General features: G+C 46.7%; 5 protein-coding genes, 2 long non-coding RNA genes and 1 other non-coding gene across 10 annotated transcripts; 4 read left to right on the top strand and 4 right to left on the bottom strand.

Moving 5' to 3' along the window:
• Positions 1-44,790: 44,790 nt before the first annotated feature.
• Positions 44,791-49,579, bottom strand: LOC119947794. The gene is made up of 3 exons (XR_005456585.1): positions 49,442-49,579; positions 48,872-48,943; positions 44,791-44,934 (listed from the first exon to the last, which is right to left on the bottom strand). It is a non-coding gene; the product is annotated as an uncharacterized LOC119947794 (long non-coding RNA).
• Positions 49,580-79,012: 29,433 nt separating this feature from the next.
• LOC119947805 lies at positions 79,013-83,737 on the top strand. The gene is made up of 3 exons (XR_005456589.1): positions 79,013-79,111; positions 79,611-79,682; positions 83,630-83,737. It is a non-coding gene; the product is annotated as an uncharacterized LOC119947805 (long non-coding RNA).
• Positions 83,738-158,495: 74,758 nt separating this feature from the next.
• On the top strand, positions 158,496-165,020 carry LOC119947882 (protein PELPK1-like). The gene is made up of 4 exons (XM_038769534.1): positions 158,496-158,608; positions 163,470-163,759; positions 164,458-164,546; positions 164,634-165,020. The coding sequence occupies exons 1-4, from the start codon at positions 158,496-158,498 to the stop codon at positions 165,018-165,020; spliced, it is 879 nt and encodes a 292-aa protein (XP_038625462.1).
• A 95,592-nt stretch (positions 165,021-260,612) lies between these two features.
• Positions 260,613-366,487, top strand: TMOD1 (tropomodulin 1). 2 transcript variants are annotated; one of them, XM_038769624.1, is made up of 10 exons: positions 260,613-260,762; positions 294,272-294,441; positions 314,019-314,175; positions 324,143-324,262; positions 339,060-339,149; positions 341,985-342,115; positions 343,994-344,101; positions 345,249-345,392; positions 348,390-348,534; positions 364,629-366,487. In XM_038769624.1, the coding sequence occupies exons 2-10, from the start codon at positions 294,322-294,324 to the stop codon at positions 364,691-364,693; spliced, it is 1,080 nt and encodes a 359-aa protein (XP_038625552.1). In that variant the 5' UTR covers positions 260,613-260,762; positions 294,272-294,321; the 3' UTR covers positions 364,694-366,487. The 2 variants fall into 2 exon arrangements, with proteins under 2 accessions (XP_038625552.1, XP_038625551.1); XM_038769623.1 differs by having other exon boundaries at positions 260,613-260,755; positions 364,629-364,715.
• Positions 283,567-283,704, bottom strand: LOC119948503. The gene has a single exon (XR_005456894.1). It is a non-coding gene; the product is annotated as a small nucleolar RNA SNORA7 (small nucleolar RNA).
• A 1,886-nt stretch (positions 366,488-368,373) lies between the features above and the next one.
• Positions 368,374-446,944, bottom strand: TSTD2 (thiosulfate sulfurtransferase like domain containing 2). 2 transcript variants are annotated; one of them, XM_038769782.1, is made up of 11 exons: positions 446,902-446,934; positions 445,110-445,223; positions 402,422-402,623; positions 388,484-388,812; positions 380,221-380,341; positions 377,742-377,867; positions 376,526-376,631; positions 374,763-374,881; positions 373,938-374,096; positions 372,821-372,959; positions 368,374-368,806 (listed from the first exon to the last, which is right to left on the bottom strand). In XM_038769782.1, exons 3-11 carry the CDS (start codon positions 402,587-402,589, stop codon positions 368,574-368,576), a joined length of 1,500 nt encoding a protein of 499 aa, XP_038625710.1. In that variant the 5' UTR covers positions 402,590-402,623; positions 445,110-445,223; positions 446,902-446,934; the 3' UTR covers positions 368,374-368,573. The 2 variants fall into 2 exon arrangements, with proteins under 2 accessions (XP_038625710.1, XP_038625711.1); XM_038769783.1 differs by lacking the exon at positions 445,110-445,223 and having other exon boundaries at positions 446,902-446,944.
• Positions 446,945-447,126: 182 nt separating this feature from the next.
• NCBP1 (nuclear cap binding protein subunit 1) lies at positions 447,127-506,798 on the top strand. Its single transcript, XM_038769498.1, has 23 exons — positions 447,127-447,321; positions 467,766-467,854; positions 469,128-469,228; positions 470,341-470,497; positions 472,972-473,079; positions 473,724-473,845; positions 474,339-474,408; positions 475,389-475,604; positions 477,641-477,738; positions 478,499-478,562; positions 482,365-482,475; positions 486,492-486,556; positions 488,484-488,546; positions 488,770-488,844; positions 494,911-495,014; positions 496,434-496,556; positions 497,257-497,359; positions 500,339-500,432; positions 503,805-503,908; positions 505,407-505,521; positions 505,600-505,743; positions 506,034-506,147; positions 506,253-506,798. Exons 1-23 carry the CDS (start codon positions 447,288-447,290, stop codon positions 506,364-506,366), a joined length of 2,388 nt encoding a protein of 795 aa, XP_038625426.1. The 5' UTR covers positions 447,127-447,287; the 3' UTR covers positions 506,367-506,798.
• Positions 506,799-511,708: 4,910 nt separating this feature from the next.
• On the bottom strand, positions 511,709-530,659 carry XPA (XPA, DNA damage recognition and repair factor). Its single transcript, XM_038769779.1, has 6 exons — positions 530,497-530,659; positions 525,777-525,884; positions 517,300-517,405; positions 513,549-513,714; positions 512,385-512,502; positions 511,709-512,055 (listed from the first exon to the last, which is right to left on the bottom strand). The coding sequence occupies exons 1-6, from the start codon at positions 530,639-530,641 to the stop codon at positions 511,907-511,909; spliced, it is 792 nt and encodes a 263-aa protein (XP_038625707.1). The 5' UTR covers positions 530,642-530,659; the 3' UTR covers positions 511,709-511,906.
• Between the last annotated feature and the right edge of the window lie 27,020 nt (positions 530,660-557,679).

Below are 557,679 nucleotides of genomic sequence, written 5' to 3'. Positions count from 1 at the left end.
TGGGGCTCCTGGGCTTTGGGGGCTCCTGGGACATTGGGGCGTCTGCGGCTTTGGGACTCCAGAAGCTTTGCGGATCTTGGACCTTAGGGATCCTGGAACTCTGGGGCTCTGGACTATGGGGCTCCGGTTTTCTGAAGCTCTGGGGATCCTGGGCCTCTGGGGCTTCGGGGCCCTGGAGCTATTGGGATTTGGCGATCTGGGGCTCTGGAGCTCTGGGCTCTGGGGATCCTGGGGATCTTTCATTCATTCATTCAATCATATTTATTGAGCTCTTCCTGTGTGCAGAGCGCTTGGAAAGTACACTTCAGCACTAAAGAGAGAAAATCCCTGCCCACACCGGGATTACAGTCTAGAAGGGGAGAGACAGACATCAAAACAAGTAAACAGACATCAATATGAATAGATAGCCTTATAGATATATACATATCAAAACTAGTACACAGATATCAATGTAAATAAATGGATATATAGATAAGTATGTATATACACAAGTGCTGTGGGGCGGGGAGAGGGGTGAAGAATAAAGGGAGCAAACCGGGGGGTTTTAGGGTCTGGGGCCTTGGGGATAAAGGGGCTATGGTACTCCTGGGGCTCCGAAGATTTGGGGCCCTGTATCTCCGGTGGCTCAGCGATTCTGGGACCCCTGGGTTTCTTCCGATTCCCGGGATCCCAGAGTTATGGGGATCTGCGGTTCCTGGGACACAAGGGGCTCTGGGGCTTTGGGTTCTTGGGGCTCTGGGGCTCTGGGGTTCAAGGGCTTTTGGGCTACTGGGGTTCCTGGGAGTCCAGGATTCCCGGTGCTATGGGGCTGGGGTCTCTGAGGTCTAGGGCTTTGTGCCTCCTGGGGCTCAAGTGTTCTGGGGCTCGGGGGTTTGGGGACTCTTGGGACTATGGGGATCTAGGCTCTGTGGTTTCTGGGGCACAGGGGCTCCTGGTGCTACCGGGGCTTTGGGCCCTTGGGGCCTCTGGGCCTCCAGAGCTCCACTGTCCCTGATTATCTTTGGCCTTGGGTCTTCTGGGTCTCTGGGACACCTGGTGTTGTATGGCTCTGGGCCTCTGGGGTTCTGGGGCTCTGGGGTCTGGGGCACTGGGGCTGCTGGAGTTCAGGGGCGCTGGGCCTTGTGTCCTCTGGTCTCTGGGGCTCTGGGGACCATGGGCCAGAGAGCGGAAGGCGAGGGCAGCAGTTGTGTAGAATGTTTTCCGATTGAAATTGATAGTAATTATGGCATTTTTCAAGTACTTGCTACCACTCCCTGTGAGGTGTAACAGAGAGAACACAGAGAATCCAAACTCGGTCCAAATCTGGCTCATTTCATTCTATTCACTCTCGGTAGAGTTTCCCACACAACTATCCGTCTAGGCACTGAGCTGCCCAAGTCCGGAAGGCCGACCCCTTAAATCGGGAGGGCTTTTTACACATCCTTTCATTGGCATAAGCCTGCTGCCCGCTGGTCCAGGCAGCTGCCCTGGGCCCTCTCCAAAATGCTCCCACGGGCGCGGGCGTTCATTTGTACCCCGCGGTCTCCGTCGGATCCCCATGGAGCCCAGCCCAGGCCCTGGCCCAAGTAACTGGATAATGTGGACGGGAGGAGGGACAAAAATATATTTTCCCAGTAGGAGGACGTTATAAAGAACTGAAGCTTCGGTTGAGCGCCGATGTACTACTCCAGAGTTGCCACAAGAGGGCTGTTGCCCGGATTCATCTGGCCCCGGCCGGCTCCTCTGGAGTCCCAGAGCCCAGCCGCCATCGAAATAACCTCGCCCCACACTCGAAAAGGTAGGACGCGCGTTGGGATGCGGTAGACCTGGGACTAAGTCCCCACACATTTGTTCTGTGTGATCTAGGCCAAAACACTTTTGCATCTTTGTGCCTCAGCTGCCACACCTGTATACGTGAGGATGAACTATGTGTAAACGTTCTTCCACGGGCTGTGATCCCCCAATGTGGGTCGCGCGTTGGGAAGTGGAAGACCTGGGACTAAGTCCCCACACCTTTGTTCTGTGTGATTTAGGCCAAAACACTTTTGCATCTTTGTGCCTCAGCTGCCACACCTGTATACGTGAGGATGAACTATGTGTAAACGTTCTTCCACGGGCTGTGATCCCCCAATGTGGGTCGCAGGCTGCATCTGCTCTGGACATACAGTCCCCAAACCCGCGATTGCCCAAGAGCAATCCCTGAACCAAACAGCACCGCGGGGAATCGAATGAGAAAGAGATCCGAGACAGAGACATTGGCGCTCAACCGATGCTTTAGTCCTTTAGTACTTCATCATTCTCTTTGCCAGGCCGAATACTCATTCATTCAATCGCATTTATTGATCACTTACTCTGTGCAGAGTACTGTATTAAGCGCTTCAGGGCATGATTGGAGTTGTAGTTTGGCAGGCGGATGTGACCGCTGTCTAGAACGAGCATCACACTACAACTCCCAGAAATCTTTGTGCCCCGAGCCACCAGGCCACTCTCCCACACCTCGCTACAGGGCCTAAAATGGCCTTGGCTCCCCCGAGGGCGGACGGGAGTGGAAGTTCACTAGATGGAGTTGAAAGCTGTTTCGCACGAGCATCACACTAGAACTCTCAGACACCTCTGTGCCCCGAGCCGCCATGCCACTGTCCCTCTTCTCCCGACAGAATCAGACCCGGGGTCGGGCCCCGTTGCGAGGCATGATGGGTGTGGTACTTCGATAGGCGGAGATCAAGGCTGTCTAGAACGAGAATCATACTACAACTCCTAGAAGTCTTTGTTCCCCGAGATGCCATGCCACCCTCCCATTCCTCACGACAGGTAGGCGGAGGTGAATATTGTCTAGAACGAGCATCACACTAAAGCTCCCAGAAGACTTCCTGCCCTGCTCTGCTACGCCGCTCTCTTTCTCCTCGAGAAAGGGCCTGGCATTCCTGAGGCTCCGCCACGGGGAATAACGGGAGTGGTAGTTCAATGGACAGAGATGAAGGCTGTGGAGAACGAGCATCGTACTACACTTCCGAGAGGTCTTTGTGCCCTGGGCATTCATGCCTCTCCCCCGTTCCTCCCTGACAGGGCCAGATATGTCCGCGGGCCAATCCGCGGGGCATGACTAGAGTGGTACTTCGTTGGGCAGAGGTAAACGCCGTCCAGATCGAAAGTCAGACTATAACTCTTAGAACTCTTTGTCTCACGAGCCGCCAAGCCACTCTCCCTCACCTCACGACAGGGCCTGGATGTCGGTGTCAGTGACCGGGCTCGAATACATAGGAATTCTTTGGATAAGGTGGGGACTAATGAGGGTTCGCTCTCGTGGGAGGATCTTTGGGACAGACAAGGACATCTGCATTTGACAGCGCGGAGAGGTCTTATTCAAATACAAGGATGTGTTATAACCCAGCCCGGGTAAGATGCCCCAATACAGTTTGTGGAGCCAATCAGGCCCTTGACACTTAGTTGTGTGATAAAATCATTCAGGAGGGAATAGGATTAAAGGAGCCTGATTTGGAGAGTAGTTGGGGTTTCCATAGTCTCTATGCGACTCCTCAAGTGATGCGGTAACAGGTACTGAAAAAATAACATGATTTCTATCATGTTGAATGGGAAAACGCCCTGCAGTGCCTTCAACGCTCCGGAGTGGTAATTCTGTGGGCAGAGGTGAACGCTGTCTAGAACGAGGATCACACTCCTATTCCTAAAAGTCTTTGTGCTCCGAGCCGCCATGCCACTCTCACTCTTCTTGCGACAGGGCCGGACATGGCCGCAGGCCCTGCCTCGGGATATTACAGGAGTGGTAGTTCTTTAGGCGATGGTGAACGTTGTCTAGAGCTAGCATCACACTAATACTTCCAGAAACCTTTTGTGCTCCGAGCCTCCACACCATTCTCCCTCCCCTCCCGACAGTGACAACATGGCCGCGTCCCCTGCCGCGGAGCATGACAGGCATGGTAGTTCGGTAGGCGGAGGTGAACGCTGTCTAGAATGAGCATCAGACTACAACTCACAGAAGACTTTGTGCCCCGCGCCGCCACTCCAGCCTCCTTCTCCTCGGGAAGTAATGAGGGTTTTCTCCTGTGGGAGCATTTTAGGGAGGGCTAAGGGCAGCTGCCTGGACCAGGTGGGAGCCAGCTCATGCCAATGAAAGGATGTATAAAAACCCGTCGAGATTTAAGGGGCCGGCCTACAGTAATAATGGCAATAATAATATCATTGATTAAGCGCTTGCTGTGTGCAAAGCACTGTTCTAAGCGCTGGGGACGTTACAAGGTGATCGAGTTGTCCCACAGGGGGCTCACAGTCTTAATCCCCATTTTATAGATGAGGTAACTGAGGCACAGAGAAGTCAAGTGACTTGCATAAAGTCACACAGCTGGCAATTGGCAGAGCCGGAATTTGAACCCATGAACTCTGACTCCATAACCCGTGCTCTTTCCACTGAGCCACGCTGCTTCTCTACACGCGCTACAGTACAAGGGGCCGCTCAGTTCCTTGGCGATTCGTTGTCTGATTTGGACCGGGTTTGGGGTCTCTGTGTTCTCTGCACTACACCTCACAGAGATTGGTAGCAGGTACTTAAAATATCATAATTACTATCAATTTCAATTGGAAAACGTAATAACCAGCCGCCGCCCGCGCCTTACGCTCTCGGGACTCGATGGGAGTTGTAGTTAGGGAGGCGGGGGTAAACGCCAGTAAAGAGTGAGCGTTAAACTACGACTCCCAGAGGTCTTTGTGCCCCGATCCTCCACGCCACGCTCCCTCACACCGCGACACGGCCGGATTGACTGGGTGGGTGCCTGGGCTGGTCCTCTCGCCTCTGCTTTCTCGCAGTGCTGTTGGTTCAGCGATTACTCTCTGCCAATCGCAGGTGTGGGGACCATACGACAAGAGCAGATGCAGCCTGCGTCCCACAATGGAGGTTCACAGCTTGTGTGAGAGGGTTGACACATAGTTCATCCTCAGGTTTACAGATGTGGGAGCTGATGCACTCAGATTCCAAAGTGCCTTGGCTAAGGTCACACAGCACATCAGCGTCAAAACCGGGACTTGGTTCCAGGTCTGCCACAACCCCACTCGCGTTTCCGCTTCTCGAGGATGGTGCAATGTTGTTTCGATGGCGGCGGGGCTCTGGGAATCCAGAGGAGGAGGCCGGGAGCAGAGAAATCCGGGCAGCTGACCTCTTTTGGCAACTCCAGAGTATTACATCGGCGCTCAACCAATGCTGCAGTCCTTTTGTAGTTCGTCATCCTCTAGGACGTCTACCTACTGGGAAAATACATTTTTGGCCCTCCTTCCTTCTACATTGTCCAGTTCCTTGGACCAGGGACCATGTGTACTAATGCCTTCCGACACCGCCAACTACGCATGTCTAAAACCGTCCTCCTTCTCTTCCAATTAGAACCTTGTCCTGGCATCTGCTTTTTGATTGGCCTCCTTACTTATTCTTCTACTGGTATTCCTCCATAACCGCTTACTATGTGCCAGGTATCATCCTAAGCTCTGGCATAGATTCACGTTAATCTGATTGGATACACTCCTGTGTCACACGGGACTCACAGTCTTCACCTTCCCTTTTACAGATGAGGTAACTGAGGCCCTGATAATTCATTCACTTATTTCTTCATTCATTCATTCAATCGCATTCTTTGAGCGCTTACTGTATGAAAAGCACTGTGCTCAGAGCTTGGGAGAGTGCACTATGACAATAAGCAGATACAATCCCTGCCGACAGTAAGCTCACAGTCTAGATGGGGAGACAGATGTTAATATACACAAATAGATAAAGAAGCATCACTATAAATAACTACAATTATAGGTATATGGACATTATTAATAAAATCAATGGAATAATTAATATGTACATATATACACATGTGCAGTGGGGGAGGAAGTGGGTAGAGTAGTGGGTGGGTGAGGGGAGGAGGAGCAGAGGAAAAGGGGGTCTCCGTCTGGGAAGGGCGCGTGGCGGAGATGAGCTTTTGGTAGCCCTCCCTCACCCTCTGCACTCTCGACAACGTCCACGAACCAGGCCGCGGAGCACGATGGGGATGGAAGCGAACGCTGTCCACTGCGAGCGTCCGACTACAACCCCCGGAAGTATTTGGGCTTCGAGCCTCCACAGAACCCTCCCGACAGGGACTGTTTGGCTACGTCAGGGACTGGACAGGGCTACATGTCCTGTCCATGGAACCGATGGACAGCGCGGGGGCTAATAAGGGTTCGCTCTGGTGGGAGCATTTTGGGGAGGGCCAAGGGCAGCGGCCTGGACTTCAGCAGTTTGAGTTCATCCCAATGGAAGTATGTCTAAGAATCTTTCCCTGTTAAAAGGCCCATTCTCAGTACGTCGGGCCTCTCAGTGCCTTGACTGTTGGTTGTGTTCTAAACTCTCCCGGGAGGGTAATGGGATGAAAGGTGCCTGATTTGGACCGGGTTTGAGGTCTCTGTGTTCTCTACGCTACACCTCACAGGGAGCGATAGAAAGTACTTAATAAAAAAACGTAATTACTATCAATCCCAATCGGAAAACGGCCTGAACAACCGCCGCCCGCGACTTCCGCGTTCTGCCCAATGGCCGCGCACCGCCCTGCGGGGCATGACGGGAGCGGTAGTTCAGGAAGCGGAGGTGGGCACGATCAAGAGTGAGAGTCAGACTACGACTCCCAGAGGGTTTTGTGCCCCTCGCCCCCTCGCCCCCTCGCCACCCTCCTTCTCACCGCGTCACGGCCTGATTGGCTGTGTGGGTTGCCTGGGCTGGATTCCATCGTACCCGCATTATCGCGGTGGTTCCACGATTTCTCTTGGCCGATCGTGGGTGTTGTTTGGAATTTCTTGCCGTAAGACCTCGTACTCTGGTTGGCAGTTCTGTGATCGGCAGGTTCTTTTGTATTGTCAGGATGGTTTCTCTCCCTAGGCATTGTTGATTTTAGGTGCTTTTCAGCAACAGCTTTAAGCTACTCAGAACCTGTGAGGAGAGACCTGGAACACAAGTCAGCACATTGATTCCTGCGGAAAGGGTTCCTTGGCACCTAGCACTTGTTGGAAAGGCCCAGGGACTTGGCTCAGCACCCCATCACCTATAGGGAGGATCATGGACATGATTCAGCATCCTGGAACCTAGCAGCAGAGCCACGTCACTTGAAACAACACCCCAGTGTCTATGGACCGAGGTCCCAGGACCTTATTCACCAACCCAGCATTTGTAGCGAGAGGCCTGCAACCTACCTCTATGGTGAGGGCCTTAGGACCTGGGCTAGCGCCAAAGCACCTGTGGGGATGATGCCAGACCATGAATTGGCATCTGAGCACTAGAAAGGGAGATATTGTGTCTCACGTAACTTCCCTGGCACACGTCGGCAGAATCTCGAGATTAACACACGAGAAGTGTAGGTACTGAGGGCGTTAGCATGTGTGCCAGCATAATCTATGTGGTGCAGTCTCAGACCTGAGTCGGCACCCTGGACAACCCCAGGATTTAGAGCCACAACCCAACATCAGTGGTGTGGCTGGTATGTTACCCTTGCCCACTGGAGCAAAGCCCTGGGACGTGGGTCAGCACATAGGCACAAGTGGGTAAGGGTCTATGAACTCTGTCAGCCTCCAGAGGAATGTGGCAAGAGCCAACGGAACTGGTTTTCTCTCCCTGGTACCTCTGGGAAGAGCTCTAGACCCTCGGGCAACACTCCATAATTTGTAGAGAGGGTGCATGGACCCAGGTCAGTACCCTAGCCTCAAGGTGGAGTTTCCAGGGACCCACTCCAGTACAATGACTCCTGTGAGTTGAGCCCTGGAACTTGGTTTGGCAGCTTGGCGTATCTGGGGAAGCCATGGCCTGTTTTAAATGCCAGAACCTATGGTCAGATCTTTGGCACTTATGAGTTATAGTTCAACCCCGTGGTCCCTTGGAGGAGAGCTCTAGGAACTGGGTAAGAGCCTCAATGTCACCTTTGAATCAATGGGGGAGGAGCCGGGGAACTGGGCTAGTTGCTCTGGACCTGTACCGAAGGCCCTGGGACTTGGGTCAGCATCCCAGGAACCTTAGCGATGGTTCCGGGTTTACATTGCACTGCAATTCCATAAGGGGAGAAAGTTGGAACCTGGGTCTACCCATCTATGTGTTGACCCCTGAGATCTTGTGAGCACTCCGAGACTATGGGTAGGGTTCTGGGCTTGAATCAGCATCCCGGAACCTATGGGGAAGATTCTGGACCTTGGGTCAGCAAGCCAGAAGTGGTAGGGAGGGCCCAAAGACCTGGTTTAGCACCACAGCTATAAGAGGGAGGGACATGAAACAACATGACCTAGTAGATAGAGCATGGGTCTGGAAGTCAGAAGGTCATGGGTTCGAATCCCAGCACCGCCACTTGTCAGCTGTTGACCTTGGGCAAGCCATGTAATTTCTCTGGGCCTCAGTTCCCTCACCTGTAAAATGGGGATTAACACGGTGAGTCCTACGTGGGACGACCTGATTATTTTGTATCCCCCAAGCGCTTAGAACAGCTTTGTACATAGTAAACGCTCAACAATTACCATCATTATCATTATTATTAAGAGTGGCTGACACATAGCAAGTGCTTAACAAATAACATAATTATTATGATTATTACGAGGCCTTGTTCAGAACTTTGACGTGTAAGTGTTGAGCTCTCGGACTAAGACCAACGCCCCAGCGCCTGTGGGGAAGGCCCGGGCCACGTATCTTGGGTCCTGGTTCTGCATCCAAGCACCTCAGGGGAGGGAGGGTCTTAGGTTCTGGGAAAGTATATCAACGACAACTGTAGTGAGGGTCCTCTGGCTCCTGAGAGGAAAGCACTGGTGTAAGACAATGCCGGTTCCCCATGACCCTATCAGTCAGTCAATCATATTTATTGAGAGTAAGTGCTTAGTAACTGCTTGGGAGAATGCCCACACTGAACGTACAGTCTAGAGGAGAAGACAGTCATTAATAGAAAAATAATAAATTAATAAGAGGTATGTACACAGGTGCTGTGGGATTGAGGTGTGGGGTAAGTAAAAGGAGTAAATCCTTTGTGGCGTCAAGCACTCTACTAAGCACTCTACAAGATACAAGATAATCAGGTCCCACATGAGGCTCACAGTCTAAATTGGAGGAAGAACAGGTATTGAATCCCCACTTTGAAGATGAGGGAACTTAGGCACTTTCAATCAATCAATCAATCAATCAATCAATCAAATTGCATTTATTGAGCGCTTACTGTGTGCAGAGCACTGTACTAAGCGCTTGGGAAGTCCAAGTTGGCAACATATAGAGACAGTCCCTACCCAACAGTGGGCTCACAGTCTAAAAGGGGGATACAGAACAAAATCAAACATACTAACAAAATAAAATAAATAGAATAGATATATACAAGTAAAATAAATAAAGAGAGTAATAAATATGTACAAACATATATACATAAATACAGGTGCTGTGGGGAAGGGAAGGAGCTAAGATGGGGAGGATGGAGAAGGGGACGAGGGGGAGAGGAAGGAAGGGACTCAGTCTGCGAATCAATCAATCAATCAATCAATTGTATTTATTGAGCTCTTACTGTGCGCAGAGCACTGTACTAAGCGCTTGGGAAGTACAAGCTGGCAACATATAGAGACAGTCCCTACCCTTCAGTGGGCTCACAGTCTAGAAGGGGGAGACAGAGAACAATACCAAACATACTAACAAAATAAAATAAATAGAATAGATAGGTACAAGTAAAATAAATAAATAGAGTAATAAATATGTACAAACATATATACATATATACAGGTGCTGTGGGGAAGGGAAGGAGGTAAGATGCAGGGGATGGAGAGGGGGACGAGGGGGAGAGGAAGGAAGGGGCTCAGTCTGGGAAGGCCTCCTGGAGGAGATGAGCTCTCAGTAGGGCCTTGAAGGGAGGAAGAGAGCAAGCTTGGCGGATGGGCAAAGGGAGGGCATTCCAGGCCCGGGGGAGGACGTGGGCCGGAAGTAGATGGCGGGACAGGAAGGCTGAGTAGGTGCGAATGAAGTTGTAGTTAATTCAACTTGGTGATAACAAGGGCCTTTTCCCGGGGGGCGGGGGAGAGACAGTCAGGACCGTACCGGGAAGGGGGGTTGTGGGGCACTATAAGGAAGGTCGCTTAAGCGGAGGGGATGGAAGCAGGGGGCGTCTATGGCGGCGCTCGGAGGAGAGGAGCCTTCCGGGAGCAGCGGGGGCCACGCGGTGTGATGGCGGGCGGGCCTCTCGGGAAGGGAGTCCAGGGCGTCTATGGGGGCGCTCTGAGGAGAGGATCATTCCTGGAGCAGCGGGGGCGACGCGGTGTGATGGCGGGAGGGCGGGCCCCTCAGGAACGGAGTTCCGGGCGTCTATGGCGGCGCGCTGTGAGGAGAGGATCATTCCTTTAGCAGCGGGGGCGACGCGGTTTGATGGCGGGAGGGCGGGCCCCTCAGGAACGGAGTTCCGGGCGTCTATGGCGGCGCGCTCTGAGAAGAGGATCCTTCCAGGAGCAGCAAGGCCACGCGGTGTGAAGGCGGGCGGGCCTCTCGGGAACGGGGTCCCGGGCGTCTGTGGCGGCGCTCTGAGGAGAGGATCCTTCCGGGAGCAGCGGGGGCCACGCGGTGTGATGGCGGGCGGGCCAGGAAGGCCTCCTGAAGGAGGTGAGCTCTTAGTAAGGCCTTGAAGGGAGGAAGAGAGCTAGCTTGGTGGATGGGAAGAGGGAGGGCATTCCAGGCCCGGGGGATGACGTGGGCTGGGGGTCGATGGCAGGACAGGCGAGAACGAGGCACGGTGAGGAGATTAGCGGTAGAGGAGCGGAGGGTGCGAGGTGATGGAGAGCCTTGAAGCCGAGGGTGAGGAGTTTCTGCCTGATGCGCAGATTGATTGGTAGACACTGGAGATTTTTGAGGAGGGGAGTAACACGCTCAGAGCGTTTCTGGACAAAGACAATCCGGGCAGCAGCATGAAGTATGGATTGAAGTGGGGAGAGACATGAGGATGGGAGATCAGAGAGAAGGCTGATACAGCTGGTAGGATGAGAGCTTGAATGAGCAGGGTAGTGGTTTGGATGGAGAGGAAAGGGCGGATCTTGGCAATGTTGCGGAGTTGTGACCGGCAGGTTTTGGTGACGGCTTGGATGTGAGGGGTGAACGAGAGAGCGGAGTAGAGGATGACACCATGATTGCGGGCTTGTGAGACGAGAAGGGTGGTAGTGCCGTCAACAGAGATGGGAAAGTCAGGGAGAGGGCAGGGTTTGGGAGGGAAGACAAGGAGTTCAGTCTTGGGCTTGTTGAGTTTTAGGTGGCGGGTAGAAATCCAGATGGAGATGTCCTGAAGGCAGGAGGTGATGCGAGCCTGGAGAGAGGGGGAGAGAGCAGGGGCAGAGATGTAGATCTGGGTGTCATCAGCGTAGAGGTGATAGTTGAAGCCGTGGGAGCGAATGAGGTTACCAAGGGAGTGAGTGTAGATCGAGAACAGAAGGGGACCAAGTACTGAACCTTGGGGAACCCCCACAGTAAGGGGATGGGAGGGGGAGGAGGAGCCTGCAAAAGAGACTGAGAATGAACGACCGGAGAGATAAGAGGAGAACCAGGAGAGGACGGAGTCTGTGAAGCCAAGGTTGGATAGCGTGTTGAGGAGAAGGGAGTGGTCCACAGTGTCGAAGGCAGCTGAGACGTCGAGGAGGATTAGGATAGAGTATGAGCTGTTGGGTCTGGCAGGCAGGAGGTCATTGGTGACCTTTGAGAGGGCAGATTCCGTGGAATATAGGGGACGGAAGCCAGACTGGAGGGGGTCGAGGAGAGAGTTGGTGTTGAGGAATTCGAGGCAGCGCGTGTAGACAACTCGTTCAAGGAGTTTGGAAAGGAATGGTAGGAGGGATATGGGGCAATAACTACAAGCTGTGGTGGGGTCAAGAGAGGGGAATTTTAGGATGGGAGAGACATGGGCATGTTTGAAGGCAGAGGGGAAGGAACCAGTGGGGAGTGAGCGGTTGAAGATGGAAGTTAAGGAGGGGAGAAGGGATGGAGAGAGAGATTTCAAGAGATGAGAGGGAATGGGGTCAGAAGCACAGGTAGTCAGAGTAGCATTTGAGAGGAGGGAGGAGAGCTCCTCTGAGGATACTGCTGGGAAGGATGGGAGAGTAGCAGAGAGTGTTGAGAGCCATGGGGTTGGAGAAGGAGGGGAGTGACTTTGGGGAGGTCGGACCTGATGGATTTAATTTTGTTAATGAAGTAGGAGGCCAGATCGTTGGGGGTGAGGGAAGGAGGAGGGGGAGGAACCGGGGGCCTGAGAAGGGAGTTGAATGTCCAGAAGAGCTGGCGGGGATGATGGGCATGGGTGTCAATAAGGGAGGAGAAATAGTTTTGTCTGGCAAAGGAGAGGGCTGAGTTCAGGCAGGAGAGTATAAACTTGAAGTGAACGAGGTTGGCATGGTGTTTAGACATTCGTCTGCAGCGTTCGGCAGCTCGAGCATAACAGCGAAGGAGGCGGACAGTGGCAGTGATCCAGGGCTGTGGGTTAGTGGTACGAGAGCGGTGAAGGGAAAGGGGAGTCTAGCTGAGTAGAAAAGGTAGAGTTGAGAGCAGTAATCTGATCATCAAACCTGGGTAGAAAAGAGAGAGAGGCGAGGTGGGGTGTGAGGCTCTCAGAAAGATGGATGGGGTTAAGAGAGCGGAGATCTCTGTGAGGGAGTAATATGGATTTACAGGGGAAAGGAGTGTGAGTGAGGAAGCAGGTGAGAAGATTATGATCAGAGAGAGGGGTTTCAGAGTTGATAAGGGTGGACACAGTGCATAGATAGGAGATGATGATGTCGAGGGTATGACCAAGTTGATTAGTGGGTGAGGTGGGGTCGAGCAAGAGGTTGGCAGCGTCCAGGAGAGGTAGAAGGAGGGCGGCAGAGGAGTCATCAGGGATATCTACGTGGATGTTGAAGTCTCCGAGGATCAGAGTGGGCATGGAGAAGGAGAGAAGGAAGGTGTCAAAAACGTTAAAGAAGTTGGAGGTGGGGCCGTGGGGGGGGCGGTAGATGACGGCTACAAGAATCTGGAGGGGGTGGTAGAGGCGAATAATGTGGGCTTCAAAGGAAGGGAAAGAAAGGGAAGGGGGAGGAGGGATAGTGCGAAAGCGACATTGAGGGGCGGGAAGGAAACCGATACCTCCTCCTTTTCCGGTGAGGCTGGGGGAGTGGGAGAAGAAGAGGCCTCCACTGGAGAGAGCAGCAGAAGAGACCGTGTCGTCCGGAGACAACCATGTTTCAGTTAGGGCGAGGAGGAGTAGAGAGCTGTTAAGGAATAGGTCCAGGATGAAAGGGATCTTACTTAAAACGGAGCGGGGGTTCCAGAGGCCACACTTGGCAGCAGCTGTCGAGGGAGGGGAGCGAGGGGGAAGGGTGCGAAGGGTGGGGAGGGTTTGGATTGGGATGAGTTGGCGGGGGCCTATGCGGGGAGTGTGGGAAGAGGGGTGGAGATGGGAAAGGAGAACTAGGATGGGTTGGGGGCGGGGAGAAGGGGAGGGAGGGGGCTGGGAGGGAGGAGTGGCAGACTGGCGCTGGTACAGAGGGATCCTTGGTAGGGGGTGAGGGGGAGTGGTCTTGGTGGGGGAGACTGAGGGAAAAAGCAGGGTGGGAGAGGGGAAGGGGAAGGTGAGGAATGGGAATGGCAGTTGGGCGCAAGGGAATTGAAAGTTCATGGTGAGGTCAGCAGGGCGAGTGACAGTACAGCGGGAGGTTGACAGTTGAGATGCAGAAGCGATAAAACAGTAGCAATGATATAAGTAGGCGATGGCATCACAGGGAGTAGTTAAACAATTAACATGCTATGGCAATAATAAAATTGACAGATATTGATTTCACAAAGAGCAGATATAAACTATTATGTGCTGGAGTAGGGTGGACCTGTTAAGGGGGTCAGGGAGCAGAGATAGCTGGGGAGAGGGGTGAACAGCCAACTATTATGGGAGGGCTGAGTAGGTGCGAATGAGGTTGTCGTTAATGTAGCTTGGTGATAACAAGGGCCTTTTTCCCGTGGTGGTGGACGTCGGGGGGGGGGGAGATTCAGTCAGGACCGGACCGGGAAGGGGGGGGATGGAGGGCACTTTAAGGAAGGTCTCTTAAATGGGGGGGGGGGTGAAAGCAGGGGGCGTCTATAGGGGCGCTCTGAGGAGAGGATCCTTCCGGGAGCAGCGGGGGCCACGCGGTGTGATGGCGGGTGGGCCTCTCGCGAACGGAGTCTCGGGCGTCTATGGCGGCGCTCTGAGGAGAGGATCCTTCCGGGAGCAGCAAGGCCGCACGGTGTGATGGCGGCGGGCCTCTCGGGAACAGAGTCCCGGGCGTCTATGGCGGCGCTCTGAGGAGAGAATCCCTCCGGAAGCAGCGGGGGCCACGCGGTGTGATGGCGGGCGGGCGGGCGGGCCTCTTGCGAACGGAGTCCCGGGCGTCTATGGCGGCGCTCTGAGGAGAGGATCCTTCCGGGAGAAGTTTCCCTAGGTCACACAGTTTCCCTAGTTTCCCTAAGTCACACAGCAGCCAGGTGGTAGAGCCAGGATTAGAATTCAGCTCCTCTGATCCCCAGGCCTATGCATTTTCCACTAGGCAACACTGTTTCTCAAAATCCAACGCAAGAACCAGGTTCAAATTATTGTGAGTGCATATTCAGGTGATACAAGTCCACCTTCATTTGACAGCTCGGATCGGGCTCATTCAAATGCAAAGATACGTTATAACCCAGCCCGGGTAAGATGTGTGAATACAGTATGTGGAGCCTCTCAGTGCCTTGACACTTGGTTGAGTGGTAAACACTCTTCGGAGGGAATGGAATTAAAGGGGCCTGATTTGGAGGGAGGCTGGGGTCTCCGTGGTCTTTATGCGACACCTCTCGAAGAGTGGTTACAGGTACTTAACAAATAACATAAGGGGGGCTTAGTCTGGGAAGGCCTCTTGGAGGAAGTGACCCTTCAGTAGGGCTTTGAAGGGGCGAAGAGTGATCCTTTGGCGGATTTGAGGAGAGAGGCCATTTCGGGCCAGAGGTAGGATGTGGGCCAGGTGTCGACGGTGGGACAGGCGAGATCGAGGCATGGTGAGAAGGTTAGCGCCAGAAGAGCGGAGTGTGCGGCCTAGGATGTAGAAGGAGAGAAGGGCTTTCCGGAGAAGACCGGGATGCCAAACCGGGAGTGCTGGGCTTAGGCCTGATGCCACTTGTCCGGCCTCCGGCCCGCTAGGCGGTCCCTACGTGGGGGCGGGAGACCCCGGCCCGAGGAAGTTCCCGGATGTGCGGAGACCCTGAGAATGCAGCGGAAGCATCTCCGGGCTCTGGTTCGGAGGACGAGGCTGTACAGAGGCGATTCCGCTGGATTCTGTCTTGCCCCGTGGGTACGGAGTGGGGTTGGTGGCTCGGTCGCCTCGGTCAGCTTCCTCACCTTCTGCAGCACCTCTAAGGGCTTCCACCGCTTTTGAGGCTGGGTAGATCCATACTCTCCCACGGCTCTGGATTTTGGGACCTGCTGAGATTCTGCGGTTGTGCTTGAGGGTCACTGAGAGATGGACTGCTTCGGACCGCTGTCAAGCGTTGTCATCGGAGTCACGGCACCAAATTACAATCCGACTGGCTTCCCCAAGTTTCCTGAAGATAGTCCCACATCAGAGGAGTTTCAAGGAGTCTCCGAGACGGTAAGCCCCGTGTGAGCAGGGATTGTCTCTATTTCTGAATTGTACTTTCCAAGCGCTTAGTGCGGTGCTTTGCACACAGTAAGCGCTCAATACATACGCTTGAATGAAATAACATAACATAATGCCATTATGAATGAGAAACCGCTCTGAACATCCTCCTGCACTTTCCACTCTCCGCAAACTGGCCGCGACTCCCCCGCGGGGCATGCTGGGAGTGGTGGTTCGGTAGGCGGAGACGAACGTTGTATAGAGTGAGCTTCACACTACTACTCCCAGAATTCTTTGCGCCCCACGCCACCAAGCCACTCTCCCTCTAATCGCGACAGGGCCTGACATGGCGGTGGCTACGCTGTGCAGCTTGATGGGAGTAATAGATCATTAGACTTAGATGAACGCTGACTAGATCTAGCATCACAATACAACTCCCACAAGTCTTTGTGCCCGAGCCGCCATGCCACTATCCCTTTCCTTGCGACAGGCTCAGACATGGCCGCTGGCCCTGCCACGGGGCAAGACAGAAGTGGTAGTTCGGTAGGAGGAGGTAAACGCTGTCTAGAAAGAGCATCACACTAAAACTCCCAGACGTCTTTGTGTCCTGCGCTATCACACCACTCTTCCTCTAATCGCGACAGGGCCTGACATGGCTGTGGCTCCGCCGTGGGACATGACGGAGTGGTAGTTCGGTAGACAGAGAGGAATGCTGTCTAGAACGAACATCACAATACAACTCCCAGAATTTTTTGTGCCTTAATCTGCAAATCCACTCTCCTTCTCCTCCCGACAGGGCCTGGCTTGGCGCCGGGCCAAGCTGCGGGGCATGAAGGGAGTGGTAGTTCAGTAGAGGGAGATGACCGCTGTCTAGAACGGGAATCACACTACTACCCCCAGAGGTCTTTCTGCCCCGAGCCGCCAGGACACTCTCCCTCTCTTCGCGAATGGTCCAGACAAGGCCGCGAGGCATGAAGAGCGAGTTAGTTTGGCAGGTGGAGGTGAACGCTGTCTAGAAGGAGCATCACACTACAACCCCCAGAAATCTTTGTGCCCTGAGCCACCTTGGCACACTCTTTCTCCTCGCGACAGAGAAAGACATGGCCACGGGTCATTCATTCATTCATTCATTCAATCGTATTTATTGAGCGCTTACTGTGTGCAGAGCACTGTACTAAGCGCTTGGGAAGTACAAGTTGGCAACAAATAGAGACAGTCCCTACCCAACAACGGACTCACAGTCTAGAAGCGGGAGACAGACAACAAAACATCTGGAGACGTGTCAAGTCATCAGAATAAATAGAAGTAAAGCTAGATGCACATCATTAACAAAATAAATAGAATAGTAAATACGTACAAGTAAAATAAATAGAGGAATAAATCTGTACAAACATATATACAGGTGCTGTGGGGAGGGGAAGGAAGTAGGGCGGAGGGGTTGGGGAGGAGGAGAGGAAAAATGGGGCTCAGTATGGGGTGGGGGGGTCATGAAAGGAGTGGTACTTCGGTAGGTGGAGGTGAGAGCTGTCGAGAACGAGCATCACACTACAACTCCCAGAAGCCTTTGTGTCTCGCTCCACCATGTCACCCTCCCTCTAATTGAGAAAGGACCTGACATGGTGGAGTCTCGGCCATGGGGCATGACGGGAGTGGTAGATCATTAGACGGAGATGAACGCTCTCTAGATCGAGCATCACACTATAACAGCCAGATGTATTTGTGCCCCATACCACCACGACACTCTCCCTCTCCTCCCGACAGGGCCTGGCTTGGCGCCGGGCCCCGATGCGGGACGTGAAGGAAGGTGTAGTTTTGTAGGCAGACGTGAACGCTGTCGAGACCGAGCATCACACTAATACCCCCAGAAATCTTTGTGCCCCTAGCCGCCATGCCACGCTCTCTCTATCCACGAAAGGATATGACATGAGATTCTGAGCAGCATGATAGGAGTGGTACCTCGGTAGGTGAAGGTGAACGTTGTCTAGAAGGAGCATCACACTACAATTCCCAGGATTATTTGTGCCTCGTGCCACCTCGCCTCTCTCCGTCTAATAGCGACAGATCCTGACATGGCTAAGCCTCCGCTGTTGGGTATGATGGGAGTGAAAGTTCAGGAGACGGAGATGAACGCATGGGCATGAGGTCTTTGTGCCCCGAGCCGCCTCGCCACTGACCCTCTCCCCACGACAAGGACAGATATGGCCGTGGGGCATGACGGGAGTGGCAGGTGAGTAGGCGCAGATGAACACTGTCTAGAACGAGCATCGCACGCCAAATCCCAGAACTCCCTCTCTCGGTGCTAGGGCCACACATGTCCACGGACTCCGCCGCGGGGCATGACCGGAGTGGTAGTTCAGTAGACGGAGATGAACGTTGGCTAGAACGAGCATCACAGTACAACTTCAAGAATTATTTTTGCCCCGCGCCACCACCGCACTCTCCATCTACTCGCAATAGGGCGTTACATGGCTGAGGCTTCACCGCGCGGCACGAAGGAAGAGATAGTTCAGTAGACGGAGATGGATTCTGCCTAGAACGAATATCACTCTACAGAGTGAATCCCAGAAGTCTTGGTGTCCAGAGCGGCCGTGCCACTCTCCCTCTCCTCCCAACAATGCTGACTTGGCGCCGGGCCCCGCTGCGGAGCATGAGGGGAGTTGCAGTTTGGTAGGCAGAGGTGAATGCTGTCTAGAACGGGCATCACAGCGTGTGGGGAACAGCAGGGCCAAGTAAACAAGGAACCGAGAGGAGAGCTGTGGCCAAAAGGCTGGTCTCTGTTATCGCAGCCTTGTATAGGCAAGAGTCACTTGTTATCGGCCCTATGACCTTGCATAGACGGGTGTTACTCGTTACTGGTCCTGAAGATTACAGAATTGCTGTGTTAATTATAAACACAGGAACATGGAAAAATACAGAATGTGACTGAAAGATATAAACGTCTTGCTGCTCAACCCAATAAACGATTTCGTGCTTACCCTAGCCGAAGTCCGTGCCTTCATACACCACAAATGGCACCTGAATAGGGAATACAAATCTGAATTTATGATCCGGTGGTGTACCCGCGGCTGGACGGAGGATATGAATTCATAAAAGATTCGGCAGATTACCAGGACATCATCATCGGCAGGACGGACAGCAGAGCAGCCGCGGAAGAATTGACAGCACGGGGCAATCAGCCACGACAGAGCAGAAGTTGCAGCTTCAGATTTTGCAACGTATTTTAAAGGAGCAAGGGTTTAAGGTGCAACCCATACCACTGGTCCAGTTATTAGTATGGATTCGGGATCATTGTACATGGTTCCCTGAAGGTGGTTCTTATGATCTTACCTTATGGCAAAAGGTGGGCCAGGAGCTACAGACTCGTGAAAGCTTGTCCCAGCCCCTACCCAAAGGGGTACTGATTACAAGGAAAACTGTTTTTACGGTGCTGCCGGCGCTGCATCCCGCTGAACGGGCATTGCAGGAGGCGCCGGCGGCGCGCAGCTTGGGGGCAGGGAGTGATCAGGAGGACCCCCTGTCCTTTGAAGTTTTGCCTCCAACAGAAGAATTGGAGCCGATGTACGCTGCTGTTCCGGATCCCGAGGACCTGTATCGGGACCAGGATCATAGTGACTCTGGGACTGCAGACCCGAAGGAGGGATCTGATCTATAGCCGCCTTTGGCCCCTCTTACAACGACGGCTGCTGCCGCACCCACAGCAAAGGACCTTTTGCAGACCCAGCGCCTGCAGGCAGTATCCCGTTCGTCTATCGTTCACCCTCCCCGCCCTGCTCCCCCTTTGTCTGCTGCGCCGCCGTATGTATATGCTGTGCCTGCTACGGCACAGCCTGCCTATACCGGGGCCCTTTCGGGCTGCCGGCAGGAGGCATTGCGCCGAGGGGATGTACAGCTACTGCAAGCGATGCCGGTGATGTATTTTCCCGGGCGGCCGGCTCAGTATGTCTCTCTCCCTTATGAGTTGATTAAGGAGTTGCGGAAAAGTGTTCGCGATTATGGCTTACAGTCGTCCTATACAATGAATCTAATAGTGGCTGTCTGTGAAACGTATATTATGACACCCCATGACTGGCACACTTTGCGGCGTTTGTTACTTAGCCTGGCACAGTACTCTGTGTGGGACTCGGAGTATCGGGAAGCTGTTACCCTGCAAGTTATGGATAATCTTGCTAACAATATTAATCTTGGGGTGGATGAGTTAGTAGGGCAAGGGCAGTTTGCCACGCCCCAAGCACAGGTTCAATTAAACCGGGTGGCCTTTACGCAGGCTGCCTCCTTAACCATGAAAGGCGGTAGTCGTCTGGAAAGGTGCCTCGGACGCTTGGGAATCGGACGTTTTCCAAGTACAGGGATCAACCCAGATTGTGGAATTGGCCGCCGCTGTGCGCACCTTTGAATTATTGGCATCAGAAGCTCTGAATCTGATAGTAGACTCTGCGTACCTCTCGGGTATAGTCCAACGCCTGGAAGGGGCCTTTATTAAGGAAGTGGAGAATCGCCTCTTATTCCAATTGCTTCTGCGATTATCGCGCCTGTTAACACAAAGGTCTCACCCGTATTTTGTCGTCCATATCAGATCCCATACGGCACTGCCTGGCCCGCTGACCGAGGGCAATGCTGTAGCGGATGCTTTAACAATGCATGTAGTACGGCCAAATCTGTTGACTCTGGCGCGGCTTTCACACGAGTTCTTCCACCAGAATGTGCGGTCTCTGCGCAAACAATTTTCGCTGACTATTCAACAAGCGCGGGATATTGTTCGCGCTCGTCCTGATTGTCAGCAACTGTCCTCAGTACCTATTCCTGTGGGGGTAAATCCCCGCGGCCTTCGATCCAATGACATTTGGCAATCCGATGTCACTCATGTGGCCGAATTTGGTAGAATGCGTTATGTTCATGTTACTGTTGATTCCTTCTCGCATCTTGTTGTGGCCACCACCCATGCAGGTGAAAAGGCTCGTGATGTGGTTCTACATTGGTTGCACTCTTTCGCCGTCATGGGGGTCCCGGGTACTGTTAAAACTGATAATGGTCCCGCCTATGTCTCTCATAGGGTACAAATCTTTCTCCAAGATTAGGGGGTGCGCCATATCACTGGTATCCCTTATTCCCCTACCGGGCAAGCCACTGTGGAACGGATGCACCACACGCTTAAAGCTTTGTTGTTTAAACAAGAGAGGGGGAATCCCACGGGAATGACTCCCCAGGAACGGTTATACAAGGCTACATGCGTTTTAAATTTTTTAACCTTGTCTGACTTGTCCCTTACGCCAGCACAGCGCCACTTTGGATGAGACACTACGTGGCCCGAACGGCCCCGTGTGTACTATAGACCTCTTGGGTCGGAGCAGTGGCAAGTACCTGTACCTCTAATCACCTGGGGCCGTGGGTGTGCCTGTGTTTCTCTGCCCTCCGGCCCCTACTGGCTGCCGGCGCGTTGTGTTAAGCCCTTCAAGACAGAGAGACCACAATCTGCGGAGGACCACCAGGATGGCGAAGGCGCGGGCGACGCCCCATGATACGGAGCTCGATACGGTCAGAATGCTTATGATCTGGAGCCTACCTGCCTGTCACGGGGAATGGTCTTTACTGGGCACATATTCTTGATCCACCCGTCTTCAAACCTATAACCTGGTGGGATCCTACACCACCTATCTGGAATAATGACACTGAATAGATAGGTGGGGTATGGATGCCCCCGGCGATAGACGGGAGGGTCTAAGATTACTAGTTTTTTTGCTCTCAACAATACTGAGTTTGTAACTGACCTTCCACCCTTTTGTCTGACAACTAGTAATGACAGCCACATCGGCTGCATTTCGGTGTCACCTCAGCAACACCTGATAGTGAGGGACAAACGTGGAACAAAGAATTACACTTTAATAAGCATCCCGGGTGCGTCTGGAAACATCGTCTCTCCACAACCTGATGGAAGTGGGCATATATGCCACTGACTTGCCCCGTTGTACGGAGGACCCACTCACAAACAACACATGGATAAACTGGCAGCCATGTCGTGGGCTCGATCCTGATCCTGTTAGCGTCAACGGAACTACGGGAACTATTTTGGACTGGGGCCATCATGGGGTTCTGTGAGACCCGGCGAGCAACCACTCTGATGGGTTCGACATCCATAACCACAGTGCATCCTGGCATGGCGGTGGGTTGGCTGGGCCCTCTTTTACAGCTTTATATGCCCGCCAACAACACCGCCTCCCAATTGCATACGGGAATTTGGCGTTTAGGCTTCGCGTTAATTAATCGTACCTTATGGAATCTAACCTTGTCTAATCATACTGCTAACGCTACACAGTTATGATTTGCACTTCACATCCCTACGTCTTTGCGATGGCACAAGCGGCTACCATAAGACACTGCAACCACACTTACAGTATTAATCTGACCAATGTATGGTATGGGAATTGTTTCTCTTCTTTAGATGCACTACACAACAATCTTACCTTTATATGTCCCTTGCGTTGCTCATTAATGGTATAGTTATAAACAATGGAGGGGGAGATGTGGGGAACAGCAGGGCCAAGTAAACAAGGAACCGAGAGGAGAGCTGTGGCCAAAAGGCTGGTCTCTGTTATCACAGCCTTGTACAGGAAAGAGTTACTTGTTATCGGCCCTACGACCTTGCATAGACGGGTGTTACTTGTTGCTGGTCTTGAAGGTTACAGAATTGCTGTGTTAGTTATAAATACGGGAACATGGAAAAATGCAGAATGTGACTGAAAGATATAAACATCTTGCTCCTTAACCCAATAAACGATTTGGTACTTATCCTAGCCGGAGTCCGTGCCTTCATACACCACAACAACGTCCAGATATCTTTGTGCCCCAAGCCCCCATACTACTCTCCCTCTACACGCAAGAGGGCCTGAAATGGCCGAGAGTCCCCCGCGGGGCATGACGGGAGTGGTGGTTCTGTAGATGGAGGTGAACACTGATTATAACGAGCATCACATTACAACTCCCAGAGGTCTTTGTGCCCCGAGCCGCCATGTCACTTTACCTCTCCTCACGACAGGGCCAGATATGGGGTCAGGCACCACACTGGGCATGACAAAAGGGGTAGTTCGGTAGGCGGGGGTGAACTCTGTGTAGAACCAGGGTCACACTACAACTACCAGAAATCGTTGTGCCCCGAACCTCCAAACCAGGCTCCCACTCCTCACGACAGGGTCTAAAATGGCCATCGCTCTCCCTCGGGGAAGATGGGAATGGTAGTTCAGCAGATGGGGGTGAAAGCTGTCTAGAAGGAGCAGCACATTACAACTCCCAGAGGTTTTTGTTCCTCAAGCCACCACGCCACTCTGCCTCTCCTCCAGACAGGGCCAATGGCCCCGCCGCGGGGCATGAAGGGAGTGTTAGTTCGCGAGGTGGAGGTAAACGCTATCTTGAGGGAGGATCACAATACAACTCTCAGAATTCTCTGTACCCCCGAGCTGCCATGCCACTGTTCTTCTCCTCCGAAAGGCCCTGGCATGGTTGAGGCTCTGCAATTGGTCATGACGGGAGTGGTAGTTCAGTAGATGGAGATGAAGGGTGTCTAGAACGAGCATCACACTACAGATCCCTGATGTTTTGTGCCCCAAACCGACATGCCACTCTCCCGTTACTCACGAAAGGGCCAGACATGGCCACGGGTTCTGCCACGAGCATGACAGGAGTTCTATATAGTTCGGTAGCCGGAGGTGAACACTCTCTAGAACGAGCATCACACTAAAACTCCCAAAAGACTTTGTGTCCCGCGCCACTAATCAATCAATCAACTGTATTTATTGAGAGCTTACTGTGTGCAAAGCACTGTACTAAGCGCTTGGGAAGTACAAGTTGGCAACATATAGAGACGGTCCCTACCCAACAGTGGGCTCACAGTCTAGAAGGGGAAGACAGAGAACAAAACCAAACATGTTAACAAAATAAAATAAATAGAATAGATATGTACAAGTAAAATAAATAAATAAATAGAGCAATTAATATGTACAAACATATGTACATGTATACAGGTGCAGTGGGGAAGGGAAGGAGGTAAGACGGGGGGATGGAGAGGGGAACGAGAGGGAGAGAAAGGAGGGGGCTCAGTCTGGGAAGGCCTCCTGGAAGAGGTGAGCTCTCAATAGGGCCTTGAAGGGAGGAAGAGAGCTAGCTTGGCGGATGGGCAGAGGAAGGGCATTCCAGGCCCGGGGGATGACGTGGGCCGGGGGGTCGATGGCGGGACAGGCGAGAGCGAGGTACGGTGAGGAGATTAGCGGTGGAGGAGCGGAGGGTGAGGGCTGGGCTGTAGAAGGAGAGAAGGGAGGTGAGGTAGGAGGGGGCGAGGTGATGGAGAGCCTTGAAGCCGAGGGTGAGGAGTTTCTGCCTGATGCACAGATTCATTGGTAGCCACTGGAGATTTTTGAGGAGGGTAGTAACGTGCCCAGAGCGTTTCTGGACAAGGACAATCCGGGCAGCGGCGTGAAGTATGAATTGAAGTGGGGAGAGACGCGAGCATGGGAGATCGGAAAGGAAGCTGATACAGTAGTCCAGACGGGTTAGGATGAGCGCTTGAACAAGCAGGGTAGCGGTTTGGATGGAGAGGAAAGGGCGGATCTTGGCAATGTTGCGGAGATGAGACCGGCAGCTTTTGGTGACGGCTTGGATGTGAGGGGTGAACGAGAGAGCGAAGTCGAGGATGACACCAAGGTTGCGGGCCTGTGAGACGAGAAGGATGGTAGTGCCGTCAACAGAGATGGGAAAGTCAGGGAGAGGGCAGGGTTTGGGAGGGAAGACAAGGAGTTCAGTCTTGGACATGTTGAGTTTTAGGAGGCGGGCAGACATCCAGATGGAGATGTCCTGAAGGCAGGAGGTGATGCGAGCCTGGAGAGAGGGGGAGAGAGCAGGGGCAGAGATGTAGATTTGGGTGTCATCAGTGTAGAGATGATAGTTGAAGCCGTGGGAGCGAATGAGGTCACCAAGGGAGTGAGTGTAGATCGAGAACAGAAGGGGACCAAGAACTGAACCTTGAGGAACCCCCACAGTAAGGGGATGGGAGGGGGAGGAGGAGCCTGCAAAAGTGACTGAGAATGAACGACCGGAGAGATAAGAGGAGAACCAGGAGAGGACGGAGTCTGTGAAGCCAAGGTTGGATAGCGTGTTGAGGAGAATGGGGTGGTCCACAGTGTTGCAGGCAGGTGAGAGGTCGAGGAGGATTAGGGTAGACTATGTGCCGTTGGATTTGGCAAGCAGGATGTCATTGGAGACCTATGAGAGGGCGGTTTCCGTGTAATGTAGGGGACAGAAGCCAGATTGGAGGCCACTCTATCTCGCCTAGGGAAAGGCCATGCCAAGATTGACCCTCCGCCACGGGGAATGTGGGGCATGCTAGATTCAGTAGACGGAGATGAATGCTGTATAGACCTAGCATCATACTACAACTCCCAGAACCCTTTGTGCCCTGAGCCGCCGTGCCACTCTTCATCTCCTTCTAACATGGCCTGACATGGCAACGTGTCCCGCCGCCGGGTAATAATGGGAGTTGTAGTTCGGTAGGCGGAGATGAACGCTGTCTAATACCTGCATTGCACTACAACTCCCAGAGGTCTGTGTAGTCCGAGATGCTCTCATGCCACTTTCAGTCTCCTCGCGACAGGGCCAGGCATGTCCACGGGGCACGAAGGGAGTGGCAGTTCGGTAGGCGAGGGTGAACGCCCTCTAGAGCAAGCATCGCACTACAATTTCCAGAAGTCTTTGTGCCCCCAGCCACCATGCCACTCTCCCTCATCACCGGATGCTGTCTAGAACGAGGATTACATTACAACTCCCAGAAATCTTTGTGCCCCAAGCCGCCACGCCACTCTCCCACTCCTCGCGACAGGGCCAGACATGGCCACTGGCCCCTCCACTGGCCATGACGGCAGAGTATGTTCGCTAGGCGCAGGTGAACGCTGTCTAGAAGGAGAATCACACTGAACCTTCCAGAAGACCTTGTGCCCAGCGGCTACACGCCACTCCACTTTTACTCGGGAAAAAAATGAGGGTTCTCTCCTTTGAGAGAATTTTGGGGACTGCCAAAGACAGCTGCCTGGACCAGCTGGGAGCGGGCTAATGCCAATGAAAAGATTTGGAAAAACCCTTCCCGATACAAGGGGCCGGCCTTCAGTACATGGGCCGCTCAGTGTCTTGAAGGTTAGTTATAAGGCAAACTCTTCCGGGAGCGAGTGGGATGAAAGGAGCCCGATCCGATTTGGGCCGAGCGTTGGGTCTCTGTGTTATTTGCGCTACACCTCACAGGGAGTGGTAGCAACACATAAAAAGTACGGTAATTACTATCAATCTCAATTGGAAAAAGTTCTTACCAAGTGCCGCGCGCCTTTTGCTCTTGGGGCACAGTAGGCCTGGCAGTCGGGGAGGCGGAGGTGAAAGCCAGTCAGGAGCGAGCCTCAGACAACGACTTCCAGAATTCTTTGTGCCCCGATCCGCCATGCCACAATCCCTCCCACCGTGACACGGATAGATTGGCTGGGGTCGGGAGGCTGGCCTCTGTCGCCTCTGCTTTCTCGCAGGGCTTTTAGCTCAGCGATTACTCTTGGCCAATCGTGGGTGTGGAGACCGTACGAACAGTGTAGAGGCAGCCTGCGTCCCACATCGGGGCTCCTAGCCTGTGGAAGAGGGTTAACACGTACTTCATCCTCAGGGTTACAGGTGTGGCAGCTGAGACACACAGATTCCAAAGTTTCTTGGCCAAGGTCACACACCACAAAAGTGTCGCAACCGGGACTTGGACTCAGATCTGCAGCATCCCAGCCCTTTCCAACTCATTCATTCATTCATTCCTTCAATCGCATTTATTGAGCACTTACTGTGTGCTGAGCACTGTACTAAGTGCTTGGGAAGTACAAGTTGGCAACATACAGAGACGGTCCCTACCCAACTCGCAGTCTAGAAGGTGGAGACAGACAACAAAACAAAACAAGTGGACAGGTGTCAAGTCATCAGAATAAATAGAAGTAAAGCTAGATGCACATCATTAACAAAATAAATAGAATAGTAAACATGTACAAGTGAAATAAATGGAGTAATAAAGCTGTACAAACATATATACAGGTGCTGTGGGGAGGGGAAGGAGGTAGAGTGGGGGGTGGGGAGGGGGAGAGGAAGGAGGGGACCTCCCGGAAGAGTTGAGCTCTCAGAAGGGCTTTGAAGGGAGGAAGGGAGCTAGCTTGGCGGATGTGCGGAGGAAGGGCATTCCAGGCCAGGGGGAGGACATGGGCCGGGGTTCGACGGCGAGGCAGGCGAGAACGAGGCGCAGTGAGGAGTTTGGTGGCAAAGGAGTGGAGGGTGTGGCTGGGATGTAGAAGGAAAGAAGAGAAGTGAGGTAGAAAGGGGCGAGGTGATGGAGAGCCTAGAAGTTCAGAGTGAGGAGATTTTGCCTGATGCGTAGGTTGACTCGTAGCCACTGGAGATTTTTGAGGAGGTGAGTAACATGCCCAGAGCGTTTCTGCACAAAGATGATCCGGGCAGTAGCGTGAAGTATAGACTGAAGTGGGGAGAGACAGGTGGATGGGAGATCAGAGAGGAGGCTGATGCAGTAATCCAATCGGGATAAAATGAGAGATCGAACCAGCAGGGTAGCAGTTTGCATGGAGAGGAAAGGGAGGATCTTGGCGATGTTGCAGAGGCGAGACCGGCAGGTTTTGGTGACGGATTGGATGTGAGGGGTGAACGAGAGTGCATAGTCGAGGATGACATAAAGGTTGCGGGCTTGTAAGATGGAAAGGATGGTAATGCCGTTTACAGTGATGGGAAAGTCAGGAAGAGAGCGGGGTTTGGGAGGGAAGAAAAGGAGTTCAGTCTTGGCCATATTGAGTTTTAGATGGCGGGAAAATATCCTGGTGGAGATGTCCTGATGGCAGGAGGAAACCCGAGCCTGAAGGGAGGGAAAGAGTGTAGGGGCAGAGATGTAGATTTGGGTGTCATCAGCGTAGAGATGATAGTTGAAGCCATGGGAGTGAATGAGTTCACCAAGGGGGTGAGTGTAGATAGAGAACAGAAGGGGACCAAGAACTGACCCCTGAGGAACCCCTACAGTAAGGGGATGGGAGGGGGAGGAGGAGCCCGCAAAGGAGACTGAGAATGAACGGCCAGAGAAATAACAGGAGAACCAGGAGAGGACGGAGTCTGTGAAGCCAAGGTTGGATAGCGTGTTGAGGAGAAGGGGGTGTTCCACGGTGTGGAAGGCAGCTGAGAGGTCGAGGAGGATTAGGATAGAGTAGGATGTAGGCACGAAGGCTAATCCCGTTCCTCTGGTTATATGATCTGAATGGTGGGTACAGATTTGGATGGAAGGACTGCTCTTTTTCATACACTTCTGGCTCCCTCAGTAAGGTGGAGTTGGAAGCTTTCCTGACCTCTTCATTGACACTTTTCAATAAAGCAATAGTCATCCCCCAGTACCTCCCCCCCCGCCCCCCGCCCAGGAAATAACAGGCTGGGGTAATAAAACCGATGAGGCTAAAAAGTAATGATAACAATAAATTTTTATTAACAATACAATAATCATAAGTGATGATGATGGTGATGGAATTTTCGAATGGCCAAGCACGGCCCAATCCACTCGCACGTAGTCCTTAATCTGGAGGACTCATGTTCATATGGGGATCTTGAGGGGAAAAGATTTCTAAAACTCAGAGTTCTTCAGAGTGTGCAGGAGGATTAAAAGTAGCATCCTGAGTATTTGCAGTTTGTTATCAAGGTAGAGGATTGCACTGCTGACATGGGGCCCAAACAACAGTTAGGGGTTTGGGATGCTATCCCCTCTCTTGGGAGGATATTTTCTCTTGACTATTCCACTGTCGATTTTCCTAGCCGATGCAGAGAGCAGGTCATGCCAAAGATGCTAGCAGATCCAAAGCAGTGCAGAACACTGCGAACTCATAGCTTTCACCCGAATATTGACAGGAGTGTCATACCTCAAATGGACGTCGTCAATGCCCAGGCATTTGTACCCCCGCAGTATATTCATAAACTTCTCATTTGGTCCCCGCCCCCAGAGCATTTACGATATCTCTCTACTATTGTTTTGACTTCTAGTTGGAAGCCAGGCTGGCTCTTGTCAACCCTCGGCATTCTAGACTCCCACCTTTTAGTTCCATGCCCTGCGAACTGTCAACCACTCAAGGGCTACTGTTTTCTGATTGTTGGTGGCATAGCCACCGGATCCTTCCCAGAACTGGGCCCCCTACCCAGGACCGGATTGCAAAACGTCTTCTGGAGTCACGTAGGAGAAGGGAGATGAATGGGAGATGCATGACAGCCAGCAGAAGAGAAGGGGAAATGGATGGCAGGGCCCATGCTCCCTCTAGACCATGGTCCTGCTTAAGAGGGGTGAAAGGAAGAAAGGACTAGTCTCCTTTGTATTTTCAATTCTTCGTCGATTAACGCCCCTGAGAGAATCCAGGTGTTGACCTTATCTGCATTGTGTTAACTCTGGTGCTGCGTTATCTGGGGTTCGGGCCGAAGTGAGAAGGGGAGTTCCCGCTGGGTGGACAGAAGGAGCTAACAACGAAATGGGAGCCTCTGGCGCTGAGGCTTGACGTTACGGAGGCGATCCCCTCTCCAAGGGGCTAAGGATTGCTCGAGGCCATGGAGGGGGCGTGTGGGAATGGAATCATTAGCCTTTCCCAGGCAGGACAGCGAGTCAGGGCTACTCAAGCAGTGGCAAGTGTGGTGGGCGGAGGTCAATCTCAATCTCGGCTGAGGAGGTGGTGCTCTCACACCCGGCCGTTGGTCAGTGGCCCTGCGTTTTGTCCCCCATAGGTACGACAAGGGGAGAAGACGGATCCGAACAGACCGGCGAAGTGGACAGAAGGGAAGCTGTGGATGAGGTATTTCTCTCACAGGCTTTCTAAGGCGATGATTCTGGACTCATAATCGAGGAAAATCCCAGTCCGGTGGATAGGAAGGGCCTTAGTGAGCTAGCTGAATGAGAAGGCAATGCAGAATCACCCGCCCCCCCCCCACCCCCCCCACACACTTACAGACTGGAAGATCATCAGTGACAAGGTGTTCCCTGGTGCAACTGGCACGTTGTTCCTCCTGCACATCGACTCGTAACACACCACCACCTCCAACTCCGGCTTGTCTCCCACCTCCACCTCCCAGTGTTGCAGCCCTGAGGTGAACACCGGGGAACCCAGGACCCTGCCACATTTGTCGAATCAGTCCTCGTGGTCGGACATATCCTGCGGGGCCCGCACGAATGCCACACTTTTCTAATCCTATGACATGACGAGATGGGGACTGGCTGTGTCTTCAGTCCAAGGTCATGTCCACTTCGGAGAGAGAGAAGAGGTCACGGTTCATGACACCACATGCTATCCCTGTCGTCCACAGGTGTTTGGAGAGTTTGGCGGTAGAGAGGGGGACATTGCAATGCGGCACTCACAGTCAATGCTTGGAAAGCTGTAGTTTGGGCATTCGGCCATCTTTGTCTCCACTGCAGTGGTGAGAGCAGAGACGCAGGCTCCATCTAGATGGATTCCTAGCCTGCTGGAATCCAGAAGAGAAGACCTCTTCCCATAGTATCCTCTGCCAGGGCGGTTGGGAGAGGAAAAAGGACATATGGGAACCCAACCCAGATTGCCTTGGGATTTCACATCCTGAACCCTCCCAGAGTTGGATCACTTGTGGCCCTGAAATATCAGACCATCGGTATGGGGGTCCCACAAGCGAACACACGGTTGGCTCCCCACAGGGCGCTACTCTCCGTCTATCCTTTAGCATAATGGCAGCTGTGATAGACGACAACCTGAGAGTTCCATTCAGGAACTTTCGCCGTCGGGGAGACTGGAATCCGGGGTGGAATTTGACAGAGGACTGACTCAGGAAGAGCCCATCATGGGCCTCCACTCACCTGCATATCTGCCGAGCATTTCTCTTATCCCAGGGACCCAGTAAGCCGTCCGCTCCAAGTGCGTGGTGTTCTTTGACCACTGCTGCAATACCGACACACTTCTGGAGAGAGCAAAGAAAGCCGTTCATAAAGAATCTTCGTGCAGCTCAGGACCCAGAACGTCGCGTGGAACAATACTGATGTGTCCTTCCGAAAGAGTCCCGCGTACCCCATGTTGTACCTTGACTCTTCATTCGTCGGATCGCCCACAAGGAGCACAGAACATGTACGTACTTGAGCAATGTTCCTCAAGCGTCCTAAATAGAAAGGAGACACAGGATTACTATTTGACCTCACGATCTGTTTCCAGTCGGGCACCTTCCTGTAAAGTGGGTCTCCTTGGGGGTACTGCATCAATCTCCTCTGTACTGGCTTCGTTCCAACAGCTAAGTGCTGGGACCCTGAGATTATGTACATACATTCGCTTCGGGTAACTCAGTGTTGTTGGCCGCTGGGCAGTTGAAACCTTGCCCATAACCCTCGATGGAGGGATGCAACCGGGGTTCCACCATGCAGGACCTGATTCTCTAGAACCCTCCCGAGAAGGGATGTTGTGGGTCCGGGCACGGTTCTGCTGAAAACCCAGAAGAGTCTCTCTGGGCTCCATTACAATCTCGCCTTATGGCCTTCTCCTAGACTCTCACCTGCAGCAGCTCGATGCTCCCCCTATGACACTTCCCCTCCTGCTTTGTGATCAGTGCCCGAAGAGTGCGGCTCTGCTGGAAAAGATGCACTTTTCTCGGACTCAGTTTCTAAAGATTCTCGCTCTCGTCCTTCTCCATGCTCCGAAGCAGCAGTTCAAACTCCTCATCCAGGAATCGGTACATCTTCTCAAATTGGGACACGAGATTCCGCCTAAATTTCTGCACCTCCTCCTGGCTGGAAAGAGATAGCGGTGGAAAGGAGAGTCAGTAGGCAATTGCACACATTGAACCTCCCCAGCCCCGCTAATGGAAAAGAAGGGACCCCACCGGATGGGGCCAGAACCTCACCTATTCTTGTTCTCCGCAGTCTGCACCTCCTCAGTTACGGTCCACAGGGGATGAAGAAGCTCCTGGAATCTCTCCTGAAAGGCACAACGGCCGTCGAGGACCTTGAACTAGGTGTCCGGCATGCGTGGAATACGTATGTGCTGCCTTGGGCCTCTCTCACCTAATTCCCGGACCTCGGGAGTAGGCTAGGGAGATATTGGCGTTGCACCAGTCAAATAATTCCTAATTCGACGCTCAACACTTGCCTTGGGAAGGCCACGGAATGGACAATATTCCATGGAATCCTGCACAGCCTCTTCTACCAGACTCACGCTGTGTTCCCCGTGCTTCTTGGAACCGTAGCAGGACATACAGACTGCGGTGTCTTCCTCCCGACAGAACAGATTCGGAGCTTGCTGGTGTCTCTCACACAGCCCCTCCTCTTCAGAGGCGCTCCACAGTAGCTGAGGTCCGAGTTCCCTTCCGAGCACTGCCAGTCTCCCCAAACGTTTATTGATCTCCAGGCGCTTCAGTTGGCAGGAGCCATTGTACTGTGGGCAGGAGAAGGAAACCTGTACATCACCCGAGCAGCTGAGAAGACAGAGTCGTCAGGAGCTGTGTCCACAGCTAATGGTCACGGGGTTCAATGAAGTATTCCATGCAGACAGAGCCGGTCGACTCTTCATGGAGGCATTTGGGCAGATCCAAGACAGCCATGTTCCTCCGTAGAGGGGCCGAGGTTGAGTCACAGAAGACTCGCTGTCGATCACCTGTTGATCTGTCCCCTGTCGGAAGATGGCCAGACGGTTCTTTCTGTTGCAGATCTCAGGAACCATTCAGAGACGGTGGATCTCTACAAAGGGAAGTTAGCACCAATGATTTCTCTGGTGTCACACTTCTGCTGTGGGGCTTCAGCTCTGGGGGTGCACTGTCAGCAGCTGAAATACCAAAGGGCGAACTGAACTCCCGTGTTTTTTGGTGTCGGCATCCTGGGTCTACGCTTTCTTTCCCCTCCACCCCGTTTGCAGAAGGTATGAACTCTACCTTGGGTTGTGAGAAGAACTTTCCAGGTATTGGCCTTGATCTGAGTTTTGTGAAATCTGGTTCTCCATTGTCTGGGGTTCGGGCCGAGGGAACATGCATGTGTATATTGGGTCTACCCACGCAGGGTTACATCAATCCTCATCCAGCAGCAGCAGGCGGCATGGACACCCAGGTCAAAGTGGGGTCACAAAGCTGTTCCTCGGTGTCAGTTTGCATAGGGTATATCTGGCCAGACACAGTTAATTGCCATCTGGGGTAGTTGCTCGGCTCCGTCTTGTCCTCCTCTTTAGGGCACCGGTGACTACCACTTCCTTATCCCAACAGGGTCCGCAGCTGCAGTCAAGGTCGGCAACACATGTGATAAACAAGGGATAGTGTTGTATGTTCCATACTCTCTTCGAGCTAATGGCATCTTGGCCAAACAAACTGAAGTCCGGGCCTCGGTTCTGTCACTTTCTACTTCTCCATTTGTGGCCACCCCGTGGATCCCAGTCACCTGGGTTACTGTGACCAGTGGTCTGCCATGCTCAGCACATGATACCCTCTTGCCTGATCTAGATGAGACCTTGCACGGGAGATGGGTGATACCAGATTTATGCAAACATGCTGGGGAGTTGGTCACAATGCCACCTCACCTAAAACTGATTGACAAGGGGTTGTATTTGCAAAACAGGTACACCCATGCATTAGCATCCATACCTTGTGGTGTGTCCAACGAGCAACAAGGTAGAGTAAGACGGTCACCTGCAGCAGCAATAGGATGACAGTGGGATGCAGGGCTTCACTTTAATTTTCTCCTTTGCTACCAGTTGTCCTTGGCTCTCCTTTTTAGCTGAGAACCAACAGGAGGGCCAAGGAAAGAACGGTCGGGGAGATTACCGTGCTGCTGAGGAAAGCTTTGGGACCCTCACCAATAAGACAACAAGAGGGATTCTACCGGATCAACATATGGCTTCTATTATTCACTAGGTGTTCTGTTCTTCTCTGTTTACAATTATCCATTAAGATTATGCCAACAATGTTATAAACAAGCTGTCAAGCAAAGGCAAAATGTTCTTCTGGTCTTGGAGTTCCCATCTTCACCCAGATGATACTGGTGCCCACAATCTCTGGATCAGGTGGTCTGGTGGGACCATGTCCCTGTCCCTTTGATATCATGCCTCACACTGAAGACAGGCTCTCTAATAAGCTGTTGAGCAACGATCCCTTTGCTGGACCTTTGTGGCAACCAATGTGCCCTACGGGAGTAAAATCCCGGAAGATAGTATACTAACCATAGAATCGTTAGGCAGATAAGTAGCCACCACCATCATATAGTTAAATACAATTGATAAAGTTTGAAATAACAGTTCTTTCCCCATAGTACTTAAGATTCATCCTTAAAAGTGTTCAATGTTAACAATAATCTCCGATGACGTTGTCACTTTGTCACTTTCCAAGTCCTTGGGATGGAATGCCTGAATCATCCTAGTCCCTTAAAGGAAACACAGTTGTGAAGACAAAGATCAACACACATCCAAACCTTGTTCTTCCCATATGATCGTGTATCACACAGAGTGACAAACATTCATAATGATAATACTTATAATGATCACGATATTTGTTATGCACTTACTATGATCCAGGCACTGTTCTAACCGCGGGTATGGATACGGGCAAATCTGGTTGGACCCAGTCACCGTCCCAAACGGGGTTCACAGTCTCAATCTCCATCTTATCTATGAGGTAACTGAGACCCACGGAAGTGAAGTGACTTGCCCAGGGTCAAACAGCAGACAAGTGACCGAACCATTTGCCAGGTTATAGTAGAAACAGATTACAGAGCCTGTATTGCCTTAACCCTCAACATAATGGAAATTTGATATTAAACACTATTTGAGGCCAAAGAGCAATGCCACAAGCAAAGATGAACAAATAAATCCCATTTTCAATACACTGAATTGCTAACATTCAGTAATTAAATCCTTCCTTTGTGTGTCGCTGTCTCCTTATCAGAAGTCTTAAGATTCATGGCAGATAAAAAGTTTCTCCACTTAATTCTGCTTTAGTTCATCCTTAGGAGCCATTTGGAAAGCTGGTGCTTGAGGTGGATCTGAAGTCCCTTTGGTAAATAAGGAGGTGTCCCATGCTAGGTCCATTCCCCAAGGAATTTGTGCAACCCAGTAGGCCAACCATATCTTTAACAAATTCCTCAGGATTTCCTCTAGTTCCCATTCACCAAAAATCCAGATTTAATTTTTACAAATATTCCCCTTCAATCAGAATATTACCTTTTCTTTCAGAACGACATTTCTTGGCAGCACATTTTCATGCTCTCGTTCATCCAAAATTATGTAAGGAACATTACATATGTAGAACATATAAATGTATACATATATTGTATATTTTATATTATATTGTCTTTACATTCTCTCTTTTCCTCTTCACTATACATTGTTAATTCCATAGGGATGGCATCGCGGTAAAATGTTTTGCTCCAACTATCACGTTTCTACCAGCCGGATAGAAAGATGAAAGTTTATCTTCAACCTGCCTATACACCTCTTTACCAAATTAACAAGCACAGCAGGATGCCAGTGGAATCATAGTTACAGTAACCAAATCACCACTTCTACAGGCATCCCTGGCCTTGAAAGAGCAATGGAAAAATTCTCCTTTCCCCATTCCTCCTTTCATTTCACTAGTTGAGAACTAACTTTCCCAACCACGAGATCCCCACTTCACAACAAAGCCAGTCAATCAATTCGTTTGAGAGTTACCCATTGGGGTTGAGGGAGACGCCTTCCCTTCAATTTTCCCTTTGATCTTCTAAACCGATAGCTCCAGCCCCTTAGGGTTTCCTTATCTGCTGCCATGCCTCAATTGTGGATTCTCTGAAGTTAACTAAGAGAAGGGGAAAAGCTTAAAAAAGCTAAACAAGCAAGAAGACTCTCAACCTTTGGAGCTACCCAAATTCGGTCACAACACTGGCCGCTCCATTCAACAGAACTCATTTTACACATAATTTCACACAGACTAGCCAATGCAGCCAATCCCTCCTATCAGCTGAGCTGCTTATTTCCATTCCCCCAAAACAAGGTCTAAATCCTTATTTAACATTATCATTCCTTCCTGAGACATTCAGATTCCTGTTCCTCTATACTCACTCCCTCATTATCTCTTTAGAGACAAATCTTTGGGGCTTTTCTTCAAGCCTCTCACTCTCGTCCATATTTACAACCTTTCCTCATTCCGGCTCCACCCACATCTATATACATAATGTGTCTTTTGGCATCACCTCAAAGTCCAACACCGTGGCATTCCCAAAACGTCCTACATGACAATTCTGGCACCTAAACACGAGGGGGACCTTAGTCCCAACTTGTTCATGCAGTCTTTCCAGTACTTAGAACTGAGATGTTTTCAGGTGATCATCAGGGACTTCCCTTCTTCAGCAGAGACTAAGTGGTCCCTAATACTAAGTGGAGCCTAAGTGGCTCCTTGGAATCTTTATAATATTGGTCTTGTAGCTATCTGAGTTGTTGTCCGGTAAATCGAGCTATTGTTCTGCCCTGAACATTCTCTTGTCGCCTAGCCAGTGAGGAAACTCCTGCCTCGCCCTCAGATTCCTACTCCTTAATCACGCGGTAAAGTGAGGCCTTGGGAAGGGGACGCTCAATGGGGTTTCTCTGGCTAAGAAAGGGGAAGCCCCCCGGATGTTCAGGGACAGGGAGTCCTCTGAGGGGTCACAGGGTCCAGTGGCGAAATCTGGTCCAACTCCATACACTGCTCCAGCTACAGCCAGCGGGGCGGCCGGCTTCTGTCTGTTTTCTTCTAATTATTACTTCACTAAGGTCTCTAGAGTCTCTTGCAATTTGGTCATGCACCCCTGTAAAACCTGAGAGTTCGCTCGCTAGGCAGCTGCGTCTCGTTCAGCGGCTCCCATTCTTTCCTCTGCCCTGTCGAGGCTGGCTTTGCAAACTTTCAAATTTTCTCCTACCCATGGTTAAGGCTAACAAAAAGGAGGCTGATGGTGACCTCAGTTCCTTTCCAGGCTTAACCTTCAATCGTATTTATTGAGCGCATAATTAAGCGTCTGTCTAAGCCTTCTCTGTTTAGGGTTTCCTGGTTTCCCTAGGCTCCATTTAATCACTCACTGTCCCATCTTACAATGGTCCAACCATTCCCTTTCCTAAAAACCTTGCATGCCTAAGGGCGTCTATTTCTCCCCTTGTCCCTGGGGTCCGGCTCACAAGATCCTTGCATGTTTCACTCAGTGCTAATTTCTCTCCCCTTGTCCGGGAGGTCTATTCATTCATTCATTCACTCAATCATATTTATTGATAATAATAATAATAATAATAATAATAATAATAATAATAATAATAATGACAACAGTAATGGTATTTGTTAAGCGCTTACTATGTGCCAAGCACTGACCACGTAATGTACGCAGATCTCTGTACTAAGCAATTGGGAAAGTACAATACAGCAATAAATAGTGACAATCCCTGTCCAAAATGAGCTCAAATTCTGGGGCGTTGGGAGACAGAAATCATTCCAAATAAATAAAATTACAGTTATATACATAAGTACTTTAGGGATGGGCCGGGTGTAAGAGCAAAGGGAGAAAGTCAAGGCAAAGCAGAAGGGAGTGAGAAATGACGGAAAACGGGGCTTAGTCTGGGCTGGAATCCCGTGCCTTCAATAAGGCTTTGGAGTGGGTGAGAGTAATCGTCTGTCGGATTTGAAGGAGGAGGGCAGAAGCAGGAAGTGAGCCAGGTGTTGGCAGTGAGATAGGTGAGAACGAGGCAGTGTGAGAAGGTTAGCACCAGAGGAGCGAAATGTGTAGGCTGGGTTGTAGAAGGAGAGAAGTGAAGTGAGGTTGAAGGGGGCAAGTTGTTGGAATACTGTGAAATCTATGGTGAGGACGTTTTGTGGGATATGGAGGTGGATAGGTAACCACTGGAGATTTTTGAGGAAGGGGGATGACTTGTTCTGAACGTTTTTGTAGAAAAATGAGCAGGGCAGCGGCGTGAAATATGGACTGGAGTGGGGAGAGACAGGAGTTTGGGAGGTCAGCAAGGAGGCAGATGCAGTATTCTACGTAGGATAGGATGAATGATTGGGTTAACGTGGTGTCAGTTTGGATGGAGAGGAAAGGGCATATTTTATCAATGTTGTGAAGGTGGGACCGACAGGATTTGGTGACAGATTGATTGTGCGGCTTGAATGAGAGAGAGGAGTCAAGGATAACACCAAGATTACAACCTTGTCAGACAGGACGTACCGTGCATTCCAATCAGGGTGCCAAGACCCAAGACTTCTGACACCAAGGATGTCGAGTCCCGAATGGCCAACTGGTTCTCCGAGATTCTATTAGAGGGTTCTTTTCTTGGAGACGCCGAAGGAATGATCACCACAATGTAGAAACCAGATACAACAGTGAAAGATTCGGCTATAGCAAGAACACACCTATGCCCCACCAACCCAGGCATAGAATTTTCCTACCGTTCGATGATCAGACCCATCCGGAGGTCAGATCCTTAACAAGGCGGATTGGCACGGGTGTTTCTGGCCTAAGAGGTCCCTCTGGCCTGGGCAATCCCCGCCTTCTTTTTGGAAGACGGTGAGCAGCAACATGAGTGTAATTTCCCCCTCCTCTTACGCTATGCTTGTTGACCGTAACTTCGAGCTTCTTCCGGGTATGCCCAAATCTATCACTACCAGATGCTTTGTTCGGTTTCTGGCATTTGTGATGACAGTGCGGTTTTGTTTCTTCTTCGGTTTTCCTTCTTTTTTCTTGCTTCTGCAGAGCATTAAACTGGGGGCCTCTCCACAGGATGTGCCAAGCAGAGGGCTGAGGGTCATGTTTGTTAGGCAAGTTAGTTTAGGAAGCAGATTAGGGTTCGAGTCCATGTAAGAAAGAGTTAGTGGTCTTAAAAAAAAGAGGCCGAGTTAATGCCAGGGTCTTTAACTTAGCTTATTGTCCTTCAACACTAGACCTCGACCTCAGCAAGCGCGTGGCCCTGGCGCAAGTCCAGTGTCCGGACTATGTGCAGTCCCGTGGGGGCTACAAGCTTGACATTCCTTCTACAGAGGCAAGCAACAGAGTGTTGGGTGAATCAAGAGCCCTAAGAAATGCGAGGAAGAAAACAATATGTACTATCTTTTGGTCATTGCTTAGACCCTATCTGGCTGGCTGGCTGGCTGGCTGTGATTACAGGACGCAATATGCCAAAGGGCAGTAAGTTTAACACATTGTTTAGTCAAGGTGAAAACTGCACTATTCAGCCAGCAGGGAAAGTGGCGAGTCTGAGAGGAAAGAAAAGGCCCAAAGTGGGATTGTGCCCAAAGTGCCGATAGGGTATCTAACTCGGTGCTTGGTACAGCAGTTGGCATAGAGTAAGTTAAGGGAAGCGATGTGGCCTACCCGATATAGGGTAGGGTTGGGAGTCAGAAGAACCTGGTTTCTCAACCCGGCTCTGCCACTTGTCTGTTGGGTGACCTACGGCAGGTCACGTTGCGTTAGATGGGAGAGGAAGAGTGAGCCTGGCCCCCTCCCGATCCCCTCAATGTCTCCTGTAGCTGCCCCCTCTGTGCCCCGCCCATCTAGGCCCCAGTCCCTTAAGGTCTTATGCCCTGCCTTCTCTGTGCCCCGCCCCCATTGGCTTCGCCCTGCCCCTCTTGATGGACATCAGTCAGCAGGGCGGGGGACAGAGCCCTCAATTGGACATTTGAAGGTGGCACCAGTTAAAAGCGTGGCTGGTCTTAAAGAGGTTGTGGCCCTTTACCACGAAAAGACGTGCTGGTGAGCTCACCGCCTCGGCCTCAGTCAGCCCGCAGGAGGGTGCGGGGCCAGCTCACACAAACCCGCCAATCAGCGGGTGAGAGAGGAGCTGCCTGGCCCAGGCTGGAGGGGGCGGAGCGAGCTAACAAAGGGCAGGCAATCAGCGAGCGAGAGAGGTGCGTCCGGTCCCAAGGTGGGAGGGGACAGAGTGAGCTCCCTAAGAGCAGACAATCAGTGAGGGAGCGAGGAGCTACCCGGCCCATGGGGAAGGGTCAGCACGCGACGGACAACCGATCAGAGTGGCTCCCCGATGCACCTCCCGTCCCCGCCACCCCTGCCCAACCCCGAGAAGAAGGAATCGAGGCCAGGGCTCGAGGGAAGCAGCGCCATGTCTGAAGGCGCCGCCTGATAAACCTCCTTGCCATGGAGAGAGGACTGCTGCCTCACGGCGGAAACCTCTCTAACTGGGTGGGGGGGGGTGGGGATGGACGGCAGGGACTCCCAGCTCCTGACCCTTGCTTCCCCATTGACAGCCTGCCCAGCGTTTCCGCCCTCTCCCCAGTGAACTGCCGCCGGCCCCATTGTAACGTCAACGAGGGTCACGTGACGATCCATCCCGCCCCACCCCCCCATGCCCCACCCCTGAGCGCTCCGCCCAGGACCCCCGGGGGCTCCTCGGGCGCCTTGCCCTTTGGAAGGAGGCCGGGAACCCACGGGCAGCAGAGCTGGCAAACCCTTCCCCACGGGGCAACAGTGTCCCCTCCTCTCCTTCCCCACCGAGGGTGATCAAAATAATAATAATAACGATAATGATGGTATGTCCTATGCACTGAGTATGTGCAAGACATTGTACAAAGCCCTGGGGTAGGTGACGATGGGCTTGGTTAAGCATTTACTCTGTGTCAAGTACTGTTCTAAGCACTGGGATAGATACAAAGGAATTGGGTTGGGCACAATCTCTGTCCCAATGGGATTCACAGCCTTAATCCCAGCTTTACAGAATAGGTAATAGCAGAGGCACAGAAAAGGGCGGTGACTTGCCCAAGTTCACACAGTGCACAGAAGGGTGGAGCCAGGACCATAATCAAGGGCTTTTGGACTCCCTGGGCTGTGCTCTTTCCACTAGGGCATCCTGCATCCCCAGAGACAGGGATCCGGACCCCCGTGGGGGTGAATAGGGGTGTTGAGAGTGGGGTTGGAGGTTGGCAGCGGGAAAGAGGAAGGGCAGGATGAGGCGGCCTGCTTGGGGGCTGGGGGGAGGAGGGGGTGGGTCTGAGCGGTCTTTGGGTCGGCCAAGGGCAGGAGGTGAGAACAGAGACCCCGCCCGGATCAGGCCGGGAGAGAGTGGAGGCGCAGGAGTTCCCAGACCCCAGTGCTTTGTCCTTCCTTTCGCCACAACTTCGAACATCTGACCAACATCACCATACTCTGGGAACTCCAAATTATAGTCCGAATAGAGGAAAAGGAGGGGGAAGAACTCGAGGAGGAGGAGGACTATGGCCTCGAGGAGAAGGCGGAGGAGGAGGAGGAGAAACACGAGAGACCCAGCAGGTTCTGTCCCCAAAGCCCTCCGCAGGTAGTGAGATTCTGCGGGCTGGGTGCCCTGGTCCCAAGACTCAGAAAAGTTTGGCTTGAGGTGGAAGAAGATGGCAAAGAAAAGCAGAAGAGAAGGGTGCTGGGCTGGGTGGCCCGTGCCCAGAGGTGGGTGAAGAATGCCTTCCAGGAAAGACCCGGGTGCACCCCCAGGGCGGGGAGTGAACACGATGCCGGCCTCTCCCAATGGCCCGGTGATGACCAGCCGGACCTTCACGCCCCCGCCCTCCCCTACTCCCGACTGTCACAGGAAGGCTGGCCCTGCCCTCGCCCAGGGGATCTGGCCTCTCCTAGCCCTAGCTGGAACGCTCCCCACATGTCACGTCTGCCTTGCTGCTGTCCTTCAACATCAGGTGGCCACGTCTAGATAGATACACTCCTTTTATATCAGCTGGCCACATCCTGCTCTCTCTAGTTCTTTAATGACAGCTGGCCACGCCTGCATCCGCCCCCGTCCCTTAATGTCAGTGGGCCATGACCACATTACCCCTGTCCTCGAACATCCTCTGGCCACATCCACATAGTTCTCATCCTAAAACGCAAAGCCAGCAATGTCTGCAAGGCCCCCGGCCATTGACACCAGCTGGAAATGTCCGCATCACCCCCGGTTTTGAAAATCAGATCACCTTTAATGTCTGCCAGCCATGTCTACAGCGTGGCCATTCTAATATGGCCTACCAGCCACGCCCACATGGACCCTCCCTTTGATGTCTGTGGGCCATGACTGCAGCACCCCATTACTTTGATCGTCAACGAATGGACCGCTACGGTCCTGTAACGTCAGTTGGCCACGTCCAGGTTGCCACTGTCCATCAAGCTCTGCCGGCCACTTCCACATCGTTCCCGATATTTACCATCGGCATACTACGTCCCCATCGCCACCGTCCTACAACATCCACCAGCCACATCTGCATCGCCCCACTCCTTTAAAGTCTGATGGCCAAGTCTGCATCTTTCCAGTCCTTCAACATTTGCCAGTCACCTCTTCATCGCTCCTGTTCTCACTGATGTGAGTAACCCTGATGGCACACAAACAATGACTCCAGGATGACCCAACCCCGGGGTCATATTACCAGCCTCCCCGCCCCCACCCCAACCCTGAGACTGCTGTTCTCATAAACCTGGCTTCAATTGCACCCTGTTGGGTATCCCTCGTAAATCCCCCACCCCGTCCTCAGGGAGCCTGACCAGCTGCGTGTCTCACAACCCTGAACCTCTAAATGCTCTACAGCTGAGAACCATAAACGCTCCCTGCAGCCGTGAACCCTAAATGCTCCTGGAGTAAGGCCCTACTGAGAGCTCACCTCCTCCAGGAGGCCTTACCAGACCGAGCGCCCTCCTCCCTCTCCCCCTCCTCCCCCTCTCCATCCCCACTGCCTTACCTCCTTCCCCCCACAGCACCTGTATATATGTATATATGTTTGTACATATTTATGACTCTATTTATTTTATTTGTACATATTTATTCTATTTATTTTATTTTGTTAATATGTTTTGTTTTGTTCTCTGTCTCCCCCTTCTAAACTGTTAGCCCACTGTTGGGTAGGGACCGTCTCTATTTGTTGCTAACCTGTACTTCCCAAGCTCTTAGTACAGTGCTCTGCACACAGTAAGCGCTGAATAAATGCTATTGAATGAATGAATGAATGAGCCACGAACCCTAAATGCTCCCTACAGCCACGATCCCTGAATGTTCCCTGCAGCCATGAGGCCCTGTGCCCCCAAATGCTGCTGTGTGGGGCAGCGTGCTGCCCGCACACCCGACCTAGAGAGAATCGGTTCAAGTCCCGGGCTCCTGGCCAGCTCTCCAAACCCTGGACACCACCTCTCCTCACAGAACCCAGGCACTCCTAGCCCACTAGGCTGCCTTCCCCAGGGGAGCCTGGATCCACCAGCTACTGACTCCCAGGCCCAGGCTCTATTTCCACTAGGCCCTGCTCTAAACCTCTCATTGGTGAGAAAGATAAAAGCCCAGCTCTGGAAATGAAGAATTTCTTATAGAGCCCTGGTTCCCTGAAAACACCCATCAAGAGCGAACGAATGAGTCAAGGCTGTGAAAAAACAACCAACATTGTAACGTACACATTCTAAGAAGACAAAGGTTTTAAATTTCAGAAAAAAATAGTGCGAACGAAAATACCTTTCTATTCATAATAATGATGATGATTACTGTAGTAGTGGTCAGGCACATATTACATGCCCAGGGCCCACAAGAGACTCACATTCCAAGTAGGAGGGAGAACAGGGATTGAATCCCCGTTTTTCCGATGAGGGAACTGAGGCCCAGAGAAGTAAGGTTTCATGCCCAAGATGATACAGCAGAGAAGTGGCCGAGTCAGGATTAGAGGAGTCACAGTTCACCATGTTGACTCAGAAATACAGTAAAGTGGGCACTGTGGATGATTTCTTCTTGCCACTGATGATTCCCCTTTCGTCCCAGTAGGGACGAAGGTTCTCTCACTCTCAGAGGGATTTATGGACGAACCCAAGATCAAGTGGGATGTGTAGACCCTCAAACCAGTGGATGCCTTTCAGAAAGAAATATGAGTGAGACTCAACTCGATCAATCAATCAATACATCAGTCCTATTTATAAATAATAGTAATGATTATAGTGGTATTTGTTAAGCACTTACTGTGTGCCAGGCACTGGGCTGGAAATCAGCAAATCACGTTAGGCACAGGCCCTGTCCCACATGGGGCTCACAGTCTCAATCCTCTCAATCCCCATTTTATGGAGGAGATATCTGAGGCACAGAGAAGTGAAGTGACTTACCTAAGATCACACAGCAGACAAGTGGTGGAGCAGGGATTAGAACCCACAACCTTCTGACTCCCAGACCTGTGCTCTATCCACTGAACCATGCTTCTTCTCACTTACTGAGCTCTTTGAAGGATGGCAGGACATCCAAGGAGAGAAGTCTTGAAGACAGGAGGAAATTCGAGACTGCAGAGAGGGAAAGTGATCAGGGCTGGAAAGTGAGCTTTGGGAATCGTCCATAGAGAGCTGGGATTTGAACCCATAGGAGTAAATGAGTTCTCCAAGGGAGAGGGTATAGATGGGGAATGGAAGAGGATTCAGAACTGAGCCTCGAGAGACACCCACTGTTATGGGTAGGAGACAGAGGAGGAGCCTGAGAATGAGACTGAGAAAGGGGAGCCAGAGAAATAGGAGGAGAACCAGGAGATTCAGGGAAGTAAAGGTTGGAAAATGTTTCCAGGAGAAGAGAGCAGTCGACAGTGTCGACGACAGCTGACAGGTCAAGGAGGATTAGGTTGGGGTAGAGGTTGTTGGATGTGGTAAGAACGAAACGATTTGTGACCTTAGAGAGGATGGTGTCAGTAGAATGAATATGGCTGCAGCCAGATTGGAGGTGGTCAGCGAGAGAATTGGAGGGGACAAAGTGGAGACAGCGGGTGTAGCCAACTCGCTGAAGGAGTGTGGAGAGAACTGGTGGGAGTGAGATGGTGTGATTACTGGAGGGAGCCTTGGGGTCAAGGGAGAGTTTTTTTAGGATAAGGGACACATGTCTGGTGAGGAAGAACGAATCCGTCTTGTAACACAGAAGCCATTTCCTAAAACACTGTGGTTGTTTGGTTTATTTTACCCGATAAGCAATAATACCAAAGAAGGCATGAGAGAAGAAATTAATTTGTCTGAGAATTTTAATGAGGAAGAATTTGAGGAGAAACAGAATTGTTTTCCAAAGGAATCTGAGGAGGAGGTGAATTGCCCTGCTGTCAGGCGGTAGAAAGAATGCTAGATGAGCCCGCAGGGGAGGCGGGGCGGGACGGGTTAACGGCTTCCCCTGGTTTTACCCGGTAATAGGCTTAAGAACAGCAGGCAATCAGAGCAGCGAATCAGGACCCCCGACTGCAGCCCCCCCCACACCCTCCGCGCCAAACAACCAACAAAGTGGGAAAAGAACTGGTCCCTTAGGCCGCGGCTAAAGTGCCTAAGACTTGAGCCACGACGATGTGCTGCGGGCAGCCGGATTCCTCGAACTCCTACGTGGATCCATCTGCAGGAACCTGGGGAAAACAGTCAGATGGGTATCTACATTTGTCATAATTTGTGTATGTGAGTGTGTGTGTGTGTGTGTGTGTGTGTGTAGACTTTCACCCCTTTTTAATTTGACTAACAATGGAATAGCGCTGTGTACACCCTTTCACCCCTTCTTTTCAATTTGACTAACTATGGAATAGCGCTTTCCTCTGTATGCGTTGGTGGTTTGGTTTCACTTTGAACTTGTCAACGGGTGGCTGACACAGTAGAAGTTCCCGGTTAATGCGGGCTGCCCGGCAGGGGAGGCGAATCTAGGGATCTTGCCCCAGTGGATCAGAAATCTGGGTGAGTGGCATCCAAGGATCTCATCCAAGGGGAACAGGAATCAGGAGAGATAGATCTTTCGCAGCCTAGGGGAGGCCAGGGAGGACTAATATCTCAGTCAAGTCTCGTGACAATGACACGTGTCGTCCTCCAACAATAGACTCTACGATCCCTGAGGGCAGGATCTTATCTACTGCCTCTATTTTCCTCTCCCAAGTACTCAGTGCAGTGCTCTGCACGCAATAGACCATAACCTCCTTATGGCCATGGATCACATCTCCCAATTAATTCTGTTAAGCTGCACCTTCCCAAGCGCTTTACGGTTCTTGGCACACAGTAACATGTAATAAGTGGAAATGATTGATTGATTGGTTCGTAGTAGTAATAGGGTTGATGTTCTTCCGTAATTCTGAAAACTGACAGAGGTTTCTCTTTAGCGCAAACTGAGTAACATTAAATAATAATAATAATAATAATGATAACAATAGCAATAATAATAATGATAATGTTGGCATTTTTAAGCGCTTACTATGTGCCAAGCACTGTTCTAAGCGATGGGGGGATACAAGGTAATCAAGGTTGTCCCACGTGGTTCTCACCGTCTTAATCCCCATTTTACAGACGAGGGAACTGGGGCACAGAGAAGTTAAGTGACTTGCCCAAAGTCGTGCAGCTGACAAGTTGTGGAGCTTGGATTAGAACCCATGACCTCTGAGTCCCAAGCCCGTGCTCTTTCCACTGAGCCCGGAGGTGTACATATCTGTTCTGTGCCTTTCCAAAATGAAATGAAAAAGCAGCATAGGCTGGATAAACCACAAAACTGATACAATTAGAACAGGGCTTGGCGCATGGTAAGTGCTTAACAAACGCTTCTGGTTATAATTGTACATTATCATTGTACTTCCCAACCGCTTAGTACACTGCTCTGCACACAGTAAGCGCTCAATAAATACGATTGATTGATTGATTGATCATTATTATAAAAGTGTTTCTTCCAACCTATGCATGACACGTTTCTGTTTTCTTCTGGGTTGTCGTATGAGTTATTGCAAATACAAGCTTTGAAACCTTTCCGATCCCTCGGACATTACCTTTTGTTCTGAAAATAGGACCTAGGTAGACTTGGATTTGCTTGTTATTTGTTAACTTCTTCCTTTGAGCCAGGCATACGGATGGTTTTTTTCTAATATGTATATATCATAACAATAATTGTGGCATTTTCTAAGCATTTACAACGTGCCAAGCACTGTAGTAATCGCTGGGTAGGTACAAGCGAGTGAGGTTGGACACAGACCCTGTCGCAGATGGTGCTCACAGTCTTAATCCCCACTTTTACAGTTGAGGTAACTGAGGCACAGTGTTAAGTGTCTTCTTCTGAGGGCATAAGTCCCCTCGGGTAGCCACGTGGGACAGGGACTGTGTCCAGCCTGATTACCCTGTATCTACCCCAGCGCTTAGTAGAGGGTTGTCACATAATCAGTAAATTACAAATACCATTGTCATTATTATCATTATTATTAACATTATTACCATTACTATTATGAATATTATTAGTATTGTCAGGAACACCGACGGAGATGTTTGCCCTGCCTGTACTCCCCAGGCTACTAAAGAATTCACCTCACCCAAAAATTGCTGCTGCCCTTGGACGAGATCCGTGGATTCACGTCCCTCAGATTCCTGATCACCTGGGGTGAGATCTGTGGATTTACCTCCCCCACCCCGGGCAGTCCTTATTAACTGGGAGCACCCACTGCGTCGGTCACTCGCTGACAAGTTCAAAGTGAACTTGTAAACCAGCACTGTATACAGTGGAAAGGTTTTATTCCATGCTTAATCCATTCAAGAGGAGTAAATACATGCATATACCTTCACGTGTACAAACACAAACACACACATATGTGTGTATGTTCATATACATATACAGGTACCCATCTGACTGTTTCTACGTCACAAGATGGATTCACTCTTGCTCACCTTAATTATCACTATTATTACCGTCCTTCTTATTAGCACTATTATAATCATTACTATCATTATTATTATTATTATTGCGATTATCACCCTCTGCGGGGAACAGGAGGGAGAAAGCCTGTGGCCCCCAGGAGAACGGTCTTCCGCTCCTGATGCCCTCCAGGTCCCCGGCCCATGTCCGATGGGCAAGGCGCCCGAGAAGACACCGGGGGTCCTAAAAGGACTGCACCGTTGCGCGGGGGGCATGGGATTTGCCCCCGTCACGTGACCCTGGGTGACGTCCCCGACGGGACAGCGCTGGACAAGGAGGGGGAAGGGGAGGCTGGGCAGGCTGGCCGGGAAGAGTGGCAGTTGCATAGGGCCCCCGTCTTCCCTTCCCTCCCCAACCCAGTCAGAGAGACCCCCCACTGTGGGGCAGCCCCACGCCTTTCAACCCAGCCACCTCACCCAGGCAGGGAGGCCTATCAGGTGGCGCCCTCAAAGAGAAATGGCGTTGCTGCTCTCGGCCCCTCAGCCCCGGCCTGCCCCGCCCAAGACGAGCTCGACTGGTTCTGCTCCAGGGAGGGCGGGGCCGGGGGGACACGGGGGAGGGGCGTCGGGGAGCCACCACAATTGGCTGCTTTTCGCATCCCCCTTTCTCCTACCCCGCTCCCTCGCTGACTGGCTGCTCTTTGTGTGCTCACTCTGTCCCCGCCCACCTTGGGCCCGGCCGCTCCTCTCTCGCTCGCCGATGACCCGCCATTGCTAGCTCGCTCCGCCCCTTCCCGCCTGGGCCAGGCAGTTTCTCTCTCGCCCGCTGATTGACGGGTGTGTGTGAGCTGGCCCCGCCCCCTCCCGAGGACTGACGGTGGGGGAGGTGGCAGCCCACCCCCACATCCTGCCCTGGAAAGAACCGGCGGCCCCTTGAAGAAGCGGCGCAGCTGGGACTGACGCCATCTTCAACGGTCAAATAGAGGCCTCCTACCCGCTCAGCTCAGTGAATGCCGTTAGGAGGAGAGGGGGCTACCTGACCCTCTCCCATCCGACTCTCCCCAGTCGGAACCTCCCCCTTCTGATTCTCCCCTAGTCTGACTCTTCCCTGTCTGACTGTCCCCCTCTCACCGACCCGTATCTGGGCCTCCCCGACCTGACTCACCCCCTGTCTGCCTCTCCCCTCGTCATCCTCTCGTCTGGGCCTGACTCTCCCCTCAGGCTGACTTCCTCCAGTATCCTTGTCATATGAGTGTGCCGAAGGGGACGGAAAACTCTCGGTACAATCTTCTCTCAGTAAACACTCAAGAAAGAGCGGGCTGGATCGGTTAAAGGCCAGGATCGGCAAACCGGGCCGCCTCCCTCACGTGGATTCTCCCTTCCTTCCTCCTTTTTTTTTCATATGTTATTTATTAAGCTCTTACTTTATGCCCGCCCCGGTACTATGCCCTGGAGCAGATTCAAATCAATTAGGTTAGACACAGTCCATATCCCACACGGAGCTCAGAGAGTTGATCCCCATTTTACAGAAGAGGTAACGGAAGCCCTGAGAAGCAAAGTGACATGTACAAGGTCACTCAGCAGACAAGATGCCCAAGTGCCAACCACCGTACAGAGCACGGAGTTAGATCACTGTAAACACAAAGGACACAATCCCTGTCCAACCGGGAACATTTTCTTCCCCCTCCAATTCACCACCTTCTCAACCAGGTCGTGCAGAATCCCTTCTGCCTCCGGACTTGCCAGGCCCGCTACGCCATGGTGGCTCTGGAAAGAAAGAGACCGGTGGGAAAAGTTGCCGTCAGAAGGGACGGGCAGTAGCACCCCGCTCTCCGCCACTTTTCTCTCTCTCCATGAAGTATCGGTCCCCGCCGGGCCCGACACTGTGTCCTGCTTTATCGTTTCGTCGCTCGCGATGGGTCTGCCCCAGGCCCCGACCCCACCCCCCCGGTGACACTGTTAGATCAGAAGACCTAACCAAGGGGCGAGGACTGGGCCTGAATCCCAACGGGGAGTGCTCTGCCAGTGCTCAGTACAGCGCTATGCCCACAGGAAGCGCTCCATCGATACCCTCCCGCGCCCGGCCGCTCCTGCATAGGGAGCACTGGCCTTTGGGTAACGGGCCCCAGAAAGGCCTGGAGCGAGATCCTTCCCCAAACAGCCAGCCCCTGGATCCCGCCCTGGACTTGTGGTCCCCATTAAAAAGCTCCCCCCCCCCGCCGCCGAGGGGAACCCACTGGCCCCAAACTCATTGACTCTTCTCACCAGTGTCGGGTTAGATCACAGACTCTGTGCAAGATTCCGAGAAGTCAGTTCATGTAGGTTTCCCCGAATCAAATGGGTCCCGACTAGAGCCTAGTAGGCGCAAATCTTCCCTGTTCAGCTCTGTCAGTTAAGCAGGGCCCGGCAGTTGGCGGGGGAGGGGGGGCCGTCGCCATGGCCACCATTATTAAGGGAAGGTCTTGACGTGGAAGAGGTGGCGCGTGGAGGAGATATTCTGAAGGGGGCGGGGCTTGTTCCGAGTAGGCGGGGGATCACCTGACCTTAGGCTCAGACATGTGGCCAGAGTCAATTGGGCTCAGGGGCTACGAGCTAGTGTGTCCAGAGGCGGTGCGGCGAGCATCTCCTGCTCAGAGTCTTTGTGGAGATGATTAATTTCATGTTGTTTCCAAGAAAAGGGGGTTGTCCACTGTGTCGAAGTCGTCTGACTGTTGGCGCAGGATCAGGATCAGAAGCTATTGCATTTGGCAAGAAGGAGATCGTTGGTGACTTGGGAGGGGGCAGTTTCTGTGGAATGAAGAGGATGGAAGCCGGATTGGAGGGGGTCAAGGAGGGAATTGGAGGAGAGGAAGTGAAGACGGCGGGGGTGGCAGCTTCCATGAATGAATGGGAATAAGCTGCCGGAGAGATGAGAGGGGAATCAGGTAAAGACAGTTTCAGCTAAGTCGAGGTTGGGTAATGTTTCTAGGAGTAGGAGGTGGTCCACAGTGCTTAAGGCAGCTGAGAATCGAGGTGGATTAGGCGGGAGTAGAGGCTGCTGGATCTGGCAAGTCAGGGATCATTGGAGGCCTTTGAGAAGGTCGTTTCTGTGAAGGGGGAAGGAGCCAGATTAGATGGGGCCAAGGAAAGAATTGGTGGATAGGAATTTGAGAGAGTGGGTGTAGACAACTTGCTCAAGGAGGTTGGAAAGGAATGGTAGAATGGAGATGGGACGATAAGTGGAGGGAGCCCTGGAGTCAAGCGAGGGGTTTTTTTTAGGTTAGGGGAGACATCAGCATATTTGAAAGCAGTAGAGAAGAAGCCACTGGAAAGCATACAGCTGGAGATAGTGGTCAGGGAGGGAAGGAGGGAGGGGCAAGGGTTTCGACAAGCTTCTGAGGGATGGGATAAGTTGCAGGTGGAGGGGTTGGCTTTCGAGAGGAGAAGGGAGATAACTTTTTGAGATACCGCTGGGAAATATGGGAGAGTTGACGAAGGGGCAAGAGAAGCAAGGAACCAGGAAGGAGCAGGGCAGATTTTAGGGAGTTCACACCTGGTCACCAAGGAACTCCTTCTTGCCAATTCCGCAGGCCTCGACTCCATCCAAATCCTCCTCAACCACTCAGCTACGTTTCACACTGTGGACCACCTCCTTCCCCAGGAATCCTAATTCATCCTTGGTTTCATGGACGCTGTGCTCTCCTGGTACTTGGCACACGCTAGTCGATGGATCACTTCCTTTGTGGCAAGCCATGCTCAGGGATCATTTCAGAGTCCGATAGTGGTAGATGATAGGAACCCTGCACTAATGGCGCCCAGAGCCAACTGTGTGCTAAGCACGGGACCACGTGAATGGGAAAGTACAACAGGGTAAGTAGTAAGTGTTGAACATGTGTCACGAGTGTTGTTGGTGTGTACCTCCGGGATCTTTAAATACACTCGCTCCCCTGCTTTCTGGATATTTGTTTCTCTCGGGCTTAAAACACCTCCCGCATTGTGAGCCCTCTCCCTCTGCACTGAGCCAGCAGGATAAACCTGTTTGAGATCGGAAATGCCCAGGCTGATCTCCTCGTAATCCAGCACCACAGGGCTCTCTAAAAGGAGGGCGTTTTCCTGTACTTGGTCTCCAGGTGCCCCTGGAGTGAGTGTGGTCCTGGTTTTCGCTTTTCCTTTGCAGGCTGTTGAATCTGAGCTTGCAGAGTAGACCTTAAATTTGACTCCAGGAAATCGTCTTTCACTGTCCCTAGTAATGCAGCTATTACTACATCCATTCTATCTATGGGAAACAGCATGGTCTAGACGATAGAACAAGGACCTGGGAAGCAGAAGGTCATGTCTCTAATACTGGCTTTTTGGAAATCCAGGAATCGGGGTTGTTGCTTTTTGAAACTCTGGGAAACATGGAATTTGGAAATGAAACATCCTGGAAATTCTACATGCTCCATAAAGAAATGGCATTCTTTCTGGCACAGGGCTGCCCACACTGTAGGTGCACAGTAAGCGCTATTACTAAGCGCACATTTACTAAGCGCTTACTATGTGGCAAACTAGGTTCTAAGCGCTGCCATCGGTCAAACCTGATTAGGTCGGACACAGTCCCTGTCCTGCCTGCGGCTCACAGTCTGAGAAGAAGGGAGAACACCTATCCTCCTTTTACAATCTAGGAAACTGGGAAACAGAGGAAGAGAAGTGAGTTTTCCAAGGTCACAGAGCAGGGAACTGGCAGAGCCGAAATTAGAACCTGGATCCTCTGATTCCCAGGCCCAGGCTATCTCCATTCAGGAGTGGTGCTTCTCCATGGATTTGCCAACTTGTACTTCCCAAGCGCTTATACAGTGCTCTACACACAGTAAGCGCTCAATAAATAAGATTGATTGATTGATGGATGGATGGATTTCCTATCAAAGATAAGCAGAGGTGATAACTCTGAAGTGCTTTTGAGCATTCCTCTTTGGGGAGTTCTGTTGGCCGTTACTTCGTCAAGGGTTATCTTTACCCAGCACGTGAGCATTTCCTTCGCCCTCCCTCTGGGGTTTCGATCATATTGGTTCCCTAACAAGTGGAAACATAGAGACAATAACCATTAACAAATGCACCGCTTCATGCAGATATGGTGACTCAATTATTCTTGACTTCTATCTCTCCTGGTTTTGTGTTTTCTAATGAAAGATTTTAAGTTTCTGAGTATTTTCTTGGCCTGTGTGTCTATGTGGTTGTTAATCTCTTTATCGAAATGAAGGCTGGAATAGACAAATGAGTGCAATGGGAGCTTAATCTCGGTCCAGGTTCCAGGATTTGGAATGTGAAAGTGGGTAGCCATGTGTGCATACTGTAGCCATAGGCTCTGAGCCCGTTCTTGGGGAGGAAGCGTCTCTATTTGTTGCTGAATTATACTTTCTAAGCGCTAAATCCAGGGCTCTGAACACAGTAAGCACTCAATAAATATGATTGAACGAATGAATGAATCACCAAGGACTGCCACCAGTCCTTATGACCTTAAGCAAATCACCTAACTTCTCGATGCCTCTGATACCTCATCTGTCAAAGGCGGATTAAATCCTACTCCTTCCTTATTGACACCTTTCTAAGCACTGGGCTAGATCCAAGCTAATCAGGTAGGACAGAGTCCCTGCCCACAGGTAGGACAGAGTCCCTGTCCCACTTAAGTCTGAGGACCTAGAAAGCACTTACTAAATGTTATTATCTTTATTTTAGAATCACTATCATTATATTTTTATCCTACCAAACCAACTAGGGATGATGGACTTGGGTCTGAGAACCGCGGGTACAAATGCAGGGAGGCTTCTTGTCCTAGAGCAAAAACACCGTGGTAGTGGCCAAGGAGTAAAGGAGCGCTGAACATTCACTGATGGAGGGAGCTCACACCTCTCATATGTGAGACACAGGTCATCCTTCGGGCCAGGGGTCACAGTGGCACCTGAATCCTACAGGGCTGAGCAGAGATTTTCTGCCCTTTCATTCATTCAATCGTATTTATTGAGCGCTTACTGTGTGCAGAGCACTGTACTAAGCTCTTGGAAAGTACAAGTTGGAAACATATAGAGACGGTGCCTACCCAACAACGGGCTCACAGTCTAGAAGGGGGAGACAGACAACAAAAGAAAACATATTAACAAAATAAAATAAATAGAATAGTAAATATGTACAAGTAAAATAGAGTAATAAATATGTAAAAACATATATACGTATATACAGGTGCTGTGGGGAGGGGAAGGAGGGGAGAGGAAGGAGGGAGCTCAGTCTGGGAAGGCCTTCTTGAGGAGGTGAGCTCTCAGTAGGGCTTTGAAGGGAGGAAAAGAGGGATGCCCAAGACATGGCCGGGGGCAGGGGCATCTCCCTGTGACTCGGGAGGCTCTGCCCGGAGGAAGAAGAGGATGCCCGCCCCGGCCTCTGGGACTCCGGCCTCTCTCCTCCTGGCCAGACTAGCAGGCCACCCCCGCTCTGGGCCCTCTACCCAGCCCAGAGGTAGACACGTGTCACGAGTGTTAGTGTGTGCCTCCATTCATTCATTCATTCACTCAATTGTGTTTATTGAGCGCTCACAGTGTGCAGAGCCTCCGGGATCTTTAAATCTGCACGCTCCCCTGCTTTCCGGATATTTGCTTCTCTCCAGCATAAAACTCCTCCCGGGGTGTGAGCCCTCTCCCTCTGCAGTGAGCCAGCAGGATAAACCTGTTTGGGATGGGAAATGCCCAGGCTGATCTCCTTGTAATCTGGCACCACAAGCCTCTCTGAAAGGAGAGCGTTTTCCTGTATTTGGTCTCCAGGTGGCCCTGGAGTCAGTGTGGTCCTGGTTGTCGCTTCTCCTTTGCAGGCTATTGAATCTCAGCTTGCATATTAGACCTTAAATTTGACTCCAAGAAATCGTCTTTCACTCTCCCTAGTAATGCAGCTATTACTACATCCATTCTATCTATGGGAAACAGCTTGGTCTAGTAGATAGAACGAAGACCTGGGAGGCAGAAGGTCATGTGTTCTTTCCACTGAGACTACCATGTCTGAAGTCTCATTCCGGTTTTTTTAAATGTTTTTTAATGTTTTTTAATCAAATCTATTTTTGATTAGGCATGGAATAAAATACGTCATCACCTTTTAAATGCACGGGGATGAGGAGGGGATTTACATCTACATATACTTACATAATTGTCTCAAATTGATATGCCTCTGTTTCTTTAGCTGTAATGTGGGGATCGAATATTTGTTCTCCCTCAGAATGTAAGTCCCATGTCTGACAGGAATTTGTGCCTGACCTGAGTTTCTGTTATCTACCCCAGTGCTTAGTATAGTACTTGGAACTTAACAAATAACACTATTACGATCATTATTAGTATTATGTGACATATCCAATTACTAATGGCTATTCATGTTGATTTCTGTCTCCCTTTCTGTACTGTAACGTCATTATAAGAAGGGAACGAGTCCCCTATTTCTATTGTATTCTACTCTTCCAAGTGCCTAGTACAGTGCTCTACAAATATTAAGTGCTCAACCTAACGGAATGTGTCATGTTTTGGGTAGAGTTAGTTGTACTAACGAGCACCAGTTGATGTGATACATTTACACATACACAACTAGCTAGGAAAAAGATTATGAAAAAAAGATCTCGTGAGGAGGCAGAAAAAGAAACAGGTAAATTAAACTCCACTAAATGTTCTCAGGTATAGGCCCCTAGAAAAGGCCATGTTGGCAGTCTATTGCTTTGAACAACTTCAATCTGATATACAGCCCCAGAACCTTCAACACTCATATCCCCATGTTAGTTGTCTTCAGACATTAGGATTGCATTAAATGCCATTTTCAAGAGTTATCGATAAGGTCATAATGATGTTTATTACGTGCCTACTAAGTGCCAAACTCTAGGGAAGATTTAGGATGATTAAAAAGCCACAGTCCCTGTCCAACATGAGGATAATAATAATAATAATAATAATAATAATAATAATAATAATAATGGCATTTATTAAGCGCTTACTATGTGCAAAGCACTGTTCTAAGCGCTGGGGAGGCTACAAGATTATCAGGTTGTCCCTCACGGGGCTCACAGTCTCAGTCCCCATTTTACAGATGAGGTAACTGAGGCACAGAGGAGTGAAGTGACTTGCCCGAAGTCACACAGCTCACAATTGGCTGAGCCGGGATTTGAACCAATGACCTCTGACTCCAAAGCCCGGGCTCAACTGAGAAGGATCCCAACTGAGAAGCAGTCTTGCCTAGTGGAAAGATCAAAGGCCTGGGAGTCATAGGACCTGGGTTGTAATCCATGCTCTGCCTCTTGCCGGCTACGTGATCTTAGGCAAGTTGCATAATTTATGTGCACCTCAGATGCCTCATCTGTAAAATCGGGATTATGACTGTGAGCCCCATGCTGGACATGGACTGTGGCCAAACTGATAAACTTGTACTCTGCCCCAGTACTTACCTACGGTGTCTGACACATAGTAAATAGAAAACAAATACCATAAAACAGGCAAGGAGAACAATAACAATTATTCATTCACTCATTCATTTACTCAATCGCATTTATTGAGCGCTTACAGTGTGCGGAGCACTGTACTACGTGCTCGGGAAGTACAAGCTGGCAGCATATAGAGACTGTCCCTACCCATCAACGGGCTCACAGTCTAGAAGGGGGAGAGAGACAACAAAACACAACATGTGGACAGGTGTCAAGTCACCAGAAGAAATAGAAATAAAGCCAGATGCACATCATTAACAAAATAAATAGGGTAGTAAATATGTACTAGTAAAATACATTGAGTAATAACATATGCACAGGTGCAGTGGTGGGGGGAGGAGGTAGGGCGGGGGAATGGGGTGGAGGAGAGGAAAAAGGGGGCTCAGTCTGGGAAGGCCTCCTGGAGGAGGTGAGCTCTCAGTAGGGCTTTGAAGGGAGCAACAGAGCTAGCTTTGGTAGATTTGGGGAGGGAGGGCATTCCAAGCCAGGGGGAGGACGTGGGCCGGAGGTCGACGTCGGGACAGGCGAGAACGAGGTACAGTGAGGAGGTTAGCGGCAGAGGAGCGGAGGGTGCGGGCTGCGCTGTAGAAGGAGAGAAGGGAGGTGAGGTAGGAGGGGGCGAGGTGATGGAAAGCCTTGAAGCTGAGAGTGAGGAGTTTTTGCTTGATGCGTAGATTGACTGGTAGCCACTGGAGATTTTTGAGGAGGGGAGTAACATGCCCAGAGCGTTGCTGCACAAAGATGATCCGAGCAGCAACGTGAAGTATAGACTGAAGTTGGGAGAGACAGGAGAATGGGAGATCAGAGAGGAGGCTGATGCAGTAATCCAGTCGGGATAGGATGAGAGATGGAACCAGCAAGGTAGCAGTTTGGATGGAGAGGCAAGGGTGGATCTTGGCGATGTTGCAGAGGTGAGACCGGCAGGTTTTGGTGACGGACTGGATGTGCGGGGTGAACGCGAGAGCGGAGTCGAGAATGACACCGCGGTTGCGGGCTTGTGAGACGGGAAGGATAGTAGTGCCGTCTACAGTGACAGGAAAGTCAGGGAGAGGGCAGGGTTTTGGAGGGTTTCTTATTTATATGGTATTTGTTAAGTGCTTACTATGTGCCAGGCATTGTACTAAGTGCTGGGTTAGATACAAGCCAATCAGGTTGGACACAGCCCATGGCCCCTATGAGGCTCACAGTTGTAATACCCATTTTACAGATGAGATAACTGGGGCACTGAGGCCCAGTGTCACACAGCAAACAAGTGGCACAGCTGGGATTAGAACCCAGGTCCTTCTGATTCCCAGGCCCATGCTCTATCCAGTAGGCCATGCTGCTTCTCTAGTAAATGTAAGTTTCATAAAATAAAATTGGGGGGGAATTAGTACAGTCTTCTCCAACATTGGTCTGTCTGTATAGATTATGAAGTTGGGAGAAATGGTTCTGTATTTTCATACGTTATTGGTCAAAGTATGCATGCTATAGCTCGAGTGCTCAGTCTTACATTTGTGAAGAATGTAAGCCCCTCCGACATTCTATTAGAGCTGAGTGTATATTCAAATCTTCAAATTGAGTTATTTTCTCATGTACACTGGAGGAGACAATATTTTGTGAATGCAGCCAGGTCATATCATATCAGGCAGAAACTCCTCACCCTGGGCTTCAAGACTGTCCATCACCTCTCCCCCTCCTACCTCACCTCCCTTCTCTCCTTCTACAGCCCAGCCCACACCCTCCGCTCCTCCACTGCTAATCTCCTCACCGCACCTCGTTCTCGCCTGTCCCGCCATCGACCCCCGGCCCACGTCATCCCCCGGGCCTGGAATGCCCGCCCTCTGCCCATCCGCCAAGCTAGCTCTCTTCCTCCCTTCAAGGCCCTGCTGAGAGCTCACCTCCTCCAGGAGGCCTTCCCAGACTGAGTCCCTTCCTTCCTCTCCCCCTCGTCCCCCTCTTCATCCCCCATCTTACCTCCTTCCCTTCCCCACAGCACCTGTATATATGTATATATGTTTGTACATATTTATTACTCTATTTATTTATTCATTTATTTATTTTACTTGTACATATCTATTCTATTTATTTTATTTTGTTAGTATGTTTGGTTTTGTTCTCTATCTCCCCCTTTTAGACTGTGAGCTCACTGTTGGGTAGGGACTGTCTCTATATGTTGCCAATGTGTACTTCCCAAGCGCTTAGTACAGTGCTCTGCACATAGTAAGCGCTTAATAAATACGATTGATGATGATGATGAGGGACGATAAGGAGTTGAGTCTTGGACATATTGAGCTCTAGATGGCGGGCAGACATCCAGCTGGAGATGTCTTGAAGGCAGGAGGAGACCAGAGCCTGAAAGGAGCGAGAGAGAGCAGGCGTAGAGATGTAGATTTCGGTGTCATCAGCGTAGAGATGATAGTTGAAGACGTGGGAGAGAATGAGTTCACCAAGGGAGTGATTGTAGATAGAGAAGAGACGGGAACCAAGATCTGACCCTTGAGGAACTCCTATAGTAAGGGGATGGGAGGGGGAGGAGGAGCCCTCAAAGGAGACTGAGAATGAATGGCCGGAGAGATAAGTGGAGAACCAGGAGAGGACGGAGTCTGTGAAGCCAAGGTTGGATAGCGTGTTGAGGAGAAGGGGGTGGTCAACAGTGTCAAAGGCAGCTGGAGATCGAGGAGGATTACGATAGAGTAAGAGAGTTATTATTAATAACTGATCATTATTATTATCAGTCTATACTTCACTGCACTGCCCGAATTATTTTTCTACAGAAAAGCTTTGGGCATATTACCCCCCCCCTCTCAAAAATCTCCAGTGGTTGCCTATCAGCCTTCTCATGAAGCAGAAACTCCTCACTTTTGGCATCAAAGGTCTCCCTCCTACCTCACCTCCCTTCTCTCTTTCAACAACCCAGCACGGAAACTCTGCTCCTCTGCTGCTAACCTCCTCACTGGGCCTCGTTCTCACCTGTCCTGCCGTCGACTAATGGCCCACATCCTACCTCTGTCCTGGAATGGCCTCCCTCCCCACATCCGCGAAACCAGCTCTCTTCACCTGTTTCAAAGCCCAACTGACAGCGTACCTCCAGGAGGCATTCCCAGAATGAGCCCCCTTTTCTTCTGCTCCTACCCCCTTCCCCATCGCCCCTCCTCCCTCCGTCTGCTCTACCCTCTTACGCACCCCACAGCACCTGTGCCTATTTGTACATATTTATTTTTTTCATGATGTGTACATAACTATAATCTCTAGTTATCCATTTTGATGCTCTTGATGCCTGTCTACTTGTTTCTTTCTGTTGTCTGTCTCTCCCTTCTAGAATGTGAGCCCGTTGTTGGGTAGGGATTGTCTCTATCTGTGGCCGAATTTTACTTTCCAAGTGCTTCTTACAGTGCTCTGCACACAGTAAGCGCTCATTAAATACGACTGAGTGAATACGTGAGGAGATTGAGGCTGCGAGGCAAAGTGCTTTACCAATGATGACCGCCAGAGGGCAACACGTGGCCACGCAGAAACACTTAACTATACCCAAAGTGGTCAAGGCCATGGCTGCATGGCTGCTTCAAATCTGTCTCCCCAACACGATCTCTGCCCTTCAAATTTCACTGTCGAAAGGGGAGGGTGTTTTCTGCATAGGGTCAGGGGGAGAATTCTAAATCCAGATGGGAATTCACTGTATGAATTCATTGTAAAATGAGTAGGTTTTTTGGAAAATTATCTGAGATGCGAGAGAAAGTTTGAAACATTTTTCTTACCTGCGGGACTCTTGCCTTAATGCAGCAGACAAGTGGCAGAGCTGGGATTAGAACCCAGGTCATCTGTCTCCCAGGCCTGTGCCCTTTCCATTGGGCCATGCTGCTCCCCCAGCGGGTGTACTTATGTGTGTTCGTGCGTTTGTGTGCATGCAAATATATCTATACACATACACACATTTAAACTCTGTTGCTTCTCCCAACCTGCTCATTATACTAGTGTCTGTCACTCCCAATACATTCTATGACAGGGCTCGTGTCTTTTAACTGTACTAACTCTAAGATACTCTACCAAGAGATCAGTAAGTGCTCTGCACAAAGTGTTCAAAACATACTGTTGATTGATTGACTGATTGATTGAGTTAGTGAGTGACTAAGGGAGAGGCTTCCCTAGAGGATTCGGGGGAGGCAGGTTTTAGAGTTCCCTTGCTCTAATGCATGTATCCAGTCACCCCCCTGCAGGGCAAGGTTGCATGGAAACGAGCAATGTGCACTCCCAGAGGATTTCCCCTTCTGAGAGACCAGCATGGTTGACGGGGGTAGTCAAGGCCGGAGCTGTTCCTGGGCACTAGCACTCCATGCTAGGTCCAGCAGGAAGGTGGGGAAAGCTGTCACAAAAGTGACTTGCCCATGGTCACACAGCACGTAAAAGGCAGAGCTGGGATTAGATCCCAGGTCCTCTGACTGCCAGCCCACGCTGGCAGTCTATTGTCCTCTCCCAAGCACTCAGTGCAATGCTCTGGAAACAGTAGATGGCACAGCAAACTTTGGATCCTTTGAGACTCCTGGGTCTTTATCTTGAGGGTCCCCAAAATGGGATTCAGTTAAGTCTTGGATTATTTGAAATGGGATAAGATGATCTTCCTTTGAAAAAAAATAAAACCTTTAATTATGTGTATGGTATTTTGGAAGCACTTACTGTCTGCCGGGCACATGTATTCCTTAATATTTAGTTCATCGATTGGCGCTGCAGGGAACTGAGCAGTGAGCTGGAAACCTGTGTGCTATCTTCAATTGTTTCATATCGTGCATACATTTTAAAAGTTTTTAAGATGAAAAGAGAAATGATAATAATATGATGATATGATGATAATAATGGTGCTTGTTAAGCGTTTACTTTGTGCCAGGCAGTGTACTAAGTGCTGGGGTAGCTACAGAATGATCAGTGTGGAAGCAGTCCCTGTCTCACAGTTTTAATCCACATTTGACAGAAAAGGTAACGGAGACACAGAGAAGTGAAGTGACTTGCCCATGGTCAATGCCCAGGACAATGCATCTGCCTCTAGCCATCTCACAAGAATACTTAGGTTGGGTGTGATGCTACTGACCACATTTTTCAGAGGAAGGGAGTCCAAAAGTCTGATCGTTTGATATACAAGCCAGATTTTCTACATTAGAAATCCGGAATATTATAGGAATTTTTTAGATAGAGCCCACCTGTCTTTGCTCTTTTCGCCTCCTTATTGTGCTTCTGTGTCTCTCCAGAATACCATTCACTTTCAAAGCCTTACTGAGGTCACATCTTCTCCACGAGGCCTTCTCCGATTAAACCCTCCTTTCTCCTACTCCCTCTCCCTTCTATGTCACCTAAATACTCAAAGCTGGACCCTTTAAACGGTTGATATTCACCCCACCCTCTGCTGCACAATAAATGTACCAAATGTCATAAATTATTTCTTTAAAAGAATGTCTCTCCCCCCTATAGATGGTAAGCTTATTCATTCATTCATTCATTCATTCATTCGTATTTATTGAGCGCTTACTGTGTGCAGAGCACTGTACTAAGTGCTTGGGAAGTACAATTTAGCAACATATTAAGGGAAGGCAACACGTCTACCAGTGCTGGTGTATTAGAGTCCCCCATGTGCTCAGTACACTGCTCTGCACCCAAGAGGTACTCAATAAATACCATTGATTGATTGATTGATGAATTGATTGCTACTGGTAGTAGTAGTAGAGGAGAAGAAGCATGACTTAGTAGACATTGCACACGATTGGAAGTCCAGAGACCAGGATTCAAATATCCACTATGACCCTGGCCTGCTGTGTAATCTCTGAAACAGGTCTTAATCAGTCAGTCAGTCAGTCAGTTGTATTTACTGAATGCTGACTGTGTGCTGAGTACCATTCTTAGAGCTTCAGAGCACACAATAGAACAATATTGATTGATTAATGGTATTTATTGAGTGCTTAATATGTAAAGTGCACTGTATTAAGCTCTGGGGAGAGTACAATACAACAGAATTAGCAGACATGTCCCTTGCCCATAACGGGCTTCCATTCTCGAGAGGGAGACAAGACGTTAATATGAATGTCATTTATAATATATAATTGAAAGATATGGACATAGTGCTGTGGGGTTGGGGATGGGGCAAATATCAGTTTTGCAGAGTTCCCAGATCCAGGTGCATAGACAATGCAGAAGGGAGAGCCAGCTGCGGTCAAAGAGGGCTTAATGAGTGAAGAGAAGAAGCCAGGGCGGGGTGGGTAGGGCCTGTGGAAGCTTCTTGTAACCTCAGCTTCTTCAACTTAAAGTGGGAATTCAATAGCTGATCTCTCCGCTGCATGGCCAGTGGGTGAGTAGGTGAGCCTGGGTACCAGAGAGGTGCTTGTATAAGACGTGTTTGTTTGGTTAGAGGAAGCGGCTGTGCCGCCCTGTTTCATCTGCCTTCACCTACTGAGACGTTGGTTGATCATCCACTAGTGAGCTGCATCCTCAGATTGGCACCTGCCTGTCAGAAGAGGTTATTCATTCATTCATTCAATCGTATTTACTGTGTGCTTACTGTGCGCAGAGCACTATACTAAGCACTTGGGAAGTACAATTTGGCAACATAATCTGACGCAGAGAGAGGGAGGTCATATCTGGTGGCTAGGAAGTGCCCGAGACACATAACTTTGCATTCTAGGTCCTCAGGGGTGAGTGTGCCCACCCCTCCAGAAGACAGAGAGGAAAGGCGGGGGAATCATGCGAGAGGGGGAACACAGTGCCACTGACGGTGGGGCAGGAGCCGTGTCAATGAATAATCCACCCTCTCTCTTCCCTGCCCCCACCCCCTTTCTCTAGGCCCATAATTTAACCACTGAGACGATGGATAGGCATCTAGATAGAATGGTGGCTTATTGGGTCATCTCGAAGACTTTGCCTGATGAAGTCGTCTTAGCTCTAAATGCACAAATAGATTGTGGAATTGTGAGCCCCACTGTACCTACCTCAGGGCTCAGCACAGTGCTTGGCACAGTCTAAGCACTTAGATCTCACAGATATTATCTTCATTATTAAGACAACGATGGCTCAGTGGTTCAATCTGTTTTCTAATCAATCAATCAATCAATCAATCACGTTTACTGAATGCTTATTGTACTAGAGACTTGAGAGAGTCCAGTAAAACAAGGTTGGTGGACATATTCCCTGCCCACAACGAGCTTTCAGTCTAAAGGAGAATACAGACATTAATATTAATAAATAAATAAATGATGGCTATAGGCATAAATGCTGTGGGGCTGAGGAAGGGGAGAATAAAGGATGCAAAGGTGACAGAGAAGGGAGTAGGAGAAGAGGAAATGAGGGCTTCGTCCGGGAAGGCTTCTTAGAGAAGGTGTCCATTGATGAGGTTTTGCACGTAGGGAGTCTAAGTGTCTGTCCGATGAAAAGAGGAAGGGCGTTTCAGGCCAGAGGTAGGATGTGAGCAAGTGTTCAGTGGCAAAACAAATGAGATCAAGGTTCCGTGGGCAAATTGGCATTAGAGAAGTGAAGTTTTGCTGGGTGGGTTGGAGTCAGAATGTACCACTTGGGGCTGGGGGGATGGACTGAACCAAGAGGGTTGAGTTGGATGGGGGAATGGGGTGGGAGTTCGAGGTAGAATGTACCACTGAGGGCAGGGATTGAGGTCCAGGTAGAAGGTACTAGTAGGGGGAGGGATGGACGTTTCAGGGAGAGTGAACCACAATGGCAGGGTGTAGCTAGAGTGGAGTGAACCACTGGTGGTGGTGGTGTGGGATAGAGGTCCAGCCAGAGTGAACCCCTTAGGGGCCGGGGGAGACGGATTTCCAGGGACACAAACCATTGGAGTGGGAAGTGGGCGGGGTAGGAGAGGGAGAGATGGGTTTCCACGGGGCGTGAATCGCTATTGGAGAATGGGATGGATTTGGAGGGGGAAGGAAAACCTCTAGGGGATGTATAGAGTGAATCTCCAAAAGGAGTGAACTACATGTAGGGGTGAGGAAATGATGTACATGGGCAGTGAACCCTAGGGGGAGGGGAAAGAGGTTCTAGGTGGAGGATGCAACTAGGGGAGGGGGCTGGAGTTCTAGAAGGAATGAAACACTTGGTGTGGGGGGGTAGGGAATTTCTGGGAGGGTAAACAACCTACAGGTGAGGGTGAATGGAGTCTCACGGGGAGTGGAACTTCTCCCTCACTGCCCGGCCTCCTTGCTTTCCCCACTCCAGCTCAGACTTCACTCTCCTGCCCTTATCAGTTTTTCTAAAAGAACAAAAGTTCAATCCACGTTTTCCCAGTCCTCAGGACCCTTCAGTGTTTGCATGTCCCCCTCTGCAATGGACAGAAACCTGTCATCATCCGTTTTAAAGCCATCTGTGAACTCGTCGCCTCCTAACTCAGTTCACTGTTCTCCTACTACTGCCCAGCCCGCACCCTTCCAAAGCGAAAACCCGGAATCGCCGGAGACAAACGGTTCTTCCCATCGACTCCGGGGATTCAGGGGGAGCAGGGCGGGGCCGGGCAGTTTGTGAACGGGAGAAGCCCCGCCCCTCCCGATCTCCCCTCCCCCCGCCCACTCCCCGGGCACCCGAACTCAATCATTCCCGACCCCATCCCCCATCTCTATCAGTCAATCAAACTATCGTATTGATTGAGCGTTCCCTATATGCAGAGCACTGTACTAAGCAATTTGGGAAAGTACCGTACAGCACAATTAGCAGACATGTTGCTTTCCCCTAATGAGCTTACAGGCCTTCCCCTTTCGCATTACCCTGTCCTCCACTCTGCCCCCTCTCTCCCTCCCCTTTGAAGCCCTCCGCCCATTCTACTACACTCAGTGGTTAAATGTTTCAAATAAATGTGAGTTAGTGGACTGGGATGACACCACTGTTGCTATCGAGACTCACCCTGACTACGTCACAACTAACAGCTTGGAAGAGCCACACGGTATCGATCTTTCCCTGTCAATCTGAGACAACAAAGCACTAGCCCGCCTGTAATGCAATCAGTAGTTTTATTGAACCCTGCTTCCTTCACCTTTTTTCAGTAATTAAATGACAGACGAGCGGGGGAATATCTGTTTGGTGTCACGACAGCTTTCCTTACCAGCTCAAATAAGTGCTCTTAAAGTATGTGCCTGCCATTTTGGGTGGAGCGAAATCAAGAAATCATGTGCTGAATTCTCTTTAGACTACTAAAAGAGATGGAAAGAACTATTCAGTTAAGACGTCATCCTTTCTTTCCTGGATAGTCAAAAAAGGGAAGCAGTGTTGCCTACTAGAAATATCAGAAGACTAGGAGTAAGAAGACTTGGGCAGCAACGCACATAGTAAGTACTTAATGAGTACTATTATAATTACTGTTATTAATAATAATAATACTCCCCATTTAACAGTTAAGGAAACTGAGGCACAAAGAAAGTAAGTGACTTGTCCGAGGTCTTACAGCAATCAATCGATAGGCCTAGGGTTGGAACACCGATCCTCTGATTTCCATGCCCATGATCTTTTTACTTGGCCATGCTGCTTCTCACATGCATGTGAATATAGCTCTCCTTCGTTTTTGAAGATAATGTCATTGAGGGTGAAATTCCATCTGCAAGAGAAGACTATCATAGTATACTATGGAAGGAATAATTTCAACAAACTTGTTCTTGACTAAGCAGTGAAAGTTAGGACCCAGGTAGACGTTTGTCATATGCCTCTGTATTAATAGCAACATTCCAGGAATAAATTGAGGCCATTCAGAGCTATGAAACAAGCATTTAGATGACAGAGAATGAATTTATCAAATTTGGGGCTTTTGTAATAAAGTAAAATTCACAGTGAACAATTTACAAATGAAATACATGAAATTGAATGTCCTTAGATCATGTATTGGGAAGGTGTGTGGCTTAGTGGAAAGAGCACGGGCTTGGGAGCCAGAAGACATGGGTTCTAATCCCTGCGTCACCACATGCCTGCTGTGTGATCTTGGGCAAGCCCCTTAACTTCTCTGGTCCTCAGTTACTTACGTCATCTGTAAAATGGGCCATAAGACTGTGAGCCCCCAGGTGAGACAATTTGATTACCTTGTATCTATCCTAATGTTTAAAACTGTACTTGGCACATAGTAAGCGCTAAACATATACCATTATTTCTGTCTTTCTGATTAGATGTTTATAAACCCATTTGCTTGTCAGTATATTAAGTGAACGTTTTTCAATCGTTATGAAACTCCGGAAGGCTATAAACTCCAAGTTAAACTTAAACGCAAGGCAATTAAGGTTAGATTAGCATTCTGAGACGTACTCTCTGAACCCAAACTGCATAGCCCTACTTTCTAAAAGGGTGGTTGCTATGCTAAGTGGTCTCATCAAATTGAAAGCTTTATTCGTGAAGCTTATCAACAATGTTAGGTAAACCATATCCATTCAATGTAACATTAATTACTGATGGTATCTAATCAATTCCAGTGGGAAAGGGTCACTAAAGCAGAACAGAAAGAATTTTTTCTTTTCCCAATACATTACTTTGTGATATTCTGACTCTTTCTAGTAGCTCTTCGTGACCTTGAAGATGATTTGATATATATCCCAATGACACTGTTGAAGGAAAAAGAAGATTTGGATGAATTCTTACCCTAGGACTCCATTGTCCTGGAAGGTTTAGTATTTCTTAAGTAGAAAATATTTTACTTAATATAGTAATAATAATAATGACGATGATGGTGTTTGTTAAGCGCCTATTACGTGTCTAGCACTGTTCTAAGCCCAGGGGTAGATCCAAGTGAAGTGAAGGGCTCACAGTCTTAATCTTCATTTTACAGATGAAGTGCCTGAGGCCCAGAGAAATGAAATGACTTGCCCAGGTTCACACAGCAAACAAGTGGAGGAACCAGGGTTAGAACCCAGGTGATTCTGACTCCCAGGTCCGGGCTCAAACTGCCATGCCACGCTACTCTCAATCCACTAAACCACGCTACTTCTCAGTATGTGAACTTATTCACTCATTCATTCAATCGTATTTATTGAGCGCCTACTGTGTGCAGAGCATTGTACTAAGTGCTTGGGAAGCACAATTTGGCAACAGATAGAGAAAGTCCCTACCCGCTAACGGGCTCACAGAATAGGAGGAGGAGACAGGCAACAAAACAAAAGAAGTAGACAGGTGTCAATACAATCAAAGTAGATACATAGAATTATAGCTCTATACTATCATTACTAAAATAGAGTACTAAATACGTACAATTATACCCAAGTGCTGTGGGGAGGGAAGGGGAAAGGGCCGAGGGAGGGAGTGGGGGAGGTGGGGAGAAGAGGAGGAGCAGAGGAAAAAGGGGGGCTCAGTCTGGTAAGGCCTCCTGGGGAAGATGAGCTCTCAGTAGGGCTTTGAACGGAGGAAGAGAACTAGTTTGGCAGATGTGTGGAGGGAGGGAGGGCCTTCGAGGCCAGGGGTAGGTGTGGGCAAAGCACTTGGGAGAATTCAATGCAGCAGAGTGGGTAGGCACACCCCCTACCCACAAGGACCTTACAGTCTGGAGGGGGAGACAGACATTAAAAAAATTACGGATAGGTACCTACGTCCTGGTACATGCTTATGCACATCTACACAATTATGTTTAGAATATTTGTAGGTGCATAAGTCTTTTGGTGGCTAAAAATAGCCAAGTGTTTTAGAATTGTTTGTGACTACCTCTTCCAGGAAATTTCTCAGTTGAGGAAAACACAAAAACAAAGGCAGGATTATTTTATCTAGGCAGAATGGGATGAACAGAGAAGCCACAGTGTTTAGAAGGCACATCTTGTCAAATTTAAACAATTAGTGATATTTATTGAGCACATAGTGAAAGCAGAGTACTCTACGAGGTGCAGGAGAGAATATAATGCAGTAGAGTTGGTAGACACGATCCCTGCCTTCACAGAGCTTGCAGTCAAGCATGCACATAGGTAAATGCTTAACAAATAATTTAATTCTTGAGGGCACTGGACTTTCTCTCTGGGGTGCATTGCTGCTTTCTGGCTGCTCTGTGTGATAGCCTCAGATAAAATGTTATTATTAATTCTATTCATAATAATAACAACAGCAATAACAATGCCATTTATGTACCAAGCCCAGTGCTATGCCAAGATAGATTAAAGATATTTAATACAGCCTTTCACCACAACGGCTTTCCTGAATAATTTCTAATCTCCCTACCTAACATCCCTCGGAAAGCCACTTCAGCTCTTGTTTGCCACCTAAGCCCTCGGGTCCTCACAATGAAGAGGGTCTTTTTCATAGTAATTGTTAAGTACTTTCTATGTGCCAAGCACTGTTTAGAGCACTGGGGTGGATACAAATTAATCAGGCCAGATGCTATCCTGGTCTCACATCTCTAATTAGAAAGGAGAACAGATACTGAATCCCAGTTTTGCATTTGAGGTACCTGAGGCATGGATAAATTAGGTGACTGGCCCAAGGTCACAAAGCAGGGATTGGTGGGGCAAGGATTAGAATCCAGGTTCTGTGACTCTCAGGTTCTCTTTCCACTAGGCACCACTGACTCTTGATCTTCCTGTTACTGAGCTCCATCTTCCACCCAGCCTCCAGGAATTGTGGGGGTCCCCAAACACCCCACACCTGGGCCTTCACCCTTCTGCCCCTTGGGCCAAATGTGAAGTTGGCTTTGGAATTCAAGAAGTGCCGAGACCAGGCTGGTTACGTAAGTGGGAGAGATGGGGGCTTCAGTGCAGCTGCATTTTTTGAGCACTGTCTTGTGTGCACAGTCCTCTATTATGTGCTTGGGAGAGTACAATACAACAAGAAACGTCATTATGGGCAGGAAATATGCTTACTAACTCTTTTGTATTCTACTCTCCCAAGCATTTACTGCAGTGTTGTGCACAAAGTAAGTGCTCCATAAATACCATTGATGATGATTTCCTCTTTTTGAATAACCAATTACTGACTACCAAAACCGTCTTTTCTAAATTTTGCAATTTCCAGGTTCACATAAGGTCAGTTTCCAGAAACGTTCCCTGAACGAGGTAAAAACGCAGCCCAATTTACAAGGCTTGTCTCAGGCTTTTTTTTTACAAATTCGTGACCTATTTCATGAAGTAATGGGAAAAATCTAATTTTGTTTGCAGTTTTCCCCATCCCTTTGAAAGCCTAACATATAGCTTCATCAATTTACTGACTGCTTTCTCTCTCTCTCTCTCTCTCTCTCTCTCTCTCTCTCTCTCTCTCTCTCTGTGTGTGTGTGTGTGTGTGTGTGTGTAGCACTGTGCTAGTCACTTGGGAAAGTGCAATACAGCCAAGTAGGTGGACGCAATCCCTGCCCACAGGGAGCTTACTGTCTATAGGGGAAGGCAGACATCAAAATAGATTTCCCCATCGGGGAAATAGTAGAGTATAAGCATATTTACCTAAGGGCTGTGGACCAGAGTGAGTATCAAAGAGCTTAAGGACTACACAGACAAGTATGAAATTGATGCAGAGGGAGTGACAGAGAGGGGCTTAGGATACAAACGTAGATTTGGTAATCAACTGTGTGAGATGGTAGTTGAAGGAGTGGGAGTGAATGTCCTTAAGGCGCTTGCTCTGTTGCAGGAGGACTGCACTTTGGAGAAGGATCTAATTGAAATTGGAAACCAGATTGTAAGCTCTTTGAGGGCAAGAATCACATCTATTAACTCTATTGTACTTTCTCTAGGGCTTAGTTCAGGGCCCTGAATTACTGAATGGTTGGAAAAGCAGTCTTCCCATCCAAATATTTCCTCTAATGAATTGTGGTGTAGAAGGGAGAGACCGTTGTCCATCCATCAACAAGATTGATTGAACTATAGGCAGAGCCAGGTCTAGTCTGCCGAGAGACACGAAGAAAAGAATGCCACAATCCCGGCCCTCCTCCACTTCTAAGCTGTCTTTATTCATATTACTGTATTAACATAATATAATTGTATTAATTTATTAGAAAAGTGCTCTGCACATAGTAAGAGCTTCATTAATACCATTGACTTATTGATTGATTGATTGGCCCCTGCCCTTACAATCTAGTTAGGTTGCCGCCTTTCTTCCAAATCCTCTCCTCTGTCTACCTTTTCTGTCACAGAGAAGCAGCATGGATTAGTGGAAAGAGCGTGGGCTGGCAGTCAGAGGACCTGGGATCTAATCCCAGCTCTGCCTTTTACGTGCTGTGTGACCATGGGCAAGTCACTTTTGTGACAGCTTTCCCCACCTTCCTGCTGGACCTAGCATGGAGTGCTAGTGCCCAGGAACAGCTCCGGCCTTGACTACCCCCGTCAACCATGCTGGTCTCTCAGAAGGGGAAATCCTCAGGGAGTGCACATTGCTCGTTTCCATGCAACCTTGCCCTGCAGGGGGGTGACTGGATACATGCATTAGAGCAAGGGAACTCTAAAACCTGCCTCCCCCGAATCCTCTAGGGAAGCCTCTCCCTTAGTCACTCACTAACTCAATCAATCAGTCAATCAATCAACAGTATGTTTTGAACACTTTGTGCAGAGCACTTACTGATCTCTTGGTAGAGTATCTTAGAGTTAGTACAGTTAAAAGACACAAGCCCTGTCATACAATGTATTGGGAGTGACAGACACTAGTATAATGAGCAGGTTGGGAGAAGCAACAGAGTTTAAATGTGTGTATGTGTATAGATATATTTGCATGCACACAAACGCACGAACACACATAAGTACACCCGCTGGAGGAGCAGCATGGCCCAATGGAAAGGGCACAGGCCTGGGAGACAGATGACCTGGGTTCTAATCCCAGCTCTGCCACTTGTCTGCTGCATTAAGGCAAGAGTCCCGCAGGTAAGAAAAATGTTTCAAACTTTCTCTCGCATCTCAGATAATTTTCCAAAAAAACTACTCATTTTACAATGAATTCATACAGTGAATTCCCATCTGGATTTAGAATTCTCCCCCTGACCCTATGCAGAAAACACCCTCCCCTTTCGACAGTGAAATTTGAAGGGCAGAGATCGTGTTGGGGAGACAGATTTGAAGCAGCCATGCAGCCATGGCCTTGACCGCTTTGGGTATAGTTAAGTGTTTCTGCGTGGCAACGTGTTGCCCTCTGGCGGTCATCATTGGTAAAGCACTTTGCCTCGCAGCCTCAATCTCCTCACGTATTCACTCAGTCGCATTTAATGAGCGCTTACTGTGTGCAGAGCACTGTAATAAGCACTTGGATAGTAAAATTCGGCCACAGATAGAGACAATCCCTACCCAACAACGGGCTCACATTCTAGAAGGGAGAGACAGACAACAGAAAGGAACAAGTAGACAGGCATCAAGAGCATCAAAATGGATAACTAGAGATTATAGTTATGCACACATCATGAAAAAAATAAATATGTACAAATATGCACAGGTGCTGTGGGGTGCGTAAGAGGGTACAGCAGACGAAGGGCGGAGGGGCGATGGGGAAGGGGGGAGGAGCAGAAGAAAAGGGGGCTCATTCTGGGAATGCCTCCTGGAGGTACGCTGTCAGTTGGGCTTTGAAACAGGTGAAGAGAGCTGGTTTCGCGGATGTGGGGAGGGAGGCCATTCCAGGACAGAGGTAGGATGTGGGCCATTGGTCGACGGCAGGACAGGTGAGAACGAGGCCCAGTGAGGAGGTTAGCAGCAGAGGAGCAGAGTTTCCGTGCTGGGTTGTTGAAAGAGAGAAGGGAGGTGAGGTAGGAGGGAGACCTTTGATGCCAAAAGTGAGGAGTTTCTGCTTCATGAGAAGGCTGATAGGCAACCACTGGAGATTTTTGAGGGGGGGGTTAATATGCCCAAAGCTTTTCTGTAGAAAAATAATCCGGTCAGTGCAGTGAAGTATAGACTGATAATAATAATGATCAGTTATTAATAATAACTCTCTTACTCTATCGTAATCCTCCTCGATCTCCAGCTGCCTTTGACACTGTTGACCACCCCCTTCTCCTCAACACGCTATCCAACCTTGGCTTCACAGACTCCGTCCTCTCCTGGTTCTCCACTTATCTCTCCGGCCATTTATTCTCAGTCTCCTTTGCGGGCTCCTCCTCCCCCTCCCATCCCCTTACTATAGGGGTTCCTCAAGGGTCAGATCTTGGTTCCCGTCTCTTCTCTATCTACAATCACTCCCTTGGTGAACTCATTCGCTCCCACGTCTTCAACTATCATCTCTACGCTGATGACACCGAAATCTACATCTCTACGCCTGCTCTCTCTCCCTCCTTTCAGGCTCTGGTCTCCTCCTGCCTTCAAGACATCTCCAGCTGGATGTCTGCCCGCCATCTAGAGCTCAATAGGTCCAAGACTCAACTCCTTATCTTCCCTCCAAAACCCTGCCCTCTCCCTGACTTTCCTGTCACTGTAGACGGCACTACTATCCTTCCCGTCTCACAAGCCCGCAACCGCGGTGTCATTCTCGACTCCGCTCTCGCGTTCACCCCGCACATCCAGTCCGTCACCAAAACCTGCCGGTCTCACCTCTGCAACATCGCCAAGATCCACCCTTGCCTCTCCATCCAAACTGCTACCTTGCTGGTTCCATCTCTCATCCTATCCCGACTGGATTACTGCATCAGCCTCCTCTCTGATCTCCCATTCTCCTGTCTCTCCCAACTTCAGTCTATACTTCACGTTGCTGCTCGGATCATCTTTGTGCAGCAACGCTCTGGGCATGTTACTCCCCTCCTCAAAAATCTCCAGTGGCTACCAGTCAATCTACGCATCAAGCAAAAACTCCTCACTCTCAGCTTCAAGGCTTTCCATCACCTCGACCCCTCCTACCTCACCTCCCTTCTCTCCTTCTACAGCCCAGCCCGCACCCTCCGCTCCTCTGCCGCTAACCTCCTCACTGTACCTCGTTCTCGCCTGTCCCGCCGTCGACCTCCGGCCCACGTCCTCCCCCTGGCTTGGAATGTCCTCCCTCCTCAAATCAGCCAAGCTAGCTCTGTTTTTCCCTTCAAAGCCCTACTGAGAGCTCACCTCCTCCAGGAGACCTTCCCAGACTGAGCCCCCTTTTTCCTCTCCTCCACCCCATTCCCCCGCCCTACCTCCTCCCCCCCCACTGCACCTGTGCATATGTTATTACTCAATGTATTTTACTAGTACATATTTACTATTCTATTTATTTTGTTAATGATGTGCATCTGGCTTTATTTCTATTTCTTCTGGTGACTTGACACCTGTCCACGTGTTGTGTTTTGTTGTCTCTCTCCCCCTTCTAGACTGTGAGCCCGTTGATGGGTAGGGACAGTCTCTATATGCTGCCAGCTTGTACTTCCCGAGCACGTAGTACAGTGCTCCGCACACTGTAAGCGCTCAATAAATGCGATTGAGTAAATGAATTAATGAATAAATGTTATTGTTCTCCTTGCCTGTTTTATGGTATTTGTTTTGTATTTGCTATGTGTCAGACACCGTAGATAAGTACTGGGGCAGAGTACAAGTTTATCAGTTTGGCAACAGTCCATGTCCAGCATGGGGCTCACAGTCATAATCCCGATTTTACAGATGAGGCATCTGAGGTGCACATAAATTATGCAACTTGCCTAAGATCATGCAGCCGGCAAGAGGCAGAACATGGATTACAACCCAGGTCCTATGACTCCCAGGCCTTTGATCTTTCCACTAGGCAAGACTGCTTCTCAGTTGGGATCCTTCTCAGTTGAGCCCGGGCTTAGGAGTCAGAGGTCATGGGTTCAAATCCCGGCTCCGCCAATTGTCAGCTGTGTGACTTTGGGCAAGTCACTTCACTTCTCTGTGCCTCAGTTACCTCATCTGTAAAATGGGGACTGAGACTGTGAGCCCCGTGAGGGACAACCTGAAAATCTTGTAGCCTCCCCAGCGCTTAGAACAATGCTTTGCACATAGTAAGCGCTTAATAAATGCCATTATTATTATTATTATTATTATTATTATTATTATTATCCTCATGTTGGACAGGGACTGTGGCTTTTTAATCATCCTAAATCTTCCCTAGAGTTTGGCACTTAGTAGGCACGTAATAAACATCATTATGACCTTATCGATAACTCTTGAAAATGGCATTTAATGCAATCCTATTGTCTGAAGACAACTAACATGGGGATATGAGTGTTGAAGGTTCTGGGGCTGTATATCAGATTGAAGTTGTTCAAAGCAATAGACTGCCAACATGGCCTTATTTAAGGGCTGAGAACATTTAGTGGAGTTTAATTTACCTGTTTCTTTTTCTGCCTCCTCACGAGATCTTTTTTCATAATCTTTTTCCTAGCTAGTTGTGTATGTGTAAATGTATCACATCAACTGGTGCTCGTTAGTACAACTAACTCTACCCAAAACATGACACATTCCGTTAGGTTGAGCACTTAATATTTGTAGAGCACTGTACTAGGCACTTGGAAGAGTAGAATACAATAGAAATAGGGGACTCGTTCCCTTCTTATAATGACGTTACAGTACAGAAAGGGAGACAGAAATCAACATGAATAGCCATTAGTAATTGGATATGTCACATAATAGTAATAATGATCGTAATAGTGTTATTTGTTAAGTTCCAAGTGCTATACTAAGCACTGGGGTAGATAACAGAAACTCAGGTCTGGCTCAAGTTCCTGTCCGACATGGGACTTACATTCTGAGGGAGAACAGATATTTGATCCCCATATTACAGCTGAAGAAACAGAGGCATATCAATTTGAGACAATTATGTAAGTATATGTAGATGTAAATCCCCTCCTCAAACCTGTGCATTTAAAAGATGATGACGTATTTTATTCCATGCCTAATCAAAAATAGATTTGATTAAAAACATTAAAAAACATTTTAAAAAACCCAGAATGAGAAATCAGACATGGTAGTCTCAGTGGAAAGAACACATGACCTTCTGCCTCCCAGGTCTTCGTTCTATCTACTAGACCAAGCTGTTTCCCATAGATAGAATGGATGTAGTAATAGCTGCATTACTAGGGAGAGTGAAAGACGATTTCTTGGAGTCAAATTTAAGGTCTAATATGCAAGCTGAGATTCAATAGCCTGCAAAGGAGAAGCGACAACCAGGACCACACTGACTCCAGGGCCACCTGGAGACCAAATACAGGAAAACGCTCTCCTTTCAGAGAGGCTTGTGGTGCCGGATTACAAGGAGATCAGCCTGGGCATTTCCCATCCCAAACAGGTTTATCCTGCTGGCTCACTGCAGAGGGAGAGGGCTCACACCCCGGGAGGAGTTTTATGCTGGAGAGAAGCAAATATCCGGAAAGCAGGGGAGCGTGCAGATTTAAAGTTCCCGGAGGCTCTGCACAATGTGAGCGCTCAATAAACACAATTGAGTGAATGAATGAATGAATGGAGGCACACACTAACACTCGTGACACGTGTCTACCTCTGGGCTGGGTAGAGGGCCCAGAGCGGGGGTAGCCTGCTGGCCTGGCCAGGAGGAGAGAGGCCGGAGTCCCAGAGGCCGGGGCGGGCATCCTCTTCTTCCTCCGGGCAGAGCCTCCCGAGTCACAGGGAGATGCCCCTGCCCCCGGCCATGTCTTGGGCATCCCTCTGTTCCTCCCTTCAAAGCCCTACTGAGAGCTCACCTCCTCAAGGAGGCCTTCCCAGACTGAGCCCCCTCCTTCCTCTCCCCTCCTTCCCCTCCCCACAGCACCTGTATATGCGTATATATGTTAGTACATATTTATTACTCTATTTTACTTGTACATATTTACTATTCTATTTATTTTATTTTGTTAATATGTTTTCTTTTGTTGTCTGTCTCCCCCTTCAAGACTGTGAACCCGCTGTTGGGTAGGCACCGTCTCTATACGTTTCCAATTTGTACTTCCCAAGAGCTTAGTACAGTGCTCTGCACACAGTAAGCGCTCAATAAATACGATTGAATGAATGAAAGGGCAGAAAATCTCTGCTCAGCCCTGTAGGATTCAGGTGCCACTGTGACCCCTGGCCCGAAGGATGACCTGTGTCTCACATATGAGAGGTGTGAGCTCCCTCCATCAGTGAATGTTCAGCGCTCCTTTACTCCTTGGCCACTACCACGGTGTTTTTGCTCTAGGACAAGAAGCCTCCCTGCATTTGCACCCGCGGTTCTCAGACCCAAGTCCATCATCCCTAGTTGGTTTGGCAGGATAAAAATATAATGATAGTGATTCTAAAATAAAGATGATAACATTTAGTAAGTGCTTTCTAGGTCCTCAGACTTAAGTGGGACAGGGAGTCTGTCCTACCTGTGGGCAGGGACTCTGTCCTACCTGATTAGCTTGGAACTAGCCCAGTGCTTAGAAAGGTGTCAATAAGGAAGGAGTGGGTTTTAATCCACCTTTGACAGATGAGGTATCAGAGGCGTCGAGAAGTTAGGTGATTTGCTGAAGGTCATAAGGACTGGTGGCAGTCCTTGGTGATTCATTCATTCGTTCAATCATATTTATTGAGTGCTTACTGTGTTCAGAGCCCTGGATTTAGCGCTTAGAAAGTATAATTCAGCAACAAATAGAGACGCTTCCTCCCCAAGAACGGGCTCAGAGCCTATGGCTACAGTATGCACACATGGCTACCCACTTTCACATTCCAAATCCTGGAACCTGGACCGAGATTAAGCTCCCATTGCACTCATTTGTCTATTCCAGCCTTTATTTCGATAAAGAGATTAACAGCCACATAGACACACAGGCCAAGAAAATACTCAGAAACTTGAAATCTTTCATTAGAAAACACAAAACCAGGAGAGATAGAAGTCAAGAATAATTGAGTCACCATATCTGCATGAAGCGGTGCATTTGTTAATGGTTATTGTCTCTATGTTTCCACTTGTTAGGGAACCAATATGATCGAAACCCCAGAGGGAGGGCGAAGGAAATGCTCACGTGCTGGGTAAAGATAACCCTTGACGAAGTAACGGCCAACAGAACTCCCCAAAGAGGCATGCTCAAAATCACTTCAGAGTTATCATCTCTGCTTATCTTTGATAGGAAATCCATCCATCCATCAATCAATCAATCTTATTTATTGAGCGCTTACTGTGTGCAGAGCACTGTATAAGCGCTTGGGAAGTACAAGTTGGCAAATCCATGGAGAAGCACCACTCCTGAATGGAGATAGCCTGGGCCTGGGAATCAGAGGATCCAGGTTCTAATTTCGGCTCTGCCAGTTCCCTGCTCTGTGACCTTGGAAAACTCACTTCTCTTCCTCTGTTTCCCAGTTTCCTAGATTGTAAAAGGAGGATAGGTGTTCTCCCTTCTTCTCAGACTGTGAGCCGCAGGCAAGACAGGGACTGTGTCCGACCTAATCAGGTTTGACCGATGGCAGCGCTTAGAACCTAGTTTGCCACATAGTAAGCGCTTAGTAAATGTGCGCTTAGTAATAGCGCTTACTGTGCACCTACAGTGTGGGCAGCCCTGTGCCAGAACGAATGCCATTTCCTTATGGAGCATGTAGAATTTCCAGGATGTTTCATTTCCAAATTCCATGTTTCCCAGAGTTTCAAAAAACAACAACCCCGATTCCTGGATCTCCATAAAGCCAGGATTAGAGACATGACCTTCTGCCTCCCAGGTCCTTGTTCTATCGTCTAGACCATGCTGTTTCCCATAGATAGAATGGATGTAGTAATAGCTGCATTTCTAGGGACAGTGAAAGACGATTTCCTGGAGTCAAATTTAAGGTCTACTCTGCAAGCTCAGATTCAACAGCCTGCAAAGGAAAAGCGAAAACCAGGACCACACTCACTCCAGGGGCACCTGGAGACCAAGTACAGGAAAACGCCCTCCTTTTAGAGAGCCCTGTGGTGCTGGATTACAAGGAGATCAGCCTGGGCATTTCCGATCTCAAACAGGTTTATCCTGCTGGCTCAGTGCAGAGGGAGAGGGCTCACAATGCGGGAGGTGTTTTAGGCCCGAGAGAAACAAATATCCGGAAAGCAGGGGAGCGAGTGTATTTAAAGATCCCGGAGGTACACACCAACAACACTCGTGACACATGTTCAACACTTACTACTTACCCTGTTGTACTTTCCCATTCACGTGGTCCCGTGCTTAGCACACAGTTGGCTCTGGGCGCCATTAGTGCAGGGTTCCTATCATCTACCACTATCGGACTCTGAAATGATCCCTGAACATGGCTTGCCACAAAGGAAGTGATCCATCGACTAGCGTGTGCCAAGTACCAGGAGAGCACAGCGTCCATGAAACCAAGGATGAATTAGGATTCCTGGGGAAGGAGGTGGTCCACAGTGTGAAACGTAGCTGAGTGGTTGAGGAGGATTTGGATGGAGTCGAGGCCTGCGGAATTGGCAAGAAGGAGTTCCTTGGTGACCAGGTGTGAACTCCCTAAAATCTGCCCTGCTCCTTCCTGGTTCCTTGCTTCTCTTGCCCCTTCGTCAACTCTCCCATATTTCCCAGCGGTATCTCAAAAAGTTATCTCCCTTCTCCTCTCGAAAGCCAACCCCTCCACCTGCAACTTATCCCATCCCTCAGAAGCTTGTCGAAACCCTTGCCCCTCCCTCCTTCCCTCCCTGACCACTATCTCCAGCTGTATGCTTTCCAGTGGCTTCTTCTCTACTGCTTTCAAATATGCTGATGTCTCCCCTAACCTAAAAAAACCCCTCGCTTGACTCCAGGGCTCCCTCCACTTATCGTCCCATCTCCATTCTACCATTCCTTTCCAACCTCCTTGAGCAAGTTGTCTACACCCACTCTCTCAAATTCCTATCCACCAATTCTTTCCTTGGCCCCATCTAATCTGGCTCCTTCCCCCTTCACAGAAACGACCTTCTCAAAGGCCTCCAATGATCCCTGACTTGCCAGATCCAGCAGCCTCTACTCCCGCCTAATCCACCTCGATTCTCAGCTGCCTTAAGCACTGTGGACCACCTCCTACTCCTAGAAACATTACCCAACCTCGACTTAGCTGAAATTGTCTTTACCTGATTCCCCTCTCATCTCTCCGGCAGCTTATTCCCATTCATTCATGGAAGCTGCCACCCCCGCCGCCTTCACTTCCTCTCCTCCAATTCCCTCCTTGACCCCCTCCAATCCGGCTTCCATCCTCTTCATTCCACAGAAACTGCCCCCTCCCAAGTCACCAACGATCTCCTTCTTGCCAAATGCAATAGCTTCTGATCCTGATCCTGCGCCAACAGTCAGACGACTTCGACACAGTGGACAACCCCCTTTTCTTGGAAACAACATGAAATTAATCATCTCCACAAAGACTCTGAGCAGGAGATGCTCGCCGCACCGCCTCTGGACACACTAGCTCGTAGCCCCTGAGCCCAATTGACTCTGGCCACATGTCTGAGCCTAAGGTCAGGTGATCCCCCGCCTACTCGGAACAAGCCCCGCCCCCTTCAGAATATCTCCTCCACGTGCCGCCTCTTCCACGTCAAGACCTTCCCTTAATAATGGTGGCCATGGCGACGGCCCCCCCTCCCCCGCCAACTGCCGGGCCCTGCTTAACTGACAGAGCTGAACAGGGAAGATTTGCACCTACTAGGCTCTAGTCGGGACCCATTTGATTCGGGGAAACCTACATGAACTGACTTCTCGGAATCTTGCACAGAGTCTGTGATCTAACCCGACACTGGTGAGAAGAGTCAATGAGTTTGGGGCCGGTGGGTTCCCCTCGGCGGCGGGGGGGGGGGAGCTTTTTAATGGGGACCACAAGTCCAGGGCGGGATCCAGGGGCTGGCTGTTTGGGGAAGGATCTCGCTCCAGGCCTTTCTGGGGCCCGTTACCCAAAGGCCAGTGCTCCCTATGCAGGAGCGGCCGGGCGCGGGAGGGTATCGATGGAGCGCTTCCTGTGGGCATAGCGCTGTACTGAGCACTGGCAGAGCACTCCCCGTTGGGATTCAGGCCCAGTCCTCGCCCCTTGGTTAGGTCTTCTGATCTAACAGTGTCACCGGGGGGGTGGGGTCGGGGCCTGGGGCAGACCCATCGCGAGCGACGAAACGATAAAGCAGGACACAGTGTCGGGCCCGGCGGGGACCGATACTTCATGGAGAGAGAGAAAAGTGGCGGAGAGCGGGGTGCTACTGCCCGTCCCTTCTGACGGCAACTTTTCCCACCGGTCTCTTTCTTTCCAGAGCCACCATGGCGTAGCGGGCCTGGCAAGTCCGGAGGCAGAAGGGATTCTGCACGACCTGGTTGAGAAGGTGGTGAGTTGGAGGGGGAAGAAAATGTTCCCGGTTGGACAGGGATTGTGTCCATTGTGTTTACAGTGATCTAACTCCGTGCTCTGTACGGTGGTTGGCACTTGGGCATCTTGTCTGCTGAGTGACCTTGTACATGTCACTTTGCTTCTCAGGGCTTCCGTTACCTCTTCTGTAAAATGGGGATCAACTCTCTGAGCTCCGTGTGGGATATGGACTGTGTCTAACCTAATTGATTTGAATCTGCTCCAGGGCATAGTACCGGGGCGGGCATAAAGTAAGAGCTTAATAAATAACATATGAAAAAAAAAGGAGGAAGGAAGGGAGAATCCACGTGAGGGAGGCGGCCCAGCTTGCCGATTCTGGCCTTTAACCGATCCAGCCCGCTCTTTCTTGAGTGTTTACTGAGAGAAGATTGTACCGAGAGTTTTCCGTCCCCTTCGGCACACTCATATGACAAGGATACTGGAGGAAGTCAGCCTGAGGGGAGAGTCAGGCCCAGACGAGAGGATGACGAGGGGAGAGGCAGACAGGGGGTGAGTCAGGTCGGGGAGGCCCAGATACGGGTCGGTGAGAGGGGGACAGACAGACAGGGAAGAGTCAGACTAGGGGAGAATCAGAAGGGGGAGGTTCCGACTGGGGAGAGTCGGATGGGAGAGGGTCAGGTAGCCCCCTCTCCTCCTAACGGCATTCACTGAGCAGAGCGGGTAGGAGGCCTCTATTTGACCGTTGAAGATGGCGTCAGTCCCAGCTGCGCCGCTTCTTCAAGGAGCCGCCGGTTCTTTCCAGGGCAGGATGTGGGGGTGGGCTGCCACCTCCCCCACCGTCAGTCCTCGGGAGGGGGCGGGGCCAGCTCACACACACCCGTCAATCAGCGGGCGAGAGAGAAACTGCCTGGCCCAGGCGGGAAGGGGCGGAGCGAGCTAGCAATGGCGGGCCATCAGCGAGCGAGAGAGGAGCGGCCGGGCCCAAGGTGGGCGGGGACAGAGTGAGCACACAAAGAGCAGCCAGTCAGCGAGGGAGCGGGGTAGGAGGAAGGGGGACGCGAAAAGCAGCCAATTGTGGTGGCTCCCCGACGCCCCTCCCCCGTGTCCCCCCGGCCCCGCCCTCCCTGGAGCAGAACTAATCGAGCTCGTCTTGGGCGGGGCAGGCCGGGGCTGAGGGGCCGAGAGCAGCAACGCCATTTCTCTTTGAGGGCGCCGCCTGATAGGCCTCCCTGCCTGGATGAGGTGGCTGGGTTGAAAGGCGTGGGGTTGCCCCACAGTGGGGAGTCTCTATGACTGGGTTGGGGAGGGAAGGGAAGACGGGGGCCGTATGCAACTGCCACTCTCTTCCTGGCCAGCCTGCCCAGCCTCCCCTTCCCCCTCTTTGTCTAGCGCTGTCTCGTCTGGGACGTCACCCAGGGTCACGTGACGGGGGCAAATCCCATGCCCCCCGCGGAACGGTACAGTTCGTTTAGGACCCACGATGTCTTCTCGGGCGCCTTGCCCATCGGACATGGGCCGGGGACCTGGAGGGCATCAGGGCCGGAAGACCGTTCTCCTGGGGGCCACAGGCTTTCTCCCTCCTGTTCCCCGCAGAGGGTGATAATCGCAATAATAATAAAATAATAATAATAATGATAGTAATGATTATAATAGTGCTAATAAGAAGGACGGTAATAATAGTGATAATTAAGGTGAGCAAGAGTGAATCCATCTTGTGACGTAGAAACAGTCAGATGGGTACCTGTATATGTATATGAACATACACACATATGTGTGTGTTTGTGTTTGTACACGTGAAGGTATATGCATGTATTTACTCCTCTTGAATGGATTAAGCATGGAATAAAACCTTTCCGCTGTATACAGTGCTGGTTTACAAGTTCACTTTGAACTTGTCAGCGAGTGACCGACGCAGTGGGTGCTCCCAGTTAATAAGGGCTGCCCGGGGTGGGGGAGGTGAATCCACAGATCTCGCCCCAGGTGATCAGGAATCTGAGGGACGTGAATCCACGGATCTCGTCCAAGGGCAGCAGCAATTTTTGGGTGAGGTGAATTCTTTAGTAGGCTGGGGAGTACAGGCAGGGCAAACATCTCCGTCGGTGTTCCTGACAATACTAATAATATTCATAATAGTAGTGGTAATAATATTAATAATAATGATAATAATGACAATGGTATTTGTAATTTACTGATTATGTGACAACCCTCTACTAAGCGCTGGGGTAGATACAGGGTAATCAGGCTGGACACAGTCCCTGTCCCACGTGGCTACCCGAGGGGACTTATGCCCTCAGAAGAAGACACTTAACACTGTGCCTCAGTTACCTCAACTGTAAAAGTGGGGATTAAGATTGTGAGCACCATCTGCGACAGGGTCTGTGTCCAACCTCACTCGCTTGTACCTACCCAGCGATTACTACAGTGCTTGGCACGTTGTAAATGCTTAGAAAATGCCACAATTATTGTTATGATATATACATATTAGAAAAAAAACCACCCGTATGCCTGGCTCAAAGGAAGAAGTTAACAAATAACAAGCAAATCCAAGTCTACCTAGGTCCTATTTTCAGAACAAAAGGTAATGTCCGAGGGATCGGAAAGGTTTCAAAGCTTGTATTTGCAATAACTCATACGACAACCCAGAAGAAAACAGAAACGTGTCATGCATAGGTTGGAAGAAACACTTTTATAATAATGATCAATCAATCAATCAATCGTATTTATGGAGCGCTTACTGTGTGCAGAGCAGTGTACTAAGCGGTTGGGAAGTACAATGATAATGTACAATGATAACCAGAAGCGTTTGTTAAGCGCTTACCATGCGCCAAGCCCTGTTCTAATTGTATCAGTTTTGTGGTTTATCCAGTCTATGCTGCTTTTTCATTTCATTTTGGAAAGGCACAGAACAGATATGTACACCTCCGGGCTCAGTGGAAAGAGCACGGGCTTGGGACTCAGAGGTCATGGGTTCTAATCCAAGCTCCACAACTTGTCAGCTGCACGACTTTGGGCAAGTCACTTAACTTCTCTGTGCCCCAGTTCCCTCGTCTGTAAAATGGGGATTAAGACGGTGAGAACCACGTGAGACAACCTTGATTACCTTGTATCCCCCCATCGCTTAGAACAGTGCTTGGCACGTAGTAAGCGCTTAAAAATGCCAACATTATTATTATTATTATTATTATTGCTATTGTTATCATTATTATTATTATTATTTAATGTTACTCAGTTTGCGCTAAAGAGAAACCTCTGTCAGTTTTCAGAAATACGGAAGAACATCAACCCTATTACTACTACGAACCAATCAATCAATCATTTCCACTTATTACATGTTATTGTGTTCCAGGAACTGTAAAGCGCTTGGGAAGGTGCAGCTTAACAGAATTAATTGGGAGATGTGATCCATGGCCATAAGGAGGTTATGGTCTACTGCGTGCAGAGCACTGCACTGAGTACTTGGGAGAGGAAAATAGAGGCAGTAGATAAGATCCTGCCCTCAGGGAGCGTAGAGTCTATTGTGTGAGGACGACACGTGTCATTGTCACGAGACTTGACTGAGATATTAGTCCTCCCTGGCCTCCCCTAGGCTGCGAAAGATCTATCTCTCCTGATTCCTGTTCCCCTTGGATGAGATCCTTGGATGCCATTCACCCAGATTTCTGATCCACTGGGGCAAGATCCCTAGATTCGCCTCCCCTGCTGGGCAGCCCGCATTAACCGGGAACTTCTACTGTGTCAGCCACCCGTTGACAAGTTCAAAGTGAAACCAAACCACCAACGTATACAGAGGAAAGCGCTATTCCATAGTTAGTCAAATTGAAAAGAAGGGGTGAAAGGGTATACACAGCGCTATTCCATTGTTAGTCAAATTAAAAAGGGGTGAAAGTCTACACACACACACACACACACACACTCACATACACAAATTATGACAAATGTAGATATCCATCTCATTGTTTTCCCCAGGTTCCTGCAGATGGATCCACGTAGGAGTTCGAGGAATCCGGCTGCCCGCAGCACATTGTCGTGGCTCAAGTCTTAGGCGCTTTAGCTGCGGCCTAAGGGACCAGTTCTTTTCCCACTTTGTTGGTTGTTTGGCGCGGAGGGTGTGGGGGGGGCTGCAGTCGGGGGTCCTGATTCGCTGCTCTGATTGCCTGCTGTTCTTAAACCCATTACCGGGTAAAACCAGGGGAAGCCGTTAACCCGCCCCGCCCCGCCTCCCCTGCGGGCTCATCTAGCATTCTTTCTACCGCCTGACAGCAGGGCAATTCACCACCTCCTCAGACTCCTTTGGAAAACAATTCTGTTTCTCCTCAAATTCTTCCTCATTAAAATTCTCAGACAAATTAATTTCTTCTCTAATGCCTTCTTTGGTATTATTGCTTATCGGGTAAAATAAACCCAACAACTACAGTGTTTTAGGAAATGGCTTCTGTGTTACAAGACGGATTCGTTCTTCCTCACCAGACATGTGTCCCTTATCCTAAAAAAACTCTCCCTTGACCCCAAGGCTCCCTCCAGTAATCACACCATCTCACTCCCACCAGTTCTCTCCACACTCCTTCAGCGAGTTGGCTACACCCGCTGTCTCCACTTTGTCCCCTCCAATTCTCTCGCTGACCACCTCCAATCTGGCTGCAGCCATATTCATTCTACTGACACCATCCTCTCTAAGGTCACAAATCGTTTCGTTCTTACCACATCCAACAACCTCTACCCCAACCTAATCCTCCTTGACCTGTCAGCTGTCGTCGACACTGTCGACTGCTCTCTTCTCCTGGAAACATTTTCCAACCTTTACTTCCCTGACTCTCCTGGTTCTCCTCCTATTTCTCTGGCTCCTCTTTCTCAGTCTCATTCTCAGGCTCCTCCTCTGTCTCCTACCCATAACAGTGGGTGTCTCTCGAGGCTCAGTTCTGAATCCTCTTCCATTCCCCATCTATACCCTCTCCCTTGGAGAACTCATTTACTCCTATGGGTTCAAATCCCAGCTCTCTATGGACGATTCCCAAAACTCTCTCTCCAGCCCTGATCACTTTCCCTCTCTGCAGTCTCGAATTTCCTCCTGTCTTCAAGGCTTCTCTCCTTGGATGTCCTGCCATCCTTCAAAGAGCTCAGTAAGTGAGAAGAAGCATGGTTCAGTGGATAGAGCACAGGTCTGGGAGTCAGAAGATTGTGGGTTCTAATCCCTGCTCCACCACTTGTCTGCTGTGTGATCTTAGGTAAGTCACTTCACTTCTCTGTGCCTCAGATCTCTCCTCCATAAAATGGGGATTGAGAGGATTGAGACTGTGAGCCCCATGTGGGACAGGGCCTGTGCCTAACGTGATATGCTGATTTCCAGCCCAGTGCCTGGCACACAGTAAGTGCTTAACAAATACCACTATAATCATTACTATTATTTATAAATAGGACTGATGTATTGATTGATTGATCGAGTTGAGTCTCACTCATATTTCTATCTGAAAGGCATCCACTGGTTTGAGGGTCTACACATCCCACTTGATCTTGGGTTCGCCCATAAATCCCTCTGAGAGTGAGAGAACCTTCGTCCCTACTGGGACGAAAGAGGAATCATCAATGGCAAGAAGAAATCATCCACAGTGCCCACCTGACTGTATTTCTGAGTCAACATGGTGAACTGTGACTCCTCTAGTCCTGACTCGGCCACTTCTCTGCTGTATCATCTTGGGCATGAAACCTTACTTCTCTGGGCCTCAGTTCCCTCATCGGAAAAACGGGGATTCAATCCCTGTTCTCCCTCCTACTTGGAATGTGAGTCTCTTGAGGGCCCTGGGCATGTAATATGTGCTTGACCACTACTACACTAATCATCATCCTTATTATGAATAGAAAGGTATTTTCGTTCGCACTATTTTTTTCTGAAATTTAGAATCTTTGTCTTCTTAGAATGTGTACGTTACAATGTTGGTTGTTTTTTCACAGCCTTGACTCATTCGTTCGCTCCTGATGGGTGTTTTCAGGGAACCAGGGCTCTATAAGAAATTCTTCATTTCCAGAGCTGGGCTTTTATCTTTCTCACCAATGAGAGGTTTAGAGCAGGGCCTAGTGGAAATAGAGCCTGGGCCTGGGAGTCAGTAGCTGGTGGATCCAGGCTCCCCTGGGGAAGGCAGCCTAGTGGGCTAGGAGTGCCTGGGTTCTGTGAGGGGAGGTGGTGTCCAGGGTCTGGAGAGCTGGCCAGAAGCCCGGGACTTGAACCGATTCTCTCTAAGTCGGGTGTGCGGGCAGCACGCTGCCCCACACAGCAGCATTTGGGGGCTCAGGGCCTCATGGCTGCAGGGAACATTCAGGGTTCGTGGCTGTAGGGAGCATTTAGGGTTCGTGGCTCATTCATTCATTCATTCATTCAATAGCATTTATTGAGCGCTTACTGTGTGCAGAGCACTGTACTAAGAGCTTGGGAAGTACAAGTTAGCAACAAATAGAGACGGTCCCTACCCAACAGTGGGCTAACAGTTTAGAACGGGGAGACAGAGAACAAAACAAAACATATTAACAAAATAAAATAAATAGAATAAACATGTACAAATAAAATAGAGTCATAAATATGTACAAACATATATACATATACACAGGTGCTGTAGGGGGGGAGGAGGTAAGGCAGTGGGGATGGAGAGGGGGAGGAGGGGGAGAGGGAGGGGGGCGCTTGGTCTGGGAAGGCCTCCTGGAGGAGGTGAGCTCTCAGTAGGGCCTTACTCCAGGAGCATTTAGGGTTCACGGCTGCAGGGAGCGTTTATGGTTCTCAGCTGTAGAGCATTTAGAGGTTCAGGGTTGTGAGACACGCAGCTGGTCAGGCTCCCTGAGGACGGGGTGGGGGATGTAGGAGGGGTACCCAACAGGGTGCAATTGAAGCCAGGTTTATGAGAACAGCAGTCTCAGGGTTGGGGTGGGGGCGGGGAGGCTGGTAATATGACCCCGGGGTTGGGTCATCCTGGAGCCATCGTTTGTGTACCATCAGGGTTACTCACATCAGTGAGAACAGGAGCGATGAAGAGGTGACTGGCAAATGTTGAAGGACTGAAAAGATGCAGACTTGGCCATCAGACTTTAAAGGAGTGGGGCGATGCAGATGTGGCTGGTGGATGTTGTAGGACGGTGGCGATGGGGACGTAGTATGCCGATGGTAAATATCGGGAACGATGTGGAAGTGGCCGGCAGAGCTGGATGGACAGTGGCAACCTGGACGTGGCCAACTGACGTTACAGGACCGTAGCGGTCCATTGGTTGACGATCAAAATAATGGGGTGCTGCAGTCATGGCCCACAGACATTAAAGGGAGGGTCCATGTGGGCGTGGCTGGTAGGCCATATTAGAATGGCCACGCTGTAGACATGGCTGGCAGACATTAAAGGTGATCTGATTTTCAAAACCGGGGGTGATGCGGACATTTCCAGCTGGTGTCAATGGCCGGGGGCCTTGCAGACATTGCTGGCTTTGCGTTTTAGGATGAGAACTATGTGGATGTGGCCAGAGGATGTTCGAGGACAGGGCTAATGTGGTCATGGCCCACTGACATTAAGGGACGGGGGCGGATGCAGGCGTGGCCAGCTGCCATTAAAGAACTAGAGAGAGCAGGATGTGGCCAGCTGATATAAAAGGAGTGTATCTATCTAGACGTGGCCACCTGATGTTGAAGGACTGCAGCAAGGCAGACGTGACATGTGGGAAGCGTTCCAGCTAGGGCTAGGAGAGGCCAGATCCCCTGGGCGAGGGCAGGGCCAGCCTTCCTGTGGCAGTCGGGAGTAGGGGAGGGCGGGGGCGTGAAGGTCCGGCTGGTCATCACCGGGCCATCGGGAGAGGCCGGCATCGTGTTCACTCCCCGCCCTGGGGGTGCACCCGGGTCTTTCCCGGAAGGCATTCTTCACCCACCTCTGGGCACGGGCCACCCAGCCCAGCACCCTTCTCTTCTGCTTTTCTTTGGCATCTTCTTCCACCTCAAGCCAAACTTTTCTGAGTCTTGGGAACAGGGCTCCCAGCCCGCAGAATCTCACTACCTGTGGAGGGCTTTGGGGACAGAACCTGCTGGGTCTCTCGTGTTTCTCCTCCTCCTCCTCCGCCTTCTCCTCGAGGCCATAGCCCTCCTCCTCGAGTTCCTCCCCCTCCTTTTCCTCTATTCGGATTATAATTTGGAGTTCCCAGAGTATGGTGATGTTGGTCAGATGTTCGAAGTTGTGGCGAAAGGAAGGACAAAGCACTGGGGTCTGGGAACTCCTGCGCCTCCACTCTCTCCCGGCCTGATCCGGGCGGGGTCTCTGTTCTCACCTCCTGCCCTTGGCCGACCCAAGGACCGCTCAGACCCACCCCCTCCTCCCCCCAGCCCCCAAGCAGGCCGCCTCATCCTGCCCTTCCTCTTTCCCGCTGCCAACCTCCAACCCCACTCTCAACACCCCTATTCACCCCCACGGGGGTCCGGATCCCTGTCTCTGGGGATGCAGGATGCCCTAGTGGAAAGAGCACAGCCCAGGGAGTCCAAAGGCCCTTGATTATGGTCCTGGCTCCACCCTTTTGTGCACTGTGTGAACTTGGGCAAGTCACCGCCCTTTCCTGTGTCTCTGCTATTACCTATTCTGTAAAACTGGGATTAAGGCTGTGAATCTCATTGGGACAGAGATTGTGCCCAACCCAATTCCTTTGTATCTATCCCAGTGCTTAGAACAGTACTTGACACAGAGTAAATGATTAACCAAGCCCATCGTCACCTACCCCAGGGCTTTGTACAATGTCTTGCATATACTCAGTGCATAGGACATACCATCATTATCGTTATTATTATTATTTTGATCACCCGCGGTGGGGAAGGAGAGGAGGGGACACTGTTGCCCCGTGGGGAAGGGTTTGCCAGCTCTGCTGCCCGTGGGTTCCCGGCCCCCTTCCAAAGGGCAAGGCGCCTGAGGAGCCCCCGGGGGTCCTGGGCGGAGCGCTCAGGGGTGGGGCATGGGGGGGTTGGGGCGGGATGGATCGTCACGTGACCCTCGTTGACGTTACCATGGGGCCGGCGGCCGTCCACTGGGGAGAGGGCGGAAACGCTGGGCAGGCTGTCAATGGGGAAGCAAGGGTCAGCAGCTGGGAGTCCCTGCCGTCCCTCCCTGCGCCCCACCCAGTCAGAGAGGTTTCCGCCGTGAGGCAGCAGTCCTCTCTCCATGGCAAGGAGGTTTATTAGGCGGCGCCTTCAGACATGGCGCTGCTTCCCTCGAGCCCTGGCCTCGATTCCTTCTTCTCGGGGTTGGGCAGCGGTGGCGGGGACAGGAGGGGCGTCGGGGAGCCACTATGATCGGTTGTCCGTCGCGTGCTGACCCTTCCCCATGGGCCGGGTAGCTCCTCGCTCCCTCACTGATTGTCTGCTCTTAGGGAGCTCGCTCTGTCCCCTCCCACCTTGGGACCGGACGCACCTCTCTCACTCGCTGATTGCCTGCCCTCTGTTAGCTCGCTCCGCCCCCTCCAGCCTGGGCCAGGCAGCTCCTCTCTCACCTGCTGATTGGCGGGTTTGTGTGAGCTGGCCCCGCACCCTCCTGCGGGCTGACTGAGGCCGAGGCGGTGAGCCGACCAGCACATCTTTTCGTGGTAATGGGCCACGGCCTCTTTAAGACCAGCCACGCTTTTAACTGGTGCCACCTTCAAATGTCCAATTGAGGGCTCTGTCCCCCGCCCTGCTGACTGATGTCCATCAAGAGGGGCAGGGCGAAGCCAATGGGGGCGGGGCACAGAGAAGTCAGGGCATAAGACCTTAAGGGAGCGGGGCCTAGATGGGCGGGGCACAGAGAGGGCAGCTACAGGAGACATTGAGGGGATCGGGAGGGGGCCAGGCTCACTCTTCCTCTCCCATCTAACGCAAAGTGACCTGCCGTAGGTCACCCAACAGACAAGTGGCAGAGCCGGGATGAGAAACCAGGTTCTTCTGACTCCCAACCCTACCCTCTATCGGGTAGGCCACATCGCTTCCCTTAACTTACTCTATGACAACTGCTGTACCAAGCACCGAGTTAGATACCCTATCGGCACTTTGGGCACAATCCCACTTTGGGCCTTTTCTTTCCTCTCAGACTCGCCACTTTCCCTGCTGGCTGAATACTGCAGTTTTCACCTTGACTAAACAATGTATTAAACTTACTGCCCTTTGGCATATTGCTTCCTGTAATCACAGCCAGCCAGCCAGCCAGATAGGCTCTAAGCAATGACCAAAAGATAGTACATATTGTTTTCTTCCTCACATTTCTTAGGGCTATTGATTCACCCAACACTCTGTTGTTTGCCTCTGTAGAAGGAATGTCAAGCTTGTAGCCCCCACGGGACTGCACACAGTCCGGACACTGGACTTGCGCCAGGGCTATGCGCTTGCTGAGGTCGAGGTCTAGTGTTGAAGGACAATAAGCTAAGTTAAAGACCCTGGCATTAACTCGGCCTCTTTTATTTTAAGACCACTAACTCTTTCTTACATGGACTCGAACCCGAATCTGCTTCCTAAACTAACTTGCTCAACAAACATGACCCTCAGCCCTCTGCTTGGCACATCCTGTGGAGAGGCCCCCAGTTTAATGCTCTGCAGAAGCAAGAAAAAAGAAGGAAAACCGAAGAAGAAACAAAACCGCACTGTCATCACAAATGCCAGAAACCGAACAAAGCATCTAGTAGTGATAGATTTGGGCATACCCGGAAGAAGCTCGAAGTTACGGTCAACAAGCATAGCGTAAGAGGAGGGGGAAATTACACTCATGTTGCTGCTCACTGTCTTCCTAAAAGAAGGCGGGGACTGCCCAGGCCAGAGGGACCTCTTAGGCCAGAAACAGCCGTGCCAATCCGCCTTGTTAAGGATCTGACCTCCGGATGGGTCTGATCATCGAACGGTAGGAAAATTCTATGCCTGGGTTAGTGGGGCATAGGTGTGTTCTTGCTATAGCTGAATCTTTCACTGTTGTATCTGGTTTCTACATTGTGGTGATCATTCCTTCGGCGTCTCCAAGAAAAGAACCCTCTAATAGAATCTCGGAGAACCAGTTGGCCATTCGGGACTCGACATCCTTGGTGTCAGAAGTCTTGGGTCTTGGCACCCTGATTGGAATGCACCGTACGTCCTGTCTGACAAGGTTGTAATCTTAGTGTTATCCTTGACTCCTCTCTCTCATTCAAGCCGCACAATCAATCTGTCACCAAATCCTGTCGGTCCCACCTTCACAACATTGCTAAAATATGCCCTTTCCTCTCCATCCAAACTGACACCACGTTAATCCAATCATTCATCCTATCCTACGTAGAATACTGCATCTGCCTCCTTGCTGACCTCCCAAACTCCTGTCTCTCCCCACTCCAGTCCATATTTCACGCCGCTGCCCTGCTCATTTTTCTACAAAAACGTTCAGAACAAGTCATCCCCCCCTCCTCAAAAATCTCCAGTGGTTACCTATCCACCTCCATATCCCACAAAACGTCCTCACCATAGATTTCACAGTAGTCCAACAACTTGCCCCCTTCAACCTCACTTCACTTCTCTCCTTCTACAACCCAGCCTACACATTTCGCTCCTCTGGTGCTAACCTTCTCACGCTGCCTCGTTCTCACCTATCTCACTGCCAACACCTGGCTCACTCCCTGCTTCTGCCCTCCTCCTTCAAATCCGACAGACGGTTACTCTCACCCACTCCAAAGCCTTATTGAAGGCACGGGATTCCAGCCCAGACTAAGCCCCGTTTTCCTTCATTTCTCACTCCCTTCTGCTTTGCCTTGACTTTCTCCCTTTGCTCTTACACCCGGCCCATCCCTAAAGTACTTATGTATATAACTGTAATTTTATTTATTTGGAATGATTTTTGTCTCCCAACGCCCCAGACTTTGAGCTCATTTTGGACAGGGATTGTCACTATTTATTGCTGTATTGTACTTTCCCAATTGCTTAGTACAGAGATCTGCGTACATTACGTGGTCAGTGCTTGGCACATAGTAAGCGCTTAACAAATACCATTACTGTTATTATTATTATTATTATTATTATCGATAAATATGATTGAGTGAATGAATTAATGAATGAATAGACCTCCCGGACGAGGGGAGAGAAGTTAGCACTGAGTGAAACATGCAAGGATCTTGTGAGCCGGACCCCAGGGACAAGGGGAGAAATAGACGCCCTTAGGCATGCAAGGTTTATAGGAAAGGGAATGGTTGGACCATTGTAAGATGGGACAGTGAGTGATTAAATGGAGCCTAGGGAAACCAGGAAACCCTAAACAGAGAAGGCTTAGACAGACGCTTAATTATGCGCTCAATAAATACGATTGAAGGTTAAGCCTGGAAAGGAACTGAGGTCACCATCAGCCTCCTTTTTGTTAGCCTTAACTATGGGTAGGAGAAAATTTGAAAGTTTGCAAAGCCAGCCTCGACAGGGCAGAGGAAAGAATGGGAGCCGCTGAACGAGACGCAGCTGCCTAGCGAGCGAACTCTCAGGTTTTACAGGGGTGCATGGCCAAATTGCAAGAGACTCTAGAGACCTCAGTGAAGTAATAATTAGAAGAAAACAGACAGAAGCCGACCGCCCCGGTGGCTGTAGCTGGAGCAGTGTGTGGAGTTGGACCAGATTTCGCCATTGGACCCTGTGACCCCTCGGAGGACTCCCTGTCCCTGAACATCCGGGGGGCTTCCCCTTCCTTAGTCAGAGAAACCCCATTGAGCGTCCCCTTCCCAAGGCCTCACTTTACCTCGTGATTAAGGAGTAGGAATCTGAGGGCGAGGCAGGAGTTTCCTCACTGGCTAGGCGACAAGAGAATGTTCAGGGCAGAACAATAGCTCGATTTACCGGACAACAACTCAGATAGCTACAAGACCAATATTATAAAGATTCCAAGGAGCCACTTAGGCTCCACTTAGTATTAGGGACCACTTAGTCTCTGCTGAAGAAGGGAAGTCCCTGATGATCACCTGAAAACATCTCAGTTCTAAGTACTGGAAAGACTGCATGAACAAGTTGAGACTAAGGTCCCCCTCGTGTTCAGGTGCCAGAATTGTCATGTAGGACGTTTTGGGAATGCCACGGTGTTGGAATTTGAGGTGATGCCAAAAGAGAGATTATGTATATAGATGTGGGTGGAGCCGGAATGAGGAAAGGTTGTAAATATGGACGAGAGTGAGAGGCTTGAAGAAAAGCCCCAAAGATTTGTCTCTAAAGAGATAATGAGGGAGTGAGTATAGAGGAACAGGAATCGGAATGTCTCAGGAAGGAATGATAATGTTAAATAAGGACTTAGACCTTGTTTTGGGGGAATGGAAATAAGCAGCTCATTTGATAGGAGGGATTGGCTGCATTGGCTAGTCTGTGTGAAATTATGTGTAAAATGAGTTCTGTTGAATGGAGCGGCCAGTGTTGTGACCGAATTTGGGTAGCTCCAAAGGTTGAGAGTCTTCTTGCTTGTTTAGCTTTTTTAAGCTTTTCCCCTTCTCTTAGTTAACTTCAGAGAATCCACAATTGAGGCATGGCAGCAGATAAGGAAACCCTAAGGGGCTGGAGCTATCGGTTTAGAAGATCAAAGGGAAAATTGAAGGGAAGGCGTCTCCCTCAACCCCAATGGGTAACTCTCAAACGAATTGATTGACTGGCTTTATTGTGAAGTGGGGATCTCGTGGTTGGGAAAGTTAGTTCTCAACTAGTGAAATGAAAGGAGGAATGGGGAAAGGAGAATTTTTCCATTGCTCTTTCAAGGCCAGGGATGCCTGTAGAAGTGGTGATTTGGTTACTGTAACTATGATTCCACTGGCATCCTGCTGTGCTTGTTAATTTGGTAAAGAGGTGTATAGGCAGGTTGAAGATAAACTTTCATCTTTCTATCCGGCTGGTAGAAACGTGATAGTTGGAGCAAAACATTTTACCGGGATGCCATCACTATGGAATTAACAATGTATAGTGAAGAGGAAAAGAGAGAATGTAAAGACAATATAATATAAAATATGCAATATATGTATACATTTATATGTTCTACATATGTAATGTTCCTTACATAATTTTGGATGAACGAGAGCATGAAAATGTGCTGCCAAGAAATGTCGTTCTGAAAGAAAAGGTAATATTCTGATCGAAAGGGAATATTTGTAAAAATTAGATCTGGATTTTTGGTGAATGGGAACTAGAGGAAATCCTGAGGAATTTGTTAAAGATATGGTTGGCCTACTGGGTTGCACAAATTCCTTGGGGAATGAACCTAGCATGGGACACCTCCTTATTTACCAAAGGGACTTTAGATCCACCTCAAGCACCAGCTTTCCAAATGGCTCCTAAGGATGAACTAAAGCAGAATTAAGTGGAGAAACTTTTTATCTGCCATGAATCTTAAGATGTCTGATAAGGAGACAGCGACACACAAAGGAAGGATTTAATTACTGAATGTTACCAATTCAGTGTATTGAAAATGGGATTTATTTGTTCATCTTTGCTTGTGGCATTGCTCTTTGGCCTCAAATAGTGTTTAATATCAAATTTCCATTATGTTGAGGGTTAAGGCAATACAGGCTCTGTAATCTGTTTCTACTATAACCTGGCAAATGGTTCGGTCACTTGTCTGCTGTTTGACCTTGGGCAAGTCACTTCACTTCCGTGGGTCTCAGTTACCTCATAGATAAGATGGAGATTGAGACTGTGAACCCCATTTGGGACAGTGACTGGGTCCATACCGTATCCATACCCGCGGTTAGAACAGTGCCTGGATCATAGTAAGCGCATAACAAATATCGTGATCATTATAAGTATTATCATTATGAATGTTCGTCACTCTGTGTGATACACGATCATATGGGAAGAACAAGGTTTGGATGTTTGTTGATCTTTGTCTTCACAACTGTGTTTCCTTTAAGGGACTAGGATGATTCAGGCATTCCATCCCAAGGACTTGGAAAGTGACAAAGTGACAACGTCATCGGAGATTATTGTTAACATTGAACACTTTTAAGGATGAATCTTAAGTACTATGGGGAAAGAACTGTTATTTCAAACTTTATCAATTGTATTTAACTATATGATGGTGGTGGCTACTTATCTGCCTAACGATTCTATGGTTAGTATACTATCTTCCAGGATTTTACTCCCGTAGGGCACATTGGTTGCCAGAAAGGTCCAGCAAAGGGATCGTTGCTCAACAGCTTATTAGAGAGCCTGTCTTCAGTGTGAGGCATGATATCAAAGGGACAGGGACATGGTCCCACCAGACCACCTGATCCAGAGATTGTGGGCACCAGTATTATCTGGGTGAAGATGGGAACTCCAAGACCAGAAGAACATTTTGCCTTTGCTTGACAGCTTGTTTATAACATTGTTGGCATAATCTTAATGGATAATTGTAAACAGAGAAGAACAGAACACCTAGTGAATAATAGAAGCCATATGTTGATCTGGTAGAATCCCTCTTGTTGTCTTATTGGTGAGGGTCCCAAAGCTTTCCTCAACAGCACGGTAATCTCCCCGACCGTTCTTTCCTTGGCCCTCCTGTTGGTTCTCAGCTAAAAAGGAGAGCCAAGGACAACTGGTAGCAAAGGAGAAAATTGAAGTGAAGCCCTGCATCCCACTGTCATCCTATTGCTGCTGCAGGTGACCGTCTTACTCTACCTTGTTGCTCGTTGGACACACCACAAGGTATGAATGCTAATGCATGGGTGTACCTGTTTTGCAAATACAACCACTTGTCAATCAGTTTTAGGTGAGGTGGCACTGTGACCAACTCCCCAGCATGTTTGCATAAATCTGGTATCACCCATCTCCCGTGCAAGGTCTCATCTAGATCAGGCAAGAGGTTACCATGTGCTGAGCATGGCAGACCACTGGTCACAGTAACCCAGGTGACTGGGATCCACGGGGTGGCCACAAATGGAGAAGTAGAAAGTGACAGAACAGAGGCCCGGACTTCAGTTTGTTTGGCCAAGATGCCATTAGCTAGAAGAGGGCATGGAACGTACAACACTATCCCTTGTTTATCACATGTGTTGCCGACCTTGACTGCAGCTGCGGACCCTGTTGGGATAAGGAAGTGGTAGTCACCGGTGCCCTAAAGAGGAGGACAAGACGGAGCCGAGCAACTACCCCAGATGGCAATTAACTGTGTCTGGCCAGATAAACCCTGTATAAACTGACACCGAGGAACAGCTTTGTGACCCCACTTTGACCTGGGTGTCCATGCCGCCTGCTGCTGCTGGATGAGGATTGATGTAACCCTGCGTGGGTAGACCCAATATACACATGCATGTTCCCTCGGCCCGAACCCCAGACAATGGAGAACAAGACTTCACAAAACTCAGATCAAGGCCAATACCTGGAAAGTTCTTCTCACAGCCCAAGGTAGAGTTCATACCTTCTGCAAACGGGGTAGAGGGGAAAGAAAGCGTAGACCCAGGATGCCGACACCAAAAAACACGGGAGTTCAGTTCGCCCTTTGGTATTTGAGCTGCTGACAGTGCACCCCCAGAGCTGAAGCCCCACAGCAGAAGTGTGACACCAGAGAAATCATTGGTGCTAACTTCCCTTTGTAGAGATCCACCGTCTCTGAATGGTTCCTGAGATCTGCAACAGAAAGAACCGTCTGGCCATCTTCCGACAGGGGACAGATCAACAGGTGATCGACAGCGAGTCTTCTGTGACTCAACCTCGGCCCCTCTACGGAGGAACATGGCTATCTTGGATCTGCCCAAATGCCTCCATGAAGAGTCGACCGGCTCTGTCTGCATGGAATACTTCATTGAACCCCGTGACCATTAGCTGTGGACACAGCTCCTGACGACTCTGTCTTCTCAGCTGCTCGGGTGATGTACAGGTTTCCTTCTCCTGCCCACAGTACAATGGCTCCTGCCAACTGAAACGCCTGGAGATCAATAAACGTCTGGGGAGACTGGCAGTGCTCGGAAGGGAACTCGGACCTCAGCTACTGTGGAGCGCCTCTGAAGAGGAGGGGCTGTGTGAGAGACACCAGCAAGCTCCGAATCTGTTCTGTCGGGAGGAGGACACCGCAGTCTGTATGTCCTGCTGCGGTTCCAAGAAGCACGGGGAACACAGCGTGAGTCTGGTAGAAGAGGCTGTGCAGGATTCCATGGAATATTGACCATTCCGTGGCCTTCCCAAGGCAAGTGTTGAGCGTCGAATTAGGAATTATTTGTCTGGTGCAACGCCAATATCTCCCTAGCCTACTCCCGAGTTCCGGGAACTAGGTGAGAGAGGCCCAAGGCAGCACATGCGCATTCCACGCATGCCGGACACCTAGTTCAAGGTCCTCGACGGCCGTTGTGCCTTTCAGGAGAGATTCCAGGAGCTTCTTCATCCTCTGTGGACCGTAACTGAGGAGGTGCAGACTGTGATAACTGCGGAGAAAAAGAATAGGTGAGGTTCTGGCTCCATCCGGTGGGGTCCCTTCTTTTCCATTAGCGGGGCTGGGGAGGTTCAATGTGTGCAATTGTCTACTGACTCTCCTTTCCACCGCTATCTCTTTCCAGCCAGGAGGAGGTGCAGAAATTTAGGCGGAATCTCGTGTCCCAATTTGAGAAGATGTACCGATTCCTGGATGAGGAGTTTGAACTGCTGCTTCGGAGCATGGAGAAGGACGAGAGCGAGAATCTTTAGAAACTGAGTCCGAGAAAAGTGCATCTTTTCCAGCAGAGCCGCACTCTTCGGGCTCTGATCACAAAGCAGGAGGGGAAGTGTCATAGGGGGAGCATCGAGCTGCTGCAGGTGAGAGTCTAGGAGAAGGCCATAAGGCGAGATTGTAATGGAGCCCAGAGAGACTCTTCTGAGTTTTCAGCAGAACCGTGCCCGGACCCACAACATCCCTTCTCGGGAGGGTTCTAGAGAACCAGGTCCTGCATGGTGGAACCCCGGTTGCATCCCTCCATCGAGGGTTATGGGCAAGGTTTCAACTGCCCAGCGGCCAACAACACTGAGTTACCCGAAGCGAATGTATGTACATAATCTCAGGGTCCCAGCACTTAGCTGTTGGAACGAAGCAAGTACAGAGGAGATTGATGCAGTACCCCCAAGGAGACCCACTTTACAGTAAGGTGCCCGACTGGAAACAGATCGTGAGGTCAAATAGTAATCCTGTGTCTCCTTTCTATTTAGGACGCTTGAGGAACATTGCTCAAGTATGTACATGTTCTGTGCTTCTTGTGGGCGATCCGACGAATGAAGAGTCAAGGTACAACATGGGGTACGCGGGACTCTTTCGGAAGGACACATCAGTATTGTTCCACTCGACGTTCTGGGTCCTGAGCTGCACGAAGATTCTTTATGAACGGCTTTCTTTGCTCTCTCCAGAAGTGTGTCGGTATTGCAGCAGTGGTCAAAGAACACCACGCACTTGGAGCGGACGGCTTACTGGGACCCTGGGATAAGAGAAATGCTCGGCAGATATGCAGGTGAGTGGAGGCCCATGATGGGCTCTTCCTGAGTCAGTCCTCTGTCAAATTCCACCCCGGATTCCAGTCTCCCCGACGGCGAAAGTTCCTGAATGGAACTGTCAGGTTGTCGTCTATCACAGCTGCCATTATGCTAAAGGATAGGCCGAGAGTAGCTCCCTTTGGGGAGCCAACCGTGTGTTCGCTTGTGAGACCCCCATACCGATGGTCTGATATTTCAGGTCCACAAGTGATCCAACTCTGGGAGGGTTCAGGATGTGAAATCCCAAGGCAATCTGGGTTGGGTTCCCATATGTCCTTTTTCCTCTCCCAACCGCCCTGGCAGAGGATACTATGGGAAGAGGTCTAGGAATCCATCTAGATGGAGCCTGCGTCTCTGCTCTCACCACTGCAGTGGAGACAAAGATGGACGAATGCCCAAACTACCGCTTTCCAAGCATTGACTGTGAGTGCCGCATTGCAATGTCCCCCTCTCTACCGCCAAACTCTCCAGACACCTGTGGACGACAGGGATAGCATGTGGTGTCATGAACCGTGACCTTTTCTCTCTCTCCGAAGTGGACATGACCCTAGACTGAAGACACAGCCAGTCCCTATCTCGTCATGTCATAGGATCAGAAAAGTGTGGCATTCGTGGGGGCCCCGCAGGATATGTCCGACCACGAGGACTGATTCGACAAATGTGGCAGGGTCCTGGGTTCCCCGGTGTTCACCTCAGGGCTGCAACACTGGGAGGTGGAGGTGGGAGACAAGCCGGAGTTGGAGGTGGTGGTGTGTTACGAGTCGATGAGCAGGAGGAACAACGTGCCAGTTGCACCAGGGAACACCTTGTCACTGATGACCTTCCAGTCTATAAGTGGGGGGGGGGGGTGATTCTGCATTGCCTTCTCATTCATCTAGCTCACTAAGGCCCTTCCTATCCACCGGACTGGGGTTTTCCTCGATTATGAGTCCAGAATCATGGCCCTAGAAAGCCTGTGAGAGAAATACCTCATCCACAGCTTCCCTTCTGTCCACTTCGCCGGTCTGTTCGGATCCGTCTTCTCCCCTAGTCGTACCTATGGGGGACAAAACGCAGGGCCACTGACCAACGGCCGGGTGTGAGAGCACCACCTCCTCATCCGAGATTGAGATTGACCTCCGCCCACCACACTTGCCACTGCTTGAGTAGCCCTGACTCGCTGTCCTGCCTGGGAAAGGCTAATACTTCCATTCCCACACGCCCCCTCCATGGCCTCGAGCAATCCTTACCCCTTGGAGAGGGGATCGCCTCCGTAGCGTCAAGCCTCAGCGCCAGAGGCTCCCATCTCGTTGTTAGCTCCTTCTGTCCGCCCAGCGGGAACTCCCCTTCTCACTTCGGCCCGAACCCCAGATAACGCAGCACCAGAGTTAACACAATGCAGATAAGGTCAACACCTGGATTCTCTCAGGGGCGTTAATCGACGAAGAATTGAAAATACAAAGGAGACTAGTCCTTTCTTCCTTTCACCCCTCTTAAGCAGGACCATGGTCTAGAGGGAGCATGGGCCCTGCCATCCATTTCCCCTTCTCCTCTGCTGGCTGTCATGCATCTCCCATTCATCTCCCTTCTCCTACGTGACTCCAGAAGACGTTTTGCAATCCGGTCCTGGGTAGGGGGCCCAGTTCTGGGAAGGTTCCGGTGGCTATGCCACCAACAATCAGAAAACAGTAGCCCTTGAGTGGTTGACAGTTCGCAGGGCATGGAACTAAAAGTTGGGAGTCTAGAATGCCGAGGGTTGACAAGAGCCAGCCTGGCTTCCAACTAGAAGTCAAAACAGTAGTAGAGAGATATCGTAAATGCTCTGGGGGCGGGGACCAAATGAGAAGTTTATGAATATACTGCGGGGGTACAAATGCCTGGGCATTGACGACGTCCATTTGAGGTATGACACTCCTGTCAATATTCGGGTGAAAGCTATGAGTTCGCAGTGTTCTGCACTGCTTTGGATCTGCTAGCATCTTTGGCATGACCTCCTCTCTGCATCGGCTAGGAAAATCGACAGTGGAATAGTCAAGAGAAAATATCCTCCCAAGTGAGGGGATAGCATCCCAAACCCCTAACTGTTGTTTGGGCCCCATGTCAGCAGTGCAATCCTCTACCTTGATAACAAACTGCAAATACTCAGGATGCTACTTTTAATCCTCCTGCACACTCTGAAGAACTCTGAGTTTTAGAAATCTTTTCCCCTCAAGATCCCCATATGAACATGAGTCCTCCAGATTAAGGACTACGTGCGAGTGGATTGGGCCGTGCTTGGCCATTCGAAAATTCCATCACCATCATCATCACTTATGATTATTGTATTGTTAATAAAAATTTATTCTTATCATTACTTTTTAGCCTCATCGGTTTTATTACCCCAGCCTGTTATTTCCTGGGCGGGGGGAGGGGGGTACTGGGGGATGACTATTGCTTTATTGAAAAGTGTCAATGAAGAGGTCAGGAAAGCTTCCAACTCCACCTTACTGAGGGAGCCAGAAGTGTATGAAAAAGAGCAGTCCTTCCATCCAAATCTGTACCCACCATTCAGATCATATAACCAGAGGAACGGGATTAGCCGTCGTGCCTACATCCTACTCTATCCTAATCCTCCTCGACCTCTCAGCTGCCTTCCACACTGTGGAACACCCCCTTCTCCTCAACACGCTATCCAACCTTGGCTTCACAGACTCCGTCCTCTCCTGGTTCTCCTGTTATTTCTCCGGCCGTTCATTCTCAGTCTTCTTTGCGGGCTCCTCCTCCCCCTCCCATCCCCTTACTGTAGGGGTTCCTCAAGGGTCAGTTCTTGGTCCCCTTCTGTTCTCTATCTACACTCACCCCCTTGGTGAACTCATTCACTCCCACGGCTTCAACTATCATCTCTACGCTGATGACACCCAAATCTACATCTCTGCCCCTACTCTCTTTCCCTCCCTTCAGGCTCGGGTTTCCTCCTGCCATCAGGACATCTCCACCAGGATATTTGCCCGCCATCTAAAACTCAATATGGCCAAGACTGAACTCCTTTTCTTCCCTCCCAAACCCTGCTCTCTTCCTGACTTTCCCATCACTGTAAACGGCATTACCATCCTTTCCATCTCACAAGCCCGCAACCTTTATGTCATCCTCGACTCCGCTCTCTCGTTCACCCCTCACATCCAATCCGTCACCAAAACCTGCCGGTCTCGCCTCTGCAACATCGCCAAGATCCTCCCTTTCCTCTCCATCCAAACTGCTACCCTGCTGGTTCGATCTCTCATTTTATCCCGATTGGATTACTGCATCAGCCTCCTCTCTGATCTCCCGTCCACCTGTCTGCCCCCACTTCAGTCTATACTTCACGCTGCTGCCCGGATCATCTTTGTGCAGAAACGCTCTGGGCATGTTACTCACCTCCTCAAAAATCTCCAGTGGCTACGAGTCAACCTACGCATCAGGCAAAATCTCCTCACTCTGAACTTCTAGGCTCTCCATCACCTCGCCCCCTCCTACCTCACTTCCCTTCTTTCCTTCTACATCCCAGCCACACCCTCCACTCCTTTGCCGCCAAACTCCTCACTGCGCCTCGTTCTCGCCTGCCTCGCCGTCGAACCCCGGCCCATGTCCTCCCCCTGGCCTGGAATTCCCTTCCTCCGCATATCCGCCAAGCTAGCTCCCTTCCTCCCTTCAAAGCCCTTCTGAGAGCTCGACTCTTCCGGGAGGCCCCCTCCTTCCTCTCCCCCTCCCCACCCCCCACTCTACCTCCTTCCCCTCCCCACAGCAACTGTATATATGTTTTTATAGATTAATTACTCCATTTATTTTACTTGTACATGTTTACTATTCTATTTATTTTGTTAATGATGTGCATCTAGCTTTACTTCTATTTATTCTGATGACTTGACACCTGTCCACTTGTTTTGTTTTGTTGTCTGTCTCCACCTTCTAGACTGTGAGTTGGGTAGGGACCGTCTCTGTATGTTGCCAACTTGTACTTCCCAAGCGCTTAGTACAGTGCTCTGCACACAGTAAGTGCTCAATAAAGGCGATTGAAGGAATGAATGAACGAATGAGTTGGAAAGGGCTGGGATGCTGCAGATCTGAGACCAAGTCCCGGTTGCGACACTTTTGTGGTGTGTGACCTTGGCCAAGAAACTTTGGAATCTGTGTGTCTCAGCTGCCACACCTGTAACCCTGAGGATGAAGTGCGTGTTAACCGTCTTCCACAGGCTAGGAGCCCCGATGTGGGACGCAGGCTGCCTCTACACTGTTCGTACGGTCTCCACACCCACGATTGACCAAAAGTAATCGCTGAGCTAAAAGCCCTGCGAGAAAGCAGAGGCGACAGAGGCCAGCCCCCCGACCCCAGCCAATCTATCCGTGTCACGGTGGGAGGGATCGTGGCATGGCGGATCGGGGCACAAAGAATTCTGGATGTCATTGTCTGAGGCTCGCTCCTGACTGGCTTTCACCTCCGCCTCCCCGACTGCCAGGCCTACTGTGCCCCAAGAGCAAAAGGCGCGTGGCACTTGGTAAGAACTTTTTCCGATTGAGATTGATAGTAATTACCGTACTTTTTATGTGTTGCTACCACTCCCTGTGAGGTGTAGCGCAAATAACACAGAGACCCAACGCTCGGCCCCAATCGGATCGGGCTCCTTTCATCCCACTCGCTCCCGGAAGAGTTTGCCATATAACTAACCTTCAAGACACTGAGCGGCCCATGTACTGAAGGCCGGCCCCTTGTATCGGGAAGGGTTTTTCCATATCTTTTCATTGGCATTAGCCCGCTCCCAGCTGGACCAGGCAGCTGTCTTTGGCAGTCCCCCAAATTCTCTCAAAGGAGAGAACCCTCATTTTTTTCCCGAGTAAAAGTAGAGTGGCGTGTAGGCGCTGGGCACAAGGTCTTCTGGAAGGTTCAGTGTGATTCTCCTTCTAGACAGCGCTCACCTGCGCCTAGCGAACATACTCTGTCGTCATGGCCAGTGGAGGGGCCAGTGGCCATGTCTGGCCCTGTCTCGAGGAGTGGGAGAGTGGCGTGGCGGCTTGGGGCACAAAGATTTCTGGGAGTTGTAATGTAATCCTCGTTCTAGACAGCATCCGGTGATGAGGGAGAGTGGCATGGTGGCTGGGGGCATAAAGACTTCTGGAAATTGTAGTGCGATGCTTGCTCTAGAGGGCGTTCACCCCCGCCTACCGAACTGCCACTCCCTTCGTGCCCCGTGGACATGCCTGGCCCTGTCGCGAGGAGACTGAAAGTGGCATGAGAGCATCTCGGACCACACAGACCTCTGGGAGTTGTAGTGCAATGCAGGCATAAGACAGCGTTCATCTCCGCCTACCGAACTACAACTCCCATTATTACCCGGCGGCGGGACACGTTGCCATGTCAGGCCATGTTAGAAGGAGATGAAGAGTGGCATGGCGGCTCAGGGCACAAAGGGTTCTGGGAGTTGTAGTATGATGCTAGGTCTATACAGCATTCATCTCCGTCTACTGAATCTAACATGCCCCACATTCCCCGTGGCGGAGGGTCAACCTTGGCATGGCCTTTCCCTAGGCGAGATAGAGTGGCCTCCAATCTGGCTTCTGTCCCCTACATTACACGGAAACCGCCCTCTCATAGGTCTCCAATGACATCCTGCTTGCCAAATCCAACGGCTCATAGTCTACCCTAATCCTCCTCGACCTCTCAGCTGCCTTCAACACTGTGGACCACCCCATTCTCCTCAACACGCTATCCAACCTTGGCTTCACAGACTCCGTCCTCTCCTGGTTCTCCTCTTATCTCTCCGGTCGTTCATTCTCAGTCTCTTTTGCAGGCTCCTCCTCCCCCTCCCATCCCCTTACTGTGGGGGTTCCTCAAGGTTCAGTTCTTGGTCCCCTTCTGTTCTCGATCTACACTCACTCCCTTGGTGACCTCATTCGCTCCCACGGCTTCAACTATCATCTCTACACTGATGACACCCAAATCTACATCTCTGCCCCTGCTCTCTCCCCCTCCCTCCAGGCTCGCATCACCTCCTGCCTTCAGGACATCTCCATCTGGATGTCTGCCCGCCTCCTAAAACTCAACATGTCCAAGACTGAACTCCTTGTCTTCCCTCCCAAACCCTGCCCTCTCCCTGACTTTCCAATCTCTGTTGACGGCACTACCATCCTTCTCGTCTCACAGGCCCGCAACCTTGGTGTCATCTTCGACTTCGCTCTCTCATTCACCCCTCACATCCAAGCCGTCACCAAAACCTGCCGGTCTCATCTCTGCAACCTTGCCAAGATCCGCCCTTTCCTCTCCATCCAAACCGCTACCCTGCTTGTTCAAGCGCTCATCCTAACCCGTCTGGACTACTGTATCAGCTTCCTTTCCGATCTCCCATGCTCGCGTCTCTCCCCACTTCAATTCATAATTCACGCCGCTGCCCGGATTGTCTTTGTCCAGAAACGCTCTGGGCACGTTACTACCCTCCTCAAAAATCTCCAGTAGCTACCAATGAATCTGCGCATCAGGCAGAAACTCCTCACCCTCGGCTTCAAGGCTCTCCATCACCTCGCCCCCTCCTACCTCACCTCCCTTCTCTCCTTCTACAGCCCAGCCCTCACCCTCCGCTCCTCCACCGCTAATCTCCTCACCGTACCTCGCTCTCGCCTGTCCCGCCATCGACCCCCGGCCCACGTCATCCCCCGGGCCTGGAATGCCCTTCCTCTGCCCATCCGCCAAGCTAGCTCTCTTCCTCCCTTCAAGGCCCTACTGAGAACTCACCTCCTCCAGGAGGCCTTCCCAGACTGAGCCCCCTCCTTTCTCTCCCTCTCGTTCCCCTCTCCATCCCCCCGTCTTACCTCCTTCCCTTCCCCACTGCACCTGTATACATGTACATATGTTTGTACATATTTATTGCTCTATTTATTTATTTATTTTACTTGTACATATCTATTCTATTTATTTCATTTTGTTAACATGTTTGGTTTTGTTCTCTGTCTCCCCCTTCTAGACTGTGAGCCCACTGTTGGGTAGGGACCGTCTCTATATGTTGCCAACTTGTACTTCCCAAGCGCTTAGTACAGTGATTTGCACACAGTAAGCTCTCAATAAATACGATTGATTGATTGATTAGTGGTGCGGGACACAAAGTCTTTTGGGAGTTTTAGTGTGATGCTCGTTCTAGAGAGTGTTCACCTCCGGCTACCGAACTATATATAACTCCTGTCATGCCCCGTGGCAGAACCCGTGTCCATGTCTGGCCCTTTCGTGAGTAACGGGAGAGTGGCATGTCGGCTTGGGGCACAAAACATCAGGGATCTGTAGTGTGATGCTCGTTCTAGACACCCTTCATCTCCATCTACTGAACTACCACTCCCGTCATGACCAATTGTATAGCCTCAGCCATGCCAGGGCCTTTCCGGAGGAGAAGAACAGTGGCATGGCAGCTCGGGGGTACAGAGAATTCTGAGAGTTGTATTGTGATCCTCCCTCAAGATAGCGTTTACCTCCACCTCGCGAACTAACACTCCCTTCATGCCCCGCGGCGGGGCCGTCTGCCCTGTCTGGAGGAGAGGCAGAGTGGCGTGGTGGCTTGAGGAACAAAAACCTCTGGGAGTTGTAGTGTGCTGCTCCTTCTAGACAGCTTTCACCCCCATCTGCTGAACTACCAGTCCCATCTTCCCCGAGGGAGAGCGATGGCCATTTTAGACCCTGTCGTGAGGAGTGGGAGCCTGGTGTGGAGGTTCGGGGCACAACGATTTCTGGTAGTTGTAGTGTGACCCTGGTTCTACACAGAGTTCACCCCCGCCTACCGAACTACCCCTTTTGTCATGCCCAGTGTGGTGCCTGTCCCCATGTCTGGCCCGGTCGCGAGGAGAGGTAAAGTGACATGGCGGCTCGGGGCACAAAGACCTCTGGGAGTTGTAAGGTGATGCTCGTTATAATCAGTGTTCACCTCCATCTACAGAACCACCACTCCCGTCATGCCCCGCGGGGGACTCTCGGCCATTTCAGGCCCTCTTGCGTGTAGAGGGAGAGTAGTATGAGGGCTTGGGGCACAAAGATATCTGGACGTTGTTGTGGTGTATGAAGGCACGGACTCCGGCTAGGATAAGTACGAAATCGTTTATTGGGTTAAGGAGCAAGACGTTTATATCTTTCAGTCACATTCTGCATTTTTCCATGTTCCTGTATTTATAACTAACACAGCAATTCTGTAACCTTCAAGACCAGTAACAAGTAACACCCGTCTATGCAAGGTCGTAGGGCCGATAACAAGTAACTCTTTCCTGTACAAGGCTGTGATAACAGAGACCAGCCTTTTGGCCACAGCTCTCCTCTCGGTTCCTTGTTTACTTGGTCCTGCTGTTCCCCACATCTCCCCCTCCTTTGTTTATAACTATACCATTAATGAGCAACGCAAGGGAAATATAAAGGTAAGATTGTTGCGTAGTGCATCTAAAGAAGAGAAACAATTCCCATACCATACATTGGTCAGGTTAATACAGTAAGTGTGGTTGCAGTGTCTTATGGTAGCCGCTTGTGCCATCGCAAAGACGTAGGGATGTGAAGTGCAAATCATAACTGTGTAGCGTTAGCAGTATGATTAGACAAGGTTAGATTCCATAAGGTACGATTAATAAACGCGAAGCCTAAACGCCAAATTCCCGTATGCAATGGGGAGGCGGTGTTGTTGGCGGGCATATAAAGCCGTAAAAGAGGGCCCAGACAACCCACCGCCATGCCAGGATGCACTGTGGTTATGGATGCCGAACCCATCAGAGTGGTTGCTCGCCGGGTCCCACAGAACCCCATGATGGCCCCAGTCCAAAATAGTTCCCGTAGTTCCGCTGACGCTAACAGGATCAGGATGGAGCCCGCGACATGGCTACCAGTTTATCCATGTGTTGTTCGTGAGTGGGTCCTCCGTACAACGGGGCAAGTCAGTGGCATATGTGCCCACTTCCATCAGGTTGTGGAGAGACGATGTTTCCAGACGCACCCGGGATGCTTATTAAAGTGTAATTCTTTGTTCCACGTTTGTCCCTCACTGTCAGGTGTTGCTGAGGTGACACCGCAATGCAGCCGATGTGGCTGTCATTACTAGTTGTCAGACAAAAAGGTGGAAGGTCAGTGACAAACTCAGTATTGTTGAGAGCAAAAAAACTAGTATTCTTAGGCCCTCCCGTCTATCGCCGGGGGCAACCATAGCCCACCTATCCATTCAGTGTCATTATTCCAGATAGGTGGTGTAGGATCCCACCAGGTTATAGGTTTGAAGACGGGTGGATCAAGAATATGTGCCCAGTAAAGACCATTCCCCGTGACAGGCAGGTAGGCTCCAGATCATAAACATTCTGACCGTATCGAGCCCCGTATCATGGGGCGTCGCCCGCGCCTTCGCCATCCTGGTGGTCCTCCGCAGATTGTGGTATCTCTGTCTTGAAGGGCTTAACACAACGCGCCGGCAGCCAGTAGGGGCCGGAGGGCAGAGAAACACAGGCACACCCACGGCCCCAGGTGATTAGAGGTGCAGGTACTTACCACTGCTCTGACCCAAGAGGTCTATAGTACACACGGGGCCGTTCGGGCCACGTAGTGTCTCGTCCAAAGTGGCGCTGTGCTGGCGTAAGGGACAAGTCAGACAAGGTTAAAAAATTTAAAACGCATGTAGCCTTGTATAACCGTTCCTGGGGAGTCATTCCCGTGGGATTCCCCCTCTTTTGTTTAAACAACAAAGCTTTAAGTGTGTGGTGCATCCGTTCCACAATGGCTTGCCCGGTAGGGGAATAAGGGATACCAGTGATATGGCGCACCCCCCAATCTTGGAGAAAGATTTGTACCCTATGAGAGACATAGGCGGGACCATTATCAGTTTTAACAGTACCCGGGACCCCCATGACGGCGAAAGAGTGCAACCAATGTAGAACCACATCACGAGCCTTTTCACCTGCATGGGCGGTGGCCACAACAAGATGCGAGAAGGAATCAGCAGTAACATGAACATAACGCATTCTACCAAATTCGGCCACATGAGTGACATCGGATTGCCAAATGTCATTGGATCGAAGGCCGCGGGGATTTACCCCCACAGGAATAGGTACTGAGGACAGTTGCTGACAATCAGGACGAGCGCGAACAATATCCCGCGCTTGTTGAATAGTCAGCGAAAATTGTTTGCGCAGAGACCGCGCATTCTGGTGGAACAACTCGTGTGAAAGCCGCGCCAGAGTCAACAGATTTGGCCCTACTACATGCATTGTTATAGCATCCGCTACAGCATTGCCCTCGGTCAGCGGGCCAGGCAGTGCCGTATGGGATCTGATATGGACGACAAAATACGGGTGAGACCTTTGTGTTAACAGGCGCGATAATCGCAGAAGCAATTGGAATAAGAGGCGATTCTCCACTTCCTTAATAAAGGCCCCTTCCAGGCGTTGGACTATACCCGAGAGGTACGCAGAGTCTACTATCAGATTCAGAGCTTCTGATGCCAATAATTCAAAGGTGCGCACAGCGGCGGCCAATTCCACAATCTGGGTTGATCCCTGTACTTGGAAAACGTCCGATTCCCAAGCGTCCGAGGAACCTTTCCAGACGACTACCGCCTTTCATGGTTAAGGAGGCAGCCTGCGTAAAGGCCACCCGGTTTAATTGAACCTATGCTTGGGGGGTGGCAAACTGCCCTTGCCCTACTAACTCATCCACCCCAAGATTAATATTGTTAGCAAGATTATCCATAACGTGCAGGGTAACAGCTTCCCGATACTTCGAGTCCCACACAGAGTACTGTGCCAGGCTAAGTAACAAACGCAGCAAAGTGTGCCAGTCATGGGGTGTCATAATATACGTTTCACAGACAGCCACTATTAGATTCATTGTATAGGACGACTGTAAGCCATAATCGCGAACACTTTTCCGCAACTCCTTATTCAACTCATAAGGGAGAGAGTCATACTGAGCCGGCCGCCGGGGAAAATACATCACCGGCATCGCTTGTAGTAGCTGTACATCCCCTCGGCGCAATGTCTCCTGCCGGCAGCCCGAAAGGGCCCCGGTATAGGCAGGCTGTGCCGTAGCAGGCACAGCATATACATATGGCGGCGCAGCAGACAAAGGGGGAGCGGGGGGGGGAGGGTGAACGATAGACGAACGGGATACTGCCTGCAGGCGCTGGGTCTGCAAAAGGTCCTTTGGTGTGGGTGCGGCAGCAGCCGTCGTTGTAAGAGGGGCCAAAGGCGGCTATAGATCAGATCCCTCCTTCGGGTCTGCAGTCCCAGAGTCATTATGATCCTGGTCCCGATACAGGTCCTCGGGATCCGGAACAGCAGCGTACATCGTCTCCAATTCTTCTGTTGGAGGCAAAACTTCAAAGGACAGGGGGTCCTCCTGATCACTCCTTGCTCCCAAGCCGCGCGCCGCCGGCGCCTCCTGCAACGCCCGTTCAGCGGGATGCAGCACCCGCAGCACCGTAAAAACAGTTTTCCTTGTAATCAGTACCCCTTTGGGTAGGGGCTGGGACAAGCTTTCACGAGTCTGTAGCTCCTGGCCCACCTTTTGCCATAAGGTAAGATCATAAGAACCACCTTCAGGGAACCATGTACAATGATCCCGAATCCATACTAATAACTGGACCAGTAGTATGGGTTGCACCTTAAACCCTTGCTCCTTTAAAATACGTTGCAAAATCTCAAGCTGCAACTTCTGCTCTCTCGTGGCTGATTGCCCCATGCTGTCAATTCTTCCGCGGCTGCTCTGCTGTCCGTCCTGCGGATGGTGATGTCCTGGTAATCTGCCGAATCTTTTATGAATTCATATCCTCCGTCCAGCCGCGGGTACACCACCGGATCATAAATTCAGATTTGTATTCCCTATTCAGGTGCCATTTGTGGTGTATGAAGTCACGGACTTCGGCTAGGGTAAGCACGAAATCGTTTATTGGGTTAAGCAGCTAGACGTTTATATCTTTCAGTCACATTCTGTATTTTTCCATGTTCCTGTGTTTATAACTAGCACAGCAATTCTGTAATCTTCAGGACCAGTAACGAGTAACACCCGTCTATGCAAGGTCATAGGGCCGATAACAAGTAACTCTTGCCTGTACAAGGCTATGATAACAGAGACCAGCCTTTTGGCCACAGCTCTCCTCTCGGTTCCTTATTTACTTGGCCCTGCTGTTCCCCACACGCTGTGATGCCCGTTCTAGACAGCATTCACCCCTGCCTACCAAACTACAACTCCCATCATGCTCCGCAGCGGGGCCCGGCGCCAAGTCAGCATTGTTGGGAGGAGAGGGAGAGTGGCATGGCCGCTCTGGACACCAAGACTTCTGGGATTCACTCTGTAGAGTGATATTCCTTCCAGGCAGAATCCATCTCCGTCTACTGAACTATCCTTTCCTTCGTGCCCCGCGGTGGAGCCTCAGCCATGTAACGCCCTATTGCGAGTAGATGGAGAGTGCGGTGGTGGTGCGGGGCAAAAATAATTCTTGAAGTTGTACTGTGATGCTCGTTCTAGCCAACGTTCATCTCCGTCTACTGAACTACCACTCCGGTCATGCCCCGCGGCAGAGTCCGTGGACATGTGTGGCCCTAGCACCGAGAGAGGGAGTTCTGGGAGTTGGCGTGCGATGCTCGTTCTAGACAGTGTTCACCTGCGCCTACTCACCTGCCACTCCTGTCATGCCCCACGGCCATGTCTGTCCTTGTCGTGGGGAGAGGGTCAGTGGCGAGGCGGCTCGGGGCACAAAGACCTCATGCCCATGCGTTCATCTCCGTCTCCTGAACTTTCACTCCCATCATGCCCCACAGCGGAGGCTTAGCCATGTCAGGATCTGTCGCTATTAGACGGAGAGAGGCGAGGTGGCACGAGGCACAAAGAATCCTGGGAATTGTAGTGTGATGCTCCTTCTAGACAACGTTCACCTTCACCTACCGAGGTACCACTCCTATCATGCTGCTCAGAGTCTCATGTCATGCCCTTTCGTGGATAGAGAGAGCGTGGCATGGCGGCTAGGGGCACAAAGATTTCTGGGGGTATTAGTGTGATGCTCGGTCTCAACAGCATTCACGTCTGCCTACAAAACTACACCTTCCTTCACGTCCCGCATCGGGGCCCGGAGCCAAGCCAGGCCCCGTCGGGAGGAGAGGGAGAGTGTCGTGGTGGTATGGGGCACAAATACATCTGGCTGTTATGCTGTGTGATGCTCGATCTAGAGAGCGTTCATCTCTGTCTAATGATCTACCACTCCCGTCATGCCCCATGGCCGAGACTCCACCATGTCAGGTCCTTTCTCAATTAGAGGGAGGGTGACATGGTGGAGCGAGACACAAAGGCTTCTGGGAGTTGTAGTGTGATGCTCGTTCTCGACAGCTCTCACCTCCACCTACCGAAGTACCACTCCTTTCATGACCCCCCACCCCATACTGAGCCCCATTTTTCCTCTCCTCCTCCCCAACCCCTCCGCCCTACTTCCTTCCCCTCCCCACAGCACCTGTATATATGTTTGTACAGATTTATTCCTCTATTTATTTTACTTGTACGTATTTACTATTCTATTTATTTTGTTAATGATGTGCATCTAGCTTTACTTCTATTTATTCTGATGACTTGAATGAAATGACTTGAATGACTTGAACGTCTCCAGATGTTTTGTTGTCTGTCTCCCACTTCTAGACTGTGAGTCCGTTGTTGGGTAGGGACTGTCTCTATTTGTTGCCAACTTGTACTTCCCAAGCGCTTAGTACAGTGCTCTGCACACAGTAAGCGCTCATGAAATACGATTGAATGAATGAATGAATGAATGAATGACCCGTGGACATGTCTTTCTCTGTCGCGAGGAGAAAGAGTGTGCCAAGGTGGCTCAGGGCACAAAGATTTCTGGGGGTTGTAGTGTGATGCTCCTTCTAGACAGCGTTCACCTCCGCCTACCAAACTAACTCGCTCTTCATGCCTCGCGGCCTTGTCTGGACCATTCGCGAAGAGAGGGAGAGTGTCTTGGCGGCTCGGGGCAGAAAGACCTCTGGGGGTAGTAGTGTGATTCCCGTTCTAGACAGCGTTCATCTCCCTCTACTGAGCTACCACTCCCTTCATGCCCCGCAGCTTGGCCCGGCGCCAAGCCAGGCCCTGTCGGGAGGAGAAGGAGAGTGGATTTGCAGATCAAGGCACAAAAAATTCTGGGAGTTGTATTGTGATGTTCGTTCTAGACAGCATTCCTCTCTGTCTACCGAACTACCACTCCGTCATGTCCCACGGTGCAGCCACAGCCATGTCAGGCCCTGTCGCGATTAGAGGAAGAGTGGTGTGATAGCGCGGAACACAAAGACGTCTGGGAGTTTTAGTGTGATGCTCTTTCTAGACAGCGTTTACCTCCGCCTACCGAACTACCACTTCTGTCTTGCCCCGTGGCAGGGCCAGCGGCCATGTCTGAGCCTGTCGCGAGGAGAGGGATAGTGGCATGGCGGCTCGGGAACAAAGACTTGTGGGAGTTGTATTGTGATGCTAGATCTAGTCAGCGTTCATCTAAGTCTAATGATCTATTACTCCCATCAAGCTGCACAGCGTAGCCACCGCCATGTCAGGCCCTGTCGCGATTAGAGGGAGAGTGGCTTGGTGGCGTGGGGCGCAAAGAATTCTGGGAGTAGTAGTGTGAAGCTCACTCTATACAACGTTCGTCTCCGCCTACCGAACCACCACTCCCAGCATGCCCCGCGGGGGAGTCGCGGCCAGTTTGCAGAGAGTGGAACGTGCAGGAGGATGTTCAGAGCGGTTTCTCATTCATAATGGCATTATGTTATGTTATTTCATTCAAGCGTATGTATTGAGCGCTTACTGTGTGCAAAGCACCGCACTAAGCGCTTGGAAAGTACAATTCAGAAATAGAGACAATCCCTGCTCACACAGGGCTTACCGTCTCGAAGACTCCTTGAAACTCCTCTGATGTGGGACTATCTTCAGGAAACTTGGGGAAGCCAGTCGGATTGTAATTTGGTGCCGTGACTCCGATGACAACGCTTGACAGCGGTCCGAAGCAGTCCATCTCTCAGTGACCCTCAAGCACAACCGCAGAATCTCAGCAGGTCCCAAAATCCAGAGCCGTGGGAGAGTATGGATCTACCCAGCCTCAAAAGCGGTGGAAGCCCTTAGAGGTGCTGCAGAAGGTGAGGAAGCTGACCGAGGCGACCGAGCCACCAACCCCACTCCGTACCCACGGGGCAAGACAGAATCCAGCGGAATCGCCTCTGTACAGCCTCGTCCTCCGAACCAGAGCCCAGAGATGCTTCCGCTGCATTCTCAGGGTCTCCGCACATCCGGGAACTTCCTCGGGCCGGGGTCTCCCGCCCCCACGTAGGGACCGCCTAGCGGGCCGGAGGCCGGACAAGTGGCATCCGGCCTAAGCCCAGCACTCCCGGTTTGGCATCCCGGTCTTCTCCGGAAAGCCCTTCTCTCCTTCTACATCCTAGGCCGCACACTCCGCTCTTCTGGCGCTAACCTTCTCACCATGCCTCGATCTCGCCTGTCCCACCGTCGACACCTGGCCCACATCCTACCTCTGGCCCGAAATGGCCTCTCTCCTCGAATCCGCCAAAGGATCACTCTTCGCCCCTTCAAAGCCCTACTGAAGGGTCACTTCCTCCAAGAGGCCTTCCCAGACTAAGCCCCCCTTATGTTATTTGTTAAGTACCTGTAACCACTCTTCGAGAGGTGTCGCATAAAGACCACGGAGACCCCAGCCTCCCTCCAAATCAGGCCCCTTTAATTCCATTCCCTCCGAAGAGTGTTTACCACTCAACCAAGTGTCAAGGCACTGAGAGGCTCCACATACTGTATTCAGACATCTTACCCGGGCTGGGTTATAACGTATCTTTGCATTTGAATGAGCCCGATCCGAGCTGTCAAATGAAGGTGGACTTGTATCACCTGAAGATGCACCCACAATAATTTGAACCTGGTTCTTGCGTTGGATTTTGAGAAACAGTGTTGCCTAGTGGAAAATGCATAGGCCTGGGGGTCAGAGGACCTGGATTCTAATCCTGGCTCTACCACCTGGCTGCTGTGTGACCTAGGGAAACTAGGGAAACTGTGTGACCTAGGGAAACTGCTCCCGGAAGGATCCTCTCCTCAGAGCGCCGCCATAGACGCCCGGGACTCCGTTCGCGAGAGGCCCGCCCGCCTGCCCGCCATCACACCGCGTGGCCCCCGCTGTTCCCGGAGGGATTCTCCCCTCAGAGCGCCGCCATAGACGCCCGGGACTCTGTTCCCGAGAGGCCCGCCGCCATCACACCGTGCGGCCTTGCTGCTCCCGGAAGGATCCTCTCCTCAGAGCGCCGCCATAGACGCCCGGGACTCCGTTCGCGAGAGGCCCGCCCGCCATCACACCGCGTGGCCCCCGCTGCTCCCGGAAGGATCCTCTCCTCAGAGAGCCCCTATAGACGCCCCCTGCTTCCACCCCCCCCCCCCCATTTAAGCGACCTTCCTTAAAGTGCCCTCCATCCCCCCCCTTCCCGGTCCGGTCCTGACTGAATCTCCCTCCCCCCGCCACCACCACGGGAAAAAGGCCCTTGTTATCACCAAGCTACATTAACGACAACCTCATTCGCACCTACTCAGCCCTCCCATGCTAGTTGGCTGTTCACTCCTCTCCCCAGGTATCTCTGCTCCCTGACCCCCTTAACAGGTCCACCCTACTCCAGCACATAATAGTTTATATCTGCTCTTTGTGAAATCATTATCTGCCAATTTTATTATTGCCATAGCATGTTAATTGTTTAACTACTCCCTGTGATGCCATCGCCTACTTATATCATTGCTACTGTTTTATCGCTTCTGCATCTCAACTGTTAACCTCCCGCTGTACTGTCACTCGCCCTGCTGACCTCACCATGAACTTTCAATTCCCTTGCGCCCAACTGCCATTCCCATTCCTCACCTTCCCCTTCCCCTCTCCCACCCTGCTTTTTCCCTCAGTCTCCCCCACCAAGACCACTCCCCCTCACCCCCTACCAAGGATCCCTCTGTACCAGCGCCAGTCCGCCACTCCTCCCTCCCAGTCCCCTCCCTCCCCTTCTCCCCGCCCCCAACCCATCCTAGTTCTCCTTTCCCATCCCCACCCCTCTTCCCACTCTCCCCGCATAGGCCCCGGCCAACACATCCCAATCCAAACCCTCCCCACCCCTCGCACCCTTCCCCCTCCCTCGACAGCTGCTGCCAAGTGTGGCCTCTGGAACCCCCGCTCCGTTTTAAGTAAGATCCCTTTCATCCTGGACCTATTCCTTTCCAGCTCTCTACTCCTCCTCGCCCTAACTGAAACATGGTTGTCTCCGGACGACACGGTCTCTTCTGCTGCTCTCTCCAGTGGAGGCCTCTTCTTCTCCCACTCCCCCAGACTCACCGGAAAAGGAGGAGGTATCGGTTTCCTTCTCGCCCCTCAATGTCGCTTTCGCACTATCCCTCCTCCCCCTTCCCTTTCTTTCCCTTCCTTTGAAGCCCACATTATTCGCCTCTACCACCCCCTCCAGATTCTTGTAGCCGTCATCTACCGCCCCCACCCGGCCCCACCTCCAACTTCTTTAACGTTTTTGACACCTTCCTTCTCTCCTTCTCCATGCCCACTCTGATCCTCGGAGACTTCAACATCCACGTAGATATCCCTGATGACTCCTCTGCCGCCCGCCTTCTACCTCTCCTCGACGCTGCCAACCTCTTGCTCCACCCCACCTCACCCACTAATCAACTTGGTCATACCCTCGACCTCATCATCTCCTATCTATGCACTGTGTCCACCCTCACCAACTCTGAAACCCCTCTCTCTGATCATAATCTTCTCACCTGCTTCCTCACTCACACTCCTTTCCCCTGTAAATCCATATTACTCCCTCACAGAGATCTCCGCTCTCTTAACCCCATCCATCTTTCTGAGCGCCTCACACCCCACCTCGCCTCCCTCTCTTCTGTACCCAGGTTTGATGATCAGACTACTGCTCTCAACTCTACCTTTTCTACTCAGCTAGACTCACTCGCTCCCCTTTCCCTTCGCCGCTCTCGTACCACTAACCCACAGCCCTGGATCACTGCCACTGTCCGCCTCCTTCGCTCTTATGCTCGAGCTGCCGAACGCTGCAGACGAATGTCTAAACACCATGCCAACCTCGTTCACTTCAAGTTTATACTTTCCTGCCTGAACTCAGCCCTCTCCTCTGCCAGACAAAACTATTTCTCCTCCCTTATTGACACCCATGCCCATTATCCCCGCCAGCTCTTCCGTACATTCAACTCCCTTCTCAGGCCCCCGGTTCCTGCCCCTCCTCCTTCCCTCACCCCCAACGATCTGGCCTCGTGCTTCATTAACAAAATTAAATCCATCAGGTCCGACCTCCCCAAAGTCACTCCCTTCCTTCTCCAACCCCCTGGCTCTCAACACTCTCTGCTACTCTCCCATCTTTCCCAGCAGTATCCTCAGAGGAGCTCTCCTGCCTGCTCTCAAATGCTACTCCGGCCACCTGTGTTTCTGACCCCATTCCCTCTCATCTCATGAAATCTCTCGCTCCGTCCCTTCTCCTCTCCTTAACTTCCATCTTCAACCGCTCACTCTCCACTGGTTCCTTCCCCTCTGCCTTCAAACATGCCCATGTCTTGCCCATCCTAAATACACCCTCTCTTGACCCCACCTCACCTTATAGTTATTGCCCTATATCCCTCCTACCATTCCTTTCCAAACTCCGTGAACGAGTTGTCTACACGCGCTGCCTCGAATTCCTCAACACCAACTCTCTCCTCGACCCCCTCCAGTCTGGCTTCCGTCCCCTACATTCCACGGAAACTGCTCTCTCAAAGGTCACCAATGACCTCCTGCTTGCCAAATCCAACGGCTCATACTCTACCCTAATCCTCCTCGACCTCTCAGCTGCCTTCGACACTGTGAACTCCCTTCTCACTCCCTTCTCCTCAACACGCTTTCCGACCTTGACTTCACAGACTCCGTCCTCTCCTGGTTCTCCTCTTATCTCTCCGGTCGTTCATTCTCAGTCTCTTTTGCAGGCTCCTCCTCCCCCTCCCATCCCCTTACTGTGGGGGTTCCCCAAGGTTCAGTGCTTGGTCCCCTTCTGTTCTCGATCTACTCTCACTTCCTTGGTGACTTCATTCGCTCCCACGGCTTCAACTATCATCTCTACGCTGATGACACCCAGATCTACATCTCTGTCCCTGCTCTCTCCCCCTCTTTCCAGGCTCGCATCTCCTCCTGCCTTCAGGACATCTCCATCTGGATTTCTATCCGCCACCTAAAACTCAACAAGTCCAAGACTGAACTCCTTGTCTGCCCTCCCAAACCCTGCCCTCTCCCTGACTTTCCCATCTGTGTTGACGGCACTACCACCCTTCCCGTCTCACAAGCCCGCAATCTTGGTGTCATCCTCGACTCCGCTCTCTCGTTCACCCCTCACATCCAAGCCGTCACCAAAACCTGCCGGTCACAGCCTGCAACATTGCCAAGATCCGCCCCCTCCTCTCCATCCAAACCACTACACTGCTCGTTCAAGCTCTCATCCTATCCCGTCTGGACTACTGTATCAGCCTTCTCTCTGATCTCCCATCCTCATGTCTCTCCCCACTTCAATCCATACTTCATGCTGCTGCCCGGATTGTCTTTGTCCAGAAAAGCTCTGGGCATGTTACTCCCCTCCTCAAAAATCTCCAGTGGCTACCAATCAATCTGCGCATCAGGCAGAAACTCCTCACCCTCGGCTTCAAGGCCCTTAATCACCTCGCCCCCTCCTACCTCACCTCCCTTCTCTCCTTCTACAACCCACCCCGCACCCTCCACTCCTCTGCCGCTAATCTCCTCACCGTGCCTCGTTCTCGCCTGTCCCGCCATCGACCCCCAGCCCACGTCATCCCCCGGGCCTAGAATGCCCTACCTCTGCCCATCCGCCAAGCTAGCTCTCTTCCTCCCTTCAAGGCCCTACTAAGAGCTCACCTCCTCCAGGAGGCCTTCCTGGCCCACCCGCCATCACACCGCGTGGCCCCCGCTGCTCCCGGAAGGATCCTCTCCTCAGAGCGCCGCCACAGACGCCCGGGACTCCGTTCCGGAGAGAACCGCCCGCCTTCACACCGCGCGGCCTTGTTGCTCCTGGAAGGATCCTCTCCTCAGAGCGCGCCGCCATAGACACCCGGGATTCCGTTCCTGAGGGGCCGCCTTCGCGCCATCACACCGCGTGGCAACCGCTGCTCCAGGAATGATTCTCTCCTCAGAGCGCCCCCAAAGACGCCCGGGACTCCGTTCCCGAGAGGCCCGCCCGCCATCACACCGCGTGGCCCCCGCTGCTCCCGGAAGGCTCCTCTCCTCCGAGCGCCGCCATAGACGTCCCCTGCTTCCATACCCCCCCACTTAAGCGACCTTCCTTATAGTGCCCCCCCACCCCCCCTTCCCGGTCCGGTCCTGACTGTCTCTCCCCCCGACCCCGGGGAAAAGGCCCTTGTTATCACCAAGTCGCATTAACGACAACCTCACTCGCACCTACTCAGCCTTCCTGTCCCGCCATCGACCCCCGGCCCACGTCCTCCCCCGGGCCTGGAATGCCCTCCCTTGCCCATCCGCCAAGCTTGCTCTCTTCCTCCCTTCAAGGCCCTACTGAGAGCTCATCTCCTCCAGGAGGCCTTCCCAGACTGAGCCCCTTCCTTCCTCTCCCCCTCGTCCCCCTCTCCATCCCCTGCATCTTACCTCCTTCCCTTCCCCACAACACCTGTATATATGTATATATGTTTGTACATATTTATTACTCTATTTATTTATTCATTTTATTTGTACCTATCTATTCTATTTATTTTATTTTGTTAGTATGCTTGGTTTTGTTCTCTGTCTCCCCCTTCTAGACTGTGAGCCCACTGTTTGGTAGGGACTGTCTCTATATGTTGCCAACTTGTACTTCCCAAGCGCTTAGTACAGTGCTCTGCACACAGTAAGCGCTCAATAAATACAACTGATTGATTGATTGATTGATTCCCAGACTGAGCCCCTTCCTTCCTCTCCCCCTCGTCCGCCTCTCCATCCTCCCCATCTTAGCTCCTTCCCTTCCCCACAGCACCTGTATTTATGTATATATGCTTGTACATATTCATTACTCTATTTATTTATTTTACTTGTACATATCTATTCTATTTATTTTATTTTGTTAGTATGGTTGGTTTTGTTCTGTCTCCCCCTTTTAGACTGTGAGCCCACTGTTGGGTAGAAACTGTCTCTATATGTTGCCAACTTGTACTTCCCAAGCGCTTAGTACAGTGCTCTGCACACAGTAAGCGCTCAATAAATTCAATTGATTGATTGATTGATTGATTGAAAGTGCCTAAGTTCCCTCATCTTCAAAGTGGGGATTCAATACCTGTTCTTCCTCCAATTTAGACTGTGAGCCTCATGTAGGACCTGATTATCTTGTATCTTGTAGAGTGCTTAGTAGAGTGCTTGATACCACAAAGGATTTACTCCTTTTATTTACCCCGCACCTCAATCCCACAGCACCTGTGTACATACCTCTTATTAATTTAATAATTTTCTATCAATGACTGTCTTCTCCTCTAGGCTGTAATTTCAGTGTGGGCATTCTCCCAAGCAGTTACTAAGCAGTTACTCTCAATAAATATGATTTATTGATTAATAGGGTCATGGGGAACCGGCGTTGTCTTACACCAAGGCTTTCCTCTCAGGAGCCAGAGGACCCTCACTACAGTTGTCGTTGATATACTGTCCCAGAACCTAAGACCCTCCCTCCCCTGAGGTGCTTGGATGCAGAACCAGGACCCAGGATACATGGCCCAGGCCTTCCCCACAGGCGCTGGGGCGTTGGTCTTAGTCCGAGAGCTCAACACTTACACGTCAAAGTTCTGAACAAGGCCTCGTAATAATCATAATAATTATGTTATTTGTTAAGCACTTACTATGTGTCAGCCACTCTTAATAATAATGATAATGATGGTAATTGTTGAGCGTTTACTATGTACAAAGCTGTTCTAAGCGCTTGGGGGATACAAAATAATCAGGTCGTCCCATGTAGGACTCACCGTGTTAATCCCCATTTTACAGGTGAGGGAACTGAGGCCCAGAGAAATTACATGGCTTGCCCAAGGTCAACAGCTGACAAGTGGCGGTGCCGGGATTTGAACACATGACCTTCTGACTCCCAGACCCATGCTCTATCTACTAGGTCATGCTGTTTCATGTCCCGCCCTCTTATAGCTGTGGTGCTAAACCAGGTCTTTGGGCCCTCCCTACCACTTCTGGCTTGCTGACCCAAGGTCCAGAATCTTCCCCATAGGTTCCGGGATGCTGTTTCAAGCCCAGGACCCTACCCATAGTCCCGGAGTGCTCACAAGATCTCAGGGGTCAACACATAGATGGGTAGACCTAGGTTCCAACTTTCTCCCCTTATGGAATTGCAGTGCAATGTAAACCCAGAACCATCGCTAAGGTTCCTGGGATGCTGACCCAAGTCCCAGGGCCTTCGGTACAGGTCCAGAACAACTAGCCCAGTTCCTCGGCTCCTCCCCCATTGATTCAAAGGTGACATTTAGTCTCTGACCCAGTTCCTAGGGCTCTCCTCCAAGGGACCACGGGGTTGAACCATAACTCATAAGTGCCAAAGATCTGACCATAGGTTCTGGAATTTAAAACAGGCCATGGCTTCCCCAGATACGCCAAGCTGCCAAACCAAGTTCCAGGGCTCAACTCACGGGAGTCATTGTACTGGAGTGGGTCCCAGGAAACTCCACCTTGAGGCTAGGGTGCTGACCTGGGTCAATGCACCTTCTCTACAAATTATGGAGTGTTGCCCGAGGGTCTAGAGCTCTTCCCAGAGGTACCAGGGAGAGATAACCAGTTCCGTTGGCTCTTGCCACATTCCTCTGGATGCTGACAGAGTTCATAGACCCTTACCCACTTGTGCCTATGTGCTGACCCAGGTCCCAGGGCTTTGCTCCAGTGGGCAAGGGTAACATACCAGCCACACCACTGATGTTGGGTTGTGGCTCTAAATCCTGGGGTTGTCCAGGGTGCCGACTCAGGTCTGAGACTGCACCACATAGATTATGCTGGCACACATGCTAACGCCCTCAGTACCTACACTTCTCATGTGTTAATCTCGAGATTCTGCCGACGTGTGCCAGGGAAGTTACCTGAGACACAATATCCCCCTTTCTAGTGCTCAGATGCCAATTCAGGGTCTGGCATCATCCCCACAGTTGCTTTGGTGCTAGCCCAGGTCCTAAGGCCCTCACCATAGAGGCAGGTTGCAGGCCTCTCGCTACAAATGCTGGGTTGGTGAATAAGGTCCTGGGACCTCGGTCCATAGACATTGGGGTGTTGTTTCAAGTGACGTGGTTCTCCTGCTAGGTTCCAGGATGCTGAATCATGTCCATGATCCTCCCTATAGGTGGTGGGGTGCTGAGCCAAGTCCCTGGGCCCTTCCAACAAGTGCTAGGTACCAAGGTACCCTTCCCGCAGGAATCAATGTGCTGACTTGTGTTCCAGGTCTCTCCTCACAGGTTCTGAGTAGACTAAAGCTGTTGCTGAAAAGCACCTAAAATCAACAATGCCCTGGGAGAGAAACCATCCTGACAATACAAAAGAACCTGCCGATCACCGAACTGCCAACCAGAGTACTAGGTCTTATGGCAAGAAATTCCAAACAACACCCACGATCGGCCAAGAGAAATCGTGGAACCACCGCGATAATGCGGGTACGATGGAATCCAGCCCAGGCAACCCACACAGCCAATCAGGCCGTGACGCGGTGAGAAGGAGGGTGGCGAGGGGGCGAGGGGCACAAAACCCTCTGGGAGTCGTAGTCTGACTCTCACTCTTGATCGTGCTCACCTCCGCCTCCTGAACTACCGCTCCCGTCATGCCCCGCAGGGCGGTGAGCGGCCATTGGGCAGAACGCGGAAGGCGCAGGTGGCGGTTGTTCAGGCCGTTTTCCGATTGGGATTGATAGTAATTACGTTTTTTTTATTAAGTACTTTCTACCGCTCCCTGTGAGGTGTAGCGTAGAGAACACAGAGACCTCAAACCCGGTCCAAATCAGGCACCTTTCATCCCATTACCCTCCCGGGAGAGTTTAGAACACAACCAACTGTCAAGGCACTGAGAGGCCCGACGTACTGAGAGTGGGCCTTTTAACAGGGAAAGATTCTTAGACATACTTCCATTGGGATGAACTCAAACTGCTGAAGTCCAGGCCGCTGCCCTTGGCCCTCCCCAAAATGCTCCCACCAGAGCGAACCCTTATTAGCCCCCGCGCTGTCCATCGGTTCCATGGACAGGACATGTAGCCCTGTCCAGTCCCTGACGTAGCCAAACAGTCCCTGTCGGGAGGGTTCTGTGGAGGCTCGAAGCCCAAATACTTCCGGGGGTTGTAGTCGGACGCTCGCACTGGACAGCGTTCGCTTCCATCCCCATCGTGCTCCGCGGCCTGGTTCGTGGACGTTGTCGAGCGTGCAGAGGGTGAGGGAGGGCTACCAAAAGCTCATCTCCGCCACGAGCCCTTCCCAGATGGAGACCCCCTTTTCCTCTGCTCTTCCTCCCCTCACCCACCCACTACTCTCCCCCCTTCCTCCCCCACTGCACATGTGCATATATGTACATATTAATTATTCCATTTATGTTATTAATAATGTCCATATACCTATAATTGTAGTTATTTATAGTGATGGTTCTTTATCTATTTGTGTATATTAACATCTGTCTCCCCATCTAGACTGTGAGCTCACTGTCAGCAGGGATTGTATCTGCTTATTGTCATAGTGCACTCTCCCAAGCTCTGAGCACAGTGCTTTTCATACAGTAAGCGCTCAAAGAATGCGATTGAATGAACGAATGAAGAAATAAGTGAATGAATTATCAGGGCCTCAGTTACCTCATCTGTAAAAGGGAAGGTGAAGACTGTGAGTCCCATGTGACACAGGAGTGTATCCAATCAGATTAACGTGAACCTATGCCAGCGCTTAGGATGATACCTGGCACATAGTAAGCGGTTATGGAGGAACACCAGTAGAAGAATAAGTAAGGAGACCAATCAAAAAGCAGATGCCAGGACAAGGTTCTAATTGGAAGAGAAGGAGGACGGTTTTAGACATGCGTAGTTGGCGGTGTCGGACGGCATTAGTACACATGGTCCCTGGTCCAAGGAACTGGACAATGTAGAAGGAAGGAGGGCCAAAAATGTATTTTCCCAGTAGGTAGACGTCCTAGAGGATGACGAAGTACAAAAGGACTGCAGCATTGGTTGAGCGCCGATGTAATACTCCGGAGTTGCCAAAAGAGGTCAGCTGCCCGGATTTCTCTGGTCCCGGCCTCCTCCTCTGGATTCCCAGAGCCCCGCCGCCATCGAAACAACATTGCCCCATCCTCGAGAAGCGGAAACGCGAGTGGGGTTGTGGCAGACCTGGGACCAAGTCCCGGCTTTGACGCTGATGTGCTGTGTGACCTTAGCCAAGGCACTTTGGAATCTGTGTGCATCAGCTGCCACATCTGTAAACCTGAGGATGAACTATGTGTCAACCCTCTCACACAAGCTGTGAACCTCCACTGTGGGACGCAGGCTGCATCTGCTCTTGTCGTATGGTCCCCACACCTGCGACTGGCAGAGAGTAATCGCTGAACCAACAGCACTGCGAGAAAGCAGAGGCGAGAGGACCAGCCCAGGCACCCACCCAGTCAATCCGGCCGTGTCGCGGTGTGAGGGAGCGTGGCGTGGCGGATCGGGGCACAAAGACCTCTGGGAGTCGTAGTTTGACGCTCACTCGTTACTGGCGTTTACCCCCGCCTCCCTGACTACAACTCCCATCGAGTCCCGAGAGCGTGAGGCGCGGGCAGCGGCTGGTTATTACGTTTTCCAATTGAAATTGATAGTAATTATGATATTTTTAAGTACTTGCTACCAATCTCTGTGAGGTGTAGCGCAGAGAACACAGAGACCCCTAACCCGGTCCAAATCAGACAACGAATCGCCAAGGAACTGAGCGGCCCCTTGTACTGTAGCAGCGTGTAGAGAAGCAGCGTGGCTCAGTGGAAAGAGCACGGACTTTGGAGTCAGAGTTCCTGGGTTCAAATTCCGGCTCTGCCAATTGCCAGCTGTGTGACTTTGTGCAAGTCACTTGACTACTCTGTGCCTCAGTTACCTCATCTACAAAATGGGGATTAAGACTGTGAGCCTCCTGTGGGACAACTCGATCACCTTGTAACCTCCCCAGCGCTTAGAACAGTGCTTTGCACACAGCAAGCGCTTAATAAATGATATTATTATTGCCATTATTACTGTAGGCCGGCCCCTTAAATCGCGACGGGTTTTTATACATCCTTTCATTGGCATGAGCTGGCTCCCACCTGGTCCAGGCAGCTGCCCTTAGCCCTCCCTAAAATGCTCCCACAGGAGAAAACCCTCATTGCTTCCCGAGGAGAAGGAGCCTGGCGTGGCGGCGCGGGGCACAAAGTCTTCTGTGAGTTGTAGTCTGATGCTCATTCTAGACAGCGTTCACCTCCGCCTACCGAACTACCACGCCTGTCATGCTCCGCGGCAGGGGCCGCGGCCATGTTGTCACTGTCGGGAGGAGAGGGAGAGTGGTATGGAGGCTCGTAGCACAAAGGTTTCTGGAAGTATTAGTGTGATGCTAGCTCTAGACAACGTTCACCGTCGCCTAAAGAACTACCACTCCTGTAATATCCGGAGGCAGGGCCTGCGGCCGTGTCCGGCCCTGTCGCAAGAAGAGTGAGAGTGGCATGGCGGCTCGGGGCACAAAGACTTCTAGGAGTAGGAGTGTGATCCTCGTTCTAGACAATGTTCACCTCTGCCCACAGAATTACCACTCCGGAGCGTTGAAGGCACTGGAGGGAGTTTTCCCATTCAACATGATAGAAATCATGTTATTTTTTCAGTACCTGTTACCACATCACTTGAGGAGTCGCATAGAGACTATGGAGACCCCAACTACTCTCCAAATTAGGCTTCTTTAATCCCATTCCCTCCTGAATGATTTTATCACACAACTAAGTGTCAAGGGTCTGAGTGGCTCCACAAACAGTATTGGGGCACCTTACCCGGGCTGGGTTATAACACATCCTTGCATTTGAATAAGACCTCTCCGCGCTGTCAAATGCAGATGTCCTTGTCTGTCCCAAAGATGCTCCCACAAGAGCGAACCCTCATTAGTCCCTACCCTATCCAAAGAATTCTTATGTATTCGAGCCCGGTCACCGACACCGACATCCAGGCCCTGTCGTGAGGTGAGGGAGAGTGGCTTGGCGGCTCGTGAGACAAAGAGTTCTAAGAGTTATAGTCTGACTTTCGATCTGGACTGCGTTTACCTCTGCCCAACGAAGTACCACTCTAGTTATGCCCCGCGGATTGGCCCGCGGACATATCTGGCCCGGTCAGGGAGGAACGGGAGAGAGGCATGAATGCCCGGGGCAAAAAGACCTCTCGGAAGTGTAGTACGATGCTCGTCCTCGACAGCCTTCATCTCTGTCCATTGAACTACCACTCCCGTTATTCCCCGTGGCGGAGCCTCAGGAATGCCAGGCCCTTTCTCGAGGAGAAAGAGAGCGGCGTAGCGGAGCAGGGCAGGAAGTCTTCTGGGAGCTTTAGTGTGATGCTCGTTCTAGACAACGTTCACCTCCGCCTACCTGTCGGGAGGAATGGGAGGGTGGCACGGCATCTCGGGGAACAAAGACTTCTGGGAGTTGTAGCATGATTCTCGTTCTAGACAGCCTTGATCTCTGCCTATCGAAGTACCACACCCATCATGGCTCGCAACGGGGCCCGACCCCGGGTCTGATCCTGTCGGGAGAAGAGGGACAGTGGCATGGCGGCTCGGGGCACAGAGGTGTCTGGGAGTTCTAGTGTGATGCTCGTTCGAAACAGCTTTCACCTCCATCTACTGAACTTCCACTCCCGTCTGCCCTCGGGGGAGCCAAGGCCATTTTAGGCCCTGTCTCGAGGTGTGGGAGAGTGGCCTGGTGGCTCGGGGCACAAAGATTTCTGGGAGTTGTAGTGTGATGCTCGTTCTAGACAGCGGTCACACCCGCCTACCAAACTACAACTCCAATCATGCCCTGAAGCGCTTAATACAGTACTCTGTACAGAGTAAGTGATCAATAAATACGATTGAATGAATGACTATTCAGCCTGGCAAAGAGAATGAGGAAGTACTAAAGGACTAATGCATCGGTTGAGCGCCAATGTCTCTGTCTCGGATCTCTTTCTCATTCGATTCCCCGCGGTGCTGTTTGGTTCAGCGATTGCTCTTGGACAATCGCGGGTTTGGGGACTGTATGCCCAGAGCAGATGCAGCCTGCGACCCACATTGGGGGATCACAGCCCGTGGAAGAACGTTTACACATAGTTCATCCTCACGTATACAGGTGTGGCAGCTGAGGCACAAAGATGCAAAAGTGTTTTGGCCTAGACCACACAGAACAAAGGTGTTAAAATGGGGACTTAGTCCTAGGTCTACCGCATCCCAACGAGCGTCCTACCTTCTCGAGTGTGGGGCGAGGTTATTTCGATGGCGGCTGGGCTCTGGGACTCCAGAGGAGCCGGCCGGGGCCAGATGAATCCAGGCAACAGCCCTCTTGTGGCAACTCTGGAGTAGTACATCGGCGCTCAACCGATGCTTCAGTTCTTTATAACGTCCTCCTACTGGGAAAATATATTTTTGTCCCTCCTCCCGTCCACATTATCCAGTTACTTGGGCCAGAGCCTGGGCTGGGCTTCATGGGGATCCGATGGAGAGACGCAGGGTACAAATGAACGCCCGCGCCCGTGGGAGCATTTTGGAGAGGGCCCAGGGCAGCTGCCTGGACCAGCGGAGAGCAGGCTTATGCCAATGAAAGGATGTGTAAAAAGCCCTCCCGATTTAAGGGGTCGGCCTTCCGGAATTGGGCAGCTCAGTGCCTGGACGGTTAGTTGTGTGGTAAACTCTACCGAGAGTGAATAGAATGAAATGAGCCAGATTTGGACCGAGTTTGGATTCTCTGTGTTCTCTGTGCTACACCTCACAGGGAGTGGTAGCAAGTACTTGAAAAATGCCATAATTACTGTCAATTTCAATCGGAGAACATTCTAAACAACTGCCGCCCGCGCCTTCCGCGCTCTGGCCCATGGTCTCCAGAGCCCCAGAGACCAGAGGACACAAGGCCCAGAGCCCCTGAACCCCAGCAGCCCCAGTGCCCCAGAATCCAGAGCCCCAGAACCCCAGAGGCCCAGAGCCATACAACACCAGGTGTCCCAGAGACCCAGAAGACCCAAGGCCAAAGGTAATCAGGGACAGTGGAGCTCTGGAGGCCCAGAGGCCCCAAGGGCCCAAAGCCCCGGTAGCACAAGGAGCCCCTGTGCCCCAGAAACCACAGACCCTAGATCCCCATAGTCCCAAGTGTCCCCAAACCCCTGAGCCCCAGAACACTTGAGCCCCAGGAGGCACAAAGCCTTAGACCTCAGAGACCCCAGCCCCATAGCACCGGGAGTCCTGGACTCCCAGAAACCCCAGTAGCCCAAAATCCCTTGAACCCCAGAGCCCCAGAGCCCCAATAACCCAAAACCCCAGAGCCCCTTGTGTCCCAGGAACCCCAGATCCCCATAACTCTGGGATCCCGGGAATCGGAAGAAACCCAGGGGTCCCAGAATCGCTGAGCCACCGGAGATACAGGGCCCCAAATCTTCGGAGCCTCAGGAGTCCCATAGCCCCATTATCCCCAAGGCCCCAGACCCTAAAGCCCCCGGTTTGCTCCTTTTATTCTTCACCCCTCTCCCCGCCCCACAGCACTTGTGTATATACATACTTATCTATATATCTATTTATTTACTTTGATATCTGTGTACTAGTTTTGATATGTACATATCTATAAGGCTTTCTATTCATATTGATGTCTGTTTACTTGTTTTGATGTCTGTCACTCCTCTTCTAGACTGTAATCCCGGTGTGGGCAGGGATTTTCTCTCTTTAGTGCTGAAGTGTACTTTCCAAGCGCTCTGCACACAGGAAGAGCTCAATAAATATGATTGAATGAATGAATGAAAGATCCCCAGGATCCCCAGGATCCCCAGAGCCCAGAGCTCCAGAACCCCAGATCGCCAAATCCCAATAGCTCCAGGGCCCCGAAGCCCCAGAGGCCCAGGATCCCCAGAGCTTCAGAAAACCGGAGCCCCATAGTCCAGAGCCCCAGAGTTCCAGGATCCCTAAGGTCCAAGATCCCCAAAGCTTCTGGAGTCCCAAAGACGCAGACGCCCCAGTGTCCCAGGAGCCCCCAAAGCCCAGGAGCCCCAGAGACTTAGGAGCACCAAAACATCCTGGCACCAGATCCCCAAAGCTGCAAGAGCACTCGAGTCCCAAGAAATCTAGGCGCCCAAGAGCCTTAGAGCCGCAGGCCCCGTAGAAGCACGAGAGTCCCAGCGTGTCAGGAGCCCCATGGTCCCCGAGCCCCAGAGTCACAGGAACCAAAGGGCCCCATAACCAAATGGCTCCAGGCCCCGAACCCCACTCGCCCAAGAATCCCAGAGCACCAGGTCCCTAAGAACCCCAAGACCCCAGAGCCCCAGGAGGCCCAGAGCCCCCTGCCCCAAGAGCCCTAGGGACCCACAGTCCAGAGCCCCAGAGCCCCAGGAGTCCCAAGGCTTCAGAGACCTCGACTTCCAGGAGCTTCAGAGTCCCAGGAGCCCCAGAGCCCCAGGTACCCCAAAGCCTCAGAGTCCCAGATTCCCAAAGGCCCAGGAGCCTCGGAGCACCTGAATGAACACCACCAGAGCCCCCAGAGCAGCAGGGGCCTGCCTCCAGGTCCTATTCATTCATTCATTCATTCATTCATTCATTCAATCGTATTTACTGAGGGCCTACCGTGTGCACAGCACTGTACTAAGCGCTTGGAAAGTACAATTCAGCAAAATAGAGAGACACACCCTGCCTCCACAACGGGCGAGGAGTGGGCAGGAGGGTTGAGAGGTGCAGGGAGGAAGGAAGAGGGTTGAGGGGTGCAGGGAGGACGGCGAGGAGCAGGGAGGAGGGGACCAGGGTTCAGGGAAGAGGAGGAGGGTGCAAAGCTACAGAGAGAGTGGCGAGAAGCAGGGAGGAGGAGTGCAGGAAGAAGGGTTGAGGGTGCACGGGAGAGGATTGTGAGGTTTAGGGAGGAGGGTTCAGGGGTTCAGGGAGGGTTGAGGGCTTCAGGGAGGAGGGTTGAGGGTGCAGGGAGGAGAGCTCCAGAGCCCCAGGAAACCCAGAGCCAAGGGTCCAGAGCCTAGAATCTCAGGAGCCCCAAAGCCACCAAGCCCCAGATCCTTAGATTGCGAGGAACCCTATAGTCCCAGGAGAACCTGTAGCCCCAGTGCCCGTGATCCCCAGGAGCCCCAAAGCCCCAGAGCTCCAGAGCTCCAGAGACCCAGGAACCCATAGTCCTAGAGTCCCAGAGACCCAGGAGATCCAGAGCAGTAGGAGCCCCAGAGCCCCTGAGTCCAGAGTACCCGAGATCCAGGAGCCCAAAACTTCTTTATCTCAAGATCGCAAAGAGCCCTAGAGAGCCAGGAACCCCCAAGGCCCAAATGTCGCAGAGCCCCGAAGCCCCAGAGTCTCAGGAGCCCCAAATCCCCAGAACCCCAGATCCCCAAAGCGCCAGGAGCACTAAAGCCCCAGAATCCAGAGCCCTAGGAGCCCCAAAATCTCAGCCGCCCCCAGAGCCTCAGGAACTCCAGTGCCGCAGGAGCCCCAGAAGCCCCAGAGCCACAGGGTCCCAGAAGACCCAAAGCACAAGAGCCCAGATCTCCATAGCCTCAGGAGCCCTGGAGTTCCAAGACCCGAAGAAGCTCCAGAGCCCCAGAACAACAGGCGCTCCAAATCTCCCGATCCTCAAATCCCTAGAGCGTCAGGAACCCTGGAGCCCCAGGAAATCGTGTATCCACAGATCTCCAGAGCCCCGGAGCCCCAGATCTCCAGGAGACCCAAAGCAGCAGGAGCCTCAGAGTCCCAGAGTCCAGCGTCTCCGAGATTCAGGACCCCAAATTCTCCATCTCCCCAGAGAACCAGGGGCCCAAGAGCGCCAGGAGCCCAAGAGCGCCAGGAGCCCCAAGGGCAAAGAGCCTCAGAACCCTGGAGCCCCAGAGCCCCAGTGTCAAGAGAACCAGGAGCCCCAAAGTCCTTGACACCAAGAGCCCCAGGAGCCCCAGAGTCCCAGCTCTACGGAGTCTTTGGAGGCCTTAAGCTGGTCTCTGCTCCCTGCTTCACAGAGCCCCAGGAACCCCAAAGTCCCCAAACCCCAGAGCCCTAGGAGCAGCAGTGACACAAGAGGCCCAAGGTCACAGACACCCAGAGCACCAGGAACCTTAGAGATTCAGGAGCCCTAAGAACCCCAGTAGCATCAGAGGCCCAGGAGCCACAAGGCCGATGAGTACCCTACAACCAAGAGCTCCAAATCACCAAATCCCCAGAGCCCCCAAACCCCAGAGCCCCTTAGACCCAGAAACCCCAAGGCCCCGAGGCCACAGAGCTCCAGGAGCCCCAGAGCCCCTGGAGCCCCGGAGCCCAGAGCCTCAAAGTCCCAGGAGCACCAAAGCCATAGAGCCCAGAGTCCCAGAGTCCCAGGAGCCCCAAGGGCTCAGACACCCAGGGATTCAGGCACCTGAGAGCCACAGTAGCCCCAAGAGCACCAGAGCCCAGGGTCTCAGAGTTTCAGGGGCCCCAAAGTCCCAGAGCCCAAGGAGCCCTGGAGTCCCAAATACCCTAGCACCAGCAGCATGACCTAGTGGCAAGAGCACGGTCTTGGGAGTCAGAGGACATGGTTTCTAATCCCGACTCCACCACATGTCCGGTGACCTTGGACAAGTCACTTCACTTCTCTGTGTCTCAGTTACCTTACCTGTAATATGAGGATTAAGACTGCGAGCCTCATGCGTGATAACCTGATTACCTTGAATCTACTCTAGTGTTAAGAACAGTGCTTAGCACATAGTAAACACTTAACAAATGCCTTAATTATTATTATTACCGCTGAATTATTACCCCAGACTGAGCCCCTTCCTTCCTCTCCCCCTCGTCCCCCTCTCCATCCCCCCATCTTACCTCCTTCCCTTCCCCACAGCACCTGTATATATGTATATAAGGTTGTCCATATTTATTACTCTATTTATTTTTTTATTTATTTATTTTACTTGTACATTTCTATCCTATTTATTTTATTTTGATGGTATGTTTGGTTCTGTTCTCTGTCTCCCCCTTTTAGACTGTGAGCCCACTGTTGGGTAGGGACTGTCTCTATGTGTTGCCAATTTGTATTCCCAAGCGCTTAGTACAGTGCTCTGCACATAGTAAGCGCTCAATAAATACGATTGATTGATTGATTGATTGAATTCCCATGGCTCCGGAATCCCAGAGCCCCAGGAGCCCTGAGGCTTCAGAGACCTCTTGGACCCAGTAGTCCCAGAGCCCAACGGTCCAGAGCCGCCCCAGAGGTCCAGGAGGACCATGACTCTAGAGCTGCAAAGCTCCAGTTTCCCGAGAGCCCCAGGAACCCCAAGGCCCAAGGGTCCCAGAGTCCCAGGAGACTCAGAGCCGCTGAACCCCAAAGCCTCAGGAGTCTCAGAGGCCTAGGAGCCCCATAGTCTAGAGACCCAGATTCCCAGGATCTCCAAAGTCTCGGAGACCCAGATCGACAGAGCTCCAGAAGGCCTGGAGTCCAAAGAACTCCAGAAGCCCCAGAGCCTCAGAGAAAATAGGGTCCCAGAGCCCCTGGATCCCCAAAGCCCCATCAGCCCCCAAAACCCAGGGAGGCCTAGAACAGTCGAAGCCTCAAGGCCCAAGAGCCACAGAGCTCCTGTAGCACCAAATCGCCAGACCCTCAGATCCCAAGATGCTCTCAGGGGAGCGAACCCTCATTCGTACCACGCGCTGTCCGTAAAGTACCCAGGGAGCCCAGGCCAGGTACCGACCCAGTCAATCAGACCCTGTCGAGAGGGTTCTGTGGAGACGTCAGGTCCAAGGTCTTGTGGGAGTCGTAGTCTGATGCTCTCTCTGGATAGCAATCGCCTCCGTCTACCGAACTACCATCCCCGTCGTGCTCCACAGCTTGTCTCGAGGCCATTGGGGGGCTCACAGCAGGTTCGGGTAGCCGTTATTCAGTCTGGTAAAGGGCAGCTTTGCGCAACGCTGCGGCGGCGCTGAGACTCTCCCCGTAACCCCCAGCCCCCCAACCCTTCCGTCTATAGCCGCAATGAATGGATTCCTATTGGTGTCTGTCTCGCCCTGGGCACGGAAAGCTCTTTGAGGCCAGGGAATGTGTCTCTTTTATTGCTGGGTTGTACTCCCGCAAAAACTGAGTACCGTGCTGTACACACAGAATGCACTCAATCAACATGATTGATCAATCAATCGATCGATTGATTGAGTTAAACACAGCACCAAAGAATCAGGCTTGTGATACAGGAAGAAAAGTCGTACAGCCTCTAGTGATGCGAAAGGAAAGCAGCTGGATCTGGTGAAGAGATCTCTAATTTTGGCTTTTGAGTAAGTCACCCTGTGGGAAAGTTCCTTCTTCGTAAATCACGGATTGATTCATGTTTTTCTTTCCTTCTTTTTCTATTTCTGTATATGAACATCTGTCTCTCCCTCTAGCCTGTGAGCTCACTTTGGGCAGGGAGTGTGTCTGTTCATTGTTTTTCGAGTACTCTCCCAAGCTCTGAGGACATTGCTTTGCATACAATAAGCGGTGAATGAATGAATGAAAGAGTAAATGAATGAATTCTCGGGGCCTCAGTTACCTCATCAATACAAGGGAAGGTGAAGACTGTGAGTCTCATGTGGGATGGGAGTGTGTCCAACCAGATATGCTTGAATCTACCCCAACGCCTAGGACAGTACCTGGCACAGAGTAAGCGTTTAGGAAGAAATACCAGCTGGAGAAAAAACACAGAGACAAATCAAAAGCAGCTGTCGGGTGAGGGTTTGAGTGGGAAGTGGAAGAGTTCTGTTTTGGACATATGTAGTTGGAAGGGTCAGAGAGCAGTGGTCCATATGGTCCCTGGCCTAAGGAAATGGGTGATGTAGATGGGAGGAGGGACAAAACATTTATTCTCCCAGTAGGAGAACATCATAGAGGACGGCGAAATACAACAGGACTGAATCTTCGGTTGAGTGCCGATGTAATACTTCCGAGTTGCCACAAGAGGGCAGCTGCCCAGATTCATCTGGCCCTGGCCGGCTCCTCTGGATTCCCAGAGCACCGCCGCCATCGAAACAATCTCGCACCATCCTGGAGAAGCAGCGAAGAGAGTTGGAAAGGGCAAGGGGGTGGGATAGGACAAACCTGGGATCAAGTCCCGTTTGCGACACTTTTGTGCTGTGTGACCTTGGCCAAGTAACTTTGGAGTCAGCTGCCACACCTGTAAAGCTAGCTCTCTTCCTCCCTTCAAGGCCCTACCGAGAGCTTACCTCCTCCAGGAGGCCTTCCCAGACTGAGCCCCTTCCTTCCTCTCCCCCTCGTCCCCCTCTCCATCCCCCCATCTTACCTCCTTCCCTTCCCCACAGCACCTGTATATATGTATATATGTTTGTACATAGTTATTACTCTATTTATTTATTTATTTTACTTGTACATATCTATTCTATTTATTTTATTTTGTTAGTATGTTTGGTTTTGTCTCTGTCTCCCCCTTCTAGACTGTGAGCCCACTGTTGGGTAGGGACTTTCTCTATATGTTGCCAACTTGTACTTCCCAAGCGCTTAGTACAGTGCTCTGCACACAGTAAGCGCTCAATAAATACGATTGATTGATTGATTGATTGATTGTAAACCTGAGGATGAAGTACGTGTTAACGCTCTCCCACAGGCTAGGAGCCCCGATGTGAGACGCATGCTGCCTCTGCTCTGGTCGTACGGTCCCCACACCCGCGATTGGCCAGGAATAATCGCTGAGCCAACAACACTGCGAGAAAGCAGAGGCGACAGAGGCACCCACCCAAACAATCCGACCGTGTGGCGGTGGGAGGGAGCGTGGCATGGCGGTGGCATGGCACAAAGACATCTGGGAGTCGTAGTCAGACGCTCGATCTTGATTAGCTTTCGCCTCCGCCTCCCGGACTACCAGGCCCATTGTGCCCCGAGAGTGGAAGGCGTGGCGGCAGTTAATTAGAACGTTTTCCGATTGAGATTGATGGTAATAATGATATTCTTTAAGTACTTGCTACCACTCCCTGTGAGGTTTAGCACAGAGAACACAGAGACCCCAAACCCGGCTCAAATTGGGTTTATTTCATCCCACTCGCTCTTGGGAGAGTTTACCATACAACTAATCCTCAAGGCACTGATTGGCCCATGTTCTAAATCGGGAGAGGTTTTTACATATCTTTTCATTGGCATTACCCCGTTCCCCGTGGGTCCAGGCAGCTGGCCTTGGCAGTCCCCAAAATGCTGCCACAAGAGCGAACCCTCATTAGTTCCCAAGGAACAGGAGAACAGCATGTCGGCGCGGGGCACAAAGTCTTCAGGGAAATTTTAGTGTGACGCTCGTTCTAGACAATTTTCACCTCCGCCTACCGAACTAGCAATCCTGCCATGCCTCGCGGCAGGGCCCGCGGCCATGCCTGTCCCTGTCAGGAGGAGAGGGAGAAGGGCATGGCAGCTAGGGGCACATAAATGTCTGGGAACTGTAGTGTGATGCTGGTTCTAGACAGATTTCGCCTCCATGTACTAAACTCCTGCTCCCATCCCTCCCAAGGTGGAGCCACGTCTATTTTAGGCCCTTTCGTGAAGAGTAGGAGAGTGGCGTGGCGGCTCGAGGCACGAAGATTTCTGGGAGTTGTGATTCTCTTTCTGGATAACATTCACCTGCACCTACCGAACTACAATCCCCATCATGCCCCGCAGCGGGACCTGCCACCAGGTCAGGCCTTTTCGGGAGGAGAGTGACATGGTGGCTCGGGACACAAAGACCTCTGGGAGGTCGTTTTAGACAGCGTTCACGGCCATCTAAACAACTACCTCTCCTGCAATTCCCCGCCGCCATGTCTGGCTCTTTTGGGAGGAGAGGGAGAGTGGAATGGCCTATTGGGTCACAAGGATTTCTGGGATTTTTAGTGGGATGCTCATTCTATCCAGCGTTCACCTCTGCCTAATAAACAACCACTCCACTAATGCCCCGTGGCCATGTCTGGACTTGTCGCGAGGTAACAGAGAGTGGCATGGCGGCTCGGTGCACAAAGACATCTGAGAGTTGTTGTGTGATGCTCGTTCTAGACAGCTTTCGCCTCTGCCTACCGAACTACCACTCCTGTCTTTCTCCACGGAAGTGCCCGCAGCTATCTCTGGCCCTGTCACAAGGAAAGGGAGAGTGGCATGGCAGCTCAGGGCACAGAGACTGTTGGGAGATAAAGTGTGATGCTCGTTTTAGACAGCATTCATCTCCGCCTACCGAACTACCACTCCTGTCACGCCCTGTGGGAGGGCCGTGGTCATGTCTGGCCCTGTCGGGAGGAGAGGGAGAGTGGCATGGCATTTCAGGACACAAAGGCCTCTGGGAATTGTAGTGTAAGGCTAGTTCAAGACATCCTTCATCTCAATCTACTGAACTCCCACTCATGTCATGCCCCGTGGGGGAGCCTCAGCCATGCCAGGCCCTTTACCGAGGAAAAAGAGAGTGGAGTAGAGGCGTGGGGCACAAAAACCTCTGGGAATTGTAGAGTGATGTTCGTTTCACCTCTATCTACTGAACTACCACCCCCGCCCGACACATCGGGAAACCATGGCCATTTTGGCTCTGTCGCGAGGAGTAGGAAAGTGGCGTGACTACGCAGGGCACCAATATTTATGGGAGTTGTGGTGTGATTCTCGTTGCACAGAGCGTTCTCTACCACTACCGTCATGCCACGCGGGGGACCATTGGCCATGTCAGGCCCTGTCGGAAGGAGGGTAGAGTAGCCTGGCGGCTCGGGGCACAAAGACTTCTGAGAGTTGTAGTGTGATACTCGTTCTCGACAGCGTTCACCTAGGCTTACTGAACTACGACATCCATCATGCCCCGCAGCGGGGCCCATGGCTGTGTCTGGTCTTATCGCAAGGAGAGTGAGAGTGGCATTCTGTCTCGGGCCGAAAGACGTCTGGGAAGTGTACTGAGATTCTCGCTCTAGACAAAATTTACCCCCGCATACTGAATTCCCTGTCCCGGCTTGCCCCGAGGAGGGACCCGACCCCATGTCTAGCCCTCTCACGAGGAGAGGGGGAGTGGCATGGTGGCTCGGGGCACAAAGAATTCTGGGAATTGTAGTGTGATGCTAGTTCTAGACAGTGTTCACCTATGCCTACCGATCTTCCACTCCCATCATGTCCCGCGGGGGAGCCCCGTCCAGTTTGTGGAACACGGAAAGCGCGGTAGGCAGATGTTCAGGGCGTTTTCTCATTCATAATGATATGAATTATGGTATTTGTTAAGTACCTGTAACCACTCCCCGTGAGGTGTCGCATGGAGAACAAGGAGACCCCAACCTTGCTCTAAATCAGGTTCCTTTAATGTCATTCTCTCCTGCAAGAGTTTACCAGGCAACTAAGTGTCAAGGCACTGAGCAGCTGCAAATACTGTGTTCGGGTATCTTACCCGGGCTGTATTACAATTTTTTCTTGCATTTGAATGAGCCCTCTCCGAGCTGTCAAATGCGGAAGGCCTTGTCTATCCTGAAGATGATCCGACAAGAGAGAAACCTCATTCTTCTCTGCCCTATCCATAGCGTTGCTATGTAGTCGAGTCCGGTCACCTACACAGACATTCAGACCCTGTCGCGAGGTGAGGGAGAGTGGCTTGGCGGCTGGTGAGACAAAGACTTCTGAGAGTTTAATTCTGACTTTCCTTCTGAAAAGCTTTTACATCTGCCCAACGAACTGCCACTCCCGTCATGCCCCATAGCTTGGCCCGTGGACATGTCCGGCCCTGTCACGAGGTGAGGGCGAGTGGCATGGCGGCTCGGGGCACAGAGTCATCTGGAAGGTGTAGTGTGATACTCGTTCTACACAGCCTTCATCTCCGTCTACTGAACTACCACTTCGATCATGCCCCATGGCAGAGCCTCAGCCATGCCAGGCTCTTTATCGAGGAGAAGGAGAGTACCATGGCGGTCCCGTGCACAAAGTCGTCTGGGAGGTTTAGTGTGGTGCTCCTTCTAGGCAACGTTTACCTGGGTCAACCACTCCTGTCAAGCCCCATGGCAAGGCCTGCGGCCCTGTCTGGCCCTGTCAGGAGACGAGGGAGAGTGGCATGTCGTCTCGGGGCACAAAGACTTCTGGGAGTTGTCGTGTGATCTTCCTTCTATACAACACTCACCACCGAATAGCGAACAAACACTCCCATCATGCCCCACGGCAGGACATCTGGCCACGTCTGGCCCTGTCTTGAGGATCGGGAGAGTGACATGGCGGCACGGGACACAAAACTTTCTTGGAGCTGCAGTGTGATGCTCGTTCTAGTCAGCTTTCACCTGCATCTACTGAACTAACACTCCTGTTCGTCTCGCGAGGCCCGCCGTCATTTTAGGCCCAGTCGCGAGGAGTGGGGGAGTGGCATGGGGGCTCGAGACACAAGTATTTCTGGGAGTTGTAAAGTGATGCTCTTTCTAGAAAGCGTTCACCTCCACCTACCGAAGTATCACTCCTGAAATGCACCGCGGATGGGTCCTCGGACATGTCTCACCCTGTCGCGTGGAGAGGGATAGTGCCAAGGTGGCTTGGGGCACAAAGACCTCTGGGGGTTATAGTGTGATTATCGTTTTAAACAGCGCTCAACTACATCATGAGATTCACAGTCTTCACCTTCCCTTTAACAGATGAGGTAACTGAAATCCCGAGAATTCATTCATTCATTTCTTCATTCATTCATTCAATCGCACTGATTGAGCGCTTACTGCATGCAAAACACTGTCCTCCGAGCTTGGGAGGGTGCACTATAACAATGTACAGACAAAATCCCTTACCACAGTGAACTCACAGTCTAGAGGGGCAAACAGACTGCATATTCAGAAATAGATAAAGAAGGAAAGAAAAAAAAACTTAATCAATCAGTGATTGACAGAGAGGGGACTTGTTCACAGGGTGACATAGCCAAGAGCCGGAATTAGAGTTCTCACCACTAGATCCAGCTGCTTTCCTTTCGCATCACTGTAAATTGTACAACTTTTCGTCCTGTCTCACAAGTCTGAATTTTGGTGTTGTGTTTGACTCAATCAATCGGTCGATCGATCGAGCAATCGTGCTGATCGAGTGCATTCTGTGAATCGAGCAGTGTACTCAGGTTTTGAGGGAGTACAACCCAACAATAAAAGAGATATATTCCCTGGCCACAACGAGCTTTCACTCTCCAAGCAAGGGGTGACACACACCAATAGGAATCAATTTATTGCGGTTAGAGATGGAAGGGCTGGGGATCTGGGGGTTGCGGGTACGGGCTCAGGAGCTCTGAAGCTCTGGGGTTCATGGGGTTCTTCGGCCTCCAGGTATCCGGGGCTCTGGGGAACTGGGACTCTGGGTCCCTCGGGCTCCGGGAGCTCTGGAACTCCATGGGCTCTGGGGCCCAGAGGCCTTGGGGATCTTAGTGGTCTGGGGACGTGGAGATCCTGTCGCTCTCGGGCGCCTGTGCCTCTGGGGCCTTGGGGATCCTGGGTCTCCGGGCCTCTGGCATTCTGGAGCTCCTGCGGTTCATGGGACTCCAGGGCTCCTGGATCGCTGAGGATTTGGGGTTCTGGAGATTTAGGTATCCAGGGGCACTGCGTCTCAGGGCTCTGGGGCTCCTGAGGCTCTGGGGATCGGGGAACGTGGGTACTGGGGCTCTGAAGGTCTAGGCGCTGGGGCTCCGGGACTGTGGGTCTCTGGAGCTCTGGGGCTTTGGGGTGTTGGGGTCTCTCGTTCTCTGGTCTCTGGGGCTGCTAGGGCTCTGGAACTTCTGGGGTTCTTGGGCTTTGTGCCTCTGTGGCCTAGGGGTTCCTAGGTCTCAGAGACTCCGGGGCAAAGAAGCTCATGGTGCTCTGGGGATCTGGAGCTTTGAGGCTACTGAGGTTCTTGGAACCCCAGGGCTCTTGAGGCTCTGAGGATGTGAGGCTTTGGGGATTTTGGTTTCTTGGGACTCTGAGTGACAGAACCCTCCCGACAGGGTCCGATTGATTGGGTCGGTGAATGGCCTGTTCTCCATGGGGATCTGACGGAGTTCACGAGGTACTGATGAGGGTTTGCTCCCATGGGAGCATGTTGGGGAGGGACAAGGGCAGCTGCCTGGGCCAGCCGAGAGCGGGCTAATGCCAATGAAAGAATGTGTAAAACCCCTCCCTATTTAAGGGGCCGGCCTTCAGAACATGGGACCTCTCAGTGCCTTGATGGTTGGTTGTGTGGTAAACTCTCTCGAGACCGAATGGGATGAAAGGAGCCGGATTCGGACCGAGTTTGAGTCTCAGTGTTCTCTGCGGTAAACCTCATAGCGAGTAGTAGCAAGCATTTCAAAAATACCGTAATTACTGTCAATCCCAATCAGAAAACGTTCTAAACAATCTCCGCCCACACCTTCCGGGCTCTGGCCCAAGGACTCGGGCCCCGCTGCTGGGCACGATGGAACTGGTAGTTAGGAAGGCGGAGGTGAACGCCAGTCAATAGCGAGCGTCAGACAACGACTCCTAGAAGTCTTTCTGCCCCGATCCGCCATGCCACTCTCCCTCTCCTCGCGACAGGGCCAGACATGGCTTTGGGGCATGACGGGGGTGGTAATTCTTTAGGGGGAGGTGAACGCTCTCTAGATCGAGTATCACAATGCAATTCCCAGAGGTCTACGTGTCCCGAGATGCCAAGCCACTCTCCCTCTCCTGGCGACAGGGCCTGATTGGCGGGGTTGGTGCTTAGGCTGGACTACGTCATACATGCATCATCGCGGTGATGTTGGTTCAGCAATTACTCTTAGCTAATCGCTGCTGTGAAGACTGTACGATCAAAGCAGAGGCAGCCTGCTTCCCACATCGGGGCTCGCAGACTTCGGATGAGGAAGAAGAGGTACTTCATCTCCACTTTTATAGGTGGGGCAGCTGAGGCACACAGGTGCCCAAGAGCCTTGCACAAGCTCAGACAGCACTGAGCTTGCTGAGGTCACTGAGGTCTCCCACCTCCTAGCCCTGAGCCCTTTCCACTCGCTTCACGGCTTCTCGAGGTGTTGTGTGGGTTCATTCAATCGTATTTATTGAGCGCTTACTGTGTGCAGAGCAGTGTACTAAGCGCTTGCGACGTACAAGTTGGCAATATATAGAGACGGTCCCTACCCAACAACAGGCTCACAGTCTCCCTGGGCGACAGGGTCTGTGTCCAAGTCCCACCTGTGTTCTCGTTCCTAAGGCTTAATACAGTGCTCTGCACACAGTAAGCACATAATAAATAATATTACTACTGGAGGCAAGTTAGGGAGATACAAATTGAGAGTTGATCTGTGAGATGGAAAAAGGCTGATGGAAAATCTTGAAGCCTCTTGAATGATAAGGAGCTTCTACTTAAAGCAGAGAGAGATTGGTAGTCACTGGATGTTTTTCAGTCAAACCCTCAATCATTTTGCTAAGGGAGTTTTTCGGAAGAGTCAGCAGGTTGCTTGGAGCACGGCCGTGCTGTGGTAAGTCAAATGACCTGACCGTGCCCAGTGTAATCAGAGAAGGTGCCCTCATGTGGCAGCTCTGGAGGATTACATCAGCGCTCAACCGAAACTTCAGTCCTTTTGTAATTCGTCATCCTCTATGACGTCCTCCTATTGGGAAAATATATTTTTTGTCCCTCCTCCCGCCTACATTTTCCACTTCCACAGGGACTATGTCCCACCTGATTTGTTTGTATCCATCCCAGCTTTTAGTACAGTGTCTGGCACATAGTAAGTGCTTAACAAATACTATTACAATTATTATTATTATCATTAATTTCACACCAATGATAAGAACAAGTCAACCTTCTTTCTAGAGGGTCAAAAAGTATTCTGATTGGCCTTGGACCGGAGGAAATAACTAGGGATGGAATGAAATTTATTGAACACAGATTGGATGCAATTGTGCCAGTGCCTTAATCAGTGTCCAAGCAGCTGCCTTGATCTTCGTCTGGGCTGTCTTCACAACTTCTTCAGAGAAGCAGCGTGGCTCAGTGGAAAGAGCCTGTGCTTTGGAGTCAGAGGTCATGGGTTCGAATCCCGGCTCTGTCAATTGTCAGCTGTGTGACTTTGGTCAAGTCAATTGATTTCTCTGTGCCTCAGTTATCTCATCTGTCAAATGGGGATTAAGGCTGTGAGTTCCACGTGGGACAACCTGATCACCTTGTAACCTCCCCAGCGCTTCCCACCAAAAGCCTACAAATAGACATGTCGATACCTACATTCATTCATTCATTCATTCAATCATATTTATTGAGCGCTTACTGTATATCTACCTCAGCACTTAGAAAAGGTTTTGACATATAGTAAGCGCTTAACAAATACCATAAAAAGTAAGTACATAATATATACTATTCATTGATTTATTAATTGGCTCCAGTTCAAGTTTGAGGATGGGAGCACTGGGTTTGAGGGACCGAAGAAGGCGTACTAGACTAGATTGGAGAGATCAGCTGGAGAAGTGGCCAAGATCTGCCCCGGCCTCTCCACCTAAACCGATACCTTGCTGGTTCAATCTCTCATTCTATTCCGACTGGATTACTGCATCAGCCTCCTCTCTGATCTCCCATTGTCCTGTCTCTCCCCACTTCAGTCTATACTTCACGCCGCTGCCCGGATCACCTTTGTGCAGAAACACTCTGGGCATGTTACTCCCCTCCTCAAAAATCTCCAGTGGCTACCAGTCAAACTATGCATCAGGCAAAAACTCCTCACTCGGCTTCAAGGCTCTCCATCACCTCGCTCCCTCCTACCTAACCTCCCTTCTGTCCTTCTACAGCCCAGTCCGTACCCTCCTCTCCTCTGCTGCTAACTTCCTCACTGTGCATCATTCTCGCCTCACCCGCCGTCGACCCCCGGCCCACGTCCTCCCCCTGGACTGGAATGCCCTCCCTCCGCACATCCGCCAAGCTAGCTCTCTTCCTCCTTTCAAAGCCCTACTGAGAGCTCACCTCCTCCAGGAGGCTTTCCCAGACTGAGCCCCCTCCTTCCTTTCCCCTGCCCCATCACCCCCGCCCTACCTCCTTCCCCTCCCCACAGCACCTGTATATATGTTTGTACAGATTTATTACTCTATTTTACTTGTACGTATTCATTATTCTATTTATTTTATTTTGTTAATATGTTTTGTTTTGTTCTCTGTCTCCCCCTTCTAGACTGTGAGCCTGTTGTTGGGTAGGGTCCGTCTCTATAGGTTGCCAACTTGTACTTCCCAAGCGCTTAGTACAGTGTTCTGCACACAGTAAGCGCTCAATAAATTCGATTGGATGAATGAATGAATGAATGAATGAATGAATGAAGTAGCAAGAGGTGAATGAATTTATGTCTGGGGTGGCCAGCATTGGAAGAGTTTAAAGCAAGTGGGAAGCAATGTTTATTTGACCTACAGGGTGATGGGAAATCTGGGCAAAATAGGAAGGAGTGATTGGGGTGGGGAGCAGGGAAGATGAGTGGCGAGCAGCAAAGCCTAATGAAAACAACTTAGACCGTGAGCTTCACAAGGACTGTGCAAAACCAGATTATCTTTTGTCTACCCCAGTTCTCAGAACAGTATCTGACGTAGCAAGTACTTAACATATAACATTAAAAAATGAAAAAAAAAGAACATGGACCTGGAAGTCAGCGGACCTGGTTTTTAATCCCAGCTCTGTTAGTTGCCTGGTGGATGACCTTGGGCAAGTCGCTTTATTTCTCTGTGCCTCAGTTTCTTCAACTGTAAAGTGGGGTTTTAATGCCTGTTCCCCTTTCTACTTAAGACTGTGAGCCACAGGTGGGCAGGGACTGTGCCTGATCTGATTACACTGAACCTACCCAGGCACTTAGAAGAGTAAGCATTCAGTAAACAGCATATTTCTTCATTTATATTTGCAGGCACAGAATACTTCTGATTGAAGAGATTCTGGTGAATGGGAGATCTACAGAAAATAATTAAACGGATCTCCAGGTAAAAGGTGATGATAATAATAATTGTGATATTTGTTACGTGCTTAGTATGTGCCAAGCACTTTTGTAAGTGCTGGGAAAGATACAAGATAATCAGGGCAGATACAGTCCTTGTTCCACACAGGTCTCACAGTCCAAGTAGGGGAGAGAACACCTTTTGAATCCCCATTTTAGGGCTGGGGTACCTGAGGGACAGAGAAGTTGTGACTTGCCCAAGGTCACACAGCAAGCACAAGGGCAGCCCAGACCAGGAATGTAATGATGAAAACACTGGAATGTCCCCTGCTTGTTGCCACTGTCAAACCCAATCAATCAGTGATTATTGAGTGCCTGCTGAATGTGAAATACAGTGTTAAATACCGTACCTAGTGGGGAGAACAGGGGCCTGGGAGTCAGAAGGACCTGGGTTCTAATCCTGGCTCCACCATTTGTCTGTTGTGTGACCTTGAGAAAGTAACTTAACCTTTCTGTGCCTCAGTTCCCTCATCTGTGAGACAGAGACTGTGTCCATCCTGATTAGCTGGTATCTTCCCCAGCACTTAGAACAGTGCTCGACACGTAGTAAACGCTTAACAAATACCATCATCATTATCATTAAATGCTTAGGAGAGTACAGCCGAAGCAAAACTCCTTTTCCCTACCCTCACGAAGCTTACAAACTAACTCATCTACTTCTTTCCAGGCTGTAGGGTCTATAGCTCAGGGGTGATCTCGCCTGTCTTGCCACCAACCCTGGTCTACGTCCTACCTTTGGCCTGGAATGCCCTTCCACCAATTACCCTTCACCACTTCAAAGCTTTACTGAAGGCACATCTCCTCCAAGAGGCCTTCCAAGACCAAGCCCCACTTTTCCTCATCTCCCACTCCCTTCTGTGTCTCCCTGACTTTCTTCCTTTGTTCTTCCCCCATCTTTCCACCCCACAGAACCTATGCATTTACCTGTAATTTTATTAAAGTATATTGACATATGTGTATTTGTACTGATGTCTGCCTCCCCCCCTTCTAGACTGTGAACTCATTGTGAGCAGGGATTGTCACTCTTCATTGATGCATTGTACTTTCCCAAGTGCTTAGTGTAGTGATCTGCACATAGTAAGCGCTCAGTAAATACAACTGAATGAATGAATGGTCTCATATATGAGAGGTCATGAGTTTGAATCTCATGAAGGTATAATTGATTATATTTTCACATCTGAAGGACTTGTTATTTACCCCATCTTCAGCCCCACAGCACTTAGGTGCATGTCCTGACACTCCCCATATCTCTTATCTGAAATTTATTTTAGTGTCTGTCTCCACATGTAGAATGTAGACTGTAAGCTCCTTGTGGGTAGGGATTATGTCTACCAACTCTATTACTTTGTACTTCCCCAAGTGCTTTGAAGCAGCATGACTTAGTGGAAAGGGCATGGGATTGGGAGTCAGAAGATGTGGATTCTAATCCTGGTTCCACCATTTGTCTGCTGTGTGCCCTTGGGCAAGCCACTTAACTTCTCTGTGCCTCAGTTACCTCATCTGTAAAATGGGGATTAAGACTGTGAGCCCCATGTAGGACCACCCGATTATCTTGTATCTACCCCCAGCGCTTAGAATAGGGCTTGGCCCATAGCCTTAACAAATACCTTATTTGTTACCAAACAAATGTCTTACCAAATACCATAATTGTTATTATTATTACTCAATGCATTAAGTACGCAATAAATAACTGATTGATTGCATTACTCAAGGGCGGTTGGGAGGGGAAGGAGGATTGCCTTCCCCTATCCTAGTCTCCAAATATAATGAGGATGATGATGATGACAATAATCATAATAATAATAATTGTTGTATTTGTTAAGCACTTACTATGTTGCAAGCGGTGTGCTAAGTGGTGGAGGATCTGATCTGATCAGATTAGTGGTTATGATGATGTTGATGATGATGGTGATGATGGTGATGGTGATGATGATGAATCACAGAAACTTTTTAAAAAGCCCAATGTAATTCAAAGGAGAGGCTGGGAATTTCTAGCTCGTATCTAACTAATTTTCAGTAAGCAGTTGCAGCAGACCTTCTGTTTTATTGAGAAAGTTATCTGTTTCCTTAAAGTCTCCACTGTTTTTTTTCCCACAGTTATAGCAGAACATCAAAGGGAAAGAAATGGCAAATGACACAGGTGCGAAGGATTCCTACTCTTGGGATTCTCCGACGTCCAGGAGCTGTAGCTAGTCCACACTGAGTTGTCCCTTCCAACCTACCTGGCAGCTCTGGCGGGGAATCTCCTCTTTGTTGCCATCACCACCCTCGACCAGCGTCTCCACATCCCCATGTACTTCTTCCACCTTACCATTTGATATTGAGAATGTCTCTCAGTTGAGCTTCTTTGGATATCTGAATGTACTTTGTATAAGATGGTGAAACCTGCACTGTTCACTGAAGACCTGGGCACAACTTCAGCTTTAACCCTGGCCTGACCACAGACCTTGGGAACCACCACAACTTTGTAGACTCTTGGTTTGGACTAAAATTTATATCTTGTTGCTGCCATTTTCTTTTATTGTTTCAAAGATTACACAAGTGTTCTTGACTTTGCTTATTTCTTCAAAGAATCAATCCATCAATGATATGTACTGAACATCTACTGAGTGTAGAACACTCTACTAAATGGATAAAATGTTCAGTGGTATTTATTGAACAATTACTGTGGGCAGACCACTATACTAAACACTTGGGAGTAGAGAAAAAGTATGGGCTGGTGTTAAGAGTACAGGCCTGGGGGTCACAGTCCCTGGATTCTAATCTTGGCTCTGCCATTTGCCTGTGACCATAGGCAAGTCTTTCAACTTCTCTTTGGATCAGTTTCACCATCTGTAAAATGGGAATTCAATGTCTGTTTTCCCTCCTACCTGGACTGTGAGCCCCATGTGGGACAAGGACTGCGACCTATATGATTATGTTTTACCTACCCCAGCCCTTAGTACAGTGCTTGGCACATAGTAAGCGCCTAAGAATATTATTAGTATCGTTAGTATTAGTAGTAGTAGTAGTATTACCATTATTACAATGCAAAAGAGTGGTTACACCCTTTCACTGTTCATAAGGAACTTGCAGCCTAGAGGAGGAGAAAGACATTAATATAAACAAATAAATAAATAAAGCATAGGGAATCAGTACTTGGGAGAGTACAACAGAAGCAAAGCAGGTGATCCCTGCTCTCAAGAAGCTTACAACTATGCTTACAAGAAACTTCTCAGGCTTCTAAGATCCTACTTTCAACAATCCTTCCCTGATTAACCACCAACATCTCATCTTATTTTATTATCATTATTACTATCATCATCAGCAGCAGCAGCAGCATCATATTTGTCACCTAAGAGTGGCTTGAAACAGTTACTCACTTATCTACATCTCTAGACTGTATGATCACAGTGAACAGGGAACGTGTCTATCGACTCCGTTTTATTGCACTCTCCCACGTGTTCAGTTCAGTTTTCTGCATGCAGTAAGCACTATGGAAATACCACTGATTAATTGTTTGATTCATCCTTAGTATATTCGTTTATAAATATAATTCATTGTGAATTCTCTCATTTATTTGGAGTAGCTTATTTTTAAATATGTTTATGTCTGCCTCCCCCAATAAATGGTAAACTCCTTTTGGGAAGGGATCATGTCTCACGTTTCTGTTGTACAGTCCCAAATACTTAGTAGAGTTATTTGCTTTAAGTAGGTGGTCGATTCCCAATCAGGATCACACCAGTCTCGACTACAGGAGGGCATACCATTCAATTCCTAGCTTGGACAATGACTAGTGAGTGGAAGGCAGTCAGCTACTACTGAAAACTCACCTGCAGCAGCATGGTAAAGAATCGAGGGCCGAGACTCAGGTTTACTGTGTGGAAGGAGGCAATGGTAAACCGCTTCCGTATTTTTACCAAGAAAACTCTATGGATACACTCCAGAACAATTACAGATGGATGTGGGGCGTTTTGAGAGAGATGTGTCCATTGTGACGCTATGGGTCAGAACAGCATAAGACAAGATGACAAGGTGCTCAACACATTCTGCTTATTGATTGATTTTTTAAGTGGTATTTGTTGAGTACTTAATATGTGCCAGGCACTGACGGATGGATTGATGTACCCAAGCTAGGGAAATGTAAGAGATGACACATGGGGCAGATCTTGTGCACAGGGCTGTTCTCAACACTGGGCAGTGGCTTTTCACTAGACAGGGATTTTGCTCAGACAAGGGACAACACAGGAGAGAAGCTAGGAGGAGAGGTAGCTGAGGAGGGTACCAAGATCTCCCCATTCCTCAGAGCGATGGATGACAATGGGATCTTTAGGTGTGCAGCGTTTGGAGGAAGTTGTAGGTGAGGAAGAGGGAGTAGGATTCGGAGGCCATGACCAGACGCAAGGGAAAGGATGACTCCAGGGTGCATTCTCGAGGTATTGGACGGCCATTTGCTTTTCAAATGAAATAACGTCTTTTTCATTGTATGTTACGTGGTCCAAAACCGAACAAGATTTCTAAGTACCTGAAATGTCTTTTCTGGAGTTTCCTTTTAGCATCAGGCCTCAATCAAGTCCCCAGTCTTCAGAAAGAACTAATAGGGGTTAGATGAGAGTAGATGAGGCTGATTTCTGGGTCCGGTTGGCAGACTCCAGGGGGCGAGAGCCCCTCAGGGCTGTGGAGGAATGGACTCAGGCCTCCAACAGAAGAGAAATCCAATTCCAAGGGGCCGTGGCTGCTGCACAATACAGTCGCTCCCTCTGCCTGCACAACGACTTTCCAACGTCTTTTGCTTCAACCGAACCCAATGTCATCATCATCATCATCAATCGTATTTATTGAGCGCTTACTATGTGCAGAGCACTGTACTAAGCGCTTGGGAAGTACAAATTGGCAACATATAGAGACAGTCCCTACCCAACAGTGGGCTCACAGTCTAAAAGGGGGAGACAGATAACAAAATCAAACATACTAACAAAATAAAATAAATAGAATAGATATGTACAAATAAATTAAATAAATAAATAGAGTAAAAAAATATGTACAAACATATATACATATATGCAGGTGCTGTGGGGAAGGGAGGGAGGTAAGATGGGGGGATGGAGAGGGGGACGAGGGGGAGAGGAAGGAAGGGGCTCAGTCTGGGAAGGCCTTCTGGAGGAGGTGAGCTCTCAGCAGGGCCTTGAAGGGAGGAAGAGAGCTAGCTTGGCTGATGGGCAGAGGGAGGGCATTTCAGGCAAGGGGTATGACGTGGGCCGGGGGTCGATGGCGGGACAGGCGAGAGCGAGGTACGGTGAGGAGATCAGTGGTGGAGGAGCGGAGGGTGCGGACTGGGCTGTAGAAGGAGAGAAGGGAGGTGAGGTAGGAGGGGGCTGTGATGGTGATGGAGAGCCCAGGGTGAGGAGTTTCTGCCTGATGCGCAGATTGATTGGTAGCCACTGGAGATTTTTGATGTCCAGCGCCCAAGGCCTTAGGCTAGTACTTGAGCTGGGCAGGGGATGTGGGCAGGAGTCGCAGGAGTCGCAGGAGTCGGTCGTCCCTGGGAGCAGGCTCCGCTTTCCAAGAGCCAGTGGGCTCCTAGGATGGTACCCAGATCTGCCTGATCCCCCCGGTGTGCAGCGCTCTCGTTTGGAGGCCGTAGAGTCTCCTGGCTCCATTGCTTCCAGCTTCAAGCAACCCCAGTCCTTGTAGGTCATCGTGGAGGAGGCTGGGGCCGAGGGAAGTCATGGTCCTGGCTAGTGACTGGTCTCCATTCGCAGATGTTCACAGTTGCTGCAACACTGCATGGCTTAGTGGATAGAGCACAGGCCTGGGAGCCAGAAGTACTTGGGTTCTAATCCTGGCTCCTCCACAAGTCTTCTGTGTGTCCATGGGCAAGTCACTTCACTTTTCTGTGCTTCAGTAACCTCATCTGTAAAATGGGGATTAACACTGTGAGCCCCATGTAGGACAGGGACAGTGTCCAACCTAATTTGCTTGTATCCATCCCAGAACGTAGAACAGTGCCTGGCAAATAGAAAGCCCTTAACAAATATCACAGTTATTATTATTATTATTATTATTATTATTATTATTATTATTGTTGTTATTATTATTAGTAGTAGTTAAAAGAAAGTTGTTTAAAATGATTTCGGATGTATGTTCAACATGAAAAAATGTATGTTGAATCCTCTAATATTTTAAAATAGTACTGTTTTGTTATTACAATATAATTCATTGTTATACAATATCATTATTATTCTGTTATTCCCCTTTGGCTTTTAATTTTAATCAGTATGGATGATAAACCACATCTCGAACCATCTTCAGAAACTTTAAGGGTATGAAAAGCATATATTTTTCTCAAGCACCAGATTAAATAATGACACAGGAACCTGGATTTTCACTTGAAATCATTTACCAGTTGAGCTTTTCTTAAAGAAAATATAAGAACTCTATTTCATTTTTCATACTATTTTATTATTCATTTCCCGCTCATTACAGGATTCATTTCCTTATTGCGATATTGGGAGTGCGGGGAGGGCTGTGCGGGGCGGTAATAACCGTCCTGGGGATTATTCAAGTTTTTAAGTGAATTGATGCGTAGGTATTTGACTTTATGTTTTATTTCTTCTTTCATAGTAGGGAAGCAGTGTGGCCTCGTGGAAAGAGAACCGTCCTGTGAGTCAGAGGACCTGTGTTCTATTCCCAGATCCACCATCTAGCTGCTGTGTGGCCTTGGGCAAGTCAGTTAATATCTCTGTGCCTCAGTTCCCTCCTCTGCAGAATGGCAACTCAGCAGCGGTTCTCCATCCAAGTTAGGCCGTGAGCCCCTTGAGCGCCCTAATGATCTTGTATCTAGCTCACCACAAAGGACAGTGCTGAGCCCATAGTCAGCACTTAACAAATAACACATATATTATTATTGCTGTTGTTATTCAATTCATCATTGATTAATTCATTCTCGTCTCATTACAGCCTGCATGAACTCGGCGAGCCTGAGGAACTCTCTGCCTGCTCCCAGCATGCTCTGCGCAGACTGGATTGGGTATCAAAGCCGCTGCTGTGCCTTCATGACCTCTATTCACCTCGGGAGCCAAACGAAACATCCGGCATTTACAGCCTCGTCTTGGGTTCTTGATCCCCGTCACTACGGCCGAGAAACTGTCTTTCCCCCTCATCACCACCAGCTTCCCTTCACATCATCGAGGAGACCCCATCCCGCCCTGCTTTCCACCACCTCAGCACGAATGAGAACAGCAGTGGCAGCCTGAGGCCTCAGATGACCTCAGGAAAGCTAGTGGCTGCGAAGCTGTTATGATGGACTCTGATTCACAAGGATAAATTGTTCTACTTTAGCCACAGTTCGCCTGCTGATTTCTTTGTTTTATGTACTGTATATACGGAGTTGTCCTTTATACTGTTTTAATATTTTTGCCTTTCACTACTCCTGATGTGTCTGTCTCCAGTCCCTTCCCTCCCCACAAATATTTATAGAATGTGAGCACCTTGAGAGATCAAACTTTTCCAGTGAAATTAAAACTAACTCCATCTACCCCAGATACAACTTACCCAGCTTTCTTAGTTTTTCTCAGCTAATGTCCTTTAGGAGAGTTGATTACATCATTCATTCATTCATTCAATCATATTTATTGAGCGCTTACTGTGTGCAGAGCACCGTACTAAGCGCTTGGGAAGTACAAGTTGGCAACATATACAGACGGTCCTCGCCAAACGACGAGCTCACAGTTTAGAAGGGGGAGACAAACAACAAAACAAAACATGTGGACAGGTGTCAAGTCATCAGAATAAATAGAAGTAAAGCTAGATGCACATCATTCACAAAATAAATAGAATAGTGAATATGTGCAAGTAAAATAGAGTAATAAATCTGTACAAACATATCTACAGGTGCTGCGGGGAGGAGAAGGAGGTAGGGCTGGGGGGGGATGGGGGAGGGGGACAATTATTTTGACAGTTGCTTGGCTAAAGCTACAGGCAGTGGGTTAGCACCTGCACTTGGATCTGCATTCTTTGGGCATTTGGTGCTCACCCCACCCGCATCTTCACAACACCTAAGCACATATCCACAGATTATTTAATTATATTGATCTCTGTCTCCCCCTCTAGACTGTAAGCTTGTTGAGGGCAAGAAAATTGTCTTCCAACTCTGTTGTATTATATTCTCGCAAGTACTTAGTACTGTGCTCTGCACACAGTGAATGCTCAGTAAAAACGTTTGATTGATTGACTAATTCCTCTAGACCGTAAGCTCCTCATGGGTAGGGAATCAATCAATCGTATTTATTGAGCGCTTACTGTGTGCAGAGCACTGTACTAAGCGCTTGGGAAGTACAAGTTGCCAACATATAGAGACAGTCCCTACCGAACAGTGGGCTCACAGTCCAAAAGTGATCAAGACCAAGAGCACCCCCAACACGGTCGGACTCCAGCGGGGGTAGGACCCACCCCAGAACAGCCCGTTCGCTCACCCACACACAAACCACTTGACGCGCCAGAGACTAAGTCCACAAAAAAGTGTGTCTTCCAACTCTGTTGTATTGTACTCTCCCACACGCTTAGTCCAGTGCCCTGCACACAGTAAACACTCAATGACTATGATTGATTTCATATACGGGGTGGGGAAGGGGGAAAGGGAAAGACTGCCATGGGAGGAGGCTTAACTGTCTCTATAGAAATGGAGCAGGAGGGAATGGTTTCACCTGCAGCATGAGAGACAGAAGGAAAATTTGACATTTCGACATTCTTAGTCATTATCATCATCATCAATCGCATTTATTGAGTGCTTAATGTGTGCAGAGCACTGTACTAAGCGCTTGGGAAGTACAACTTGGCAACATATAGAGACAGTCCCTACCCAACAGTGGGCTCATAGTCTAAAAGGGGGAGACAGAGAACAAAACCAAACATACTAACAAAATTAAATGAATAGAATAGATATGTACAAGTAAAATAAATAGATAAATTAATAGAGTAATAAATATGTACAAACATATATACATATATACACGTGCTGTGGGGAAGGGAAGGAGGTAGGACGGGGGGATGGAGAGGGGGACGAGGGGGAGAGGAAGGAAGGGGCTCAGTCTGGGAAGGCCTCCTGGGGAAGGTGAGCTCTCAGTAGGGCCTGTGAAGGGAAGAAGAGAGCTAGCTTGGGGGATGGGCAGAGGGAGGGCATTCCAGGCCCGGGGGATGACGTGGGCCGGGGGTCGATGGCGGGCCAGGCGAGAACGAGGCACTGTGAGGAGATTAGCGGCAGAGGAGCGGAGGGTGCGGGCTGGGCTGTAGAAGGAGAGAAGGGAGGTGAGGTAGGAGGGAGCCGTGATGGTGATGGAGAGCCTTGAGGCCCAGGGTGAGGAGTTTCTGCCTGGTGCGCAGATTGATTGGTAGCCACTGGAGATTTTTGAGGAGGGGAGTAATATGCCCAGAGCGTTTCTGGACAAAGATAATCCGGGCAGCAGCATCAAGTATGGATTGAAGTGGGGAGAGACACGAGGATGGGAGATCAGAGAGAAGGCTGATGCAGTAGTCCAGACGGGATAGGATGAGAGCTTGAATGAGCAGGGTAGCGGTATGGATGGAGAGGAAAGGGCGGATCTTGGCAATGATGCGGAGCTGAAACCGGCAGGTTTTGGTGACGGCTTGGATGTGAGGGGTGAATGAGAAAGTGGAGTCGAGGATGACACCATCTCTAGTTGATCTCAACAATACTCACAATGTCTCCACAGGGACTGGCTTTCTCCTCCTGGGGTTCTTGGATGACTGAGAGGTGCAGCTGGTCCACTTCGTGCTGTTATTCCAGGTGTATCTGACAGACCCGACAGGGAATCTCCTCATAATCACTGTTGCTACCTTTAATAGGCACCTTCACACCCGCATGTATGTCTTCCTCAGGAGCCTGTCCTTCAGAGATCTCTGCTTCATCTCTGACACCATCCCCAAGCCTTTCATGAATTCCCTGATTAATAACTACACCATCTCTTCCCTGGGTGTGCCTTCAAGACCATTTTTGTTCTCTGGTTTGCCAGCAAACGCATGCTTTGCTCATGGTTTGTTCTAGGTGATGTCCTATGACCACTATGTCACTAACTGCCATGCCCTGCTCTATGAGATGATCTTGAACAGAGGGGCCAATGTGTAGATGGTGGCTCAGTGAGGGGATTCTATGGGACCATGCGTACAGTCAGCACATTCACATTGCCCTTTTGCAGGTCTAGTGTCATTTCTTTGTTGGTCTATGATGTCCCCTCATTTCTAAAGCAATTGAGCTCTGATGCATATTCCAGCAAATTTGTAATTATAGGCTTAGGTACAATGTTCAGGCTTATTTTGTTTTGTCTTAATCATTGTTTCCTACAGGCATACAGCACCATTGTTTCCTACAGCACCATTCTGAAGATTACCACTGCAGAGGGTTGGTCCAAAGCCTTCTCCACCTGCCTGCCCCATCTTGCAGTGGTCACTGTATTCATCTTAAGTGCAGTGCTGACCTATTTAAATCCGACTTCAGATTCACCACCCACTGTGGACTTCATAGTGTCCAGTTTTTACACCGTGGTTCCCCCAACGCACAATCCTGTAGTATACTGTCTGATGAATGAGGATATAAAGGCCATCCTGGAATGATGTTAGAATGATGTTAGGGTGCCAATAGAACGCAGTAGGAGAAGAGCTTAGCCAGCCATCTACCTCCTTAATAGTTGAGAATTAATAATGATTGTGGCATTTGTTAAGGGCTTACTATGTACCAAGCACTGTGTTGGGAGTAGATACACAACACAATCAGATCAGACACAGTCCTTGTCCTGAATGGGGCTCACGGTCTAAGGCGCAGGGAGAGCAGGGTGGCTTAGTGGAAAGAGGACCCGGGTTCTGATCCTAGCTCCACCACCGCCAAATCAATTAACTTCTCTGTGCCTCAGTTATCTCAACTGTAAAATGGGGATTAAAATTGTGAGCTCCATATGGGAGATGGATTATGTCCCATCTGATTATCTTGTATCTACCCCAGTGCTAAGTACAGTGCTTACCACATAGTAAGCGCTTAACAAATCCAATTAAAAAACAAAGAAACATTATACAGATGAGGCACAGAAACGTTGTTACTTGCCCATGCCCACACAATGGGCAAGTGACAGAGCCAGGATTAGAACCTAGATCTCCTTACTCCCAGTCCTGTGCTCTTTCCACTAGGCAGCAGTACTGCCAATGCTTATGCCTGTACCTTGTATTAATCTGTAATTTTAGCCTTGGTGGAGATTAACAACTAAGGATGCACAACTCTCCTCTTGGAGCCATTCTGGGTCTTATTTATTTCTGGGTCTTTTTTTTCTGAGTTTCCTGCGACCTTACAGAATGAGACCCGACTACTAAGGGTGAGACTGTCATGGAATATCTCAAGCCATCAGACGGACTGTGATTTCCCCTGGTCCTTGGGGTAACCATAATCAGTAGTACATAGTACAGGCACTAGTTGTACTTTCTCTTCGATTCCCATGCACAATCACTCATCATCATCATCACCAATCGTATTTATTGAGCGCTTACTATGTGCAGAGCACTGTACTAAGCGCTTGGGAAGTATAAATTGGCAACATATAGAGACAGTCCCTACCCAACAGTGGGCTCACAGTCTAAAAGGGGGAGACAGAGAACAAAACCAAACATACTAACAAAATAAAATGAATAGAATAGATATGTACAAATAAAATAAATAAATAAATAAATAAATATAGTAATAAATATGTACAAACATATATACATATATACAGGTGCTGTGGGGAAGGGAAGGAGGTAAGATGGGGGGGATGGAGAGGCGGACGAGGGGGAGAGGAAGGAAGGGGCTCAGTCTGGGAAGGCCTCCTGGAGGAGGTGAGCTCTCAGCAGGGCCTTGAAGGGAGGAAGAGAGCTAGCTTGGCGGATGGGCAGAGGGAGGGCATTCCAGGCCCGGGGGATGACGTGGGCCGGGTGTCGATGGCGGGACAGGCGAGAGCGAGGTACGGTGAGGAAATTAGCGGTGGAGGAGTGGTGGGTGCGGGCTGGGCTGTAGAAGGAGAGAAGGGAGGTGAGGTAGGAGGGCACGAGGCGATGGAGAGCCTTGAAGCCCAGGGTGAGGAGTTTCTGCCTGAAGCGCAGATTGATTGGTAGCCACTGGAGATTTTTGAGTCAATCAATCAATCAATTGTATTCTTGAGCACTTAGTATGTACTGACCATTGTATTAAGCACTTGGGAGAGTACAATATAACAATATCAAAGAAGTGGAAGATATGTTCCATGCTGAAAACACATTTACAATCTAGAAGGTATCTATTGAGCACTTACTGGATGTGGAGCACTGTACTAAGTACAATAGGGGAGGAAATGTGCCATGAAATCGCTGAGCATGTATCTGCCTCTAAATTTCTCCAGGTGATGAAATGTTTCCAACAGCAGTAAATTCACATAAAGTAGACGAAGAAGACATACATATAGTGGATGGGTTTTTTCATTCATTCATTCAATCGTATTTATTGAGCGCTAACTGTGTGCAGAGCGCTATACTAAGCGCTTTGGACGTACAAGTTGGCAACATATAAAGACAAATCCCCTACCCAACAGCAGGCTCACAGTCTAGAAGGGGAAGACAGACAACACAACAAAACATGTAGAGGGGTGTCAAAATCGTCAGAACAAATAGAATTATAGCAATATGCACACCATTAACACAATAGATAGAATAGTACATATGTACAAGCAAAATCGAGTAATAAATCTGTACAAATATATACAAGTGCTGCGGGGAGGGGGGGAAGGAGGTAGGGAGGGGGAGTCGGAGAGAAAAGGGGGGCTCAGTCAGTGAAGGCCTCCTGGAGGAGGTGGGGCTTTGAAGGGAGGAAGAGAGCTAACATGGCGGATGTGTGGAGGGAGGGCATTCCAGGCCAGGTGAAGGACGTGGGCCACGGGTCGATGGCGGGACAGGCGAGAATGAGGCACAGTGAGTAGGCTGGAGGCAGAGGAGCGGAGGGTGTGGGCTGGGCTGTGGAAGGAGAGAAGGGAGGTGAGGTAGGAGAAGGCGAGGTGATGGAGAGCCTTGAAGCCGACAGTGAGGAGTTTTTGCCTGATGAGTGGGTTGACTGGTAGCCACTGGAGATTTTTGAGGAGGGGAGTAACATGCCCAGAGCGTTTCTGCACAAAGATGATCCGGGCAGCAGCGTGAAGTATAGACTGAAGTGGGGAGACACAGGAGGATGGGAGATCAGAGAGGAGGCTGATGCAGTAATCCAGTCGGGATAGGATGAGAGATTGAACCAGCAAGGAGGTGGTTTGGATGGAGAGGTAAGGACGGATCTCGGCGATGTTGTGGAGGTGAGACCGGCAGGTTTTGGTGACGGATTGGATGTGTGGGGTGAATGAGAGAAAGGAGTCAAGATGACACCAGGGTTGCGGGCTTGTTAGAAGGGAAGAATCGTAGTGCTGTCTACAGTGACGGGAAAGTCAGGGAGAGGACCGGGTTTGCTAGGGAAGATGAGGAGCTCAGTCTTAGACATCTTGAGTTTTAGATGGAGGGCAGACATCCAGATGGAGATGTCCTGAAGGCAGGAGGAAATATGAGCCAGGAGGGAGGGAGAGAGAGCAGGGGTAGACACGTAGATTTGGGTGTCATCATCGTAAAGATGATAGAAGAGAGCAGGGGTGGAGACGTAGATTTGGGTGTCATCAGACTGAGTGTCATGCCCAGACAAAGCCCCCTCCTTCCTCTACCCCTCCACCTCCTCCCCGCCTTACCTCCTTCCCCTCCTCACAGCACCTGTATGTATGCATATTGTTTGTACGTATTTATTACTCTATTTATTTTATTTGTACATATTTATTCTATTTATTTTATTTTGTTAATATGTTTGGTTTGGTTCTCTGCCTCCCCCTTCTAGACTGTGAGCCCACTGTTGGGTAGGGACCGTCTCTATATGTTGCCAACTTGTACATCCCAAGCGCTTAGTACAGTGCTCTGCACACAGTAAGCGCTCAAGAAATACGATTGAATGAATGAGTTGAAGTCTCCGAGGATCAGAGTGGGCATGGAAAAGTAGAGAAGGAAGGTGAGAAAGGGGTCACAATCGTTAAGGAAGTTGGAGGTGGGGCCGGGTGGGCGGTAGATGACGGCTACAAGAATCTGGAGAGGGTGGTAGAGGCGAATAATATGGGTTTAAAAGGAGGGGAAAGAAAGGGAAGGAGGAGGAGCGATAGTGCGAAGGCGACATTGTGGTGCTAGAAGGAAGCCGACACCTCCTCCTTTTCCGGTGAGTCTAGGGGAGTAGAAGAAGAATAGGCCTCCGCTGAAGAGAGCAGCAGAAGAGACCGTGTCATCCGGAGTGAGCCATGTTTCGGTAAGGACGACGAGGAGGAGAGAGCGAGAAAGGACCAGGTCAAGGATGAAAACGAGCTTACCTATAATGGAACGGGCGTTACCTAGGCCACACTTGGCAGCAACTGTGGAGGGAAGGGAGGGAGGGGATATGGTGCGAGAGGGGTGTGGAGGGTTTTGATGGGAATGAGTTGGCGAGGTACTGGGCGGGGAGAGCGGGAAGAGGGGTGGTGATATGAAAGGAGAACTGGAATGGGGCGGGGAGGGAGGAGGGGAGGGAGGAGGATTGAAGGGAGGGGTTGAGGGTTGGCGCTGGTACAGAGGGATTCTGGGGAGGGGGTGGGGAAGAGGGCTGGGGGTGGGGGAAAGAGAGGGAAAGAGCTGTGTGGGAGAGGGGAAGGGGAAGGCGAGGACTGGGAAGAGCAGATGGGAGCAGGGGAACTGATAGTTCATGGTGAGGTCAGCAAGGTAAATGACAGCACAGCAAGCAGTTAACAATTAACATACAACAGTAATAACAAAATCAGTAGATTTTGAGAGCACATCACAGATAGCAGTGAACAATTAACATGCCAAAACCACAATGAAATAGGCGGATGATGCCCGCGGCAGAAGGTTGAATTGTCCACGAGTCAGTCAAATCAAAAAGGCGAATGGCAATGAGAGTCCAGGAGCTCTTGGCAGAATTGTCTCCGAGGTGATGGAGGGTGGAGTCCTGTGGATGGCATTTCCGGAATAGGGAGGAAATCTCATGGTAGAGGAAACGCCTGGGAAGAGGGGTAAACAGCCAAATAGCATGGGTGGACTGTGTAGGTGCCAATGGGGCTGTCGCTCAAGTGATAAGGTGAAAACAAGGTCCTTTTTCCCCGGGGAGGGGTGCGTGGGGAATCAATCACCTCCGGCCCGGTCCTAACCCAGGGAAGGAGGGAGTGGGGGCTTCCCAACAATGTCGCTCATTCGGAGGGGGGGGGGGGAGCAAGGCGACCTAATGTCCCACGGCCACGGTTGGCTACCTGAACGGCCTAGAAATCGCTTCGAAGGATGAGACTAGTGATGACGGGGGTGTGGCGGCCCAGTACAGGAGCCTCGGTGTCCTCGGGCGGGGACTTAGATGACCGGGAGGGAGACGGCCATGAGCCCTGGCCGCAGGTCATGGGAGCTGCTCGGTAAGGAAAATCCCCAGCCCTCGCGACGGCAACCGGAGGGGAAAGAACCCACTGTGAACAGGGGGGCCCGCGGTCCGATGGCGGGAGGGCCACTCAGAGTCGGGGATCCTGGGCCCTTATGAAGGCGTCCGATGGAGAAAGTTAAGAAGATTTTAAGAGCTTTTTATGATGCATTAAGGAGTAAAGCAAAAAGATGGGCCTACATTTCAAAGTCAAGAAAACCAAGATCATGACAAATGGAAATTTTAGCACATTTATAGCTGATGGAGAGAAGATTGAAATAGTTGACCATTTTTCTCTCCTGGGATCAATTATCAATAATAAAGGAACTAGTGGTCAAGAAATAAACCGAAGGTTAAAGTTCGGAAGATCTGCTATGAAGAGCCTGGGGAAAAAATGATGAAATGTGCTGATGTAACACTTGCCACAACAATTCAAATTGTTAATTCTATGGTGTTTCTAGTGACAATGTATGGATTCCAAAGCTGCACAGTGAAAAAGACAGGATAGAAGAGCACCTATTTTTTTGAAATGTGGTGTTGTAGGAGGCTTTTGCTAATACCAAGGACGGCCCGAAAAACAAACACATGGATTTTAGAGCAAATTAAACCAAAGCATTAACCCTCCTGATGACGTGTCCTAAATATGCTAATCTAAGTCGAGTCATTTGGCCTTTCAAAGAGGACACTGGCTAGATTTGCTCCAAATTTAGCTTAACCAAACTTCATTCCTCTGCCCCGATCACCTTTCTTCAGAAACTTTCAGGACATGGCACCCCCCCTCCTCAAAAAATCTCTCTACGCTACACTTCAGAGATAGTGGTAACAAGTACTTAAGAAATACCATAATTCCTATAATTATTAATTGGAAAATGGCCTGAACAACTGCTTCCTGCACCTTCCGCGCTTTGGCCAGTGGTCACGTGCCCTGCTGCAGGGCACGATGGGAGTGTTAGTCCAATAAGCATAGGTAAACACAGTCAAGAGCTAGCATCAGACTACCACTGCCAGAAGTCTTTGTGCTACCAGCTGCAACGCCACCCTCCCTCCCCATGCGAGAGGGTCCGATTGGCTGGGTCGGTGCCTATGCTGGACTATGACGTACCACATTATTGCAGTGCTGTTTTTCAGCGATTATTCTTGGCCAATTGCTAGTGTGGAGACTGTGCGATCAGAGCAGCAGCAGCCACCATCTCAGATCGGGGCTCCCAGACAGTGGAAGAGGGAGAACAGGTAGTTCACCCAGTTTTATAGGTGTAGCAGCTGAGGCACAGAGATTCCAATTTGCCTTGCCCAAGGTCACACAGCCCAAAAGTGGCAGAGCCGAGACTAGGACCCAGATCTCCCAACTCCCAGCCCTGTGCACTTTTCATTCGCTTCGCCTCGCTGCTTCCTGAGGATTGTGCAGGTTTGTTTGGACGGTGGCGTGGCTCTGGGAATCCAGAGGAACCAGCCGTGTCCAGAGCAATCAGGGAAACTTCCCTCTTGTGGCAACTCTGAAATCTAACAGCGCTTAACCGATGCATCAGGACTCCAGTATTTCATTCATTCAATCGTATTTATTGAGCGTTTACTGTGTGCAGAGACGGTCCCTACCCAACAGCGGGCTCACAGTTTAGAAGGGGGAGATGGACAACAAAACAAAACATATTAACAAAATGAAATAAATATAATAAATATGTACAAGTAAAATAAATAGAGTAATAAATACGTACAAACATATATACATATATACAGATGCTGTGGGGAAGGGAAGGAGGTAAGGCAGGGGGGATGCGGAGGGGGAGGACGGGGAGAAGAAGGAGGGGGCTCAGTCTGGGAAGGCCTCCTGGAGGAGTTGAGCTCTCAGTAGGGCTTTGAAGTGAGGAAGAGAGCTAGCTTGGAGGATGTTGAAAGGGAGGGCATTCCAGGCCAGGGGGATGACGTGGGCCGGGGGTCGATGGTGGAAGAGGCGAGAACGAGGTACAGTGAGGAGATTAGCGACAGAGGAGTAGAGGGTGTGGGCTGGGCTGTAGAAGGAGAGAAGGGAGGTGAGGTAGGAGGGGGCGAGGTGATGGAGAGCCTTGAAGCCGAGGGTGAGGAGTTTTTGCCAAATGCATAAGCTGATTGGTAGCCACTGGAGATTTTTGAGAAGGGGAGTAACATGCCCAGAGCGTTTCTGCACAAAGACGATCCGGGCAGCGGCGTGAAGTATGGACTGAAGTGGGGAGAGACAGGAGGATGGGAGATCGGAGAGGAGGCTGATGCAGTAATCCAGTCGGGATAGGATGAGCGATTGAACGAGCAGGGTCGCAGTTTGGATGGAGAGGACAGGGCGGATCTTGTCGATGTTGCGGAGGTGAGACCGGCAGGTTTTGGTGACGAATTGGATGTGAGGGGTGAACGAGAGTGAGAGGAGTCGAGGACGACCCCAAGGTTGCGGGCTTGTGAGATGAGAAGGATGACAGTGCCGTCAACAGTGATGGGAATGCCAGGGAGAGGGCAGGGGTTGGGAGGAAAGATAAGGAGTTCTTCTATAGCTTGGCGGATGTGCGGAGGGAGGGCATTCCAGGCCAGGGGGATGACGTGGGCCCGGGGTCGACGGCGGGACAGGCGAGAACGAGGCACAGTGAGGGGATTAGCGGCAGAGGAGCGGAGAGTGCGGGCTGGGCTGTAGAAGGAGAGAAAGGAGGTGAGGTAGGAGGGGGCGAGGTGATGGGGAGCCTTGAAGCCGAGGGTGAGTTCGTCTTCTTCTATGACCTCTTCCTACCTAGAATATATTTTTAGTCCCTCCTCCCATCTACATTGTCAACTTCCTTGGTGCAGGGACCATGTGTACTACGTCCTACCGACAACTCCAATTGCACGTGTCAAAAACAAACCTTCTTCTCTTCCCATTCAAACCCTGCCCCTGCACCTGCTTTTTTACTCGTTTGTTTTTTTCTTCTACTGGTATTTCTTCATAAGCGCTTGCTATGTACCAGGCACTGTAATGAGCACTGGGGTAGATTCAAGCGAATCTGGTTGGACATATCCCTCTCCCGAATGGGACTCACAGTCTTAACCTTCCCTTTGACAGATGAGGTAACTGAGGCCCGGATAAATCATTAATTTACTCATTCATTCAATCATATTTATTGTATGCAAATCACTGTCCTCTGTGCTCGGGAGAGAACACTCTAACAATAAACAGACACATACCCTGCCCACAACGAGCTCACAGCGGGGCTTAGTGGAAAGAGCACGGGCTTGGGAGAGTCAGAGGTCGTGGTTTCTAATCCCAGCTCTGCCACCTGTCTACTGTGTGACTTTGGGCAAGTCGCTTCACTTCTCTGTGCCTCAGTTCCCTCATCTGTAAAATGGGCATTAAGACTGAGCTCCAACGTGGGAAAACCTGATTACCTTGTATCTACCCCAGCACGTAGAACAGTGGTTGGCACATAGTAAGCGCTTAACAAATACCATTACCATTATTATTATTATTATTATTATTATTATTATTATTATTATTGTTAGATGGGGAGGAAGACATTACTATACAGAAATAGATAAAGGAGGAAAGAAAATAATGAATAAATAAGTAAGCTACAGAGAGGTGACTTGCCCACAGGGTTCCATAGTCTAGAGCCAGTATTACAGCTCCATCCACGAGATGCTGCTGCTTTCCTTTCCCATCTCTACAGACCATACAACATTTCTTCCTGTATCACAATGAACGAATCTTTGTGTTATGTTTCATTCATCCAATCGATCGATCAATCAATCATGCTTATTGAGTACATTCTGTGTGTACAGTACTGTACTAAGCTCTTGGGGGAGTACAACACAACAATGTAACAGACACATTCCCTGACCACAACGAACTTTCAGTCTACAGGGGGAGACAAACACCAGCAGGAATAAATTAATTAAAGCTATAGATGGAAGTGTTGGGGGGCTGGGGTTTGGTGGAGGGGCTCAGCAAACCTCAGCACGACAACAACGCCGGATTTTGCCAGGCTGAATATCCTACTCACGTGCTTTCTGCGTGGCCCCTAGTGTTTGTAAGCCCCGCCGAGGGGTACAACGGGACTGTTAGTTCGGTAGGTGGAGGCAAACTCTGTCAAAGTGAGCATCAGACTACTACTCTCAGAAGTATTAGGGGCTTGAGCCTCCACTTAACTTCCCTATGCCTCAGTTACCTCTTCTGTAAAATGGGGATTAAGAACGTGAGCCCCACGTGGGACAATCTGATTACCTTGTATCTATCCCAGCGCTTAGTACAGGGCTTGACACATGGTAAGCATTTAACAAATGTCATTATTTTTATCATTATTATCCTCCATGAACCGCAAGAGGTTCGTAGCTTCAGAGCCCCAAAGCCCTAAAATCCCAGAACCCCAGAGGGCCAGGATCCCCAGAGCCCCAGGAGTCCTGCAACCTCAGGAACCATAGGACCTGAAGCGCTGCAGATCTCCAGAGCTCTACATACCCAGGAGCCCCAATTCCCCAAGGTCCCAGGCCCCAAGAGGCCCAAGAGCACCAGACCTTCAGGAGCCCTACAGTCCCAGGAACTCCAAGCCTCAAAGCGTGTCAGATTTCCAAAGCCGTAAACACCCAGGAGCTCCAAGGCCCCAGAGCCCCAGAGCCCATGGAGCCCCAGAACCCCAGAGCCCAGAATACAGCCTGGAACCCCAGAGTCTTAGGACGCCCAGAGCTCCAGATCCAGGATCCTCAGAGTCTCAAGAACCCAAAACCGCCAAAGGCTCAGATCCCCAGAGCCCCAGGAGCCCTGGATTCCCAAGAACTCCAGTAATCCTGGAGACCCAGAGACTCACAGCCCTATGAGCTCCGAGGCTCCAGAGCATCTGAGACCCAGGAGCTCCTAGGCCTCGGAGCCTCAGAACCCCAGAAGCCTCAGAGCCCCAGCAGCCTCAGAGCCCAGAGACCCAGAGACCCAGGGGCCCCAAAGCCCCAGAACTCCAGAGACACACAGTCCCGGAGACCCAGAATCCAGATCACCATAGCCCAACGAGCATCAAATATCCAGAGTCCAAGATCTCCAGAGTCCTGGGAGCCCTGGAGTCCCATGAACCACAGGAGTCCCAGAGCCCCAGGATTCCCAAAGCCCCAGAGGCACAGGAGCCCCAGAGCAACGGGAACCCCACAGCCGAAGACCACCAGGAGCTCCAAGGTCCCTAGGTCTCAGGTCCCTAGGTCCCTAGGTCCCAAGGACTCCCAGAGCTCCTTTAGCCCAAGGACCCCAGAATCCCAGATCCCCAGAACCCTGGGAAACTAGGAGGCTCAAGAACGCCAGGAGCCCCAGAGCTCCAGAGATCCATGTCCCCAGACCCTCAAGAGCCCTGAAGGTCCGAGAACCCTAGTGGCCCCGGATTCCCAGGAGGCTCAGAAGCGCAGGAATTGCAAGGCCCTTAAGCCCTAAAGCCCCAGGAGCCCCAAGGCCTCAGAGAACCAAACCGTCTCAGCCCAGGAGCCCTAGAGGCCCAGAGTAAAGAGCCCCAGAGCCCCCGGAACTACAGGACTCCAGAGGGTCAAAGCCCCAGGAGCCCCAGACCCCAAGGAACCACAGAAGCAAGGATCCCACAGTAGCATGACCCCCAAAGCCCCAGAGCCCTAGATTCCAGGATACCCAGTAGATCTGGGGTCCCACGAATAACAGGCACCTCAGAGCCCCAAATCCCCAGAGAACAAGAGCTCCAGGTGACCCACAGCAATACGTGACCCAAGGGCCGAGAAACACTGAGACCCAGGAGCGCCAAGGTCCACTTATCTCCAGTACCCCAAAGTGCCCCAAGGCCCCACAGACCCAGAGCTCCTGGAACCTTGCTGTCTCAAGACCTCCAGGACCCAAAGCACCCCATATCTCCATAGCCCTATACACTCAGGAGCCCCAAGGCCCCAGAGCTCCAGAAGGCCGCAGGAGCCACAAAGGCTGGAGCGCTGGAGTCTCAGGAATCACAGTAGGCCCAGAGCTTCTGAGATCCAGGAGACCCTAGGCCCCAGAACTACAGAAACCCAGAACCCTAGAAGCCCCAGATTCCTTGCAGCTTCAGAGCCTAGAGAACCAGAAGCGCAGGCGCCCCAAAGCACCAGAGAGCCAGAGATACACAGTCCTGGAGCCCCAGAGTCCAGATCCCCAAAGCCCCAGGATCCAGGGCCCCAGGAAGCTCGAAGGCCCTGAGCCCCAGATCCACAGTGACCCAAAAGCCCTCGACTCCCATGAACCCCATGAGCCACAGAGCAACAGGAATCCCACAGGCCCAGACAACCAGGAGCCCCCAGGTCCCTATGCTCCAGAGACCAAGGAGTCCCAGATCTCCAGGAACCCGAGGATCCCAGAGCCCCATACCCCCAGAGCTTCAGGAGCCCTGGATGTCCAAGAACCCCAGGAGACCCAGATTTCCAGGAGCCCCATAACCACAGCAATTAAATGACCCCTGAGCCCCAAAGCTCCAGGGGCTCCAGGCCCCAGAGAACCAAAGCCCCCCAGCCCCAGAAGCCCCGAACCCCAAGGAGTCCCTTAACCCAGCGCTCCACAGTAGCAGGAGATCCAAAGCCCCAGAGTCCCACTTTCCAGGTTAACTCAGGAGACCTGGAGTCTCATGGTCAACAGGAACCTCAGAACCTCCAGGAGACCCTGAGCCCCAGGAGCTCCAAGGTCCCCAAGGACCCGAGGCCCCAAGGCCCCAGAGACACCGAGCCCCAGGAGCCCCAAGATCCACGTGGCTTAGTGGAAAGAGCATGGGCTTAGGAGTCAGAGGTCGTAGGTTCTAATCCCGACTCCCCCACTTGTCAGCTGTGTGACTTTGGGCAGGTCACTTCCTTTCTCTGTGCCTCACTTACCTCATCTGTAAAATGGGGATCAAGACTGTGAGCCGCACGTGGGACAACCTGACAACCTTGTATCTAACCCAGCGCCCAGAACAGTGCTTGGCACATAGTAAGTGCTTAACAAATTACATCATCACCCCAGAGCCCCAGAAGCCCCAAGACCCCAGGCCCCCAGAGCCCCAGGGGTCCCAAAGCTCAAAGCCCTATATATATATATCCAAGAGCCTAGGACCCCTGAGCTTCAGACTCCCAGGAGCAACAAAACCCCAGATCTCCAGATCCACACACCTCCAGGAGTCCTGGTGTCCCAAAAACGCCCGGGTCCCCAGAGCAGCAGACCCCCAGGGCCCGCGGAGCTCCAAGCAAGCCTCTAGAGCCCCAGAGTAACAGAAGCCTCAAAGCTCAAGAGCCATGGATCCCCAGCGCCACAGGAGCCCAAGAGCCCCAGAGTCCAGAGTACCAGCGTCCATGATTCCCAAGGTCAAAGAGGACAACAGCCCAGATCCTCAGATTCCTAGGATCCCCAAAGCCAAAAAGTCCCAGAGATCCAGGAGCACCAAGGACTCAGAGCCCCAGAGCCCAAGGAGACCCAAAGACCCAGAGCCTTAGAGCTCCAGGACGCCAGAGCCCCAGAGCTGCAGGAGCCCTGGACTCACCAGAATCCCAGAGCTTCAGAGGGCAAGGAGCCCCAAGACCATAGGGTCCCAGAGACCTAGGAGCATGAAGGACCCGGTGGCCCCAGAGCTCCAGGAGCCCTAAGGCCACAGAATCCCAGAGCTCCAGGACTTCAAAGTCTCAAGAGCTCCGGAGCCCAGAGAGCCAGAGTCCCAGAGGCTCCAAAGCCCCAGAGCCCCAGGGGACCTGGAATCCTAAGAATCACAAGAGTGCCAGAGCCCCAGAGTCCAACAGCCTCAGGAACCAGGAGCCCCTGAGCCCCAGGAACCCTGGAATCCCAAGAACCCCAGGAAGCTCAGAGCTCCAGAACCTCAGGAGCCCCAAGGCCCCAGAGGCCAAGGAGCCCCAAGGACCCAGAGCCCTCGAGTTCCAGGAGTCCCAGAGCCTCAGAGCCCCTGAGCGCCTGGAGCCCCAAGGACCCAGAAACCCAGAGCAACAGGATCCCCAGTTCCAAAGCAACCCCAGAACCCAGGGCCCCAGAGTAGGAGGAGCCCGAAATGTCCATAACCCCAGTTTCCAGGAGACCCAGGAGCCCTAGATTCCCATGAACAACAGGGACTCAGAACCCTAAAGTCCCAGAGCACCAGTGCCTAAGGAGACCCAGAGCACCAAGTGACCACAGGCCCCAGAGGCCCCGAGGCCCAGGAGCCCCAGGGTCCAGATATCGCCAGCGTCCCAGGTGTCGCAAGGCCCCAGAGACTCAGGTGCCCCGAGGCTCCAGTTCTCCGCTTGAGATATCCCGATCCTCAGGAGCATGAGACCCTAGCATTCCCAGAGCCCCAGAACCCAAGAGCCTTGTAACCCCAGGAGCCCCAGATCCACAGAGGTGAGAGCCCCAGAGCAACAGAAGTCCAAAAGCCCAGAGCCCATTATTCTCAGCAGCCTCAAAGTCCCAGAGTCCCCAGATCACCAGAGCTCAGAAACCCTGGAGTCTGGCATGCTGCATCAAGAAAAGAATAGCTCTTTTCGAGGCAAAGATTCATAAGGATCTCATAATTTTATCCTTCTTAGAAGGGAAGTTGAATTCGCTGCACGAAATATATTTTGGATAAATTCAGCCTTTCTGACCCTGGTCTCTCACTCTGACCGCGCTGATCCCCGAACCCATCCCCAAGCGAAGGGTGACAGCAGGTTACCCAACACTGCTGTTTGGAGAGCTGACAATTGGGAAATCGAGAGCAGGGAGGGCAGAAGACGTGTTCTAAAGGCACAGTTCAAAACGGCCTCAATCAATGCTGCAACCAAGCTGAACACTCGGAGTCTGTTGCAAAGCTTAGACTTGCATGGTATGCTGCATCACGAAAGTAGTGGCTATCTTCAAGCCAAAATTCATAAGGAACTACAGAAAAGGAGCCAAAAGGGAAAACAGCACCAGATGCTGCACACCTTATCTGTGACACACAACAAGAGATGGCTTTTTCAGGATAGGGGATACATGAGTATGTTGGAAGGCAGTGAGGAAGATACCACTGGAGAGGATACAGTTGAACGTGGTGACCAGTGTGGGGGGCAAACGCTTTGCTAAATTCCGAAAGTATAGGGTTGGAGGCGCAGGTGGAGGGGACAGATTTTAAGAGGAAACAGGAGATCTCTGCTTGAGATATTGCTGGGTAAGATGGGAGAGTTGAAGAAGGGTCAGGAGGAGGGCAGGGCTGAAGAAGAGCAGTGGAGATTCCATGGAGGTCATGTCTGCTGGTTTCAATTTTCTTCAATAAAGAACTTGGTCAGGTTATTACGGGCAACAGATGGTAGTCCCGCCGTCGACCCCCGGCCCACGTCATCCCCCGGGCCTGGAATGCCCTCCCTCTGCCCATCTGCCAAGCTAGCTCTCTTCCTCCCTTCAAGGCCCTACTGAGAGCTCACCTCCTCCAGGAGGCCTTCCCAGACAGAGCCCCTTCCTTCCTCTCCCCCTTGTCCCCCTATCCATTCCCCTCATCTTACCTCCTTCCCTTCCCCGAGGCACCTGTGTGTATGTATATATGTTTGTACATATTTATTACTCTATTTATTTATTTATTTTACTTGTACATATCTATTCTATTTATTTTATTTTGTTAGTATGTTTGGTTTTGTTCTCTGTCTCCTCCTTTTAGACTGTGAGCCCACTGTTGGGTAGGGACTGTATCTATATGTTGCCAACTTGTACTTCCCAAGAGCTTAGTACAGTGCTCTGCACACAGTAAGCGCTCAATAAATACGATTGATTGATTGACTGATTGTAAAGGTGGGGAGCTGGGGGGAAGGAGGAAGGCAGACAGCTAGAGGAGGAACATAAGTGTTTGAAAGAACCAGCGAGGGCAATGGGCATGGGAGTCAATAAGAATGGAGAAAAAATGCTGTCAGGCAGAGGAATGGGAAGAGTTAAAGCTGGCGAGGATGACTCTGAGGAGGACATGGTCAGCCAGGTATCTGGATTTCTGCCAGCAGCATGCTGCAGCTTGTGTACAGGACAGAAGAAAGCAGATTGTGGAGGTGGGTTAGCGGGACGAGATTGGTGAAGGAATAGGAGAGTGAATGAGTTGAGTTTAGTAGAGAGGGTGGTGTTGAAGGTGTCAATTTGGTCATCAAGTGAAGGTAGTTTGTGTATAGAGACTAAATGGGGCAGGTGGACTTGGGAAAACTGGATGGGGCCAACGGACCAGAGGTCTCTGTGAGGAAACAGGGCAGATTTGTGGAGAGGGAGTGTGTGGAAGAGAAGATGGGTGATGAGTTTGTGGTGAGGGTGGAGATTGTAGAGATGATGAAATCGAGTGTGCGTCCAGGTTGGTGAGTCGGTGAGGTGGGGTGGAGCAGGAGGTCAGTGGAGTTGAGGAGTGATAGAAACTGGGCATTGGAAGGGTCATCAGGAACACGGAAATTGAAGTCCCAAAAGGTCAATGTAGGAATGGAGAAAGAAAGAAAGTATTTGAGAAAGGGATTATAGTGGTTCAGAAAGTTGGAAATGGGACCTGGTGGGTGGTAGATGACCATGACTAGTAACTGGAGTGGGTGGTTGAGGAGGATGATATGGGCTTCAGAGGACGAGGAAAAGAGGGAAGGGGGTGGTGGAGTTGTGCAAAGGTGGCATTGGGGAATGAGAAGGAAGCCCACTCCTCCTCCTGTCCCAGTCTTTGGTTGTGGGAGATGAGGGCCCCTCTAGAAAGAGCAGCAGAGCGACAGTGTCACCTGTGGTGAGCCGGGTTTCAGTGTGGACAAGAAGGAACAGTGACTGAGTCAGGATCTGGTCAAGGATGAGGGGAAGCTTTCCCATAAAGGAGCGGGGATTCCACTGGCTGCACCTGGCCAAGGTTGGCGGGGGGCAGGGGGTGTGCTCGGGGAGGGAACGGTGCAAGGGGTGTGGAGGGGCTGGATGGGAGTGAGCTGACGGGGGCCACCACTACTGCTGCTACCTCTACCACGAACATCGTTAAGTAGCGGAAGTTGCACCTGCCTTTTTTTTCTCTAGCTTCAGCCAGCCCTGAAATCCTGAACCCATTTTTAAAGGAGAGGGTCTTTAATCAGTCAATCAATCAATCTCATTAACTGAGCGCTTACTGTGTACAGAGCACTGTACTAAGCGCTTGGGAAGTACAAGTTGGCAACATATAGAGACAGTCCCTACCCAACAGTGGGCTCACAGTCTAAAAGACTTTAATCTGGCCTGGGCTGAGGTCAGAGGAAATAGGAGCTAATAAATCACTGGAAGAAGAGTACAAATAACTCTAGCCAAACTAAAAATAAAGCAATGAGTGGCTACTGCCTTTCCCACCAGCATCTGAGGCTACTGAGAAGGTAGGTGCAGGTGCTAGTCAGGGAGCCTAACAACTTTTTTTCCCCTAGCCATGTACACACGTTCAGAGCAGGTACCATTGTTAGTGAGAGGGTTTAGCCTCTCACTACGTTTTATTTTTTATAATTTACTTTAACCACAGTTCCTGACTCTGCCCTCTTGGCCAGTGAAGGGCAGGAGAGAAGGGTGCTACTGCACCACCCTTTTCCAAAGATGGTGTAAGCTCCTTCTGGGCAGGGATCATGTCTACTAACTCTGTTTTATTGTACTCTCACAAGTACTTGGTATAGTATATCATCTGCACCCGGCCTGCATTCAGTAAATGCCATCGATTGACTGACTGATAGAGGAAATGGCGTGCATGCACGCATGCCCCCCCCCCCACACACACACAGATGCAAAAGAGGAAGGCAGAAAAGACTGGAGAGCTAGAATGGGAGGAAATGAGCGAGGGGAGAAGAGGATCAGCGTGACAGTGACCAAGAGGGAGGAAGTGGGTAAAGGAAAAAGAACTGAAAGGCCAGGGAACAGATGAGAGGGGGATTAAGAGAAAAAATGGGTGTGGGAAATTCGGTAGAGAGGACCCAAGTGAGGGGACAGAGACTGATGGTAATGATGGGGAAAGTAATAGGGAGACAGGAAGAGACAATAAGAGTAAAGAAAACACTGTGGAAAAAGGCACACACATACACACACAGCAACATTTCACACACCTTCAGAATGAATTAGCAAACTCAACGGTTTCAATTATACTAAATGAAAGTATACTAGTTTAATGCTTTAATAAAAACACGTGGGCTAAATTTCCTTTAGGCCAAAACGTAAGCCTTATTCTTGCCCCAGTTCATAACGTGCTAGGCCTCCTTTAACCAGCTCACTATTAACACTGTTCATCATCAATCCAGTAACATGGGGTGAAAGAAAAAGTTCAACAGCACATTATCTTCCAAAATTCCTGCAAAAAACAGCACAATGGGTGTATGTTTGAAACTGGTAGTAAAATAGTCAGGGATCAAACACTCTCACAAAAAATTGTTGCATCTCTTTTCCTTTTATCTTGTGTATATAGAATGCACTCCATATACACACGGACGGAAAATGGGAAACAGTAAAATTTGAGACAAATTCTATGACCACCTTAGGAATAATTTGAAACTAGCCTTTAGTGATTCCATTTAACCTAATCCCTCTCATCATCCTCAAGTTGGGATATAATAGCTTTTTAAGAGGTAAGAAGACTTTGACTACAGAGAGTCCAGCAAAGTGTCAGAGTTGCACACCATTATTTATAAGGGTAGAAGAGAGATATTGTTCTGGAGGATCTAGAGAAGCTAGACAGGGTTCTCAATCTGCATGCCACTGGGATGGGTGTCTGACTAAGTGTGTGAGTTTCTAGAGGGAAGCTCTATGAGGAATTTGCCACTGTCGGGAAACCAGGAGCTTCTCAGCAGAAGAGAGGCCAGTTGTCCTTTGGCAGGATCTAGAGCATGAAATTTAGAGAATTTGGGGGACTCCATGTCTCCACTCAAGCCTTGAAGAAGATCTCAACTGACTGGTGTCATGACATCTAGAATGTAGACCCCTCCAGACTGTAAGCCCATTGTGGTCAGGGATTGTCTCTCTTTATTACTGCATTGTACTTTCCAAGTGCTTAGTACAGTGCTCTGCACACAGTAAGCACTCAATAAATCCGATTGAATGAATGAATGATAACCAGAAAGAAAGGAACTTGGGGGCAACAGGTTAGAAAAATGAAGGCTTCATGTACTCATTTTATGCGAGGGAGCTGGCGGGGGCGGGGGGGCGGGTAGAGGTGAAAGCAAAAGGTAATCCTGGTATTGAAACATGGGAAAGCAGACTAACTTGAGAAATCATTCTTGGTTTTGGGCAGCATCCGAATGGTGTTCGCTTTGCAAGACAGCCCTAAAAAATTAATGTAGAATACGAATGCCCTTTTTGGTACACGTGGGGTATGCTGGATGATGAGGAACACAATGGAGCCAGTAACTCAAAACTGACATCCAAACAGTAAGCATGCCCAGGAATTTTTCAGTTTACAGGCATGCAGATTAGTTTTGCAATGTACATGACCTCTGGTGTAACGTTTAAATCACTTTTTATCCCATATTCTAGGGTTCTACCAGGTGCCTCCGAGTTGCATCCCAATTTTCGATTCATGACACAGAGGAGTAATGCAAGAAAATGTATTACATCCATGCTTGTGAATATGCAAAGATTCCTGTGGCAGTCTGGACACAATAAACCACAGGAACACAAATCTGAAATATACCACTGATTTGCATCCCTTATAGAGCTGCAGAAGAATTCTAAAACCCCAACTACTGAAATGGGAAGAGAAAGGAAGTGTTTATGAAGACACCTGCATAGCTTCCTGATACAGGGTTTATGGAACTTGAACATTACAAAATCACATTCAACACTGAATCTTCTCTATAGGGAAAAAGCCAAGGGCCCAGGGAAAGCCATTTAGGTCACTTGCTTGCATAGTTCCCAAGTGGTGCTACAAGCCATGCATTAGCTAACCCAACGCCTTGGTCCCATCATAGCCGTTTTGCCTCCGGAATGAGACTGATGGGGGCCAAAAACCCACTTTCCCACTTCTTCTTATTGTCCAGGATCCCACTTCCCCTCCCCTGGATCCCAAAGGAATGGGACTGTGGGAACGAAGGACACAGAGACACAGAAACGCAGAGATTCAGCGAGAAAATGAACACAGAAAAAACTTACTGTTAACTGAACAATAAAAAATTGGCCGTAAATCATTTCCACGAATTTTTCTTTGGCTTCTACACTCCAATATCCTGTACCGGTAGAAGGTTCAATATTGGCCAGTTTGCATTGAATTGCCTGCATGTCGAAAGAAACTGATATTGTTATATCATAAAACCTTCAGAGGAGCCATTTCCTTTGAGATTATAATGAAACAGAAGTGAAATCTCAAAGAAACAAAACTCGTTCAAACCTTTACTCTTTAAAAGCTTTCCCAGTTTAGAGCACAGGGAACAAAATTGTGATCATTTTCATATTGCCGACTTGTACTTCCCAAGTGCTCAGTACAGTGCTCTGCACACAGTAAGTGCTCAATAAATGCGATTGAATGAATATTTAAGGACATGTAACAAGAATTTATTACAAGAGTGAATGATTAAATAGTCTAACTGGGTGTATGTTGTATGCACCATTGTCCTTTAAGACACACTGAGTCTTGAAATGAGACTGTGGAAGTAAAACAAATTTACTATTACTGCCTGAGGTAATCATTTCCCATTTAGGTCTTTTTCTTTAAGTTTTTTAATTTGAAAGTTTGGTCCACGAAGGCATGCTCTACACTTCAAAATAACCATTTTTATTCCTTGGGAGAGTATCTTTGTATGTTTTGGTGCAAAGGGGACTTGTGCCAACCACTTGGGATTGCTTATGTCGTACTTGTAACAACAGTATTTCTTAAGCATTTAGTGTGTGCAGACTATTGCACTGAGCCCTGGGAGAGAATACACAGGTGGGAATTAGATATGATCCCTTTCCCTTGTGGGAGCATAAGGGGAGGGAACTCACAAGCTAAGAGTATACAAGTGGGGAGAAAGGATTGGAGCCAGAAGCATCAAGTGAGCAAAGAGCTAAAGGATCTCCCCTCAGGTGACCCTACTCAGTCCGGGATTGAAGCTACAAAGGCACAAAGTGTTCTGCATCTGGAGTTTCCAACTCTACTGCACAGCAGGATCACTGGGGTAGCCCTCCTCAAATTTGTGTGGACAATAGAGAAGACCACACCATTTGGTATATACAGCCATTTAAATGAGAGGAGACATGGGTCACTCCTGCTCGTATGGCAGCCTAAGGAGCTTTAGCGGCCTTCTTTTGAGAGCATGGTCCTCTTAGTAAAATAAAGAGAAATCCTGGGCCTAAATACTCCTACCGGCCCTAGAGCTGATCTAACTTCATTAGTCAGTGAATCCTTGGTCAACTGAAATTATTGTAGGGGCAAATGGATGTTTGAAAACAATCTCCAACCAATGGTGTTTGTTTTAGCAAAAATACATTCAAAGTTAATACAAATTCACCTTTTTTGGGAAATTAAAAAACTCATCCTTTACTTGACCTATGTCTTTAACTGCCATCCTTGCAGTCTGGCCAACGTCAACATTCATAGCTTCCACTTCTTGATGTCCTGGCAAGCCTTCAGAAATCACAAACTGAAACTTAGAGCTTAGCATTTAGAGCCAAGGTTAAAGGGGAACAAATTCATTCATTCATTCATATAATTAAATTATATTGAGCACTTATTGCGTGCAAAGCACTGTACTAAGCACTTCTGAGAATATAATATAACAACAGACACAGTCCTGCCCACAATGACTTCACCGTCTAGACAGGGAGACATTAATATAAATGAATAAATAGATAGATAAGAAATAAATAAAAATATAAAAATAGATAAATACAAATACATAGAGACAAATATTGTAGAGTGGAAATCCTGTTGAAGCCAGCAAACCTAGAGTAAATTTATTATAAGACACCCGAAGCTGCTCAAAGGTCAGGTATAGATAAGCACTAGGAAGTCTCTGTAGCCCACAAAACATTTTTAGCAGCACTGCAGAGCAGCAGCAGCAGTAGTTAACAGTAATAGTAGTACTGATAGTAGTAATGGTAGTAATAATACTGGTGGTAGTAGTCGTGGCAGTAATATTAGTAGCAGCAGGATTTACTGAGCACCCATCTGGTGTACTCTACAATACTAGATGCTTGGAAAGTATAGAATAATTTAGTGATGTCTCCCCCAAGGATCTTACACTCTAATGAGGGAGACAAGCATAAAACTGTTTACAACTAGAACTGAAAGAGTTCAGTAAATTATGCTTCCTGGGCATAACACTACCCAAATTTATACTCAGAAGGAGAGAATGGAATTAAGAAAAATAATTATTTCAGGAGACTTGCAAATGGAGTGCAGTATCAAGCTCTAAATAAATCAAGCAACTGGCAGAAGTGGGGCAACCACAAGATAGTTTCATTGGCTCAGGAAAAATGAATTTAAAACTCCAAGTTTATCATACACGAAATAGAATTTGATATTTGATATGACCATTTAAAAATACGTGGCAAACGAAATTTGACGTAATCTACATGGTCACATAGACATAATATTTTAAATATTATTAAAAGAACTGACTTGTATAGGTCAGGATGCGTATGACCAAAATTCACCTGTAGCAACTGATATTTTGGAATAGCTTCAAATAACGTGTTTATTTACCAGTGATTTCTGCTTGGTACAAAATTCCATCTTCAAACTTAACTATGCAGGCTTGTCCTTGGACTGGGCAGCGGATTTCAAGATTTTCACCATCGCATTCATTTCTATATGCATCTTCAATTATCTTCAGGAAAAATAAAAAATCTAGATTTTCTACCTAAGTAATAAAAGAGAGAAAGCTTATCCTGGTTCGATATTAACCCTGTCGCCATCTACTTTCCCAAACAAAATTTAGGTTCACCCAAGCAACAGGGTGAAAACATGTAGCATTGGTCTTGTTATTGAAAATGAAATCAACCTAAGAGTACAAAAAGTATGATAGATGCATCATGGATCATCACTAGCTAGTAACTTTGCCCGGGCTTTGTTTTCACCATTTTCACTTTAAGGTAGGTACTTATGATCTTCTAGTAATTGGTTGGGAAGAGTAGGTAAAAAAATACGAAAAATACAAAAAATAGTGAAGTAGCTCCGTAGGCAGAATACACTTAATTATGATTAGAGAGATATTTATTGAAAAGCTCCAGAGTTAAGAATTGTCAAGGTATCTATCAGTGAGCAGATTGCAGACAGATAGTTTACTATCCTCTATCTTAGTACTCCATCCTCATCCTCCTCGACCTCTCAGCTGCCTTCGACACTGTGGACCACCCCCTTCTCCTCAACATGCTATCTAACCTTGGCTTCACAGACTCTGTCCTCTCCTGGTTCTCCTCTTATCTCTCCATTCATTCTCAGTCTCCTTCACGGGCTCCTCCTCCGCCTCCCATCCCCTTACTGTAGGGGCTCCTCAAGACTCAGTTCTTGGTCCCCTTCTGTTCTCTATCTATGCTCACTCCCTTGGGGAACTCATTCGATCCCACGGCTTCAACTATCATCTCTATGCTGATGACACCCAAGTCTACATCTCTGCCCCTGTTCTCTCTCCCTCCCTCCAGGCTCGTATCTCCTTCTGCCTTCAGGACATCTCCATTTGGATGTCTGCCTGTCATCTAAAACTCAACATGACCAAGACTGAGCTCCTCCTCTTCCCTCCCAAACTCTGTCCTCTCCCTGAATTTCCCATCACTGTAGACGGCTCTACCATCCTTCCCGTCTCACAATCCCGCAACATTGCTGTCTTCCTTGACTCTACTCCCTCATTCATCCCACACAACCAATCTGTCACCAAAACCTGCCGGTTTCAACTCCACAACATCACCAAGATCTGCCCTTTCTTCTCCATCCAAACCATACCTTGCTGGTTCAATCTCTAACCTTATCCCGACTGGATTACTGCGTCAGCCGCCTTTCTGATCTCCCATCTTCAAATATCTCCCCACTTCAGTTTTTACTTCACTCTGCTGCCCGGATTATCTTTCTACAGAAACGCTCTGGGCATGTCACTCCCCTCCTCAAAAATATCCGGTGGTTGCCTATCAACCTTCGAATCAAGCAAAAACTCCTTATTCTTGGCTTCAAAGCTCTCCTTCACCTCACCCCTCCTACCACGCCTCCCTTCTCTCCTTCTACAGCCCAGCCTGAGCCCTCCACTCCTCTGACGCTAACCTCCTCACTGTGACTCGTTCTCACCTGTTATTCAATCAATCATATTTATTGAGCGCTTACTGTGTGTGGAGCACTGTACTAAGAGCTTGGAAAGTACAAGTTGGCAACATATAGAGACAGTTCCTACCCAACAGTGGGCTCACAATCTAGAAGGGGGAGACAGAGAACAAAACCAAACATACTAACAAAATAACATAAATGGAATAGATATGTACAAGTAAAATAAATAAATAAATAAATAGAGTAATAATTATGTACAAACATATATGCATATATACAGGTGCTGTGGGGAAGGGAAGGAGGTAAGATGGGGTGATGGAGAGGGGGACGAGGGGGAGAGGAAGGAAGGGGCTCAGTCTGGGAAGGCCTCCTGGATTAGGTGAGCTCTCAGTAGGGACTTGAAGGGAGGAAGAGAGCTAGCTTGGCAGATGGGCAGAGGGAGAGCATTCCAGGCACGGGAGATGACGTGGGCCGGGGGCCGATGGTGGCACAGGCGAGAACGAGGCACGGTGAGGAGATTAGCGGCAGATGAGCAGAGGGTGCGGGCTGGGCAGTAGGAGAGAAGGGAGGTGAGGTAGGAGGGGGCGAGGTGATGGACAGCCTTGAAGCTGAGGGTGAGGAGTCTCTGCCTGATGCGCAGATTGATTGGAAGCCACTGGAGATTTTTGAGGAGGGGAGTAACATGCCCAGAGCGTTTCTGGACAAAGACAATCCGGGCAGCAGCATGAAGTATGGATTGAAGTGGGGAGAGACACGAGGATGGGAGATCAGAGAGGAGGCTGATGCAGTAGTCCAGACGGGATAGGATGAGAGCTTGAACGAGCAGGGTAGCGGTATGGATGGAGAGGAAAGGGCGGATCTTGGCAATGTTGCAGAGCTGAGACCGGCAGGTTTTGGTGACGGCTTGGATGTGAGGGGTGGATGAAAGAGCGGAGTCGAGGATGACACCAAGGTTGCGGGCTTGTGAGACGGGAAGGATGGTAGTGCCATCAACAGAGATGGGAAAGTCAGGGGGAGGGCAGGGTTTGGGAGGGAAGGCAAGGAGTTTAATCTTGGACATGTTGAGTTTTAGGTGGCGTGCAGACATCCAGATGGAGATGTCCTGAAGGCAGGAGGAGATGTGAACCTGGAGAGAGGGGGAGAGAGCAGGGGCAGAGGTGTAGATCTGGGTGTCATCAGCGTAGAGATGATAGTTGAAGCTGTGGGAGCGAATGAGTTCACCAAGGGAGTGAGTGTAGATCGAGAACAGAAGGGGACCAAGCACTGAACCTTGGGGAACCCCCACAGTAAGGGGATGGGAGGGGGAGGAGAAGCCTGCAAAAGAGACTGAGAATGAACAACCGGAGAGATAAGAGGAGAACCACGAGAGGATGGAGTCTGTGAAGCCAAGGTCGGATAGCGTGTTGAGGAAAGGGGGTGGTCCACAGTGTCAAAGGCAGCTGAGAGGTCGAGGAGGATTAGGATGGAGTATGAGCCGTTGGATTTGGGAAGCAGGAGGTCATTGGAGACCTTTGAGAGGGCAGTTTCCGTGGAATGTAGGGGACGGAAGCCAGACTGGAGGGGGTCGAGGAGAGAGTTGTTGTTGAGGAATTCCAGGCAGCGCGTGTAGACGACTCGTTCAAGGAGTTTGGAAAGGAATGGTTGGAGGGATATGGGGCGATAACTAGAAGGTGAGGTGGGGTCAAGAGAGGGTTTTCTAGGATGGTAGAGACATGGGCATGTTTGAAGGCAGAGGGGAAGGAACCAGTGGAGAGTGAGCGGTTGAGGATGGAAGTTAAGGAGGGGAGAAGGGGTGGAGCAAGAGATTTCATGAGATGAGAGGGAATGGGGCAGAAGCACAGGTGGCCGTAGTAGCACTTGAGAGGAGGGAGGAGAGCTCCTCTGAGGTTACTGCTGGGAAGGATGGGAGAGTAGCAAAGAGTGTTGAGAGCCGGGGGGCTGGAGAAGGGGGGGGTGACTTTGGGGAGGTCGGACCTGATGGATTTAATTTTGTTAATGAAGTAGGAGGCCTGATCCTTGGGGGTGAGGGAAGGAGGAGGGGGAGGAACCGGGGGCCTGAGAAGGGAGTTGAATGTACGGAAGAGCTGGCGGGGATGATGGGCATGGGTGTCAATAAGGGAGGAGAAATAGTTTTGTCTGGCAGAGGACAGGGCTGAGTTAAGACAGGAAAGGATAAACTTAAAGTGAACGAGGTTGGCATGGTGTTTAGACTTTCGCCAGCAGCGTTCGGCAGCTCGAGCATAAGAGCGAAGGAGGCGGACAGTGGCAGTGATCCAGGGCTGTGGGTTAGCGGTACGAGAGCAGCAAAGGGAAAAGGGAGCGAGTGAGTCTAGCTGAGTAGAAAGGGCAGAATTGAGAGCAGTAATCTGATCATCAAGACTGGGTAGAGAGGAGAGGGAGGCGAAGTGGGGTGTGAGGCGCTCAGAAAGATGGATGGGGTCAAGAGAGCGGAGATCTCTGTGATGGGGTAATATGGATTTACAGGGGAAAGGACTGTGAGTGAGGAGGCAGGTGAGAAGATTATGACCAGAGAGAGGGATTTCAGAGTTGGTGAGGGTGGACACAGTGCAGCGATAGGAGATGATGAGGTCGAGGGTATGACCAAGTGTCCCGCCATCGACCCGTGGCCCACGTCCATTCTCTGGCCTGGAATGTACTCCCTCCACACATCCACCAAAGTAGCTTTCTTCCTCCCTTCAAAGCCCTACTAAGAGCTCACCTCCTCCAGGAGGCCTTCCCAGACTGAGCCCCCGCTTTCTCTTCTCCTCCTCCTCCCTTCACCATTGCACCCCTCCCTCCCTCTGCCTTATCCCATTCCCCTACCCACGGCACTTGTACATATTTGTAGATATTTATTACTCTATTTTATTTGCACATAGTTACCATATTTATTTTATCAATGTTGTGTATATAGCTATAATTTTATTTATTCTGATGGTATTAACACCTGTCTACTTGCTTTGTTTTGTTGTCTGTCTCCCCCTTCTAGACTGTGGGCCCGTTGTTGGGCAGGGACTGTCTCTTTCTGTTGCTGACTTGTACATCCTAAGCGCTTAGTACAGTGCTCTGCACACAGTAAGTGTTCAATTAATACGATTGAATGAATAAACTAAAAACAGAAATTCTCACGTTCCCTCCCAAATCCATTCCTTCACCTAACTCTCAATCAATCAATAGTTTTCACTGAGTGCTCTCTTTATTCATTGCACTGTACTCATAGCATGTTCCCCTTCAAAGCCCTACTGAGAGCTAACCTCCTCCAGGAGGCCTTCCCAGACTGAGCCCCCTCCTTCCTTTCCCCCTCCTCCCCATCCCCATCCCCCCTCCTTACCTCCTTACCCTCCCCACAGCACCTGTATATATGTATATATGTTTGTACGTATTTATTACTCTATTTATTTTACTTGTACTTACCTATTGTATTTATTTTATTTTGTTAATATGTTTGGTTTTGTTCTCTGTCTCCCCCTTCTAGACTGTGAGCCCACTGTTGGGTAGGGACTGTCTCTATATGTTGCCAACTTGTACTTCCCAAGCTCTTATTACAGTGCTCTGCACACAGTAAGCTCTCAATAAATACGATTGAATGAATGAATGAATATGTTCTATGTGCTATGCATAGCACTTGAGAGAGTACGATGGAGTCCCTTCCTCAAGGATCTTACAATCAAGTGTGTCTTTGTGTGGGGACAGACATTAAAGTAAATTACAGGTAGGGGAAGCAAACAATATGTAAAAAAGGCTCTACATGACAGATGGGGGAATTTCAAATTGCTTAGGGGGTGCAGCCTTGGCACTATCTTTGAAGCAACATGGCCTAGTGGAAAGAGCATGGGCCTAGAAGTCACAGAACCTGGGTTCTAATTCTGGCTCTGCCAGGCAACTGCTGTGTGTGATTGGGCAAGTCATTTAACTTCTTTGTGCCTCAGTTTCCTCAACTGCAAAGTGGGAGCTCAATACCTGGTCTCCTTCCTACTTAAACTGTGATCCACATGTGGCACAGGAACTGAGTCCACCTGATCAGCTTTATCTGCCCCAGCACTTAGAACTGAGCCTAATACATATTGAGAGCTTAGTAAACACCATAATAAATTAGCAAAATACAGACTTTAGGAAATATGTGACACAGAATTAAAGGGGAATAGGGTGGGGGAGATGAGAGAGGTTAGTCTTAGCAGATGAGGAATGGAGGGAGGGTAGAGTGGGGAGAAGAGAGGTGGAGGGAGGGTAGAGTGGGGAGAAGAGAGGTTGTTTGGGAAAGTGTTTTTGGAAGACATCCTATCTCTGTCAACATCTCCACTAACCAACCTCCCTGACACAGAAGCCTGCAGCCTTGGCATGATTCTTGATTCTTTGCTCTTAATTCAGTCTGTGGCTAAAACCTAGTAGTTTTTCCTCCATGATGTTTGCCAGATACATCTCTTTTCTCTCCAACCAAACGGCCACCATCCTGTTCAAGGGGCTCATCATATCCTGACCAAACTACTGAATCAGCCTCCTCACTGACTGGTCTCAATCAAACATATTTATTGAGTGCTTACTTGTACTAAGCACTTGGGAGAATACAGTAAACAGAGTTAGTAGACACAATCCCTGCCCACAGTGAGCTCACAGTCTAGAAGGGGAGATAGACATTAATATCAGTAAATAAATTATGTATATGAACATGGGTGCTGTAGGGCTGAGGAAGGGGTGAACAAAGGGAGCAAATCAGGGCAACGCAGAAGGGAGTGGAAAAAGAGGAAATAAGGGTTTAGTCAGGGAAGCCCTCTTGGGGGGAGATGTGCCTTCAATAAGGCTTTGAAGCGAGGAAGAGTAATTGCCTGCCAGTTATGAAGAGGAAGGACATTCCAGGCCAGAGGCGGGACGTGGGCAAGAGGTTGGCAGTGAGATAGACGGGACTGAAGTACAGTGAGAGGTGGACATTAGAGAAGCCAAGTGTGTGATAATAACAATTATGGTACTTGTTAAGTGCTTACTATGTGCCAAGCGTTGTTTTAAGCTCAGGAGTATGGGCTGGGTTGTAGTAGGAAAGCAGTGGGTGAGGTAAGAGGGGGAAAGGTGATAAAGTGTTTTAAATAATAATAATAATAGTAGAAGCAGTAGTTATTGTATTTGTTAAGCGCTTACTGTATGCTGAGCACTGTTCTAAGCGCTGGGGTAGATACAAGGTAATCCGGTTGTCCCAAGGAAGGGGGGTGCTCATAGTTTTAATCCCCATTTTACATATGAGGCAAATGAGGCACAGAGAAGTTAAGTGGCTTTCCCAAGATCACACAGCAGACAAGTGGCAGAGCCAGGATTAGAGCTCATGTGCTCTGATTCCCAAACCCATGCTCTTTCCACTAAGCCACGCTGGTAAGGAGTTTCTGTTCTACATGGGAGTGGATGAGCAACCACTGGAGGTTCTTAAGGAGTGGGGGAACATGAACTGAACATTTTTTCCAGGCATCAGAATGAAGTATGGACTGGAGTGGGGGAAAGACAGGAGGCAGGGAAGCCAGCAAGGAGGCTGGTACAGTAATAAAGGTAGGATAGGATAAGTACTTGGATTAATTTGGTAGCAGTTTGAATGGAGAGGAAAGGGTGAGTTTAGCGATGTTGTGAAGATTGAGCCGACAGGATTTAATGATAGATTGAATATGTGGGTTGAATGAGAGAGGAATCAAGGATAACGCCAAGTACACGGGTTTGCAAGATAGGAAGGATGGTGGTGCTGTCTTCAGTGACGGGAAAATCAGGAGAAGGTCAAGATTTGTGTGGGAAGATAAGGAGACTCTCTCCTCCCCTCTCATGTCCATATTTCGCTCTTCTACCTGGATTAAAATAATAAGAAGAATAATGATGATGGCATTCGTTAAGCACTTACTATGTGCCAAACACTGTTTTAAGCAATGGGGTAGATACGAGATAATCACATTGTCCCACGTGGGGCTACAGTCTTAATCTCCATTTTACAGATGAGGTAACTGAGGCACAGAGAAGTTAAGTAGCTTGCACAGCAGACAAGTGTCAGAGCCGGAATTAAAACCCACGTCCTCTGATTCCCCAAGCCCAGGCTCTTTCCACTAAGACACGGTGCTTCTCTGGATAATTTTTTAAAAACGTTATTCTGCACCCGTCTCTCCACGCCTCATTTACCTGCGATGATGACTCATTCTTACTTTCATCTAATTAATTGGGGTATCTGTTAAGCGCTTACTACTAATAATAATAATGGCACTTATTAAGCACTTACTATGTGCAAAGCACTGTTTTAAGCGCTGAGCACTGTGCCAGGCACTGTCAAGCTATGGGACAGATATAAACAAATCAGGTTGGACACAGTCCCTGTCCCACATGTGGCTGACAGTCTTAATCCCCATTTTACAGATCATACAGAAGACAAGTGGCAGGGCCAGAATTAGAACCTAGGTCCTTCTGACTTCCAGACCTGTGATTTATCCACTAGGTCACGCTGTTTCTCACTGTGACACTCACCTCTGCTGAGTGGAAAAGGCATGGCACTGGGAGTCAGGAGACCAGCGTGTTATTTCCCACTCTGCCAATGACCTGCTGTTTAACTTGGGCAGGTCACTTAATCTTTCTATGACCCAGTTTCCTTAGCTCTCAAATAGGGATAAAATAATCCACTTTCCCTACCTATTACACTGTGAATGCCATATGGGACAGAGTTTGGAACAATACAACTATCTGGTACTTAGACCAGTGCTTAGCCCATTGTTCTGCTTCAATAACACCATAATTATTATTATAGAGTAGAAACTTCTGGACATTGGCTTTAATCATTCAATGGCATTTACTAAACATTTACTGAGTGCAGAGCACTGTACTAACCACTTGGAAGAGTACAATACAACAGAGCTGGTAGATGCATCTCCTGCTCACAGGGAGCTTACAGTCTTGTAAGGTCGTTTAAAGTCTTGTAAGCTTACAGTCTCCTAGGGCCTGCAGTGCCCAGTTCACGAACGGTGCATGAGCACGACTCTGCATGAGTTGTTTCTCTAATAGCTTACTAGGTAAGAGTGAATGTGTTTAAGTGAATGGGTATTTTTTCCATTCTGTAAAAGTCAGTTACGTTGAAATCCCTCGGGTACGAAATGATAAATGGTAGCTTCATGAAATTCAACTGCTCAAAATTGTAATACAGAATACAAAATAGTAATACTGCTGTAGTATCACAGAAACAGATGATGCCGGCAACAGTCCTTGTTGTCCAGGCAAGCTATTCAACTTCAAGATCATTAAATGCATGTTTCTGTCCATCTTACCCACTTCTGTAGAAAGCTGTACGATAAGCCTATATGAACTAGTCATGAAATTTCAAATGCTCAGTTCCATTTTCAATAGCAATAAGTGAACTGTGGTTAGCTGCAGTGTTCCTTGCCTTTTGGTTCTCAGCAGATCAGAAGTTCAGCCTTGTGCTTGAGTCAGTGTTTCTTCTAGCCTACCAAATAAGAAAGAATGTGTTAAATATATGTTTACTCCATTCTCCGAAATTCCCTTGCTTAAAACCTTCCCTGGTACGAAATGCTTAAGGAGAGCTTCATTAAATTTCAAATGTTGAGTATTGACAACTGTTGTTTCTATTCTGTTAAGTAGACAAGTTCACAACGATAGTTGTTTCTCAATCCTGTCAAAGCCTCTAGCGTTGAAACCTAATTTCAAGAAATGTCAAATGAGCTAGTCACAGAATTTCAAATGGTCTGTTCCATGGACAGCAAGAAAACTGAGTTAATCCTCACTGATCTTTGAGCTCATCTTCTCAGAACGTCAGGGGTCTAGCCTTCTGCCTGAGTCATTTCTCTTCTAGCTTTCTAAATGAGTGAATGTGTTGAGGGAATGTACGTTTTTTCTATTCTGTGGAAATGATTTCCATAAAAACTCTCTTGTTATGAAATACTAAAGGAGAGCTTCATGAAATTACAACGGTTGATCATGTTGTGAAATAGTAATACAGAAACAGAAGATGTCTACTTACATCTGAACACAGCAATATACAGTCCAGCTGCAGTCACGTTTTCTCGATATACCATTTTTCTTCTATCCTTCTAAGGAAACGATCTACAAAAGAAAGGTGATTGAATATGTTTCTCTCAATCCTACTTTGGCTAATTGCGTTGTAACCTGTTTGCCACAAAATACCAAATGAACTCAACTTGTAATTTCAAATGATCAGCATTGTAGAAATAGAAGTTAGTAACACAGATTCTTACCCTACAGTGTTCAGAACAGCAAACGTCTAGTGTTCTGTTTGAATTCTTTTACTTCTAGCCCATGAAGAAAGTAAGTCACTTACTTTGAAATCCTACTTAGCACTAACTGCTATGTGGAAGTTTAAGGGATCCGAGTTAATCTACAGTGCTCTTTGAACTGCATTTTTCAGAACATCAGTCGCCTTGTCATCATGAGTCATTTTTCTACTAGTCTTATTGAGCACTTTATGTATGCAGACCACTGTACTAAGCTCTTGAAAAGTACAAGTCGACCCAATCCCTCTGGGGTGAAATCTCATGTGGGAATAATAGGAAATGTCAACGCTTCAATTCCATGTCAAGTAACAAGGTAGAAACAGATGCTGTCCACACCAATCGTTAAACTGCAGTATACAGCCCATCAGGAGTCTAGTGTATCATCTTCTTTCTATCCTGTTAAGTAGGCAGGTTTAATAAGTTGAAGGAATGAGCGTTTCAGTTCTAACAATTCCACCCTGTTAATAATAATGACAGCATTTATTAAGCACTTACTATGTGCAAAGCACTGTTCTAAGCGCTGGGGGTTTACAGGGTGATCAGATTGTCCCACGGGGGGCTCACAGTTTTAATCTCCATTTTACAGATGAGGGAACTGAGGCACAGAGAAGTTAAGTGACTTGCCCAAAGTCACACAGCTGGCAATTGGCAGAGCCGGGATTTGAACCCATGACCTCTGACTCCAAGGCCCGGGCTCTTTCCACTGAGCCACGCTGCTTCTCTTAGCACGAAATAGCAATGAATCCCATTTTATTAACTGAACTGAGGGGTTTTCTTTGATCCAGCTAAGAAAGTTAATTGAATAGTGCTTCTCGCAATCTTTCAGAGCCACTAATGTTGAAACCCATTTGGCACGAAATGCCATATGAACTCTTCTTGTAATTTCAAATGACCAGTGTACTATATGACATTTGTACAGAAATAGAAGTTATTTAAAAAGATGCTTGCCTTACAGTGTACAGCACAGCAAGAATGTAGTGCTCTGCATGAGTCATTGTTTCTAGCCTGTGAAGTAAGTGTGAATGTGAGTGAATGTGCGTTTTCGCCATTTTAAAATAACACTTGCATTGAAACCCTTCTTCCATGGGGGAGAGTGAGGGAAACGAGTTATAATCTACAGTGTTCTTTGAACTGCAGTTTTCTGAACATCAAGAGTCTAGCCCTCTGCATAATTCATTTTTCTTCTAGCCTTTTAAATAAGAGTGAATGTGTGAGTAAATGAACATTTCTTTGCATTCGGTGGATGTGCTAAATACAAGAATACAAGGACTGTTGCTGGCATCGCCTGTTTCTGTGATATTACAGCAGTATTACTATTTTGTATTCTGTATTACAATTTTGAACAGTTGAATTTCATGAAGCTACCATTAATCATTTCGTGCCCGAGGGGTTTCAATATAACTGACTTTTACAGAATGGAGGAAATGCCCATCCACTTAAACACATTCACTGTTACCTAGCAAGCTATTAGAAAAACGACTTATTCAGAGTCGTGCTCATGCACCGTTCATGAGCTGGGCCCTGCAGGCCCTGGATCTGTGTTAAGATATTTTCTGTAACTGCATTGCAGGGTATGGTGGGGTATGGCTATGTACATAAAACTGAACATTTGACATTTCAAGTAAATTCATATGGCAAGAATACAAGAACAGAAGCTACCTATATTGATGCTTTCGTGAAAGTGTTCATTTCATCAGGAGTCCAGCACTCTGCATGAGTCCTTTTATTTCCAGCCGGCTAAGAAAGAGGAATATGTTGAATGACAGTGAATGATCTCCATCCTGTAAAAGTCCCTTGCGTTGAAACTGCTCGGGCTTGCAATACCATTTGAGAGGGAGCTTCAGGACATTTCAACTCCTCAAGTTCTACGAAAAATAACAAAAAAAGAAGGCCTTTATTTACACTGATCTTTTCACTGTAGTAGGCAAAACCCATTAGGAGTCTAGTGTTCTGAATTTAACATTTTTCTTCTATCTAGCTATATAGGCAAGTCAACTTTTCAAGCCGGTTGCATTGAAACTTGTTTTGAACGACATGCCATATGAACTAATCCTGAAATTTCAAATACTCTTTTTTAAAAATAGACTACCTGTAGATAGCTACATTGATACATGCATGGAAGTGTAGAGGTACTTTATACTGTGCACAGGAGTCTAGTCAACCATGTGAGACATTTTACTTCCAGCTTGTTAAGAAAGCAGAATATGTTGAATGACTGTGGGCTTTTTTCTGTAAAAGACATTTGTGTTGAAAGCATTGATAAATTTTAACTTTTAAGTTCCATGTAAATTAACAATAAAGATGCAGACTCTATCTACTCTGATCCTTACTGTGCAGTACACATCAAACCAGGCATCTCGTGTCCTGCATGTATCATTTTCTTTCCATCCTCATAAGTTTGCGTGTTAAATAAATATTTTGTCGAATGCGTGTTTCAAAGTTATTAAAATGATTTATGTTGAAACCCGTTTTACACGAAATCATGAATGCATTTAGTAATTTCAAAGCATCAATTTACTATATAACAGCAATACAGAAACAGAAGATACCTACACAGATTATTGCACTACATTGTTCAGCACAGGAAGAGTCTAGTGTTCTGCGTGTCATTTTTTCTAGCCTGCGAAGTGTGAATGTGTTTGAGTGAATGTGCATTTTCCACATTTTGTAAAAGACACCTGCATTGAAACCCTTCTTCCATGTGGGAGTATAAGGGAAACGAGTTATAATCTACTGTGTTCTTTGAACTGCAGTGTTCTGAACATCAGGGGTCTAGCCCACTGCATAAGCCATTTTTCTTCTAGCCTTTTAAATGAGTGAATGTGTGAGTGAATGAACGTTTCTTTCCATGCTGCAGACATCACTTGCATAAAAACTCCATTGGTATGAAATGCTAAAGAAGAGTATCATGGAACTGCAACCGTTGAGCATGTTTTAAAACAGTAATACAGAAACAGAAGATGTCTACTCACATTCATGCACTGCAGTATGCAACCTTGCAGAACTTTAGTGTTCCGCATATAATATTTTTTCCTTTCCTTTTAAGTAAGCAAGCTAAACAAGAAAAGTGATTGAATGTGTGTTTCTCTCAATCTTATGGCAGACGCTTGCATTTTAAACCGTTTGTCATAAACCTATCTTGAAATTTCAAATGTTCCATGTACGACAAAAATACAGCAATCAAAAAATACAGTGATATTATCTACAGAGTCTACACGCATCAAGATTCTATTCCTCTGGATTAGTCAATTTTCTTCTACCTTGCTAAGTAATTATGAATGTGTTAAATGAATTGTGCATTTTCTCCAATCTGTAAAAGTCACTTGCAGTAAATCCCCTCTGGCTCGAAATGCTATGCGTGAGCTTCAGGAAATTTCAAATGCTCAGTTCCATTAATTTAACAATACAGATACAGATGCTGTTACATCAATCCTTGCACAGCACTTTGCAGCCCATTAGGAGTTTAGTGTTCTGCGTAGGTCACTTTCTTTATATCCTGATAAGTTGGCAGTTAAATAAAAAATTGATTGAATGTGTGTTTTATTCCAATTAGAACCACATGCTTTAAACCCGTTTGTCGCAAAATATCAAGGAAAGGAAAGGAAAGGAAGACTTGTGCTGCACAGCTAGTGAGCTATCCTGGAAAGAACAAGATTCCCTTGAACTACCACATAGTTGAGGTATGCATTTTGTAAGCAGGTAATCTTGAGAAGATTTCCCTTACCAATCATTTACCGAGCGGAAACTGCTGGCCATCAGCTTTAGTCAGCTCTGTCCCCCCTAATTATCCTCGCTCCTCTCCCACTACAACCCAGCCCCTATGCTTCGCTCTTCTAATGCCACCCTACTTACTGTGCACCTCTCATTTCTCTTGCCTCCGACATTTTGCACCACCCCCCACCGCTCTGTAGCACTTACATACATAGTGCTAGCTCTTAGAACAGTGCTTTGCACATAGTAAGTGCTTAACAAATGCCATCATCATCATCATCATCAAATGAAGCTATCTTGTAATTTCAAATGAGCTGTTCAGCATAAAACAGCAGTACAGAAACAGAAGATATCTACACATGATTCTTGCCCTGCAGTGTACAGCTCATCAGGATTATTGTCTTCTGTATTAGTCCTTTATCGTCTAGCCTACTAAGTAGGTGTGTATGTATTAAGTGAGTTGTGCGAATTCTTCAATTTGTTAACGTTACTTGGTGTTTAATCCCCTCTGCCTCGAAAAGCTATGCGGGAGCTCAAGGACGTTTCAACCCTTCAATTCCATGTTAAGTAACAATACATACACAGATGCTGTCCACACTGATCCTTGCACTGCAGTATACAGCCTATCAAGTGCTTAAATGTTCTGCGTGTGTCATTTTCTTTCGATCCTGTTAAGTAGGCAAGTTAAATAACGAGTTGATTGAATGTTTCACTTCTATCAATGCCACTTGCGTTGAAACCCATTTAGCATGAAATACCAAATGAACTCTTCTTTTTATTTTTGTTCTATCAGGCAAAGTCGGAGAGTTAAATAAGAATATTAATTCAAGGTGTGTTCCTCTTAATCTTATCAAAGCCATGGAAACCCATTTGATACGAAATACCATATGAAGTCATTTTGAAATTTCAAATGTTCAGTCCCATGTGCAACCAGAATATACCACAACACCACAACAACTGAGGCAGAGCTAGAAGAAATAGATAGGTTTTATGATGAAATGCAGAGAGAGATTGAGAAAAGCTGCCAGCAAGATGTGTTGATTATCACTGGTTGATTATCACCAAAGCAAAAGTTGGTATTGGAATGAAAATGAAGGTTGTTGGAAAATGTGCTCTTGGGAATCAAAATCAAGATGGAGACTGACATTGATTTCTGTGAATTAAATGACTTTTTTAAATCGACAACACCTTCTTTATCCAACCTAAAGGACGACTGTACACATGGATTTCACCAGATGGACTATATCAAAATCGAGTAGACTATAGTTTCTATATAGCAAACCTTGCAAATCCCAGGCCCAAACCTAGACCAAACATTAACCCTCTCCCTAAATCTAGCCCTAGCCCAATTGCTAACCCTAACCCTAACCCAAACCCAAATCCTAACACTATCACTATTCCTAATCCTAAACCTAGCTCTAGATCTAGCCCTAACCCTAACCATAACTCTCACCCTAGGCCTAGCCTTAGGTCTCCAACTAACCATAACACTAACCCTACCTATAGCCCTAGTCCTTACCCAAAACGTAAGCCCAAAACTATACCCAATGTTCACCCTATCCCTAACCCAAGGCCTAACCCAAGATCTAGCCCTAGTGTTAACCTTAACCGTAATACTAAACATCACCTTAACCCAAACACCAATCCTTTCTTGAAGACTAGCCCTAGGCATAGCCTTAGGTCCACGACTAACCATAACACTCACTCTAACCCTAACCTTAGACTCTACCCTAAAAGTATATGCCCAAACCAACACCTGATGCTAACCCTATCCCTAACCCAAGAACTAACCTTAGTCCTAGCCCTAGTGCTAACCCTAACTTCACCTTTAACTTTAACACCAACCCTATGTTAAAGAATCTTCCTAGGCCTAGCCTACAACCTGCAACTAACCATGGCACTAACCCTAAGCCTAACCTTAACCCTAGCTTTAACCCTACCCCAAGTCCAGCCCTATCCCTAACAAAAATGCTAACTCTAACCCTAAATCTGGCCCTTAGCCCTCGAGCTAACTTTAAACCTAACCGTAACCCTTAACCTAACCCTAACGCTTGACCTAACCTTTTCCATAACCCTAACCCTAGGCCTAAACCTAACCCTAAACCTAGCCCTAACCCCAACCCTAACCCTCACCCTAACATAAATCCCATCTATAAACCTTACCCTAGCCTAGCCATAACCTTCCCTAATCCTAACCCCGTTCCCAGTCCTCTACCACACCACAAACCCTAAGTGTAACCCTAATCATACCCTAACCACAACCCTATCCTTAACCCATATAGGAGCCCTAGACTTACACTGAACCAAACCCTAACCCTTGCCCTAAGGCAAACCCTAAATGTAAACCCAAGAGTAGCCCTAATCTCAAACTTAACCCTAACTCTAACTCTAAACATAAGCAACCACAACCCTAAGGTAAACACAAACCCTCACCCTAACCATAACCTAACCATAACCCTAACCTTAACTTTAGCCATAGGCCTAACCCTACCCTTTACCCTTACCTAAACCTAACCAAACCGGAAATTAAACTACCATTATGGGGAAGCTTCCCTTCATACTTTACCTGTTCCTTTCTCAGTCACTACTCCTCCTCATGTCACTGAAACCTGGCTCTCTCCAGACGACCCAACCTCCCTTACTGCTCTCTCTAGAGGGAGTATCTTCTCCCTATTCCCCAGACCCACTGGGAAAGGAGGAGATGTCGGCTTCCTTCTCATGCCCCAGTGTCGCTTTCACTCCTGCCTCCCCTTTCCCTTTCTTTCCCCTCCTTTGAATCCCATATCACCTACCTCTACCACCCGCTCGAGATTCACGTAAACTGTCATCTACCCCCCCACTCCCCGTTCCCCCAGCTCCCATCCCCATCCTCTACAATCATCTTGATCCCTTTCTCACATTCCTTCTATCTTTCTCCAAGCCCACATTGATCCTTGGAGACTTCAGTATCCACGTAAATGTTTCTGATGACCCCTCTGCCTCTTATCACTATTCAACTCTGCCGAACTCCTTCTCCATCCCTCCTTCCCCACTCACCAACTTAGACACCTACTCGATCTCATCATCTCTAACCACTGCACAAGCTTTAACCTCGCCAACTCTGAAATCCCTCTCTCTGAACACAACCTTTTCACTTGCCTCCTCTACCACAGAGCTCCTCCCCGTAGATCTGGGCTATTCCCCTAACAGAGACTTCTGATCTCTCGACTCCATTCAACTCTCTCAACTTATCACACCCAATTTAGCCTCCATACCCAATCTACCCACTCTTGATGACCAAACAGACGTTCTCAACACCACCCTCTCTACTCAATTCAACCCACTTGATCCCCTATCCTGTTCTCTCACTTGTACCACTAACACACAGCCTTGGATCACCTGTACTGTGCCTCGATCTTGCCTTTTTCTCAGCCTGTCTCTTGCAGCCCATATCCCGCCTCTGACTTGCAATGCCCTCACTCTTCTAATCCAATGGACAACCGTTCTCTCCTGCCTGAAAGCCTTAATGAAAGAATGACTCCTCCAAGAGGACTTCTCGGACTAAGCTATACTTTTCCTCACCTCACACTGTCTTCTGCATCTCCCTAATTTGATCTTTTAGCTCATCCCACTTCCCAGCCCCAAAGCACTTATGTATATATCTGTAATTTTATTTATGTTCTTGGGTGTCTGTCTCTGCTACACTAGAAGGTAAGCTCATTTTGTGCAGGGAATGTCATCGTTTGTTGTTGCATTGTCTGTCCCAAGCGCTTAATGTAGTATTCTGTACATAGTAAATGCTCAGTGAATATGATTGAATGAATGACTATGCTTGCTTTCATGTGAGCGGCCATCTCATACATCGGTTCTGATCCACAAGGCCTTCCACTCCATCATACCCATTCTCTTAGTCGATCCAGTCCAACGGTTTTTGGTCTGGGGTCCGGACCACCGGAATTAGGGCCAGGCCCTCCACTTCCCTGTTGCTGTGAGATTCATATTTCCTGCCACTAGGGATTCAGGTGTCCAGCCTGTAACACAATTTCCAGCAACTATTGCTACAACTCCTTTCCCCACTCCTTCCTCCCTTGGGCTTTTCACTTGTGGGCCTCCGAGGCCCAGGCGTTTGCATCTTTTAAAAAAGGCCATGAGTCCGTGTAGTTAGCCTCTGCACCGGCTCTGGCCGGTAACAGGAGTGTCAATAGATCCACCATGTGGGCAGACCCTTCAACTTCCTTAGTGATCCCCTGTCCCATTGCAAGACACAGGGTTGCAGCTCAAGCCATCCACTGGCCTTTTCCCCTGTGAGCACTGTCATCAGTAAAGCAGGTTTTGTTCCACAGATGGGTATCTCAAAGTTGTGGTACAACACAGCCACCTCTGTGATGAATCCTGACAGTACTGGCCACCTCTCCGTCCAGTCTGTATGGGTCACATACATGAAAGACCTCGGGATGGTGGAGGTATTGAACACTCCTGGGGGCATGGTAGTGGCCTCCCAAAGCTCTTTCAGGGCAGGGCAAAACACAGCTCAATTTCCCATTCCCCTGTGATGTCTTCAGTAGCCCAAAGGGCCTCATACATGACAGTGATCATCTTCTCCCAAGGAGAATAGCAACTCTGCGCTCCCTTTCATTCCACCAATCAGAATATGATCAGGATTTTGATCTGCGGGAGCTTCCTTTGCCATGGGTCATACTGCCATTCAGCGGTTCAGATCCCGACATATAAGACAAGGGGTCTTTCCCGCTCATGGGCTCTGAGGGCTCAGTATTGCTCCATGGCTTGGATGATCTCTTACATCTCTGTCCCCTCCCACTGAGCACCTTTCTTGAGCAGGGATAATGAGGGTTGGGCCTAAATCACGAATCCCGGGTCATGGCACCTCCAAAATCTCAACATTTCCAGGACTAGTTAGATGTTAGAGTTAAGTCTGGGGCTCTGGTGAAGGTAAAGATCAGGGTTAAGGATAGAGGTGCCATTAGGGTTAGGGTTTGGTTTAGGTTTAAGACAAGGGCTAGAGGAATGGCTAGGGCTAGGGTTAGATTTAGAGTTTAGATTAAGATTAGGGTTTGGGGTAGTTGTAGTGTTAGGGCAAAGGGTTAAGGCTAGGATTCAGGTTATGGTTAGGGTCAGGTTTAGTGTTGGGGGAGAGGTAGTGTAGGGGTTAGGGCTCAGTCTAAAGTTAAAGTTAGGTTTAAATTTTGGCTACAGCAAGGGTTAGGGTTAGCGATTAGGATAAGGTTAGGGTTGAGGAAAGGACTAAGGTTAGGGTTTGGGCTACGGTCAGGTTTAGGATGGAGGTTGGGATTAGAGTTAAAGTTAGATTTAGAATAGGGGTTAGGGTTGAGAGGGATAGGGTTAGGGCTCTCGCTAGAACCAGGACTAGGCACAGTTTAGGGTGAAGATTAAGATTAGGTAGAGAAGCAGCGTGGATCAGTGGAAAGAGCACAGGCTTTGGAGTCAGAGCTCATGGGTTCAAATCATGACTCTGCCAATTGTCAGCTTTGTGACTTTGGGCAAGTCATTTAACTTCTCTGTGCCTGTTACCTCATCTGTAAAATGGGGATTAAGACTGTGAGCCCCCTCTGGGACAACTTGATCACCTTGTAATCTCCCCAGTGATTAGAACAGTGCTTTGCACATAGTAAGCGCTTAATAAATGCCATCATTATTCATTATTATTATTATTTAGGATTAGGGGTAGGCTAAAGGCTATACCTAGGGCAAAGGTTAGGGTTAGGACTATGGCTAGGGCAATCCTTAGGATTAGTTAAAGAGAAGGATAGGGTTAAATCTACTCCCAGGCTAGGGTTAGGGTAAGGGATAGGGTAAGGGTTGTCATGGTTAGGGTTAGTGGGTAAGGTTAGGGGTGGGTTTAGGGATACATCTCCAGATAGCGTTAGGTTTATGGTTGCAATTAGGGTTAGGGTTAGGGTACCAGGGGTACCATCAGTTTTACAGTTAAATTAGGTTCAGAGTTAGGGTTAAGGTTAGGATTCGCTTTAGGGTTAAGGCTTGGGGCTAGGTCTAGGTCTAGTGCTACAGTTGGGGTTATGGCTAGGTCCAGAGTTATGGTGAATGTTAGGCTTAGGTTTAGGGCTAGCGCTAGGGTTAGGTCTAGGGGTAAATTTACTTTTCGAGTTTAGGGTTAGGGTTATGCTTAGGTTTAGAGTTAGGGCTAGGGCTAGGCCTAGGACTTAGGATAGGACTAAGTATAGGGTTAGAATTAGAGTATCTATTAGACTTAAGTAAGGGGTAAACTTAAGGTTAGGGATGGGGTAGATTTAGGTATATGGTTAAAGTTTGGATTATCATCAGGGCTATGTGCAAGGTTAAGGTTAGTGCAGTGATTACTGTATCAGCCTTCCTTCTGATCTCCCATCCTCCTGTCTCTCCCTGCTTCACTCTATACTTCACTCTACTGCCCGGATTATCTTTGTAAAGAAAAACTCTGGGCATGTCACTCCCCTCCTCAAAAATCTCCAGTGGTTGCCTATCAATCTTCTAATGAAGCAAAAGCTCTTCACTCTCGCCTTCAAGAAGCATCGTGGCTCAGTGGAAAGAGCACGGCCTTTGGAGTTCATGGTCATGAGTTAAAATCTCAGCTCCACCAATTGTCAGCTGTGTGACATTGGGCAAGTCAAGTAACTTCTCTGTGCCTCAGTCATCTCATCTGTAAAATGAGGATTAAGACTGTGAGCCCCCCGTGGGACAACCTGATGAGCTTGTAACCTCCCCAGAGATTCAAACAGTGCTTTGCACATAGTAAGCGCTTAATAAATGAGATTATTATCATTATTATTATTATTATTATTCAAGGCTCTCCATCACCTCGCCCCCTCCTACCTCACATCCCTTCACTCCTTCTCCAACCCAGCCCACACATTCATCTCCTCTGCTGCTAACCTCCTCACTGTGCCTCGTTCTCACCTGTTCTGCTGTTGCCCCTGGCCCACGTCCACGTCCTACCTCTGGCTTGGAAAGCCCTCCCTCCACACATCTGCCAGGCTAGCTCTCTTCCTCCCTTCAAAACCCTGCTGAGAGCTCACCTCCTCCAGAAGTCCTTCCCAGACTGAGTCCCACCATTTTTCCTCTCCTCCTCTTCCTCCCCTCTGCATCGCCCCCCCCCCCATCTTTTTTATAATGGCATTTATTAAGCGCTTACTATGTGCAAAGCACTGTTCTAAGCGTTGGGGAGGTTACAAGGTGATCAGGTTGTCCCACGGTGGGGCTCACAGTTTTAATCCCCCTTTTACAGTTGAGGGAACTGAAGCCCAGAGAAGTGAAGTGACTTGCCCAAAGTCACACAGCTGTCAAGTGGCAGAGCCGGGATTTGAACCCATGAGCTCTGACTCCAAAGCCCGTGCTCTTTCCACTGACGGTTAAGGCTAGGGCTGGGTGTAGGGTTAGAGTTAGAGTTAGTTAGTGTTATGGATAGATTTAGATTTACAGTGCTCTGCACATAGTAAGCGCTCAATAAATACGATTGATTGATTTAGGGTTAATGATAGGGCTAGGGCTAGGCTTTGGGATAGGATAGGCCTGGGGTTATTGTTATAAATTGGTTTAGAGAAAGGGTTTGAGAAGGCTAGGGTCATGATGGGGTTTAGGCTTAGAGTTAGAGTTAGGGTTAGGATGAAGGATATAGATAGGTTTAGAGTTTGGAGTGGTGTGAGTGGTTAGGTTTAGGGTTAGGGTTTAGGGTGTGGTTAGGTTTAGGATTAGGTTTAGGGCTAGTTATGGGTTAGGGCTAAGGCTAGGGCTAGGGCTGGGGTTAACAGTAGCATTATGCCTAGTGTTAGGGTTAAAGTGAGATTAAGGGCTAAATCTAGAGTTAGGATTTTGGTTAGGGTTAGAGTAAAGTTTAGAGTTTTGTTAGGGTTGGGATTAAGTTTAGTGCTAGAGTTAGGGGTAGGTTTTGGGTTAGGGCTATGGATAGGGATAGGACATGGGTTAGGTTTTGGATTAGATTTATGGTTAGGTTTAGAGTTAGATTTAGAATTAGGATGATGGTTTGGATGGGGTTAGGTTTAAGTTTATTATTAGGTTTAGGTTTATGGGTAGTGCTAAGGTTAGGGCTAGGGCTCTGAAAGGGGTAAAGCATAGGGTTAGCATCTGGGTTAGTTTGAGGGCTAGCAGTAGGGTTGGTTTAGAGTTTGTTAATGCAAGGTAAGCATTATTAGGGTTAGGACTTGGTTTAGGTTTAGAGTTAGATTTAGGGTTGGAGTAAGTGTTAGGCTTAAAGTTAGGGCTAGGATAGGGATTAGGTTTGGTTTTGATGTTAGGATTGGGTTTAGGGTTAGTGTTTCAGTCAATTTAAGATAAGGGCTCCTCTACGGGTTAAGCATAGGCTTAGGAGTAGGTCTAGATATAGGGCTAGCATTAGAGTTACAGGTAGAGTTAGGGGAAGGGTTAGGACTTTGGATTTAGCGATGTAGTTAAATTTGGAGGTAGGGTTGGGGTCAGAATTACGGTTAGTGGTAAGAGTTAGGACTAGTTCTAGGGCTAGAGAAAATACATAGTTATTCAACCTTTTCTGCTTTTTTAGCAAGCTGGAAGTAAAATGACTCATACAGAGGACTAGAATTCTGATGAACTGAACATTTCCAAGCAAGGATCAACGTATATGTCTTCTGTTACTGTACTGTTGTTATACATGGAACTGAGCAATTGAAATTTCAAGATGAGTTCATTTGTGGCTAAGTTTGGGGTTAGGTTTGGAGTTAGAATTAGAGTGTATGGTAAATGTTAGAACTAGTTCTATGGTTAGAGTGAGGGTTAGAGTTGTGGCTAGGTTTGGGGTTATGTCTAGGATTTGGGTTAGGGTTAGGGTTAGGCCTAAGGGTTGGGTTAGGGTTAAGGTTAAGGTTAGGGTTAGGGTTAGCTGCTTTAGGGGTAGGGATAAGTTTAGGGGTAGGGATAGGGCTAATGTTGGAGTTAGGATTAGGATTAGGGTTACTGTTTGATTGACTGCTAGGCCTAGCACTAATATATTAGAATGTGGATGAGGGCTAGGACTAGGGATAGTATTAAGGGTAGTGGTAGATTTACGGGTAGGTTTAGAGTTCAGGTTTAATGTTTTTGGTTAGGAGTATGGTTATGGTTGGGATGGCAATTAGGGTTAAGGTTAGTGTTAGGGCTAGGGCCAGGGGTAAGATTAGTGTTAGTGCTAAGGCTTGGGTTAGGATTAAGGTTAAGGTTAGGGTCAGGGTTAGCCCTAGGGTTAAATTTAGGGTTAGGGATAGGGCTAAGGTTGGGGTTAGGGTTACTGTTAGGGTTACTGTTTGATTGACTGCTAGGCCTAGTGCTAATAGGATTGTGGATGAGCGCTAGGCCTATGGATATGATTAAGGCTTGTGATTAGGTTTATGAATGGGTTTAGGGGGTTCGGGTTTGGGTTTTGATTATGGGTAGGGTTAGGGTAAGGACGAGCTATTGGGTTGAGGTAACAGTTAGGGATAGGGCTAAGTTTCTAGGGTTAATGCTATGGTTAGGGCACGGGCTAGGCTTCCAGGTAGGGTTAGTGTCTAGGGTTAGGATTAGATTTAGGTTGAGGATTAAGGTTACTGTTAGGGTTTGGGTTAGAGTTAGTGTTCACTTTAGGGACAGAGCAAGTAGGGAGAGGGTTAGAGCTTGTCTAAGGTTAAGGGCTTGGGCTGGGGCTAGGGCTAGGGTTAGGCCCGAGGCTAGGTTCACAGTGAAGTTTATAGGGTTAGGCTTAGATTTAGGGTTAGGTTTAGGATTAGGTTTATACTTCAGGACTGTGAGCCCATCTTCTAGACTGTGAGCCTGTTGTTGGGTAGGGACTATCTCTATATGTTGCCAATTTGTATTCCCCAAGCGCTTAGTAGAGTGCTCGGCACACAGTAAGTGCTCAATAAATACGATTGAATGAATGAATGAATGAATTTAGGGCAATAATTAGGGTTAGTGATACGATTAGGCCTAGTCCTGGGGTTGTGGCTAAGGTTGTGCTTAGAGTGAGGTTTATGGTTAGGTTAGGGTTAGGGCTAGGGCTATAGTTAGGAGTAGGACTAGTGTTAAGGTTCAGGTTAGGATTATGGTTTGATTTAGTGTTCAGGTGAGGGTTTGGTTTAGAGTTAAGGGTAGGGGTAGAGTTAGGGGTAGAATCAGAGCAATTTCTCAAGTGCTTACTACGTTAAGCCACCAATATTCACCCCCAGACACACTTCCAGAATCCAGGGAGTATGGCTTAGGTTTAGGGCTATGATTGAGGTTAAGGCTAGGGATAAGAATAGGGTTGAGGTTAGGGTTAGGGTAAGCATTAGGGATAGGGTTGGTGTTTGGTCAGGCTTAAGTGTAGGGCGAGGGTTATAGCCAGGAATAGGATTTTGGTTAAGGTTTGGTTTATAACTAGGTTTAAGGCTAAATTTAGGATTATCAGTAGGGCTAGGGCTAGGCTTAGGGGAAGGGTTAAACTTTGGGTTAAAGGTTAAGGGTTAAGAGTTAAGGCTCAGTGTAGGGGTAGGATTAGTGGTAGAGATATCTCTTCCACATGGCTACTCTGTGACCTTGAGCAAGCCACTTAACTTCTCTCTGCCTCAGTGACCTCATTTGTAATATGGGGACCAAGACTGTGATTCCCCAAGTGAGACACTCATTTTCTGTGTCCAACCTGATGACCTGATGACCTTGAATCTGATCAGGATTTGGATCTGCAGGGGCTTCCCCTGCCATGGGTCATACTGCCACCCAGTAGTTCCGACCTCAACATAGGAGAGGAGTGGGCTCAGTATTGCTCCATGGCTTGGATGATCTCCCGCAGGGCCACCTCGTGCATCTCTGTCTCCTCCCACTGGGCCCCTTTCTAGAGCATGGGCCTAAATCACGAATCCGGGGTCATGGTACCTCCAAAATACCAACATTCCCAGGGCTGGTTAGAGGTTAAGGCTATGGCTAATGGCTCTGGTGAAGATAAAAATCAGTGTTAAGGCTAAGGTTAGGGTTAAGGATAGAGTTATCATTATGCTTAGGGTTTGGTTTAGGCTTAGGACTAGTGCTAGAGGAATGGGTAGGGTTAGGGTTATAGTTACAGTTTAGCTTAAAGTCAGGGTTTGGGGTAGCCTTCACATTAGGGCAAAGAGTGAGGGCTGAGGCTAGGGTTAAAGTTGGGTTTAAGTTTAGCATTTTGGCTAAAGCAAGGGTTAGGGTTAAGGATAAGGTCAGGGTTGGGGAAAGGACTAAGGTTAGGTTTTGGGCTATGGTCAGGTTTAGGATGAAGGTTGGGGTCAGAGTTTAACGTTAGATTTAGAGTAGGGGTTAGGGTTTGGGGAGGGATTGGGTTAGGGTTCAAGCTATAACCAGGGCTAGTCACGGTTTAGGATGAAGATTAGGATTAAGGTTAGGGTTTGTTTAGGGTTCCCGTAAGGGTGAGGGAAAAGGTAAAGGTTAGGATTAGTGGTAGGTTTAGGGCTCAGCCTGGGCCTATTGTCAGAGTTGAGGTTAAAATTAGTCTCAGAGTTATAGGGTTAGGGTTATTTTTACATTCAGGGTTTGGGTTAGATTTAGGGTTAGGGTTTGTGTTAGGGTTAAGCCATGGGTTAGGCTTAGGGCTAGGGTTAGGGCTCAGTAAGGGTTAGAGTTAGTTCAGGATTAGGGTTAGGGTTAGGGTTGGTGGTAGGCTTAAGGCTATACCTATGGCAAAGGTTAGGGTTAGGGCTATGGTTAGGACAATCTTTAGGATTAGTGTTAAAGATAGGGTTAAGTTTAAATCTAGTCCCAGGCTAGGATTAGGGATATGGTTGGGTTTAGGTTAAGGGATAGAGTAAGGGTTGTCATGGTTAGGGTTAGGGGGTAAGGTTAGGGTTGGGTTTAGGGATACAACTCTGGATAGAGTTAGGTTTATGGTTAGTATTAGGGTTCAGTTTAGGGTTAGTACCAGGGTTAGCTTTAGGATTTTCATTGCCTTTAGGGTTAGGTTTAGGGTTAGGGTTAAGGCTTGACTTACAGCAAATGTTAGGTTTGGTGTATGGTTAGGGTAAGTGCTAGGGTTAAGGCTAGGGTTATTGTTAGGGTTACTTTAGGCCAAGGGCTGGTGTCATGGTTTGGAGTAGGGCTGGGCTGAAGGGTAGGGATAGGAGTAGGTTTAGGGATAGCATTAGTTTTAGGTTTAGGGTTATGATGGGGTTTAGGATTAGATTTATGATGAGTTTTTAGGGCTAGGTTTATTCATTCATTCATTCAATCATATTTATTGAGCGCTTGCTGTGTGCAGAGCACTGTACTAAGCGCTTGGGACGCACAAGTCGGCAACATATAGAGATGGTCCCTACCCAACAACGGGCTCACAGTCTAGAAGGGGGAGATAGACAAAAAAACAAAACAAAATATGGAGGCAGGTGTCAAAACACTCAGAATAAATAGAATTACAGCTATATGCACACATCATTAATAAAATAAATGGAGTAGTAAATATGTACAAGTAAAATAAATAGAGTAATAAATATGTACAAATATATACAAGTGCTGTGGGGAGGGGAAGGAGGTAGGACAGAGGTGGGCGGTGATGGGGAGGAGGAGAGGAAAATAGGGCTCAGTCTGCGAAGGCCTCCTGGAGGAGGTGAGCTCTCAGTAGGGCTTTGAAGGGAGGAAGAGAGCTAGTTTGATAGATGTGCAGAGGGAGGGCATTCCAGGCCAGCAGAAGGATGTGGGCCAATGGTCGATGGCGGGACAGGTGAGAACAAGGCACAGTGAGGAGGTTAGGGGCAGAGGAGCAGAGGGTGTGGGCTGGGCTATAGAAAGAGAGAAGGGAGGTGAGGTAGGAGGGGGTGAGGTGATGGAGAGCCTTGAAGCCGAGAGTGAGGAGTTTTTGCTTGATTCGTAGGTTGACAGGCAACCACTGGAGATTTTTGAGGAGGAGAGTGACATTCCCAGAGCGTCGTTTCTGTACATAGATAATCCGGGTAGCAGAGTGAAGTATAGACTGAAGCGGGGAGAGACAAGAGGATGAGAGATCAGAGAAGAGACTGATGCAGTAATCCAGTCGCGATAGGATGGGCGATTGAACCAGCAAGGTAGCGGTTTGGATGGAGAGGAAAGGGTGTATCTTGCCGATGTTGTGGAGGTGAGACTGGCAGGTTTTTGTGACAGATTGGATGTGTGGGGTGAATGAGAGAGCGGAGTCAAGGATGACATCAAGGTTGCAGGCTTGTGAGAAGGGAAGGAGGGTAGTGCTGTCTACAGTGATGGGAAAGTCAGGGAGAGGACATGGCTTATTGTTATGGTTAGGGCTGTGTCAGGGCTATGTTTTGGGTTGTGGCTGGGGTGAGGACTAGGCCTAGAGTAGGGTGAAGGTTTGTATTAATAATAATAATAATGATGATAATAATAATGGTATTTGTTAAGCGCTTACTATGTGCAAAGCACTGTTCTAAGCGCTGGGGAGGTTACAAGATGATCGGTTTTTCCCATGTGGGGCTCACAGTCTTAATCCCCATTTTATAGATGAGGTAACTGAGGCCCAGAGAAGTTAAGTGACTTGCCCAAAGTCACACAGCTGACAGTTGGTGGTGTCGGAATTTGAACCCATGACCTCTGACTCCAAAGCCCAGGCTCTTTCCACTGAGCCATGCAGGGCAAGCGTTAGCATTGAAATTAGGGTTAGGGTTATGGTTACCACCAGGGGTACCATTAGTTTTATGGTTTTAAATTTGGGTCAAGGTTTAGGGTTGAGGTAAGGATTCGCCTTAGGGTCAGGCCTTGGGGCTAGGCCTAGGCCTAGTGTTACGGTTAGGGCTATGACTAGGCCCAGAACTAAGGTGAATGTTAAGATAGGCTAGGGCTAGGGCCTGGGGTAAGGTTAGCTTTAGAGTTTAGGGTTAGGGTTAGGAGTATGGTTAGGGTTAGAGTTAGGGCTAGGGCTAGGCCTAGGACTCGGGATAAGGTTAAGTATAGGGTTAGAATTAGAGTAACTATTAGAGTTATGGTTAGAGCAAGGGGTAGAGTTAAGGTTAGGGGTAAGTGTAGATTTAGGTATATGGTTAGGGTTTGGATTATCATCAGGGCTATGGGTAGGGTTAGGGTTAGTGGTAGACTCATGGCTAGGTTCAATTTAGAGATGCAGCATGCTGTAGTGGATAGAGCATGGTCCTGGGAGTCATGACCTTCTGGTCATGGGTTCTAATCCCTGTTCCCGCGCTTGACTGCTGTGTGACCTCGAGCAAGTCACATCACTTCTCTTGGCCTCAGTTCCCTCATGGGTAAAATGGGGATTTGAGACTGTGAGCCACAGTCCATAGGGACTGTTTCCAACACGATTTGCTTGCATTAATCCCAACTCTTAGTACAGTGCATCGCACATGGTAAGTGCTTAACCAATACCATAATTATGATAATTATTTAGGGTTATGGCTCGTGCTAGGACTAGGGGTAGAGATAGTATTAGGCTTAAAATTGGGCTTAAGGTTAGAGTTAGCACTAGGGGGTACCATTAGGTTTAGAGTCAGGGAGAGGCCTAGGGCTTTATATAGGGTTAAGGTTAAGGGGTAGAGATAGGGCAAAGGTTAGGGCCCAGGCTATGCCAAGGGCTTGTGTTAGGTTTAAGGGTCATGGCTAGGTCCATGATTATGCTGAATGTAAGGCTTAGGGTTAGGGCAAGGCCTAGGCTTTGGGGTAGGCTTAGTGTTACGGTTTAGGATTCAGGTTCTGTTTCTGGTTATAGTTATGGTTAGAACTAGGGATAGGGCTAGGGTGAGGGTTAAGGCTATGGCTAGGCGTAGGGTTAGAGTTAGGGTTAGTGTTATGGATGGATTTAGGGTTAGTGATAGGGCTAGGGCTAGGCTTAGGGATAGGATAGGCTCAGGGCTATTGTTAGGAATTGGTTTAGAGAAAGCATTTGAGAAGGCTAGGGTTATGATGGGGTTTAGGCTTAGAGTTAGAGTTAGGTTGAGGGATATAGCTAGGTTTGTAGTTTGGGGTGGTGTTAGTGGTTAGGCTTAGGGTTAAAGTTAGGGTTTAGGGTTAGGGCTAGGTTAGGATTGGGGTTAGGGTTAGATATGGGTTAAGGTTAAGGCTAGAGGTAGGGCTAGGGCTAGGGCTGGGGTTAGGGTTAGCATTAACATTATGTCTAGTGTTAGGGTTAAGGTGAGATTAAGGGCCAAATCTAGAGCTAGGGTTGTGGTAAAGGTTAGAGCAAAGTTTAGACTTTTGTTTGGGTTAGGATTAGGTTTTGCACTAAGGTGAGGGGTAGGTTTTGGGTTAGGGCTATGGTTAGGGATAAAGCATGGATTAGGTTTTGGATTAGATTTATGGCTAGGTTTAGAGTTAGATTTAGAATTAGGATGAGGTTTAGGATGGGGTTTAGGTTTAAGTTTAGGATTAGGTTTAGGGGTAGTGTTAAGGTTAGGGCTAGGGCTCTGGTAGGGGTAAAGCATAGGGTTAGTTTGAGGGCTAACATTAAGGTTGGGTTAGAGAATAGGGTTTGCATTAAGGTAAGCATTATTAGGGATAGGCCTTGATTTAGGTTTAGAGTTAGCATTAGGGTTAATAATAATAAAAGTGTTGGTATTTGTTAAGCTCTTACTATGTGCCAAGCACTGCTCTAAGCACTGGGGTAGATACAAGTTAATCAGGTTGTCCCACGTGGGGTCACAGTCTTTATCCCCATTTTACAGATGAGGTAACTGAGGCACAGAGAAGTTAAGTGACTTGCCCAAGGTCACACAGCTGACAAGCGGTGGAGCTGGAATTAGAACCCATGACCTCTGACTCCCAAGCCCATGTTCTCACCATTACAAGCCACACTGCTTCTCTAAAGTAAGGTAAGGTAGGATAAGGCAAGGTAAGGTTAAGGTAAGTGTTGGGTTTAATGTTAGCGTTAGATTAAGAGTTAAATTCGGTTTTGAGGTTAGGGTTGTGTTGAGGGTTAGCGTTTCAATCAATGTAAAATAAGAGCTCCTCTAAGGGTTAGGCATAGGGTTATGGGTAGGTGTAGGTCTAGGTATAGGGTTAGCGTTAAGGTTACAGGTAGGGTTAGGGGAAGGGTTAGGGTTTTGAATTTCAAGATGTGGTCAAGTTTGGAGTTAGGGTTGGGATTAGAATTAGGGTTTGTGGTAAATGCTAGGATTAGTTCTAGGGCTAGAGAAAACACACAGTCATTCAACCTATTTTGCTTTCTTAGTGTTGTTCACCCTAGCCGCATACTCCAGCAGAAGCGGCATTGACTGCATTTTCCCTAAAGGCTTAGCGTAACTGACTCCATTGTATGCAGGGTATGCGAGGAATAGGCGCCGACCTCGCAGAAGATCCTGTAATCAAGGAGGGCTGACACTGATCAAAGCGGCTATGCCCTGTCTGAGACGACCCCATCCTGTGTAGGCGATGTCTCCTGCTAACATCTCCTGACAACAGGGTGCCAAAGTTTCACGTGCTCAGGAGTCCTTTGTGTAGCTCGAATGGAGAACCAAATAAAAGGGAAGAAGTGGCTGGGATCAGGGCTGTTCGTCACTCGTACCTCTCACGAGGTGAATGGGCGAGAAGTCATCTTTCCTATCTCTACTGCTGTATCTAAACTCATGTCTCCGAGTCATTTTTCCTATCTGCATCACCACCTTGGGTTCTCGAACCCTGCAGCCGATTTACAATGGTTAATTTACTTTTCCCCCTACTTGTCGATAACACTTAGGAAGCTGGAAGTAAAATGATTCATACAGAGGACAAGACTCCTGATGAACTAAACATTGCCAAGCAAGGATCAAGGTACATATCATCTGTTACTGTATTCTTGTTGCACATGGAACTGAGCAATTGAAATTTCAAGGTGAGTTCATATGTAGTTAAATTTGGGGTTAGTGTTGGGATTAGAATTAGGGTTTAGTGGTAAGAGCTAGGAGTAGCTCTTGCCCTAGAGTGAGGGTTAGAGATATGGCTAGGTTTAGGGTTGTAGTTAGGATTGGGGTTAGGGTTAGGGCTAGGGCCAGGGCTAGGGCTAGTGTTAGGCCTAAGGGTTGGGTTACAGTTAAGGTTAAGGTTATCATTGGCCCTAGGGCTAAATTTAGAGTTAGGGATAGGGCTAAATTTGGGGTTAGGGCTGGGTTTGGGTTTGGGTTAGGGTTACTATTTGACTGCTAGTCCTAGTGCTAATATGTTATGTGTGGATGAGGGCTAGGCCTAGGGATAGTATTAGGGGTAGTGGTAAGCCTATGGTTTAGGCTTAGGGTTCAGGTTTGGGTTTTTGGTTAGGGGTAGGGTTAGGGTTAGGATGACGGTTAGGGTTAAAGTTAGTGTTAGGGCTAGGGCCAGGGGTAAGGCTAGTGTTAGGCCTAAGGTTAGGGTTAAGTTTAGGGTTAGCATTCGAGCTCAAATTAGGATTGGGTCAGGATTACTGTTATATTAGAAGCAGCATGGCTCAGTGTAAAGAGCACGGGCTTGGGAGTCAGAAGTCATAGGTTCTAATCCCAGCTTCTCCACTTGTCAGCTGTGTGACTTTGAGCAAGGTGCTTAATTTCTCTGTGCTTCAGTTTTTTCATCTTTAAAATTGGGATTAAGACTGTAAACTCCATATGGGACAACCTTATTTCCTTGTATCCCCCCGCCACCCCAGCACTTGGAACAGTGCTTGGCACATAGTAAGCACTTAACAAGTACCATCACCATCATTATTATTATTTACTGCTAGGCCTAGTGTTAATGTTTTAGATGCGAAGAGCGCTAGGCCTATGAATACGATTAGGGGTAGTGATAGGTTTATGGATAGGTTTAGGGGGTTCTGGTTTGGGTTTTGGTTAGGGGTAGGGTTAGGGTCAGGACGAGGGTTAGGGTTGAGGTAACTGTTAGGAATAGGGCTACGTTTCTAGGCTTAATGCTATTTTTTAGGGCTCGGCTAGGCTTCCTGATAGGGTTAGTGTTTAGTGTCAGGGTTAGGCTCAGGTTAAGGATTAAGGTTAGGGTTTGGGTTAGGGTTAGTATTCGTGTTAGGGACAAGGAAAGTAGGGAGGGGGTCAGAGTTTGTCTAGGGTTAAGGGCTTGGGCTAGGGCTAGGGCTAAGGTTAAGCCCAGGGCTAGGTTCAAACTGAAGTTTAGTTTTAGGGTTAGGTTTAGGTTTGGATTTAGGGCTAAATTTAGGATTAACGATAGGATTAGGCCTAGTGCTAGGATTGTGGCTAAGGTTGCTTTTAGAGATAGGTTTATGGGTAGGTTATGGTTAGGGCTAGGCCTATGGTTAGGGGTAGGACTAGTGTTAAGGTTCAGGTTAGGGTCATGGTTTGGTTTTTGGTTAGGGTGAGGGTTTGGTTTAGGGTTAAGGGTACGGGTAGTGGTAGGGGTAGAGTCGGTGATAGGGTTATGGTTAGCATCAGGGCAATTAGGTAAGTGGTTACTATGTTAAGCCACCCATATGCATCCCCAGACACACTTCTGGAACCCAGGGAGTTAAGGTTAAGTTTAGGACTAGGATTGAGGGTAAGGATTGAGCTCACTATTGCTGCATGGCTAGGATGATCTCCCGCAGGGTCACCTCGTGCACCTCTGCCCGCTCCTATTGGGCCCCTTTCTTGAGCAGCAAGAACAAGGGTTGGGCCTAAATCACGAATCCCGGGTCACGGCACCTCCAAAATCCCAACATTCCTAGGACTGGTTAGAGGTTAGGGCTAAGGCTAGGGCTCTGGCGAGGGTAAAGATCAGGGTTAAGGCTAAAGTTAGGGTTAAGAATAGAGTTATCATTAGGCTTAGGGCTTGGTTTAATTTTAGGATTAGGTCTAGATGAATGGCTAGGACTAGGGTTAAAGTTGGTGTTTAGATTAAGGTCAGGGTTTGTAGTAGTTTTTGCATTAGGGCAAAAGGTGAGGGCAAGGATTCAGGTTAGGTTTAGGGTCAGGATTCATGTTGGTGGAAGAGGTGTGTAAGGGTTAGCGCTGAGGCTAGGGTTAATGTTCGGTTTAAGTTTAGCATTTTGGCTATAGCAAAGGTTAGGATTAGTGTTAAGGCTAAAGTTAGGGTTGTGGGGAGGACTATGGTAGGGTTTGTGCTATGGCCAGGTTTAAGATTGAAGGTTGGGGTTACAGTTAATGTTAGATTTAGAGTAGAGGTCAGGGTTTGGGGAGGGATCAGGTTAGGGCTCTGGCTAGGACCAGGCTAGGCACTGTTTAGGGTGAAGATTAGGGTTAGGGTTAGGGTTCTGTTTAGAGCTCCCTCAAGGGTGAGGGAAAAGGTAAAGGTGAGGATTAGTGTTAGGTTTAAGGCTCAGCCTGAAACTGTGTTTAGGGTTAAGGTTAAAATTAGCCTCAGAGTTGCATTTTTCTCTCTCTATTTGCCCTGGCCCTAAACCTAACACTGACCCTAACCCAAACCCTCACAGTATCTGAGTCTAATCCTATCCCTAAAACTAACCCTACCTTTAAGCCTAGCCTGAGACCTAACCATAGCATTAACCCGAGAAATTTAGCCTTATCCCTGTTACCTAAACCCTAACCCTCTTCCTAATCCTAACACTACCCCTAATCAAATCCTAAACCCGAACACCTTAAACCTACGCATACAACTAACACTAGACCTAATCCTATCCATAGGCCCACTTCTCATCCTAACTTTAACATTTACACTAGGCCTATCAGAAAATCAAACAGTAACGCCTAACCCTAACCCCAACCTTAACCCTATTCCTAACCTTAAATTGAGCCCTAAGCTTAACCTTAACCCTAACCCTACCCTTAACACTAACACTAGCTCTTGCCCTGGCCCTAGCACTAACACTAAACTTAACTGTAACCCAAATCCTAACCATAACCTTAAATCTAGCCATAACTCTAACCCTAACTGCAATTCTAGCATTAGTCCTAGCTCTTACCACTAACCCTAATTCTAACCCCAACTCTACCCACAAACTTAACCACATAAGAACTCAGCTTGAAATTTCAATTGCTCAGTTCCATGTATAACAAGAATACAGTAACAGAAGATATCTACATTGATCCATGCTTGGAAATGTTCAGTTAATCAGGATTCTAGTCCTCTGTGTGAGTCATTTTACTTTCAGCTTACTAAGAAAGAATAGGTTGAATGACTGTGTGTTTTCTCTAATCTTAGAAGTAGTCCTAACTCTTAGTAACACTAACCCTAATTCTAACCTCAACACTAACAACAAATTTAACCACATCTCTAAATCCAAAACCCAAACCCCTCCCCTAACCCTAAACGCAATGCTAACACTAGCTCTATGCCTAGACCTACACCTAACCCTAACTCTTACAGGACCCCTTTTTTTACATTGACTGAAACACTAACCCTCAACCAAATCCTAACTTCAAAACCAAACCTAACTCTTTACCTAAACCTAACCTTAAACTCAATGCTTACCCTAAACCTAACTCGAAATCTAAACCTTAACAAAGACCTAACCCTAATAATGCTTACCTTAATGCTTACTTAACTGTAATAGTTACTCTATTTCTAACCCTATACTTAACCCTATCCCGAGTCCCAGGCTTAGCCCTAGCCCTAACTCTAACCCTAACCCTAAACTCTAAAACTAACCCTACCCCTAGCTCTAGCCCTAGCCTAAACCTAAGCCTAAACATTCACCATAGCTCTGAGCCTAGCCATAACCCAAACCATAATACCAGACATAGGCCTAGCCCCAAGCTCTAATCCTAAGGCGATTCCTAACCCTAACCCTAACACTTAAAACAAATTTAACCGTAAAACTAATGGTCCACTGGTGGTAACCCTAACCCTAACCCTAATTGCAACCTTAACCCCAACTCTAATGCAAACCTTCACCGTATCCTAGGCCTAGTCCTCACCCCAACCATACCGCAAAACTTAGCCTTGACACAGCCCTAACCATAAACCTAACCCTAGCCCTAATCCTAACACTCATCCTAACTCTAATCCTAAACCCCATAATAACCCCAAACCTAAAACTAATGCTATCCCCGAACTTAATCCTAACTCTACCCTTCAGCCTAGCCCTACCCCAAAACTAGCCCTACTCTAAGACACTAGCCCTGGGCCTAAAGTAACCCTAACAGTAACCCTAGCCTTGACCCTAACACTTACCCTAACCATCAACCCAGGCTGGACATTTGCTGTAAACCAGGCCTTAGAACTAGCCCTAAACCTAACCCTAAAGCCAATGCAAATCCTAGGGCTAATCCTGGCAATAACCCTAACCTGAGCCCTAACACTAAACATTGACCTAACCCTATCCAGAGACGTGTCTCTAAACCCAACCCTAACCATACCCCAACCCTAACTATGACAACCCTTACCCTAACCCTAACCCTAATCCTATCCATATCCCTAATCCTAGCCATATATCTAATCCTAGTTTGGGACTAGATTTAACCCTATTAATCTCTCTTTAACAGTAATCCTAAAGATTGCCCTAGCCATAACCCTAACCCTTGTCCTACGTATAGTCTTAATTTTACCACTAATCCTAACCCTAATCCTAACCCTAACCTAGCTCTAACCCTTATTGAACCCTAACCCAAAACCTGGAGCCTAGAGCCTTACCCTAACACCCACCCTAACCTTAAACCTAACCCAATCCCTGACCCTAAAAATAACCCTAATAACTCCGAGCCTAATTTTAACCTCAACCCTAACCATAGGCCCAGGCCTAGCCCTAAACCAACTACTAATCATAACCCTTACCTTTTCCCTCAGCCTTACGGGAGCCCTAAACAGAACCCTAACCCTAATCATAGCCTTCAACCTAAACCGTGTCTAGCCCTGGTCCTAGCCAGAGCCCTAACCCGATCCTTCCCCAAACCCTAAACCCTACTCTAAATCTAACGTTAACTCTAACCCCAACCTTCATCCTAAACCTGACCATAGCACAAACCCTAACAATAGTCCTTTCTCCAACCCTAACCTTAGCCTTAATGCTAACCCTAATCTTTGCAGTAGCCAAAATGCTAAACATAAACCCAACTTTAACCCTAGCCTCAGCACTAACCCCTACACTACCTCTCCTCCAAAACGAATCCTAACCCTAAACCTAACCTGAATCCTATCCCTAACCCTTTGCCCTAACGCGAAAACTACTCCAAGCCCTGACCTTAATCTAAACTCTAACTCTAACCCTAGTCCTAGCCATTCCGCTAGCCTTAGTTCTAAGCCAAAACCAAACCCTAACCCTAATGAAAACTCTATCCTTAACCCTAACCTTAGTCTTAACCCTGATCTTTACCTTCTCCAGAGCCCTAGCCTTAACCCTAACCTCTAACCAGTCCTGGGAATGTTGGGATTTTGGAGGTGCCATGACCAGGGATTCATGATTTAGGCACAACCCTCGTTCTCCCAGATCAAGAAAGAGGCCCAGTGGGAGGGGACAGGGATGCACGAGGTGGCCCTGCAGGAGATCATCCAAGCCGTGGAGCAATACTGAGCCCTCAGAGCCCACGATCGGGAAAGACCGCTCATTTAATATAATAATAATAATGATGATGGTATTAGTTAAGCGCTTACTATGTATCAAGCACTGTTCTAAGTGCTGGGATAGATAAAAGGAAACCAGGTTGCCCACATGGGGTTCACAGTCTTAATCCTCATTTTACAGATGAGGGAACTGAGGCACAGAGAAGTTATGCGACTTGCCTAAAGTCACACAGCAGGCAAGTGACAGAGCTGGGATTAGAACCGATGACATCTGACTCCCAAGCCCAGGCTCTTTCCACTAAGCCATACTACTTCTTAATATGTCGGGGTCAGAACCGCTGGGTGGCAGTATGACCCATGGCAGGGGAAGCCCCCACAGATCCAAATCCTGATCAGATTCAAGGTCATCCGGTTGGACACGATCAATGAATGCCTCTCATGGGGATCACAGTGTTGGTCCCCGTATTACAAATGAGGTCACTGAGGCACAGAGAAATGAAGTGGCTGGCTCAAGGTCACACAGTAGACACGTGGAAGAGACATCTCTAATACTAATCCTACCCCTACACTAAGCCTTAACCCTTCCCCTAAACCTAAACCTAGCCCTACTGATAATCCTAAATTTGATCTTAACCCTAGTCATAAACCAAAACTTAACCAAAATCCTAGCCCTGTCTATAACCCTTACCCTGACACTAACTCTAGCCATAAACCAAACCCTAACCCTATCCCCAATGCTTACAGTAACCTTAACCCCAACCCTATTCCTATCCCTAGCCTTAAGCTCAATCCTAGCCCTAAGCCTAACCCTAACTCCCCGGGTTCCGTAAGTGTGTCTGGGAATGCATATTGGTGGCTTAACATAGTAGGCATTTAAGAAATTGCCCTTATGCTAACACTGGCCCTAACCCTATCGCTGACTCTACCCCTACCCCTACTCCTACTCATAACCCTAAACCAAACCCTCACCCTAACCCTAAATCAAACCATAACCTTAACCTGAACCTTAACACTAGTCCTACCCCTAGCCATAGCCTTAGCTCTAACCCTAACCTAACCACAAACCTTACTCTAAACACAACCTTAGCCCTAACCCCAGCACTAGGCCTAATCGCATCATTAACCCTAAATTTAGCCCTAAATCTAAACCTAATCCTAAACCTAAGCCTAACCCTATACTCCACTGTGAACCTAGCCCTGGGACTAACCATAGTCCTAGCCCTAGCTCAAGCCCTTAACCCTAGACAAACTGTAACCCTCTCCCTACTTGCCCTGTCCCTAACATGAACACTAACCCTAACCCAAACACTAACAGTAACCTTAATCCTCAACTTGAATCTAAATCTAACCCTAAATATTAACCCTACCTGGAAGACTAGCCTGAGCCCTAAATACAGCATTAACCCTAGAAACCTAGCTCTATCCCAACCTTTACCTCAACACTAGCCCTAGCCCTAACCCTACCACTAACCCTAACCCAAATCCTAACCATAACCCTAACTCTAGCCGTAACTCTACTCCTAGAACTAGTCCTAGCTTTTACCACTAACCTTAATTCTAACCCCAACCCAAACCCCAAATTAAACCACGTTTGAACTCATCTTGAAATTTCAATTGCTCAATTCCATGTATAACAAGAATACAGTAAATGAGGATATCTACATTGATTCTTGCTTGGCAATGCTCAGGAGTCAGGAGTCTAGTTTTCTGTATGAGCCATTTTACTTCCAGCTTGCTAAGAAAGCAGAATAGGTTGAATGACTGTGTATTTTCTCTAGCCCTTGAACTAGTCTTAGCTCTTACTAGTCCTAGTCCTAGCACTAACCCTAATTCTAACCCCAACCCTAACTCCAAACATAACCACATCTCTAAATCTAAAACCCTAACCCTTCCCCAACCCTACTTCAACCCTAACACTAGCCCTATACCTAGACCTACACCGAACCCTAACCCTTTGCCTTACCATTAGAGGAGCCCTTATCTTACACTGACTACAAAACTAACCCTAAACCCAACCCTAATCTTAAAACCAAACCTAGCCCCTTACCTAACCCTAATCCTAAACCCAATGCTTACCCTAACCCTAAATCTAACTCTAAACCTAAACCAAGGCCTAATCCTAATAGGGTTACCTTAATGCAAACCCTATCCTTTAACCCAATCTTACTGCCAGCCCTCAAACTAACCCAAATGCTAACCCTATGCTTTACCCCTACCAGGGCCTTAGCCCTAACCTTGGCACTATCCCTAAACCTAATCAGAAACTTAAACCTAAGCACCATCCTAACCATTGTCCTCATTCTAAATCTAACTCTAAACCTAACCATAAATCTTATCCAAACCTAACCCATTCCTTATCCCTAACCTTAGCTCTAACCTGAAACCTACCCCTCACCCTAGCACTAAATTTAATCCCAACCCTAACCAAACTCTAAACTTTACTCTAACCCTAAACAAAACCAATTCTAGATTTAGCCCTTAATCTCACTTTAACCCTAATACTAGGCATAATTCTATCCCTAGCCCTAGTCTTAACCCTAACCCACAACTAACCATAAACCTAAACATAATCCTAACCCTAACCATAACCCTAAATCCTAAACTTAACCCAAACCCTAAAACTAACCACTAACACCATTCCAAACTCTAAACCTAGCTGTATCCTTCATCCTAACCCTAACTCTAAACTGAAACCCCATCATGACTCAAGCCTTCTCAAACACTTTCTCAAAAACCAATTCTTAACAATAACCCTAGGCCTATCCTAACCCTAAGCCTAGCCCTATCACTAACCCTAAATCTATTCATAACACTAACTCTTACTCTAACCCTACACCTAGCCCTAGCCTTAAACCTCACCCTAACTCTAACCATAACTATAACCAGAACTGGAACCCTTAACCCTAACACTAATCCTCCCACAAAGCCTAAGCCTTGCCCTGGCCCTAAGCCTCACATTTAGCATAACCGTGGGCCTAGCCATGACAGTTAACCCTAACACAAGCCCTGGGCATAGCCCGGGCCCTAACCTTACCCCTAACTCTACCCTTAACCCTAACTTTAGCCCTAGTCATCTCCCTAACTCTAAACCTAATGGTACTCCCTAGTGATAACCCTAACCTTAAATCCAATTTCAAGCCTAATACTATCTCTATCCCTTGTCCCATTACCCTAAATAATAATCATAATTATGGAATTATGGTATTGGTTAAGCACTTACTATGTGTAATGAAGTGTACTAAGTGCTGGGATTGATACAAGCAAATGGGGTCACACAGAGTCCCTGTCCCACGTGAGGCTTACCTTAATGCAAATCCCCATTTTACAGATGAGGAAACTGAGGCCAAGAGAAGTGAAGTGACTTGCCCGAGGTCATGTAACAGATAGGTGACCGAGCAAAGATTAGAACCCATGAGAAGCAGTGTGGCTTAGTGGAAAGAGCACAGGCTTGGGAGTCAGAGGTTATGGATTCTAATCCAGTCTCCACCACTTATCATCTGTGTGACTTTGGGCAAGTCGCTTAACTTCTCTGTGCCCTCAGGTACCTCATCTATAAAATGGGCATTAAGAATGTGAACCCCATGTGGGACAACCTGATAACCTTGTATCTTCCTCGGCACTTTGAACAGTGTTTGGCACATAGTAAGTGTTTAACAAACACCATAATTATTATTATTACTATTATGACCTTTGGACTTCCAGAACCATGCTCTATCCACTACACTGTTTCTCTAAATTGAACCTAATCCTGAGTCTACCATTCATTCATGCAATCGTATTTATTGAGTGCTTACTGTGTGCAGAGCATTGTACTAAGCAGTTGGGAAGTACAAATCAGCAATATGTAGAGACGGCCCCTGCCCAACAATGGGCTCACAGTCTAGAAGGGGGAGACAGACAACAAAACAAGTAGACAGGTGTCAATACAATCAGAATAAATAGAATTATAGATATATGCATATCATTAATAAAATAGAGTAATATATATGCATAAATATATACAAGTAGATGGGGAGGGGAAGGGAGTAAGGCAGAGGGAGGAGGAGGGGGCAATGAAGGGGGAGGAAGAGGAGGAGAGGAAAAAAGGGGTGCTCAGTCTGGGAAGGCCTTCTGGAGGAGGTGAGCTCCTAGTAGGGCTTTGAAGGGAGGAAGAGAGCTAGTTTGGCAGATGTGTGGAGGGAGAGCATTCCAGGACAGAGGTAGGACGTGGGCCAGGTTGGACAGTGGGACACTGAGAACGAGGCACAGTGAGGAGGTTAGCAGGAGAGGAGCAGAGTGTGTAGACTGGGCTGTAGAAGGAGATAAGGGAGGTGAGGTAGGAGGTGGCAAGGTGATGGAAAGACGTGAAGTCGAGAGTGAGGATCTTTTGCTTGATTCGAAGGTTGATAGGCAACCACTGGAGACTTTTGAGGAGGGGAGTGACATGCCCAGAGCATTTCTGTACAAACATAATCCGGGCAGCAGAGTGAAGTATAGACTGAAGCGGGGAGAGACAGGTGGATGGAAGATCAGAAAGGAGGCTGATGCAGCAATAACTCCACTACCCTTAACTTTCCACATAGCCCTGACAATAATCCAAACCCTAACCACGTACCTAAATCTACCCCATCCCTAACCTTAAGTCTACCCCTTACTTAACTCTAATAGTTATTCTAATTCTAACCCTATACTTAATTCTATCCTGAGTCCTAGGCCTAGCCCTAGCCCTAACTCTAAGCCTAAACCTAATCCTAACCCTAGCCTTAAACTCTAAAACTAACCTTACCTCTACCCCTAAACCTAAGCCTAACATTCACCATAGTTCTGAGCCTAGCCAGAACCTCAAACATAACACTAGCCCTAGGCCTAACCCTAAGCCCTAACCCTAAGGCGAATCCTAACCCTAACCCTTAACCCAACTTTAACTGCAAAACTAATGGTACCCCTGGTACCCTAACCTTAACCCTAATTGCAATCATAAACCTAACCCTATCTGGAGACATATCCCTAAACCCAACCCTAACTTTACCCTCTGATCCTCGGACACTTCAACATCCACATGGATGTCCCTGATGACTCCTCTGCCACCCGCCTTCTATCTCTCTTTGATGCTGTCAACCTCCTGCTCCACCCCACCTCGCCCACTCACCAACCTGGTCACACCCTCGACCTCATCATCTCCTACTGCTGCACTGTCTCCACCCTCACCACCTCTGAAATCCCTCTCTCTGATCATAACCTTCTCACCTGCCTCCTCACTCACACTCCTCTCCCCTGTAAATCTATATTACTACCTCACCGAGACCTCCGCTGTCTTGACCCCATCCATCTTTCTGAGTGCCTCACACCCCACCTCACCTCCCTTTCCTCTCTACCCAATCTTGATGACCAGATTACTGCTCTCAACTCTACCCTCTCTACTCAACTCAACTCGCTCACTCCCCTTACCCTTCACCGCTCTCGTATCACTAACCCACAGCCTTGGATCACTGCCACTGTCCGCCTCCTTTGCTCTTACGCTCAAGCTGCTGAACGCTGCTGGCGAAAGTCTAAACACCAAGCCAAACTTGTTCACTTCAAGTTTATCCTTTCCTGCCTTAACTCTGCCCTCTCCCTTATTGACACCCATGCCCACCATCCACATCAGCTCTTCTGTACATTTAACTCCCTTCTCAGGCCCCCTGTTCCTCCCCCTCCTCCATCCCTCACCCCCAACGATCTGGCCTCCTACTCCATTAGTAAAATTAACTCCATCAGGTCTGAGCTCCCTAAAGTCACTCCTCCCCCTTCGCCAACCCCCCTGCTCTCAACCCTCTCCACTACTCTCCCATCCTTCCCAACACTATCTTCAGATGAGATCTCCTTCTTCCTCTCAAGTGCTACTCCAACCACCTGTGCTTCTGACCCCATTCCCTCATCTCATGAAATCTCTCACCCCTTCCCTCTTCCCCTCCTTAACTTCCATTTTCAACCGCTCACTCTCCACTGGTTCCTTCCCCTCTGACTTCAAACATGCCCAAATCTCCCCCATCCTAAAAAACCCTCTCTTGACACCACCTCCCCTTCTAGTTATCGCCCTATCTCCCTCCTACCATTCCTTTCCAAACTCCTTGAACGAGTCATCTACGCCAGCTGCCTCGAATTCCTCAACACCAACTCTCTCCTTGACCCCCTCCAATCTGGCTTCCGTCCCCTACACTCCACCAAAACTGCCCTCTCAAAGGTCACCAGTGACCTCCTTCTTGCCAAATCCAACGGCTCCTACTCTATCCTAATCCTCCTTGACCTCTCAGCTCCCTTCGACACTGTGGACCACCCACTTCTCCTCAACATGCTATCCAACCTTGGCTTTACAGACTCCTCTTATCTCTCCGGCCGTTCATTCTCAGTCTCCTTTTTGGGCTCCTCCTCCCCCTCCCATCCCCTTACTGTAGGGGTTCCTCAAGGGTCAGTTCTTGGTCCCCTTCTGTTCTCTATCTACACTCACTCCCTTGGTGAACTCATTCGCCCCCACGGCTTCCACTACCATCTGTACACTGATAACACCCAAATCTACATCTCTGCCCCTGCTCTCTCTCCCTCCCTTCAGGCTCGGGGCTCCTCCTGTCTCCTGACATCTACATCTGGATGTCTGCCCGCCATCTAAAACTCAATATGTCCAAGACTGAACTCCTTATCTTCCCTCCCAAACCCTGCCCTCTACCTGACTTTCCCATCACTGTAGACAGCACTACCATCCTTCTCATCTCACAAGCTCACAACCTTGGTGTCATCCTCGACTTCGCTCTCTCTTTCACCCCTCACATCCAATCCGTCACCAAAATCTGCCAGTCTCACCTCTGCAACATTGCCAAGATCCGCCCTTTCCTCTCCATCCAAACCCCTACCTTGCTGGTTCAATCTCTCGTCCTATCCCGACTGGATTACTACATCAGCCTCCTCTCTGATCTCCCATCCTCCTGTCTCTCCCCACTTCAGTCTATACTTCGTGCTGCTGCCCGGATCATCTCCGTGCAGAAACGCTCTGGACATGTTACTCCCCTCCTCAAAAATCTCCAGTGTCTGCCAGTCAACCTATGCATCATGCAAAAACTCCTCACTCTCAGCTTCAAGGTTCTCCATCACCTCGCCCCCTCCTACCTCACCTCCCTTCTTTCCTTCTACAGCCCAGCCCGCATCTTCTGCTCCTCTGCTGCTAACCTCCTCACTGTACCTCATTCTCACCTGTCCCGCCATCGACCCCCGGCCCATGTCCTCCCCCTGGCCTGGAATGCCCTCCCTCCACACATCTGCCAAGCTAGCTCTCTTCCTCCCTTCAAAGCCCTACTGAGAGCTCACCTCCTCCATGAGGCCTTCCAAGACTGAGCCCCCTTTTTCCTCTCCTCCTCCCCATCTCCCCCACCCTACCTCCCTCCCCTCCACACAGCACCTGTATATATGTTTGTACAGATTTATTACTCTATTTATTTTACTTGTACATATTTACTATTCTATTTATTTTGTTAATGATATGCATTTAGCTTTAATTCTATTTGTTTTGACGACTTGACACCTGTCCACATGTTTTGTTTTATTGTCTGTCTCCCCCTTCTAGACTGTGAGCCCGTTGTAGGGTAGGGACCGTCTCTTTATGTTGCCACCTTGTACTTCCCAAGCGCTTAGTACAGTGCTCTGCACACAGTAAGTGCTCAATAAATATGATTGAATGAATGAGTGAATTGTAGCAGTGTCCAGAGGCTGGGTTTCTTTCAATGGTAAACCATCACTCTCCTCAAAGCCTTATTAAAAAGTCACATCTCCTCCAAGAAGCCTTCTCCCACTAAGCCTTCATGTCCCCTACTCCCTCTCCCTTATGTGTCACCCTTGCACTTGGAGATACACCCTTAATTACCCCATCCTCAGCCCACAGCACTAGTGTACATATCTGTAATGTATTTATTTATATTAATGTCTGTCTTCCCTTCTAGACTACAAGCTCCATGTGAGCAGGAATTGTGTCTACTAACTCTCCCAAGCCCTTAGTACAGTGTTCGGCACACAGTATGTTCTGAGTAAATACCATTGATTGATTGATTGTAAACAGAAGCATTTGGAGTTGGCCAGCCAAAGAGGAGACCAAAGACATGAGTGCCTTAAGTAGTAATGACATTTATTGAATGCCACTGGGTGCAATGCATTGTACTAAGTGCTTGGGAAATACAAAAGAAGCAAAAAACATTAACTTTGATAACTATGATATTTGTTGAACGCTTACTATATGCCAAGCACTATATTAAACACCGGGATAGATACAAGATTAATTAGGTTGGACACAGTACCTGTCCCACATGGGACTCACCATCTAAGGGGTACCAGGGAAGATAGATCGATCAGTCAATCAACCAGTGGTATTTATTGAGCACATACACTGTGCAGAGCACTGTACTAAGTGCTCAGAGATCCACTGAAGTGGTGGGAAGCCTCCTTCCCACATCGTCTCTGTGTCCCCTACGACCTCAGTTACAGGTGGGACTCCATCTCCTGATCCATAAGTTTTTCAAAGCACCTTACTTCCAACCTGATACGAATAACAGCACTGATGTTGTGTCATGACATAAGCATTTAAAGCATACCTCTTTCCATTTTGCATCCACCACTACTGAAAATAGTTTGCTAGATTGAAGTGCTTATGATGGTGCAACAAACCTAACAGTAAAAAAATAAAAACAGATGGCCCAAATCCATCTATTTTTCAGCAGTGATGACTCTGCCATAAATGACTTTCAAAAGTTCCATACTGATCCTATTAGAAATGCCTGCAGAACGTTTGACACTTACTTTCTCTTTTAGCAGGATGGTCTCTTCTGCTAGCTTTTCCTTCTTTTTTTTAGCAACCCTCTTTTTGTTTCCAACACTAAGTTCTTCTGGTCTTTCTGACAGTTCAATTCGGCCCAGAGATGTTCCATTTCTGAGTGAGCCTTTACATAATGAAAACATTTGAAGAATTCAGTTAACCACTTGCTTTGCATTTTAAAAATCTGATGTCACAAATCAATCATATTTATTGAGCACTTACTGAGCACTGTACTAAGCACTTGAAAGAGCAATACTAACAGAATTGGTAGACACATTCCCTGCCTACAAGGAGTCTAGACGGGGAGGCAGACATTAAAATAAATTAACAATATGTACATAAGTTCTGTGGGGCTGAGGTTGGGGGATGGTGTGAATGAAGGGTAGAAATCCAAGAGCAAGGGTGAGGCTGATGGGAGATGGAGTAGGGAAAAATAAGGGCTTAGCTGGGGAAAGCCTCTGGGAGGAGATGTGATTTTAATAAGGCTCTGAACGTGGGGAGAGTAGTGGTCTGTCACACATCAAGGAGGAGGGAATTCCAGGCTAGAGGTCGAACGTGGGTGAGGGGTCAGCAACAAGATGCAAGTACAGTGGCATTAGAGGATCCAGGTGTGCAGGCTGGGTTGTAGTACTAAATCATCATCAATCGTATTTATTGAGTGCTTACTATGTGCAGAGCACTGTACTAAGCGCTTGGGAAGTACAAATTGGCAACATATAGAGACAGTCCCTACCCAACAGTGGGCTTACAGTCTAAAAGAACTAAATCAGAGAGATAAGAAAGGAGGGACCCCACAAGGGGTTTGAGTGCTTTAAAACCGATGGTAAGGAGTTTCCATTTGATGTAGAGGTTGACCTTTTAAAATAGAAACTTTAAAAAAGTTGAGGTGGTAGTCTTTCCTTGAATATGAACTACTAATTTAAGAACAATACTCCATATTGGTTCAGATCAATGGCCCACAAGCCTATAGCACTCTATCTCTGAGAGGGGACCCTCTTGTGTGGATTGTCCTTGATACTCACTTTAACAGTGAGCAATCAGTCCTAATGGTCCCCCTTCCCAGATGACTGCAGTAAGCCATTCCTGCTCTGCAGCTTGATGCCTGCTATAAAATATTTTTAGAAGTTCAAAAGTTTCATTTTTCAGGTCAGCCACACAGGACAGCTCAGCCCATTTAGTCACCTTACCCACTATGTCCTCTGTTTCCTACTCAGCAAGAGCAGCCCTTCAGAGTAGGGTGAAATTGTCCATAATAAGCTGGATGGGTTGCCTAGGGCAACGATTTTCTCAATTTGAACGGCTAGCAGTCAAAAAGAAAAAAAGAGACTAGGAATGGAAAGACAACTTCAGGCCTCAAGATGCTACATGCAGAGTTGGCCTTAAGGAGGGGGAGTTACTGTGATCCTCCCCCAAGAACAAGAGCCATAATAATTGTGGTATTTATTATTATCAATAATAATAATAAGAATATTGGTTAAGCGCTTACTATGTGCCAAGCACTGTTATAAGCACTAGGGTAGATGCAAGGTAATCAAGTTGGACACAGTCCCTGCCCACATGGGGATCATAGTCTTAATCCCCATTTTACAGATGAGGTAACTGAGCCCCAGAGTAGTGAAGTGACTTGCCCAAGGTCACATAGCAGACAAGTGGGGGAGCAGGGATTAGAATCCATATCCTCTGACTCCCAGGGCCGTGCTTTTGCCACTAGGCCATGCTGCTTAAGCACTTTATTAAGTGCTGGAATAGATACAAATCATCAGGCCAGACCCAATCTCTGCTGCACTTGGATCTCACAGCCTATGGGTGAAGTATTTTTCCCCATTTTACACTTGAGGAAACTGAGACACAGAGAAATGGCTTGACGAGGATCACACAGCACACAGGTGGCAGAGCTGGGATTATAACCCAGGGTTTCTTTCTCCCAGGCCTGTGCTCTTTCCACGAGGCTATATTGCCTCCCTTGATCTATCTCCCTCTTTCCAGGCTCGTGTCTCCTCCTGCCTTCAAGACATCTCTACTTCAATGTCCTCCCATCACCTCAAACCTAACATGTCCAAAACAGAACCCCTTATCTTCCCATCACTGTAGATGGCACCACCATCCTTCCCATCTCACAAGCCCATAACCTTGGCATTATCCTTAACTCCTCTCTCTCACTCAACCCACATATTCAAACCATCACCAAATCCTGTCGGCCCCACATTCACAACATTGCTAAAATCTTCCCTTTCCTCTCCATCCAAACTGCTACCATATTAATACAATCACTCATCCTGCCCTGCCTAGATTACTGCATCAGCCTCCTTGCCGACCTCTCAACCTCCTGTCTCTCCTGATTCCAGTCCATCCTTCATGACACTGCCTGAATCATCTTTCTAAAAAAACGTTCAGGACATGTCACCCCTCTCCTCAAAAATCTCCAATGGTTGCCTATCCACCTCCTTATCAAACAAAAACTCCTCACCATTGGCTTTAAAGCACTCTGCCACTTTGCCGCCTCCTACGTCAGCTCACTTCTCTCCTACAACCCAACCTGCACATTTTGCTCCTCTAGTGCTAACCTTCTCGCTATGCCTCAATCTCACCTACCTTGCTGTTGACCCCTGGCCCACATCCTACCTCTGGTCTGGAACGCCCTCCCTCCTCAAATCTGACAGACAATTACTCTCTCCCCTTCAAAGACTCATTGAAGGAACATCTCCTCCAAGGGGCCTTACAAGACTAAGCCCCACTTTTCCTCATCTCCCACTCCCTTTCGCATTGCCCTGACTTGCTCCCTTTGTCACAGTACTTATGTATATATCTGTAATTTTATTTATTTGTATTGATGTCTGTCTCCCCCATTGTAAACTGTAAGCTCGTTGTGGGCAGGGACTGTGACTGTTATTTTTGTAGTGTACTCTCCCAAGTACTTAGTGTAGTGCTCCTTCACACAGTAAGTGTTCAATAAATATGATTGAATGAATGAATACTACACCTCAGCCCACACACTTCACTCCTCTAATGCCAACCTATTCACTGTACTTTGATTTCATCTATTTCATTACCAACCTCTTACCCATGTCTTCCCTCTGGCCTGAAATTCCCACCCTCTTAATACAATAGACCACCACTTACCCTACCTTCAAAACCCTCCCAAAAAATCACATCTCCTCCAAGAGGCTTTCCTTTCTTTCACTTCTTGTACTTGCTCTCCCTCTTGCATTGTCTACACACTTGGATCTGTACCCCATAAAACCTTGATATTCACCGGACAACACATATCCTTATACAGTATTTCCCCTATTTGAAATATATTTTAATGTCGGTCTCTCCCCTCTATACTGTAAGCTCCTTGTGGACAGGGAACGTGTCTGCTAATTCTGTTGTATTGTACTCTCCCAAGTGCTTGCTACAGTGCTCTGCACATAGTAAGTGCTAAATAAATGATTTATTGATGTATTGCATTCTCCCAAGTGTTTAGTACAGTGCTCTGCACACAGTAAGCACTAAAATACCATTGATTGACTGACTACTGAGAAGTTGAGATAGTCAACTCCTGGTTAATTATACAATAAAGTTCCAGATATGTATGAATAAGCTAAAGTCTAAATAAAACCATGGACTCAAGTCATAACATTTTAGGTTAAATTATTCATTATTGTTATTATTAGCAATACTACTACTAATAATAATAACAATAATGTTTTGTGGTATTTGTTAAGCACTTTAGGGCTTACTATGTGCCAAGCACTGTACTAAGTACTGGGATAGATAAAGATAGTCAGGTCCCATATGGGGCTCACCATCTATGTAGGAAGGAGAACAGGTACTAAATCCCCATTTTGGAGATGAGGAAACTGAGGCCCAGAAGTTAAATGACTTCCCCAAAGTCACACAGCAGGCAGGTGGCAGAGCTGATATTAAAATTCAGGAACTCTGACTCCCAGGCCTGTGTTCTTTCCACTAGGTCACGCTGCTTCTCAAAAATGAAGGGCTTCACATGGGTTTGAAAACAGCTTTCCAACTCTCTAAGTTTTGTATATTTATACTATACATATGGAATTCTGTCCCTGAGGACAAAAGGCTTCTAGTCCTATGGAGAACACATTCATCCTTAACAAAAAATGTTCCTTACTTTGGGCTGCAACTCATCAGTGGTTTTCTTTAACTTTTCTTGACTATCCAGAGTCTCAGATTCTCTTTCAGAAGTAGTCCTTTTCAGGTTGGTAATCACCTCCTGCCTCTCTCAGAGTTCACACCTGAAGCATTTCCAGTACTCTACCAGTCTCATCTGTGGGTGGGAGAGTCAAGCAGAGGAATACCCATTCCATTTCTAGTTTGGCCAGTGGCTAGCGAGTGGAAGGCAATCTGCTACAAGTCAAAACTCACCCATGCTGGGAAGTAGTGGCATGGGAGGGTGGAGACTCGAGTTTACTGTGCGGAAGGTGGTAATGGTAAACCACTTCCATATTCAAGGACTCCAACTCATTTAACTTTCCAAAAGTCACAGAGAGCTCTTCCTGCAGGCTGCCAAGTTGTTCTTGCTCAACTGTCTTTTGTTGAAGCCTCTGGATCCTGTAGGACAGCTTAAGGAAAAACAAATACAAATGAATGAAATGTGGGAATGAAAATATCATTTAATGTGTATCCAAAAAGACACAGTAGACCCTACATGGCCCTAGCTCTCAGTAGTTATTTTGTGGCCCTAAAAATTTGTGTTTTTGTGATAGCATGGTATTCTGCATTGCTAGTGACCCAAAGAGTATACTAGAAAGAAATGAAAGTGGTCATTTGTAACTGCATGTCATTTTATTGTTTCAAAATAGATGATATGACAAGAAAATATTAAGGCCTCTCCAGTCAGCTGCTCAAGGGAGTTTAGAGAAATCAAACGATTTGTACTGTACTTTCAAGGCAGAAGTCACTAACCTCTAGTTTCATATCATCCAAATCTGAGCCCAGTTGCTGTGCTTCCAAAGACAGACTTGCTATTTGATGTTTTGTTTGTTCATTCTCCTCAATTAGGGTCACATATTTCATTTCACACTCCCTAAAGTACTGTTTTTAAAATCTTGGTGCTCCTAACCAGTTCTCTGGTCTTCTGACCAGGAAACCGATAGCTCTTCTTTGGTCTTCTCAACTTCTAGAAGTTCTTGAAGTCGACTATCATTTTGAATGGCTTCGTTGAGGAATTTGTCTTTTGCAGAAGTAACCAAACACAGCTGCTCAGACTTCTCAAATACATTTAGAGTATTGGGAAATACTTGTTAAATCGTGTTACATTTGGGAAGCAATTTTGGAAGACTTAATTACACAGTAATTCAGCCTAGGTGGTAGATAAAAAAAATCCTTATATCTACAGAAATTTTCAGCAGAATTAGCTTCTCCTCATAATCCTGCATCACCTACCCCTGCTTCAGCCAAACCAATTTGCTCCAACGATTGTCATTAATAATAATAATAATAATAATAATAATAATGGTATTTGTTAAGCACTTACTATGTGCCAAGCACTGTTCTAAGCACTAGGGGAGATACAAGGTAATCAGGTTGTCCTACATGGGGCTCACAGTCTTAATCCCCATTTTACAGATGAGGTAACTGAGGCACAAAAAAGTGATGTGACTTGCCCGAGGTCACATGGCTGCCAAATGACAGAGCTGGGATTAGAACCCACAACCTCTAATTCACAAGTCCATGCTCTTTCCATTAAGCCACGCTACTTCTCTATTTCAAAGCTTTGTGTGGGGTGGTCTTCTGGGCACCCTGCAGAAACAGAAAATGAGCAAGAGAAATTTGGGGGATGCAACAGGTGGCAGCAGTCACAGCAGAAACAGATGGGAAGGGAGCTGGGCTTTGAGGCTCAGCAGACATGTGCTCTTCTCACCTTTCCAGGGCTGCTGCTGCTCTCCTACTCCAATAGAAGACCAGCTCAATGTGTGTGAGCACAAGCAGAAGTGATTTGGGGCCTGGATGTGAGATGTGCACATCAGGATGGAAGGGGTTGAGGAAGTTCTTTGGGGGAAATACTGAGACAAAGAGGTATTGTTTCATTTTCTAAGTTGAAGACTTCTATTTTAGGACATAGTTACCAATTAATTTGCCTGATTTAAGAAATGTCAGGAATTTAAAGAGACAATAGATAATGGAATAGTGCTATTAAAAGACCAGCATTTGCACTTTTTCACATATTAGCAATTTGCTCTAATCAGTAACATCAGATTGCACTGTGTTTAATTATATAATGAGATCAGCTGTACTTAAATATGAGCACCAGGAATCTGGTCCTTTATAAACCATATTGACTTGAAAAACAAAATTAGTGTTAATGTCTTACAACTGCTTTCTAGGTAAAGCATGCAACCCAATAAAAAAAAGCCATCCCTTCTTTTGAAATATTTACCTCCTTCCTCAGCAATTCTGCTTCATTAGATAAATATTTCAGCTCTGATAAGACATTAACTTCTTTTTGCCAAGCTGTATTTTCTTCAACTACTTTGTCCAGTTCACTTTTAAAACTAATTAGTTTTCTTTCCAATTCCACCGAAGACAGCAAATGTAAAGTTTGGGATGAATTCAATAATAAATCAAAGGAAGTAGCTTTTTTGTGTGCCGGACACAAGGTAAGCTCTTAAAGACTATTATTTTTATCACTTAAGTGGTTATTGACAATTTTCTAGAACACGTTATACATAGTGAATGGTTCCCCCTAGTGGTCCCATTTAAAAATATTTGACATTTGAAACTCAAGAACACACTAAGCCTAACTCAATATTAAATATACTTCATAAACTCGAAAGTTAACATTTGAAAGGCAGTTATTCAATACTCTGCAGTATTTCACAGAAAGAAGAGTTGATCAAAAGATGAATAAGATCAAAATAGATAGAAGCTTATTTATGGAAAGGACTTTTGGGAACTTGGCCATCTATGAGAGAAGTTAATTTAGTATTTTCAGTAAAAACATACTGTAGCTCAGCTTTCATTTCCTTGTAGCTGACTTTTCCTGCTGCCAACTGGCTTTGATATACCTGAAGATCCTTATCCATTTGTTCATATGTACTTGAGAGTTCTTTCTATAGGGACACTATTATGTAGAGAGGAGAAAATTATGTATGTTCATCTAACCTTGATATATTCCAAACAAAACATTTTAAAAGGACATTTCTTACCATTTTCTCTTTCAATTCGATTTTCACTTCTAAGGAAGGCTGATTCTTTTTTTGCACCAAGGGCTGTGATTTCAGTATCATAGAGAAACCACTTCATCTTCAAGATGTCTTCAGATACATTTTTCATTATTTTCCTGGGATAGCTCCAAGATTGAATATAATGGGATAATTAACATCCAAACCAATTTCTCCCTAGGGACATCTCTGTTCTGAATTACCAAATAGTTTTAGTGGCCCAAGAGGTCAAACAAACCACAACCAAGAAGGTTATTAAAATTGAATTATTCACAATCCTCTAAAGTAGCTGTGAATCAAAATCAGATGATTTGAGCACAATTCATGATTCTGGTTTTAAAAGATTGTTTCCAACTATCATTCAGATTTAGGAAGGATTTTCCCTCTTTGCTTCATCTCCATGGTTCTCTCACATAATATAACCATGGTCAAAGCATGACTGGCAAACAAATCCTCATCAGAATCAGTTCTCTTATATTAGTGGACCTAATTAAATACCAGGCAGATACTGGCTTAACTGTGCTTTCTAAAAGAAATCTGACTGCAAATCTATTGCTAGCTAAAGCAGCTTTCTTAGTTTCAGAGACGTCAAGTTCCAAACCAAATATCAAATATCATTCTCTTTAATGAAAGTTCAAAACACACAAAGTCACCACTAAAAGTAATTCTACTTTTTACAGCTGAAAAGGAGACACAACTTTTCCTGTTCTTTGCTTCTGTAACTCCTCTATGTGCCTTTGTAGTTCCTTTATCTGGCTTTCCTTTTCTTGAAGCAACTCTAATTTTGATTTATGTTCTATCTGAAGCAATCACAGTAAAATGAAGTAATTAGTAATTCAAGTAGAGCCTGATAAAGGACCTGGGTTCTAATCCTAGGTCTGCCACTTGTCCGCTGTGGGATCTTGGGTAAATCATTTAACTTCCCCACTGATATTCACATTTGAAATTCACCCCATCCTCAACCCCACAGCACTTATGTGCATATCTTTAAATTTGTTTGTTTGCTTCTTGGCATTCATTAAGCACTTATTATGTGTCAAACAATGCTTTAAGTGCTGGGGTAGGTACAATTATTCAATTATTTATTTATATTAATGTCTGCTTGCCCCTCTGGAATGTAGCTCATTGTGAACAGGGAAAGCATCTGCCATCCCCTCTGCCTTACCCATGCCCCCCACCTTACCCCATCCCCTCCGCCTTACTTCCCTTCCCCTCCCCACAGCACCTGTATATATGTATATATGTTTGTACGTATTTATTACTCTATTTTATTTGTACATATTTATTCTATGTATTTTATTTTGTTAATATGTTTTGTCTTGTTCTCTGTCTCCCCCTTCTAGACCATGAGCCCGTTGTTGGGTACGGACTGTCTCTATATGTTGCCAACTTGTACTTCCCAAGCGCTTAGTACAGTGTTCTGCACACAGTAAGCACTCAATAAATACAATTGAATGAATGAATGAATGAACTCTGTTGCATTGTACTGTCCCAAAAGCTTAGTACAGTGCTCTGCATGTAGTATGCAATTAATAAATAATATTGATTGATTGATTCTCTGTGCCTCAGCTTCCTCATCTGTAAAATGGGGATTCAATCCTATTCCCTTCTACTTAAATTGGGAGCCTCTTGTGGGACAGGCACTGTGTCCAACTTGTTTATCTTTTATCTACCTCAGCGCTTGGCACATAGTAAGTGCTTAATAAGTATCAAAGTAAATAATAAAATAAAGAGTTAGGATTTTAACACAACATTTTACTCAGAACTTTTACTTCTGGGACAACATTACACCCATTACTTCTGGAACAACACTCCTGCAAAACCGTATATTAAGGAAAATAGGGTAACACAGAAATAATGTCCATTTGAGATCCCATGAATCCTTGAGTTTAAGAAGGCTCGGGCAGAGGGGCAGGAGAGGTGGGGAAGAGGGAACAACATTCTAGAATACTTTTTCAGCATCTCTAACCTCCTCCTCTTCTTCAGTTTGCCTTTCCAGGGTTTCAAATTCATCTAAATCTCTTTCTTTTAGATTCATCTCTATTTCAGTGTTTTCTCATTTCAGCTGTTCAGTCTAATACCAAGTTGGCAAAGCTAGCCCACAGTGAATTCAACTCACTTCCAAAGTTTTCCTATGTAATAAAAGTAATAAAAACCAGTTAGATTTTTTTCCTTCCCTATCAAATTACAGCTACTTTTAGTGATTATCATTTCCTTTCTATTTTAACTGCTCTCTGGCTCAGTCAAACCTCTCTGCCATCTCTGGAGTTTTATTAACAAAAATAATAAGAATAATAATATTTATTACATGCTTTACTGTGTGCCAAGATATTACCAAGAAGTAGTATGCCAGGTAGAAAGAGTGTACGCCTGGGAGTTAGGGAACCTGGGTTCTAATCCCTGCTCTGCCACATGACTGCTGTGTGACCTCAGGCACGTTACTTCACTTCTCTGTCCCTCAGTTTCCTCATCTGTAAAACAGGGATTAAATACCCTCTCTCATCCCTTAGACTGTGTGTGGGGGTGCAGGTAAGGGTGTCCCATGAGTGAAAAGGGCAGTGTACCTTTTATCTTCCCCAGAGCTTGACACATGGTAAGCACTTGAATGCCATTACATTATAATAATCATATCCCAAAACAATTCCTTCCACGGAGAGGGCTCATAATCTGAGAGCATCTATTGTGGTGGAGAAGTTCCTGTCCACCAGTTTACGGATGATTGTCCAATTTCACTTGGCCACCCTCCTGCTCACATGTATTTACCCTTACCTAGCCTAGCTATTTTCCTAAACACCTCTTATGGATAGAGCACGGGTATGGTAGTCAGACATTCATGGGTTCTAATCCCAGCTTCACGATTTATCTGCTGTGTGGACTTGGGCAAATCACTTAACTTCTTTGTGCCTCAGTTACCTCATCTGTAAAATGGGGATTAAGACTGTGAGCCCCATGCAGAACAGGGATTGTGTCCAACTGATTTGCTTGTATTCACCCCAGTGCTTAGTACAGTGCCCGGCACATAGTAAGCAGTTAACAAATACCAATAATAATTCCTTTTCAGTTTCCAGAGGTAACAGTCCTTTGTAAGCATGGTTAGCCAGGAAAATGGGGAGGTCAAAGTTTCATTTTCAAATGTTTCTTATTAATGCTACTCCAAACTGATCTTTTATTCTCCATATCTACTTCCTCTCCTTTTATTGCAAACATAAATCTACCCTCTCACTCTTCATCATTTAGCTCTTAACTTCACCACCTATACCATCTTTTGTACTCCCAAACCTGCTGCTGCAATAGATTTTTCCTATTCCAGATATCAGGGGCAGCATGAAGAAATGCATGAGAATGAGATGAACACAATGTTAAATAATTTATTTCTTGCAATTATTCATGGCTTCTAACCCAATGTGCTTCTTGGTGCACATACTGGGTCACGAAGTGAAATATAAAATCCTTTCCTTGGAAATACCTGCTTGGTAAAAGCAAAACGTTGGTGGCATATCCTTTATATTTAACCTACCTTTTCTGATATTAGTATTTCACAAAGGTGCACTGAATCCAATAAACATGTTCCTGGGACTGGGAAAGCAAATATTTTACATAAATAATTTGAAAGTCTGAGTCATTGAAATGAATACTTAGGACATTTTTTTTCAGAACAAGAGTTTTGAAAAGTAAATCAACTAATTTGAAATGAAATTCCCTGTTACAACATGCTGAAAATACTTTGTATAGCCTGAAGGTCATGTGTCAATTCTCTCTCCATTCCCTAAAATATTGGTAACTCTCTCTCTCTCTCTCTCTCTCTCTCTCTCTCTCTCTCTCTCTCTCTCTCTCTCTCTCTCTCTCTCTCTCTCTTAAAGACAGATAACCATGCAGAACCCAGGAGTGGTCACTGTTATCATAAATCCAATTTGGAGAATCTCGTGTCCTGGATTACTTTGTGCAGAGTGCTGTATTAAGTGCTTGGGAGAGTACAATACCACAGAGTTAGTAGACACATTCTCTGCCCACAATGAGCTCACAGTCTAGGGAGGGATTCAGACATTAATATAAGTACATAACTGATCCATACATAAATGTTGTGGGGCTGAGGGAGGGGCGAATAAAGGGAGCAAATTAGGGCGATGCAGAAGGGAGTGGGAAAAAAGTAAATGAGGGCTTAGTCAGGGAAGGCCTCTAGGAAGAGATGTGCCTTCAATAAGACTTTGATTGTAGGTAGAGTCATTGCCTGTTGGATATGAGGCAGGAAGGCATTCCAGGCCGGAGGCAGGATGTGTGCAAGAGGTGAGAGAGATGAGATCAAGGTACAGTGACAAGGTTAGCATTAGAGGAATGAACTGTGTATTCTGGGTCGTAGTAGGCATGTAGCCAGGTGAGGTAGGAGAGGGCAAAGTGATTGAGTTTTCTAAAGCCAGTGGTGAGGCATTTCTGTTTTATGTACAGGTTGATGGGCAACCACTGAAGGTTCTTGAGGTGTGGGGAATGTGTTTGTAGAAAAATGATGTGGGCAGTAGAGTGAAGTATGGACTGGAGAGGGGAGAGATAGGAAGCAGGGAGGTCAGCAAGACGGGATAGTATAATTGCTTGGATTAACGTAGTAGCAGTTTGGATGGAGAGGAAAGGGTGGATTTTGGTGATGTTGTGAAGGTTGAACTAACAGGATTTAGTGATAGATTGAATATGTGGGTAGAATGAAATGGATGAGTCGAGGATATCACCAAGGTTATGGGCTTGCAAGACAGGAAGGATGGTGGTGTCATATATGCCAGACACCCACTCTTTCCACTTTTAAAGCTTTATCATGGTCACAGCTCCTTCAAGAGGCCTTCCCCCAAAAGCCCTCTTTTCCCTGTCTCCCTCTCTCTTCTGCTTTGCCTATGCACTTGGATCTATCCCCATTAAGTGCTTGATAGTCATTCCACCCTCAGCCTCCCTAGCACCTATGTACATTTTCCTAACTAATTCATATTAATGTCTGTCTCCTTCTCTAGACTGTAAGCCCTTTTTGGGCAGGGAATGGGTCTACCAACTCTTGTACTGTACTCTCCCAAGCACTTCAAAAAAGCCATGAGAAACAGTGTGGCCTAGAGGAAAGACCACAGGCCTGGGAGTCAGAGGACCTGGGTTCTAATTCCTACGAGCCACTTGTCAGCTATGTGACACTTAACTTCTCTGTGCCTAGGTTGCCTCATAAGAAATATAAGAAGGATTATGATATTTGTTGTGTTTGCTATGTGAAAGGCACTGTACTAAGAGTTGGGGTGTATCCAAGCAAATCGGGTTGAACACAGTCCCTGTTCCCTGTGGGGCTTACAGTTTCCATCCCCATTTTACAGATGAGGTACCTGAGGCACAGATAAGTGAAGCGACTTGCCCAAGGTCACCCAGTAGACAAGTGGTGGGGCCAGGATTAGAACCGACCCTCTGATTCCCAGACCTGTGCTCCATCCACTACGCCATGCTGCTTCCCTTAAAATTTGTAAAACTGGGATTAAGATTGTTAGCCCCATGCGACACATGGATTGTATTCCACCTAATTAACTTGAATCTACTCCAGCTCTTAGTATAGTGCCTGGTACATAGTTAGTGCTCTTAAATCCCATTTTTTAAAAAGCATTTAGTAAACAGTTCTGCACACAATAAACACTCAATAAATACCATTAATTGATTGATTCCTGGTGGAGATGTGATTTTAGTAAGCCTTTGAAGATGAGGAGAGTAGTAGCCTGTTGGCTATATAGAGGGAATGATTACAGGCAGATGGAAGGGTAAGAGCAAAGGGTTGAGGGTGGGGAGACGAGATCAAGGCACAGTGAGTAGGTTGCTGTTTGAGGAGCCAAGTGTGCTGGCTGGGTTGTGGTGAGAGAGCAACATGGCTAAATAAGAGGCAGCGAGTCAATTGAAGGTCATCAAGGTGATGGTGAGGAGTTTCTGCTTCATGCAGAGATGGATGGATAACTATTGAAGGTACTTGAGGAGCTCATGTAGAGTAGTAATCAAATCAATTGTATTTATTGGGTGCTTTCTGTGTGCAGAGCATGCAGTAATCAATCAGTCATATTTATTGAATGCTTACTGTGTTTTAGAACTGACTCTACAGAACTCAACTCACTCAATCAATCATATTTATTGAATGCTTACTGTGTTTTAAAACTGACTCTACAGAACTAAACTCACTCTCTCCCCTATTCCTTTGTCGATCTTGTATCACTAATCCATAGCCCTGGATCACTTGCACAGTCCATCTTCTTCACTCTTGCACTGGAGCCGCAGAGCGCTGCTGGCGGAAATCTATCAGGCCAACTTTGTCCACTTTAAGTTTATCCTTGAGTGCTTTATTCATTCAATCATATTTATTGAGCACTTACTGTGTGCAGAGCACTGTACTAAGCACTTGGGAAGTACAAGTTGGCAACATATAGAGACAGTCAATACCTAACAACGGGCTCACAGTCTAAAAGGGGGAGACAGACAACAAAACAGAACAAGTAGACAGGTGTCAAAATTGTCAGAACAATTAGATTTAAAGCTATATGCACATCGTTAACAAAAATAGTAAATAGGTACAAGTAAAACAGAGTAATAAATCTGTACAAATATATACAAGTATTGTGGGGAGGGGAAGGAGGTAGAGCAGGGGGGTGGGGAGCAGGAGAAGAAAAATGGGGCTCAATATGGGAAGGCCTCCTGGAGGAGGTGAGCTCTCAGTAGGCCTTTGAAGGGCTAGCTTGGTGGATGTGTGGAGGGAGGGCATTCCATGTTTCAAGGTATGTTTAAGTGAAGAACACCTTCAATACTTACTACTGCTTCCATATCTGAGGTGTCAGTCGGCGCAAACATTGATTGAACCATGAACTTGTGTTTACTCTTCTCATTAGAATCATAATCAAAAGGCTGTAACATCACAGATACATTGTTTGATTAACTCTGTTCTTGCCTCTTCCCAGAAAAAATATTTCTCTACCCTTATTGACATCCATGTCCACTGCCCTCACCAGTTGTTCCAGACATTTAACTCCCTCCTCAGGCATCCTGTCTCCCACCTCCACCCCACCCCCATCCTTTGCCCCCAATGACCTGGACACCTACTTAATTAAAAAAATTGACACCATCAGATGTGAGCTCCCTAAAATCGCCTCTGCCCCTCTTCAGTCCCTCCCCCTTTTCAACTCTTCCATCCTTTCCAGTAGTTTCCCCCTCCTTCCAACCCCACAGCACTTATGTACATATCTGTAATGTATTTATTTATATTAATGTCTCCCCACCTCTGAACTGTAAGCTTGTTGTGGGAAGGGAATGTGTCTGTTTATTGTTGTACTCTCCCAAGCACTTAATACAGTACTCTGCATACAGTAAGTGCTCTATAAATATGATTGAATGAATGAATGAACAATTTCTACCTATGTATTCTCTCCTAGTGCTTAGTACAGTACTCAGCACACAGCTACAGCTACTACCACCACTACTTACAGTATACATTGCTGAAGGGTGTGTCATGGATGAATTAAGGAATATTTTCCTTCACCCACTGGGCTGTTCTCCAGCTATCCCATCTCCAGCATCAGCTTCCTAATAAATCTTACTAAATGTCATTTTGTGGTAAGTTAACATTTTCAGGAAAACAACTGACACAGTGAGGAATGCCTATTTGCCAATCTGTTGATAGCAATTATTGAATGCTTACTTTGTATCAAGCACTATATAAAGTGCTTTGGAGAATACCCTGGTTAGTAGGTCTGATCCCTGACCTCTAGGTGCCTACAATCTACCAGGGGGAGACAGACATTAAAATATGTTTATGGAAAGGCTTGGTTCTGCTATAGCACAGTTTCACTATGCATATGCATTTTGGCTAGAATGTTAGGGAATTAGGGGACATTTGTCCAACAACATGAGACTGGATATGGTGCATTGTGCACTTGGACTTATTCTCTTTATTCACCCCACCCTCAGCCCCGTAGCACTTAAGTACATATCTGTAACGTGTTTATTTGTATTAATGTCTGTCCCCCCTCTAGACTGTAAGCTCATTGTGGGTATGAAACATGTCTGCCAACTCTGTACTCTCCCAAGCTCTTAGTACAGTGCTCTGCACACAATAAGCACTCAATAAATATGATTGATTGATTGATTAGAAGAAATTATTCATAAGCCTGCATTTGTGGGTGGTGTTTGTACAAGTACATGACAGCAAGAGTGCTTCTTAGTGCAGGGCTTTTTAGTCAATCAAGCAAGTAAGCAATGGTATTTATTGAGCACTTTCTATGTACAGAGCACTGTACTAAGTGCTTGGGAGAGTACAATATAACAGAATTAGTGGACACATTCCACATCCATAACGAGCTTACAGTTTAGAGGGGGAGACAGACATTAATGTGAATAAGTAATTTATACTATATAATTTAAAGATATGTACATAAGAGCTGTGGGGTTGGGGGTGGAATGAATATCAGATGTCCCAAGGTCACGGTTCTAAGTGCATAGATGATGAAATTGGTTTGAAATACTGTAACTCATGTGGTACAAAACTGGGTGTACCTCTTCCAGTTGCTTCTTCAGCTCCATTATTTCCTTTCAATATCTCTTCAAGAGGGCTTCATCATAATAATTATGGTATTTGTTAAGTGCTTACTATGTGCCAGGCACTGTACTAAGCGCTGGGGTGGGTACAAGCAAACTGGGTTGGACAAAGTCCCTATCCCAAATGGGCTCACAGTCTCAATCCCCATTTCACAGATGAGGTAACTGAGGCACAGAGAAGTTAAGTGACTTGCCCAAGGTCACACAGCAGAAAAGTGGAGGAGCCAGGATTAGGACCCTTGACCTTCTGACTCCCAGACCCATGTTCTAATACCTCACGGATGTGAGAGGCACTCTGCATGTATTTAGCAGTGCTGGCAAACTAGGGCAAGGAAAGGAACCATTATGTTTTGTCAGTGATAAATGATCATTTAGTTAATGAAAGTCAAGAAGTGATTTTAGAGATTTACTAGACTACTGTGAAGAACGTGATGCACTAGCTCTGTGTTCTATTTACTAGCTTAAAGAAAATGGTCACAAGGAAAACACTTAGAATTGCTACCTATCCTCCTTTTTATTTATTCTTCTAAATGTCAAAGTCAGTTATTCATCATTTTGATATTTTTATTTGGGTGACATTTCCTTGGCCCCACTCCCCCAAATAATTCATTAATAACTTAATTCCTAATTAATTAATAATTGCTCAATTAGTTAACATTTACTGAGCACTTAAAACAGAGCACTATACAAAACACTTGGGAGAAAAAAATATGATTAGTAGACACAATCTTGCCACTGACCCCTTGCTCATGTCCTCCCTCTCACCTGAAACTGCCTCCCCCTTAATAGCTGATAGACTGCCACCCTCCCTACCAAGTCCTACTAACAATTACATCTCCTCCAAGAGGTCTTCCCCGACTAAGCCCTCTTTTCCTCTATTCCTTCTCCCTTCTGCATCTCCTATGCACTTAGATCAGTACCCTTCAAGCACTTGATATTCACCCAAACTTCAACCCCGCAGTACTTAAGTTCATATTCATAATTTATTTTAATGTCTGCCTCCCAATCTAGACTGTAAGCTCCTTGTGGGCAGGGACTGTGTCTACCAACTTTACTCTCCCAAATGCTAAGGTACAGTGCTCTGCACACAGTAAGTGTTCAATAAGTACTATTGATTGATTGATTGAATCAACGAGTTTATAATGAACCAACCTGCCTGATCTGTGGCCCAGAGCTAAGTATTCATTCATTCAACCACATTTACTGAGTGATTATTGCTAACACTTGGGAGAATACAATAGACATATTCCCTGCCCACAGTGAGTTTACAGTCTAGAAGAGGGGACACAGACATTAATACAAATAAATAAATTGTAGCTATGTATCTAAGTGCTATGAGGCTGAGAAGGGGGAACGAACAAAGGGAGCAAGTTAGGGCAATGCAGAAGGGAGTGGGAGAAGAGGAAAGGGGGCTTAGTTAGGGAAGGTCTCTTGGAAGAGTAGACAAAGTCATGGGTGAAAAAGATAGATCTGTTGCCACTCATGAGGCTCATTTAAAACCCTACAAAGTATATTCCTGGATATTTCTAAAATGATCTTTGTCTCTGGTGTCCCCAACTGTCTAGATAGGTTGCAGCCTTTACTGTTTTCAGAATCTGCATCTTAGGAGTAGAGGAAGAGCCTTTTGTTATTGAGTTCTTTCTCAAGCTTCTGAAGGGTCAATGTAAAGTCAATCTCAGAGTAGTTTAGGGTTTACTGACATTTGGGGAGATAAGGACTGGTGCATGTGAGTGATACTCTCTTTTGAAGTGTTTTCAAGTATAGTTAGGTTAGCATTTTCATTTCCTAGAGGACCTGGCTGCTTTGAGATTTTACAGGTGAGGTGATTGAGGCACAGAGAAGGGAAGTGACGTGTCCATGGTCCACAGCAGACAAGTGGCAGAGCCTGGATTAGAACCCAGGTCCTTCTGACTCCCAGGCCCGGGCTCTATCCACTGGGCCATACTGCTTCCCAAGGTGAAACGTTGCTACTGCTCATGCTTTAGAAATTTCAATCACGTATAAGTCGTAAAAGTTGTGTATATGGATTAAGGCACACTTATTTGAAATTGTTCTTGATGTAGTAGAGTTCCCCTCTTATCCCTACTCCTCGCTTCCATAGAGCTGCATAGGTGAGCCCTCTTTTAACTTTTTTTAAATAGTATTTGTTAAGGACTTACTACATGTCAAGCACTGTTCTGAAGTGCTGAGGTAGATACCAGTTAATCAGGTTGCATATTATTTCTGTCCCATGGGGCAGGAATCGGAGGGAGAATGGGTATTTCATCCCTATTTTGCAGTCGAGGAAATTCAGAAAAGTTAAATGATTTACCCGAGGTCACACAGATGGGATTAGAACCCAGGCCTCTGCTCTCTCCGCCAGGTGACGAAGCTTCCTTTTTGGGGTAATTGTTAGCCTTTTATCATGAATAGATCGATGAAAATCTGCACGCTGCCTTAATGAAACCTGTCAGAAGTGGTAATCTGCACGATTCAGAAAAAGATACTGTTGAAGGGGGCAAGGAACTGAAAAAGGACAAAAGCTTCATTGACTACAGGATGATAGCCATTGGGGATGTGGAATAATCTCAGATGTGTTTCATTTTGTGCTTTGAAGGCTTCTCAAACAAGTCATAAACCAAACCTATTGCCTCATCATTTTTGATTAACTAAGAAGTGTTTAAAGATCCATGGACTCCCTTTCTCAAAGGAAAGGATAAGCAGGTGAAAGTTTGCCCCCCAAAAATGTAGAGGCATTGTGATGAGAACAAGAATGCTCTTTGAGTCTTCTGAATTGCAGTCAGCACTTAGAACAGTAATCTTCACATAGTAAGTGCTTAAAAAATACCATCATTAGTAGTGGTAGTAGTAGTAAAGCTGGGAGTCCCACTCTAGTCCAGAATTGGTTTTGCCTGCAGCCAAAAATATGGTGAATTGTATTCTGGACAAGAAAAAAAATGTAAGCTCATGGTGGGCAGGGAATTTATCTGCTGACTCTTGTATTGGACTCTCCCAAGCACTTAGTACAGTGTTCTGCACATAGTAAGCACTCAATAAATACCATTGATTGATTGATTGATTTGAGCTTGCTTCTGGGTATTCATAGCTTTGTGACCCTTTTGTCAAGGATTGCAGCCACCACTTTCTTGTTTGTTGCTTCCAGGCTGGTCTGTCTGCTGCAGTGGTGTCCCCCCAGGATTGTTGGAGATTGCTGCTTCACTTAGTCTTTAAATTCTGTGTTCTGCTCTCCTGGTTGGATACATGTGCCCCATTTCACTGAACGTGGATTTTCTTTGTTTGTTAAGAATTTATATTTCTGATGCTTTATTCAAGAGGCATTCTGGGAGGGAATATTTTTCTTAGTTGTAATAAAAAATGTAAAATTGATTCATATGAACAAATCAAGTACTACAAAGAGTAACAAGTCTGACTTTTGAAACAGAAAGTTTGTTATATGATACTGAATAAATGTTTATAAACTGTCTTCATCTAGCAACACACATAAAGCCCAAAAAACTAGTTTTTAAAAAAATCTGATACCTATAATTAGTTGGAAATTAAATTACTTCTTATCAAAAATATGTAGAAAGTATAACCATCCAACCCTCTGACAAATTTCTGCTTTCCAGTCTGCTTTACTTTTTAAAACTAGCCTACTTAAGGCTATCCTGGAGCATTTTTGCTTTTTCAAAGACAAAACCGTCTTACCTGGAGAGGACAAAGTGTTTCATCAAAAGACAATGGTGCAATAGTGCAGATTATCCCTGTTTTTGCACTTCCTCCAAGGGAATTCTGCAGAATCCATCACAGTAATTTGTGAAACCTCTAGTAGTCAGAAATAGAGTTTGGAAAAAGAAGTTTAGTATCTTTTGTATGTCAGATTAATGAATAAAATACGTTTTAACCAACAGGGATTATCCTGCATAAAGTAGTACTTTTGCAATACATTGCAAAGTTGCCCAGTTACAGGCTGTCCTTGGATTTATGACAACTGGTTCCTGAAAACTCTGTCTCAAGTTGAAATCCTTGAAGTCAGAGTCAAGTTTCTCATAGGAACAATGTTATAAATGGAGGACATTTCTGAAACAGTCAGTTACCCTGTTCTTATCGAAATCACCCAGAATTAAGTACTCAGTCAACGAGATATGTGATAACTACATTGAGGTATTTATATTGGCCTCAGAGAGGTTCCACTGTGGATATGTCAACCCTACCTGGCAAGCGGGTAACTCCCACTCCAAGCCATCAGGACTCCACAGTCCACTCCCTGCTGTCTTTAAACTTTCTTTTCCTTTCCCCTACCCATCATAGTTTTTAAAGTTGTTTTTTCATTTCCCACAGCTTCCATATGCCCTTACCCCCACAGCTAAGGCCCTAAAGGAGGCTAGGGTTGTAGTTGAAACCCATGTGTTGTAAAACTGAAATTCAGAAATATGTAGGTGCCTGTCTTAAGTTGAGGACAGACTGAATTATTGTAAATTATTCTCATCAGCCATATAAATTTGGAATGATAATAATAATAATAATAATAATAATAATAATAATTTGGAAGCCCAAATTATTCCCAAATCACTGGCTAATAAGTGAAAAGATCATAGCCTCATGAACACAAAGTCCATCCACGGTGGTCAATCTTCAGTCACTGGCTTAGCTTATTGAGCCATATCATCTCTACAACAGTGTTTCTCAACTGAGGCCAAGGACATGCTGAAATGTCCTTGAAATATTAACACTTTCTCACTATTTTTATGGTATTTGTTAAGTGTTTACTATGTGTCAAACACTGTTCCAAGAGCTGGGGGAGATACAAGTGAATTATGTTGGACACAGTCCCTGTCTTGCATGGGGCTCACATTCCAAGTAGAAGAAAGACTACTTGAGCATTTCAAATGCACTTACATAAATGGTAATTAGTTTATGCTTAACCCAGTTTGATATGTTTCTTGATCACTTGTCCCAAATTAAATGAACTTTGGTTTATATCGCATCCTTCATTTAGTCAAATACCTAAATATATTTGAATAAAAACACTTTTAATAAAAACCCGGGAAAACTAGAAAGTCTGAAAATTAGGACAGAAAGTTGACACCTTCCAAGTCCTTCTGAGGCATTTGAAGTTTAGAGGACGTCCCCTCTCTACTCCTTATTTACATTTCTGTTCCACCTCTGACCTAGCAAAGACATGGGGGAAGGAAAATAGAGAATATGAAAAAAGAAATTGGGGAGGATGAATGAGAAGAGGGTGAGTGAAGGGAGAAAACATCTCCCCCAAGAAGCAGCCCCTCTGGCCTTTCAATCCAAGTACTTGCCTCTTTTCTTCACAAAACCACCACCTAGTTGAACCAGCCCCTTCAAAACCAGCAGAAGCACCTACAGTTTCCTCAGCCTTTGGGAGTGTCCTGTTGGGCCCAGTGGGAACAAACCTGTCTCACTGAGCCCTAGGTGCTTCCCTTGCCATCCGGTGGTTTAAATTTTGACAATTCTGGTAGCCAACTATGGTGATAATTGCCAGGGTGCACTAGTGTGGGCCCCAAAGAATGTCCCTGCCTTAACAACTCCCCCCCCCCCAAAAAAAAACAGAGGGTTCTAGTTCCCTGGGGATACACCAGGGCTTCATATCCAATAAGTGGCTGAAATGGGTAGCCCTGGCCAGGAGTGTCCACAAGGCTGACTTTGCTCTGGGATGATTTACCTTTGGCTCCAGTTTGAATAGGTCATTTGCTGCCAGCAAATTCATTTAAGATTCATGAAACTACCCTTTTGGATAAAATACTTCTATTCAAAAATTACCAAAAGAAACCCATGCAAACCAAGCTCACCTCCTCCAGAAAGCCTTACCATCATCATCATCAATCGTATTTATTGAGCGCTTACTATGTGCAGAGCACTGTACTAAGCGCTTGGGAAGTACAAATTGGCAACATATAGAAACAGTCCCTACCCAACAGTGGGCTCACAGTCTAAAAGGGGGAGACAGAGAACAAAACCAAACATACTAACAAAATAAAATAAATAGAATAGATATGGACAAGTAAAATAAATAAATAAATAAATAAATAGAGTAATAAATATGTACAAACATATATACATATATACAGGTGCTGTGGGGAAGGGAAGGAGGTAAGATGTGGGGGATGAAGAGGGGGACAAGGGGGAGAGGAAGGAAGGGGCTCAGTCTGGGAAGGCCTCCTGGAGGAGGTGAGCTCTCAGTAGGGCCTTGAAGGGAGGAAGAGAGCCAGCTTGGCGGATGGGCAGAGGGAGGGCATTCCAGGCCAGGGGGATGACGTGGGCCGGGGGTCGATGGCGGGACAGACGAGAACAAGGTACAGTGAGGAGATTAGCAGGCACTGTACTAAGCACTGGGGAGGATACAAGCAAATCAAATTGGACACAGTCCCTGTCCCATGTGGGGCTCACAGTCTCAATCCCCATTTTACAGATGACGTAACTGAGGCACAGTGAAGTGATTTGACCTGGGTCACACAGCAGACAAGTAGCAGAGCCGGTACCTTCTAACTCCCAGGCCCATGCTCTATCAACTATACCAAGCTGCTTCTTCAGCAGTAATAATATAGATAGTAATAAAATAAAATAATTACAGATATGTACATAAGTGCTGTAAATGTACTTTGTAAGAAATATTTCACAGCAATGTAGTCAAGGTAAATCTTACTTTCTTCTTTTAGGATCCACCATAAAGTGGGTTCTGCAGTTACAACCAACTCTTCTGTCAGGTCAGCAATTTACGCTTTTCTCTGTAATAAGTGGGATTATAGGAAGTTTTCAATTTTCCTGAAACAAAACAAGCAGGAATCATAAAGTTTAAGTTTGGTCACTTTTCTAAAGTGAAAAATGAGACTGCTGTATATAAAAAAAAGAATGAAACACCAGAATAATGACTCAACTCTGCCAAAACTTAGTCTGTGTCCATACCAGAAGAGGCACCTTGTCTCTGTAAAGTCCCTATCACAATGCTAAAAGAGGCACCCAAACTCTAGCCTCAGTCCTTCTCTCAATGCTAAAAGAAGCACCCAGGCTCTGCCTACCCACCCTGTGTCAAAGGGAGAAGAAGGACTCAGGTTCTGCACACATTTCCTGTTTCAATGCCAGAAGAGGCATGCAGATTCTGCCAACAGCCCCTTCGTGAGTGCCAGAAAAGGAACCCAGGCTCTACCCACAGAGCTCATTTTCGAGGTGAAGACCTCAAGTTGATGAGCTGCTCGACAACAAATCCTTCTAAATCCACAGATCCCATCTATTAGTCTCTTAGATCCTTGACTGTGTCCACTTTGAAGGGAACAAATTTATTCCAAAGCAAGTGGCAATCCAGTAGTCTGCTGATGTTTTTTTTAAAGAGCAGAAATCATGTCAACTTGATCATATCCCCCTGTACTGTATAAATTTGCCCTTTTTTGCTGGTTTATTTGTTTTCTTAATGGCATTTGTTAAGCGGTTCCTATGTATCAGGTGCTGTACTAAGTGCTGGGATAGATACACAGTATTTACAAACACCTCACCATTGGCTTTAAAGCACTCCATCACCTTGCCCCCTCCTACCTCACCTTGCTTCTCCTTCTACAACTCAGCATGCATACCTTGCTCCTCTAGGGCTAACTTTCTCACTGTGCTTCGATCTCACCTGCCTCACTACCGAACCCTAGTCCATGTCCTGCCTCTGGCCAGGAACACCCTCCCTCCTCAAATCCTACAGACAGTTATTCTCCCAACCTTCAAAGCCTTACTGAAGGCAAATCTCCTCCAAAAGGCCTTCCCAGACTAAGCCCCACTTTTCCTTATCTCCCACTCCCTTCTGCATGGCCCTGACTTGCTCCCTTTGTTCTTCCCCCACCCACCTCCCAGCCCTACCGCACTTACGTTTATATCTGTAATTTTATTTATTTGATGTCCATCTCCCCGCCTCCAAACTGTGAGCTCATTGTGGGTACAGAATGTCACTGTTTATTGTTGTATTCTACTTTCCCAACCACTTAGTACAGTGCTCTGCACATGGTAAGTGCTTAATAAATACAAATGAATGACTGAATTGATTAATTAATTAATACCAGAAGAGGCACCCAGGCTCTGCCAACAGCTCCTTTGTCAATGACAGAAGAGGAACTCAGGCTCTGCCCACAGTTTCTGTGTCAGTGTCACAGAGGCTCCTGGGTTCTGCCCAAATAATCTGTCAGTGCCAGAGAGGTGTCTGAGATAATCCCACAATCCCTGCCTTCTCTACCACACACACCCTCACCACAAATCTTTGCTGTTCCCTGACAGAGACCTCTGATCTTTTGACCCTATCCAATTTTCTGGTCATCATTCCTCTTTAGCCTCCATAGCCAAACTACCTTCCCTTGATGACCAGAGTGGCACTCTCAACTCACTTGCCCCCCATCCCTTTGTCGATCTCACACCACAAACCACTGCCCTGGATCACTTCCACAGTCTGCCTGCTTCACTTCTGTGCACAAGCCACAGAGCACTGCTGGTGGAAATCTAGGTATCAGGCTGATTAAATCCACTTCAAGTTTATCCTTGCATGCTTAAACTCTCCCCTCTTCTCTGCTTGGCAAAATTATTTCTCCATCCTTATTGACACTCATGCCCATAGCCCTCACCAGTTGTTCCAAATGTTTAGCTCTCTACTCAAATCTCCTAACATTCTGCCTCCCTCATCCCTTGCCCCTAATGACCTGGCCACCTACTTTATTGAGAAAAGTGAAACTATCAGGCATGAATTCCCTAAAATTTCCCCTGCCCCTCCCCAGTCCCTCCAAACTCCTACCCCTTCTTCAACTCTCCCATCTTTCCCAGCAGGAACTCTAGCGGGGGTCTCCTGCTTTCTCTCAAAATCCACCCCCTCCACCTGCACATCCAACTCCATCTCTTTGCACCTTATCAAAACACTTGCTCCCCTCCCTTCTTCCCTCCCTAACTGGCATCTTCGACTGTTCACTCTCCCATGGCTTCTTTCCCACTGCTTTCAAACATACCCATGTCTCCTCTATCCTAAAAGAAACCCCTCTCTTTGACCTCACATCTCCCTCCAATTATTGCCCCTACTATTCCCCTAACTCCTTGAGTGAGTTACCTACAAACACTGTCTCAAGTTCCTCTCCTCCAATTCTCTCTTTGACCCCCTCCAATCTGGCTTCCGTCCCCTTCACTCCAAAGAAACTGACCTCTCAAAGGTCACCAATGATCTCTTCCTTGCCAAATCCAAAGACCTCTCCATCCTAATCCTCCTCAACTCTCAGATGCTTTCTGCACTGTCGATCACCTCCTTCTCCTGGAAACATTATCCAACCTTGACTTCACTGACACTGTTCTCTCCTGGTTCTCCTCCTATCCCTCTGGCTGCACATTCTCAGTCTCTTTTACAGGCTCTTCTGCTGCCTCCCACCCCCTAACTCTGGGTGTCCCTCAAGGTTCAGTTCTGGGTCCCCGTCTATTCTCCACCTAAACACACTCCCTTGGAGAACTCATTTGCTCCCATGGCTTCAACTACCACCTCTATGCTGATGATACCCAAACCTACATCTCCAGCCCTGATCTCTCTCTTCTGCAGTCTCACATTTTCTCCTTCCTTCAAGACATTTCTACTTGGATGCCCTCCCATCACCTCAAACTTAACATGTCTAAAACAGAACTTCTTATCTTCCCATACAAACCCTGTTCTCCCCCTGACTTTTCCATCACTGTAGATCCTATCTCACAGGCCCTTAACCTTGGCATTATCCTAGATTCCTCTCTCTCATCAAACCCACATATTCAATCCATCACTAAATCCTGTCAGTTTGACCTTCACAACATCGCTAAAATCCACCCTTCTCTCTCCATCCAAACTGCTACCACGGTAATCCAATCACTTAGCCTTTCCAGCCTTGATTCCAGTGTCAGCCTCCTTGCCGACCTCCCTGCTCTGGGGGCTGTTCTCTGACCAGTGATAGGAGATCTTAGGCCTTTGTTCTGACCAGTAATTGGAGCTCTGAGGTCTGAAGTTCTTACCATTGATTGACACTCTGTGATGTGAGCTCTGGGGTCTTAGCTGTGACCAGAGATGGAAACACTAGAGTCCCTTCTCCAACCAATAATTATCATCATCATCATCATCATCATCATCATCAATCGTATTTATTGAGCACTTACTGTGTGCAGAGCACTGTACTAAGTGCTTGGGAAGTACAAGTTGGCAACATACAGAGACAGTCCCTACCCAACAGTGGGCTCACAGTCTAAAAGGGGGAGACAGAGAACAAAACCAAACATACTAACAAAATAAAATAAATAGAATAGATATGTACAAGTAAAATAAATAAATAAATAGATAGATAGAGTAACAAATATGTACAAACATATATACATATATACAGGTGCTGTGGGAAAGGGAAGGAGGTAAGATGGGGGAGATGGAAAGGGGGATGAGGAGGAGAGGAAGGAAGGGGCTCAGTCTGGGAAGGGCTCCTGGAGGAGGTGAGCTCTCAGTAGGGCCTTGAAGGGAGGAAGAGAGCTAGCTTGGCGGATGGGAAGAGGGAGGGCATTCCAGGCCCGGGGGATGACATGGGCCGGGGGTCGATGGCGGGACAGGTGAGAACGAGGTACGGTGAGGAGATTAGCGGCAGAGGAGCGGAGGGTGCGGGGTGGGCTGTGGAAGGAGAGAAGGGAGGTGAGGTAGGAGGGGGCGAGGTGATGGAGAGCCTTGAAGCCGAGGGTGAGGAGTTTCTGCCTGATGCGCAGATTGATTGGTAGCCACTGGAGATTTTTGAGGAGGGGAGTAACATGCCCAGAGCGTTTCTGGACAAAGACAATCCGGGCAGCAGCATGAAGTATGGATTGAAGTGGGGAGAGACATGAGGATGGGAGATCAGAGAGAAGGCTGATGCAGTAGTCCAGACGGGATAGGATGAGAGCTTGAACAAGAAGGGTAGCGGTATGGATGGAGAGGAAAGGGCGGATCTTGGCAATGTTGCGGAGCTGAGACTGGCAGGTTTTGGTGATGGCTTGGATGTGAGGGGTGAACAAGAGAGCAGAGTCGAGGATGACACCAAGGTTGCGGGCTTGTGAGACGGGAAGGATGGTAGTGCCGTCAACAGAGATGGGAAAGTCAGGGAGAGGGCAGGGTTTGGGAGGGAAGACAAGGAGTTCAGTCTTGGACATGTTGAGTTTGAGGTGGCGGGCAGACATCCAGATGGAGATGTCCTGAAGGCAGGAGGAGATGTGAGCCTGGAGAGAGGGGGAGAGAGCAGGGGCAGAGATGTAGATCTGGGTGTCATCAGCGTAGAGATGATAGTTGAAGCCGTGGGAGCAAATGAGGTCACCAAGGGAGTGCATGTAGATGGGGAACAGAAGGGGACCAAAACTGAAACTTGGGGAACCCCCACAGTAAGGGGATGGGATGGGGAGGAGGAGCCTGCAAAAGAGACTGAGAATGAACGACCGGAGAATTAGAACACTGGGGCCTCTTCTCTGAGCAGTGATGGGAGCTCCTGTGTCTTTACTTTGACTAGTAATGGTAGCTCTGGGGCCTCTATCCTGATGAGTGATGGGAGCTCTGGAGACGCTGCCCTGACCAATGACGGGAGCTCTGGAACCTCTGTTCTGAATAGCAATGGGTACCCTGAGGCCACTGCTCTGACTAGTGATAAAACTCCGGGTCTTCTGCTCTGACCAGTGATGGCCACTCGAGCCCCTGCTCCTACCAGTGATGGATTCTCTGGGTTCTTTGATCTAGCTAGCAAGGGAAGCTCTGGGTGTTCTTCTCCAACCAGTGATGGGTGCTCTGGAGCTTCTGATCTGACCAGTGATGGGAACTCAGGGAGCTTCTGCTCTGACCAGTGAAGGGAGCTCTGACAAGTGATGGGTGCTCTGGGTCTTTTGATCTCACTAGCGCTTAGTACAGTGCTTGGAACATAGTAAGCACATATCAAATATCACAATTATTATTAGCTCTGTACCATCTGCTTTGACCAGTTATAGGAGTTCTGGACCTTCTGCTGTGACCAGCAATGGGAGCTCTGGAGCCTCTGCTCCAAGAGGTGTTAGGAGCCCTTGGGTCTTTGCTCTAACCAGTGATGTGCCCGCTCTGGGGCTTCTGTAGCCTCCTCTCTGATCAGTAATGGGAGCTCAGTGGGGGATTCTGCTCTGACCAGTGATGAGATCTTGGGAGTGTTTTGTTCTGACCAATGAAGGGAGCTCTGGTGCCTCTGCTCTGCCCAGTAATGGGTGCTCTGTGTCCTCTTGTCCGAGTGGCGATGGGAGCTCTGGGCCTTCCACTTCCACTCTGACCAGCGATGGGAGCTCTGTGTCATCTGCCCTGACCAATCATGGGAGCTCTGGGGCCTCTGATGTGACCAGTGATGAGATCTAGTGAGTCTCTGCTCTGACCAGTGCTCAAGTTTTGGGACTTCTTCCTTGACCACTAAAGGGAACTCTGAAGCCCCTGCTATGACCAGTGATTGATGCTCTAGGGTTTCTGCTCTGACAAGTAACAGGGGTCCTGGTCCTCTGCTCTGACCAGTGGTAGAGCACTGGGGCCTCTGTTCTGACCAATGATGGGACCTCTGGGGCTTCTTCTCTGACCAGTGATGGAAGACTGGGGCCTCTGCTCTGATTATCTTATGAAATCTCTTGCTCCGTCCCTTCTCCCCTCCTTAACTTCCATCTTCAATCACTCACTCTCCACAGGTTCCTTCCCCTCTGCCTTCAAACATGCCCACATCTCTCCCATCCTAAAAAAACCCTCTCTTGACCCCACCTCACCTTCTAGTTATCACCCTATCTCCCTCCTACCATTCCTTTCCAAACTCCTTGAACGAGTCATCTACACGCACTGCCTCGAATTCCTCAATGCCGACTCTCTCCTCGACTCCCTCCAATCTGGCTTCCATCCCCTGCATTCCACGGAAACTCCCCTCTCAAAGGTCACCAATGACCTCCTGCTTGCCAACTCCAACGGTTCATACTCTATCCTAATCCTCCTCGACCTCTCAGCTGCCTTCAACACTGTGGACCACCCTCTTCTCCTCAACACGCTATCCAACCTTGGCTTCACAGACTCCATCCTCTCCTGGTTCTCCTCTTATCTCTCTGGCCATTCATTCTCTGTCTCTTTTGTGGGCTCCTCCTCCCCTTCCCATCCCCTTACTGTAGGGGTTCCTCAAGGTTCAGTTCTTGGTCCTCTTCTGTTCTCGATCTACACTCACTCCCTTGCTGAACTCATTCGCTCCCACGGCTTCAACTATCATCCCTACGCTGAGGACACCCAAATCTACATCTCTGCCCCTGCTCTCTCTCCCTCCCTCCAGGCTCACATCTCCTCCTGCCTTCAGGACATCTCCATCTGGATGTCTGCCCACCACCTAAAACTCAACATGTCCAAGACTGAACTCCTTGTCTTCCCTCCCAAACCCTGCCCTCTCCCTGATTTTCCCATCACTCTTGACGGCACTACCATCCTTTCCGTCTCACAAGCCCGCAACCTTGGTGTCATCCTCGACTCTGCTCTCTCTTTCACCCCTCACATCCAAGCCATCACCAAATCCTGCCTGTCTCACCTCCACAACATTGCCAAGATCTGCCCTTTCCTCTCCATCCAAACCGCTACCCTCCCTGCTTGTTCAAGCTCTCATCCTATCCTGTCTGGATTACTGTATCAGCCTCCTCTCCAATCTCTCATCCTCCTGTCTCTCCCCACTTCAATCCATACTTCATGCCACTGCCTGGATTGTCTTTATCCAGAAACGCTCTGGGCATGTTACTCCCCTCCTCAAAAGTCTCCAGCTGCCTTCCTTTATGTCAACCCCACCTCTGGTTTACTCTTAAATATTCACCTCTTCACTCTCAGGGACCCAAAGACCGGGATAAAATTCAGCAATTTAATCACGGAACCACTGGATTAAGCGGTTACTGATGTTGATAACCTCACCTGAAATCCTTAAATTTATCTGACCTCACCACATCCCTGCAATCCCCTCCCTTCAATCAGCCCATCCCTGTACCCGCTTCCCAGCAGCCACTCCATCCAACTCCTCCCTGCCCCTTTTGCCGCCCCCAACCTCCTCCCCCCACCCCATTCTTGTTTTCTTATCCCAATGCCACCTCTCATCCCCCTCCCCCATGCCAGCCTCCATCATCTCACTCCCATCCAAGCCCTCCCTACCCATCACACCATCTCATCTCCCTACACTGCCCCCCATCACAGCCTGTGAGAAGTGTGGCCCGTGGAGCTCCCATGCAAGCATGGGAAAACTTCCCTTCATCCTTGACTTCTTCCTAAGCGAGTCACTGCTCCTCCTCACCATCACTGAAACCTGGCTCACCCCAGATGACACTATCTCCCTTGCTGCTCTCTCTAGAGGGGAACACTGCAAAAGGAGAGGAGTGGGCTTCCTTCTCGCTCTCCAATGCCTCTTTTGTCCTTTGAAGCCCATAATAACCACCTCTATCACTCACTCTAGATTCTAGTCACAGTCATCTTCCTCCCCACAGCTCTCACCTCCAACCATTTTGTTCCCTTTCTCACGTTCCTTCTCTCTGTCTCCATCCCTGCATTGATTGTTGGGGACTTCAGTATTAACATAGCTGTTCCTGATGACCATTCTGCTGCCCGTACTCTATCACTACTCAACTCCACTGACTTGCTTTACCCAATCTCACCCCCTCACCACCGTGGGCACATACTTAATCTCATTATCTCTAGTCATTGTCCAATCTCTACACTCACAAACTCTGAAATCCCTCTAGCCAACCTTCTCATCACTATTCTCTCCCATACACCCACTCCCCACGAATCTCTCCTGTTCCACCACAGAGACTTTGATCTTTTGAGTCTATCCAATTTTCTTAAGTCAACATGCTGCATTTAGTCTCCATGCCCAAGCTACCCTCTCTTGATGATCACATTGATGTCCTCAACACCAACCTCTCTACTGAATTCAACTCACTCACTCCCTTATCCTTTCATCAATCACATACCACTAACCCTCAGCCCTGGATCACCTCCACAGTCTACTTCCTTTCCTCCTGTGCATGAGCTGCAGAGAACTGCTGGTGGAAATCCAGATATCAGGATGACCTTGTCCACTTTAAATTCATCCTTACCTGCTTTAACTCTGCCCTCTCCTCTACCAGGCAACATAATTTCTCTATCCTTATTGACTCTCATGACATTGCCCTTGCCAGTTGTTTCAGACATTTGACTCCCTCCTCAAAACCCCGATCCCCCCATCTCCCCCATCTCTTGCCCCTAATAACCTGACCATGTACATTATTGAGAAAATTGAAAACATCAGGTGTGAACTCCCTAAAATATTTCCTGTTATTCTCAAGTACCTCCCTCCTTCTCCCCCTTCTTCAACTCTCCTATCTTTCCCAGCAGGATCTTTAGAGGGCATCTGCTTTCTATCAAAATCCACCCCCTCCACCTGCGCCTCTGACCCCATCCCATATCAAAGCATTTGCCCCCTCCCTTCTTTCATTCAATCATATTTATAGAGTGCCTGTTGTGTGCAGAACACTGTAATAAGCGCTTGGGAAGTACAAGTACAAGTCGGCAACAGGTCCCTCCCTGACCTCCAACTTCAACTATTTCTCTTCAATGGTTTTTCCCCCATTGCTTTCAAATATGCTCATGTCTTCCCCACTCCTTAAAGAACCCTCCTTTTACCCCAGGTCTCCCTCCAGTTATAGCCACATCTCCTGCCTACCATTCATCTCCAAACTCCTTAAGCTAATTGTCTACACCCTCTGTCTCCAGTTCCTCTCCAATTCTCTTCTTGACCTCCTCTAATCTGGATTCTGCCCCTTCACTACACAGAAACGTCCCTCTCAAAGTTCACAAATGATCTCCTTCTTGCCAAATCCAAAGGCCTCTACTCCATCCTAATCCTCCTCAACCTCTCTGCTGCTTTTGGCACTGTCGACCACCACCTTAATAATAATAATAATAATAATAATAATAATGGCATTTATTAAGTGCTTACTATGTGCAGAGCACTGTTCTAAGTGCTGGGGAATTTACAAGGTGATCAGGTTGTCCCATGTGGGGCTCACAGTCTTAATCCTCATTTTACAGATGAGGTAACTGAGGCCCAGAGAAGTGAAATGACTTGCCCAAAGTCACACAGCTGATGAGTGGTGGAGCTGGGATTTGAACCCATGACCTCTGACTCCAAAGCCCATGCTCTTTCCACTGAGCCACGCCTTCTTCTGGAAACATTATCCAAGCTTGGCTTCACTGACACTGTCTTCTCCTGGTTCTCCTATCTCTCTGGCTGCTCATCCTCAGTCTCTTTCACAGAGTCCTCTACTGCCTCCCAACCCCTAACTCTGGATGTCCCTCAGCATGCAGTTCTGGGTCCCCTTTTATTCTCCATCTACATGCATTCCCTTGGGGAACTCATTCATTCCCATGGCTTCAATTACAATCTTTATGTGCATGATTCCCAAATCCTGATCCTAGCCCTGATCTCTCTCTTCTGCAGTATCACATTTCCTCCTGCCTTCAGAACATCTCTACTTGGATAGCCAACCAACATCTCAAACATTACATGTCCAAATCAGAACTCCTTATATTCCCACCCAAACCCTGTCCTCCCCATGACTTTCCTGTGACTGTAGATAGCACCACATCCTCCCTGCCTCAAGACCTTCATTCATTCATTCAATCGTATTTATTGAGCACTTACTGTGTGCAGAGCACTGTACTAAGCGCTTGGAAAATACAATTTGGCAACAGAGACAATTCCTACCCAAAACTGGGCTCAATGTGGTACTGTCTAAACTGCCACTATGCTGACCCAAGGACTTATTCTATCCAAACTTGACTAGTGCATCAGCCTCCTCACTGACCTCCCTACCTCTTGTCTGTCCCCACTCCAGTCCATATTTCCCTTTGCTGCCTGGATCATTTTTCTAAAAAAGATCAATATGTCTCCCACTCCTTAAGAACCTCCAGTTGTTTTCATTTACCTCTGTATCAAGCAAATTATTTGACATCAGCTTTGAAATATTCAGTCAGCTCACACCTCTCTACTTTCCTCTTACTGCCCAGCCAACATGCTTTACTCCTTTAGTGCCAGCTTTTTCACCATGCCATAACCGTATCTATAATAATAATAATAATAATGATGATAATAATGGTATTTGTTAAGTGCTTACTATGTGCCAAGCTACTTTCCCTCATCCTCCCTATTCAAACTCCACTACTTTCAACACCAGCTCTAAGTACTGATTTACATTATTCCTCTCATCACTCATGTACATATATATATTTTCATTTATCAATATATTTACATGTTTACTTATTTGCTATTTCATCCAGAGTTGTACATCTTCCTGAAGTACCCCCCTTTTCCCCTTGCTTCCATTATTTCTTCTGCTTGTATTCCAGCACTTAGAACAGTGCTTTGCACATAGTAAGTGCTGAATAAATGCCATTATTATTATTATTATTACTATTTCCTCCATTAGAATGTAAGCACTTCGAGATCAGGAAAGTGCTTTGTGTTGTGTTTCTGTCCTATACTCTACCAAGTACTAACCACTCAGGTGCTCAATAAATACCAACAATTAATAGATTAGCCACCAAAAGTGAGCAAATACTTACCTCTATCATATAACCTACACAACTTCTGCCTTAAAGGAGTTTGCAATTTCTTGAATACTCAATCAATGAATCAATAGCACCCATTTAGTTCTTCCTGAAGAGCAGCAGACCTAGTGGAAAGATCACGGGCTTGAGAGTCAGAGGATCTGGGTTACAATCCTGGCTGTATCAGTTGCCTGCTCTGTGACCTTGGGCAACTCACTTAACTTATCTGTGCCTTGGTTTCCTCATCTGTAAAATGGGGATTCAATGTCCGAATTCCCTCCCACTTAGACTGTGAACCCCATGCGGGACAGGGACTGTTTCCAACTTGATTAATTTGTATCCATTGTTTAGAACTGTGCTTGACACATACTAAGCTCTTAATAGGATGATGATGATGATGATGACGATGATGATGATGATAACAATACTGTGTGCAGAATATCACTGCTGATTCATCCCAGTACCAGGAAGTCTTCAGTCATCAGACCTTTTCTGGTGCACTTTTCCTTAGCCAATTTTTTCTCCATCATCTATATGTGTTATTTACATCTTTAAATCTGCAACCTTGGATTTGCTCCTACTGAATCACCTATGTGAAAAACAAATAAACAAAAAAAACCTTTCCTTGGAGACCACTGCTACTTGCCTCTTTGGTCATTGATTTATTGAATAGAATCAGTAACCGCTGCTATTTCTGTGAAGAGCTACTTGAAACTTTCCACTCGAGCTGAGCCATTGATGATTCTCCACATATACTGTAAGCCTTGTGTGTGATAGGATCTGAATCCAGTTCCATCATCTTTTATCTACCCCAGAGCTCTGCACAGAATAAGTGCTTAATAAGTGTCCTCATTATTATTTGAGCCAGTAAAAGTTTGGTCATGGTCAGTCATTCATGACCAGTAAATGAGTATGTCGTATGGAATAGAATCAAAAGACTTCCAGAGTCTAAATAAATTATATCTATTGCTTCCGCCTGATTTTAGGAGAAAATCAAATTTATCTTGCACAATTGGTTCTTTCTAGAAACATTGTGATTGCCTCGGTCCCCTATGCTCTTCCCACATCATCTCTTCTAGGTGGCTGCAAACTGATATTTATTTGTATATTTACCAAAGCAAATACTTAAGCATTTAGTACAGTGCTCTGCAGATAGTAAGCATTCAAGAAATATGATTCAGCTATTTCATTCTGATATATTCATAGGCCCCTATTATAACCTTGTTTTTCCTCCTGCTTCCCATAAATGCAAATAATTGCCTGTTTCCCACAATCAATTACATTTTCTGATTGATTGAGTGCCTACTGAGGGCACAGCACTATATGACCTAGTGGATAGAGCACAGAACTGGAGGTCAGAAGGTCATAAGTTCTAAGCCCTGCTCTGCCACTTGTCTGCTGTGTGGCCCTTTATAAGTCATTTCACTTCCTCTGTGCTTCAGTTACCTCATCTGTAAAATGGGGATTAAGCTGACACATCTCTCTCATTCAACCCATATATTCAGTCTATCACCAAATCCTGTCAGTTCAATCTTCACAACAACCTTTGTTAAAATCTGTCCTTTCCTCTCCATCCTAACTCCTACCATGTTAATTCAAGTACTTAGCCTATCCCACCTTGATTACTGCATCAGACCCCTTACTGACTTCCCTGCCTCCTGTCTCTCTCACTCCAGTCCACATTTCACTGTGCTGCTCAGACCATTTTTCTACAAAAACGTTCAGTCCATGTTTTTCCACTCCTCAAGAACTTCCAGTGGTTGTCCATCCACTGCTACATCAAACTGAAAGTCCATAAAAGTGCTTTAAAGCACTCAATCACCTTGCCCCCTCCTACCTCACCTCACTGCTCTCCTATTACAACCCTGCCCATGTGCTTTGCTCCTCCAATGCCAACCTACTCACCGTACCTCAATCTTGTCTGTCGATGCCAAGCTGTAGCCCATATCCCACATATGACCTGCAATGCCCTTCCTCTTCATATCTGACAGACAATTACTCTCTCCACCTTCAAAGCCTTATTAAAGGCACATCTCCTCCAAGAAGCCATCCCTGAATAAGCCCTCATTTCCTTGTCTCCTATTTCCTTCTGCTTCACTCTGATTAGCTCCCTTTATTCACCCCCTCTCCATCAGCCCCATAATACTTACGTACATATCTGTAATTTATTTATTTTCATGCCTGTCTCCCCCTCCAGACTGCGAGCTCCTTGTGAGCAGGAAGCATGTCTACCAAATCTTTATTGTACCCTCCCAAGTGCTTAGTTCAGTGCTCTGCACACCGTAAGCATTCAATAAATATGAGTGATTGGTTGATTGATCCACTTCCATGGGTTCAGCTACCACTTCAGTCAATCAGTTAATGGTCTTTATTGAGGGCCTACTTTGCTCAGAGCATTATTTTATGCCAGAGTGCAACAGGATAAGCAAAAAAAATTGCTGCTCTCAAGGAGTTTACAATCTAATGGGGGAGACCTACATTAAAATAAGCTACAGGTTGGGAAAGCCACCAAGCGTAGAGTGTAAAGTGTGTACATTAGTACTGCTGGGGATGTGGAGGAGACAGAGATGAATATTTAAATGCTTAGGGGTCATGGATTCAAGTGCATATGTAATCAATCAATCAATAGTATTTATTGAGAGCTTACTGTGCAAACTCTTAGTACAGTGCACTACACACAGTAAACACTCAATAAATACAATTAAATGAATGAGTACAAAGCACTGTACTAGGTGCTTGGGAGAGTACAATATAATAATATAGCAGACACATTCCCTGCTCAAGCAAGCTTACAGTCTTGACAAAAGGGAGGGAAAATGGGATGGGGAGACAAGCAGTTTTTCAGGGAAGGATTCTCATAGGAAATATGATTTCAGTAGGGATTTGAAGATGGTGAGAGTAGTAGTCTGCTGGATATGAAGGAGGAGGGAGTTCTAGGTATGAGGGAGGTATGTGAGGAAGGGGTCAATGGTAAGGGGGGGGGCAAGAGAGGACCTCAGTGAGTAGGTTGGTGTTAGAGGAGTGAAATGTGAGGGCTAAGTTGTAGTGGAAGAAGAGCAAGGGTAAATAGTGGGGACAGAGGTGATTGGGTGCCTTAAAGCTAATGGTAAGGAATTTCTGCTTTATGTGGCAGTGGATGGGCAACCATTGGAGATTTTTAAGGAATGGGAAGATGTGGACTGAATGGTGTTTTAGAGAGGTGGTCTGGGCAGCATTGTCAAGTATGGACTGGAGTGGGAAGAGAGAGGAGGCAGAGAGGTCAATGAGAAGGCTGAAGCAGTAGTTAAAGTGTGATGTGACAAGAGCTAGAACAAGCTTGGGAGAAGTTTTCATCTACCCTAGCCCTTAGTAAAATGCTTCATTCTCTTCTCTTTTGCCTTGGCCTCTTGCTCATTCCCTCCTTCTTGCCTGGAACTACCTCCCCTTTCACTTCTGGAAGACCACTGCTCTCCCCATTTTCAAAGTCATTCTGAAATCATATCCAGTAGCCTTTCTTGATTAATTGTTCATCTCCACACTCTATCCTCCCCTCTATTGTCACTTCAACACTTCTGCATCAGTTAAGTGCATGGGCACTGCTGTGTCCCCCTCCATGAACCCACATTAGCCTTTGTGCACTTACCATTCCACTCTTATTGCTACTTCCTACCTGTAATTTATTTTGGTATCTGTTCTCCCAACATCCCTACCCACCCCCCCCACACTGTAAGTTCCTTTACAGTACGGGAATCATGCCACTTCAATGCCACAGCACTTATGAACATAACCTTAAATTGTTTTAATGTCTATATCTCTCTCTAGTCTGTAAAGTTCTTGTGGGCAGGGAACACATCTACCAATTCTGTTGTATTGTACTCTCCCAAATGCTTACTAACTCTGTGGAACTCACCAAAGTGCTTAGTGCAGTGCTCTTCACTGAGTAGCACTCAAGAAATGCTATTGTTTGATTGATTGAGTCCTAATGGAGCATGATAGACTGGGATAAGGAGAGGACAGGTTTTTCAGGGAGAGGAAAGAAGAAAGGTTAGGTGGTTGTGATTATAGGGTAATTGAGAGTTGGTGAGCCTAGAAATGGTAGAGTGACTAGTGATGATGAAATATAGCATATGCCCAAGTTGTTGAATTGGGGTGGAGCAGGAAGTCAGAGTGGTTGACAAGTGAGAGGAAGTGGTCACTTGAGAGGTCATCAGGAATGTCTCCATGGATATCGAAGTCCTCAAAAGATCATTGTAGGGAAGAAGAGAAAAGTAGAGCAGCAGCATGGCTCAGTGGAAAGAGCATGGGATTTGGAGTCAGGGGTCATGGGTTCAAATCCCGACTCCACCACTTGTCAGGTGTGTGACTTTGGGAAAGTCACTTAACTTCTCTGGGCCTCAGTTACCTCATCTGTAAAATGGGGATTAAGACTGTGAGCCTCACGTGGAACAACCTGATCACCTTGTATCCCCCCAGTGCTTAGAACAGTGCTTTGCACATGGTAAGCACTTAATAAATGCCATTATTATTATTATTATTATTATTATTATTATTATTATTACATAGGGTGTGAAAGACAAAAATTGCTGTGGATGAGGGAGAGGGCAATTGCTCAGATGATGGCAGGTAGTAATTGAGAGGGTGGTAGAGGCAGGTGACATGGGCTTCAAAGGGGAAGAAAGAGAGATGGAAGGGGTGGGATAGTGCAAAAGTGGTGTTGGAGGGCAAGGAGTAGGCTGACTCTTCTCCCTTTCCCGGTGAGCTTGGGGGATTGGGAGATGATGAGACTTTTGGGAGAGAGTGGTAGGGAAGACAGTGTCATCTGGAAACAGCCAGGGTTCGGTGATGGTGAAGAGCAGTGACTGGGTTGGAAAGAGTGTGAAAGGGAACCTTTAGCTAATGGAGTGGGAGTTCCACAGGCTGCATTTAGATGGGGTTGTCGGAATGGAGCTGAGAGTAGATGGTGTAAAGGGTGGGGATTATTTGGATGGGAGTGAGCTGAGGGGGTGTGATGTTGGGAATGGGGTTTTGAGACCATGGTGAGAGAAGAGAGCAGAGATGTGGTGATTGATAGATTGGTTGATTTTGAGCGGGGTGAAGGTGATGGTGGTGGTGATGGAAGACGTGGTTGAATCCAGGGTCCTCAAAGGACTGTAGTTTTCAGTACCCGGTCTTAAGTGACTTAAACTTTAGTGTAGGGGTAGATTATCCAACTTTAATATCATTGTTCCTCTGAAGAAGGTAGTTTCAATTTGCATTTTGACTTAAGACCCAGTCTCAAGAACCAATTGCCCCACAAGTCTGAAGACTTCCTGTATTTGTAGAGTGTGTGTGTGTGTGTGTGTGTGTGTGTGTGTGTGTGTGTGTGCATGCATGTATGTGTGCATGTGCAAATAAGTATGGAGGGAGGGTGTTGCCCAGAGAGTTTTTGCTGCCACACAGTGGTTGAACAAAGTCTGTCCAGTTGCTTGAGAAAGTTCCTGATTTGCACAGAACACCATCACTAAGGCTTCTGGGTAAGAAAGTCAGGGCCATTTGATTACACTCAGTACTTAGTACAGTAGAAAGCGCTCAATAAGTGCCATTGATTGATTGATAGCACGTGTTGGCTAAACCACTGAATTAGGAGCCATTTAACCAACAAGGTGAGCCTGTTTGGTTACTGTCTATCACCAATTCAGAAGAAACTGCTTCTGTGCATTTGCAAGGCACCAGAGCTGGTGAGCACTACAATGGGAGTATTGCTTAATATGGGGTTTTGCAAGAAGGCAACCCCAGTGTAAAAGAAGCAGGTGTACTTGGAGGTGGCTGAAATGATGTGAACTGATCCAGACTACTACCCCAGTAAAGTGAGATGTAAAGAAAGTTGATGGGGGAAAAAAGGTCTCCCTAAGTGAACTAGTGTAAGTTAGAAGTGTCCCACCAGAAAGACAGAAGCCTGAACAAAACTTGGAGAGGCCCCTGAAGAGGGTGACAGTACTTAGTTGAGCCAAATGCCCTATTGACCCTGAAGTCATTTAATAAACTCTTGCTATCTCATGCTGTCGAGGACTTGTCAGTTGAGAACTTCCAGTACCGATCAGAGTGTCAGGTTTCTGGATGGAGTTGGGGGTGCTCAAGGCATAGGTTGAAAGGAATCCCTAAAGAAGTGGAATGTAATCCACACACTCAGTGCTGTTTTTCATTTCCAAAAATCAATAATTATGAAATGATGAGCACTTCGTATTCTGTCCTCTTCCAAACTGAGAATGCCAGAAGTAGACTAATAGTTCTAAGTATTCTCCTTCATTATATTCCTTAAAGGTGAATGGGTAGCAGCTATTTGTCCTGCTCCACATAAAGAGTCACAGAGAGCCTAAGTAATTTACCTAAAAAAATGGTATCCAGTGGAACAAAGATTAGAATTTGGAGAACCTAACTTCTGAGCTTAGAGCTGTCTTGCTTCCTATAGACCTTCCCAGTCATTTAGGGTGAGGTGTGTAGGTGTGTGCATGTGTGTGTGTGTGTGTGTGTGTGTGTGTGTGTGTGTTGGGGAGGGGAGGGGAAGGGGGAGACTGGTCTGTGTAAAACATAGGGAGGGAAGATAGAGACCATAAACCACCTGTGGGTGAGGGAAAGGGCAACTGAAGGGCACATGACTTAGTTTTCCATGTTTCTCACCCTGGATCATATTCCTCCCAACTACCACAGCGTGGCAACCAGGCAGTGTGGCCTAGTAGAAAGAGCCCGGGCCTGGGAGTCAGAGGACATGGGTTCTAATCCCGGCTGTGCCACAAGTCTGTTGTGTGACTTTGGGAAAGTCACTTAACTTCTCTGTGCCTCAGTTACCTATCTGTAAAATGGGGGTCAAGACTGTGAACCCCATGTAGGACAGGGACTATGTCCAACTTGATTACCTTGTATCCACCCCAGGGCTTAACACAGTGCTTGGCGCATAGTAAGTGCTTTACAAATACCACAATTATTACTATTACCATCTCAGCACTTCTGTGCCCTCTTCACTCACCCACGACACTTCTGAACATATGGACATATTCTTTCTACTATATAAGCACTTCCTCATCTCCGTACCGATTTTGCCCAACTCTTCTTTCTCCTCTCTGAAAATTATTTCAGTGTCAATCTCACCCATTAGGGCGTAAATTCCTTGAGGGCAGGGATCAAGTCGCCAATTCTACCGCATGACACTCTCCCCCAGACGCTTAGGATAGTGCCCTGCACCCAGATTCAAAGCTATACGTCGTCCGAAGGGGCGTAGGTAGTTAGTTCAGCACCGCTATCTCCCTCACCCTTTCCCGGGAGTGGGGCACATGTCTACACACCCCTGCACCCTCTCGTTCTTCCTCCGCCTGGGAGCCCTCTGTGCAGTGTGGGAGGGGCATTAGGCTCCGCTTCGGCCGCAGAGCGGTGGCGCTGAGTGGCGGGCGCCGTGACCCGCTATCTTAAACCCGCCCCTCTCCACCGTCCGCTTTCTCACCCCGCCCCCGCTTCGTCTTTCGGAGCCGCACAGCGGGAGGCTCCCCACGCCAGCACAGGGGCTTTCGGGACGGGCCGGCACGGCACGGTAGGGCAGCTGTAGTAGCCGCTTCAGTAGCCGCCTCTTCTCCACCCTCCGGCCGCCGCCGCCCGGGAGAGCGCCACCCCGCGCAGCCACCCCGCCGCTCCGGGCTGATCCGGTAAGAGGTGCGTCCCTGAGCCCCCCGCCGCAACCTCCCTCAGCCTCGGGGTCCCCCCCTCGCGCTCCCCGGGACGTGCGGGCCCCTTGCTAGCTCGCAGAGCTCAAGCCATATCTGGTCAAAATATTCGGCTGTCACCAAGGGGGACTGGGAGCAGCTCCTCTCTATAAATAGCAGTCGCCGCCTGGGCTGAGCGCAGGGGGAGCAGGCGGAGGGGCCCAGGCAGCCCCCGTATAGCCCCCGCCCCCCTCACGGCTCAGTCTGCGCTCTCTGTCGCTCGCTCGCTCTCTCCTTCATCCCCCTGGCCCCCATCCTGCCCGGAGAGCTCAGGTGGCGCACTGCCGGGGCACAGGTGCCACCCCGCCGGGGAGGGCGGTGGCTGCAGGCGCAGCTTCAGAGCAGAGCCCTGGCCGGCTCCAAGGTGGCTCTGCTCCGGAGCCGGCGCCGTCTCGAACCAAACGGGTCCCCTCCTCGCCCGTGGGCGAGCCAATCCTGTTCAGTGCTTAGCCGGGCGCAGCTGCAGGGGCCGCTCTGGGGCTTCCGAATGTGGGAGAGGGAGTTGGGGATGGGATGGGGGGGGGGGGGCGCGGGGGGCGAGAGCCAGGACCCCGAAACACGGGGAGGGCCGAGGAGAAAAATTCTCATTGTAGGAAAGCCGGCGAGCGGCGGCAGCGAACCAACTCGGAGGTACTGCTGTCCGCTGGCTGCGGGGATGGAGGGAGGAAAACACGAGCACGTCAGTGAAGTCCTGTCGCCTTCCAGATGTGGTCCAGTTCACCCTGCCCTTCTAGTTGATTCATTCCCCATCAGAAACTTTGCTCTGGGCTTAATCCCTGTGCACCGGCGACCGTAGAAACTCCTCCTTGCCTTGCCAAAACCTGGATCGCTCCTACTTATTGGCTTGCAATATATGAACACTAAACTGCCTCTCCACTCTCTTAAGTCATATAGTGATCTGAATTTTGACAAGCCAAAGAGGATTTTTGCTTTTTGTTTATGGGAATAAAACTCTCCGGTACTTAGGGCAAGTGCAAAGTGCCATGTGGGAATTGACACCACTTGAAAACCTTCCTCCTATCTTCTATCTTTTATGTGAGACTTGAATTACGAATCATCATTATCCTAATTTGTATTTCCCCCATTTAATAAGGATGGAGTCTCCCGTCGAAGAGCTTCCGTCCTGAAGGAAAGGATGGGATCGAATGGAGGTTCTTGGGGGGCAAGGGAAACATTTGGACATAAATCAACAAATAGTAGTTAATGGTGAGCAATAGATTCAAACGTGGACAAATCAGTAATAAACAGATGGGTACTGTAAAGAGGTGTTGAGACGGTGTGACAAGGAAAGTGGATTAATCCATAAAAGACAGCCTATTATGACCTTTTTCCTTCTGCTGCCAGGAAATTCCTTCCTTTCTTCTAACCAGAATCCCTCAAGGCTCAATTTTAAGCCCCTTTCCCTCCTGCTCTGAGCATTGTTTCATTATGCATTTGAAGGGATTCCCTCCCAAAATAAACACAAAACAGGTAGTCTCTATCATTTGTATCAGTCATATTTATTGAGCTCTTACTGTGTGTAGAGTACTGCACTAGGCACTTGGAAAGTGCAATTCGCTACGATTTGCCCCCTAACCCATGAATTCCACTTATATCAAAGGTTACTATAACATTTCCCCCATGGTAAGTGATTCTTCAAGAACACCAACTACCAGTTTAAGTGACCGACCATCTGAATATATATATATATATATATATCATCAGAAATGAGTTCAATTCATGCAAGGACGAAGCAGGGCCAGTTTTCAAACACTGGACAAAAGTTCTCATATGATACTGCTCAGGGACACTAATCCTTTTGCTTCATCTGGTATTTTTCTGGATTACATTTAAGGGGTTAATTTGGGGGCCGTAGTCATTTGTGGTTAGGTGTCTAAATTAACCTAGTGGATTCATTTTGATGGTCACCTATTCATATACTAAAACCATTTTAAATCAATAACCAAGTATGCTGAAATCTAAATACCCAGAAGCTAGATCTTGGATTTTATATATATATATATATATATATATATATGTATTAGGAATCCAAGATGGGACCTCAAGATAAATGGACAAAAGTGCATCCTTAAATTCAAATGAAGGTGTTTCTTTCCCCTCATTCTGATGCTCCTTTTCCTTTTCTACTCTTACTGTCATTTTTAAAATAACAATAATAATAATAATGGCTTTTATTAAGCACTTACTATGTGCAAAGCACTGTTCTAAGCGCTGGGGCAGTTACAAGGTGATCAGGTTATCCCACAGGGGGCTCACAGTCTTAACCCCCACTTTACAGATGAGGTAACTGAGGCACAGAGAAGTTAAGTGACTTGCCCAAAGTCACACAGCTGGCAATTGGCAGAGCCGGGATTTGAACCCATGACCTCTGACTCCAAAGCCCGGGCTCTTTCCACTGAGCCACTCTGCTTCTCTAAGGAAAATGCTCTGGAAGGAAGGGCTTATTCCCTTCTTCCCCAATCCGACTGATGGCAATGCTCCCCGCATTTAGTGACCTACAATCCCACCTCCTCCAACAAGCATTCCCTGATTAGTTCCCAGCACCTCGAGTTGTTTCAACTGACCAGTTTTCTCCAGCACTTGTATATACAGAAGTGCTCAGGATGGATATATGTTTTCAGTTGGACATTCAATCAGAGAATTAGAGAAGCAGTGCGGCTCAGTGGAAAGATCACAGGCTTGGGAGTCAGAGGTCATGAGCTCTTATCCCTGCTCTGCCATTTGTCAGCTGTGTGACTTTGGGCAAGTCACATAACTTCTCTGTGCCTCAGTTCCCGCATCTGTAAAATGGGGATTAAGACTGTGAGCCGCACGTGGGACAACCTGATTACCTTGTATCTACCCCAGAGTTTAGAACAGTGGTTGGCATATAGTAAGCACTTAATAAATACCATCATTAATATTATTATTATTATTATAGCGCCTGAAATAATTTACCTTTTAACACCAACGTTTTAGGACTGCAAAGGAGGATTTGTATATGGTTGGTTTAGGGGGAAAAAAATCAAATGGCAAAACGTTGGCATTGTGGTCAAGTGCATCTTGTACTTCAGCTGCATTAGGATTGTCTGCCCAGGAATACTAATAACTGTGTTATTTAAGCATTTACTAGGTATCAAGCACTGGGGTAGATACAGCACATTTAGAATGCCAATGTGTCAGGGCAATGAGGAGTTACGTGAAGGGGATTGGGATATAGATCTGCTTTTGGGGTTTTTTTGTGGGGGCTAGTAACAAGCTCTCATGAATCTATTGATAGGCATTAAAGAGGAATTTCTGAACAGTTAATATCATTCTCATTCATTCAATTAATCATATTTGGGTGCTTACTGTGTCACCCACCTTTAATACTAGAACAGTAAGGGTGACTTCCATTTGAGGATTTGAAGGCTCTTGCAAGTTTTTGAAATGGATGTCAACAGAATGGCCTTGAGTAGGTAGGTTCTGCTCAATTCTCTGATTAGAACAGTTTATTCCCTGCCCACAAGGCACTTACAATCTAGAATCAGAGGAGGAGCCTGTGAAAAAGACTGAGAATGAATGGCCAGAGAGTTAGAACAAGGAGAGGACAGTATCAGTGAAACCAAAGTTAGATAATGTTGTTCTGCAAGCTTTAATTTGTTCTCACAAATTATTCTAGTGCTGTTTTCAACCAGATGGGATTTTCCTGTCATCATCATCTTCAAAATTATTTATTGAGGACCTACATTTTGCATAATTCTGTACCAGGATTTGGGGGGACTCAGAGAAAAAATGGACGTAGTTCCTATCCTCAAGAAATTCACAGTCTAGGGGGAAGAAGCAGAGAAGAAGCGTGGCTCAGTGGAAAGAGCACGGGCTTTGGAGTCAGAGGTCATGGATTCAAATCCCGGCTTTGCCACTTGTCGGCTGTGTGACTTTGGGCAAGTCACTTCACTTCTCTGGGCCTCAGTTACCTCATCTGTAAAATGGGGATTAAGACTGTGAGCCCCCTGTGGGACAACCTGATCACCTTGTAACCTCCCCAGCACTTAGAACAGTGCTTGGCACATAGTAAGTGCTTAATAAATACCAACATTATTATTATTATTAAGAAGACGAGATGGCAGTTCAGCAATTACACATATCAACCAAGTGCTGCCCAATGAGGTCCCTCAGAGAAGCCCCTCTGAATCCCTTCCACTGTGAGGATTCATTCTACATTAAAAAATTTGATATTACTGTCTTCCTTTGCCCTCCCACTAGTCAGAGCCACATCAGGAAAATGTGGGACCCAGAGCAGAGCAGTCTAGCGTGTGGATGATGATATTAAAGTGCCACCAGCCAGAATGGTGGCAGATGTAGAGTGGAGCCATGAGTGGCCTCTTCCAGTAGGCCTTTGGCTTGACTGAGAGGGGAAAGGGGAGAGTCAGGAGGACTCCTACTGTTTCCAAGTGACTTTCCTAATGCTGTTCCCTTCTTCCTCTCTACATTCCGCCCTGTGGTGTGCTCTTCCCCATAGTGCATGGGAGAAAGCGGGATGTCCAGGAGTCTCCCTCTTCGCAACTCAACCATAGTGACACCCTGAAGCAAACCACGCCTGGTTGAGTAAATATACATATATAGACAGGTATCAAACTGCTTTCCCCCTTTCTATTCACTCTCAGTTTAATGACCTCTCCCAACCAAGGAACCAATGAGCTTCTTTCTGGAGGTGAAAAACTGGGGGGTAGCAGTGATTAGCACCCATCCGTGTTAATCACTACCACCAGGGATGGGCTAAGGAACCTAAGACTCCTGCTGGCCCGTTTTCACAATTTAAAGGGCAGCATTTCCTTTTAGATCCAGACACCAAGATGTTTGAGAAAAATGCCATCTTTATAATGCCCCAAGCAATGGCTATGTTGGTAAGGTCAAGAGCTGGTGTGATTTTTTTGGTGGGGGGGGAGTTGGCAAAAGCTCCAGTAAACCCACTGTCCTGGGTTTAAATCCTTTGACTTTATGCAGTAACCAGCCCCTCCTCTTTTTCCATGGGGAGGCAAGGTTTAGTCAGTGGTATATTTTGAGCATTTATTATGTGTGGAGCACCCTACTAAGTGCTTGGGAGACTTCAATACAACAGAGTTGGTGGACACATTCCCTGCCTACAAGGAGCTTACAGTCTGGAGGTGGAAATGCGGTGTGGGGGGGCAGACATTAAAATAAATAATAGATAAGTGCTGTAGGGCTGAGAGTAGGGTGAATATTAAGTGCTTAAAGGATTATAGACCCAAATATAGAAGAGCGATAGAAGGGAGAAGGAGTGGGAGGGGTTAATTGAGGAAGGCTTCTTGGAGGATATGTGATTCTTAATTAGGCTTTGAAGGTGGGGAGAATGGTGGTCTGCCAAATATGAAGGGGGAGGACAAGGGCAAGCGGTCAGCGGCAAGACAAACAAGATTAAGTTACAGTGAGTAAATTGACATTAAAGAAATGAAATGTGTGGACTGGTTGTAGTAGGAAATCAGTGAAGTATGAGGGGGAGAGCTGATTGAGTGCTTTCAAGGCCAGTGGTAAGGAGTTTCTGTTTCATGAGGAGGTGGATGGGCAACCACTGGCCACTGGACGTTCTTGACTGAGGAGACTAGGACTGAATGTTTTGTTTTTTGTTTTTGTTTCTCTGTTTTTTAAGAAAGACGGTCCAGGCAGCAGAGTGAATTATGGACTGAAGTGGGGAGAGATAGGAGACAGAGGTTAGTGAGGAGGCTGATGCAGTAGCCAAGGTGGGGTATAAGTGATTGGATGGGTTTAGTAGCAGTCTGGATGGAGAGCAAAGGGTGAATTTGGATCAGTTTTAGCAGAATTGTGAAGATAGGATGGATAGGATTTGATGGCCGACCAAATATTCAGGTTGAATAAGAGACTGAGGATAATGCCAAGGTTACAGGCTTTCAAGATAGGAAGGACAGAGGTATTTTCTACAGTGATGGGGAGGAGAGGATTTAGGTGGGAGAAGATGAGGAGTTCTGTTCTGGACATGTTTGAAGTGTTGGAGGGACATCCAGGTAGAGATGTCCTGAAGGCAAGAGGAAATGCGGGATTATGGAGAAGGAGAGGTCAGGGCTGGAGAAGTCGATTTTGGAGGGAATCATCTGCATAGAAATGGTAGTTGAAACTGTGGGAGTGAATGAGTTCTCCAATGGAGTTGGTGTAAATGGACAATAGAAGGGGATCCAGAACTGAGGCTTGAGGGACTCCCGCTGTTAAAGGTTGGGAAACAAAGGACAGGCTTTCGAAAGAGACTGAGAAGTAGTGATCAGAGAGGACAGAGTCAATCAGTCAGTAGTATTTATTGAGCATTTACTGTGTGCAGAGCACTGTACTAAGTGCTTGGGAGAGTACAATATAACAGATACATTCCCTGCCCACAATGACCATACAGTCTTAAGGGGGAGATGGAAACATTAATATAAAATATTTATACCAATGAAGCCAAGGTTGGATAATGTTTCCAGGAGAAGAGGCAGGGGGCCAACAGTGTTGAAGGTAGCTGAGAGGTTGTGGAGGATTAGGTTGGCAAGAAGATCACTGACCTTAGAAAGGGCAGTTTCCATGGAGTGGAGGGGGTTGGAAGCCAGATTGGAGGGGACCAGGTCCTTCTGATTCCCAGGCCTGTGCTCTATCCACTAGGCCATGATGCTTCCGGCCAGCAGTGCTCTGCAGCGTACGCACAAGTGTGGAAAAAGCGTACTGTGGAGGTTATTCAGGGCAGAGGGTTCGTGATTTGAGATCAGTGAAGTGACAGGAGAGTGAGGTAATTGGATTCTGTGGAAAGGGTGGTGTTGAAAGGTTTGGATTTTTATGTTGAAAGTAGGTAGTTTGGGTATGGGGATCAAATGTGACATGATGAATTTAGAAAACTGGAGGGGGGTCAAGAGATCAGAGGTCTTTGTTGGGGATCAGGACAGATATGGGAGGAGGGTGTATGCAGAAGACAAGGCAGGTGAGGAGGTTGTGGTTTGGAGAGTGGAATTTAAGCATTCCCCTCCCAGAGTGACAGGGAAGGGGAAAGGTCACTCAAAAAATGATGAGGAATTCCACTCCCTCCATGTTCATTCAGATAAAAGGTAGCTTGTCAGCAGGATATCCAAGGGGCAGAGATCAGTTAGGAAGAGATAAGAACATGGAAAGAGGGAAGAGTAAGATGGGAAACAGCATGGCCTAGTGAAAAGAACATGGACATGGGTGTCAGGACCTGGTTTCTAATCTCAGCTCCACCACTTGTCTGCTGTGTGACCTTGGGCAAGTCACTTAACTTCTGTGCCTCAGTTTCCTCATCTGTAAAATGGTGACTAAATCCTACTCTCTCACACTTAGACCTGTGACGCCCATGTGGGGCAGGGAATTGTGTTTAACCTAAGTATCATATATCTGCTACAGTATTTAATACAGTACTTGGCACATAGTAAACACTTAAAAATATTATTATTGCTAGAGTGTTATCCATAAGTTAAAGCAGTTAAAAGATGGACAAAAGCAATTGTGCCTCCAACTAATCCATCAAAAGTATTTGTTGTGCACTTGCTGAATGCAAAGCACTGGGAGAATATACTACAGTAGAGTTGGTAAAATGATTCCTGCTCTAATGGAGCTTACATAAATTAGGTAGGTGAAATGGCAGAGCATAAAGATGTGTAAGTGTGATATGGGGCTGGGGTAAGGTGAGTAAGGGTGTTTAAGGGGTGTGGAAAAAGTGCATAGGCTATGCAAAAGGGAGGGCAAATAGTTGAGGAAATTAGGGGTTAGTCAGGGAAGGCTTTTTGGAGAGGGTGTTTTGTTGTTTTTTTAAATAAAGGGCTTGAAGCTGGGGTGAGTGGGTTTAATAATAATAATGGCATTTATTAAGCGCTTACTATGCATAAAGCACTGTTCTAAGCGCTGGGGAGGTTACAAGGTGATCAGGTTGTCTCAAGGGGGCTCACAGTCTTAATCCCCATTTTACAGATGAGGTAACTGAGGCCTAGAGAAGTGAAGTGACTTGCCCAAAGTCACGCAGCTGGCAAGTGGCGGAGCTGGGATTTGAACCCATGCCCTCTGACTCCAAAGTCCGTGCTCTTTCCCCTGAGCCACAATGCTTCTCAGCAGGTTTATTGGATATGAAGCAGGAGAGAGCTCCAAGCAGGAGGTAGGGTTTGTGCAAGGGGTTGTCAGTGGAACAGATGAGATCAAGGTACAGTGAGCAGGTTGGTGTTGGAGGAGCAGTGTGTGTTGGCTGGGTTGTAGTGTGAGATCAGCAAGGTTAAGTGCTCCCACGTAAAAGCATGCTCCCATGTTCCCTATCCTTAAAAGCAAAACAAAAAACCCCTCCCTTGACACCCCGCCCATGTCAACTAGCTATCACCCCATCTCCATCCTCCCATTCCTATCCAAGCTGTTTGAATGGGCTGTATTTACCCACTTCCTGCCCAACTCCCTTCTTGACCCTGTACAACGTCTTTTCACCCCTTCCACTTCACTGAAACTGCTCTCTCCAAGATCACCCACGACCTCCTCCTCACCCAATCTAATGGACTCTAGCCCATCCTAATGGCAGCCTTTGACACTGGATGATCTACTTGCTCTGGAAATGCTACCTTGGTTTTTCTGACACTGTTCTCCTCCTGCCTTTTTGCCCTCTCTTCCTTGGTGCCTTTCACTGACTTCTCCTGTGACTCCCACTTCCGAACTGTAGGTGTCCTTTCAAGTCCCAGTTCTGGATCCCCTCTAGACTGTAAACTCAGCGAATTTATCTGTTTATTCTTATATTGTACTCTCCCAAGCGTTTAGTACAGTGCTCTGCCCTCAGTAAATATGATTGAGTGATCCTCTTTTATTCTCAATCTACATTCTATACTTTGAGGGACTCATTCATTTTCGCAGGTTCAACTACCATATCTACACAGAAGATTCCAGAACTATCTCACTAGTCTCAACCTCTCTCCTCTACAATCCCACATAATGATAATAATAATAATGATGGTATTTGTTAAGCACTTACTATGTGCCAAGCACTGTTCTAAGCACTGGGGTAGATACAAGGTTATCAGGTTGTCCCATGTGGGGCTCACAGCCTTAGTCCCCATTTTACAGATGAGGTAACTGAGGCACAAAGAAGTTAAGTGACTTGCCCAAAGTCACACAGGGGACAAGTGGTGGAGCTGGGATTAGAACGCATGACCTCTTACTCTCAAGCCCACGCTCTTTCCACTAAGTCACACTGCTTCAAAAAAGGGAGGGTTCGTCATCATCTCCTGTCTCCAGGAGAAGCGGGGTGGCCTAGTGGAAAGAGCATGGGCTTGGGAGTGAGAAAGAGCCTGGGCTTGGGAGTCAAAAATCCTGGGTTCAAACCCCAGCTCTGCCACTTGTCAGCTGTGTGACCTTGGGCAAGTCACTTAACTTATCTGTGCCTCATTTATCTCCTCTGTAAAATGGGGACTAAGACTGTGAGCCCCATGTGGGACAACCTGATTACCTTGTATCTACCCCAGCGTTTAGAACAGTGCTTGGCACACAGTAAACACTTAACAAATGCTATTATTATTATTCTTGTTATTATTATTATTACCCATGTTCTAATCCCAGCTCTGCCACTCACCTGCTGTGTGACTGTGAGCAGGTCACTTATCTTCTCTGTGACTGTTACCTAATCTGTAAAATGGAGATTAAGACTATGGGACCGGGACATATCCAACCCAATTTGTGTCTAAATCAGTGTTTAGTACAGTGCCTGGCATATGCACTTAATAAGTGCTTGAGAAGCATCATGGCCTAGTGGATAGAGCATGTGTTGGGGAGTCAGAAGGAGCTTGGTTCTAATCCCAGCTCCACCACTTGTCAGCTGTGTGACCTTGGACAAGTCACTTAAATTCTCTGTGCCTGTTACCTCATCTGTGAGCCCATTGTTGGGTAGGGACCATCTTTATATGTTGCCGACTTGCACTTCCCAAGTGCTTAGTACAGTGCTCTGCACACAGTAAGCGCTCAATAAATATGATTGAATGAATGAATGAATCTGTAAACTGGGGATTAAGACTGTGAGCCCTATGTGGGACAGGGACTGTTTGCAACCTGATTATGTTGTATCTACCCCAGCACTTAATACATTGACTGGCACATAGTAAGCACTTAACAAATACCATTTAAAAAGACTGCTGATTCAAGCACTTGTAGCCTGATCTTAGTACTGCATTAGCCTCCTCACTGAACTCCCTGTCTCCAGCTTCTCCCTCTTCCAGTCCATATGTCACTCTGCTGCCCAGATCATTTTAATAAAGCATTCTTCTACACGTCTCCCCCCTCCTCATGAACCTCCAATCCATCTCTGCATCAAGTAGATACCCCTCATCGTCTTTAAGACACTGAATCAGCTCACTCTCCCATTTTGCTCCTCTCAAGCCAACCTGCTTACTGTGCCTCATTCTCATCTCTCTCTCACCACTGACAACTTTGTTCATGCATTCCCTTCTTCCTGGAACTCCTTTCCCCTTCAGACTACTGCTCTCCCCATCTTCAAAGCCCTTCTGAAATCACATCTCCTCCAGAAGGCCTTCCCTGATTAATCTCTCATCACCTCACCCAATTTTCCCCCAGAGCTCTCACTTCAACACTTCTGGTTGTCTAAGCACTTGGGCACTCGTGCCCTTCCCCCTCACTGCCCAACGCACACACATGCGTGCACACACACACACACACACACACACAGACACACACACCACTTATGTTCACATTTTTATCTGCAACAGCTTCCCCTTTTCTGTTTTTTAGTGTCTGTCTCCCCCTCTAAATTCTAAATTGAGGGTTAGAATTGTCTACTAACTCTATTGTTCTCTCCCAAGCGCTTAGTATGGTGCTCTGCATAGAGAAAGAACTCAATAAATACTATTGATTGAAATAATTATGGTACTTATCAAGCATTTCCTCTGTGCAAAAGCACTGTGCTAAAGGCTGGGATAGATAGAGATAATGAAACACAGTTCCTGTCCCACATGGGGATCACAGTCTAAAAGACGGGGAAACCTGAGGTTCAGGGAAGTTGTTACTTGCCCCAAGGTCACACAGCAGGGATTAGAGCTGGGATTGGGATTAGAAACCTGGCCTTCTGATTTTCCCAGATCTGTGCACTTTTCAGTAAACCATCTTGCTCAATAATTATAGTATCTATTAAGTGTTTGCAGTGTCTTCCATCAGAAGTTCACTCACCTCTGGCTGTAATTTGTTTCCTTTTTTCAGCAAGATTTGGGGGGACCTTGATGCTTTCTCCCACTTCTAATCTCCTGACCCTTTTGCTGCACTATCTCCAACTTTTAGCCCTCAGTATCCATTTTTTTCAAACTGAATAGCTTTATTGCCTGTGTGTAATTTGGACAATGTCAGTTCAAACCATTTAGCAATACTGTAACAAAGAGAAAGTCGCCTTAAGAAGGAAAGAACAATTATTTTTTTCAAATCGCCCTCTCATGCCTGTTTACCAATTTCAACAGAAAGTTGGTAACCACTGTCTGAAACAGTGAAAGATTTTGCCCTGCACTACCTTATCAGGATCTTACACCTTGTCCTTACAGGGCGTGTCATAGGGAGTTTCTGAAGTTCTTTCAAATATTCGTTAAAAATGCTGCACATTTGAATTTGTTTATTTCTCATGCATTGCCTGAGGTTAGAAGTTAGGTGCACCTACAGTGTTTATAAGGGCATATTAAATACACCCCACCCCCACCCTCCCACCCCCAGTTGCTGAATAATAGTAATTGTGGTTTTTAAGCCATTTACTATGTGCCAAGCACTGGGGTAGATTCAAGATAATCAAGGTCCCAAGTGGGGCTAAGTAGAAGGGAGAATAGGTATTGAATCCCCATTGTTCCGATGAGGGAACTGAGGCACAGAGAAGTGAAGTGACTTGCCCAAGGTCACATAGCAGGCAAGTGGCAGAGCAAGGATTAGAACACAGGTCCTCTGACTTCCAGGCGTTATGCTCTTTCCACTAGGCAACTATTGAGCCTCTAGATGTGTATGAAAGACTTTTCTTCCTCCCTCTCATAACATGTTTTTCTTGTCCAGGGAGAAAGATTTTGTTCTCATTTACAGATGCATAAATTTTCCTCCAAGCAACCACTTGTTTATGTGAATCAGAGGAATGTGAGTGATACTCCACTGACCCCACACAACCTTATAGTAAGGGTTCAACTAAAATCCTTTAGCTTGCAAAATGTATTTCAAGCCTCGAAAGCTTTCCCCAGTCCTGGCCATACTTTGTTGGAGCAATAAGTATAAATAATCTAAAGAAATATGGTGTTGGAGCTGTTACTGAATTTTCAGTTTAATTAAGATCTTTTCTCTCACAGCATGATTTCCTTTATCCCCTACCTATTTTTTCCAACTCTAGGCCTGTTTTAAAAATTTGCATGGTTATGTAACTTGTTCTTGGTTATCTTGAAAAAACTGCTACATGAACTAGCAGGGGCAGGAGAGAAATATTTTTGCAGTCACCAGTGAGAAAGAAAGCCGAGGGAAGAAAAACAGACTTTTTCTTCTTCTCTTGCTCTCCCCTTATCCTTCTCCTTTCCCCCTCCCTCCCCCTGCTGTCACCACTTAGAAGGGAAAGAGTGAGGGACTTGAGAAGAGGAAAGGAATGTAACTCCACAAAAACACCAGGGCAAGAGGAATTCAAATCACGCCAAATATGAAAAACTTGAATGATCAGATTTAATCAAAAATGTCCAACTGATCACCTGTCGTCCTTATTGTTTCTCTACTATTGAATATGCTTTTATAAAACATTTATTTCTCCTTCCCCATTTCTCCTACCTCTTTTTTCCTGCATTTCTTCCTGAGTAAGCATCTCCTCGAATTAACTGTCACTTTCGGAACCAGTGCAAGCATTTCTATGAGGCTCCTTGAAATGATACCCTAAATTGGAAATCTTTGTTTCCCTTTTTAACCTGGGCCAATGGTCTTCCTGGTGAATCCCAAAATCATTTTGAGAAACCAATTTCTCTTTTCTCTTTTTGCATAGTGTTGCTGTGGGGTGCAAATTTTTCTCTGGTTGTGTGGAACTCAAAAGTAATAGGCCTCTAATATTTTACTGTCTGGAGGAACGATAGCTAATGGACTCTGGATTGTTCCAAAAAATATATCTGTTGACTGTTTTATGAAAAATGTGGCAAAGTAAGGAATGCTCTGCTTTAGATTTCACTTCCCTTCCCCACTGCTTACAAATCCAGAATGCTTGCAAAGGCTAGCAAAACTGATAATGAATGTGGACTGGAGCCTACCTGGTATGCTGTGCCCTTTTAGGATAAAAGCAAGAGTGAACTCTGTGCAGTTGTCTTCTTCATGGACAGTACCTTCTATTATCGGCCTCATCATCTTCATGTGCCCAGAGACAGTAGGAAGAGGCACCATAGAATGATCCCTCTAAATGATGAATTTGATTTGGAGATTTTGTCTGAAACATATTGCTGCTTGTGATGACTCAGACTCTGGTGCTGAACTGAAGGGAGGCAGAAAGAGCTCTTGGTGATGATTTTCTTTGCAGTTTAATTTCAGAAAATTTACAAAAATGTCACGGTCTACTCCTGAAGTAATACATAGCACAATCTACAAGATCCAAGGCAAAAGGGTAGAAAATGCACCAAGAAATATATTTTTTTGTTGGGTGGGGGGGGAGTGGCAGGGTGATGTTTTGTTTTCTGGTTTTCAAATGTTTTTTTCAAGGTACTTTCCCATCTGACTAAAAGAATGAGATCATCCAGGAAAAAATATGTACAAAAATGTCAAAAAACAGCTCTCTTAAAAATAGTTCTTTTAACTACTTATTTTACTATTTCAGATGAAAGACTTGACACTAATGGGGTTACAAAATAGACAGTACAGTTTTATTTTTCTAAAAAAATGCCAGAATGCTTACAGTGACTAGGGCTCTTTAAAAAAAATGGTAGAAGAAAGTCCTGGATTCTCCTCTTTTCCACAACTGAGAGTGCAATGCCAACTGCCTCTCTATCCCAAAACCTGTCAAAAAGAAAAGATGGCAAATCTGGGATCCTGTGAGATCACACTCAATTTAAGTTGCATTTGTTCATGAGGAATATGTTTGGGTTTCTTAAATTAACGACGGTTTTAACAATACACAGTTTGTGTGTGCACATTTGCAGGCTTTAAACTTATCCTCAGATTTTACTGAAATAAAATTATATCATGAAAAAATGAAGAGGAGCTCATTTGTCACTAGGGAATCTGGGCTGGTCTGACACAACCTGGCATGGAGCTCTGGCAAGATTACTTCATCAAGGAGGTCTAGCCATAAGAGCAAGAGAGACAAAGAAGAAAGAGATCACCTTCTTCCTCTTCCTCTCCACTAAGTTGTCTGATGCCTCAGTTTGGCTCAGGAAGCTGAGTTGGGCCCTAAGGACAGGGCTGGAGTGCAGCTGTAGGGATGGAATTGAATGCTGCCAGTATCATCACTGCAAAAGGTGGGAAGGGCCTAGGTATGGGACATCTCTGTGATAGCCTAATCTCTTAGAAGTTTAAATATCAAATTGTCTGGGCTCTCTCCAGGGGCATGGGCTGTATTGGCAATGGGCCAAATTTCAAAGAATACTATGGGACATCCATCCAGTGAACTCAATGCTGAATACTTTTTAATAATAATAATTACGGTATTTGTTAAGCACTTACAATGTACCAGGCATTGTACTAAGTGCTGGGGTGGTTACAAGCAAATTGGGTTGAACACAGTCCCTGGCCCACATGGGGCTAGCAGTCTCAATCCTCATTTTACAGATGAGGTAACTGAGGCACAGAGAAGTTAAGTGACTTCCCCAAGATCACACAGCAGATAAGTGGCAGAGCCAGGATTAGAACCCATGACCTCCTTACTCCCAGGCCTGTGTTCTATGCACTATGCTGTGCTGCTTCTCTAATTTTTCCAATAACTTTTTCTGCCTGAGACTTAACACATTTTTACTGCACAAAAATGACTCAATGACATCCATGCACTTCCTCACTAGCAGCACCCATACTCATGGCACAAGGGAAATCCTGGCATCAGAGCTGCCTCCCGGCTATTCGGGCTTTTGAGATGAAACATCAATCAATGAATGGTATTTGAGTGCTACGGTGTGCAGAGCACTGTACTAAGCTTGGGAGAGTACAATGCAATACAGTTGGTAGACACGTTTCCTGACTACAAGGGGGGCACACGAATAACATCCAGTAGGCATGCTAGGTGAGAGAGTTGTCACTGCACAACAATCCAGCGCTGACCTTTCCCTGTACAGTCTGTGGTCAGCTCTGTGCCTCACGCCTTGTCCTCTACATGCCCCTCACAAAATGCCAGAGGAGACGGGACTGAGGCTGGTCCATCGTTCTCAGCAGGAAGCTCCATCAATTAGGAAATATCATGTCAGGATTAATAGAACAAACTTCCACTACTCTCCTGCACATTCCTCTCCAGCCACCACTGTTGGTGGGATGATCCCTGGCAGCTGCACTCCCTCAATCAGTAGCTGTGAATAGGAGGATTTGTAAGAGGTGAGTGTAATGCTGCTTAAAAACCATTGTTTTAACTTATGACTCAGCTTTTACTTAGGAAAATGTATAACATAAATCATCAGTAACAAATGTCTCTGATTAAAGACTTGAGCACTGCAAACTACATAAGGCCATTAGCCAGTTACTAAACTAGTTGTGTGAAGGGTATAGGTCTCAGGGAATTTCATTTTTATGGCTCTGATTTTTTGACAACTCCCTTGGGTTTTATTTATTGGCTTTTATTAACCAGTGCTTGCCCCGTGATCACCACTTTTTGAACTTTCCTATTTAAGAATTTTGAAAAGCAATTTTATCTATCAAGAACGTTCAGTTTTTCCTCCCACAGTGTTTTCAAGGGGAGCAGAGGCTGATAAAGCTGTTATCTTTACTGTGTTCAGCAGTATTCCAAATTGGAAAAAGTACTGGAGCTAGAAGTGTCCTTCCTGCCCTCCCTCCCTTGGAGATTCAATTCAATTCCTAACCTGGGCCAGGCTTTGGGGTGGGCTGATCTGGTGTGGTCTAGAGTGGTTATAGGATGCATGTCCTAGTCCCAGGAAATCTCCAGAATGAGGAAATCTTAGCTTGGTCCCAGAGCCTCCCTGGGGTGGGAAGTGGTAAGGACCATTACAGGGGGGCTCCAGATTTGTCTGTACTTGACCAATTGAACTTCCTGGGTTGATTCCAGGCTCCATCTGATCTCCCTAGTTTCCAGCATTCCCAGAGCTGAACCTGTGCCAAGGCACCCTCTGAGGATCCTCTGGACACCTTCAGCTCTTTATGGGCAGGGAACAGGTTTGCTAGTGCTGTTGTACTCTCCCAAGAGCTTAGTCCTGTGCTCTGCATACAGTAAGTGCTCAAATACCATTGATTGATATGCAGAAGAGAAGCTACTTCCCTTTGTGTTCTCATGGTGTGTTTTTACTGAAAAGGTGGAACTCTGACACTGGCATCAAGGTTGTAAATGGCTCTTTCAGGAATATGTTTTGCAGCAGAGAGGTCTTCAGGCTTGCTAGGAATGCTTCACCAAACCAGAAAAATTCTGAAACTCTGTGCTGACATGTTTCTTCCCATTACAAGTCATTAAATAGCATAAACATTCTACAAATGTTTGTATTTGTCAACATCCTACACTGGAGAGGAGGCTAATTTTTGCCTGTGTACAAGTTTTGTGGCCGAATTCAGCAAGATGGGCCTGACAAATCTGTCATAGATGCATGCGCCAACACGAGAAGTATTTATTTTTATTGAGTGCCCTTCAGGTACAGTGCCCTGTCCTGGGAACTTGGGAAGTACGGAAGAATAGTGGTACCTTTACCTGCCTGCCAGAAGATCACACCCAAACAGGGGAGACAGAAAGTATGAGTTACTAATGCTCCTGTGTTTGCATTTGGCTCCGTGCCCAGGTTTGGTGGTTAGATACCACACTGATGCCAATCATAATGTCATTCAATCAATCATATTTATTGTGTGCTTACTGTGTGCAGAGCACTGTAATAAGCATTTGAGTACAATATAACAAACAGATGCATTCCCTGCCCACAATGAGCTTACAGTCGAGAGGGCAAGACAGACGTTAATATAAACCAATTAAAGATATGTACATAACTGCTGTGGGAGCAAATCAGGGTGATGCAGAAGGGAGTGGAAGAAGAGGAAAGGGGGTGATTAGTCAGGGTAGGCCTCTTGGAGGCAATGTCCCTTCAATAAGGCTTTGAAGGGAGGAAAGTAATTGCCTGGAAGATATGAGTAGGAAGGGCATTCCAGGCCAGAGACAGAACATGGGCAAGAGGTCAATGGTGAGATTGATGATGAGGTGAGGGTACAGTGAGAAGGTTAGCATTAAAAGAGTAAAGTGTATGGGCTGGGTTGTAATAGCAGAGTAGAGAGGTGAAGTAGGAGGGAGCATGTTGATTGGGTGCTTTAAAGTCAATGGTGAGGAGTTTCTGTTTGCGCTTAGTACAGTGCTCTGCACACAGTAAGCGCTCAATAAATATGATTGAATGAATGAATGTGGAGGTGGATGGGCAACCACTGGAGTTTCTTGAGGAGTGGGTAAACATGAACTAAATGGTTTTGTAGAAAAATAATCTGGGCAGCAGAGTGAAATATGGACTGGAGTGGGGAGAGACAGGAGGTGAGGAGGTCAGCAAAGACGCTAATGCAGTAACTAAGACAGAATAGGAAAAGTGATTGGATTAACATGGTAGCAGTTTGGAGAGGAAAGGGATGATTTTTAGCAATGTTGTGAAGGTCAAACTGAAAGGATTTAATGATGGGTTGACTATGTAGGCTGAATGAGAGAGGAATCAAGGATAATGCAAGGTCACATGCTTGTGAGACAGGAAGAATGGTAGTGCCGTCTTCAGTGATGGGGTAGTCGGGGGAGGACAGGGTTTGAGTGGGAAAATAAGGTCTGTTTTAGACATGTTAAGTTTAAGGTGACAAGAGGACATCCAAGTAGAAATGACTTGAAGGCAGAAGGAAATGTGAGACTGTGCTTTTGCAATTTAGAAAATAGGCAGTGTGGGGAGGGGAGTTATCTAACCGGGATCACCTCTCCTGCCCTGTTGCTGTTGGCTAGAAGCTTGGCTCCCAGAACAGGGACATTGTTTGATGGAGCTCAAACCACATGACTATACTTTGGGACCTGAATTTCCCACTGATCTTCTCTAATGGCTATGAAAAGGCCATGTTAAGAGGCACTCATCGATTTTCTTTTTTTTTCTTTTTTGCACGGCACCCCATCAATGTGGAGATGCTTGAAAAGACTTTACACTTCAAGTGGTGGTGTTTCATTCATAGTTATCTGAAAGATAGTTCCCCTTAGCCCTTTCCCAATCCCAGTGCACTTAAACCTTTGAAAGTCATATTTGAGTCTAAGATTTAGTGGGGTCCTTCTAATTATAACTTTCAAATACTTTTTTTCTTCACTTGTCACCTACAAAAAGCGAAATCTGTTTTTTTTAGATTCTAGCCTCATGAGCCAAGTATCTGAGTGTAGCTTGAAGTTGACAGTGTTAGTGTTTACCTTAGGAGTTCACTGGTCTTCTTTGCTTATTTTATTTAATGTCCTATTAATCTATTACATTAGGGAATTGAAAGACAGCTCTTTTAAGTATGACTTAGGATTCATCATTAAAAGCCACCTCTAAGTGTGTATATTCATGGTAAGAGCACATTAATTTACTTCTTCAGGATCAGAGCAAGACCTTCTGAAAGATTTTTGTAATACCAAGACACTGTAGGCTCGTTATGTTTTTTGTTGATATAGGACTTGGATGTGTAAATATAAATAATGAATACAGGCCATCAGGGGTACCTTTTATGGTCTGAATGTTGTCTTGCAAGAGGCCTGGTTACAGGAAAGCATATGGAAAAGATGAGCTGTCCTGACAGAAAGGTGGCAGATATGAAGTCATTCTGCTGTCAGGAGACCTGTTTTATGCCTTGTGAAGCCTTAGCCAACACTATGGAAGGAACTTTTATTATCTTAGAAGTCAGCCCTCTTTGTCAGAGGACCCAGGAAAAAGGAGCAGAAATTGCCACAAGGTGTAGAATCATAGGTCATTTAGCCCACTTGGAGAGTATTCTGGCACCTCCATCAGAATGGCCCATGGGGTGGTCAGCATAGTCACCTAATTCCTGGAGGTGATGGTCAATGCCCCTCCCCCCCACCATAGTCTTGACATGGGGCAGGAGGGCAATGCCATTAGTCTTGCCCCCACAGCTTCACGGGCAGGAAAGGGAACTGTAACTAACCTGCCCCCTGCCATGGAGCAAGAAAGAAGTCAGAGGTGGAGCTAAGATGGCAGCTCAACTCCTTGCCCTTTGTCAGCAGGAAGTGGCCCCTGGCCTGGTAGAGGGCCTAAGGGGTTTCTGTTGTCCACCCTGCAGGAGCAGGAGCAGCTCTTGCCCTCCATCCTGGCACTTGCAGAGGCGATCAGCCCTCTTCCTCAGTGGCAAGCTGCCCCCATGTCTCAACTCCTGTGCACCACCCATCTGCTACCATTATCAGGCAGACAGCACCAAGATGGGGAGAAGCAGCAACATCAGGAAGTCCCTCTGCTGATTCATTCATTCATTCATTCAATCAATCATATTTATTGAGCGCTTACTGTGTGCAGAGCACTGTACTAAGTGCTTGGGAAGTACAAGTTGGCAACATATAGAGGTGGTCCCTACCCAGCAATGGGCTCACAGTCTAGAAGGGGGAGACAGACAACAAAACAAAACATGTAGACAGGTGTCAGTCATCAGAACAAATAGAATTAAAGCTATACGCACATCATTAACAAAATAAATAGAATAGTAAATATGTACAAGTAAAATAGAGTAATAAATCTGTACAAATATATATACAGGTGCTGTGGGAGGGGAAGGAGGTAGGGCGGAGGGGATGGGGAGGAGGAGAGGAAAAAGGGGGCTCAGTCTGGGAAGGCCTCTTTGAGGGGGTGAGCTCTCAGTAGGGCTTTGAAGGGAGGAAGAGAGCTAGCTTGGCAGATGTGTGGAGGGAGGGCATTCCAGGCCAGGGGAAGGACATGGGCCAGGGGTCAATTGTGGGACAGGTGAGAACAAGGTACAGTGAGGAGGTTAGTGGCAGAGGAGCAGAGGGTGTGGGCTGGGCTGCAGAAGGAGAGAAGGGAGGTGAGGTAGGAGGGGGCAAGGTGATGGAGAGCCTTGAATCCGAGAGTGAGGAGTTTTTGCTTGATTCGTAGGTTGATAGGCAGCCACGGGAGATTTTTGAGGACAGGAGTAATATGCCCAGAGCGTTTCTGCACAAGATGATCCGGGCAGCAGAGTGAAGCGGGGAGAGACAGGAGGATGGGAGCTCAGAGAGGGGGCTGATGTGGTAATCCAGTAAGGATAGGATGAGAGACTGAACCAGCAAGGTAGCGGTTTGGATGGAGAGGAAAGGGTGGATCTTGGCGATGTTGTGGAGGTGAGACTGGCAGGTTTTGGTGACAGATTGGATGTGTGGGGTGAACGAGAGAGCAGAGTTGAGGATGACACCAAGGTTGAGGGCTTGTGAGGTGGGAAGGATGGTAGTGCTGTCTACAGTGATGGGAAAGTCAGGGAGAGGGCAGGGTTTGGGAGGGAAGATAAGGAGTTCAGTTTTGGATATATTGAGTTTTAGATGTCGGGCGACATCAAGATGGAGAAGTCCTGAAGGCAGGAGGAGACACGAGGCTGAAGGGAGGGAGAGAGAGCAGGGGCAGAGATGTAGATTTGGGTGTCATCAGCAAGAGATGATAGTTGAAGCTGTGGGAGCAAATGAGTTCACTGATCCCTTACCGTCCAAACTGGAGCTCTCCCACTGGGAAAGAAAGTTGCACTTTCTTCACACCAGTGTGACTTTCCTATCAACCTCTGCTCTGCTCCACCACAGCAGGAGGAAGAATTAGGTTTAATCGATCAGTCATATTTATTGACCACTTACTATTTGCAGAGCACTGTACTAAGTGCTTGGGAAAGTACAACACAACAATGTAACACATTCCCTACCTACAGTGATCTTGCAGGAAGTAATACAACTGTCTCAGGATGGTATAGCTGAATAAGTGAATAGTAAATAAACAAATGAGGAGAAGCAGCATGGCTTAGTGGCTAGAGCATGGACCTGTGAATCATTCTGACCTGGGTTCTAATCCCAGCTCCAGCACATGTCTGTTGTGTGACCTTGGGCAAGTCACTCAACATCTGTGTGCTTCAGCCTCCTCATCTGTAAAATGGGGATTAAGACTGTGAGTCCCGTGTAGGACATGAACTATGTCAAACCTTTCTTATCTTTTATCTACCCCAGTACTTAGTACAGTGCCTGGAACATAGTAAACACTTAACAAATACTATATATATAATGATGGGTATATGCATATATGTTGAGGTCCGGAATAAATTCTAAGGGTGGCTGTTGGGAGGACACAACTTGGAGTGTTGAATGAACTAATCTGGGAAGGTTTCCTGGAGGAGGTGGGGTTTTAGAAGGGCTTTGAAGATGGGAAGAGCTGTGGTATGGCTGATTTTGGTTGGTGAGGGAATGCCTGGCTGGGGGAATAACATGAGCTAGAGGTCAGAGGAGGGAGAGTTGAGCATAGGATAGAATTAGATGGTGAGTTTGGGAGGAATGAAAAGTGCAAGCTGTGAAGTGGTAGGTGAAGAGAGCTAATATGTAATTTGGAGAAAGCTGGGTGGAGAGCCATGAAATCAGTGGTAAGGAGTTTCTGCTTAGTGTCAAGGGAGATATGTAGCTATGGGAGGTATTTGAAGAGTGGAGAGAGATGACCAGGACCACAAGATGCTAGCTTGCCTGGAAGTGCTCACTTCATTCTAGAGAACTAGATGGTAACACCTAGTCTTTTGGGAGTTGTCAATAATAAATGCTTGTATCAATTTTTATTATTTTACACTCTTACAGTGCTTTTTTTCTAACTGAAAAGTGTTTTTGTGTGAGAGGGAGAAAGAAAGAGAAAGTATTTTTTCAAGTCCATTGGTTTTCCCTTTCTTCCCCTCATCTTAGAAAGTTGTTAAAGGTAAAATTGTAAGAGATTAAGGTATATAACTACTGAAAGAAATGCCAGGGAACTTTTTGTGCCAAATTAAGAAGGGCCTCTGATAGTCGAGGGGATTTTCGGGCATTGATTGGCTGGAAGAGGACTGTGATCAGTGGACCACAGTGTGGAATACATAAAAATGCTATGCAGGAAACATTCCTGTAATTCATCAGAGATGTTTGAGTGTCCATTTGCCAACTGCCAGGCTGCCAGAGTAGAAAACGAGAGCATGCTGACTAGTCACCCTCCTTTTGATATGTCATTGGAAGCAGCCCAGAGAGTTTGACACTCTATGGGGCCACAATGCCTGCCATTCACATCAAGGCCGGGGCACATGGGGACAGTGTCAGAGTACACAAGGTATTGAGTGAAGGTGCAACCATGACCACTTGTACTGTATTTTCAGCACAAGTTTGGTACAAAGCACCCGTATAATGGGCCTGAGTGTGTTCAACACACACAATGCACATTCACTGCTCAAAGCCCAAGTGTGGCAACACTGGAGAACTACTGTGAAGTTCAAGATCTCTAAGAGAAACAGCCATAAAAATTCAACAGTGCTATTGCAGGGAAGCACTAAAAGAGGGTTTATAATGGGGTGGGGGGATTAGAGTTTCCTTGGTTTACCATTATCTTCTTCCATGCAGTAAACTTGAGTCTCCGCCCTCAACTCTCTCCCATGCCTCTGCTGCCCAGCACAGGTGAGTTTGTAGTAGATTGCCTTCCATTCGCTAGGCACTCTCCAACCTAGGAATGGAATGGATATGCCTCTGCTTGACTCTCCCTCCCATAGTCTAGACTGGTAGAGTGCTGGAAACTCTGCAGGTGTGACCCTGAGAGGGGAAGCACTGGGGTAGATACAAAATAATTGGGTTGGATATAGTCCATGCCCCACATGGGGCTCACAGTCTTAATCCCCATTTTACAAATGAGGTAATTGAGACACAGAGAAGTAATAATAATCATTATGGTACTTATTAAGCACTTATTATGTGCCAAGCACTGTTCTAAGCACTGGGGTAGGTACAAGTTAACCAGGTTGGGCACAATCTCTGTCCCACATGGGGCTCCCACTCTTAATCCCCATTTTACAGGTAAGGTAACTTCGGCACAGAAATGAAGTGACTTGCCCAAGGTTACACAGGAGACAAGTGGTGGATCTGGGATTAGAATGCAGGTCATTCTGACTCCTAGGCCTGACTAGGCCAAGCTGCTTCTCAATTTATATTTGAGTCAATTATCAGGTTAGATATTTTGAAAATCCTCATTACAGCCACTGCATATAAAATCTGGCAAGTAATAACCATACCTATTAGTAGGGTGGCCAGTCATCCAGTATTATAGAGACAGTCTGTTTTTCATCCCCTGCCAGTACCTTTTAATGTCTGATTTTAAATTTTCAGCACTGAGTTTCCCTCCATCACATGCTCCTCACCAAGTCCCAAACCTCAAGTGCTGCATCAGCCTTCATGTGGTCTTGGGAGGGGAGCACAAAGGCTCTGGAAAAGTTGGGAGATGATCCAAGCACTTATTCTATCCCATCTTGACTACTGCAACTGCCTCCTTGCTGACCTCCCAGCCCCCTGTCTCTCCCCAATAATAATAATAATAATGGCATTTATTAAGTGCTTACTATGTGCAAATTACTGTTCTAAATGCTGGGGAGGTTACAACGTGATCAAGTTGTCCCACGAGGGGCTCACAGTCTTAATCCCCCATTTTACAGATGAGGTAACTGAGGCTCAGAGAAGTAGTCACTTAACTTCTCTGGGCCTCAGTTACCTCATCTGTAAAATGGGGATTAAAACTGTGAGCCCTATGTGGGACAACCTGATCACCTTGTATCCCCCCTCAGCGCTTAGAACAGTGTTTTGCACATAGTAAGCGCTTAAATGCCATCATATTATATATATATATATATATATATATATATATATATATTATTAGTGATTTGCCCCAAGTCACACAGCTGACAAGTGGCAGAGGCGGGATTTGAACCCATGACCTCTGACTCCAAAGCCCGGGCTCCTTCCACTGAGCCATGCTGCTTCTCCCAATCCAATCCATACTTCACTCATTTATCAACAAAAACATTCAGTCCATGTCTACCCACTCCTCAAGAACCTCCTATAGCTGTCCATCCACCTCCATATCAAGCAGAAGCTCCTTACCATTGGCTTTAAAGCACTCAATCAGCTTGTCCAATCCTACCTCACCTCACTAATCTCCTACTACAGCCCAGCTCACACTCTCTATTCTTCTAGCACCAGCTTACTCAGTGTGCTGTGATATCAGCTATCTCCCTGCCAACCCTTTTCCCACATCCTCCCCCTAGCCTGGAATTCTTTCTCTCTCTATTTGTGCCAGACCACCACTCTCTCTACCACTCTCTCCACATTACTAGGTCACATCTCTTCCAAGAGGCCTTCCCCAATTAAGCCCTCTTTTCCCTGTCTCACTGCGTTGTCTCTGCACCTCGATCAGTGATCTTTGGACACTTGATATTCTCCCCAACCCCACAGCACTTATATAACAATAATGATAATAATGGCATTTATTAAGTGCTTACTATATGCAAAGCGCTGTTCTAAGTGCTGGGGAGGTTACAAAGTGATCAGGTTGTCCCACGGGGGGCTCACAGTCTTAATCCCCATTTTACAGATGAGGTAACTGAGGCACAGAGAAGTTAAGTGACTTGCCCAAAGTCACACAGCTGATAATTGGCAGAGCTGGGATTTGAACCCATGACCTCTGACTCCAAAGCTCGTGCTCTTTCCACTGAGCCACACATGCTGCTTTAAAGATAAATACATATCTTTAAATTATATATTATAAATTACTTATTCATACTAATGTGTATCTCCCCCTCTAGACTGTAAACTCATTATGGACATGGAATATGTCTGTTAATTCTCTTGTACTCTCCCAAGTGATTAGTACGGTGCTTTGCAGAGTAAGCGCTTAATAAATGAAATTCACTGATTGAAGAGAACCCAGGTGAGATGTTTTAGGCTTAGACTGATTTGAATGGACTTCCAAAAATTTGAGTGCTGTCTCCTGACCACCCAACGTACTGGTGTGTTGAGTCTGACACCAGAGCACAGACTGTTTGGAGGTTAAAAACGTCTGACTTTAAAGAACGTTAGCAACAGGTGCAGAGTACTTCAATTCAGATTTTAAATTGTACATGTGGACAATGCAATTTGATTTGCTTCCTAAAGGAGGTGAAGTTAAGTCTCCAAAAAATGGTTGTGATCACTTAGATGTTCCTAAATGCAATATAATTGCAGCACAGGGGTTCAATTTTATCTCTCTGTGGGGATCATACTGAGATACAAAGAGAGAGAAGAACCCGCATGTTGAACACAGAGAGCTTCTCTGAATAATAGTGGGATTTTTGTTTATGAAGGGGGAACTTTTAAAATGGGTGGAGAACCTTCCACTAGCTTTTCATTTTGGAAACTAGGAAGCTTCTCTTTCTACTCTGAAACCAGTTGGAGTCTTTGCTTGTCTCCTGCTTAATATCTTCTTATAGCAATAATTTTGTGTGACATAACTTCCCCCTTTACAAAATGGCATTCCTGTGCTTTTCCCTGGCCTTCTCTTGTTTTAACCATGCTTGGTGCAATGCCTTGGATTCAGACATCCTCCTGGATATATTGAGAAATAGTCATGTGTATAGTCCTCTAAGGATTAGTCAAAGGAAATATTCCTTTAATAATATTTGTATTCTAATAAAGCTCTTACCTAGTGGTTAGAGTGTGCATCGGGGAGTCAGAAGGACATGTTATTATCCTAGCTCTGCCACTTGTCTGCTATGTGACTTCGGGCAAGTCACTTAACTTCCCTGTGCCTCAGTTACCTCATCTGTAAAAAGGGGATTAAGATTGTGAGCCCCATGTGGGACATGGACCATGTCCAACCTCATTACTGTGAATCTACCCCAGCACTTAGAACAGTGTCTGGCACACAGTAAGAACTTAACAAATACCATTTTTTAAAAAGCCTTTCACTTCTTGGACATTCTATATTCATTTTTGAAGTCAGTACCATTTAAGTGTTTTGAGATACAACCATTCTAATGAATGCACTGGAGCAATAGTATCTTATCCAAAAGAAAAATGAGTTCCCAGAATTCTTTAGGACAGGGAGGGTAGTTATTTAGAAACCTTGAGGTACGGGGAGGCCCATCCACAAAGTCCTCCTGGGTGGAAGTGGGGACCAAGGAGGAGAGGGGAAAAGGGGGAGCATTCCAACAACCTACAACTTTTAGATTGTGAGCCCCTTGAAGGACAGAGACCGTGTCTAATTCCCACCTGTGAATGTATCTAGTACAGTGTGTGACACCCAGTAAGCACTTAATAAATACTGTTACTGCTCCTATGGTTGCCTATTCCTGTTTCTGATCTGGCCATAGACACACACTGCCACCCACACACACCACTGCTTCCAAGGACATGGTATATATAATGGTTGATAATTGCATCCAGAGCTGGCTTGGACCCAGGCAAGAGCTACCATAGGGCGTAGTGCCTGCACTTCTGCTAATTAGACTGGCAAGCTGTATTTTGCCCATCCCTACTCTAGGAGATCCCTTTGGCTCCTTTTGAGTGGAGCTGGACCTAAGGAATAATTGTTACTTCCTTGTTGCCATTCTAGAACAGGAATGGAATTACCAGAAGGCTGCTGGAGACCAGGGGCGGCCTTGGGGCTGGGGTCTCCCCCCTCCCTGCCCCCTCCTCCAGGACCTTCCTGGGCTTTGACCTTTGCCCTGCCCCCTCCATCCAGCTGCTGGCCGAGGGAAGGTGGCCCTGCCACCTGGGCCTTGGCCTTGGCCTTTGGGGACAGGGGCCTGGCTTCGGGCCCTGAAGCCCCCTCCTCTCTCTCTCTCTCTCTGTCTCTGCCTCTATTTCCCTATTTGTCTCTGTTTCTCTTTCTGTCTCTGCCTGTTTGTCTCTCTATCTGTCTCTCTCTGTTTCTCTGCCCTCTCTCTCTCTCCATTTCTCTATTTCTTCCTCTCTTTCTCTGTCTCTGTTTCTCTGCCCCCTCTCTGTTTCTCTCTCTCTCTCTCTCTCTCTCTCTCTCTCTCTCTCTCTCTCTCTCTCTCTCTCTCTCTCTCCATTTCTCTATTTCTTCCTCTCTTTCTCTGTCTCTCTGTTTCTCTGCCCCCTCTCTGTTTCTCTCTCTCTCCATTTCTATTTATTTTATTTTGTTAATATGTTTGGTTTTGTTCTCTGTCTCCCCCTTCTAGACTGTGAGCCCACTGTTGGGTAGGGACTGTCTCTGTATGTTGCCAACTTGTACTTCCCAAGTGCTTAGTACAGTGCTCTGCACACAGTAAGTGCTCAATAAATACGATTGATTGATTGATTGATTGATTGAGGCAGCTGTAGATCTGTAGAATTACATGAACACACTTAGATGTCTAGCAAGGAAGTAAAGAAGTTAAAAAAGAGGTTTAATCGAATTGCATTGAAATGGGGTCATCATTTTTCAATCCCTTTTTTAATTCTGTCTCATAATAAAGATAGCTCCCACTTTTTACTTTGGTATCTTTTCAAAGATATTGCTATGATAGATAAACCATTTGCATTAAATAGATTTTTCCTTAGCTTTTCAGAACAGTTTGCTCCCACCATCAAAATTCAATGTGTGGGTTGGATATCAACTTCATCTATAATTTTGGAGATTTATGATGCTAAGTTTTGTATGTGGATTTTAGATTATTTCCCCTAACCCTTGTTCATGTTAAAAAAACCCAAAAACTGGTTAAATCCAGATAAAGATTGTGACTTCCTTGTTTGGCTGGGCATCCAAACCATGCTCACTTCTGAAATGATAGGTCACAACTGCTAGATTTGTTCTTGGATTTTAAAATAAAGGGATTTGGCCATGGCTTTTAGTGTTCATTTATGCCATTCCTTGCTCCTGGAATTTCTTTGATGCCTATTCTGTAGCTGGCAGAACTAGTGTCTTGTTTTCCCCTCCATGAAAGTAACCAGAAGGGTTTTGGGTAGTACTTCTGGGTAGAAGAAATTCTATAGAATGTAAGCTTTTAATGCTATTATTAATAATAATAATAATTATTATTATTATTATGGTATTTGTTAAGTGCTTACTATGTGCAAAGCACTGTACTAAGCGCTGGGGTAGAAACAAGGTCAGCAGGTTGTCCCACATGGGGCTCACAGTCTTAATCCCCATTTTACAGATGAGGTAACTGAGGCACAGAGAAGCTAAGTGACTTGCCCAAAGTCACACAGCTGACAAGTGGCAGAGCCGGGAGAAGAACCTGCAACCTCTGGCTCCCAAGCCCCGGCTCTTTCCACTAAGCCACATTGCTATTAAAGATGTACTAGTTTTTTTTTTAATATTTCCCTTGGAGGAGATGAACAACACTATAACCATTGAATAAATTTTACTTTTTTTCATATTCAAGTAGAGAACTTTGAAAATCAAACATAAGTCCCTTCAAAATCACAAATTAGTGGGGCCACTGCTAGCATTTTGGCAGATTTTGCAATGGGGCTGGGAATCGGCCAGAGGACTTGAACGGCAGAGCTACCTGCTGCTCCAGTAATTTTCCTCTTGGAACTGCCCCCTCTCTGATCAAACCCAGGAGGTTTCAGTCTGGGGAGGGGGCAGTTCAAGGAGAGTAAATTACTGGCAGCCAGCTGGTTCTGTCAACGATGGTATCTACTGAGCATCTCCTGAGTGAGAAGCACTGTACTTAGCACTTTGGTGAGTACACCAGGACCTAGACACATGATGACTGCCCTCAGGAGCTTATAGTCTGAAGGGGAAGACAGACAGGTAATAGGAGAAGGAGAAGAATAAGCTTATAACTGTGAGCCCACTGTTGGGTAGGGACTGTCTCTATATGTTGCCAACTTGTACTTCCCAAGCACTTAGTACAGTGCTCAGCACACAGTAAGCGCTCAATAAATATGATTGATCGATTGATAACAGGGATTATTAAAAATGTAACAAGATAAGCGAATATACAGGGAATATACATATGTACATAGTATGTTGCCCTCCTAAGTACTTAGCCTCCTCTCAGGATCACACCTGGGAATTTCCAGTACTCTACCAATCTCGGCTATGGGAGGGAGAGTCAAGCAGAGGTATATCCATTCCATTCCTAGCTTGGGCAGTGCCTAGCGAGTGGAAGGCAATATGCTACAAGTCAAGACTCACCTGTGCTGGGAAGCAGCAGCATGGGAGAAAGTCAAGGGTGGAGACTCAAGTTTACTGCATGGAAGAAGGCAATGGTAAACCAAGAAAACTCTATGGATACACCACCGGAACATTTGCAGATGGAGGTGGGGCATTCTGGGAGAGATGTGTCCATGGTGTTGCTATGGGTTGGAGATGACTCGACAGCATAAGACAAGACACAGTGCATGTCAAGCACTTAGTACAATGCTCTGCAGATAGCAAGCACTCAGTCATTACCATTGATGATGATATGTGTTGGGTAGGAATAAATTCTAAGGGTGGCTGCTGGATGGATATAGCTTGGAGTGTTGATTTAATTTGGGTAGGTTTCCTAGAGGAGGTGGAGTTTTAGGAGGGCTTTGAAGATGGGGAGGGTTGTGGTCTGGGCAATTTGGTGGGGGAGGTAATGCCAGGCTTGGGGAGCAGCATGAGCTAGAGGTCAGAGGAGGGAGAGTGAAGAGTACGATAGAGATAGATGGTGAGTTTGGGAGGAAAGAAAAATGCAAGCTGTGGAGTGGTTGGCAAAGAGAGCCAATACGTGACTTGGAGAAAGTTGGTGGAGAGCCATGAAATCAATGGAAGGGACTTTCCCCTTAGTGTGGAGGGAAGTGATTAGCCATAGGAGACATGACCAGGACCACAAAATGCCAACTTACCCAGAGCCAATTAGTTAACATTAAACAGTTAGGTGATTTCACTCTGAGGAGAATAAGGGCCTGTCACATGAGTGGGTGAATGTTAGCATAAATTTATCAGCCCTGGGTGACCTCCCTCTTTGTTAGTCCCTAAAAGTAACTATAATTCAAGGTTTTGAGCTGCCAGGCTCCTAGTTTCATAGTTGAACCAGGCTGGAAACAGTTGTGACAGTGAGTCCTCTTACTAGATACAAATAGCTATTACTGCAATGTGCTAGTCTGCCCTGTTCTGTAACTTCTTAGTTAGCCAAGGGGCCAGTGGGACCAAAAATGTGATTCTTCAGACAGGGCTCAGAAAAGACAAGGGGACAGAGAACTTCTGCTCGTCTCTGACTTTCTGCTTTCCCACACCCACCAACCTGGACTTGGATACCCAGATCAAATGCTGGAAATGGACACCTGAATTACATTCAGCCCCCAAACGTTTCATGTTGGGATGAAACACCTTCCCCCTTCATATCCAACAGACTACCACTCTCCCCTCCTTCAAAGCCTTATTAAAATAACATCTCTTCCCAGAGGCCTTCCCCAACTAGGTCTTCATTTCCCCTACTCTCTATTCTTTTTGTGTCACCTATGGACTTGACTGTGTACCCTTTAAACACTTGATATTCACTGCACCCTTAGCCCCACAGCATTTATGTGTCATTCATTCTCAGTCTCTTTTGCAGGCTCCTCCTCCCCCTCCCATCCCCTTACTGTGGGGGTTCCCCAAGGTTCAGTGCTTGGTTCCCTTCTGTTCTCGATCTACACTCACTCCCTTGGTGACCTCATTCACTCCCACGGCTTCAACTATCATCTCTACGCTGATGACACCCAGATCTACATCTCTGCCCCTGCTCTCTCCCCCTCTCTCCAGGCTCGCATCTCCTCCTGCCTTCAGGACATCTCCATCTGGATGTCTGCCTGCCACCTAAAACTAAACATGTCCAAGACTGAACTCCTTATCTTCCCTCCCAAACCCTGCCCTCTCCCTGACTTTCCCATCTCTGTTGACGGCACTACCATCCTTCCCGTCTCACAAGCCCACAACCTTGGTGTCATCCTCGACTCCGCTCTCTCGTTCACCCCTCACATCCAAGCTGTCACCAAAACCTGCCGGTCTCAGCTCCGCAACATTGCCAAGATCCTCCCTTTCCTCTCCATCCAAACTGCTACTCTGCTCGTTCAAGCTCTCATCCTATACTGTCTGGACTACTGTATCAGCCTTCTCTCTGATCTCCCATCCTCATGTCTCTCCCCACTTCAATCCATACTACATGCTGCTGCCCGGATTGTCTTTGTCCAGAAATGCTCTGGGCATGCTACTCCCCTCCTCAAAAATCTCCAGTGGCTACCAATCAATCTGCGCATCAGGCAGAAACTCCTCACCCTCGGCTTCAAGGCTCTCCATCACCTCGCCCCCTCCTATCTCACCTTCCTTCTCTCCTTCTACAGCCCACCCCGCACCCTCCACTCCTCTGCGGCTAATCTCCTCACCGTGCCTCGTTCTCACCTGTCCCGCCATCGATCCCCGGCCCACATCATCCCCCGGGCCTGGAATGCCCTCCCTCTGCCCATCCGCCAAGCTAGCTCTCTTCCTCCCTTCAAGGCCCTACTGAGAGCTCACCTCCTCCAGGAGGCCTTCCCAGACTGAGCCCCTTCCTTCCTCTCCCCCTCGTCCCCCTCTCCATCCCCCCTCATCTTACCTCCTTCCCTTCCCCACAGCACCTGTATATATGTATATATGTTTGTACATATTTATTACTCTATTTATTTATTTTACTTGTACATATCTATTCTATTTATTTTATTTTGTTAGTATGTTTGGTTTTGTTCTCTGTCTCCCCCTTTTAGACTGTGAGCCCACTGTTGGGTAGGGACTGTCTCTATATGTTGCCACCTTGTACTTCCCAAGCGCTTAGTACAGTGCTCTGCACACAGTAAGCGCTCAATAAATATGATTGATTGATTGATTGCTGCTGGCAGAAATCCACGTATCAGCTGACCTCCTGTACCAACTTCATCCTTGTCTGCTTTTACTCCGCCCTCTTCTCGGCCTGGCTACACTATTTCTCCATCCTTATTGACACTCACGACTATTGCCCTCACCAGTAGTTCCAGACCTTTAACTCCTTCCTCAAACTCCCTGCCCAAATGCCTCCCAAGCCTCTTGCCCCTAATGACCTGACCATGTACTTTATTGAGAAAATTGAAACCGTAAGGCGCGATCTTCCTAAAATCTCTCCTGCTCCTCTCCAGTCCCTTCCTTCTATTGCTCCTTCTCAACTCTACCATCTTTCTCAGGAGTATCTCAAGAGGAGATCTCCTGCCTTCTCCCAAAATCCACCCCCTCCACTTCTGACCCCATCCCTTTTCACTATATCAAAGCACTTGTCCCCTCCCTTCTTCCCTCCCTGACTGCTATCTTCAACTATTCACTCTCCAATGGCTTTTTTTCCACTGCTTTCAAGTATGCTCATGTCTCCCCCAACCTTACAAAACCTTCCCTTGACCCCACAATCAGTCTTGCTAATATCAGTGCTTGCGCTCACTGCCTGGGCACTCATGGTGACATTATGCAGCTGAGCCAGGTGCTTAAACCTATCAAAACCTCCCTCTGGTGAGTTCTCCTGTAGTCAGTCATGCACATCTCATGCCTCAGGCTGAGACTGAGACATTGAGGTGATGTTGAGTTGCTCGTTGAATGTGGACAAAACCATCCCACTTGGTGAAGAATCCCATGTAGGACCAGCATTACTGTGATGCCAGGATCAAGGTGTCGCAGTATCATTTGATGTTGTTGATTAGAGGCAATGGACAATGCAGTTGGTGGGTTTGAATGGAAACCACACCTTTGTTTACCACTCTGAGAACCCTGGGGCTCACATAGGATTTTCACAAGGTTTTTTTACCAGTGTTTTGGAAAGCTAATAGGAAGTCATGTATAATCAACAATAACTTTATCCACAAGGCTCTGCAGCTCCTTAACAACCACCTGCATCTCTGGAGGTAGTGCCATAAAGGAGGATAGTATTGTAAAGGAGAATGTTATGTAAAGCTAAAACTGGGTGTACATTTAGAAAAGTCATAAGCATGAGAAGCAGTGTGGCTCAGTGGAAAGAGCCCGGGCTTTGGAGTCAGAGGTCATGGGTTCAAATCCCAGCTCCACCAATTGTCAGCTGTGTGACTTTGGGCAAGTCACTTAATTTCTCTGGGCCTCAGTTACCTCATCTGTAAAATGGGGATTAAGACTATGAGCCCCCCATGGGACAACCTGATCACCTTGTAACCTCCCCAGCACTTAGAACAGTGCTATGCACATAGTAAGCACTTAATAAATGCCATTATTATTATTATTATAAGCATTTTTCATTTTAACTGTCAAAACCATGTATAAACCTTTGAAGCTGTGGTATGTGTGGTCTTAGAGTATTCTATAATGCTACTTTTTGAGTGATTAGCATGACATAATCTAAATAGGCTTTCATTTTAAGTCTTTCTTTTTATTCCAGGTGATAATTCAGTGTAGAAGTTTGGACGGTACAAGAAAAATTCTCCCAAAATGTCATACAGACGTGAACTAGAAAAATACCGAGATCTGGATGAGGATGAAATCCTTGGAGCACTTACAGAAGAAGAGCTGAGGACGCTAGAAGATGAATTGGAAGAGTTGGACCCTGATGTGAGTAATCTTTAAAATATGATTGCCTTTTAAAAATTAGCATATATCAGACATAAAGCAATTAACTTGTTTCATTGTGGATAGATATATATTTTCAGAGGCTGCTCTTCTGTCCACTAGCATTCCCATTTTTAATAATTTGTATATTTTTCCTTTGCATCGTTTTCATTTGTCATTGAAATAATTAACTCGGAAAGGGTACAAGAACCCTTACTTTCTTGGGTTGACCTTTGTAATTTAATAGAGAAAGTGTTTGAAACCAACTACCATAGAAGGGTGTGAAGTCTCATTCCCAGGAAAACTTTAAAGAATAAGGTAGGTGCCATTTGTCTGAAAGTTTTTTGTTTGTTTTTTAATGGTATTTATTAAGCGCCTACTATGTGCCAGGCACTGTACTAAGCACTGGAGTACTTACAAGATAGATTGGACACAGTGCATGTCCCACATGAGGCTCACAATACTAATTCCGATTTTACAGATGAAGTAACTGAGGCACAAAGACATTAAATTCATTCATTCATTCATTCATTCGTATTTGTTGAGCGCTTACTGTGTGCACAGCGCTGTACTAAGCACTTGGGAAGTACAAGTTGGCAACATATAGAGATGGTCCCTACCCAACAACGGGCTCACAGTCTAGAAGGGGGAGACAGACAACAAAACAAAACATGTGGACAGGTGTCAAGTCATCAGAATAAATAGAAATAAAGCTAGATGCACATCACATCCCTAATGTTTTCCTCTACATCAGTGAAATGATGGATAAAGCCATCTATATGGGATGACTGGCCACTTTATCTAACTCCATCACAAATATTGAGACACCCTAAAAAGCTTTTCAGGAGCTGGGTTGTTTCAAATAATTCAAGAATTTATACAGAATATTCACTTAGGGTCATTGAATTTTTTGTGAGTGTCTTGGATTGGATCTCACACAAATGGCCCAAATTCCACTACATATGCAACTGAGCAAATAGTAACAGAAATTCAAGCGTTGATATGGGTGTTTGTGGGGGATGTCATATTTGGACATATGATTTTTATGAGAACCAGACATATTATATTAAATGTACCTCCTTATCCAATAACAATCAATCTTTTTTCAAAAGAACAATCAATCTTTTTCAAAACCCTCACCCTGTTTCTCTAGGCTTTAAATGACTTGCTCAAGGTCACACAGCAGACAAGTGGCAGAGCTGGGATTAGAACCCAGGTCCTTCTGACTCCTAGGCCCCTGCTCTATCCACTAGGTCATGCTGCTCTGCCTGGAGACAGAAGGATGGACTAGATGACCTCTGAATTCCTTTCTTGCTTTCTGATTGTACTTGTTGGGACTGACCCTGTCCACTGGACCTGTGATGCCTAATGTCTAAATTTATGCAAAAGGAAAACAAAACAAATGCCAACTATCCTCCCAGGAAATCCTCAAATAATTAATCTCTTTTTACCTCAGTCCCAGATATAGAGGACTCCCCAGTCCAGCAACCCCTACTCCCATTCGCCTTCCTCTTCTCACCCCCGACCCGTACCCACCCACTCACACATGGCTGCAGTGCTCCTTGAGCCTTATAGTTGGAAGACAGCTAATTGCTGTCAAGAATGACATCAAAATTACAAGTCATGGGCATGATAATTGTATATTGTTTCAAGCACCTCGTTAAAAATTCAAATACACTTTGAATACCACAATAATAATAATGATGATGGCATTTGTTAAGTGCTTACTATGTGCAAAGCACTGTTCTAAGCGCTGGGGGGGATACAAGGTGATCAGGTTGTCCCATGAGGGGCTCACAGTCTTCATCCCCATTTTACAGATGAGGGAATGAGGCACAGGGAAGTGAAGTGACTTGCCCAAAGTCACACAGCTGACAAGTGGCGGAGCTGGGATTTGAACCCGTGACCTCTGACTCCAAAGCCTGGGCTCTTTTCCACTGAGCTACGCTGCTTCCCCTAATTAATGAGCTCCTACTCTGAGCAGAATACTACTAAGTGGTTGAGAGAGTACAATATAGTGAACGGACATGATCCCTGCCCTCAAGGAGTTTATAATCAATCATAGTTTTTTTGCACTTACTGTGTGCAGAGCACTGTACTAAGTGCTTGGAAGAGTACTGTGTAACAGAGTTGGTAGACCTGTTTCCTGCCCACAAGAAGCCCACAGTCTAGATAGAGAATGGTGTTTGTTAAGCACTTACTATGTGCTAAGCACATTACTGTCTGCACTGCACTGACGGTACTAAGCACCGGGATACATGCAAGATAATCAGGTTGGACACAGTCCATGTCCTACAAGGGGCTCAGGGTCTTCATCCCCATTTTACAGATGAGTTGACTGAGGCACAGATAAATTAAGCGATCTGCCCAAGTTCACACAGCAGACAAGTGGTGGAGTTGGGATTAGAACCTAGGTCCCTCTAACTCCCAGATCTATGCTGTGTCCACTAGATCACCCTGCTTCTCAATCTAGCAAGAAGACAGATACTCAAATAATTTATGAATAAGAGGAAGAAGGTAAAGTGGATATGTACATGAGTTAGTGCTCAAGTAATAGAATATATAAGATAGTGAGAGCTCACAGGGAGAACCCCTAGGGGATAGGGAGAGCCCCCCCTCCCAGACTGTGAGCCCACTGTTGGGTAGGGACCATCTCTATATGTTGCCAACTTGTACTTCCCAAGTGCTTAGTACAGTGCTCTGCACACAGTAAGCACTCAATACATACGATTGAATGAATAAATGAATGAATAAAATTTGCCAGAACGTTCACTGTATTCCAGCGATCCGAGGGAATAGTGTAAATGAAACTGTTATTAGGTTTCAGGACCTTCATTTTAGACTCCTTTTTCTTCCCAAATTTAAGCCCTCTTTTCCCCTTCTCCCTCTCCCTTCTCTACTTCTGTTCCATGTAGCAGCAGCCACTGTAATCCCTTCCCAAATTTGGTTCTCATTCTTATTATGGTGAAAGGGAAAATGAAGCAGGTCTCCCTTTAACAGTGTTTTGTTTTTTCCTTCATGGGCCATATCACTTTGATTGTGCCTTTGTTTTCATTAGCATTGAATCTACTTGCTTTTGTTAGGGTTTTAGCTGGATTTTCATTACTTATTTTCATTACTTAAATTTCAGGCAGTAAATCATTTCTTCATAGGCCATGAGTGCATGGGATTCATGTATTCAAAACTTCCACTTTTGTTTTCTTATTGATGCATGACAGAGACCTAATGTTAAACACTAATTTTTACATTAGTGGGAATTGTCCTGTGCAGTCATAGTAAATGTATTCAGAACCTCCTACTGTTATTTCTGCCTCCTTCCCTGCCCACAAAGCACACATCTGTCTCACAGACTGCATTTTGTACTGTTACACCACCCAGCCCTAACCCTTTACCCTTCTCAGGCCCAGATTAACTGTGGTGCAAAGGAAATAATGATCCAGGCTGCATCTCTAGGGGCTCCAGGGTGGGAAAAGTACCAGTACCAGATTAGAACTACGTTGAGCTGAAAGGCTCGTGAAAGTTTGTGCTATGTCACTCTCTTACCTGGATCCAAGTAACTCCTGGACTCAAATTCACTTACAGTGGCATGGCAAGAATTGAAAGAACTTCCTGCACTCTGCTGTCGTGATTCAATTCAGTTGTATTTATTGAGCACTTATTGTGTTCAGAGCACTGTACTAAGTGCTTGGGAGAGTACAATACAACAATAAACAGACACATTCCGTGCCTACAACTAGTTTATAGTCTAGAGGGGGAGACAGATATTATTATAAATTTCAGATATGTACATAAGTGCTGTGGGGCTGGGAGGGGGATGAATAAAGGGAGCAAGTGGGAGAAGAGGAAGGGAGGGCTGAATCAGGGAAGGCTTCTTGAAGGAGATGTGCTTTCAATAGGGAGAGTAATTGTCTGTCAGATTCGAGGAGGGAGGGCATTCCAGGCCAGAGGCAGGATGTGGGTGAGAGGTTGGTGATGACAAGATAAACAGGATCAAGGAACAGTGAGAAGATGAGCATTGGAAGCGAAGTGCAGCTAGGAGAGTAATGAGGTGAGGTAGGAGGGGACAAGGTGATTGAGTGCTTTGAAGCCAATGGTGAAGAGTTGTGTTTGATGTGGAGGAGGATGGGCAAAAACTGAAATTTCTTGAGGAGCAGGGAAACAGGTCTTGAATGTTTTTGTATAAAAATGATTCGGGAAGCAGAGTGAAGTATGGATTGGAGTGGAGAGAGACAAGAGGCTAAGCGGTCAACGAGGAGGCTGATACAGTAATAGAGGTGGGATAGGACAAGTGATTGTATTAACGTGGTAGCAGTTTAGATGGAGAGGAAAGGGCGGATTTTAGCAATGTTGATTATATATTATAAATTATTTGTTCATATTAATGTCTGTCTCCCCCTCTAGACTGTAAGCTCATTTTGGGAAGGGAACATGTCTGCTAATTCTGTTATATTGTACTCTCCCAAGTGCTTCATACAGTGCTCTGCACATAGTAAATTCTCAATAAATACAATTGGGATATATATGCATATATATAGCATATATACAATATATAATCTAGAAGCATGTATATATGCACATATATACGCTTCTAGATTAATATGTCTTTCATAACCCAAGCACAACTGATAGCTCTGCCACTTGTACAAGTCCATTTCTTATTTTAACTCTAATTGCAAGATATTCGAGGACCCTCATTATGCACATAAAAGTGTGCTATAGAAACGTTTAGAAGATGTGGTCCCTGCCAAGCTGAAACAAATCCTTCAATAAAGAGGTATGAATTAGTTTTTTGTTTGGGATGTTTTCATTTGGGCTCATAATCTTATTCCATATAAATTCAAAAAAAGTATATGGCAGTTATCAAGTTACATAGGCTGACCTTTAGTGTATTTCTTGACTCTTACAAAATAACTGCCATTTAACATGGTCTAAGATCTTTTTTTCTGGAAGATTCTGCTCCTGAAAGGATTGGGAGAAAGAGCAAAGATCTTGCATTCTTGGGAAGACCAGATGGGGTCTGGTCAATGTGTTGAGTAGCTTTAATTGTTCACTTGGTATTATATTGCAAATAGGCTGTTATTCAGATTCCCTGTAACACAGTTTGTTGATTTGTTAAACCGATTGCATTTGATAATCAGGCACTTTGAAATCCACTTGGGAAGATGCAGGAGAAGTAAAAACACAATTTACACAATTGTAAACACACAAAACACAATTGTCTGGCTAGTCCAATTCAGAACCATTATATTAAATTCAAAGGGGCCAGTTTCTAGTAGAGTATTGATCTGAAAACTTAAATAATTCTTCTTCTGTCTTTGGGCTACACCAAGGCCTGTCTAGAGAACTGACAGTGGACAAATGATTGTGACCCATCTATTTTGCCACTCCTGGGCAACTGTTTCACATTGTGGTCTTAGCCTATTTGCAGCAACTGCCCAATAGGGTTTTAATATTGCAGCTTCACTTACGCAACCCCTGAAAAATTCCCAAAGACACTCATCTTGAGGAAGGATTATTTATTTTTTTAAATTTCCAAGCTTTGAAATGGAAAAGTCTCTGATTGTCCAGCCCCTTTATCTCCAACTTTCTGTGCAAGGAACTCAACTTTCTCAAGGAAGAGCTGTGATTATCCTGTATTCCCTAAGCGTTTCTCCCCATGACTGCCCCTAGAGTAGCATGGTCAGTTTCTGAGAACACACTGACGTTTTTTGGATTGAGGATAATATGATAAAAAAGATTGTGGAAGATTGATATGAGAAAGAAAAAGAACGGAAGAGTACATAGTGTTCACCTGATGGCTCACAGGAAAACATCTTACACGGCAGAGGAATAAATCATGGTCCAGAGCCTCTGCCAGTTAATTCAATAAGAATTTATTTTAAATTGTGCAGGTAGGCTGTCACATGGAAAGGAGAACAGCAGAAAACAATCTGACTACTTAGAGTCAAAGGAAGAACACGTGAATTTGTAGGGGGTAATTTGCTTCAAAACTGTACACTTTTGCTACTGACGCCTCACCATGGCACAAAGCAAGCTTATGGTGAACTGTGATTTTCCATTCTTTAAGAGTAAAAGAATGTTTTAACAAACAAACATCAAACCCTTTAACTGAAAAGCCCGAGAGAGAAGTAAACAATTTGAAATAAAAAAAAACTTAATCTCATCTAAAAATAGAAACGTATCCTTAGAAATCCTGTAAGAATGTAAGTGGAGAAGACCAAGAGACTCCTGGATAAAATGGCATTAGCAAAAAGCCACTAACTAGTTAAAGTCAGGCAAAAGTAATTAAGAAACCTCTGAATCAAGAATGTAACTGGTCCATTTTTAGGAGCAAAGATTGCCATAATCCCACAGACGAATCCCTTTTACAGACTTTCTGACTGCATGCTGTCAGGGTGGTGTAATCAGATTAAAGAGTGAAAAATGCTGAAAGTGTGTTGCCTTTAAAATCTTTCTTGCAGTGGCATTTAACGTAGTGCATGGAGCCCTGCACTAATACAGAGCTATGTTCCTCACTCTGGAGCTGACTGACTGACTCTATGACCTCAGACAAGTCACTCAAATTCTCTAGGGTTCAGCTTTTTCCATTTAAGCAGTATCCAATATCACACTTTGAAAAATTATTTTTGAGGGCTTTTATTTCTCCTATTAATCTGATAGTTACAATTTATAACAGTATGATTGAACCAAACATACCCTAGTGCCTTCAAATTATACTTTTTTTAAAAAAAGCCCTAATTATGGAACAGCTATCCAGAAATGTCACCTTCTAAATTGAGATTGGTGAATGATGAATGCCTAATTCCACTATGTGTAGTATATGTACAATCACCTCGTTGTCAACATAATTAGCTTTGCATTGTGGTATTTGAGTTGCAACAAATGTTGCACTTACATTTATACATTTACTGTCTCCTCACCCCCATTTGAGAAGCAGCATGGCTTAGTGGAAGGAGCACGGACTTGGGAGTCAGAGGTCATGGGTTCTAATCCTGGCTCCACCACTTGTCAGCTGTGTGTCTTTGGGCAAGTCACTTAACTTCTCTATGCCTCAATTACCTCATCTGTAAAATGGGGATTAAGACTGTGAGTCCCACGTGAGTCAACCTGATAACCTTCTATCTACCCTAGTGCTTAGAACAGAGCTTGGCACATAGTAAGTGCTTAACAAATACCATTATTATTATTGTTGTTATTATTTTAGAAGCCTTACAACTCATGGGTTTTGATTTTACGGCATAGGCAATCAATACTGAGCGCTTACTATGTGCAGAGCACTGTTCTAAGCACTTGGGAGAGCATAATACAAGAGTTGGTAGACATGATACATATTTACTATTTACTATCTATTTATTTTGTTAACGATGTGCATCTAGCTTTAATTCTATTTGTTCTGATGACACCTGTCCACATGTTTTGTTTTCTAGTCTGTCTCCCCTTTCTAGACTGTGAGCCCATTGTTGGGTAAGGACTGTCGCTATATGTTGCCAACTTGTACCTCCCAAGCACTTAGTACAGTGCTCTTTACACAGTAAGTGCTCAATAAATATGATTGAATGAATGAATGAATGATCCCAGCCCACAGGAAGCTTACAGTCCAGAATGGGAGACAGACATTAAAATTGGGGTAATGGGAGAATATAAGAATATGTACATAAAGTGCTAAAGGACTGAGGGTGCCGTGACTATCAAAATGGTTACAAAGTACAGACTGAAGTGCGTAGATGATGCAGAAGGTAGGATGAGTAGGGGAAATGAGGACCTAGTCAGGGAAGGCCTATTAGAGGAGATATGATTTTAGTAGGTCTTTGAAGGCAGGGAAAATGGTAGTCTTTTGGATATGAAAGGGGAGATCCAGGCCAGAAGATGGGGGAGAGGGGCCGGTGGTGAGACAGATGAGATCAAGGTATAATGAGTAGACTGACATTACAGGAGCTAAATGTGTGGGCTGGGTTGTATAGTAGAAGATCCGTGAGGTAGGGTAGCAGGGGGAGAGCTGATTGAGTACCTTAAAGCTGATGGTACTCAGCCATTTCAGCCACACAACACACCAGTTTTGATTTTACAGTATAGACAATCAATATTTACTGAGCACTTGCTGTGTGCAGAGCACTGTACTAAGCACTTGGGAGAGAACAATACAACACAGTAGATAGACATGATCCCAGCCCAAAATGAGTTTACAGTACAGATGTGTAGACAAATATTAAAATTGGGGGCATTGGAGAGTATAAGAATATGTATATAAGTGCTGAGGCATGCAGGGTGGATAGACAGCTGTAGAAATTTTTTTTTAGAAAAATAATCTAGGCAGCAGAGAGAAGCATGGACTGGGGAGGGGAGAGACAAGAGACAGGAAGGTCAGTGAGGAGGTTGATGCAGTAGTCAACGTGGGATATGCTAAAGGCTTGAATCAGAGTGGTAGCAGTCTGAATGGAAAGAAAGGATGGATTTTAGAGATGTTGTGAAGGAAGAACCAACAGGATTTAGTGACAATGAATATATGGGTCGAATGAGAGAGATGAGTCAAAGATAATGCCAAGGGTACAGGTTTGTAAGATAGAGGTTGGTGGTGTTATCTACAGTGATTGGAAATTCTTGGGGAGGACAGTATTTGGGTGAGAAGATGAGGAGTTCTGTTTTGGACATGTTAAGTTAGTGTTGGCTGGATGTCCACGTTGAGATGTCCTGAAGGCAGGAGGAAATGCCAGACTACACAAAATGAAAGAGGGGGGCTTGAGAGGGAGATTTTGGAATTATCTGCATATGATAGTAGTTGAAGGGAAGTGCACAGGAGCTGAGTGAAAATGGGGAAACAATTTGGGGAGAGAAAAAAGGAGGAAAGTTTGAAGAGAGTTGAGGGTTCATAGCAGGGGAGGGCTGGAGTTGGGGAGTGGGCATTGTCAGGAATTGTTGAGAAGTCCATCTTCCATTGAAGTAAAATATTGCTTCACTATCATGGAATCTCTCTGACAGTATAAATACATCAATTTACCAATATTGCTAATCTAGAATTGAGTAGATAATTTTGAGGAATTTTGGTAAAAACAGGGTAACTGGCATTGGTTCAGACTCCCATTTATAATATTATTATGAGAATTATGAGAAAATTTTATCTAGTTTCAAACATCTCCCTTCCCCTCCCCTTCAACCTTTTAAAGTATTTTGACTGATGTATGGAAATTAAAGCTCATTTCAACAACTGCTTAGTCACTTTAGTATTAGATAGCAAATCTCTATGTTAGCACAAGGTGAATTTTTTCTGCATGGGTGAAAGATTCATTCATTCAATTGTATTTATTGAGCGCTTACTGTGTGCAGAACAGTGTTTGAAAATTAATATTTCAGAATGTACATATATACAAACAAATCAAATTCATAATGCAGTACTATGGGTACAGATTTGCATTGTTCTTTAGTCATATGTTTTTCAGTATACTGAAATATTCGATATTGTCATATTTTAATATGTTTGGTAGGTTGGGAACACATTATTGCTTCTTATATTATTACCTTTGCAAAACTATATTACATTTAGTGCTGTTCTGTCTGGTTTTTTGGAACCAATTTAGAGCACTAACCAAAGAGTCCCTGTCCTTCAATCTCCACAATTATTTCAGCCCTCCTACCAGCTCCATAAACTTATTTATCTTATCTGCGTATGTCCTTGGAATATTTCTGTTTAGGGGAACAGCAATGTCAAAATTTCATTATTTTTCAACACTTATCAGTGTCTGGTGACTGGGAAGGCCTCCGTTTCTTAGCACATTTCCGCCTCAATACAATTTATAGTAACTGCTTTCCATCACATTCTTGGATTCAAATTATATAATTCCATCACATTCGTGGATTCAAACTTGCAATTGATGTGTGTCTTTAGCAACACAATTGCACCTTTTGGTGGGAATCCTCCACCTCCATCTCCATCCTCCACATATGGGTTCAACGACCTTTATATAGCTGTCTACACACATCAAGGACTGTAGATTTTTCTTTAGTGTATACCAGAGGTGGCCAAGTGCAGCTCATAAGTCTCATGCTGTTCTTCTTTGTGCTTTGCAGCTCACTGTTTATTATTTTTGCTATTATAGGGGCAGCAGTGGGCTGCAGTGTGCTGCTGCTGCTACTCTAGCCCTTTCAGTGGAGCAGCACTGTCCCTGCCCAGGTGGCCCTGGGCCAAGGGGGTGTGTGGCATCCAATCCCACCTGTCTCCCAACTGTTCCTCTGGCCAAACCCCTGCTCCCACCCCATGTAAGCCCCTGCTCACTGTTTTGATCTCAGTCATATTATGTTTCAGGTTTGTAGCTCTCCAGTTCAAACAGTCAGTGGTATTTATTGAGTACTCACTGTGCACAGAGCACTGTATAAATGCTTGGAAGAGTACATTGCAATAGAGTTAATAGATGTGATCCTTGTCCTCAAGGAACTTAACAGTTGCTTAGCCATCCCTGGGATATACGTAAAATATCTTTTAATGCCACTCATTCTCTGGAATCACCAAAATAAACCCTTCAGCCTCTTCCAATTAGCTATGTTGATGCCATAAATCAGTCAGTTTTAGCTATGTTGTTTTGTCTGTTGAGGTGGGTTTGATTCTGTGCAACCTAGTTTCCAAGCCTGAATTTGCTTTGGTAGATTCTGAATTTGGTTTGGTAGATTTTTGATATTAGATCATTTGCTACATTCCCAAGTGGTATGAACATGCAAACGTGTTTAATGACCATTGTATTTATTCTGGGATTTCTTCTTCTTAGTAGTAGTAGTAATAATAATTTGCCTGATTCTCCCAGCGCTTGCTCTCTGGGAGTAAGTGAGGTACACTGAGAGAAGCATAAATGAACTTATGCAATTTACACAGATAATTCCCAAATTTACCTCTCTAGTCCTGACCTCTCTCCTTCTCTGAAGTCTTGCATTTCCTCCTGCTTTCGGGATTAGCTCTACCTGGATGTCCTGCCAACACCTCAAACTAAACATGTCCAAAACAGAACTCCTTATCTTCCCATCCAAACCCTGTCCTCTCCCTGACGTTTTTTTAATGGTATTTGTAAAGTGCTTATTGTGTGCCAGGCACTCTACTAAGCACTGGGGTAGATATGAGCTACTTTCCTTGAACACAGACCATGTATAACATGGGCATCACAGTCTTAATCCCCATTTTACAGAAGGGGTAACTGAGGCACAGAGAAGTTAAGTGACTTGCCTAAGTTCACACAGCAGACAAGTGGCAGAGCTGAGATTGGAACCCAGGTTCTTCTGACTCCCAGGCCTGTGCCTTACCCACTATGCCATGCTGTGACTTTCCCAACACTGTAGACAGCACCACCATCCTCTCCGTTTCACGAGACCTTAACCTTGGAATTATCTTCTAAGTCATCTCTCTCATACAACTCACATGTTCAAACTGTCACCAATTCCTGTTGGTTCCACTTTCACATCATCACTAAAATCCACCCTTTCCTCTCCATCCAAATTGCTACTTCGCTGATCAAAGCTCTTACCATCCCTTCTTGATTACTGCATCAGCCTCCTTGTTGACCGCCCTGCCTCTGTCTCCTGTCTCTAACAACTCCAATAAGTCAGTGAGTCAATCACATTTATTGAATGCTTACTGTGTGCAGAACACTGTATTAAGTGGTTGGGAGAGTACAATATAACAGGCTCATTCCCTGCTCACAATGAGCTTACTTTTTACTCTGCTGCCCAGACCATTTTTCCACAAAACCATTCAGTCCACAACTTCCCACTCCTCAAGATCCTCCAGTGGTTGCCCACCCACCTCCACATCAAATAGAAACTCCTTACCATCAGCATTAAAGCACTCAGGCAGCTTTCCCCCGCCCCCCCTCACCTTATGTCACTGATCACTAATCTCCTACACACAGCCTGCACACTTTGCTCCTCTAGCACCAGCTTGCTCACAGTGCCCCCGATCTCATCTATCTCACTGCCAACCCCTTTCCCAAGTCCTCCCTCTAACCTTCAAATATGCCAGCCCATCATTTTCTCCACCTTCAAAGACTTACTAAGGTCACATCTCCTCCAAGAGGCTTCCCTCTTTCCTCCAACTCCCTCTCCCTTCTATGTCGCCTATGCACTTGGATCTCTATACCATTTGGACATTTGGTATTCACACCCTCAGCCCCACAGCATTTATGTTCATATCCATGTTATTTATTTATATTAATGTCTGTCTCCCCTGCTAGACAGTAAGCTCCTTTTAGGCAGGGAATGTGTCTACCAACTCTGTCTGTGCTCTGCCAAGCACTTAGTACAGTTCTCAGCACACAGTAAGTGATCAGTAAATACTATTGATTGATGGATTGATTCAAGGTCCAAATCTCTTCCTTTTTCTCCCTTTTGCATGCTACAGTCCAAGCTCCCTTTGTTGCCTAAATAAGAGAAAGAGAGGAAAGAGAGGAAAACTCCTCCTTTGCTCAGTTCCCCTCTTCCTTTCTATATCATCTTAGCACTGTAACTTTTAGTGAGATAGTAGAGGCAGAGGTCACAACAGGAGTCTGTTATTTATTTGGACTCTTAATAGAACCTGATTTTTCTCTCATCCTGGAAAGTAAGCGGACCTGGATCTGGCTAAATATTTGGCAGATAATCCTGGGAAACCCGTTATTCATTCAATCAATCAATCATATTTATTGAGTGTTTACTGTGTGCAGAGCACTGTACTAAGCGCTTGGAAAGTACAATTTGGTGACAGATAAGGACATTCCTTACCCAACAACTGGCTCACAGTCTGGAAGGGGGAGACAGACAACAGAACAAAACAAGTAGACAGGCATTAGCATTAGCATGTAATATCCCAGAGGTCAGGGATATTCTCTGTTGCACTGTACTCCCCCAAGAGCCTAATTCAGTGCTCCACCACAGTAGGTGCTCAATAAATGCTATTGATTGATTGAATCCCAGTTGCTGATAGTTATGGTATTTATTGAGCACTCACAAGCTAAGTGCTGGGGTAGGTACAAGATAATCAGGATCAGCCACTGTCCCTGTCCCATAGAGGGTTCACAGTCTGAGGGAGCGGGGAGCAGAGGGCTGAACTAAATGATCTCTCAAGATCTTTTTCAGCATTACAAGTCAATAATGATGCTTCTCTAGTACTGAAAATGCCTTTATTCTCAGAACCCCACTTATATCCATGAGAAATGATATGTGTGAAAATGGAGTCAGGAGAACAGAAATTGGATTTGTACCCTTTATCCACCCCACCCTCAACCACACAGCACTTATGTGAATATCTGTAATTTATTTTAATGTCTGCCTTCCCCTCTAGGCCATAAGCTTGTTATGGGCAGGGAGTGTGTCTGTTAATTCTGTTGTACTATACGCTCCCAAGCACTTAATACAGTACTCTGCACATAGTAAGCACTCAGTAAATATCATTGATTGATTAAGTTAGTACACTGAGAGAAGCCTTTTACTTCCAATGCCTTTGAGGGGTAACCCTGAACCTGCTCACACCTTGAGTTTAGTAGGCACTCACTTGCTCTGGGGATCAAGCTCTTTGGATGCACTAATGCTCATTTCATTGGTTTATTTGCATAAAGGATTCTTCCGCTGTCTCCCGCAGACACTCAGTCTTCCCCTTTTATCAAGGGGACAATACTCTTTCTTGACCTCTCAGGTGCAAAATGCAGCATATTTCCCCTCTGGGCAGTCACAAATCCCCAGGCAGTTCTGAGAGCCATGCAAGACAGCTTTTTGGTTAGCAAGCCCCTTAGAACATCGGGGCATCTTGGCAGCTCTATGACTGGTGAGATGGTAATGGTTTCTAAAGGTTTTTATAAACCTCATGACTCAAAAGCTAAGCTCTTAAGGTTTTTGATGTCAGCAGAAACCTTTTAAAGGATGAAAGCTCATTTGTCACCTTGGCATGGAATGCAGTAATATAGACTTGCAGAGAAACTGATCTATGCAGGAACAAAACCAACAGATCGAAGGATGCAAAAATAGAACAAAAACTATTTGGAAAGGACAAATTGGAAATTTTTTTTCTAAAAAATAAAGTGTATATTAAAATATTCCCCTGGCACCTTCTGGTTCCTCTCCATTTGTAAATGTTGTAGCTGTCGATCAGCTCATTCAGTGGTTACACTGAGGAGGTTCTTTTTTTCTCATGTCAGTGTGGGAAATCTTACTCCAAGACATTGTCACTTTAAAAATCCCTTGGGCTTTGGTACAAAAAGAGTCTACCCAATACATGGTGAAGCCCAAAAACTATAATATCCTGGCAACAAACCACCCACTCTGCCTGAAACAGATTCCCCCTTCACTCCTCCCTGCTTTCTTCGAGGAGTTTTTGCTTTCAGGCTTAACAAAGAGGGAAGGTACAGTCATTTGCATAATGTAACTTGACCACTTTGCTGTCTTGCTGAAATTGAATATGGGCAAGGAGAGGTGTGAACTTCCCCCATTCAACTTTATAGGACATTAAATCTAAAGCCTAATTACTGCTCGTTAAATACCAGCCTCAGGGTTGTCTATTTGACTCCTTGACAATCAAAGGCAGGTGGCATTGTCCTGTGCAACTGGATGGGTTTTATGGTGTTTTTTTGTTTTTTGGATATTTCAGTCACTTGAGACAGCACAACAGAAGTTGTTTCTGGACTTTTTTATAGGGCTCAAGATGAAAATTTTTGCCCTTTGCCAAGCTTTTCACTAGGCCACCCCAGGTTGCCTAGCTTCCTTATCTCCCTTCTACCTATATGGCTTTTCCTTGCATCCTGTAAAGAAACCCCTTGATCCTTTCATATGTTCAATCCTCTCCTGCCTTTGAGCTTTCTTCTAGGTTGCTAGAAGAAAGTTTTCTAGAAAGTTGACTCCACTTTTTCACACTTCATTGCTTTCTCCCTCCACATGTCAAACAGCCCATGAAACCCTTCTCCCTTTCCATGAGGTCTTACCCTACTCATTAGAAGAGAGGAAGTAATCTTCCTCCCCATCTTGTCTAAACAAGAAATCCTGATGAATCCCACCCTCCTAAATGGACTTACAGTTTTGCTTGCAAACAATGAAAGCCTATCTATTTACTAAGCTGTCTGTAGAAGCAGAACAACTTGGCCATAAACATCTCTCACTCCTCATCCAAACTGCTACCACATTAATACAATCACATCCTATCCCACCTGGATTACTGCGCAAGCCTCTTTGTTGACCTCCCAACCTCCTGTCTCTCCCCACTCCAGTCCACACTTCACTCTGCTGCCCGAATCATTTTTCTACAAAAACATTTAGGACATATTTCCCCATTTAGAAAACTCCAGTGGTTTCACATCCACCTCCACATCAAACAAAAACTCCTCACCATTGGCTTCAAAGCACTCAAACACCTTGCCCTCTCCTACCTCACCTCACTATTCTCCTACTACAACCCAGCCCTCACATTTCACTCCTCTAATACTCACCTTCTCACTGTGCTTTGATCTCATCTGTCTCACCGCTGACCCCTAGCCCACGTCCTGCTTCTGGCCTGCAACACCCTCCCTTCTCAAATGGGACAATTACTCTCCTCCCCATTCAAAGCCCTATTGAAGGCACATCTCCTGCAAGCTGCCTTCCTTGAATAAGCCCCCCCCTTCCTCTTCTCCCACTCCTTTCTGTGTCACCCTGACTTGCTTCCTTTGTTCTTTCCCCCTTCCCAGCCCCACAGCACTTATGTACATATCTGTAATTTATTTATTTTTATTAATGTCTGTCTTCCCCCACTGTCTAGACTGTAAGATGGTTGTGGGCAGAGATTGTGTCTGTTTGTTGTTGTACTGCACTCTCCCAAGCGCTCAATAAACATGATTGAATGAATGAATGAATCCTCTACTCCCACCCTTTAGCAGGATTTATCTTGTGGAGCCCCTTGTCTAATTAAGGTCCTGACACTAGAACATTAAAACCATGAGAATGAGGGAGGGGTAGGAGTAGTCTGCTATTTAGAGCCTGCACATTGGCAGATACTCATTTTTCCTACACTCACACTCCAAACCCTAAACCTGAAATTCTGGGAGTTCTGGAAGCCTCTCTGTATCCAGAGGGTCTGAAAATTCTAACACTTCCATGAGCAGAAATATCCATTCATTCAGTCAATCATATTGATTGAGCGCTTATTGTGTGCAGAGCTCTGTACTACGCTCTTGGAAAGTACAATACAGCAGTAAAGAGAGACAATCCCTGCCCACAATGGGCTCACTCGGTGCCAGACCTCCCCACCATTATTATTCAATAATGATAATGGTATTACTTTCAAGAAGTATGAACAAGTTAACTGGATAGTTGAATTTATACTGGGAGTCAATTTCTAGTCAGTCTAATTGGAGATGGAAAACGAGCACTCATTTCTATTCTGGATGTAGGGAGAGTGAAGAATCACAGACTTTCTAAAATAGATTACGAATAGAAAAGGAAAGTCAGTTTGGAGACTCATGATCCTTAACTCAATGTCCATTTAAAACACAGCTGTTGAGGTTCTTTTCTCTTAATGAAGCTGATTAAATTTGGAAATATGACAAAGATGTGTGGTATTTGTCTCAGAAGTCTTGGTGCAAAGGTCCCTTGCGCATGACACCAGAGGTAGAGATGTGGTTCCCCATTTTGTGTGTGAGACTGCAAGGTTGGATTGGTTCTCATATCACCCCATCTATAGTTACAATATTTGAACAGTTACTTGATATTTCATTTTAGTGGCACCTGTTGGTCCTGGTATACTTAATAGCATTATTAAGGAACTAACTGTTGGTTCTTGCTATAGTTGCAATAAGAGTTTTAAACTAGATGGTAAATTTAGACAAAGATGCTGACATGACTTAAGTCCAATCTTTATTTTTAGTGAATTAAATATATTCTCCCATTTAATTTTAGGAAAAAAACTAAAAAGAATAAAGGTTCAGTGAATTTTACTGTTGTCTGTTTCCATGATAGCAATGAGGATTTTAAAATATATGCATTTTAGGACCTAATACTTTTCTGCATTATTTGTTTATCTATCCCCAAACTTTACAAAAGAAAGGTCCATGTATCTGCATGGATTTTCTCAATTCCTGCTAAGCATTTTTCAGGTCACTTTCAGTCCTGTAATTCTATTTCATTCTTAGAAGGGATGGGGTGGGGGTGAACTTGGAACGGAACTTTGAAGGGTCTGACTCCCAGGACCAATAGCTACCTTCCTCCTCTGGTGGGAGTCCCCCAGAGCCTGGCAGGGGTGCCAAGACACACCAGCTGGATCCTGGAATCCATCAGAAGGTGAGAGGAGTGACTGGCTATGATGTTGATAAAAGAAGCCCCATATTGGATTCCAGGACCAGGTTGGGGACAAGAAGGATTCCCAGAACCCTTGGCAGGCTCATCTCTGGCTACTCTGTACGTCCATCTCGTCTATCTTGTCACCGACCTCTTGCCCAAATTCTCCTTCTGTCTTGGAACTCCCTCCCCCTTCATATTTGGCGGTTCACCATTCTTCCCACCTTCAAAACCCTCCTAAAATCACACTTTCTCCAAGAGGCCTTCCCTGACTAAGCCCTCTGATCTTCCCTCTGTATCAACTATGCACTTGGCTGTGTACCCTCTTAAGCACTTTGAAACTCACCTCAGCCCCATGGTAATAATAATAATAATAATGATGATGACATTTATTAAGCACTTACTATGTACAAAGTACTATTTTAAGTGCTGGGGAGGTTACAAAGTGATCAGGTTGTCCCATGGGGGCTCACAGTCTTACAGATGAGGTAACTGAGGCACAGAGAAGTTAAGTGACTTGCCCAAAGTCACACAGCTGACAATTGGCGGAGCTGGGATTTGAACCCATGACCTCTGACTCCAAAGCCTGTGCTCTTACCACTGAGCCATGCTGCTTCTTGAGTACTTCACCTTATACTCTATTTCCCCTATCCACAGTTTATTTTAATGTGTGCCTCCTCCTTTGGACTGTGAGCTGTTTGTGGGCAGGAACTGCATCTACCAACTTTGTTGTATTTTACTTTCCCAAGTGCCTAGTACAATGCTCTGTACACAGTAAGCTCTCAATATATGCCAATGATTTATTGATATTCCCTCTTCACCTGCTTAATACTACTGATGGGATTTATTAAGGGCTTATGTGCCAAGCACTGGGGTAGATACACTATAATCAGGTCAGACACAGTGCTTGTCCCAGTCTAGGAGGAAAGGAGAACAGGTATTCTATCCTTATTTTACAGAGAGGGAAACTGAGGCACAGAGACTATAACTAGGGCTTTGTAAAGTAGGAACTAGGATCAAGGCCTGCACTCACTATATTCCATGTGTATGTTATAGCTCCTGGTGGGAAGTGAAAGAGGAAATGGGCAAGAGAGGGAGAAAAGGGCAGAAATTATCTGTGGCTTCTCTAGACACTTACATAATGAAACAGATTAGGGGAAAAATACACATATGAAAAATTCCCTAGAATGTTCATTTTATAACTGTACTGCATATAACTCCCATATGTTGCCTGTAAAGAATTCCTGTTAGAGCTAAAAGAAGATGTATGGGGGAGATATTTTTGGTAGGAAGACAATATTTTAAAGCTTATATTTGAATCCACTAGCATCAATGCTGAATAAAAGGTATTTACTACTGAAGAACATATTGTATTAAGATGCTTGATAATATATTAATTGTGTTAAATCCTTATTTTTCATATAACACTGACTGCATTATTTTTAATGTAAGAAAATTGTTACATAAGTTGGGTCCTAGTCTGTATACGTCAGAGAAAAATGGTTTGTTAAGTCCAGCAGTTTGCTGAGGGAGACCTTCATCTATTTTATTGATATTATGGAAAAAATTCCTGGTATCCATCCCAAATTTCCCCAGACTTAATTCTCCTTGATTCAAATTTCCAGGTGGTATCAGTCATTTAGACACTTGCATTAGGGTGGACAAGAACCTTACAATCGATTAGATTATGAATTCCTCAAGGGGAGGGTCTGCATTTTCTGCTTTTATCTCTCTCTCAAGTTGCTGGTACAGTGCTCTGTACGAAGGTACTCAATACATTGAATGACTGAGTAGAACGTCCATAAGGGATAGTATAGGCTTGACTTTTAAAAATCATTTTCTCAATAAATTCATATTGCCATTTTAGGCTCCATCTAATTTCTCATAAGATTTGCACAAATAGGCTCAACTCATTGGAATCCAGTTACTTAAGAGGGCGTGCTGAATCACTGTTATGTGGATTCAGGTTACTTCAACCTGGTACACTGGGCAAATTGTAAGCATGGCAGGGCACCAGAAGGGAGCTTCAAGGGATGGGACTTTTGTAGTTTGGGCATACCCTGCAGGGCAGCACTAAATTAGTGTTACGGCTTCTAATGCTAAAAGTGAAAAGGGTGCTACATACTCCACAGGCCACCACCAGTAGAGAACAAAAAGGTTTGTAAACCACTCTGCAGTCTTATAATGGATGTATTTTTCCAGAAGGTTGCCCAAAGGTTAGATGAATAAAACCAGCCATTTTGAGAATTTGATGGGTTTCCAAAACAAAACAAAAACAAAAAACATAGCAGTAACAACTTCTCAGCCTTTAACCTTTATTTCTTTTTTCAATTTAGAATGCATTGCTGCCTGCAGGACTGAGACAGAAAGATCAGACAAAAAAGGCCCCCACAGGTCCATTTAAAAGAGATGACCTCCTGGATCACTTGGAAAAGCAAGCTAAAGAGCTTAAGGACCGAGAAGACCTGGTCCCCTACACAGGGGAGAAAAGAGGTACTGTAGAATACTTCCCCAGCTGGGCCTTGGTCCCATGTTTGTAATTCTCAAGAGAGTCTTAGGAGCCATGCTTTGTCATCCTCTTGCAGCTTTTTTCCTGTGCAGACAGTGGAAGTGGTTCCAAATTAAGAACATGTGTTTTGTGTCATGACTTGGCAACACATTGCTGCAGCGTAACACCCTGGTGGCATCATCTTCTGTTGTGACATCTCACAATGTTGTGAGGGAAGAGTTCACTCACTGAGAGTGTATCTTCAGCATCATCTTCAGCATCTCAAAGCATGGATTAAGGGTACTTGGGTTAGGAATGGACACTAGGAATTTGACTGAGCATTGAGAAGATGTGAATGCTGTCCTTGAAGAGCCTTCTTTCAGCATTTCACTGCCCCAAATGAAAAATAGCCTTGACTTAGAGACCAGTGGTAGTAGAATTTACTCTACTTCATTTTTCATAGAACAAGCAACATAAGCATCTGTTTCCAGGGACTTTCATGGTAGGGTTGCTCCTACTGCTGCATTTCTGATTCCTAAGAATCAGGGGTTTACAGCTATGTTTTTTAGAGTAAATGGTCACTGAGTTGGGGGAGCAGGTTTTATTCTTCAAAAAAGACAGATTTGATAGAATTGAAGAATCTTGTGCTCAAAGTAAAGAAAAAAAATAATTACTAGACAGAACTGACTTTTATCAGGCTGTCAGTACCTCCCAGGTGTTTTCATCTTTAGTATATTTCAAGGAAGCAAAGTCGTATTTCAGGAGCAATCTGTAAATACTCTGCCTTCCTCGGGGCAGTTAGAATGTTGGTGACATCAACACCCCAAAACCCCACTCCAACTCAGCACACTGACCCTTACAACTTGGGATATTCCATGTAATGCAGAGCAACTTGTGGCTTTCCATTTCATCTCAAAAACAGAGTACAGAGTTGTGTTTTGGAAGAGCCTAAATTTAGCAGCCTTCAGATGGGAGATGTTTTCAGAAAAGTTAGCGCCATGCAGCCTTTGTTCTTTGCAGTGACCATTTCCGTGCTGACCCTTGCTTCAGAGGATAGACCAAAACAATCTCTGTGGAACATTCCATGAGGCATGCTGTGAGTGCCCTATCACCCTTGCAGATGTCATAAGAGCCAAGCAATTTCCACATTACCAGAGCCCTTGGTTCTGTTCAATTCTATTCCTTTCCTCTCACTCACCTTCTGCAAACTTTCCTCTGTCGCGTAAAAAATTTTTGTTTCAGTTACTCTGTTGCTTTCACAAAAGTAAATGCCAGGAGATACCCAGATTAAAGATATGTTTTGAGTCTACCAATCCCTGATAACATGGCAGTCTGGATACATCTGTGTACCAAGGTCCCAGATTCATCAGACTGGACCGATATTAAGAAAAAACTTGTTACATACCCCAAGGCACACCCTTAAATGGTCTGAATATGTTTTTTTCTTTCAACTTGGTGAAGTACATCTAGTTCCCAGGCTTAAATTTGATGGGCTTTTAAAAGTTCTCTGCTCCAGCCTTTGTTCTTTTCTTTTTAGAACTGGTATTGGGGGGCGGGGGGGTGCGCGGGGGTGGAAGGAGGGGTGTTGAAAGGGCTGAAAATAAGCCCTTCTCTTATATGGATGGAATAGGATCCAGTATTGGTATTTTTTTGCTTAATCATTAAAACCCTGCCTAGCTCCATTCTTTGGGGACACAACAGACAAAGCACTTTTCTCAAGGTGTAACATGTTGAAAATTATTATTATGACATTGATTGCCCATTTGGTTGGGGCTCTGACCCCCACCCCTTTTGGAGACTGACTCCAAGACTTGCTCATCCCAGATCCCTGACAAAACCTGAAGCTTTCTAGTCAAGCTCCAGCCCTGACTGAAGAGATCCATAATGGTAATATTCTAACCTGTTACTTCTTTGAAGCTTATTTCCTCCCAGTCCACATCCATCCCTGAAGTCCCTGTCTCCTTTTGCCCTGCACTCAAAATGAAAAGTTGGCACCTCCAGAAGCACTGCACTAAGAGCTGGATAGAGGTACAAGGATATTAATTCAAGTATGTTCCCTGGCCCAGTCAATAATAATTAATAATAATAATAATAATTATGGTATGTGTTAAGCACTTACTGTGTGCCAGGCACTGTTCTAAGCACTGAGGCAAAAACAAGATAATCAAGTTGGACATGGTCCCTGTCCCAAATAGGGCTCACGGTCTTAATCCACACTCCACCACTAGTCAGCTGTGTGACTTTGGGTAAGTCACTTAACTTATCTGTGCCTCTGTTACTTCATCTGGAAAATGGGGATTAATCAATCAATCAATCAATCAATCAATCAATCGTATTTATTGAGCGCTTACTATGTGCAGAGCACTGTACTAAGCGCTTGGGAAGTACAAATTGGCAACACATAGAGACAGTCCCTACCCAACAGTGGGCTCACAGTCTAAAAGGGGGAGACAGAGAACAAAACCAAACATACCAACAAAATAAAATAAATAGGATAGAAATGTACAAGCAAAATAAATAAATAAATAGAGTAATAAATATGTACAACCATATATACATATATACAGGTGCTGTAGGGAAGGGCAGGAGGTAAGATGGGGGGATGGAGAGGGGGACGAAGGGGAGAGGAAGGAAGGGGCTCAGTCTGGGAAGGCCTCCTGGAGGAGGTGAGCTCTCAGCAGGGCCTTGAAGGGAGGAAGAGAGCTAGCTTGGCGGATGGGCAGAGGGAGGGCATTCCAGGCCCGAGGGATGACGTGGGCCGGGGGTCGATGGCGGGACAGGCGAGAACGAGGTACAGTGAGGAGATTAGTGGTGGAGGAGCGGAGGGTGCGGGCTGGGCAGTAGAAGGAGAGAAGGGAGGTGAGGTAGGAGGAGGCGAGGTGATGGACAGCCTTGAAGCCCAGGGTGAGGAGTTTCTGCCTGATGCGCAGATTGATTGGTAGCCATTGGAGGTTTTTGAGGAGGGGAGTAATATGCCCAGAGCATTTCTGGACAAAGATAATCCGGGCAGCAGCATGAAGTATGGATTGAAGTGGAGAGAGACACGAGGATGGGAGATCAGAGAGAAGGCTGGTGCAGTAGTCCAGACGGGATAGGATGAGAGCTTGAATGAGCAGGGTAGCGGTTTGGATGGAGAGGAAAGGGCGGATCTTGGCAATGTTGCGGAGCTGAGACCGGCAGGTTTTGGTGACGGCTTGGATGTGAGGGGTGAACGAGAGAGCGGAGTCGAGGATGACACCAAGTTTGCGATCTTGTGAGACGGGTAGGATGGTAGTGCCGTCAACAGAGATGGAAAAGTCAGGGAGAGGACAAGGTTTGGGAGGGAAGACAAGGAGCTCAGTCTTCGACACGTTGAGCTTTAGGTAGCGGGCGGACATCCAGATGGCGATGTCCTGAAGGCAGGAGGAGATGCGAGCCTGGAGGGAGGGGGAGAGAGCAGGGGCAGAGATGTAGATCTGGATGTCATCAGCGTAGAGATGATAGTTGAAGCCGTGGGAGCGAATGAGGTCACCAAGGGAGTGTGTGTAGATTGAGAACAGAAGGGGACCAAGCACTGAACCTTGGGGAACCCCCACAGTAAGAGGATGGGAGGGGGAGGAGGAGCCTGCAAAAGAGACTGAGAAAGAATGACCGGAGAGATAAGAGGAGAACCAGGAGAGGACGGAGTCTGTGAAGCCAAGGTCAGATAGCGTGTTGAGGAGAAGGGGGTGGTCCACAGTGTTGAAGGCAGCTGAGATCTCGGGGAGGATTAGGATGGTGTATGAGCCGTTGGATTTGGCAAGCAGGAGGTCATTGGTAACCTTTGAGAGGGCAGTTTCCGTGGAATGAAGGGGACGGAAGCCAGACTGGAGGGGGTCGAGGAGAGAGTTGTTGTTGAGGAATTCTAGGCAGCGCGTGTAGACTGTGAGCCCCACGTGGGACAACCTGATTACCTTGTATCTACCCCAGTGCTTAGAACAGTGCTTGCCACCTAGTAAGTGCTTAACAAATACCATTATTATTATTATTATTATTAATCCCCATTTTCCAGATAAGGGAATTGAGGCACAGAGAAGTAAAGTGACTTGCCCATGGTCACACAGCAGACAAGTGGTGGAGCTGGGACCATGACCTTCTGACTCCCAGGCCTGTGTTCTATCCACTATGCCAAACTGCTTCTTAGAAAAGAAAATAATGGGATTAACTCAGCAATTCAGCAACAAAGGAAGTAGTAGTGGCAGACTCGTGGCTCAGTGGAAAGAGCGCGGGCTTGGGAGGCAGAGGTCATGGGTTCGAATCCCACCTCCCCCACCTGTCTGCTGTGTGACCTTGGGCAAGTCACTTCACTTCTCTGTGCCTCAGTTCCCTCATCTGTAAAATGGGGATTAAGACTGTGAGCCCCACATGGGACAACCTCATCTCCTTGTGTTCCCCCCAGCGCTTAGGACAGTGCTTTGCACATAGTAAGCACTTAACAAATACCAACATTATTATTATTAGTAGTAGTAAGCAGGCTCCCAATCACTCTGGGTTGCTCACTGCTCCAGGTTCTCAATGTGCTGTGTTCATCTGTTATGCTGTTCAATCAGTGGGCTGCCTAATGCATAAAAATGTGAAACCAGTAGGTGTTCTTCTTATCCATCAATGGTATTTGTTGAGCATCTACAGCGTGCAGAACATTGTACTAAGCATTTGGGAGAGTACACTGCAACAGCTTAGTAGACACACTCCCTGTCCATAAATCTAGAAGAACAATCCTAACTTCTTATGATTTAATCATTCTAAGAACTCCATGCACATCAAAACACTGGGAAAATTGCCCTTAAGGCTGCTTTGCTTCTTCCAGACATAAACATGAGATGAATGCAAAATTTGATTTTTTTTTTACTTTGGAGAATTTTGCATCTCTTACACTTATGAGGAAGCAGAAAAAGAAATATATTTTTTTCCCTGTCCTAGGAATAACCTGATTTTTTTTTTAGATTTAGCTTGTGGGTTACCCAACAGACTGTAAGCCCAGGGGCCATGGACATGCTCCCATTCTTGCTGGCTTTTCTTAGGCAGACCATTTAACCAGTTTATGGACCAGTTTCCTCATCTGTCAGATGGGTATGATAATCTATACTACAGGACTCTCTCTGGGATTACAAATTGTAAATGATTAGTGCTCTTTGCAAATATAAAGTCCTGAAAAGGGACAGAATTGGAGTCCACCTTCCCTCCCTATTGATGAAGGACCTTCTCTGGTGATGCAGGAAAAGGAATGAAAGTGCCACCAGGTTGAAGGCCAGCACTGAACCATTTGGAGAGTTCAGAGCAGTGGCAGGTTGACCAGGGAAGGAAGGGAAGCCAGGAGATTCATTCATTCATTCAATCGTATTTATTGAGCGCTTACTGTGTGCAGAGCACCGTACTAAGCGCTTGCAAAGTACAATTCGGCAACAGATAGAGACAATCCCTTCTCAACAACGGGCTCACAGTCTAGAAGGGGGAGACAGGCAACAAAACAAAACAAGTAGACAGGTGTCAATACCATCAGAATAAATAGAATTATAGAAATATAAACATCATTAACTCATTCATTCAATCGCATTTACTGAGCGCTTACTGTGTGCAGAGCACTGTACAGTAAATGCCACTGATTGACTGTCTGCTGTGTGACCAGGAAATAACTAAACTAAATAACTAAATAACTAGAATTGTCATAAGCCTGTCTCACACGTCAGGCACTTATTTTATAAGTCCATCCCTGGTCCTGTCAGGCACCTCTCCCTCCTGTCCCATTAGACACTCAATGACAACTCAAACTACAGTGAAACCAAACCACCACTGTATATAGTAGAAAGCTTTATTCACTTCTTAATCTAATTGAAGAAGAAAATGCATACGTGCACATTAGCTACCCATCCAACTGTTTTCCCCACGTTCGTGCAGATGGTCCCATGGCAGAGAAGTTCGAGGAGTTTGGCTACCTGGAGCATGTCATCCTGGCTTGAGTCTTAGGTGGTTCCTGCTGGCTGTGCCATAGGGATCTTGGCATGAGTCTTAGGTAGTCTTCTGCAGCTGCCCAGGATTCAGGTCTTAGCTAATGGCGACCACCTTTTTTCAGTTGTTTGCCCGTGCCATCTTATGTGGTACTGCCTGCCTGTTTCAGTTGTTCAGCCATGCCATTTGAGGTGGTAATGCCCACTGTTTCAGTTACTTGGCCACACAGGGGTCCGGTTCTTCTCCCTTTTATCCATTCAAGCTTGTTTTGGTGGGTGGCGGCGGGTCCTGATTTGTTGCTTTGCTTGCCCGTTGTCTCAAGCCCGTTACCAGGGAAAGCCGAGGGGGGGTGGGGATGGCTACCCCTTCCCCCGAGCCCACCCCGCAGGCTGTTTTTTGCAGGATAGCATAGTTCGTGTACCTCTGGCAGTCTTTCTTTTGCCTGAGGGCAAGAGGGTTCAGTGTCTCCTCAATGTCCTCCTTCTATGATGTCAGTTCCTCCACAAATTCCTCATATGTTATTGTTCACGGGGTCAAATGATGATCATTCGTAAAATGGTTTCTGTTTTACAAAATGGAGTCACTCTTGCTCACCACAAGAGTAATTAACAATTATTAAAAATAATTAAATGATTAAAAATCCTCCTAGAACTCTCAGCTTACTTCAACACTGGCGACCACCCCCTTCATCTTAGCTTCACTGACACTGCCCTCTCCTAGTTCTCCTATTATCTCCCTGGTCACTCCTTCTCAGTCTCTTTCATGGACTCCTCCCACCCCCTAACTGTGGGAGTCCCTCAAGGCTTAGTTCTGAGTTCCCTTCTATTCTGCATCTACACATGTACTTGGGATAGTGCAGTAGAGGAAAAGACTTGATCTCTGCCCTCAAGAAGTTTACAATTTAATGTGGAAGATAGATTCAAAATGATTTACAGAGAGGAAGAGAAGTGCTTAAATAGGAGAGTATGTTAATTAATAAGGACAAACATACAACCAGCAGTTGTTAGGAGCCGAGGTAGTGTAAGAGTGCTCAGGAGAAAAATTAATTGGCTTAAGCCTCCCTGAGGGAATGGGGATTGACCAATCAATGGTATTTATTGATCATTTACTGCATTCAGAGCACTGTACTAAGTGCTTGGGAAAGTACAATATAAAAGAATTGGTAGTCATGATCCCTGCACAAGCTCTTACAGTCTAGAAGAGGAGACAGACATTGAAATAAATTACAGATAGGGCAAATAGTAGAACATATATATATATGCTGTGAAGCTGGGGTATCAAAGTGCTTAAGGAGTTTTGAAGATGGGGATTGCTGAGATCTGACAGATTTTTAGGAGGAGAGAGTTCCATGGCCCAGTACAAATTCTGTTGTAGTGTACACTCCCTAGCACTTAGTTCAGTGTTCTAAACATAGTAAGTGCTCAGTAAATACCATTGATTAATTGGAAGATCATGGGCCTGGAAATCAAAGGACCTGGATTCTAATCCCAACTCTGCCACTTGCTTGCTGGGCCTCAGTTACCTCATCTGAAAAATGGGGGTTAAATCCTCCTCCCTCCAAGACTTTGAGCCCCAGGTAGGACAGGGACTGTGTCCAACCTGATAAATGTGTATCTACTCCAGCACTTAGAACACTGCTTGACACATAGTAAGCCCTTACAAGTGCCATTAGACAGAGGAAGGGTGTGAGCCAGCATTTGGAGGTGGGAAAATCAAGAATAGTGCACAGTGAGAAGGTGAGTTTGGGAAGAAAATACTATCTTTGTCCTACCCACAGCTCACAGTCTAAGGTTTAGACTAAAGCCTAAATTTAAGGTTTAGAGAGGTTAATTGACTTGCCTAAGATCACACAGCAGGTCAGAGACTTAGCTCGAATTAGAACCTGGTTCCCCTGACTCTCAGACCTATGTTCTTTCTTCTAGGCCAAGTTGCCAGAATCTGTGGAATCTGAAGTTTAATGGTTATTATTTTCTTATCACTCAACAGCTAGTGCAGGCAGGACCAACCCTGAGTGAGCTAGGGGACCAGGTGGTAAAAAGTTTTGGCACACCTCCCCAGCTCCCCTTTGAAGTCAATTACAAACCCAGAATGGCTGAAGAGGTAGATGCTGCACAATTGGATCCTAACTGCACGTTGTAGCCACCCAGTGTTGAGTCCTGAGTGGCCAAGTCATTACCCAAGATTATACTAGAAGTTTTGTGTCTTGGGGCCACTGAGGGGGATGACCACCACAATTTAGTCAGAAAGTAGATACTTTAATTTTCAGTATGCAATAAACAGAAAGTCAAAGATTAAGCTATAGCACAGAATACAACCCTACCCCATCCAACCTGGATGCAGGTTTCTCCTACAGAGAGATTATCAGTCTTGTCAGGTGTTCAGATCCTTAATGGGCCAGATGGCACTGGCTTAGAGGTCCCTCAGGCCAGGGCCGTCTCTTCCTTCCCTTGGGAGGACAGTGAGCAGCAGCGACAGGCAATTTCCCCCAGGCCTTTATACTATACTCATTGACCATTACATGGAGCTCCTTCGGCATAATTATCCTAATCTATCAATTACAGTTCTTTTGTGATCTACTCTTAGAAGGTTTCTGGCCTGGGGCCCCTATGGGTGTGTCAACATTTGGTTTTCACTTGGATCCTATCTGTTTGGCTGGTTGTGATCACAGGAAGTGATGTATGCTGAAGAGCATTAAGTTTAACAAGTTGTTTATGCAAGGTGCAAACTGCACCCTTCCAGGCCGAAGGTAGGGATGGAGAAGGATTTGAATGCCCAGGGATCAACTGATAGAAAGAGGGGTGGTGATGATGGGGGCCATTCCTGAGGTGGCAGGGGATGCCTTTGTTGCCTTGGGCAGCCCTCTGCTTGGCCCATGTCTATTATTATTATCAAGTGCCATTGAGTCATTTCCGATTCATAGCAACTCTATGGATATATTTTCTCCAGAATGTCCTATCTTTTGCCATAATCTGTAACCTTGCTAATGGTTCTTCCGTTACAGTTGTTATGATTTCTATCCATCCAGCTGCTGGTCTGCCTCTTCCACATTTTCCCTGGACTTTCTAGCATTAGTGTCTTCTCCAGAGACTTAATCCTCCTGATGATGTGTCCAAAATATGCAAATCTAAGTCAAAGCATTTGTCCTTCCAAAGGCAACATTGGCTTAATTAGCTCCAAAACTCATTTGTTTGTTTTTCAGGTAGTCTATGGTATTTGCAAAAGCCTTCTCCAACACCACATTTCAAAAGAATCAATGCTCTTCCTATCCTGCTTTTTCACTGTCCAGCTTTCGGATACATACATTGTCACTGGAAACACCATAGAATTAACAATTAGTATTTTTGTGGCAATTGTTACATCAGCATGTTTCATGATTTTTTTCCAGACTTTTCATAGAAAATCTTCCAACACTAATCTTCCAGCATATTTCCTGACTACTAGTTCCTTTATTATTAATTACCGATTCCAGGAGAGAGAAACTGTCAATTATTTCAGTCTTCTCTCCACCTGCTGTAAATGTGTTTAAACTTCCAGATGTCATGATCTTTGTTTTTTTGACATTCAAATTGCAGGCCCATCTTTTTGCCCTGCTCCTTAACTTTTAATAATAAGCCCTTCAAATCTTCTTCACTTTTTGTTAGTAGGGTTGTATCATCAGCATAATGAAGGTTGTTTATATTCCTTCCTACAATCATTACTCCCCATTCGCCTTCATCCAATTTGCTTCTCTCATTATGGTTGGCATTAAACTGGTGGTGCTCCCTCTTCAGGTTACCTGATACCTGGTAAAATTGGCAATAAAATCTGAGGTACCTGAATATTGGTGAACTGTTATTGTTGAGTGTGAAACAGTAATCTCAATAAGCATGTCCCTCGTACTCAAGGCATTCAAGGCAAACAAGTCATTAAACTTTTCTAGAGCAAGTAAATCAGACTTCTTTCTCTAGCTCTGTTCCTATGGACTACTGGCCAGCATCCTGATGGTAACTGATTCATTTATATTTTTAGGAAAAGTTTGGGTCCCCAAGCAGAAGCCAATTGATCCTGTGCTGGAAAGTGTGACACTTGAGCCAGAGTTGGAGGAGGCACTGGCAAATGCATCTGATGCAGAACTGTGTGACATTGCAGGTAGGAACAGTTCCGTTGTCCCTCTCTGTTACATCTTCTAGATTACCTAAAGTTTCCAAATGTTTTTGTACCATGTTATTAATATAAGGGAAGTTAATGTCCTTAAAGAAAATGAATTCAGTCACTAAAAAAGACAAGCCAAGTTCAAAATTTGTGCACGCTTCACAGATAAAGGCATTTTACAAAGGGCTCCTGGATGCAAAGTACATCCATACGACTAGCATCCCAAGGATGGAAAGTTATAAAAATCATCACACTTCCATCTGTTTCTATCTATGGCTTCTGATTTATCTTGTAGACCTACAGACAAATTTCAACCCATCTAGATACTCTTTGTACCAATACATATATTTTAGAGAGCTATAGCTCTTTAACATCCTATTTGGGTCTAGAACAAATCCTAACCTTACAGTTTAACTCATTTCTTTACATTTAACTTCTGGGCATGACCGTACAAAGTATTAGGCCAGGGGTGGCCAAGCCTCACCAAATACCGCAAACTGAAAAACATTTGACTGAGAGCTGTGGATCAAAATGACTAACAGGCATTTGTGGTGACAGGGCAGGAAGGTGGCAGTGAAGGGCAGAGAGCAGGCACTCCAGGGGGTGAAGGAGAATGGTGGGCAGTGAGTGATGGCAACAAGTGAGTCCGGGAAACAGGGCTGGGAAAGGGAGTGGGGCCACCTGCCACACTCCTTCCTGGCCTGGCCTCAGATAGGCAGGGGTGCTGCCACTATCGAAAAGCCTGGGGCGAGACACACTGACTGGTAAGAAGAGCACACAGAAGACTCACAAGCCAGTTTGGCCATCCCTGCTGTAAGCATTTAAGTATCTTGAGCTCAGGAGCTGAATCTTGTATGAATTGCTCAGCACATTATGATCCATTAAATCTTGGCCTTTATTCTCCCCAGACATTTAGAAGTTGAATTACATGCCCTTTTGAGTGTAGGGGGTTTATTTGTCCCCTTGCCCCTATACTCGCTGCTCTCAGAATGAGAAACTGCCAAGAAGGGCATGGTTATGCAGCCCTCTACGTGAACCTAGTTTCACTGGAAGAGCAGAGATGCTTGGCTTTAGCTTTGGCTCTGGCAGAATTGCTAGAGTTAATGTAAGTAGTTTTCCCCAATTTCAAAATGTGACAACCCTCCTCCCCACCTTCCCTCCCCTACTTCTAAGAAGCAGAGTTTCCTGGAGGCAGACCATCCCAAAAGGGATAATACTGAATTTAGACACACTACAGGGATTGACGAATGAAACAAAATTTCAAAACCTACATGACATAAGGGAGCAGGTAATGATCCTGCAGAGTTAAATGCTGGTCTTCTAGGATCACTAAGAAATGATGATTAATGATGTAGTTGCAGACTGGATTCATTTTCCTGAGGGGCATCTTTCTCCACTTTCTCTATAGTCTAGATCTGGGGATCCAACTCCTGCAACATTGTCCAAGCTCCAGAAACAGGCCCACTTTAGTAGTTTCTGCCCCTTGGGGATCAGGAGTGACATGAAGAAGGGCCCACTAATCAGAATCCTTCCATCCCCTCCCGATGCTCTACCTCAGCACACATTCCAAATTCAGTTCTATTGAGTGCCAATGTGTACAGACCACTCTTTTCCTCAGGCTTATCTCGAGAACAAATCTTTCTGCTTTCAAAATCTACCCTCTCCACCTGTGCCTCTGACCCCATCCCTTCTCACCTTCTAAAACCAATTGCACCCACTCTTCTTCCCTCCCTGACCAACATCTTGAAAGATGCCCATGTCTTCAAAGACCTACAAAGACCTTTTCTGGACCCTTACTATACCAACGAGATATCAGTCCATTTCCCTCCTCCCATTCCTGTCCAAACTCCTCGAATGGGTTGTATTCACCTGCCATCTCTCCTCCAACTCCCTTCTCGACCCTCTACAATCCAGTTTCCTCTCTCTTCATCCCATTGAGATTACTCTTTCCAAAGTCAATAGTGGCCTCCTCCTTGCCAAATGCAAAGGATTTTACTCCATCTTGTTCCTCCTTTACCTCCCGGCTGCCTTCAATACTGTGGACCACCCTCTTCTCCTGGAAATGCTATCCAACTTTGGCTATTCTGACACCATTTTCTCCGGTTCTTATTTTACCTCTCTAGTTGATATCTCTCATTTGTTTTATCACCTCTTTTTCTGCCTCCCCTTCCCCAACTCTGAGTGTCCCTCAAGGCTCAGTTCTGGATCCCCTTCTCCTCCCAATCTACACTCCCTCCCCACAGGGACTCATTTACTCTCAGTTTGGGTGTAGTGGGAGAAGATAGTGAATAAGGAAGAGGGAGAGAGCTGTTGGAGGGCCTTCAAGCCAGTGGTCAGGAGTTTGTGTTTGATGGGACTTCAATTCCATCACTTCTTCCTCCTTTAAAGGACTTTGTGACTGCCAGCCATTATTTCAGTTTCATGTAAAGTGAGGTATAGACCCTTTTAGTAAAGCTGCAGTATTTCTATGGAAAATGTGCCCTCCCACATTGGGGTAAGATTACTCTTTCTTTTCAGTGTCCATTTCCAAGATAGAAAAAGCATACGGGGCTCAGAGAACTACAGCCAAGAAACCAGATGTTATCAGCACTGGAAAAAGTATCTATTTCCTCATTTTTAAAAAAGTGAGCCTTGAAGATATCTGCCCTTTCAATTTACCTTGGCAATAGATGACAGCATCACTGGTTCTTTGGAACATGTTCTTTGATCTTTTTTTCACCCTTTAATATCCTCCCGTATTTCCTAGAATGCCAGAAACACAGGCTGTTCCTGGAAAACATTCCCCAGATTGTCCATTTTTCAGGGTTAGTTATGGGCACTATAGGTGCTAAATCTATGGTCACCTCAATTTTTAAATGATTAAAAATATATAATTTTTTAAAAAGTATAATCCATTATAAAAATGTTTATTCCATTATGAGTTATATCACATTATTTAGCTTATTTTTTTAATACTGAGCTCCACTCAGCCTTTTTATTCCAATGCTCATTACTTAAAAAAGACGAAGTGTTTTGTTTCCCATATGCCACCATGTGCTCTTCAGGTAAGCTCACTTTTAGGATGGTGCAATCACATAGGGAATTGTTCCACATTATTTTCTTTGCTGCAAAATGCTCAAGTAGTTTGTAGGGAGAAAATTGCTACAGAAAAACAGATTATGACCATAAAAGACTTCAGATTTTGAGGTTTCTTTCCAATTGCCATTTTCCCAAAAAATTTTTTAAAAAATTGCTTTTTGTTGTACCAAGTGCAGACTATGACATCTGGGAGAAGAAAAGGAAGCCATGGCACATTTGTGTGGTCTGCTGTTTTTTATTGCTCTCTCTGCCCTGTATTTGCTTAGTCATAGAGTATCAGTGGAGCTGAATGTTAATATTAATTGGTTGATTATTTCTTCTCCCTCTTCTTTATCCAGAGACTGAATGGGGTAGTTATGGGATATGAGAATGCTATTCCATCCCCAGACTAACCAGCATATCTGAGTGTTGTTCTAAATGATAAAACCTAAGTTGCCAAAGGATAGATAGAAATTGTATTTGTCTGTTAATTTGTTGAGTGTTTACAAGAGGTTAAGTGAAACATTAAGAAGTGAATTTTCTTTTTTATTATTGACTACAATTTCTTCACTTCTTCATGAATAGCATGTATTCCATTATGCCCCTCCACTCCCTATGGCATAAGAGCTTTTCTACTTCAAACTCCAATTGGGTAGTTGTGCACACACCTAAAACCCATTAGGGTCTGCCCTAGGGCTAAGTGAAGGGGGCAGCTGCCCATGGTGACCCTGGTCCCCAGAGAACTGAACTGGCACTGCCACCAACCACTTCTTTCCTGTCCTACCACCACATTTTAGCAGTTACCAGTGCTTGGAGCATTTCTGGGATGGCAATTCCCAGGAATGGAGGAACATACAAAGGTTCTTACCCCTCACCTTGTGTTGGAATCAATTAAATCATCTGTCCTTCCCTTTAAGAAATTCTGCAGAAAAAGAAAATAATGCTTTATCAGTTTAGCATAAACTAAAAAAAATCTGAATCTTGCAACAACGTAACATATCTTCATTGGTTTATAGGCATCAGTGCTTCAGGAACAGAAATACCTAGTCCCATTACCCATTTCTGTCAAAGCCAGAGACTTTGTCTTTGCACGAGGAAAGTGGGTTTTTTAGCTTATTTTTTAGAAGGAAATCCATCAGAAATCCAGGACCTGGCCAAACCCAGCCCACCCTAGGACTCTCCATGCTCAGTTAGTACTAGTCACAAGTGCAACAGCCAGGTTGAACCAGAAATAGCTGGAAATGCTTCTGGGGACCTGAAAAGTTGCTCCACTGAGTTACTGAGACCAATTCTGAGGCAGCCTCCTGAGATTCCCTGAAAGAGAGAGTTTCCAGCCATTTTTTGTTCAGTAACAAGAGTATCTGGCTTAGTGTCTCTATGGCCACTGCCTGAAATAGGATTGCAGGGAAGTGGAGAGCTGTCTAGAGCCCTACCAGTTTCACCTTGAGCTGGTCTCTCCTGAACCTGGGGACTTGAATCCTATGTGATCTGCTATCTTAAAAGGGAGTGATGTTAGCAGCACCAACCAGGAGCAGCTGCAGTCAATTAATGAATCAGTGCTATTTCTTGAGCAATTACTGTGATCTGAGCGCTGTAACTAGCAAGTGAATACAATACACCAGTTAGCAGACACATTCCCTGCCCACAATGAGCTTAGTCTAGACTCTACAGTCAGACAATAATGCTAATAATCTTGGCAATTTCAGCAGCTGCAGGCTTATTTGCCTGTCTTCTCATGTTTTAATTACCCCAGCAAATGGATAGGTGCTAATCCTTTAAAGTGGCAGAATATGAAATGATAATTTCTTAGCCTCTTCTTTTTGCTCATGCATTGAGTTAGAACACTTACTAATGGGAGTGATGTTTTGCTTCTTTATTTAAATTTTAATAATGTAATGAAAAATCCAGATATGTTGCTTCTTTAAATATTTGTTTAGAAGTACAGAATGTCAAAAACCCTGGGTCGTAATCCTTCTGCTATTTATGTGGAAAAGATTATATCTTAGCTAGCATCTTGAGGGAGTTTTTGTGTGCCCATTCCCACTGTATTTCTTTCCCACCTACTATCAGTATCTTTCAGCCTCCCTCAGGCCTGCCAAACCAGAAGTCTTACCTACTTCATTCTCTCTCTCTCTCCCTCTCCCTTCAGCTGAAAGTGACCAGAATTTGGGGGGAAAGAGGGGATAGGGAAGGTACCCTCTATACTGTAAGCTCATTATGGACAGGGAACATGTCTATCAACTCTGTTGTATTCTCCCAAGTACAGTCAGCACTCAATAAATACCACTGATTGATTGACGTATGGTGGGGGCTGGGGGGAGGAGAGATAAGAGTGTACAGCAGGAAAGGAGAGGGAGTATGAGAATAGGAGCAGGACAGAAGGGGGGAAGGGAAGGGAAGAGGGAGTAAGGAGAAAGAAGGGAAGAGATATAGATGGAGGCATCTTGTGCCCACCGTTTTATATAATGGATGCCTGAGCCAGGAAGCTGACTACTTAACCACATCAAAACTGGCCCATCTAGGCTGGGGCTAAAGGTTTCCAGCATAGATAGAAGATGCATTTCTAGCTATCCTGGAAATTCCTAAACCAACTCCAGAACCGAACAAAGTAGTGCTGGTGGCAGAAGCTGCTATTGCTGCCCTTGAAGAAGAGGGGGAAAAAGTGTCCTCTACCACTGCTCTTGCTACTATTGTTCCCATCTCCACCACAGCTAATGGGGTCTTTCTCACCACTATAGCTACCAGGGGGACCTTAGGCTTGTTGAATGATGGCTCAAAAAAGCATAGGAATCCTGATGGATGTGGGACTGATCCCCTCATGCCAACCTCTCCATTATCTTCATGCATTTATTCTCTTTCTCTCTCTCTCCCTCCCCCCCCCCCACCTCTCTCTCTCTCAGTGGGCACTCCACTTATTTGTTTCTTCTCCTTTGTTTCTTGAGTAGTTTTTCTCATACTTTTTCCCACTATCCTTGGGTGTCTGTATATGCTGGTGCTGAAATCTGTATATATGTTTGTGTGTGCACATAGCAGGGTCTGTGTGCCCTATCAAGAACTGAGGTGTTGCTATTGTTAATGGGCTATGTTCTGGGGTTGAGAATATAATGCTATATTCTGGGGCTGAAAGACATTGCCTGGGGTTTTTTTTTTCTCTTAAAACTTGTCAGTGTCCAGTATCAGCTCTTGCCAGAGCTATTGGAGAGGGGTCTACCTAATTAGAAGACAATGTCTACAAGGGGATTTACCCAATCAGAATGCTCCCACCTATTTAACGACAAATTCCGTAAACCAAAGTGGCTTGGAGAAAATATAAATACCAAGCTGCCAAGTGTAAACTGCCCCTACATTTCACTCATTTCCCATTTTCAATATTGTTCAAACACATTTAAAAGATAGACCCCATCATTTTAAACCACAGTATTTTTTTATCTGCATGTATTCATTTTGCCCTTCATGACATCATCTCTCTTATTAGAAGTCTCCAAGGGATTTTAGGATGACTCCGTTAGCAAAATTACTTATGCTCTCAAGTTTCATATTCCAAAATTGGATTGCAATATTGCATTAAGCTTCTGTTTTGCTTTGTTGAAAACATCTTGCTTTAATTTTCTTGGTGTGGCCAGTTTTAGTGCTTTGTCAATATAAACTAGCTAATCTCAGGATTTTGGCTTTTTTTTGAAGGCCAAGGTTACAGTCACTTGAAAGCTCCATGCTTCAAGTTAGTACAATCAGTTCTCCTATGACGAGGGTATCGCATTCTTGAAGAACTCCGTGTTATGGAAAAACTCAAATTTTAGCACTCACCCTGGGTCCAATGCCACATGCTTATGTGCAAACATTTCTTCCAAGGTCCAACAGACTCTTTTTGTCGGAAGAACATTCCCTGAATCAGCCATCACATTTGATCCTAAACTTATAGTTAAAACACAGTATGGCAGTACTGACTATACGCATTAACATAATGTACCAGAAAATACAGTACTTCATTGACCTTGCCAAGAATGTACATTTGAGAGGACAACATAAAAGAACTATGCATAACACAATTTGTCCTGAATTTTAATGTTGAAAAATATGAAAATTTTCCATTTCCAGACATACGTTCCTTAGTCATTTCATCAAACTATTGAATGAATGAGATCATGTACTATGGTTCTAATTAAACTGTCACCCACCCATGATAAGTAATACAGTTTTGTTTTTCACCAGTTGTTTGTGCTATTACTGGTATTTTGTGTTTAAATATGCATGGTCAACGCACTCTTCCCTATTGGCGGCACTTGAAGACAGTTCTTTGCTGTACAGATGTGTTTTCCCCATAAAGAGCCTGTTTCTGTTTTTGAGTTTGCCTATTGGCATCTCATCTTCGTGAAGTCTCTGCTCAGGGAGAGCAGCTCTCTCCTGATTGCTATCTGATTGGCTGACCGATCTGCTGTGGTGATCAGCTAACAGTCCACTGCTATATCACACTGATCGGGACTGGGCTTCATAGTTTCTCAGAATAGTTTCTTTTGCCCACCCTAGTGGAGTGTGCCCCTTTTGTTTCATCCTACAGCAGTTGTTGAAGTTGCCAGTAGTTGTCCATTCTCTGTACATGGTCTGTCCAGCAGATCTGTGCTGCTGTGAGCATTGTTTTAAGGCAGCTGATCTGACTGTGTTCTAGAACCTCGTGGAGAGTATTCAGTTGTATTTATTGAGTGCTTACTGTGTGCAGAGCACTGTACTAAGTGCTTGTGGTGGAGAGTATGTTTCCCAGGTGAAATTGCTCAGGAAGCTGGAGGCATCTTCTGTACTATGTTCAGAACTCCCAGCCATATACAAATTTGAGACAACCCCAACTATATAGAGCTTCAACTTGGTATGAAGCTTGTTGCCCCATTGTCACTCATCATCATCATCCTCATCAATCGTATTTATTGAGCGCTTACTGTGTGCAGAGCACTGTACTAAGTGCTTGGGAAGTACAATTTGGCAACATAGAGGGACAGTCCCTACCCAACAGTGGGCTCACAGTCTAAAAGGGGGAGACAGAGAAAAAAAACCAAACATACTAACAAAATAAAATAAATAGAATAGATATGTACAAGTAAAATAAATAGATAAATAAATAGAGTAATACATATGTACAAACATATATACATATATACAGGTGCTGTGGGGAAGGGAAGGAGGTAAGATGGGGGGATGGAGAGGGGGACGAGGGGGAGAGGAAGAAAGGGGCTCAGTCTGGGAAGGCCTCCTGGAGGAAGTGAGCTCTCAGTAGGGCCTTGAAGGGAGGAAGAGAGCTAGCTTGGTGGATGGGCAGAGGGAGGGCATTCCAGGCCCGGGGAATGATGTGGCCCGGAGGTCGATGGCGGGACAGGCGAGAACGAGGTATGGTGAGGAGATTAGCAGCAGAGGAGCGGAGGGTGCGGGGTGGGCTGTAGAAGGAGAGAAGGGAGGTGAGGTAGGAGGGGGCGAGGTGATGGACAGCCTTGAAGCCGAGGGTGAGGAGTTTCTGTCAATATCCCAAAAACTATCAGTGCCAAATGTCCTAGCATCCCAATAGCTGGCCTTTTAAATTCTGTTTTCTACTTCTTTATCTGTGAACTGTTGGATCATGTACTGCCTCCATAGCAGAATTCAGTTAAGTTCTGGATTGCCAGTGAAAGTCTTTGGCTTTGTATAGGGCTTCCTGGATGCAGGATGGTACATAACTTTGGTTTTCTTCAGGCTTACCATCAGTCCATAACAACATGCCAAATCAGTGAAGCGATTTATAAGAATTTGCCTTGAGCACAGTCATTGTTATAAGAAAGTTCCCGAATAACCTTCTCAAAAACTTTTGATGATGTTCATAACCTGGTGGATGAGATACCCTGATGGACTGGAAGTCCATTCAGACTCCAACTTCCAGGTCCCTTTGTTAAATCCTCCAGCATTTCAGCCTAGGAGGGGATGAATTGAGCAGGATTGGATCTATTGCATAACCCTGTGACTGGGGAAAGGATCAGAGAGAGTAACTTCAGTTGTGGCCATACTGTCAACAGACAACCCTGTCACCAGCCTTCTATCACACCTTGCCTCCTGCTCCACCCCACCTCGCCCACTCACCAACTTGGTCAGACTCTTGATCTCATCAACTCTAACCACTGCACAACCTCTACCCTCCCCAACTCTGATCTCCCTCTCTCTGACCACAACCTTCTCACCTGCCTCCTTTCTCACACTCCCCCTCCCCATAAATCTGTATTACTCCCCCACAGAGACCTCCTCTCTCTTGACCCCATCCATCTCTCTCAGCACATCATACCCCACTTAATCTCCCTATCCACTCTTGATGGTCAAATAGATGCTTTCAACTCCACCCACTCTACTCAATTCACTCGCTCCCCTATCCCTTCATCGCTCTCGCACTACTAACCCACAACCCTGGATCACTGCCATGTCTGCCTCCTTTGCTCTTATGCTTGAGCTGCTGAATGCTGCTGGTGGAATTCTAAACACCAAGCCAACTTAGATCACTTTAAATTCATCATTTCTTGCCCTCCCCTCTGCCAGGCAAACCTATTTCCGTTTCCTTATTGACACCCATGCCCATTACCCTAGTCAGCTGTTCTGGATATTTAACTCCCTCCTCAGGCCCCCTGTTCCTCCCCCTCCTCCTTCCCTCACCCCCAGCGATCTGGCCACCTACTTCATTAGGAAAATTAACACCATCAGGTCTGAGCTCCCCAAAGTCACCCCTCCCCTTTCTCCAACCCCCCTGCTCTCAACCTTCTCCTTTACTTTCCCATCCTTCCCAGCGGTATCTTCAGAGGAGATCTCCTCCCTCCTCTCCAGTGTCACCCCCTCCACTTGCGCTTCTGACCCCATCCCCTCTCACGTTATGAAAGCTCTTACCCCTTCCCTCCTCCCCTCCTTAATTTCCATCTTCAACCACTCACTCTTCAACGGCTTCTTCTTCTCTGCCTTCAAACATGCCCATGTCTCCCCCATCTTAAAAAACCCTCCCTTGATCCCACAGCCCTCTCCAGTTATTGCCCCATCTCCCTTCTACCCTTCCTTTCCAAACTCCTGGAGTGAGTCATCAACACTCGCTGCCTCGAATTCCTCTCCTCCAACTCTCTCCTGGACTCCAATTTGGCTTCCGTCCCCTCCACTCCACCGAAACTGCCCTCTCAAAGGTCACCAATGACCGCCTTCTTGTCAAATTCAATGGCTCCTACTCCATCCTAATCCTCCTCGACCTCTCATGTTGACCATCCCCTTCTCCTCAACACGTTATCCAATCTTGGCTTCACTGACTCTGTCCTCTCCTGGTTCTCCTCTTATCTCTCTGACCAATCATTCTCAGTCTCCTTCATGGGATCCTCCTCCCCCTCCCATTCCCCTAACTGTAGGGGTTTCTCAAAGGTTAGTTCTTGGTCCCCTTCTGTTCTCCATCTATACTCACTCCCTTGGTGAACTCATTCACTCCCACGGCTTCAACTATTATCTCTACATGGGTGATACCCAAATCTACGTCTCCTCCCCTGTTCTCCATCCCTTCCTCCAGGCTCACATCTACACCTGGATGTCCTCCCACCACCTAAAACTCAACATGTGCAAGACTGAGCTTCTTATCTTCCCTCCCAAACCCTGTCCTCTCCCTGACTTTCCCATCATTGTGGACGACACTATGTCCACAATGTGAGGCCTTCCCGTCTCACAAGCCTGCAACCTTGGTGTCATCCTTGACTCCGCTCTCTCATTCACCCCACATATCCAATCCGTCACCAAAACTTGCTGGTCTCACCTTCACAACATTGCTAAGATCTGCCCTTTCCTCTCCATCTAAACTGCTACCTTGTTAGTACAATCACTTATATCCCGACTGGATTACTGCTTCAGCCTTCTTTCTGATCTCCCAACCTCCTGTCTCTCCCCACTTCAGTTTATACTTCACTCTGCTGCCCGGATTATCTTTCTACAGAAACACTCTTCCCAGACTGAGCCCCACTTTTCTTCTGCTCCTCCCCTCTTTATCGTCCTAACTCCCTTCCTCTGCTCTACCCCCCTCCCCGCCCCACAGTACTTGTGTATATATATACATATTTATTATTCTATTTATTTTATTAATGGTATATGTATAATTTTATTTGTTTATATTGATGCAATTGATGCCTGTTTACTTGTACTTTTTTTGTTTTGTTGTCTGTCTCCCCTCTTCAAGACTGTGAGCCCGTTGTTGGGTAGGGATTGTCTCTGTTGCTGAATTATACTAAGTGCTTAGTATAGTGCTCTGCTATTGTACTTCCCAAGCGCTTAGTACAGTGCTCTGCACACAGTAAGCACTCAATAAATACGATTGAATGAATGAATGAATGCTCAATAAATACAGATGAATGAATGAATGAATGAATGAATGAATGGAGTAGCCTACTGACCTTGGCTAATTTCTCAGGGCAGCTAGATTTGCCTAGAAATGGTCAGAACCCTGGTCTGTTGATGGTGACACATGCTTTTATGACATCAGCAAAAACAGCATAGAGGTCTTGTGTTACTCCCTGCACTTTTCCTGCCTGTCAAGCTGTACAGGTCTTATTTGCCATGCTGCTTGTTGCTTTGAAACCGTATTGTGATTCAGGTAGTTCACGGTAGATTTTATTCTTCAGTAGTTTGTCTGGAGGAATTCCACCTAGCATCTTGCTGGCAATGGAAAGTCTTAAGCTATCCTGGGAGTTTCCATGCTCAGCTCTTGACTTTCTCCTTGAAGATAGTCCATATGCTGTAATCAAAATGTAATACTGTATGGGCTCTGTCTACAGAGGCACAGTGAAGAGCTTGAAGTATTTACCTGGTCAATTCAAACCAAAAAACCATAAATACGATTGAATGAATGAATGAATGAATGAATGAATGATACTGAAGGAAAAGAGAGGGTTTCAATTTAACTCCTCCAGTCTGGCTGTCATTAGGAATTCAATTCCCCCAAAATAATTGTTCAATCTTTCACTTCCTTCTACCTATGCAGACAGAACCACAACTAAAACTAAGGGCACTTTGGAAATACAGACAAAATTTGCTTTCCCAGACTGATTCATTGATTATAAAAAGGCTGTTCTGAAGTTTGTTCTGAGTTTTGTTTGGAGAGTTGGGTGTGGGGGAAGATGCTGCAGTTAGCAAATAAATTAGAGGTTTCTTAAGATGGTTTTGTTTTAAAAGTCACCTTTTTTCTTATTTAGTTCATAGTTCCCATATCCAACCCAGAAAGCTATTACCTGCCTTTTCACCAGAAATTCATGCAGCTCCAACTCCCTGTCTGAAACGCTTGATGTCATTCTTCAGTTAGGCAATGGAGTCTATTAGAACATAAGATCTTAACAATGCCATTACTGGGTCACACCAATGTCCATCCAGCCCAGTATTCTTTTTCTGACAGTGGCAACAGGATGCTTGGAGGAATGGTTCCACGCCAGTCTGGTACAAATCACTTCTTGATGAAGTGATTTGTACTCAGTTTATTCACCTGGCAGGTAAGTAAGCCCTCCCTGCCCCTGCCCTGCTCCTATCTCACCTTGCCCCTCCCTCTCCTCTTTAAATTGCTGCCAGTGTAGCATTCTCACCACCCTCTCCCTGCACCCCAAATTGGCCTTCCACTTCCCCTTGTCTTCATAGTCCCCCCCACATCCCCCACCCTTGTGCTACTTCCTCCCCTGTGGGGCCAGTCCAGCACCTGTAGCCGGCCCCAGGGTGGAATGGGTGGGTGGGTGTGGTGGTGTGTGGGGGGGGTGATCTCTTCCCCAGCCACCTCCCCCGCTGTTGTGGCCTCCTGCCCTCCCTTCACATCCTGCCCCAGTCCATCCCCGTTCCATCCCCATTCCCGTGGCTGTGGCAGAGGATGGGCTACAAGCCGAGGAAGGGGAAGGAGGTGGTGGTGGTGGTGGTGGTGGCCGCTAATTGAAAAATGCAACAGCTTTAAAAAGAGGAGAAAAAGCCGGGGCTGATTATGGGTGTTGGGCCTGCCTGGCAGGAGGGAAAGGAGGTGATGGGGAGTGTGGGAGGGACTAGGGGGATGGGGCATGGGAGTGGTGAGTTCGGCGTGCCGGATGTGGGGGGCAGGAATGCTGTGCTATGGCAATTCTCTGAGCAAGGAGGGTGGAGTGGGAGCAGGGAGGGCTTACTTACCCCTACAGGAAGCACATCATGTGCAGTGTGCCTCACCCAACAGCACAGCCCAAGTGGCTGAACAGCTGTGGATTTGGAGGAGTGGTTGCCTTCCTGGACAACCATCCTAGTGTTTTGGGATGGACCAAATAATATCACCCTAATGTTTCTCTCTGGTGGGCAAGTTAGAGTTTCAGTATTGAGGATCCTGAACTTACAGTGAGTCAATCAGCAGGGAACTCAGGCCTGTGGCAGGTCAAGATATGAGCAAAAGATAATTTTAGTAGAAATGGAAAATGTGATCCACAACATGGGGATAGTTCTTTTTCAGGCTTCTGAGGCCTTTTGATACCATCACTACGACTGTATCTAATTCCCACTTGTGATTCTTTCCCAATACTTAGCATGGTGCTCTGCACATTTAATAAATGCTACTACAAATAATAATGATAATAATAACAGTTGTGGCATTTGTTAAGTGCTTACTATGTGCCAAGCACTGTACTAAGCACTGGGGTGGATACAAGAAAATCAGGTTGGACACAACCCCTGTCCCATGTGGGGCTCACAGTCTCAGTCTCCATTTTGCAGATGAGGTAACTGAGGCACAGAGAAGTAAAGTGATTTGCCCAAGGTCACACAGCAGACATGCGGCAAAGCCAGGATTAGAACCCATGACCTTCTGGCTCGCAGGCCCATGCTCTATTCACTATGCCATACTACTACCATTAGTAGTATGGCAAGCAGTGTGGCTTACTGGAAAGACCATGGGCTTGGGAGTCAGAGGTCATGGGTTCAATCCCAGCTCTGAAACTTGTCAGCTGTGTGAGTTTGGGCAAGTCACCTAACTTCTCTGTGCCTCAGTTACCTCATCTGTAAAATGAGGATGAAGACTGTGAGCCCCACATGGGACAACCCGAATACCTTGTATCTACCCAAGTTCTTAGAACAGTGTTTGGCACAGAATAAGGGCTTAACAAACACCATCATTGTTATTATTATTACTATTACTACTACTATTATGACATCAATAAATGACCGGACCTGGAAAATGTCAAACAGAGTTTCAAGCAGCGCTTATCTGGAAGACCAGGGTAAATAGGTACTGCTACTTTAAAAGCAGGACTGGGCAGTTCACTCTCTGTAAGTATTTTATTCACCAGCTTCCCCAGATGGATTATCAGGTTTAGAGAAATGACTCTCCCTAAACATAAGGTCATATTCTTGTTCTGCATCTTTCAGTAAATCAACAAGTATTTAACAAAGGCCTACAGTGAGCAGCACTGAATTTGCCACTTCCAGATGACAGAGAGAAGATTTCTTGCACTCAAGGGGTTTACCCTCTCAATAGGTGATATTCCTGGGTAGACAAGGGGAAGATTGGCACTGGAGGGAATCGATTTTGTAGATAACCCAGCTGTACCTCCCCCATCACTACCTTGCCTTGCATTTTTGATAATCGTTATCAGATAACAAAATACATTTCAATTTCCATGTCTAACAGTCTCGTGGCTGTATGTGAACTTTCACCAGAGAGCAGTTTTGTCATCTGAGGAACTTGAATAACCATGCTGTCTTTTGTTTTTCTTTTGCCTATACATACATATAGCTATTCTTGGCATGCACACGCTGATGAGTAACCAGCAGTATTATGGAGCTCTTGGAAGCAGTTCTATAGTAAACAAAGAAGGACTGAACAGTAAGTATGATTGGGAAATGTTTATGGCTGTGACTTATTCTGGCTTCTTGTTGATGGAATTGCAGCAATTGCTGTTGATGGGGCGTGAAGGGTTTTGTTAATAGATTTGAAGTGATTTCCATAACTGGTAAAAGCTAATATGCCGGAAGATTTCCATGCTAATACATGAGAGTAATACTAGTTATGTGACCCCTGAGCACTAAAATCATATCTCCTCCAAGAGGCCTTCCTTGACTAAACCCTCACTATTTGTCCTCCCTTCTGCGTCCTCTGTGTACTTGGATCTGTACCTCCCAATATCACCTCACTGCCACAGGATGTTTGTCATTTATTTTAATGTCTGTCTCTAGTCTGTAAGATCCTTGAGGATAGGGATTATGTCTACCAAGTATGTTGTGTCAAACCCTCCCAAGCACTTAGTACAGCGCTCTGCATGCAGTATATGCTCAATAAATAGCACTGATTGATTGATGAAAACCAAAAGCTGAGTTAGAAGGTCCAGGGTGCTGGAACTCAGAGGTGACTTTGAATTGCTCCTTCCTGAGCTAGAACAAACCCATGGCAGAAGAAACAAAGCATTAGTGATGAAAAACTATGTAACTGGCATCTAATAAAGAGAAAACTACACTTTGGGGCATCAGGTGACAATGCTTTCCTAATCTGTATATTGATTTATTCCTTATTAGAAAATAATGTGCATAATTAGCCCGATGAACTTGACAAAGATGGGTGAATACCTCGAATTTTGATATATTTTTCCCCAAGCATCTCACCACCTGATTTCCTACCTCGTGTTTTCAATGACAGTGAAGCAAATGTCACCTGGCTGAGGCTAGCTGGAGAATTATATTTAGGTTTAAAGACCCGTGCTTGTTTCTCCCCATATATATTCATTCATTCAATCATATTTATTGAGCACTTACTGTATGCAGAGCACTGTACTAAGCGCTTGGGAGAGTATGCCACTACATCATTCATTCATTCAGTTGTATTTATTGAGTGCTTACTGTGTGTAGAGCACTGCACTAAGAGCTTGGGAAGTACAAGTTGGCAACAAATAGAGATGGTCCCTACCCAACAACGGGCTCACAGTCTAGAAGGGGGCGACAGACAACAAAACAAAACATGTGGTCAGGTGTCAAGTCATCAGAATAAGTAGAAGTAAAGCTAGATGCACATCTTTGACAAAATAAATAGAATAGTAAATATGTGCAAGTAAAATAAATAGAGTAATAAATCTGTACAAACATATATACAGGTGCTGTGGGGAGGGGAAGGAGGTAGGGTGGGGGGATGGGGAGGGGGAGAGGAAAAAGGGGGCTCAGTCTCAGAAGGCCTCCTGGAGGAGGTGAGCTCTCAGTAGCTTAAACAGACACAATCCCTGCCTACAATGAGCTTACAGTCTAGGGGGAGGAGACAGACATTAATAGTAAATAAATAATAATATCAATGAATAATTACAGATATATACATAAGTGCTGTGGGGCTGGGAGGGGGGAAGAATAAGAACAAAGAGAGCAAGTCAGGGTGACTCAGAAGGGAGTGGGAGATGAGGAAAGAGGGGCTTAGGGAAGGCCTCTTGGAGGAGATGTGCCTTCAATAAAGCTTTGAAATGGGGGGAGTAATTGTCTGTTGGATTTGAGGAGGGAGGGTGTTTCAGGCCAGAGGCAGGATGTGGGCAAGGGATCGGCAGCAAGATAGATGAGATGGAGGCACAGTGAGAAGCTTAGCATTAGAGGAGTGAAGTGTGCAGGCTGAGTTATAAGAGAGTAGCGAAAAGAGGTAGGGGGGACAAGGTGATTGAGTACTTTAAAGCCAATGGTAAGGAGCTGTTCTTTGATGCGGAGGTGGATGGGCAACCCCTGGAGTTTCTTGAGGAGTGGGGAAATGTGCTGAACGTTTTTGTAGCAAAATGATCCAGGCAGCAGAGTGTAGTATGGCCTCTTTCCACCAAGTGGTCTCAGAGTCTCCTCCTCCTCCTCGTCCTCCTCCTTAAGAGGTCCTCTCAGGGGTGGTGGAGTTCCTGGCTACAGATACGATATGCTTCTGTGACAAGTCGTCACAGTGAGGTGGAATTGTACAGAATTTGAACCCTGGGTGGCAGGTGAGGTTGAGGCAGGAGCCCTGGCTTTGCAGAGTGTGTACTGGGAGAGGGATCTTGAGGGCTGGCGAGACAGTGAAGGGGAAAGTTAGAGGACCCATGGAGAAAAGCTGTCATTTGACCCACACTGCCTCAAACACTGGAAAGCCAGGGGCCTTCCACTCTGACTTTACTCATTAAGCACTTTAGTCACCCCACTCTCAGCCCCATAGCACTCATGTACGTTTCCATAATTTATTCATTTATATTCATGTTGGTCTCCCCCTCCAAACTTGAAGCTCCTGGTGGGCAGGGAACATCTCTACCAACTTTGTTGTACTGTACTCACCCAAGGGCTTAGTACAATGCTTGTCATACAGTAAGCACTCAAAAAATACCATTGACTGATTGATCTTGTCCACTGACTGGGATTGTAGTTCTGTTGATCACTGGTCCCCTGATATGGATTTGCCCCCTGACCTACTGGACCCTCTAGCTTTGAAGAGGAAATGGAGATTCTGACCTCAAGTCTGTGGTGAGCCATTGGCTGCTGCCCAGAAACATGGGATTAGAATTTTCCACTTGAGCATTCTGTAGTCACAAATGCTCTTAGTAAATTATCCAGATCCACTTTCAAAATTGCTTTCAAATGGCCCTGACAGAAAGAAAAGTGGCCCCCAAGGTGGGTGTGGTATAAAGAAGTTCCTTTTCCCCGCTCCCAAATGATATTGTACCATTGTCATTTGTGATTTCAGGTGTTATTAAGCCTACACAATATAAACCAGTTCCTGATGAAGAACCCAATGCAACTGATGTAGAGAAAACCCTGGAACGAATAAAGAACAATGACCCTCAACTTGAGGAGGTCAACCTTAATAATATCAGGGTATTTGCTTCTCATTTCTATTTCAATTCACATTTGGAAAAATATGATTTAAATATGTTACCAGAGGAAAATGGTCAAGGAAGAAAATCTGGTTGCAGAGAATCACAGGGTCTTGTTTCAACATTGTCCATTTCTGCTTTAGGTAACAGAGCAAGGAATACACGTAATGAGGGCATAATTTGTTTAAGGAAGTTTTACAATGCAAACTAAAAAGGAGCATAAAATAAACAAGGTTCCCTGCTGTGGATTTACTTGGTTTGGGCACATACCTACTGGCAAAGCCAAGCACTAGATCTGGAAATCTGCCTCAAAATGCAAACACTGAAAGATCCGGATGATGCTGCGGGAAGTTGTGTAGGCTGAAACTATCAGTGAGTTCAAGAAAGGTTTGGATAAGAGCATGCACAAGAAAGTGGTGGGGAGAGGAAAAGTTAGGAATGTTAGATGGCCCATCTGGAAAAGTAAGAATGGATATCAAGAACGGCAACCATCACACAGTTCCTCTGATTATCCTTTTGTCCATGTCAAAGATAGGCTCCTGGGCTGAATGGACTATTGGTCTGACCCAGTAATGGCAATGCTTATATTTTTATGTAAGTAAAACATCATTGCACAAGGACTTTAATTGCTCCTGCAATTCCAACATGCAACAACACCTTTCAGAGAGTGAAGCAGAATCATTCTCGCAGGCCGTTTCTTGAAACGACTTCTGCCTCCATGATTTTGCCCTACCAGGGCTGGAAAATCCTTGATGATATGATGATGATGATAATAATAATAATAATAACAATAATATAAGCTCCTTGTGGGCAAGGGAACATGTCTATCAACAGTCATATTGTACTCTTCCAAGTGTTTAGTACAGTGCTGTGCACATGGTAAGTGCTCAATAAATACCACTGATAAATAGTAGATTTGTTAAGTGCTTACTATGTGCCAAATACTGTACTAAGTGATGGGGTGGATGCAAGATAATCAGATTAGACATGGTCCCTGTCCCACGTGGGGCTCACAGGGAGTAAGAACAGGTATTGAATCCCCCATTATACAGAAGAGAAAACTGAGGCACTGAGAAGTTTAAGTGACTTGCCCAAGGACTTATATGGCAGGCAAGTGGCTGAGTCTTATTAGGCTGTAGCTGGAAGTGAGGTAGATGAATACAGCGGTTGGCCAACACGTTTCAATCCAGACCCTGTTATTGCATGCCAGCATCCATACTAATACAACCTTCTTTGGAAAATGGGACATGGATTTTAATTTAGGTGGGCCCGGGATTCTCAGTTTGCCATGGAAGATAGAATTGACTTGGGGGTGGTTGGCTTCAAAGTCCACAGATTTGGTCTAATTTGAAATGGACAGAGCTGTCCAGCAAAGGTGAAGTTTATAGGAAATCAGTCACAAGGATCAGTTCTGGGAGCTGGGGAATGAATATATGACAGGGAACTCTCTTTTCCTTTAAGGGGTTTCCGATCAGATTGGAAATAGTCAGCATACTGTATAAGGTGGGCTAGATTTTGATTTCTGTTACTCTACTCTCCAACTCTCAAAGAAACATTTCCAAGTAGCCTTTGAGTATGAGTCCCTGGGACTAAGTGCCTCAGAAAGGCAGAGAAGACATTTAGGGGAGAATCTGTCCTTTCCCCTTGTTTTGTGGCTTCCTCAGTTTTCTCTAACCTCTTGAAAATCTCCTGTGTCTTATGTGAAATTTTTAAGGGAATAATTTCCTGTCCACTTTTCAGAAATATTTGTCTGCCTATCAAAAGGCCAAGCGCTCTGCCAACTTAACTGTTGAATTAGTTTGAGAGTCCACAGAGTGGGCTTGGCATTGGAGAGCCCTGTTAGGAGTTGAAACTATACCACTTGGGTTTCTTTCTGCAGAAAATTCCCATACCAACTCTAAAAGCATATGCAGAAGCTCTGAAGGAGAACACCAATGTAAAGAAACTAAGCATCGTAGGAACGCGAAGCAACGATCCTGTAGCTTATGTGAGTATTTTATTTTTTATCAGACTCCTCAAGGATGGTCCACCCAAGATCCACTTGGGAAGAAACTGTTGCTCCAGGAACAGTCTAACAAGATGCATGTACAGTCATAATTGTGGCACTTGTTCAACACGTCTATGCACTACGCACTGGGGTAGATACAAGGAAATCCAATCAGGTAGTCTCAATCCCAAACAGGGTTCACATCCTGAGGGAGCGAGGGAGAGCAAGTACTTAATACCCATTTTACAGATGAAGAAACTGAGGCAGAGAGAAGTCAAGTGACTTGCCCAGGTCACACTGCAGGCAAGTAGTAGAGCCAGGATTAGAACAAAGGTCCTGAACTCCCAATAGTGAAAGGCCAGGAAATTCTGAAAAAGGCTCAGTCCTCTGGAATGGGGCAGATCAAATTAGGGTAAGTTTCTGCATTTACTCTTCCCCTTCCCCCTTTTTCTCTACACTTCCCCAACCCCACCAGATCTCCCTCTTCTCTCTCCAGTACACTTTTCCCTCTCATTCCCCATTTCTCTCTCTCCCTAAGTCCCTTTCCCTCCCATTTTCCCTTCTTGCTTCCCACTTCCCTCTTCTGCTTTCTCTGTTTATCTCTCCCAGTCTCTCCCTTTCTCCCTCTTATCTCCTTTTGTCCCACTTCTCCTGCTTCTCCTCCAAACGTTCCTAATGCACCCCTTCCCCACAAACCCCACTGCCGAAACAGCCATAACCAGATGTGGTATCTACACTCATGGCAGAGAATCTACTCAGAAATTAAACTCCTTTTTCCTGTTCTGTTTGCAGCAGAAAGCAGAAGTGGATTTTGCCCACCTGCCTAGCTCAGGAGTCAGAGAGCTGTCTCTAACAGCAAAATGAGAATAAAGGTGGACTACTCCATGGGTTTTAATGAAAATTTCAAAGGCTGAGGGAAATTAACAGGAAAGGTCTTTACAGTAGAAACAACAATCTCAGTAGCATTGACTTTGGCAGGGAAGCAGAAGAGACTAGTACAGAAGGTTGTGGAACTTCAAACAGGGGTTTGGATTCCATTACCCAACATGGCTCTCTCCATCTGGCCATAACATTTTAATCTTTTCCTTAAAAATCAAGTTGTGAGAAGGATTGCTGTGTAAAAATCATTTCTCTTCTGTGTTTGAAGGCACTAGCTGAAATGTTAAAAGTCAACACTGTGTTGAAAAGCCTGAATGTGGAATCAAACTTCATTTCTGGATCAGGTATTCTCTCTCTGGTTGAGGCACTCCAGCAAAATACTTCACTGATAGAACTGAAAATTGATAACCAGGTAATGTGAATGGGAGTTTCTGCTCTTTTCTTCATAGTGAAGGGGGTTTCCGGGTTTCCAGTTTTATTTCAGTTGCTTGCTAAAATGGGAGGTCTGTAGGTATTCCTGTTAGGTGAGTATGCTTCAGAGAAGCTGCATTTGGTCTGATTCTTTCTAGGGTCTGCCTAGCCAACTCTCTTTTGTTCTTCACATTCCACATTTCTCCATGGAGCATACTTGAGGCCTTTTCCCTTTGTGGATAGGGACTCCTTCCTGGCTCCCCCCAGCCCCCCATTCATTCATTCATTCATTCATTCAGTCAAATCGTATTTATTATCATCATCATCATCAATCGTATTTATTGAGTGCTTACTGTGTGCAGAGCACTGTACTAAGCGCTTGGGAAGTACAAGTTGGCAACATATAGAGACAGTCCCTACCCAGCAGTGAGCTCACAGTCTAAAATGGGGAGACAGAGAACAAAACCAAACATACTAACAAAATAAAATAAATAGAATAGATATGTACAAGTAAAATAAATAAATAAATAGAGTAATAAATTTGTATAAAACATATACATATATACAGGTGCTGTGGGGAAGGGAAGGAGGTAAGATGGGGGCATGGAGAGGGGGACGAGGGGGAGAGGAAGGAAGGGGCTCAGTCTGGGAAGGCCTCCTGGAGGAGGTGAGCTCTCAGTAGGGCCTTGAAGGGAGGAAGAGACCTAGCTTGGCGGATGGGCAGAGGGAGGGCATTCCAGGCCCGGGGGATGACGTGGGCCGGGGGTCGATGGCGGGACAGGTGAGAACGAGGTACGGTGAGGAGATTAGCAGCAGAGGAGCGGAGGGTGCGGGGTGGGCTGCAGAAGGAGAGAAGGGAGGTGAGGTGATGGACAGCCTTGAAGCCCAGGGTGAGGAGTTTCTGCCTGATGCGCAGATTGATTGGTAGCCACTGGAGATTTTTGAGGAGGGGAGTAATATGCCCAGAGCGTTTCTGGACAAAGATAATCCGGGCAGCAGCATGAAGTATGGATTGAAGTGGAGAGAGACACGAGGATGGGAGATCAGAGAGAAGGCTGATGCAATAGTCCAGACGGGATAGGATGAGAGCTTGAATGAGCAGGGTAGCGGTATGGATGGAGAGGAAAGGGCGGATCTTGGCAATGTTGTGGAGCTGAAACCGGCAGGTTTTGGTGACGGCTTGGATGTGAGGGGTGAATGAGAGAGTGGAGTCGAGGATGACACCAAGGTTGCGGGCCTGTGAGACGGGAAGGATGGTAGTGCCATCAACAGAGATGGGAAAGTCAGGAAGAGGGCCAGGTTTGGGAGGGAAGACAAGGAGTTCAGTCTTCGACATGTTGAGCTTTAGGTGGCAGGCAGACATCCAGATGGAGATGTCCTGAAGGCAGGAGGAGATGTGAGCCTGGTGAGAGGGGGAGAGAGCAGGGGCAGAGATGTAGATCTGGGTGTCATCAGCGTAGAGATGATAGTTGAAGCCATGGGAGTGAATGAGGTCACCAAGGGAGTGCGTGTAGATCGAGAACAGAAGGGGACCAAGCACTGAACCTTGGGGATCCCCCACAGTAAGAGGATGGGAGGGGGAGGAGGAGCTTACTGTGTGCAGAGCACTGTACTAAGTGCTTGGAAAGTACAATTCTGCAACAGATGGAGACAATCTCTACCTAACAACGGTCTCACAGTTCCTGTCCCCACGCCAACCCACAGACACACCCCAGGTGAGCATTTTTCATGAGAGTAAAATAAAAAAGGTGTTTCATTCTTACTACTCTCACTTGTTGGCTTTGAAGCTCAGGCTTTATTTCCATGGCTGCACTGTTTCTCAGATCACTCTCTTGCTGCCCTGAGCTAGCTCTATCAAGCCCGGGGGCTGGAGCAGCAGGACAGATGGGAGAAAGAATGCGGCAGATTATGCTCACAGTTAAAGGAATGGGCTCAGGGATTGTGCAGAACACGTGACTGATATAGAATCTGAGCCTGCATGGAGAAACCTGAAACTTGAGTCCCCGGGTAGAATGGGAGGCCTGGAGCTGTCAGGCTGAGCTACCCAGCAGGTGGGTCATAGATTGCAGCTTCTGTGGAAATCGAATCCAGAGAGGGGCTGAGTGAGGAGGATGGGTGTGTTCCTCAGAGCCCCACTCCTACACTCAAAAACCCCTCCCTCAGCCCCACAGCACTTATGTATATGTTGCCAATTTGTACTTCCCAAGCGCTTAGTACAGTGCTCTGCACACAGTAAGCGCTCAATAAATACGATTGATGATGATGATGATGATGACGATGTACATATCCATAATTTATTCACTTATATTAATGTCTGTACCCCCATCTATACTGTGAGCTCACTTTGGGCAGGGAACATGTCCACCAACTCTGTTATATTGTACTCTCCCAAGCACTTAGTACAGTGTTCTGCACATTGGTATGGTTTCAGTTAATTAGTGTTTTCAGTTAATTAGTGTTACCCTTTTGGGGGTTTGCTTGTATTTTAAGCACCTTGAATTTGTAGAGTGGTTTCCTGTCTTATAGTCTATAATGGAAGGTCTTGGCATTTTTGACTTCCTGGTCTGAGCCTACCTCTGAGCTGGAGACTGAGGGGTTGAAGGGACTCTAATTGACTCCTCTTTTCCTCCTATTCCTCCTCACACCTTGGAATTCCTAAAATGACTAAGCTATGCCAGGCCCTTTTTGGTCTTACTGACTCTGGTCCGCTCCTCTGATGGGTTCCTGCGGAAAACTTTTCCTTCATCCTCAAGAGTCCTCAGTGCCCTCGTTAGAGACAAAATACGGGGCTGGTTGGACCATTGGTCTGACCCAGATTGGCCTTCTTAATGTTCTTTAGATTTCTCCTGGCCCGGTGAAACTAGCACTAGCCTGTTACTGTTGCTGAGATAGAACAGTGGACTTTGCTTATGGTTTGGGTCGGAGTGTTGAAGTGAATGGAAAGTGTTTGGTTTACATATGTTCACACATGAACACTCTCTTTCTTTTCTTTTTGAAGAGCCAGCCCCTAGGCAACAAGGTAGAAATGGAGATTGTGAGCATGCTGGAAAAAAATACAACTCTCTTGAAATTTGGCTATCACTTCACACAGCAAGGACCACGGCTCCGGGCATCTAATGCAATGATGAACAACAATGATCTCGGTGAGTACCCCCATGAAGTCTTTTCACCCAATTCATTTTTCCTCTGGGTTATCTCTGGGAAGGAAAATATTTGTCTTTGCTTCACTACTCCTCTTTCTTTCTCTCAGCTTCTGGGCAGGATTGGGAAAATTTCTGTGTATTCTCCTTGTGGCATTTCAAAACATCTTTCAAAATGCTCTTCACATTAAGAAAGTGAATGCAGGGGAAAACAGAAATCAGTTTTCCTGCTCTGGCTTAAGGTGGACCTGGTTATAATCAACTAATCAGTGGTATTTATTGAGCACCCACCATGTGCAGAGCATTGTACTAAGCACTCGGAGAATTCAATAGAATTGATGGACAGGCTCCCTATCCTCAAGGAGCTTCCAATGTAGCAGAGGAGACAGACAGTAAAATAAGTTACAGATATGAAGAAGAAAATAGGATAATGAGCAAGAGTTAGTACTTAACGTATGTACGATATGTACAAAAGTGAGTTGTGAATACAGTGATGCAGAAGTGTTGAGCAGTCAGAAAGGGGACTATAAGATGGGGAAATTTGAAATTGATCAGGGAAGACCTCCTGGAGGAAATGAGATTTCAAAAGAACTTAGAAAACAGGGATAATGGTGGCCTGTCAAACTCGAAGGGAGAAAGAGTCACAGGAGGGAGGGCATGAACAGGAGGCTGGCTGTGGGAGAGATGGGAAGGAGGCACAGTGAATAGGTGAGCTTGAGAGGAATGAAGAGTGAGAGCTGGGGCATAGTAGGAGAAGAGAGTGGATATATAGGCAATACGTACATAGAAGCAAGTGGCTTAGTGGAAAGAGCATAGCCCTGGGCAAGTTACTTAACTTCTCTATGCCTCAGTTTTCTCATCTGTAAAATGGGGATTCTACATCTGTTCTCCCTCTTACTTAGATTGTGAGCCCCTATCTTACCTCCTTCCCTTCCCCACAACACCTGTATATATGTATGTACATATTTATTACTCTATTTATTAATTAATTTATTTATTTTACTTGTACATATCTATTCTATTTATTTTGTTTTGTTGTTTGGTTTTGTTCTCTGTCTCCCCCTTTTAGACTGTGAGCCCACTGTTGGGTAGGGACTGTCTCTATATGTTGCCAATTTGTACTTCCCAAGCGCTTAGTACAGTGCTCTGCACATAGTAAGTGCTCAATAAATACGATTGATGATGATGATGATGATGATGTGGGATAGAGACTGTGTCTGGCCTGATTAGTATCTACCCCAGTGCTTAGGGACAGAAGGACAGGGTCCATGACTAATTCCCACATGCACATTCTTTCTCAGAACTTAGTTCAATGCTCTGCGCACACTAAGTGCTTGATAAAAACTATTACTACTACTACTTAACAAATACCACAATTATCATTATATACATTGTTATGGTATTTGTTAAGTGCTTCCTACATGTCAGGCACAGAACTAAGTGCTGGGGTAGATACAAACTAATCAGGGTGGACACAATCCCACATGGGGCTTAATCCCCATTTTACAGATGAGGTAATTGAGGCACAGAAATGTTAAGTGACTTGACCAAGGTCACACAACAGACAAGTGGTGGAGCCAAGGTTATAACCCAGGTCCTTCTAACTCTCAGGCCTGTGCTCTATCCGTTAGGCCATGTTGCATCTCCAGGCAGGATAGAGTTGATTAAGTCTCTTACAGCCAACGGTGAAGAGCTTCTGCTGGATGGAGGGAGGAATGGGCAACTATTGGAGTGTTTTGAGGAATGGGGAGATATGTGCCATACATTTTCGAAAAATGATCTGGGCAGTAGAGTGAAGTATGGATTAGAGAAGGGAGGCAGTATGGATTGGAGGCAGGGAGGTCCTTAAGGAGACTGATGCAGGAGTCAAGGCAGGATATAAGTGATTGGACCAGTGTTTGGTGGTTGCGTGAATGGAGGAGGAAGGGGAGGGTCCTGGAAATGTTATGGAGGAAAGACTGACAGGATTTGGTGACTGAACATGGTGAGGGTGAAAGAGAATTCAGGGTAATAGTGTTAAGATTGCGGTCTTGAGAGCCAAGGGTATAGTGGTGGTGTCATCTGTGATGGGAAAGTTAAGTGGAGGAGGAGATTTGGGAGAGAAGATGAGTTCAGTTTTGGACTTGTTCCACTTGAGAAACAGCAGGGTGTAATGGATAGAGCATGGGCTTGGGAGTCAGAAGGTTCTAATCCTGCTCTACCACTTGTCTGCTGTGTGACTTTGGACAAATCACTTCACTTCTCTACGCCAGTTACCTCATCTGTAAAATGGGGATTGAGACCATGAGCCCCACGTAGGACAGGGACTGTGTCCACCTTGGTTTGCTTGTATCTACCCTAGTGCTTAGTACAGTGCCTTGCACTTAGTAAGCGCTTAACAAATACCAGAATTATTATTATTATTATTATTGAGGTGCCACTGGGACATCCATGTTGAGCTGTTCTGGAGGCCAGAGGAATTGTGAGATTGCAGAGGAGAGAGGTTGGAGCTGGAGAGGGAGATTTGGGAGTCAGCATGGCCTAGGTAGCAAAAGCATGGGCTTGGGAGTTAGAGGATGTGGGTTCTAATCCCGGCTCTGCCATTTGTCTGCTGTGTGACCTTGGGCAAGTCACTTCGCTTCTCTGGGCCTATTACCTCATCTGTAAAATGGGGGTTAAGTCTGTGAGCCCCTCGTGGGACAGCCTGAGTACCCTGTATTAGAACAGTGCTTGACACATAGTAAGAGCTTAACAAGCACTATAATAATTATTATTATTAACTGCTTAGAGGTAATAATTGAAACCACAGGAGTATGAAATGAAATATTCATTTCTCCAAGGAAATTAATATGAAGTGAGAAGAAAAGAGGATCCAGAACTGAGCTGTGAGAGATACCCACAGTTAGGGAATGGGAGACAGAGGAAGAGCCAGCACAAAGAGACTGAGAGGGATCAATCAATCAACCAATCAATGATATTTAATGAGTGCTTACTGTGTGCAGAGCACTGTACTAAGCATTTGGGAGAGTACAATACAATAGAATTGGTAGACACATTCCCTGTCCATAAGGAGCTTACTGTCTAGAAGGGGTGAGAAACATTAATATATACAAATAAATTAAAGATATGTACATAAGTGCCATGGGGCAGAGGTGATTATCACATGCTTCAGGAGTACAGATCCAAGTTCATAGGTGACACAAAGAGAAGGCAAATAGGAGAAATGAGGGTTTAGTCGGGAGAAGAGATACGACTTTAATAGGGCTTTGATGTTGGGGAGGGTGGTGGTCTGTCAGAGGAGTTCCAGGACAGGGGGAAGGAAATGGACAAAGAGTTGGCTGCAAGATAGATGATATCAAGATTCAGTGAGTATACTGGTGTTAGAGGAGTGAGGTGTGCAGGCTGGGTTGTAGTAGGAGATCAGCAAGGTGAGGCAGGAAGGGGAAAGCTGGTTGAGTGCCTTAAAGCTGATGGGAAGGAGTTGATGTTTGCTGAGAAAGTGGATGGACAACATTTGGAGGTTTTTGAAGAGTGGGGAGACATGGACTAGGAGAGAACTGTATTAGAAAAATGGAGGTTAGATAGGGTTTCCAGGAGGAGTAGTTGAAGTCAGCTGTGAGATCGAAGAGGATTAAGACAGTAGAGAGTGTTAGATTTTGCAAGTAGGTGATGTTGGAGAGATTCAACCCATCAATAAATCAATTAATCCATGGTTTTGAGTGTTTGCTATGTGCAGAGCACTGTGCCAAGCACTTGAGCACTGTTCTAAGCCTCAGTGATGGAAAGGAGGAAACCAGACTGCAAAAGGTTGATGAGGGATTTGGAGGAGAGGAAGTGGAGAGAGCAAGTGTATACAACCTGTTTGAGAAGTCTGGACAGGAATGGGAATAGGGAGGTGGAACGCCAGATGGTACAATAAAGTCCAGAGACCTTTTTTTTAATATAGGGGAGGTGTGGGCAGTGTTTGAAGGCAAAGGGTGCTAAAATCCACCCTTTCCTCTCTATCCAAACTGTTACCATGTTAATACAATCACTTATCCTATCCTACTTTAGTTACTGTATCAGCCTCCTTGCTGACCTCCCTGCCTCCTGTCTCTCTCCACTTCAGTCCATATTTGACTCTTCTACCCCAATCATTTTTCTACAAAAACGTTCGGCACATTTCCCCACTCCTCAAGAAACTCCAATGGTTGCCCATTCACTTCTGCATCAAACAGAAAAGCTCCTCACCATTGGCTTTAAAGCACTCAATCACCTCACCTCACTACTCACCTACTACAACTCAGCCCGCATATTTCACTCCTCTAATGCTAACCACCTCACTGTACTTTAGTCTCATCCATCTCACTGTTGACCCCTCGCCCACGTCTTCCCTCTGGCCTGAATGCCCCCCCCCCCTTCAAATTTGACAGACAATTACTCTCCCTGCCTTCAAAGCCTTATTGAGGGCACATCTCCTCCAAGAGGTCTTCCCTGACTAAGCCCCCTTTTCTTCTTCTCCCACTTACCTCTGCTTCACCCTGACTTGTTCCCTTTATTCATTCCCGTCCCAGCCCCACAGCACTTATGTACATATCTGTAATTTATGTATATTAATTTCTGTCTCCCCCTCTAGACTGTAAGCTCATTGTGGGCAGGGAATGTGTCCGTTTATTATTATATTGTACTCTCCCAAGTGCTCAATAAATACGATTGATTGAATGAATGAATGAAAGAAGGGGCCCCATCAGAGTGTGAATGGTAGAGGATGGTATTTTTAGAAGGTGATAAAGGGCACCGTATTGGAAGTTATGTTTTCTATCCTCAGGCATTTTGCCAGGGTTTTAATTTCATAGCTTGGATAAGGCACAAATATCAGTTGGACTACACCCTCACCCAGGGGACTGAGAATGTGACAATTGGCTTTTCTGTGCTAGAGTAACAGACCCTACCTACTTGGTACCAAGGCCTTATTCCTCCCTTCAGAGTCCTACTTCCTCCCTTCAAAGCCCTACGGAGAGCTCAGTTCCTTCAGGAGGCCTTCCCAGACTAAGCCCCCTTTTTCTTCTCCTCCTCATCCCCCCACCCAACCCTACCTCCTTCCCCTCCCCACAGCAGTTGTATATATTTATACAGATTTATTACTTCATTTATTTTACTTGTACATATTTACTACTCTATTTTGTTAATGATGTGCATATAGCTATAATTCTATTTATTCTGATGATTTCGACACCTGTCTACATGTTTTGTTTTGTTGTCTGTCTCCCCTTTCTAGACTATGAGCCCGCTGTTGAGTAGGGACCGTCTCTATATGTTGCCTACTTGTATTTCCCAAACGCTTAGTGCAGTGCTCTGCACAGAGTAAGCACTTAATAAATACGATTGAATGAATGAATGAATTCATCAGTCTAAGACCAAGCAGTAGCTTTGTCAGGCACCTGACCAGAGGAGCATATTTTTTTTTCCTTAACTCAAAGGTAGAATTTTTAAGGCTGTAGTTTCATTATAGTACATACTAGCCTGGAACATTGGAATCAGACCACAGAGTCCTTCTAATGACCCATAGGGCAGAACCTCTAAGGCCTGGAAAGGGAAACTGAGAGAAGAGTAGTGGGGAAACCTCAGAACACTGTGATCTTTAACTTTCAAAGGAGGACCTGGGAACGGGTTTTCCCATGAGCTTTTGCAACAAACTGTGGCCATAAATTGGTTAAGTGAAATACAGACTGTCTCTAAATTCAAAGTGTTTGACAGGAACTGTAACTAGACTGTAGGCAAAAAAAAGGAAAGAAAGCCCCTTGCAGATTTTCAGCCCCAAAACTCTGTAAAAGAGCCACTTTGCTTTAGCAGTGGGATCTTCCAGCTTTGATAAGCTTCCTCAGGGGAAGTGAGATTTAAATCTTCTTTCCAGAGGAGTAACTTAATAGAAGATACCCAGTCCTTTCCAGCTCTAACTGCTAAAATGGCTTTTCAAAGTCAAATTCCTCAAAAAATGGGACACATATTGTATAGCACCTTTGGTAATCCACAGAGCTGAGTCCAAAATTTCAGTTGGACTGGCAGGGGTCCCAGGATAGTGTTTTGCCTCGTTTCGCTCTCTACTATTCAGTGTGTTCAGCATATAATCTCTGGCACAATACAGAAAGGACCTTGCCCTGTCCACAGAGTCAAAGTGTGTGTCTTTTCAGAGTTTGGTGATATCAGACTTGTTGTGATAGTTAGGGTTTGAAAAATGGATTCTGTGGAGCTGGCTTTTCTGAATGAAGATGCAAAAGTGCATTTTGGATCCCTATACCTGCATTGGCTATTTGTCTGTGACAGGTTTGGGGAGAGCAACATTTCCTTTTTTTTTAAAAAAAAAGTTGGATGTCTTTTAGGGCCTCCAAACTTTTGAATAGGAAATAGAGTCTGGAGCCCACTTTCTGTGACAGTGGGGCCCCCTAACGGGTTTGTGCCCAAATGGGGAGCTGACCCCAGGATTCCAATGCAAATCCAGTCTGGAGGGGACAGGTACCATCAAAATCAGATAGGAGAAAGAGGTGGCTTCCAAGCTCTAGGCGGAGGACATTCGGAAAAAGGGGCTGGCTCAGTGGGTGATGCTGTCGTGGGACGTGAAACGGGCCAGTAAATATCGTTGCACCTTATCTTGGTTTTCTGTTTCTCCATAAAGTAATGCCCCCTGGCAGACTGGTTCCAACAGTGAATCAGGCTGATCACATTTCTGAGTGCCCGAGCTTGTCAATTTCAATAGTGCCGGTGAGTCTGGGCAGTGAGCAATGGAAGCCTGCAGTAACTGGGGTTGTCTGAAAGGTTCTTCTTTGTCTCCATGTGGCCTGATTTTTTTCTCCTTCAGGTCTTGGTCTCATGAATCCAAGCAAATTTTCTTGGCCAACCAAGGTAGTGAATACTACCAACCCTTCCGTTCATAAAGCAAATTCCCTTAGCGAGACAGCAAATGAACATATTTGAGCTGTTGGTAAAAAGAACACCCTGAGATGGTTCAGATCCTGTTTGAAAGCCGTAACTCCCAGAGGGAGCCGGCACCGTTGGGCTGGGGGACATTTCCCTAACGCCTGCACCTGTCTTTTCTTCTCCATTTTGTATTGTGCTCTCTGATGAACTAGACATTCCCACTGGGATGTTGAACCTTGGTTTCGGAATGGCACAGCCAGATTGAGGTGACCTGGTATGCAGAAAAAGAGGGGAGATGCCAAGGATGGTACTGATTTAGTTTCCCACCAGGGATGCATTCAACGGTTTTACTTGGGGATTATAAATAGCCAGATCACCTGTTTCCCTTGTCCATTTCAGGACAAGACTCCTCCCATTGGCCTGTACCTTCCCTCCCTTAAATAACTTTAATTGGCATTAAAGTCTCTGAACCTGAGGTCCATGCACCTGCTTGGGGCACCAAATTGGCCAGGACTCTTTGGAAAGAGAGGTGCACTTTGTCCCCTCTTAATTCCCAGAGTTCTTGGTTTTTCACACCATGGTTTGCTGCTTGGTAAGGGAGACAATTGAAGTCAGTCTCTATTGGTGCCAGAGCTCAAATTACCTCTAGAAAAGCATTACTTGTAATCAAATGGAAGGTTTTATCATTCGATCTTCAGCCACAACTAATTAACACAAAGCACTCAATCAGCTCTCTCCCCTCTACATATCCTCACTCCTCCCACTACACCCCAGCTTGCAGTCTTTGCTCTTCTTAAGCCAACCTACTCATTGTGCCTTGTCTTCTTTTGTACTGCTGACCTTTTTTTGCTCATGCCTTCCCTTCTGCCTGGAATTCCCTCTCCTGTTACATCCAGCAGATGACTGCTCTCCCCTTCTTCAGAGACCTTCTGAAATTTAATCTCCTCTAGGATGCCTTCCCTGATTACTCTCTTTATCTCCTCTGGTTTCTTGCATGTATGTACATATCTTTAAACCCTTTTCAATCAATCAATCATTTATTGAGCACTTACTGTGAGCAGTACACTACACTAAGAGCTCGGGAGAGTACAGTATAACAGAGTTCGTAGATACGTTCCCTGTCCACAATGACTCAAGAAGAGGGTTACAGACAGTAGTACAAAGAAATAAATTGTGGATATGTACGTAAGTGCTATGGGGCTGAGGGAGGGGTGAATAAGGGTGCAAATCCAAGTGCAAGGGCCATACAGGAGGGAGTGGGAGAAGAGTAAATGAGAGCTCAGTTGGGGAAGGCCTCTTGGAGGAGGTGTGCTTTTAATGAGGCTTGGAAGGTGAGGAGACTGATCATCATTTGACAGTGGATACAGCATGGGCCTGGGTGTCAGAAGGGCATAGGTTCTAATCATGGTTCCACAACATGTCTGCTGTGTGACCTTGGGCAAGTCACTTCACTTCTCTGTGCCTCAGTTACCTCATCTGTAAAATGGGGATTGAGACTGTGAGCCCCATGTGGGAAAGGGACTGTGTCCAACCCGATTTGCTTATGTCCACCCCAGCACTTAATACAGTGCTTGGAATATAGTAAGCAGTTAAATACCATTATTATTATTATTATTATTATTATTATTGTTATTATTATCTGTTGAATATGAACAGGGAGGACGTTCCAGGCTGGAGGCAGGATGTGGGGGAGAGGTTGGTGAGCTAGACGAGATTGAGGTATAGTGAATAGGTTGGCCAACTGTGTGGGTTGGATTGTAGTATGAAATCAGTGAGGTAAGGTAGGAGGGGCAAGATGATTGAGTGCTTTAAAGTCTATTGTAAGGAGTATCTGCTTAATGCAGAGATGGATGGGCAACCACTGGAGATTCTAGAGGAGTGGGGAAACATGAACAAGATGGTTTTGTAGAAATGATCTGGGCAGCAGAGTGAAATATGGACTGGAATGGGGAGAGACAGGAGGTGCAGGACAGCAAAGAGGCTGATGCAGTAATCAAGGCAGGATAGGAAGAGTGCTTGGATTAACATGCTAGAAGTTTGGATGGAGAGTAAAGGGAGGATTTTAGCGATGCCATGAAGGATGAACTGACAGGATTTGGTGACAGATTGAATATGTGAGTTGAATAAGATAGGTGAGTTGGGGATAATGCCAAGGCTGCAGGCTTGTGAGACAGGGATGGTCGATGGTGCTATCTACAGTGATGGGAAAGTCACGGGGGGTATTGGGGGTAGGGTTTGGGTGGGAAGATAAGCAGTTCTGTTCTGGACATGTTAAGTTTGAGGTGTCAGTGCGACATCCAAGTAGAAATGTCCTGAAGGCAGGAGGAAAGGCAAAACTGCAGAGAAGGAGAAAGATCAGGATTGGAGATGCATATTTGGAAATCATCCACATAGAGATGGTCATTGAAGCCTTATGAGCAAATGAGTTCTCCAAGAGAGTGGGTGTAGATGGAGAATAGAAGGGGACACATTACCGAACCTTGAGGGACTCTCACAGGTAGGGGGTGGGAGGCAGAGGAGGAACCCACAAGAGACAGAATGAGCGGCCAGAGAGATAGGAGGAGAACCAGGAGAGGACAATGTCAGTGAAGCCAAGGCTGGATAATGTTGCCGGGAGAAGGGAGTGTTTGACAGTGCTGATGGCAGCAGAATAGTTGAGGACAATTGGGATAGAGTAGAGGCTGTTGTATTTGCAAGAAGATCATTGGTAACCTTTGAGAGAGTGGTTTCTGTGAAGTGATTGGGATGGAGTAGAGGCTGTTAGATTTGGCAAGAAAGAGATCATTTGTGACCTTTTGAGGGAGTGGTTCTGCAGAAACCAGATTGGAGGGGGTCAAGGAGAGAAGTGGAGGAGAGGAATTTAAGACAGCTGGTGTAGACAAATTGCTCAAGGAGTTTGGAGAGGAATGGTAAGAAGGAAGGTGGGGTGAGGGAGGGAGGGAGCTGTGGGCTCAAGGGAGGGTTTTTTAAGGATAGGGGAGTCATGAGCATGTTTGAAAGCAGTGGTTAAAAAAGCCAGTGGAGAGCGAAGTTGAAGAAGGGAAGGGAAGGTGCAAGTGCATTGATAAGGTGTGATGGGATGAGGTCAGAGGTAGAGGGAGTTGATTTTAAGAGAAGGCAGGAGATCTCCTTTTGAGGTACTGCTGAGAAAGATGGGAGAGTTGAAGAAGGGGCAGGAGGAGGAAGAGACGGGAGAGGAGCCGGGAAGATTTTAGGGAAATCATGCCTGATGGTTTCAATTTTCTCAATAAAGTACATGGCCAGATCATTAGGGGCAAGAGATGAGGGAGGCAGGGGACAAGGGGTTTGAGGAGGAAGTTACATGTCTGAAGCAACTGACAAGGCCAAAGGTCATGGGAGTTGAGAAGGATGGAGAAATAATGTAGTTGGGCAGAGTTAAAGCAGTCAGGGATGAATTTGAGGTGGATGAAGTTAGCCTGATATCTGGATTTCCTCTAGCAGCGCTCTGTGGCTCTTGCACAGAAGCGAAGGAAGCAGACTCTGGAGGTGATCCAAGGCCATGGGTTAGTGGTACGAGATTGACGAAGGGAGAGGGGAATGAGTGAGTTGAGTTAATTATAGAGGGTGGTGTTGAGGGTGTCAATTTGCTTGTCAAGGGCAGGTAAGTTTGGGTATGGAAACTTAATGGGGCATAATGACTTGAGAAAATTGGATAGGGTCAAAAGATCAGAGGTTTCTGCCAGAATTCCGAGGAGGGTGGTTGGGGAGAGAAGGCAGGTGAGGAGGTTGTGGTCGGATAGAGGGATTTCAGAGTTGGTGAGGGTAGAGACTGTAAGGTGACCAGAGATGAGGAGATCGATGGTGAATAGGTGAGGTGGAGTGGAGCAGGTCAATGGAGTTGAGGAGTGATTGCTTCCCCCTACCTGCAATTTGTTTTAGTGCCCGTCTCCTCTTCTCGATTGTAAACTCCTCAAGGGCAAGGATTATGTCTACAATCCCTATTGTACTCTCCTCAGTGTTTAGTACAGTGCTCTGCACACAGTCAGTGCTCAATAAATACCATCGATTGATGATTAGTTGAATAGGTGATGTGGGGTGGAGCAGGAGGATGGCGGAGTTGAGAAGAGGAAGCGGGTGGGTGAGAGGGTCATCAGAAAGGTCCACATGTATGTGAATGTTCCTGAGGGTCAATGCAGAGGTGGAGAGAGTGAAGGTGAGAAAGGTGTCAAAATTGCTCCTAAAATTGAAAGTGGGGCCAGGGTGGCGGTACCTGACTGCTTGCAAGTAATTGTGATGAGTGGTAGAGAAAGAAAAGGATGGAGGGGGATAGGATGGTGCTAAAACTACATTGTGGGGGTGAAAAGCAGGACAACTCCTCCCACTTTTTGAATGAGTTTTGTGGAGTGGGAGAAGATGAGGCCCCTTGGGATAGTGCGGTGGAGGAGGTAATGTCATCTGGGGAGAGTCAAGTGTCAGGGGCAGTGAGAAGCCATAGTGGGGTTAGGAAGAGCAGTGCCAGAGTTGGGAAGAGGTTGAGGGTGAAGAGGAATTTGCCCACGATGGCATTAGGAGTTACATAGGCTGTATTTAGATGGGATGGAGGCTTTGGAGGAAGGACTGATTTCCTAAGAAATCAGTCAGTGTTTGGCCTGTTAAATCTTTAGGTTTACCCCTGGACACATCTCTGACTGCTTCCCCAGTAAAAAGGAAAGAACAGTTGCTAATAACATAGTTTGATGGGCATGTGGGGAGACCCTGGGGTATTGCCTCTAAAGCTCCTTTACTTCTCAAGAAGAAAGGTGCTCATTACAGAATGCAGAGTTACCCCTGTGGGCAACCATCCCATCTCAGATGGCCCATGGTGGGATTAGGGGAAAGGGTAATCCAGTTCTGGGATCTCCTGGCGCCCCCAGGATGGATGATAATAATGATAATAATAATAATGATATTTGATAAGCACTTATTATGAGCTAATCACTGTACTAAGCACTGGAGTAGATACAAGATAATTAAGTTGGACATAGTCCTCATCCCAAGAGGGGCTCAGTCACATTACTAAACAATGGCATTTAGGGTTCTCAGAGGAACTCGTTCTTTTCTCCCCACTGTTCTTGCTTCCGGCTTATCCCAGGATTGTGCCCTTACTCTTCTCTTATTGCCAAATTAAATAGTGCAACGGCCCTGCCTTTCCTACTCACCCTTTGTATATGTGGTATAGTGGTAGTGTTTAACATCTTCCCAGAAGAGTATAGTGGCTTTGCTCCAAGGCCCTGGTGATTAAGCTGTTTTGGGCTAAGTGCCTTTCAAAGAGCAAGGTAACAATACTTCAACTGTGACCACACATATTCAATCTGAGGTAAACGAAGACATTTGTCCTTCCTTTCCTTTTTTGGAAATGGCCATCTTTCCTCTGAAAGCAGGTAAAATGTTCTCAAGGTCATTGAAGTCAATGAGGCTCAGAATCAATCAGTGGTATTTAATGAACCCTTACTGTGTGCACAGCACTGTACTAAGCACTTGGGAGAGTACAATACAACAAAGTTGGTAGACATGTTCTCTGCCCAAAAGGAGCTTACAGTCTACAGTGGGAGACAGACATTAAAATATATTACAGATAAGGGAAATGGGGAGTATGCAGATATGTACATAGGTGCTGTGGGGCTGAAGGTGGGGTGAATATTAAGTGCTTGAAGGGCACAGATTCAAGTGCCAGGGTAATGCAGAAGGGAGAGGGAGTTAGGGACATGAGGGCTTAGTGAGGCAAGAGCTCTTGGAAATGTGATTTGAATAGGGCTTTGAGGGTGGGGAGAGTTGTGGCCTGTCATATATGAAGGGAAGGGAGTTCCAGAACAGAGAGAGGACATGGACAAGGGGTCAGTGGTGAGATCATTATCGAGGTACCGTGAGTAGGTAGGTGTTAGAGGCGTGACGTGAGTGGGCTGGGTTGAAGTAGGAAATCAATGAGGGAGGGTAGGAGGGGACAAGGTGTTGGGCTCCCTGGGCCAAGGTGGCCTTATTCCTGGTCAGGGTTTAGGTAGCCACGGCAGAAGATCTCACGGCCTAAAACCCTATCAGAAAACAGATCAGCATAGGCAGCCGACAGGAATCTGAAGTTGTTTTTGTTAAGTATGGACCAGTAAAGAAGGAAGAATTTTAATGACGGCATTTGTTGAGCACTTACTATGTACTTGCTAAAGATTTGGGTAGATATAAGATAGATCAGTCAGAATGAGCTTGGGAAGTGGGGAAGAGAGGGTTGTGCACTCCTAACTCGGGATAGGAAATTTCCCTTGCTCGCATGATTTCACACCCAGCCCCCCTTCAAGTTCAGCCTTGGTTCATTCCTGCAGCAGACTTAACAGTCAAAACGATGGTGCCCCTGTTTTCTGTGAGTAAATTCTGTTACTAACAGTGCTATGTTACGATCACCATACTTGTTCTTCCCCTCACTTCTCTTTGCCCACTAATTCCACAGATGTACTGGGGAGGATATTTTGCTTTTGTGGACAGTTTGTCACATTGCTAAATCCTTGGGAGAAATGGCCTGCTCTGGACATCAATCAATAAATGGTATTTATTGAGCATTTATTGTATGTAGAGCACTGTACTAAGTACTCGTGAGAGTACAACAGAGTTGGTAGTCATGTTCCCTGCCCACAAGGAGTTTACAGTCTAAAGGGGGAAGCGAACATGAAAGTAAATTACAGGAGTGTACATAGATTTTGGGCTGAGGGTAGGGTGAATATCAAGTGCGTAAAGAGTACAGATCCAAGTGCCAGAGTGATGCAGAAGGAAGAGGGAGGAGGGGAAATGAGGGTTTAGTAGGGAAAGGCCTTTTGGAGGAGAGGTGATTTTAGGATGCCTTTGGAGGTGGGGAGACTGGTGGACTGTTGTTCATAAAAGAGGAGGGACGTCTAGGCCAGAGGCAAGGAGCGAGCATGGAGTCGGCAGCTAGACAGATGAGATTGAGGTACAGTTGGCGTTCGAGGAGTGACATGTGTGGGCTGGGATGTAGTAAGAAATCAGCGAGACAAAAGAGAAGAGGGCAAGCTGTTTGCATGCTTCAATCGGGACATCGGACTTCACTCCTAGCTTCCAGGCTAGTCAGTGATTATAGGGGTTCTTTGAGGGCAGCAAAATAAGACATTATGGTGCTCTCACCACCGTTGCTGCTTTTTAGGGCTTCCTTCCCTTTTACTCCCCAGCTGCACAAGCAGAGCGAGCCCAAGACTCTACACACCCCTGCCTAAAGGGAGGCTGATTGGGTATGAAATTTGTCTCTCTCTGGCACACTTCTCCTTGTCTGTCCTAGCCAGTGAGCCAAAAGTCAAAAAGGTGTGGGAAACATCTGGAAGAGTCATGGGCTGTTGAAACCTTAACCCTTCCCTCCCTCCTCCACATAATAATAATAATAATGGTATTTTTTAAGTGCTTACTATGTGCCAGGCACTGTACTAAGCGCTGGGGTGGATACAAGCAAATCAAGTTGGACACAGTCTCTGTCCCACATGGGGCTCACAGTCTCAATCCCTATTTTATAGATGAGGTAACTGAGGCCCAGAGAAGTGAAGTGACTTGCCCAAGGTCACACAGCAGACAAGTGGCGGAGTGGGATTAGAACCCATGACCTGCTGACTCACAGGCCTGTGCTCTAGCCATTATGCCATACTGCCTCCCTATCTTCCACATCTAATGGGGACTTGAAATCAGGCCCAAGAAATCAATACCCCTCTATACAGTGGGGGGTGAATTAAACACCGATCACGCTTAGGACTAAGATCTGGCAATTTGCAGTAATCACATCCGAGCGGATCTCAAGGCTGAATGGTCTTCAGTCCAGGATGCCCAGGCTAAATGCAGGTTGGGTCAAAATTCTGAATCCGGTCTTGTAATCTCACCCCTGCAGAAAGTTACTCTCAAGGCCTGGGGATCGATGCTTGTCAATCCACGAGAGCAAAGAAATCGCTGAGGTTCCTATCTGCATCAGTTTTACTTCTAAGTCTTTGGTCTGAATTTGAAGTTTTCATTATTTGGCTGAGTTATTAATAAGCTGCATACCTAAAGTCTTTATCAGTACCTCGATGAGGATGAAAGTCTCTTGTTCTATATGCTTTTTTTTTCAGGGTTGAATTTACGGTTTTGCAGTATGTAGCACAGACTCATCAGTTTTATCCTTTTCACACCATGCAAATGCCCAGTCAAACGTGATATTGTCCTTTTGTTTTTTTGCATGCCAAGTGGACCCCAGCTCCCACTGTTTACCTGTATAGTTATGCCATAAGTATTTAATGACCTCTCTGATTTTAAGCATTGCATAGAAGCTGTCTGATCCGGTTCTTGTTCCAGCTCGTATGGGTCGTTCTGGTGGCCTCTGGCATAGCATCTCAACTCTGGACTGGAAGATGCCTAAGTATAGATGGAATTTTTTTCCCGTTGGCAAGAGCTTCCCATCTATGCTCCTCAGGCAGTGCCCTTTCCTTCCACCTATTGGTCCCACACGGATCTGTTTATACTATTCCCTTCTACGGCTCTTGCATCTTTCTGCTTGACACTCATCTGCGGACACTTTAGTTCTTTACTTACATACTTTCTCTAATCAGGGGCATTACCGAGAAGGCTTTTTTACAATCAGCCTATGAGCTAATGTCTCTGTTCTGCTTTCTTCTGGCCACTTAGCTACTTCAAATAATCCATGAAAAATGTCTGAGCTTTTAAAAGCCCAATCTGGAAAGACTGATCTTAGAATTACAAAGGTGTAGCTAGCTGAAGAGCCCTCATTGCATTATGGAAATGGCGGTGGGACATGCTATGACAGTGTACTGGTCTATGAAGGAAGGCAGTGTTTTGCCTTATTTGTACTACAGCAGGAAATCTCCTCCAGCACTTGGCTTCTGCCTCGGCCATTTCACGGGCTTGAGCAGTCAGGGGAATAAAGTGAAGGGCATTAAACTGGGCTCTAAGGTGCAGTGGCTGAACGTCACAGATCAATGCTCAAGAGTAATTAGCAAATGAACGCAGAAGAGTTCCACACAAGCTAACTTGAATAAATGTGACCCTGCGATAACCACTAACCTCACTGGCAATCTGTTTTAAGGGCTATAGCAGCTGAAGTTACATGAATTTCATAATGATACTGAAGACCAGGCCTACTCTTCATCTTGCTTGATGGTGCTTTTAGAGGTTTAAAATATCTGTTAATGCCCAGCCCGTATAAATGCCTAGCGCGTGCTCTGCTTGAACCTTGTTTCTATTTCCTTTTTCAGTAAGGAAGAGGCGGCTTGCAGACTTGACCGGCCCCATCATTCCCAAGTGCCGAAGTGGCGTGTAGTGTGAGGAGGTGGAGATGTGCCTTTGAACAGGATGCCTTGTACTAATATAGTTTGTGCTCAACTGTGGCAACTTAAAGGCAAAACACCTACACCCACACCCAAAATTGTGTGGTTCCATTCTACTACTGCATCTTTATGCACTAAAGGCTTTAAGTTATCTAACGACTGTAGTTGAAGATTAAAAAAAAAAAAAAGCAAAAAACATGGCTAACATGAAGGTTTCCTTAGTCAGTGAAATTCAGCCTAGGCTCTAACACTGCTGGTCTCGTTGAGAAATGTAGTGTAGTACCAAAGTGATTAATTTCTGTATGGATTTCCTGTGTGGTATTGCAGATATATTTAGGATGGATATGCATGAACAAACTTCTCCAAATCATTTTAGAAGCATTACAAAATACTTTATTTTAAATCATATTCTCAGATATCTAGCAAATACGTCAGTGTGATCATTTTTACTGTTTCCCTTTTCATTTTAACAATTTCAAAATTGCACTTGCTGAGTTGATTAACTAGACAAAGGATATCAACAGCATCTAAAGTTTTCAAAAGAGTCTCTGCTTTGCGTGCATTTCCAAAGGTCAAAGGAGTAAGGCCACAGCTTTGTGGGACAGCAATTTCAAAGCAATTATTGGAATAAAACATAAAAATATTTCTCCAGTTGGAAAGTAGTAGAAAATGTGGAGATAGCAATTTTATTGTTCAAAATCTTAAATCTTCCTAATCACCCCTGAAACACTTTTTTTTTCCTGAATTTTCCAGAGTCACCTTTATTTATATTATCACCTTGAATGTTTTTTTCCTTAAACACCTCCTTTACAATGGTTGGGAAAAGCTGTTACTTGACAATGCCCATGACAGGGTATTCTACTGCTCAAGGAAAGGGATGCCAAAGGTAGTGTATGTGGAGGTGAAATGATGGCAGGGTTCACTTGCTCTATGGAGGAGCTAGAGCAGTATTGTTTACGTATATGCTTAGAGCCTTAAACTCCTGTTCTGTCATTTCACTAAACGAACCCAACTTTTCCCAAAGCCCAGGAATTAAAGCTTTAAGCTGCATTGGAAAAAAACAAATCAAAAAGCCCCACTCATTGTCCTGGTCCCTCTCAAGCTCCTGAGTGTGTGTGTGTTTGGGGAGGAGGGGCGGGGGGAGAGCGAGGGGGGAACGGAGGAACACGAGCACATCTCCAGTTGAGAAAGGAGAAGGTGGAGTTAGACAGCATGAAGATTTTTGCTCTCAGGCAATGAACTCAGACCACCGTGACCCAGGGCTCTGGGGATCCCTCAAATATTTTTCAAACCTTTCAAATCCATCTACAGAAAATGTGAAGCCAAAATAACCTTGTGCCTTTTACTCTGCCAGAGTGCCAGATAAACCAGTATTTTTATTGCATTTATAATAGATTATAATTTAAGACTTAGTAATTCCTTAAGACAAGGTTTGGCCCCCAAAAGCTGAACAGTGCAGGTGGGGCTGTGGTGGCCTGTGAAGCGGGAGAACACTTTGCTTTGGTTGCAGTTGCTTTTGAGGAAAAAAAAAGGAAAAATGTTCTTCGCTAATAGAAGGTTCTATAGTGACAGGGGGCCAGAGCGACACCTGCAATCCTGTCCTGGGAGAATTTCTTTCAAGTTACCCAGGTTAAGACACTGGCCTAGAAATGGCAAGGTTCTGCAGGAAACTGTTAAAACTCATGAGCTGCATCTTTTAAACCACTTTCTCTTTTCAGAACTATGACTACAGTTGCACTCTTGTATCATTGGAAAGTGCAATGTAACATTAAAGCAACTGATCTTTGCATTGTTGTCTGTGTGTTTCTTGTCCACCTAAGCAAGAGTTCTTCTCCCTCAAGAAGCTCATCTACGGCAAGCACATAAGTGGCCTAACTGTACTGGGGCTGAGGAACAGCACATCTCATCCCAGACTGACAGATCTTTTGCAGCCTCAGTTTCTGCGTCGAGCTGGCATCAATAATAATAATGGTGGTATTTGTTAAATATGCTTAATAAATGCCGAGCCCTGTGCTAAGCACTGGGGTAATAATAATGATGACATTTATTAAGCGCTTACTATGTGCAAAGCACTGATATAAGATCATCAGGTCAGACACCATCCTTGTTCCATGTGGGGCTCACAGTCTAAATGGGAGGGAGAACGAGAAGTAATGGACCTGAACAGCCTGCCCTGAGAAGTGGCAAAATGGTACACGTTTCCTCCACACAGACCTTATGTCAGTGTTTCAGTGATCACACTTAAAATGCTCCTTTGTGTATCATATGTGCTGAAGACAGACAGAAAAGATCTCAGACTCTCAACATCTGAGTACTACAAAACTGTAAACATGTCAAAGGCATAGCAGGATGCCTTTACTTGAAGAAAGGGATCAGAAAATTATCATCAGCCTTGGTTAAAGGAACATCCTGCCGCTTTGGCTGTGTGTCTTGGTATCGTGTGTTAACTGCTGCATGAGACTGTTTAGAATGCACGGGATGCAAAATTGGCAAGTTTCAGGGCCAGTAGGTACAACTGCCTGAAAGCCATGTAGCTGAAAAGATACCTATATTTCTTATAGATATTGCTGTCTCTGAAACAGTGCTGCCTGTGTAAGAGTAGAGAAAGTCCTGTGATCTGATCCACACTGACTGCACAGATGGAGTTTTGTCTTGACAGCCGCTGCCATTGTGCATTGTGTTTATTATCTTGGATCCCCACTAAAACCTGAACAATGGGTCTCAGATAAATAGGTCATCTGGGGGGGGTTTAGGTTTTGTTTTTTTTTTTTAAGAAATGCAACTTACATCAGTGAAGGATCCAGGAGTTGAGTATAAATTTGTTTGGCTAAAGCTAGAATTAGGTTATTCTGGGCCATGTTTACTGCTTCATGGACCTAGCATTTTTTTTTCTTTTGGTGACAGTCATGCAGCAATAGTTTTGTCATTTTGCTGTTGTGAACCAAAATGGGGGATTTATTTGGGGCCACTACAAATCAGCTCTTAGCCCTCCAATAAAAATGGGCCCCGGTCCTCCTCAAAACACGAGACAGGTGTTTAGTGTTCACTACCGTCCATAAGATGAACATTCAGTGCACTGTTCTGGGCACCGTGGAAATGGAAAGATTCATCTTTCAGAAATTAAACAGGTTGTTTTGATTAAAAAAAAACAAACACCCCAGGGTTTCTGCAACATTTTTAAGCCGGAAGTTTCACCCTCAGGATACTAGTTTGGGCTCACAAAGATTTGGTTATGATGTGAAGTCTCCTATTCATGTTGGAACAAGACAACTGGGCTGTGAGTTCCCTGAAGGCTTTCCAGTAATGCAGAGCGATGCACCGGTGCAAGAGGTTGCTAGCTAATGTTTGCCAGAGTTGATTCCAGTGATGGACCAAGGTATAATCGAGCATTCCTAAGATTACAGGTTCCGTGCACTAGAATTAGCTGTTACAGTTTGCTGTGTGGCAATTTCTACAGCCAGAAAGGCTACTGGAGAAGCAGTGTTGCCTAGTGGAAAGATTAGGTTCTAATCCAGGCAAGACACTTCACTCCTCTGTGCCTCAGTCTCCTCATCTATAAAATGGGGATTAAATACTTAGACTGTGAGTCCTGTGTGGGACACAGTATCTGACCTGATTATCTTGTATCTACGACAGCGCTCACTACACTGCTTGGCACGTAGTAAGTGCTTCACAAATACCACTACTATTGATTGTTTCTTTCCTTCTCCCCTATTTCCAAAGCTGGGAACTTCTTTGGGAGTAGAGACTTAAAATCAAGTTTTCTACAGGAAAAATGTTAAGATCATTAGCACTCAGGTGAGACCTGAAAAATACAGAATTGATACCTGGCTTTATCAAGCTGATTATTTTCATCATCAAAAAGGCTCTTCTTTACTGTAGGGGTTCAGTTGGTATGCGGAGCCTTTTGGCTGTGCATTCACATTCTTCTTTGAAAACTTTCTTAGTAGGACTTAAAGCGAGGTGGACTCCTTTTTCCTGACAAACAGGACAACAAGCTGTAAGACCTTTCTCTGTGCACTGAAAGCAGGTCAGGACAAGCTGGTGGCAAGGTACAGTGGAGCAAAGTTTATACTGGTCCCACTGCGTTCCACAGTATCTGCACTCTGGAGAGGAGAGGAAAGTCATGGTTACACGTGAAAAAGGCCAAGACATTCTCCCATACACACATCTGTTACTCCTACGCAGGGGCCCCGCCGGATTGGGATATGGCTGAACTCTCGCTAATGAGGAGACCCCTCAGGGCTGACAACAAGAATGTGTGTGTGTGTGCACGCACACACAGGAATGACAACACGAGTGAATTTTTTAACCTATAAACTCACCACTCAGAAGGAACACAACATTTAGGAGTTGAAAAATGAAAAAAAAAATACACCCACTGAAAATAAATAAGCAGAGATTCACCTCTAGTATCAAAAGAGCAGTTGCCTAAATGCTCTATCCTGAGATTGCTGCCTCAGAGTAGATAAATGATAATGTTCCCTTAGTGCTTTTTCCAGGGACATTATAAGAGTAAATCAAGTGCTGAAAGACACCCTGACCAGTCAGCAAGCAGTTGTCAAAGATAGATTTAATTTGCCTGCTAGTAGCGTGGCCTAATGGAAAGAGCAGGGGCCTGGGAGTAAAGGGATTTAGATTCTAATCTCAGCTCTGCCACTTGCCTGCTGCGTGAGCTTGGGCAAATCACTTCACTTTTCTGTATCTCGGTTTCCTCCCTACCTCGACTGTAAGCCCCATATGGGAAAGGGACTGTGGCCAACCTGATTATCTCGTTGAGGGGGACAGATTTAGAGTAGATGGGAGACAGGCTCTTGAGAAACAGTTGGGAAAGGGAGAGAGGGAGAGAGAGGGAGAGGAAAAAAAAAAAAGCATAAGCTCTCTGGCATTCACACCTTGCACCTTCAAGTGCAGATGGTCCTGGGCCCTTCTCCTGAAGGTCAGATCCCGATCAGTCCAAGCCCTTAGCATTCACACCCTGGGTAACACTCAGTGCAGACAGTCCTTGGTCACTCTCCTGAGACTTGGGTCCTGAGTGGAGGGATGCTTAAGCCTTCTTTCTGGATCTTGCTCCCTATGGCTCTCGGGACTTCTCCTAGGACTCCGAGACTGGCCTCCTCCGAATGTCCTCAGTAGTGATAGTACAGAAGGTATGTATTGAACACCTGCTGAATGCAATGCCCTATACTAAGTGCCTGAAACAATAAACCAGAGGCGGGAGGTATGTTCTTTGCTTACAAAGAGCTTATACTAATGAATTATTTATGAAGGGGGTAATCAGAATAAACTCACTGTACAGTCAATCGAATACACATACCTACGTAAGTGAGGAAGGGGGGGTGTAAAGAAATAAATACAGAAGTGCTCAAGGTGGCTGATGAACTGATGTGACTAGTCGGGAGTTAATCAGGGAAGGCTTGTTGGTGAAGGTGGGATTTTAGGAGGGCTTTGAAGGTGACAGAGGTTGTGGTCTTTGGGGTTGACGGGGAGAGATGGAACAATTTGAGTGAGGGGACAGAGGTGGGAGAGGCAAGAGCAAGATCCAGCCGGAAGATTGGTTTGGGCAGAACGAAGAACGAGTTGGAGAGTTTGATAGGAAACCGGAGAGTCAGAGGAGGGCTTTGGAACTGATTAACGGGGTCTTTTGCTGGGTGTGGCTCATTAATGTTCGTATTTCTTCACTGGTTTTTGAGACCACCGGCAGTTTGCTTTCCTCTGCCCCCACCTATTAACCCCCCACCCCATCACGATACCCACTCACCCTCAGTCTGAGTGCCCTAACCAGTAGCTTTTATGCCATATTACACCCCTCCCTCCTCCTTCATATCCAACTGATTGCACTAAGTACTATGGCTTAGAAGAAAGAGCATGGTAAAGAGTCAGAGGACCTGGGTTCTAATTCCCTTCTGCCAATTGCTTGCTGTGTGACCTTGGGCAAGTCACTTAACTTTTCTGTGCCTGAATTTTCTCAGATGTAAATACCTGTTCTCCCGCCTACTCAGACTGTGAGCCCCATATGGGACAGGGACTGCGTCTGACCTAAGTAACTTGTACAGACCCGGTCATTCTATGACCATTGTCAGACCTCAGGATTAAATTGACGTGAGAGGTTCCCGTCACGTCAATCCGTTCCGTCCCGTCACATCATGCGGAACATTTGCGTTTTCCACGGAACGGTGTTTCTCATATGAAAGGTCTCAAAGAATTTGTGGAGCCGTCACTAAGCAGGATCCAAACTTCTGGGGCAGGGAGGAAGGGAGAAGTTGTGGCAAAAAATGCCACTTCACTCTTCTCAGAGCACCACAACTCAGGGGTGTTGGGTTCACGCTTTCTGTTTTGACCCCCCTCCCTCCCAGAGCCGTGCAGGGGCCGGTTAGTTGGGGCGAGAAAGGAAGTGGAAGTAATAATAATAATAATAATTATGGTATTTATTAAGCGCTTATTATGTGCAAAGCACTGTTCTAAGCGCTGGGGACGTTACAAGGTGATCAGGTTGTCCCACGGGGGGCTCCCAGTCTTCATCCCCATTTTCCAGATGAGGTAACTGAGGCCCAGAGAAGTGAAGCGACTTGCCCAAAGTCACACAGCTGACAAGTGGCGGAGCCGGGATTTGAACCCATGACCTCTGACTCCAAAGCCTGTGCTCCTTCCACTGAGCCACGGTGATGTAGGGCAATAGGGCATTGTGCAGTTTAAAAAAAAAAGTTGAAAACTTGCTTTAGAATATGGAGACCACTGAGCAGCGATCACCATGCAGGATTGTTTCAAAAATATTCCAGATGGGCGTCCACCTGCTGTTTAAAAATTTCCAACGGATGAAAGCCCATAAACAGTGAAAATGAGCAACTTAGAATCCCAGAGTCTTGGCTGCTACCCAGATCTTCGTTCATCCTGAGATGTTGCAAATGGAGTAGAGCAAAGTCAATTGCCTTAAATTTCTATGCAATATTGATATTGGCCTTACTCTTGGAGCACTTAGGCCATTTGCTCTCCCTCTCCATTCCCCCCCCACCCCCCCCAACAGTTTGGGCCCCAAATTCAGGCTGATGCTAAGGATTCCACTTCAACTCCCAGTTATCATTTGCTGTAGCCAGGAATACATCCAGGTTTACACTTCTCAGGGTTGTGTTCTCCAAGAACCTTGTGTTATGGGAAAATCACAAGACAGTAACCAGGGACTGAATGGGAATGAATGGGTTAGGGGATGGATGGTTCTAAGATACCACCATAACTGACGTTTTTCGATACAAACATTATTGCTAGGTCTACCACCAGCAGGATACTTTATACCCTTGCCATTGTTATTTTACTGGAAATCTGCAAACACACAAACACAAAATACTGTATAGTATAGAAAGAATATGACAGAGGCTAAGTAGGTTTTGCCATACACACAACTGGTTTTTTCTACATCAAATCTATCTGTACCAACTGGTGGACTGTACCAGAAAGCAGTGTGGCCTATTGGAAAGTGACTGGACCGGGAGTGAGAGGAGTTGCGCTCTAATTCTGGCTCCATCACTTGCCTGACGTGTAACCGTGGATAAGCCACTTTACTTCTCTGTGTCTCAGTTTCCTCATCTGTAAAATGAAGTTTCCATATTGGTTCTCTCTCCTACTTAAGACTGCAAGCCCGATGTGGGACGAGGGATTGTTTCCAACCTGATTATTTTGTGTCTACCCTAAGGCTCAGTACAGTGCTTGGCACACAGTAAGCATTTAACACACATCACATTATTATTACTATACCCAGAAGAGACCAGGTTGTGAGAAGAACATGCTTCCATCGTGTTAGAGCCCAACTGTGTAATGAAAACACATTATGGTAGAAATAACTAAATTGCTAATTATAAAACTAGGACACATGGGAAGGAAACCAAAAATGGTCTAAAATGCTAACACACTGCTATAATGCTAATGCCCTGGTATAACTTTCATGATAAGTTCTTCTTGAACCCAGGCCCTGTTGGTGGGGGCCACCAAGTCTATGGAGCTGGGTGGCCCACATATCCATCTCTTCTTTGGGTACAGGAATCAATACTCAACTGAAAGACCGGTCTGGCAGGATTGTACATGACTATCCACATATGGGGGCTGTGGGAAGCAGTGGATGGACCTACCTGAAACTATGTCATTACTGGAAGAGAGAGCATAACGTTCATCAAAAACAAACAATTTCCCTCTGTAGAAGCCATCTGGAAACTCTTCCAGGTATTTGTGGATGCCGCCTTTCAGCTGGTACACTTCCTTGCAAACTCCCTAGATGGTAAAATCAAAATGGAACAGAAATGCACAACTTAATGGGAAATCTCAAATATTGCTACAAGACCTGATAGAGGTTTTACCTCCTGACATAGCCCCAGAAATGCCAGATGGCGGGGGCGGGGGAAGAGGGGCACAGGGATGACAACTTGGGTGAAAAGAACCCAAGCAAACCTGCATTTCTAGTAAGGGTAAGCCCTTCTTTGCCAGTCCTTGGGTGCAGTAAAAATGCCGCCATGAAAAGAGTGTGGCCAAATGCCACCAACAAAAAGGCCAGGAGTGGTAACTGTATGTGCCCTCGCTAACTCATTCTTCTGTTGTGATGAAACCTGGTATACAACTCCGTGGTACTGCACTCTCCCAAGCGCTTAGTACAGTGCTCTGCACACAGTAGGTGCTCAAAAACACCACTGATTGATTGGTCTTCAAAGTATTATTTCAACCCGTGACCCCACAATTCTGCATTACCACATTATCGATGGTCACTTCCTCCCACACCTGTGTGTTCCTTAGTCAACATTCAGTGAACCAGGGGAGAGGGGACGAGGAGGGGAAAGAGGGAAGGCGAAGAAAAGTTAAATCCTTAATTATGATTATTATTTCATTCAATCGTATTTATTGAGCGCTGTGTGCAGAGTACTGAACTAAGCACTTGGGAAGTACAAGTCGGCAGCATATAGAGACGGTCCCTACCCAACAACGGGCTCACAGTTTAGAAGGGATTCTTATTTGGTCCCTGGCTCAAACACAGAAGCTTCCCTTCTGTACTGGGTACTGGAACTGGGGCAACCCAACTCCTTAACACTCTTCAATTTACCAGGTTCACAGACACCGGGCTCCCTACCTCTCGTGCGGCCACTGGTCCCCGAATGGAAGCAATATAAGCACTCCGCCTACCCGCCGGGGGCCCTAAGCCCTCTCCATAATATCTTCCTTACCCCCACAGTCCTATGGGTTCCACGAATGATAGCTCACCTTAGCTTTGAGGTAGGCTGAGCCCTTTTCACAACGGATTCCTCCAGTACAGTACATCAACACTCGCTTGTCTTTAAAAAGTTCTAGGTTTTTATCCACATAGCTGGGGAAATAACTGAACTTCCTTATGTCTGGAGCCAGGCAGCACCGGAAATGTCCCTAAAACAGCAAGTGATAGCCAAATGACAGAAAGATGTGGCTGAAAGAAGCAAACTAGAGAGAGGTGGTGGTGGAGGGGTGATACGGGGGAGAGAGAGAGAGAGAGAGAGAGACCCTGGGACTGGGCAAGGGAGCAGTTGGCGTTAGTTCTTCCCCTTGACAGCATTATTTCTTTAATTACAGGCTTAGTCCAGTCAACTGCTTTTCTTTTCTAAGATGCTGAATGCTGAGATGAGGAAGCTGTGTGTCCCACAATGTTCAGTGTGCTGTCTCCCTCTGCTCAGAGTTTAAAGGGGAGCCTTCTTAAAAAAATGGGGAAAAGGGCAAATATAAGGCAAATATAAGGGCTCACTGAACAGGAGGAAACAAGCACAGTTGGACACAAGAGATTTCAAAGGCAGACTCACCCTTACTTTCTTACCAAGTCCTGAGTTCAGGATCTTGTATTTTACCTGAAACTGCTGTAGATGCCGCCAACTCATCTAAATGCAGTTGGAATATCATGTGCTTGGACAGCAGCCACAAAAAGTCAAAACTGACTTCCTAACATGGGCAAGGTCAGTGAGCAGGTTTCCTCCTTGAAAACATGCACCAATTCAGAAAGAGTAAATCCATTTCACTGAACATAAAACAGCACACTCCAAAAATAAAGTCAACCAAACTTACTATTTTGCTTTCATAAAAGTTTCTGCAGTCCAATAAAATGGTGTCATTTTGCTCTTGATTAGCCCGAGATAAATACTTTTCTACTTCCTTATGAAATTCACCCGGCGATAAATGGACTCCTAAAACCATATCAAAAAATACGGCTAAAAATTCTAAAAATAATAAACCCTCTTCTCGTTGTGGAAAAAAAAAATCAGCTGTCCTGGACCCTTCTGCCTGAATCTCTCAAATCTGTATTTTCCAGTTGCACCTACAAACTTACCTGGCTTTGGTAATCACAACCCTCCCAACCAGTCATTTAGCCTCAAGTTCTTCAGTGCGCGTCTAAAATAGGGTAGGCCCAATTCTCGTCACCTGGACTCCCCACTTCCTGCCAGGAAGAAGTACATTTGAGAAAGGTTGTGGCCTTCCACTCATCTGGCCAGGCACCGGGTGATTGGAGGCAAAGCAAAAACACAGAGCTGCCACTTAGGGACTCCAAGCCCCAGGATGCCTGGCTTATCATCAGTGCGCAGGGAAGTCATTGCAGGGAGGTGGAGGAGCTGGAGAACTGGAGAGGGTATAGGTTTGCCAGACGGCTCTTTGCCAACATCTGCACCTCACAGTCTTTGTACAACTGCCCTACTCCTTTAACTCCTCATAACTGTGACAAGGAGCGATCATCCCTGGGCCAAACAAAGCCAAGGCAGGGAATTCCACTGGCCATCTTGACACCTTTCTGGAGTGGCAGGGATCCCTTGTCCCTCTGGACAGTTTATAAGGTTGGGAAATATAAAAAAGGGCCTCTGAAAGCGGTAGGGAATTCCTGCTCCAGACCCTCTGGGGCCTCAGGAGGTGGATGGAGCAAGTAGCGCAGGTCCCGGCTATACCTTGCCCCTAGGCTGCCGGCTGAGTGGGTGGAGTCAGAACCCTCTCCACACCTTCTCAGCAATCAGGGTTAGAAAAGATGGGGCTGATAGGGAGTGCCTCAGCCACACTATTTCCAATAAGGAGCTGAGCCTCACTCCTTTGCCTTGGAGGGGTGGTTCAATAAAGTCCAACCCACAAAAAATCCAGGGAGCCACCTGACTCAGCTAGCGGCTCCCAACCAAACTTGAATAGGCCGAGCATGAGCGAGGGAAGCCTATCGTGAACACTCTGGACTCTCAAGAGGGTGGTCTACTGAAACTGGGACCCTGGTAAATTCCCGCTACATTAGAGGAAGTCTGTATTCCAAGGATCACTCTGACATCTCTCACCAAAAATCAGCGACTTTAGGCTGACGATGTGTTTCTTGGGCCTCATTTCTCTAAAACCTCTTTTCCTGGTGGTTCCGAATCACGATAAACATTTTTTTGGCATCTAAAGAATATGCCTTCCTACAGGCCTATTCGAATGTAACTATAAATAATTCTGCAGGCCATCAGCCCTGCTCTAAGTCCTGACATTCTACAATGCTCTTCTTATTCAGGTGTTCTGCTAATGAACTAATACCCTACAGTTCACTTTCAAAAGCTAAGTGCAAGAATCTGAGCCATAAAACTATTTTTGCTGCTTCAAATGCTACCGATGAGGATAAAACTGACCCTCCTGAGGTGAAAACTTCCAAGTACCAAGCAGCTCCTGATAAAGTTTGTTAAGATGCCTGCATTCTGACCTACCCAAATCTCCTGTGCCAAGAAGCTTTCTATCAAAATATATCCCCACGAGGCCCACTGACTGGAGTGTTTTGCTTCCCAATTTGCTTCTCTATTCGCATTCGAATTTTCATGAACTAAGCATACCAGGTTCTTTGTAGGAGATCTTGTTGGAACTAATACCCATGGGCACAATTTCTTCAAATACTCCAACTCGAAGGTTTGGAAAACAGTAGGCTCCTCCTTTGCTGGTCTACGTGAAAAAAACAAAAACAAAGAACCAAACACACACACAAAAAAGTAACAGAATCAGAATATAAAGTGCTTTCCTGCCTCCTAGCAGTAAGCGTCTTCTGATGCCTCTATATTTGCCCCTCCAGACTGTGAGCTGCTTCTTTTTTTAGATGGTATTTGTTAAACACTTACTATGTGTCAAGCACTGTTCTAAGCACTGAGGTAGAAACAAATCAATAAGGTCAGACACAGTCCCCATGGGCCTCACAGTCTAAGTCGGAGTCGGATTTAATCCCCATTTTACAGATGAGGAAACTGAGGCACAGAGAAATGAAGTGTCTTGCCCAAGGTCACACAACACACAAGTGGTGGAGCTGAGATTAGAATCCAAGTCCCCTAACTCTTGCACCTGTGCTCTTTCCATCACACCATGCTGCTTCTTAATTGCTCCTTGTGGACAGGGAACATGCCTACCAACTCTGTTGCACCGCACTCTCCCAATTCACTTAGTACGGTGCTCTGCACACAGTAAGCACTTAATACATAGTACTGATTGATCACCCACTAGGTGCAAAGGGCTGTACTAAGTATTTGGGAAGGTACAACAGAAATAAGACGTATTCCCAGGCCACAAGGAGTTTACATCTTGATGGAGAAAACCGACAAAAATATTTATCGGTTCCTGGGTAAAAAATGCGAGTCACATATGTTTTTTAAATACCTGCAGTGGTCTTGGTGATGAGTCACAAGCAGTTGGCTCATTTTACAGATATATAAAACAAATCAATAAATCGTCTTGTTTGTTAAAAGGTTATGCAGCACCTGGAGGGAGTGGATATCTAGCTTTCTACATGGATGGGAAAGGTTTTTTTTAGCATGCTGCTGGCCAACTAAGGATTCACTTAGGGCTCAGGTTTGTGCCCAGAATAAAGTGGATGCTTTTGGAATGTGTTTAGGGTACTGAAACCTAGAGGATCAGGAATAACGGGGGTACTTTACAAACTTCAAGAACAACAAGTCTATCACTGGGATGCCGACTGAAACAATCAGTACCGAAATCCACTTTAGAGGAGACAAATGGCCGAGAAGCGGGAACAATTAAAAGGGCTTTTATTCCAGTTTCTTTTACCTTGAAATCTTCTTTACTTAAGATATTTTTAAACAAGGGATAGGAGAGCATCGCCTCCACATAAAGACTGGTTGCTATTTTGCTGCCACCCACCGTTCCATTTATTCCTTCAGTAGCAATTCGCACCTGAAAGACAAAAAAAAAAGTTGGGAGGGGGGGAAGAGAAAGAATAGTTTTAAAATTAGTAATCATTTTTTTGGCAATCTGTCAATGGTCTGGTTTACAGCTTTTGGATTGTCATTTCAGAATATGGAGTCTGTCGTAAACAATGGACGAGCCTCGGTTCAGCGGTGAAGACTCAGGACCTGTGGGTAGGAATTGATTCAAGTGACAGGGATCTGTGTGGCATTCATTCATTCAATCGTATTTATTGAGCACTTACTGTGTGCAGAGCACTGTACTAAGCGCTTGGGAAGTACAAGTTAGCAACATATAGAGACGGTCCCTACCCAACAGTGGGCTCACACTCTAGAAGGCGGAGGACAGAGAACAAAACATATTAACAAAATAAAAAAAACAGAATAAATATCTACAACTAAAATAGAGTAATAAATGTGTACAAACATATATACATATATACAGGTGTTGTGGGGAGGGGAAGGAGGTAAGGCGAGGGGATCACTCGCTTGCTCTCATCCCTGCCGACCATGTTTCTCCTGGGTCAGTGGACACAATAAGTGAACAGGTGTATGCAAGAACTTCACATACAAAGCCCATTTATGGCCAAAGGGACTGTGGCTTAGTGCTGATGCTGTGTTTTCACACCTCAATCACCAGCAGGTGATTGTCATGGTAGCCACCTCAGTGACCACTGCAGTCATTACCGCCCACATTAGCCAACTATTTCAGGACCTTTCTGGTCCTGTGAACCACACGAGATGTCCAAAGTGGTTCTTCAGTCAGAAACCACCACTACTGATGACATAACCCTAGGAGACATTCTCCCTCCCCACCCAGAGGGAGGTGAGCGGATACACTTTTATAGCATTGCACAAGTGCATGTGAGGTTAAGGGGAACGGAGAAAAGAGTTTGGGAAATGCTTCGAGTAGGTCTTGTCTCAATGCTACTTGTGAAGATTCTGGGCAATCCAAGAATTTGATTCAGGGAATCAACATCTAGGAAGTGAGTTACTTGAAACGCCTCCCAAATCAATTAGAGTATCCAGCCCAAGAAATAATACATGCTTTGGCAGGCTAAGATGAAGAGATCAGCTGAGTTACCTCCTCTAACCTGAGAAAGCAAGTAGACTCATTGCTTTCTCATTTCGGTGAAGTAACAAAGTCTAATTACCATTCTATTCCCCATGACACTGTGACCTAGCAGTACAGAAAGCGGAAAGCTGAAAATATAGTCTCCGATCACTGTGACACCAGGAGCCAGTACAGAATCGTAAAAGCCGACTCCCATTATTGAGGGCATTATAAATGAACAAGAAACTGCCTGGCTTTCCCTGGCCAAGTGCCAGGCTGTCAAAAACAGTGACGAGGAAGACTCTTGAGACCTGCTTTCAGGCAGAAAAAAAAGCCAAAGCTGCCACAGTGCACACCGCAGAGGGGAATTGCCACCACCTTGCTCTTTAAAACCCAAAGGTCAAAACTGGATCCACGTTTCACTGGGCAATTTAAACTGATCACACATGTGATTTTCCCTGGTTATTCCCTAAGTATCCAATCCCCCCCACCTCCATCACTCTGAATGCTAATAATCTGCCAGGACATTTTCTGGACAGGAAATCTATTTAGTTCTTGGAGTGGTTCCTGGAATAGACATTAATGGGATCTGGTCTTTTTCATTAAAAAAAAAATCCTAACTAAATTAAACTTTGACTACTAAGCTGATAGGATTTGGGAGAAGGGAATGAATCTGGGAAGGCCTGTTGAGGGAGGTGGAATTTTTTTTTAACCACCCCAATCACCCCAGATTAGTTACCATTGCAGACTGATAGGAGCTGTCCAGACCATAGAAAAAAGAGTTGCTGCCCTCTTGAAGCTTACATTCCTTATCTGATTCTCTCTCCCCCTCCCTCCCCCTCAACCCTGCCAGCTGAAAGCAAAGACAAAGTAGGTCTCAAAACATCGGAGGCCTAAACCAGTCAAACTGCTGAAAGGACCATCTTGGGAGAACTGCAGTTACCATCATCATTACAATATCAGCTTCTCTATCTCTGTTTCAAGGACTAGAGAACAGAAATTTGCCTGTGGAGGAAGGAAGGAGGAAGAAGCTGTTTCAGCTTCAGAGGGCTTTTATTTCAAGGGAGTAGTGCAGGGAGCAGGGGAATATGATTTTCTGAGAGCTAATTGACTTCTTCCAGGAAGGACCTCCTATGAGAATTGCTGAGTGCCACAGGCAGCAGCTTATTGGTAGAGCAGCAGATGACTAGAGTTGCTTGATACCGCTATTCCTGGGACAATAGAAAAGGGAAGACCGTGACAATTGGGTCTAAAGAGGATGTAGGAAAATAGCAACCATGAGACTTACCTTTCCTGTGAGGTGCAGACACTGGCACAAAGTCTTTTGCCAGGCATATATCTGCTCAGGATCCTTTACTTCACAGTAACAATAAAATAACAGCACCTCTCCTTGATTATTGCCATCTGCACTGCAAAAGGGAAATGAAATGTGAAGAGGATTTTAGTCACCAGATCACAAAATCGAAAGTTAAAACTGCACACCCAGTCTGAGCCTGAATGAAGCGGAAGCTGATTCGTAACTTGTTAAATGTTCACTGATATAGGTAAGGTGAAGCTATCGATTTCATTCGATTAGGAGTGGAAAGAGCACAAACTCGGGAGACAGAAGACTCCAAATCCTTGCCTGCTCTGTGACTTTGGGCACGTCACTTAACTTTTCTGTGCCTCAGCTTCCTCGTTTATAAAATACGGATCTATGAAATGTCTGTTCTCTCTTCATTTTAGATTTCTCTCATGTGGGACAGGAACTGTCCAACCTGATTATGTGGATTATACCCAGTGCTTAGTACAGTGCTTGGCAAATAGTAAATGCTTAATGAATAACACAATTAATATTTTTATATTATTATTTGCTCAGAGCTACCGAAAATTAGGAAAGTCAAACAATCGGTTCTCTGTTCTCAAGTTCCTTATGGGTAGGGATCGTGTCTATCAACTCTGTTATATTGTACTCTCCCAGATGCTTAGTACAGTGCTTTGCACATAGTACGTGCTCAGTAAATACAATTGATTAAAAGGAGTGAAGACAGCAGAGGCTCTATTTTGTGGCTGGGTTTAAATTCTATACTGATCAGACCAGCACATTGATTCCATTATGTAAAATACATCAAGGATTTGAAATGAAAAATTCCGTTAAAAGAGACACACATTCCTTAAGATATTTTTTTCATAAATGTTTCATTTCAAACCTCTGATGAGTCTTAGAGCCTATTTTCAGGTGGAGGAGACTTCTGCAAAGCTTGGGGACCAGTGCCAGCAAACAAAACGTGTCCAAACCTACCTCAGACTGCCTGGTAAATGGAATGATATCAATTGAACAGTGGCAAATCCCGACCCCAAGGTGTGTGATGACCCGGGGCACCCCGCTCCCTACCATTCTGCAGCTCACCTCCTGATCCTAGGGGGTTGGGAGAAGTCCTGCACATGTTGAAATACAGGTTGAAATACAGACCTAGCTGATCTCCAAGAAGTGTGGACCTGTAGTTTGGCTGAAAACTTACTGGACCTAATAGTGGTGATGGTACCTGTTAAGCGCTTTCTATGTGCCAAACACCGTTCTACGTGCTAGGGTAGATAAAAGCTAATCAGGTTGGACAAAGTCCAAAGGGCTCAGTCTTAATCCCCATTTTACAGATGAGGTAACTGAGGCATAGAGAAGTTAAGTGACTTGCCCAAGGTCACACAGCAGACAAGTGTCAGAGTCAGGATTAGAACCCACGTTCTTCTGCTTCCTAGGCCCATGATCTATCCACTAGGCCATGAAGGGAGAAGGTAATGGTGTCATCCTCATGGTTTTGAGTCTGTCCACTCATTCAATCGTATTTATTGAACGCTTACTGTGTGCGGAGCACTGTACTAAGCGCTTGGGAAGTACAAGTTGTCCACTGAGTGAGTACACATGCTGAAGAGCCACCTCTGATCTCATGAAGAGCCTGAGTTGGTCCAGTGAGCACTGGTTCCAACCCTTGACCTAAAGGAAATATTTACTCACTAGAAAATGATAATAATAATAATGATGGTATTTGTTAAGTGCTTACTATGTGCCTTCTAAGCGCTGGGGAAGTTACAAGGTGATCAGTTTGCCCCACGGGGGGTTCACAGTCTTAATCCCCATTTTACAGATGAGGAAACTCAGGCACAGAGAAGTGAAATGACTTGCCCAAAGTCACACAGCTGACAAGTGGCAGAGGCGGGATTAGAACTCATGACCCCGACTCCCAAGCCCATGCTCTTTCCACTATGCCACGCTGCTTCTACTGTTCAGTACACTGCTGCACACATTTTACTGCATATTTACCGTGTGCAGAGTGATGTACTAGGCGCTCGGGAGAATACAACAGAATTAGACATTGTCTTTGCCCTCAAAAAGCTAACAATCTACCGGGGAAGACAGATACTAAAGTAAATGATCGAAAGGATCAAGTATTAGAGTACAAAAATATTTACATAAATACTAGAGGGATAAGGGGGTGGATACCCAAGTGCTCAGGCGGCACAGAAGTGCTGAAGTTGTGTGTCACACTGTAGGACTGGGAGATGAGAAATTAGTTGGGGAAGGTCTCGTGTATATACCTTGCACTAACAGTCTCCCAGTGATATGAAAGTCAACGATCCTTCACAAGGTCCTAATTTGCTACCGAGCCCAGTATCATACAAAACTGAGATTATTCACAGCACACCGTAAGCCCTCAATAAATACCACTGATTGATTGATTTTACATCAACAAAACACACTAGTCACAGCTGTCACTGCTCGCAAATAGGGTATCCTGGTATAACAGCCTCACTTTAGACTTTACATCATCTTCTAGTGGCTTCCAGCACTTAGAACAGTGCTTTGCACATAGTAAGCGCTTAACAAACACCATCGTTATTATTATTACCTCAACTTTTAGCCTACTGGCTGCACTAATGAGTGCATACAATGCCAATTAAGTATTAAAAATAAAATATATGTATTAAAATGGGAGTATTGGCTAATGAAGAGTAGGCCAGGGCAGCTATCCTCATAAAGCAAACAAAATCTAGCTGTTTACCATCACTGAGAAAAGCATATATTGGATACATTCAAAAGTAATTTGAAAAGTAACTTAGAATTTAACAGCAATTTGCAAAGACTCCTGATTGGAGGACAGCCAAGAGAATAAGAGGATTCTTCTGCCCGGACAAAGGATAAATTCTAAGCTGTAAACTGAATTCTTTTGAACTCTGGTTAATTTTGGGGGCCACTGTGCCTTCATAACTGTCCCTGTGGGCGGGGGGGATATGGACAGTGGAGATTAGGGAAGGGGAAGAAAACCCTGCATTGTGTCAGAGTTATACTGTTTTGTGCAAGGGGTTTGCTGTTCATTTAAAGATGGGGAATCTCTACTCTACCAGGCGTCTATCATACCCTCATTTCCCCTACTCCCCCTCTCTTCTGCACTGTTTATGCACTTGGATCTGTACCCTTTAAGAACTTGACATTCACCCCCACCCCCATAGTCCCACAGCACTTATGCACATATCTGTATTTTGGTTTATTGTCTGTCTCCCCCTCTAGACTGCAAGTTCTTTGTGGGCAGGAAATGTGTCTACCAACTCTGTTACACTGTAGCCTCCCATGCGCTTAGTACAGTGCTCCACACACAGTAAGTGGTCAACAAATAACATTGATTGATTGACTGATTCTGGATTATGCTGTGATGGTGAACCCTGGCACTGAGGGGCCAGTGGGGCACTTCAATCAATCAATCAATAGTATTTATTGAGCGCTGTCTGCAGAGCACTGTACTAAGCGCTTGGGAAGTATAAGTTGGCAACATATAGAGACCTGTTGCAAAGCAGGATCTCTGTGTGTGGCCCCTTTGAGAACTGGAGGGGTTGTTAAACCACATCCTATCAATCAATCAATCAATCGTATTTATTGAGCGCTTACTATGTGCAGAGCACTGTACTAAGCGCTTGGGAAGTACAAATTGGCATCACATAGAGACAGTCCCTACCCAATAGTGGGCTCACAGTCTAAAAGGGGGAGACAGAGAACAGAACCAAACATACCAACAAAATAAAATAAGTAGGAAAGAAATGTACAAGTAAAATAAATAAATACATAAATAAATAGAGTAATAAATATGTACAACCATATATACATACATACAGGTGCTGTGGGGAAGGGAAGGAGGTAAGACGGGGGGATGGAGAGGGGGACGAGGGGGAGGGGAAAGAAGGGGCTCAGTCTGGGAAGGCCTCCTGGAGGAGGTGAGCTCTCAGCAGGGCCTTGAAGGGAGGAAGAGAGCTAGCTTGGCGGATGGGCAGAGGGAGGGCATTCCAGGCCCGGGGGATGACGTGGGCCGGGGGTCGATGGCGGGACAGGCGAGAACGAGGTACGGTGAGGAGGTTAGTGGCGGAGGAGCGGAGGGTGCAGGCTGGGCTGGAGAAGGAGAGAAGGGAGACGAGGTAGGAGGGGGCGAGGTGATGGACAGCCTTGAAGCCCAGGGTGAGGAGTTTCTGCCTGATGCGCAGATTGATCGGTAGCCATTGGAGGTTTTTGAGGAGGGGAGTAATATGTCCAGAGCGCTTCTGGACAAAGATAATCCGGGCAGCAGCATGAAGTATGGATTGAAGTGGAGAGAGACACGAGGATGGGAGATCAGAGAGAAGGCTGGTGCAGTAGTCCAGACGGGATAGGATGAGAGCTTGAATGAGCAGGGTAGCGGTTTGGATGGAGAGGAAAGGGCGGATCTTGGCAATGTTGCGGAGCTGAGACCGGCAGGTTTTGGTGACGGCTTGGATGTGAGGGGTGAATGAGAGAGCGGAGTCGAGGATGACACCAAGGTTGCGGGCTTGTGAGACGGGAAGGATGATAGTGCCGTCAACAGAGATGGGAAAGTCAGGGAGAGGACAAGGTTTGGGAGGGAAGACAAGGAGCTCAGTCTTCGACATGTTGAGCTTTAGGTGGCGGGCGGACATCCAGATGGAGATGTCCTGAAGGCAGGAGGAGATGCGAGCCTGGAGGGAGGGGGAGAGAGCAGGGGCAGAGATGTAGATCTGGGTGTCATCAGCGTAGAGATGATAGTTGAAGCCATGGGAGCGAATGAGGTCACCAAGGGAGTGAGTGTAGATTGAGAACAGAAGGGGACCGAGAACTGAACCTTGGGGAACCCCCACAGTAAGAGGATGGGAGGGGGAGGAGGAGCCTGCAAAAGAGACTGAGAAAGAACGACCGGAGAGATAAGAGGAGAACCAGGAGAGGACGGAGTCTGTGAAGCCAAGGTCAGATAACGTGTTGAGGAGAAGGGGGTGGTCCACAGTGTCAAAGGCAGCTGAGAGGTCGAGGAGGATTAGGACAGACTAGGAGCCGTTGGATTTGGCAAGCAGGAGGTCATTGGTGACCTTTGAGAGCGCAGTTTCCGTGGAATGAAGGGGACGGAAGCCAGACTGGAGGGGGTCGAGGAGAGAGTTGTTGTTGAGGAATTCTAGGCAGCGCGTGTAGACAACTCGTTCAAGGAGTTTGGAAAGGAATGGTAGGAGGGAGATGGGGCGATAACTAGAAGGTGAGGTGGGGTCAAGAGAGGGTTTTTTTAGGATGGGAGAGACATGGGCATGTTTGAAGGCAGAGGGGAAGGAACCAGTGGAGAGTGAGCGGTTGAAGATGGAAGTTAAGGAGGGGAGAAGGGATGGAGCGAGAGATTTCATAAGATGAGAGGGAATGGGGTCAGAGGCACAGGTGGCCGGAGTAGCATTTGAGAGGAGGGAGGAGAGTTCCTCTGAGGATACCGCTGGGAAGGATGGGAGAGTAGCAGAGAGTGTTGAGAGCCGGGGGGTTGGAGAAAGGGGGGAAGAGACTTTGGGGAGGTCGGACCTGATGGATTTAATTTTGTTAATGAAGCAGGAGGCCAGATCGTTGGGGGTGAGGGAAGGAGGAGGGGGAGGAACCGGGGGCCTGAGAAGGGAGTTGAATGTACGGAAGAGCTGGCGGGGGTGATGGGCATGGGTGTCAATAAGGGAGGAGAAATAGTTTTGTCTGGCAGAAGAGAGGGCTGAGTTAAGGCAGGAAAGGATAAACTTGAAGTGAACGAGGTTGGCATGGTGTTTAGACTTTCGCCTGCAGCGTTTGGCAGCTCGAGCATAAGAGCGAAGGAGGCGGACAGTGGCAGTGCTCCAGGGCTGTGGGTTAGTGGTGCGAGAGCGGTGAAGGGAAAGGGGAGCGAGCGAGTCTAGCTGAGTGGAAAGGGTAGAGTTGAGAGCAGTAATCTGATCATCAAGACTGGGTAGAGAGGAGAGGGCGGCGAGGTGGGGTGTGAGGCGCTCCGAAAGATGGGTGGGGTCCAGAGAGCGGAGATCTCTGTGAGGGAGTAATACGGATTTACAGGGGAAAGGAGTGTGAGTGAGGAGGCAGGTGAGAAGATTATGATCAGAGAGAGGGATTAGAGTTGGTGAGGGTGGACACAGCGCAGCGGTAGGAGATGATGAGGTCGAGGGTATGACCAAGTTGGTGAGTGGGCGAGGTGGGGTGGAGGAAGAGGTTGGCAGCGTCAAGGAGAGATAGAAGGCGGGCGGCAGAGGAGTCGTTAGGGATATCCATGTGGATATTGAAGTCTCCGAGGATCAGAGTGGGCATGGAGAAGGAGAGAAGGAAGGTGAGGAAGGGGTCAAAGTCGTTAAAGAAGTTGGAAGTGGGGCCCGGAGGGCGGTAGATGACGGCTACAAGAATCTGGAGGGGGTGGTAGAGGCGAATAATGTGGGCTTCAAAGGAAGGGAAGGAAAGGGAAGGGGGAGGAGGGATAGTGCGAAAGCGACATTGGGGGGCGAGAAGGAAACCGACACCTCCTCCTAAACCGACACCTCCTCCTAAACCTAGGAGGACACAGCAAAATGTGCTTGGTTAATTTAATGGTTCAATTTTGCAAAGATGTGTTCAGCCTCTAAATCAGGCCATATTCTTCGGAATTTGGAACGTTTTCTTAGCTAAGCAATCTGGAGAGGGATCGGGCCACTTCGCCTTCTCTCCGTTTATCGATATTGCCTTCAGAGGCGAGAAACCACCACCAATTAGTTTTGCAGCCTTGCCTGGAACACCACAAGATGCCGGCTGAGGTTGCTGCTGCTGGGCTACTGTCTTCACTACCACCTTACGCTTGGCAATGTCCTCTGCCCACCAGCTTCCAGTTCCTCTGGAAGTGGAAAGGCACTGTTGGAAGCAGCGTGGCTCAGTGGAAAGAGCACGGGCTTGGGAGTCAGAGGTCATGGGTTCCAATCTCGGCTCCGCCGCTTGTCAGCTGTGTGACTTTGGGCAAGTCACAACTTCTCTGTGCCTCAGTTACCTCATCTGCAAAATGGGGATTAAGACTGTGAGCAACCTGATCACCTTGTATCCTCCCCAGCGCTTAGAACGGTGCCTTGCACATAGTAAGCACTTAACAAATGCCATCATTATTATTATTATTAAAGGCTGGGCTGAGTGTGTATGTGTTGGTGGGGCAGGGGGGAGGAGAGAATGGGGGAGTGTCAAATGAAATGATTCCTGCTCCCAAATGTTCCCCACTATCTACCATTCCCTGGGCAGAGGGGCCTCTACTGAACAAGTAATCAATCAATCGTATCTATTGAGCACTTAATGTATGCAGAGTGCCGTACTGAGTCCTTGGGAAAGTACAATATAACAGATTTGGGAGACACGTTCCCTGCTCGCAAAGAGTTTACAGTCTGGGGAGGATGGACATTAAAATACATTACAGTTATGCACATCGTTGCTGAGGGGAAGATAAGAGAATACAAATCCAAGTGCAAGGGTGGCACGAGCGTAGAGGAAATGAGGACTTGGTTGGGGAAGGCCTCTTGGAGGAGTTGGGATTTTAATAAAGCTTTGAAGGTAGGGAAATAATCAAGTGAACAAAAGCAGAGCCTTTTTCAGCATCCTGAACTGAAAATGGGTTACGACCTCCTTCAGGGCTCCTGCATTCAGAGTAAGGAAGCTCATTTGTGGAGCAGCATTGGGGAGAGGGGGGCAAGGAGCTTCACCTAAAGGGACAGCATTGTGTCTTTGCAACTTTCTGCCTGCCCTGGTCTAGCATAATTCCAAAATCCCAGGCACAAGCCTGAGTCAGAGGACCTGGGTTCTAATTCTGGCTCTGCCAGATACCTGCTCTGTGACCATGGGCAAGTCACCTGACTTCTCTGGGCCTCAATTTTCTCCTCCGTAAAATGGGGATTAAATAAATACCTGTCCTCCCTCCCTCTTAGACTGTGAGCCCTGTGGGGGACTGGGACTGTGTCCCATCTTGGTTTTCTTGTATCTACCCTGGTGCTTAGTACAGTGTGTAGCACAGAGTAAACACTTAACAAATACCACAATTATAATCATTATTTAACTTTCAGAGGCCAGGGCAAGCCCACTTGTGCAGGCTGGCCTTTGGTGACAAAACCATTTTGATATGGCTGCTAGGTATGTTCTGAAAACAGCTGAAGTTTTCAGGGTTGAATTAGGTGACTGCATCTTGAGGCCCCCCAAGGTCACGGGAGCTAGCTCTTCTAAGATTAAAATCAAGAAGAAAAGGGCAATTTCTTACCTTGTCAGTTCATCAGAGGTAACGCAGCCTAGGTCAGGAATCCCGATGGACACCTCACGGCTAGCAGACCTGAGGGGTTCACTTGGCTGATTTATCTCGCCTGCAGAAACACAGCTTCTTGAAGAGCCAGTCTCATCAGCCAGTTGCTTTAAAACTGAGGCAGTCTGCTGAAAAATGTCGCTGGTGTGTAGTGCAGCTACGTGTTTATGAATGCTGGTTCGGTCCTTAAATCTCTGTCTGCAACATTTCCATGACACTCCTCTACTGTTGGAGGAAGGGCCGCCGGTCCATGAAGGAACTTCCTTTGCTTTGACAAAGAGGGCAAATGCCTGTAATTACAAACACTGAACTGTGAATTAAGACGGCTGCCTCGATGGTGGCAAAAAGGGTCAGGTCTAAACCTGAAAAAGACTGGTTTCAGTTAAGCCCCTAGCTCTTCTTCTTCCAGAGTGGCAACTGCAAGCAATTACTCAGCATTCCCTAACAGACGGCATTGCCGATGGCAGCTCTTATGCCGTCTACTGACGATTGCGGCTTCAGGTTAGCAGGCAGGGGAGAAGCTGTTTTAGAAGCTAAGGATGGAATTTCGTATTAGGACGGCTAGGTGATGCCCGGCCTCGTGTCGGTGGTACTTATTCTCTCAGGACTTGGCCAGGTGAAGGATAGTTGTGCAGTGAAATACTGTAGTTAGGGTCAACCCGACTGAGCAAGGGACACTTTCCAGCTGTTCATGAGAGAGTCCTGGATTAGTAGCATTTTCCAGTAGCTTCAAAGGTGCCCAGATCCCTAGATGTAGGGGATTCCCCAAGCAGGAATGCTTTATTCATTCATTCAATCGTATTTATTGAACCTTTACTGTGTGCAGAGCACTGTACTAAGCGCTTGGGAAGTACAGGTTGGCAACATACAGAGACGGTCCCTACCCAACAACGGGCTCACAGTCTAGAGGAATCACTACACTCCAACTATCTCCTCCCCACGGTAAAGCCTCAATACCAAAATCACATAACTGATATCTCCCTGGTCTATCTCTCCAACTCACCTGACACCTGGATTCCCTCTCTCAAAAATGGACAAAGGCCAACAGCACCCCACAGCAGCTTGGCGCTCATTCATGAGCACAAAGCTGAGGGCCAGCCAACTCTTCTAGATCACTGATTGGGTTATCCCCCAACTGCATCCCTTTCTGGGAGACCAGCCCCTATAGTATCTCCCACAAAACGGGTCAAGTGGAAACCTTGGCTCTGTGAGGCTAACTAAATCCCTGGGCAGTCTTCACCAGGCTTTATGTCCTTCCTTTCACAGTAAATATTTTAGCTTTTATCTGCATTTGTAGGAACTTGGATTCCCCCAGGAACCTAAGAAACCAACCCCTTTCCTAGTTCTCAGCAGTGCCTCCTTAACAGAAACTTAAAGCTGATCAGGTTTGGCATCAAGTCTGATATATTCTTGTTCTAAGGCACAGCTCAAAGATTATGTGCAACATGTGACTTCCTTCTCTCTCCATACTTGTTCTTCTCTCATTAAGCCTCTGAATGATCAGATTTGACACAACAAATAGGAAGCGGCAACGACAGAAGCGGACCCAAAAGCCTGGAATTGCTGTTCCAGGAGCGCCTTCGACTGTGCAGAGACTGCTCCGTCCTGTGAAGGAGATGGATGCAGTAGGCTTCCAGGCCCAAATCAACCCTGCTCCCGCCACCTTCCCTTCCACAGACATATTATGACATTCCCCTGGGGCCTGAGGTGGTCACGAAAGGGGATGGTAGAGGGCAGAATGTGTTCCAACCCAGTCAGAGTTTAGATTTCCAATATCCCATCCACATCATCCCCAGAATGAGAAACTTTTGCGGGGATACCAATGTTCACGTACTCAGGGACACCGTTGTTCGTGTAATAATAAATAATGATGGTATTTGTTAAGCGCTTACTATGTGCAAAGCACTTTTCTAAGCGCGGGGGAGGTTACAAGGTGATCAGGTTGTCCCACGGGGGGCTCACAGTCTTAATCCCCATTTTCCAGATGAGGTAACTGAGGCCCAGAGAAGTGACTTGCCCAAAGTCCCACAGCTGACAGTTGGCGGAGCGGGGATTTGAACCCGTGAGCACTGACTCCAAAGTCCGGGCTCTTTCCACTGAGCCACGCTGCTTCTCTGTACACATTCGTAGGACCCCATTTGCTGTGCGCCAACTCTGATCGGAAATCCTGCCACAAGCTCAGGCCCTAAAGGAGATCAGCGCAAGAATAAGACAGTGGCCTAGAAGGAAATTTCCACTCTGCCTCTCCCTTTGATTCCAGTGTTATTTGGATTTCGTGGAAATCTGCATTGGGGCAGAGGGGCGGGTGGGTGCAGGGACTGACTCATGCTGGTCAGATCAGACCTTTTTGAATTCGTAAATGTGGGCGGGGTCGGTGGACAACGTATGGGTCAAAATGGATTTTGAGACCCAAGTATTTCTGAAGACAATTAATCGGCTTAATTCACCTGTCTACTTGTTTTGTTGTCTGTCTCCCCCTTCTAGACTGTGAGCCCGTTGTTGGGTAGGGACCGTCTCTATGTGTTGTCGATCTGTACTTCCCAAGTGCTTAGTACAGTGCTCTGCACACAGTAAGCGCTCAGTAAATACGGTTGAGTGAATGAGTGAATGAATTGGGTCCTCACCTGTGTTTGACCTGGTTCTCAGACACACCCACTGATTTGCACAACATCCACCGCACTATGAGTCAGGGACAGTGAAGTTTATTGGGGTGCCAACCATGATAGCAATAGTCTTGAGAAAAGAAGAGGGACTAGGAGAACTCTACATTGAAAGGAAAAGTGAGTCAGGCCAAGGAAATTGGAATCAGCTAGATGGAACTCACTGAAAGGAGCAGGACTGTAAGCTTTCTCCAAATCGTAAACTCCTTGAGGGCAGGGATTGTGTCTACTTGCTTTCTTGTTCCCTCCCAAGCACTTAGTACACTGCTCTGCACACAGTAGGCCCTCAATAAATACCGCGGATTGATTGAGGAAAGGCCGGGTAGAATTTGCAAGAGGCTGTTTCGGCTATGAATGCTTTCACAAACAATGGTAGGTGGGACACCCCTCGCCCTACCCTGCCCAACCCTGAGATGATGGGTGAGGGAGTCAACACTTTAATAATAATAATAATAATAATAATAATGATGGTACTCGTTGAGCACTTACTATGTGCAAAGCACTGTTCTAAGCGCTGGCCTAGTGAGTTACTAGTTATTGCCTGGGGAGACATGGGACTGCTTCCTAAGGACTGACTTGTATGCTAGGACCTGTGTCCGATTTAGGGATCAGTGATGGGAATGCAGGATCTGTGTCATTGATTGCTTCCAGGCCAGGGGCCTACCAGTAATCCTGGGCTGAGACTTGGGGTTTCCTGTAGTTACATTACCTTAAAGTGTTCTCTGAGGTACTGGAGCAGGGACCTTAGTAATCCAAAAACCATATTTATTTCTGCTTCTGGAGTGGACATGTCCAGAGAACTCCCACCTAGCAGGGACCCCACGTTTCTGGATGGGGATTTGAGTGGAATATCAGGTGGATTCTCTTAAGGGAGTGGACCTGACCTTTCCCACCAATAGGGTGGTGGCACAAGGGTTATGAGGTTATGCATGTACACACACACACGCCCACCAGTTGGCTTCTGTATTTGAAGATGACACCATTAACAGACATTTACCCGGGGAATCAAATGTGACTGAAATGGCCAATGCCAATTCTGAACATATGACGCACTAATACAGATTATTCTTTGTGGTACTGATGTGTTTACTATTAGGAGTGCTTACTGTTTTCATATTTGTCTCTTTAAAGTCAATCAACCAATTAATGGGATTTCCTGAACACTATGTGCAGAGCACTGTACTAAAAGCATTTGGGAGAGTACAATACAGCAGAATTAGCAGACATGCCCCCTGACCATAACGAGTTTACAGTCTAGAAGGGGAAAGACATTAATAGAAATAATTTCTAATATATGATTTAGAGATATGCTTAAGTGCTGTAGGGTTGGGGGTGGGGCAAATATCAAATAGTCACAAATTCAAGTGTATAGACAACACAAAAGGGGCAGCACGCGGGAGAAAGAAGGCTTAATTGGGGAAGGCCTCGTGGAGGAGATGTGACCTATAAAGTCTCACAATTCTCTCACAGCTTCTGCTCACTAAGAGCTACTCCTTTCTTGATTGCAGTGTTGCGGACTGGTCTGATTACTTCATTATCCGCCAACATTGAGTTAGGTGGCCGCATTGTTTCCTCTGTCCTCCTTGCTTTTAGGTGCCCCATTCCAGATCCAACAGTTGCTGTTCGGGGATCCTACTGGGACCCATTCTCTTTACATATTCTGCCACGGAAAACTCCGTTGAGGTCCTGGGCTGCCAAGTGATTCACTCTGGCCCAAAGTAATAACAGAATCGGCTGCACTTCTGCCTGTGGTGGCTTCTGACTGGCTCCGAGTCTGCCACGGATACAGCCAGCAAGCCCCCCATGTTTTGGCCCTCAGAACTGCTGAGCCTAGCAGAGACTTCAGCGTGCAGGCATCGACCATTGACCGGGACAGAGACCTGCCCAAGGACACTGAGATCTCTCCGCTGAGGGCCCACAAACCGGCACAGAGACCCGCCCGAGGATACCGAGATCGCTCGGCCAAGCGGACCCAGCCGGACCAGGTCATCGGCCCGCCTGCCCACCAGGACTCTGAAATTTCGTTTCTGATCTGCTGCAGCCAAGACGCGTCCATTTCTTTATCTTCCCCCTTTCCCTGCAGTTGGGTCTGATTCCTCAATGGAGAACACAGATCAGGGTGTGGTTGCCTAACCCCCAGGTGACAAAGGCCCAGATTTCTACATATCAACAGCTGCCTGTCTTCACCCCAACCCAGCATTTTCTCCTACCTTCACACCAACCCAGCCCTTTTCCTGGGCCTTTTAAGAGAAGAGAAAAGAGAAGAGAGAAGATAGAAGAGAAGAGAGAAGAGAAGAGAGAAGAGAAGGGAAGGGAAGGGAGAAGAGAAGAGAAGAGAGGAGAACCCAGCCCTTTTACCCATCAGACACTGGCCTCTTCACTCTCAAAGACTCAAGGACAGTTCAACCATCTCCTCAGGGCATCGCCGGATTAAGTAGTTATTGCTGTCTTTTACCTCACCTAAAACTCTTAAACTTCAGTGACCATACCACAACCGTTCAAGCCCCTACTTTCAGTAAACCCATCCCAGTCTTCCCTTCCCATTACACTTCCACCTCCCCATCCTCCACCCAATCCCTCACCCCCACAATCCTGACCCAGGGCCACCCCTCAACCCCCTCCCCCTGCATTGGCCATCAACTCACTCACATCAACCCCCTCCCCACCCATCACACTGTCCCTTTCCCCAGAACCCCCCAACCCAGCCTCAACCAAGCGTGGCCTGTGGAACCCCTGCTCCATCATGGGGAAGCTTCCCTTTATCCTTGACCTATTCCTAACCCAGTCACTACACCTCCTTGCCATCACTGAAACATGGCTCTCCCCAGATGACACGGGCTCTCCAGAAAGGGTCTCATCTTTACCCACTCCCCCAGACTCACTGGGAAAGGAGGAGGTGTTGGCTTCCTTCTCACACCTCAATGCCGCTTCCGCACCATTCCACCTCCCCCCCAACCCTTTGAAGCCCATATCATCTGCCTTTACCACCCATTCCAGAATCTAGTAATGGGCATCTACCGCCCCCCAGGTCCCACCTCAAATTTTTTGAACCATTTTGATTCCTTTCTCACATTCCTTCTCTCTCTATCCCTAAATTGATCCTTGGGGGCTTCAATATCCACACAGATGTTCCTAACGACCCTTCTGCTGACCACTTTCTATCACTCCTCAACTCCCCTGACCTCCTGCTTCACCCCAACTCACCCACTAACCAACTTGGACGCACACCCTATCTCATCATCTCGAGCCACTGCACAGTCTAAAATCATGCCTCTGAAATCCCTCTGACAACCCCCTCACCTGCCAGCTCTCCCACACGCATCCTCCCGGCAAATCTGTGTTGTTCCCCCTATAGACCTCCACTTTTTTTCACCCCATCCAATTTTCTCAACTGATCATGCCCCATTTATCCTCCATACCCAAACAACCTTCCCTTGATGACCAAATTGACGTTCTCAACACCACCCTCTCAACTCGCTCCCCTATACTTTCGTTGATCTCATACCACTAACCCACAGTCCTGAATCACCTCCACGGTCTATCTCCTGTGCTCTTGTGTACGAGCTGCAGGGCGCTGCTGGTGGAAATCTAGACATCAGGCCGACTTCATCCATTTCAAGTCTAACCTTGCCCTATCCTCTGCCCAGCAAAGACATTTCTTCATCCTTATTGACACCCATGCCCACACCAGTTATTCCAGACGTTAACTCCCTCCTCAAACCCCCTGCCCCCATCTCCCCATCCATGGACCCTAATGACCTGACCACCTACTTTGTTGAGAAAATTGACACTATCAGGAATGATCTCCCTAAAATCTCCCCTGCCCCTCCCCCCTCCTCATCTCTTCCATCTTTCCCGGCAATATCTTTGGAGGAGATCTCCTGCCTCCTCTCAAAATCCAATCCCTCCACCTCTGCACCTGACCCTATTTCTTTGCACCTTATCAAAACACTCGCCCCCTCCCTTCTTCCCTAACAGCCATCTTCAACTGTTGACTCTCCAGTAGCTTTTCCCCCCACTGCTTTCAAACATGTCCATGTCTCCCCTATCCTAAAAAACCTTCCCTTGAGCCCATGGTTCCCTTCAGTTATCTCTCCATCTCCCTCCTACCTCCTCCCTCCAAACTCCTTGGGGGAGTTGTCTACACCCGCTGTCTCAAGTTCTTCTCCTCCAATTCTCTCCTTGACCCCCTCCAATCTGGCTTCGTCCCCTTCACTCCACAGAAACCGCCCTCTGAAAGGTCACCAATGATCTCCTTCTTGCCAAATCCAATGACCTCCACTCCATCTTAATCCACCTCGACCTCTCAGCTGCCTTCGACACTGTCGACCACCCTCTTCTCCTGGAAACATTAACCAACCTGGCTCCACTGACAGTCCTCTCCTGGTTCTCCGCCTATCTCTCTGGCTGCTCAATCTCAGTCTCCTCCTTCTCCTCTGCCTTCCAACCCCTAACTGTGGATGTACCTCCAGGCTCAGTACTGGGACCCCTTCTATTCTCCATCTACACCCACTCCCTTGGAGAACTCATTCGCTCACATGGCTTTAAATACCATATCTACAAGCAGATGATACCCAAAACTACATCTCCAGCCTCAATCTCTCTCTCCCTGTCAGTAGCCCCGCGTTTCCTCCTGCCTTCAAGAAATCTCTACTTGGATATCCTTCTGTCACCTAAAGTTTAATATGTCTAAAACGGAATTTATCTTCCTACCCAAAACCTTTCCCCAACTTTCCCATCACTGTAGTTGGCACCACTGTTCTTCCTGTCTCACAAGCCCATAACTTTGGGGTTATCCTTGACTCCTCTTTCACATTCAACCCACATATTCAATCCATCACTAAATCCTTTCAGTTTGACCTTCAGAGCATCATTAAAATCTGCCCTTTCCTCTCCCTCCAAACTGCTACCATGTCAATCCAATCATTCATCCTATCCCACCTTGATTACTATATTAGCCTCCTTGCTGACCTCCCAGCCTCCTGTGTTTCACTGCTCCAGTCTGTACTTCACTCTGCTGCCCAAATAATTTTTTTACAAAAACGTTCAGGCCATGTTTCCCCATTCCTCAAGTAACTCCAGTGGTTGCCCTTCCACCTCTGCATCAAATGGAAACTCCTCACCAACGGCTTTAAAGCATTCAATCACCTTGCCCCCTCCTATCTCATCTCGCTACTCTGGCTCCTCTAATCACTCCCTAATATCTAATCAATCAGCTCATTGTGCTGTTCTGCCAAGTCTTCAGTGGCATCACGCATGTCTTAAACAGCTCCCTTTTGGTGGATGGAACAAATGGTCTCTGACGGTGCCCAGTATTTTCTGTTGGCATTTTATCAGATAGGCCAAGATCTGGCAGCTCTGGCTGAAGAATTTAGAGCATGAAATGCTCTATGAGAGCTTATGTTACAGGTCTTGGAGAAAGTGATACAGCGAAATGCTGCATGAACCTCCCCAGGATGACTGACTTGCTGGGTGGGAATAAAGAGATACAATTTTTCTGCCTTTCTGGGAGAGGAATTGCGTTGCAGCCTGCCGGGGGTGTGTGAGGGTGTGTGGGGGGGGGGGGTGTGTGTGTGTGGGTGTGTGTGTGTGTGTGTGTGAAACTACTGACAGGGGACTCTGCTGTGTCAGTTACGAAGGGGACTCTGCTGTGTTCAGTTAGGCTGAAGTCCTTTCTCTGAGTTTTTGGGGCAGAGATTTCACTACTCCTGCCCTCTCCAGCTTCAGGATAAAAATCTATCAAGTTGGATGGTTCGAACATGGGGGCACTCTTCCTCCCCTCCACCTCCTCCCCCCCGTTGCAAGGCCTCCTCAGAGAAATTCCCCCTCCTCCTAGGAGTCCTAACTCTTGGAATGTGGTGTCCTATAATGCCCTTCAAGCGGGCCCTCCTGTGGCAGTGAAGTCAGAAGGTTGATTTGGGAAGCAACTGACCTCACGGAACCGTAAAGTCCCGCCATCTCATTCTGAATGGGTGAGAGTACTGTGGGCTGCAAAAAATGTTTGAACTCTTCCCTAGATCTGTAATCCTTTGTATATATGTGTGTTCGGGGCTGCCTTCCTGGAAGACTGAGGGTCAGGGAGGGGCTTCAAGTGCAGAGTGGCCCAACTGGCTAGGTTGTAACCACTGAGATGTTTCCTCCCCAGGAAAGGAGGGGCAGAGGGGAAAACTGGAACTTGAAGGCCCCACTGTTATTAAGGCTACTGCTTTCAGTTTGAGGAAACACATTCTGAGGTGGAAGGTAGATCAGCCCAGTCTGAGGAAGGAATTTCTTTCTGGAATGGAGTGTCAGGTTGGGCTTGACCGTGTCAAACACTAATCTTTTTGTGGTGAGTTGTCAAGAAGCTGCAGTCAGACCTAGGAGCTGGAGTCTGAACCTGTAGCCACAACTGGCGGAGAAGCTAACACCTCTGCAGCTGTAAGGAACTGCTATGGCTCATGAATTGGTCAGGTAAAGGGTTAACACTGTGGCATTGACAGCAAATTAAGTACCTGGTTAAAGATTTCTCACAGAGCTGGATACAGCTTCTGATGAGGCCTCTCCTCCTCCGAAGTGGCAATCAGGCAATCCTCAGCCTTGGGCCTCCCAAGTTTGCCAAAAGGGTAAAGTGAGGGACGGACGTCCCTACACCCACCTTTACATCTGCACCTAAACCAGAGTGTTTTGCTATCACCGTTAGCACACAGGCTCCACCAACAAATAGGAATGGAGAAAAATTCTATAAGGATCAAGCAATCAATAGTATTTACTGACTGCTTACTGGGTGCTGAGCACTATACACGTGCTTCAGAGAGTACAACAGCAGATGACAATAGACATGATCCCTGCCTTCAAAGAGCTTACAATCTAGCGAGGAAGACGGGATCTGGGCAGCAGCTCCAGAGACTGGCAAATTCATCATAATGGAAGATTTCACTGCAAAGGTAGGTAGGGATGAAAAGCATGGATCGGTCCTCATGAGACTGGGAAGCTAAAAAGCAACGCTCTAACTTTTCTGCTCAATGAAAAGGACTGAACACCTGGTCGTCTGCCAGCAGGATTCGGCAAGATGTACAGCGCTTAGAACAGTGCCTGGCGCATAGTAAGCGCTTAACACATATCACCATTATTATTACTGCAGCCATTCTAGTGCTCAAGTGTTGGACCGACTGTTGACTCTCATACGCTCCCAAACTGCAACTATCAGCGTAAACAATACATTGCAAAGCAGTATCCACACCATCAAGAAAGCTAAATATCAAGCTCCCAGAAAAGAAAAAACCCCTGCAAGACAACTTGTGACATCACAACAGCCTTACCGGAGCAAGGTCTACCAGCTACAAGAATTGATGCTTTGAAGAGCGAATGGAGCCTTTAAGGAGGCGCTCTTTAGGCAGCCATCGAGACTGTGGGTATGACAGAGACAGCATCAGGACTGGTTTGATGAAAATGACAGATTAAAAGTGCAAATGGAATCACTATCATCACTGAAAAAGAATGAATCCTGCAGGGATGGCAAGAACAGTACAGTGAACACCCGAACGTGCCTTCCACCTGTGGAGGCCCTTCAATGTGCAAAAAAAATGGGCCCAAATTGGAGATGTGACTATAACTCTGACCTCGGTGTAATCCCCGCAGTCAAAGCCATGAAAAGCACTCCGATCTGCTGGGATTCTTGCCCAAATCAGCAAGTAAGGAGGGGATCTACATCTCAGACATCTGCATGAGCTCTTCCTCAATGAATGAACACGACAACTCAACAGTGAGAAAAATGCCACTAGACTTCAAGGGGACCACCGATATCACCACCTTCAGAAAGGAGAGCTCTCAGGGAATCTCCCCTCTTTCCACTACGGGCAAGGTTCTAGCCAGTAGCCTCGAAAAGAGACGACGTGGCTTCAGACAAAAGTGCAACATTACAGTTAAAATCTCGGCAGCATGAAATAAAGGAGAAGTGCAGAGAGCAACACGAAGACCTCTACACTGTGTGCGTGGACCTTACAAAAGCCTATTACAACACAGACCAGATCTTAGTTAAAATTTGCCAGGCAATTTCCAGTCTGGAGAAATTCATCAAGATCCCTAAGCTATTCCACATCTGACGTGGCTGACGGCCAGAGTTGGAAGTACCTGCCTGATCCGCTTCTTAATCACTGTGAGAAGCAACCAGTGCTGTTCAGTAAGTCCTTTTCTGTTCAACTTATTTGAGGCTACTCTTTTTGAGGACGCCGAGTCGGATCTGGAAGCTAGAGGCAGATCGCGTTTCCCATCCACCAGGAAAAGTATTCGGCTCAGGAGACTACGAACATCATCAAGAGTCTTAGAGCCAGTCATTCAGGAATTGCTGCATGCGGATGCCTGTGACCCAGATGTTCATGCTCAGCAAGACACGTAAATGATTGTGACTCACTTTACAAACTCAATACAGCATGACAGATTGCCAATAAGTCCAAAGAAAATTAAAGTTGCGAAGCAGTTGCACCAGAAAACCCCACGAACAACTAAGACTTTCATCAACAACAGAGGGCTTATAAAGGAGTTTCTCAATTCTGCTGCTTGGGCAGTATGCTGTCTACCAATGCGAGGATAGACAAAGAGACAGAAAGCCCCCCCAAAAACCCCAAAACTACCACAGTGCAGCCTGGCTGGAGGCAGATGACCACAAACCCGAGTGCGGTGACAATCGGGCAACAACGTCACATCAAACTGAAGGTCTACAAGGCTGCTGTGGTGTCCTATATGGCTGTGAAACCTGGATCTGCTACAGCTTCTCTGCAGTTTCCCCAGCACTAGCTATGAACCATACTTTACCCAAAATACACGACAAAATGACCAACGATGAGCCCCTGGAATGCAAACAAATCACCTGCACTGAAACAATGCTTACAGCAACATAAGACTACTTGAGACATGGACGAGAATAGGTACCACACAAGCCAGGTCGGAGCGGTGATGGGTTGGGGGGGTGGTGGTTAAGTTAACCATCTGAAGACAGTGAAACCCAATCTTAAGTAATACCACGAAGCACTAGCAGAGAACTACTGGTAGACCATGGCAGCAGACAGACCAGCTTGGTGGGTAGGAACTGGGAGATGGGTGGCTCTCCTCAAGCTAAGGTTTCCCTGAAGATCAAGTTACCAAGAGGCAGGCTTGAAAAGTGAGCCATGTCTCATGTGGGACGCCCCATTAGTACAGCTAAGATCTATTCTTAAGTGCAAACAGTGCAGTTGAGTATATCTGTTAGCCTTTTCAAACACACAGGATAGGATCTTACCATTGGTAGCATCCTCTTGAAAAAGGAAGGAGCGTTACATCCATATAAGGGAGATAATTACTTTGACCTCACGCCCTTTGTTTCTTCTTCCTATTTGTTTCTGTTTACAAGATCCTCAGCACTCCTGCAATCTTTTGGAACTCCTCTGTTACATGGAATTGGTGGGGGTATATGGAGGGAGGGGGGACAGGGGAGGAAAAAAAGGGTAGGCCCAAGGAAACTACAACTAGGGAACTCTTGAAGAGCTCTAGGGTGAGAACGCCCTTCCCTGTTGATCCTGGGGAGGACGGAGCCCTTATTGGCTTTTTTGGGAATGGGAATCCTATTGGTTGTGTCGATGGGTGGATGGCGGCGGGGGGCGGAGGTGGGGAGGTTGTTACCCTGGTCCAGGCCAAGTCGGCTTACCTGACATGAATCTCTGAGGTCTTCCCAGCAAGGCATCATCAGGAGGGAAACTGGAGGGGAGAGGGGCTGGCCTTCCCAGGACAAGTCTGTCCAGAGGGTTTCTGGGAGCAGCCACCAGAGTGATCATCTAGCATGCCCCATACCCACCTTTAGAGAATCCTTCATTGTCCATACTGAAGCTGGAGCTCTCTTCACTCTTCAGAAGTGCTGTGACTACACAGGGACCTAAAACTTCTTCAGTGATGCAGAAGAGTCCTTGACGTCTTTAGCAGGGTGAGAGTCTGCGTAGTCTTGGCTCTCTTCAACTTCGGTATTCGACCACGTTATCACCAAGGTCCTTAAAACTCGTTTGCATGCCATGTCAGCTCCCATAAGCCCCCTCTTTTGTCAGTGCAATGAGCTGTCATCAGCCAGGTGCTGCCTGTCTTGCTGCCAATGGTCCTTCGATCTGAAACACGTTCATTGAGCCAGTCACGGTAGCACTGATGAGCCATCCTCGGTGTCTTGCTGGCTTTCTGGGAAATAGCATCACAGAGAAACCCCAACACATTTACTGCTTCCACTGGATTCTCTCTTCTGGCAGAGCTGCTGGAAAACACTGACGTGGAGTTCCTCTGTCTTTGTACTCTTTGTTCCCCAGAAGCCTGACATGGAGGTGTCTTGGTGGTTTGGAGACCACTTCTTGTCCTCTGGCAGCACTGTCCAGTGAGCTGGGAATATACTGGCTGACAGCCAGCCCAACATCCTGCTCTAGGTCGAACCATACGCTCTTCAGGTCTCACTTCTGCCCGACCTTCCGACACTGTGCAGGAATAATGACAATACATCTTCTCCTACGTATCATCTAGCATTTCGCTCTGTTCCACGCTACAAGGAGAATACTGGCACTGGTGGTCTACAGGCTATTACTAACAACCCGCATTTTACAATGGGATAGAGTTTACAACAAGCCACACTGTACTTGGACACTGCATTAAATGGCTGGAAAATGAGAACTAACTGCTATAAGACGGCAAAGATTAGTTTGCTTGAGACTTTACAGGAGCCAAAAAAGATAGACACTGCTCTGAAAGCACCGAGGAAAAAGTAAATAAATATCGCTTAGCACTGAAAAAGAATAGCACACTGATAGAGTGGAGTTTTGCTTTTTTTTTTTTTTATTGAACAGCTGTGCTGAAATTGGAGTGAAAGGGTTTGGCACAACGGAGAGGAAATGAAAAGAGCTGCAGGAGAAAGCACAAGAGAGTTGCTGTTGTACAACTACTACAGTAGATGAACCATGGTCATACCTCATTAGCCACCCGAGCACTCAAGTGGAGAACTGTTGATTTATTCTTCATGGCTTTCTTTTCTTTTTTGTCACCGGTGTCTAGTCTTAGTCTGACATTTTATACCTGGCAATCAGTTTACCCCCATCAGGCTGTGATTACCTGAAGGTAGGGACTTGAAGTTTTTCACTTCTAATTTTTTGTCCCGAAGGCGCTAGCACAGTGCTCGGCACACAGCAGGCACTCAATACATGTAGCTGCCAATGGTGATCGTTATGCTTAATAGGGTGGAGTATATCAAGGGTAATTTTACCTTTTTCTTTGCAAATGTATACTTCTTCCTCATGCTGGCATCTAATTCTGCTTTGAGGTTGCTGATGGGAGTAATAGAGTCTGTATCTTTCAAATCCAGATCAGGAAACCTTAAAAAAAAAGATTCTAATTCTTCCCCCGCGTCTGATCGGATGGACGAAGGCATCATTGCTCTGGTGCTGCAACCCGGCTTTAAATTCTTCCTAGTGACAAAGAGAAAGGAGAAACACAAAATCAAATTCCCAACTTACTCTTTTTGGGAAATAAAACAGCACCTAGTCAAGTAAATAGGCAAAGGACCACTAGGGCCATAATCTGAAAGAAATTTGGCAGAACCTACAAGAAATCAAGTGGAGGGGGAGTTTAAAATTTCACAGCATTAAGGCTGTTTAGATCATCACCACGACCTTGACTGGGGAATCTGGTTTTTTTTTTTTTTTTGAGACCGTCTCCTCCTTTAAATGCCCCTTACTAAGGCTTGGACTCTAATTTGTTCTCTGCCTATGTCCTTGCCAGTTAAGACAACAAAAGCTCCTTATCAAGGGCCAGCATTTATTAAAAGTTCATTCATTCGATCATATTTATTACTAATAATAATAATAATAATTATGACATTTGTTAAGCGCTATGTGCTAAACGCTGGGAGGATACAAAGTAATCAGATTGTCCCACATGGGGCTCACAGTCTTGCCTCATTTTACAGATGAGGTAACTGAAGCACAGAGAAGTAAAGTGACTTGCCCAAAGTCACACAGCTGACAAGTGGAGGAGCCGGGATCATCATCATCATCATCATCATCAATCGTATTTATTGAGCGCTTACTATGTGCAGAGCACTGTACTAAGCGCTTGGGAAGTACAAATTGGCAACATATAGAGACAGTCCCTACCCAACAGTGGGCTCACAGTCTAAAAGGGGGAGACAGAGAACAAAACCAAACATACTAACAAAATAAAATAGATATGTAGAAAGAAATTAAATAAATAAATAGAGTAAAAAAATATGTACAAACATATATACATATATACAGGTGCTGTGGGGAAGGGAGGGAGGTAAGATGGGGGGGATGGAGAGGGGGACGAGGGGGAGAGGAAGGAAGGGGCTCAGTCTGGGAAGGCCTCCTGGAGGAGGTGAACTCTCAACAGGGCCTTACTCTTTGCGCTTACAGGGATTGCGCTCTTACTGTGTGCAGAGCACTGTACTAAGCGCTTGGAAAGTACAATTCAGCAACAAAGAGAGACAATCCCTGCCCACAACTGGCTCACTGTCTAGAAGGGGGGAGGCAGATATCAAAACAAGCATACAGGCTTCAGTAGCATAAATAAAAACAGAATTTTATATATATATATATATACATATACACATACACACACGTCAGAACAAGTGAAACAGGCATTAATATAAATAAATAAAATTATAGATATGTACATATATACACAAGTGCTGTGGGGTGGGGAGGGGGGAAGGGCAAAGGGAGCAAGTCGGGGCGAGGTGGGGTGGGAGGGGGTGCTGAGGAAAAAGGGGGCTTAGTCGGGGAAGGCCTCCTGGAGGAGGTGAGCTTTCAGGAGGGCTTTGAAGGGGAGAGGTGTGATTTGTTTGGAGGATTTGAGGAGGGAGGGCATTCCTGGCCAGAGGTAGGATGTGGGCCAGGGGTCGATGGCGGGACAGGTGAAACGAGGCCCGGTGAGGAGGTTGGCGGCAGAGAAGCGGAGTGCGTGGGTTGGGCTGTAGGAGAGAAGGGAGGTGAGGTAGGAGGGGGCGAGGTGATGGAGAGCTCTGAAGCCCAGAGTGAGGAGTTTTTGCTCGATACGAGGTGTTCATTTTGAGGATCCCCTCCCAACCCCATCAAACATTTTGTTTTTCCAACTCTACCCTGGCAACAACGTTTTCAAGGAAAACAAACAAACTGGAAATCAGCTGGACTACCAACGGCTAGAGGGTTTCCAGATATTTCCATTAGGCAGTCAGGAAAGCTGTTCAAGTTAATCAATCACATATTTATTGAGTGCTTTACTGTGGGCAGAGCAATGTACTAAGCACTTGGGAGAAGCAGCGTGGGTTAATGGAAGCCACAAGGAGCTGGGTTCCAATCTCGGCTGTGCCACTAGTCTGCTGTGTGACCGCGGACAAGTCACTAAACTTCTCTGTGCCTCAGTTTCCTCCACTGCAAAATAGGGATTAAGATTGTGAGCCCCATGTGAGACACGGGCCGGGTCCAACCTGATTAGCTTGTATCTACCCAAGCACTCAGTAGAGTGCCTAGCATTCATTCATTCATTCGATCGTATTTATTGAGCGCTTACTGTGTGCAGAGCACTGTACTAAGCGCTTGGGAAGTACAAGTTGGCAACATATAGAGGCGGTCCCTAGCACACGGTAAGCACTTAACAAATGACATAAAAATACTTATACGTTCTAGACTGTGAGCCCGCTGTTGGGTAGGGACTGCCTCTATATGTTGCCAACTTGTACTGCCCAAGCGCTTAGTCCAGTGCTCTGCACACAGTAAGCGCTCAATAAATACGATTGAGTGAATGAATGAAAATACAGAGAAGCATATTAGAGAAGCCACGCAGAGAAGCAGCGTGGCTCAGTGGAGAAAAGCACGGGCTTTGGAGTCAGAGGTCATGGGGTCAAACCCTGGCTCCGCCAATTGTCAGCTGTGTGACTTTGGGCAAGTCACTTAACTTCTCTGTGCCTCAGTTACCTCATCTGTAAAATGGGGATTGAGACTGTGAGCCCCACGTGGGACAACCTGATCACCCTGTAACATCCCCAGTGCTTAGAACAGTGCTTTGCACATAGTAAGTGCTTAATAAATGCCATCATTATTATTATTATTATACATGCAACAGATTGGAAGACACATTTCCTGCACACAACGAGCTTATAGTCTAGAGGCTGTGGTTGTCAAGACTGTGATCTCCTTCTTGCCAAGGCCAGGGGACACCATCCTCATCCTCTTCAACCTCTCTGCTGCCTTCGACACTGTAGACCACCCCCTTCTCCTGGAACCACTTTCCTCCTACCTCTCCATCCACTTATTCTCAGTCTCTTCGGCAGGCTCCTCGGCCTCCCATTTTTGACCCGCAGGAGTCCCTCAGTGCCCAGTTCTGAGTCCCCTGCTATTCTCCACTTACACCCCGATCACTTTGTATCCCCCCAGTGCTTAGAACAGTGCTTTGCATATAGTAAGCGCTTAACAAATACCATCATTATTATTATTAAGCACTTACTACTTGCCAAGCACTGTTCTAAGAGCCGGGGTAGAGACAAGTTAATCAGGTTGGACACAGTCCCTCTCCCACATGGGGCTCACACTCTTAACCCCCATTTTATAGATGAGGTAACTGAGGCCCAGAAAAGTTAAGAAACTTGCCCAAGGTCACACAGCAGACATGTGACGGAGCCAGGATTGGAACCCAGGACCTTCTGACTCCCAGGTAGATGCTCTATCCACTAAGCCATGCTGCTTCTCCAACTACCAGCTCCATGTGGATAATTCCCAAATCTACACCTCCAGCTCTGACCTCTCCCTCTCTGCAGTCTCGCATTTCCTCCTGCCTTCAAGACATCTCTACTTGGATGTCCTGCCGACATCTCAAACTTAACATGTCCAAAACAGAACTCCTTGTCTTCCCACACAAACTCTGCCCTCCTCCTGACTTTCCCATCACTGTGGAGAGGACCACCATCCTCTGTGTCACACAAGGCATTTTCGACTCATCTAACTCATATAGTCGATCTGTCAGCAAATCCTGTCAGTTCAACCTTCACAACATGGTTAAATCTGCCCTTTCCTCTACCTCCAAATTTCCACCGTGTTGATCAAAGCACTTATCTCATCCTGTCTTGATTACTTCCTCAGTCCCTTGTCTCCCTTGTCTCTCCACATTTCAGTCCAGACTTCACCCTGCAGCCCAGACCATTTTTTTTATAAAACTGCGGAGTCCATGTTTACCCAGTCCTCACAACCCTCCAATGGTTGCCCATCCACCTCCACATTCATTCAGTCGTATTTATTGAGCGCTTACTGTGTGCAGAGCACTGTACTAAGCGCTTGGGAAGTACAAGTTGGCAACATATAGAGACGGTCCCTACCCAACAGCGGGCTCACAGTCTAGATATCAAGCAGAAACTCCTTACCACTGGCTTTAGAGCTCTCAATCACCTTCCCCCCTCCTCCCTTACCGTTCTGGTTTGTTATTACAACCTAGGATGCACACTTGACTCCTCTAATGCCAACATACTGGCTGTAACTCAATCCCGTCTATCTCACCACCGACCTCTAGCCCACGTTCTGCCTCTAGCCTGGCACTCCGTTCCTTCTTGCCAGATCTAATGACCTTTTAGACTGTGAGCCCACTGTTGGGTAGGGACTGTCTCTATATGTTGCCAATTTGCACTTCCCAAGCGCTTAGTACAGTGCTCTGCACATAGTAAGCGCTCAATAAATACGATTGATGATGATGATGATGACCTCTCCTCCATCCTAATTCTCCTCAACCTCTCAGCTGCCTTTGACACTGTCGACCACCCCTTCTCCTGGAACACTATCCGAGCTCGGCTTCACACTGTTCTTCCTGGTTCATTCATTCATTCATTCAGTCGTATGTATTGAGCGCTTACTGTGTGCAGAGCACTGTACTAAGCGCTTGGGAAGTACAAGTTGGCAACATATAGAGACGGTGGGCTCACAGTCTAGAAGGTCCTCCCCCTATCTCTCTGGCTGCTCATTCTCAGTCTCTTTCTTGGGCTCCTCCTCTGCCTCCCACCCCCTAACTCTGCGTGTCCCCCAAGACTCAGTCCTGGGTCCCTTTCTATTCTCCATTTACACCCACTCCCCTTGGAGAACTCATTCGCTCCCAAGGATTCAACTACCACCTCTATGTGGATGATCCCCAAATCTACATCTCCAGGCCTGATCTCTCTCCCTGGACTCTGTAGTCTCACATTTCCTCCTGCCTTCCGGACAACTCCACTTGGATGTCTGTCCTCCCATCACCTCAAACTTAATATGTCTAAAACTGAACTTCTTATCTTCCTACCTGTCTTCCCCCTGACTTTCCCATCTCTGTACAAGGCACCGTCATTCTTCCTGTATTCATTCATTCATTCAATCATATGTATTGAGTGCTTACTGTGTGCAGAGCACTGCACTAAGCGCTTGGGAAGTACAAGCTGGCAACATCTAGAGACGGTCCCTACCCAACAGCGGGCTCACAGTCTAGAAGGGGGAGACAGACAACAAAACAAAACATATTAACAAAATAAAATAAATAGAATAAATATGTACAAGTAAAATAAATGGGGTAATAAATCTGTACAAACATATATACATATATACATGTATCAACTGATTGATTGAGGAAAGCGATAGGGAGAAATTAAGAATCAATCAGTCCTATTTATTGAGTGCTTACTGTGTGCAGGACACTGTAATAAGTGCATGGGGACAAGAACATAACATAACAGATAAATTTCCTGTCCACGATGAGCTTACAGTCTAGGTTGCCGATTTGTACTTCCCAAGAGCTTAGTACAGTCCTCTGCACATAGGAAGTGCTCAATAAATACGACTGAATGAATGACTGAATGAATGAATGGACTGCGAATTCCAAGCATGCAAGCAAGCAAATCAGAAATGCTAACAGAAAGGATGCGAGCCTGGAATCAGAGGACCTGGCTTCTAATTCCCCCCTCCTTTACATGTCAACTTTGTGACATGTGACCATTTTGATTTTCTGACATGCTGACCACATCGACAAGTCCATTTTGCGCCCACTTTTGTAAAGGGGTTCCCAATGGGCAACTCATCTGTAAAATGGAATTAAGACATCAACTGTGTCCAATTTAATCAGCTTGTATGTACCTCAGAGCTGAGTCCAGTGTTGGGCTCACTGTAAGCACTAATGAGAAAACATGTGCCACAGGAAACGAGGGGCATGTGGACTGCCATTTCCAGATGAGGGAAGCCAGCCAGAATGTCCGCTGCTCGTTAAGTCCAGAGACCCCCGCCCCCAAAATTGGAAAGACCATCCGCACCCAGAACTCTCTTCCTCTCCCAGACTGAGCCCCCCTTTTCCCTCCCCTCCTCCTTCTCCCCATCGCCCCTCCCGTGCCCCCACCTCCTTCCTCTCACCACAGCTCTTGTATATATTTCTACATATTTATTACTCTATTTTATCTGTACATACTTACTGTATTTATTTTATTAATGATGTGCATACAGCTATAATTCTATTTATTCTAGTAGTATTGCAGCCTGTCTGTTTTGTTTTGTTGTCGGTCTCCCCCTTCTAGACTGTGAGCCTGTTGTTGGGTAGGGACTGTCTCTATATGCTGCCGATTTGTACTTCCCCAGCGCTTAGTACAGTGCTTTGCACACAGTAAGCGCTCAATAAATACGATTGATTGAATGAATGAATGAATGCAACTGAGAAGCAGGAAATGGAATACCTAGCCATTTTAAACGCTCCTCCTCCCCCCCCCTAAAAAAAAATGCATTTTGTCACAAATGACACAAACTGGAAATATTCACCAAGGCAGCTAGGGTGCACTTAACACAAAAAAATGACCTGCTGCAACAAGTGTGTTATTTGGAAAACCCATGCTAGGACAGTGAAGCAGGGAGCAAGGTACACCCTCTCTGCCATCAAGGCTGAACTCTTTGGGGGCTTGTGATCTAGGCTCCCCCCCTTTAGGAGTACCACCAAAACCTCCGCAGGAGCGAATGGCGGGTGAAGCATGAAGCGTAACTCTTTGCAAAGAATGTGAATCCTGAGAGAGACGGGGACTGTGTCTGACTTCAACTGCATCTATCCCAACACTTAGCACATAGGAAGTGCTTAACAAAAAATTATTACTATCATTAAAACATTAACATTAGCTGTTTTCGGATTGGGGATGGGGAAGGAGAGATCAGTTTCAATGTTTAAAGTTTGTTATTTTTCTAGGTTTGTCTTCCCGTTTGATTATAAGCTCTTTACGGGCAGGGACTGTCTTCAACTGTGTTTTTCTACATCCCAAATGGCTAACACAAGTGCTCTGCCTACAGTAAGTGCTCAGCAAAGCAGTAGTAAAAATAGGGAAGGCACAGTTCTTGAGCTTTATAAGCAAATATGTTTCAAAGGCTGATACCAATTTGGTTTGGAGCTTGAAAATATTGTTGGTCGTCCATAAATCTTCATGAACTTAAAGCTTGGCTATCCAGACCACTCGGGATTGAGAGCAATACAGTGTACCCCAGGATATACTCCTAAATATGTTCCTTGAAAATGTGTGTTGTGAACGGGCTGTAGGAAGGGGTACCTGCTGTTGGTTAGGATCCCACAGGAATCAGCACCGACACGACCACTGAGCCCTATGGGTAAGTAAATGCCTCCGATTATTTTTACCCCCCTCCTTCAACCGTCATCAATCACTGACAAATCAAATTGTGTGAATTTAATGTCAGTTTCTCCCTGTAGATTGTAAATTTCTTGTGGGCAGGGATTACCAACTCTAATGAACTGTACTCTCCCAAGCTCTTAGTACAGTGTTCTACACACAGTAAGCACTCATTCATTCATTCAATCGTATATATTGAGCGCTTACTGTGTGCAGAGCACTGTACTAAGTGCTTGGGAAGTACAAGTTGGCAAAATATAGAGATGGTCCCTACCCAACAGCGGGCTCACAGACTAGAAGGGGGAGACAGACAACAGAACAAAACGACTGATTAACTGTGAAAGGACCCTTATGACAAGCTACGCTGAGATTCAATCATTCATTAGTATCTACTGTGTGCAGAGCACTGTACTAAGCGCTTGGAGAGCCATCCCCCCTTCTAGACTGTGAGCCCGTTGTTGGGTAGGGACCGTCTCTATCTGTTGCCGACTTGTACTTCCCAAGCGCTTAGTACAGTGCTCTGCACACAGTAAGTGCTCAATAAATATGATTGAATGAATGAATGAGTACAATTTAGCCATAAAGAGAGACAGTCCTTGCCTACAGTGGCTTACAGTCTGGGTGGGGAGACAGACATCAAATAAGTAAACAGGCATCGATATGAATAAACAGAATTATAGACCGATACATAAGTGCTGTGGGGAGGGGGAGCAGAGGGAGCGAGTCAAGGTGACACGGGAGGGAGGGGGAGCTGAGGAAAAGGGGGGGCTTGGTCTGGGAAGGCCTCTTGGAGGAGGTGCGCCTTCAGTAGGGCTTTGAAGGGGGGAAGAGTGACTGTTTGGTGGATTTGAGGAGGGAGGGCATTCCAGACCAGAGGTAGGACGTGGGCCAGGGGTCGATGGCGGGACAGGCGAGATCGAGGCACAGTGAGAGATATCTAACAGATGGAAGTTCAGCAGCTGGAGTGCAGATCCACAGAGCAGATTTAGGTACCTCTTTACTGCCCGTGGCCAAAGGCCTATGTACAGATGGCTGAAACTGAATCTCTTGCTTTATATCTAATACTAATAATGACGATGATGGCATTTATTAAGCGCTTACTATGTGCAAAGCACTGTTCTAAGAGCTGGGGAGGTACAAGGTGATCAGGTTGTCCCAAAGGGGGCTCACAGTCTTAATTCCCATTTTACAGATGAGGGAACTGAGGCCCAGAGAAGTTAAGTGACTTGCCCAAAGTCACACAGCTGACAATTGGCAGAGCCGGGATTTGAACCCCTGACCTCTGACTCCAAAGCCCGGGCTCTTTCCACTGAGCCACACTGCTTCTCTGAAATGAGAGGTCCTGAGAAGAGTGAAGCTTCAGTCTGGGAGACTGGGAAGTACAGGCACTCCTGAGGGAGCACAGTGTTTTGGAGCGTGACTTGGATAGACCGTGATGGATCCGAGGGCCGTGAAAGGCTATAACTTGGACACACAATTGATCTTCATCATCTCTAAACGCTGTACAATCTCTATCGTCACCAACTCTGAAATCCCTCGACCTGATCACAACCTCACCTGCTTTCTCTCCCACACACCTCCTTCCCCACAGAGACCTCTGATCTTTTGACCTCATCCGATTTTCTCAACTCATCATGCCCCATTTGGCCTCCATACCCAAACAACCTTCCCTTCGTGACCAAATGGTTCCCTCAACACCACCCTCTCTACTGAACTTAACTAACTTGCTCTCCCATCCCTTGGTCGATCTCGTACCACTAACCCCCAGCCCTGGATCCCCTCCACAGTCCACTTCCTTTGCTACCGTGCACGAGCCACACAGCGTTGCCGGCGGAAACCTAGATATCAGGCCGACCTCGTGCATCTCATTCATTCATTCAATTGCATTTATTGAGCACTTACTGTGTGCAGAGCACTGTACTAAGCGCCTGGAAAGTACAATTCGGCAACAGATAGAGACAATCCCTACCAAACGGGCTCACGGATTAGAAGGGGGAGACAGACAACAAAACAAAACAAGTAGATAGATGTCAATACCATCAAAATAGATAAATAGCATTATAGATATATACACATGGACATAGTAATAAAATAGAGTAATAAACAAATATACACAAGTGCTGTGGGGAGGGGAAGGGGGTAGGGCAGAGGGAGGGAGTGGATGCGATGTGGAGGGGAGAAGGAACAGAGGAAAGGGGGGGGCTCAGTCTGGGAAGGCCTCCTGGAAGAGGTGAGCTCTCAGTAGGGCTTTGAAGGGAGGAACAGAGCTAGTTTGGCCGATGTGTAGAGGGAGGGCATTCCAGGCCAGAGGTAGGACGTGGGCCGGGGGTCGACAGCGGACAAGCGCGAACAAGGCACAGTGAGGAGGTTAGTGGCAGAGGAGCGGAGTGTGTGGGCTGGGCTGTAGAAGGAGCGAAGGGAGGTGAGGTAGGAGGGGGCAAGGTGATGGAGAGCTTTGAAGCCAAACAGTGAAGAGTTTTTGCTTCTTGCGAAGGTTGACAGGCAGCCACTGGAGATTTGGGAGGAGGAGAGTGACATGCCCAGAGCATTTCTGTAGAAAGATAATCCGGGCAGCAGGGTGAAGTATAGACTGAAGTGGGGAGAGACAGGAGGATGGGAGATCAGAAAGGAGGCTGACGCAGTAATCTAGTCGGAATAGGATGAGAGATTGTACCAACAAGGTAGATCCCTGCATGCTTTAACTCTGCCCGGCAAAATTATTTCTCCATCCTTATTGACACTCATGCCCATCACCCTTGACAGTTGCCTGTCATTTATGGGGATGAAGACTGTGAGCCCCACATGGGACAACCTGATCACCTTGTATCCCCCCCAGTGCTTAGAACAGTGCTTTGCACACAGTAAGCACTCAACAAATGCCATCATTTATTTTTTATTTTATTTATTTAACTTCCTCCTTCAGCTCCCCTGTCCCCCTGCCTTCCCCATCTCTTGACCTGATCACATATTTTACTGAGAAAACTGAAAACCATCAGGAGTTGCCTCCCTAAAATCTCCCCTGCTCCTCTCCAGTCCCTCCCTCCTCTTCTTCAACTCCCCCTTCTTTCCCAGCAATAGCTCAAGAGGAGATCACCTGCTTTCTCTCAAAATCCACCCCCTCCACCTGCACCTCCAACCCCTTTACACTTTATCAGATCACTTGTACCCTCCCTTCTCCCCACCCTGACCACCATCTTCAACCGTTCTTCCTCTAATAGCTTCGTCCCCACTGCTTTCAAACATGCCCATGTCACCCCTATCCTAAAAAAAACCCTTCCTTTGATCCCATGGCTCTCTTCAGTTACCGCTCCATCTCTGTCTTACCATTCCTCTCCAAACTCCTGGAGTGAGTTGTCCACAGCCGCTGTCTCAAGTTCCTCTCCTCCAATTCTCTCCTTGACCCCCTCCAATCTGGCTTCCATCCCCTTCACTCTACAGAAACCACCCTCTCAAAGGTCGCAAATGATCGCCTCCTTGCCAAATCCAACGGCCTCTACTCCATCCTAATCCTCCTCAACCTCTCTGCTGCCTTTGACACTGCTGACCACCCCCTTCTCCTGGAAACATTGTCCAACCTTGTCTTCACTGACACTGGCCTCACCTGGTTCTCCTCCTATCTCTCTGGCTGCTCACTCTCAGTCTCCTCCTCCTCTTCTGCCTCCCACCCCCTACCTGTGGGAGTCCCTCAAGGCTCAGTTCTGGGTTCCCTTCTATTCTCCACCAACACACACTCCCTTGGAGAACTCATTTGCTCCCGGGGCCTCGATGGGGATGATTCCCAAATCTACATCTCCAGCCCTGCTCTCTCTCACTCTCGCATTTCCTCCTGCCTTCAGGACATCCCTACCTGGATGCCCTGCTGACACCTCAAACTTAACATGACCAAAATAGAACTCTTTATCTTCCCACCCAAACCCTCTCTGCCCCCTTATTTTCCTTCACTGTAGACAGAACCACCATCTTTCCTGTCTCTCCGGCTCATAAACTCGCTCTATCTGTGACTCATCTCTCTCATTCAACCCACATATTCAATCTATCGCTAAATCCGCTCAGTTCAACCTTCATAGCATTGCTCAAAACCATCCTTTCCTCTCCATCCAAACTGCCAGCATGTTAATCCAAGCACTTATCCTATCCTGCCTCGATTACTGCATCAGTCTCCTTGCTGACCTCCCTGCCTCCTATTTCTCCCCACTCCAGTTCATGCTTCACTCTGCTGCTTGGATCACTGTTCTAGAAAAATGTTGTTCAGGTTTCCCAACTCCTCAAAATCCTCTAGTGGTTGCCCATCCACCTCCACAGCTATCAGAACTCCTTACCATCGACTTTAAAGCACTTAAGCACCTTGTCCGCTGCTACCGTAACTCCCTGATTTCCTATTACAACCCAGACGACGTACTTCACTCCTTTTTTTGAAATGGTATTTGTGAAGTGCTTACTAGGTGCCCGAGCACTGTTCTAAGCGCTGGGGTAGATACAAAGTAATCAGGTTGTCCCACGTGGGGCTCACGGTCTTAATCCCCATTTTACAGATGAGGTAGCTGGGGAACAGAAAAGTCAAGTGACTTGCCCACGGTCACACAGCAGAGAAGTGGCGGAGCCGGAATTAGAACCCACGACCTTTGACACCCAAGCTCTTTCCGCTAAGCCACGATGCTTCTTAATATTTCCTCTAATACCAGTCTACTCACGGTACCTCGGTCTCGTCTGTCTTGCCGCCGACCGCTCGCCCAAGTTCTGCCTCTGGCCTCGAACGTCCACCCTCTTTGAATCTGAGACACAATTACGCTCCCAACCTTCAAAGCTCTACTGAAGGCACATTCATTCATTCAATCATATTTACTGAGCGCTTACTCTGTGCAGAGCACTGTACTAAGCGCTTGGGAAGTACAAGTTGGCAACGCATCCCTCCAAGAGGCCTGCCCTGAGCCCTCATTTCCTCTTCTCCCACTCCCGTCGGCATTGCCCTGATTTACTCCCTTTATTCACCCCTCCCTCAGCTCCATGGCACTTATGTACATATCCGTAATTGATTTATATTAAAGTCTGTCTCCCCCTTTAGACTGTAAGCTCCTTGTGGGCAGGGAATGTGTCCACTGACTCTGTTACACTGTTATATTGTACTACCCCAAGTGCTCGATACAGTGCTCAGCACACAGTAAGTGCATAATAAATAGGAAAAAGTCCAAGCATTCACGTCATTGGATACAGGCAGACCTGACTCACAACACAACAGGTTCCCACAAACCACGCCTTAAGTCAAATTGCTAAATTGGAACTAATTTTATTGCATGAACACTGCTATCACTTATTGTTTTTTAATCAGTCACCCAGAATTGTATAAAGTAAAATTAGTAATAAAAGCAGACTCAAGGTTTACACACAACCCACACAACACAGAACCATTACTGTTTGACATCTCAACAATCCAACGAATCACTACAAGGAGCACTGGCCGCACAGAATCATTCAATCGGATTTATTGAGCACTTACGGTGTGCAGAGCATGGTACTAAGCGCTGTTAGTTAGATGTAATGGTCTCTCCACCACCAGCCAACATTTTGGATTATGAAGTCTTGCATCAATTTTAGGGAAGTTAAATGAATTTATAAAAATGATTCAAGATCGCCCCGATGGAGAGGGAGGTGAGAAGTGTTCAGGAGGAGTTGGCCTGATACAAAGGTACTTTATGAAGACAAGAGAGCTGTTGTTTGATTTCAATTGGACAAATTCTTCATTGGTAGAAAAACCACAACCACAGTTAGAAGAACAAGCTTCCACTTTTGCAGCTTTCTGGGAAAATTTATAATTATAACACCTTATTTTATGTTGTCCTGTTGTACTGTAATGATATATAGCACATAAAGGAGCTTTACATTTTTCCAGAGGTTTTGGAATGATCTAAGAGAGTAGTACAGTGCTGTGCACACAGTAACTGCTCAATCAACCGATGAATGAGAAGCAGTGCTGCTTATTCTATTTATTTTATTTTGTTAATATGTTTTGTTTTGTTGTCTGTCTCCCCCTGCTAGACTGTGAGCCCGCTGTTGGGTAGGGACCGTCTCTATATGTTGCCAACTTGGACTTCCCAAGGGCTTAGGACAGTGCTCTGCACACAGTAAGCGCTCAATACAATTGAATGAATGAATGAATGAATGAAGCAGTGTGGCCTAGTGGATAGAAGTGCTCTGCACACAGTAAGCGCTCAATACAATTGAATGAATGAATGAATGAATGAAGCAGTGTGGCCTAGTGGATAGAAGTGCTCTGCACACAGTAAGCGCTCAATACAATTGAATGAATGAATGAAGCAGTGTGGCCTAGTGGATAGAAGTGCTCTGCACACTAAGCGCTCAATAAATACGACTGAATGAATGAAGGAACATACTCCAGTGAGTCAGAAGGACTTGGGTTCTAATCTCAGCTCTGCCACATTTCTGTTATGTGACCTTGGGCAAGTCCCTTAACTTCTCGGTGCCTCAGTTTCCTCAACTGCAAAATAGGGATTAAGACTGTGAGCCCCATGTGGGACATGGACTGTGTCTACTCTGATTAGCTTGCATCTACCCCAGTGCTTAATACAGTGATTAACAAATACCACACAAAAGAAAAATTAATCAGTCGATCCCTGGTATTTACTGAGTGCTTACTGAGTGCAGAGGATGGTACTAAGCACTTGGTAACGTACAACACAACAGAGTTGGTAGGCGCGATCCCCGCCCATTTTTAAACAAGTAAATCTATGGGAAAACATACCCTGCGATACAGGGGTCCACGACTCAGGTATGTTTTCAAGGGATGCATTATGGTTGCATCGTGCAGTATGCCTCTACAGCTACATTAATATAGTCATATGTAAAAATCAGAAAAATCCCACAACATGGTAGCCAACTTTTACTTCACTGGAACTAAAATGGCAGATAGCTTCCCTGGTAACTACGCCTGGCAATCAGGCAATCTTCCCTTTCCCCTCCGGCTGCTTTTTAAACTCCCCAACCTTTCCCCTCTCCACTGTGGCTCTGAAAAGTGTTCCCCATTTCCTCACACCACAGTTTCCTTGGGCCCCCGGTGTTAACGCTATAAAACAGGCTAGCGCTGTAAAGCTGATTTTTTTTTGGTAGAAAACAACTCAAATGCCATTTTGGCCCAAGAGCTGCCTGAACTACAATTAATGAAGCTTAAGAGACAACTGGTACTGGTTAAATTGATTACCTGTGCAATGCTAATAAATGACACAGTGTCAGAGAAAGTGTGAGTCAATGCAGACGGCCAGAAATATGGTTTTGTGTTTTCCACAACTTTCCTGAAATCCACCCAGCGCGACAGAGGTCACATATTACTATATCTCATTTAGTAGAGAAGCAGCACGGCTCAATGGAAAGAGCACTGGCTTTGGAGTCAGAGGTCATGGGTTCAAATCCCAGCTACGCCAATTGTCAGCTGTGTGACTTTGGGCAAGTCACTTCACTTCTCTGGGCCTCAGTTACCTCATCTGTAAAATGGGGATGAAGACTATGACAACCTGATCACCTTGAAAGCTCCCCAGCGCTTAGAACAGTGCTTTGCCCATAGTAAGTGCTTAATAAATGCCATCATCATCTGCTTTTAAACCATCTTCCTCCTGTCCCTTAATTTCTAAATGAAACAACAGTTGACAAGATCACTTTTTAACTTCTCTGTAGGAGGACTGTCTGTATCAAAGGGGAAAAAAAATCTGGGCCTTGAGGCCAAAGAGAAAAGAAAGAATGCTACTGAGAAGCAGTGAGGCCTAGTAGATAGAGCCTGGGGTCTGGGCAAGTCACTTAACTTCTCTCTGCCCCAGTAATTTCACCTGTAAAATGGGGATTAAGACTGTGAGCCCCATGTGGGACATGGACCGTGTCCAGTCTGATTCATTTATTCCATTCATTCCAGTGCTTAGTTCGGTGCCTGGAACGTAGTAAGCGCTTAACAAATACCACAATTATTATTATTACTAACAAATATCATAAAACAAAACAACAACAACAAAATAAACTAGAGTTTAGGATTTCCATCAGGATTTAGATCCAGTAAAATCAGTCAAGTCAAACAATTCAACAGCTCCCAAGTCTCAGGAGTTCTTTACAAATCTCTGAATTCATTCATTCATTCAACCGTATTTATTGAGCGCTTACTGTGTGCAGAGCACTGTACTAAGCGCTTGGGAAGTACAGGTTGGCAACATATATAAATAAATATTTATTAAGCTATCAGAGAATTACCGCCAGAGTATTCCCCTCACTCCAGTCACACTTCTTGTTGCCCCGAACACTAGAGTTGTCCTCCAACTTGCACTTCCCAAGCACTTGGTACAGTGCTCGGCACACAGTAAGCGCTCAATAAATACGATTGATTGATTGATTGATTCAGTCTGAAGATGGCACAGCTGCACCACGATGGGGAGTGACTTCGAGAGAGAATCTCTGGTCCACTTTGCCCGGGGAGAGACACCTTTTCTGATCACTTGCCACTTGGGTGAGCACGCAGAAACCAAAGGTTAAAAGAGGAAAGGTACGGCCCTACCACCAGAAGGCTACGTGTTCGAGTGGTTCTGGCCAGAGCGATGATGGTTTGTGCCGAGCCATTGCCGACCCTCACCTGCTTCCCCTGGGTCTAGAGGCACACGGCGTGAGATGGCTAGTAGAGAGGAGGGGGGGGACGTCCGTGGTCACGAAACACATCACTGGGTCTTACCCATTTGGTAAGTCGTAGTTGAAACTAATGCGCTGAGTGAGCTTAGTGGGGTCTCTGGTGTAAGCCCAGTTACCTAACATTTCCCTTCATTTCAAGAGATTCATGGGCATCACACTTCCTATTTCACATGTGGGCACTGGGCCCTGAATGGAACCAAAATATGCCCATCTGAGCTCTTCAACCTTCGGAATATCACCAAAATCCGCCCTTTCCTCTCCATTCAAACTACTATCACGTTAATCCAAGCATTTTTCCTATCCTGCCTTGATTACTGCATTAGCCTCCTTGTTGACCACCCTGCCTCCTGTCTCTCTCCACCCCGGTCCATATTTCACTTTGCCGCTCGGATTATTATTTTTTTTTACAAAACCATGGATGGTCATCCATTCATTCATTCAATCGTATTTATTGAGCGCTTACAGTGTGCAGAGCACTGTACTAAGTGCTTGGGCAGTACAAGTTGGCAACATATAGAGATGGTCCCTACCTAACAACGGGCTCACAGTCTAGAAGTGGGAGACAGACAACAAAACAAAACATGTGGCCAGGTGTCAAGTCATCAGAATAAACTGAAATAAAGCTAGATGCACATCATTAACAAAAATAGAATAGTAAATACGTACAAGTAAAATAGAGTAATAAATCTGTACAAACATATATACAACTGCTGTTGGGAGGGGAAGGAGGTAGGGTGGGGAGGATGGGGAGGAGGAGAGGAAAAAGGGGGCTCAGTCTGGGAAGGCCTCCTGGAGGAGGTGAGCTCTCAGTAGGGCTTTGAAGGGAGGAAGAGAGCTAGCTTGGATGTGTGGAGGAAGGGCATTCCAGGCCAGGGGGAGGATGTGGGCCGGGGGTCAATGGCGGGACAGGCGAGAACAAGGCACAGTGAGGAGGTTAGCGGCAGAGGAGCAGAGGGTGCGGGCTGGGCTGTAGAAGGAGAAAAGGGAGGTGAGGCAGGAGGGGGCGAGGTGATGGACAGCCTTGAAGCCGAGAATGAGGAGTTTTTGCTTGATGGGTAGGCTGACTGGTAGCCACTGAAGATTTCTGAGGAGGGGAGTAACATGCCCGGAGTGTTTCTGCACAAAGATGATCCGGGCAGCAGCGTGAAGTATAGACTGAAGCGGGGAGGGACAGGTGGATGGGAGATCAGAGGAGGCTGATGCAGTAATCCAGTCGGGATACGATGAGAGATTGAACGAGCAGGGTAGCAGTTTGGATGGAGAGGAATGGGCAGATCTTGGCGATGTTGCGGAGGTGAGACCGGCAGGTTTTGGTGACGGACTGGATGTGAGGGGTGAACGAGAGAGCAGAGTCGAGGATGACACCAAGGTTGTGGGCTTGTGAGACGGGAAGGATGGCAGTGACGTCTACAGTGATGGGAAGTCAGGGAGAGGGCAGGGTTTGGGAGGGAAGATAAGGAGTTCAGTCATCTCATCCACCTCCACATCAAACAGAAACTCCTTACAATTGACTTTAAAGCATTTAATCACTTTGACCCCTCCTACCTTACCTCCTTGATTTCTTACAACCCAGGGCCCACATTTTGTTCCTCTAATTCCAACCTACTCTACCTCAAAACCCATCTTGCCACCGACCTCTAGTCCACGCCCTGCCTCTGGCCTGGAACGCCCTCCCTCTTCATATCCGACAGACGATCACTCTCCCCACCTTCCTAACTTTCCTATAAAAGCACATCTCCTCCAAGAGGCCTTCCCTGACTAAGCCCTCATTTCCTCTTCTCCCACTCCCTTCTGCATCACACTTTCAGTTGGACTTTCACCCTTTATTCACCTGTCCCCCATCACCACAGCCCTGTAGGCCGATCTCACCTACCTCGCCGCCGAGCCCTTGCCCACATCCTGCCTCTGGCCTGGGACACCCTCCCCTCCTCAAATCCGACAATTACTCTCCCCCTCTTCAAAAGCCTTATGGAAGGCACATGTCCTCCAAGAGGCCTCCCTAGGCCCTCCTTTCCTCTTCTCCCAATCCCTTCTATGTCATCCTGACTTGCTCTCTCTATTCACCACCCGCCTCGCCCCAGAGCACTTTTGCATATATCTGTAATTTATGTATGCATATTAATGTCCGTCTCCCCCTCTAGACTATAAACATGCTGTGGACAAGGAAACTATTTGTTATACTGTACTCTCCCAACCGTTTGGTACGGTGCTCTGCACACAGTAAGCAAACAGTGCCAGTGTTTAGAACATTGCTTGGCACATAGTAAGCACTTAACACCATAATTATTATTGTTATTAATACGATTGAATGAATGAATACCTATCCAAAATTGATTTATTTATATTAATGTCTGTATCCCTCCTTTGACTTTAAGCTCGATGTGGGCAGAGAACATGCCTACCAATTCTGTTGTGCTGTACTCTTCTAAGCACTTAGTACAGTGCTCTGCATTCTCACCTGTCCCGCCGTCGACCCCCCGCCCACGTCCTCCCCCTGGGCCTGGAATACCCTCCCTCCGCACATCCGCCAAGCTAGCTCTCTTCCTCCCTTCAAAGCCCTACTGAGAGCTCACCTCCTCCAGGAGGCCTTCCCAGACTGAGCCCCCCTCCTTCCTCTCCCCCTCTTCCCCCCGCCGTACCTCCTTCCCCTCCCCACAGCACCTGTATATATGTAGATATGTTTGTACATATTTAATACTCTATTTTACTTGCACATATTCATTCTATTTATTTTATTTTGTTAATATGTTTTGTTTTGTTGTCTGTCTCCCCCTTCTAGACTGTGAGCCCGCTGTTGGGTAGGGACCGTCTCTATATGTTGCCAACTTGTACTTCCCAAGCGCTTAGTACAGTGCTCTGCACACAGTAAGCGCTCAATAAATACGATTGAATGAATGAATGAATAAGCACTCAATAAATAAGATTAATTTGATTGATTGGTAGATGCCAGATAATCAGATCCCACATAGGACTTGCAGACTGAACTGGGGGGGGGGGGGGGGGACAGATACTGAATACCCATTTTGCAGATGAAGGAACTGAGGCCCAGAGAAGTGAAATGACTTTCCCAAGATCAGCTCGTTGTGGGCAGGGAATGTGTCTGCTTACTGTTATATCATACTCGTCCAAGTGATTACTACAGTGCCCGGCGCTAGTTAAATGCTCAACAAATACGACTGAATGAATTCATGACAGGTGGTGGAGCCAGGATTAGAACCTGGATCCTCAGATTCCCATGCCCATGCTCTTTCCCCGTGGCGGTGCTGCTTCTCCACTATCAAGTGGTTTTTATCAAGTTAATGCAGCACTGTCTTTCTGCCATGAATAAGTGCCAACTTGTCATTTTGAGCGTGGGCACGAAAAGGATGCAGGGTCAGGCTTAAAGAGCTAAGAGACCAGAAAGCTTCCACTGTGGATTGTTTTCAACCTGATGGGAAACTCTCAGGCTTTGTCAGAGATCTGCGATGAGCAAGTCCAGCTCCAAAAGCTCCGGGGACCCCTTGATCCTGGAGAGTGGGACCTTCCGGCTTTCACCTCCCACAGCTCCTGTCACTGGAAAAACTGACACCACGATTGATGGTTAGGCTCAGTGGGCCTTGATATGACTTGGAAAAATGTACTTGAAACAAACAGCTGAAAAGAAAAACACTTCACATTCTCTTTATGTGGCTTCCCACTTCCTTCCTAGGGTGGACTTTCCTGGGAAGCATTTGTTCTACCAGACAAAAGCAAATGGCACCCATACAAAGCTCTGAGTTACCAGATGAGGGAAAGAGGAAGTGAGAACAATTTTTGACGGACTTCTCACTTGCAACGGACAGGTAACAAATGCCTGTTTTGAGCAAACACAGAATCAAACTTCACTTCTGAAGTTTCAAAAGGTGTTACCTAAATCATCACCTTCAGCAAGACTGTTTCCAAACTGCCCTCCTGGAAAGGCAATTTGATCCATTCATTCATTCATTCAATCGTACTTATTGAGCGCTTACTGCACTGTACTAAGCGCTTGGGAAGTACAAGTTGGCAACATATAGAGACGGTCCCTACCCAACAGTGGGCTCACAGTCTAGAAAGGGGAGACAGACAACAAAACATATTAACAAAATAAAATAAATGGAATAAATATGTACAAGTAAAAGAAACAGATCTTGAGAAAAGAGGACAGGTCTCGGAGTCTCAGCTCTGCCATCAGTCTGCCGCGCGACTTGAGACAAGTCACTTCAAAAAACTTCTGTGCCTCGGTTTCCTCCTCTGTCAAATGGGCACAATTATCGCCTGCCTCTCCCTACTTCACAGAGTTGTCATGAGACAAAATGAGATTAGTGTTTGGGAAAAGTCATAGTGTTATATAAATTCAAAGATGTTTTTTAAACTCTCCAGACTGTTTTTTTGCCTTCCATATAGACGCAGAATCTCTCCATGGTAAAGGCCCTTGTTTTTTCCAACCTTTAGAAAGTTTTATCTTCAATGCCCACAGCAGGAGTGTGGTCTTCTGGGAAGAGCCCGGGCCTGGGAATCAGAGGACCTGGGTTCTAAAGCCAGCTCCGCTACTTGTCTGCTATGTGACCTTGGGCAAGTCACAACTTCACTATGCCTCAGTTTCCTCATTTCCTTGTAAAATGGGGCTTAAGTCCTACTCCTTTTTACTTAGAATGTGAGCCCAATGCAGGACAGGGACTGTGTTCAACCAGATAACCTTGTATCTACCCCAGTCCTTAGAAGAGTGAGTAGCACATAGTAATAAGTGCTTAACAAATACCATAAAAAGGAGGGACTGAAGGATACTGAAACCATACTGAAAACGAGCAATGCAGAGTAGACTGGTTTCCTTTTAAGACACTATTTGGGTGAAGAATGGGGTCCTCTCCTTCCAAATAGTTACCTGTTCCACTAATATAGCAGGAATTTTTATTGTTTCGGTAGTCAGCATCATTTTTTAGTTCAAGCAGCTCTTAGTACATGAATTTACTGTTTTAAGATGCCTGACTGCATATCTTATTAGGTGTAATTTAGAAAAAAAATTTGGTTTAGACATTTTGTGTAGCCAGTGGCCTTGGTCTGTGATTAAAACACAGCTGCCCATAGAGAGACATTTAAACGCTTAGCAGTAAGGGATACTCCTCAATTGGGACTTAAATCCACTGCTATCAGAGTGGGTGAATAGCTTCTAACTAATTTGAATTACACAATACAAATCTGGTGATCTTGAATTGAAATGAGTTAAGCTGGGAGAGAAGAAAAGGCATCTTGAGAAGGGGAATGTCATTCCAACTGCTGGCCTGGGTAAACCTGATAGCTCTTAGGGCTCAAATGAATCAAATTAATTTGGGTATTATATGTACTGTACAGTCATGTGTGTAATGTCCGGATACCTGCTTATCTTTGTAATGTGTTTTCACAAACTTGGTCTGAATTAAACGCTTTGTATTGAGCCTTCGTAACTTTTGTGTCTCAGAGATAAGCTTTCTGTGGTATAAACTTACTTCGTTCAGAGGTCTCACCACTATTTCCTTTGAGAAACGGTGCCTGAGAGCCAGAAGGACCTGGGTTCTAATCCCAGCTCTGCCACATGTCTGCTGGGTGACCTTGGACAAGTCGCTTCACTTCTTTGGGCATCAGTTACCTCATCTGTAAAATGGGGATTAAGAGTGTGCGCCCCATCTGGGACAGGGACTGTGTTCAACCTGATTACCTTGTACCTACTCCAGTGAACAGTGTTTGGCACGTAATAAGCACTTAACAAGTACTATAATAATAATAATAATAATAATAATAATAGCAAAGTAAAGTTTGGAGGCTTCACCATACTATCCTTAACGATTATGTTGGAGGAATCGGAAGGTGAGCCCGTTGTTGGGTAGGGACCATCTTTATATGTTGCCAACTTGCACTTCCCAAGCACTTAGTGCAGTGCTCTGCACACAGTAAAGCGCTCAATAAATACGACTGAATGAATGAATGTGGTATATAGTGAATGACTCAAACACAACAGGCTGGAAATTTGGTGAGGCTTAAGAAAGAGTTGAAGAGAAATGATTTTCAGTAAGAAGCAATAATAGTAGCTCCGGGCCATTGATTGAAAGGGGTTTCTATTAATGATAAGTACTTGGGAATTCTCTCCTATGAATCAATGCCTTACCGTGGCAGGAGAGTTTGCGTATGCCAGTGAAGCTTGGAGCTATACCACTGAGATACTGTCGTTAGGGTTGCCAAATTATGCCAAATTACCAAATTATATCAACAGGTATGGCTAACCACTCAATGACCATCTGACTGGAAGAGATCAGTTCACATTCCAATACTGAAGAAAGGAGATACAACTAAATGCGACAATTATCATATGGTTTCCTCGATCTCACATGCCAGAGAAGTACTGCTCAAAATTATACAGTGCCGAATGGAGACCTACATGCAACGGAAATTGCCCGATGTTCAAGCAGGATTCCGGAAAGCACGAGGGACACGAGGTATTACTGCTGATTTCCACTGGATAATTGAAAGGACAAGAGAATATAAAAAGGAAGTCAGCATGTGCTTTACTGATTATAGTAAGGCCTTTGACTGTGTGGACCACGAGAAACTCTGGAGTACATTAAGGAAAATGGGCATTCTGCACCATTTAATTGCATTAATACGGAACCAGTGTAACAAACAGGAGGTTACAGTAAGAACAAAATATGGAGAAACAGATTGGTTTCCCATTAGTAAGGATGTAAGACAAGGATGTATATTACCACCTTAACTGTTCATCCTTTACACTGAATACCAATGAGAGAAGCCAGAGTGGATGAAGACGAACGGGGAGTAAAGACTGGAAGAAGGAATATTGGAGGAAAGGCTAAATATTAAAAGTTAAGGAACAGAGCAAAAAGATGGGCCTACATTTGAATGTCAAGAAAGCAAACATCATGACAACCTGAAGTTTTAACGCATCTGTAGTGGATGGAGAGAAGACTGAAATAGTTGACAATTTTTCCCTCTAGGGATCGATAATCAACAAAAAAGGAAATAGTAGCCAAGAAATACACCAAAGATTAATGTTAGGGAGACTTGCTATGAAGAGCCTGGAAGAAGTCATGAAATGTGCTAATGTAATAACTGCCACAAAAATACAAATTGTCAATTCTACGGTGCTTCCAGTGACAATGTATGAATCTGAAAGCTGGACAGTGAAAAAACAGGATAAAACGAACATCGATTCCTTTGAAATATGATGTTGGAGAAGACTTTTGCGAGTACCATGGACTGCATGAAAAACAAATGGAATTAAGAGCAAATTAAACCAAAGTAGTCTTTGGAAGGCCAAATTACTCGACTTAGATTAGCATATTTTGGACACAATCAGGAGGGCTAATTTCCTGAAAAAGACACTAATGCTAGGAAAAGTCCAGGGAAACCGTGGAAAAGGCAGACTCGCAGCTAGATGGATAGAGACCATAACGACGATAACGAAAGAACCATTAGAAAGGTTGCGGATTATAGCAAAGGACAGGTCATTCTGGAGAAAGTATATCCATGGAGTCCCTGTGAATTGGAAACAACTCAACAGCACTTAACAATAATAATAATAACAATTTGGGAATAGATTAAATGGTGAGGTGGGCACAGTCAAGCCTAGTCATGAAACAATTTGGGTTATTCTCTGTGACGGTTTTGGGGGCAGTCACCACAAAATATGAACAGGTGACTGACACAGGAACAAAATATTTGATCAGATGTCTAATTTGGATGCTTGCATAACTGGAGGTGGAAAAAGGAAGACTGAAAGAACATCGAGGCATTCCAACAAACTCAACTCTAAGAAGATGATAGTAACTAATTCAATTGTGGTTTCCTTTTCTGGGCCAAGGCCTTAGAAGAAAATATAATTCTCTGCTAAGACACTACTGTCAAATCACTCCACCTTACATTTCCTTTACCATTTACTCTGGTGGACAGTGTCAGTAAATATAGCTATAATTCTAGTTATCCTGATGGTACTGACACCTGTCTACTTGTTTTGTTTTGTCTGTCTTCCCCTTCTAGACTGTGAGCACGTTGTTGGGTAGGGACCGTCTCTATACGTTGCCTCTCCTCCTTCCCATCCGCCCCCGTCCTACCTCCTTCCCCTCCCCACAGCACCTGTATATGTTTGTACAGATTTATTACTCTATTTTACTTGTACATAGTTACTATCCTATGTATTTTCTTAATGATGTGCATCATTTATTCATTTATTTATTTATTTATTTTGCTTGTACATATCTTTTCTATTTATTTTATTAGTATGTTTGGTTTTGTTCTCTGTCTCCCCCTTTTAGACTGTGAGCCCATTGTTGGGTAGGGACTGTTGCTATATGTTGCCAATTTGTACTTCCCAAGCGCTTAGTACAGTGCTCTGCACATAGTAAGCGCTCAATAAATACGATTGATGATGATGATGATGATCTAGCTTTCTATTTATTCTGATGACTTGACACCTGTCCACATGTTTTGTTCTGTTGCCTGTCTCCCCCTTCCAGACTGTGAGCCCGTTGTTGGGTAGGGACCGCCTCTATATGTTGCCAACTTGTACAGTGCTTAGTACAGTGCTCTGCACACAGTAAGTGCTCAATACAATGGAATGAATTGCCAATTTGTATTTCCCAAGCGCTTAGTACAGTGCTCTGCACTCAGTAAGCACTCAATAAATACGAATGAATGAATGAACGAATGAACGTCAGGAATATCTGCAACACTCTGAGGAGGCTTTCTGACGGACTTTGAAGAGGTGAAGGTGTGCGTGTGTATAGGCGTGCCTGGCTTCCGCCCCCTCCACTCCACCAAAACTGCCCTCAAGAGTCACCAGTGATTTCCTTCTTGCCAAATCCAACTGTCTCTACTCCCACCTAATCCTCCTCGACCACCCACTAGGCTTCACTGACACCGGCCTCTCCTGGTTCTCCTATCTCTCTTGCCATTCATCCTCAGTCTCTTTCACAGGCCTCCCACCCTCCAACTGCGGGAGTCCCTCAAGGCTCAGTTCTGGATCCCTTTCTACTCTCCATCTGCACCCACTTCCTTGGAGAACTCATTCACTCCCATGGCTTCAACTACCATCTCGCTGAAGATGATTTCCCAAATCTAGATCTCCACCCCAATCCCTCTCCTTCTCTGCTTTCTCATATTTCCTCCTGTCTTCTAGACAACTCTACCCGGACGTTCTGCCGACACCTCAAATTGAACATGTCCCCCAAAGAACGTCTCATAGTCCCAACCAAACTCTGCCCTCCCCCTGACTTTCCTATTACCGTAGACAGCACCACCATCCTCCCTGCCTACCTATAACCTTGGCATCGACTCATCTCTCATTCAACCCACATATTCGACCTGTCATCAAATCCTGTCGTTTCAGCCTACACGACATCGCTAAAAATCTGCCCATCCACACTGTTACCACGTTAATCCAAGCACTTATCCTATCCCACCTTGATTATATCTGACTTCTTGCTGACCTCCCTGCCTCCTGTCTCTCCCCGCTCCGGTCCACACTTCGTTGTCCGGATCATTTTTCTACAGAACTGTTCAGTCCATGCTTCCCCACTCCTAAGGAACCTCCAGTGGTTGCCCATACACGTCCGCATCAAACAGAAACTCCTTTAAAGCATTCAGTCACCATGCCCCCTCCTACCTTATCTCCCTGATTTCATACTACATCCCAGCACCCACACTTCGCTCCTCTAATGCCATCCTACTCACTCTACCTCGATCCCGTCTATCTGGCCACCGAGCTCTCGCCCACGCCCTGCCTCAGGCCTGGACCCCCCCGGGTCACATCCGACTCTCCCCAACTTCATAACCTTACTATAAAAGCACTTTCCCACTCCGTTCTGCACCCTTTATTCACTCCTCCCTCATCCCCACGGCACTTATGTGCCTATCTGAAATTGATTTATTTATATTAATTTTTGTATCTCCCCCCCGAGAATGTAAGCATGCTGTGGGCAGGAAACGTGTCTACTGACTCTGTTATATCGTGCTCTCCCAAGCGCTCAGTACAGTGCTCTGAACCTATTAAGCGCTCAATAAATCTGACTGATCAATTGTGCGGAGGGGTGGGTGGAAGGGAGTGTATGCAGAGAAAGGAGAGTGGTGGAAATTAAGAAAGGCGTTATACAAGGCAGTCGAGTTGATAAGGGACAGGGTAGGTGTGTGTTTCACAGGAAACTTTCCCAGATTATTGTCGGTGACCCAATTTATTACTGCACATGGGTCATTTGCTTGAGGCTGTGGGTTAGTGACGGGAAGGATGATCAATATAATCCCTGGGCACTACGTATATGTCCAGGGCAAAGAAGAGGTGGAGATAGAAGGCTTGTTAAGGAAGGTGAAATGTGAAAGTGAATGGTGTGCTTCCACGTTGTAGATATTTGAATTTTTAAGAATGAGCCTGGAGCTTCTGTGACAGACTAATGATTTCAACATTGCACATTAAAGTCAGAGGGCAAAGAATTAGCTGGCCAAAATTCAGTACCCATCCTCCTATCACAAAGCCTACCTACAGGGCCCTGAGTTGTGATGTGAAGACATTAGAAGAGGAAACACTGCGAAACGCTGTTGGGAGAGGGGATGGCAGGGATGACAGCAGTGATGGCACCGGCGGACTGAAGTGGAGCAACCCCCCCAGAGCCACGTACACTCCCCATATCTCCTCTGCTTCCCTAGGAGGGGAAGGCGGCAGGGCGGGGGGAAGAGGGAGGAGGGTTGTCTAGGACTGTGCCAGAAGGAAGGTGTGCTGAGCCCTCCAGCTCCTCCCCATTCAATCGTATTTATTGAGCGCTTACTGCGTGCAGAGCTTGGGAAGTACAAGTCGGCAACATCTAGAGACGGTCCCTACCCGACAACGGGCTCACAGTCTAGAAGGGGGAGACCGACAACAAAACATGTGGACAGGTGTCAAGTCGTCAGAACAAAACTACACACTCCTCTGACCACGCCAGAGAGAAGGGCTGCCATTCATTCATTCAATCGGATTTATTGAGCGCTAACTGTGTGCAGAGCACCGGACTAAGCGCTTGGGAAGTACAACACAGCAAATAAGGAGAGACAATCCATGCCAACAACGGGCTCAGCGCCTACACGGCAAGCCGTGGACCCAAAAGCATTGTCAAGGGGAGGATCTCCACCACCCCCTCACCCCCAGCAAAGTATCTAGAATCATTCAGTCTCACGCTGGAGGCTCATTCAGGAGGGAAGGGAAGACAAGATCTCCAAGCCCTCCTTCTCACGCTGGAGGCCTAAGGTCATGCCTGAGGGAAGGGCCACTTTCTGCAGGTGGATACCTGAGGACTGAATAAAAGGTGGGATCAGTTTTGACACCTGTCTACATGTTTTGTTTTGATGTCTGCCTCCCCCTTCTAGACTGTGAGCTTGTTGTTGGGTCGGGACCATCTCTACATATTACAAATTTGTATTTCCCAAGCGCTTAGTACAGTGCTCTGCACACAGTAAGCACGCAATAAATACGACTGAATGAATCAGTATGCCCTAGCGCCCTCCCCCCACCGCCATATGCTTCATCCTTCCTAAGTCACCCCCATACCCACTGCCCCCCACCAGCTGTTCCAGACACTTAATGCGCATCTCAGACCTCCTGTTTCCCTGTCCCTCTCTTTCCCCAGTGACTTAGCCACATACTTCATCAACAAAATTGAAATACTAATAATAATGACGGCATTTATTAAGCGCTTACTACGTGCAAAGCACTGTTCTAAGCGCCGGGGAGGTTACAAGATTAGGTTATCCCACGGCGGGGCTCACAGTCTTAATCCCCATTTTACGGATGAGGGAACTGAGGCACAAAGAAGTGAAGTGCCTTGCCCAAAGTCACACAGCTGACAATTGGCGGAGCTGGGATTTGAACCCATGACCTCAGACTCCAAAGCCCGTGCTCTTTCCACTGCGCCATGCTGCTTCTCAATGTTGCTGCTGGATGGAAACCATCCAGCGTGATCTCCCTAAAATCTCCCCCGCTTCTCACCAACGCCGCCCTTCTCGACTCTCCGTATATTCCCTGAAGCATCAGGAGAAGCAGCGTGGTGTAGTGACCTCATCTATCTCCCCGCCGATCCCTTTCCCCTGTCATCCCCCTAGCCTGAAATTCCCTCTCCCCTCATATATGCCAGACCACCACTGTCCCCACCTTTAGAGCTTTATTAATGTCACAGCTCCTCCAAGAGGCCTTCCCCCAATTAAGCCCTCTCTGCCGGACTCCTCTCCTTTATGTGTCCTCTATTTATTTGGATCTGCGACCTTTAGGTATTATATATTCACCCCGCTCCCAACCCCACACTTGTATATACCTTTAAATTATACATTATAACACATAGTCTCCCTCTGGACTGTAAGCTCAGATGTGCCTGCCAAATCTGTTGTTCTGTACTATCCAAAGCGCTCAGCACAGTGCTCTGCATGTAGTAAGCACTTAAGAAATACCATTAATGATATCTCCTCCAAGAGGCCTTCCCTGACTAAGCCCTCATTTCCCCTACTCCCTTTCGTGTCGCCCTTATGCTTGGATTTGTACACTTTATTCTCCCCACCCTCGGCCCCTCATCACTTACGCACATATCAGTAATTTAATTTAATGGCCGTTTCCTCCTCTAGACTGTGAACTCCTTCTGGGCAGGGGACGTGCCTACCAACTCTGGTATACTGTACGCTCATTTCATTCATTCAATCGTATTTATTGAGTGCTTACTATGTGCAGTATCTTCTCTCTCCTCGACGCTGCCATCCTCTTCCTCCACTCCACCTCACCCACTCATCAACTTGGTCATACCCTCGACCTCATCATCTCCTATCGCTGCACTGTGTCCACCATCACCAACTCTGAAATCCCTCTCTCTGATCATAATCTTCTCACCTGCATCCTCACTCACACTCCTTTCCCCTGTAAATCCATATTACTCCCTCACAGAGATCTCCGCTCTCTTGACCCCATCCATCTTTCGGAGCGCCTCACACCCCACCTCGCCGCCCTCTCCTCTCTACCCAGTCTTGATGATCAGATTACTGCTCTCAACTCTACCCTTTCTACTCAGCTAGACTCACTCGCTCCCCTTTCCCTTCGACGCTCTCGCACCACTAACCCACAGCCCTGGATCACAGCCACTGTCCGCCTCCTTCGCTCTTATGCTCGAGCTGCTGAACGCTGCTGGCGAAAGTCTAAACACCATGCCAACCTCGTTCACAACAAGTTTATCCTTTCCTGCCTTAACTCAGCCCTCTCCCCTGCCAGACAAAAATATTTCTCCTCCCTTATTGACACCCATGCCCATCGCCCCCGCCAGCTCTTCCGTACATTCAACTCCCTTCTCAGGCCCCCGGTTCCTCCCCCTCCTCCTTCCCTCACCCCCAACGATCTGGCCTCCTACTTCATTGACAAAATTAAATCCATCAGGTCCGACCTCCCCAAAGTCACATCCCCCCCCTTCTCCAACCCCCCGACTCTCAACACTCTCTGCTACTCTCCCATCCTTCCCAGCAGTATCCTCAGAGGAGCGCTCCTCCCTCCTCTCAAGTGCTACTCCGGCCACCTGTGCTTCTGACCCCATTCTCTCTCATCTCATGAAATCTCTCGCTCCATCCCTTCTCCCCTCCTTAACTTCCATCTTCAACTGCTCACTCTCCACTGGTTCCTTCCCCTCTGCCTTCAAACATGCCCATGTGTCTCCCATCCTAAAAAAACCCTCTCTTGACCCCACCTCACCTTCTAGTTATCTCCCCATATCCCTCCTACCATTCCTTTCCAAACTCCTTGAACGAGTTGTCTACACGTGCTGCTTCAAATTCCTCAACAACAACACTCTCCTCGACCCCCTCCAGTCTGGCTTCCGTCCCCTACATTTCACGGAAACTGCCCTCTCAAAGGTCACCAATGAACTCCTGCTTGCAAAATCCAACGGCTCATACTCTATACTAATCCTCCTCGACCTCTCAGCTGCCTTCGACACTGTGGACCACCCCCTTCTCCTCAACACACTATCTCACCTTGGCTTCACAGACTCCGTCCTCTCCTGGTTCTCCTCTTATCTCTCCGGTCGTTCATTCTCAGTCTCTTTTGCAGGCTCCTCCTCCCCCTCCCATCCCCTTACTGTGGGGGTTCCCCAAGGTTCAGTGCTTGGTCCCCTTCTGTTCTCGATCAACACGCACTCCCTTGGTGACCTCATTCGCTCCCACGGCTTCAACTATCATCTCTACGCTGATGACACCCAGATCTACATCTCTGCCCCTGCTCTCTCCCCCTCTCTCCAGGCTCGCATCTCCTCCTGCCTTCAGGACATCTCCATCTGGATGTCTGCCCGCCACCTAAAACTCAACATGTCCAAAACTGAACTCCTTGTCTTCCCTCCCAAACCCTGCCCTCTCCCTGACTTTCCCATCTCTGTTGACGGCACTATCATCCTTCCCGTCTCACAAGCCCGCAACCTTGGTGTCATCCTCGACTCCGCTCTCTCGTTCACCCCTCACATCCAAGCCGTCATCAAAACCTGCCAGTCTCAGCTCCGCAACATTGCCAAGATCCGCCCTTTCCTCTCCATCCACACCGCTACCCTTCTCGTTCAAGCTCTCATCCTATCCCGTCTGGACTACTGCATCAGCCTTCTCTCTGATCTCCCATCCTCGTGTCTCTCCCCACTTCAATCCATACTTCATGCTGCTGCCCGGATTGTCTTTGTCCAGAAACGCTCTGGGCATGTTACTCCCCTCCTCAAAAATCTCCAGTGGCTACCAATCAATCTGCGCATCAGGCAGAAACTCCTCACCCTGGGCTTCAAGGCTTTCCATCACCTCGCCCCCTCCTACCTCGTCTCCCTTCTCTTCTTCTCCAGCCCAGCCCGCACCCTCCGCTCCTCCGCCGCTAATCTCCTCACCGTACCTCGTTCTCGCCTGTCCCACCATCGACCCCCGGCCCACGTCATCCCCCGGGCCTGGAATGCCCTTCCTCTGCCCATCCGCCAAGCTAGCTCTCTTCCTCCCTTCAAGGCCCTACTGAGAGCTCACCTCCTCCAGGAGGCCTTCCCAGACTGAGCCCCTTCCTTCCTCTCCCCCTCGTCCCCCTCTCCATCCCCCCATCTTACCTCCTTCCCTTCCCCGCAGCACCTGTATATATGTATATATATATATATATTTGTACATATTTGTTACTCTATTTATTTATTTATGTATTTTACTTGTACATATCTATTCTATTTATTTTATTTTGTTAGTATGTTTGGTTTTGTTCTCTGTCTCCCCCTTTTAGACTGTGAGCCCACTGTTGGGTAGGGACTGTCTCTATATGCTGTCAACTTGTACTTCCCAAGCGCTTAGTACAGTGCTCTGCACACAGTAAGCGCTCAATACGATTGATGATGATGATGATGCAGAGCACTGTACTAAGCGTTTGGGAAGTACAAGTTGGCAACATATAGAGACGCTCCCTACCCAACAATGGGCTCACAGTCTAGAAGGGGGAGACAGACAACAAAACAAACCATGTGGACAGGTGTCAAGTCATCAGAATAAATGGAAATAAAGCTAGATACACATCATTAAAAAACTAAATAGTAAATATGTACAAGTAAAATAAACAGAAACAAGGTACAGTGAGGAGGTTAGCGGCAGAGGAGCGGAGGGTGCGGGCTGGGCTGTAGGAGAGAAGGGAGGTGAGGCAGGAGGGGGCGAGGTGATGGACAGCCTTGAAGCCGAGAGTGAGGAGTTTTTGCTTGATGCGTAGGTTGACTGGTAGCCACTGGAGATTTTTGAGGAGGGGAGTAACATGCCCAGAGCGTTTCTGCACAAAGATGATCCGGGCAGCGGTGTGAAGTATAGACTGAAGCGGGGAGAGATGAGAGGATGGGAGACCAGAGAGGAGGCTGATGCAGTAATCCAGTCGGGATAGGATGAGAGACTGAACCAGCAAGGTAGCGGTTTGGGTAATAATAATAATGTTGGTATTTGTTAAGTGCTTACTATGCAAAGCACTGGAGAGGAAAAGGGCGGATCTTGGCAATGTTGCAGAGGTGAGACCGGCAGTTTTCTCCCAAGTACTCTCCCAAGCACTTAGCCCAGTGCCCTGCACCCAATAAGTACTCTATAAATACAACTGATTGAGAATCCATCTAGTCCAAGGGAAATCGGATATCATCATTATCTGGATTAAGAGGGAGATTTCAGGAGCTTCCAGACAATTTCTGCAGTAGTAGGGATGTTATCTGCTAATCTATTGGGGGTTAATGAGGTGTCCTTAAAATATTTGCAGCTTGTAATATTCCCGTACTGGAGTGGGTTAAGAGCCTGCCCTCTTTGTCATTTTCTAGCCAGTTCCAGGACTGAGATCTTGGGGAGGAGAGGCGGGTAGTTCAGCCAGAGCAAATTGAACACATTTGGGCCTAACTCCGGCATCAGAACAGCTCCTGCCCAGATCCCATGACAGTGCCAAGGCCATTAATTCTGGTTCGTGTACTGGCCTAAGCAGCCAGTTTGGGAGGAAGTGGTTGAGTGAGGGGGAGACCACCTCAGAATTGGATTGCTCATGCTAGGGCTCTAGCCCAGGCTACAAAGCGTGTGTGTTCTGGGGGCTAGAGGGGTGCAGAAAGCAGGTATTGGGAATCAGGTTGGAACACAGTCAATTGATTGGAATTAAGAAGTAGGGTTTATAAATGAGGGGGAAGGAGGACCTTTCCCATCCTTCCCAGCAGTATCTTCTGAGGAGATCTTCTCCCTCCTCTCAAGTGCCACCCCCTCCACCTGTGCTTCTGACCCCATTCCCTCTCACCTCATAAAAACTCGCCCCTTCCCTCCTCAACTTCCATCTTCAACCGCTCACCCCTCCTACCCTTCCTTTCCAAACTCCTACAGCGAGTCGTCTACACTCACTGCCTCAAATTCCTCAACTCCAATTCTCTCCTGGACCCCCTCCAATCTGGCTTCCGCCCAAACCACTCCACCAAAACTACCCTCTCAAAGGTCACCAATGACCTCCTTTTTGCCAAATCCAACGGCTCCTACTCTATCCTAATCCTCCTCGACCTCTCAGCTGTCTTTGACACTGTGGACCATCCTTCTCCTCAACATGCTATCCAACCTTGGCTTCACTGACTCCGTCCTCTCCTGGTTCTCCTCTTATCTCTCTGGCCATTCATTCTCAGTCTCCTTTGAGTGCTCCTCCTCCCCCTCCCATCCCCTAATCGTAGGGGTTCCCCAAGGGTCAGTTCTTGGTCCTCTTCTGCTCTCCCCATCCATACTCACTCCCTTGGTGAACTCATTTGCTCCCACAGCTTCAACTATCATCTCTACGCGGATGATACCCAAATCTACATCTCCTCCCCTGTTTCTCTCTCTCCCTCCAGTCAATCAATCGTATTTATTGAGCGCTTACTGTGTGCAGAGCACTGTACTAAGCGCTTGGGAAGTACAAGTTGGCAACATATAGAGACAGTCCCTACCCAACAGTGGGCTCATAGTCTAGAAGGGGGATCCAGGCTCGCATCTCCACCTGGATGTCCTCCTCCCACCTAAAACTCAACATGTCCACGACTGAGCTCCTTATCTTCCCTCCCAAACCCTTTCCTCTCCCTGACTTTCCCGTCTCTGTGGACGGCACTACCGTCCTTCCCATCTCACAAGTCATCCTTGACTCCGCTCTCTCATTCACCCCACGTATCCAATCTGTCACCAAAACCTGCCGGTCTCACCTTCCCAACACTGCCAAGATCCGCCCTTTCCTCCATCCAAACCACTGCCTTGTTAGTACAATCACTCACCGTATCCCAACTGGATAACTGTATCAGCCTTCTGCATCATGCCCGGATTATCTTTCTACAGAAACGCCCTGGGCATGTTAGCCCCGCTCCTCAATAATCACCAGTGGTTGCCTATCAACCTCCGTATCAAGCAAAAGCTCCTCACTATTGGCTTCAAAGCTCTCCATCACCTTGCCCCCTTCCTACCTCACACCCCTTCTCTCCTTCCAGCCCGCACCCTCCGCTCCTCTGCCGCTAACCACCTCACTGTGCCTCGTTCTCGCCTGTCCTGCTGTCGACCCCTGGCCCACGTCCTACCTCTGGTCTGAAACGCCCTCCCTCCTCACATCCGTCGAACTAGCTCTCTTCCCCCTTCAAAGCCCTCCTGAAAGCTCACCTCCTTCAGGAGGCCTTCCCAGATTAAGCCCCCCTTTTCCTCTACTGCTCTTGCCCCACCCATCGCCCCTACCCGCTCCCTCTGCTCTACATCCTCCCTGCCCCACAGCACTTGTGTGTATCTGTACATAGTTATCTATTTATTTTATTAAAGATGTGCCCATATCTACAATTCTATTTATTTATATTGCCGCTACTGATGCCTTTCTACTTGTTTTCTGTCTCCCCCCTTCTAGACTGTGAGCCCATTGTTGGGTAGGGATTGTCTGTATTTGTTGCCGAATTGTACTTTCCAAGTGCTCCACACACAGTAAATGCTCAATAAATATGACTGAATGAATGACCACAATAAAGCCTCAATCAATTAACCAATGCTATGTACTGAGCACTTCCTGTGTGCAGAGCACTGTACTAAGCGCTTGGGCAAGTCACTTAACTTCTCTGTGCCTCAGTTCCCTCATCTGTAAAATGGGGATTAAGACTGTGAGCCCCATGTGGGACAACCTGATCATCTTGTAACCTCCCCAGCGCTTAGAACAGTGCTTTGCTCACAGTAAGTGCTTAATAAATGCCATTATTATTATTACAATAGATGCAAGATGGGTAGATGCAATCCCTTCCTACAAGGAACTTACAGTCTACGGGGGGAGTCAGACGTTAAAATGGATTAGAGAAGCAGCGTGGCTCAGTGGAAAGAGCCCGGGCTTTGGAGTCAGTGGTCATGGGTTCAAATCCCGGCTCCGCCAATTGTCAGCTGTGTGACTCTGGGCAAGTCACTTCATTTCTCTGTGCCTCAGTTACCTCATCTGCAAAATGGGGATGAAGACTGTGAGCCCCCGTGGGACAACCTGATCGCCTTGTAACCTCCCCAGCGCTTAGAACAGTGCTTTGCACATAGTAAGCGCTTAATAAATTCCATCATCATTGTTATTATTATTATTATTGTTACAGTCTACAGGGGGAGTCAGATGTTAAAATGGATTACAGATAGGGGAGATAGGAGAGTGCAAGAATAAGGACACAAGTGTTGTAGCAGTGCTGTGGAGCTAGAGTGAGTATCAAAGTGTCTAGAGCTACACAGCCAAGTGTGTAGTTAAGAGTGAGGGGAGGGTGGAGAGGGGAAATGAGGATTTAGTCAGGGAAGGTCTGTTCGAGAGCCCCCCGTGGGACAACCTGATCACCTTGTAACTTCCCCAGCGCTTAGAACAGTGCTTTGCACATAGTATGTGCTTAATAAATGCCATCATTATTATTATTATTATTATTCGAGGAGATGTGGTTTTAGGAGGACACTTTATCGAGAACTGCCAGAGAGTACGTGTGCCCCAAAGAAACCATTTCAATCAACTGTATTCATTGACCACTTAGTATGAGCAGAGAGCACTGGACTAAGCACTTGGGATGAATCAGTGGTATTTACTAAGCGCTTATTATGTGTGCAGCACCGTACTAAGCTCTTGGAAGAATTAGCACACACGTTCCCTGCCCCTGTTGAGCTTACAGTCTACAGGGGGAGACGGGACATTAATAAGAATATATAGTATCGTCTCTCAGGGTCGCAACCTGGAGAGTTTCCAGTCCTCTACCAGTCTCGACTATGGGAGGGAGAGTCAAGCAGTGGCATATCCATTCCATTCCTAGGTTGGGCCGTGGCTAGTGAGCGGAAGGCAATCTGCTACAAGTCAAAACTCACCCGTGCCGGGCAGCAGCGGCCTGGGAGAGAGTCGAGGGCGGAGACTCAGATTTACTGTGCGGAAGGAGGCAATGGCAAACTACTTCCGTAGTTTGACCGCCAGAACGATCGCAGATGGAGGTGGGGCGTTCTGGGAGAGATGTGCCCATGGCGTCGCTATGGGTCGGACACAACTTGACAGCATAAGACAACAATGACAACAATATATAGTATGATTTAAAGATACATACATAAGCGCTGTGGTGCTGGGGCACAAAACCCACCCTCTTAGGAGAGTACAATATTACAGAGTCGGTAAACACGTTCCCCGCCCACAATGATCTTACATTTGGAGAGGTAGGGACCTAGTCCTATGGCCTAGAATGGGCTTTGCAAGTCTCTGGAAGGCCAAAGAAGCGGCAAGGTCCCTTTCAGAGTCAACACCAGTTCCTATAATGGGACCAGAACAGGGAGACAGAAGTGTGCGGGATGGCACTGGGCGAAATGGTTACAGGGCTAGCCCACAGGTATCAATCAGTGATATTTATTGAAAGCCTACTGGGAGCAGAGTATTAGTCTACGCGCTTGGGAGAGTACAACACTGTGAGTAGACACATACCCTACCCACAGTGAATTTACAGATACGCTCGTGGTACTCTTGGTTATTAAGTGCAAGGAATGGAAGAACTGTGGGGTGGCTGTGGATTATATTATCACTACAATCGTAAATTGTAGTTTAGCAGATGTGAATCGACAGGAGACAGCAAAAGGATCACCACATCCGGATCCTGTTTGACTGCTGACCAAGGAGGATCGAGCCAAAGGGAACCGTTTCTGGATATGGCTGAAATTAACCTGACAGGCACGGCTGAGAGAGGTTTAATGACCCTGGCTGGTGGAGAGTAAAAGGAGGTGAGGAAAGGTATGGATGGAGAAATCGGGGGGCGGGGGGAGGAACTGAGGATGCTGGTTGCACCCACCTAGCAGTGGGAGGACTGAAACCCAAGTCAGTGCGTGACAAGGGAATCTACCATATGCCTAGGGTCTCCACTTGTATAACACTAAGTGTAGACGTCTTCTCGCTGCGGGATGAGCGAGTAAATGAGCTTCATGTCAACAGAACTAGGATAATAGTAATAATACTAATAATAACCAGACCCAACTAACTGATCCCCTATTATGCAGGTGTAGAACCTGAGATCCAGAAAAGTTCAAGTGACTTGCCCAAGGTCCCAAAGCCCACCAGTAAAGGAGCAGGGACTAGGGCCCAGATCAATTAATGGTATTTACTGAGCACTCACGGTATGCAGAGCACTGTGCAAAGTGCTTGGGAGAGTACAACAGAGTTGGGGGGCATAAACTCTGTCCAGACCTCCTGAATCCTAGTCTTGCGGCTCTTTCCTCTAGGCCACGCTAATAATAACAATCATCATGGCACGTCTTAAGTGCCTCTGATCATCTCCAGCCACGTTGCTGCCCAAAGGGGAATGCCAACACCTCCGTACCCTCCCCCTTTCCCAGTAACTTTCCTGTAGCCACCTCCCCAGTGCCCTTGACTTTCAAATGTCTTAAAAAACAAACAAAAAACCCAAACCTAACCTAGTTACACAACAGCAGCCCTTCGAACTCTTCCCCCGCACGGCTCCCCCGCCGCCCCGCAGGGCCCCCAGGCAGCCCCCTGTAACTGATCAGGCTTTATTCTATTTTTAACTTTTAATTTTAACCTAAGCAGCAGCTGTTACCATTTCTACTAGGTTAAACTTAAATGTAAAAATAGAAAAGAAAAAGCAGATAAGTCCTACTCCTGACCCCTGGATTTTTATTTTCCTGGGCCTTCTCCCTTCCCCTTTGCTGACTTGGCACTGGTTCAGCTGGTGGTGGTAACAACAATAATTGTGGCATTTTTAAGTGCTTACTATGTGTCAAGCCCTATACTAAGCACCGGGGTAGATCCAAGACAATCAGGTCCAACATGGGGCTCACAGTCTACATAGGAGCGAGAACTGGTGTTCTGCAGATGAGGGAACTGAGGCACAGAGAAGCAAGTGACTTGCCCAAAGTCACACAGCAGACAAGTGGCAAAACCAGGATTAGAAGCCAGGTCCTCTGATTCCCAAGCCTGTTGTTTTTTCCACTAGGCCATGCCTGGTGATGGCAGGTCCTCCCAGAAGGCTCTGAATAGTCATTCACTCAATCGTATTTATTGAGCGCTTACTGTGTGCACAGCACTGTACTAAGCGCTTGGGAAGTACAAGTTGGCAACATATAGAGACGGTCCCTACCCAACAGCGGGCTCACAGTCTAGAAGGGGGAGACAGACGACAAAACAAAACACATTAACAAAATAAAATAAACAGAATAAATATGCACAAGTAAAATAAATAGAGTAATAAATATGTACAAACCTATATACACATATACAGGTGCTGTGGGGAGATGGGGAGAATATGCAAATGGCCTCCCCATTCAGGCAAGTATTTCCATGTGAGTGGAGGTGTGCGCCAGGGAGAGTTTTGGGTGCTTCAGGAAGAGTACTTTAGAGAAAACTTGGATTAAAAAAATTGCAGGGGTACAATTTCTAAAGGAAGTTAAGGCCTCTTGGTTTACAGCATTTAACGTGCATGTGCTGCTAAGGCAGGAATTGGTCCCGTAAAGCAGGCCAAGGCTTCTCCCATTTAAGCAATGGAAGAATTGGTAAGGACATCAAGGACTCTATCCAGCACTTTGGGGGAATCCAATTGCAGAGCTCAAAATGAGCTACATCGAGGCTTGAGAGACGGGGTACGTCAAAGAATCACAGTGGAAGACCGCTATCGAGCGATAAGACTGGTTGAGCACTTATTGTGTGCAGCGTACGTGCTACAGATAGAGCACAGGCCTGGGAATCAGAAGGTCGTGGGTTCTAATCCCAGCACTGCCACTCGTCTGCTGTGTGGCCTGGGACAAGTCACTTCACTTCTCTGTGCTGCAGTTACCTCAACTGCAATATGGGGATTGAGACTGTGAGCCCCATGTGGGCCAGGGACTGTGTCCAACTCGATTTGCTTGTATCCACCCCAGCACATAGCGCTTAACAAATACCATTATTATTATTACTAAGTGCTGTGGAGATGGGACAGATAAAGAAGGAGGGAAGGAAAATAAGGTGGTGGGGATGACAGCTTAGTTACAGAAGGATTTCTGGAGGAGATGTGATTTTAGCAGGGCTTTGAAGATGGGGAGTCTGTCACAAATGAGGGGAAGGGGAGTCCCAGGCAGAAGGAAATGGAGCAAAGGGTTGACTGTGAGAGAGAGATAATAATAATGATGATGATGGCATTTGTTAAGCGCTTAATATGTGCCGAGCATTCTAAGTAGGTTGGTGCAAGAGGAACAGTGTGTGCAGACTGGGTTGTAGTGGTAGAGGAACAAGGATAAGTAAGGAGGAGAGAACTGATGATGAGTCTCTGTGTGTGCAGAGATGGATGGGCAAACACGGGAGGGTTTACAGGAGTGGGGAGATGTGGATTGAACGTTACTGGAGAGGGGAGATGCATGCGGAGGCTGATGCAGCGGTCAAGATGGGATAATGCAACAAATACCTGGACCAGCAAGGTAATAATAATAATAATAACGATGGCATTGATTAAGTGCTATGTGCAAAGCACTGTTCTAAGCGATGGGGAGGTTACAAGGCGATCAGGTTGTCCCACGGGACAACAGCTGAGGTAACTGAGGCCCAGAAAAGTTAAGTGACTTGCCCAAAGTCACCCAGCTGACAACTGCCTTCTGGACTGTGAGCCCACGGCTGGGTAGGGACCGTCTCGATATGTTGCCAACTTGTACTTCCCAAGCGCTTAGTACAGTGCTCTGCACACAGTAAGCACTCAATAAATACGATTGAATGAATTGGCGGAGCCGGAATTTGAACCCCATGACCTCTGGCTCCAAAGCCCGGGCTCTTTCCACTGAGCCACGCTGCTTCTCTGGTGCTTAGAACAGTGTTTGGCACATAGTAAGTGCTTAAGTAACACCATTACTATTATTGTGAGAAAGGAATGGGCACATTGTAGAGATGTTAAGAGGATAGAACCAACAGGATTTAATAACTGACTATGTGGGTAGAAGGAGAGAGTTGAGCCAAAGATAACGCCCAGGAAGGATGGTGGTGTTGCCACTAGTGATGAGAAAGCTGGGGGGAGGAGAGGGTTTGGTGGGAAGTTGAATTCAGTTTTGGACATGTTAACTTTGAGGCACTGATAGGAAATCACGCAGAGAAGCAGTGTGGCTCCGTGGAAAGAGCATGGGCTTTGGAGTCAGAGGTCATGGGTTCAAATCCCGGCTCCACCAATTGTCAGCTGTGTGACCTTGGGCAAGTCCCTTAACTTCTCTGGGCCTCAGTTCCCTCATCTGTAAAATGGGGATTAAGACTGTGAGTCCCCCGTGGGACAACCTGATCGCCTTGTAACCTCCCCAGCGCTTAGAACAGTGCTTTGCACATAGTAAGCGCTTAAGAAATGCCATCATTATCATCTCCTAGACTGTGAGCCCGCTGTTGGGTAGGGACCGTCTCTATATGTTGCCAGCTTGTACTTCCCAAGCGCTTAGTACAGTGCTCTGCACACAGTAAGCGCTCAATAAATACGATTGAATGAGTGAATCCAAGCAGCGAGGAAGTGTGAGAGAGAGGTCAAGCTTCGGGAGGTAGATTTGAGAATCATTCACACAGGGATGGTAGTTGAAGCCACGGGAGTGACTGAGTTCTTCAAGGGAGTGGGTGGAGAAGACTAGAAGGGGACCCAGAATTGAACCTCGAGGGACACCCAGCTAAGGAGCAGGAGGCGGTTGGCAGGTTTCACGCCCCTCAAGCCAACCTACTCACTGTGTCTCATTTTCATCTCTCACCTCTGACCCCTCCCAGGCCTTTCTCCATCTCTTCCAGGAGGCCTCACCTGATTCATTTCTCATCTCCCCACCCCATTTCCCCCACTTCTGCACCCAATCCCTTGGGTACCCAACCTCCTCCCCAGTAGCACTTATGTGCCTATCCTTCAACTCTGTCGCTTACCCCGCCTGTAATTCTTTTAGTGTCGCTCTCCCCCGCTGGATGGTAAGTCCCTTGAGGGCAGGGATCATGTCTACTTGCTTTGTTTTGTTGTCTGTCTCCCCCTTCTAGACTGTGAGCCCATTGTTGGGTAGCGACCGTCTCTATATGTTGCCAACTTGTACTTCCCAAGCGCTTAGTACAGTGCTCTGCACACAGTAAGCACTCAATAAATACGATTGAATGAATGAATGACTACTAACTTGAGTTATCCCAAGTGTTCAGGACAGTGCTTTGCCCGAAGTGCTCATTAAATACCACTGATGGACTGTGTTCAGCTCCCTCTCCTGAGTTGCTTCTTACTGGGCTCCCTAATTATGCACACCTAGTAGGGTGCACCTCCTCCAAGAGGCCTTCCCAGACTAAGTCCCCCTTTCCTCAGCTCCCCCTCCCTTCCGTGTCACCTCGATTCACTCCCTCTATTTATTTACATTGATGCCTGTTTACTTGTATTGCTGCCTGTCTCCCCCGCCTTTAGACCGGGAGCCTGTTGTGGGCAGGGATTGTCACTCTTTGTTGCTCTATTATACTTTCCAAGCGTTTAGTATGATGCTGCACACAGTGCGCGCTCAATAAATACAACTGAATGAATGAATGAATGCAACAACTCCGGGGAGGCAGAGACATCCCAGAGTACAATACTCTGCTGGGGGCTCATTTCTTTTTATGTCCCCAAGTCTCTTCCCTTTGGTCCAGGCAAGCGAAGGCTCCTGAAAGAATGAGATTTCCCTACTCTGTACCCCCGGTCAACATGTAATACGCTTAGTACAGTGCTCTGCCCACAGTAAGTGCTCAATAAATACGACTGAATGAATGTAATAGCAGGTGAAGTTCTGGGTGAGCTGCAGCTCATACAGCTTCAGAGAAGCTGCTAGAGAAGCAGCATGGCTCAGTGGAAAGAGCCCGGGCTTTGGAGTCAGAGGTCATGGATTCAAATCCTGGCTCCACCGATTGCCAGCTGTGTGACTTTGGGCAAGTCGCTTCACTTCTCTGTGCCTCAGTTACCTCATCTGTAAAATGGGGATTAAGAACTGTGAGCCCCCCGTGGGACAACCTGATCGCCTTGGAATCTCTCCAGCGCTTAGAACGGTGCTTTGCACACAGTAAGTGCTTAATAAATGCTATATCATCATCAATCGTGTTTATTGAGCGCTTACTGTGTGCAGAGCACTGTACTAAGCGCTTGGGAAGTACAAGTTGGCAACATATAGAGACAGTCCCTACCCAACAGTGGGCTCATATCATTATTATTATTACAGGATTCCACACACAATCACTCGTATCTATCGAGGATGGCTCAGCAAAAACAACCCAAGGACACATCTTGCTGGTGGTAAGGCAGCCCTTTTACCTCCAAACCATTGGTGTCTGAGCAACGTTTGCCCAAATAATAATAATAATAATGATGATGGCATTGATTAAACACTTACTACGTGCAAAGCACCGTTCTAAGCTCTGGGGCGGTTACAAGGTGATCAGGTTGTCCCACGTGGGGCCCACAGTCTTAATCCCCATTTTAAAGAGGAGGTAACTGAGGCCCAGAGAAGTGAAGTCACTTGCCCAAAGTCACACAGCTTACGCCACTCTACTTTCATGGACAAGACTATCCCTTAGGGCCACGCTCACGGAGACAGTCTCGCCGTCAGCTCGGCCGAGAAGGTAACTCTGCTGAAAAGATTCTCGGCCTCGCTAACCCAGTTTGGTTCGGGCGGCAGTTTCTTCTCTTACCTGTTTGGGTGACCGCTGCTGTTTCCTCCGCTCTAAATGAATAATTCCGGTGTCTGTGAGCAGGGAGTATTTCAGGCGAAACCTTGGAACCGCAGAGATGGTTCCTAAATGGAACTGTCCAGATGAACCGAGGCAGTTGTCTCCTCCACTCTCTATCCCCAACCTTTCCAACAACATCCCCACACAAGCAGTGCTCTTCCTAGGTCAGCCCAACAGTTCATCCCGCCCGGCACGTTTAATAATAATAATAATAATGATGATGGCATTTCTTAAGCGCTTACTATGTGCACAGCACTGTTCTAAGCGCTGGGGGGATACGAGGTGAGCAGGTTGTCCCACGTGGGGCTCACAATCTTAATCCCCGTTTGACAGGTGAGGTAACTGAGGCTCAGAGAAGTTAAGTGACTTGCCCAAGGTCACGCGGCAGACCTGTGGCGGAGCCGGAATTCGAACCCACGGCCTCCGACTCCCAAGCCCGGGCTCTTTCCACTGGGGCACCGAGGGGCCTTTGGAGGAAGCAGCGCGGCTCAGTGGGAAAGAGCCCGGGCTTTGGAGTCGGAAGTCATGGGTTCAAATCCCGGCTCCTCCAACGGGCTTTGGAGTCAGAAGTCATGGGTTCAAATCCCGGCTCCTCCAACTGCCAGCTGTGTGACTTTGGGCATGTCACTTCACTGGGCCTCAGTTCCCTCATCTGTAAAATGGGGCTTAAGGCTGTGAGCCCCACGTGGGACAGCCCGATCACCTTGTAACCTCCCCGGCGCTTAGAACAGTGCTTTGCACATAGTAAGCGCCTAATAAATGCCATCAGTATTCTCGGGGATTTTGAGGCGCCCACTGCCCCCGTTTGTCCCGGCTCCGCCACACGTCCGCCGTGTGACCTTGGGCGAGTCACTTAACTTCTCCGGGCCTCAGTTCCCTCACCTGTAAAATGGGGATGAAGACTGGGAGCCCCCCGTGGGCCAACCTCATCACCTTGTGCACACAGTAAGCGCTCAGTAAATACGACTAACTGACTGATTGTATCCGCCCAGCGCTTAGAACAGGGCTTTGTACATAGTAAGGGCTTAACAGATGCCATGATTATTATTCTGCTCTTTGTGCGGCTCTCCATCATCATCATCAATCGTATTTATGATTGATGGGGGGCGGGGGGGTATTCATTCATTCAATCAATCAATCGTATTTATTGAGCGCTTACTATGTGCAGAGCACTGTACTAAGCGCTTGGGAAGGACAAATTGGCAACATATAGAGACAGTCCCTACCCAACAGTGGGCTCACAATCTAAAAGGGGGAGACAGAGAACAAAACCAAACATACTAACAAAATAAAATAAATAGGATATGTACAAGTAAAATAGAGTAATAAATCTGTACAAACATATAGACATATATACAGGTGCTGTGGGGAAGGGAAGGAGGTAAGATGGGGGGGATGGAGAGGGGGAGAGGAAGGAAGGGGCTCAGTCTGGGAAGGCCTCCAGGCCCCAGGGAGGCAGCGTGGCTCGGTGGAAAGAGCCCGGGCTTGGGAGTCCCAGGTCGTGGGTTCGAATCCCGCCTCGGCCTTTGTCAGCTGGGTGATTTGGGGCTAAGTCACTTCAGCGGGCCTCAGTTCCCTCCTCAGGAAAATGGGGACAGGGAGCCCCACGTGGGACAACATTTCCCCCGCCCCAGCGCTTAGAGCAGTGCGTGGCACGTAGTAGGCGCCTAATACCGGGGTTATTTTTCCTATTATTAGGGAAGAATAAGAAAAGGGGGGACGGGGCCGTTACTGCGAAACGGGGCAGCGTTACCTCACACAGCCGCGGCCGCTCGAACTTTCGAAACGCCGCCGCGCGCGCCGGAAGCCGGCGGGCGCGCAGGCGCGCGGGCGCGAGGCAGGCCGGGAAGGGCGGGGCCCGCCCCAGCGGGCTCTCGCGAGAGGTGGCCCGCCAAGGAGGGCGCGCCCAGCCCCGGAAGCAGTCGGCCCGGGCGGGGTGGTGGGACCTCAGCGCCGTCCCTTCTTCCTTTTCTTCCTCCCTCCGGCTTCTCGGCCTTGGTTCTGAGGCGAGCGGCGGCCATCGTTAGCGCGGCAGCGGCGGCGGGAGCGGGATCCCCTCAGGCCGCGAGCCCCGGCGCGCAGGCGCACTGCGAGCCCGCCCCAGGCCCCGGCCCTCGCAAGCACAACCGAAGGGGGAGCATGTCGCGGCGGCGCCACAGCGACGAGAACGACGGTGAGTGCCCCCGTTCTGAGGAGAAATGGCGCCAAAATCCGGCGGACAGAGGGGTCGGGGTGCGGGGGAGACGAGGCACGAACCGCTTCCCCCGGAAAACATTGATTTTTTTTCCCTCCCGTCCCCCATTACCTTTACCCGTCGGCCGCTGCAGAGAAAAGGCTGCCATCCTGAGGGACCTCGAGTACTTGTGCGCTTCTTTTGGACCGCCCTCTCGGTTATATCCGAATCAGCACTGTGGTCATTCATTCAGTCGTGTTTATTGAGCTCTTACTGTGTGCAGAGCACTGTGCTAAGCGCTTGGAAAGTCCAGGTTGGCTACATATAGAGACGGTCCCTACCCAACAGCGGATTCGCAGTCTAGAAGGGGGAGGGGGTATTCATTCATTCAGTCGTATTTATTGAGCGCTTACTGTGTGCAGAGCACTGTACTAAGCGCTTGGGAAGTCCAAGTTGGCAACATAGAGAGACGGTCCTTATCCAACAGCGGATTCACAATCTAGAAGGAGGGGGGGGGGGGTATTCATTCATTCAGTCGTATTTATTGAGCGCTTACTGTGTGCAGAGCACTGTACTAAGCGCTTGGAAAGTCCAAGTTGGCAACATCATCATCATCAATCGTATTTATTGAGCGCTTACTGTGTGCAGAGCACTGTACTAAGCGCTTGGGAAGTCCAAGTTGGCAACATATAGAGACAGTTCCTACCCAGCAGTGGGCTCACAGTCTAAAAGGGGGAGACAGAGAACAAAACCAAACATACTAACAAAATAAAATAAATAGAATAGATATGTACAAGTAAAATAAATAAATAAATAGAGTAATAAATATGTACAAACATATATTCAATCGTATTTATTGAGCGCTTACTGTGTGCAGAGCACTGTACTAAGCGCTTGGGAAGTCCAAGTTGGCAACATAGAGAGACGGTCCTTATCCAACAGCGGATTCACAATCTAGAAGGAGGGGGGGGGGGGGTATTCATTCATTCAGTCGTATTTATTGAGCGCTTACTGTGTGCAGAGCACTGTACTAAGCGCTTGGAAAGTCCAAGTTGGCAACATCATCATCATCAATCGTATTTATTGAGCGCTTACTGTGTGCAGAGCACTGTACTAAGCGCTTGGGAAGTCCAAGTTGGCAACATATAGAGACAGTTCCTACCCAGCAGTGGGCTCACAGTCTAAAAGGGGGAGACGGAGAACAAAACCAAACATACTAACAAAATAAAATAAATAGAATAGATATGTACAAGTAAAATAAATAAATAAATAGAGTAATAAATATGTACAAACATATATTCAATCGTATTTATTGAGCGCTTACTGTGTACAGAGCACTGTACTAAGCGCTTGGGAAGTCCAAGTTGGCAACATATAGAGACGGTCCTTACCCAGAAGTGGATTCACAGTCTAGAAAGGGGGGGGGTATTCATTCATTCAATCGTATTTATTGAGCGCTTACTGTGTACAGAGCACTGTACTAAGCGCTTGGAAAGTCCAAGTTGGCAACATCATCATCATCAATCGTATTGAGCGCTTACTGTGTGCAGAGCACTGTACTAAGCACTCGGGAAGTCCAAGTTGGCAACATATAGAGACAGTCCCTACCCAACAGTGGGCTCACCGTCTAAAAGGGGGAGACAGAGAACAAAACCAAACATACTAACAAAATAAAATAGAGTAGATATGTACAAGTAAAATAAATAAATAGAGTAATAAATATGTACAAACATACATTCAATCGTATTGAGCGCTTACTGTGTGCAGAGCACTGTACTAAGCGCTTGGGAAGTCCAAGTTGGCAGCATATAGGGACAGTCCCTACCGAACAGTGGGCTCACAGTCTAAAAGGGGGAGACAGAGAACAAAACCAAACATACTAACAAAATAAAATAAATAGAATAGATATGTACAATTAAAATAAATAAATAGAGTAATAAATATGTACAAACATATATTCAATCATATTTATTGAGCGCTTACTGTGTACAGAGCACTGTACTAAGCGCTTGGGAAGTCCAAGTTGGCAACATATAGAGACGGTCCCTACCCAACAGCGGATTCACGGTCTAGAAGTGGGGGGGGTATTCATTCATTCAGTCGTATTTATTGAGCGCTTACTGTGTACAGAGCACTGTACTAAGCGCTTGGGAAGTCCAAGTTGGCAACATATAGAGACGGTCCCTACCCAACAGCGGATTCACGGTCTAGAAGTGGGGGGGGTATTCATTCATTCAGTCGTATTTATTGAGCGCTTACTGTGTACAGAGCACTGTACTAAGCGCTTGGAAAGTCCAAGTTGGCAACATAGACGGTCCTTACCCAACAGCGGATTCACAGTCTAGAAGTGGGGGGAGTATTCATTCATTCAATCGTATTTATTGAGCGCTTGCTGTGTACAGAGCACTGTACTAAGCGCTTGGAAAGTCCAAGTTGGCAACATCATCATCATCAATCATATTTATTGAGCACTTACTGTGTGCAGAGTACTGTATTAAGCGCTTGGGAAGTCCAAGTTGGCAACATATAGAGACAGTCCCTACCCAACAGTGGGCTCAGTCTAAAAGGGGTAGACGGAGAACAAAACCAAACATACTAACAAAATAAAATAAATAGAATAGATATGTACAAGTAAAATAAATAAATAGAGTAATAAATATGTACAAACATACATTCAATCGTATTTATTGAGCGCTTACTGTGTACAGAGCACTGTACTAAGCGCTTGGGAAGTCCAAGTTGGCAACATATAGAGACGGTCCTTACCCAGAAGTGGATTCACAGTCTAGAAAGAGGGGGGGTATTCATTCATTCAATCGTATTTATTGAGCGCTTACTGTGTACAGAGCACTGTACTAAGCGCTTGGGAAGTACAAGTTGGCAACATATAGAGACGGTCCCTACCCAGCAGCGGATTCACAGTCTAGAAGGGGCGGGGGGTATTCATTCATTCAGTTGTATTTATTGAGCGCTTGCTGTGTACAGAGCACTGTATTAAGCGCTTGGAAAGTCCAAGTTGGCAACATCATCATCATCATCATCAATCGTATTTATTGAGCGCTTACTGTGTGCAGAGCACTGTACTAAGCGCTTGGGAAGTCCAAGTTGGCAACATATAGGGACAGTCCCTACCCAACAGTGGGCTCACAGTCTAAAAGGGGGAGACAGAGAACAAAACCAAACATACTAACAAAATAAAATAAATAGAATAGATATGTCATGATCATCACCAATCGTATTTATTGAGCGCTTACTATGTGCAGAGCACTGTACTAAGCGCTTGGGAAGTCCAAGTTGGCAACATATAGAGACAGTCCCTACCCAACAGTGGGCTCACAGTCTAAAAGGGGGAGACAGAGAACAAAACCAAACATACTAACAAAATAAAATAAATAGAATAGATATGTACAATTAAAATAAATAAATAAATAGAGTAATAAATATGTACAAGCATATATTCAATCGTATTTATTGAGCGCTTACTGTGTACAGAGCACTGTACTAAGCGCTTGGGAAGTCCAAGTTGGCAACATATAGAGACGGTCCCTACCCAACAGCGGATTCACGGTCTAGAAGTGGGGGGGGGGGGTATTCATTCATTCAATCGTATTTATTGAGCGCTTACTGTGTGCAGAGCACTGTACTAAGCGCTTGGGAAGTCCAAGTTGGCAACATATAGAGACGGTCCCTACCCAACAGCGGATTCACGGTCTAGAAGTGGGGGGGGGTATTCATTCATTCAGCCGTATTTATTGAGCGCTTGCTGTGTACAGAGCACTGTACTAAGCGCTTGGGAAGTCCAGGTTGGCAACATATAGAGACGGTCCCTACCCAGCAGCGGATTCACAGTCTAGAAGGGGGGGGGGGGGTATTCATTCATTCAATCGTATTTATTGAGCGCTTACTGTGTGCAGAGCACTGGACTAAGCGCTTGGAAAGTCCAAGTTGGCAACATCATCATCAATCGTATTTATTGAGCGCTTACTGTGTACAGAGCACTGTGCTAAGCACTTGGGAAGTCCAAGTTGGCAACATATAGAGACGGTCCCTACCCAACAGCGGGTTCACAGTCTGGGGCGGGGGGGGGGGTATTCATTCATTCAATCGTATTTATTGAGCGCTTACTGTGTGCAGAGCACTGTACTAAGCGCTTGGGAAGTCCAAGTTGGCAACATATAGAGACGGTCCTTATCCAACAGCGGATTCACAATCTAGAAGGAGGGGGGGGGTATTCATTCATTCAGTCGTATTTATTGAGCGCTTACTGTGTGCAGAGCACTGTACTAAGCGCTTGGAAAGTCGAAGTTGGCAACATCATCATCATCATCATCATCAGTCGTATTTATTGAGAGCTTACTGTGTGCAGAGCACTGTACTAAGCGCTCGGGAAGTCCAAGTTGGCAACATATAGAGACAGTCCCTACCCAACAGTGGGCTCACAGTCTAAAAGGGGGAGACAGAACAAAACCAAACATACTAACAAAATAAAATAAATAGAATAGATATGTACAAGTAAAATAAATAAATAAATAGAGTAATAAATATGTACAAACATATATTCAATCGTATTTATTGAGCGCTTACTGTGTGCAGAGCACTGTACTAAGCGCTTGGGAAGTCCAAGTTGGCTACATGTAGAGACGGTCCCTACCCAACAGCGGATTCACGGTCTAGAAGGGGGGGGTATTCATTCATTCAATCGTATTTATTGAGCGCTTGCTGTGTGCAGAACACTCTACTAAGCGCTTGGGAAGTACAAGTTGGCAACATATACCAGCGACTTCCAATCAGTAGCGAAAATGCATTTTTTTTCACGTAGCATCTTTCTTCCGAGGCCATTTCTTTGCTCGATGGACCTGTAAAATGAGCTGGTAGCGAATTGAAAGCACATGTCCTTAAACTAGGAATCTGGGTTTCAAAACACCTCGTCCGATTGATTGCTGTCGTTTAAGCAATTTACCAAAGGGAAGGGATAGGGTGGATTTTATTAACCCCCAAGTTACATTAGCAGTAATTACCCGGAAATTAAATCAAATTAGCCTGTCTAGAATGACACTCCAGAATCATTTTAGTGTTGATTTTTTTTTAGAAACCTTTCTGTTGGCTTTAACCCATAAAGCAGTTAAAATGATAGCCAATATAGTGCCTAGATATCCCTCTCCCTTCTTCATATGGGCATTCCGTCCAGAAAACAAACATTTATCAGTTCATTAGCGTTGCATGGGGAATCAGTTGCAGCATAGCAGTATCACTGCTTCCTGGAGATTGAACTTTAAACTATCGTAAATTGTATTGTAATTAAATTCTTTATTTGGGAACTGCAGGAAAGAATCAGAGAAAGTGTCAAGACAGTGCAGACGGCCTGAAGTCAGCTTTTTTGCTTCTTACAACCTACTTCAATTTCATGTGTGCAATTTCAGTTTTTTTAAACTCATTAGTCTTTGTTAAGCGGCTTGCCCGAGGTCACACAGCAGACAGGTGGCGGAGTCGGGATTAGAACCCACGTCCTCTGACTCCCAAACCCGTGCTCTTTCCACTAAGCCACGCTGCTTCTACAGAATAATAGTGAAGGTATTTGTTTAAAGCCCTTACCATGTGCCAAGCACTGTTCTAAGCGCTGGGGTAGATACAAGGCAATCAGGTTGTCCCAAGTGGGGCTCAGAGTCTTTAATCCCCATTTTACAGATGAGGAAACTGAGGCCCGGAGAAGTTAAGCGACTTGCCCAAAGTCACACAGAAGGCAAATGGTAGAGTTAGGATTAGAACCCAGGGCCCTCGGACGCCTAGGGCAATGCTCTTCCCCCTAGGACATGCTATTTTTTGAGTCATTTTTCCCATTTCCTTATTTATTACCAAAACAACGGTTGACGTAACATAATTAGAGAAGCAGCGTGGCTCAGTGGAAAGAGTGCGGGCTTTGGAGTCAAGGTCATGGGTTCAAATCCCAGCTCTGCCAATTGTCTCTGGGCCTCAGTGACCTCGTCTGTCAAACGAGGATTAAGACTGTGAGCCCCACGTGGGACAACCTGATTACCCTGTATCTATCCCAGCGCTTAGAACAGTGCTTAGCACAGAGTAAGCACTTAACAAATACCATAATTATTATTATTGTTATTATTATAAGGCCATCAGGTTGGACAGAGTGCCAGTGGGACTCTCAGTCTCCATCCCCATTTTACAGATGAGGGAACTGAGATGCAGAAAAGTGAAGTGATTTTTTTTTACTTTTTATGGTTTTTATTAAGCGCTTACTATGTGCTCGGCACTGTACTAAGCGCTGGGGTGGATACAAGCCAATGGGACCAGACGTAATCCCTGTCCCACATGGGTCTCAGTCTTAATCCCCCCTTTTCAGATGAGGAAACTGAGGCCCAGAAACTAATAATAAGAGTATTTGTTAAGCACATACTGTGTGCCAGGCCCTGTTCTAGGCACTGGGGGAGATACAGGGCCATCAGGTTGGACACAGTGCCTGTGGGACTCATAGTCTTCATCCCCATTTCACAGATGAGGGAACTGAGGCACAGAAAGTGAAGTGATTTTTATTTCATTTTATGTCTTTTATTATGCGCTTACTATGTGCCAGGCACTCTGCTAAGCGCTGGGGTGGATTTAAGCGAAATCAGGTGGGACACGGTCCCTGTCTCACATGGGGCTCACAGTCTTCACCCCCATTTTATAAATGAGGGAACTGAGGCACAGAAAAGTGAAGTGATTTTTTTTTTCTATTTTATGGTGTCAGTGCCTGTGGGACTCATAGTCTTCACCCCCATTTTGCAGATGGGCGAACTGAGGCCTAGGGAAGTGACTTGCCCAAGGTCACCCAGCTGACAAGTGGACAAGTAGAGAAGCAGCATGGCTCAGTGGAAAGAGCCCGGGCTTTGAAGTCAGAGGTTGTGGGTTCAAATCCCGACTCCTCCACTTGTCAGCTGTGTGACTTTGGGCAAGTCACTTCCCTTCTCTGGGCCTCAGTTCCCTCATCCGTGAAGTGGGGATGAAGACTGTGAGCCCCCCGTGGGACAACCTGATCACCTTGTAACCCCCCCAGTGCTTGGAACAGTGCTTTGCACATAGTAAGCGCTTAGTAAATGCTATCATTATTATTATTATTATTAAGTGGCAGAGTCGGGATTAGAACCCGGGTCCTTCTGACTCTCAGGCCCAGGCACTACCCGCTGGACCACACTGCTTCTGGCCTAAGGTCACAGAATGCCCTCCCTCCGCACATCCGCCAAGCTAGCTCTCTTCCTCCCTTCAAAGCCCTACCAAGAGGCCACCTCCTCCAGGAGGCCTTCCCAGACTGAGCCCCCTCCTTCCTCTCCGCCTCCTCCCCCCCATCCCCCCCGCCTTACCTCCTTCCCCTCCCCACAGCACCTGTATATATGTATATGTTTGTGCATATTTATTGCTCTACTTATTTTATTTGTACATATGTATTCTATTTATTTTATTTGGTTTATATGTTTTGTTTTGTTGTCTGTCTCCCCCTTCTAGACTGTGAGCCCGCTGTTGGGTAGGGACCGTCTCTATATGTTGCCACCTTGCACTTCCCAAGCACGTAGTACAGTGCTCTGCACACAGTAAGCACTAAATAAATATGATTGAATGAATGAATGGTCAGCTGTGTGACTTTGGGCAAGTCACTTAACTTCTCTGTGCCTCAGTTCCCTCATCTGTAAAATGGGGATTAAGACTGTGAGCCCCACGTGGGACAGCCTGATCACCTTGTATCCCCCCGGGCACTTAGAACAATGCTTTGCACATAGTAAGCACTTAACAAATACCCTCATTGTTATTACTATTATTATAACTTTTTGATTCTGTTGCCTGGTGGATTCTTCTCATCCTTGCTGAGCCAGGATGCCCCCCCCCCCCTTTTTTTTGTTAAATGGTACTTGTTAAGGACCTGCTATGTGTTCTAAATGCTGGGATGGATACAAATTAATCCGACTGGATTATAGTCCATGTCCCACAAGGGGCTCACAGTCTAGGAGGGAGAACAGGTATTGAATCCCCATTTTACAGTGGCGGAAACTGAGGCACAGAGAAGTTGAGTGACTTGCCCAAAGTCACAGCAGGCAAGTGGCCAGGCCGGAGTTAGAATCCGGATCCTCTGGGTCCCAGGCCCGTGCTTTTTCAGCTAGGCCACACTGCTGTCCCTTGCCTGAGTGGGGACAAGCCATATATTCCCACCCCTTTTTCTCTTTTCCCTCTTCCCTGGCCCACTCGGACAGCCATGGGGATGCTCCAGGAATCTGGAGCTCTTGTGGCAACTGAATGTCCCCCTGGCTGGTTTGTGCAACCCCTGGCTGCTACCGACACGTCCCGCTCAGTTCCATCCTGGCCTGGAATTGTCGCTCTTTGACTGCAATATATGGCAGCAGTGTTGAGAGAGGAGGAGGAGATGACTTGGCAGCCAGAGGAAAATCCCAGCTCCACCATTTGTCCTGTGTGACCTTGGCAAGTCACTTCAGGAGTCAGAGGACGTGGGCTCTAATCCCGCCTCCACCACTCATCTGCTCTGTGACCTTGGGCAGGCCACTTAACTGCTCCGTGCCTCAGTTACCTCATCTGGAAAATGGGGGTGGAGACTGTGAGCCCCACATGGGACAACCCAATCTACCCTAGTGCTTAGAACAGTGCTCGGCACATAGTAAGCTCTTAACAAATACCATTAGTATTATTATCATTCCCTCATCTGTAAAATGGGGTTTAAGACTATGAGCCCCACGTGGGACACGGACTGTGTCCAGCCTGATAAGCTTGTATCTGCTCCAGTGCTTAGTTCAGTGCCTGGCACATAGTAAGTGCTTAACAAATACCCTAAAAATAAAAAAGTAAAAAAAAAAAGACCCTCTTCTTCTCTGTTTCTTTTTCTCCTTCCCACATCCTCATCCCTCCCTGCCCCAGTATCTGCCCCTTCAGGGCTTGATCCTGAATTCATCTAGCTTTACTTCTATTTATTCTGATGACACCTGTCCACATGTTTTGTTGTCTGTCTCCCCCTTCTAGACTGTGAGCCCGTTGTTGGGTAGGGACCGTCCCTATATGTTGCCAACTTGTACTTCCCAAGCGCTTAGTACAGTGCTCTGCACACAGTAAGCACTCAATAAATACGATTGAATGAATGATCAAGATGAAAAGTTGACACTCCTGACACTCCACGGTATAAACAGTGGACGGGAGTCAAATATAGGTATATGAGCTCATAAAATTTGTCATAAGAACATATACTTCATCATAATAAAATACTGCTCGCCCCATCCCTGGTTTCCAGCAGTTTTCTAGCTCCCTCCTCCTCTCTTCCCCATAAGCTTTCCTGTTAATTTATTTCTTCTTAGGTTTTTCTTTTGTTTTTAACTAAACAAAAAAACCCTTCAGAGTTATTCTGGTAGTCCCTCCCATGCTGCTGTTTGATTCTTTCTTTTTCTTTTTTCTTTTTTGTATTTTTTAAGTGCTTATTATGTGCAAAGCACTGTTCTAAGCGCTTCTTCCCCCCCCCCTCCAATCTAGCCCCATCCTGCAGACTGAGGAAGGGTAATGTGGAATAAGTGGTTGCGGTAGCAGGTGCTAAATTAAAAATTTCAAAAAGTCAGGCAAGTCGTGGGTTCTGGACCAGGATGGCTGTACTAAGTTTTAAAAACATGTTAAAAATGAAAATACTGTAAAGCACCAGGGGTTAACATGGGGGGAGGGGGAAAGGACCAAGAATCTGGGTTCTCTTTCCATCTCTGCCACACTTGGCTGTTGAGTGACCTGGGGCGAATCACTGAACTTTTCTGTACCTTAGTTTCTTCATCCATTAAAGGGGGATTCGATGCCTTTTCTCCCTTGTACTTAGCCCCATGTCAGGCAGGGACTGTTTCAGATCTGCATATACTGTATCTACCCCAGTGCTTGACATGTAGTAAAAGCTTAACACATACCACTATAATTTTTATTATTTCTAGTTGGCGGGGGGTGAATTTGGCAGTTGGGGAGAGGTAGGAAAGCTGTAAGGGCAAGAAGGTGCTTACCTGACAAGTCTGCAGACATGGAAGTTATTTTTTTTCCCCCAGTAACTTCAGGAAGGGACCTGTAGTTGAGAGCTATTTCCAAATGCAGGTGCTGGCCAAAGGTACAGTCAGCTTTCAAGGGGAGAGAGTAGCCTGCAAGTGACTGTCCAAACTAACAGTTCTTTTATCAACGAATGCAGCCTGGCTCAGAGTAGTGGAGGTAAAGACGAGGTGACGAGACGATGCTTAGTAAGCTCGAAGTTCTTCAGCTTTTTCATTTAAGCTAGAACAAATGGAAGATTTCTTGGATTTAAAAAAAAAGAAACAAGACTGTTGTCTCTGTTCGTGTTTTCTGTGTGCACTTGCATGTTCTCTCCCTCTAGACTATAAGCTTGTTATGGGCAGCGAGCATGTCTGCTAATTCTGTTGTGCTCTCCCAAGCACTTAGTACGGTGCTCTGTACACGGTAAGTGCTCAATAAATACCATTAATTGATACTATTTACATATTTGTAAGATGAACTTCTCTTTGGAAATTATTGTGCTGTGTACGCACATTGACTGGATACTGGGTAGAGAGATCATCAGTGGTATTTATTGAGCGCTCTCTGTGTGCCGGGGACTGTACTGAGCACCGGAGTGGATACAAACAGATTGGGTTGGACACGATCCCTGTCGCACGTGGGGCTCACAGAGTTAATCCCCATTTTACAGATGAGGTAACTGAGGCACAGAGAAGTGAAATGACCTGCCCAGGGTTGCACAGCAGACATGTGGCGGAGCCAGGATTAGAACCCACGACCTTCCGACTCCCAGTTCCAATGCTCCATCCACTGCACCGTGCTGCTTCTCTACTAAGCCCCTGGGGGAGTAAAATACAACAGAGTTGGCCGGCATATTCCCTGCCCACAGCGAGCTTACAGGGACATCCAATCTCTCTACGTGCCCCGAACCAACATTCCCAGATATCATGGGACAATTTGTCAGGTCCTTATTTCATGTGTAAATTAGTTTAAAAATACCTTGCGGTCATATCCCTTTGATGCAACCGTGAAAATGTGGCTGTAATAGTGGGGTGCTTTTTCCCGCAGATTTACCTGTAGTTAGGTTCCGTTCCAGAATCAGGTCTGACACGGTGGCTACTGGAAGCTCCTTGTGGGAAGGGACCGTGTCTACTAACTCTGTTGTATTGTACTCTCCCAAGTGGGTAGTACGGTGCTCTACACACAGTAAGAGCTCAATAAATGTCATTGATCGAAAATAAAATGACACTGGCCCCTCATCCCCTTGGCCCTTTGTTCCTAAAGGCTTTTCTGACAGACTGAGCCCCTTCCTTCCTCTCCCCCTCGTCCCCCTCTCCATCCCCCCCATCTTACCTCCTTCCCTTCCCCACAGCACCTGTATATATGTATATATGTTTGTACATATTTATTACTCTATTTTATTTGTACATATCTATTCTATTTATTTTATTTTGTTAGTATGTTTGGTTTTGTTCTCTGTCTCCCCCTTTTAGACTGTGAGCCCACTGTTGGGTAGGGACTGTCTCTATATGTTGCCAATTTGTACTTCCCAAGCGCTTAGTACAGTGCTCTGCACATAGTAAGCGCTCAATAAATGCGATTGATGATGATGATGATGACCCCGAAGTACCTTGAACTTGGCCCCTTCCTCTCCAGTCCCTGATCTTCCCCAACCTACCCCGTCGGTATTTTTTTCTTTATTAACTAGTGATGTCCATGGTGACCTGCTCGTGTGAGTCGCCGCCACCAGAGGAAGGAGTGGGGAGGAAAAATGTTTCCAGGGCCCTTATTGGGGCCCTTCCCTTCCTTTATTCATCCCCCCTCCCAACCCTGCAGCCCTTATGTAGGTATCTGTAATTTATCTTAATGTCTGTCTCCCGCTCTAGACTGTAAACTCATTATGAGCAGGGAATGTGTCGGTTTATTGTTATATGGTACTCTCCCAGGCGCTTACTGGGCCGTGCTCTGCACAGTAAGCGCTCAATAAATGCAGTTGACTGACTGACTGGATGCACAAAATGATGCTCTCTACACCCTCCTCTTCACCAAACTCAACTCCCTCATTCCCCTATCCCTCCACCATATTCATGCCACTAACTCGCAACCCTGGATCTCCTCCACAGCGTACTTCCTCCGTTTCTGTGCACGGGCCGTGGAATGTCACTGGCTGAAATCCAGATTCATTCATTCAATCGTATTTATGGAGCGCTTACTGTGTGCAGAGCGCTGTACTACTAGGCCGACATCATCCATGTTCACCTGCTTTGGCTCGGCCCTCTCCTCCGCCTGGCAAAATTATTTCTCCTCGTTGACTCCCTTCCCATTGCCCTCACCAGTTGTTTCAGTTGTATTAACTCCTTGCTCAAACCCCTTCTCCTGCCACCCCCCATCTCATACCACTAATGACCTACCCATGTATTTCATTGATAAAATTGAAACCATCGGGCATGATCTCCCTAAGTCTCTCCTGCCCCTTCTTGGACTATCCCAGCAATATCTCAAGAGGACATCTTCCACCTCCTTTCAAAATCTACTGCCTGCACTGCTACCCCAGCCCTTCACACTTGAGCAAAACCGCTTGTCCCCCCCCGACTGCCGTCTTCAAATGTTCTCTCTCGGACGGCTTATTCCCCACTGCTTTCAAACGTGCTCATTTCTCCCCTATCCTAAAAAGACATACCCTAGACCCCACAATTCCTTCCAGTTATCGCCCATTCTCCCTCCGACCATTCCTCTAACTCTTCCAGTGAGTTGTCTACACCTGCTGTCTCAAGTTCCTCTCCTCCAATTCTCTCCCTGATGCCCTCCAGTCTGGCCTCGCCCCCTTCGCTCCACAGAAACCACCCTCTCAAAGGTCACAAATGATCTTCTTGCCAAATCCAACGGCCTCTACCCCATCCTTATCCTCCTCGACCTCTCAGCTGCCTTCGACGCTGTCGACCATCCCCTTCTCCTGGAAACATTATCCAACCTCGGCTTCACTGACACTGTCTTCTGGTTTGCCTCCTGTCTCTCTAGCTGTTCATTCTCAGTCTCTTTTGCAGGCTCCTCCGCTGCCTCCCACCTCCTAACTGTGGACGTCACTCAAAGTTCAGTTCTGGGTCCCCTTTTATTCTCCATTTATACCCACTCCCTTGGAGAACTCACTCGCTCCCATGGCTTCAACTACCACCTCTATGCAGATAATTTTCAAATCTACATCTCCAGTCCTGATCTCTCTCCCTTTCAGCAGTCTTGCATTTCCTCTGCCTTCAAGACACCTCTATTTGGATGCCCTGCTGACACCTTGAACTTACATGTCCAAAGCAGAACTCCTTATAATAATAATGACATTTATTAAGCGCTTACTATGTGCAGAGCACTGTTCTAAGCGCTGGGGAGGTTACAAGGTGATCAGGTTGTCCCACGGGGGGCTCACAGTCTTAATCCCCATTTTACAGATGAGGTAACTGAGGCCCAGAGAAGTAAAGTGAGTTGCCCAAAGTCACACAGCTGACAATTGGCAGAGCGGGGGTTTGAACCCATGACCTCTGACTCCAAAGCCCGTGCTTTTTCCACAGAGCCACACCTCTTCTTATCTGTCCCCCCCTCACTTTCCCATCACTGTAGATGGCACCACCATCCTTTCTGTTTTACAAGCCCATAACACTGGTGTCATCCTTGACTTCTATCTCTCATTCAACCCACGTATTCCGTCACTGAATCCTGTCGGTTCAACCTTTGCAACATCGCTAAAATCCGCCCTTTCTTCTCCGTCCAAATTGCTACCACGTTAATCCAAGCACTTATCCTATCCTGCCTTGATTACTGTATTACTGTAGTCCTTGCCTCCTCTCTTTCCCCAATCCAGTCCATACTTCACTCTGCTCGTAGATCAGTTTTTCTAAAAGCCGTTTAGGCCGTGTTTCCCCATTCCTCAAGAACCTCCAGTGGTTGCCTATCCACCTCTGCATCAAACAGAAACTCCTTGCCATCACCTTTCAAGCACTCGATCACCAAGCCCCCTTCTACCTCACCTCCCTGTTCTCCCATTACAACCCAGCCCACACACTTTGCTCCTCTGGTGCCAATCTACTCTCTTTACCTCGATCTAGTCTATCTCATTGCCGACCTCTCCCCCCACATCCCGCCTCTGGCCTGGAACCCCCTCCGCCTTCATATCCGACAGACAATTACTTTCCCTCCTTCAAAGCCTTATTGAAGGTACAATACCTCCAAGAGTCCTTCCCTGAGCCCTCATTTCTTCTTCTCCCACCCCGCTTCTGTGTCACCCTGATATGCTCCCTTTATTCATCCCTCCCTCAGCCCCACAGCACTTATGTACAGATCTGTAATTGATTTGTTTATATTAATGTGTATCTCCCCCGGAGACTGTAGCTCGTTGTGGGCAGGGAATGTGTCGACCAACTCTGTTAAATTGTTGTATTGTACTCTCCGAAGCACTTAGTACAGTGTTCTGCACGCAGTAAGCTCTCAATAAATCCGATGGATTGATTGATTGTCTGCATCTGTCCCCCAGAACCTCGATAAATCTGCCTCCAGGAGCTCCAGACCCTGGTGTAGCGGGGCTGACATCCCAGCACCCCATCAGTCCAACCCTTCTTCCCTCCGCCCTCCTTCCACTGACCGCCGAGGCTGGCTCTGAGCTTGGCTAGTCGACTCCTTTTACTGCTCTGCTGGCTGGCTCCTACTTGATCGCCCCCGCCACCAAACATGTGCTTTCCTCCCTGGTTCCCCAGCAACCGGAGCCCAAGGGCTTCTAACATCTCTGCCTTCATCAGAGCAGCCAGGAGGCTCCTTAACGGAAAGTCTGGACCAATCTGACACCTGGCAGGACTCCCAGGACTGCTGGCATAGAGTACATTACCATACCAAAAGAAGATCCTTAAGAGCACCAAAGTAAAAATTATCTACAGCAGAGGTTGAGGGCATTGGATTTTGCCTCTTTATAGAGCCCTGGACAGGATTGGGTCAGCCCACAGGTCCTGAGCCTGGTCCCACGAAAAAGCCTGGCCAAATTTGGGCTGGGTTGAGATTTACTCCCATCAGACATGTGAGTCTGCTTTTTTCTCCCTCTCCCAACCTTTTAAGGCCTCCGAGGGTGGGCTTGGGTCTGTAGTTCCCTGGTTACTTCCATGGGGATAACTGCACGTGAACCCTTTTCTGATTTTGATGCTCTACTGGGAGACCATGGTCGCGGGGGTTGTGCCAAATCAGGCAATTGAGAGATTCGTGGCCATGAGCGGGTCCTCGTGAGAGTGCCCATTCGTGCTCATGAAGCTATCCATTCCGCCTTTATCATTTACCGATCAAGACGATCAACCCATGGTCTCCATTCATTCATTCATTCAATCGTATTTATTGAGCGCTCACTGTATGCAGAACACTGTACTAGGCGCTTGGGTAGTACAGATTGGCAACATATGGATGAGGTGATGAGAAACTGTGAAGCTTGAGGGAGGACTCAACCAGATAAATGGGTCAGAGTTCAAAATGACGATAATCCTTCATGGAATCCTGTCAGATGTGAAGAGGAAGGGAGTTCCATTCCTTCATTCAATCATATTTATTGAGCGCTTACTGTGTGCAGAGCACTGTACTAAGCGCTTAGGAAGTACAAGTCGGCAACATATAGAGACGGTCCCTACCCAACAACAGGCTCACGGTCTAGAAGGGGGAGACAGACAACAAAACAAAACATGTAGATAGGTGTGAAAATTGTCAGAATAGAATTAAAGCTATATGCACATCATTAACAAAATAAATAGTAAATATTAATAATAATAATAGCATTTATTAAGCGCTTACTATGTGCAGAGCACTGTTCTAGGCGATGGGGAGGTTACAAGGTGATCAGGTTGTCCCACGGGGGGCTCACAGTCTTAATCCCCATTTTACAGATGAGGGAACTGAGGCACAGAGAAGTGAAGTGACTTGCCCAAAGTCACAGAGCTGGCAATTGGCAGAGCCGGGATTCGAACCCATGGCCCCCGACTCCAAAGCCCGTGCTCTTTCCACTGAGCCACGCTGCTTCTCTATTGTAAGCATTGAGTGCTTACTGTGTGCAGAGCACTGTACTAAGTGCTTGGGAGGGTACGGAAGAATGAGACGTGATCCCTGCCCTTGAGGAGCTTATGTACCGCATTTTCAATGTACGTTTTGGCTAAAATGCAGTTGGGGAGTTAGGAAATGTAGCAAAAGTGTTTTAGAAAGAAGTAGTCGAGGACTTTCCCAGGCAGCATTACGGCCCAGTGGAAAGAGCGAGGAATTGGAAGTAGGGAGGCCTGGGTTCTATTTCTGGCTCTGCCCCTGGCCAGTCACTTAACCTCTCTGAGCTGCCGTTTCCTCATCTGTTAAAGGGAAATAAGGTACCTTCTGTCCCATCTGACAGAAGAGAAGCAGCGTGGCTCAGTGGAAAGAGCCCGGGCTTTGGAGTCAGAGGTCGTGGGTTCAAATCCCGGCTCCGTCAATTGTCAGCTGTGTGACTTTGGGCAAGTCACTTAATAATAATAATAATGGCATTTATTAAGCACTCACTATGTGCAAAGCACTGTTCTAAGCGCTGGGGAGGTTACAGGGTGATCAGGTTGTCCCATGGTGGGCTCACAGTCTTAATCCCCATTTTACAGATGAGGTAACTGAGGCACACAGAAGTTAAGTGACTTGCCCAAAGTCACACAGCTGACAAGCAGCGGAGCCGGGATTTGAACCCATGACCTCTGACTCCAAAGCCCGTGCTCTTTCTGCTAAGCCACACTGCTTCTACTTAACTTCTCTGTGCCTGTTACCTCATCTGTAAAATGGGGATTCATTCATTCATTCAGTCGTATTTATTGAGCACTTACTGTGTGCAGAGCACTGTACTAAGCGCTTGGGAAGTACAAGTTGGCAACATATAGAGACGGTCCCTACCCAGCAATGGGCTCACAGTTTAGAAGGGGGAGACAGACAACAAAACAAAACATGTGGACAGGTGTCAGGTCATCAGAATAAATAAAAGTAAAAAATAAATAAAAATAAAGCTAGATGCACGTTATTAATAAAATAAGTAGAACAGTAAATATGTACAAGTAAAATAAATAGAGTAATAAATCTGTACAAACACGTATAGACTGTGAGCCCACTGTTGGGTAGGGACCGTCTCTATATGTTGCCAGCTTGTACTTCCCAAGCGCTTAGTACAGTGCTCTTCACATAGTAAGCGCTCAATAAATACGATTGATTATATGCAGGTGGTGTGGGGAGGGGAAGGAGGTAGGGCGGGGGGATGGGGGGGAGGAGGAGAGAAAAAAGGGGGCTCAGTCAGACTGTGAGCCCCCCGTGGGACAACCTGATCACTTTGTAACCTCCCCAGCGCTTAGAACAGTGCTTTGACAAAGTAAGCGCTTAATAAACGCTATTATTATTATTATTATTATTATTATTATTATTATTATTATTATTATCTGCTTAGATTGTGAGTCCTGGATGGGATAAGGACTGTATTCTGCTAGGATTGTTCTGTACTCCACCCTAATCCTCCCTGATCTCTCAGCTGCTTTAGACACCGTGAACCATCCCCTTCTCCTGGAAACATGATCTAACCTTGGCTTCCTGGTTCTCGTCCTGTCACCCTGCCTTCTCATTCCGTCTCTTTCGTGGGCTCCTCCTTTGCCTCCCGTTCCCTAGCTGTGGGAACCCCTCAAGGCTCAGTTCTGGTCCCCCAGCTATTCTGCATCTACCCCCACCCCCTTCGGAGAGCTTGTTCTCTCCCACGGCTTCAACTACCAACTATCAACTACGTGGATGGTCCCCACATCTCCCGCTCCAGCCACGACCTCTCTCCTCTGCAGTCTTGCGTTTCCTTCTACCGTCAGGGCATCCCAACTTGGATGTCCCACCGACACCTCAAACTTAACATGTCCGAAGCAGAACTGGTCATTTTCCCACCCAAATCCTCTCCTTCCCCAGGATTTCTCATCACTGTAGCCAACAGCACAGTCCTCACTGTCTCCTAAGCCCGTAACCTTGGCATTATCCGTGACTCATCTCTCATTCAACAGTCCACAGCCTGTCACCTAAATCCTCTTGGGTCTACCTTCACAACTTGGCTAAAATCCGCCCCTTCTACTCCAGCCAGACTGCTCTCACGCTGATCTAAGCGCCTATCCTGTCCCGCCTTGACTACTGCATCAGCCTCCTTGCTGACCTCCCTGCCTCCTGTCTCTCCCCTCTACAGTTTGAACTTCACTCTGCTGCCCGGACCATTTTTCTAAAACACTTCTCCCCACTCCTCAAAAACGCCCAGGGGCTGCCCGTCCACCTCCACATCGAACAGAAACTCCTTACCGTCGGCTTTAAGGCACTCGGCCGGCTCTCCCCCTCCTCTCTCACCTCGCTACTCTCTTACTACAACTTGACCCGCACACTTAGTTCCTCTCACACCACTGTACCCCAGTCTCACGTGTCTCACCGCAGACCCCTTGCTCATCTCCTCTCTCTGTCCTGAAACTCCCACTCTCCTTTATAACTGACAGACCACCTCTCTCCCCACCTTCAAAGCCCTCCTAAAATCATGCCTCTTCCAAAAAGCCTTCTCTGAGCCCTCATTTTCACCATTCACCCTCCCCAGCCCACAGCGCTTTTGAACGTATCCATTTTCCCTATTTATAATTTATTTAAGTGTCTGCCCCCCTCCCCCCCCCCCTTTAGATTGTAAGCTCCTTGTGGGCAGGGAACGTATCTGCCAACTTGGTCGTATTTTCCCAAGCGCCTAATACAGGCAGGGTACACAGTGCTCAATAAATACCACTGATTGATTGTAACCTCCCTAGGGCTAGGCACTTAATAAATACCAGAATTATTCATTGTTTTCTGTACGTGCTTTTCCAACCTGTTTGGAACTGCTTCCTGCTTTGGTCCCAGGGCACCAGTTGTAGTAGAGAAATGTGATGGTGTGATTTGGACAGATACTTTGAAGTAAAATTTCTTGAAGACTCTCGTGGCAGGTATTAATTTGCCAGCATTGCCCACTTAACTGGTAGTGCTGTGCCAGGTTTCTTAGCCTTGTGTTTTGGGAGATTATGCTGCATTCTTCTCTACGAGCAATAACCTAGAGTTAGTTGGCCGTAGCGGAGGATTTTCATTTTATCCCTCGTTTTGGCAGCGTTGTGACCCGAAGGACCATGACCCAGACTGGACTCACTATTCTAATACGGGACTGACCAGTGCTGAGTAGAGCCGAAGTGCTGCTGCTGTTACACTCCGGGCTTGTTCTCTTTTTTAATAGTAGCATTACATTGCTGACAGCGTTCTGCTTGTGGTCATGAGCCCCAGGCATTTTTTTGGTGATGATGATAATGGTATTTAAGTACTTATTAAGTACCAAACACTATACTAAATGTTGGGATAGGTACAGGATGATCAGATTGGACACAGTCCCTCTCCCACATGGGGCACACAGTATGAGTTGGCGGGAGAACAGGTGTTGAATCTCCGTTTTACCGTTGAGAGAACTGAAGCACAGAGAAGTGAATTGGCTTGCCCACGGTCACACAGCAGACAAGTAAGCGCTCAATAAATGCGATTGAATGAATGAATGAAATTGGCAGAGCTGGGATTAGAACTCAGGACCTCTGATTCCCACGCCTGTGCTCTTTCCACTAGGTACTCCAGGATGTATGTCACCAATTCCTGCTGATTGAAATGCATCCAGTTTAAAAACACTACCACTGTTAACTTTATGTTTGGCTTTCCCTTCTGTTCGAATTGACATTTGCCCTTTCGAAGTCCTGGGTTGCTAGCTCTCTTTTTCTCTCTGTCAGCTGATAGATGTTTTTCTTGGTCTGTCTCTGTTTCCTGATGTAACTGAAGACTCTTTTGGTTACCTTTTTGATTTCGTGATAATTGTATCTCCTTTCCCACCTTCACTTTTCTATTCTTGTCCTTACCTAATCCTGCTTTTTCCTTTAGTCTTCTCTCCTAAATTCCTACTTATCGAAACTGTTCCCTTTGTCTTTTAGGTCCCACAACAGCTCTTGGTTTAGCCTTGTTACCTTACCTAGTCTTCCAAAACAATTGAATAGTTTGTTCCTGAGCCTATAGAATTGTCCTTTTAAAGAGCGACTAGTTTTCTTGGATTCCTTGGCCTCAAATTTTCCTCCTTTCCTACTGTTAAAGTTTATTTGTTTAGAGGCATTTTCTCTGTCTTAGTTCCCTTGTTTTCTTCCTTTTCTTAGGGTCTTGAAATTGCTCGTCTTATGATTACCTCTGTCAAACCATCCACCTGCCTTTAGAGCCTCAATTAATAAGGATCTAACTAAAAAAAAAAAAGGGCATCTGCTAATCCCTGATAAATTCCTTGCAGAATATGACTGAATAGAGAAGCATAGAGTTTGACTTCTAATGACGAGTTCAATATGTAACCTTGCTTTGTTCTATCGAAATAGGAGGACAGCCTCACAAAAGGAGGAGGACTTCAGAGCCAACCGAAATAGAGGATCGACTGGAATCTTTAATATGCCGAGTAGGAGAAAAGGTAATGAATCAGAAGGCTTTTCTGCTGAGTACCTGTCTCCCAAATCTGTTGTATTCTCCCAAGGAGTTAGTACAGTGACAGTGCTCTGCACAGGGTAAATGCTCAATAAATGGTAGATTGGTGTATTCAATAATCTCAGGCTGAAATATATTTAGCATTATTTCTCTGGATCTATAAAGAATGTTGTACCTAAGCCATCAGTTGATGCCTTCAGAGAGGAGGACTGTGTCGTAGTGGATAGAGCACAGGCCTGAGTGTCAGAAAGTGGTGGGTTCTAATCCCGGCTCCTCCGCTTGTCTGCTGTGTAACCTTGGGCAAGTCACTTCACTCCTGTGCCTCAGGTACCTCATCTGTAAAATGGGGCTTGGGACTGGGAGCCCCGTGTGGAACAGCGACTGTGTCCACCCAATTTGCTTCTATCCACCCCAGTGCTTAGTACTGTGCCCGGCACACAGTAAGCGCTTAACAAATACCACAATTATTATTATTATTATTATTATTATTATGTTGTAACACTACATCTGGAAGATAGATGAAAATAAAGTATGACATGACTCCCGGTTATAGGAACAGGAGTGTGTCAGGCATGATTAAAGTATTACGATCTAAGAGTGACGTTCTTTATAAATTTGGGTGTTATGCATTGAAGGTAATGGACATTTCATTTCTCCATCAGATAAGACTGCAAAGTGGAGTCTTTATATCAAAATGAGTGGGCTTTTCTCTCCTTTGCATTCAGTTGAAAAATAAGATTAGAAAAGTAATCCGTAACCATCAAGATTGTCGCGGGTTATCCTGGATTTCGTTGGAATTGATTTAGAAATTTAAATTTTACTAGGATTTGAATAGTTTGGTGTCCTGTGACAGTTTTTTAGTAGCAGTCAGCATCCCATTGCAAACACTTCTTGACCTGGTAATAGATGAATTCTCTACGTTTGAAAAGGTTTTAAAATTAAAGATATCAGTATAAAATGGAGCCTGTGTTTTCTTCCTTCTTGGGTTCTAAATGATATCATATAAAGCAAAGTCTCCATAGATGGGATTAGTTGTGGAGGCAGGTCTCCTCTCGCTTTTGTGCCCCTGCCTTTCTTTCTGTCTGTTGAAAATGTTGTTCTCTCTGGGTTTGAAATTCCATTCCCCCAGTAAATAAAATGTAATTTGTATTGCCATGCAGTTAGTTCTCCAGGAGAATCTTCCATTTATGCAGACTTTTGGTGAAGAATGATGTGATGAATCTTCCGACGTGAAGGTTTTGCATTTTGTCTTTTCTCAGAGTACCTCTTCATTGGAGAGCAACCTGGAAGGCCTAGCAGGCGTCTTGGAGGCGGATCTGCCAAACTACAAGAGCAAGATCCTAAGAATTCTTTGTACAGTGTATGTATGCAAAAGATTTATGGGAGTATTATCTGTCTTTAAAATACTTTAAAACACGTTTTTGACAGTCTGCTACAGAGGTCCTCAACTTTCTTTGAGATGTTTGTAAAAGTGAAGTCCTACTCTTTGCCATTGTCGACGCTTTTCCTTTTAATACTTGCAAGAAACACAGTAGAAGTTGTGACGTAGAGAAGTTTAGTAGTGCAAAGGATGTATTATAAAATAAGTCTTAGTTTTGATGCTTTGGTAGAAGGAAACAGCAAACTTAGAAACAGGTCTTTGTGTATAAATAGTGCTCCGGTCTTGCAGAGCTCAAGAGGCTTTGCAGGCAAGAATTAATTGTCAAGATTTTGCTCTGAAGTGGGGAGAGAGGAGTAAAGGTACCCTAACTGAAAGATAAAGAGAGGAGACCTATCTTAATCAAGGTCAGGCTAACAGCTGGGAATAAAACTGAGGCCTCTGAACTCTTAGAACAGCCACCTACCCCCTAGATTGCATTCCTTCTGACTTTGATTTCTGAATAAAAGAATGTTTAATTGCAATATTTATTTCACTTAGACCGAGTTGCAGGATATTTTAATGTTAATGTCTGTCTCCCCCTCCAGACTGTAAGCTCGTTGTGGGCAGGGAACACGTCTACCAACTTTGTTGTATCACTGTGCTCTCCTAAGTGCTGAGTACAGTGCTCTGCATACAGTAAGCACTCAATAGAAAGCATTGATGATGAGAAAAAATGTAGAAGAAGAACTCTTGGAATTAGTTCCAAGAGCGGTGATGGTGGATAGGACTGGTGAAATCCTGAGAACTGAATACTAATACTAAAACCAGGCAACAAGTTAACAAAATAGGGAGCTTGAGAGTACTTAAAATTCACTGTGATAAGTGATTTTGCACGAACTGAAATTAATTTAAGTGAAAATACTTTCCAGGGAAGGATGTTTGTAAACTGTCTAAGAAATTAGCTTAATAGAAACTGCTTTCTCTGCTTTTGAAAGTTGGGGTTTGTTTTGCACTCCCTACGATTAGCCAGAAAGTACATGGTATTTTTATCCTAGAGACTGACTTGTAGTAGTGTGATGCAATTTTCTTGTTTTATTTTTGTTTTAAATCAGGGCACGTCTGTTACCTGAGAAGCTGACAGTTTATACAACGTTAGTTGGACTGCTGAATGCCAGGAATTACAACTTTGGAGGGGAATTTGTGGAAGCCATGATTCGACAGCTCAAAGAATCTTTGAAATCAAATAACTATAATGAAGCTGTGTATTTAGTACGTGGTTTTTTTCCTTCTGTGGGATTTAGGGGAGGGAGAGCATGAGGTGAGAGAAAGGGTGGCGAGGAAGAAGGGTAAAGAAGTAAGGGAGGCTACCTGAGTTGGCTATTTCCCCTTATTTTCGAATGTACACTAACTGCCCTAGAAGAAATAGCTCATTTGCTCCAATATGATAGTGAATAGTCTCAATGGGGCTTGTAATACTTCACACTGGAAGGAGGAAGTAACTTTTTACATCGTTGCCTCTTAATATTTTGGGATCGTTTCAAAGGTTTTGCATTTGGAAGAGGCACAGAGAGTTGCAAAACTTCCCCAAATATCGGGAGTTGAGTCATCACTGAGGGAATGAACTTTACGTTGGAACAATTACATGTCACAGCAAACTTGTGCTTTCTCAAAGGTCCCCAGAAAATCCAGTTTATGTTTATTGAAGGCAGCTATGTCTGGCCAAATGTCCCTTATTTTATGGGGTGATGTAAGGCTTCAGAAGAATTCAGCAGAATCGTACTGGATTTTTATCTCGATTATTATTCCTATCATAGAAGCGGCATGGGGTAATAATAATAATATTAATGATGGCATTTATTAAGCGCTTACTATGGGCAAAGCACTGTTCTAAGCGCTGGGGAGGTTACAAGGTGATAAGGTTGTCCCACGGGGGGCTCACAATCTTAATCCCCATTTTACAGATGAGGCACAGAGAAGTTAAGTGACTTGCCCAAAGTCACACAGCTGACAGTTGGCAGAGCCGGGATTTGAACCCATGACCTCTGACTCCAAAGCCCATGCCCTTTCCACTGAGCCACGCTGCTTCTCAGTGGATAGAGCTCATGCCCGGGAGACAGAATGTCAGGAGTTCTAATTCCGGCCCCGCCACATGTCTGCTTTGTGACCTTGGGCAAGCCGCTTCACTTCTGTGTGCCTCAGTTACCTCGTCTGTAAAAATGGGTATTGAGACCAAACCCCATGTGAGACAGAAACTGCGTCCAACCCGATTTGCTTGTATCCACCCCACACAGTAAGCGCTTAACAAATGCCATTATTATTATTATCGTAATTTGCTGCTTCTTTAGAGTAAAGCTGTTTTATTATATTTATTATGCAACCACAAAGGCATTTTGCATTTCTGGCTGCTATATAGATGAGTTAAAAACAGGATTTTTAGCCCGTGGGAGTTTACAATCTGAAATAGATTCACGAACATCTCAAACTCACCCTCATCTGGCCAGCAACAAGGCTTCTCCACCCTTACTGACTTAGGGAAGAAGACTTCCCTGACCAAGCCTTTATTTCCCCCATTCGCCCTCTCATCTGTGGTTTATTATAATCAATCGTATTTATTGAGCCCTTACTGTGTGCAGAGCACTGTACTAAGCGCTTGGGAAGTACAAGCTGGCAACATATAGAGACAGTCCCTACCAAACAGTGGGCTCACAGTCTAGAAGGGGGAGACAGAGAACAAAACCAAACATACTAACAAAATAAAATAGAATAGATAGGTAGGTGTCTGTCTCCTCCTCTAGATGGTCAGCTCTTTTTCTGTTTTCCTTTTTTTTTCTTTTGATGGTATTTGTTTGAGCACTTAATATGTTCCAGGCTCTGTGCTAAGCGCCGGGGAAGATACAAGCCCATCAGGTCCACGTTCCACATGGGGCTCACAGTCGTAATCCCCATCTGTCAAGATGAGGTAGCTGAGGCACAGAGAACACAAGTGGCAGAGTTGGGATTAGAACCCGCGTCCTTTTGATTTCCAGGCCTGTGCTCTATCCATTAGACGACGCTGCTTTTTTTTGAGTGCCTTAAGGGATAGCGCTGAATTTGGCCCCGCAGCTCTACCGGTCTCCTTTGGCTCCTGCTTGTAGAAAGCATAATATTAGTTTGGAAGGCAGGGGTAAGAAATACTTTCAAACATTCAGCGTTTTAAGACCCTTTTGACCATAAAATATAGACATGATCGCTTCTTCAAGACCCAGTGAAACTCCAAGTGCCCATCCCAATAGGGGCGTTCTTGTATTTCTGGATATTATTCTCAAGTTATGTCATGCCGGAATCAAGTGTTTGCTGTCGATTGCATCCTTAATGGAGTAGCTGTTGTATCAGAGTTCACATCCAACCTTCTCAGGACTCCTTTATTGTGATGAGTACGCATTGTCTTATCTCCTGGCCTTCTAGACTGTGAGCCCGTTGTTGGGTAGGGACCGTCTCAATATGTTGCCAACTTGTACTTCCCAAGCGCTTAGTACAGTGCTCTGCACACAGTAAGCTCTCAATAAATACGATGGAATGATTGAATGACCGGTCTAGTTCTAATAAAATTACTTGATTTTTTTTCGGTAGGTGTAATTCCTAGGTTGCACCGTGAGGCCTTCATTTTTGCTTTTCAAGTGGGAATTGTTCTGGTGAATTTTTGAATGTATCTTTAACACAAAATCAAATTCTGGTCTGGTCTCATAATTTATTTTGCCCACTAGGTTCGCTTCCTCTCGGATCTCGTGAACTGTCATGTAATAGCTGCCCCGTCGATGGTTGCCATGTTTGAAAACTTTGTAAATGTGACTCAGGAGGAAGATGTGCCTCAGGTAAACATAACCTTTTACTCTGGGGACTTTGTCATCGTTTTGGAAATTTTTCACTTGTAACATCTGTCCTTTGTTGCAGCTCCTCCTCTGTCCTAACAGTTGCAGATACTGCTGTTAGTGGGGTGCAGTCATCTATAGAGCATTAATTCCTGGGCCAGTGTTTGACAATAGTGGATTCTAGCTAGAGGAGTTCATAATCTAAGGGATTTATTGTCAGGTTAGAATCTGACAATAAACTGAAATACGATTGAATGAAGTAAAAGCTCCAGTGAATAAAACAACAAATGTACAAACATTCATATGATACATGTGGCTATTATTATTTGTCAAGCGCTTACTATGTGTCAGACACTGTACTAAGCAAATGGGGTTGGATACAGTCCCTGTCCCACATGGGGCTCACAGTCTCAATCCCCATTTTGCAGATGAGGTAACTGAGGCACAGAGAAGGGTGCCGAGATAGCAGAGGATAAGACCACATGGTGGGTCCCCATTCTAAAGGTCGTGGGCCCTGGGCAATAACTCGAGTCGCCCAATGGTTAAAATTTGCCCCGGTTAATTCAGATGAGCTTCTTTAAGTTTGAGCATGTAGGTTTAGAAATTTTCACGAGTGATTTCGACTTTTTTGTCCTTATTTATCGTAGGTGCGACGTGATTGGTACGTCTTCGCTTTTCTGTCGTCTTTACCCTGGGTTGGAAAGGAATTGTATGAGAAGAAAGATGCTGAGATGGACCGCATATTTTCCAGTATTGAAAGTTACCTGAAGTAAGGATGTGACAACTAGCAGTATTTTTCTTTTCTTCAGAGAGCAAAAGTGATTTATTAATCTTCTATTACTAACCTTCTAATCTTCTGGTCTAATCTTCTAGACTGTGAACCCGTTGTTGGGTAGGGACCGTCTCTAAATGTCGCCAACTTGTACTTCCCAAGCGCTTAGTACAGTAAGCGCTCAATAAATACGATTGAATGTATGAACCTAAATTATAATTTTCTCCAGTAGCTTTTTTCAATATTAACTCACTTCTCAATCCTTCACCCATATATTTAATTTCTCGGTGACTAGAAGGGAATTACCAATATCTGTTACAAATTTTAAGTTGCTCTTTCGTCTGGTAGTAAACATTCACAAAGTTATTTTGGTTTCCATTTAAGATCTGGTTATCTGTTAAAGTATCCTGTTAAGAGTTTGGTTCTTGGTAGGTTGAATTAATAAAATGCCATGAATTGGTGGATTAAAATTTTTTTCCCCCATCTTTAGAAGGCGTCAAAAGATTCATGTACCTATGTTGCAAGTATGGACTGCTGACAAACCACATCCACAAGAAGAGGTAAGTGTTTTCCACTTTTATAGGTAACGGGGTGAAAAATAAATTCAGGACTTCCACTTAATGGGGTTTTGTGGTGATCTAAAATATTGGGATATGAGTAGCTTTTGAGCTTGTGTTGGCTCTTTAACACCTTCCCTAGACCTGTGATGGTAAAACAATGAATTGCATTTCTCTGTAGTTGAGTCAAGCACCAGGGGTCAGTGAGAAAAGAACTAGCAGTGAAACACATGTCATGAAAGGCTCATTCTGGGCCCTCATATGTAGGTTGTGGAATTTGATTCTATTTTAAAGGTTAAGCTTCTTGCAATATTTGTAACCCAGGTATTGAGGAACGGACATAATAGAGAAACAGGTAGTGAAATATTAATTTCATCGTGAGCGGTGAGCCAATTGCAGGAAGTAGATGGTTTAAATACGATGAAACTTTTTTTTTTTTAAATAGCTCCTAGCCATCTAAACAATCCATTACGTTTTGAGCCCTTTATGGGCAACTCTACCTCTGTTGTACTCTCCCAAGTGCTTAGTACACAATAGTTGCTTGATAAATATTTTTCATTGGCTGACATTCTGAAGTGCTCTTAGTAGAGCAGCCAAGAACTTACAAAAAGTAGACAACATCCTTTTAAATTACAGTCATGCCATTGCTGTCTTTTCTAAGAACATTTACTGTTCTAAATCTCCAATTAGATTCCTTCATTCAATCGTATTTGTTGAGCGCTTACTGTGTGCAGAGCACTGTACTAAATTAGATGACCCCCTTCAGAAGGGTGGTAGGGAAAGGAAGTTGACAATCATTAGTCTTGTGGCCAGATCTGCTGATTTATAGGAATACTGATACTTTGGACAAACTTCCTGGGTTAATTTACTTCCTATGTTTATTGTGTTTTAGTAAGCTATGATTTTAACCTTTTCCATTAGTGTGCTTTTTGAGCGGGTGACCCTTAAGTTATCTCTCTCTCCCACCCTCTCTTTCTCGCCAGTATTTAGATTGCCTTTGGGCCCAGATTCAGAAGTTGAAAAAGGATCGCTGGCAGGAACGACACATTCTGCGACCCTATCTTGCCTTTGACAGCATCCTGTGTGAAGCCTTACAGCATAATCTGCCTCCCTTCACCCCACCTCCTCACACGGAGGATTCCATGTACCCGATGCCGAGGGTCATTTTTAGAATGTTTGACTACACAGATGATCCTGAGGTAGGTGTTCAGAAGGGCTCGTGCCCCCTATATACTTGTCACAGCCCCCACCCCTGTCCTGGATGATGTCACTGATAGGGTAAAGGGCTACCTTCAGGTGAGCGTGTGACTGAAAAAGAAATTTCGTCATCCATAGCCCCTATCACAGTGTGCGCACACATAGCTTGTTCTTTGTTGGGCTGTACGTGCGCAAAAGTGTTCTTTTCACCTTTCGTCATTTTGTCCTTCAATCCTCTTGGCGCTCGTGCTCAAAAAGAACCACCATGAAGCAAAAACTCTTCACTCTCGGCTTCAAGGCTGTCCATCCCCTCGCCCCCTCCTATCTCACCTCCCTTCTCTCCTTCTCCAGCCCAGCCCGCACCTTCCGCTCCTCTGCAGCTAATCTCCTCACTGTGCCTGGTTCTCGCCTGTCCCGCCGTCGACCCCCAGCCCACGTCCTCCCCCTGGCCTGGACTGCCCTCCCTCCGCACATCCGCCAAGCTAGCTCTCTTCCTCCCTTCAAAGCCCTACTGAAAGCTCACCTCCTCCAGGAGGCCTTCCCAGACTGAGCCCCCTTTTTCCTCTCCCCCTCCCCATCCCCCCGCCCTACCTCCTTCCTGTCCCCACAGCACCTGTATATATGTTTGTACAGATTTATTACTCTATTTATTTTACTTGTACCTGTTTAGCATTCTATTTATTTTGTTAATGATGTGCATTTAGCTTCAATTCTATTTGTTCTGACGACTTGACACCTGTCCACATGTTCTGTTTTGTTGTCTGTCTCCCCCTTCTAGACTGTGAGCCCGTTGTTGGGTAGGGACCGTCTATATGTTGCCAACTTGTGCTTCCCAAGCGCTTAGTACAGTGCTCTGCACACAGTAAGCACTCAATAAATACAATTGAATGAAGGAATGAAAGAATGCCAGTGTCTGTAGCAGTTGTCTCCCTGTCGTCAGGTGGATAACAAGTTGTTTGAGTTTTCGTACCATTAAACAGTTTCATCTGGCCCCCACTTCCCCCCATGTTCGATCGTCCCTTTTTGGCTTACTAAACAGCCACTCTTTGCATGTCCTGCTGTGAGCCATTTTCCTCACATCTCTCACTCAACAAAGCTGTGTTAAGGTGAGCATGGCTTCAGTGTTAATAGACCTGTCCCAGGACATCATTGTTTGTGATCTTGTCTTGCCACTTGATGCTTGGGTCTTGCCCACAACTGACATTGACAGAACTGCTGAAGGAGTAGGATTTTGAGTTTGTGGGGGATCCAGGTCTCTAAATTCTAGGGGAGGTAAAACAGTATTATAATTCAGTGGATAAACCATAAATGCATACTGTTAAAACTTGCATTCCAACTGTCATTTAAGCTTTCTATTTTATGTAAAAAGGTTAAAATTGTAAAGCCTGCCCCATAAAAAGCCCTGAATTTAATGAACAGAGCTGTTCCAGACCACACCGAAAAGAAACCAAACAAATCCAGCCTGGCTGTGTTACTGATACAACCCAAAAGCACCACTGAAAACTGATTATTTTGATTTCTTCCCGTCTCCTTTAACAAATCTGGAATACTATTGAGCAGTAAAATGACAAAAATTTTGCAAAGCAGTGGGGAGAAACAAGGGGCAGAAGTAATTGAGGTGGCTGGAAATTTTCAGAAATCATTTACTGGCCTCCTTCCCCTGGGCTGCCCAGCCTATGCTTCAAAGATAGTAAATTAAATAAAATACAGATTCTGGTCCGTAACACATTTTTGCTGACTCCAGCTACCTCTGAGTGATTTATAGCCAGATGTATTTCGTTTTGATCGATAAGATGAGGGTGTTTGTTGACATAATGGGCCATGGCTTCTTGATTCCTTTGGGACTTTTTGCTGAGCTTTCTGTTCCTATCATTTATCCTTTCCAATCGATGGTGATGCTAGAATACTATACATTTTTTTTGTATAGAATGCAGATTATGGGCATAGAGTTATGACATTGAGAAATAACTGATCCAGGAAGTGGTGAGGGTATATACACGGGTTTATTAATAATAAAAACTATTTATTTCTCTTTCAGGGACCCGTTATGCCAGGGAGTCATTCTGTTGAGAGATTTGTAATTGAAGAAAATCTGCACTGTATCATCAAATCCCACTGGAAGGAAAGGAAGACTTGGTAAGAAAAGTGTTTTAGGGCTCACGGCAGAGAGATGGAAACGGAATTAGCATCAGTGAGAGCAATTGTTAAAGTTGTTAGAAGATATGATTTTACTCCTGTGTCCTGCTAATTAACGTCTTTGGGGAAAGTTCCTTATATTGTTATATTTCTTTAAGTCAGTATTTGCAAGTTTACCACCTAAGGCTCCATAGAATGCCAGGTGCATACTTCAAATGCAGACTTTCCTTCTTGGATATCTGCCTCCTACCTTCTATTTTAATGAAGAGTGTTTCGAAAGGCTGGTGAATCAGCGTAATATTCTTTAATGTCCTTTTCATTGTCCAAATGAGCCTTTATGTGTTTATCCCAGTTTTTATGTATTCATCCTCCCTGTCCTCAGTAAATACATTTTGATGTATTAAACATGGATTTGAGTAAAATGTAGTGAAATAATTTTAAATGGGTCCAGAATACACAGGGTTTGGGATATGCTTTAATCTTTTCTGTGTTGCGGATTTCTTTTCTAGTCTCCCAGAGAGCCGAATGTTCGTCAGAGATTTTCCCAAAGGACTTGTGATGAACAATGCAGTCGAGGGAAAGTGATTGAAATAGAAGATGATTTTTCTAAAATTTTCCTTTATTCTAGATGTTCATAGGGAGACGGCTAATTTATGGTTTAATTTATGCTGTTTTTTCTTGCTTCTTAAATACACTTACTGATTTATCGTCATAAGATTGGGTATTTAAATCATGGATTTTTTTTTTTTTTTAACCGTAGTGCTGCACAGCTAGTGAGCTATCCTGGAAAGAACAAGATTCCCTTGAACTACCACATAGTCGAGGTATGCATTTTGTAAGCGGGTAATCTCGAGAAGGTTTCCCTTACCAGTCATTTAACGAGCGGAAACTACTGGCCATCAGCTTTAGTCAGCTCTGTCCCCCCTAATTATCCTCGCTCCTCTCCCACTACAACCCAGCCCCTATGCTTCGCTCTTCTAATGCCACCCTACTTACTGTGCACCTCTCATTTCTCTTGCCTCCGACATTTTGCACCCCCCCCCCACCGCTCTGTAGCACTTACATACGTAGTGCTAGCGCTTAGAACAGTGCTTTGCACATAGTAAGCGCTTAACAAATGCCATCATCATCATCCTTAAACTTGATTGCTTCCTCTACCTGTAATTTATTTTAGCGTCTGGCTCTCAGATTGTAAGCTTTCGGGGGACAAAATATCTGCTAACTCTTGTACAGTGCAGACACTGCACTGCGTAACCACTCAATAAGTACTACTGATTGACTGACTTCCAAAACTCAACTTGAGAAGCAGCGTGGCTCAGTGGAAAGAGCCCGGGCTTTGGAGTCGGAGGTCATGGGTTCAAATCCCGGCCCCGCCACTTGTCAGCTGTGTGACTTTGGACAAGTCACTTCACTTCTCTGGGCCTCAGTTCCCTCATCTGGAAAATGAGGATAAAGGCTGAGCCCCGTGTGGGACAACCTGATCACCTTGTAACCTCCCCAGCGCTTCGAACAGTGCTTTGCACATAGTAAGCGCTTAATAAATGCCATAAAAAAAAAACCAAAACTCCTCTTCGTTGTCCATGCCCTTTGTTTCTCTCTCTCCTTCTTGCTGCTTGCCTTTTGGTCTTTTCACTAGCCAAGAAAAAGGAGAGGAACAGATTCTCTTATTGTCAATTGCTGTTCCATTAATAGCTCTCTGGCAAAAGGGAAGAAAGAAATTGAAGCGTATTATTAAAAAGCGAGGTTTTGGATCATTTGAACGCCGCTACTCTGTTAGCACATCAAATCAATATAACTTCTTGTCCACTCATCAAACGTGGCTTAAATAGCTATGTAATTTTACTGATTTCAACTGATAATCTGTCTGAATCAGATTGATTTAATGTGTGGAAACAATTTGCTCATACTTCCATCATCATAAACCCTGTTTAAATTTCTCTTTTTGTCTAATGTGGGTTTGACCTTATAATTTGAAGCCAAAAAAAAAAACCTAGCACTGTATAAAAAGGGGACCACACAGGTTGTATCTAAATTGCTTAGATGTGTCACTTATGTTTTGTGGGTGGATCAGCCCGTAGAGGCATTTTCCTAAATATTCAAGGAAGAGTTTATGGCTGCTGTAATATCAACTCCATTGCTCTTCGGTAGGATCAGTCTTCCACTGTAAGCCCGTTGTGGGCAGAGAATATGTCTGTTATATTGTTGTGTTGTAGTCCCCCAAGCGCTTAGTACAGTGCCCTGTGCACAGTAAGCATGCAGTAAGTATGATTGGTTGATTCATCATTGTCATTTACAGGCCTCCGGATTGGCAGCATAGCTTTAACGAAAGCTCGAAATAACCACTGTGCAGGGAGAGGGAAGTTGTAGGAAAGCGGGGTTTTGTATAATTTGGAGCCTTTTTCTTCAAGGTGCCTCACTTCCTTTCTTCCCGCCCTGCCCTAGCCTGACTGGTTTTTAATCAAGAAAAATAATACTTTAATTTTTAGGTTTTTTTCCTAGCCATTTTTTACTCTAACCTGGAAGTTTGTAATGACAGTTATAATAATAATAATGATGGTATTTGTTAAGCGCTTACTATGTGCAAAGCACTGTTCTCAACGCTGAGCACTGTTCTAAGCGCTGTTTGGACTTGACGTGACAGCAGCCATAACAAACTCTTTCTTGATCTTTTGGGGGAAGACTTCAAATGGAAATCACAACATTCGGGTTTTTATTGAAGGTACTCCTCAAAGCACTATTTGGAGAGAGAAAAATACTATCAATCAATCAATCAATCGTATTTATTGAGCGCTTGCTGTGTGCAGAGCACTGTACTAAGCGCTTGGGAAGTACAAGTTGGCAACATATAGAGACAGTCCCTACCCAACAGTGGGCTCAATCTTACTGCCTCATCACCTGCTACTTATTTGTAAACCTAAAACAGAATAGGTTTGAGCAGGTAGATGCTCTCTGGTGAGGTTATGTTTCCTTCCTATAGTAATGAATAAGTAAAGAAATAAATAATAAAATAATAATATTTAATAATATAATAATAATAATAAATAAATAAGTAAAGAAACCAAGACCATGGCATTACTCTATTTGATGTGACCTCTGTTCAAGCCACAGAAAGTTGATTGTTTATTCATTGACTCAGAAGTCATCAGTAGCTTTCTTCAGAGAGTACTATTACTATTAAAGTTACTGTTTTGTTTTGTTTTGTTTTTTTTTTTTACCTCCAAGCACAGTTGTATTTCCGTTGAAACTTCTCCTTGCTTCCGTACCAGAGGAAATCACTTTCTTTTTGTCAGTGAGCAAGCGTTGAATAAAATTGAAAGTAAATAGAGTGCTTCTAGATTGGTGGAATTAAAAGTATTCCGTATTTGGCGGGTGGTTGGGGGGGTCGCCTTATGTAATGCATAGGACCCCCTTTTTGTGTTACCCACTCACTGGATTGAATAACTCTTTTCTTAAACCAGGCTGTTTAGAACACTAGTAAATGAGGTTATATATAGGATAGCAAGGGAACGCAATGACTGCCCCGCCCCCAGAATCGTAAAATTTGGGAGTATGGGTAGGACTCCGTACCCCCGTCTAGTCGAAAGCCCCAAGAAGCAGCATGGCCTAGTGGTTAGAGCACGGGCCCGGAAGTCCAAAGGACTTGGTTCTCATGCCAGATCTGCCGCTTTTCTGCCGTGCGATCTTGGGCAAGTCACTTAACCTCTCTGTGCCTCAGTTACCTCATCTATAAAATGGGGGCTAAGCCTGTGAATCCCATGTAGGACATGGGTTGTGTCCAACCTAGTTAGCTTGTGTCTACCCCAGCGCGTAGAACGGTGCCTGGCACGTAGTAAGCACTTAACAAATGCCATTAAAAAGAAAAAAAAAATCCCTTAGGGAGACCGGGGCGGATCTGAAGCTTTGAAGTTGTTCTTTGCCCTTGGAGGGGTTCCATATGTTACAAACTATCCTAGATTTCAGATGGACCTGTATCCTACACTGGCCCCATAACTCTAGCCGAATGATTCCCGGGGTGGGCTAGGCCAGGGATGAATAGTTAAAAGTCAATTCCTTTGGGGATCAGAGTGGCCCTCCATCCCTGGTGTTGGCCTGAAATGGGGTCTGACCGCAAGCTCGTTGTGGGCAGGGAACGTGTCTGCCAACTCTGTTATATTGTACTCTCCTAAGCACTCAGTACACTGTTGTGCGCGCAGTAAGCACTCAGTAAATGTGATCGATTGATTGGTCGATCTGGGTCTGAGCGTGGGAACGTGAGATATGGGGGAAAGAATCATCTCAGGATCATCATCATCGATCATATTTATTGAGCGCCTACTGTGTGCAGAGCACTGTACTAAGCGCTTGGGAAGTACAAATTGGCAACATATAGAGACAGTCCCTGCCCAACAGTGGGCTCACAGTCTGTTTTCATTCAGCGTAAACGGTCTCATGTCATGGCTGCTAAGGAGTAAGTTTTCACACCAACTGTCAGGGCGCTGGTTTCAAACCCAAAAGTCATGAAAAAGATGCTCGTTTATTCATTCAATCGTATTTATTTATCATTTATGATAAAACATTCTTGTAGACAGCACTGTATTGGATTTTAGAACTATGGATGGAGCTCTCACAGAAACTCTTCTTTTTCAGGTGATCTTTGCTGAGCTGTTTCAGCTTCCAGTTCCTCCTCATATTGATGTTATGTATACAACTCTTCTCATTGAACTGTGTAAACTGCAGCCCGGCTCTCTACCCCAAGTGGTATCCTTTTCCTCAATTTCAGTTTGCTTGGTTCTCTAGGAATTCAGTTGCTTTGGTTTTTGTTAAGTCTGCTCCAAAAGGTTTTTGTTCCTAACATTGCAGTATCTCTTTAATGAACGGATCAACTATCTTATTGTTGATGTACTAATGGGAGGATTGGGTGTCTTTATCCAGGTTACCATTGTATAGAGAAAAGAGGATTGAAAAATGGAGACATTTAGTCCTTTTGAAACCAAATTATTACAGCTTGGCCATATCAGTCAGGCTTTTTTGTTTTAAAGATCCCCAGGGAGAGAGATTCCACAACTCTAACGAATTCTAGGTATTTCACGATCTTCTTTTTGGCCAACAAGCATAAAAACTTGGCTCTGTATTTTGGCCATGAAAAAATGTACATTTCCTAAAGGAGCCAGAAAACTATTTCCATTATTTCACACACCTTTCATTGTATAGTCAGTTCTAGACCATGGGAGTTGCATTCTTGTAGACTTTTTTGTTTGAAAGCAGAATCTTATTTTAGTCCTTAGTCCAAGTGCTTGGATCTAAGTGTTTCTTCCAACACTGCACCTAAGGTACGTAGTCAAAATATCCGTTGTGGCAGAACTGACGGAAGAGTAGTCCCTTGACATTTGTGTATTTTTTGTGTGTGGTTTGGCCTGTTTGCAGTTGGCTGGACCCCTACTCTATGGTTTGGCCTGTTTGCAGTTGGCTGGACCCCTATGCTTAAGAGAAGCAGCGCGGCTCAGTGGAAAGAGCCCGGGCTTTGGAGTCAGAGGTCATGGGTTCGAATCCCAACTCTGCCACATGTATGCTGTGTGACCTTGGGCAAGGCACTTAACTTCTCTGAGCCTCAGTTACCTCATCTGGAAAATGGGGATGAAGACTGTGAGCCCCACATGGGACGACTTGATCACCTTGTATCCCCCCCCAGCGCTTAGAACAGTGCTCTGCACATAGTAAGCGCTTAATAAATGCCATCATTATTATTATTATTATTATTATTACTCACATCTGCTGCGGGTCCCACCCTCGGCCCCAGCCGCTGCTGTGTCTCTAGTCACCGGCAGTCTCGGCTGTGCCTTTTAAGTGGCTGGCCTACCTCATTCATTCATTCATTCATTCATTCAATCAATCGTATTCATTGAGCGCCTACTGTGTGCCGAGCACTGTACTAAGCACCTGGGAAGTGCAAGTTGGAAGGCCCAGGTGGCCATGACTTGTAGGAGAGACTTTCTACGGCTTTAAGCGCGGGTTGCTCCTCATTTGCAGAGGTTTCTCTAACGCGTCTCCCATGGATACTAAGGGACCACTGCAGTTGTAAACCGTAGCAATACCATTTTCCATGAAAAAAGCAGTTGTAGGGGAGGGTCTCCTCAGCGGCTGATTTTATCATCCCCACTGGAATGGGGACATTAGAAACACTTTCTCTCCCCACCCGTACCACCGCCCCCCCCCACCGCACATGCTCGCACCCACATACACCTACACAGCTTCCCTTCCTAAACCAGTCCGTATCCCGTCTGTCCATTCTCGCGGTGCTCCCGCCCAAGCAACCAAGAAGTGAGTGTCACTGCAGGTTTCCCCTCCATTGTGCTTTAAGGAAACAAATACTAGGCAGCGGGAGGTCCCAGCAGCAGCTGCTTGTTAACCTTCCCTGGAGGTGAGCTAGTATGGCTCCATTCGTGGGTTCTAATCCTGGCTCCGCCGCTTGTCCGCTGGGTGACTTTGGGCAAGTCACTTCGCTTCCCTGGGCCTCAGTTCCCTCGTCTGGAAAATGGGGTTGAAGACTGTGAGTATGTTTGGTTTTGTCTCCCCCTTTTCGACTGTGAGCCCACTGTTGGGTAGGGACTGTATATGTTGCCAATTTGTACTTCCCAAGCGCTTAGTACAGTGCTCTGCACACAGTAAGCGCTCAATCAATGCTATTGATGATGATGATGTGGGACAACCTGATGACCTTGTAGTAATAATGGTGGCATTTATTAAGAGCTTACTACGTGCAAAGCACTGTTCTAAGCGCTGGGGTGGTTACAAGGTGATCAGGTTGTCCCACGGGGGGTTCACAGTCTTAATCCCCATTCTACGGATGAGGTAACTGAGGCACAGAGAAGTTAAATGACTTGTCCAGAGTCCCACAGCTGACAATTGGCGGAGCGGGGATTTGAGCCCGTGACCTCTCACTCCAAAGCCCGCGCTCTTTCCACTGAGCCACGCTGCTTCTCGTCTAGTCTTGTTCACCACAGCTCTACTTGTGTGTGTGTGTGTGCACACCCCTTCCATGTTTAGATCCCCTATGCTTACTAGACAGTCATCTATCCATATACCTTTGCACTTTGATTCTCCCCCCCCACCCCAGCCCCACATTAATAATAATAATAATGGCATTTATTAAGCGCTTACTATGTGCAAAGCACTGTTCTAAGCGCTGGGGAGGTTACAAGGTGATCAGGTTGTCCCACGGGGGGCTCACAGTCTTAATCCCCATTTTACTATGAGGTAACAGGCACAGAGAAGTTAAGTGACTTGCCCAAGGTCACACAGCAGATGTGGCGGAGCCGGGATTTGAATAATAATAATAATGGTATTAAGCGCTTACTATGTGCAAAGCACTGTTCTAAGCGCTGGGGAGGTTACAAGGTGATCAGGTTGTCCCACAGGGGGCTCACAGTTTTAATCCCCATTTTACAGATGAGGTAACTGAGGCACAGAGAAGGTAAATGACTTGCCCAAAGTCACACAGCTGGCAGTTGGCAGAGCCGGGATTTGAACCCATGACCTCTGACTCCAAAGCCCGGGCTCTTCCCACTGAGCCACGCTGCTTAATCTTAGGGCACTTTGATATACCAGCCCCACAGCAGTTTATCTGCTCTTTCCGCTATCTGTAATTAATTTTAATGTCTTTCCCCCCACTAGAGTCTAAGGGCAGGAATTGTGTCTACCAAGAGCTTGGGAGAATACAATATAACAGAGTTGGTAGACACATTGGAATTCATTCATTCCATCGTATTTATTGAGCGCTTACTGTGTGCAGAGCACTGTACTGAGCGCTTGGGATGTACAATTTGGCAACATATAGAGAATCCTCGAGGGCAGGAATTGTCTGCCAAGCGCTTAGTATAGTGCTCTGCACATAGTAAGCTCTCAGTACTGTTGATTGATTGGTACACATACATGCATACGTCATCCCTCCCAGACACTCATCCTACAGATAAATAAGCATATGTGCCACTGCATAAATAGATCCTCCCCCTTCCCCTTAACACACACATCGTTGCCAACTTGTACTTCCCAAGCGCTTAGTACAGTGCTCGGCACACAGTAAGCGCTCAATAAATGATTGAATGAACATATACACGCCTACATTAGTATACGCTCCGTTACTCATGTGCTCAGCTCATGTCCATGAACAGTCAAACATACCTACACCTCTGCTCATGGTAATAATAATAATTGTGTTTGTTAAGCAGGCACTGTACGAAGCACTGGGGGTAGATACAAGGTAATTGGGTTGGACACAGTCCCTGCCCCACGTCGGGCTTACAGTCTTAATCCCCATTTCCAGATGAGGTAACTGAGGCTACGAGAAGTGAAATGACTTGCCCAAGGTCACACAGCAGACAAGTGACCGAGCCCGGATTGGAACCCAGGTCCTTCCGACGCTCAGGTCCATTCTCCATCCACTGAGCCACACTGCTTCTCGTGTATGCAGGGACCCAAATACCCCTACCTACAAAGACCTCGAGTTGGGACATCCCTTGCGAGGGTTCGCGGAATAGACACATAAAGACTGAGACACAGAGAGAATAACGGAAGACCAGAAGAAGTAGAAGGGACATCCTAAAATGAAAAACAAGGAACCAAAAGGGAGAAAGAAAGGGAACATTACCTAACTTACCTGGCTGAGACTAGGAATTTCTGCCAATGTTCCCCCTTTTTTTCTCTTCTGGTCCCTTTGTTTGGGAGAGGTGAGGGAGGAAATAAAATGGTCTATATTTTCTTTAACTATAAGTTCACAGCTGGCCCAAGCAACTGAAATGTTGTACATGCGTTTGGATACGATGAACACCACGTGTATAGACCGGTAATTATATGAAAAACGTTCACTTGGGTTTTTCTCCTTGTGCTTTTCAAGCGATGGATTCAAGTAGAGTCTCCACTACTTCTAAGTGGTTTAGATGATGCTGAAGTCCTTGAGTATAAAATGGTAGTACAGACAGTACTGCTTTTTCATTGGGAAAAAATGTTCAGAAGGATAGGGCTTTGGGGAAGAAAGTTGTCAAAATAAGGATACGTTTTCTCCCTTCAATCCCTTTTTTCACTTAGTGATGCTTGGGCTTTTGGGGAGAAAGTTGTCAAAATAAGGCTACGTTCTCATCCCCCCATTTCTCCCTTCAATCCCTTTTTTCACTTAGTGATACTTTTCCCCTTTTTTGTTTTTTGTTGCTGTCTTTCATCCTTTCTTTGCCTCCTTCCCTTGCATTTTTTCTTGTCCTATCAGTTTCCTTCTGCCTTTTTCTCTGGTGTGTGTATAATATCTTTTTCTTGTTCCGCTTCCATGTGAAATCGTGTGTATTTTGTAATAAATATGAAATCTGATCTGAACTGATGCCAGTTTACACCCATTCATTCATTCACTCAATCGTATTTATTGAGTAAAGCACTTCCACTCTTCTAAAGAATGCAGATAAAAGATATCATTGATTGATTGATTATTGTGTGGCTTAATTGTGTCTTTCTAAATTTTAGACTTTGTGTGCTTCCTTCCACTAGACTCTACTGAGCTTGTCGTGGGCAGGGATTGTGTCTACCGACTCTGTTATATTGTACTCTCCCAAGTGCTTAGCACAGTGCTTTCCACATAGTAAGCGCTCAATAAATACAATTGATTCCTTAGTTTATTGTTCCATCTGTAACTGAGGACTGTAAGCACTAGTATTTAAGTGCTTACGGTACCAAGCATGTACTGAGCAATGGGGTAGATACAGAAAAGGCATCAAAACTGAAATCATTTGAAAATTTGAAAGCTTGAAATCGTATGAAAACATAAAATCGTCTGAATTTTCCGGTGACATTGAAGTAATTGCACAGGATTTGCATGTTGCAGTGATGCCATCAATATCCTTGTTTGAGGGTGTTTATATTTAGAAAAATGACTGTGGATTGCTTTCCTACATCTGTGACTGTATTTCCAAGTTTGTATAGTTCAAATGAGTGTTTCTCCAGAACAGTATTTTCCCTTTTCCATTGCTCAAAACCTCCATATCCTTAAAAAATGATCAGTAAGGCATTCCCTAAAATATCAGTACTGGGTTGGTTGACCATTAATAAGGGATTATTTGTGCAGTTTTGGGAATGAGGCTAGATGCCTAGGTAAAATTCCAGTGGTCATTGGCAATAAGAGGATAGCCACAGGAATTATTCAATTCACATGAATTGAAGCCATGGTTTTCTTTAATACCCAATGAGGGGGTATTTTTATGGCACGTTTTCAACTGGTTAATGAGGTTGACTTAAACACCGAGTCTATTTTTGAGCCAGAACTTTGGAGATAGTAATTTAGGTAGTCGTCTTTGAATGTAAGAGATTTGAGGAGAGAGAGAAGTAAATGATTTTGGGTTTTAGGGGCAGGGATGGTTCTAGATCGTCCATTCATTCATTCAGTTGTATTAATTGAGCGCTTACTGTGTGCAGAGCACTGTACCAAGCGCTTGGGAAGTACAAGTCAGCAACATATAGAGATGGTCCCTACCCTTCAATGGGCTAGATCAGAGCAGGCAGTTATTTTTGCAGGAGGGAGCAAGAAATGGAGAGGAAATAGGACAATTCGGTGAAAGGCGGGGGGAATTGATCTTGCTGTTAGACAGGGAGATGGTTATAGCGATATCTGTCAATGATACATTCCTGCATAATAAGTTTCCTAATGTGTAGACATCGGGTTGGCTGTTATTTTGGCTTCTGTGCTAATCTCGTAAATTGGGGCTATTTTTGGTTGGTTGGTTTGTTTTCAGATTCATCAATTGGTTTTCTCACCATCTGAGCAACTTTCAGTTCCGTTGGAGCTGGGAAGATTGGTAAGTGTTTCTCAAACACTCTTTATGAGTCTACTATAGCATAAAAGTGCTAATAACTTCAAAGTTATTAAAAGAACTAATTAGCATTGTTCACAACATTCAACACGTTCCTCAGAATTGTTTTACATTTCACTGAACATTTGAATTAGTTGACCATCATGTTGTGGCCAGGTGAAAAAGCAAAGCGCCTACTATAAAAACTTATTTTGAATGTTCTCTATAGGTCAGATTGTCTTTCTCAGGATCTCGAAAATCCCAAGCCAAAATTTGTCAGAGAAGTATTGGAAAAATGTATGAGGTGAGTAGTAATTTGGGTTTCTTAGTATCATTTTGAGGTCTGGAAGCTGTTAAATGGGATTCTTTACCTCTGTGTGCAGTTATAAAACCGGTGAAGTGGATCAGACATTAATGCATTGTGATCTGAATTTCAATCAATCAATCAATCAATCCTATTTATTGAGCACTTACTGTGTGCAGAGCACTGTACTAAGCATTTGGGAAGTACAAGTTGGCAACATATAGAGACAGTCCCTACCCAACAGTGGGCTCACAGTCTAAAAGGGGGAGACAGAGAACAAAACCAAACATACTAACACAGTACAATAAATAGAATAGATATGTACAAGTAAAATAAATAGAGTAATAAATATGTACAAACATATATACAGGTGCTGTGGGGAAGGGAAGGAGGTAAGATGGGGGGGTTGGAGGGGGGGAGGAGGGAAGAGGCTCAGTCTGGGAAGGCCTCCTGGAGGAGGTGAGCTCTCAGTAGGGCCTTGAAGGGAGGAAGAGAGCTAGCTTGGCGGATGGGCAGAGGAAGGGCATTCCAGGCCCGGGGGGATGACGTGGGCCGGGGGTCGATAACGGGACAGGCGAGAACGAGGCAGGGTGAGGAGATTAGCGGCAGAGGAGCGGAGGGTGCGGGCTGGGCTGGAGAAGGAGAGAAGGGAGGTGAGGTAGGAGGGGGTGAGGTGATGGACAGCCTTGAAGCCGAGGGTGAGGAGTTTCTGCCTGATGCGCAGATTGATTGGTAGCCACTGGAGATTTTTGAGGAGGGGAGTAATATGCCCAGAGCGTTTCTGGACAAAGACAATCCGGGCAGCAGCATGAAGTATGGATTGAAGTGGGGAGAGACACGAGGATGGGAGATCAGAGAGAAGGCTGATGCAGTAGTCCAGACGGGATAGGATGAGAGCTTGAACGAGCAGGGTAGCGGTATGGTTGGAGAGGAAAGGGCGGATCATGGCAATGTTGCGGAACTGAGACCGGCAGGTTTTGGTGACGGCTTGGATGTGAGGGGTGAATGAGAGAGCGGAGTCGAGGATGACACCAAGGTTGCGGGCTTGGAGACGGGAAGGATGGTAGTGCCGTCAACAGAGATGGGAAAGTCAGGGAGAGGGCAGGGTTTGGGAGGGAAGACAAGGAGTTCAGTCTTGGAGATGTTGAGTTTTAGGTGGCGGGCAGACATTCAGATGGAGATGTCCTGAAGGCAGGAGGAGATGCGAGCCTGGAGAGAGGGGGAGAGAGCAGGGGCAGAGATGTAGATCTGGGTGTCATCAGCGTAGAGATGATAGTTGAAGCCGTGGGAGCGAATGAGGTCGCCAAGGGAGTGCGTGTAGATCGAGAACAGAAGGGGACCAAGCACTGAACCTTGGGGGACCCCCACAGTAAGGGGATGGGAGGGGGAGGAGGAGCCTGCAAAAGAGACTGAGAAAGAACGACCGGAGAGATAAGAGGAGAACCAGGAGAGGACGGAGTCTGAGAAGCCAAGGTCAGATAGCGTGTTGAGGAGAAGGGGTTGGTCCACAGTGTCGAAGGCAGCTGAGAGGTCGAGGAGGATTAGGATGGTGTATGAGCCGTTGGATTTGGCAAGCAGGAGGTCATTGGTGACCTTTGAGAGGGCAGTTTCCGTGGAATGTAGGGGACGGAAGCCAGACTGGAGGGGGTCGAGGAGAGAGTTGGTGCTGAGGAATTCGAGGCAGCGCGTGTAGACAGCTCGTTCAAGGAGTTTGGAAAGGAATGGTAGGAGGGATATGGGGCGATAACTAGAAGGTGAGGTGGGGTCAAGAGAGGGTTTTTTTTAGAATGGGAGAGACATGGGCATGTTTGAAGGCAAAGGGGAAGGAACCAGTGGAGAGTGAGCGGTTGAAGATGGAAGTTAAGGAGGGGAGAAGGGACGGAGCAAGAGATTTCATGAGATGAGAGGGAATGGGGTCAGAAGCACAGGTGGCCAGAGTAGCACTTGAGGGAGGAGAGCTCCCCTGAGGATACTGCTGGGAAGGATGGGAGAGTAGCAGAGAGTGTTGAGAGCCGGGGGGCTAGAGAAGGGGGGGGAAGTGACTTTGGGGAGGTCGGACCTGATGGATTGAATTTTGTTAATGAAGTAGGAGGCCAGATCGTTGGGGGTGAGGGAAGGAGGAGGGGGAGGAACCGGGGGTCTGAGAAGGGAGTTGAATGTACGGAAGAGCTGGCGGGGGTGATGGGCATGGGTGTCAATGAGGGAGGAGAAATAGTTTTGTCTGGCAGAGGAGAGGGCTGAGTTAAGGCAGGAAAGGATAAACTTGAAGTGAACGAGCTTGGCATGGTGTTTAGACTTTCGCCATCAGCGTTCGGCAGCTCGAGCATAAGAGCGAAGGAGGCAGGCAGTGGCAGTGATCCAGGGCTGTGGGTTAGTGGTACGAGAGCGACGAAGGGAAAGGGGAGCGAGTGAGTCTAGCTGAGTAGAAAGGGTAGAGTTGAGAGCAGTAATCTGATCATCAAGACTGGGTAGAGAGGAGAGGGAGGCGAGGTGGTGTGTCAGGCGCTCAGAAAGATGGATGGGGTCAAGAGAGCGGAGATCTCTGTGAGGGGGCAATGTGGATTTACAGGGGAAAGGAGTGTGAGTGAGGAGGCAGGTGAGAAGATTATGATCAGAGAGAGGGGTTTCAGAGTTGGTGAGGGTGGACACAGTGCAGCGATAGGAGATGATGAGGTCGAGGGTATGACCAAGTTGGTGAGTGGGTGAGGTGGGGTGGAGCAAGAGGTTGGCAGCGTCGAGGAGAGATAGAAAGCGGGCGGCAGAGGAGTCATCAGGGATATCCATGTGGATGTTGAAGTCTCCAAGGATCAGAGTGGCCATGGAAAAGGAGAGAAGGAAGGTGAGGAAGGGGTCAAAGTCGTTAAAGAAGTTGGAGGTGGGGTGGGGGGGGTGGGGAGGTGACGGCTACAAGAATCTGGAGGGGGTGGTAGAGGCGAATAATGTGGGCTTCAAAGGAAGGGAAGGAAAAGGAAGGGGGAGGAGGGATAGTGCGAAAGCGACATTGGGGGGCGAGAAGGAAACCGACACCTCCTCCTTTTCTGGTGAGTCTGCGGGAGTGGGAGAAGAAGAGGCCTGCACTGCAGAGAGCAGCAGAAGAGACCGTGTCATCCGGAGACAGCCATGTTTCAGTTAGGGTGAGGAGGAGTAGAGAGCTGGAAAGGAATAGGTCCAGGATGAAAGGGATCTTACTTAAAACGGAGCAGGGGTTCCAGGGGCCACACTTGACAGCATCTGACGAGGGAGGGGGAAGGGTGCGAGGGGTGCGGAGGGTTTGGATTGGGATGAGTTGGCGGGGGCCTGGGCGGGGAGAGTGGGAAGAGGGGTGGCGATGGGAAAGGAGAACTGGGATGGGGTGGGGGCGGGGAGGAGGGGAGGGAGGGGGCCGGGAGGGAGGAGCGGAGGACCTGCGCTGGTACAGAGGGATCCTTGGTAGGGGGTGAGGGGGAGTGGTCTTGGTGGGGGAGAGGGAGGGAAAAAGCTGGGTGGGAGAGGGGAAGGGGAAGGTGAGGAATGGGAATGGCAGTTGGGAGCAAGGGAATTGAAAGTTCTTGGTGAGTCAGCAGGGCAAGTGACAGTACAGCGGGAGGTTAACAATAGAGATGTAGAAGCAATAAAACTAAATAATCAAGGAGGGTACTTTTTATGAAGTGTTCTTTAAAATAGGAGATGCCATAGGTGGAAAGTAAAATGCCCGGTTTTTGAACTGGATTGCACTCGTTAGAAAGATTATCTTGTAAAGTTGGTCATGGATTTTGTAAGATTTGGTACGCTAAGGACTCAGTATAAGTGATGCTTTACCAAACACCACTGTATGAGACAAGGTGCCCATTCCATGTTTCCTATTTAAAAGGAAAAACGTGTTTGGAAAATGTCCTTCACTAACTTGGTGTGCAGCTAATGGAAAAAATTCATTTGACATAGTACTGTAGATGGCATGGAGTAATTCCAGCATGTCAGACTCATTCGTGTGGTTGGACTGTGCTGTAAGACAAGGGTTGTTTAAAATTCAGTACAACAATTGCCAACGAGTACTAACTCAACAGTATTCAGTGGGGGGAGTGGAGGGGTTCCATGTAACTTATTGCTGTTGGTCCATTTGGTTTGTAGTTGGGGTTGCAGCAGCCTTCCTCTCCTGAAACTCAGATATAAAACTGTAACACTGGCAAAATGCGGTCATTCTTTGGATACCCTAATTTTCAAAGATTGTAACATGGCTCTCGGGATCACTTTTTGTTTCAAATATCAGGTTCTCGATCTCACTTTTTGTTCCTAATTTATAACATTGATGTCCTTGTTTTATTCATTCATTCATTCAATCGCTAAGGGCTTGGGAAGTACAAGTTGGCAACATATAGAGACGGTCCCTACCCGACAGCGGGCTCACAGTCTAGAAGGGGGAGACAGGCAACAAAACAAAACATGTGGACAGGTGTCAAGTCATCAAAATAGAAATAAAGCTAGATGCCCATCATTAACAAAATAAATAGAATAGTAAATATGTACAAGTAAAATAAATAGAATAATAAATCTGTACAGACATATACACAGGTGCTGTGGGGAGGGGAAGGAGGTAGGGCGGGGGGGATGGGGACGAGGAGAGCGCTTAGCGCTTAGCACAGTGCTCTGCACACAGTAAGCGCTCAATAAATACGATTGAATGAATGAGAGGAAAAATGGGGCTCAGTCTGGGAAGCCCTCCTGGAGGAGGTGAGCTCTCAGTAGGGCTGTCAATCTGTATCAGTCAATCAATCAATCGTATTTATTGAGCGCTTACTGTGTGCAGAGCACTGTACTAAGTGCTTGGGAAGTACAAGTTGGCAACATATAGAGACGGTCCCTACCCAGTGGTGGGCTCACAGTCTAGAAGGGGAGACAGAGAACAAAACAAAACATATTAACAAAATAAAATAAATAGAATAAATATATACAAGTAAAATAGAGTAATAAATACGTGCAAACATATATACAGGTGCTGTGGGGAAGGGAAGGAGGTAAGGCGGGGGGATGGAGACGGCGGGGAGAGAGGAAGGAGGGGGCTCAGTCTGGGAAGGCCTCCTGGAGGAGGTGAGCTCTCAGTAGGGCCTTGAAGGGAGGAAGAGAGCTAGCTTGGCGGATGTTGGGAGGGAGGGCGGGCATTCCAGGCCCGGGGGATGACGTGGGCCGGGGGTCGATGGCGGGACAGGCGAGAACGAGGCACGGTGAGGAGATTAGCAGCAGAGGAGCGGAGGGTGCAGGGTGGGCTGTAGAAGGAGAGAAGGGAGGAGAGGTAGGAGGGGGCGAGGTGATGGACAGCCTTGAAGCCCAGGGTGAGGAGTTTCTGCCTGATGCGTAGGTTGATTGGTAGCCACTGGAGATTTTTAAGGAGGGGAGTAACATGCCCAGAGCGTTTCTGGACAAAGACAATCCGGGCAGCGGCGTGAAGTATGGATTGAAGTGGGGAGAGACAAGAGGATGGGAGATTGGAGAGGAGGCTGATACAGTAGTCCAGACGGGATAGGATGAGAGATTGAACGAGCAGGGTAGCGGTTCGGATGGAGAGGAAAGGGCGGATCTTGGCAATGTTGCGGTGCTGAGACCAGCAGGCTTTGGTGACAGCTTGGATGTGAGGGGTGAACGAGAGAGCGGAGTCAAGGATGACACCAAGGTTGCGGGCTTGTGAGACGGGAAGGATGGTAGTGCCGTCAACAGAGATGGGAAAGTCAGGGAGAGGGCAGGGTTTGGGAGGGAAGACAAGGAGTTCAGTCTTGGACATGTTGAGTTTTAGGTGGCGGGCAGACATCCAGATGGAGATGTCCTGAAGGCAGGAGGAGATGCGAGCCTGGAGGGAGGGGGAGAGAGATGGGGCAGAGATGTAGATTTGGGTGTCAGCAGCGTAGAGATGATAGTTGAAGCCGTGGGAGCTTATGAGGTCACCAAGGGAGTGTAGATCGAGAACAGAAGGGGACCAAGCACTGAACCTTGAGGAACCCCCACAGTAAGGGGATGGGAGGGGGAGGATGGTGAATACAAGGAAACAATTGAAAATCAAAACACTCTCCTAATGCTACATTTTTTGTGGTGTTTTAGGCTTTCTTACCATCAGCGTATATTAGACATTGTTCCTTCTACATTTTCTACTCTGAGTCCTGCAAACCCAACGTGCATTTACAAATATGGAGATGAAAGTAGCAGTGAGTATACTGTTTTATGATTTCATAAGATTAAAGTTCAATTTTGTATATTATATTTTTATATTTTTTGTGTACTTTTTATATTTCATTTTGTCACTCGGTCCTTTTTTCCCCTCCCTGCCATCATTTTGATACCTTATCTGGTTTTTTCTAATCATGAAAGTCCTCCTCATAATGTCGGGCATGTAAACTCCTCGGTCTTGGATGATGCAGTTGGCTGGGTAATTGACTCTATCATCTTCTTTTCTTTGATTAGGATATACATTTATTCAGCTCTTACTATATATACTGTATGACATTAAATGGTATTCAGCTCATAACTGCCTGTCCTTTACTCATTTTAGGTGTCTCCTGTTAGGCAAGTTGTCCTGCCCTTTTCCCTTCCTGTCTTCCCTCTAGGTCCTCTAGAATGTAAGCTCATTGTGGGCAGGGAACATTTTTACCAACTCTGTTGTACTGTACTCTCCCAAGCGCTTAAGTGCACTGCTGTGCACACAGTAAGCACTCAGCATATACCATTGATTGATTCATTCATTCATTCCCTTCCTCCTGTCTTATGTTCCTCTTCTATTGGCCTGTCTGTGTTTCCTCTTTCCTTCAACCTAATAACTGTGGTAATTGTTAAGGACTTACTGAGTGCCAAACACTGTGCTAACCACTAGGGTAGATACAAGGGAATCACTTGGGGCACAGTTCCTGTTCCCCATGGGGCTCTCACAGTCTTGATCCCCATTTTACAGATGAGGTCACTGAAGCACAGAGAAGTGAAGTGACTTGCCCAGGGTCACACAGCAGACATGTGGCAGAGCTTCCTGGAACACAGGACACAGGTCTTTCTGATTCCTAGGCCCGTACTCTTTCCACTAGGCCACGTTGCTTCTCTTCTCCTTTGTCCCCATCTCGGTATCTTGTCTCTACTTCTACACTATGGTGCCTCTTCACTCTTTTACTCAATGTTCTGTGTCGCCTTTCTTGGCCTTGTACGCCTTTATCACATTCTTTGTTCTTCCTGTCTTCTCTTCCTTTCATTGTCTTGGAGCCCTTCTCCTCTGCCCCTTGTCACTTTCAGCATATGACCCTCTTGCCTGTCCTTTCTGCCTATCAAGTCTCCCTTACCCCTCTGCTTGCTCGCCTCATGGCTCAGATGACTCTTCCTTTTTCCTTTCACCCTCTCCTTCTCCCCCTTCCTTTCTCACACATTTCTCTGTCTCTCTCCCTCCCTCTCCATATATATATATATATATGAAAATGAAGTCCTGACATATATATGTATATGTCAGGACTTCATTTTCATTACTTCTGACCTGCCCCAGCCGTCTCCTTGTCCCTCTCAGACCTCCAAATGTTTCTTTGAACCGATTTCTATGAATGTCTCTCAAACACGTTTGTTTGTTTTTTTTTTCTCCCCCCTGTGATTAGATTCTCTCCCTGGACATTCTGTGGCCCTCTGTTTAGCTGTTGCCTTTAAAAGCAAGGCAACTAACGATGAAATCTTCAGCATTTTAAAAGATGTGCCGAATCCTAATCAGGATGATGATGATGGTAAGGAATTCTCATAATTAGGAGAAGAAAGTAATACTTTAGATTGTGCTTTTTAGGTGAGCCGACTCCTTATCGTAGTTTTAAAGGATGCAGTTATGATCTGATAAGTTTTGCATTCTATTAGCTCTTTGGTTAGGTTTTCATGTGCAACAGTGCACATTTGTTCCCTTGTTTGTGAAATAGTATCTTTGTAAAGTAGGTCTGAATAAAACAGCATTGAAAATATTCATCACACCGATATTCATATGTACCCTTATGACTTTTGGCTTATCCTTTGAAAATCTTAGAGCTTCAGTTGGATAAAGGAATTGGTTGCATGGCAAGAGCAGGCAACCCACAGACTTCAGGGCGCTCTCCTCCGGGCACTGCTGTGAAATTTGTACTCTTTGGGAAATGGCTGGTTTTGAGGATCTGGAAATCTGTGGCCAAAAGGATTGTAGGAGTGACGTTTCCTACTTGGGACTGAAGATTTTGATGCTAGCCAGATCTTTTGAAAATGGATGATGACTGCCTCTTTGCTCAACTTCCTCATGTTGGTATTTAGTATGAGGTTTAAATGAAGTTGGATTTAGTTGGTGAAGTGAAACGGGCCTTTGAATACATCGCCATCAGAAGCAGCAGGAGGCCTAGGGCTTTTCATGGGCCTCGGGCCTTTAAAATGCAGGATGTACTTACTCTTTTGCTGTGTAACATTTTTCAGATGAAGGATTCAGCTTTAACCCATTGAAAATAGAGGTCTTTGTACAGACTCTGCTTCACTTGGCAGCCAAGTCCTTCAGCCATTCCTTCAGTGCTCTTGCAAAGTAAGTGCAAGAAATCTCTTGGGTATGACTGGATTTTGCTTTTTTTTGTTGTTGCACAGGATCCCAGTTACCAGTGTAGAGGGGCCCACTAGCATTGTTCCCTCCAGGTTAACGTCATGTAAGACTGATTGTAGTCTGAGGTAATGAAGGGGGCTGGGCTTCTGTGCTAAGTATGAAAACTCACGTGTCTTATTTTCAGGAGCCATAAGGTTGTTTCCCTGTTCCCACATACAAGTTCCAAGATGGACTATGTGGGTTATTTCCCAGACACTATGACCAGACTGGTGCTCCTTGGACCAAAGAGGCCAGGTGTCTGAAGTGTCTGTGACATTTTTAAAGTTGCAAAACCTTGCCGTGCAGTTTTTAGAAAATCAGTGCCACTCACCTGTCACCTCATCATAGAAGAGTGGCTCTATTAGGCTTGCTGGTGAATATGGGGTTAACCGGGTGGGGAGGACATCACTGAGATTGAAGACGCCATGTAGAAGTGCATTTAACGATCATCTGTCTACTAAACACACCCTTATTGCTTCAATTTAGATAGACATTTGAAGGTAGTCCCCTTTAGTATTGCTCGTTCATTTAAAATATTTGCAGATCACCATTCTAAGGTTTCCTGCCTTGCGCCAACCCCTTTTCACTAGGTTTCTGTTTACCGTAGCTGCAAATAGCACAAACAAGTGAAATCCACTTTCACCAAACGGGTGAATTTGGTCTTCAGTAATGTTGCCTTCAAGCACTAAGGACAACTAAACTGTTCAGCGTGTGGAGACTTTATTAATATATAGCAGTTTGTTCACACCCCACCCTCTTAATTTTGCCCAGAAAGTAATCATTTTTCTTCCAGTTTCAGTTCCCTCCCGTAGCGCAAGCCACAGTGCCCAGAAATCCGAAAAGCGTACAAGTTGTCAAGATAAGCCTTATTTTTGCTGATCGCTTTAGAAGGGGGAGAGTCCTCAATGGCCTTGGCCTTAGGCAGGCTAAGCAGGATGCCTTATGTATTTATCCTGCTTGCTTTAGGATTTAACTTAAAATTATTTACTTAACCATGGGTATTGCATGCAGCGTGGCTCAGTGGAAAGAGCCCGGGCTTGGGAGTCAGAGGTCATGGGTTCTAATCCCGGCTCCACCACGTGTCTGCTGCGTGACCTTGGGCAAATCACTTCTCTGAGCCTCAGTTACCTCATCTGTAAAATGGGGATTAAGACTGTGAGCCCCACGTGGGACAACCTAATCACCTTGTATCCCCCCAGCGATTAGAACAGTGCTTTGCACATAGTAAGCGCTTAACAAATGCCGCCATTATTTTTATTATTATTATTATTGAGGCGTCTTACATTTTTGCTACTTTACCCCCCCATATTCATGCATTAACAGCTAGATATTCTTGGAATCGATCGGTATGTCGTAGAAAGCAGTACAAATATATCAGTAGGAATTAGCTGAATAAAAATGCAAGGAAATTAGAATGTGCATTAGTCCTAAGACTAGCATAGCGACGAAATACATAAGTGCTAAGGCTGAGCTTTTGGGTGCTGCAAATAGGGTAGTCTAAATCACCTGGAGGAGGTGGGGTTTTTTGCCCAGGGGGGTGGAGGAGAGGCTTGAAAATGGGGAGAACTGTGGTCTGGCAGATTTCAGGACTAGAGGGCGGGGAGCTTCGGGCTGGAGGAGCGAAGTGTGTGAGCTGTGGTGAAACAGGTGAAGAGAGCCAGTGTGTGGCATGGTGAAGTCTGGTGGAGAGCCATGAAGCCAGTGGGAAGGAGTTTCTGCTTGGTGCAGAGAGAACTAGATAGTCGCTGGAGATCTTTGAGGAGCGGAGTGGCGTATGCTGACGAAACACGTGGAGTGAAGCTATGGCCTGAAGGGCCAGAGGTTGGAGGCAGGGAGACTTGCAAGGAGGCTGATACGGGAGTCTAAACTGTGATTTGACCGGAGTAGTAAGTGCTGGGGTGGAAAAGAAGGGGTGAACCTCTGAAATGTTATGGAGGGAGAACCAGCAAGATTCAGCAGTCGGATTGAATGTGAGCGCAAAAGACGGGAGTTAATAATGGGGCCGAAGTTGCACGCTTCCGGGCCTGGGCAGGTGGTGGTGGTGGTGTTGACAGGTGGGAAGCGAGTAGGTCTAGGAAGGAAGAGGAGATATTCAGTTCTCGGAAGAAGAGAATTAGGTTAAAAATGCATTCTGTTCGAATTATCAGGAGAATACATGGTCATAGTTTGAATCAGTCGGTCCCCCTTTCTGAGAAACTACTTATAGAAATGTAGAGCTCCTTTAAGTTTGCATGCTCACTGTAAAAAAAAGAAGTCTGTTAAATTAACCAGATTGGATAAATTTTAGGGTGTCTGTTTAGTACTAATGGCTAGAAGTAGCCATCGGTAGAAGCGGCGTGGCTTAATGGAAAGAGCACGGGCTCGGGAGTCAGAGGACGTGGGTTCTAATCCCAGCTCTATCACTTGTCTGCTGTGTAACCTTGAGCAAGTCACTCAACTTTTCTGTGCCTCAGTTACCTCACCTGGAAAATGGGGATGAAGACTGGGAGCCCCACTTGGGACGACTTGATTACCTTTTATCTACCCCAGCACTTAGAACAGTGTTTGGCACATAGTAAGTGCTTAACAAACACTGTAAAAAAAAAAAACTACTAAAGACACCCTAAAATTTATACCTATATATATATCTATATCTATATAGATAGATATATATACATATATGTGTACATACATAAATATATATATGTGTAATCTCAGTGCCACCTTAAATACAACCATCAAAATTCGTTGAGCAAACTAAACGTTTTTAGTTTCAAGATCATTTTGCTATCAGAGACTCTCCTAATGGTTGTCTTCACCTTTTCCCTAAAATGCACCCAAAGGGTGTGGTATTGAGTGCATCTTGCACATCAAAATTTTGTAGCCCAAAAGAGGTGCTCTGAGACCCCTGAACAGCCACTAATTGATATTTATATTTATTACAAGGTTTCACGAAGTCTTCAAAACCCTTGCTGAAAGTGATGAGGGAAAATTGCATGTTCTCAGAGTTATGTTTGAGGTCTGGAGGAATCATCCACAGGTAAGATCAATTTTAGAAGTCTTAGGGCTCTAGATATGGTTTAAGGAACAATGATTTAAATATAAAAGTAGGTTGGGCCCTGCGCAATAGGCTCTGCCTTTAAATTTCACTAGTAGTCAGGGCTGTGGAACTTGTTATTTTAAGCTGCGGAAGAGCAGAGCCAGCATCTTTTGATTGTCCTGTTCAGCCTGTAGTGCATTGCTATATTTCAGTGTGACAGAGGGACCTCAAGGATGTTCGGATCACAGCAGCCATGCGTGGAACAGAATTATGGGCGGACCATCGTGTGATACGTTCCAAACTCTCACACTGACTACTTCCATTGTGTCCAAAGTGGCCTCCAAACCGCCACGGTAGCTGGAAGTTCAGCTGCCGGAGAACGAAGACGTCGGCAAGAAGCGCTGCCGTAGTATCTCGGCAGCCCCACTGGAGCAGGAAGCTCAAGCCACCATCCCCAGTGTAAACCACAAACGGGCCCTTCCCCTCGATACTATATTCCAGGCCGCTGTCGAGACATTGGTCATGACCGGGTGAAGTTGCCAAGGCCGTATGACTCTGGGATAAAAAGTCTACCTGCAGCAAAACGTCTACTGCACCAACAGCACACCATGGCACCCCAGAATTCAGGAGTGAGGCGTACGGACACCTGGGTCGTGACCCAAAAGAGGCCGACAAAGCTGTTGTGCTGTCCGCATGGGACCCAGGCTCCCCGCTGATGCCCCATCCCGCTCTTTTTGTAGTTCCAACAGTATCACTGAAACGTGCTGCGCTCAACATCAGGCGGCGAGCCAGGGTCGCCGAGAACGAAGTCCTAGAATGAAGTCAGACTCCGAGCCTCAGCGTTGTGCCCGACGTGGAGCTGTGCAGAGAATGGAGGGCGGTAGGAGATGCCCAAGTGACTACTCTGTGGGGAGAAGAAATTGAGAAACCGAAAGCAGCGAGGACCGAGGAAACATTTAAGGATACAGTAGAACTCGGTCTCCTGCAGCTTTGCATCCCGGTGTCCCGGGCAGACCCGCACGGTGCGTTGTAGTCGAGATAGGAGTGGCTCTTTTTGAGCAGAAGCTCCGTGAGAGTTGAGAGACAAGGAAGCAAGAGCCAAAACAGCACCAGCTGCTTCAAACAACAAAACGGCTCAGAACTGCAAGAGGCAGTCTTTCTCCGTGAACGCTGGTTGAGACTATGGATCCCGCCTTGGTCTTCTCAGTCACACGCATGCACTCGGGGGAATTTCACGGGTTGGTAGCCAGTAGAGCGATAGTGCATTGTGTCCCTTGGCCAATATTAACTAACTAATACCATACCAGGAGGTAAGTACACTTAGTTCTCCTATAACACAGGTGTTTGTGATCGCAAAACCTCGCGTTAAGGAAAACCTGCTTTCTAGTACTCACTGTTTCCTGTACTGTGCGCATGCCCCCAAACTTTCTTCCGACACCGTTATCACAGCAGGCTCACGTTGTCGGAAGAACGTTCCCCAGTTCCCTTCCCCAACAGCTAAATATAGTAGTAAAAGGAGAAGCAGAATAGAAATGAACTCCGTTACAGTACACAAGTATTTGTCACACCCTCCACTAACACTTAAACTGTTCTTTAACGCTACGAACAACATGCGTGTGTGTCTATAAATCTATATCTATCAGTGTAGATATAGATATATAAACAGTGTCCCGGGGGTCTTCAGCATCACAGCAGGCATCAGCCAACAGCCAACAACCAGAGACAGCTAGACAGACAGAAAATTCCAGGGAACGCCCTCTCTGGCTCGCATTCCAAGGTGACTGTGACAAGTTGTGATGCTTAAGGTTACCCCCCCCACCCCTTCCTTTGCCCTCACTCAGCCAGAAGGAACCCCAAGGGGCACTTCGAAGAGGGCTCAGCTGCCTGAAGTTACTTCCGAACACATGGGGTTCGTCCCTTCGCAGGATGGGGTAATCGTAGGGGTTCTTCCCCAAGTGAACCCCCTGTTATCCCCTTTAACCACCACTGCCACTTGACTTCTGCAATCAAATTCCCTTTACGGCAAGTGGATCGGGAAGAGTATAACCGGCCAGATGGCTTCCCAGGACTGAGGCTGTCAGCTCAGCTCGAGAGATCTCAAGCTTCTCTCCCATCTCAGTAACGTGTCCCTCTGGAACTCGGGTCCCACCCCTCTATCCACTACCAAATGGATGACCAGGTTAGTATGGAAGCTGGTTTTTCACTTTTAAAAAAAAAAGCGCACTTGAAGGGTGACATTTCTCTCATAAGTGGGGGGCGGAGGGAGGAGGCTTTTGGTCTTCCTGTCTCTCCAGGTCCCTCCTTAGCTTTCTTCGAGGGGCCCTGGAGTTGGTCAGCTTGAGGTCAACTGGTCAGCCCGCCTTCGGTTCACCACACCCTCAAGCTTGAGTTCCTCATGGATGTGCTCTGGTCCCTCGGCTTAAGGTCTCCAGGGGAGGTCCGACTCACCGTCTGAATCCAAAAGATCGCATTTTGGCGGCTGCGTTTTTACCTCGCTTCCCACAGTTTAAAAGGGGACCCCCGCTTTGCCCAAACCCTCTGATTGGTTCTCCTTGGTGGTCTAGTTGGGGTTCAACCGGCAGTTGCCTGGCGCCTAATGCAGATTATCTTTTTGTAGAGCCACTTTCCCCCCTGCACTCCTCTTTAGCTCACAGCTGCCTGCTTATGTAAATTTAAAAAAGTTTCCCGGTTAACGGCATGAGTCTTACCGTTTGTCCCGAGACGCTGCTAATTTAACAGTCACCTTAGCTAGGATGGGAATCTTCCTGCTCCTATAGTTTTGGGATTGGGGCGGACCTGATTTTAATACTGATCTTTTAATTGGTGGCTTCCTTTCTCCAAAAGCGCTATCCCATGGTTTCTCCAAAATCTTCTATTCTCATGGTTTTTCTGTCTCTTGCCATACTCCGGTTGTAGGGTCAACCTCTAGTGACCACCACAGAGCGTAGGTCCTTGTCTCTTGGGAAATGCATTTCCTCCGCAGATTTCCCACTTCCCCTTCCGGGCCCGGACCCCTGCCGCACCTCAATTGGAAGCCGATACAGTTCCAACCCATGATCCAAGTTTGGGAAAGAGGAGAACCGTGCAAAGTTCTCTGTTTATTGTTATATTGTACTCTCCCAAGCACTTAGTACAGTGCTTTGCACACAGTAAGTGCTCAATAAATACGATTGAATGAATGAGTGAATGAATGGACAAAGTAGCAAGATTTGAATGTTCAGTACCCTCCTGGTGGAGGTGGGACGGCTGCCATTTTTTAATACTGCCATTGACGGAGTTCACTGTTAATTGCTTTGATGGCTTCACTTTTGCCTCGTACATATTTGGTGATGGAATTAAACTCAGGCCCTAGGCACCCTTCTTTCTTCTCAGATGATCGCTGTACTGGTGGATAAGATGATTCGGACACAGATAGTTGACTGTGCTGCAGTAGCAAACTGGATCTTCTCTTCCGAACTCTCACGTGATTTTACAAGGTAACGAAGAGCGTAGCTTCTTGCACTGTTTCACAGATTCCGCAAATGAGTCATTAAGAGTGGCTTCAAAATAATAACAATAGTAATAATGGCATTTATTAAGCGCTTACTATGTGCAAAGCACTGTTCAAAAGTGAGGCACTGTCTCTCTCTGCAGTGTAAGTCAATATCCTGGTTATCAAGGCAGGATTGAAGAAGCAGCTAGAGTAATGCCCCAAAGAGCCGCAAATCACCCGCTCATTTCTGAAGCTACTTACCCGTTTGGAGAGTTTCAGTAGCCATGGGTGGAGCGCCTGAAAGGGTGGCAGTGTATCCTTCTGCCTCCGGAAAATAGATAGCCATGAGAAGGGCCTCTGAAGGGGACAGGGCTGGCTCCTCTGGAAAGTAGGGGTTCAGTTACCTGTTTTCCCTCCCATTTGGACCGTGAGCACCGTGTGGGACAGAGACTGGCCAAACCGATGGGTATCTGTCTACCCCCAGCACTTGGCGCCGGGCACACAGTAAGTAAGGATTTAACAAATGCCCCAGTTATTATTCTTATTCACTGGTCCCACCTGTTTTCCCTCCCATTTGGACCGTGAGCACCCTGTGGGACAGAGACTGTCCAAACCGATGGGTATCTGTCTACCCCCAGCACTTAGCGCCGGGCACACAGTAAGTAAGGATTTAACAAATGCCCCAGTTATCATTCTCATTCACTGGTCCCACGTATGTGTAAGCGTGTGAGAAGCGCATGGCTTAGTGGATAGAGCACGGGCCCGGGAGTCAGACGGTCATGGGTTCTAATCCTGGCTCTGCCGCCTGTCTGCTGTGTGACCTTTGGGCAAGTCACTTCCCTTCTCTGCGCCTCAGTTCCCTGATCCGTAAAATGGGGATTGAGACTGTGAGCCCCCTGTGGAACAGGCACTGTGTCCAACTCGATCAGAGTTCCCTCATCTGTAAAATGGGGATTGAGACTGTGAGCCCCCTGTGGAACAGGCACTGTGTCCAACTCGATTAGCCTGTATCCAGCCCAGCGCTTAGTACATTGCTTGGCTCATAGTAAGCGCTTAACAAGTACCATCATTATTACTGTGTCAATTACTGTGTCAATTGTCTAGACTGTGAGCCCGTTGTTGGGTAGGGACTGTCTCTATATGTTGCCAACTTGTACTTCCCAAGCGCTTAGTACAGTGCTCTGCACACAGTAAGCGCTCAATAAATACTACTGAATTGAATGAACGAACGAATTGCAACCCTGGTATGGCACCAAACACTCAGTACAGTATTGGCTATCTTTGAAAGTAAATCCTTCTGGTTTTCACCTAGATTTTGATTTTTTCTTTAAAAAAAGAGCGTTAAATAACATCCTTAGTACGGTGCTCTGCGCCCAAGCACTCAAGAAATCTGTTGCTTTGCAATCAATAAGCATATCCGAAATCAGCTTACTCTCGCACGTAGGTTTGGTCGGTTTTGAACCTCAAAGCAGCGCACTCAGCCAAAGCCTCTTCGTTTTTAGGTTGTTCATTTGGGAAATCTTACACTCCACAATTCGTAAGATGAACAAGCACGTGGTGAAGATCCAGAAAGAGTTGGAGGAGACTAAAGAGAAACTTGCAAGGCAACACAAACGTGTATGTAATGTTTTAACGGTATTTCCCCACAGCGGACTCGGGTGGTTGTGTGTCTCATTGGTCCTTTGTTTCCTGCAGCGAGACAGTGATAATGATGTCAATGATAATGACAGAAGTCGCGACAGGGAAGATGGACCGCTGGAGGAGCAGATAGAGCGCCTTCAGGAGAAAGTGGAGTCGGCTCAGAGTGAACAGAAGAATCTTTTTCTTGTCATATTTCAGGTAACTTTTTTTAGAACTTGGATCCTGAAAATTGGAAAGGAGCTGTGCTAGTTCCCAACTCAACTGATGTTTCTATCCCTGTAATGGTGTTTGAAGTCAGAACTGGTAAAATGTGTGATTATAGAAACTAGAAATGCCAATCTCAATTGCTGCATTTTCTGGGAAGCCGGAATTTGGCCTGTCTTTGCCGTGGATAAATACATATTGCAGCTTATTGAGTGTAAGAATTTTTCCATGCCTGGTGGGGCATATGTACTCAGTGTTGCATTAACTTTGTTCCGCATTTCCAGCGTTTCATAATGATATTAACAGAACATTTGGTGCGCTGTGAAACTGATGGAACCAATGTCATAACGCCCTGGTACAAGAACTGTATAGAGAGACTGCAGCAGATCTTCTTGCAGGTCAGTCTTATTTTGAGTAGATGGAAATTGCCCTATTTGCCATAAAGTTTTTCTAGTCAGTTTTTCTTACCGTCCTCTTTTCCCTTATGTTTGCTTGGTTGGCAGCATCATCAGATAATCCAGCAGTATATGGTGACCCTGGAAAACCTTCTTTTCACTGCTGAACTGGACCACCACATCCTAGCTGTATTCCAGCAGTTCTGTGCTCTCCAGGCCTGAATTTATTCCCCTCCCTGCCCCTTCCCGCCGCCCCGTGTTGAGACTTTTTTTAATAGTAGTCATTTATTTTGAATGGTTTGAATGTTGGTGTCATTGTAGCGTTTTCATTGTCTATTTCATCTATCATTTACTATGAAAAGGGAAATAATAAAATGTTTTGCAAGATAAGTTTGCTAATTTCAATAGTGTCAGGCTGACCAGAGACCATATTGTGAACATCACAGATAGCCAGTCATCTCTGCTGTGAACGATTTGATATTTCCTGTAGTAAAACGAAGGAAGCTGATTTCACTCGTGGAATGTGCAACGATAGAATTAAAGGCTAAAAATAGTGTAGAAATTGGATTTCTTACTGAACGTCTTAGATTTTCATAGATCATGAAATTTGACAAAATATGGCGGAAATAAAATTGAAATATGTTTTTTAAACGGTCTGGTGCATTATTTATTGTTTGCCTGTATTATGACCATTGATGCTGTTCCTGATCGTTCTCTTTTCTGTACAAGATCATCTGAATTATCTCAAGCTTGGGTTATCCCAAAATATTTTCCTCACTAAAAAAGCTTCTTCTACTATAGTATCCATCTAACAGAAGCATAGTAACTTAGGTACACCTCCTTCAGCCTTACCAGCCAAATAAAATGAGATTCAAATTGTGAAGGCAGTTCGGCTTTTAGCGTTCCTGGCTGTGCTTTGAAAGTTTTAAACTCATGAATTCAGGCAACTGTTTAACTCATCATACCGGTTCCAAGTTGGTGATTTTTTTTTAAGGTATTTTTTCCTTTATCAGAAGCTGATTAGGAAGCAATATTTGTGCATTGGACTTCTGTGATAACATAGGGTTTCTCTAGGCTATCCTGTGTTTGCACCAATAACCTGTTACTAGCCTTTTGGCAGTTCACTGAGCAAGAATAATGTGGAATCATAATAATAATTATTACGGTATTTGTTAAGCGCTTACTATGTGCCAAGCACTGTTCTAAGCACTGGGGTAGATGCCGGGTAATCAGGTTGTCCCACGTGGGGCTCACGGCCTGAATCCCCATTTTACAGATGAGGTAACTACGGCACAGAGAAGTTAAGTGACTTGCCCAAAGTCACACAGCTGACAAGTAGCGGAGCTGGGATTTGAACCCACGACCTCTGACTCCCAAGCCCGTGCTCTTTCCACCAAGCCACACTGCTTCAAGGATCCAAGAACACATGTGTTTGAAAAAGACTATAGATGATGGGAGTCTAAAGCCAGAAAAAACCTTAAATGTCAAATTAAGGAGGCTCTAAACCAGAGAGTGGGGAGGTGTTCAGTGTTTTTCTTCCGGGGACCAGGCTAGGGGTAAACAGGTGAGCAAAATGTGTACCCATGGTAGTTTTAAGCGCTTAGTACAGTGCTCTGCACACAGTAAGCGCTCAATAAATACGATTGATTGATTTAATGCCTAAAGTGTACCTTTCCCCCCCAAGTAGATGTAGGAATGAGTGGAGGGAGAGTTGTAGGACTGGTGGGACTATTTTATCTTTCGAGAAGTCACCCTCTGGCCCGGGTGCTTGATGTTACCAGCTGTTACTCTAAATATAGCTCCCCTTTTAGCCAAGGGATCATCTTGCAGATATGGTAGAAACACCATACACCATATCTCTAGGCGTGTGTACAAACTACATTTTCAACTGCCTGCCCCCCCAAAAGGTTAGGGGTTAAATTTGGGAATTTCCGTCCCGAAAATCTCATCTTGAAAACAGTACATTAGAGGAAAGCCTCCCACTAGAGCGGAGATAGCTAATTTAAATCGCTAGTCAGGAATCCTGAATGTAACATTGTTTTCAAAGGGTGTATTTTTCTAACTATAATAATATCGTCATTTCCAACTCGGATATAAATTTCACTTTTAGACGATACCTACCACGCTTTAAAGCAGTTTTTTATATTTTCAGATTGCTTGTAGCCTTATCAGAAACTTAGAGTTGTATTTAGTAAAGCTAATCCAAGAAGATATCTGTGGGAATAAATCAGAGAGTTGAGCTATCTCTAATTCACTATAATTCTTTAGGGGACATTGTTCTACACTACTTTTGGAAAACAACTGTCACCAAAACAACAGCCAATAAGATTGCTTTGTTTAAAGCGGCATTATTCAAATTGGTGTTCCAATTTTTCAAAAAAAAATTGCTTACCAGAACTAAGTCAAGATGTACATTTTGGTCTTTACACCTCTCCTTTAGCAGCCATGTCTCTTTGTTTGATCATCAAAAACAAGGATTGTAGGGCTGAGAGGGTTGAGGTAAAGGTTAAAAAGAGAGTGACTTCCAAGGACTACTTTCTGCCTTCATGGTAACTGGTTTTTGTTTGGACATCAAGTCTGTTATCTGGGCACTGGTGGGGTATAGGCTAACAAAAACATGATGATGGCATTTGTTAAGTGCTTACTATGTGCCAAGCACTGTTCTAAGCGCTGGGGGGGGATACAAGGTGATTAGGTTGTCCCACATGGGGAGGTGTAAATTTACACCTCAAATGGGGAGGTGTAAATCCCCATTTTACAGATGAGGTAACTGAGGCCCAAAGAAGTGAAGTGACATGCCCAAGGTCACACAGCTGACAGTTGGCGGAGCCGGGATTAGAACCCACGACCTCGCTCTTTCCACTGAGCCACGCTGATCTGCTTGGTGTGCCTCTCTTGGGAAATTGAAGCAGCCATTGAGCTGCAGTGTAGTGCAAGAGAAAGGCTGTCATTATGAGTCATTTATTCATTTTAATGTCCATCTCCCCCACTAGACTGTAAGCTCCTTGAGGGTGGGGATTGTCTACTTCCTCTATTTCATTGTACACCTCTAGACTTGTGGGCAGGGAATACATCTACCAACTCTCTTGTATTGTACTCTCCCAAGTGCTTAGTACAGTGCTCTGCACACAGTAAGTGTTCATTAAATGCCACTGATTTATTGTTCTCCCGAGCGCTTAGCTGATTGTCAAATGATCTGAAGCGTCATCATTTCCATGAGATCGTGAGCTCTTCGTGGGCACGAACGTGTATCTTGCTTCTGTCGTACTTTCCTAAGTGTGTAGTACAATGTATTGTCACCGGGAACTCAAAAAACACCATTAGTACTGATTTATTAAGGTCACCCAGTAGATCAGTGGCATTTAGTTTCTTTGCGCCTCGATTTCCATAGCTGTAGAATGTGGACAATGTTGCCTTTTCCAACTTAATCTCATGGGAATATTATGAAGATAAAATAAGAACTGATGTTTTCAAGAAGCAGATGGCCTAATGGGAAAAAAAGCACAGGCCCGGGAGTCAAGGCCAGGTTTTTATTCCCGGCTATGCCCCAGTTGCCTCATCTGTAAAATGGGGGTGAGATACCTGTTCTCCCTCCTGCCTAGATTGTGAGCCCCCCATGTGGGTCAGAGACTGTCCAACCTGATTATTTTGAATCTACCCTAGCACTTTGTACACTGCCCGGCACATAGTAAGTACTTAGCAAATACCATAATAATAATAATTATCACCTGAAAGCTCACTGAAAAATAAGAGCTATGAATTCAAGATTCATCATTTTCAACCCACCCTTTTTTTCCTCCATTTTTTCTTCCTTGCAGTGCAAGCCCCTTGTGAACAGGGAAAGCGTAATCACTTTATTCTGTATTTCCTGAGCGCTAGTGGGTGCTCAATAAATGCTGCTACTGTCTTCTCTTGCTCTGATGGAAATGTCTCCCCTCTGCATTTGTTCACAAAATTATCACGGTAGAGGAGGATACCACCCACTATTACAGGTTTCTGGGGGGAAAGTGTGTATATACTTATACGCACTTTTTGTATATACTCTTACTGTGGGGGTTCCCCAAGGTTCAGTGCTTGGTCCCCTTCTGTTCTCGATCTACACGCACTCCCTTGGTGACCTCATTCGCTCCCACGGCTTCAACTATCATCTCTACGCTGATGACACCCAGATCTACATCTCTGCCCCTGCTCTCTCCCCCTCTCCTCAGGCTCGCATCTCCTCCTGCCTTCAGGACATCTCCATCTGGATGTCTGCCCGCCACCTAAAGCTCAACATGTCGAAGACCGAACTCCTTGTCTTCCCTCCCAAACCCTGCCCCCTCCCTGACTTTCCCATCTCTGTTGACGGCACTACCATCCTTCCCGTCTCACAAGCCCGCAACCTTGGTGTCATCCTCGACTCCGCTCTCTCATTCACCCCTCACATCCAAGCCGTCACCAAAACCTGCCGGTCTCAGCTCCGCAACATTGCCAAGATCCGCCCTTTCCTCTCCATCCATACCGCAACCCTGCTCATTCAAGCTCTCATCCTATCCCGTCTGCACTACTGCATTAGCCTTCTCTCTGATCTCCCATCCTCATGTCTCTCTCCACTTCAATCCACACTTCATGCTGCTGCCCGGATTATCTTTGTCCAGAAATGCTCTGGGCATATTACTCCCCTCCTCAAAACTCTCCAGTGGCTACCAATCTGCGCATCAGGCAGAAACTCCTCACCCTGGGCTTCAAGGCTGTCCATCACCTCGCCCCCTCCTACATCACCTCCCTTCTCTCCTTCTCCAGCCCAGCCCGCACCCTCCGCTCCTCCGCTGCTAATCTCCTCACTGTACCTCGTTCTCACCTGTCCCGCCATCGACCCCCGGCCCACGTCCTCCCCCGGGCCTGGTATGCCCTCCCTCTGCCCCTCCGCCAAGCTAGCTCTCTTCCTCCCTTCAAGGCCCTACTGAGAGCTCACCTCCTCCAGGAGGCCTTCCCAGACTGAGCCCCTTCCTTCCTCTCCCCTTCGTCCCCCTCTCCATCCCCCCATCTTACCTCCTTCCCTTCCCCACAGCACCTGTATATATGTATATATATATTTGTACATATTTGTTACTCTATTTTACTTGTACATATCTATTCTATTTATTTTATTTTGTTAGTATGTTTGGTTTTGTTCTCTGTCTCCCCCTTTTAGACTGTGAGCCCACTGTTGGGTAGGGACTGTCTCTATATGTTGCCAATTTGTACTTCCCAAGCGCTTAGTACAGTGCTCTGCACACAGTAAGCGCTCAATAAATACGATTGATGATGATGATATATGCCCACTAGAATAATGCTGAAGGAGATTTTTATCATGTCTGAAAGCCCTGTAGTTCTCAAGCCAAAATAAAAGACAACGATCAACCCTATCGTATACATACTTCTACTTTTAGGACCAGTTCGCTAAGAGATAATGAAGTTGTATGACAGTCAAAAGAGGTTTTTGTATCTTGGTGTTTTCAAACAGGTCTAAGTAGAATACCACTGATAGTTTCTACATAAACAGTTATTAATTTGTAGCCTATTTACAAGAAGTACTGTAGTGGTTCTGGATCAATATTTTAATTTTGATATGCAGCAGAGATGTGTTTAACAATGGCACCTACACTTTTGGCATGAACGTGAACGCAGTTCTAAGCTACTGAAGTAAAGTTTCAATTCTATGTCACCCCCAACCCCTAAAATTCTAGTCTTTATCTAAATACAAAATATTTCAAACTGCCCGATTTAAAAACAATAAGTTGTTACATTTTCTCATAGGTTAACTCGTGGCCACAAGTCGTACAGGTCTTTCTGAACGTGTCCTCGTCGACACTCTCTTCTGCTCCATACTCATGTTCATGGGCACCTGTATCTTTCTTCCATACACTGCTCCTTATAGCCCGGCGCAGATCTGGGAAAAAACGAAAATTAGAAACGTGTTAGCCACTCTCTAGCCAGCACACCTGTCCCTCCCCTCACCAAGATTTAATTGTACAGCCATGAAAGGAGATTTCTCAGTCTCTCAAAGTTTATTAATTACAATTAAAAGTTGTAAAACACTAGCTACCTCATCACAGAAAGGCAAGTTTTGGAGTGCGGTAGAAGAGTCAAGCACTTAGTACGGTGCTTTGCACACAGAAAGCGTGCAATAAATATGATTGAAAAGTCACTATATTATAACTATTCAGTTTAATGCCATATAAACCAAGGATTTGTAAGATCGAAGTTGCAGATACTTACCTTTTACTTTTTTATCAAATTTCTTCTGTTTCATTTTCTCTCTATTATCTCTTCTGCTTTCCTTTGCTTCTTCGAGTGCTTCTTCACTACCCCAAACTTCAAGAGACCGCTTTACGACCTACAAGTAACAATCCAAATGAGCGTTTTTTCTCTCTGCTATTGCAAGAAAAGTGCTCCATTTAGAAATGGGGCAAGCAGGCATTACAATGTTTCCTCTAGGCCTCCCACACACAAGCCTATCAGGTCAGCAAAGGGATGATTTATTTAGCTAATATGGTCTTAATTCATTCAGTTGTATTTACTGAGCACTTACTGTGGGCACAGTGCTGTACTAAGCGCTTGGGGGATTATCAATACAACAATATTGTATTCGGCAGCATGGTGTAGTGGACAGCACAGGCTTGGGAGTCAGAAGGTCATGGGTTCTAATCCTGACTCCACCACTTGTCTGCTGTGTGACCTTGATGATGGTATTTGTTAAGCGCTTACTATGCGCAAGGCACTGTTCTAAGCGCTGGGGAGGTTACAAGGTGATCAGGTTGTCCCAGGGGGGGCTCACAGTCTTAATCCCCATTTTCCAGATGAGGTAACCGAGGCCCAGAGAAGTGAAGTGACTTGCCCAAAGTCACACAGCTGACAGTTGGTGGAGCCGGCATTTGAACCCATGACCTCTGACTCCAAAGCCCGGGCTCTTTCCACTGAGCCACGCTGCTTGGGCAAATCACTCAATTTCCTGGGCCTCAGTTCCCTCATCTGTAAAATGGGGATTAAGACTGGGAGCCCCACGTGGGACAACCTGATCACCTTGTATCCCCCCCAGCGCTTAGAACAGTGCTTTGCACATAGTAAGCGCTTAACAAATGCCATCATTATTGTTGTACTGACTCCCCAGATGGATAAGTTGGTTTTACTTTTACCTCATTTTTCAGGATTTAGGATAAGGCCCCAGAAGAAATGAAAAAGGTCATTCAATTTTGTGGGATACGGAACATGTTATGCTGCATTAAATTTAAGCCACATTTTAATTTTTATCTATAGTATACAATTTATGAATTTAATAAATAATGAACATGATAAACAGTGACTTGTGGCAGGTAAGTAGCTCTACCATCAAAATTGGTCCACACACTTTAAAAAAATACTGGGCATGAAATCCTTCAATACCTGTAGCTTTAAGTAAAGTTTCATGTCACCCGAATGGGCATGATGAGGATTTTTCTTCAAAATAAATTTGAGAACAGGCTCTCTCTTTTCCAGATCACAATCTTTCAAGAGGTACTGTTGTTTGGCATCTGTTTTGGTTATAAGCTTGTGTTTACCATCAGCATCTCTGAAACAGATCAGCGAAATCCACTTTATGAAAAAGAGCATCGAACAGCGAATGATGTCAGAACTAGTCCGTCTCCATTTCTAAATTCTAAATGTAGAACGCTACCAATGCAATGCCAATTGGATGGCAGAACCAGTTACAGCAGAAAACAACAATCTGAGTTCTGTGTGGGGCCTCTACTTGGATGGCCCGCCGACACCTCAAACTTAACATGTCCGAAACAGAACTCCTCATCTTCCCACCCAAACCTGTCGTCCCCTTGGTTTTCCCTTCACTGTGGACAGCACCACCATCCTTCCTGTTTCACAAATCCATAACGTTGGTGTTATCCTTGACCCTTCTCACATGCTCATTCAACTCACGTAATCTATCCCTAAATCCTGTCAGTTCAGCCTTCACAACATCGCTCCAACCAACCAAACTACTACCATATTAATCCAACCACTCATCCTATCCTGCCTTGATTACTGTATCAGCCTTCTTGCTGGTCTCCCTGCCTCCTGTCTCGCCCCACTCCAGTCCATACTTCACTCTGCTGCCTGGACCACTTTTCTACAGAAACACTCAGTCCATGTTTCCCTACTCCTCAAGAACCTCCAATGGTTGCCCATCCACCTCCGCATCAAACAGAAACTCCTTACCATCAACTTCAAGGCACTCAATCACCATGATCTTGCTGCTCTCCTACTACAACCCAGCCCGAATACTTCGCTCCTCTAATGCCAACCTACTCACTGTACCTCTACCTCATCTATTTTGCCTCTGACCTCTCCCCCATCCTGCCTCTGGCCTGGAACGCCCTCCCTCTTCATATCCGACAGGCAATTATTCTCCCCACCTTCAAAGCCTTATTGAAGGCACATCTCCTTCAAGATGCCTTCCCTGGCTAAGCCCTCATTTCCTTTTTTCCCCCTCCCTTCTGCGTCGTGCTGATTTTCTCCCTGTTCTCCCTCCCTCAGACCCTCAGCACTTATATACATATCCTTAATTTATTTAATATTACTGTCCGTCTCCCCCTTTAGACTGTAAGCTCACTGTGGCCAGGGAATGTCTACCAACTCTGTTGTACTTTCCCAAGTGCTCATTACAGTGCTCTGCACACAGCGCTCAATAAATACAATTGATTATTGATAAAACTTCACTATACTGCTGAATTGCTCTTATTACTGATTTCTTTACACTCGAACTATTTTTGACCACTAGACAATTGACAGTCGGTTTTCTGCTGAAATACGCAATATTTAAAAGATTATCTTAATGTCAAAAATATTTCCACTGAAGTTATTGATAAAAATGGGAACACGGGCAATCTGGTAGCTTCAAAATAAAAATGATCAAAAGATACTCTGGATTCAGAAATGTCAAAAATACAAGGTTTACGAACCTTGTAAATGTTTGTAATTTTACAAATGCTTGTAAATGTAAACCTTTACAAATGTTCTGAACATTTAAGGATATAAATAAAAGAAGTTCCGAGGATATTTCTTTATCTGACAAAATGGAACATTCTCTTCTCCACAGTTGTTGCAAACTTAGAATCTAGAATTCGCCCCTTCCTCTCCATCCAAACTGCTACTTCACCGATCCAAGCACTTTCCATATCCTGCCTTGATTACTGCATCAGCCTACTTGCTGACCTCCCTGCCTCCTGATTCTCCCAACTCTGGTCCTTATTTCATTCTGCTGCCTGGATTGTTTTTCTAAAAAAAAACAACTCTTCAGTCCACATCTCCTCACTTCTCAAAAACCTCCAACAGTTGCCCTTCCATCTCTGCATCAAACAGAAAGTCCTCACCTTCATCTTTAAAGGGACTCAATCAGCTCACTTGCACTCACTCCTATCCCACTACAACCCAGCCCACTTCGCTCTTATAATACTAACCTCTTCCCCGTGCCTTCCTCGCACCAACGACTGCTCCATCATGCCCTCCTTCCTGCCTGGAACTCCCTTCCCCTTTCATATCCAACAGACCACCACTCTCCCCATCTTCAACCCCTACCAAAATCACATCTCCTCCAGGATGCCTTCCCTGACTAATCTCTTATCTCCCCACCCTATTTTCTCCTGTACAGCTTACCCTCTAAGCACCTGGGTATTCACCCCGCTGCATCTCCCCACAGCACTTGTGTACATATCTTTATAGTTAGCTGTTTCCACTGACTGTAATTCATTTTAGTGTCTGTCCCATTAGATTAATTCATCCATCGTATTTATTGAGCGCTTACTGTGTGCAGAGCGCTTGGAAAGTACAATTCGGTAACAGATAGAGACGGTCCCTACCCAACAACAGGCTCACAGTCTAGAAGGGGGAGACAGACAACAAAACAAGTAGACAGGTGTCAGTACCATCAAAATAGATACACAGAATTATAGATATATACACACCATTAATAAAATAATAGAGTAATAAATATGTACAAGTATACACAAGTGCTGTGGGGAGGGGAAGGGGGTAGGGCAGAGGGAGGAAGTGGGGGTGATGGGGAGGGGAGGAGGAGCAGAGGATAAGGGGGGGCTCAGTCTGGGAAGGCCTCCTGGAGGAGGTGAGTTTTGAAGGGGGGAAGAGAGCTGGTTTGGCAGATGTGTGGAGGGAGGGCATTCCAGGCCAGAGGTAGGACGTGGGCCAGGGGTCAATGGCGGGACAGGCGAGAACGAGGCACAGTGAGGAGGTTAGCAGAAAGGAGTGTGCTTGCTGGGCTGTAGAAGGAGAGAAGGGAGGTGAGGTAGGAGGGAGCAAGGTGATGGAGACCTTTGAAACCAATAGTGAGGAGTTTTTGCTTCATGCGAAGGTTGACGAGCAACCACTGGAGATTTTTGAGGAGGGGAGTGACATGCCCAGAGTGTTTCTGTACAAAGATAATCCGGGCACCAGAGTGAAGTACAGACTGAAGCGGGGAGAGACAGGAGGATGGGAGACCAGAAAGGAGGCTGAGGCAGTAATCCAGTCGGGATAGGATGAGAGATCGAACCAGCAAGGTAGCGGTTCGGATGGAGAGGAAAGGGCGGATCTTGGCGATGTTGTGAAGGGGAGACCGGCAGGTTTCGGTGACAGATTGGATACGTGGGGTGAATGAGAGAGCGGAGTCAAGGATGACACCAAGGCTGCGGGCTTGTGAGACGGGAAGGATGGCAGTGCCGTCCACAGTGACGGGAAAGTCAGGGAGAGGACAGGGTTCGGGAGGGAAGATAAGGAGCTCAGTCTTGGACTCATTGAGTTTTAGGTGGTGGGCGGACATCCAGGTGGAGATGTCCTGAAGGCAGGAGGAGCCTGGAGGGAGGGAGAGAGGACGGGGAGGAGATGTAGATTTGGGCGTCAGCTGCATAGAGATGACAGTTGAAGCCGTGGGAGCGAATGAGTTCACCAAGTGAGTGAGCACAGATGGAGAACAGAAGGGGTCCAAGAACTGACCCTTGAGGAACCCTACAGTAAGGGGATGAGAAGGGGAGGAGGAGCCTGCTAAGGAGACTGAGATTGTAAGCTCCTTAAGGGATCATATTTACCAACTCTGTTGTGCTCTCCCAAGCATTCAGTACAGTGTTCTGCACAGAGAAAGCACTCAATAAATGCTATTAATTGATAGTACCTGCAATTATCACATGTTGACAAATCGAAGTTGTTGATGAGGTAAGAATCCATAAATTCTTTTCCACATTCTTCACAAATAATATAGTCACATTCCAGAACAGGCCCTAATAAAAAGAGGGTGACATTTTAAATAATTGTGCTACCAGGCTACAAACTGTTCTTTTTAAGAATTAATGTAGCATTAAAACTTTATATTGGAACGATAATCTTTTATTAACTTTAGTGAGGCAGCGTGGCCTAGTGGATAGCGCATGGGCTTAAGAATCAGAAGGACCTGAGTTCTGATCCTGGCTCCACCACTAGTCTGCTGTGTGATCTTGGGCAAGTCACTCAACTTCTCTGGACCCCAGTTCCCTCATCTGTAAAAATGGGGATTAAGACTGTGATCCCCATGAGGGACAATAATAATGGCATTTAGTAAGTGCTTACTATGTGCAAAGCACTGTTCTAAGCACTGGGGAGGTTACAAGGTGATCAGGTTGTCCCACGGGGGGGCTCACAGTCATAATCCCCATTTTACAGATGAGGTAACTGAGGCACAGAGAAGTTAAGTGACTTGCTCTTAGGCACACAGCTGACACTTGGCGGAGCTGGGATTTGAACCCACGACCTCCGACTCCAAAGCCCGTGCTCTTTCCACTGAGCCACGCTGACAAAGAGACTATGTCCAACCTGATTAACTTCTATTCAGTCGTATTTATTGAGCGCTTACTGTGTGCAGAGCACTGTACTAAGCGCTTGGACCTACTCCAGTGCTCCGTACAGTGCCTGGCACATTGTAAGCGCTTCACACATACCATTTAAGAAGACAAACCAAACCAAAAAGACTTTTAAACTATTATCGAAGAGAGGAGAGCAAGAGCGGGGGCAGGGGAATCCGTTCCATGAAAATGAACCGCTCCACCTCCCTCTCCATTTTTCCCTAACTCAGACAGGATACAGGATTCTCACATCTCTCCCCCTCAACAGAAGACAGTATTCCCAAACCCGAGGGGAAAAAAATGACTGAGGCTGAAGCAGCAATGGGGCCAAGGGTGGTAAAAGCCATTAACATGCCCCTAGGTCGACCAATTCTGGCACCGTGTTACTTAAGCAAAATTTTCAGGAGATCTGAGTCGGTGATCTTGTGCAGTTAGCTCCCAAAATATTTTCTAAAATTAAGCAGAACGATGATAATAATAATAATAATAAAATTAAAACTACTGATTTCTGATACCCTGAATGAATTATTGTGGCTGTCCCTCTAAATGACCCCAGGTCACAGTGAAAGACTAAATAGTGAACTGTGCTTTTGACACCTTCAAGTATTCAGCAGAGTACCTTTCCTCTGTATTAACGTTAGCTTGTTCAAAGTCTGCCTAATTCGGATTACAGGAATTACATCTGCGGACAGATTTTCACCCCCAAATCTAATCTAAATGAATCTTCCACATGGAGTTCTTTAATCTTTCATAAAGTAAGTTTGAAGGTAAAAGAAAATTCAGTATTGTTTTAAAACAACTGTCTGTGAGTCTCTTCAAAAAATTTCTGAGTACCAAATATATCCTATGGAGAACAAATCTGAAATAAAATGGTGAGGAGATATTCCCATGAAAATTTCAAACAATGACATGCCCTCAATTCTGTCATAATGCATGCTTTTACTATGCATTTTTGGCTAGAACGTGACAGCAGATTTAGGGCACATTCTTCTGACAATGGGAGCTTGTTTGGCTAAAATACGACATGGTTTCAGAAGCCCTCTTCTCCCATCATCATCATCATCATCAATTGTATTTACTGAGCGCTTACTATGTGCAGAGCACTGTACTAAGCGCTTGGGAAGTACAAATTGGCAACATATAGAGACAGTCCCTACCCAACAGTGGGCTCACAGTCTAAAAGGGGGAGACAGAGAACAAACCAAACATGAACCCTTGTGCGTTCGCCCCAACTTAATAATAATAAGAAGAAGAAGAATAATGATGGCATATGTTAAGCACTTACTATGTGCAGAGCACTGTTCTAAGCGCTGGGGGGATACAAGGTGATCAAGTTGTCCCACGTGGGGCTCACAGTCTCAATCCCCATTTTACGGATGAGGTAACTGAGGCTCAGAGAAGTTAAGTGACTTGCCCAAGGTCACACAGCAGACGTGGTGGAGCCGGGATTCGAACCCATGACCTCTGACTCCAAAGCCCGTGCTCTTTCCACTGAGCCACACTGCTTCACTTGCTTCCTTCAGTCATCCTCCCTCCCACCCCCAGAGCACATAGGTATATATTTGTAATATATGTGTCTGTTGTTGTACTATACCCTCACGAGAGCTTAGTACAGTGCTTTGCACACGGTAAGCACTCAATACTTGTTTTGTTTTGTTATCTGTCTCCCCCTTCTAGACTGTGAGCCCGCTCTTGGGTAGGGACCGTCTCTACATGTTGCTGATTTGTACTTCCCAAGCACTTGGTACAGTGCTCTGCACAAAGTAAGCACTCAATAAATATGATTGAATGAATGAATGAATGAATACAACTGAATGAAGAGAGTTGTGCATGTGCATGCGCATCCTCAAAAATCTCCAGTGGCTACCAATCAACCTACGCATCAGGCAGAAACTCCTCACCCTGGGCTTCAAGGCTGTCCATCACCTCGCCCCCTCCTACCTCACCTCCCTTCTCTCCTTCTCCAGCCCAGCCCGCGCCCTCCGCTCTTCTGCTGCTAATCTCCTCACCGTGCCTCGTTCTCGCCTGTCCCGGCCCACGTCCTCCCCCTGGCCTGGAATGCCCTCCCTCCGCACATCCGCCAAGCTAGCTCTCTTCCTCCCTTCAAAGCCCTACTGAGAGCTCACCTCCTCCAGGAGGCCTTCCCAGACTGAGCCCCCTCCTTCCTCTCCCCATCCTATCCCCCCCGCCTTACCTCCTTCCCCTCCCCACAGCACCTGTATATATGTATATATGTTTGTACGCATTTATTACTCTATTTCATTTGTACATATTTATTCTATTTATTTTATTTTGTTAATATGTTTTGTTTTGTTCTCTGTCTCCCCCTTCTAGACTGTGAGCCCACTGTTGGGTAGGGACCGTCTCTATATGTTGCCAACTTGTACTTCCCAAGCGCTCAGTACAGTGCTCTGCACACAGTAAGCGCTCAATAAATACGATTGAATGAATGAATGAATCAGACACAGTGAGAACTGTAGAGAGTGGTAATATGATATTTACTGAGCACCTGTCTAGTGCAATGCATTGTAAAGAGTGCTTGGGAAGTACAAAGCACGTTCTGTGCCTACGAAGAATGGAGATAACAGATATAGAAATATCAAATACGCATATATTCACAAGTGCTGAGGGTGGATATACATGAATAAGTACATAAAAGTGCAAGAAGTGCTTTAATTCTGCCCTCTCCTCTGCCCAGCAAAATTATTTCTCCATCCTTATTGACTCAGGCCCAACGCCCTTGACAGTTGTTTCAGACACTGAACTCCTTCTTCAAACGCCCTGACCTCCTGGATCCCCCATCTCTTCATCATCATCATCAATCGTATTTATTGAGCGCTTACTATGTGCAGAGCACTGTACTAAGCGCTTGGGAAGTACAAATTGGCAACATATAGAGACAGTCCCTACCCAACAGTGGGCTCACAGTCTAAAAGAGTGGGCTCACAGTCTAAAAGACTCTTGCCCCTAATGACCCGGCCACCTCCTTTATTGAAAAAATTGAAACCTTCGGCCACGATCTCCCTAAAATCTCCCCTGCTCCTCTCCAGTCCCACCCTCCTCCTGCCCCTTCTTCAACTCTCCCATCTTTCCCAGCAGGATCTCAAGAGATCACCGCGTGGCTCGGCGGAAAGGGCCCGGGTTTTGGAGTCAGAGGTCATGGGTTCAAATCCCGGCTCTGCCAATTGTCAGCTCTGTGACCTTGGGCAAGTCACTTCACTTCTCTGGGCCTCAGTTACCTCATCTGTAAAATGGGGATTAAGACTGTGAGCCCCCCGTGGGACAACCCGATCACCTTGTAAACTCCCCAGCGCTTAGAACAGTGCTTTGCACATAGTAAGCGCTTAATAAATGCCGTCATTATTATTATTATTCTGTCAAAATCCATCCCCTTCACCCTCACCTCCAACTCCAAACCCCTGCACCTTATCAAAGAACTTGCCCCCTTCTTTCTTCCCTCCCTGACTGCCATCTTCAACTGTTCACTCTCCAATGGCTTTTTCTCCCACTGTTTTCAAGCATGCTTATATCTCCCCATCCTAAAAGAACCCTCCCTAGACCCCACGGATCCCTCCAGTTACCTCCCCATCTCCCACCTCCATTCCTCTCCAAACTGCTCCAAGTTGTCTACACCTGCTCTCTCCAGTTCCTCTCCTCCAATTCTCTCCTTGACCCCCTCCAAACTGGCTTCCGCTCCCTTCACTCCACAGAAATTGCCCTCTCAGGATCACAACTGATCTTCTTCTTGCCCAATCACGCAGAGAAGCAGTGTGGCTCAGTGGAAAGAGCATGGGCTTTGGAGTCAGAGGGTTCAAATCCCGGCTCCACCAACTGTCAGCTGTGTGACCTTGGGCAAGTCACTTAACTTCTCTGGGCCTCAGTTACCTCATCTGGAAAATGGGGATTAAGACTGTGAGCCCCCCGTGGGACAACCCGATCACCTTGTAAGCTCCCCACTGCTTAGAACAGTGCTTTGCACATAGTAAGTGCTTAATAAATGCCACCATTATTATTATTATTAAATCCAAAGGCCTCTACTCCATCCTAATCCTCCTTGACTTCTCAGCTGCCTTCGACACTGTTGACCACCCCTTCTCCTGGAAACATTTTCCAACCTCGGCTTCACTGACACAGTCCTCTCCTGGTTCTCCTCCTCTCTCTCTGCCCGCTCATTCTCAGTCTCTTTCGTGTGCTCCTCCTCTGCCTCCCACCCCCTAACTTTGGGAGTCCCTCAGAGTTCAGTTCTGGGTCCCCTTCTATTCTCAATCTACACCCACTCCCTTGGAGAACTCATTCGCACCCATGACTTCAACTACAACCTCTCCGGGGATGATCCCCAAATCTACATCTCCAGCCCTGATCTCTCCCTCTCTGCAGTCTTGCATTTCCTCCTGCCTTCAGGACACCTCTACTTGACTGTCCCCCCGACACCTGAACCTTAACGTGTCCAAAACGGAACTCCTCATCTTCCCACCCAAACCCTAATTCCCAACTTTCCCGTTGCTGGGGACAGCACCACCATCCTCCCTGTCTCACAAGCCCGTAACCACGGCATTATTCTTGACTCATCTCATTCAAACCACATATTCAATCTGTCAGCAAATCCGGTCGGTTCAACCTTCACAACATCGCTAAAATCTGCCCTGTCCTCTCCATCCAAACTGCTAGCACTTATCCTATCCTGCCTTGATTACTCACCCCCCTGCCTCTTGTTTCTCCCCATTCCAGTCCACACTTCACTCTGCTCCCTGATCATTTTTCTACAAAAATGTTCAGTCCGTATTTCCCCACTCCTCAAGCACCTCCAGTGGTTTCCCATCCACCTCCGCATCAAACAGAAACTCCCTACCATTGGTTTTAAAGCACTCAATCACCTTGCCTCCTCCTACCTCACTTCATCACTCTCCTACTACACCCCAACCCAACCACTTCACTCCTCTAATGCCAACCTACTCGTTCTACCTCAATCTTTTCTATCTCACCGCCAACTTCTCGCTCATGTCCTGCCTCTGGCCTGGAATACCCTCCCACTTCATATTCGACAGATTATCACTTTCCCCTCCTTCAAAGCCTTACTGAAGGCACATCTCCTCCAAGAGGCCTTCCCCGATTAGGTCCTCATTTCCTCTACTCCCACTCCCTTCTGCACTGTACTCCCCAAGTGCTCTGCACACAGTAAGCACTCAATAAATACCATTGAATGAATGAATTGCCCTTGCACTTGGATTTGCACCTCTTAGTCACCCTTACCTCAGCCCCACAGCACTGATGTACAATATCTGTAATTTATTCATTTATATTAAAGTTCGTCTTCCCCTCTAGACTCTAAACTTGTTGTCGGCAGGCAACCTGCCTACCAACCCTGCTATACTGTACTCTCCCAAACGCTTAGGAGAGTGCTCTGCACACAGTAAGAGCTGAATAAATACAAATGATTGACTGATTTACGGACTGATTAAAGATCACTCAAAGATAGTGTCTTTTTCTCTAGGATGATTAAATTTACCAAGGGAGGCATTCACAAAATTAAAACCTAATTCTTACCTGGTAGGTAGGAGGGGCATAGGAAGCACTATGACCATCCTTACATGCCCTAAAGCAGACAAAAGAGGGATTAATTTGCCCCGCTTTGCATGGGGACAGTGCTGCTCTAGTTTGGCGCTGCACAAGAAGCAGCATGATAGTGGATAGAGCACAGGCCTGGAAATCAGGAGCTGGGTTCTAATCTCAGCTCTGCCATGTGCTTGCTGTGTGACCTTGGGCAAGTCACTTTACTTCTCTTTGCCTCCGTTACCTCATCTGGAAAATGGGGATTAAGACTGTGAGCCCTATGGGGAACAGGGACTGTGTCCAACCCAATTACCTCGTATCTACCCCAGCACTTAGTACAGTGTCTGACATAGTAAGCGCTTAACAAATACCACCACCACCATCATCATCATTATTATTATTATTATGTAACTGAACTGGGCAGCCTTCAAGGACTTCCATGACCTTGGAAGGAGCTAGTTGCAGAATACAATTTTCCCCCATCCAGCAGCAAAGCTCCAGATAGCTCCTCTAATGGGAAAAACACAGGCTACTGTGATTAACTCAGTCTTCTCCCCTCTAGCCATGGGGAAGATACTGGGGTGGGGGCAAGTTAGCTAAACTCTCCTCTGTGCAAAGTAGGGTGTCCAGAAGCAGCGTTCCTACATTTGGGGGGGTGCGGGGGAGATCATCAACCAACACTTTGTACTGAGCACCTACTGCATACATTGCAACTGAAAGCCAGGAGTCTCTTGCCACAGAGAAACCAGCATGGCACATTGTCTTTAGGTAAAGGAGCAGCTCTACTGGAGCAGAAGCTCTGTTAACATTGGGAGACAAGGAGGCTAAAGTGAACACAGCACTAGGAACTGAAAAAAAAAATTAACATGGCAACATAAAAGGGAACAGCCTTTATGTGAGCACACTGACGTGGCCTTTTCAGGGTGCAGAGTACTGTACTAAGGGAGAGTACAATATACATACAAAGACAGGATCCTTGTCTTCAAAGAATTGACAATCTAACAGGGAAGGCAAACACAACAGTCTTTCCAGTTAGGAGGAAAAACAGAACTACAACCGGATATAACAAGAGAATGGAAAGATGGATAAGTGAATAAATCCAGGTCCAAAGAGTAGAGATATAAATTACTGCATCTGGGGGCTGGGAATACATATGCAGTGAAGTGGCTGTTGGGATGATAGGATCTGGGGAGAAGGAAATGAATTGGGGAAAGCCACCTGGAGGAGGTGGAATTTCCAGGTTTTGAAGCTGGGGAGAGATGGGATCCAGTGTATTTGAAAGAGGAGGGGATGGGAAGAGCAAGGGAAAGGAAGACAAGGACAAAGGACGGGGAGAAGGTGGGATTGGGAGGAGAGTGGAAGGTGGCCTGGTGAGTTGTGGGTGAAGGGAGCAGATATGTAAAGGAGAGCTGAAGGAGGGCCTGGAAGTTAGTGATCAGGAGTTTTTACTTGATGTGGAGGGAAATTGGTAATCACTGACGGTTTCTGAGCGGAGTGTCTTCTAAGGTAGTAAAAACTACCTTATATATATATATATATAATATATAATATATATGAATATATATTATATATAAATATATACCATAAATAAATAATAAATATATAATATATAATAAATAACTAATAAATATATAAATATATAAATATAATATATAATATATATAAATAATATATAACACATATAATATATATAAATATAATAATAATATATAATAATAATAAATGATGATATAAATATAATATATTTATAATATAATAATATATATTTGTATGTATGTTTATATATAAATATAATATAATATAAATATATATAATATATAATATAAATCACTGAGTGATTTATATTAACAAAGAACGGTAACATATTCCACTACCTAGGGCCCTTGGCTCATTCCCTTCATGTTTAACTGATTTAGCCAAGTTTAAGCTTTATTTTTCCAAAGTACTTTAGATCAATGATTTTCTTTTAACTATTCTAAAGCATCGGGGACAGTTTCAAAATATATCAAAAATCATAAATAAGCCACCATTTTTGCCAAGAATACATCCACAGATATATTCAACACTCACTCACTCACGGTCCCAAACCTTGGTTACTAACTTTGCCAGAAAAACACAGGGCATGTTTTTACACCATGAGATTCTATGACAACGTTAAACTATGAAACAGTTCACTAGTGTACCTAGAAATAATCGGATGCTCATTTTCTGAAAAACGCTTTACCTGGCTGGTGCACCACTTTTCCAATTTTGTGTTCCTCTTCTTCCTCCTCTTCTAAAATGAATCCTCCTCCGGTATCGACGATCTTTGTTGGTGCCTTGGTAGGGAGGCCTGTAAAAAGATAAATTAAAGAAGGGAAAGTAGCTGATGTACCAAGGGAGCAAGATTTTCGACTGCAGCTATTTTGCCACCTTCAAATTCAATACCGCAAAAGGCTGGCGCACACACTTTTTTTATTTCAAAGCTTTCTCTACGGTAGAGCTGGAGTAGTGGTAGTAGTTATTAAGCACATACTGTGAGCAAAGCACTGTACCGAGCATTCAAAAAAGTAACACAGGTGGGAATTAAACACAGTCCATGGCCTTCAAAGGACTCACACTTTTAAAAATCTAAACAATATCACAAATATCAACCAACAACAATGTATGCTTAATGCAATGCACTGTTTAATGGAAAAGCAATTTGGCCTAGTGGAACGAGCGTGAACCTTGGAGTCAGAAGATGAGGGTTCAAATCCTGCCTCTGCCACTCGCCTGCGGTGTTACTTTAGGTAACTCCCTTGACTTCTCAGTGCCTCAGTTTCCTGATCTGTAAGAGGGGGATTAAATCCCTGTTCTCCCTCCTATTTTGACTGTGACCCTCATGGGCGACAGGAGCTGTGTCTGACCTGATTGTCTTAAATCTAGCAGTGGTTGTCACATATTAAGTGCTTAACAAATGCTATTATTATTATTATTATTATTATTAATACACAAAACCCTCAGAAATGTAACGTGGGTGGATATGATCAGAAAAGCAGCATGGCTCGGTGGATAGGGCGTTCTAATCCCGGTTCGGCCACTTGTCTGCTGTGTGACCTTGGGCAAGTCACTTGACATTTCTGTGCCTCAGTTACCGCATCTGTAAAATGGGGATGAAGACTGTGGGCCCCCCGTGGGACAACCCAATCACCTTGTAACCTCCCCAGCGCTTAGTACAGTGCTCTGCACATAGTAAGCGCTCAATAAATACGATTGCTGCTGATGATGATGATGGAAAGAGCACGGGCTTTGGAGTCAGGGGTCATGGGTTCGAATCCCGGCCCTGATAATTGTCAGCTGTGTGACTTTGGGCAAGTCACTTCACTTCTCTGTGCCTCAGTTCCCTCATCTGTAAACTGGGGATTAAGACTGTGAGCCCCCCGTGGGACTCCCTGTACCCTCCCCAGTGCTTAGAACAGTGCTTTGCACATAGTAAGAGCTTAATAAATGCCATTATTATTATTATTATTCTCTGGGCTTCATGTGGAAAATGGGGATTGAGGCTGTGTCCAACTCGATTTGCTTGTATCCACCTCAGCGCTTAGGACAGTGCCTGGGGCATAGTAAGCGCTTAACAAACACCATCATCATCATCATCATTATTATTATTTACTCAAACTGCGGAGTTTCCTCTTTTTCAGATTTTATGCATCATCAGGGGTTTAGCACGGCTTCAACTGAGTTTTCAAATGAAATAATCAAATGTGAGACCCACAGAAAAAGTAGCGCAGTACGACCAGGCGCAGCACAGGGGTTACAGAAAAGGCCTAATTTTCGTAACGCACTGTGAGCCCCTACGTCCAACCCGATTTGCCTGTATCCACCCCAGCGCTTAGTACAGTGCTTGGCACATAGTGAGCGCTTAACAAATACCCCCTTCTAGACTGTGAGCCCGCTGTTGGGTAGGGACCGTCTCTAGATGTTGCCAACTTGGACTTCCCAAGCGCTTAGTCCAGTGCTCTGCACACAGTAAGCGCTCAATAAAAATGAATGAATGAATGGATGAATGAATGGATGAATGAATGAATGAATGAATGAATGAATGAATGAATGAATGAATGAATTCGGGCGCCAGTCCGGGAAGCCCCGCCTCTGGCAGGCGGGCCATCCGGGGGAACATAATGGCCGGACGAAATCCCCGGATAATAATAATAATAATGGCATTTGTTAAGTGCTTACTATGTGCAAAGCACTGTACTAAGCGCTGGAGAGGATACAGGGTGATCAGGTTGTCCCACGTGGGGCTCACAATCTTAATCCCCATTTTCCAGATGAGGTAACTGAGGCTCAGAGAAGTTAAGCGACTTGCCCAAGGTTACACAGCAGACTTGCGGCGGGGCAGGATTCGAACCCATGACCTGACTCCAAATAATAATAATAATAATAATAATGATGGCATTTTTAAGCGCTTACTATGTGCAAAGCACTGTTCTAAGCGCTGGGGAGGTTACGAGGTGATCAGGTTGTCCCACGCGGGGCTCCCAGTCTCCATCCCCATCTTCCAGATGAGGGAACTGAGGCCCAGAGAGGTGAAGTGACTTGCCCAAGGTCACACAGCAGACTGGTGGCGGAGCCGGGATTCATTCATTCATTCAATCGTATTTATTGAGCGCTTACTGTGTGCAGAGCCTGTACTAAGCGCTTGGGAAGTCCAAGTTGGCAACATATAGAGACGGTCCCTACCCAACAGTGGGCTCACAGTTTAGAAGGGTCTATTAACCCTGATCCTGTCCTCTAGACTGTGAGCCCACTGTCGGGTGGGGACCGTCTCTCTATGTTGCCAACTTGTCCTTCCCAAGCGCTTAGTCCAGTGCTCTGCACACAGTAAGCGCTCAATAAATAAACAGAGAAGCAGCGGGGCTCAGGGGAAAGAGCATGAGCTCTGGAGTCAGAGGTCATGGGTGCAAATCCCGGCTCCGCCAACTGTCGCTGTGTGACTTTGGCCAAGTTACTTCACTTCTCTATGCCTCAGTTCCCTCATCTGTAAAACGGGGTTGAAGACTGTGAGCCCCCCGTGGGCCAACCTGATCACCTTGTAACCTCCCCAGCGCTTAGAACAGTGCTTGGCACAGAGTAAGCGCTTAATTCCTCCCTTCAAGGCCCTGCTGAGAGCTCACCTCCTCCAGGAGGCCTTCCCAGACTGAGCCCCTTCCTTCCTCTCCCCCTCGTCCCCCTCTCCATCCCCCCCATCTTACCTCCTTCCCTTCCCCACAGCACCTGTATATATGTTTCTACATATTACTCTATTTATTTATTTATTCTACTTGTACATATCTATTCTACTTATTTTATTTTGTTAGTATGTTTGGTTTTGTTCTCTGTCTCCCCCTTTTAGACTGTGAGCCCACTGTTGGGTAGGGACCGTCTCTATATGTTGCCAGTTTGTACTTCCCAAGCGCTTACTCCAGTGCTCCGCACACAGTAAGCGCTCAATAAATACGATTGATGATGATGACGATTCTATTTATTTTATTTTGTTAGCATGTTTGGTTTTGTTCTCTGTCTCCCCCTTTTAGACTGTGAGCCCGCTGCTGGGTAGGGACCGTCTCTATATGTTGCCAACTTGTACTTCCCAAGCGCTTAGCCCAGTGCTCTGCACATAGTAAGCGCTCAATAAATACGTTTGATGATGATGATGTTGCAAATTTGTACTTCCCAAGCGCTTAGTACAGTGCTCCGCACACAGTAAGCGCTCAATAAATACGATTGATGATGATGATGATGATGATGATTCTATTTATTTTATTTTGTTAGCAAGTTTGGTTTTGTTCTCCGTCTCCCCCCTTTAGACTGTGAGCCCACTGCTGGGTAAGGACCGTCTCTATATGTTGCCAGTTTGTACTTCCCAAGCGCTTAGTCCAGTGCTCTGCACACAGTAAGCGCTCAATAAATACGACTGATGATGATGATGATTCTATTTATTTTATTTTGTTAGCATGTTTGGTTTTGTTCTCTGTCTCCCCCTTTTAGACTGTGAGCCCACTGTTGGGTAGGGACCGTCTCTATATGTTGCCAGTTTGTACTTCCCAAGCGCTTACTCCAGTGCTCCGCACACAGTAAGCGCTCAATAAATACGATTGATGATGATGATGATGATGATTCTATTTATTTTATTTTGTTAGCATGTTTGGTTTTGTTCTCCGTCTCCCCCTTTTAGACTGTGAGCCCACTGTTGGGTAGGGACTGTCTCTATATGTTGCCAATTTGTACTTCCCAAGCGCTTAGTCCAGTGCTCTGCACATAGTAAGCGCTCAATAAATACGATTGATGATGATGATTCTATTTATTTTATTTTGTTAGTATGTTTGGTTTTGTTCTCTGTCTCCCCTTTTTAGACTGTGAGCCCACTGCTGGGTAGGGACCGTCTCTATATGTTGCCAGTTTGTACTTCCCAAGCGCTTAGTACAGTGCTCTGCACACAGTAAGCGCTCAATAAATACGATTGATGATGATGATGATCATCATCTTAAATAGGATTGCTTGCATGAATGAATGAATGTGGGAAGGCCGGGAGCGAAACACTTGTTACGCAACGGCGAGGCCCGTGGCAAAGCGACCCCGCCGAGCCGGGGATTCTCAAGGATGGGGGGGGGGGCTCGTTGTGTGTGTGTGTGTGTGTGTGTGTGTGTGTGTGTGTGTACACAAACACGGACAGCACCACGTACACAACACCCACAAACCCACCTCCGTCCGCGGCGGCTGCAGGGTAGGGCCCCTCGGTGCGTGCGTGTGTGTGTGTGTCTCTATGTGTTGCCAATTTGTACTTCCCAAGCGCTTAGTACAGTGCTCTGCACATAGTAAGCGCTCAATAAATACGATTGATGATGATGGTGTGTGTGTGTGTGTGTGTGTGTGTGTGGAGGGCAGGGCCACAAACCCGGACAGCACCACGTACACAACACCCCCCACCCCACAAACCAAACCTCCGTCCCCGGCGGCCGCGGGGTAGGGCCGGGAGGCCAGGCGGGCCTGCCGCAGCAACAGCGCCCTCTGCCGATTGCGTTCGATCTTCGCTCGCACGGCGGCCGGCAGCGGCTCCGACGGGGCCGGCCCGGCCGCGCCTTCCATGGCCGGGGCTCGGGGGCCACGTGACCCTCCCGCTCGCCCACGGCCGGGCGGCTGCCGGGGCCCCGCCCCCTGCCGGCCCGGGGGGGCGGGGCTTCGGGACCAGCACCGCGGGAAGTGGGGGGGGCTGGGATTAGTTACCGTATTTACTGTTTTATTACCGTTAACCGTATTTACTGAGCGCCTACTGCGCGCAAGCACCGTTTTAAGAATACACTATAACAGCAGACACGTCCCCTGCTTACAGCGGCAGCGGGGCTCCGTGGAAAGAGCCCGGCCTTTGGAGTCTAGAGGTCATGGGTTCAAATCCCGGCTCCGCCACTTGTCGGCTGGGTGACTTTGGGCAAGTCACTTCACTTCCCTGCGCCTCAGTTACCTCATCTGTAAAATGGGGATTAAGACTGTGGGGCAACCTGATCATCTTGTTGCTTCCTCAGCCCTTAGAACAGTGCTTTGCACATAGTAAGCGCTTAGTAAATGCCATTATTTATTTTTATGTTATTTTTATTATCATTAACTGTATTTATTGAGCGCCTACTGCGCGCAAAGCACCGTTTTAAGAATCCGCTATAACAGCAGACACGTCCCCTGCTTACAGCGGCAGCGGGGCTCCGTGGAAAGAGCCCGGCCTTTGGAGTCTAGAGGTCATGGGTTCAAATCCCGGCTCCGCCACTTGTCGGCTGGGTGACTTTGGGCAAGTCACTTCTTTGTGCCTCAGTTACCTCATCTGTAAAATGGGGATTAATGATGATATTTGGTATTTGTTAAGTGCTTACTATGTGTAAAGCACTGATTAAGACTGTGAGCCCCCTGTGGGACAACCTGATCACCTTGTTACCTCCCCAGCGCTTAGAACAGTGCTTTGCACATAGTAAGCGCTTAGTAAATGCCATTATTTATTTTTATGTTATTTTTATTATCATTAACTGTATTTATTGAGCGCCTACTGCGCGCAAAGCACCGTTTTAAGAATACACTATAACAGCAGACATGTCCCCTGCTTACACCGGCAGCGTGGCTCCGTGGAAAGAGCCCGGCCTTTGGAGTCTAGAGGTCATGGGTTCAAATCCCGGCTCTGCCACTTGTCGGCTGGGTGACTTTGGGCAAGTCACTTCTCTGCGCCTCAGTTACCTCATCTGTAAAATGGGGATTAATGATGATATTTGGTATTTGTTAAGTGCTTACTATGTGTAAAGCACTGATTAAGACTGTGAGCCCCCTGTGGGACAACCTGATCACCTTGTTACCTCCCCAGCGCTTAGAACAGTGCTTTGCACATAGTAAGCGCTTAGTAAATGCCATTATTTATTTTTATGTTATTTTTATTATCATTAACTGTATTTATTGAGCGCCTACTGCGCGCAAAGCACCGTTTTAAGAATACACTGTAACAGCAGACACGTCCCCTGCTTACAGCGGCAGCGGGGCTCCGTGGAAAGAGCCCGGCCTTTGGAGTCTAGAGGTCATGGGTTCAAATCCCGGCTCCGCCACTTGTCGGCTGGGTGACTTTGGGCAAGTCACTTCACTTCCCTGCGCCTCAGTTACCTCATCTGTAAAATGGGGATTAAGACTGTGGGGCAAGCTGATCATCTTGTTGCTTCCTCAGCCCTTAGAACAGTGCTTTGCACATAGTAAGTGCTTAGTAAATGCCATTATTTATTTTTATGTTATTTTTATTATCATTAACTGTATTTATTGAGCGCCTACTGCGCGCAAAGCACCGTTTTAAGAATCCGCTATAACAGCAGACACGTCCCCTGCTTACACCGGCAGCGTGGCTCCGTGGAAAGAGCCCGGCCTTTGGAGTCTAGAGGTCATGGGTTCAAATCCCGGCTCCGCCACTTGTCGGCTGGGTGACTTTGGGCAAGTCACTTCACTTCCCTGCGCCTCAGTTACCTCATCTGTAAAATGGGGATTAAGACTGTGGGGCAACCTGATCATCTTGTTGCTTCCTCAGCCCTTAGAACAGTGCTTTGCACATAGTAAGTGCTTAGTAAATGCCATTATTTATTTTTATGTTATTTTTATTATCATTAACTGTATTTATTGAGCGCCTACTGTGCGCAAAGCACCGTTTTAAGAATACACTATAACAGCAGACACGTCCCCTGCTTACACCGGCAGCGTGGCTCCGTGGAAAGAGCCCAGCCTTTGGAGTCTAGAGGTCATGGGTTCAAATCCTGGCTCTGCCACTTGTCGGCTGGGTGACTTTGGGCAAGTCACTTCTCTGCGCCTCAGTTACCTCATCTGGAGAATGGGGATTAATGATGATGGTATTTGGTAAGCGCTTGCTATGTGCAAAGCACGGATTAAGACTGTGAGCCCCCCTGTGGGACAACCTGATCACCTTGTTACCTCCCCAGCCCTTAGAACAGTGCTTTGCACATAGTAAGCGCTTAATGAATGCCATTATTTATTTTTGTTTTATTTTTATTCTTATTAACCGTATTTATTGAGCGCCTACGGTGCGCAAAGCACCGTTTTAAAAATACACTGTAACAGCAGACACGTCCCCTGCTTACACCGGCAGCGTGGCTCCGTGGAAAGAGCCCGGCCTTTGGAGTCCAGAGGTCACGGGTTCAAATCCCGGCTCCGCCACTTGTCGGCTGGGTGACTTTGGGCAAGTCACTTCACTTCCCTGCGCCTCAGTTACCTCATCTGTAAAATGGGGATTAAGACTGTGGGGCAACCTGATCATCTTGTTGCTTCCTCAGCCCTTAGAACAGTGCTTTGCACATAGTAAGCGCTTAGTAAATGCCATTATTTATTTTTATGTTATTTTTATTATCATTAACTGTATTTATTGAGCGCCTACTGCGCGCAAAGCACCGTTTTAAGAATCCGCTATAACAGCAGACACGTCCCCTGCTTACAGCGGCAGCGTGGCTCCGTGGAAAGAGCCCGGCCTGTGGAGTCTAGAGGTCATGGGTTCAAATCCCGGCTCTGCCACTTATCGGCTGGGTGACTTTGGGCAAGTCACTTCTCTGCGCCTCAGTTACCTCATCTGGAGAATGGGGATTAATGATGATGGTAGTTGGTAAGCGCTTATTATGTGCAAAGCACTGAATAAGACTGTGGGGCAACCTGCTCACCTTGTTACCTCCCCAGCACTTAGAACAGTGCTTTGCACATAGTAAGCGCTTAATGAATGCCATTATTTATTTTTATTTTATTTTTATTATCATTAACCGTATCTATTGAGCGCCTACTGTGCGCAAAGCACCGTTTTAAGAATACACTATAACAGCAGACACGTCCCCTGCTTACACCGGCAGCGTGGCTCCGTGGAAAGAGCCCAGCCTTTGGAGTCTAGAGGTCATGGGTTCAAATCCTGGCTCTGCCACTTGTCGGCTGGGTGACTTTGGGCAAGTCACTTCACTTCCCTGCGCCTCAGTTACCTCATCTGTAAAATGGGGATTAATGATGATGGTATTTGGTAAGCGCTTACTATGTGCAAAGCACTGATTAAGACTGTGAGCCCCCTGTGGGGCAACCTGATCACCTTATTACCTCCTCAGCCCTTAGAACAGTGCTTTGCACATAGTAAGCGCTTAGTGAATGCCATTATTTATTTTTATTTTATTTTTATTCTTATTAACCCTATTTATTGAGCGCCTACTGCGTGCAAAGCACCGTTTAAGAATACACTATAACAGCAGACACATCCCCTCCTTATACCGACGAGCGGCAGCGTGGCTCAGTGGAAAAAACCCGGGCTTTGGAGTCTAAAGGTCATGGGTTCAAATTCTGCCTCTGCCACTTGTCGGCTGGGTGACTTTGGGCAAGTCACTTCTCTGCGCCTCAGTTACCTCATCTGGAGAATGGGGATTAATGATGATGGTATTTGGTAAGCGCTTATTATGTGCAAAGCACTGATTAAGACTGTGAGCCCCCTGTGGGACAACCTGATCACCCTGTTACCTCCCCAGCGCTTAGAACAGTGCTTTGCACTTAGTAAGCGCTTACTGAATGCCATTATTTATTTTTATTTTATTTTTATTCTTATTAACCGTATTTATTGAGCGCCTGCTGTGCGTAAAGCACCGTTTTAAGAATACACTATAACAGCAGACACGTCCCCTTCTTACACCAATGAGCGGCAGCGTGGCTCAGTGGAAAGAGCCTGGGCTTTGGAGTCCAGAGGTCATGGGTTCAAATCCCGTCTCTGCCACTTATCAGCTGTGTGACTTTGGCTAAATTACTTCACTTCTCTGCGCCTCAGTTACCTCACCTGTAAAATGGGGATTAAGACTATGGGGCAACCTGATCATCTCATTGCCTCCTCAGCCCTTAGAACAGTGCTTTGCGCTTAGTAAATGCCATTATTTATTTTTATTTTATTTTTATTATCATTAACCGTATTTATTGAGTGCCTACTGCGCGCAAAGCACCGTTTTAAGAATACACTATAACAGCAGACACGTCCCCCACTTATGACAAGCGGCAGCGTGGCTCCGTGGAAAGAGCCCGGGCTTTGGAGTCCAGAGGTCATGGGTTCAAATCCTGACTCTGCCACTTGTCGGCTGTGTGACTTTGGTTAAGTCACTTCACTTCTCTGCACCTCAGTTACCTTATCTGTAAAATGGGGATGAAGACTGTGAGCCCCCTGTGGGGCAACCTGATCACCTTGTTACCTCCTCAGCCCTTAGAACAGTGTTTTGCGCTTAGTAAATGCCATTATTTATTTTTATTTTATTTTTATTATTATTAACCGTATTTATTGAGCACCTACTGCGCGCAAAACACCGTTCTAAGAATGCACTACAACAGCAGACACGTCCCCTGCTTACACCGACGAGCAGCAGCATGGCTCAGTGGAAAGAGCCCGGGCTTTGGAGTCAGAGGTCATGGGTTTAAATCCCGGCTTCACCAACTGTCAGCTGTGTGACTTTGGGCAAGTCACTTCACTTCTCTGAGCCTCAGTTCCCTCATCTGGAAAATGGGGATGAAGACTGTGAGCCCCCCACAGGACAACCTGATCACCTTGGAACCTCCCCAGCACTTAGAACAGTGCTTTGCACATAGTAAGTGCTTAGTAAATGCCATTATTATTATTAATCCCGGCTCCGCCACTTAATTAATTCATTCATTCAATCGTATTTATTGAGCGCTTACTGTGTCCAGAGCACTGTACTAAGCACTTGGGAAGTACAAGTTGGCAACATATAGAGATGGTCCCTACCCAACAGCGGGCTCACAGTCTAGAAGATAATAATGGTGGCATTTATTAAGTGCTACTATGTGCCAAGCACTGTTCTAAGCGCTGGGGAGGTTCCAACGTGATCAGGTTGTCCCACGGGGGGCTCACAGTCTTAATCCCCATTTTCCAGATGAAGTAAGTGAGGCCTAGAGAAGTTTAGTGACTTGCCCAAAGTCACCCAGCTGACAATTGTCCGCTGGGTGACTTTGGGCAAGCCCCTTCGCTTCTCTGGGCCTCAGTTCCTTCATCTGGAAAATGGGGATGAAGACTGTGAGTCCCATGTGGGACAACCTGATGAGCTTGTAATAGTAATGGTGGCATTTATTAAGCGCTTACTATGTGCCAAGCACTGTTCTAAGCGCTGGGGAGGTTCCAAGGTGGTCAGGTTGTCCCACGGGGGGCTCACAGTCTTAACCCCCATTTTCCAGATGAGGTAAGTGAGGCCCAGAGAAGTTAAGTGACTAGCCCGAAGTCACCCAGCTGACAATTGGCGGAGCCGGGATTTGAACCCATGACCTGTGACTCCCAAGGCCGTTCTCTTTCCATTGAGCCACGCTGCTTCTTGTATCCCCCTCAGCACTTAGAACAGTGCTTGGCATATAGTGAGCACTTAACAAATACCATAATTATTATTTTATTATTATTATCAAGCTCAGGTTCGTCCTTCTTGCTCAACCCCCCGGGGCGTCGAGTGGCAGAGGGCCTGCAAGGGTCTGGCCAAACCAGGCCTGTTTTTAGACTGTGAGCCCACTGTTGGGTAGGGACCGTCTCTAGATGTTGCCAGCTTGTATTTCCCAAGCGCTTAGTACAGTGCTCTGCACACAGTAAGCGCTCAATAAATACGATTGAATGAATGAATGAGGGAATAATAATAATAACAATGGCATTTATTAAGCACTTGCTACATGCAAAGCACCGTTCTAAGCGCTGGGGAGGTTACAAGGGGATCAGGTTGTCCCACAGGGGGCTCACGGTATTGATCCCCATTTTCCACTGAGGCCCAGAGAAGTGAAGTGACTTGCCCAAAGTCGCACAGCTGACAATTGGCAGAGCCGGGATTCGAACCCATGACCCCCAACTCCACAGCCCGGGCTCTCTCCACCGAGCCACGCTGCTTCTCGGGGGAGTGGGGCCGCCCGGCTTCGCCCACCGCTCCGTTCTGCCAGCTGGTGCTGAGATGAGCAGGCGTTTCGGGAGGGTGAGGCTGGCTCCCCTTCCGACTCCAGCCGCGCCATGGGTTCGGTCGCGTCGCCCAGCGAAAGTTGGTATCATTCCCTTCGGGCCGTCGGAGGGTCTCGACACCCACACCTCGACGCGGAAGCAAAGCGGCCTAGTGGAAAGAGCACCGGCCTGCGAGTCAGAGGTCGTGGGTTCAAATCCAGACTCTGGTACTTAACGATGGCATTTATTAAGCGCTTACTATGTGCAAAGCGCTGTTCTAAGCACTGGGGCGGTTACAAGGTGATCAGGTTGTCCCACGGCGGGGCTCCCAGTCTTAATCCCCATTTTACAGATGAGGGAACTGAGGCACAGAGAAGTGAGGTGACTTGCTTAAAAGTCACCCAGCTGACAATTGGCAGAGCTAGGATTGGAACCCATGACCCCTGACTCCAAAGCCCGGGCTCTTTCCACTGAGCCGCGCTGCTCTGTCCGCTTGTCTGCTCTGTGACGTTGGTCAACTCACTTTACTTTCCTGTGCCTCAGTTACCTCATCTGTAAAATGGGGATTAATCAATCAATCAATCAATCAATCATATTTATTGAGCGCTTACTATGTGCAGAGCACTGTACTAAGCGCTTGGGAAGTACAAATTGGCAACACATAGAGACAGTCCCTACCCACCAGTGGGCTCACAGTCTAAAAGGGGGGAGACAGAGAACAGAACCAAACATACCAACAAAATAAAATAAATAGGATAGAAATGTACAAGTAAAATAAATAAATAAATAAATAAATAGAGTAATAAATATGTACAACCATATATACATATATACAGGTGCTGTGGGGAAGGGAAGGAGGTAAGACGGGGGGATGGAGAGGGGGACGAGGGGGAGAGGAAGGAAGGGGCTCAGTCTGGGAAGGCCTCCTGGAGGAGGTGAGCTCTCAGTAGGGCCTTGAAGGGAAGAAGAGAGCTAGCTTGGCGGAGGGGCAGAGGGAGGGCATTCCAGGCCCGGGGGATGACGTGGGCCGGGGGTCGACGGCGGGACAGGCGAGAACAAGGTACAGTGAGGATTAAGACTGGGAGCCCTCTGCGGGACCGGGACTGTGTCCAACTTGACTGGCTCGTCTCCACCCCAGCGCTTAGTCCAGGGCCTGGCACAAAGTAAGCGCTTAACAAATACCATTATGATTATTATTATTAGTGCTGATAATAATCATCATCATCAATCGTATTTATTGAGCGCTTACTATGTGCAGAGCACTGTACTAAGCGCTTGGGAAGTACAAATTGGCAACATATAGAGACAGTCCCTACCCAACAGTGGGCTCCCAGTCTAAAAGGGGGAGACAGAGAACAAAAGCAAACATACTATATAATAAATCGCAAGCTCAGAATCAAGTTTTTCGTTTACTTGGAGAAGCACAGTGGCCTAGTGGAAAGACCTTGGGCCTGGGAATCAGAGGACCTGGGTTCTAATTCCAGCTCTGCTTCATGTCTGTCTGCTGTATGGACCTTCGGCCTCGGTTACCCCATCTGTAAAATGGGGATTAAACTCCAGTCCCCATGTGAGCCCCATGTAGGACAGGGACCACATCCAACCTGATTAACTTGTAACCATCCCAGTGCTGGCATGTAGCAAATACTTCATGAGTAACAAAATTATTATTATTATTATTATTGCTCAAAGACGGAGGTTAGAATTACTGGACAAGACCAAATTACAAATGAAATATTCACCAGGTTGTAATCACACTTAAGAAAGTACTTAAAACACGTATAGGCAAGGATCTGTAAGTCATGTATGGGATGTCAATTGGGTAGTGTAATAATAATAATAATAATAATAACATTCATTCATTCATTCATTCAATCGTATTTATTGAGCACTTACTGTGTGCAGAGCACTGTACTAAGCGCTTGGGAAGTACAAGTTGGCAACATATAGAGACGGTCCCTACCCTACAGCGGGCTCACAGTCTAGAAGAGTGGGCTCACAGTCATAATAATGACATTTGTTAAGCACTTACTATGTGCAAATCAGTGTTCTAAGCGCTGGTGGGGGGCGGGGGGGGATACAAGGTGATCGGGTTGTCCCACGTGGGGCTCACAGTCTTAATCCCCATTTTACAGATGAGGTAACCGAGGCACAGAGAAGTCAAGTGACTTGCCCGAAGTCACACAGCTGACAAGTGGCAGAGCTGGGATTAGAGCCCGTGACCTCTGGCTCCCAAGCCCGTGCTCTTTCCACTGAGCCACGCTGCTTCGTTAGTGATATTCATCGAGTGCTTACCGTGTGCAGAACACTGTGCTAAACACTTGGGAGAGTACAATACAACAGAGTAGGTAGTAGAAGATCCCTGCTATCGAGGACCTTACAGGCCATGGGAGATAGACATGAAAAAAGCCCCTAATTTAGTTCTGTACATAAATGCTGTGGGGGTGGGGGGAAAATCAAAGTGCTTGTGAAGCCCATGGCTTAGTGGAAAGAGCATGGTCAGGGGAATCAGAGGACCTGACTCCACCACTTGCCCGCTGTGTGACTTTGGGCCAGTCACTTAACTCCTCTTTGTTTCAGTTTCCTAATCCGGGAAATGCAGATTTCAATACCGGTTCTCCTTCCTCCTTAGCCCGTGAGTCCCATATGGTCTGGGAACTGTGTCTAATGGGATCATCTTGCATCTACCTCAGCTCTTAGTACAGTGTTTGGTACATAGTAAGTGCTTAACAAATACCCCTCTTGCGATTACAGTTCAGAATTACAGACCCCAAAGCATAGGTGATGCAGAAGGGAGGGCAGATAGGAGCGAGGGCTTAGTCAGGGAGGCCCTCTTGGAGGAGATATGATTTGAGTAGGGCCTTGAAGGTGGTGAGCGCGGTGGTTTGTCAGATAGAAAGGAGGAGGGAGTTTCAGGCCAGAGGGAGGATGTGGACAAGGGGTCGGTGGCGAGGCAGATAAGATGGAGGTTAGAGGAGTGAAGTGTGCAGGTTGAATTGTAGTAGATCAGCGAGGTATCTCAAGGGAGGAGATCTCCTGCCTTCTCTCAAAATCCACTCCCTTCACTGGGCACCCGCCCCCAACCCTTCACACCTCGTCAAAACACTCGCTCCCTCCCTTCTTCCCACCCTGACCGCCATCTTCAACTGTTTGCTCTCCAAAGGCTTCCCTAAACTCCACGGCTCCCCTTCAGTTATCGCCCCATTTCCCTCCTCCCATTCCTCTCCGAAGTCCCCGAGCAAGTTGTCTATCTCAGGTTCTTCTCCAATTCTCTCCTTGACCCCCTCCAATTTGGCTTCCGTCCCCTTCATTCCACAGAAACTGTCCTCTCAAAGGTGGCCAGTGATCTCCACTTGCCAAATCCAACAGCCTTTACTCTATCCTAATCCCCCTCGACTTCTCAGCTGCCTTCGACACTGTGGATCAGCCCCTTCTCCTGGAAGCATTTTCCAATCTCGGCTTCACTGACACTCTCCTGGTTCTCCTATCTTTCTGCCCGCTCATCCATCTCATTCATCTCATCTGTAAAATGGGGATGAAGACTGTGAGCCCCCCATGGGACAACCTGATCACCATGTAACCTCCCCAGCACTTAGAACAGTGCTTTGCACACAGTAAGCACTTAATAAATACCATTATTATTATTATTATAATTCTCCCTCTCTTTCGCGGGCTCCTCCTCTACCTCCCACCTCCTAACTGTGGGGGTCCCTCAAGGTTCAGTTCTGGGTTCCCTTCTGTTCTCCATCTACACCCACTCCCTTGGAGAACTTATTCGCTCCCTCGGCTTCTGTTCTATTGTACTCTCCCAAACACTTAGTACAGTGCTCTGCATATAGTAAGCACTCAATAAATACCTTTGATTGAGTGATTGGGAACGAGCCATTAGAGAGCGAACAATCCATGTCCCACATGGGGCTCACAGTCTTAATCTACATTTTACACATGAGGTCACTGAGGCACAGAGAATGATGATGATGATGATGATGATGGCATTTATTAAGTGCTTACTATGTGCAAAGCACTGTTCTGAGCGCTGGGGTGATACAAGGTGATCAGGTTGTCCCACGGGGGGCTCACAGTCAATCCCCATTTTACACATGAGGTAACTGAGGCACAGAGAAGTTAAGTGACTTGCCCAAAGTCACACAGCTGACAATTGGCGGAGTCGGGATTTGAACCCATGACCACTGACTCCAAAGCCCGTGCTCTTTCCACTGAGCCACGCTGCTGAGAAGTTAGGTGACTTGCCCAAGGTCACACCGTAGGTATGTAGCGGAGCCGGGATTAGAACCCAGGTACTCTGACCCCCAGGCCCGGGCTCTTTCCACTTGGCCATCGTGTTTCCAACTTACCTGTCAGCCCTCCTGAATCCCAACATCTATTCTTTCCATTAGACCACACTTATTTCCGCAGTTCCATAAGTGGAGTCTGCTTCTGTCGAAGTTGGTATCTAGTTTAGAGTCATCTCTAAAGTAAGAAGAACTAAGAAACTAAACTAAAAGCTAAGAAGCAGCGTGGCTCAGTGGAAAGAGCACGGGCTTTGGAGTCAGTGGTCATGGGTTCGAATCCCGACTCCGCCAATTGTCAGCTGTGTGACTTTGGGCAAGTCACTTAACTTCTCTGTGCCTCAGTTACCTCATCTGTAAAATGGGGATTGACTGTGAGCCCCCTGTGGTACAACCTGGTCACCCTGTAACCTCCCCAGCACTTAGAACAGCACATAGTAAGTGCTTAATAAATGCCATTATTATTATTACAAGGAATTTATTGGTGCTCTTGTACTTGCTGCAGATAACTTGTTCGGTATCATATTCCTTTTTCAATAACTGGTAACTCCCCCCTCTGTGTTTTGCTGCCGTTTGTGATTTAGTGGCACATAACTGAACGGAAATTGTTTGGAGGATCCTAAACCTGTCTATTAAAGCTAAAACAACTGGGCATGAAATGTTAAGAGAAAGAATATATCCTCCTGCACTGTAAGTCCCACTTGCAACTCAACCTACTACCAAGACTGTGGGGCCAACACTGAGAAGAGTGATGAGAATCATCACAATAGAGGGCGAAGATAGAAGCTGCCAAATAATAATAATTGTGGTATTTGTTAGGCACTAACTACGTGCCAGGCACTGTACTAAGCCTTGCGGTGGTTACAAGCACATAGGGTTGGACACCATCCCTCTCCTGCATGGAGCTCACAGGCTTAATCTGCGTTTTTACAGAGGAGTGAAGAGACTTCCCCAAGGCCACACAGCAGACAAGTGGCAGAGCCGGGGTTAGAACCCGTGACCTTCTGATTCTCAGGCCCGTGCTCTATCCACTGCACCATGCTGTGTAAAAAATAAAAATAGATCTGCTGGCGTTTTCTTGTCTTCCGCACCCACACCTCCCCTTCTCATCCTCGGCTCAGTTCCAACCCACACAAGTGGCAGATCTTCAACAGACTTGTCCTTCTGCTGCACTTATCATCTCTAGAGTTTGTCTGCAATCCAGGCTGAGAGCCAGGTAATTACAGATGCGTGGAACGGCTATGAAAGCGGCAATTTTCGACTGAAAAGAATCCGGTATGTAAGAATTGGAGAACGAAAATCTAACGAGAAAATTAGCGCACTTTCCTGACACAACAGCTCAGTGCAAGTTTATTCTTTTTGTTATCATTGCAAGAGACGTCAGGATGTGAACACGCACGTCTCTGGGATCTGTTAAATGGCATCTCCGTGCCGATTCCCATTTTTGTGTTGCTGTTATTCACCAGGGCTTTACCCCTTATTAATATGATCGCTTTGAATGTCTGCGATTCACCAGGTCTGACCAGCAGTGAAGAATAAAATCCCTGGGATGGGTGGGGGACGGAGGAAAAGTATGGGGAAAGCCATGAGTGTAAAAAAATTGGTTGTTTGGACAAATACTGTACACACACTGAAACAATGAGCCTGAAAGCATTTTAGTTCTTTAATGACTACACAGAAAAGGAAACGCATGGATGACAGACAATAATTTAGTCTTTCTCTGAAAACAGATAAATGAAGGTAAAGGGTTCTAATGTCTAAATTGAGTATAAAGACAATAAAGGGTGGGGTACAGGCAGTTATGGTATTTATTAAGTGTCAAGCACTGGGGGAGATGCAACCTAACCAGATTGAACACAGTCTCTATCCTGTTTGGGGCTCGTAATCTATGGAGTTGCAGGAATAGGAATCTTAACCTCTCTGTGCCTTAGTTTCCTTATATGTAAAATGGGGTTAAGTGACTTGACCAAGGTCTCCTAGTGCCAGAGTGGAGCTCTAAATTGGGCTTCCTGACTCCCAGTCCCATCTTCTCTCCATTGGAGTATGCTGCCTCACAGGCCGCCCTTGAAATGAAAATCCTGCATTTAGTTTAAATCAAAGCACAGCATGAACAAGGGCAAAATTCTCAGTGGTGCCACACGGAAGAAAATCACTCTAAGAAAATTGTTATATTTTAATGGGGAAGAGGATGGGAGGGCAGATTTCGGTTCTGAAAATGTGGTATACTGCCTGCAGCCTGGCTTCATCCTCTGCTTCTGTGGAGAAACAAGGAAGTTATGTATGGGAAGTTAAGTTGCAGGAAGCAGTGTGGCTCAGGGAAGCAGCATGGCTCAGTGGAAAGAGCCCGGAATTGGCAGTCAGAGGTCATGGGCTCTAATCCCAGCTCCGCCACTTGTCGGCTGTGTGAGTTAACTTCTCCGTGCCTCAGTTACCTCAGCTGTAAAATGGAGATTAAGATTGTGAGCCCCATGTGGGACAACCTGATCACCTTGTATCCCCCCAGTGCTTAGAACAGTGCTTTGCACATAGTAAATGCTTAACAAACACCATTATTATTATTACGGATCTCCTCCCAATCTACCTCTCTGGGAAAACAAGCAAGGCAGTGAAATGAGGGGCAGGCCTATATGTACGAGATTGCTCGTAACCTTATAGCTACACAACTTCTATTAGCTTGGTGAATGATACTGGCCAAGAACAACGGTTTGCTGTGAATCTGGGTATCCTGAGGTTATGTTGGTCAACATCTGATTTCTTATAGAAAGAATTAATCACTGTTATTGACCCTTACCCCTGCCATGATGCCGTGGATACCTAATGTTGTCTTGGCAACTTTGCAGGCATCATACTTCCTGGACATCTGTATCCAGTAGCATTTAGCAACAGATCCAGCTTTCCGTTTTCACTTTTCATTGTGTTCATTTATTACTACAGAAATGGGTGAAAAGCAACAAAATGATGCATGTGATACTTGAGGGTAAATCCTGGAATTTATTTGGGAGATGTACCCTGAGTCCAAAGCTGCTGCCAGGAGGGGGAACTTCTGCATCCCTGCTCTGATCCCCAGAGTCGGCTTCTAGGATACCTCGTGAAACATCATCTCTGGGTCAGAAATAGGATCCGTTCACTCAATGGTATTTATTGATGGTTTTCTGTGCGCAGCCTACTGAACAAAGCGCTTAGAAGAGTTCAATACAATCGAGTTGGTAGACATGATCCCTGCCTACAAGGAGCTGGCAGTCTAGAGGAGGAGGCAGTCATTCAAATAAATTACAGCTGGGGAAGCAGTAGAATATAAGGATATGTACATAAATGCTCTGGGGCAGGGGGTGGGGTACCAAAGTGCTTAAGGGGAACAGACCCAAGTAATAATAATAATTAATAATAATTATGGTATTTGTTAAGTGCTTACTATGTATTGAGCACTGTTCTAAGCACTGGGCTAGATACAAGGTGATCAGGTTGTCCCACGGGGGCTCACAGTTTTAATCCCCATTTTACAGATGAGGTAACTGAGGCACAGAGAAGTTAAGCGGCTTGCCGAAGGTCATACAGCAGACAAGTGGCGGAGCTGGGATTAGAACCCATGTCCTCTGACTTCCAAGCCTGGGACGACTCACAAGGGAGGGCAAATAGGGTGGGGAAATGAGAGGTTAGTCAGGAAAGGCTTCTTCCCCCACAGACTCAACCAAGTGTGGCATGTGTAACCTCCACTCCATTGTGGGAAAGCTTCCCTTCATCCTTGACGTACTTCTAACCCAGTCCCTGCTCCTCCTCGCCATCACTGAAACCTGGCTCTCCCCAGATGATACAGTCTCCCCTGTGGCTCTCTCTAGAGGGGTCCTCATCTTAACCCACTCCCCCAGACTCACTAGGAAAGGGGGAGGTGTCAGTTTCCTTCTTGCTCCCCAATGCTGCTTTCGTACCATTCCACCTCCTCCATCCCTTTCTTTCCCTTCCTTCGAAGCCCATATCGTCCAGATTCTAGTAACTGTCATCTACCGCCCCTCAGGCTCCACTCTGACTTTTTGAACCATTTTGATCCCTTTCTCACATTCCTTCTCTCTTTCTCCATCCCTACGTTGATCCCTTGGGACTTCAATAGCCACATAGATGTCCTGTTGACCCTTCCGCCGCCTGCTTTCTATCTCTCCACAACTCCACTGACCTCCTGCTCCACCCCAGCTGCCCCACTTACCACCTTGGACACGCTCTCGATCTCATCATCTCTAGTCACTGTACAATCTTGACCCTCGCTGGCTCTAAAATCCCTCTGACCACAACCTCCTCACCTGCCTTCTCTCCCACACTCCTCCTCCCCACAAATCTGTGCTGTTCCCACACAGAGACCTCCAATCTTTTGACCTCATCCAATTTTCTTAACTCATCATGCCCTATTTAGCCTCCATACCCAAACTACCTTCCTTTGATGACCAAATTGACGTCCGCTACACCACCCTCTTTAATAATAATGATAATAATAATAATGATGGCTTTTGTTAAGCGCTTACTATGTGCCAAGCACTGTTCTAAGCACTGGGGTGGATACAAAGTAGTCAGGCTGTCCCACGTGGGGCTCACAGTCTTAATCCCCGTTTTACAGATGAGGGAACTGAGGCCCAGAGAAGTTGTGACTTGTCCAAAGTCACACAGCTGACAAGTGGAGGGGCCGGGATTAGAACCTATGACCTCTGACTCCCAAACCCGTGCTCTTTCTGCTGAGCCACACTGCTTCTCTTTAGTGAACTCGACTCACTTGCTCCCCATAATAATAATAATAATAACAGTGATGGCATTTGTTAAGTGCTTACTATGTGCAAAGCACTGTTCTAAGCGCTGGGGGGATACAAGGTGATCAGATTGTCCCACGTGGGGCTCACAGTCTTAATCTCCATTTTACAGATGAGGTAAATGAGGCTCAGAGAAGTTAAGTAACTTGCCCAAGGTCACACAGCAGACAAGTGGCGGAGGTGGGATTAGAACCCATGACCTCTGACTCCCAAGCCCGTGCTCTTTCCACTGAGCCACGCTGCTTCTCATCCCATCGTCAGTCTTATTACGCTAACCACCGACCTGGATCACCTCCGCAGTCCACTTCCTTCGTTCCTGTGCACAAGCCACAGAGCGCAGCCGGCAGAAATCTAGATATCAGGCCGACCTTGTCCACTTCAAAGTTTATCCTTGTGCACTTTAGCAATGCCCTCTCCTCTGCCCAGCAAAATTATTTCTCCATCCCTATAGACACACATGCCCATTGCCCCCGCCAGTTGTTCCAGATGTTTAACTCCTTCCTTAAACCCCCTGTCCCACCACCTCCCCCATCTCTATTGCCCCTAATAACCTGGCCACCTTCTGTATTGAGAAAATTGAAACTATTAGGGGTGAGCTCCCTAAAACCGTTCCTACTCCTCTCCAGGGCAGGTGCTTTCTGCTTCAGCTAGTGCCATTTTCCTGCTGTGAGGGGAGGGAAAGGGACCCTCCGATATTTTTGGTGTCTCTGTTCACCAAGCCAGACTGGTGGCAGTGATAGCATTGGTAGCTCTCTGCAGAGAGGGATCTCAGGCAGCATGAACCCTTCTGAGGAGCTGGGAGAGCCCCGGCTGCAGCAGCCCAGAGTGAGGTCCCCCCGTCCCTACTGGGAGGCGGTGTTGGGGGTAGGGGGGCGAGAAGCTCAGCTCCAAGTTCACCTATATACACTTCAGAGGAAACCACACACCTGCCCCCAGGGTTAGCCTGGGTTACCTTCCTCCTCAGCTTCCCAAAAAAGTCCAGCTCCCTCTTCCCTGGCACTGTCCCCTGCTCGCTGGGTTGGACGACCTAGTAATTCAAACTCAGAGAAGATCAATCATTAGCCATTAAAAAGTGTGGGATTGTCGTGACATCTTGAAGGATTCTGCCTGAAAAGCATTTCGTAGAGCCAAGAGAGCCAAATTGTAGTGGAAGCAACAGTGTCAGCGAAGGCAAGGTTGAAGAATGTCTCCAGGAGAAGGGGGTGGTCCACAGTGCAGAAGTCAGCTGAGAGGTCGAGGAGGATTATAGGATGGAGTACGGGCCATCAGATTTGGCAAGACAGAGGTCATTGGTGACCTTTGAGAGGACAGTTTCTGTTGGTTGAAGGAGCCAGAATCTCTGCTCTTCTCTAAATCCACTCCAGGTGGGTGCTCAATGAATGTTATTATTTCTACCACTGCTGCTGCTGCTGCTGCTGCTATTGGAAATAATATCAGGCGGGCTTTAGGATCCTGGGATAGGTAAGCAATGAATGCATGACATGTCTCTGGATTTTATGTATCACAGTAGCTTGGAACCAGGGGGTATGCCTGTACAGGTTAAATCAATTCTCTGCTGTTTTTGGTATTTGTTGAGCACTCACTATGTGCCAGGCACTGTTCTGTAATAATAATATAATTATAATAATAATGGCATTTATTAAGTGCTTACTATGTGCAAAGCACTATTCTAAGCGCTGGGGAGGTTACAAGGTGATCAGGTTGTCCTGGGGGTGGGGGGCTCACAGTCTTAATCCCCATTTTACAAATGAGGTCACTGAGGCCCAGAGAAGTGAAGTGGCTTGCCCAAAGTCACACAGCCGACAATTGGTGGAGCTGGGATTTGAACCCATGACCTCTGACTCCAAAGCCCAGGCTCTTTCCACTGAGCCATGCTGCTTCTCTACGCGCTGGGGTGGACGCAAGCCAATCGGGTTGGACGCCATGCATGTCCCATGTGGGGCTCACAGTTTCGATCCCCCATTCTGGGCAGATTTAGCTGGTGTCTTCTTACCTTGTTCCAATTCTTTGCTCCTTTCTAATGAAGCATTTGATATTTTCCCCACAGCAGAGAAGCGACACCCAAGGCAGTTTCCAAGGTCAGATGTATCCTGATATTTTAAGGAGTGATGACCGCCTCTTATACGTGTGGGCAGTGCCTGTTTCATTTTGTTTCCAGTTTAAAAGCAAGAAGGGAATAAGATTCAGGGGATGGTCTTGTGGTTTGTACAGTACTATTAAATGAGAATAATACCTTAGCTGGGAAGCTGATCAGTTCTGTTTTCCAGAGAGGTAGGAAGAAGCAGAAAAAGGAGAGGCGTTAGGGAGGCTGGTTGCTAGGGGCACTGAGAGTTGGATTTGGGGTGGCTTGGTTGTGGTGGGGGTCGGGGGAAGAATAGAAAGGAAAAATAAAGTGGGGAAGAGCACACAAAAGCAGGTTTCTAAGAAATGTGGTCTTTAAACAAGATTATATTTATTGAGTGCTTACTCTGTGCAGAGCCCTCCTGACAGGATCACATGCTGAATTCAGTCTGATACTGAGGGGAAAACCAATGCAGAACCACGATTTTAACAAACTCAAGGTTAAATCTGCCTGAGTGTGGAAAGGAATGATCTTAAGCCAGCAGAGGGCTCCCAAACTATTCCAGCACTACAAAAACTTTCACAAGAAAACACCACATAAAACAAATTAAAAAACCTACTACAAGAGATGGAGTGAAACAAAAGTGTCAAGTAAAGCAATGAAGCCCGATATATAAACCTAAGAAAACTGAATTTGATTTTCTGTAAATGGCGCTGCTTCTGTTAACAAAATGGAAAGAATAGTTTCCACGTCTTTTGGCACTATTAGAATGACTCTTTTAGTGGACTCAATAATAATAATAATTATGATAATAGTAACCTAATAATGTAGCCACCTGTAGAACCTATAGGAAAGAACAGAAATTGTGCTCCTCCTTGTTATCAAATCAGGATTCAAGATTCAACTGCAGTCTCTGAAGACCATTTTTCCCACATCAGTTTTGTTTTTGAAACTCAAGGAAAAATCAGTCATTTAACTAGCCGCTATGAAAATACTGAAGGATTTACTGAGGGGAATCGTGGGATGAAAGGCCTTCCAAGAGCCAAAGAAGAAGAAGGTGGACCAGAAGACCTTAGGAGGTCCTTTCTATTCCTGTAATTTTACTATATATATGCAGAAGATAAGATCCTGCAGTACACAGATTAATCATACAATCCTGGTTTCAAAATGAAGTGCAATTAAAGTTTTTGCATCTGCACATGTTACTCATCATCTATTGTGAGGATTGGTGCTTTAACCATAGTTACTATTGAGACCACCCACACTGAGCAAGAAAGGAATTCTTTTCTTTTCTTGTCCACAGTTGACAACCTTTATGGTGATGTTTTTCCATTCGCTTCCAAGGCTGTCATTTGCAGAACAATGGATGCAAATAATGGTGGCAGAGCTCACTTTCTTTAAGACCACACTGCGGATGAAGGAATATCAAGATTACAGGTGGGACTTTTTTATTTCCCTTTAGGGAATCTCCAATATGATGAGAGTACCCCCACCCCCATCAAATCCCCCGCCACCCCGCTGTGGGTAACACACACTGAAGTGCTTTGAGCATGGATTTTATAGGGGTGAATGAAATTCCCCAAGGAATGACAGAAGCAGGAGCTTAAGTGGAAGTGACTACCCTTCTAAGTAATGCCATCTAAGTACATTTTCTAGTAATGTAAGCTTATCACAAACTGACAAAAAGAAAAACATGACATAAGGGTGTTGTTCCCTGTAAAAACCCAGGGCAGTGATGTGTGTTCTGAATGTTGCTCCCCTCCTTCCTAAACCATCCCCTTCATTTTTGATTTCCTCATTTTTTGGCTGCTTCTGTTTCAGCTGAAAGATAAAGTGAATATAGGCCACCGATTTGGAAGTGGAACACCTTATTCGTGAGTGCAATAATGAGAAATATGCATTGGCTTCATAGAATTAAGTTCCCTAATCTATTCATTGTTTAGGTACACATTATCATTGACCCTTTTGCCATTAATTTAAAAGTGTAAATTTTGCACCTGTCAATCGTTTAGCCTGGTTGGATCAACTTGTCATGGAAATAGTGAATATAACACCAGAACAAAACAAGCACCTTCTAAATGAAGGTTACAAAAGTTACAGAGGGAGTGGGCACTAGCCAGTTTTTACATCGCCCATAATCTGTAATAATCTTTATATTACATTTATATTTATATAAATGCAATATAGCAAATATAAATATATACATTATATTAATATATGGAATATACCACATCATCCATAATCTATAATCCTTTTGGTCAAATTTAATATTGTAATATTAAACTGTAATATTGCTTGGCTGACTTAACATGATGCGGCAAAACTACGGGTTTCTGGAAAACGACACGAGTGACAAGACCAAGATGGGGTGCAGTCTTCAGAAATGAGGTAGCTCTTTGTGAGAAAGTCATCTAGAAGATGAAGAGAAGTAGCGTGGCCTAGTGGATAGAGCACGGGCATGGGTGTCAGAAGGGCCTGGGTACTCATCTTCACTCTGCCACTTGTCTGCTCTGTGACCTTGGCCAAGTCACTTCACTTCTCTGTGCCTCAGTCATCTCGTCTGTAAAGTGGGGATTTAGACTGTGAGCCCCATGTGGGGCATGGACTGTGCCCAACTTGATTACTTTGTCTCTACCTAACGCTCAGAACAGCGCCTGACACAAAGTAAGCACTTAACAAATACCATTAAAAAAAAGACCTTTAGTTTAAGGATCCGAGTCAAGAGCTGAATAAAGCAGAATTTGAAGGACAATCTTCATCTCCCCCTCTGGACCGTGAGCTCATTGTGGGCAGGGAATAAATCTGTTGCTGTATTGTGCTCTCCCTAGCACTTGATATGGTGCTTTGCACACAGTAAGCGCTCAATAAATACAATTGATTGAATGAATGAATGTGTGCACAATGTATAAGAAGCTTGGTCACTCATCAGTCTTTTCAGCCACATCCAAAATCAGAGGCTGAAAACACTTCAGTAGTATTATCTAGGAATGCCAAGGGCAATGATAAAAAATGGGAACACTGCATGACACAGAAGGCCGTACAGTAACCATGTATCCCATTTTTCTGTGGTAGAAATGGGAGAATAAACTCTGGGAAAGAATGAAAAGGGAGGACACATTTGTGATATGAAGAAATGTGTTTGGAATTGTGTGTGTGTGTGTGTGTGTGTGTGGAGGGGGGGATATGGATTTTGCCCATTGAAGGACTGGTCCATGGCTACATGAGGTAAAGCTTTCCCACTGTACTGATTTTTTTTCTTCACTCCACTTCACACTCATCTACGCAGGGAGCAGCTGCTTGGAGTGAGAAATACCTTAGACAAAATAATTCCATGACATTACAGGAATCTCTAACATCCACTTTTGCCAAGCATGCAACTGGGTAAATGTTCCCTGACTCTGGACTTTAAATGAATGATTAAATGAAATTACAAGGTATATCAAGAGACACTAAATACTAATCGGTATTTTTTCATATTTTTTTTTCCAGTAGAGGGAGAAGGAGTGGCACAGTAAAACGAACCGTGTTTGGGGGGAAAAGAGCATGGATTTGAGTGTTAAAGTTGCGGAAGGTATAAGGTGGTAACCATTATGCCAAATAGACTAGGGGCAAATTCCTGAGAATACTATTTGCCTTCATCCTTTGGGAGGCTGTTCACCTCCACTACCAATGTTTATCAGGGAGTGATTATCCAGTTTGTGGATTACTCGAGTCATTTGTCTCTCCTTCTCTTCCCTTCTGTAGCTTTTTTGGGGGACTCCATTTGGTGCTTCCACTAGACGATGTGTAGGATCAGAGAGAAAATGGGAACGTCAAATCAGTCCATTTTGCCGTTTGTTAGATGCTTTAGAAAAAAGCGTGTGGAGAAAGTCGAAGCAAATGGATGGGTAGTGGATTATCAGTGGATTTGCCAGGCCTCAACTAACACAGGGGATAGAGTTGGTTGCACAGTACATTCTTTTAGCAATTTCTTGTGACCAGCAGCATTCCAGCAGAAACCCCATCGCCCCTAAAAGGAGTGTCAGAACCATTTACTGTGGTGATGCTTCTTGGCTCCATATTTTTAAGCAAAAGTTATAAATTATCTGCGACAACAAATAGCCACTTTCCCCTTCCCACTCTGTGCATTTTTGCATTTTTTGCACTTTTAGGCAGGCAACAATGCCACAAAAAAGGGAAAAGAAAACACAGATGTTCTCACGAGCACTGATTTTGTTGGTTAAAGAGATTTCAATCCAACAGAATTAACTGGCTTAATGCAAAATCCTTCTAATTCTTCAGTCAACTTGTTTGAGCCCTGATGATGGCTGCTAGATCACTTGCTTTTAGTTTGTGGCCAACGGATGGTGTTGTCTGAAAATGAATAAAAGATGAGGCACTTGGTTATGACTTGGTTTTTAATAATGGCTGTGGACATTGATGGCCCTTCTCCATCCCTCACACCCTCATTCTTAAACATAATTGAAAGAGAAACGAGAACTGTGTTCTGTCTAATGATACTTTGACAGTATTTGCCTTCCAAAATTTTTGTGCAGAACCAGAGTTGGTCAACAAGAGAATATATGACTTTCTTGACCCAACTTGGAAAAAAAATGAGCTTCCACATCACTCAAGAAGCTTAGTGAAGTAGGAACTTACATACAAGTTCGTAGGTCGAATCAAATGATGTAGCCATTTTCTTGTGTTGGAGTTTTAACAAATGTTTCAAAGTTTCTGTAATTTGAAAAATGACGTTAATGGCCACATCTCCCTGGGGACACCACCCTGGCCAATGTGATGCAGTTGCGGCCATCTATAAAAACAAACAAGCGTTCTTCAGTTCTTCAAGTCAGTCTGCATGACCGATGCTGACAAGTCCTGCGAGAGAGGGCTGCATTCCTATCATTTTTGGGTGATTGCTTTTTATTTGTTTGTGGTACCATCTTCTCAAAGTGCTGATTGAAAACTTAGGTACGGTATGGCATGGTATTGATTAGCCAAATAAAAGATTCTGAAAAAGAGAAAGTTGTGTGCCTCATTGTGGGAGGTGACATGGTTGAACTACAAAGAACAGGATTCCCTTTTGTCCCATTTGAGTGAAAATATTTTGATATAGTCACTGTCAACCAAACAAGAGAGCTCTGGGTTTGTATTAAAGGCAGACAAAGACTAAGGTTTTCTTATTCTGAAGCATGACAAGACTTCATACTTGCTCTTTGGATAACAGAGTGTCTAAATGACTTGAGAAAGTCAAGGCTGCTAGTTTTAATAGTGACTCTGTCATTAGCTCTCTGTGGATACAATGGCTTGCCTCTCTGCTGCTCTCCAGTAATGGCTTCTTCCCTTGCTCGTGCTTACCAAGCAGTGGCATTTATTGAACACTTTCTGTGTGGAGAGCACTGGACTAAGAGCTTGGAAAAGTACAGTACAGTAGAATAGGTAGACACCATCCGTACCTTCCATCCGTGCCTTCAAGGAGCTTAGAGTCTGCACTCCTGAGAAAGAATTTATTGCTAGCATCCTCCTAGAGGGGACTTGTTAGGTGGAATGACCACATGGGATGGGGAATAGAGTGCTCTGTGAGGTGTTAGGGAGTGTGCAGGGGAGGAGGATTACTCTAAGCACTGTCCCTGTCTCCGCCCACTCCCCAAAGTGCGCCGCACTCTCTGGGAGTAGGGTAGCTAGTGGTGATCCTATTGCCCATCCAGTCCCAGCCGAACTGCACCCTTGAGAACTCCACATACATGCCTCTTGATGGGGTGACAGGGCAGGGGTTTAATATCCAAGAAGTACAAGTCCCCAGATCTGTGATGCTCAGACTGACTCAGGCAGACCAAGGTATTTTGGACCTGTCTGGGTTTGTGGTGGCAGTAGGGCACTTGCAAGGATACCTGAGCGGGGGGGAGTCTAGCCCGGTGTGGTCTCAGCCCTGTTTTGGAGTGCCCACGTGGCAGCGGAGTGAGTTCCCAGAGTCATCCTAGGCTCCAGAGATGGTCCAAACCACCCCTGTAATCTGAACTGGCTCTGAGGTACCATCTCTTTGTGGGCTTCTTGAAACAAGGGAACGAGCCACGCTGGGCAGAATTCCTTTGGGCTGCCACACAGGAAGCAGGGGTTCCAGCTCAGGGAACCTGCTGAATCAGCACAGACAACGTAGGGCTCAATCATGACCGAGATGTGTTTGGTGTTCCGGTTCTAGGGATTGAATCAAAGAGAAGGTACAGCAAGGCTATGTACCTATCCCTCTACTCCTCCAAAGGCCCATGTGGATGTGCCTTGGTGACAACTGGGTTCAATATTTAGTTTCCAGAAGAGTTCTGAGGTGCTCCCCTTTCCAAAACCAGTCTCCTTGAACACCGCTGAAAGCCTATTTCCTCCATGGCAGGAGGTGGGCAGGGACTGAGTCTCAGCCTTTCTAGATCGGGGCTCGGATATAAATCAGTCATAGTTATTGAGTGCTTACTGTGTGCAGAGCACTGTACTACGCACTTGGGAGAGGAAAATGCAAGAGATGGGAGACACTTTCCCTGCCCACAACAAGCGTACAGTCTAGAGATGCCACCACTGCCTGCCCCATACCCCGATCTGCTGGAAGACTAGCATTTGGAGAAGGTGTGATGGTTTGTACCTGGGGACTGTTTACCTGAAGACATGGGAAGTCTGGGGACTTGCCTCTCCAAGAACTCTAACTTTCCTTGTTCCAGTGTTGTCTGGGTGCATTGACTTCTGCTCGTTGTTGCAATTTATTGTTACGTTGTCTTTACCTGTCTACCCCACCTGGACTGTGGGACAGGGACTGTGTCTGATCTGTTATGTTTATATCTACACAAATACTTAATACAGTGCTTGGCACAAAGTGGGCACTTAATGTCATACCATTCAGAGTTGATGATCAACTTTCAAAGCAAAATGTAACTTTTTTCTGTATAAATTTGGTTCTGTTAGCACAGACACAGTTCCCCATCATACTCTACTGAATCAACCCTTTGTTTTTCCCCTAAGCATTCATTCATTTATTTCTAATGCTACGTACATACTTTTACTATTCATCATCATCATCAGAATTTATGTGCAGAGCACTGTACTGCATGCTTGGGAGCACTCAATGAAAGCAGAGGACATAGTGCCTGCCTTCAAAGAGCTTACAGTCTAATGGAGAACATCCTTATTTGGCACAAAAGGCTAAAATAGAACTAAAACATGGTTGTTATTTTTAGAGAATCCTCTGAACAATGAAATAGAGAGATTTCCTGGTTAGCGCTGTTAATTCATTCCATAAAACTAGAGCACTAAGTGAAAGAGTGCTAAATGAGGGGTTTCTCCTGCCTGTCCCACGCAGGACCCTCTTCATCCCAGCTCCTGCTCATGTTATAGCTCCCAACCCTATTTTCCTTTTCCATCACTTCCCACTACTGGGAGTGTATGTTAGCTGCTCCACTCAACACATTACGGATGGAGATCAGAGTGTTAATGCAAAAGAGCCCTAAAAGAGAGCATTGCAGCAGGGGATCCCTGTAAATGATAATCCCTATTAAATATACCAGGGATAAGGTTACATCTTCCATGTCTTCAATAATGCCATTTATTGTAATATAAGGATAGTTATTAATAGTCTTCAAAGCACTTCACATGAAGGCCTCTCTGAAATTTTCCACAAAAATTTTCTGATGTGAATTTTAGAGTTTGGATTACAATTCAAGTTAGAAACTATTGTCTGATAAGTATTCTTTGGTTGGAAAATAAACCCCTCACCAGAAAGTGTCTGCATTTTACATTCAGGATAGTATATGGTAATTTGAAGACTAATTGGAAGTTACCGACCTAAAAATTTTGGACTGGCATCCGGAATAGTAAATTTGATATATCTATACATATGTGTGCATGTGTGTATGTGTATGTCTATATATGCATATAGATATGTATGTGTGTATGCATGCACACATACACATATATGTAAATATGCATATATGTATGCATACATCAACAAATACATATTTAAATATGCAAATGTACATTAAATATGTACATGCCCACGTGTGTACATTTAAATATGTAAATATGTACTGGATAAGTGAATATACATTTATATGTATATATATACATGCATTTAGATAGCTAGATGGCTAGATATTTGCCCTTTATATAGGACAACTCACATGGGACTCAGAATCCAGGTGGGGGCACACAGGTAAAAACAATGAAACAAGGATGGTGCTACTGATGATAAGATCCTATCTGTGTACGCGAGTGTGGCTGAAAAGATCAATGCATAACTAATACCCCTGTGCATTGTTTGCATTTAAGGGTAGATCTGTGCTGCATGAATGGAAAAGTCCCATATGGAGCCTGTATCTTGGCATCCCAATCTTTGCAAAGCCTTTGCTCAAAGAAGCAACCCCTCTCCTGATTGCTGTCTGCCAGACTGATCTTCCAATGGTCACCTGCTATTTCACATTGAAAGAAACTGGACTCCACTCTTTTTTAAAATGCAGTTTATTAAGTGCTTACAATGTGCCAGGCACTGTATTAAACTCTGGGGTACATTCAAGCTAGTCAGGTTGGACACAGTCCCTGTCCCACATAGGGCTCGCAGTCTTAATCCCCGTTTTCTAGATGAGGTAAAATGAGATGAAATGAGGCACAGAGAAGTAAAGTGATTTGCCCAAGGTCACACAGCAGACAAATGGCAGAGCTGGGAGTAGAACCCAGGTGATCTGACTCTCAGGCCTGTGCTCTTTCCACTAGTCCATGCTACTTCTCTATGTCTTCGTATCCTTTATTTTGCCCTCCTTTTTGTCTATGCCCCCTTCCAGTTCACCACACAGCAGCTGCTGATGTATCCTGCTATCACCCATTTTTCTACCATGTCCTGCCTATCAGGGCTGTGTTACTGGGACCGTTGCTTTCATGCTGGCAAGTAGACTGCATTCCAGGACCTTGTTGTTCATTTTGTCCTGCCATCTGATGTTGAGTATTGTTTGTAGGTGGAACTGGTGACACTACTCTAGAAGCTACAGCAGAGCCAGGTCTGTCAGTCACATAAGAGGTTGGACACCACAACAGCCATGTAGACCTTCCACCTGGTATGAAGCCGGATCCCCTGTTGTCTCCACACTCTGTTTGCTCTCTGCCAAAAGCCATGCTGGCCTTTAAGGCTCTATTTTCTATTTATCTATTTGTCTATTGCTGGACAGCGTACTACCTAGGTAGCAAAAAGTGGTGGCTCCTTTAAATGTTTCTTGTGTATAAGGTTTCCTGCTTATAGACCATTACATATCCACCTAGTAATAGAGGCCTAACACCGCTTTTTCGTGACTCTCAGACATGCCTATTTGCTCTATTACAAAGTTATAAGACATTTTTCTAAGGCGAATTATGTATTAGACACAGTGCTTAAATGGGTAAACCAAGAAGCAACTTGCCTGGTTGTACATAAAAGCAGGAATTTTCTCCACCCTGGCGAAAGATTTCAACTTTCCTCTAGTAATTCAAAAATGTGAAATGCTACCTTTAGTAGCGATATTTCCATAGCTTTTGTGAAGCCCATTACTGAGTTGAAAATT

The sequence above is a fragment of the Tachyglossus aculeatus genome, chromosome X4 (assembly GCF_015852505.1).
Source record: "Tachyglossus aculeatus isolate mTacAcu1 chromosome X4, mTacAcu1.pri, whole genome shotgun sequence".
In the NCBI taxonomy this organism is placed as follows: domain Eukaryota; kingdom Metazoa; phylum Chordata; class Mammalia; order Monotremata; family Tachyglossidae; genus Tachyglossus; species Tachyglossus aculeatus.
The sequence above is the reverse complement of the archived record's forward strand: the minus strand, read 5'-3'. Positions and strand labels throughout refer to the sequence as shown.

Bases quoted from the DNA above. Each gene is read 5' to 3' on its own strand.
- LOC119947882 (XM_038769534.1), top strand. From the start codon at position 158,496: ATGACGGGGGTGTGGCGGCCCAGTACAGGAGCCTCGGTGTCCTCGGGC. The intron at 158,609-163,469 runs GTAAGGAAAATC...TCGGAGCCTCAG, and splicing joins CAGGTCATGGGAGCTGCTCG to AACCCCAGAAGCCTCAGAGC. The intron at 163,760-164,457 runs GTCCCTAGGTCT...ATATCTCCATAG, and splicing joins AGACCACCAGGAGCTCCAAG to CCCTATACACTCAGGAGCCC.
- TMOD1 (XM_038769624.1), top strand. From the start codon at position 294,322: ATGTCATACAGACGTGAACTAGAAAAATACCGAGATCTGGATGAGGAT. The intron at 342,116-343,993 runs GTATTTGCTTCT...TTCTTTCTGCAG, and splicing joins TCAACCTTAATAATATCAGG to AAAATTCCCATACCAACTCT. The intron at 344,102-345,248 runs GTGAGTATTTTA...CTGTGTTTGAAG, and splicing joins GCAACGATCCTGTAGCTTAT to GCACTAGCTGAAATGTTAAA.
- TSTD2 (XM_038769783.1), bottom strand. From the start codon at position 402,589: ATGATGCCTTCGTCCATCCGATCAGACGCGGGGGAAGAATTAGAATCT. The intron at 374,882-376,525 runs GTATGCTTAGTT...ATATGGTTTTAG, and splicing joins GATCTCCTACAAAGAACCTG to GAGTCCATTTATCGCCGGGT. The intron at 372,960-373,937 runs GTGAGCTATCAT...TTTACCATCTAG, and splicing joins CAGCCTACCTCAAAGCTAAG to GGAGTTTGCAAGGAAGTGTA.
- NCBP1 (XM_038769498.1), top strand. From the start codon at position 447,288: ATGTCGCGGCGGCGCCACAGCGACGAGAACGACG. The intron at 475,605-477,640 runs GTAGGTGTTCAG...TTTCTCTTTCAG, and splicing joins ACTACACAGATGATCCTGAG to GGACCCGTTATGCCAGGGAG. The intron at 477,739-478,498 runs GTAAGAAAAGTG...TTTTAACCGTAG, and splicing joins TGGAAGGAAAGGAAGACTTG to TGCTGCACAGCTAGTGAGCT.
- XPA (XM_038769779.1), bottom strand. From the start codon at position 530,641: ATGGAAGGCGCGGCCGGGCCGGCCCCGTCGGAGCCGCTGCCGGCCGCC. The intron at 517,406-525,776 runs GTAAAGCGTTTT...TCTTTTTATTAG, and splicing joins AAAAGTGGTGCACCAGCCAG to GGCCTGTTCTGGAATGTGAC. The intron at 512,503-513,548 runs GTATTGAAGGAT...TGTTACTTGTAG, and splicing joins AACTTTACTTAAAGCTACAG to GTCGTAAAGCGGTCTCTTGA.